The sequence below is a fragment of the Bufo bufo genome, chromosome 3 (genome assembly GCF_905171765.1).
Source record: "Bufo bufo chromosome 3, aBufBuf1.1, whole genome shotgun sequence".
Classification (NCBI taxonomy): Eukaryota; Metazoa; Chordata; class Amphibia; order Anura; family Bufonidae; genus Bufo; species Bufo bufo.
Genome location: NC_053391.1, coordinates 625,827,459 through 626,404,174, shown reverse-complemented (window position 1 = coordinate 626,404,174; position 576,716 = coordinate 625,827,459). Strand labels below are relative to the sequence as shown.

The 576,716-nt window shown below is 43.8% G+C and overlaps 3 protein-coding genes across 8 annotated transcripts; 2 read left to right on the top strand and 1 right to left on the bottom strand.

Moving 5' to 3' along the window:
• The first annotated feature begins 20,931 nt into the window (after positions 1–20,931).
• KL (klotho) lies at positions 20,932–79,607 on the top strand. Its single transcript, XM_040426138.1, has 5 exons — positions 20,932–21,784; positions 68,101–68,611; positions 69,237–69,505; positions 70,908–72,018; positions 78,834–79,607. The coding sequence occupies exons 1-5, from the start codon at positions 21,086–21,088 to the stop codon at positions 79,169–79,171; spliced, it is 2,928 nt and encodes a 975-aa protein (XP_040282072.1). The 5' UTR covers positions 20,932–21,085; the 3' UTR covers positions 79,172–79,607.
• A 21,029-nt stretch (positions 79,608–100,636) lies between these two features.
• Positions 100,637–386,364, bottom strand: STARD13 (StAR related lipid transfer domain containing 13). 6 transcript variants are annotated; one of them, XM_040426132.1, is made up of 15 exons: positions 386,275–386,364; positions 327,196–327,229; positions 151,989–152,060; positions 146,883–146,964; positions 131,843–131,906; positions 126,429–127,753; positions 123,107–123,280; positions 122,859–123,018; positions 115,975–116,173; positions 107,448–107,655; positions 106,596–106,710; positions 104,244–104,465; positions 103,895–104,112; positions 102,930–103,106; positions 100,637–101,297 (listed from the first exon to the last, which is right to left on the bottom strand). In XM_040426132.1, the coding sequence occupies exons 5-15, from the start codon at positions 131,873–131,875 to the stop codon at positions 101,180–101,182; spliced, it is 2,949 nt and encodes a 982-aa protein (XP_040282066.1). In that variant the 5' UTR covers positions 131,876–131,906; positions 146,883–146,964; positions 151,989–152,060; positions 327,196–327,229; positions 386,275–386,364; the 3' UTR covers positions 100,637–101,179. The 6 variants fall into 6 exon arrangements, with proteins under 6 accessions (XP_040282066.1, XP_040282067.1, XP_040282065.1 ...); XM_040426133.1 differs by lacking the exons at positions 327,196–327,229; positions 386,275–386,364 and adding an exon at positions 302,479–302,803; XM_040426131.1 differs by lacking the exons at positions 327,196–327,229; positions 386,275–386,364 and adding an exon at positions 268,653–269,019.
• A 135,331-nt stretch (positions 386,365–521,695) lies between these two features.
• RFC3 (replication factor C subunit 3) lies at positions 521,696–553,182 on the top strand. Its single transcript, XM_040426130.1, has 9 exons — positions 521,696–521,860; positions 524,242–524,379; positions 526,662–526,729; positions 535,528–535,625; positions 536,151–536,332; positions 537,675–537,811; positions 539,571–539,669; positions 541,792–541,861; positions 552,572–553,182. Exons 1-9 carry the CDS (start codon positions 521,774–521,776, stop codon positions 552,761–552,763), a joined length of 1,071 nt encoding a protein of 356 aa, XP_040282064.1. The 5' UTR covers positions 521,696–521,773; the 3' UTR covers positions 552,764–553,182.
• Positions 553,183–576,716: the final 23,534 nt, after the last annotated feature.

Genomic DNA, 576,716 nt, shown 5'->3' with positions numbered 1-576,716 from the left:
TTAATGTTAATGGAGAGAAGAAACTGAACTGCCAAGAAATTTAAGCACCAAATGGCAGCCCCCACTTTGTGTATGTCATAGATGTTGTTTGCTATTGTGGAGGAAGCCAGAAAAACTGTGAAGGTGAAGATCTGTGAGGAGTTACACATCCATTCATTATTCCCATGTTGTTACACTATATAATAGAAGAATGGGAATCTATGGTGGTGACTAAACCAATGTCCTTGATGTGCTTGTGTATAAAGATGTACAAAAACACCAAACTGCATAAAAGTCTTCAAGCAATACACGTGACAAGTGCTTATTGAAAAATAAACTGACTATTCCTAATTCTCTGGTGATATATGTTCCCATTGAATACCTGAGCGCTAGATCACAGGAACATCACAGCATGTATCCATGCTGTAGTATAAAATCTAGGTAGCTAGTTTATTCCCAACCTTCCCATAGACATCGATGCTTAGTTTAGCATGCCTGTTTACTACAACAGGAAAAGTAAGACAAGTGGCTGCCAAACATTTCTGGCATTGGCGTATCCTCCCAGGCCAGCAGCATTAAAGGATCTAGTATGGTGACATATGCTAACAGGGGACAATCTAAAGGCCCTAATACAAATTCGATTCTAATAGATTTTGCCAATCTATTAACTTTAGGCAATGTACACCATACGGACAAAAGTATTTGGACACCAACACATTACACCCACAGGAAATCCCATTATAAATCCATAGTCATTAATATAGAGTTATATTATATATTAAAGTATTTTCAGCTAAAACAGCTTCTATACTTTTAAGAAGGCTTTCTATAAGATTTTGGAGTGCATCAATGGGAATTTTTGGGAATCTGAATGTACCAAAAGACAGGGGCGTCACTAGGTCAAAACATTCGGTGCTTGAGCCCCGGATGTTTTGTCCAGTGCCCGAATGTTATGCTGGCGTGGTAGCATTTTTTTTATTTATTTCGCTATTCCCCACCCCCCTTGTACTTGTTCCGCTACTTTCAGGCTGCGCGGGCCTGCATTCAGTCACTTCTGTGCGCAATCCCATCCTGCGGCGCGTGATCCCGCGAGACCCGCCACTGTAGGTAACGGGTCTCGCGGGATCACGCGCCGCAGGATGGGATTGCGCACCGAAGTGACTGAACTCAGGCCCACGCAGCCCACAGGTAGCGGATCAGCGGAACAAGTACAAGGGGGGTGGGGTGATGATCTGTGGCGTTGCCCAGGTGGCTAGGCCCTTCACAATAGTTATTAACCCCTTTCAGCAGTCCCCCATTCACTGAAGGGGGGGATTGCTGAAAGGGGTTAATAAATACTGGGAAGGGGGGACTGCTGAAAGGGTTTAATAACTACTGTGAAGGGCCATTCCCCCCCCCCCCCCCTCGGTGGCAATGTGCCCCAGATGTTTTCAGACCCTAGCAACGCCCCTGCCAAAAGACAAGAATGAGGAAGTGAGGTTTAGGGAAGGGTTTAGGGAAAGTTTGAAGCAAGAGAGTTCAGTGCAGTCACTGGCAGATGGTAGGCAGGAGTTGCAGTAGCTGGTTGATCTAACATCGGGACTGGAAGAGACAAGCGATAAACATTTGCAGAGAGCCTTGGCATATTGGCATGTCCCTGGCATCCAATGCTGCATGCGCAACATGAGCTGCAGATCACCATTCTAAACTTCTTAGAACCCAATCTTCTTTATTAGTAATCCATAAGTGAAAATACCAAAAAAAATACTTTCCGTGAATCTGAGACACAAAAAAGTGTTTTTTATGGAAGAACCCCACAATTTTATGAACTAGTAATAATGTTTTATGTTACATTGGTGGCTCATGCCCGCCGTTGCCCAGCTACTTTAGACGGGCACAGGTGCTGCTCCACTCACCCTGTGTCTGTCATAGTTCTAGTGCTCTGGCAGCAGGCAGTATGCCAGTGTCCTGTGTGTCTTTTAGCAATATTCTTTTTTCTGGATTAAGCCTGTGTCTGCTGTTCCTGCTTATACTAACCTTGCTGGTGAACTGGTTACTGTCTTGTTTTTGGATCAACCCTGTGTCTGCTGTTCCTGCTTATAATGATTCTCCTGGTAAACTGACCTTGGTTTGTCTCTGAATTAGCCCCTGATTTACTGCATAGACCGTGTCTGTCTCTCCTGGTTTTGACTCTGCTTGCCAACTTTCCTTTGTATTTCCCTGATCATTCTGGTAGGACAGCCACTGTAGGTCTGTGACCGCACCAGTTTTCCGCTACCTGCTCTGCATGTGTAATCTGGGTCCCTACCAGCAAAGTCCATCTAGCCTCACAACGTGCTCTGGTGAAGAACCTAGGAGTAGCTTTGGCTTCCTACTAACCTTAGAGGTTTTAGGAGTCTGGTATCAGTTTTAGGGTTCACTGTTTGTAGTCAGTTAGTAACTATGGAAATACATAATCCCCTATAGGAGTTTTAAATATGTTGGAACAATGACTGTAAAGGTAGACACAAAAATGTGTTGAAAAAAACGTTATAGTTTGCCTGAGGAGGCACTGCAGGAGAAACTCAAAAGAATATAGAGTCATAATGTTTTCTCTGAAGCAGGGAAAACAATGCAAAGTTTATGCAGTCATCCTGCTGCAATGACTAGGATCACAGTTATAGATGATCCTGGCCTGGATGATTAATGTCATAGAGACTGTGCTCAACTAAGGTATTTAAAAAAAGAAGAGGGCACTCCCTGTACACCTATTGGCACTCCATGATGCAATCATTAAATGCCAATGGGTTACTATGGCAGTCAGGGGCCTAAGAAAGGCCCACCATTGGTATTAACCTACATAATTTCCTGTCAGTGTAACACTGACAAGCAATAACGGTTTGTAATGTTAGGTATTTGAAAACAATATAATAGCAATCAAATGCTGATCGTTTCATCATGTCCATTTAAAAAAAAAAATTGTAAACCAAAAATATGTAACTATATGGTAAATCAGCAGTCACAACTAAACCAAAACAACCCACAGACAGGACAACTGTCTACAGATTTGTACCTATGAAAATGGGTGACCTGTTGCATGTGTGTTTAGCAACTAAAGGTATCTGTGATGGACCCATGTTCATATGTGCCTGCATTGCTAAGAAAAGTGAAGTTTTGATATATGCAAATGGGGGCAACAGGGGACACATATGAACATGGGACCAGCACAGATGCCTTCAGCTGCCAAGTGCACATGTAACAGGTCAGCCAGTGTCATAGGTACAAACCTGCTGACAGATGCCCTTTAAGATAATATTTGTTGTGACAGTTTAACAACTGGAAAAAACTAACAAGTACTAAAAACATACAGTAAAATGTTCATGCTATTAATGTTTAGTACAATGGCCATACTTAGCACTTATTTTAGATATACTTACATTGCAGGTATTTTACATTTGGTCGTTAACATTGAACTCACCCACTATAAATAAAGTGAAATGACCACCAACTATTCAGAATGCCTATAAATAGCCACATATCTTCTGAGAACATCTAACGAGAGGGTGATTTTACATCTTTATGTTTTGATAAAGGAGGTAAAACTTCTTGCACGTGTGGACTGCATTCTCTTTTACGACTCGCCATATTGGCAGAGATTGGTTTGCTTGCTCTCAATAGACTGGAGTTGGTAGATTTGTAACTAGCAATTTCCAGTTACTTTGTATTATTAGGGGGAAAAAATGCCAGCATCACAAATAATTAAACCAGCTTGGTACTTTTCCATGAGGGTTTAACCATTACATGTCTTTTTACATGCACTTAGTAGGTTCTAATAATTTATTTGTATTACTTAAAAAAAAAAAAAAATAACATCCACAAGAAATCTCTATAATGTTTATGGTAAGACCTCCATCATTGTGTTCTTGACTGTAATCTACTAGGTAGGACTTATATTTTTCCATCTTACTACTTTCATTAAGTATCTAAGGTTTTTAGGGTTTGACGATATAGTCACTTTTTGTTGTGTTGAATGCCTGAAGTGTTACTTTTTAATTTCTCAGCTTAAAAACAAACTTTTGTCTCTTAGGTTAGGGTGAATATATTCCCATATGTGCATACAGATATAGCCGTAAGTGACATGCATAAACTCTGCACATCTTGATCTTTGATTTTTAGCAGATGTATGTCTTTTAATCGCAGACATCAATTTTTATTCATTTTTGTCACAAAGTGGGGTCAAACCCACAGTGTCATTGAACATTCAAAGGAAAAGACCGGCACTTCACTCCTTGTTCGTTATAATGTTGCTTTATTGAAAGCATAGAAGGGACACAGCGCACAAGCGACACGTGTTTCGGCTCGAATGCCGAACCACCAGGCCGCTACCTTTTGAAGTAGTCTCTCTTCATTGACAGCTGACCCAGGTGAATCAAGAGACATGGCACCAAAAGGAAAGGCAAAACCATAGTCAGTAGATGAGCCAAGATCAGGACAGAGCTCTTTCAATCTGGTTATCAGGCCAAAGGTCAACACAAGTCAAGTTGAGGTCAGGTCAGGTAGCTGAGGGTCAAATCCGGTAAACAGGCAGAAGTCAAGGCACGAAAAGTCAGTACAGAACATACTGTGCCTTTACAGGGAGTAGCAAGTTAGAATACCCACAGGGAAGGTACCTTAAATACCGGAGGAAGACCATAAACTAGGCAGATTAGGTTGTGCACATGTTTACCCTTTAAGAGCTGGAGGGACTGTGTGCACGTGTCCTTTGGGCAGACAAAGGCACTGCAGGTTGCAGAGTAGGTCTCAGCCCAGCATGGAGCGAATGGAGCCAGAAAGATGTTTGTGGGCACAGGCTGTTACAGCACTGGAGTGGGAGTTTAACTGAGCATTCTGGCGACCATGCCCACTGGGAGAAGGAGGATGCTGACATGGACTGCTCTTATCACAATTTTAACAGAAGATTACAGTTTGATGCAAAATTTAATGAAGGAAGTCATGAGTGTAAACTGCTTTGTGAAATTTTGACAAAGTGATTGGTGCTTACATTAAGAATATATAGGGGGGGTGGGGGGGGGGGGGTGGCTTGCTGCCGAGCTGTATAGACAGCAATTCCTGAGGCTCCCGGTAGCCGAATCTAATCTGCAGCCATCTGGCCCGAAAGAGCCAACCAGCGATTACTGCATGCATCGAGGAGGTCCCATCACACCATGGCCTTCAGGGAGAGCCGTCCCGGAGGCTTCGGGAGCCTTCAGAGCCGGAGCTGCGGTGGCGACCTGTTCAGGCCTGAAAAGCCTCGGACTGGGTTTGTGGGGAGGAACAGCGCGCGGGACCGGGAACATCCTCCGCAGGGCCGGGTTGGATACCGGAGAACCCCGGAACCCTTACCAATAGAGCGTGAGACACCACCAAAGCTCCCCGGACCCCCCAGAACCGAAATAACACCGGAGGTCTAGCACGATCAGCGCATCCCCGGGCAAAATTTCCTCTGGAGGAGCGGAGCAGCAGCCGTCTAATACGGTCACCAGGGCCCTGCTGATAAGGGGATCTCTCAAGACCACACATCATCTACCAGGCCAGCACAGGCCCACAGGACGGCGGAGACATCAACTGCAGCAGCTCATGATCTCAGCAGCAGTCATTAGAACCTCTTCCAGTCTTCCTCCCCCAGCCAGACAACACTGTGGGTTCCAGAACTTTTGAGGTCAGTAATATCAAGCTATCTGAAAGAACACCAACACCTCAACCTGCCACCGCTGCCCACCTATCTGCAGGCCCACCGCACTAACTAGGCTTACCTTAATTTTTCTGGCCTCTATCTGATGTAAACGAGACCTCCAGTGACTTCCGGGGGCGGGACATCAAGGATGACCGTGTTTTAGATTCCACACAGAGCGTTAGCCTGGACCCGTGAGCCAGGAGGGAAACCGCAAGCCCATTTCCGCAGTGGGAAGAGGAGCTCCGCAGGGCCGCCCCAAAACTGCCTGTCTCGTGGCGGCACATACTCTGACGCAGCCATTTTTACCGCACATAGTATTTAGAAGGGCCCATATGACCGAAGGCCGGGCCAAAGAAGGGTACACTACCTGAAGAGTTGCTCAGCATTAACTAAGATTACAGCCCCCTATATCACCACTCAGTGTGAAAGAGACCATTTTGTGGAGACGTCACTCTTAAGCCGTTACCTCACTGAGCAGGACTGTAGTAATACTGACTTTCTTTTGCTGAACCCACCTTGCGGACGCATGCTGCAGTTGCCCTAAAAGGGGTGAGGTTCGACTTCCCTATGTAGTCAGCGGGCTCCTTTCCGGCCACCCTCATTCAAGTTGCTTTAACCCTCTCTGATCTTGGCATAGGAATGGACAAATTCCTTATGGGACCCCAACCGCAAAGACAACAGCGCAAGACGCTATCAGCCCAAACAGCACCTAAATCTCAAATACCTAAAGCACAAAACAAAGCCGCGATGAGAAATAAACAAGCTTCTTTAATGACCCGGACAGAAGAGCCGGTCCCAGACTCACCGCATTCCTCACAAGAGCTGTTATCGGACGATATTACACCTGTGAATCTCTCTCCTCCACATAGTCCGCCTCCTCAGTCGTCTCCAGGTAATATACAAGCCACGGCGGTGGCACAGGTGTCCCGCCTGCTGCTACCACTTTTTGACAAAAGGTTTGACGTTTTACATGCCTCAATTAATTCTGCGATGGCTCAGATCACTGCTAACACGCAAAAAATCCCAGACCTGGAAAACAGAATGGTCTCAGGGGAAACAAATATGGAGATGGTACTGGCCTCATTGCAACAACGTGAAACCACAGAGACATTGCTCAGAGAAAAATTGGAAGACCTGGAAAATAGAGATAGGAGAAATAATCTCCGATTTGTAGGAATTCCGGAGTCAGTGACCGGGGAGGCCTTAACAGCTTTCCTGGCAATCAAAATCCTGCAAGCTCTAAATCTCGACTTGCCAGCGGATCCTATGATGATAGAGAGGGCACACCAAATAGGACCACCCAGACCAGCTATTGCCAAATATGTTCACTGGGCCACAAAATTCTACGAGCGTATCGTAACCAATTACACAACAACAATCATTAATATGGGGGGGGGGGGGGTGACCGTGACATGATGGAGGGGGACGATGTAAATGTCTGTACAGTTGTACTCTGTAGTCTGTGACTGTGACATGGGAATGGGGCCAGGGCCAGGGAGGATCGGCCGGGGGGGATGATGTGCCATAGGGGCGGGGGGAAGAAATGTGACACAATAGGGGGTAATGATGTGATCATGGATGGGGCCAGGGCCATCCGGGAGGGGGGAATGATGTGCCATGGGGGGGGGAGAAATGTGACACAATAGGGGGTAATGATGTGATCATGATGTGACACGAAGGGGGTGATGCAAACTAAAAAGGAGAGGGTAATGTGACATGGTTTGAAGGGGGAGAAATGTGACATTGAGGGGGTGAAATGTGACAAGGAGGCGGAGAAATGTGACATGGAGGGCTTATGAGACATAGGTGATTTGACATGGAGGGGGAGAAATGTGACATTGAGGCCTTGAGGGGGAGAAATGTGACATGGATGATGGAGGGGGGAGAAATGTGACACAATAGGGGGTAATGATGTGATCATGATGTGACACGCAGGGGGTGATGTAAACTAAAAAGGAGGGGGTGATGTGACATGGTTTGGAGGGGGAGAAATGTGGCATTGAGGGGGTGAAATGTGACATGGAGGGGTGAAATGTTACATGGAGGGGAAGAAATGTGACATGGAGGCCTTGAGGGAGAGAAATGTGACATGGGGGGCTGATGGCTGACATGGGGGCATGATGGCTGACATGGGGGTCTGATGGCTGACATGGGGGGCTGATCTGAGGCATTGGGGGTCTGATCTGAGGTCTGATTAACATTGGGGGTCTGATTGCTGGTCTGACCTGAGGTGTAATGGAAAATATTTTTTTCTTCTTATCCTCCTCTAAAACCTAGGTGTGTCTTATGGGCCAGTGCATCTTATAGGGCGAAAAATATGGTCCTCAAACCAGAGATTGTCTGAAGCAGAGCGAAGATACCAGGACCACACAGAGGAGAAGCCAGCTGATGCAGACTGGACCAGGGCCAGGTGAGCTGCGGGGGGATGGGGGGCGCCAAAATGTAGCTTCGCTTGTGTTGGCAAAAATCCTTGCACCGGCCCTGGCCGTAGCCACCTTTTTGATGACCCAGCGGAAGCCAGAAGATTCTTTGGCCAGCAAGACGCATGATGACCACGAGCTAGACTCTGGGGGAGCGAACTCCCAACCTCAAGCTGTTTTCTTGCCTCTCACTTCTTGTATTGTTATTGAATGTTTCACTATGGGGACGTCATTTGACATCTACTGATGTTCAACCTTGTTTGTTATAAGTTATGTTCTATGCTTCAGGCTGATGACTGTGATGCTTGGGATCTGGGACTCCTTCCTCCGCTTTGTGGGACCACTCTTGCCCGCTCGCTTGGACAGGTGGGAGAGGACTTCTATGTGACTGACCTATCTACTGACTACCACGTACCCCCTTGGCCAGATGAGTACCACACTTGAAAACACTATGCCCACCTACAACATCTCACCACACCTAAAACTACTCACCTGGAATGTAGCAGGGTTAAATACCCCAACAAAGAGAAGGAAAGTAGTGACACACCTTAAGCGATTTAAACCAGATATTGTGTTTCTCCAGGAAACGTATTGGAAAGCGTCCTCCCGATCCACTCTTAAGGCCCCTTGGCTTTCTGAGTGCTTGACGGCTTTGCATACTTCTACGTCCAGGGGAGTTGCGATACTGTTCAGGCAAGGTCTCCGATATGAGATACAGGACTCATTGGTGGATCCGGCAGGCCGTTACCTCCTTCTAGAAGTTCTGATAGAACAGGTATCATATACCTTACCATGCGATATTAAAGTTTATGGATAGACTACATCTACATGATACATGGAGAACGATACACAATGACACCAGAGAATATACAGGGTGGGCCATTTATATGGATACGCCTTAATTAAATGGGAATGGTTGGTGATATTAACTTCCTGTTTGTGGCACATTAGTATATGTGAGGGGGGAAACTTTTCAAGATGGGTGGTGACCATGGCAGCCATTTTGAAGTTGGCCATTTTGAATCCAACTTTTGTTTTTTCAATAGGAAGAGGATCATGTGACACATCAAACTTATTGGGAATTTCACAAAAAAAACAATAGTGTGCTTGGTTTTAACGTAACTTTATTCTTTCATGAGTTATTTACAAGTTTCTCTTTGTTTACAGCCATTGACATGTCGCCGAGGTTAACATGTGAGGAACGGATAGAAATTGTGTTTCTATGGCCGCCATGGTCGCCACCCATCTTGAAAAGTTTCCCCCCTCACATATACTAATGTGCCACAAACAGGAAGTTAATATCACCAACCATTCCCATTTTATTAAGGTGTATCCATATAAATGGCCCACCCTGTAGTTGCTACTCTAAAACCCATGATTAATTTTCGCGTATCGACTTAATTCTGATCTCTATCACCTTATTAGATAATTTAATAAATGTCACCATTCACCCCATAGCTATTTCGGATCACGATCCTGTTACAGTTACGATTCAGGCACTTCAGCCACAAACAAGGTCCCGCTTGTGGAGGTTCCCCACATACCGGAGTCAGAGGACTTTGGGACATATCTTACGGTCCATTGGACTAACTTTCTGGATGATAATGACATTCATCTAAAAGATACCCCACTTTTATGGGCGACCTCCAAGGCGGTTATGCGTGGTCATGTAATAGCCTATTTAGCACATAAAAATAAAAAGACAAGGGAGCGCTTTGACTTGTTGCACTCTGATCTCTTGTCGGCCCAGCGAGCCCACGCAGTAGCCCCTACTGCTCAAAAAAGACAAGCGTTTTTAGACGCAAAGTCATTATTAGACATGTTTGTTCAGGGACAGTCACACTGGTTCACCCAATATACACAGAGCAAGTACTTCCGTTAGGGAAATAGAGCAGGAACATTACTAGCTTCTCTCACCAAACCCTTTAAAAGCAACAAACCAATAACCCGTATCAAATGCCTGGAATCAGACCATCTGTACTCTACGACAGACAAAATAACTGAGGTCTTCTTTAAATACTATGAAGACCTCTATAGGGCCTCCCCTACGAATCCGGAGGGGATGCGGACGGTCTTTCCTGGACTCCTTACACATGCCATCCCTATCTGAGGAACGGAGGGCATATTTAGATGCAGATATCACAGAGGAGAAGGTGAAGCAAGCTACTTCCGGATCGTAAAACACCAGAACCAGATGGCCTAACGGCAGAATATTACAAAATGCTATCGCCAGAGATAATCCCCATCTTGACAACTCTGTACACCCAGATATATAGGTGGGGTATGGAAGTAGACCAGTTCACGGAGTCTAGGGTGATTGTGCTTCCTTTAGCCTAATAAAAACCATGACCTACCGCCAGGGGCGTAGCTAAAGGCTTATGGACCCTAGTGCAAGAATTCCCCCCTGCCCTTAGTACTTTGTGGCCAGTGGCAAGGAAGAAAATTACCTTTGTGCTGCCTGAGGCAAAAATTTAAAAATGACACCCCCCCATGCCAAATTCTTGACCTACCCCTTCCCTCCAGCTAGAAGTGTAACCTGACCTGCATGCACTTTCTATAATACCAGTGTTTTCTTATGTGGCACAAGGGTCTTCGGGCCCCCTCAGGCTCCTGGGCCCGGTAGCGACTGCTACCTCTGCACCCCCCTATAGCGCCTCTGCCTACCGCAGTCCTATAGGCCAATAACCTTAATGAATCAGGATTATAAATTTCTAGCTAAAATTATTGCCAAAAGAATGCAAACCTTTCTCCCAACCCTGATTTACCCCACCCAAATGGGTTTTACACAAGGGAGATATGCGGTTAACAATATATGTCGTGCGGTGGCAACCACGGTTGCAGCGCAAAATCCCACATGGCGCCAAGTGCTTCTTCTCAGCCTAGATGCCGAAAAGGCATTTGACAAGCTGTCCTGGCCTTTTCTACACACAACCCTAGCCGTCTGTGGTTTTGGAATAGGGTTTAGACATAAACAATATGTATATCGATGTTACAACTATGTTAACCATTAATGGGAAGAATTCACGGATTTTACCTCTTTTTAGGCGTACAAGGCAGGGATGTCCCCTATCTCCGATCTTATTTAATCTGTCTTTGGACCTGCTCTTGTACCGTCTTCACACCACACACAGTTTCCGTGGGGTGACGATAGGTAACAGTGAACTGAGTGCGGCGTTTGCGGACAATGTCTTGTTGATGATCTCTGATCCTAAAGACTCACTCGGAAAGCTGTTAGCTGAACTCCAAGAGGTTGGCTCCTTATCGGGATGCACCATCAACTTGGACAAAACAAAGCCATTACTTCTGAGCGGACCCAAAATACCGGCCTGGACTAGGGCTTTTCCGTTTTCATGGAAGGATAGGGCCATAACATACTTGGGGGTCATCATCCCTAAAAAACCATCTCAATTATATCATTATAATGTGAGAACTTATCTTTCCTCCCTAGAATCCACCCTCACGGTCTGGAAACATTTCTCACTATCTTATGTGGGAAGAATAAATCTCCTTGAGTTCCCCAAGCTACTATACATGCTCCAAATGTTGCCTATTTACCTTATACCTAAGGATAAAAAGCGAATAAACTACCTATATAGGAAATTCATCTGGAATGGGAAATGCCCCAGAATAGCCTGGCACACACTGCAACAGCCCAAACTAAAATGGTGAAGGACAACCCACTTCTCGTGACGACGTGGCGAGCATGGTGCAAGTCAAGGGCTCTGTGTAAAATGCACTCCTCATACTCAACACAATTAACACTGGTGTTGAATCCCTCTGTCACGGCCATGGCTATGACCGTGATTACTTAACCGCATGCGGTTGCCTGCGGTTTGTTTTTGGTAGTTCAACCACAGGTGAGGGCTACTTGTGTGTTGCCTCACTTGTGGTTGCCGCGGGCAACATGTGGTTGGAGATTGTCGCAGATAGCAGCCTGAGCTGGTGCTAGGCAGCTTGCGGCATCTTCATGCGGTTACACCTAGCTACCGCTTTGTTAGGTGTGTGTGTATGTATGTATGGTGTGCACGGGGTTTTATGTTACGTGTGCACTGAGACTCTTCCCTTCACTGTGACTGCCCGTGGCAACGTTTGGTTGGATGTGTGCATGTGGTGACAGTGTCCCGGCCTTCGGGCTGACTCCCAGGACATGGTTGCCACCCATATCGTTGCCTGCGGCAACAGCCACAGTGTGATCTTGTTTTGGACACTTCCCCTTTAAGTGTTGTTTTCCCTTCTGTGGTTGTGGAAGGGTTAACTCCCTTTCAGTGTGTGTGAGTCACGGGGTGTGTCTGATTGTTGGGTGTGGCCTCTCGGCCCTATAAAGCCTCAGTGTTTGGCATGTGTCAGCAGGTTGCTTCAGCCATGTTTAGCTGGAGTAGCCTCATGTGTTTACTACCTGCCAGTGAGAGCCACCCCTGTGGTCATAACCATAATGTCACATTTAAGTTTATGTCTAGTTATGTGTGATGTCTATTTGATGTTTCCTTGTGATTTTGTGCAGCTATGGATCTGGGTCCCTGTGTGGGGATGCGTTGTGATCTGCACCCTGCCAGCACAGGGATCCAGTCAGCAAGGCTGTGGCAGGTAGGTGGAACTCCTTGTTCACCTGCCATATCCATAGAGCTGTTTATGTTCCCCCTTTTCCAGCAGCTTGGCCATTGAGACTCCTGCTCATCCGTGCCTAGGAGGAGTGGGTTGTCTTACCCTGCTCCTTAGCCCTGGGACCGGACGGAGGGTAAGTCAGGGCTCCTAGGTTCCTGCGCATGGGTCCTCCTACCTTTAAGGTCGGCCCATGCAGATAGGAGTTAGGGTCAGGTTAGGGATGCTGTAGGAGGTGACCTGCTCCCTAATCCTGTTGTCCTGGCCGAGCAGCCATAACATCAACTGGCACCGCACGGCTGAGGATTTCCCCCATCCTCAGCCGTGACACCCTACTTTTAGAATGGGTCTCCGCACCCAATCTTTATTCGCTGGCAAACACAAGGCATTACTAACATAGACTCATAAATGCACAAACTAAATCTGTCAAACCAGTCCATGAGATACAGAGAGAATACCCAAATATAGTGTTCCCCTTTTTCCTGTATTTTCAGGCAAAGAGTTACATTACTAAGGTAATCTCTTCTATGCCGGATACTGAGTGGAGTCCGTATTTGAAGAAATGGTACTCGAGCCCTAATGAGGGGAAAAAACAAATTTTGGTTAATTATAAATTCCTACACGTACCTTTGGATTATACTACATCCAAAGTCTCTATGACTAAGTGGAAGACTGAGGTGCCACAGGCCACCCCGTCCCTGATACTTAAGGCACTGGAACTCTCCCATAAGCACCTGCCCGCAGCATGTTATGTAGAGATGGTCTTACAAATTCGCCATAGATCCTATCTAACTCCGAGAAGAGGATTCAAAATGGGCATTTACGACTCCACCTGCTGATTTAAGTTCGGGGCCCTGGATGCGGGACTATATGACTGCCTGTGGGATTGTCCAAGGATTAGAGAGTTCTGGGACAAAATCATCAATTACACTATTACACATTTAACTACCTTTACCCCACCCGACCCCCTTTGGGCTTTGTTTGGTTACTTGGACACAGATAAATATAATTGTACCCCAGGGTGCTGGAAACTGCTACATTTTGTGGCAGCGGCAGGCACCAAGGCGATCTTACAAGTTTGGCTACAACCCACACTTCCCCCTTTCAAATTATTCCTGGAGAAACTCTCATACATTATGCGAATGGATTAGGTTGAGGCCTCACACCAAAAAGACAAGAAAGTAAAACACTTCTTCCAGGTGTGGGAAAGCTTTATTAACATACTGCCGTTACATATACATAAGGCTATACACGAATGCTTCTCTGTGACTCTTTGGTTCCAGGAGAGGGTGTTGATGGGTGAAGAGCCTGTTCTATTGACCTGAGACCGGGGGGCCGACGGGCCCAGATAATTCTGAGCATTATTCTCTTCTATTGTTGCTTATTTTCCCTTTGTTTGCTGGTAACATACCAAACCGTACTTAATGTCTAAATAACGAGAAAATGCCACGGTGAGTACCTTGCCGGTCATTGACGGACCATATGTGTCCATAACATCGTGGATCTGCCAAGGACAGACATTGATATACACTACTGTGTTACCTTCGCCTGTAGTGACAGTGCGGTACTAGCTAGATAACTTGTGTGTACGAACCTGGAGAATCATAAATAACAAACATGTTTCGGACTTGTCAAAAACAGACATTGATCTTGACAAAATATTTTTTTTAGCCTTTTTTTTTCTTTTCTTCTGCTTGTATGTATATTCTTCTAACAATGACAATTCAATAAAAACATAAAAATTAAATAAAATAATAATATATAAGGGTATGGAAGTACAAGGTGATTTCCTAGAGTCCTAGACTATAATTTTATTTACCATTTTTTAGGTGACAGGACAGTGCTTTATTTCGCCAGCAATAGTATTTTATTTACTAAAAAGGACCCTTGAAACTGATTCTTTTAAGGATTCAAGTATCGGGAGTTAAGGTCCCTTTAGACAGGACGACATAGCAGCAGATGTTGAAAAAGAAGCGTTCCTTCGACAGTCGGCTGCTCGTCAGCGGAGGAGACAGCTGCATTTACATGTAGCGATTAGGGATGAGCGAACCTGAACCTCACAGGGTTCGGGTAGTGAAGGAATTCTGTTATGGATTCCGTTATAACAGAATATAATGGAATTCGTTGGTGGAATGCAAGACGGAAGCCTTTAAGTGGTATTCCGTTTTGATCCATCATAATAGAAGTATATGGCCAAGCATAATGGATCTGTCTGGTTTCCATTATGCAGGACGGAAAACAGTCCTGCATAACGGAAACCAGACAGATCCATTATGCTTGGCCCTAGACTTTATTTCCGGGTCAGTATGATTACAGTGATACCGAACTTACAAAATTTTTGTTATGGTTTACAACTTTTTTTTTTAAGGAAAAAGAAACTTTGCATTAAAGTTTGCTGACACCCATAAGTTTTTTATATTTTCATGTACAAATCTGTATGAGAGCTTGTTTTTAGGGCAAGCTATAGTTTTATTGGTACCATTTTGGGCTACATAGTGCTTCAATCACTTTTTTTCCAGGAACAAGGTGATAAAATAACTGCAATTCTTCATTTTGATTTCTTTCTTCCTGTTACCCTGCCAGATAAGTATTTTTTATATTTTATTACTTTGAACATTTTTGGATGCAGCAATACCAATTATGTTAATTTTTATACGTAAAATTGGGAAAGTGGGTGATTTGAATCTTTACAAAAATGTTTGTAAGATGTTTTACTGTTTGAATTTTTATCAAACTATCATGACAGACAATTGGTACCCTGCGATTTCACTGGAGGAGGAGGAAATAGATTGAAGGGCAGAGGGATCCCCCCCCCCCTTTCTTTGTCTAACTGCTCAGATGTTGTTATCATTATTGACCGCAGCATCTGAAGTGCTAAATGACTGGGATCAGAGTTATCTTCAATGTTGGTCTCTGTAACACAGGTAACACCTTCCAAGTATGGAGTGGGATATTAATATGATGCAGTTATGAAGGTAACACGCGATCTGCACACAAGAACCTGTGTCATCACATACAGCCAGGTCCATAAATATTGGGACATCGACACAATTCTAACATTTTTGGCTCTATAGACCACCACAATGGATTTGAAATAAAACGAACAAGATGTGCTTTAACTGCAGACTGTCAGCTTTAATTTGAGGGTATTTACATCTAAATCAGGTGAACGGTGTAGGAATTACAACAGTTTGCATATGTGCCTCCCACTTGTTAAGGGACCACAAGTAATGGAACAATTGGCTTCTCAGCTGTTCCATGGCCAGGTGTGTGTTATTCCCTCATTATCCCAATTACAATGAGCAGATAAAAGGTCCAGAGTTCATTTCAAGTGTGCTATTTGCATTTGGAATCTGTTGCTGTCAACTTTTAAGATGAGATCCAAAGAGCTGTCACTATCAGTGAAGCAAGCCATCATTAGGCTGAAAAAACCCAGAGATAGCAAAAACATTAGGCGTGGTCAAAACAACTGTTTGGAACATTCTTAAAAAGAAGGAACGCACCGGTGAGCTTAGCAACACCAAAAGACCTGAAAGACCATGGAAAACAACTGTGGTGGATGACCGAAGAATTCTTTCCCTGGTGAAGAAAACACCCTTCACAACAGTTGGCCAGATCAAGAACACTCTCCAGGAGGTAGGTGTATGTGTGTCAAAGTTAACAATCAAGAGAAGACTTCACCAGAGTGAATACAGAGGGTTCACCACAAGATGAAAACCATTGGTGAGCCTCAAAAACAGGAAGGCCAGATTAGAGTTTGCCAAACGACATCTAAAAAAGCCTTCACAGTTCTGGAACAACATCCTATGGACAGATGAGACCAAGATCAACTTGTACCAGAGTGATGGGAAGAGAAGAGTATGGAGAAGGAAAGGAACTGCTCATGATCCTAAACATACCACCTCATCAGTGAAGCATGGTGGTGGTAGTGTCATGGCGTGGGCATGTATGGCTGCCAATGGAACTGGTTCTCTTGTATTTATTGATGATGTGACCGCTGACAAAGCAGCAGGATGAATTCTGAAGTGTATCGGGCAATATTATCTGCTCATATTCAGCCAAATGCTTCAGAACTCATTGGACGGCGCTTCACAGTGCAGATGGACAATGACCCAAAGCATACTGCAATAGCATCCAAAGAGTTTTTTAAGGGAAAGAAGTGGAATGTTATGCAATGGCCAAGTCAATCACCTGAGCTGAATCCGATTGAGCATGCATTTCACTTGCTGAAGACAAAACCAAAGGGAAAATGCCCCAAGAACAAGCAGGAACTGAAGACAGTTGCAGTAAAGGCCTGGCAGAGCATCACCAGGGATGAAACCCAGCGTCTGGTGATGTCTATGCTTTCCAGACTTCAGGCTGTAATTGAGTGCAAAGGATTTGCAACCGAGTATTAAAAAGTGAAAGTTTGATTTCTGATTATTATTCTGTCCCATTACTTTTGGTCCCTTAACAAGTGGGAGGCACATATACAAACTGTTGTAATTCCTACACCGTTCACCTGATTTGGATGTAAATACCCTCAAATTAAAGCTGACAGTCTGCAGTTAAAGCACATCTTGTTTGTTTCATTTCAAATCCATTGTGGTGGTGTATAGAGCCAGAAATGTTAGAATTGTTTCGGTGTCCCAATATTTATGGACCTGACTGTATATGGTTCTTCTTTAATTACTGCAAGAAGATAAAATTGTTACTCTTTTCTCTCTTCTCAATCAGCTGCAATCTGTTTTTATCAGGCTGCAAATTCATATTTAACTTGGAGGAAAGTATCTGTCTAAGTATATTGGCTGTACTTTTTTACTAATTGTGGAATAAATGCTGGATCAGACACGGTTAGTAGCATGAACAGCGGAATGGACCAAGAGCAAACAATGAATGCCAGTTAGTGGGATTAGGCTGTTTTCAAGTGGAGATAATACGGTAACATTTGATACATCCATAATGTGAACGCAATATAAAATGTGGCCATATGAAAGCTATGTGAAACCACCCTACGGGGCATCTCCACCTGATAAGTATATATTTTTTAATGTTTTGTGGTATTTTTATAGTGCGTCTCATTCACATACTGCAGTGTTTTCTTGCGATGTGATTCATGCTGTTACTATGGAACTTGATCTCAGCTGAATAATTCTGCTCTTGTTTTTGTACCTTTTTTCTGAGTGATTGCTCAACCAAGAGACTTTCATAAGCAGGTAATTGTAGAGTAGAGCTAGTACAACCCATATACACATAGCTTAAAATTGCCAGCTGACAAATGCAGGTCAATATTCTTGAAAAGCTCTCTTTATATTGATAGGATAAGATCTCAAGCGGCTTTGTAAGAGATGAGCAATGACAATAGACAATAGTGTTGAGTATTTTGTTTAAAGTGACAGACGCAAGCTGTTTCTTGGCTGTTCAAGTTCATGCACAGGCTACCTACTGCCCCAAAATGGCTTGTATTCTGGTTACCAATTTGCATGGGTAGGGCATCTGAGCTCCTCATAGCCCTAAACTTATATTATGCTGCTTTCAGCAAGTCTGGTAATGATAATACTATAATCAGGGGTGGGATTCAAATTTTTAACAACAGGTTCCCTACTCAACAGCGGACACGCAGAGTCATGACACTTGTTTACATATACATACACCATATATATGCAATACACATAAATGCACCATATATACACTACACACACATACCACTCAATTGCTAAAAAGCCTAAAGAGCTAAACTATAACATTGCCATCCATTGCCAGCCCATAACATTGCCATCCACAGACCCCCACCCCTTAACTGTGCCATCCACAGATTCCGTGTGCCCGCCGCCGCCGTTTAAAGTTATTAAACATGCCCCCCTCACTCCTAATAGTACCGTATATCCGAATTTCTTCTGTATAATGCCGGCAGGCGGGTCGGGCAGCCGGCGCGTCCCTCAGTGACGTCACTTGTCTGCGCCGCCTGCTTCATTCATAAAGCAGGCGGCGCAGGCACGTGACATCACTGAGGGTCGCCCCGGCCGCCCGGCCTGCCTGCCGGCATTATACAGAAGAAATTCGCACACCCCAAAGGCCGGCCCTGAACGAGCCCCCCTTTACGGAGCCTGGCGCCCCCCCTGGGGGGCGCGCCCCACTATTTGAGAAGCACTGCATTAAGCCAACACCCATACGATACAAAGAAAGGTGTTGGTAGCAAGACATTTTACTCTGATGATGTTTTCAATGAAGCTGAGCTCTCTGTTCCAAAAGTAAGTGTTTTCTACTCTCCTGGCCCCTCTTAGCTCCACCTAAAGATTAGTGCACATGTACAGTTACCTCATACTGCAGAAATGTGGCCAGGTATCGGACATCTCTAACCATTTTCATTACAAAGAATTAAAAGGGAAGAACCAATTAAATACATCATATAGCACATGACATTCTCTTTCTAACAAAGCTAGAACCAGCCCTGTACCTCACATGGATCCAGAGATCTCCATATTCACTGCTCTAATTGCTCTCCTAGATGTTCTTCGGACTGACAGCTCAGGAGGGGTGTCCTATAACTGTAAATGCTCCTAACAGCAGATCATTTTGGTGGCAGTTGAAGGATGGAACTGAGCATGTGAGTCCACCTCAGGGAGATGGACAGAGAAATTAAGTAAAGAACAACCAGCAGGTGGGCACTATGCAGATACAATTTAATGAATAACTCAGTGGCTACACAAAACATTTAATTGCATGCCATTTCAAAAGTATTCAGATTCAGGTGGTGGTTTGAAAAATTTTGAATATTTTTTAATGGGACAACCCATGGGAAAACTGTGTTCCCTCCCTGTTTAAAAAAGAGGTGCTGAAGTGGAATATGTTGGGGCTAGATAAATAAGAGATGATTGACTGGAGCCTTGTACTTCTGTATTCTTTGTCCTGGCCATTGCATAAAGAGTAGCAGCAAAGTGGATGAGATCTGTACAAATCTCATCCACATGCTGCAGAGAATTTCTACACTGACATTGACCTGTTGTTCAGATCTTTAGAAATATGCAGTATGTCAGTTTTGGACACAGATTTGTTGCAGATTTTCCCCATTGAGTTTAATGGGAAAGTAGAAATCTTTAACGAAACCCAATTATTGAGGATTTTGCTGAGGATTAGCCGTGGATCTGCAGCACAATCTGCAAATCCCCCCAAAAATCCACTTTATTCAGAGGTCACAGCAGTCATATGTGACATGTCATGTTGGATATACAGAGAGTTCGTCTTGGGACCATTTGCCACTGCAAATTTCCCTGCAAATTTTACTATATGTGAACTTGCCCTTAAGGGGGGTTTTCTTCATGGCATATCAACTGGATTAGAGGGGTAGTCCAGTTTGAAGATGAAACGGACAACCCTCCAGATCAACTTGCAATAATGAACTAATAAGTACTTACCTGCTGGATCCCACCCTGCCATTCACGATCTCCCAGGCGGGCTCTATGTACACGGCAGTAGAGGTGACACCATGACGACAACATGTGACCTCTGCAGCCAATCGTTGGCCAGTGATTGGCTGAAGAAGTCTTTTGTTTTCGACGCAACATCACTGCTGAAGCCAGGTAAACAGAGTCCGGATGGGAGAACCTGAGTGGTGGCAAGGGATCTTGCAAGTAAGTATTTGCCGTTCTTTATTGCAGGTTGACCCGGAGGGTTGTCTGGTTTCATCCTAAAACCGGACAACTCCTTTGACCCGACTGTGTAATTGGTGAGGTTCCGATAGTTTATGACCCCAGTCTATCCCCAGATTAAGGTGTCTGGTCCCTGGTCTAACAGTGTACAGTCACCTACATGCCACACAAATATTCCTAGAAATGAAAGACCATTTTTTAACTCTGATTGCTAACACTTCCATACATGAACATTACAGATCGACGTTTGTATATCTTTTTTTCTTCTTTTTTTTTTTCTATCTTTCATTCCTAATCAATCTATCTATCTATCTATCTATCTATCTAATCTATATCTACATCTACAATAAACCGTTGTACTTGTCTGACCTATAATCTCTCCTCTTGCAGTTATTACTGTGTCATTTCTCTATCCATGGTTGAGTTCTGCGCACTCTGTGAACTCTGCTCATCTCCTTGTGCCCCCTATTGTGCCTGCTTATTGCTGCAGCTTTACCTTGTGCCCATGCATCCCTGGGTGTAATTAGCGTGTGTCACAGTGTGCAGACCAGGAGGAGGAGGAGGAGGAGTGCTACTTGTTGTCAGTGCATGTAGCACTGAACATTGCTGTTTCTCACAGCAGAGGAGGAAGCTCTGGAGTTGATGAGCTCCTTGAGCTAATTATTAATCTTCTGTCCCTCCCTGCTATATGGGATTCGGCACACTTTATAGTGGGCAGGTGATATATAGAGCTGACTGCTGGAGGGTCTTATCATCATCCTTCTTCTCCATTAAGAAGACCTCTCACCATGAGGTTACTGGTGGTGTGGCTTGCACTGGGCTGCTGCCTTCCTGGGCGTGCAGAGAATATATGGCATAGGTTTGAAAGGCTGCCTTTCCCTAAAGACAACTTGTTTCTTTATGACACCTTCCCTCAGGACTTTATGTGGGCAGTTGGCACAGCTGCTTATCAGGTGGAGGGTGGCTGGCAGCAGGATGGCAGGGCACCCTCCATCTGGGACACACATTGCCACAAGGATGGACGTGCCACAGGAGATGTGGCTAGTGACAGCTACAACAACCTCTACAGGGACACAGAAGCTCTTCAGATTTTGGGGGTCTCACACTACAGGTTCTCAATTTCTTGGTCAAGGTTGTTTCCTAATGGGACGGATGCAGGTGCCAGCCAAGCAGGGTATGCCTATTACAGGGCACTCATCAACAGGTTGAAGGAGATGGGCATAAAACCTGTGGTTACCCTCTACCACTGGGACCTGCCTCAGAGACTACAGGATATCTATGGTGGATGGATCAATGAGTCCATGGTGGAAGTTTTTGAAGCTTATGCTAAAGCTTGCTTTAATCTGTTTGGAAAAGATGTGAAGTATTGGATTACCATTGACAATCCTTATGTGGTAGCTTGGCATGGATATTCTACCGGCAGTTTACCCCCTGGCATTAAAGGAGAGAAGTTACTTGGGTACAAAGCTGGACACAATCTCATAAAGGTAGGCAGCAAATATGGAACTAGAGTGACAAGAAATGGACATGTACAATAATCTATCTATCTATCTATCCATCATTATGTCTATCTGTCAGTCTCATTATCTATCTATCTATCTATCTATCTATCTATCTATCTATCTATCTATCTATCTATCCATCATTATGTCTATCTGTCAGTCTCATTATCTATCTATCTATCTATCTATCTATCTATCTATCTATCTATCTATCTATCTATCTATCTATCTTTCCATCCATCAATCAATCATCTATCCATATATTTCGTAACCTATTTATCCATGTCTGTCTTATCTGTCTACCTAACTACCTATCTATCTTATCTATATATCTAAAATGCAAAAAAAACTAAGTTACACCAGCACCTCCAAACAATGTAAAAAACGGGTCCAGGGGCACACTACCATGGCTGCAATGTAAAAGCAAACAAGGACTACAAGTAGCAGCATACTGCCAGCACAAAGGCACATACAAACACTAGAAACATGAATATCTATCTGTCTACCTCTATCTTTATATCTATTTGTGTCTGTCTATCGATCTATTTATATATCTATCTACCTATCTCTATCTTTATATCTATCTGTCTGTCTGTTTGCCTGTCTGTTACTAATATATGTCTTCATCTCTTCATGTATCAAATATTTCTTGCTCTCTATACTTATATCAATTATTATTATTTTTTGTCTTTTTTATTTTATAATCTGAACATATCAATTCTTATCATATAGTAGGAGGTTTAGAAGCTGACCTTCTTTACTTATACATATGAAATTTTAATGATTCCGATCATCAATGAACAGACCAGACATAAATGCAGGGATGAAGTTCTAGTATGAATAGAAGATGGGTATATTGATCAGTAAAATACATAGAAGAAAAGAAGTTGAATTTTGACCTAGTAACAAATCAGTAATAATCTGCAGTAACTGCACAGGACCACTACTGTAGTATCCAAGACATTTGGACATATCAATGCAGGAGATCAATAAAGAGGGTGATCTGAGAACATGGAAATGGACTGTGGATGGGGTACCCTATCTTTATAATATATTCACTGTGGAAATGTGGTCTTCATCGGCTGATACTTGGAGGAAGCAGCTAAAGAGATGGCAGTGTATGTGCATGATCTACAGCCACAATCCCTCTACCGATATATAAACCTTCTGCTGCATCTTTAGCACAAGGAGGTTCAGATACTGCAATAAATATGAAGTCAGTGCTACCACTTTTTAATCACTTGCATTGGGACATGGATATTTCTATTATGTAGTGGGATGCTAAAAAATTATGGCAGCAGTGATAGAGAATGGACTTCTACTGAAGTTTGAAAATGGTATCTCAAAGTCTAAAAACCAGTGAAAAAGAAATTACTTCTCTAAGTAGGTCCTGTGATCAGCTGGACCCAGTGGAAGCTTCTTGTAGTTGCTCAACAGATGAAATACAGCAGGGATGCTCAACCTGCGGCCCTCCAGCTGTTGTAAAACTACAACTCCCACCATGCCCTGCTGTAGGCTGATAGCTGTAAGCTGTTCAGGCATGCTGGGAGTTGTAGTTTTGCAATAGCTGGAGGGCCGCAGGTTGAGCATGTCTGAAGTACAGTATATGGGAATTGTGGTGCTACATGGCCCTTATTCATGTAGTGGATGACCATATAATATAGAGCGGAAGCAAAGAGTCGAACCCCCACCTATCTAATACTTATGACCTATTCTAAGGATACATCTTCAGTTTTAAAATCCCAGATAACCCCATTAAGTCTCAATAATTCAAATGTGATATTCAGAAGATGCTTGTCATGATTGAAGACATTTCATCTCATTCGTGTATAGTTTATTGTATTGCTATCATACCAATTACTTTTATTATTAATATGTGGTTTCAAGTCAGTTATGACTCATGATGTCTATATGAAAAGCATTTCTTCCCCCGAATGTCCTGTCCCTCTGTATCAAATCTTCACAGTGACCTGCTGATGATTTCTGTTATTGTATTCTTCTACTTGTTGCTGTTCTTCCTCTTTCTCTTGCCATTTAAACCCTCCCAAGCATCACTGTCTTCATTTACTCCTAAATCTTTGTATGTCCATGACTGCATCATGTAGTCAGTTGGCCACTGAATCCAGGATCTGGGGATATGTCTTCTGTGTGATGTCCCTAATGGATCATAACTAGAGAGGCTATTGATTTGTATTGTATATGCAAGAGGTTAGAGTGTAAAGACGGATCGACCAGAATCTGATGGCGTCATATAAGACAAAAATCAAATATTTCAGAACACAAAAGATCTGGATTATTATTAAATACATCAAATTGAAGCATATATACCGTATGTCTTGCCTTCATCACACCACATGCTATTTCAGCTAACGTTTCTGATATCACAGCATGTGGAACCACTCCACCCATTTTGTCAGGCTTGGGAATTAAATTTAGGGAAATAACTTCACCTCTCTCCCCCCCCCCCCCCCCCCCCCCCCCGATGGTCCAAATGCTTTCATCTTTCTCATATGCCATAAGGTCATCTCCTGATACTCTTAGGTTCATACCCTCCTCCACAAAGAGCATCCTCTTTGTTTGTTACGTGTTTGAGATGCGGTACTTCAGAAGGCACCATGTCCACATATGATGGTGTTGCTCCTTACACACGCTTTTGGGATGCTGTCCTTAAGGTCATACTGGGATTGACTGTGCAGTGCGCCAGTCCTGCAGGGTGAGCGAATGTGAGGTCACAGGGGTAGTTAACAAACCGAGGGTTGCTCTTGGTACTCACAGTTTTTATTTACCCTGGGCAGGCGTACAGCAGTGATGGAGAGTCTGGCACATGGATCCTCTGGGGCACTCTCTGTGTATAGGGACCAGGCCAGGTGGTAGGTGAGGTGCCCTGGGTGTTGGAAGTTTAATGTGCCGGTGGCAAGATCCCTTATAGTCCGAGACACCAGTGCCGGTAACGGTGGCACACTGATTTGTAGTTTTGCAATAGCTGGAGGGCCGCAGGTTGAGCATGTCAAAGTCTTTGCAAGATACTCAGAGGGAATAACACTTACAGATCAGGCTGTATTTTCCTCAGATCCTGTCTGGCTTTCTCCAAGACCTGTATGCCCTATAGCTGGCTTTATCCTTGGGTAGGGAAACCTTCCTCTGGTGTAAATCCTCTTGCTGTAAATATCCTTCTGCCCTTCAGCTTCCTACTTAGCTGGATAAAAGTGGCTCTGCACTGTACTTTTCAAGGTGCTAGATATCTTCAGGAGGCAACTTCTTCTCCTGGGTGCAAGCTAGGAACCTGGGCTATCTAGCTGCATGTCAGAAGCTGCTCTTCAGCTAACCTCTGGCTAAAGTGCTCCCTTGGCTTCTCCACACACACTTTCCCTGGACTGGACCTGTCTATATATACTAGGGGGTTCCCTAGCTCCCTCTACAGCTTGGGAGGAGAAACTACACCCCTAACAGGCCTGGTACACAGGAAATAACATTAAAATACACATTACAATACAATATAAAATACCATAACCATGTTCCACAGGAGGTGGAGAACAACGTGACCCAATTGACCCTTGAGTAGTGCCCACCCTTACGTAGTGGGACACTACAACTGGAGTGATGATTACTTGTACTCCCAAGTGTGGCTTTCTATGTTTGACCCAGCCCAATCTTCCTATAAAAAGCCTTTGAACATGCCACCTTTGAACGGCAAAGACAGTCTTCCCTCAACATGGCAGTCTTCAGATCCTTCCAGGCTGAAAGAATGGTATAATGAGATAGCTTTAACTCAGAGCATTGAGGACTTTATTGCCTTGAAGGTCTGGTGAAGATGGCCCAGGAGCCATGGACTTGGAGTGGAGTGGTGGAGAGTAGGTGAGTATAGATCTCTTCACAGGTTCTGCTGGGTGGTGGGTATATGAAAAAAAATGGACAACCCCTTTAAAGCGGTGGTCCATTTTGGAAAAAATTGTATGAGACAGTAAATGCCCCTGTCAGAGGCTAAGTGTGGGAAATCTCGTTGCTGGGATCTCCCCTTACGAGTTGTGTATAGAAAGCAAAGCATGACAAGCTGCCTATTGAAGCTGTCTGTCCATGGTATCCATTACAAACTATCCATTCCAATTTAAGTCTGTATCTATTTTTGTGTCGGCATATCCCACATATGGCTGCAACCGATAAAGTATGATTATACTTTTATATTTTGTCGAACTTGGTACTTTAAATTGTATTTTCCCCACTGTCACTGGGATATTTCATCACTTCCTTTTATTTTGTAGTCTTGAGACCCCCACCAATCCTAAGGATGAATGGACCACATTATTAGTTGATTGGAGCCGTGTTGTGGTTCCATGCACTGGAAAACTGAAAAGGCCAAAAGAAACTTGTTTTTTTCATTCTTGCAATCTCCAGGGGTCCCAGAGTTCAGACCCCCTAGTAATCATATTATGGCAGAATTAACAATAACTTGTAACATTATAAAGTAGAAATACCCCTTTTGAAGCCATGAAGTAGTAAAGTAGAGGAGAACATGAACTTTGCCATGTAAAATTAGTCAAGTATTAAAATTGGTGAGCAAAGTTCTTTTTCGTTTCGGATGAATATTTTCAGGCAGCTTAAATCAGATTTAGACTTTCTTAGCAAAGATTCTTGTAATAACAATACCTTCAGTTATTTACATGTTTTTACTTGAATTGTTTGTTGTGTTTTTATTTTGTGATTTCTTTTTCATATGTATTTTCTAGGCCATTTTGAAGTTCAGTACATTAGCCTATGAAGAAAGCACCAGAAAAAGGCCATACCTAGAACACACTGCATTTTGTCAAAAAGACCACTGATCTGTATGTTTGGAATACCATATGTCATTATACCGCAAAAACACCAAAGTATGGAATAGCAGGGCAGACTCTCAATATAAATATAGACACTAGACCACCTAAGTAAACCAGACCCCAGACCAGGTGCTTTAACCCCTTCCCGACATATGATGCACATGTACCTCACACGTTGCAGGAAAGTGTATGGATTGGGTGTAGGGGCTAATCACCCTCCATACACAGCAGGTATCAAAAGTTTAACCCCTTCCTGACGGTCATTTTTCACCTTTCTGACAGAACCTATTTTTGCAAATCTGACATGTCACTTTATGTGGTAATAACTAGGGATTAGCAAATTTCATATTTTGAAATTCGAGTTCGGGTTGTGATATAATGTGAACTGCGTTATGGATTCCGTTACCACGGACCATAACACAATTCCATGACGGAATGAATAACGGAATGCCTTTAGAGGCATTCCATTATTCATTCCGTCATAAAAGAAGTCTATGGCCTGCTTAACGGATCCGTCCGGGTTTCCGTTATGCAGGAGAGGACTCCAGCATAACGGAAATGGGACAGATCCGTTTTGCAGCCCATAGACTTCTATTAGGATGGAATGAATAACGGAATGCCTCTCAAGGCATTCCATCATAGAATTGCGTTATGGTCCGTGGTAACGGAATCCATAAAGCAATTCACATTATACCACAACCTGAACCGAAAACGAATTTCAAAATATGAAATTCGCTCATCCCTAGTAATAATGTTGTAATGCCTTTACCTATCCAAGTGATTCTGAAACAGTTTTCTTGTGACGCATTGTACTTCAGGTTAGTGGTAGATTTGAGTCTATATGTTTTACCTTTATTTATAACAAAAATTCCCAAATTTATAGAAAATTTGGAAAAATGTGCTAATTTCTAAATTAGCCCCTACCTAAGACAATCACTCAAAAAATAAAAAAACTATAGCTCTCAGAACATGGAGACACTAAAACTAATTTTTTTGTTTCAAGTACTGCTATTATTGTGCTAAAGTGAAATACATAAAAAAAAATATAGATATTAGGTATCGCCACGCCCATAACAACCAGCTCTATAAAAATATCACATGACCTAACCCCTCAGATGAACACCGTAAAAAAAGGAGAGGAAAAAACTGTGTAAAAAAAGCAATTTTTGTCACATTACATCACAAAAATTGCAACAGCAAGTGATCAAAAAGGTGTATGCCCCCCAAAATAGTACCAATCAAACCATCACCTCATCCTTCAAAAAATGAGACCCTACCTAAGAGAATCGGTCAAAAAATAAAAAAGCTATCACTCTCAGACAATGGAGACACTAAAATATGATAATTTTTTGCTTCAAAACTGCTATTATTGTGATAAAGCAAAATAAATAAAAAAAGTATACATATTAGGTATCGCCACGTCCGTAACAACCATCTCTATAAAAATATAACATGAACTAACCCCTCAGCTGAACACCGTAAAAAAAAATAAAAAAAAACGGTGTAAAAAAAATGCCATTTTTGTCACCTTGCATCACAAAAATTGCAACACCAAGCAATCAAAAAGGCATATACCCCCCAAAATATTACCAATCAAACCGCCACCTCATCCCGCACAAAATGAGTCTTACCTAAGACAATTGGTCAAGAAATAAAAAAGCTATGGCTCTCAGACTATGGATACACTAAAATATCATTATTTCGGTTTCAAAAATGCTATTATTGTGTAAAACTTAAATAAATAAGAAAAAGTAGACACATTAGGTATTGCCACATCCATAACGATCTGCTCTATAAAAAAGTCACATGACCTAATCCCTCAGGTAAACGCTGTAAAAATAAATAAATAAAAACTGTGCCAAAACAACCAATTTTTTGGTCACCTGCCCCATATAGTATAATAATGAATGATCAAAAAAATCATATGTACCCAAAAATGGTACCAATAAAACCATCAACTCTTCCTGCAAAAAACGAGCCCCTGCACAAGACGATCAGCAGAAAAATAAAAAAAATAGGGCGTTCAGAAAATGGAGATACAAAAACCAAATTTTTGTTTTCAAAAATGCTTTATTATGTAAAACTGAAACAAACATAGAAAGTAGACATATTTGATATCATTGCGTCCGTAACAACCTGCTCTATAAAAATAGTGCATGATCTAACCTGTCAGATGAATGTTGTTAAAAATAGAAAATAAAAACGGTGCCAAAACATCAATTTTTTGGTTACCTTGCCTCACAAAAAACTTAATATAGAGCAATTAAAAATCATATGTACCCCAAAATAGTACCAATAAAACTGGCACCTTATCCCGTAGTTTCCAAAATGTGGTCACTTTTGTGAGTTTCTACTGTAAGGGTGCATCAGGGGGGCTTCAAATGGGACATGGCATCTAAAAACCAGTTCAGCTAAATCTGCCTTCCAAAAACCATATGGCGTTCCTTTCCTACTGCGCCCTGCCGTGTGGCCATACAGCAGTTTACGACCACATGTGGGGTGTTTCTGTAAACCGCAGAATCGGGGTAATAAATTTTGAGTTTTGTTTGGCTGTTAACCGTTGCTTTGCTACTGGAAAAAATGGATTAAAATGTAAAATCTGCCAAAAAAGTGAAATTCTGAAATTTCATCTCCATTTTCCATCAATTCTTGTGGAACAGCTAAAGGAGTAACAAAGTTTGTAAAATCTGTTTTGAATACCTTGAGGGGTGTAGTTTCTAAAATGGGGTTTCTATTCTGTAATTATTTGGGTGGTTTCTATTTGGCTGGGTTCACACGGGCGTTGCGGGAAAATGTGCGGGTGTGTTGCGGGAACACCAGCGATTTTTCCGCGCGAGTGCAAAACATTGTAATGCGTTTTGCACTAGCGTGAGAAAAATCGCGCATGTTTGGTACCCAAACCCGAACTTCTTCACAGAAGTTCGGGCTTGGGATCGGTGTTCTGTAGATTGTATTATTTCCCCTTATAACATAGTTATAAGGGAAAATAATAGCATTCTGAATACAGAATGCATAGTAAACTAGCGCTGGAGGGGTTAAATTTTTTTTAAAATAATTTAACTCACCTTAGTCCACTTGATCGCGGCCCGCTATCTCCTTCTGTCTCCTTTGTTGAATAGGACCTGTGGTGAGCATTAATTACAGGAACAGGACCTTTGATGATGTCACCTTTCTATCATCACATGGTACGTCACCATGGTAAAAGATCATGTGACGTACCATGTGATGACCGGAGTGACGTCATCAAAGGTCCTGTTCCTGTAATTAATGCTCACCACAGGTCCTATTCAACAAAGGAGACAGAAGGAGATGCCGGGCTACGCGATCAAGTGGACTAAGGTGAGTTAATTTTTTTTAATTTTTTTTAACCCCTCCAGCGCTGTTTTACTATGCATTCTGTATTCAGAATGCTATTATTTTCCCTTATAACCATGTTATAAGGGAAAATAATAATGATCGGGTCTCCATCCCGATCGTCTCCTAGCAACCGTGCGTGAAAATCGCACCGCATCCGCACTTGCTTGCGGATGCTTGCGATTTTCACGCAGCCCCATTCACTTCTATGGGGCCTGCGTTGCGTGAAAAACGCAGAATATAGAGTATGCTGCGATTTTCACGCAACGCACAAGTGATGCGTGAAAATCACCGCTCATGTGAACAGCCCCATAGAAATGAATAGGTCGGTATTCAGTGCGGGGTCAATGCGTTCACCTCACGCATTGCATCCGCGCGGAATACTGGACGTGTGAAAGGGGCCTTAGGCCTCTTTCACACAAGCGTGGCGTGTGAGGGCCCGATAAGATGCGGGTGCGTTGCGGTAAAATGCGCGATTTTTCTGCGCGAGTGCAAAGCGTTTTATTGCGCTTTGCACGCGCGTGAGAAAAATCGCCATGTTTGGTACCCAGACCCAAACCCGGACTTCATCACTGAAGTTCAGGTTTGGGTTAGGTGTATAGATTTTATTATTTTCCCTTATAACATGGTTAAAAGGGAAAATAATAGCATTCTTAATGCAGAATGCAAAGTAAATTAGGGATGGAGGGGTTAAAAAATAAAAAATAAAGTTAACTTACTTGCTCCATAGCTGCCGTTCTCTGTTCTATCTTTAGGACCTGACAAAAGACCTGTGGTGACATCACTGTGCTCATCACATGGTCCAATCACATGGTTCATCACCATGGTAAGGGACCATGTGATTGGACCATGTGATGCGACGTCACCACAGGTCCTTAGCCGGCACCTCAACCTTACAGAAGAAGACAGAGATCCGCAACTACGCGATCAAGTGGACTCGGTGAGTTAATTTTTTTTATTTTTAACCCCTCCATCACTATTTTACTTTGCATTCTGTATTCAGAATGCTATTATTTTCCCTTATAACTATGTTATAAGGGAAAATAATACAGATCGGGTCCCCAGCCCGATCGTCACCTAGCAACCATGCGTGAAAATCGCACCGCATCCGCACTTGCTTGCGGATGCTTGCGATTTTCACGCGGCCCCATTCACTTCTATGGTGCCTGCGTTGCGTGAAAAACGCAGAATATAGAGCATGCTGCGATTTTCACGCAACGCACAAGTGATGTGCACAGCCCCATAGAAATGAATGGGTCCAGATTCAGTGCGGGTGCAATGCGTTCACATCACGCATTGCACCCACGCGGAAAACTCGCCCGTGTGAAAGGGGCCTTATGTAAGCCTCACAAAGTGACTTCAGACCTGAACTGGTCCTTAAAAAGTGAGTTTTGGAAATTTTCCCAAAAATTTCAAGATTTTCTTCCAAACTTCTAAGCCTCCTAACGTCCCCAAAAAATAAAATATCATTTTAAAATGATCCAAACATGAAGTAGACATATGGGAAATGTAAAGTAATAACTATTATATGAGGTATCACTGTCTATTATAAAAGTAGAGAAATTGAAATTAGAAAATTTGGGAATTTTTCTAAATTTTTGGTAAATTCATGAAGTACAATGTCTCACGAGAAAACAATCTCAGAATGGCTTGGATACGTAAAAGTGTTCCAAAACTATTACCACATAAAGTGACACGTCAGATTTGCAAAAAATGGCCTGGGCAGAAGAGCGAAAACTGGCCTGGGGTAGAAAGGGTTAATTAACATTCACCATTTTTTTGGGGATGTTAGAAGGCTTAGAATTTTAGTAGCAATTTTTAAACTTTTCCAAAATTGACTTTTTATAAGAACTATTTCAGATTTGAAGTGACTTTGATGGGCTTATAGAAATCACCCATAAATGCGCCATTTTAGAAACACCCCTCAAGGTATTCAAAACAATTTGCGGAACGGCACGGACAGCCATTAATGTAACTGTGCCTCCTTTACAGTAGTTATGCCCATATGGGCCCCTTTACAGTAGCTAAGACCAGATGTGCCCCCTTAACAAGAAGTCACTTCCAGCTGTGCCATACACGTATGGTGCATGTTGGGAAGGGGTTAATAAAATGTTTAATAACATTTTTTTTAAATATTTAAAAATCTCCAAATTTAAAATGCTAAAGAAAATCTGTTTCAAATTTATCACGTAAAAAAGTCAAAACAATAAAAAATAAACATAATTGGTATCAGCTTGACTCTAATAGTCTTAACTATTATAATATCATGCTATTTATCCTGCATGGTGAGCGCGAAAAAAATAAAATAAATCTGCATTTTTCAGTCCTCAATCTCACTGCCCAATAAAAGGAATAAAAAGTGATCAAAAATTAACCCCTTAAGGACCGGGCCATTTTTCACCTTAAGGACCAGGCCATTTTTTGCAAATCTGACATGTGGTGATAACTTTAAAACGCTTTTACTTATCCAGGCCATTCTGAGATTGTTTTCTCGTCACATATTGTACTTCATGACAATGGTAAAATTAATTTTATTTTTTTTATTTATTTTAATAAAAAAAATTCCAAATTTACCAAAATTCTATTATAATTTCTATTTATAGTTCTCTACTTTTTATAATAGATAGTAATACCTCCAAAAATAGCAATTACTTTACATTCCCCATATGTCTACTTCATGTTTGGATCATTTTGTGAATGCCATTTTATTTTTTGGGGAGGTTACAAGGCTTAGAAGTTTAGAAGCAAATCTTGAAATTTTTCAGAAAATTTCTAAAACCCACTTTTTCAGGACCAGTTCAGGTCTGAAGTCACTTTATGAGGCTTACATAATAGAAGCCACCCAAAAATGACCCCATTTTACAAACTACACCCCTCAAGGTATTCAAAACTGATTTTACAAACTTTGTTAACCCTTTAGGTGTTCCACAAGAATTAATGGAAAATAGAGATAAAATTTCAAAATTTCACTTTTTTGACAGATTTTCCATTTGAATCCATTTTTTCCAGTTACAAAGCAAGGGTTAACAGCCAAATAAAACTCAATATTTATGGCCCTGATTCTGTAGTTTACAGAAACACCCCATATATGGTCGTAAACTGCTGTACGGGCACACGGCTGGACGCAGAAGGAAAGGAACGCCATACGGTTTTTGGAAGGCAGATTTTGCTGGACTGTTTTTTTTACACCATGTCCCATTTGAAGCCCCCCTGATGCACCCCTAGAGTAGAAACTCCAAAAAAGTGACCCCATTTTGGAAACTACGTTTTGTTGGTACTATTTTAGGGTGCATATGATTTTTGGTTGCTCTATATTACACTTTTTGTGAGGCAAGGTAACAAGAAATAGCTGTTTTGGCACCGTTTTTATTTTTTGCTATTTACAACATTCATCTGACAGGTTAGATCATGTGGCATTTTTATAGAGCAGGTTGTCACGGACGCGACAATACCAATATTTTTTGGTTGTTTGTTTCAGTTTTACATAACTTAGCATTTTTGAAAAAAATATGATTTTTTTTAGTGTCTCCACATTCTGAAAGCCGTAGTTTTATTTATTTTTTGGGCGACTGTCTTGTGTAGGGGCTTATTTTTTTCGGGATGAGATGACGGTTTGATTGGTACTATTTTGTGGTGCGTATGACTTATTGATCGCTTGCTATTGCACTTTTTGTGATGCAAGGTGACAAAAAATTGCTTTTTTTACACCTTTTTAGGTCAAGTGATATTTTTATAGAGCAGGTTATTGCGGACGTGGCGATACCTAATATGTATACTTTTTTTAAAATTTATGTAAGTTTTACACAATGATTTCATTTTTTAAACAAAAAAAATCATGTTTTAGTGTCTCCATAGTCTGAGAGCCATTGTTTTTTCAGTTTTAGGGTTTTTGCGGGATGAGATGACAGTTCGATTGGAACTATTTTGGGGTGCGTATGACTTTTTGATCGCTTGCTATTACACTTTTTGTGATGTTTTAGTGTCTCCATATTCTGAGCCATAGTTTTTTTATTTTTTGGCCGATTGTCTTAGGTAGGGGCTAATTTTTTGCGGGATGAGGTGACGGTTAGATTGGTACTATTATGGGGGGCATATACCTTTTTGATCACTTGGTTTTTGCACTTTTTGTGATGTAAGGTGACAAAAATTGTTTTTTTTTTCTACGGTCAGCGGCATAAAAGGGGTTAATCCGCAGCAATCGCCGATACGGGGGGGTCACAGGACCACCCTCGGCATTGTCCCAGGGTGCCTGCTGATTGATTTCAGAAGGCACCCAGTTCCGATCACTGCCCGCCGCGTGGCGGTGATCGGAAATACACAGATACGCCCTGTGTCCTTAAGTACCGGGACATCAGGGCGTACCTGAACGCCCTATGTCCCCAAGAGGTTAAAGGGTATATGTCACCGGTTTTATGCTTCTAGCTGAGGACCCTGAGCAAAATGCTGGGTCATTTGCTTGCATTGACCCAGTTGTTTGGCTAAACTCTAGCCTGGGACTGGATTTGCTCAGTCCAGAGCACAAGCTCAGTAGCCCTCATATTCATCAGCTCCATAGTTTAAGATTGGTCACCAGTTACTTCACTGGGGGTTTACAGTTCAAGGATACACTGTGCAGGAAGTGGGTGGTTTAAGTGTTCCTACAGTCTTCATTAGGGCATCCTCTTACATTGGTCTTTAGGCCCACACAGTAATGCCCCCTTAGTGCCTCACCATTGTGCCCCAGGCACAGTAAGGGTATGTCCTTTTCTGCTCCCTACACAGTATGCTCCTCCTTTGTGCTATGCAGTGTTTCCAGCACCCTACTCCTTCCAACAATACTTGCGTCAAGATATTTGAGTCTGGTTCAAAGACTGTGATTGTTATACCCCAGATTGTTGGGGTCCAAGGTCTATTGACCTAGAGAAGCATGGTCACTTTTTACTATATTCTGTACAGAGTCGTAATGGATCTCATGGGGATCCATAGCAAAACTTAGCATGCCCTCCATTGAAATTTACTAAATGGAGAAAACCTTTAATAAAACAAAAGGTGCCCTGTGCCTCGCCCACTTTAACCAATCTTTTTGTCAGAAAAAGCAGAACAGGTGCTTCATATATATGGCGCTCATTCTGAACACCATATTTCTCAATGTATTTACACCAGACAGCTGGTATAAATACACTGATAAATTTCCTCCATAAATCTCCTGTTTCCCTTTACACAAAATATTTGATAAAATTGACTGCCTAAAGTCACCACTAGGGGGAGCCGAGGGCATGGCATGCCACTAAGATTCTAGTTATTTAAAGTTACATTCTGTCACGATTACTGCTATTGTATATGTACCCTATATGTCTAGTGGTTTAAGAAAAATATGTGGGGGTATCAATATTGGTGTAAAGTAAAAATGGGACAAGTTCCCCATATGTAATGTATCCCTTAGGCTACTTTCACACTGGCGTTTTGGTTTCCGTTTGTGAGATCCGTTCAGGGCTCTCACAAGCGGTCCAAAACGGATCAGTTTTGCCCTAATGCATTCTGAATGGAAAAGGATCCGCTCAGAATGCACCAGTTTGCCTCCATTCTGTCTCCATTCCGCTTTGGAGGCGGACACCAAAACGCTGCCTGCAGCGTTTTTGTGTCCGTCTGACGAAACTGAGCCAAACGCATCCGTCCTGACACACAATGTAAGTCAATGGGGACGGATCCGTTTTCACTGACACAATAGAAAATGGATCCGTCCTCCATTGACTTTCAATGGTGTTCAAGACGGATCCGTCTTGGCTATGTTAAAGATAATACAAACTGATCCGTTCTGAACGGATGAAGACGGTTGTATTATCGGTGCGGTTCCGTCTGTGCAGATCCATAACGGATCCGCACCAAACGCGAGTGTGAAAGTAGCCTAGAGATGATGACCATGTTTCTTGTGAGATGACCTTTTTGTATTACTGCACATTTTTCAGTCAGCTGTGTAACCTTATTAAGGTAAAGGTAGCCGAGCAGTGCCATCACATAATGCCGGCTAGGGTGGCCGCTGAGCTCGTCTTTCCACAGTAATGTAATCTAGTTTTATTGCGTACTCTCACGATCATTTAGTCACATAAAATAATTTAACCACCGTGTTCAGGTAATAAACAGAAATCTTCTATGTGATAGAACAGGTCACCAAGTGCTGACTGAACGGCTCATTTTCTATTCTTTAATCTCTCATGCACATTTTACGATATGGAGGGGATATTTATCAAAATGAAAACTGGCATAGTTGCCTCTAGGAACCAATCAGATTCCGCCTTTCATTTTTTAGAGCTCTTTAGGAAAATGAAAGGTGGAATAGGATTGGTTGCTATGGGCAACTAAGCCAGTTCTACTTTACACCAGTTTGATAAATGACACCCATAATGTTTAGTTTTGTGAGCTCTTTCTATGTTGAGGAGTCCAGTAGGCGGTTCTAGTCATGAACATGTATATAAAGATAACTGTCAATCTGAGAAGGACCGCCCACTGGACTCCTAAGCATAGAAAGAGAGGAGATTTCAATCAATAAGTTACACTGAGTCGTATCCTACAAAACTACATATCAATCTGCTCAGCTCGTCATGCTCTATAACATGATGCCAGTACATTGGATAACATTTTTGTGGCGAAAGGTCCCCTTTATAATAATTACAAGCATATACTGTACCATTTAAAAATAAATAAGCCAGCACATCATGGCAGCGCAGGTTATACTGGGGCCTGTAGTCAGTTTCACCACAGAGTTGGAAAGTGGAGCAGGAAGCAGTATCCTACACCTATGTTATACTGCACGTATCTCATAGGCACCACATGCTGTATTATCTCATGCAGCTAAGGTATTACTTGCAGTGTTAATTTAGAACATAATGTTCCCAAGACTGTCAGATAATAAATATGTGTCTCAGTTAATTACATTGAAGCTACTAGATCAATTTCCCTTAATTGTGTTCTGGTAATGCCTCTCAATTCTTCTTCGTGTGTACACCGCCATGTGCAGGCCATGTAGTCAAGCAGGAATAAATTGCACACATGCATTCGAAAGGTTTTGAGACCCTTTTTCACATTTTATGTTGCGACCTCGTTCTAAAATACGTCTGCAGATAGTCTGTGGTCTGTGGTCTCATGTCTCCTGGGTGTCTAATCTTCAGTGTTCAGTTGACTTGCTTTTGCCCATTACTTATGAGAATACTACAGAGCTCTGTGGTGGTGAGCATGGTGCTGCTGCATCCTCTGGATAGGTTATTCGTGTAGCTGTCCATGGTTCTTCCAGTAAACTTATGAAGCCTCATAATGTACATGGGACAGCCAGGGATTGTGGAAAGCTATTGTATGCCATGCCAGTGGGGAAAAAGAACATAAGTCTCTGGATTTATCTGTATAACCATGGACTGACCACACTAGAGTACCAATGAATTCTTTGGTGGACATAGGTTCTGATATAACTAATGAGCCTCAAAGGTCAAGCAAAAAACAACTCCAGGTCATCTGGTTTGGAGCCCCGATATAATATGATCTGTGTACATAATGATAACAATATAAATGCTCTATATACACTCCTCAACATTGAAATTGCAACACCAAGAGTCGTGGAATGATGGAAATCACAGGATCAGTAGACATGTTATGCAACAAAGTATTCAAAACATCTTGACTTATTCTTTTAGTATGAGCACCACGTGCAGACACGCCTTGGCATGTAATAACATCAGTGAGGTTATTAATGGCTGTCTTAGGAATGTTGTGCTAGGCTGAATGCCCTTGGGCATGCAAATCATCAAGATCCGCTGCTGGCAGCTTTCTCTCTCTCTCATTGAGCCTATTCCAGATGGACTCAATGAGAGAGAAATCTGGACCTGTTGCAGGCCATGGAAGCACATTTAGATCATGAAGGCTGCTCACAGTTACAGAAACAACATGCGGCCTGGCGTGATCCTGTTGAAAAAATGGCTCCTGGGACACTTTGGAGTGATGCTCATCCTACTGGTTCCACGACCAAATCAATATAACACCGAGCTGTTAATGTATGGGAAATTAAGACTAGATGGGTCTAGCACCCCATGCCATAATCCCAGGTGTAGGGCTGGTGTGAAAATCTCTTGTGAAGACCTCTGCAGGGCATTGCCCACACGGTCTACAGACCAATGTCTGGCTATCAGGATAGACTTCCATTTCAGCCTTCATTGCTGTTTTGCTGTGTACCATGATAGCGTTTGGAATATCTGTAGCTAGATGTCTGGCTTGTAGCCAATGTCTTGAAAATGCCTTCTGATGGTTTGTGTAGACACAGTTTGCTGCCATAGGCTTGGGATGTGAAGTCCAATTTCAGTTGCAGTACAGAATAGATCACTATGCCCCATTCTTCTAATCAGACACCTCTGTGCACATCTTGCTGTCATTCCAGTGTGCCATTGTTCTCCCAACGATTGGGTACACGCAAAATTGAACAGTGCTGACATCTCGGCCTAGGCACATAGCGATCTGCTGGAGTGATAAATGAAGGTCTCTCAGTACAAGGATTCTGTCCTTCTCAGTTTGACAAGTGGACTTGATCCAGTTTTTGCTTAATGTGGCTAAAAAGCTTTGCTTTCAATCTGGCTTTTATGCCCCTCTTGCATTCCACAAATTTGAGCTAGGTGCTTGAAATTTTGGTCATCTGCAGATCAAACCTTATGGCTAGTCCTTCTTGGTGTTACAATTTTAATGTTGAGGAGTGTATACTGATGGTAGGCTGGAGATTTTTTCTTGGGGCCCCCAAGGAACACTGCTAGTTCTGCAAATAAAAGACATTATAAACAAAATGTAACTTGGCAATTGCTATTTATACGACAAATTCATCATCGTGACCTCCAAATATTGCAGATAGATAGATAGATATGCAATAGGGGATGGTCACAATGTATCTACTGCCCATCCCTGCACAGTTACCTCTGCAGAGGTCACACAGCATGTCTACAAATATCTCCAATAGATATCAATATTGTGTCTATGGCCCTTGTTGCTACTGTAAAGCATATCTCTAAATGCTCTTAACAGCAGCTAAGACAAGATGGCAGCCCCCTTAATTATATATAGAAAATAAAATATAAAAAAATCTATAGTCAGAAAAGATAGATTAGAAGAATTGAATATCAGTATCCGGTTTTAATTAGTAAAAAAAAATATAGGTGATCAATTCCCTTTAGGCTTGGTTCCCTAATAAAGAAGTGACCATGTTTCCTTGTTATGGTGACACTATATTGGAATTTTCCAGTAGCATATTATATGTCCCAGAGAAACATGCTATACATATACTGTTTATGTGCTGTCTACATGAGTTTACAGAAGATTAACACAACATTTCCTTTCTAAGCCTTGTTTTGTGCTGTTCATTCGGTTCTAAATAACACTGACGGATTTGATGATTTACTTAGCTGGTTAATCTGTAAGAGTAGTCCTATGAGCTACAGGGACACCAATTTCATTAGTGCATTCCAGTACAGCTACACTAAGACCATTACGGTAATTCATTCTTTTCGGCCAAGTGTAGTCCATTTTCTTTCATTTGGGTCAGTTATGTCCCAATATAGTATCATTTTGTGTCTTAGGAGGCCATATAAACTAGGATATGTCTGACTGGCAAGGATTTGGCCGCTGTGACCACTGCTGTCTCTAGAACAAAGTGGCCGTGATGTTAGGAAAGTATCCTGCCACTTTCTATCCTGTTGGTTCCACTCAACTTTCTTCAAAGGCAATGTGGTTGCAACACTATAGACCAGTGATGGCTAACTTCCAGCACTCCAGCTGTGTTGAAACTATGACTCCCAGCATGCTCCATTCTTTTGTGTGGAGTTCTGAGAACAGCCAAGCAAGTGTGCATCTTGGGAGTTGTAGTTTTACCACAGCTGGAGTGCCGGAGGTTAGCCATCACTGCTATAGACAGTGGCTGACCATTCAGGCTCTAATCAGACACTGACTGTGTGTTCAAATGCCATCAGTGTCTATCATGACGTACCATGTTCTCATTTCCAAGTCAACAGTGTAGACATCATTCCTGCGTAAGGGTAATTTCACACTTGCGTTAGAGGATTCCGGCAGGCAGTTCCGGAAATCTGTATGCAAACGGATAGCATTTGTATGCGGATCCGTCTGACAAATGCATTGAAATACCAGATCCGTCCCTCCGGTGTCATCTGGAAAAACGGATCCGGTATTTATTTTTATCCCATTTTTAAAGGTCTGCGCATGTGCAGACCGGGAAACCGGATCTGGTTTTCCGGAACACTTGGTAACCGGATCCGGCATTAATACATTTCAATCGAAATTAATGCCGGATCCGGCATTCCGGCAAGTGTTCCGGAATTTCGGCCAGAGAAAATGCTGCAGCATGCTGCGGTATTTTTTCCGGCCAAATACCGTAAGAGGGACTGAACTGAAGACATCCTGATGCATACTGAACGGAATGCTTTCCATTCAGAATGCATTAGGATAAAGCGGAAGCGTTTTTTTCCCGGTATTAATAAGCCCCTAGGACGGAACTCAATACCGGAAAACTTTAACGCTAGTGTGAAAGTACCCTAAGTAGTTACAAGACCTAGTACTCCACTAATGTCAAACACCAAACAAGAAAAAGGCCTCATCTATATGTTCATAGTCGAGGGCAAACAAGAAAACCAACTATATAAACCTAAAAAGTCGTTCGACAAAAAACAATTGAATGCCCAGTATATTAAAAAGTATATTTTATTTCATAATAGTAAATAGTACATAATAATAGAAATATAAAGAATAACAAAAAAGTGATGGATTTTAGAAGGTCAGCGGAAAAACTCCGGATGCCGCAGTCCCCCGGGCCTGTGTCTCTATGACCCACCACAAGATGGAACACATGTAGGGCATGTATTGGATACACAATGTGGTGATAGGACAGAAAAGTAGGGAATATAAATATACACCCAATGCGGTAATCTAGTCTGTAATCATCACCTAGATGCGTGGCTGCAGGATGAGACGTATGGATCCTAATATGTCACAGATGTAAACATGGACAAAAAATATAAGTATATAATAAATTGCCCATATAGGGTACTCAAAGTGAATGAGACCCCATAAATCAGATCAACTAAAGCGCTGTAAGCAGAGGGACTCAACCTGAAGTGTAAGATGAAAAATCACAAATCACAACATACCCTGAGACATGGTGGAGGGCAGAGACAGCAGGCACAGGACAGGCAAAGGACCCCGACGCGCGTTTCGCCTCAGCTTCTTCAGGAGGTAATGTGAGTGTGGCCATAAGCTCCTATTTATACCCCCCATGTAGCCTCAGGCGTGATCTAATAAAATGCAGCAGCTGGTACCTACTATTGAACGCTGTTGTCCGATGATGCACGCCGAGTCAAACATGGCGGCGCCGCATTCATCAGGAGGAGGGGTGGAACGCAAGCCATGCGTTCCAGCCCGCCTCCCAAGGAAACGTAGCGGCGTCCCCACGTGACCCGGTGCACAGCGCATCAAGGCACAGCGTTGTATCAGCCATACAGAACAAAATAAGATCAGAAGAAAGGAACTAAGACTACATAGGGGGTATCACATGACGACTCAAATGCATCTGAGTACATATATATATATTACTCTCATTGTCCGGAGAGAGACATGATCATATAAAACAATACACTTGAATAACTATAAATGCAAATACAAAAGTGGATATCATAAATAGGCAGTATCTCAGCCAGTGTACAGTTAGATATATGGATACAATACACATCGGAGATGTGCCTAACAGTATACATCATTGTTATTCATCTCAAACCATACATCAATCATTATTATCCATATCAATACCATACATCATCCTTCGCGTGGTGGGGGATAACATACACCACTCACCTCATAACTTCAAAATCTTACAATATTCCCACCACATAGTTAATATATGTTCCATAAATAAATGAAAAACAAATTCATGACACAAAATATCATATAGGGTCATGAGAATATCAATAGTGTAGAAGTACACCAATGATGTATATATGCAATAATGCAGAGGTAGAACAATGATACTTGTATGCCCTCACCATGCGACAACACTGTAAACATCCACACCAAAAGTAAATAGAAAACGAAGAAAATAATAAATAAACTTCATACATATCCAGAAACGTATCCCATAGCAAAATACCATAAAATAACGGCATTCCGCAATAGGATCATCAAACATGCATATGGAAGAGGTATCGAGCATGATCACGTATAACACGTATATTGCATCTAGAACATGATTATGTTAAAACACATATGCCACATATGGAACATGATCACATAATTATTCAAAAACTAACAAAATAAAGTGCAAAGTGTATACTATACAATGTATATAATGTGATACCCCCTATGTAGTCTTAGTTCCTTTCTTCTGATCTTATTTTGTTCTGTATGGCTGATACAACGCTGTGCCTTGATGCGCTGTGCGCCGGGTCACGTGGGGACGCCGCTACGTTTCCTTGGGAGGCGGGCTGGAACGCATGGCTTGCGTTCCACCCCTCCTCCTGATGAATGCGGCGCCGCCATGTTTGACTCGGCGTGCATCATCGGACAACAGCGTTCAATAGTAGGTACCAGCTGCTGCATTTTATTAGATCACGCCTGAGGCTACATGGGGGGTATAAATAGGAGCTTATGGCCACACTCACATTACCTCCTGACGAAGCTGAGGCGAAACGCGCGTCGGGGTCCTTTGCCTGTCCTGTGCCTGCTGTCTCTGCCCTCCACCATGTCTCAGGGTATGTTGTGATTTGTGATTTTTCATCTTACACTTCAGGTTGAGTCCCTCTGCTTACAGCGCTTTAGTTGATCTGATTTATGGGGTCTCATTCACTTTGAGTACCCTATATGGGCAATTTATTATATACTTATATTTTTTGTCCATGTTTACATCTGTGACATATTAGGATCCATACGTCTCATCCTGCAGCCACGCATCTAGGTGATGATTACAGACTAGATTACCGCATTGGGTGTATATTTATATTCCCTACTTTTCTGTCCTATCACCACATTGTGTATCCAATACATGCCCTACATGTGTTCCATCTTGTGGTGGGTCATAGAGACACAGGCCCGGGGGACTGCGGCATCCGGAGTTTTTCCGCTGACTTTCTAAAATCCATCACTTTTTTGTTATTCTTTATATTTCTATTATTATGTACTATTTACTATTATGAAATAAAATATACTTTTTAATATACTGGGCATTCAATTGTTGTTTGTCGAACGACTTTTTAGGTTTATAATGTCAAACACCAGCCTTACGCTTTTACATCTTCCATATATCCATAGGGACTGGTGTAATCGGACTTGTTCGTATGGACAAAATTAGTGTAAGTACTAAGGCCTTTCCGATGCGGCCAAGCTCCCCAAAACAGGATGTGGGGAGGAAATTGTAACAGTGACTATATTAAAATGATAGTGCACTATGTATTATCTATTAGCTTAGAGATATTCATTTATTAAATAGGGTGGTCTGGGCCCGCTTATTACATTGGGTACTATGTTACCTAGAAAATGTACCTATAATAGTACACCTCATTGGGGATGAGGCTCCTTCTATGATAAGCTTGCTTCCAGAAGTATGTAATAATTTACTACCATTGCAATGGCGCTGCAGTTGTCCAGCTCTTACATGAGGGAGAGGAGGATGCTGGAGGGATGTGATCCGAGTCATCCCAACATTCCTTTGTATTCATATTTTTGCCGGTAGTTTTCTAATGGTCATACATCCGGATCATAATAGGTAACTATGCACGGTAATATGTCTACTTAGTAGGTGAAAGAAGTCTTATAGACCATGCAATGCTCCACTGGAAAAAAGAATGCAAATTAGCTCTCTCTCTAAAAGAAAAAGAAATGAAAGAGTTGTCTTTGGTGTCACCTTTTGGAAGGAAGCTATCCTTTAAGTCAATATTTGATGTTTTAAACAGGTCATAGTCAAGCCAGTACCTCATGACCAGATCACGGTTTTGTGGTGATTGCCCCTCATCGGCGTGGAGCAGAGAGAACTGGCTTAGCTTGGTAAGAGGTCCTTGTCAGTGACCCGGGGGGTACTATTTCTCCTAGTGGAGAGAGTCTAGTAGACCCCGAAACAGCTCCCTGAAAATGAGGTACTGGCTTGGCTAGTACCTCATGTCTCCTACGGCCTATTTAAAAGGTCAAGCATTGACTGATAGGAGAGCAGTACCTTCTAACAATTGTCACCAGAAGCTCAGCTTTATGTTTTTTTTCTTTTTTTTATGAGAACTAATTTGCATTCATAACTAGGCAAAATACATAACTCCAAAATATAAGCAACCACTCATTTTTGTTTTTCCAGTCTAAAATTAAAAAGTTTTATTTTTTTTAATTGATGTTGCGTTTATCTTTTTATTGTGCCATGGTGTCATCTTCATCTAGCAGATTCTCTCTCTCATCGCTTATATTTGTAAAGAGATTGTCAATACAAATCCAATCACTATATTTGATGTTCTTAGAAGTCACTGGAGCACAGAGACTATAACTTTCCCTTTGTCTAGACAAAAGGTCGAAGACTTGATAACGAATGGCTTGTTTTTAACACATAAAATATCTAGAAATATGGCATTTTACCAGACAAGGTGCCCTTTGGACATTATCCCTGTGCAAGGCTGATTCTGCAAGGCCGATGTACTGAACTCTCTTTAATTCAAGTTAATTTTATACTTAACTGTAATAGATTCCATTTCAGTAAGGCACATAAAAAGCAATTTATAAACATGATGATTCTTTGTAAAACTGGAACTCCTCCCAAGAAGTCATTAAAGACAATCCATATTTGCACATACAACCAGGGGAACACCCAGGAATTTTGTCTAGGAGGGGTCCAAAATTGCAAAATTGTCACCGCCCATTGTTAAAAACTCCTCCTACATATAATAGGCCACTCCCAACAAACACTGTACAGCTGAAATTATATTGTTGAGGATGAAGGTAAGAGTCTCACTGTCATCCTCATAGACACACTGTACTTAACCACCTCCGGACCGCCTAACGCAGATTCGCGTTCCGGAGGCGGCAGCGCTGCGCAGAGTCACGCATATACGCGTCATCTCGCGAGACGCAAGATTTCGCTCAAAGCCGGCCCGCGCATGCGCATCGTGGGCCGGCAAAAGTTAAAGAACAATTTCGTCACCAGCCTGCCAGCAATGATCATTGGCTGGCAGGCTGGCAATTTTCAAAAAAACGAATCACAAGCCATATAACAGATCATATTAGTAAATATGATCTGTTATATGGCTTGTCTGCTCCTCTGCTGGTCCTTTTCGTCGGTTGGATCCAGCAGAGGAGCAGTCTTCACAGTGAGTAGCACCAACACTACACCTTAGCCCCAGATCACCCCCTGCACCCCAATTAACCCTTTGATCACCCCTTTGATCGCCCCTGTCAATCACTTAGTGAAAGACAAAAAGTGATCAGTGTAAACTAACACTTTTTTTTTCACTGGTATTGGCTGTTAGGTTTTAGGGATAGTTTAGGCCCCTTGGTTAGGTAGTTAGCGATCGGTTAGCGCCCAGCCCACCGCACCGCAGTCACTGATTCGCTGATTAGCGTATCGCTAATCAGCATTTGTACTTTTATAGTATCTGTAAGTGATCAAAACTGATCACAGTCAGATCTATAATTGTATTAGTGTCATCTTAGCTCGCCCTCCACCCAAAACGCAGTGTTTGCCCGATCAGGCCTGATCGGTCGCCCACACGTGCGTTCACCCACGCCCGCCCCACCGCAGTGACAAAAAATATAATTTTTTTGATCACTGCACAATCACTTTACACGCTCTGCGGCGATAAAAAAATCAGTTTTGATATTTTTTATCAACCGCAGCGGCCTCCGGTACTTCGCTAGCCTCCCTTTTGTAAGACAGGCTTGCTTTTTTTCTTGGGTAGTCTCAGGGAATACCCCTAAATTTAGTAGTCCAAATGGCAAACAGGGGGTATTCTTCTGAAGAGGCCTACAGGATTCTGACCCAGTCGGATGAGGAATGGGAACCCTCATCTGACGAATCTAGCGGGTCAGAATATGAACCTGTAGAAAGCAGTGGCTCTCTGACCCAAAGTTCTGACGAGGAGGTGGAGGTCCCTGATAGAACCAGGCGTACCCGGCCCCGTGTCGCTAGACCACAGGTTGCGCAGGATCCGCTTCAAGAGCAGCAGAGTGGGGCTGGCGCTGCCGGATCACGTGGTGAGGCATACACCAGCAGCGCAGCCCTCCCTGGACCTAGTACCAGCACTGCCGTACAACATGGTGACGTGGCGAGCACCAGAAGGGCAGTTGAAGCTGGTACGGTGGCACGTGCAGTAGTTACCCTGTCGCAGCCACCGCACAGACAGGCCCGTAGAGCCCCTAGAATCCCTGAGGTGCTGGCAAACCCTGATTGGCAGTCACCAACTTCAGCCGCACCATTAGTTCCCCCTTTCACCGCCCAATCTGGAGTTCGGGTTGAGACGGCTCAGATCGGTTCGGCCCTGGGATTTTTTGAGCTGTTCTTGACTGCGGAGCTCTTGGACTTAGTCGTGGCAGAGACAAACCGGTATGCCACAAAATTTATATCCGCCAACCCGGGAAGCTATTATGCCCAGCCTTTCCGGTGGAAACCAGTCCAAGTTTCCGAAATTTAAATTTTTCTGGGCCTTCTCCTCAACATGGGTCTAACTAAAAAGCATGAATTGCGGTCATATTGGTCCACGAACCCGATTCATCACATGCCCATGTTCTCTGCTGCTATGTCCAGGGCACGATTTAAGGCCATCCTCCGTTTCCTGCATTTTAGCGACAACACTACCTCCCGTCCCAGAGGCCACCCAACTTTTGACCGGCTCCACAAAATTCGGTCCCTCATAGACCACTTCAACCAGAAATTTGCAGATTTGTATACCCCCGAGCAAAACATCTGCGTAGACGAGTCCCTTATACATTTTACCGGGCGCCTTGGCTTCAAACAATACATCCCAAGCAAGCGTGCCCGGTATGGGGTCAAATTGTATAAGCTCTGTGAAAGGGCCACAGGCTATACCCACAAATTTCGGATCTATGAGGGAAAAGATCAGACCCTGGAGCCGGTCGGTTGCCCTGACTACCTGGGGAGCAGTGGGAAGACAGTCTGGGACTTGGTGTCACCCTTATTCGGCAAGGGGTACCATCTTTATGTGGACAATTTCTACACAAGTGTGGCCCTCTTTAGGCATTTGTTTCTAGAACGGATTTGCGCCTGTGGCACCGCGCGAACTAGTCGCGTGGGCTTCCCCCAACGGCTCGTTACCACCCGTCTTGCAAGGGGGGAGAGGGCTGCCTTGTGTAACGAAGAACTGCTCGCGGTGAAATGGAGAGACAAGCGTGACGTTTACATGCTCTCCTCCATTCACGCAGACACGACAATACAAATTGAGCGAGCAACCCGTGTCATTGAAAAGCCCTTCTCAGTCCACGACTATAATGCGCTCATGGGAGGGGTGGACTTCAATGACCAGATGTTGTCTCCGTATTTAGTTTCCCGCAGAACCAGACACTGGTATAAGAAGGTGTCTGTATATTTAATTCAATTGGCTCTGTACAATAGTTTTGTTCTCTACAGTAAGGCTGGGAGAACAGGATCCTTCCTCAAATTCCAGGAAGAGATCATTGAGAACCTCCTGTATCCAGAAGGTTCCGTGGCCCCATCCACCAGTGTAGTTAGCCGTCTACACGAGCGACATTTCCCCAATGTCGTTCCTGGTACCTCAACCCAACCGTCACCCCGAAAAAGATGTTGTGTCTGTAGCAGGAGTGGAATAAGGCGTGACACCCGCTATTTCTGTCCTGACTGTCCTGACCACCCTGCCCTATGCTTTGGAGAGTGTTTCCGGAAGTACCACACCCAGGTACACTTAGCATAGGGATTGCATCTCACAGGACAGGCACACAGGGCTATTAGGGCCCTTTTACTCACAGCTGCTGCAAACCTCTCCTTTCACCTGGGATAAAGTGCATAACGTACTTCGCCACATCTTTGGGCGATTTGCGCTTTGCACATTGTCCCATGGGGAAGGAGAGGTTTGTTCTATAAATGTAAAAAAAAACTAAACAAAAAAAAAATACCGGTAAGTATAAAAGTTAACGTTCAGTTAAAAAAGTTAAAAAAAAGTTTATATGTTCTGTTCAAAAGTTAATAAATTTATTGCGTTGCGGCCTGGTTTTTTCTTTTTTGTTTTGTTTTTTTTACCTTCCAGGTGGACCAACCGATCGACTAGCTGCAGCACTGATGTGCATTCGGACAGAAACATTGCGCTGCTGTCAGATTACACGCAAGTCGGTGTATGCGGCGCTGCAAGACGAGATTTCTCCTCTGCAGTAAAAGATACGTTTGCCGAGGCATATGAGCTGAGGAGGTGGCGGTGTTCATATACTTTGGCAAACACTTTGTATATATAAAAAAAAAAATCCTGGCAAGGATTTATTCATCCACATCGATTGATGTGAATGGAGAAATCTGGTTTGCCAGGGCATACGAGCTAAGTGGGTATGGATGTTGGGCGGAGCTCCTATGTCCTGGCAGACGCCTTTCCCCTCCTTTTTCTTTTTTTGGCAGAGATTTTTTCATCCACATTGATCGATGCGAATGAAGAAATCTGTGCCGTTCATTTTTTTCTTTCAGCCCAGAGGCTGAACGGAAAAAAAAAATCTCATTACCCGTATGCTCAATATAAGGAGAATAGCAGAAACTCCTAATGCTGGCCATACATGTAATGATTGCGGAGACCCTCAAATGCCAGGGCAGTACAAACACCCCACAAATAACACCATTTTGGAAAGAAGACACCCCAAGGTATTCGCTGAGGGGCATATTGAGTCCATGAAAGATTGAAATTTTTGTCCCAAGTTAGCGGAAAGTAAGACTTTGTGAGAAAAAAATCAAAAAAATCAATTTCCGCTAACTTGTGCCAAATTTTTTTTTTTCTATGAACTCGCCATGCCCCTCATTGAATACCTTGGGGTGTCTTCTTTCCAAAATGGGGTCACATGTGGGCAGGGCCGGTACAAGGCAGGGGCCGAAGGAGCGGGTGCCCTGGGCGCTACCATTTGCGGACAGGAGGGGGGCGCAGGTGAAGTGCCAGCAGCAGTGGCGTCGCCAGGGGGGGGCCAGAGGGGGCCACGGCCCCCCCTACATCATGCTGTGCCCCCCCATGTGCCCCCCCAACTAAAATGACCCCCCCCCCCCCAAGTGAGCAGCCGCCTCCGGGCACAGGGAGATGAGCGCTTCCATTGCGCTCATCTCCATTGTAAACTGTCTGTGCCAGCGGAGGTGCAGGGGAGGGAGAGGCGTGTCCCTTCCCTTTCCTCTGATAGGCTGCAGGCAGGCACCGAAGTGGAGGAGAGGCCCCGCCCCCTAATTACTCCTGTTTACCTTTCTAAAGCTAAAGGACCTTTGATGATGTCATCACAGGTCCTGTAAGGGAACTGCACAGTGTAAAGTGTAGTTCCCAGGTTAGAACAGTGCATCTGCCAGGACCTGTGATAACATCATCTTCAACATCACAGGTCCTGCAGAATCTAGCAAAGGAACTGCACCAAAAATGGTGTAGTTCCTAGGTTTCAAAGGTACATCTGCCAGGACCTGTGATGACATCATCACAGGTCCTTCAACCCCTAACAGCAAGTATTAAAAGTTCACAAGCAGCTCTGTATTGATCCATACAGACTGGAATGGAGAGGTAAGAGGAGGTCCTCCACTTTTCATCATTTACCCCCCCCCCTCCATGCCCTGTTTTTACTCATTGCTCACTCATGTATACTACTTCAGACAGTTACCACTACCTCATGTACCTCACAGTGACTATAATGCATAACTGACCACATATTTCTATAAACACTGCATCTACAGTATTATACCTTCTATGTGTCACATCAATACACTGCTCTGTATATATATATATATATATATACACACACATACATGCACACACACTGCATATATTACACAGTATTATACATGCAATATGTACAGATATATAGTATATACCGCAGTGCACTGATATGTGAGGTATGAGGTATAATAGATGCTGTGTGTACAGATATCAGTACACTTCTGTATATACTATATATGTGAGGTACGAGGTATAATAGATGCAGTGTGTACAGATATATAGTATATACAGCAGTGTACTGATATGTGAGGTATGAGGTGTCAATACACTGCTGTATTTACTATATACCTGTACACACTGCATCTATTATACCTCGTACCTCACATATTACACTACTGTATATACTGTATACACTGCATATATTATACCCCGTACCTCACATATCAGTACACTGCTGTATATACTATATACCTGTACACACTGCATCTATTATACCCTGTACCTCACATATCAGAACACTAGGGAATATACTATATACCTGTACACACTGCATCTATTATACCGCGTACCTCACATAACTGTACACTGCTGTATATAATATACATCTGCATCTATTATACCTCTTTTGTGTGCCAGGGCTGTTTTGTAATCCCATTCCGGCCCTGATGGCATAAATTATAAAACGCAGCAGCAAGAATAGTTCATGGAACAAAGGGAGGGGCTATTAAAGGGGAATGGGGGCCCAATTTAGATTCCTGCTATGGGGCCCAGTGATTTTTATGTACGCCCCTGGCTGCAGGCACTAGGCCGGCAGCCTATCAGAGGCCGGCGCAATGACGTCATCGTGCCGCCTGAGCCTTACATTACAGCGTGGGACACAGGAAGAGGCTGCATCGCATCGCTGACACTTAGGTAAGTATAAGTGTTTTTTTTTTGTTTTTTTTTACAATAGTGTTACTGGCACATTGGGGGGGCTTATTACAAAACTGGCACATGATGATGGGGGGGACTTTATACTGGCACATGATGATGGGGGGGAACTTTATAGTGTCTGTGACTTTCAAAGTCCCACAGTCCTTTCTTCTATTGCTTTAAGTATATTCTTGTTTTGAAACAACATTGATTCTTTCTTAAAAACGGGGGGGGGGGGGGGGGGGGGGCGCAGTTTGCCATCTTCGCCCTGGGCACCAAATGGCCTTGTCCCAGCCCTGCATGTGGGGTATTTATACTGCCCTGGCATTTTAGGGGCCCCAAAGCGTGAGAAGAAGTCTGGTATCCAAATGTCTAAAAATGACCTCCTTAAAGGAATGTGGGCCCCTTTGCACATCTAGGCTGCAAAAAAGTGTCACACATGTGGTATCGCCGTACTCAGGAGAAGTTGGGGAATGTGTTTTGGGGTGTCATTTTACATATACCCATGCTGGGTGAGAGAAATATCTTGGTCAAATGCCAACTTTGTATAAAAAAATGGGAAAAGTTGTCTTTTGCCAAGATATCTCTCTCACCCAGCATGGGTATATGTAAAATGACACCCCAAAACACATTCCCCAACTTCTCCTGAATACGGAGATACCACATGTGTGACACTTTTTTGCAGCCTAGGTGGGCAAAGGGGCCCACATTCCAAAGAGCACCTTTCGGATTTCACAGGCCATTTTTTACAGAATTTGATTTCAAACTCCTTACCACACATTTGGGCCCCTAGAATGTCAGGGCAGTATAACTACCCCACAAGTGACCCCATTTTGGAAAGAAGACACCCCAAGGTATTCGCTGATGGGCATAGTGAGTTCATGGAAGTTTTTATTTTTTGTCACAAGTTAGTGGAATATGAGACTTTGTAAGAAAAAAAAAAAAAAATCCTCATTTTCCACTAACTTGTGACAAAAAATAAAAAATTCTAGGAACTCGCCATGCCCCTCACGGAATACCTTGGGGTGTCTTCTTTCCAAAATGGGGTCACTTGTTGGGTAGTTATACTGCCCTGGCATTCTAGGGGCCCAAATGTGTGGTAAGGAGTTTGAAATCAAATTCTGTAAAAAATGGCCTGTGAAATCCGAAAGGTGCTCTTTGGAATGTGGGCCCCTTTGCCCACCTAGGCTGCAAAAAAGTGTCACACATGTGGTATCTCCGTACTCAGGAGAAGTTGGGCAATGTGTTTTGGGGTGTCATTTTACATATACCCATGCTGGGTGAGAGAAATATCTTGGCAAAAGACAACTTTTCCCATTTTTTTATACAAAGTTGGCATTTGACCAAGATATTTCTCTCACCCAGCATGGGTATATGTAAAATGACACCCCAAAACACATTCCCCAACTTCTCCTGAGTACGGCGATACCACATGTGTGACACTTTTTTACAGCCTAGGTGGGCAAAGGGGCCCACATTCCAAAGAGCACCTTTCGGATTTCACCGGCCATTTTTTACAGAATTTGATTTCAAACTCCTTACCACACATTTGGGCCCCTAGAATGCCAGGGCAGTATAACTACCCCACAAGTGACCCCATTTTGGAAAGAAGACACCCAAAGGTATTCGCTGATGGGCATAGTGAGTTCATAGGACGTTTTATTTTTTGTCACAAGTTAGTGGAATATGAGACTTTGTAAGAAAAAAAATAATAAATAAAAAATCATCATTTTCCGCTAACTTGTGACAAAAAATAAAAAGTTCTATGAACTCACTATGCCCATCAGTGAATACCTTAGGGTGTCTACTTTCTGAAATGGGGTCATTTGTGGGGTGTTTGTACTGTCTGGGCATTGTAGAACCTCAGGAAACATGACAGGTGCTCAGAAAGTCAGAGCTGCTTCAAAAAGCGGAAATTCACATTTTTGTACCATAGTTTGTAAACGCTATAACTTTTACCCAAACCATTTTTTTTTTTACCCAAAATTTTTTTTTTATCAAAGACATGTAGAACAATAAATTTAGAGCAAAATTTATATATGGATATCGTTTTTTTTTGCAAAATTTTACAACTGAAAGTGAAAAATGACATTTTTTTGCAAAAAAATCGTAAAATTTCGATTAATAACAAAAAAAGTAAAAATGTCAGCAGCAATGAAATACCACCAAATGAAAGCTCTATTAGTGAGAAGAAAAGGAGGTAAAATTCATTTGGGTGGTAAGTTGCATGACCGAGCAATAAAGTAGGGTAGGTCAGAAGTGTAAAAAGTGGCCTGGTCTTTAAGGGTGTTTAAGCCATAGGGGCTGAGGTGGTTAAAGAGGACCTTTCACCAGAATAAAACCTCTAAACTGACTATACAGACGTGTAGAGCGGCGCCCAGGGATCCCCCTGCACTTACTGTTATACCTGGGCGCCGCTCCATTCGCCTGGTATAGCCTCCGGTATCTTCATAGTTAGGCTCCACCCAGGGGAACCTGACAGCGTCTCTTTCTCCTATAGGAGAAAGAGACGCTGTCAGGTTCCCCTGGGTGGAGCCTAACTATGAAGATACCGGAGGCTATACCGGGCGAACGGAGCGGCGCCCGGGGATAACAGTAAGTGCAGTGGGATCCTTGGGCGCCGCTCTACACATCTGTATAGTCAGTTTAAAGGTTTTATTCTGGTGAAAGGTCCTCTTTAATACTCAGGGCCCTGCAGGGGCGTCATTAGGTCAAAACATTCAGGGCTTGAGCCACGGATGTTTTATCAAGTGCCCCGAATGTTATGCTGGCCTGGCAGTGGCGCACCAGCGAATAATTTTTTTTTTTATCCCTCGGGGGGGGGGGGGAGAAGATGAGCGCATTGTGGAAGCGCTCATCTCCATATTCATCTGTATCGCCGTCCTCAGGACAGCGATACACATGGCTGTGCGGCGGTGGGGCAGGGGAGGGAGAGTCGTCTCCCTTCCCTGTTTTTCTGATAGGCCGCAGGCACTAAAGCTTGCGGCCTATAAGAGGCCGACTCAGGCGGCGCGATGATGTAATTATCATCTCGCCGCCTGAGCCGGGCAGCACACAGCGGGGGACACAGGCCGGAAGAGGCCTGCATCGCATCACTGCTGATGAAGGTAAGTATTAGTGTTTTGTTTTGCTTTTGGGGAGGAGCTGGCACTATGGGGGCATCTGGCATTTCTTACAGCCCCATTTTTTTGGGGTGGCACTCTGGGGGCATTTATTTCTTGCCCAATTTTTGGGGGGGGCACTATTGGGGCATTTCTTACTGGCACATTATGGGGGGGGCACCATGGGGGAGAGGAGCACTATGGGGGCATCTGGGGGCTCTAAAGGGGCTTTATTTTGTTTTGGCACATTATGAGGGGAACTATAGGGGAGAACTGCACTATGGGGCATCTGGTGGCACTATAGGGGCATTATTTGGGGGCACTATGGGGAAGTGGGGGCTCTAAAGGGACCTTTTTTTGGCACATTATGGGGGGCACTATGGCATCTGGTGGCACTAAGGGGGCATTTTTTACTGGCACATTATGGGAGGCACTATAGGGCATTATTTGGGGGCACTATTGGGGCATCTGGTGGCACTAAGAAGGGGCATTTTTTACTGGCACATTATGGGGAAGAGGATCACTATAGGGGCATCTGCTGGGGACACTAAAAAGGGGCATTTTTTTACTGGAATATATTGGGGGACACTATGGGGAAGGGGGAGCTGAGCACTATAAGGGTATTTACTGGGGCACTATATAGGGGTATTTTATACTGGCATACTGTATGGGGACATTAGCTCAACTGCGGGCACTAAGCGTGGTTTTATTTCATGTACTGTCATATTATAAGGAGAATCATTACTACTAGGGGGTATTATGGGGAGCTTTACTACTACTGTGGGGCTATGAGGAACATGATTACTAGTATGGGCACTATAGGGGCATTATTACTACTAAGTGTGCTCTGGCATTGAATTATTTCTATTGGTGGGATTTTGGGGAGCACTGTTACTTTGTGGGGCACCCTGGCACACTATCAGCTTAGCACAATTATTTATACTATTAGTGTCTGGGTGCAGTTATTTTTTAGAGCACTGTGTGCCAATAATTGTTGAAGGGGGCACTATCTGTGTGGTAGTAGCATTTCCAGGGGGACTGTATCTGCAGTATAGCATTGGGGGCACAGCGGGCACAGTATTGGGGGCACTATCTGTGTGGTAGTAGTATTTCCAGGGGGGACTGTTTCTGCAGTATAGTATTGGGGGTGGCAGAAAAGGGTGTTCAGAAGATGTGAAGATGATGGAAATGTGGGAAACTTATGTCTGTTTGTCAATCTCTGCAGAGACGGGAGATGGCTGAAAAATCCTCATGGCGGTCTGGTCTGAATGGAGAAGATGAGGAAAGAAAACGTCTACAACAAAGGAGACATTACTGGATGTAAGAGGTATGTGGCGCTATGTCGGAGAGGAGATGCTCCGTCTCCTCCCCCTGCCATTTGCAAAAGGAGGATTCAGAGCTAGGTGAGGACGGCCAAGGGGGGCAGCAGGCCACGGGCAGGTGGCAGATGGTGGGGGGAACCACAGGCCTTGAGCGGGATCTGGGGAGGGAGGAGAGCGGAGGAGCTTCCTGGCTGTAGCTTGTTGTATAAGCAGGCAGTGCAGCCAGGACAGACCCTCCCCTCTCCGTATGATGTGTAGAGACAGGCCTCAACAATAGAATTTCAGCTGTACAGTGTTTGTTGGGAGTGGCCAATTATATGTAGGAGCGGCTTTTAATAATGGGCGGGGCCAAAAAATTTGCTAGGCGTGCTGTGCGCGCCACATTTTTCCACTTCTACAGGGCTATTAGAAATGGTGCCGCATTTTTAAATATGAAGGGGGCTTTGAAAAATGGGCGGGCAAAAGAATTGGCACAGCGCGCTACACGTGCCACATTTTTTGCCTTTCGGACCCCCCCATGGCAAAATTCCTGGGTGCTCCCCTGTGGCCTGGTAGCATTTTTTTTTATTTGGCTATTCCAGGGCCCTTTAATATTGATTGGACCTGGGCAACCCACCACAGATCATTCCCCCACCCCCCTTGTACTTGTTACGCTGATTCGCTACTTGCGGGCTGCGGGGGCATGAATTTAGTCACTTCGGTGCGCAATCCCGTCCTGCGGTGCGTGATCCCGCGAGACCCGCTGCGGGAGGTCTCGCGGGATCACGTGCCGCAGGACAGAATTGGCGGCATGAAAGGAAGGGGTTGCGAAAAAATTACTGGGGGAGGGGGGCCCCATTCAGAAATTTGCTATGGGGCCCAGTCATTTCTAGCTACGCCACTGGGTGGGGGGATGATGATCGGTGGGGTTGCCCAGGGTCCACTCCCATCAATATTAAAGGGCCCAAGCAAAGATTTCTGCAGTGGTGAGGAAATGAAACATAACAGATATTGGAAAGTTACCGAATGTTGTATTATATAATGACTGCAGTCATCAGTACTGCACTTAATTTGCGTAAACCAGAACACCCCTTTAAGCATGCCTTTAATGTGCAATTTCAACACAGTAGGCTTGTGCTCTGGATGTTTTCAGACCCTAGCAACGCCCCTGGGGCCCTGACATATAGCTCCTGTACACTTACACCGCCCCCCACGTAGCTCCATCACAGTTTCACTTCCTCCCTCCTAGTCCTGAAGGCGCCAAAAGAGTAGTGGAGGAGGAGCTGTGGAAAGGTGTGTAGGTCGGGTTGTAGGCCCGGCTCTACACATCATATGGAGAGGGGAGGCTGCACTGCCTGCCTCACATTATAAGATAGACAACATCAGTCTACAGCCACGAAGCTCCTCCGCTCTCCTCCCTCCCCAGATCCTGCTCAAGGCCTGTGGTTCCCCCCACCATCCACCACCCGCCCGTGGCCTGCTGCCCCCCTTGGCTGTCCTCACCCAGCTCTGAATCCTCCTTCTGCAAATTACAGGGGGAGGAGCCGGAGCATCTCCTTTCATACATAGCGCCACATACCTCTTACATCCTGTGATGTCACCTTTGACGTATATGTTCTCTTTTCTCATCATCTCCATTCAGACCAGACCGTCATGATGATTTTTAGTGTTGATCACGAATATTCGAATTGCGAAATTTAATTGCGAATATCGGCACTTCGAGAATTCGCGAATATTTAGAATATCGCAAAATATATTCGTAATCGCGAATATTCGATTTTTAAAAATAAAGTTCATGCGAATTTCTATGCGAACTTTTTATGCGAATTTTCGCAATCAAGAAAATAATGCCTGGAGATCATGAATTCGCGAATTTGCGAATATATGGCGAATATTCGCCCAAATATTCGTGAAATATCGCAAATTTGAATATTGTTCTTGCCGCTCATCACTAATGATTTTTCAGCAATCTCTCGTCTCTGCAGAGATTGACAAACAGACATTAGTTTCCCACTTTTTCATCATCTTCACATCTTCTGAACACCCCATCCTGCTCACCAATACTCTACTGCATAAACTGTCCCCTTAAATATACTAGTACCACACATATAGTGCCCCCGTTAACAATTATTAGCACAGAGTGCTCTAAAAAAAATAACTGCGTCCAGTAAATTGTGTCCCAGACACTAATAGTATAAACATAATGTCCCCCAAAAATAATTGTGCTAATGTCCCCATAATGTATGCCAGTATAAAATACCCCAATATAGTCCCCTAGTAAATGCCCACCATAGTGCTCTTCTCCCCCTTCCCCATGGTGCCCCCCATGAATGCCAATATAAAATAACCCCTCTTAGTGCCCCCAGCACATGCCTCCATTGTGGTCCTCTCCCCAATCCCCATAGTGCCCCTCATTAAAAAAATGCCCCTTTGCTTCCCAGTAAAAAAAAAATCCCCCTTCTTAGTGCCACCAGATGCCCCCATAATGTGCCAGTAAAAAATACCCCTTCTTGGTGCCACCAGATGCCCCCTTCTTAGTGCCACCAGATGCCCCAATAGTTCTCCTCTCCCCCATAGTGCCCCCATAATGTTCCAGTAAAAAATGCCCCTTCTCACATGAAAGCATTCTAAGGCTCCATTCACACGTCCGCAAAATGGGTCCGCATCCTTTCCGCAATTTTGCGGAAAGTGTGCGGACCCATTCATTCTCTATGGGGACGGAATGGATGCGGACAGCACACAGTGTGCTGTCTGCAGCCGCAATTGCGGAGCGCGCCCCCGATTTTGGGTACGCAGCTCCGCAAAAAGATAGAGCATGTCCTATTCTTGTCCGCAGCTTGCGGACAAGAATAGGCATTTCAATGGGGGGTGACGGGCTGGTGTGTTGCGGACCCGCAATTTGCGGGTCCGCAACACATCACGGACGTGTGAATAGAGCCTTACTCTTCTCCTCTGTTTCTGATTTCTGTTTCTCCTCCTATATCATACTATAACTTTCTGTTTGCTTTCTCTCTTTTTTTTCCATCCAGTTCTCTGCCCCCTGGATTAAGGTCAATAATGGTTGATAGGTGGAAGTCCATCCCTGGGACTCCTGCTAATCATGGAATGATGCAGTTCATTCATTATCTATCCCAATAAAATGGCTAGACTGGCTTTGGCTCATACTACAGCTCTGTTCCATTCCAGTAAAAAAAAAAAAAAACTTTCAGCGTTTTTGTAAAGATTAGATTTATGGTTCAATCAATTTTTATTGGTTTATTCAAGCAGATTAGCAATAATAATTACCAAGCATTGTAAGAGGTAATTGTGAAAAACACATGAAAAATGTAATATATCAAAAGATATAAGAAACTAGTAATGTTGATTAGTATCCACTTGTGAAACATTTGAGAGTATGAGTATAGTAAGGAGAACTAAAAAATAAACAAATAACGAAAATTAGGAGTAAGGCGGAGCTCCGGCGCAGCACGGCGGTGCACGGCGAAAGCCGCCGGACTAAAAAGCCTGACATGCAGTAATTTTAGCCTGGCGGCCTTTCGCCGTGCTGCGCCGTGCTGCGCCGGAGCTCCGCCCCCGTCCCCATTATAGTCAATGGGGACAGAGCGGCGGTCCGGCGGCACGGCGAAATAGCCGCAGGACGGATCCGACATGGTGAACAGCATGTCGGATCCGTCCTGCCGCAAGTGTGAAAGTACTCTAAGGAAACAAAAAGAAGGATAGAAGGGGAGACAAGACAGAGGCATTAGGTAAGGAACAAGGATATCGGGAGAGTACATGGAGACAAGATATACCATATGTAAACTGATAACATCAAGAGAACTTAAAGGTCAGGAAAGAGAGCCATCTCTCAACCAAGCCGAGAAGCACGGGGAGGAACGGAACTGGAGCCAAGACTCCCAAGTTACTGTATAGACCGGGCCGGATAAACTTGAGTCAGCACTTAACTCCTTTAGGCATGCCAGAGCATTCAGAGCAGATGCCCAAGTAATCCTCTGCAGACTCTCTGTTGACTTCCACCTACTGGGAATAATCTGCCTCATGGCAAGTATAAAAAATCTTAAGATACCCTTCCTAACATGTTTTATTCGCCCTGGAAAAATAGAGAGCAGTGCTATCAGAGGAGACGGCGATATAGTAGCCCGGTAAAGATTATATAGAGAGAAAACATCTTTCCACAAAGGGGCTACTCCAGGGCAATCCCACCATATATGAGCCATTGTGCCTATATCCATGTGGCAACGCCAACAGATATCCGGTACCGATGGATAGAATTTATGTAGTCCTATACCACCTGGTCCAGATTTTGTATTTAAGCTCTTGGAGGCCAATTGAAATGGAGGACTTATGTGTGAATAACAAAGATCTTTTTCATTGATCTGGGGAAATAGTAACTCCCAACTCTTCCTCCCAAGCCCTAACCAATTTTATTCCCTGGGAATGTATCCCACGAGTTTTATCCTCAATCTCTCCATCATTAATCATACTATAAACCAAGAGACCGCATGACCTGGAGCTGACTCAGAGACACATAGGTAGTGATGTCGCGAACATAAAATTTTCAGTTCGCGAACAGCGAACGAGAACTTCCGCAAATGTTCGCGAACTGGCGAACCGAGCGAACCGCCATAGACTTCAATAGACAGGCGAATTTTAAAACCCACAGGGACTCTTTCTGGCCACAATAGTGATGAGAAAGTTGTTTCAAGGGGTCTAACACCTGGACTGTGGCATGCCGGAGGGGGATCTATGGCAAAACTCCCATGGAAAATTACGTAGTGGACGCAGAGTCGGGTTTTAATCCATAAAGGGCATAAATCAACTAACATTCCTAAATTGTTTGGAATAACGTGCTTTAAAACATCCAGTGTGTGTATACGATCAGGTATGATGTTGTATCGATCAGGTAGTGTAAGGGTTACGCCCGCATCACAGACATTGACAGACCAAACTCCCCTTTTAATGCACCGCAAACAGTTCATTTGCACAACCGCAAACTCCCCATTTGCACAAGGTTGGATACCAAGCTAGCCACGTCCCGGTGATGTCATTGAAGGTTTCTTCCTCCACCCAGCCACGTACAACACCAAGGGTCCCCGAAAGGTCAATTGAATTGATTTTTCGAACGGGGAGATGGTTAAAAAAACGCTGGCTCCCTCCCCTTTGTTTTTATCCACGGTGACTGCGTCTGCGCCGTGCAATTTACTGTCACACCCGATATGAGTGGTATTTTCTGTAGTACTATTCTCATCAGTTTAATCCCTCTAACGTCCCCAATCTGGGTGCCATTTATTGAATAGATTTTTCGAACGGGGAGATGGTATCAGTGGTTGGCACTGGCAGTGGGCACACTACAGTCAGTAGAAGCGGGCCTGACACACACTGGCAGCAGGCAAGCAACTGAAATTACACTAAAGTGTAAAAATTAAATGCCTTATTTATCGGCAAGCTACTGTGCCACCCGGTATGAGTGGTTGGCACTGGCAGTGGGCACACTACAGTCAGTGGAAGAGGGCCTGACACACACTGGCAGCAGGCAAGCAACTGAATTTAGACTACTGTCTAAAAATTAAATGCCTTATTTATCGGCAAGCTACTGTGCCACCCGGTATCAGTGGTTGGCACTGGCAGTGGGCACACTACAGTCAGTGGAAGCGGGCCTGACACACACTGGCAGCAGGCAAGCAACTGAATTTAGACTACTGTCTAAAAATTAAATGCCTTATTTATCGGCAAGCTACTGTGCCACCCGGTATCAGTGGTTGGCACTGGCAGTGGGCACACTACAGTCAGTTGAAGTCGGCCTGACACACACTAGCAGCAGGCAAGCAGCTGAAATTACACTAAAGTGTAAAAATTAAATGCCTTTTTTATGCAAAGTCCTGTGCCAGCCGGTATGAGTGGTGGGCACTGGCAGTGGGCACACTACAGTCAGTGGAAGTCAGCCTGACACACACTGGCAGGCAACTAACCTTAGATTAAAGTGTAAAAATTAAGTGCCTATTTTTTAAGCAAAGTCCTGTGCCACTCGGTATGACAGGGGTGGGCACTGGCAGTGGGCACACTACAGTCAGTTGAAGTCGGCCTGACACACACTAGCAGCAGGCAAGCAGCTGAAATTACATTAAAGTGTAAAAATAAATGCCTTTTTTAAGCAAAGTCCTGTGCCAGCCGGTATGAGTGGTGGGCACTGGCAGTGGGCACACTACAGTCAGTGGAAGTCAGCCTGACACACACTGGCAGGCAACTAACCTTAGATTAAAGTGTAAAAATTAAGTGCCTATTTTTTAAGCAAAGTCCTGTGCCACTCGGTATGACAGGGGTGGGCACTGGCAGTGGGCACACTACAGTCAGTGGAAGTCAGCCTGACACACACTGGCAGGCAACTAACCTTAGATTAAAGTGTAAAAATTAAGTGCCTATTTTTTAAGCAAAGTCCTGTGCCACTCGGTATGACAGGGGTGGGCACTGGCAGTGGGCACACTACAGTCAGTGGAAGTCAGCCTGACACACACTGGCAGGCAACTAACCTTAGATTAAAGTGTAAAAATTAAGTGCCTATTTTTTAAGCAAAGTCCTGTGCCACTCGGTATGACAGGGGTGGGCACTGGCAGTGGGCACACTACAGTCAGTTGAAGTCGGCCTGACACACACTAGCAGCAGGCAAGCAGCTGAAATTACATTAAAGTGTAAAAATTAAATGCCTTTTTTAAGCAAAGTCCTGTGCCAGCCGGTATGAGTGGTGGGCACTGGCAGTGGGCACACTACAGTCAGTGGAAGTCAGCCTGACACACACTGGCAGGCAACTAACCTTAGATTAAAGTGTAAAAATTAAGTGCCTATTTTTTAAACAAAGTCCTGTGCCACTCGGGATGACAGGGGTGGGCACTGGCAGTGGGCACACTACAGTCAGTTGAAGTCGGCCTGACACACACTGGCAGGCAACTAACCTTAGATTAAAGTGTAAAAATGAAGTGCCTTTTTTTTAAGCAAAGTCCTGTGCCACACGGGATGACAGGGGTGGGCACTGGCAGTGGGCACACTACAGTCAGTTGAAGTCGGCCTGACACACACTAGCAGCAGGCAAGCAGCTGAAATTACACTAAAGTGTAAAAATTAAATGCCTTTTTTATGCAAAGTCCTGTGCCAGCCGGTATGAGTGGTGGGCACTGGCAGTGGGCACACTACAGTCAGTGGAAGTCAGCCTGACACACACTGGCAGGCAACTAACCTTAGATTAAAGTGTAAAAATGAAGTGCCTTTTTTTTAAGCAAAGTCCTGTGCCACACGGGATGACAGGGGTGGGCACTGGCAGTGGGCACACTACAGTCAGTTGAAGTCGGCCTGACACACACTAGCAGCAGGCAAGCAGCTGAAATTACACTAAAGTGTAAAAATTAAATGCCTTTTTTATGCAAAGTCCTGTGCCAGCCGGTATGAGTGGTGGGCACTGGCAGTGGGCACACTACAGTCAGTGGAAGTCAGCCTGACACACACTGGCAGGCAACTAACCTTAGATTAAAGTGTAAAAATTAAGTGCCTTTTTTTTAAGCAAAGTCCTGTGCCACACGGGATGACAGGGGTGGGCACTGGCAGTGGGCACACTACAGTCAGTTGAAGTCGGCCTGACACACACTAGCAGCAGGCAAGCAGCTGAAATTACACTAAAGTGTAAAAATTAAATGCCTTTTTTATGCAAAGTCCTGTGCCAGCCGGTATGAGTGGTGGGCACTGGCAGTGGGCACACTACAGTCAGTGGAAGTCAGCCTGACACACACTGGCAGGCAACTAACCTTAGATTAAAGTGTAAAAATTAAGTGCCTTTTTTTAAGCAAAGTCCTGTGCCACACGGAATGACAGGGGTGAGCACTGGCAGTGGGCACACTACAGTCTGTGGGCCTGCAGCTCCTCACACACAGGCAGGCCAGGCAACTGCAATATGTATATAAAGGAAAAAAAAAAAGCAGACTAATGTTGCAGCCCTAAAAAGGGCTTTTTGGGGTGCTGTCAGGACGCTGTCCTTACAGCAGAGATCAGATGAGTCTTTCAGGACTGGAGTGGACACTGAATTCACTAGCCTAGCTATCGATTTCCCAATTAAATCAGCAGCAGTTACAGTCTCCCTCCTCTCACTAAGACTGCAGCTTCAGAATGAATCTAAAATGGATGCTGTGCAGGAGGTGGGAGGGTCTGGGAGGGAGGGTATGCTGCTGATTGGCTGGAATGTGTCTGCTGACTGTGAGGTACAGGGTCAAAGTTTGCTCAATGATGATGTATAGGGGGCGGACCGAACATCGCATGTGTTCGCCCGGCAGAGGCGAACGCGAACAAGCTATGTTCGCCGGGAACTGTTCGCCGTCGGATAGTTCGGGCCATCTCTACACATAAGTTCTCAGTAAAGATTAGATTTAAAGGGGATTTCCGAGTATTTTTTTTTACTGTAGACCTATCCTCAGGATGAGTCATCAGAATGTGATCTGTGAGGGTCTGACACCTAACATTCCCTGCCGATCAACTGTTTGAAGAGGCCGCAGCACTCACCGGTAACTGATGACTTATCTTGAGAATAGGTCATCAGGGGATTCACATACACTGTATATAATATAAAACAACATAAGTACAATGTACATGAACTTAGTAACAGACTGGTACAGATGGATAGAGGACCCTGTTCGTGAGCGCTTACAATCTATAATATCTGTACTTTGCTCCATTCAGCTTTCCCTGAACCCCGACCAGTCCTCCTGACCCAGCAGCTGAAAAACACTCCCACATCATTATGCTGCCACCACCATTCTTCACTGTAGGGAAGCTTGTGGGCAGGTGATGAGGAGTGCCTTGTTTAATGCAGACATGACGCTTAAAATGAAGGCTAAAAATTTTAATCTTGGTTTCATCGTACCAGAGAATCTTGTTTCTCACAGTCTGAGAGTCCTTTATGTGCTTTTTTGCAAACTCTAGGCAGGCTTTCAGGTGTCTTTTACGGAGGAAAGGCTTCTTTCTGGTAACTCTGTCTTAGAGCCCAGATTGATGGAGTGCTGTGGTGATAGTTGACCTTCTGGAGGTTTCTCCCATCTGCACACAGGATCTTTGGTGCTTAGCCAGAGTGACTATTGGGTTCTTGGTCACCTCTCTTACCAAGGCCCTTCTCCCTTAATTACTTAGTTTGGTAGGACGGTCAGCTCTAGGAAGAGTCCTGGCTGTTCTAAACTTCTTCCATTTCAAGGGGTTGTCTGGGTTCAGAGCTGAACCTGGACATACCCATAATTTCACCCAGGCAGCCCCCCTGATGTTAGTATCGGAGCATTTCATGCTCCGATGCTCTCCCTTGCCCTGTGGATCGCGCAGGGCAAGGGCTCTATTATTTACTATAACGCACTGCTGGGCGGAGGCTTCCGCCCAGCAGTGTGTTCGGTGACGTCACCGGCTCTGATGGGCGGGCTTTAGCGCTGCCCTAGCCATTATACATGGAGAGCCCGGTTCGTCACCGGAACTCCAGAAAATGCATTTGCCCTGAGAGATTTAGCGCAGGGCAGAGGAGAGCATTGGAGCATGAACTGCTCCGATGCTCAAGTCAGGGGGGCTGCCTGGGTTAAAATGGGGATATGTCCGGGTTCAGCTCCTGGGAAATTTTAGTGCAGCAAAAGTTTTTTTGAACCCTTCTCCAGATCTGTCCCTCCACATAATCCTGTCTCTGAGCTCTACATGCAGTTCTTTCCTCCTCATGGCTTGGTATTTGTTCTGATTGCCAGCTGTGAGATCTTACACTGTGTGTACAGTTATTAAGCAAGTTGTACATTTGAGGAGTAATTTTTATTATTGAGCAACTACAGTGTTGTTGGTCAATCCAAAATGTTATTAAACCTCAAACCTGAATATTTAAGAAAGTTAAAGTGAGGTTTCAGGAGAATATCTATGTGTGCATAATTATTGCGTAACTATTAGTGTGCAGAATTATTATGTACGTTAATGAAATAGGAAATCTTTCCATCTCACTTGTTTATTTTCATCAACTCAAATGTTCCCTGTACAAATAAACATTTCTGACGTTTCCAAAAATCAGTGACAAATATAGCCACCCTTCATTTCAATAACAGTTGTAGACTTTCCATTCATGGAGTCTGTCTCCCTGAAGTTCTTTATCTGTTGACGATGACATTTTTGTGCATCAGCAACCACAGCCTCTCAGACACTATTCAGAGAGGATCACTGTAAATATCCCATTTAAGAAGGGTCCACGAGTTCTCAATAGGGTTTAGGTCAGGTGAGGAAGGGGGCCATGTTATTATTCTTTCATCTTTAAGGCCTTTATTGGCTAGCCATGCAGTGGAGAACTTCAATGAATGCGATCAAGCATTGTCCTGCATAAAAAAATCATGGTTTTCTTGAAAGATGCAGACTTTTCACTGTACCACTGCTTGAAGAAAGTGTCTTCTCATCTTTTATAATACCAGCCCATAACAGTACCCCATCTTCACCTTGCTGGCATCTGAGTCAAATTGAAGCTTTGTGCCCATTACTGATCCAGCTGTAAGCCGTGTACCCGGGTGGGCTCCCCAGGATACAGTGAAGTCACGAATGAGGAAAGCAACTCCAACACCAGCTTTGCCAAAACAGGATTTTACTTAAACATGGCAATGAGCACAACCACAAATGCTGGGAACACACAATAAATTTACACCCAGCCCGAAGGCTGAGATCCTTGTGCTGCACAGCGTGGCGCCCTCCGTTGGATGCCAGAGGAAAGTACGGTAATTTACCTACTGGCGGGCACAACTAAACAGCCACTCCTTACCTGTTATTACCGTACGAAAATCAGGAACAACCGTTTGGGTGCGTGGTGTGGCCTAGCCTGCGGTGCATCACAACAGCTTGCAAACTTATCATGCTCTACGTTATTCCCCCTCCAATAACTTGTCATGGAGCACGTGCCTTAGAGTTTCTTCTGAGTAAACGCCAGCCTGGCTTGAGTTTATGATGAAGTTTATCAGCTCTCTGGTGTGAACTAAAACTTTAACTATGCAGTCCTTGTGATGAATAGTCAACAATCTTTGTGGCCTGACACAAACAGAAACCCTAACTAACTGACTATAGGCCTGATCTCAGTCTCTAGGTGCCAACGCTATAATGAGGTGTGTGCACGATCAGTCTTACCGACCCAGGTCTGCTCTGCATCAGCTTGTGACTGTGAACTAAACAAAGGCTTCTCCAGCAAGCATGCGGTACCGCAGTGTATGTTGCTTTGCTCCTCAGCTCTCATCAGCGTTCCTAGCAGCAATCTTCATTCCTCTGGACAGGATCAGGGTCTTGGACACGATCAGCTTGACTTGGCTGCAGCTCTGGTCACAGAAGGGTGCCCCCACACCTGGATGTCGATGGACTCTCTCCTCAGTGTCTCTCTCAGGTCCCTCTAAGATGGAGGATCCTTCACTTCCTTTCCAGGCTCTGTAACTCATCCTCTCATGAATATGGAAATATGCAGTCTGTTAGCTGTTTTTTTTAGGAAACAGCGGCATCTTGTGGCCCAACAGCAGAATGTCAGTCCAGATCATTTAACTTAATTTTCACAAACAGTGCTCAGACAATGAGAGCTGTTTCCCTATCTCACACAGCCACGGGCCCATCCATCTGGTCCAGCTGGAGTCACTTCATCTCATCAGTCCATAAAACCTTTGAAAAATCTGTCTTCAGATATTTCTTAGCCCAGTCTTGAAGTTTCAACTTATGTGTCTTGTTCAGTGGTGGTCGGGTTTCAGGCTTCCTTACCTTGGCCATGTCTTTGAGCACTGAACACCTCGTACTTCTGGGCACTCCAGGGAGGTTGAAGTCCTGGAATAATTGGTTCCTGGTCACTTCATGTTGGATTCTTCTCAAATCTTTGGCAGTTAATTTGCATCTTTTTTTCTCAACACATTTATTGCGACCCTGTTGACTATTTGCAACAAAACGTTTGATGGTTCTATGTTTATGCCCCAATTAAATCTCTTTTTTGTCCCATTTTGCCAGAGGAAAACAAACTGCTTAATAATTCTGCACACCTTGATATAGGGTCTTGATCTCCTTAGGCCACACCCTACCTCATTACACAAATACACTTCACCTGATATGCTTCAATTCAACAAACATTAAGTTTATATCGTTTGGATTTGGAAAATATGCATAAAATTGATGATATGGTCACAATACTAATTTGCTTAATAATTGGGCACACAGTGCATATTGACAGGGGTGTATCTTTCCAAATCATGTCCAGTCAGTTGAATTGCTAATCAAAGTATGGCAGCACAACATTTCACATACAAACAATAGAACTGAGAAATGGGGATCATTCTAAATTAAAGTGGTATTATACCTACTATAAATGAAAAAATAGAAGCTCTTTGCAAACATTTTTGATCAAACGTGTGTCGGGCCCATCTACCAGGCATCAAGGTGGCTTCTGCAGATGGGTACCTAACACTAAGAGGCTACTACCCTCAATATACACTACAAGAAAATTTAGACTAGCACATTCATGGTCACAGGTGCATAACTGCACCTGTGAACATGAATGTGCTAGTCTAATTTTTTTTTGCAGTCAGCTGAATTGACCACAGGTGGACTCCAATCAAGGTGTAGAGTCATCTCAAAGATGAGCAAGAGAAATAGGAGGCCCCAGAGCTAAATTTCAAGTATCATAGCAAAGTGTTTGAATACTTATGGCCATGAGAAATTTTTATTTGTCCTTTTTTTAATATAAATTTGCGAAAATTTCTTAAATTCTGTTCTCACTTTCTCAGTATGGGGTAATAAGTGCAGATTGATTGGGGAAAACTTTTATTTATTTTAGCAGAAGGCTGCAAAATGTGAAAAATATGAAAGGGTCTGAAGACTTTCTGAATGTAAAGTAAATTTATTAACTATGCTGCAAATTTCAATTGTCTATCTGTTTTCCCTTCAAAGGCTCATGCTCGTGTATGGCATCTTTATGACACCGAATTCCGTCCCCAACAAAAAGGTCAAGTGTCTATAGCGCTGGCATCTCATTGGATAGACCCAATCAATATGACGCAACACTGCATCCAGGAAGCTAGGAAATCCCTTGATTTCGTCTTGGGATGGTTTGCTAGGCCAATATTTATAGATGGGGATTATCCTCAATCCATGAAGCACAATTTATCTTCTCTCCTGCCTGAGTTTACTGAAGAAGAGAAAAAGTTCAATAAAGGAACAGCAGACTTTTTTGCCCTTTCCTTTGGGCCCATATTGAGTTTTCAAATGCTTGACCCGGATATGAAGTTCCGCCAAATGGAGTCGTTATCTCTGAGGATGGTCCTCTACTGGATCAGCATGGAGTACAACCAGCCACCGATATTTATTTTAGAGAACAGCTGGCTTATTGCAGCCTTTACAAAGCGTGAAGATGCAAAGTATATGTACTATCTCAAGGCGTTTGTCATGGAGACATTAAAGGGTATGTTTGACTTAAAAAGGGTATGTAGACTTAAAACAATGAAGGTATAAAAAATAAATGTGTCTGGTGTGGCTGTGTTAAGCTGTGTTCACACTAGTATTATTGCTTCTTGCACATCAGCCATGGCACCTATGACTGTTTTTGATTATAACTTATAATGGGGTCTGTCAGGTTTCTATTGTGGGTCCAGTATTTTTTTTCCGGCAAGAATACTGTAGCCTACAGCACTCTTCTTGCCTTTACAAATACTAGAACTCCTGATAAAAATGCAATCTAAGCCATAAAAATCCCAATTAGGAAATTCTTAGAGTTATTAGAAGGGGTCACCTATTTGGGATCCTCATTTTTTGGGCATTCCAGAAAGCATTTACAAAAAGCATATCTCACCCTGGATGACTTGTCCTATCCTGCTCTACACAGACAACCCTTAAATTTCAATGGGCACTGTGTAATGCTTCATTTCCCTAAGTGGCGGTGCTGCAGGGAAATGTTACATTTACTGCCAGGTTTTCCTAGAAATTACTTCACCGATTCAGCATATAATAATGTTTTATGTAGTAAACACACAGTACTAATGAAAAGTGAGTATTGTTGGATTGACATTACCTCTTTGAATCACTTTCAGCAATTAGAATAGACGGTGTGAACGTCATTGGATATACCGCCTGGTCTCTTATGGATGGCTTTGAGTGGCACAGAGAGTACAAAATTAGACGTGGATTATTTTATGTCGATTTTGCAAGTCAAAACAAAAAGCTAATGCCCAAATCTTCAGCCTTATTTTATCAGCAGCTTATTAAAAAGAATGGATTTCCACCATTGCAAGAGAATCAGCCTGTCCAAGGAACATTTCCATGCAATTTTGCTTGGGGAGTTACTGCATGCACAATACAGGTATTAAAGGTTACCTTTTTATTTGTAGCAATATTTGGGTGATTATCATAGACTTTTTTTTGTAGATAATTAAATTTTTTTGTAATATTTGAAAGATTGTTTCATTAAAGAGAACCTGTCACCTCTTCTGACATACCTGTTTTAGTAACTACTTACAACTACTTCCCTGTGTAATAAGTCTGGAGCAACTTTTCATATAACTCTGTATTGTGCCCAGGGGTGTAGCTAAAGGCTCATGAGCCCCGGTGGAAGGGTTCAGCTTGGGCACTCTTCCCTCAGTGCTTTGTGGCCAGGGGCAGGGAAGCATCTAGCCTTTCTGCTGCCTGAGGCAAAAATTGAAAAGGCACCCCCCTCCCCATGCAAAAGTCTCAGCCCTTCCCTCCAGCCCTACTGTTAGGCCAGACACAAACGAGCGAGTTGAATGCAATAAGCGTATGTCAGTAAGAGGTCCCGTCAGGGGTGCACCGCCAATGAGGCGAGGTGAGGTGTCCCTACCAGGCAGCACCAGGTAGGGACAAGTGGGGGGGGGGGGGGGCAACTAAAAGGCCTTGGGCAATGAGTGCTTTGATTGTGGAAGCATTTATCTCTGCATATTCAACTGTATCGCTATATTAACCAGTATGTTTACACTAAATGTAATGTTTTCCAAGTATGCCTTTAACATTAAGGCTAGAGGGAAGGGGTTAGGTTGCGAATTTGGCTTGGGCGGGGGTAGGGGGGCCTCATTTCAGTTTTCGCCTCAGGTAGCAGAAAGGCTAGATGCACCCCTGGGTCCCATTCATGACTCTGCCACTCTGACAGGATAGCACAGCCTTATACTGATTTATAATGCTGTGTAACCCTGAAATCTATTGTACTACACTGACATAATTTTATGACTGACTGGATTTTAATACTTTAACAGTATTTCATTACATATAGTGTGCAGAATAAACAATATCTACCTAACCTCTATCTGTACGTAATTTTAGTGAGTTTTGTGGGATGTTTTTTTATATATCCAAACTGGTAAGGTGTTGAGCGAACTTGTGTTTTAAGTTCGGCATCCAAGGTTCGGGTTATCGAAGAATCCGGTTATGGATTCCGCTTCCACGGACTATAACAGAATTCCATCATAGACTTCTATTATAATTGAATGCAATACGGAATGCCTCTTATAGGCTTCCGTGGCCTATAAGAGGCATTCCGTATTGCATTCCGTATGGCCATCATAGAATTCTGTGATGGTCCGTGGTAGCGGAATCCATAAAGGGATTCTCCGATAACCCAAACCCACTAGTATGGACCACAATCATTATTTGTATTTTTCATAGAAAACATAGGAACATTTCTTGACATACAGTATATGGCATTTTATGATGTATTTTATATAAGTTTTTATATATATTTTTTTATATGGCAGATTGACACCATACCAGCCCAGTTCAATGACCCTAGTGTCTATGTATGGGACATGAATAAAACAAAGGGACTTACGAAGGTGGATGGTCTGAAAATGCCAAAAAGAAAAACCCATTGTGCTGACTACGCCTCGATAAGGCTTCAGATATCTATGCTACGCTCAACACACATTAACCATTTTTACTTCTCACTGAAATGGAGTTCTATTGTTCCTCATGGGAACATTTCTCAGATTAATCACAGCATTTTACACTATTATCAGTGTTTTGTCAGCGAGCTTGTTCGCGTTAACATTACACCAGTAGTTGCTCTTTGGCAGCCTATGGCCGAGCACCAAGGGATGCCTTCAAAGTTCTACAAAATGGGAGGATGGGACAACATACATACTATTGATGCATTTGTTGAATATGCCAGGCTTTGTTTCAAAGAACTTGGAACGTTTGTGGCCATTTGGATAACTATGCATGAGCCACCAGTGAGAAACCTAACCTCAACATCAGGTCACAACCTTCTAAAGGCCCATGCATTAGCTTGGCATCTGTATGACAAGGAATTCCGAAAGTCACAAAAAGGAAAGATCTCCTTGGTTCTTCATGCAGACTGGGTGGAACCTGCTTCTCCTTTTTCTCGAAATGATAACAACACAAGTGAGAGGGTTTTAGAATTTGAGATTGGCCGGCTAGCAGATCCAATATTTCTCAGTGGAGATTATCCAAAAGTAATGCGTGAATGGTTAAGTCAAAGGAACAGTCATGGGGTATTTGACTTTCATTTACCTCATTTTACTGAAAATGAAAAGCACTTGATCAAAGGGACCTTTGATTTTTTTGCCTTAACCCATTATACTACTGAACTTGTACACTGGGAGATGGAAGATACTGTGAGATATGATTATGGACTTGAAGTTCAATTTATCACCGATAGTACATTCCTACATTCCCCTCACAAATATGCTGTGGTTCCCTGGGGACTGCGAAAAATATTAAACTGGATAAAATCCAAGTATGGCGATATCCCAATTTATGTCCTGGGAAATGGGATTGATGATGGCAAACTGGAGGATAAACTACGGGTCTATTATATTCAGCATTATATTAATGAAGCTTTAAAAGGTACATTTATATCCCATTGAAATTTTCACATTTTAAGGCATTAACATTTTGTATTATATTAAATACGGTGGGATAGTGTTGACTTTTGTCTCCAGGGCAGTAGAGTGCAAAAGTATGTAAGTGCAATGAGTATACACAGCAATAGAGCCAAAAACCATCCCACTAATTAATCAATAACAAAGATCTTTATTAGTACACATCAATAATGTTAATATGTTAAAATCAATCACAACAGCGGCATACATATACAGAAAAAAGGAAGTTACATTGGTCATGTATGTAGTAAGTAGCTTCATATATCACATGGGCTTAGTACATCATAATAAAGCACCCAAGCCTATCCTCTAACCACATAAGGTACATATAAGCAAGTAAAGTGCATAGTGCAAACCAGAAAGCTAATATAAGTAACAGATATCCCAGGACAATAGGAAATAAAAGGCAAAGACAGAGCATACATAGCCCATAATGATTGTAAAATACAGGCCCGTGTGCCTCCAACCCCGACATACGTTTCGCTAATAAGCTTCCTCAGGGGATAGCACATTGCTAGCTCCTAACCTATTTATACCCTGTTAATGATCTCTGAATTAAAATCAGGTGGGAATAAGAGGCTGTACCTTAACCCATTTGTGTCTATTCGATTGCTTAGTTTGCGTTCCACTATGGAACGCATGATGTCACTTCCTCTTTGAGTGCCTTAATGCTCCACAAACCTAATAATGCTCCTATAGTTATATAAACATAAGACCCGGACAAAAATAATGAAAGAAATATAGCACCTCTATAGTAGGCAGCAGCGCCATAAACGTCCCAGAAATAAATAAATAAAAATATCCCCCCTGATCGCATTCGGCCGTGGAACGCAAACCGGAAGTTCCGGCATGCGTTCCACAGCAGAGCACACCGAAGTATCGCATGATCTCGCCCTCATCGATCCGGGATGCCGTTCTTTGCGTGCCATCCTGGAACGCACTACAAAGAGCAGTATTTTATACTTCCTAGACTTAAGGACTCATATTGAAACGATCCAAATACCTCCACTTCAATACGGACATGGAAAAAACTACGTGCTATCGCAGACCATTCAAATTGCATCATAAATACAGTGATTAATGAAAGTAAAAAATAAAACAAATGTTTAAAATAATCATTATTATTATTATTATTATTATTATTATTATTAATAAAGTGACAAAAGTGCAAGTGAACATGCAAATATAAATATAAAGTGAGAAAAAGTGAAGATCATGTGTATAAAGCATAATTAATTTCATATAATTTATATATAAAAAATGTAATATACAAGATATTCAATAATGAATAAATTAATAAAAAAAGATGATTATAAATAGATCAATTACAATTAATGTGAATCAACTAACCAATCATCTAACCAGATTATATATACCAAATAGATATCATGTATACAAAAACCAGGTGCTTATTACATAACAAAATATATAAATTTAAAAAAAGATGAATTAGTCATGCGTAGCATAAATAAAATGTCTCCAGGAGATATGAAAAAGTCAACCATTAAGTGCATCCATGCCTATATAATCCGAGAAAGAATGCAGTCGATGAATAATCATAACCGCCAAACAGCCAAATAACCCTAGATGAAATAAATAAAACCAGAGATTAAAATAAATACACAATATTTGAAACCAATTTAAGAGCAAAGTTTTGGAACCAGAAAAGATGATGAGAATGAAAAAAAAATAATGAAAAAAAGAGAAAAGAAGGAAGCAAAAGAAGAAAAAATGTAAAAAATTAGTAAATAAAAAAATAAAAAATCAATATGAACGCTACTTATACAAATGGAGCAAAGCCAAGATTATCATTGAGACCACGGGGTGCAGCTGTATCGAGTTGAAAAATCCATTTAGCTTCTTTCTGCGCTAACAGACGTTTCCAATTACCTCCCCTCTTACTGACAAGAACCCTATCAATTCCCCTTACCTTGAATAACGAACCGTTGCACTCATGATAAATTTTGAAATGGCGGGGGATCGTCTTGAGTTTTGTCAAATCTTACTCTTCATTGGCTGCCTCGATACCCAAAACATGTTCTCTTGTTCGTCTCTTAAGTTCTCGTGAAGTCAATCCCACATATAGAAGGTTACATGGACAGCTAGCCACAACCCCAATCGTGTTACAGGTTATTGCATGTATGATCTGGTAGTTTTTACGTCCAGATTCATCTATAAAGGTATTTGTGCATTCTATATTAGGACAAGCCACACAATCACCACAGGGCCAGCATCCCCATTTGGGCCCCTTGGACCCAAAAGCTCTAATAGGGTTTGTACTTTCATAGTGACTACGAACCAAGGTATCCCGTAAATGTTTCTCCTGTCTGTACGTCACCGCAGGGTAAGCAGGTAAGTGCTGTTTCAGAATATCATCAGAGAGTAAAATATCCCAGTATTTCCGCAGGATATTTGTAACATCCTTATGGCCTGAGTTGTAAGAAGTAATAAATCTAATCTTGTCATCGTCCACTTTTTTGGGGACTGTTCGATTCTGTAACAAGATCTCCCTCTTCATATTCTTTGCCCGCAAAAAACTTATCCGCAATATGGTGTCACTATATCCTCTCGCCTTAAATCTATCTTCCAATTCCCTGGCTCGTCTCTCAAACGTTACATCACTGGAGCATAATCTCCGTAATCTCAGGAATTGGCCTGTCGGAATACTCTCAATAAGTCATTTAGGATGTGATGATTTGGCATGGAGAAGGCTATTAGTTGCCGTAGGTTTCCGTAAGATGTCTGTATGTACAAAACCCCTCTGATCCACCTGCAACAGAACATCCAAGAAATCCATGTTATCAATACCGGCCTTGTATGTCAATTTGATGTTCATGTCTTCACATTTAATGACTCCACGAGCAAATACAAATCCTCCCATGTACCTTGCCAAATCATAAGCACATCATCGATATACTGACTCCATAGATGCACTTTCTTCACATATTTGATAGGTTCTGTCAAAAACATCTCCCTTTCCCACAGCCCCAGGAACAGGTTAGCATAGGCCGGCGTACAGGCCACGTTCATGGCTGTCCCCTGGAGCTGTAGATAATAGGAGGTCTTAAACATGAAGAAATTATGTCGGAGCACAAAATCCAATAGGGAGAGACTAAATGAACAATATTCACCATCAATATCAGAGGCTTCCAAAAAATGAGCGACTTTCCTCATCCCATCTTAATGACAAAATGACGTATAGAGAGATTCAACATCACAGGTAACCAATATCATATCCTTCTCCAGTTATAAACAATCCACTTTCCTCAAAAGATCCCCGGTATCCTTCAAATATGAGGGAAGATTTTCCACCAACAGTCTTAAAACATGATCAATCAATTTGCAAATTTGTTCATTCAAATTGTTGTTACCTGAGACTATCAGGCATCCAGGAGGATTTTTTTTCATTCTTGTTAATCTTTGGCAACATATATAAAATGTTGCCACAGTTGGACTTTCCTTCCATAGACATTTATGTTCCTTAAGAGAAATCACGCCCTCTTCGTATGCCCTGTGTAAAATCTTCCACAACTCATCCTGATAGCCTGTCAGAGGGTTATATGTTAGTTTTTTGTAACAAGTCGCATCACGTAGCTGTCGAAAAGCCTCTCTCTTGTATAGTGATGTGGGCCAAATAACCACATTGCCCCCTTTATCAGACGGTTTTATCATTGCTCCCTTAATTTGGCTCAATTCTTTCACAGCTATCCGTTGTCGTCTGGTGAGATTATTTCTCAATGTCTTCCCTACTATCTTCCTCATATCTTTTGTCACCAACTTCACAAATAAGTCAATATTGGCATAGAGTGTTGTAGGGGGGAATTTCTTAGATCTAGGTACCAAGGATTTAGATATCCTACTCACCGTGGCCGTCTGTTCTTGTTCTTCCAATAAGCTGCACAACGTCTTGATAGCAGCCCTTTCTTCATCTGCATATGTAGCCCAATCAATGTCTTCCTTATGATAAAACTTTTTAAAAATAAGGTTCCGTGCGAACATATTCAAATCCTTAATTGCTGTGAACAAATCAAATTTGCTTTCAGGAACAAAATTCAAACCAAAACTCAATACCTTCACTTGTGCTTCAGTTAATTTGATACTGGACAGATTAATTACCTGAAGTTTTTGGTTAGAAATTTCCCCTCCACATCTTTCACCTCCACGTTTTTTTCCCAATCTTGTAGAATATGATTTCCCACATACCTCTTAGCCGTTACTCTCAACATTAGTAGAGGTATACGATTAAATTGAAGCACTCCTATTTCTTGATCCATTTGGGATCCTTTTCCATCTATATACGATGTTTTGTTCAAAATCCTTTACATCCCTCTGGAATTTCTTAGTCTTACATTCCTTGATTTGCTTCTTCCAAATCATATATGACTCTTTAATATCACCCTTGAGGTCCTCAATCTCACTTGAGGTAAGCTGTTGGTTTAACTGCATCTCAGTGGCCATTATCTCCTTATCGATATCATCCAAAAGAGTGTCATTTGCTGAAATCAATAATTTCATAAAAACCATAGAACAATTATTGCACCTTCCTCCCATTTCTGATTAAAATCGTCAACCTCTGAGGGTCACGCGTCCGTAGTCACACGTCCGTAGTGTATTGCGGATCAGCAAATTGCGGATCCTCAATACACCGGGCCGGCACCCCTATAGAAATGGCTGTTCTTGTCCGCTATTGCGGACAAGAATAGGACATGTTCTATTTTTTTCGGGAGCTGCAGACCGGAAGTACAGAGCCGCGGACCGGAAATGTGGATTCGGACAGCACAATGTGTGAAAATGCAATGTATGAACTCATAGTTATTTGGTCAGTTTTGGCCCCGTGACTGCTCAAATAAGTGAAGTATGCACTGATTCTAAAAGCGACGCCTGTCATCTGCATGTCATACTGACTCACAGTATTATTTCACTACCAGAGCAGATTCCCTAGGCGTGATACTGCAAGTCACAGTGTTCTACACCACTGCAGCCAGGAAATAGCAGTTTTTCAGCAGTGATTCGCTGCGAATAAATTCCGATCAAGCCACATTTTTTCAAAACATTCGCCGAACCGACCGAATCGAATTTTTAAAAAATTCGCTCATCTCTAATAATAATGTGCATGATTATTTAAATGTAAAATTTTTTTTTTACTTTCATTAATCACTGTATTTATGATACAATTTGGTCTGCGATAGCACGTAGTTTTTTCCATGTCCATATTGAAGTGGAGGTATTTGGATCATTTCAATATGAGTCCTTAAGTCTAGGAAGTATAAAATACTGCTCTTTGTACTGCGTTCCAGGGTGGCACGCACAGAACGGCATCCAGGATCAATGATACTTCGGTGTGCTCTGCTGTGGAATGCATGCCGGAACTTCCGGCGATCAGGGGGATCTTTTTATATTTTTATTTATTTATGGGAGTTTTATGGCGCTGCTGCCTACTATAGAGGTGCTATATTTCTTTCATCATTTTTGTCCGGGTCTTATGTTTATATAACTATAGGAGCATTATTAGGTTTGTGGAGCATTAAGGCACTCAAAGAGGAAGTGACATCATGCGTTCCATAGTGGAACGCAAACTAAGCAATCCAATAGACACAAATGGGTTAAGGTACAGCCTCTTATTCCCACCTGATTTTAATTCAGAGATCGTTAACAGGGTATAAATAGGTTAGGAGCTAGCAATGTGTTATCCCCTGAGGAAGCTTATTAGCGAAACGTATGTCGGGGTTGGAGGCACACGGGCCTGTAATTTACAATCATTATGGGCTATGCTCTTTCTTTGAAATATTTGATTTCATTTGTGGTTTACATGCATGGCTGCCTTTTATTTCCTATTGTCCTGGGATATCTGTTACTTATATTAGCTTTCTGGTTTGCACTATGCACTTTACTTGCTTATATGTACCTTATGTGGTTAGAGGATAGGCTTGGGTGCTTTATTATGATGTACTAAGCCCATGTGATATATGAAGCTACTTACTACATACATGACCAATGTAACTTCCTTTTTTCTGTATATGTATGCTGCTGTTGTGATTGATTTTAACATATTAACATTATTGATGTGTACTAATAAAGATCTTTGTTATTGATTAATTAGAGGGGTGGTTTTTGGCTCTATTGGTGTGTATATTTTATTTGAAACCACACATGACCTTAATAGCAGTAGCTAGCTAGTGTGTTTTTGGGGGCAAGTGCAGTAAGTGCAACATAAAAGGAAGGAAGGGAGAAAACATAGGAAGGGAAAAAGAGGGTTGGTAGTGAAGAAAGGAATAGAAAAGAAAGGATGGGGAGGAGGAAAGAAAGAGAGAGGTAAAAGCAGTAAAAGGAAAGGAGAAAGGAAGGAGAAGAAAAAATAAGAGAAGGAGGGAAACGGAAGAAGGCAGTGGAAGGAAAAATAAAAGAAGGGAGGTAAAGAGGAGGGCATTCCGTTATGCATTCCGTCATAATAGAAGTCTATGGACAACATAGCAGATTCGTCCGTTTTCCGGTATGCAGGAGAAAACCAAACCCGAACTTCAAAAACTGAAGTTCGCTCATCCCTAGTGGCAAAGAACAAGAAGGGAGAGCGAAGAAGAGTAAAAAGGGAGAGAAGGGATAGAAAATGGGAAGTAAATGTTGTAGTGGAGGCGAAGGAAGCATTGTAAATAACAGAGCGTAAGGGATTTTCACACTTATGTCTATTTCAGCTTACTCAGTCCAAATCTCCAAGATTGTAACTTCATAACCCATAAAGCTATTGACCTTCATAAACTTAACAGTCTGATTTATCTCTTTCAGCCATCCAGATAGATGGAGTAGATCTTCGTGGATATTTTGTTTATTCCTTCACTGACAAGATGGATCCCCAGTTCGGTTTGTTTAAATATGTTGCCAATAAATACGAGGCTAAAGATTCAAAGAATATATACAGAAGAATCATTGATAATAATGGATTTCCAAGTGTGGATGCTACTCCAGCCCCTTGCCCAGAGGAGACCTCTAAGTGCGAGGACTGTCATATGTTTCAGACTAGAAAATATTTGTTTGCCTTTGTGGCTTTCATGTGTTTTGTATTCATTGTTTCCGTCTTTATGATCACGTATTACTCAAAAAAGGGCAAAAGGAGATATAAGTAGATGGAAAAAAACTAACATTTTCTGGTAGAAACAGGTTAGATGGAGAAGGGCCTTGACAATGGGCTGGCGGAAGGCTGGTGGAATTGTCTCTCACGTGACAGTAGGAAATCCTATTGACAGTGTGCCCTACAGTTTCCAAAATGATTGGAATAATTTTGCACAGTTAAGAAGGTGCTGAGAATGCCACTAATTGTAGAGCTGACTCACAAAACTGTAAATTCATAGAGTAATATAAAGATCATAATATCTACTAGGTGTGTGCTCTGTAGAGCTCTATTTTTGAATATGCTTCCTGTTGGAATCTTTACTAGGAAATGTTCTGTAATTCTAAATTTCATATTTTACACTTTTAGCTCCAGTATCAGATACTCAGGAGATTTTGAAAATGAACTGACCATTAATAGTTATTACGCAGCATTTTTATTGACAATGTGAATCTCATTGTAACACATAGTATTAATAACTCATGGCTCAGGGCATTGGTTTGTAGACCAGTTGTGCCCACACATTTGCTGGTTCTAGATAGACCTTCATTTATTCTACTTTATGAAGCTGTAGGATAGATGTTTCTTTATATAGGTCTGGCCAGAATTAGTCCAGATTGAATCAAATTGGTGATAAGGATCCTTACATTTTTAAGATGATGTATTGATTTCTAACCAATAAGTTTTGTCATGATTTTTTTGCTGCAATGTCGTTATTAGGTTTGTAGACCAGTTGTGCCCGCACATTTGCTGGTTCTAGATAAACCTTTATTTATTCTACTTCAGGAAGCTGTGGGATAGAGGTTCTTTTTATCTAGGTCTGGCCAGAACTACTCCAGATTGAATCAAATTGATGATAAGGATCCTTAAAATTTTAAGATGATGTTTTGATTTCTAACCAATAAGTTTTCTCATGATTTTTTTTGCTGCAATATTGTCTTTAGGGCTCATTCAGACGGCCGTATGCTGTCCGCAAAAATACTGAATGCTATCCGTTTTTTTGCAGATCCGTTTTTTTGCGGATCCGCAAAAAAACGGATAGCATTCAGTATTTTTGCGGACAGCATACGGCCGTCTGAATGAGCCCTTAGGCTGACATTCTTGGTGTTATTTAAAGGGGTTGTCCATAACTTCAAGAAAGGCTCCCCAAAATTAAGCCGATCACAGAGTCACAGATATATCACCTGCAAGAGAACCTGATTGCAATTGTTCAATTCTCCTGCAGCGCCAGCAATTTACATGGTCTCCATTGAAATAAATAGGCTGTTTGTGTAATGCATTGACACATTGACATGCTGGATCCTCCGATTGATAGAAGTCCCAAATAAGGGAATTCATTCAGAATACCCATTTTTGTATTTGAAAATATGTTTTCTAAACCAAACAACCCTTTTAAAGAACAAACGTCATCACCCTCTATTATTGAGTAAACTCTGTCAGGCAGCTGCTATGGGTGCTCTGCAAGAAAGTGTAAGGGAGGAAGCTGAAGACTCATTGCTCATCATTCTACATAAGTATACAGATATATATATATTCATTCATTTCAGGGTTGTAAAGCAAAGTGCAAATCTGGATTCTGGCAATGGACAGATGCATCATCATACACCACTGAATTCTCAACTAGTGCTAGGACAGACCAGGAGTGGATTTATCTCAGGAACCTATAGTCATAAAATGCTCTGCAGTAAAGTTCTAATCAGTCCATATAAATGTATGAGAGACAGGGCCGTGTTACATGAATGCAGGATTGAACTGCATCTATGTTGGCTACTGGTAATGAATGGAAACTATTGAGTGTTCCCAATCATGTCACATCTGATCCATTAAGATTAATATTGACTTTAGATTGAAGTCAGTCGAATGATAGGATCGACTGACAATCTAAATCTTTGAGGGTTGCCCAATTATTGCTCGAAAGGATTGGGCATGTTGGATTTCACCATGTCGGATCATGGAAGATAAACAGCTCACAGAGGGGCCAGGCAACTGCTTCTCTCCCTTTCCCAACTGAAATAAACATGCACATTTAGCTGAGCATGCTTGTTTGCGGAGCAGACAGGAGAAAATTAAACCAACACCTCCAAACAATATGTTATAAAGTGCAGGTGCATGCTACCATGGCTAACATGCAAAAGCAAACAAATATGCAGCAGCACCGTGCTGCATGCGCAAAGACTGGAAACGTGGACTACTCTGAATGACATTACCGCTATACCGACTATATATGAAAATTAGAAGCTCTTTGAGCCCATAGACATCAAGTCCAAGAATATTGCAATTCCATATGAAGATCCAGTGTTTTAGTATGCCAGTGTGATGTTTTGGGGAAACACCCGCTTTGAATGAATGGCAATGTGTGCATGTCTATAGGTTCCTGTCTGTGTGTGGGGTGCCAATAACGACGCCCATGCTTAGGCCTCTTTCACACGGGCGTTGCGGGAAAAGATGCGGGTGCATTGCGGGAAAATGCACGATTTTTCCGCCCAAGTGCAAAGCGTTTTAATGCGTTTTGCACGTGTGTGAGAAAAATCGGCATGTTTGGTACCCAGACCCGAACCCAGACTTCTTTACAGAAGTTCGGGTTTGGGATCGGTGTTGTGTAGATTTTATTATTTTCCCTTATAACATGGTTATAAGGGAAAATAATAGCATTCTTAATACAGAATGCTAAGTAGATTAGGGATGGAGGGGTTGGGTTAAAAAATAAATAAAAATAATTAAACTCACCTTATCCACTTGTTCGCGAAGCTTGGCTCGTCTTCTTTCTTGTTCTTTGAGGACCTGGGAGGAAAAGGACCTTTGGTGAAGTCACTGCGCTCATCACATGGTCCATCACCATGGTGATGGACCATGTCATTAGCGCAGTGATGTCACCAAAGGTCCTTTTCCTCCCAGGTCCTCAAAGAAGAAGGAAGAAGACGAGTCAGGCTTCGCGAACAAGTGGAAGAGGTGAGTTTAATTTACTTAGCATTCTATATTAAGAATGCTATTATTTTCCCTTATAACCATGTTATAAGGGAAAATAATAAAGATTGGGTCCCCATCCCGATCGTCACCTAGCAACCATGCGTTAAAATCGCACCGCATCCGCACTTCCTTGCGATTTTCACGCAGCCCCATTCACTTCTATGGGGCCTGCGTTGCGTGATAAACGCACAATATAGAGCATGCTGCGATTTGAAAATCACCGCTCTTGTGCACAGTCCCATTAGAGTGAATGGGTCCGGATTCAGTGCAGGTGCAATGCGTTCACCTCACGCATTGCACCCGCACGGAATTCTTGCCCGTGTGAAAGGGGCCTTAGAGCGAGCATTCTATGAAAAGAAGAACCAATTGCTTCTGTAACATTGTTGCAATATTTGCAGAACTATAATGTTATTTTGGTTATTGAATATTATTCTTGTGTCCCTCTGTTCTTAAAGGAGTTTAATATGACTTTTATATTGATGGTCTCACCTTAGGATAGACCATCATTATCAGATCAGTGGGGGTCCGATTCCCAGCACCCTCACAATTGTTTATTAAGCACAGCTCTACACATTTAGTAGTAGCTGTGCCTGATATTACATCTCACAGCACTTCAATGTCATTCAAGTGAAGGGCTTCTACGTGCAATACCAGGCGCAGCCACTGCAAAATGTATGGCGCTGTGCCTTGTAAATGTGCCACAGCCCTGTCAATCAACTGATCTGTGGGGAGTCGGACCTGATATTGACGGTCTATCCTATGGGTATGACCATGTGGCATGGTTGTGAGCCATTCAATTAGGCTATTGTGGTCTTACCCTAAGGCTAAACCATCAATATAAAAGTCTCAGAAAATCCTTTTAATGTGTATTTTGAACCGTGTCAATTCAAGTAGGGGTGCACCTAGCCTTTTCTGCTGCCTGAAGCAAAAATTTAAATGGCGCGCCCCCCCCCCCCCTCCAGCCCTACTGTTAAAGGCATACTGTGATACAGTTGACTATAAAGAGATGATCTCTTCCACAATGGAAGCACTCATTTCCCACAGCCCTGCCACCGCCCCAACTTGTCACTAGGTCTCACTGCCTGAGGCAATTGCCTCACCTGGCCTCATTGGCGGTGCACCCCTGGATTCAGGTATATATTTGTAAAGCATATATTTATTAATTAGGTATTATACTGTCTTTTCTTGATGGCAGTGTAATTGGGTGAAGACACTGGGTGTACTTGAGAAAGGGGACTAAAACACTAGATCCCCTCCAGCAGTGAAATTGCACCATTCTTGGACTGTATTGAAGTTTGAAACCATGGGTATATACACTGCCTGTCCAAAAAAAAAAGTCGCCAGCTGGATTTAACTAAGCAAATAGTTATGAGCCTCCTATTGGATAATTACTGCATGGACGATTATCTTTCAGCTGGCAACAAGTTAATTAACCCCAACTGGTGCAATGAGTTGCTTCTCATTTCCTAAACAACCATGTCGAAAGACACATCTCGTGGTCGTGGAAAAGATGTTAGTCTGTTTGAGAAGGGTCAAATCATTGGCATGCATCAAGCAGAGAAAACATCTAAGGAGATTGCAGAAACTACTAAAATTGGGTTAAGAACTGTCCAACTCATTATTAAAAACTGGAAGTATAGTGGGGACCCATCGTATTCGAGGAAGAAATGTGGCTGAAAAAAAATCCTGAATGATCGTGATCGGCGATCACTTAAACGTTTGGTGAAATCAAATCGAAGAGAAACAACAGTAGAACTCAGGGCTATGTTTAATAGTGAAAGTAAGAGCATTTCTTAGACAATGCAAAGAGAACTCAAGGGATTGGGACTGAACAGCTGTGTAGCCATAAGAAAACCAATCAGTGAGGCGAACCAGAAAAAAAGGCTTCAATTTGCTAGGGAGCATAAAGATTGGACTCTGGAGCAATGGAAGAAGGTCATGTGGTCTGATGAGTCCAGATTTACCCTGTTCCAGAGTGATGGGCACATCAGGGTAAGAAGAGATGCAGAGGAAGTGATGCACCCATCATGCCTAGTGCCTACTGTACAAGCCTGTGGGGGTAGTGCTATGATCTGGGGTTGCTGCAGTTGGTGAGGTCTAGGTTCAGCAACAGTATGTGCTCTAAGAATGAGGTCAGCTAACTACCTGAACATACTGAATGACCAGGTTATTCCATCAATGGATTATTTCTTCCCTGATGGCACGGGCATATTCCAAGATGACAATGCCAGGATTCATCGGGCTCAAATTGTGAAAGAGTGGTTCAGGGAGCATGAGACATCATTTTCACACATGGATTGGCGACCACAGAGTCCAGACCTTAACCCTATTGAGAATCTTTTTTTTTTTTTTGGTAGCGACTTTTTTTTTGGACAGGCAGTGTATTTTATGATACATTTGATAATAGGCATTAAAGTAGTTCATTGCAATACAGAAGCTTTTTATTAAGTGAACATTTTTCTTTCATATTCACCCATTAAAATATTTTGTTTTATTTTTTTCTATATGATAAATTAATATATGGCAGATCATGTCTGCACACAATGTAAGTGTAAGCACTTTATACACAAGTACAGGATCATCACTTCAAGCTGATTGACATGTACAGATGACACTGTTTATGTCTTAGAAGATGCGTGTGATAAAATGGAGATATAATGATATTTTTTAAATATATTGTGTATAAAATGTGATTTCAGATTGAACCATAGTTGTCCTTTATTGGAAATTAAATAAAAGGTTGTTTTATGCCAACGGAAAACCTCGTATCTGAATTGTCTTTCGCACCTGAAATAAAAAATGGTGTTTTTATATTTGCAAAGACCGGGTCCGCAGGGGCAACACGTGAGGCACAGTGGGCCAATGGGGGTAGTAGTTGATTTACTCATGGTTAGCAGAGCCTCCCTGGGTCGGTGTGCAGTGATGGGAAGGACAGCACCAGTTCCTTCGGGGCACTCTCTGTTTGTCCAGGGAATCCCGCCAGATGGCGTTTGAGGCGCCCTGAGTGGAATGGGTTTTTGGTAAGGTGCCTTGGCGGCAGGGTCCCTGGTGTTCGTGACGCCAGCACCGTTAGGTGCAAAAGAAAAGTAATAAACTGAGTCCAAACCTTGTGTGAAGTTCAATAGCAGCTTTACTTGGGATAAACGTTTTTACAAACGGTTTACAGACTTTATCTTGGTTTCAGCAGGCTTTAGCATTAAACTGGCAGGCTTGCTCAATAACTCTGCTTGCTTTCTCTCTTTTTCTGCTGCACTGACATGCTTAAATAGAATCTTTGCTTTCTGCTTTAGGCTGCAACTTCTCTCTCTGTAGTCTGATTAATCCAGGGATCTTTCTTCTTGCCTTCTGAGGCACCAAGCTGTGGCCTCCACATCCAGCAGAGCCGACAGTGCTCTAGATGGCTGGAGCAAGGCACGTCCAACAGGGGCGTGCACCTGCTGCACACACTCCCTTAGCAAGGGCCAAAACTCAGCTGCCACTAACTAAACTCCTCCTCTCCTTAGAGAGGGAGTAGAGATTGGAAAGAAGGGTTCCATCCTCCTCAAAAGTAGCTCTGCCATGTTTGCTGCCACCTCTGGTGAACCAGGTACATTACATTATAACATAACAGTTTCAATATGCACATTGTAACAGACCTGCAATAAATACAGAAGTTGACATCGAGTTAAACCATAGGAGACAGTAGCGGGGTGCGCAAGTGGTAATGGCACTCCGAGTCATTACATATTCACTTCTTATATAGAGTATATCAATGTAACAGCCTATCTATATGCATTGAGGGCAGGTGATTTTACATTTGAGGTTCTTGTAGATTATGGCAAATGAAATATATTTCAGATCCGACTCTCTTAATTCAACTGTCTGATTTGGTCTGAATAAATTTGGTCTGAATTAAAAGTGGATCCATTGCCCTGAAAAGTCATGCATGACACTCTATGGGGGTCATTTATTAAGACAGAGGTTTTAGACGTTTTTACCTGGTGTGAGCAGGGAGAAGTCGCAGATTGCGGCTCAACGAACTGTTGCGCTGCAATCTGCGCCAGAAATAGGCCTAATATAGATAATGTTTCTTAGGACTATTTCCAACCCCTTTCAAGCTCTTTACTGCCAGCACAGAGTTAGTAATGGCAAAGTAACAGCAACATAGATGGCTTTAGGTAAATGGATGGTGGTAGCAAACAGCCTGTTTAATAACACTGCACTGTCAGATTTTTTATGTCTTCTAAAAAAAAATCTCCAAAAACCCGCGATAGCTTATAACTAGGCCGAAACACGGACGTAGGGATTCGTGATCGAGATACAAGACAGCACAAGATTAAATTATATATTTAATCGCCTTAAGGGCACACTAGATATAACACAATATACACAAAGAATATATACAGTGGTCTGAGGTTACGAATACAGGTAGTATGGTACAAACAGGGGCGGACTGAGAACCCTCAGGGCCCCCGGGCAAAATAAATCAAGGGCCCCCCTTACAGGCCCCACCCATGTTCTGCTGCAAGCCCCAGCCTTGTCCCGCCTCCATGCCCCGCCTCCAGCCACACCCTACACAATCTTTAATAAGATTTCAAAGTTAAAGCGACACAAAAGGCACCCAGACCCCTTCAGCTCATTGATGTGGTCTGGGTACAGTGTGTTATGGAAGCTCTGTGGATGGCACTGTTGTGGGGGCTCTGTGGGTGGCACTGTTGTGGGGGCTCTGTGGGTGGCACTGTTGTGGGGGGGGATCTGTGGGTGACACATATATAGCACCTTATGCTATATATGTGTCATCCACAGATCCCCCCATAACAGTGTCCCTGTGAGTGAATGATCCCCAATACAGGGTCTGGGGGCCAGCATCTGGTGCTGTAATGGCAGCGGGGCCCAGTGCAGTCACTGTATTCTATTACACCGGGCCCCGCTCACTGTAATACTAATATTCATATGTGAACAACTTGAAATCCTCTGTGATCCTCTCCCTCTCTGTACTCACAAACTCAGTAGCAGGCCGGGCGGCAGCGCAACTCACTGACGTCACGCGCCTGCTCCGCCTGCTTCATTCATACAGTGGGAGGAGCAGGCGCGTGACGTCAGTGAGTTGCGCTGCCGCCCGGCCTGCTACTGAGTTTGTGAGTACAGAGAGGGAGAGGATCACAGAGGATTTCAAGTTGTTCACATATGAATATTAGTATTACAGTGAGCGGGGCCCGGTGTAATAGAATACAGTGACTGCACCGGGCCCCGCTGCCATTACCAGGCCAGCATAACATTCGGAATCGGGGTGCTGGGCACAGTGCTCCAGACTAAAAAAAATACCTAGTAGCCATTGGCTCCTGAACTGAAAAATTTAGGAGCCAAATTACATTTTTAGTCGCCAAATCAAAACTGAATCAAAATTTTGGTATCGTGACAACGCTACACCGATCAGAATGGCGTAGGGTTGTTTCGATACCAAAGTTTTGATTCGCTTTCGTCACCATAAAAAAGTATTGCGATACTCAATACCGTGCAAAAAAGAAAAAAAAAAACACCAAAAAAAGCCGCGTGCATTTCGCATTTTATGAAACGTTCGGCCCATAATAGAACAGTCCTATCCTATTTTTTGGGGTGACAAGGTGACTAAAAATGGCGAATGCTCACCGCATAGGAGATATTTTTTAATAATTTAATAGTTTGGACTTTTCGGACGCAGCGCTATGTAATATGTTTATTTATTGTTTATATATTTTATATGTAAAATTGGGAAAGGGGGGGATTTAAACTTAATATTTTAGGGTACTTTCACATTAGCGTTTTTCATTTCCGGCATTGAGTTCCGTCACAGGGGCTCTATACCGGAAAAGATGTCTTCAGGTCAGTCTTTTTGACTGATCAGGCAAAAGATAAAACCGCAGCATGCTACGGTTTTATCTCTGGCGAAAAAAACGGAAGATTTGCCTGAATGCCGGATCCATCCTTCCGGTTGAACCGTGCGATTTTCACGCATGGTTGCTAGGATGAAAGTCTATTCACTGTATTACTTTCCCTTATAACAACATGGTTATAAGGGAAAATAATAGCATTCTTTAATGCAGAATGTGTAGTAGAAGGTCAATATAATAAACATTGGTGGCGCAGTGCGCCCCCCCCCAACACCCCAGTATAATAAACATTGGTGGCGCAGTGCGCCCCCCCTCCCTAGTATAATAAACATATAAACATTGGTGGCGCAGTGCGCCCCCCCCAACATAATACACATTGGTGGCGCAGTGCGCCCCCCCTCCCTAGTATAATAAACATATAAACATTGGTGGCGCAGTGCGCCCCCCCCAACACCCCAGTATAATAAACATATAAACATTGGTGGGCAGTGCGCCCCCTCCTCCCTAGTATAATAAATATATAAACATTGGTGGGCAGTGTGCCCCCCCCTCCCCAGTATAATAAATATATAAACATTGGTGGGCAGTGCGCCCCCCCACCCTCCCTAGTATAATAAACATATAAACATTGGTGGCGCAGTGCGCCCCCCCCCAACACCCCAGTATAATAAACATATAAACATTGGTGGGCAGTGCGCCCCCCCCCCAACACCCCAGTATAATAAACATATAAACATTGGTGGCGTAGTGCGCCCCCCCCCCCCCCAACACCCCAGTATAATAAACATATAAACATTGGTGGCGCAGTGCGCCCCCCCCCCTCCCTAGTATAATAAATATATAAACATTGGTGGGCAGTGCACCCCCCCCTCCCTAGTATAATAAATATATAAACATTGGTGGGCAGTGCGCCCCCCCCCTCCCCAGTATAATAAATATATAAACATTGGTGGGCAGTGCACCCCCCCCCCTCCCTAGTATAATAAATATATAAACATTGGTGGCGCAGTGGGCAGTGCCAATGAGGGTTAAAAAAATAAATAAAAATTAACTCACCTCCACCAATTGATCGCGTAGCAGCCGGTCTCCTGTTCTTTCTTCAGGACGCAGGACCTGTGGTGACATCACTGTGCTCATCACATGATCCATCACCATGGTAATGGGCCATGTGATGGAGCTCAGTGACGTCACCACAGGTCCTGAAGAAAGAACATAAGACCGGCAGCAGCTACGCGATCAATTGGAGGAGGTGAGTTAATTTTTATTTATTTATTTTAACCCTCATTGGCACTTCCCACTGCGCCACCAATGTTAATTATACTGGGGGGGGGGGGAGGCGCCGCACTCAATGTTGATTATACTGGGGGGGACGCCGCACTCAATGTTGATTATACTGGGGGGGGGGGAGGCGCCGCACTCAATGTTGATTATACTGGGGGGGGGGGGACGCCGCACTCAATGTTGATTATACTGGGGGGGGGGGGGACGGACGGACGCCGCACTCAATGTTGATTATACTGGGGGGGGACGGGACGCCGCACTCAATGTTGATTATACTGGGGGGGGGGGGGGGGGCGCCACCAATGAAGATAACTGAGCTGTTAATACAAATGCAGGAGGCGGTTGCCGGAATCAAATAGCCGGCACCCGACCTCTATGACAGGGAGCTGCGATCAGCGGCAGTTAACCCCTCCGGTGCAGCTCCCTGTCATAGAGGTCGGGTGCCGCTATTTGATTCCAGCACCCGCCTCCTGTATTTGTATTAACAGGTCAGTTATCTTCATTGGCCACAGCCCCTCCCCCTGTCCCTCTTCTTATTGGCCGCGGCAGCAGCAGCACAGGGGGAGGGAGAGACTCTTCCACTGCGCTGCTGATAATAAATAATATTTTTCTGCGGCGGGCCCCCATCCCGCCCGGGCCCTCGGACCATGCCCGAAGTGCCCGACCGTTCAGTCCGCCCCTGGGTACAAACAGGACTACACAGAGTACAAGTCAGTTACCGGGTAGATGAATGTTCCTTTGGGTTATGATGGTGTAATAGTCCTTGGCTGCGGTCACGTTGGGGCAGTGATGTCAGTGGTTTCCAGGTCTCTCCAAACACATGGCACGAAGTGACCCCCTTTCAGAGAAAGACACGGCCGCTTGCTGGCAAAAGCCTTTTAACTTGTAGCCGGTCCCTCTCCTCCTTGCCTCTGGGAAGGGTCCCCTCCTCCTCTTCTGGGCTGGCAGCCAAGGACCCACAAAACCCATTAGGGCCTATAGCTCCAGACCAGGAGGTCACAGGAAGATGGTTGTGGGACCAATAGACCCGCCTTTGGTTCCGGCTACAATTAGAGTCCAAGCATGGCACCCGACCTCCAACCTATGACCATGGGCATGTTCCTCATGACCACCGGGACACAAATATGTATCTGGTTTGTGCCTGCGATGGCCGGGCGATTCATAATTCCTTATAAATTGCCGGTTCCATGCTGTCTGCCAGATTTGATTCAACTGGGGAATGGCTTAGACCCCCTGCAGGGATGCTTTTCCTGTTTCATTACCTGGGTTCCTGACTGACTGGAGGATGTGTGAATTTGTAAACAAGTGGCTTGCTTGAAGCCAGGACCCCTGTGGAGCTCACTACCTCTGCTACCTTTCAGCAAATGGTAGGTGTGAGGAAATGGCTGACAGTAAATATTAATCTATATTCCTCACAGATGGTATTAGAAAAAAAACAATGGCTTTTTAAAAACTGTCCTTTTTTGGGGCAGATGCCTGGAAAGGTCTATATACTCATGGTGGTATTAGGTGAAGCAATGGCTTCTTTTTAACTAACAACTTGTTTTTAACTTGTTTTAAATCCGTTTTATGGGGAGTAGCGATGGGTTTACAGTTATTCTAAAGAAAATATATACTGTCCTGTAAAGTGAAGAAACAGTGAGCTTTTACAAAAGCCGTAAAAAATATATTTTTTTGCAAGTAGTTTCAGGTTTGTTATACTGTGCAGGGTTGGGTTCCCTGCACCAGCAGAACAGTAAAGAACATTGTGGACGAGGCAGGAGATGTGTGGTGGTGTAGAGGTAGTAGTAGTGGCAGCACAGTATGCAACATAATGGACATGGCAGGAGATGTGCTGCTTTGTAGGCCTAAGAGTAGCAGCAGCAGGGGTAGTAGTAGCTGGTGCAGCAGCAGCAGGAGTACAGATTGGATCATGATGGCAAGGCAGGAGATAAGCCGTTTTGTGGTGTTAGTAGCAGCAGGACTTTTTTCTCTGCTAAAAAAATGTTTTCCAGAATGGAAACTGAACAGATCGCATTATATTCAATGGGATCTGTTAGGTTCCATTGGTGCCTGTTATGTGCCGAATCCTGCAATTCCATTATTTCCATTCTTCTGCTCCTTTTTTTTAGAGCAAACAAACGGAATAAAATAGCAGTGATGTGAACAAAGCCTTAACCTGGTCTTTCTGCTGAAGTGTGTCAGCTTGGAGCAGCAGATGAACAAAAATTTGCTCCATCATATTTAGCAAACTGTAGTGGCTGCTGCTTCTGATATCTGTATCAGCAGCACAGCAGAGGTGGTAGAATGGCTATTCTGTATGGGCCAGACATGGGCCTCCTGGTCAGACATGCAGTTGGCAGATGACTGCTAGTCAGAAGGTGAGCAAACTGGGTACAGAGTGGTATGCCAATTTTGCCTTCCATTTGTATAAAGCAGGTAGAAATCCCCCCATTTTACCTTTAAAGTAAGTGAATAAAATCATGGCTATCCAATAGTAATCCCGTTGCTTGATGCTAACAATACACTTTTCAACACATAGGCAACGAAACATGCAGTGTGTCATGCTTGCCAATGTGCCCAAGGATCCAATTGTTTAATTCTCTCCCTGCACTGTGATGGCTGGTGATGTCTTATGTCAAAATCAACATTTCTGCCACAGTTGTCCTTAACTGTGTCTATGAAAACTCCATGTTCCCCTCCACCACCAATTCTTCTTCAAGTCCTAGCTCCTCATCCTCCTTCACTTCATCCTGGATGTGTGAGTCCCCAACAGCCACATGGTGGCGAACAAGATGTGGAAGCTGTTCTTCTTCTACCTTCCCTTCTTGCATGTTTGAGCATTTGCTACACTATAAATATCACAGAAATTACATTGTTGATGCCGTTGTTGTCCCACTCACAAATTTGGTGGCTTCTTCGAAAAGCCTGAGTACTAGACATGTGTCCCTGCACTATCACTGCCTGAGAACAAAATAAGACATGCTCACTGCTGCAATCCGCTGCTCAACCATATGCAAGGTGGAATTCCAGCAAGTTGGAACATTTTAGACAAAGTGGTGTAAAGGCAGACCTTTCTGTTGATGCATTACCACTCCTACGCCCTGCTTCTATCTGTGAATGCTAATATAATGTTATCTTATGCATTTATTTCCAGGTCCCTAGACACTGTGCATTTATAATAATGTCATGTAATTGTTCATGTAATGTGCCTGGTTCACCAGCAGGTAGCAGCAGCTATGGCAGAGCTACACTTAGAGAGAATGGAACTCACCATTCCATTCTCCCCTCCTTTCTTGGTCAGAAGTGGGCCAGTCCTGTTTGCTACCAGAAGGAGGTAGGGAGTTGAGACTCTGTGTTGGAGCTGCCCAGATTCTAACCTATTCCCTGGCATAATCCAGAGTCAGACTACAGAGAGAAGTTGCAGCATCCTGCAGAAGCAGAGATTCCATTTAAGTCTGTTAGTACAGCAGAGCCAAAGAGAAACTGATGTAGTAGAGTTGAGATTGTTTGCCTGCCAGAGTAAATGCTAAAGCCTGCTGGAACCAAGATAAAGTCTGTAAACCGTTTGGAGAAACATTTATGCAAAGTAAGGCTGCCATTGAACTTCATCACAAGGTCTGGACTCAAATATTTCTTCAAATCCCTCAATTGTTCACCCTATTTGTCTGCTTCAGAGCCAACGCCTGGGGTTACAGTGTATCCAGGTAGGAGCACCGTGACACGTGCACAAAACATTAAGGGACATTATAGGACACCCTATATCACTCGGCCATTCCTACACCTGGGTACCAACACCATTTCTTAAAGGGACTCCATCCCGTTGTTGATTCATTGCAACTGATGTCACAAAACACTTATCTCATCTTAAAGGAACCCTTTGCAGACCGCTGTTGTTGCACCAGGTGGGCATCCTTAGTCACATAATAAGTGTAATTTGGTGGGGAGACATCTAGTGGAAATTTGTCTAGCTGATGCAGAATAGCAATTGACCCACTGTGTTGCTTCTCTTGGGCTCATCAGTTGTAAGACAGCAAGGCAACGCTTCAGCTGACACGTATGAAAGGAGAAGGAAGGGGTTAAAGCAACACTCTGCCATGTTTATATTTTAAAGGGTCTATTCAAGATGATGTGGAGGAGGTGGATAAGAGCCTTGTATGGGAACCAGATCTGTACAACCACAGAGGTTTCAGTAACATTGGTTTTGCTACAGTGCTGCATTGTTGCTACTGTTACGCTAAACTTTGACCCAGTGGGCCATGAAGAACATGTACTGTCCTGGCTGTAATTGCTGCTCCATTTGTCTTTGGAGGAGTACACCTTGTGACACAGGGACAATTTCAAAGAGTGGCCCATGTGCTCTACTGCATGAGAGTAGAAGGCAGGGATCGTTTTTTTTTTTTTTTTTTTTTAAATTAATGTTGCCTAGGTATCCTCCTTCGAGGATGAGCACATGCCATCATTTGTCTCAAGGCAGTGGAATCCACTAAGTGGTGTGCCAGTGACTGTATCATGAGCAATTTGGCCAGGTGGGATTTCAGCTGGGCACAATAGCGGATTACGGGGTACATATTGTTTCCTGCCCACACATTCCATTTTGGATAACTGATGATGCAGCAGCAGAAGCAGTACCTGAGGATGTTGACAATGATGATGACAATGACGAATATGTACTACTTGTGGATGTGGCCTGGCTACTAGAATGATGGGGAGGAGGAGGATATTCCTACTCACCAAGGTCATGTTGGCCAGTTCTCACTCAAAGTCAGAAGTCACATAGTCTATCCACTAAAAATGCATTATATAAGCAGCAGATATATGAACTGAAATACACTGTAAAGTACTTAAAGTGTTAATATCACTGTATTTCATGTATTATGTGCATGTACTACAAATCCCATAAGGTTGTATTGGGAATGTGAGGTCCTATGAAGCTAGTCATGGCTGGCTCCACACTTCCTCTCTAGGAGCAGCTCCTGTAGGGAGATTCCCTTCCAGCCATTGCTGGAAGAACACAAGCTGATGGTGGCAGCGTTATGGTCTGGAGAATATTTCCACAGCATTCTCAGGGCCCGCTCATCCCTGTTGAAGGCACCGATTTGGGTATGAATCCATCCTTGCAGATCACATACACCAATACATGCTGATCATCTTCCCTGGAGTGGATGGGATCTTCCATCAAGAACAATGAGACATGTGACACAGCTAGAAATGTCCAACATTGGTTGGAAGACCATGACCAAGACTTCCAGGTACTACAGTAGCCCCCTAATTCCCCAGGCCTAAACCCAATTTGAGCATCTGTGGGATCACCTCGATCAATCGTTTTGTCTCTCTATGGATCCTCCCCCACGCACCCTCTTGCAGCTGTGGGATGCACTGCAGTCAGCATGGCCGACCTACCAGGACCTTATTGAGTCACTCCCAGCTCATCTAACCGCTCTCCGTGCTGCACACGGCAGTCACGCTGGAGATTAGCTGGTGATCAAAATAATGACCTCGACTGTTTATGTTCCTTCATCATCTCCTGATCTGTAAAAAGGCAGATGCCATTTTGAGTGGTTCATGCAAGCTGAATCCCAGCAGTTTCACATTCACTGGAAACCGAATCTTTAAGGAAATTCCTGAACAATGAGATCTGTGTAGAAGCGAATCGCTCATCTCTATTTCCTAGTGATAGATTTTCATATATCTTTTAGTGCACAAGGTCGCCATCTTGTGGAAAAAATTGAAAAGGCATGCAGATAAGGATAGTGCCATGTTGCTGAAATTATTTACTATACATTATATTGAGGGCCATAAATAGTATTCATCTGAGCCCAATAACAAAATTTAGATTGCGCCAGAGTGGGATCATGGCAGCTCTCCTGGGTTCTTCCAGTTATTTGGTTAAAATTACAGCTGGTTTGCAGAGGTTGGGAGAAAGTCCCCTTCCTCAGTGCTTTGTTGCAGGGGAGCACCTAGTCTTTCTGCTGTCTGAGGCAAAAATTGAAACAGCACTCCCCATGCCAAATTCTCAACCTAACCCCTTCCCTCCAGCCCTACTGTTAAAAACATACTTGGAAAACATTACATACAGCACTACAAAACATACAGGGTAATACAGTGCCATATATCTCTTACATCTAGTAATGTCTCCTCTGATATAGATATTCTCTTTCCTCACCTTCTTCTTTCAGACCAGATCTTTGTCAAAGGCCCCATTGTGTGGGCTGAAACGTTGCCAGGGAATAAACGGGTCATCACCTTTCACCACAGTTGAAGTGCTGCCTATTCTTTGGATATACTATATATATACAGTACAGACCAAAAGTTTGGACACACCCTCTCATTCAAAGAGTTTTCTTTATTTTCATGACTATGAAAATTGTAGATTCACACTGAAGGCATCAAAACTATGAATTAACACATGTGGAATTATATACATACCAAACAAGTGTGAAACAACTGAAAATATCTCATATTCTAGGTTCTTCAAAGTAGCCACCTTTTGCTTTGATTACTGCTTTGCACACTCTTGGCATTCTCTTGATGAGCTTCAAGAGGTAGTCCCCTGAAATGGTTTTCACTTCACAGGTGTGCCCTGTCAGGTTTAATAAGTGGGATTTCTTGCCTTATAAATGGGGTTGGGACCATCAGTTGCGTTGAGGAGAAGTCAGGTGGATACACAGCTGATAGTCCTACTGAATAGACTGTTAGAATTTGTATTATGGCAAGAAAAAAGCAGCTAAGTAAAGAAAAACGAGTGGCCATCATTACTTTAAGAAATGAAGGTCAGTCAGTCAGCCGAAAAATTGGGAAAACTTTGAAAGTAAGGGCTATTTGACCATGAAGGAGAGTGATGGGGTGCTGCGCCAGATGACCTGGCCTCCACAGTCACCGGACCTGAACCCAATCGAGATGGTTTGGGGTGAGCTGGACCGCAGAGTGAAGGCAAAAGGGCCAACAAGTGCTAAGCATCTGTGGGAACTCCTTCAAGACTGTTGAAAGACCATTTCAGGGGACTACCTCTTGAAGCTCATCAAGAGAATGCCAAGAGTGTGCATAGCAGTAATCAAAGCAAAAGGTGGCTACTTTGAAAAACCTAGAATATGACATTTTCAGTTGTTTCACACTTGTTTGTTATGTATATAATTCCACATGTGTTAATTTATAGTTTTGATGCCTTCATAGTCATAAAAATAAAGAAAATTCTTTGAATGAGAAGGTGTGTCCAAACTTTTGGTCTGTACTGTATATATACACTCACCTAAAGAATTATTAGGAACACCTGTTCTATTTCTCATTGATGCAATTATCTAGTCAACCAATCACATGGCAGTTGCTTCAATGCATTTAGGGGTGTGGTCCTGGTCAAGACAATCTCCTGAACTCCAAACTGAATGTCAGAATGGGAAAGAAAGGTGATTTAAGCAATTTTGAGCGTGGCATGGTTGTTGGTGCCAGACGGGCTGGTCTGAGTATTTCACAATCTGCTCAGTTACTGGGATTTTCATGCACAACCATTTCTAGGGTTTACAAAGAATGGTGTGAAAAGGGAAAAACATCCAGTATGCGGCAGTCCTGTGGGCAAAATGCCTTGTGGATGCTAGAGGTCAGAGGAGAATGGGCCGACTGATTCAAGCTGATAGAAGAGCAACGTTGACTGAAATAACCACTCGTTACAACCGAGGTATGCAGCAAAGCATTTGTGAAGCCACAACACGCACAACCTTGAGGCGGATGGGCTACAACAGCAGAAGACCCCACCGGGTACCACTCATCTCCACTACAAATAGGAAAAAGAGGCTACAATTTGCACGAGCTCACCAAAATTGGACTGTTGAAGACTGGAAAAATGTTGCCTGGTCTGATGAGTCTCGATTTCTGTTGAGACATTCAAAGGGTAGAGTCCGAATTTGGCATAAACAGAATAAGAACAGGTATCCATCCTCTGATGGCTACTTCCAGCAGGATAATGCACCATGTCACAAAGCTCGAATCATTTCAAATTGGTTTCTTGAACATGACAATGAGTTCACTGTACTAAAATGGCCCCCACAGTCACCAGATCTCAACCCAATAGAGCATCTTTGGGATGTGGTGGAACGGGAGCTTCGTGCCCTGGATGTGCATCCCTCAAATCTCCATCAACTGCAAGATGCTATCCTATCAATATGGGCCAACATTTCTAAAGAATGCTATCAGCACCTTGTTGAATCAATGCCACGTAGAATTAAGGCAGTTCTGAAGGCAAAAGGGGGTCCAACACCGTATTAGTATGGTGTTCCTAATAATTCTTTAGGTGAGTGTATATATAAAATACAAAAAAGGGCAGCACTCTGAAGTAAAAAAGAAGACCGTTTACTCACCCAAGTGGTACAGCGACGTTTCAGCTCAACAATAGAGCCTTTCTCAAGCAAGGAAAATGGACAAAGTGCTCGGTACATATTGTGTGACCAATCAAACACATAATTACATATCATTATCACGTAATTAGTACAAAACTACAAAAAATCACATCAAATGTAAAAAGTGCATAGTGTGCAATGAACATAATTCCATACATAAAAACTTGCAATCACCAGATCAATAATTAAGATGATGTCAAGATACATAAAATTCATATCGTGTATACATAATAAAGTGCCAGGTGCAAATCATCTAATAATCATGAATCACATGTGATTGATAAAGTGCCATGTGCCGTTAATATGATATGCTAAAATCAAAGAGAGGGGACGGCTAGGGTACACTAACCAGGTGTAGAGCGACATCATGTGTAATATCCGCCAAGTTCGGCGTATCGAGATCACCACCGCGCATGCCCGGGTTGCATTCAATGCCTATAATGCGCCATTACGCTAGATGGCAAATAGATGATGTGCTGGAGACGGATGGGATGAATACGGATGTTGGAGACACTTGCCAGATGTTTGTGTGACAATAGTGTTCATAAGTTTCTTTTATGTATGATCTGCTCAATATACCCGGGTTGTGTTACTATCTCCTGGACCAAATGATATAACTTTTTTATGTATTGCCTTCGTTTAATATTGAGAGGAGATCTCTCGAGGGCTTATATTGTCGTGCAGGACATTAGGGGGGAATGGTTATGGATGCCCCATTGACGTGGGGACATCTATATGTTCCCTTGCTTAGTGGATGAGTGGACGCGTTCTGGTCAGCATGCGTCCGCTTATTCTTCAAGTCCGCAATGTCATTTGCCCTTTTCATGACTCTTAGTGCCCCTATATGAGTCTATGTACAGTGCGGTCAATTAGTAAGATGGCAGTTTGATTGGTCTTAGGATGTTCTGGGCATGCGCCAGTTATTTACCTTTTCCAATATGGCCGACGGGATTGTCAGGCATCTATGCGCATGCTCTATTTGCCGTCTAGCGTAATGACGCATTATAGGCATTGAACGCAACCCGGGCATGCGCGGTGGTGATCTCGATACGCCGAACTTGGCGGATATTACACATGATGTCGCTCTACACCTGGTTAGTGTACCCTAGCCGTCCCCCCTCTTTGATTTTAGCATATCATATTAACGGCACTTTATCAATCACACGTGATTCATGATTATTAGATGATTTGCACCTGGCACTTTATTATGTATACACGATATGAATTTTATGTATCTTGACATCATCTTAATTATTGATCTGGTGATTGCAAGTTTTTATGTATGGAATTATGTTCATTGCACACTATGCACTTTTATTTACATTTGATGTGATTTTTTGTAGTTTTGTACTAATTACGTGATAATGATATGTAATTATGTGTTTGATTGGTCACACAATATGTACCGAGCACTTTGTCCATTTTCCTTGCTTGAGAAAGGCTCTATTGTTGAGCTGAAACGTCGCTGTACCACTTGGGTGAGTAAACGGTCTTCTTTTTTACTTCAGAGTGCTGCCCTTTTTTGTATTTTATACTTTGGGTATTTGCTTATTCCCATTGGGCTTTGCACTATTATACTACCTACATTTTTAGTCAGTGCTGCCATTTTTCTTTTTTATATCTATATATATATATAAACACACACAGACAGATATTTAGATAGACACACAGATAGAGAAAAAGATGGATAGATAGAGAGAAAGATAGATAGATAGATGATAGATAGATATGAGATAGATAGATAGATAGATAGATAGATAGATAGATAGATAAATAGACATTAAAACTTTCTTTTACTTACCAACTCCTGTGCCAAGTGTGTCATCCAAAATGGCTGCAGTTAAAATGGCTGCTGGGGGAGTGGACAAATATGGAGCATGCTCAGTGATTAAAACGGGTTGAAATGGATCCGCCTCAAATGGAACCATTACAAACGGATCTGCTACCAATTGACAACCATTATTTTGGATGGCGGATCCGCTTTGTTGGGCGGACAAGCAGGCTTTTGGTGTCCACCTCCAAAGCGGAATGGAGACGGAACAGAGACAAACTGATGCATTCTGAACGGTTCCTTATCCATTCAGAATGCATTAGGGCAAAACTGATCTGTTTTGGACCGCTTGTGAGAGCCCTGAACGGATCTCACAGACGGAAAGCCAAAACGCCAGTGTGAAAGTAGCCTTACCTGCGCTCTCTATTCAATTCCTTCTGGCTAGAGAGCCTCATTGCCATGGGCCCACCTACAGTAGTAACAGGATGACATAGTCTGAGCATTTGTGTAATACACATCTTAGAAACTTTTTGTAGGGCATGGATACAAGGTAGAACATTTCTATACATCATACATCTACAGGTATAGCTCATGTTAGTGTCCGAAACAGTGGCACTCTAGTCCATAGGCCAGGCCTGGTATTGCAGCTAAGCTCATTAGACATGTATGGCGCTCAGGGGGGACTGGTCGTAGACTTTACAAGGAAATTTCCCAGTGGGTTGATGCCCAGGGGGCCACCTGAGCCATCCTCCGTACCGCCGCCATTACGATCTGATGTTCTAAGCATTAATTAATGCTAGGAGCATCGGGAACTTATGCACTTGGCCAACATCCACAGATGCCCATCAGAATTCAACTGTAGTGCCATCCTCAGGATAGTGATACAGTTGAATACTGTGGCGAGGGTGACAGTATTTTGTGCTCAATACAGGATTGCAGCCCCTGCCGACTTGTGTTGCCCCACCTTCTGTCAATTTGGACCCGTCTACATGGGGCCACTTTTTTTTTTTTTTTTCCAGGGCCACGTTAAGTTCCCAGTCCGCTGTTTCTGGGTAAAAAAATGTTTTTTTTTTTTTATTCTAAAATGTAGGCGACTCTCATGTATGGCTCTGACCACCAGCTACCTCCTGGGATCTGGCCAAGGTAAATGTGAGAAGTTGCAGCGATGATTATAATCATGGTAGGTCCTCTTTACATTATAATCATGATAGGTCCCTTTTTCCAGAAAAAACAACAGACATACATGGTTTCAGGTCACATTTTATACATGAAGACAATTCTTTATTCTCTTATTTACAAAGTACCTCTTTTCCATAAGGTCCAGACAGTGCAGTGCATTACAGATGAGGACAACTTATGTCACGTGTCCATATTATTGCTGCGTATAGTAAACCACAACTTCCATGGTCCATGAGTTATAATAATACTTGTGGCCAGCTCTACAAGCACTTATACATGTGTATAAACAACGTGCGCAAAGTGAAATAAAATGTACGAAATAAGAAACAAAAAGCTTCCACAGAAAGCATTAACTCATATACTTAATTTACATACGTTGTATACACATATAGTCCTGATAAAATATCTTATAGATAGATATGTATAGATTACAAATGTACATGGTCTTTATACAATTAAATTATAAAGGAGCATCATCTCTGATATCTCCATAACGTCCAGGAGTCCCCTGCATGCTCAGTGCTGCCTCTTCTTAGAGTCATTGTGGCTTCTTATAATGGAGATCCTTTTATACTAGTACTAGATAAAGTCTTTGTGTAACATATTTTTCAGATTTTCGTTTCTGGTCCTTCCGCCGTAAGCGGCTGAAATGAGTTCCTGATCCGCAAAGCTTCTACCGCACAAAGGTGTCCAAAGCACTTGTTGTACCAGTCTAGGCAATGACCCCTAAGGTTTAAAAAAAAAGAAGAAGACAAAACTAGTCAGATTCTCTTATGCTAAAATACTACAAGCATGTTAATTAAAAAAACTAAACAACAAAAAAAAAAAACATTCCTCTGCTTGGATATAAAGGGCTCCAATTGACAATATGATCATACAGTTAGATTCTATAGAAGAAACTTGGGGTAGGAGACATGTTGGTCCCCTTACATTAGATTTGCTAAATATTCCATGGGAAACAAGCTGAAATAACCAAACCACCATAGACATGCATGTACATTTTTGCTCGGTCTGAGATGGTCTGAAATCTGCTGCCATGCCAAGAAAAAGGCCCATTGTACTTTTGGCCTAGCTGAATTATATTGAGGATGAATATTTCGATCTTAAAGGGGTTGTCCCACAAAAAAATGTTCTACAGTTTTCAAACTAGCACATGGATCTGAATTCTTTTCTAATTGCATGTAATTAAAAATTTAGCATAGTCACTGAGTTATTTAATCAAATGTATTTGTATAGCACCACCTGCTGTTTGTTCTTTTTATTATTTCTTTGTCCTGCTCACTGAGAAGGCCGCACATGCTCCGTTTCATCCTTCAACTGCCTCCTGAGCTGTGATAGGTAGAGCACGGACACGCCCCTGGAGCTGTGATAGGGAGAGCATGGACACGCCTCCTGAGCTGCAGCAGAAAAGACACTCCCCTTGAGTTGTCAACGTGATATAAATCTAGCAGAGCAATGAATGGGGAGATCTCTGGACCCATGTGAGGTACAGGGCTGGTTCTAGCTTTTTTAGAAAGAGATTGTCATGTGCTGTATTATCTCTGAGTTAGATTTTTTTTACATTAGTCATGGGATAACCCCTTTAAGATTGATAGTCATGGCTAATACAATTTCCATGTAGGATCAAGCTGCTCATATGCGGCATTGAATGGAGAGTGCAGGAGCTGTCGGATCTTTCACAGGCCTCGATCAGCCCTGCACTGAGGCTGTACAGCGCAGTATACTGCTGTACAGCCTCTCTGGGGGGTGTATTTCCCCTGTAACAGGGGCTACTATGTCAGCTCCAGTTACAGGAGAAATCAATAGTTAAAAAAAAAGTGAAGTTAAATGTCCCCCAGAGGTCTTTTATGACCTTACGGGGGACGAAAAGTTTAAAATAAAATGATGCCAACATAAAGTAGACATATGGGGAATGTTAAGTAATAAATATTTTATGAGGTATAACTTTCTGTTTTAAAAGCAGAGAAATAGAAATTTAGAAAATTGCTAATTTTTCCAAATTTTGGGTAAATTTGGGATTTTTTCATAAATAAAGGTGAAAAATATTGACTCAAATTTATGACTGTCATGAAGTACAATGTGTCACGAGAAAACAAACTCTGAATGGCTTGGATAAGTAAAAGTGTTCCAAAGTTATTACCACATAAAGTGAGACATGTCAGATTTGCAAAATTAGGCCTGGTCAGGAAGGGGGTAAATGGCCCGGATGTGAAGTGGTTAAAGCCACTTTTCTAGGACAAGGGAAATTATAAATCTCTCCCAAAGAGTAATGCAAAGGAAAGCCGTACATGGGATACTTAGAACTGAATTTCAGATATGTTGTAGTTGACAGCTTGTAGTTCCAGCACAATAACTTACTTTAGGTCAACTCTGCAAATATAGGTCAGCCTGGATTTCCCAGAGCCACAAGGTTCAATCAAATATCGAGTGTCCATCACTGTTGCCCTCACTCCTCCTATTAATGGGGCATCTTCATGCTCCACAGAGGTGGCCACCAAGCTGCACATTCCCTTTGCCAAGTCAGTCCTCCATGTCCTGCAAGTAAAGACATAGGTCAGTGAGAAAGTGATAGACGGCATCATAGTGAATGTACATTTTATGGAAGTAATAGATTGCACTAAAAAATGCTATTTCATTAATAAAAAAAGTTTTAGCCATTTTAGACTCACGATCTAATGTCTAGTCCTCTTTAACAAACAAGGAGTGTTTTATTGGCCATGGAAAGGGTATAGAGGGAAATACAACACCAGGCCCTTCTGTCCTGGATGGCAAAACAAGGCACCGTAATGGGCTCTTTTCAATCTGTTATGGGGCACCCTCTCTTCCTGCCTGTTCAAACTTTCAGGGAAGAGATTGGCTTATATTAAAGAGATATTTAGACGCACAACAATTTCTATGCCTTATACAGTAGATTGAAAAAAATCATTGTTATATACACCCATAAGCAGTGATGGCCAGTTTGCAGTGTTCGCCAGCGAACATATGCGGGCTGCCATCTTGACTCACAAGTCTGGCGATGCACAGGTAAGCCCTTACCTGTGCCTGTGCGTGTGCCGATCTGAAACAAATGCGGTCACCGGGAGGAGGCAGTTCCGAGAACAGCCCCATGAAGGCCCCCGGCGGCTGTTCTCAGAACTGCCTGCTCCCGGTGACCGCATTTGATTTCAGACCGGCTCTCGGTACAGATAAGGGCTTACCTGTGCATCGCCGGACTTGTGAGTCAAGATGGCAGCCCGCATGTGTTCACTGGCGAACACTGCAAACTGGCCATCACTGCCCATATGTAACATATATTATGGTGAGAGTAATATAACTTTCCATACCTCAACACCACAAAATCCTTGGAAGGATGAGGAGCCATGCTGTCCACTACATACTGATACACTTCAGTTTGACTATCAATAGTATCTATTATTTTTGCTTGAGTAAAATCATCATCCCATAGGTGGCGCTCTCGTAGCAGGCGATTGAGTACAACAGATGGCGGAGCTTCTACTTCCACCGACGCTTTCCAGAGCCTCAATGGGTTTCCATCTCCAACCTGAATAAAATAATAATACAAATAATCCAGTTACTATAAAGAAAACTAGGTAAATGTATATTTTCTGTGGCCAGGGATACACAGGGACAGTGTGATATGTTATACTTTTCAGATATGTGAAAACCCATTACCTTTTTGTAAGCGAGGTCCGTGTTCTCTGTACTGGAGAAAGACATCCATCCTTTAAATTTATCCTTGGATTCTTTTTGAAGATTCTGGATTACAGTATCGAAGTATGTGCAGACACTGCCGGCCTCCTCATCCATCTGTTTCACCAGTTCCTCCAAAGTAGGAACATGGATGTCAGCTTCAGCGTATGAATTCCGGGACTGGGCTATGATTTCCTCAGAAATCTGAAAAAAAAAGAAGAAATCTATGATTACTGACTGAATGACAATTAGGAAGGTAACAAAAAAAACTAAGTACAGTATATGTCCGCTATTTCCCTCTATAATGTAATCTGGTCCTTCCTATTTGAACCCTGACCCTAAGGCCTCATGCACACGACCGTTGTATGCACCGGTGGCCGTTGTTCTGTTTTCCGTGATTTTCTGCGGACCCATTGACTTTCAATGGGTCCGTTAAAAACTCGGAAAATGCACCGTTTGTCATCCGCCTCCGTGATCCGTGTATCCTGTCCTTCAAAAAAATATGACCTGTCCTATATTTTTGACGGACAACGGTTCACGGACCCATTCAAGTCAATGGGTCCGTAAAAAAACACGGATGCACACAAGATTGGCATCCGTGTCCGTGATCCGTGGCCGTAGGCTACTTTCATACAGACGGATTCGAAGATCCGTCTGCATAAAAGCTTTTTCAGAGCTGAGTTTAGAGGGGGCTGTGATCCGCACAATTAACCCCTCAGTTGCTGCACCTGAAGGGGTTAATTGTGCGTATCATAGCCCCCTGTAAGAGATCAGGGGCTGCCAGGCAGCAAGGGGCAGACCCCCCTCCCTCCCCAGTTTTAATTTCATTGGTGGCCAGTGCGACCGCCCCGGCACCCCCTCCCTCTATTGTATTAATATCATTGGTCGCCAGTGCGGTCCCCCCCCCCCGGCCCCCCCTCCCTCCCTCTATTGTATTATCATTGGTGGCCAGTGTGCGCCCCCCCCCTCCCCCGGCCCCCCCTCTATTGTATTAATATCATTGATGGCCAGTGTGCGGCCTCCCCTCCCCCCCCCCGATCATTGGTGGGAGTTCAGATCGGAGTCCCAGTTTAATAGCTGGGGCCCCGATCGGTAACCATGGCAACCAGGACGCTACTGCAGTCCTGGTTGCCATGGTTACTTAGCAATATTAGAAGCATCATACTTACCTGCTGCGCTGTCTGTGTCCGGCCGGGAGCTCCTCCTACTGGTAAGTGACAGATCATTAAGAAATGCGCCGCACAGACCGGTCACTTACCAGTAGGAGGAGCTCCCGATTGGTCACAGACAGCGCAGCAGGTAAGTATGATGCTTCTAATATTGCTAAGTAACCATGGCAACCAGGACTGCAGTAGCGTCCTGGTTGCCATGGTTACCGATCGGAGCCCCAGCGATTAAACTGGGACTCCGATCGGAACTCTCCACTGCCACCAATGATCGGGGGGGGGGGAGAGGGGAGGCCGCACACTGGCCACCAATGTTTTGCACTCGCGCGGAAAAATCGTGCATTTTCCCGCAATGCACCCGCATCTTATCCGGGCAAAAAACATGACGCCCGTGTGAAAGAGGCCTAAGGGGGTTATCACATCACATTTAGAAATCCTCCTATGAGATTTCTGCAATATATTTTTTTTTTATCAAGTGGAGTCGTATTCACCTTACTTTCTAAAAATCATATTTCTCAATATATTTACACTAGACAATTAGCATAAATCTATATATAGATCAACGGTCACCGTTAAAGGGGCGGCCACTGTGAAAGTCACTGTTAAAGGGGCGGTCACTGTAAAAGTCACTGTTAAAGGGGCGGTCACCGTTAAAGGGGCGGCCATTGTGAAACTCACTGTTATTTAATATAAAAATGCAATAAATAAATACCCGAGCAACGCCGGGTCATAAGCTAATACATTAATAAATCTCCCCATACAGATCTATGTCTACTGCTTCTCTCATGCACTGTATTATTAACTGTTTGTCTGAAGCCACCACTTTTTACAGGTCCCCCTACCTCAGTACATAGGAATTTATACAGTTACAATTGAATTCAATGGAAACTGTAAAAATATATATATATATCACTTTACACTGTGCTCCCCCTAGTGGCTGCTGCATGAATATGCCATGTTTTCATTTTGGGAACAGATTACAGTAGCAGGAGTTCAGCGGCAGGCATTTGAACGTTTGTTAGGTGACTGGTGGCACTACACAGGCCAATTTTCAGGAACCAGCATTTGTATGAATATTTGTCCCTGTTAACTATTAATGAATGGAACATTTTAGTGATATCCGCTGGTGTTGGACTCCTGGAACACATATATAGCACATAAGACTCACCTCAAACAGCTTGTTGCACTCCATAATCATGTGGGCCAGACCCTGTGTAGCTGCCAAGTTCTCATTCAAGTCCTTCTGATCTGGTTTCCCAGTTGCGTACTTCTTCTGAATGGCTCTGAAAGTAGATAGATGTCATTCACATCATATTTTGCTTATTTTCAAGACGCGGGAACAGCTGTGGGACCATATTTACACTGGAACCAATGCTAATAACGTATAGATATTGGCAAAGTTGGGCAGTGTTTTGAGGCATAACTGCAAGGTTCTAGGCCCCAAATTCAAAATCTGTAAGATGGCCTACTACCAACCGTGTACCTAGAATAATATTAGTGTCTTGTTATGTGGAAGACTGGCTTTTGGAACCCCCTCAGGCACAAGGGAATGGGTGCGACTTCTACCTCTACATCTCCTACAGCTAAGTCCCTGTGCTGAAATCCAATGACTTATTCATTGTATGGATATGTCTGACACATTGGTTTACTATTGATTGTCATGAGTGCACCAGTTCTGTATGCAGAATGGCAACCACATTCAGCGCCCAACCAACCACATTGCATGCACCAGAGAACGGAACCCTGTCTAAAAAACACAGAGGATGGCTGTGCTGAGAACCAATGATCGTGCCCTGAGCGGAAGATAGACAATGAATTCTCTGTGACATCACTGAGAATTGAGTAATGGTGCCCATCAAACATCTCCCTCTAGCTTAAAAAAAGGCTGGACAACCCCTTTAAACTCACAACATTCTGACATTTATGCGCGCCATCTTTTCAATCTGTCATCTGTGAATTTTTCAGTGAATCATATTTCAAGTCATTTTGTAAGAAATGCTTCATGGCAGTAAATTCCTACCTAGGGGAATTGTCTTTCCTCAATAAATTGAGGTGGAAGAGTGATGGCGCCAAGCACACGGCGAGATTCATCGGGGTCATCTGATTCTCTTCTACTGAGGTGACATCACTGAGAAAACACAAGAGCGTTTGCAGAACTTCACGGTTCTCATCTGACATTAACATGATGGCCGACTGCACTGCCTGGAGCCTCTGGTCCTTGGGAACATCTGAGGGAATCAAAATGACACAAGATATCATTAAGGGTACGTTCACACTAGCGTTACTCTTTTCCGGCACTGAGTTCCGTCCTAGGGGCTCTATACCGGAAAAAAACTGATCAGTTTTATCCTAATGCATTCTGAATGGAGAGGAATCCGTTCAGTTTGCATCAGGATGTCTTCAGTTCAGTCTTTTTGACTTTTCAGGACGGAGATAATACCGCAGCATGCTGTGGTTTTATCTCCATCCAAAATTACGGAATGCCAGATCCGGAATTTTTTCACATTGACCTGTATTAATTCCGGATCTGGCCCCTAGTGTTCTGGCAAAACGGATCCAGCATTGCGGTCTGCGCAAGCTCAGACTGCAAAAAATGTGAAAAAAATAAATGCCGGATCCGTTTTTCCGGGTGACACCGGAGAGACGGATCCGGCCTTTCAATGCATTTTTTATACCGATCAGTATCCTGATCCGTCTGACAAATGCCATCAGTTTGCATACGTTCTGACGGATCCGGCAGGCAGTTCCGGAGACGGAACTGCCTGCCGGAATCCTCTGCCGCAAGTGTGAAAGTACCCTAAGGCCCCTTTCACACGGGCGAGTATTCCGCGCGGATGCGATGCGTGAGTTGAACGCATTGCACCCGCACTGAATACCGACCCATTCATTTCTATGGGGCTGTTCACATGAGCGGTGATTTTCACGCATCACTTGTGCGTTGCGTGAAAATCGCAGCATGCTCTATATTCTGCGTTTTTCACGCAACGCAGGCCCCATAGAAGTGAATGGGGTTGCGCGAAAATCGCAAGCATCCGCAAGCAAGTGCGGATGCGGTGATATTTTCACGCACAGTTGCTAGGAGACAATCGGGATGGAGACCCGATCATTATTATTTTCCCTTATAACATGGTTATAAGGGAAAATAATAGCATTCTGAATACAGAATGCATAGTAAAATAGCGCTGGAGGGGTTAAAAAAATAATAAAAAATAATTTAACTCACCTTAGTCCACTTGATCGCGATGCCCGGCATCTCCTTCTGTCTCCTTTACTGAACAGGACCTGTGGTGAGCATTCATTACAGGTCAAGGACCTGTGGTGACGTCACTCCGGTCATCACATGATCCATCACATGATCTTTTACCATGGTGATGGATCATGTGATGACCGGGGTGACGTCACCACAGGTCCTAGACCTGTAATGAATGCTCACCACAGGTCCTATTCAGTAAAGGAGACCGAAGGAGATGCCGGGCATCGCGATCAAGTGGACTAAGGTGAGTTACTTTTTTTTTTTTTAACCCTTCCAGCCCTATTTTACTATGCATTCTGTATTCAGAATGCTATTATTTTCCCTTATAACCATGTTATAAGGGAAAATAATACAATCTACAGAACACCGATCCCAAGCCTGAACTTCTGTGAAGAAGTTCGGGTTTGGGTACCAAACACGCGCGATTTTTCTCACGCGAGTGCAAAACGCATTACAATGTTTTGCACTCGTTCGGAAAAATCGCGGGTGTTCCCGCAACGCACCCGCACATTTTCCCGCAACGCCCGTCTGAAAGAAGCCTAATAGGATTGCACTTTGTTATCAGGCCATCCACAGATGAGAAGGTCCTGACCCTACAAATATTTTTCAGCCATTTGCATCAATTTCCCAGTTTCTAAAAAATATTCTACTGATATAATATCTATGGCCTTCAATGTGTCCTATCAGGAAAACACGTCTCAACCGGATAAAATTTAAAATGGTTGTCCTTCAGGTGTAACTTGAAGATCTTTGGTCTTAGGCCCCCCACGTACTATCTATAATACTGGCATTTTCTTATGTAGAAGAGGAGTCTTTGAGCCCCCTCTGGCTGCTGGGCCTGGTAGCAACTGCTACCTCTACACCCCCTTCAGCTAAGCCTCTGTATTGCCCATTAATTGAAGATGAATACCAGATAAACTTCATGGACATGTGTGGCATTTTTTTTAATGGAAGAACCCATCCATGAGCTGCAATACCAGATACAGCCTATGCACAATAGAGGTGCTGTTTCCAGAAGAAACCAGCCATGTTTTTCTAATCTCATATAACCTTTTAGAGCTTGCGGTGACTCAATCCTTTTCCTTCAAAACAGTTAAGTATGGGTCCCCTACTAATATGGCAGCGCCTTTACGTGTCAAGAAGCACGTTGAAATCTTAAAATAGAATTTAAATGGAGATTATTTTAGTTGTGTCTACGAGATGTTATTTTGTATAGACGTGTGCGGCTCCCATAAACCCTGCAAGTCACTTGAATAATAGCTGCTATTTATACACTTTTATGTTTCCTATCCACATGCTTTTATACTCATGTAAATATGGGATTGTGTCTGTGCTCTGGCTTCAGGCAGTAAATGAGCTGAGCGGGTGCTTCGAGTCGTTTACATAAATGACTAGAATGATGAAAGAGTAAGGCTACTTTCACACGGGCGAGCATTCCGCGCAGATGCGATGCGTGAGTTGAACGCATTGCACCCGCACTGAATCCGGACCCATTCATTTCTATGGGGCTGTGCACACGAGCAGAGATTTTCACGCATCACTTGTGCGTTGCGTGAAAATCGCAGCATGCTCCTCTTTGTACGTTTTTCACGTAACGCAGGCCCCATAGAAATAAATGGGTTTCGTGAAAATCACAGGCATCCGCAAGCCAGTGCGGATGCGGTGCGATTTTCACGCACGGTTGCTAGGTGACGATCGGGATGGGGACCCGATCATTATTATTTTCCCTTATAACGTGGTTATAAGGGAAAATAATAGCATTCTGAATACAGAATGCATAGTAAAATAGGACTGGAAGGGGTTAAAAAAATAAAATAAAAAATTAAACTCACCTTAATCCACTTGATAGCGCAGCCCGGCTTCTCTTCTGTCTTCTTTTTTGCTGTGTGCAGGAAAAGGACCTGTGGTGACGTCACTCCGGTCATCACATGGTCCGTCACATGATCTTTTACCATGGTGATGGATCATGTGATGGACCATGTGATGACCGGAGTGACGTCACCACAGGTCCTTTTCCTGCACACAGCAAAAAAGAAGACGGAAGAGATGCCGGGCTGCGCGAGCAAGTGGATTAAGGTGAGTTTAATTATTTTTTTATTTTTTTTAACCCCTCCAGCGCTATTGTACTATGCATTCTGTATTCAGAATGCTATTATTTTCCCTTCTAACCATGTTATAAGGGAAAATAATACAATCTACAGAACACCGATCCCAAGCCCGAACTTCTGTGAAGAAGTTCGGGTTTGGGCACCAAACATGCACGATTTTTCTCACGCGAGTGCAAAACGCATTACAATGTTTTGCACTCGCGCAGAAAAATCACGCATGTTCCCGCAACGCACCCGCACCTTTTCCCGCAACGCCCGTGTGAAAGAGGCCTTAGCCTACTTTCACACTAGAGTTTTTGCTGGATCCGGCAGGGTTCAGCAAAAACGCCTCCGTAAGGCTACTTTCACACTTGCGGCAGAGGAATCCGGCAAAACGTATGACAACTGATTGCATTTTAAGACTGATCAGGATCCTGATCCGTCTTACAAATGCATTGCAAGAACGGATCCGTTTTGATTTTTTTTTCACATTTTTACCGGTCTGCGCAGGCGCAGACCGGAAGGACGGATCCGGCATTAATACATTCCTATGGAAAAAAATGCCGGATCCGGCATTCAGGCATGTCTTCAGTTTTTTTGGCCGGAGATAAAACCGTAGCATGCTGCAGTTTTATCTTTTGCCTGATCATTCAAAAAGACTGAACTGAAGACATCCTGATCCATCCTGAACCGATTGCTCTCCATTCAGAATGCAGGGGGATTAAACTGATCAGTTCTTTTCCGGTATAGAGCCCCTGTGACGGAACTCTATGCCGGAAAAGAAAAACGCTAGTGTGAAAGTACCCTTACTTATAATACAACCATCTGTATCCGTTATGAATGGATCCGGTTGTATTATCTTTAACATAGACAAGGCGGATCCGTCATGAACAACACTGAAAGTCAATGGAGGACAGATCCGTTTTCTATTGTGTCAGAGAAAATGGATCCGTCTCCATTGACTTGCATTGGGGTCATGCCAGATCCGTCTTGCTCCGCATCCCAGGACGGAAAGCAAACTGCAGCATGGTGCGGTTCGCTCTCCGGTATGAGAACGGAACGGAATACATTTTGGAGCATTCCGTTCTGCTCAGTCATGTTTTGTCCGCATTGACAATGAATGGGGACAAAACAGAAGCTTTTCTTTCCGGTATTGAGATCCTATGACGGATCTCAATACCGCAAATAGAAACGCTAGTGTGAAAGTAGCCTTAGGCCAAGTTCACACTTCAGTTATTTGGTCAGTTATTTCCATCAGTGACTGTGAGCCAAAACCAGGAGTGAAGCCTACACAGAGATGAGGTATAATGGAAAGATCTGCACCTGTTCTGTGATTTTGACCCGCACCTGGTTTTGGATCACAATCACTGATGGAAATCACTGACCAAATAACTGAAGAGTGAACTTGGCTTTAATGCACTTATTGCAGGATTTTCGCCCACATTTCTTCAGCTGCCTGTGGTTCTATATGGTAAATTGACATAATGCCCATTCAATTTATGCTGCAGATTGTTTCTCAGTGTGTGGATGATATTACTTAGTTTCATCCACATTGCTGGTACTGTAAAATACTAATCCAGAAATATGCCTATATTAGGCGTATTTCTGCCGCAGATTGCAGCGCTATGGATTGCGGCGTCCCCTTTTATAGACATGGCGTGAGCGGAGAAAAGGGAACGGGCCAGTAGACCCATATCATTCATAATTTTCTACGTCCGTTTTAGGTGTAGAAAATGGTCTAAATGTAAGACAGCTCGGAAGCTGTCTTACATTTAGATTGGCGCTGGATGCACCGAAGTTATGTAGACGCCGGTGCCATATATTGGGGTTATTAACGCCGGTCTTAATAAATGATGCTTATCTTCGGTGGCAAGTCTGCAGCATTTATGCCACATTTGGACGTACCCTAAAGGGATTTTCAGGGTCTTTGACATTTATACACTATCCTAAAGCTGGCCATACACATTAGATAGAAGTCAGATGAACCTGCATATTTTCGCGGACCATCTAATGTGTATGGGGGCCTCCCAACTCTTCCCTGATGGGAGATGTGGAGGACAATAAGGGTCGAGAAGTTAGAATTCCACTGCCCAATCCTTTTGTTCTTGGAGAGATAAGCCACGGCCAGGTGTCTGCCAGGCGCTTTCCCTCCTCTCTCTATTGGGAGCACATGCATGCTCGGGCGAGCTCAGTGTGCATGAGTATGAAGAGGCAGGAGAGATTGCTGATGGCCAAATTGTCTAGGACTGGCCATTATTACCACATAAGTCAGGGTCCAACTCTTGGCACTACACCAATCTGCTGATTGAAGGATCAGCGGCGCTCAAGCAAACACCACTTCCCAAATATTGTTTCCCATGTATAGCTCCATTCATTCTCCACTGACTGTCTCATTCACTTGATTGAAACTGAGCTGCGGTACCAGGCGCAGTCACTACCAAATGCAAGGCCCTGTGCCTCATACACAATGAAAGGTATGTGGTGCAGCTGATTGGAGGGGTGCCAGGAGTCTACCCCCACTGATCTTATATTTATGGCCTACTCTAAAGAAGCCTTAAGGATAGGCCAGCCATATGAAAATCCCAGAAAACTCCCTTCAAAGCATCATGCACACAGCCATATTACACAATAGTAACTGTACAATAGGCACAATACAATGCCCAAACAGGCATATGGATCTCTAGTGCATCTCCGTATGCCTCTTCTTTCAAAAACTGGATGGCCTATACATGGATATTTTCCCCTTGAACAGGCATGCTCAACCTGCGGCCCTCCAGTTGTTGCAAAACTACAACTCCCAGCATGCCCGAACAGCCTATAGCTATCAGTCTACAGTAGGGCATTGTGGGAGTTGTAGTTCTACAACAGCTGGAGGGACGCAGGTTGAGCAGGCCTGCCCTAGATGGAAGAATAGCTACTACTGTGTGCATGGGGGCTTAGTAAAAGAACTGTAAATTAATTTTCAGGTTGTTAAACACGCTATTCAGCTAATTAATCACTTTTCCAGAAATTTATTTCTGGGAAAGATGGCTGACAACCAATATGGCCGCTTACATTGTAGTTGTCACCAGGCTTTCAGATGCTCCTGGATCAAAACCAAGCCTGGTTATACATCCCTGACTTCATATCACTCCATAGCTTAGTAGACTGCCATTCAGAGATTTAGCAATGCTTGACTAATAACCAGCTATGGGGGCTATAACACTGGAGAAGATATTAATTCATTTCGATTTTCCTCAAGCATAACGAGCAGACCCCTAATAAGGCTGCTATTTCCTGCAATACAGCTGTAGACAGAGGCAGGCACCACTGTGCTACTCACAATACACATTAAACACAATAGTAATGTGTATTGACTATAGTGACATTGTGTACTGAATGTAAGGGGGAGACCGATTATTAAAAGGCCACGTACAATACAGTACACAGCCCTGGAACAACCTGTCTGCTTATGTGCAATGTTCAACACAGTGTATAGGAAAAAACAAGACGATAAAAACAAGGAAGAGAGTTGCAATAATGTGTAAAAATTTGGTGCATCTTTCACTATGTGCCCCCCGACCGTTGACTATATATGTTTGGGCGGTTATCAAATATCTCTGCAGGGAGGTTTTAAAATGTCCATGCAAGGATCGGTGACAGCAGGACTCCCCATAGAGAAGGCAGGACATTTTTTTATTTTTACCATCACTGCCTTCCCTATCAATCTTAACCCGTATGTCAAAATGACGTTATCAAAAGGTCATATAATAAAAAAAAGATTTTAGCTGCAAGTAGTGCTATTAAAGAAAAAAAAAGAGTTAAAATATGTGAAAAACTGACAATTTTTTCCTCCTTTCCAGTTATAAAAACAAAAAAAATACAATAAAAAATACATAAATGAAAGCTCCTCTTATCATCGAAAAAAGGCGCAAAATTGATTTACATAACCGAATGGAAAAAACGTATGGCATTCAAAGTCGCATGTACGGGAAAAATGGAAAATTACACCTGGTCAGAATAGGGGGGTATATGGCCTGGCTTGAAAGTAGTTAAAGGGGTTTTCCGAGATTTTGATACCAAGGACCTCTCCTCAGGATATGTCATCAGTATCTTATCGGTGGGGTTTTGACACCCGGACTCCCGCTGATCTGCTGTTCTGAGAAGGCACCGGTGCTCCTGTGATCGCCGCAGCCTTCTCCGTGCTCACCAAGCACAGCGCTGTACATTATATAGCGGCTGTGCTTGGTATGGCGCATAGCCCTACTGAAGTGAATGGGGCTGAGCTGCGATACCATGCACCGCCACTATACAACCCAACACTTTTGGGAGTCAAGTATCAAAGCTTTACAAAAGGCTTAGTTTTTACTTTTTCAAAAAAGTTAAAAGATATGATGCAAAGTTAATTTTGCACAAAAAGTTTGTGTTTTTCAACGCTGTTGCCATTTTTTTCAGTGGGTGGGGCTTAGTGGAGGGGAGAGGCCTCCATGGGTCAACACATTTGCTGTATTTAATGTTAGAAAACTGGTGTCAATTGCAACTGAAATCTACTCCATTGCCCAGCTGCAGTAGATTTCAGTTTGTGGCGCATGGACAACAGAAGATGGGACACATTTATCAATAGGCAGCTTCCTCCAGCTGACTTTTCGCTAGGACTGGCGTGCCAAACACCAGTCTTAGTAAATGACCGGCTTTGTCTAGAAAGGCTACTCCAGTTTTTGTTATGGCAAAGCTACCCATGCTCACTTTCCCAACCACTTTTCAAAACTGTAGTGAGTAGTGTAAAAATGCAAAAAGTCCCAAAATTTTTGTGCACGTGATCTCAAAAGAGTTTCAAAACTTGGAAACCAGAATTCTGGAGTGCATGTGTGATAAGTTAGGGTTAGGGTCTGGAGAGCAGGGTGTAATAAGTTCCCCCCAAATTGTGTTTAGTTGGAAAATATCACCATTACATGGCATAATATGGTAGCACCATATGGGGCACATGGACTTTGCTGTTTCACCTTGCCTGAGGGAAGGAGTCCCTGTCTGAGAAGACCATTGCTATGAATGATATGTGATAGTTGGGAGACATATTGGCACTGAAACTCCATGTATTACTAAGTACTGTCTGGATTGTCTATGGACGATGCCGCGCACACAACAGTCTGGAAGCTGCTTATGTGATAGCAACCGTCTAGATACTAGGTCACATTGTGAGAAGTGCTTGGTGTCAGGCGTGTACTTACACTGGTAAATGTGCAGGAAGGTCTCCCCTAGTTTACTGGTGAGCAGGGGCTCTGGAAGGTCCCTGAAGAACTGCTTCATCATGTCTGCCACATCGTACGCACACTGGCCATCGTAGTTTACATTCTCGGGGCTGCTCTCATTCATCTGGCGCAGGGCCTGGATTCGAGACTTAACACCAGACTTTCTAAACAAGCCGACCTGGGGATAAAGTAAATGTTTTCCATGACCATTCACTTGGCATCATTTATCTTCCGTACATAAAAAAATACATACGTTTTCTGACATATTTCTCATCTACTATAAACAGTTTATCACGAAACCTAAAGGGTTCTTACTCAGATTGCCATTAAAATACAATTTACAACTCAAGCAAAAGTATACACAGTGTTCAATAATTCTCATCTTATTCTGCCATAGGCTCATACTGTATTACATAAAGTGGGAGGCACATGGATTTGGATTTATTTAACTGCATGCTTTGTTAAGGAGGTGGAGAACAGGGGCACCATATGGCCATTGAAAGTCTAGCGGTCCATAGGAACTCCATGTACAGCTAAATAGGGTTTGTGCATGGAACCTTAAAGGGCATCTGTCAGCAGATTTGTACCTATGACACTGGCTGACCTGTTACATGTGCGCTTGGCAGCTGAAGACATCTGTGTTGGTCCCATGACTATATGTGCTCGCACTGCTGCGAAAAAGGTTTTAAGATATGCAAATGAGACTTTAGGAGCAACGGGGGCATTGCCATTACACAATGGTCCTGTCAATCAAAGTAGAGAGGGTGCGGTAGCTGCTGAGAAAGCAGAGTCTGTAGGTCTAACAGCATCCTAGAGGCTCATTTGCATATATTAAAATTAATTTTTTATTGGAAAAGCGGGCACATATGAACATGGGACCAACACAGGTGCCTTCAGCTGCCAAGCGCACATGTAACAGGTCAGCCAGTGTCATAGGGACAAATCTGCTGACAGATGCCCTTTAAAAGGGTATTCCAGCAATTTGAAGTTATTAGATCAGGCATCCTCAAACTGCAGCCCTCCAACTGTTGCAAAACTACGACTCCCAGCATGCCCCAACAGCCTACAGGTATCAGCCTACAGCAGGGCATTGTGGGAGTTGTAGTTTTACAACAGCTGGAGGGCCGCAGTTTGAGGATGCCTGTGATCAATGGGAGTCACACCCCACAGTGCCCCCAAGATGAACAGAGCGGCATGTTAAGCAATGCGCATTGCCACTCATCTCCATGATACTGCAGGAGATAGCAGAGTACAGAGCTCAGCTATTTCTGTCATGTCCCATAGAGATGAATTGGCAGAATACCCCTTTAAAGTGGCCATATACATTAGGGTAATGTCAGCTGACCATCTAATGTGCAGTGGGCTCCCAAGTCTCACGCACATATTGGTAGAAAGAAGTGTCAGAAGGCTAGATTTTGTTTTGTTTCCTTCCAGACGTTACTGGGTGGTGGATTGCTCCCCTTACCCTTGATCTGAGTCAAAGTCATGCTTGTCTTAGAAATCTATTTTACCCTTGACATACGGAATAGCCAAACATTCCCATACATATGGAGCATGACTGTAAAAGTAACATTCTCAGCCACAGATTGCTACAATGTAGAAACCATACTGTAACAGCAAATACATTGAAACAGTAAAAACGGATACAATGTTAGAGGAAACCTACTGAAGTTTTCCTTTAAGATCCTTTCTCATGAACACAATATTCAGGCTTCATACCTGTCACGGCAAGTGGGGATAAGAGGAACACCAAGTAAACAACAGCAACAGGTAAACAGACTAGGCCCCAAAGCTGGGGAGGAGGGAATGGTAACCTCCTAACAATCCCTGAGCCTCTCCCTGACTGCTGACAGTATGAGCAAGTCCTGATGGTGAACAAACTCATACGCTGGAACCTAAGCCCTGCTGACACTGTAGCAAACCTTAACTTAGGGAGCGGGGAATGATATAGCCGGTACCTTCCACCGTTAAGGGACCAGCGTCTCCCAGAGACCTAGAAGCAACACACGCACAAAGGAGAAACAGGGGGACTTAGATTGAGACGAGCGGGAAGTATAGGATCCACAAACAACCAGTATAGAACTCCAGAAGCAAAATATCAACCGCAAAGTCAGCAGTAAAAGGCGGACTTAAATAGAGCCTCTTAAACAGCTAACGAGCAGAACCTGTGGAGAGGTGGGATCCAGCCCACAACAACAAACAGAAAGGAAACACAGAAAGACCTGTCAGATAGACTCGCAAGTCTATCCGATCTTCTCAGATCTCTCACAGGGCAGGCAGTGACAATACCACACAAGCTTATTTTTAGACCCAAATCCTATGCCTTTCTTAATACCAATGAGACATTTTTCGTTCCAGAAATTATGTTCTAGATTTTTCATAAATAAAAAGGGTTGGCCATTCCATACATATGAATGTGTCACTGTCTGAAGGCACTCAGAGAGACAGCAGTTATAATGTGGCTTTTTCTGCTCGCATTGAGACGTCTCTGAGGAATTATATGCTCTCTCCCAAGACCTCAGATCTAAAATTATATTGTGTGGGAGGACAGTGAACTAAGAAATCCTTGTTCTAATTGTCCTGAGAGCAGCACAATCTGCATTATGTTTTGACAACATAAAAGCCAGCAGTCTCCATCTCTCTTATAAGGACAAAGATGTAGTCGAAGGGAAACCATACTATTTATTGAACCGTCCTGTCCCTCACGTTAGTCGTTGTACTGCATTTGTTTCCCGGAAATATACAGTAAACATGTGGGAGAATATTTTTTCGGCCGGTTGTAGTGATTATATGTTGTCCATTTGTAAGCAGACGTCTGGTTTCTCATGCTGGAAAAGTAAGACATTCCCTTGTTTGCTTAAGCAATAGAAAACCCACTGTGAATACTTTTGGTTTTCGTCATTGCTTACTTTGGAGATGTTCTCCTAATACATTTCCTTTGCAATGATGTTAGAGTATAAATACTATGCACCACTCATTGACAATAAAAAACATAATGCACCAAGGAGTTGTTGGAATGGAATAAAACTTTCTATGGGTGAATGTAATGATGATATATGGAAGTGATTACAATATCAGAGGGAAAGGATACTTTTATTGGAGAACACTGTACAACTGAAAATAGGCTCCTGTTTGGACACCTCTAGCCTGAAAGCAACATGAGATACGGTTGGGCATGGGGGTATACCAGTTCCATTTGGTATCCTGCAACGCATTTCCCACAGATGTTGCAGTTGGGTCTGTAGATACTGCACAATCATAGGTTGCAGAACCTGGCATCCCAGGTGGTCCCACAAATGCTTGATTGGTGATAATCTGGCAACCAGACAGGCCAAGAAAGTGTTGCAATCTGGCAGAGACAATCCTGAGAAACCCTTGCTGTGTGTGGGTGATCATTATCCTGTTGAAATATGCCAGTTGGAAGCCCTGCCATGAGAGGAACACATGTGGCGGCAGGATGTCCTGCACATATCATTGAGCTACCATTGTCCTTCCTATCACTATGACTGTTGCATACGATGGCTCCCCAGATCATCACACCAGCAGCTAGGGCAGTGTGTCACTCCACAGCAAAGGCAGGATTGTAGCGCTCACCACAAGGCCTCCATACTAGAACCCAACCATCGTCAGATACAAAACAACCTGGATTCATCACTAAAGACGATAGTTCCAGTCCGTAGCAGTCCAGGTTCGTTGTTTATGACACCACTGCAAATGAAACCAATGGTGGCTGGCTGTCAACTCCAGGACACAGAATGGGAACCTTGACACAAAATGTATTTTTGCTTAGCACCTGAAAATGGTCTGGGCAGAGGGAGGAGTGTGTAATGAAGGTGCAACGAGTGTCTGGATGGTGGACAACAAAACTATGGAAGCTGATCCTCTCTACTGGTGGTCCATCTGGGCCATCCAGAGCCTGTTCGCCATGTGTGGGTGCCCTCACGTAACCCTTGCTCCCAGCACCTCCTAACAGCTAGGTCAGAAGGGCCTAGTTGGTGGGCTATTTGATCGAAATGACCTTCCCGCTTCTCAGTCCAAAGCCTGTCATCTGGGCATAATGCATTTGAGTGCGTTGTAGAGGCATGTTTAGCAGTCAGCAATCTCTCACCAAGAGGTAAACTAGCCTTTTTATAGGGCAGCGGAGGAAGCACTTTTAGGTCTCTTTCACACAAGTGAGTTTTCCGCGCGGGTGCAATGCGTGAAGTGAACGCATAGCACCTGCATGGAATCCTGACCCCATCCATTTCAATGTGTCTGTGTACATGAGTGTTTTTTTTCACGCATCAGTTCTGCGTTGCGTGAAAAATGCAGCATGATCTATATTCTGTGTTTTTCACACAGCCCTGGCCCCATAGAAGTGAATGGGGCTTCAGTGAAAAACACATTGCCTCCGGAAGCAAGTGTGGATGCAAGGCGTTTTTCACTGATGGTTGCTAAGAGATGTTGTTTGTAAACCTTCAGTTTTTTATCACGCGCGTGGAAAGACGCATCAAAACGCATTGCACCCGCGCGGAAAAAACTGAACAACTGCAATCGCAGACAAAACTGACTGAACTTGCTTGCAAAATGGTGAAAGCATCCTGAACACATCCGGAGCCAATCTGCCACGCTCGTGTGAAAGAGGCCTTAGGCCCCTTTCACACGAGCGAGTATTCCGCGCGGATGCGATGCGTGAGTTGAACGCATTGCACCCGCACTGAATACCGACCCATTCATTTCTATGGGGCTGTTCACATGAGCGGTGATTTTCACGCATCACTTGTGCGTTGCGTGAAAATCGCAGCATGCTCCTCTTTGTGCATTTTTCACGCAACGCAGGCCCCATAGAAATGAATGGGGTTGCGTGAAAATCGCAAGCATCCGCAAGCAAGTGCGGATGCGGTGCGATTTTCACGCACGGTTGCTAGGAGACGATCGGGATGGAGACCCGATCATTATTATTTTCCCTTATAACATGGTAATAAGGGAAAATAATAGCATTCTAAATACAGAATGCATAGTAAAACATCGCTGGAGGGGTTAAAAAAAAAATTAAAAATAATTTAACTTACCTTAGTCTACTTGATCGCGCTGCCGACATCTCCTTCTGTCTCCTTCTTTGCTGATTGTAGGAACAGGACCTGTGGTGACGTCACTCCGGTCATCACATGATCCATCACATGATCTTTTACCATGGTGATGGATCATGTGATGGACCATGTGACGACCGGAGTGACGTCACCACAGGTCCTGTTCCTACAATCAGCAAAGAAGGAGACAGAAGGAGATGCCGGCAGCGCGATCAAGTAGACTAAGGTGAGTTAAATAATTTTTTATTTTTTTTTAACCCCTCCAGCGCTATTTTACTAAGCATTCTGTATTCAGAATGCTATTATTTTCCCTTATAACCAAGTTATAAGGGAAAATAATACAATCTACAGAACACCGATCCCAAGCACGAACTTCTGTGAAGAAGTTCGTGTTTGGGTACCAAACATGCACGATTTTTCTCACGCGAGTGCAAAATGCATTACAATGTTTTGCACTCGCGCGGAAAAATTGTGCGTGTTCCCGCAACGCACCCGCACATTTTCCCGCAACGCCTGTGTGAAAGAGGCCTTATACTTTCTTGTGTCAAGACCCAGTGTCTAATCAGACCACACCTGTAATCATTTACATATCTGTCTGAGTCATAACTACGTGCCAAGTTCTGCAGCAATCTGACATTTCTATCTCGGTGCGTTATGCTTTTTTTTGTATATATGGCTTATAACTTGTAATTTAATAGCTGTTTTGTAAAGTGACCCAAGACAGCCAACTGCCCTGTATTACAGATGGTTCCAGGATTGGCAAATGTTCTGCCGTTTGATGGTTTTGACATTTGCCACCCTTACGTTTATCTTTCTTGTGTTGATACGGTACACTGGTTATAAATGTTGGTTTTAGTTCTTCTATGCTAAAGCTGACCATACACATTAAAGGGAGTCTGTCACCTAATCTCAGCCTTTTAGACAGCTCAGATCAGGTTATAAACTCCTTTGCCCTCATTACAATGGAACCTTTATTTGTTCTGTCCCTCGCCGAGATCTTTAAAAAAAGACTTTTTAAACTTATGCTAATGAGGTTTGGCAAGTGCCCAGGGGCGGCATTACTGCAGCAAGTGCCCAGGCCCCTCGGCGCTGTGCCCAGAAAACCACACCTCTTTCACCCCTCTGACCCGCCCTTGTTTCCTATTACCTCCTCCTCTCTATCCAAGATCTCGCACCTGCGCTGCCGGTTCCTCTGCCCATAATGGCACAGCAGTGTGCAGGTGTGGGACAAGTGTGGATCGGCGCAGGTGCAGGCGCGAGATCTTGGATGGAGAGGAGGAGGTAATAGTAGGAAACAAGGGCGGGCCAGAGGGGTGAAAGAGGTGTGGTTTTCTGGGTACAACGCTGAGGGGCCTGGGCACTTGCTGAAGTAACGCTGCTCCTGGGCACTTGCCGAACGAAATTAGCATAACTTTAAAAAGTCTTTTTTTGAAGATCTAGGCGAGGGACATAACAAATAAAGGTACCATTGTAATGAGAGCAAAGCAGTCTACCTTTAAATTAATGGCGGCCAAACTTGCTGATTTTGGTATCCAACTAATGCGTATGGGTGTGATCCAACTTTCTCAATGATGGCAGATGTGTCTTGCAGCCGATTGCTCCTCTCTCCTCATTCAGGACACATGCATGGTCGGCCATGTCAAGTGTGGAGGTGTATGGGGGTCGAGAGGATCACAGTCATCAGGTCAGCCCCGGGTGTATGTTTGGCTGACAGCTATCTAAAACGCCACTCAACAGCTTAACTTGACAGTTGCACCTGCTAGTAGGACATTTACACGTTAGCATTGTTCTTACCTGATCAAGGCAGTTGCTGCGCAGGAACCGTAACGCCTGCTGAATGCTTTGTGGTAATGGTTGCCCAGTTCTCTGCACATGAACCATCAGGGGTACACCAAAAACATTCTTATCCTTGTAATCAGGGCCCTTCATTCTCTTCATAAATTTTGGTACAGACCTTAAATTGAGATGGAACAAAGAATTATGTAAAAAGCTGCCTACCTAGTAATGAATGCAAGTACACAGTATTAAGCTTAGCTACTCACCATGTCCACCCATGTTTGTTTGACATGGAATATTTTTCCATGATGGCGGTCAGCCGTAACAGGGAGAACTTTTGCAGCAGATTGAGCTGGCTCGCAGACTGGTTGCTGATTTGAAGTGATGCCAGAGACCTGCTCAGCTGGTGAGATGCCTGAAAACTGTGCCACCTCAAGTGTCTACAGGAAAATTATTTATGTTAGAAACAGCTGTCAACACAATGAGGCAAATAAAGAATAAAATCCATGACATATCTCATTTTCTTATATAAACATATCTATGAATCTTTACTATAAAAGTGAATGTCTGTTTGTCCTCGAATCCAAAAGCCTGAACCATTTGACCTTAAATTTGGCACATATGTAAAATGCCATGAGTTCTTTTAAGCAGCTGCCTAACACCCTGAAAATGAAAATGGTTGAGGCCAACAAAGCAGGAAAAGGTTTTAAGAAGATAGCAAAGAGTTTTCAGTTTGCCATTTCCTCAGTTCGAAATGTAATTAAGAAATAGCAGTTAACAGGAACAACGGAGGTCAATAAAAGGTCTGGAAGACCAAGAAACATTTCAGACAGCTGCTCATAGGATTGCTAGAAAAGAAAATCAGAACCCCCGCTTTACTGCAAAAGACCTTCAGGAAGATTGTGGTACATTGTTCTACTGTTCAGCGACACAGAACTATGCACAAATATGCATAAATATGGCCTTCATGGAAGAGTCATAAGAAGAAAACCTACCCTGCATCCTCACCACATCATTCCACATTAGAAGTTTAAAAAATAACATCTAAACAAGCCTGATGCATTTTGGAAACAAGTCCTGTGGACCGATGAGGTTAAAATAGAACTCTTTGGGGTTGTGTTGCAGCCAATGGCACAGGAAACATTTTACGGTTAGAGTGAAGAATGGATTGAATGAAATACCAGCTAATTCTGGAAGCAAACATAACACCAACTGTAAAAAAGCTGGAGTTGAAAAGAGGATGGCTTCTACAAATGGATGATCCTAAACAAACCTCAAAATCCACAATAGACTACCTCAAAAGGAGCAACCTGCAGGTTTAAACCATGGCCCTCACAATCCCCTGATCTGAACATCATTGAAAATCTATGGATAGACCTCAAAGAGCAGTAGAAGTAAGACGGCCCAGGAATTTCACAGAACTGGAAGACTTTTGCAAGGAAGAATGGATTAAAACATTAAAACAAAGTTGGGAAACAAATCGACTTCGGATCTTGGATCGGAAGCTCGATTCGCTCACTCCTAAATGTTATGTTATCAGCCATCATCAGAAGATTGTGTACAGTGGACATACAGTATGCACATAATACAGCACTCGCTCACTGTTATCAGCCACTATCCGTGGATTATATACAGAGGATATATACACTATATACATAATACAACACTCGCTCACTGTTGTTATATTAAGAGCCATTATCTGAGGATTGTATACAGAGGATATATACAGTATATACATCATAGAGCACTCGCTCACTGTTGTTCTATGTTAGCCACTCTCTGAGGATTGTATACAGAGGATATATACAGTATATACATAATACAGCACTCACTCATGGTTGTTATGTTATGAGCCATTATCAGAAGACTGTGTATAGAGGATATATACAGTATACACATCATACAGCACCCCTTTAGACCCAGGCAGCGCAGGTACATTTTTTAGTATATGTATAAAGGCCAATAATGATAACTGGACATAATAGTAGTTGAGTCATCTATGTCATGGGACATTTGCGTGAAGGGATTATATTTTTTGAAGATCGAAGAGAATGAGAATACATATAAAGAGGAGCTTTCACCTCTCCTGACATGTCTGTTTAAAGTAAATACTTGCATTCCCCATGTAATAACAATATTCTTATGACTTTACGTTGTGCCATTCTTCGATAATTCCTTCTACAATTTTACAAAACTATGGTATCGTCTGAGCAGGAAAACTCTGGAGCTGATGTATAATGTTTGGCAACTAATTAAGATGATATATTTGGTTGAAGGGGTATTTAGGTTTACGTGGAGTAATATCCATTTACAAGAATTGAATAGAACAGAAGATGCTGAGTTCTGGGAGAGGAAGGGAGTTATTTATTTGGACTAAATGTTTGGGGAAATAGGAGTATTGGACTGGGAAAGTCTGAATGGAAAATATAATTTAGGTCCTGGAGGTTTGTTTTATTACTTGAAATTTCTGAATGCCTGCAAAGCTGAGGATCAGAATCATTGTAAGTTAGTGGAAGTTCCTGAAGTATTGAATGGTCTGATGAATATAATCTCATTTAAAGGGCATCTGTCAGCAAATTTCTACCTATGACACTGGCTGACCTGTTACATGTGTGCTTGGCAGCTGAAGGCATCCGTGTTGGTCCCATTTTCATATGTGCCCACATTGCTGAGAAAATGATATTTTAATACATGCAAATGAGCTTCTAGGAGCAACGGGGGCGTTGCCGTTCCTCCTGCTCTCTCTGCAACTGCTTCACCTTCTGCACTTTGACTGACAGGGCCAGACAGTGAAAACATCATCACATCTGGCCCTGTCAAATCACCACGCCCCCACATATATATTAAAACCTCATTTTTTTCAGTAACGTGGGCTCATAGGAGCATTGGACCAACAAAGATGTCTTCAGCTGCCAAGCGCACATGTAACAGGTCAGCCAGTTTCATAGTTACAAATCTTCTGACAGATGCCCTTTAATGAAGATTTAATGAGTATAATTTTTTCCCTCTAAAACTGGGGTGCATCTTATAGTCCCAAAAATATGGTACATTTGGAAAAAATGATTATAGAAAGAAGAAGAAACTTTCTACATTTGTTATTTGGAATCCATGGTGTAGGGATAAGTTAAGCATTGTATGGGAGGATTGTTTTGGCTGAGAGTGAGGGTTTGTATTTTTTGTTTTGTAGGGTGGGTGATTTGATAAAATATGGAAATTGTCTTATTGTTTGTTTTGATTTATGTTATGGTAATGAAAATAAAATAAATAAATAAATAAAATCCTGCAGTAATGTTATAAATAAGTGTACAAATGGGTGTTACCAGTTGGGGGGTGTTCCTGCATAGTCTGAGACTGTCCAGTTGGTGCTGCCAATGTCAGACTGTGCGGGGACACACACCCCACACACATCCGACTGCAGCTTTATTAATAAATTACTAGTAGGAATGGCACAACATAGAGTTGTGAGAATAAATGCTGCAGAATTGTGATTTTATGTAGAATACAATTATTTAGAAAAAAAACTTGTTAGGAGTGGTGACGGGTCTTCTTCAAAACTAGGTGGGTTTAGAGCAAAGGAGAAGATTGTACCTGTTTGTTCTCGTAAGAGATGCTCCAACTCCTGAGTCTCTTCTTTCTCTTGTTCCTGTTGCATCGGACTCATTAAGCGACGTCGCATCTCTTTCCAAATCACTCGGGGTTGTCCTTCCATCGGATATAGAATTTCCTTCAAAGTCTCCGCCAACTGGATTTGGTGTACGGAATACTGGGGTGGGAATCTGGAACAGCGATACATTGTCGTCTTGCAATTCTGGCATAATATCTTTTGACCAATGGTCAACGGACTGCTGAAGTCCATTGATATGTTGTAGTACATCATCTAAATGGGGGAAAAGATCATCTTTTTCCAGGTCCATGAGATCTCCAGTGCTGGCATACAAATGGGATCCTGGAACATTATCATATACACTAAGCCTGCTGCCTCTTGGACACCTTGAAGATAAAGGTCTTGGTTCTTTGACACAAAGTCCCTTTTGCCCACTGAGTGATATGCTCGCACCTCGCCAGTTTACACCACCGAGATTCTCAGAAGGTGAGAGGCTTTCAATAGATATTGCTTTTGGAAATGTTCCAGGCTTGTGGTCCTTTGGAATATATACAACCAGATCCTCTTGGGAATGAAATTCATTTTTATGATTCTGACTGGGTTTAGCCCGTATCCCAGTCATTGTGAAGAGGTCAACGTCCTCCAGGTACATGCCAGCACGTTTGTTTGATTCAGAAACCTCAGCATTTTTTAAACTTGAAGTGCTTTCATCAATTGTTCTTGTTTCTGAGTTTGAGTCCAAGTTTCCAGTTACCTTAAAGTCCATAATGGAGTCATTTACTTGTCCATTACCTAACTGAACACAGTTCATTGATTTTACAGATTTGGGCTCTAGTTGCAGAATAGGCTCACTAATTATTAAACCTACCGCTTTAGGTGGTCCTTTCAGTTTCCCATGGGCGCCTTTGCCGCGAAGAGTACCCATACATTTTAGAAGTGTTTTTGCTTTTGTATGTGAAGATTTATCAGTCTTTACATTTAATTTACCATCTGAGATATCTCTTGGCCAATATGAGTTGGAATCTGGCACGCACATTGTGTCATTACACTCAAACGTATCACTGGAAGCACATCTGCAGTCACTCCCACCGCTACTTCCACTGTGAATAGAACATATTTCAGGCTCACTGAGATCTGTCAGCACACTTTCACTACTTGTCGTGTTTTTCATGTCCCCGGATGACCCAAGTCTTTCTGATCTTCCGAGCAGTGTATCAATGTCATCCACCCGAGACCATCGACGGCTGAATCTTTGGAATGTCCATTTGTCACTGATTGCGCAAAGATCTTCTTCATCTGAATCTTCACTCTAAAAACAGGAAAGACAATGTTACACCCTTATTATTACATCTACTACGGCCTAGGCCTCATTCCACAGGCCTGTGCTCTCCCAACAGGGGTGATGAGGTGACATCATCGCGCCTGTTGGGCTGAGTGAATAGTGCACAGGCCAAGCATCATTCTCTGGCCTGCCCACTTTCCCACTCATCAGATGCCATGACGTCACTGCATCACGCCTGCTGGGGAGAGGTGGATATTCTTCGTTCTTCATTGGAGGAACAGGACTAGGTGAGTATTACAGTTTTTTTTACACCACAAGGGCTTCACTTATGTAAAAGGGGGACCATTACTGTGTGGGGTGACTAAGGGGACAAAACTACTCTGTGGGGTACTAAGGGGGCTTAACTACTGTTTGGAGGCATTAAAGGGGCATAACTACTGTGTTGGGGCACTATGGGCATTCTACTGTGTTTGAGCACTATGGGGGAGTTATACTGAGGGCAGTAAGGGGGCATAAATACTGTGGGTGGGTGGTCGTCTAGCGAGCGTGGGTGGTCTTGACTAGCTAACGGTGGGGGGTTGCTGGGAAGCTGATCAAGGGAAGGGGGGTCTGTTCAAACATTTGTTATGGGGCCCTAGTTATGTCCCTGTGTGTGAGTGTGCTGCCGATCACTCAACATTAAGCAAAATTCTCATTTGTTGGGTCATCTAATTGTTTATGGATGCAGCTTAAACCAGCAAGCAACGATTGGGAACCGATGGTTTACTTTTAGATCATTGCCATGTGTACTGGCCCGTGTAGATGGGCCCTAATGATAGGCATTCACAGTATTTTCCTGAAAAATCTTTTAATAACAGCATCATTATGCCTATAGTTATAGGGCCTCAGGGATCCCAAGGTCTCAGGTACAGTAGTAATGCTATGGTAGATAATTAAATTTTAATAACATTCATGATTTTGTAATTAACCCAAATGTAATAATCTGGAAATTTATGAAAATTTTACATTGAATGGGATTTCATTTCTATGACATTTTACTTATTTGATGTTATAGATTCAACACATTCTGTCCATCTACATGCCCCACTTTACAAGTTATGCAATTTTAATGGTTAACTAATCGATTTACTGACACTTCAAATCTCGGCAGTCTGTCTGACAGACAGGAAAGGACTCAGGTAATCCACACCAGCGGCTCTGGCTCTGGTGATGCTAATTATTTCCTCTACACTAAATTTCATTAATGTTAATTAGGAACTCTTTTTCTATTGAGAAGCCCATTTAACAAGACGTGGTCAAGAGGCAGAATAACAAATTCGACTCCAAAGACACTAGTGTCCAAAGAAAAAAAAGTTATTTGACTAAGGGCCCATTTACATGACCGTATGTACAGATCCATTCATTTCTATGGGCCCTCTAAAGATGCAGACAGCACACCGTGTGCCGTCCGCATCCGTTATTCCGTACCGCGGCTCCTCAGAAAAGATAGAACATGTCCTATTCTTATCCGCAATCGCGGACAAGAATAGGCATTTTCTATTATGGTTGCGGCCATGTGCGGTCCGCAAATTGCGGAACGCACATGGCCGGTGTCCGTGTTTTGCAAAGCCATACGGTCGTAAGAACGGGCCCTAAGGCCTCATGCACACGACCGTAGTTATGGTCCGCATCCGAGCCGCAGTTTTTGCGGCTTGGATGTGGACCCATTCTTGGATGTGGGCCCATTCAATAGGGCCGCAAAAGATGCGGACAGCACTCCGTGTGCTGTCCGCATCTGTTGCTCCGTTCCGAAAAAAAATATAGCATGTCCTATTTTTGTCTGTTTTGTGGACAAGAATAGGCATATCTACAATAGGCACACGGGCGGCTTCAGTTTTTTGCGGATCCGCGGACCGCAAAAAACGGCACGGTCGTGTGCATGAGGCCTAATTTGACTAATTTGTAAGAAGAATTTTTTTCTTACATCCATGTACTGATTTAAGGAGGAGCTGTCCCCTCTCCTGGCATGTCTGTTTTAGCAACTATTTGCAACCCCCTTGTAATAACCATTCTGGAGCACTATTCTTATGACTCTATGTTATGCCATTGCTTTATTATTCCTGCCAAAAGTTAAGAAAGAATTACTAGCAGATTGCATTGATGGTCCAGATGGGTGTTACCAGTTGATGATGTATCCCTTCACAGTCTATCACTATCCAATTAGTTCTGCCAGTGTCAGATTGTGCAGAGACACCCCCCAACTGTTAACACCCTTCTGGACCTTCATTGTAAAATTCTAGTAATTCATTCATATTTCATAACTTCTAGCAGGAATAATATAGGAATGGCATTACATAGGAAGAGATTCTCCAGGGAGAATACAAGCAGTTACTAAAACAGACATGTCTGGAGAGGTAAAAGCTCTTTTTTTAAAGGGGGTATCCAGTAGTAAAAATACCCCCACAATGCCCAGGCCCCTGCTATAGATCATACTTACCCCGCATCACCCGAGATGCTAGGGAGGATGGTCCCCATTGTAGTGGCCTGCTATTGGCAGCGATGGGTGTGCAGGGATCCAGAGGGACGCGGGTGCCGAGAACCAGGCAAGTATCGTCTATAGGAGGGGCCCGGGCATTGTGGGGGGTGTTTGTACTATTGGATAACCCCTTTATTGCATAACCTGGACAAAATTCTGTAGTGCAGAGTCAGTACATATATTGTCTATGAAATCAATTAAAGGGGTTGCCTTATCTCAGACATTCATGGAATATCACTAGGATATGTCATGAATGTCAGATAGGTCCGCTCCTATCTCCAGGACGGGGACCCAAAAGTCAAGGAGAGTACACGGCAAGCGCGCAGACTGCTCTCCACTTATCACTATAGGATTTCCGAAAATAGTAAGTGAGCGCTCCATTCACCGCTATGGGACTGTTGGAAATAGCCGAGTCGGTACTTGGCTATTTTCGGAACTCCCAAAGCGGTGAAATGAGGGTGGCCACGCATGCGTGACTGCTCCCTATTCACTTTGGGGACCCTGTTCTAGAGATAGGAGCAGATCAAACCTGACACTGATGGTACATCTTAGTGGTACGACATCAATATCTGAGATGAGCCAACCCCTTTAAGGTTTTGTATTGCTATACCTGCCAGCTGTATATCATTATGGCTACTTTCACACTGGCGTTTTGGTTTCCGGTTGTGAGATCCGTTCAGGGCTCTCACAAGCGGTCCAAAACAGATCAGTTTTGCCCTAATGCATTCTGAATGGATAATGATCCGCTCAAAATGCATCAGTTTGGCTCCGATCAGTCTCCATTCCGCTTTGGAGGCGGACACCAAAACGCTGCTTGCAACGTTTTGGTGTCCGTCTGACGAAACTGGGCAAAACGGATCCGTCCTGACACACAATGCAAGTCAATGGGGACACAATCTGGCACAATAGAAAACGGATCCGTCCCCCATTGACTTTCAATGGTGTTCAAGACGGATCTGTTTTGGCTATGTTAAAGATAATACAAACGGATCCGTTCTGAAACGGATGCAGACGGTTGTATTATCTGAACGGATGCGTTTGTGCAGATCCATGACTGATCCGCACCAAACGCGAGTGTGAAAGTAGCCTAATACATATGTACACAGATTCCTGACTCATTGAGGGACTATTGTGGTGTAAAAAAGTTGCACATTATGGTGCATGCAGGGAGATGAAGGCTGGAGCATGCAGTGTTGGACTGAAGTTCCTTGGGTCCACCAGAGAAAATAATTCTGAGGGCCCACTCTGTTTTATTAGGGGTCCATTATTGTGGAAGCTTGAGCCCACCAGAGGATCTCCTGGTACTCTGGTGTGCCAGTCCAACCCTGGGCGTATGGGTACGTCAATCTTGATAAATTTCCCCCATAGTGTGGCGTACATAGAGGATAGTACAAAATTAAACCACCCACCATAGATTCAGGCTATCACTGCATGCTGAGGGTATGGGACGACAACTGAAAAGCTCCAGGTTGGACAGTTCTGCCATAAATCCTAAATTATCCAGTACACACAATGGTTTTGGAGCAGCCAAGAGAACTGCTCCATCCACGCAGCTTTCTACCTACAAACAGTCAGCGGAACGTGTCTTGGAACGCACTTACCTTCTTCCTTTGGAGGCTGACATCGAGTTTCATGGATGCACACTTGTTCAACGTGTTCAGCCGTCTGGAAGCAAAGACATAGCCTTGAATTATTACGTGACTGACGGAAGACAAGGATCTCTTGCGTTTGCCAACTTTCCAGTCCTTCCAAGCCTGGCCTCTCATCTCCTCTATGGTGTTCACACAAAATCCAAATGCTTAAAGGAGCTGTCCACGTTTCCTCAGTTGTGACTTGGCAACGACTATTGCTGACATTTAGCCTAAAATCCTCTGCAAATGTTTATCTACTGACATGATCATCGGCTGGAGCTGCTTTAACCTTTTCTGAATGCGCTGTGAATTCTGGGACTAACCTTCTATTCATCAAGTCGGAGGGGGGAGTGGCTTGACTTGGCCCAGGGATCCAATTACAGTGGTCACTGGTCATGTGACCAACCCAGGTCCATGTGCCTCCCTGTGATGTGATGTGTTTGCAAATCAGCATGTAATCACTGTAGATCACATTCTATAAGTGGGTCTTAATTAGATCACAATGTTCTGCAAAATCATTTGTGTGCAGCTAAGCCTGTCAGCCTTTCTCTTGCCCCTTAGCATATCTATGAGAGGTTATCTGCTGCCATTGAACCCATTCATTTACAAGTTCATGCCAGATGGCTGCGGCATGCAAACCATTGCAGCGGATTAAGATTTCATTTACTGGGGATGATTGCGGATTTAGCCTCAAATCTCTTCTGCTGCATAACATTGTTTTTAATCTTGACTGTAATGATATTTACATTTACTATAAAATAGCGTTTAGGTTACGCAGCTATAAAAGAGTTAACATACCGTATATAATGTCGCTATGAGGTTCATGAATATAACTCATTTATAGAATTTTAGCAAATTCTACGTTATTATACAATATCTTTATCCTTAGGCCACCTGTCCAAGTTCAGGATTTCCTGCTGCTCCACAGTATGGCGGCACTCCGTGTCTCGTCATGTCGAAGTACAGTATGATACAGAAATTATTCTCCCCTAGAATGGATGCTCCTAGAGTAGAGTAGTTCCATATGGCACTTATATGAATGATTCCTATCATACCCCTGATTGTAAAGATGATCACAGATTTTCAATGAAGGTCAGGGGAACCTGATGATGTCGCTGGGACTGGTCGATCAACTAACGTGCATGGGGTGGTCTCACATCTTCCACTAATGGTGAATGTCTGATATGTTCTCAAGAAGGGAGGATAAGCTGCTGTCAGGGGCTCCTGGCAGTGGCAGCAATGGTCAGCTACTATGACGAATACTCAAGTAGGTGCAATATTGAGTTTTTTGCCACCAAAGAGGCTCTGCTCATTCTCAGATAGACATGTAGCCATATCATCAATGAGTGTATATATATACACTCACCTAAAGAATTATTAGGAACACCTGTTCTATTTCTCATTAATGCAATTATCTAGTCAACCAATCACATGGCAGTTGCTTCAATGCATTTAGGGGGGTGCTCCTGGTCAAGACAATCTCCTAAACTCCAAACTGAATGTCAGAATGGGGAAGAAAGGTGATTTAAGCAATTTTGAGCGTGGCATGGTTGTTGGTGCCAGACGGGCCGGTCTGAGTATTTCACAATCTGCTCAGTTACTGGGATTTTCACGCACAACCATTTCTAGGGTTTACAAAGAATGGTGTGAAAAGGGAAAAACATCCAGTATGCGGCAGTCCTGTGGGCAAAAATGCCTTGTGGATGCTAGAGGTCAGAGGAGAATGGGCCGACTGATTCAAGCTGATAGAAGAGCAACGTTGACTGAAATAACCACTCGTTACAACCAAGGTATGCAGCAAAGCATTTGTGAAGCCACAACACGCACAACCTTGAGGCAGATGGGCTACAACTGCAGAAGACCCCACCGGGTACCACTCATCTCCGCTACAAATAGGAAAAAGAGGCTACAATTTGCACGAGCTCACCAAAATTGGACTGTTGAAGACTGGAAAAATGTTGCCTGGTCTGATGAGTCTCGATTTCTGTTGAGACATTCAAATGGTAGAGTCCGAATTTGGCGTAAACAGAATGAGAACATGTATCCATCCTCTGATGGCTACTTCCAGCAGGATAATGCACCATGTTGCAAAGCTCGAATCATTTCAAATTGGTTTCTTGAACATGACAATGAGTTCACTGTACTAAAATGGCCCCCACAGTCACCAGATCTCAACTCAATAGAGCATCTTTGGGATGTGGTGGAACGGGAGCTTCGTGCCCTGGATGTGCATCCCTCAAATCTCCATCAACTGCAAGATGCTATCCTACCAATATGGGCCAACATTTCTAAAGAATGCTATCAGCACCTTGTTGAATCAATGCCACGTAGAATTAAGGCAGTTCTGAAGGCAAAAGCGGGTCCAACACGGTATTAGTATGGTGTTCCTAATAATTCTTTAGGTGAGTGTATATGTATTTATATAGACCACCTTTAGGCCTCATGCACATGACCATATTTTGTATCCATGTCCGATCTGCATTTTTTTGCAGATTGCACACGGACCTGTTCATTTCTATGGGTCTGCAAAAAAAAAAAACAGCACACAGATGTCTATGTGCTGTACTCATCCCTGTGTCCGCTCCGCAAATTATAGAAGATTTTCTATCCTTCTCTGTTTTACAGAAAAGAATAGTAATTTCTAAGAATGGGGGTGAGAAAATGCAGATTGCTCTCTGAATGTATCCATATTTAGTGGATCCGTGTTTTGTGGACCGCATTACGGACATGATCGTGTGCATGAGGACTTGCACAGAGGAGCAGCCGATCTTCTGATGACATTTATACCGGACACAATTAAAGGGGTATCCGGCAACTTATATTGATGACTTATCCTAACGATAGGTCATCAGTATCAGATCGGCTGGGGCCCAACAGCCAGGGCCCCCGCTGATCAGCTCTTCCTAGACAATGTGTAGTTACCGTACATCAGTCATGTGGCCTAGTTGCAGCTCAGTTCCATTGAAGTGAATGGGTCTGAGCTGCAATACCAAGCACAGCCACTATACAGTGTAAGGCGCTGTGCTTGGAAAGCTGCCATTGTGCGCTCCGGTGAGTGTGGCGGCTCCCTGTAACAGTTGATTGGTGGGGGTGCAGGGGCTCAGGCCCCTGCCAATCTGATAACGATGGCCTATCCTAATACATCTGCATTTGAGCAGATGTATTAATTACAATCCATGTATATAAAAGTAGACAGTGCTGATGTCACAGTAATGTAGTCATACATGATGAAGCTATCCCACTGTATGAATTTGACCATATTGACAGAACATGTAATTATAGGCCAAATGCAGGTTCACACAGCAAAGTTAAGTTCATAAGTTGTGGATTTTGTACAGAATTTTCCGCGTGCCGAATTCACATTGCAAATCCGCACAAAATCACATCACAGTGAAAGTCCATGGACACACTGCGTTCGCGCTGCACATTTTTTTTAAAGAGCGGATTCCATTTTGTTATCTGCAGCATGTTCATTATCGTGCAGTCTGTGTAAAGATTTGCTGTGGATTCTTTCCACTGAAGTGACAGCGTTCTGAAATCCACATTTAAATCCACAAGACAGAACGGTTTCCTTGGGGACTTCGTTACGAATCCGCAATGAAATCCACATCAAAATATGCTCCTCCGCATCAAAATGCATGCAACATTTCACTGCGGACATACAGGTGAAACTAGAAAAATGTGAATATCGTGCAAAAGTCCATTTATTTCAGTAATGCAAATTAAAAGGAATTGCATTAAGGCTCCATTCACACGTCCGCAAAATGTGTCCGCATCCTTTCCGCAATTTTGCGGAAAGGGTGCGGACCCATTCATTCTCTATGGGGACGGAATGTGCTGTCCGCATCCACATTTGCGGATCCGCACTTCCGCATCCGTGCTTCCGTTTCCGCAAAAAAATAGAACATGTCCTATTCTTGTCCGCAATTGCGGACAAGAACAGGCATATTCTATTATGTCGGCAATGTGCGGTCCGCAAAATGCGGAACACACATTGCCGCTTTCCGTGTTTTGCGGATCCGTGTCTCCGTGTATCCGCAAAACACATTGCGGACGTGTGAATGGAGCCTAATGCAGCTTAAAATTAGAATTTGGTGAAAAGGTTCAATATTCTAGGCTCAAAGTGTCACACTACACATAACCCATACCCCCTGAGCAAAGGGGACCTCAAAATTGTGACTTTGGGGTTTCATAAGCTGTAAGCCATAATCATCCAAATTATAACTAATAAAGGCTTGAATAAGTCTCCTATGTTAGTTTCACCTTTTAAGTTGCATTACTGAAATAAATGAACTTTGCACGATATTAAAATTTTTCGAGTTTCACCTGTATATGCAGATTTTTGCACAGATTCGTTGCAGGTTGCATCTGTCCGAAAATCCATGATGTGTGAATTAAGCCTTAAAGAGTAAGTACACTCTTTTTACTCCGATAGACTGTTTAAGGCTACATGCACACGACCGTGCCGCTTTTTGCAGTCCACAAACCGCGGATCCACAAAATGCGGAAGCCGCCCATGCGCCTTCCGCAATTTGCGGAACGGAACGGGCGGCCCATTGTAGAAATTTTGCGGGGCTACGGAACGGAGCAACGGACGCGGACAGCACACGGAGTGCTGTCCGCATCTTTTGAGGCCCCATTGAAGTGAATGGGTTCGCACCCGAGCCGCAAAAAACTGTGCCTCAGATGTGGACCAAAACAGCGGTCGTGTGCATGAGGCCTAAGTGCGTGGTTCTAACTTACTAATATACTTCATTCACCTGTTCCTTTCTTTTTCCTGCGTAAATCCTGCCCAACAATCTTTTTTTCATCATCCGTTGCAGTCTCTAAACTTGTCATCCACCGCCAATTGAATTTCGTGTTCGTCACCAAGGACTCTGAAGACGATTTTTAAACTAGTTTGGGTGGCTCTAGGGTTGAACGCTCGCTCCCGCTATGGTCACATGGTGTACCGTCACTGTTTCAACTGCATCTGCTTCAAGCAGTAAAAAGAGTTTCATACCGTGGGCCAATCAAAACAAAACAAAAAAAACTGATCTGGCACTGAAAACAATGTAAGGGCTCATGCACACGAACGTATTTTCTTTCAGTGTCCGTTCCGTGTTTTGTGGACGGAACCATTTATTTCAATGGGTCCGCAAAAAAGACAGAAGTTGCTCCGTGTGCATTCCGTTTCCGTATGTCTGTATGTCCGTTCTGCAAAAAAATAGAACATGTCCTATTATTGTCCGCATTACGGACAAGGACAGGACTGTTCTATTAGGGGCCAGCAGTTCCGTTCCGCAAAATCCGAAATCCGCACGGACGTCATCCATATTTTTTGCGGATCCGTTTTTTGCGGACCACAAAATACATACGGTCGTGTGCATAAGCCTTAAGTCAATGGTGACGGAGCCTAAAAAAAAACAGACCCGTCACCCACCCTAACCGAAAGGATGCATCCTGATGTGTAAAATCAAAACGGATCCGTTATTCAGATGCTCTGCCGGATCTCAATATTGAAATTAACAACGCAAGTGTGAAAGTATCCTTACAGTTCCTTCATCTGGCATCTGATAGTACAGAAGTTCTGACACTGGACACTAGATATAGTCATAACATCTCTATATAGTAGTAGCGTTACTATACACCTGCTGGGTAACAATGTATACATTTCTACAAACATCACACCATTACAGATTGTGACATTATAACTATCTTTGAAAATTGATGCAAATTACAGCAGATTGTCATTATGACACATTCAGCATTAGCCAATGTACAGGTGAAACTCAAAAAATTTGAATATTGTGCAAAGTTCATTTATTTCAGTAATGCAACTTAAAAGGTGAAACTAATATATGAGAAACTCATTACATGCAAAGCGAGATATTTCAAGTCTTTATTTGTTATATTTGGATGATTATGGCTTACAGCTTATGAAACCCCAAGGTCACTATTTTGAGGAACCCTTTGCTCAGGGGGTACGGATTAATTAGCTGACTAGAGTGTGACACTTTGAGCCTAGAATATTGAACCTTTTCGCAATATTCTATTTTTAAGCTGCATTACTGAAATAAATGGACTTTTGCACGATATTCTAATTTTTCGAGTTTCACCTGTATATGAAAGTGGAAATGGGAGTTCATAGCGCACTACCTTCCACTCTGACAACCTGAGTAAGTATGATGGTCTTTTACATGATTGAATAGTTATGCTAGTGTAGCATTCATTGCGATGTATAGCGTAGGTTAGCCTGTGCGTTACATAACAATGCCATGCTCGCAAAGACGACTGTAAGTAATTTATTGAGTGCTGACTCGTGGCCTGTGCTGCGTCACAGTATTAAAGTATGTATGTATGACAATTGATTGTAATAAAGGTCTTTTACATGATTATAGAGCCTCATGAAGCACTACAGTATGCAGGGACCTTAAATCTACTTAAAAAGCAGCCTTATCTAACAGATGTACCTCGTAAAGATAAGCTAATGGTTCACATATACAATACAAGCCTTATCACAGTTTCACTGGAACGCTCTATCAGTAATGCACTTTACCATTGAACCACAATTCAGACAAATCTCTTTTTTTCCACAATAGTATCCCAAACTCCATAATCTCTGAATTATTTTCTTATTATTATCTGAAAAATTAGGTTATGAGACAAAAAGGGAGTTTAACGAAGTTTCTTATTGTGGCTGCTATTTATTCATCACATACCAAAGCAATGTCATGAAGCTTCCCTTTGCCTTGAGAAAGCCATGCTGAGTAAAATGTATCATGGAGTCATTATTATGACGGGCAGTTTAAAATAGTTTGCCTTTGATATGCGCCCCATCTGTCATTGCGTCAGTACTACATCAAGAGGGCCATCAGCAGGCGGACATATCAACGGTCTTCAGACCACCAAAACGTGAACACCTTACAAGACGATCACGCTCAAGATCATCTTTCTGACACAAGTGACAATTTTAAATTAGTTGGAATAAGTCCCCGTTGCCCTACATAGTCCGATTCTTGATCCATTCATTCCCTTGGTCATTATATGGCTAGCTACATACTCCAAGTAATCAGGGTCTCCATATGGTCCAAACATTCCAAACCCAACGCTGTGCTACCAAAGGATGTAATTCTAGCAGAGCTGAAGGTTGTTGCATCAGTATAAGAACCAGAACTGAGAACCAGAAATGGTAGAGAAGTTCAATCATTGTGGAACCTTTAGATGAGATACAGGGTAACGATACAATGAGATCATATATATATTTGAGCAATTTGCGGTCCCCAATGCATGGGAAGGGAGGCACACCTTCCTGTGCATGAGCCCTAAGGCAAACAGTAGAGCTGGTCGAAATCTTGCAGTATAGATTATCAAGCATGTAATGGTTCTGAGGGCGATGGGGATGACAATAGTGTGGAATACCTTTTTGTGTAAACCATTGTCATTTCCTTTCTCCCACACAACGTGAGACGCAATGCAAGGCCCGAAGACCCTCATAGACTTGGAAATGTTTAAATCTGGAACTTGGCCGGCTCCACTGTGTTCTTAAATATTTTATGAATGTGTTTCAGACATCATGTTACCAGTTCTTCTTGCCTTTCATGTGCTGTATTTCTCTCACCCTGATCATTTGTGTCAATGTCCTTGTCTCCTGGGGTCTCCATTTACACATCATGAAGGATGGTGTTGGGTGTGACTACACATTTTTCACAGACAGTAGATACGCGTTTATACAGCTAATTACGCCGACCTGACTGTATGGACAGTGTAATGAATGAGGCCCCAGGGCATTATTTGGGATCCATGTCTATTCTAATTGATTTCCTGAGGTGTTCAGGATTTGCATATTAGTATTTCAATTCGATAATGAATAAAAGCTGCAACTGTGTCCTTGACTTCTGGTTTGTGTCTTCCTCCTACTAAGTGAAGCATTAGCTGGCTAAGAGCTAGTAACAAACACATCCCAGATGTAGAAGTTATTGCAGGTCAGTGTCCATGACAGATGTTAATACAGTGAAGCAAACAATAACAACCTGCATATAAAACACTATACATGGACATCACGGTGGTTGTGCAACGCTTACCTCATGGGAACCCCTTCCACAATCACTATGGTGCTGGCAATGGGGAGGCCAGACTCACCCATCTAAGGACCGGTGGGCCCAAGCTTTGACCTCTGCATAGGCATGAAGGCCCCTTTGGAGCCTATTTAGATCTGTTCTCATGATTTGATCTACTAGTAGCATTTCAGAGCGTACTGATCGTATGTCCTGTGTGTACACTGTCCAACTACAGCAGGTGACTGGCTGTAGTGGCCAAATGTCTATGTTGAGAGGGATCCCGGGAGGGGAGGGACCCCAGGATACCTCAGAATGGCCGGGGGATCGGTAAGGTGGGTATTGTTCATTCTAATATTTAGAATATCATTCCAATATTATATGGCTGAACGACCCGTTTAATCATTCCACTTGGCTGTTAGAGACAACGACCCATTGGTACAACTGTCTGGTAGGGGAAAAAAGATCAACAGACCCTTGCCGCTCTACTTTTCAACCCACCAATCATTCATCCCTGAAAAGGATCCATGAAGGGGTGTGTTTTTTTAAACTTTGGATAATCTCCATTTGCATTTGCCACCAAAGCTGAAATAATGCATCACAGTATACCTGTATATTGTTCACAGTGGTCATTATACTGTTCAGCGGATAGCAGTTTTTGTCCAGAGCCCATCACAGTAAATTGGGCTGGCGGGCATTCTGGTAACACCGGGCAATGCTGGACTCCGAGAGCTCCGGCAGGGTGTACTCTGCCGCAACTCATAACGGCAGTGTGAACCAGGGGGGACCCACCAATCCCAAGAATCAGCGTTTTATGTGCCCACCGTTTGACTAGAGCAGTGGTCGTGCATGTGCGCTGCTGCATGTGCAGTTCAGTTTCTACAGGACTGATAGTGATTGCAGATTACTGCACTTGGCTGTATTTGTCAGTTTCAGAGACTTTGAAAATTGTGGTGGTGCGAACACTGCTCCACTAAATTGGGGGACATAGGACACCCATTCTCACAACTGGTGGATCTCCCAGTAATGTAGGATTGCCGCAAAATTCACATGCAGTTATGATGTAAAATTCACATGCAGATATAAAAATGTTTACAGATATGGTCTGATTAGACACTGGGTCTCGCCACAAGGGGGCGTAAAAGTGCTACCCCATAAAAAGGCTCTCAGAGGTGACTTTTGGGTACTGTACCTTGTACCTCTTGATGAGAGATCGTTAACTGCTAGATATACCTGTATGATGCAGGACTCTTGTCTCAGTTTCTAAAATCTTCCTCTGAGCGGATAGTCTATGGGGTCTATAGGCTCCGTTCATCTGCTCTTATAACGGAGCAGGAGAATGGAAAAGCTGAACGCTGATGTGAACTCCAAGATCCATTTTTTTTACAGGATCCTTGTTTTTTTCTCTCTCTCTCTTCTTCTGACGGATCAGAAAAAAGGAAAGCTAAACGGTGCTGTGAATGCACCCTTAGAGTGGGTGAATCACTGGACTACACGGTTTAGGCCACTCTAACCTAGCAGCAGGTAGTTGTTGGGAGCAGTGGTTACATGAGGTTATGCAGACACTGCAAACAGTCCCTCAAGGGCCCAGGAGACCACCAGCAGAGAGGATTGTTTGATCTGCTGACAAGCACAAGCAGCTCCTACAGTTTTGTTGTCCACCATACAGACACAGGTGGCACCTTCATTACACACCAGTGTCTTTCTCCAGAACAATTTGGTGTCCTAGCAGCCATTGTCTAGCCATTGACTGTCACTTTCATATGCAGTGGTGTTGTGAACAAGAGACCTGGACTTCTACGGATTGGAACAACGTCGCCTTTAGGGATGAATCCAGGTTTTGTCTGGAAACGGACAATGGTTGGGTTCTAGTATGGAGGCCTTGTGATAAGCGCTGCAATATTGCCTTTGCAGTGGAGTGACGCACTGCCCTAGCTGCTGGTGTGATGATCTGGGGAGCCATTGCATACAACAGTTGTAGTGATACGAAGGACACTAGCAGCTCAGCGACATGTGTAGGACATCTTGCCGCCACATATGTTCCTCTCATGGCAGAGCTAGCATTTTTTAGCAGGATAATGCTTGTCCGTACACAGCAAGGGTTTCCCAGGAATGTCAGATTACATTTCCTTGGCTTTCCCGTTTTCCAGATTTATCTCCAGTCAGGCATTTATGGGACCAGCTGGGCAACATATGACTGTGTAGGATCTACAGGCCCAGCTGCAACATCTGTGGGCAATATATATATATATATGTGCGCACACACACACAGAGTTCCACTTGGCGCACACAGCACTATTGCAGTGCAGCTGGGGGGTGTTGAGCAGCAGTTTACATAGGAGAGAGGGGCAAAATAGCAGAGATCAAGCTGAACTGGTGGGACCCTCATTATGTTGCCTGCTTTTGCCACCCTTGGGTCATTCCTCACCCCCTACTTTGCCAATCTCTGTAGAAGGGATCCTGCACAGGTAATCACCACCCGATAGCAAAAGGGATGGCACCAACCAGGACTGGCCCCTCTCTCCAAAGTCTTCATAGCAGTGACACCATCTGTCCTCATGGAATTTATGCCCATATTCTTGAGTTGGAATTGACCCTGAAGGACCACATCTGATTCGAGTCTGCATGCTTTCCACATCCTAGTCTGAATACCACCAAATCCGTTTACCATCTGCTAATTCTGAACTTGGTGTATCGATTTCCTAATTTCTTATTGCATTAACTTATTGTGGGCCAAATACCAGTAAATGATGCCAACTCAATGAAAAGACTTTAGTTGCATTAATGGCTAGAAGACATTACTCTTCCACTTAAATCCAGGTCTATTTAGTTCTTTCTACAATGTGTATTTCAAGGAACCTGTCACAGGTCGGGTTTACTATGAGAAATGTAAAAGCCCGTGTCCACATTACCACTCTAATGGCTGCACAGTACCGGCCAGAACACATCGGCAGCGTCCCTATCAACGTCTGGTGGATGAATGACAAAGACCTCATGTGGATTGCTAATGTCTGGTCAATGGCAACAAGCTCCTGGAGATTTATCAGACTTAAGTGTTTATCCCATCACTTTACAACACAGAATATGGCCACTTACAGCCAACCCACAGCTACTTATCTTGTGTATGGGAACTTCTATCAATTGGAAACATGCAGGAAAAAATTCATCTCCCCTAAAAAAACATTTTGGAAACTAAACATGTTATTTTGAACCTCTATAAATGTTATTCTCAATTTCTTCAGCACCAACCATTTGATATGTATGGGGTTTCCCAACTCGCCACCTTCAGCAGAATTTAGAAGGGTCATACATATTGGATAAGCCACCACCTGAGGTGTTACTCCCCACTCCCTACTGAGAACACATGCCAGGTGTATGGGTGAATTGGGAGGAATAGCTGTCAGCCGCACAAACATTTCGCTGACAGCTATGAAAGGAGTATGGGCAGCTTAAAGAGGACCTGACATATCTGTTTAAAGAGGACCTTTCATGGGTCCAAACATTGTAAACTAACTATCAGGATATGTAGCGTGGCAACCAGGGATCTCACTGCACTTACTATTATTTCTGGGCGCCGCTCCGTTCGCCCACTGTGGCCCTCAGTATATTCTCCCGCTCTGTATGCTAATTGCTAGCATCGGAGCAATGGGGAGGAGACTGCCCTTTTTCTCAATGGGCGTTCCTTCTCCCTGGCTGTAGCGCTGTCCAATCAAAGCGTAGAGCGTCACAGCCAGGGAGAAGGTGAGTTTTTTTTCTCCCTGGCTGTGACGCTCTCCGCTGTGATTGGGAGAAGGAACGCCCATTGAGAAAAAGGGCAGTCTCCTCCCCATTGCCCCGATGCTAGCAATTAGCATACGGAGCGGGAGAATATACTGAGGGCCACAGTGGGCGAACGGAGCGGCGCCCAGAAATAATAGTAAGTGCAGTGAGATCCCTTGGCGCCGTGCTACATATCCTGATAGTTTACAATGTTTGGACCCATGAAAGGTCCTCTTTAAGTAACTTCATGCATTCCCCATGTAATAGTAATTCAGGAGCATCTATTCTTATGATTCTATGTTGTGCCATTCCTCTATTATTCCAGCTAGAAGTTATGAACGAATTGCCAACAGTCTGCAATGAAGGTCCAGATGGGTGTTACCAGTTAGGGTGTGTGTCCCTGCACAGTCTGACACTATGCAATCAGTGCTGCCAGTGTCAGACTGTGCAGGGACACACCCCAAACTGATAGCACCTAGACCAGGGATGCCCAACCTGTGGCCCTCCAGCTATTGCAAAACTACAACTCCCACTATGCCTGGACACCCTACAGCTATCAGGGAATGCTGGGAGCTGTAGTTTTGCAACAGCTGGAGGGCCACAGGTTGAGCATGCCTGACCTAGACAGACTGCTGGCAATTCATTCATAATTTCTAGCAGGAAGAATAGAGGAATGGCACAACACATGGTCATAAGAATAGATGCTCCAGAATTGTTATTACATGGGGAATTCAAGTAGTTACTAAAACAAACATGTCAGGAGATGTGACAGCTCCTCTTTAATTGTGAATGGATTCTGGAATCTGTAGATTATATCATGATTGCTACAATAAATCATTGAACACAATCTGATAGTGCTGCTGTATGTCAATACTGGCTACCATCGGCTATTAAATCCACAGGAAAAAGGGCCCCACAATCTAATGTGTACGAGCAGATCCTGAATCTCCCCCGATAGATTATGTTGGAGACAAGAAGGATTGGGCAAACTGAATTTTTTTGTCTGATCCTTTTCTTCTGGGAGATAAGCCATCTTCAGAAGTGTTAGGCAGCGTTCTTCTCCTCTCTCCCCATCGAAAGCACACAGGAGTGGGAGAGATATCTGTCGGTCGGACTGTAGTTTGGCCATCAGCTACTTGAAGGTTTATGGGCACCATAAGTGAGGTGACATCCAAGGTAAAGCTGGCCATACACCTGAGATAACTGTTGGCAGGGCGCTTGCTTGGCTGACAACTAAGGCTACTTTCACACTTGCGTCGTTGTTTTCCGGTATTGGATCTCAATACTGGAAAAAAACGTTTCCGTTTACTCCTCATGCATTCTGTTTTGTGACCGGACAAAAAAAAATACTGCAAGCTGCGGTTTTGTGTCCGGTCATAAAAACAGAAAAAAACGCATCCGGCACTGAAAACAATGTAAGTCAATGGTGATGGAGCCTAAAAAAATGGATCCGTCACCCATTGACTTTCAATGTATTTAGCAACGGATCCGGTTTTTGCCGTTTTGATTTCACACAACCGCATCCTAACGGAACGAATACATCTTGATGTGTAAAACCAAAATGGATCCATTTAATTCCGCTATTGAGATTCTCTGCTGGATCTCAATACCGGAATTAACAACGCAAGTGTGAAAGTAGCCTAACTCTCCCCCCGAGCCGAGCATGCACATGTGGTGAATGGAAGATGGGAGGAAGACGCTTATCAGCGGCTTATCTTCCGGAACACAGACGGATCGGACACATTAAAATTGGCAGGTTCGCTTGACATACATCTAATGTCTATGGCCAGCTTAAGAGCTACTGAATTAGGGCTCATGCACATGGGCGTAGTTTTGCTGTCCGTATCTGATCCGTAGTTTTGCTGTCCGCATCTGTAATTCCGCTCTGGGACCCCGCAAAAAATGAGATCATGTCCTATTCTTGTTCATTTTGCGGATAAGGATAGAACATTTTCGAGGGAGTAAAAAAAAGAATTGCGGCAGGCTCTCGGCCGGTACCCGTGTTTTGCAGAACCGAGATTTGTGGACCGCAAAACCGGATAAGGTCGTGTGCAGTAGCCCTAAGTCATAAAATTTCAATGGTGTCAGAAATATAAAGAAATTATACAGTTGACATGCACATACTGTTCTGTTCATTCAGTGGTGGGTTATGTGGGCCCAACATGAAATGTTCTCACTTAAGAGAAGCCATTTCCACCTAAAGTCAGAAGAATCACATCAGAAGATGTCCCCTGGATTCACGCTGTTACAGCTTTTGGAAAATCTGGCTGGACTTACAAGTTTGTAATACCACCTATTTTAGTATCCTGATTATGGCAACTCTTTTACATCAGGCAGAGCCCACGGACAAGAGTGCAGCTGTTTCTGGGGAAAGAAAGCAATCCGTGCAGTTTTTGAAACCATTTAAAAGAGCTGTACCCGGACATATCCCCATCTTCACCCCTCCGGCCCCCCCTGACATGAGCACTGGAGCATTTTATGCTCTGATGCTCTCCTTTGCCCTGTGCTATTCAGGACAAACGCTTATTTTTTTTTTAGATCTGGTGACATACCGGGCTCTCCATAGGTAAAGCTAGGCAGAGGCTTCTGCCTTGCAGTGAGCCCGGTGACGTCACCGGCACTAATGGGTGGGCTTTATCGCTGTCCTAGCCTGTCTAAGGCCCACCCATCAGGGCCGGTGACATCACTGGGAACACTGCTAGGCGGAAGCCTCCACCTAGCAGTGTAATAATATAAACAAACAGCACTTGCCCTGCGCGATATTCCAATGCTCATATCAGGGGGGCTGCCTGGGTGAAAATGGAGACATATTGGTTCTCCCAGTTTTCGTCCCTAGTATGTTCTCTGACAACATACAGTCTTCAACTGTCATCAGCCGCATCTACTGTTAGCAGCTGGGAAAGTTACAGGGAGAGAACTGCAGCAGAAAGGACATGTCCCCTGAGAAAGGACACGGCCCCTGAACTGCCAACTTAAAGAAAATCTAGCAGAGCAACTGGATCAGCGAGTGGAGAGATCTCTGGATCCATGTGAGGTACAGGGCTGTTCCAGCTTTGTTAGAAAGAGACTGTCAAGTACTAGATGATGTCCATCACTGATGGAGTCATTCCTTTAAGTTAAATATTCACTATTTATAAATGTAAAATGTAAATGAAAGTGGCTGAGATAGAGATCATCAGTTTTTGGCATCAGTAAGACAACCGAGAAAGAATTACCTGCAAAGTGGTTCTACATGGTCTCTATCAAGGAAATCATGATCACGTTTCACAGACGCAATATCGATAGGGAATTGAGAATCTGAAATGATAAATTGCAAGTTGTTTTTTTACACATAACTGTAGATAGCAAAAATACGTCACACTATGGGAATGGAAGACATGTTCATGTTATGTAGAAGTATTATTATTTAAGAGCCATTCTCCTCCCAGGGCACTGAACATATAAGATACACAGGAGCCTGTATACATAATACATATGTGACATGAACAAATGATACAAACAAGTACAATAAACATGAGCTTACTGAGTGACAGACTGGCACAGGAGGAGAGGCCTGCAGACGAGGACCTGGGATCTATGAGGGGAATATCGGAGGTGTGGGACGAAGCTGCTCAGACGGTTGTGTGGTTGAGAAAAGGTTATTACAGGGTGTAAGCTTTTCGGAAGTGAGGGGTATACAGGTTCCAGTTGGAGGTCTGGTTGGGATATTGTATATATTGTGAACTGGAGAAATACTGAATGATGTGAGGGCAGGTAAGAAAGTCTTGTGAGAATTTAAGCTGGCCTAACATGATGATTTCAGTTGAATCATCTAATGTGTATGGGGGCCTCCCGATTGTCCCCCACTGGCAGATGTTGGGGCAGAGAAGGATCAGGCTGTAGTATTTCAACATGCTCGTTGCTTTTGTTCTCAGGGAAGACAAGCCACCAGCACAGGAGCCTGGTAGTGGCTTATTCCTCTCTCCCATTCAGAACACATGTATGCAAGGGCAGATGGGCTATAGACCCTACAGGGAAATTTCCCAGGGGCCGATGCCCAGGGGCCAACCCGAGTCCTTCACTCTGCCTCTGGCAAGGTACATAATGAGCTCTCAGTGAAAATTTACGCTGTGATAGTCAGGCATTCATGTACATGGCCAGTGACCGCACATGCCCTTCTGAATTCAGCTGCTGTGGCCCCCATGCCTCCTAGTCCTAAGCATCCTGTTCCATATCTTAATCAGAGATAACTGGAGAAGGAGGAAAGAAAATGGCAGCTATAGATGTCCACCACAGAGAGACAGCTTTAGGGGCATTATATTGTGCTGCACTGTGGTATATGGTTCAGATGGAACGGTATTTTGCACTATGATATTGCTGACTTCCCCTATTTGTGTTGCCACGCCATCTGTCAATTTGGACTTCCCCCTACAACATGGGCCCACTTTGAGGATTTTTTTTGAGGGCCACTTTAATTTCCCAGTCAGCCCCAGGGTGTAAGGAGGGTGAGCATATGAGGAATGGCTGACAGCTATCTAATGTTTATGGCCTTTCTGAGGAGAGATATCTAGAGATTAGTGGGGAGATGTATGGAGAGGACGGGTTGTGTGTTTAAGGAAATGGGTAGCCACTGAAGGGATCGGTCTAGAGGATTGGGGGCAGAGGAATGAAGGAAAAGGTAAATTGGAGTTAAAGGGGTTCTCTGGGAATTAAGAAAATTAAGATACTTAAATATTATTTTATTATAAATATATTCCCAAATACCTTTCATTAGTTATAATGGCTCATTTTGTCTGGGGAGCAATCATCAGGGGAAATAAAATGGCCGCTGTCTTATTAGTGCACACAAAAAAAGTTACTTCACAATACTGAGGTAAAGAGCTACCTCATCCTCCTGTCTGCTCTGCTTGTCAGGGATTATGATGCTGAATACAGATAATAAGATCTTCAGCTGAATCTCTGTGGGACATGAAGTACAGAGAGGACGGACAGGATAGACTATGGAAATGTGGGGCTGTGGTAATGGAGACTGCATACAAGTGCTGCTGCTCATTATCCCCACCCTCCTCTCTGTACTTCATGTCTCCTCATGTCCTCCATTCCTACAGAGATTCCGGCAAAGATCTTATCATCTTTATTCAGAATCATAATCCCTGACAAGCAGAGCAGAGAGGCGGGTGAGGCAGCTCTTTAGCTCAGTGTTCTGAAGTAACTGGCCCTGCAGTGTGATTAGGACAGTTTTTGTGTGTACTAACAGAATGGCGGCCATTTTATTTCATCTAATGATTTCGCCCTAGACAAAACAAGCCATTATAGCTAATGAAAGGTATTTGGGAATATATTTATAATAAAGTAATATTTAAGTATTTTCATTTTCTTAATTCCTGGACAATCCCTTTAAAGATGGATTTAAGAGGTGCAATAGTTTAAAGGGAAACCACATAGGAGGATATAGTATCCCCAACATGTCATGCTTTCAAGATTTCCTGTAGCACAGTGAGCATACCTTGCAACAGTCCTATTTTTTTTTTTTTTTTGCAGAGCCGACGTATAAACCGGCCCCAAAAATGGGTGTTTAATGTGGTTTTGGGGGAATTTCTGCGAGATATGACTATTGTTTGCCACAGCTGGAAAAATACTACCCTGGAGGACTTAGGCCTTATGCACGACCGTAGTTTTGGTCCCCGTTCGATCCGCATGTCATGCATGTGCTGTGCGCATCTGTGTGTCGTTCCACAAATTATAGAACATGTCCTATTCTTGTCCATTTGGGGACAAATTTAGGCATTTTTACTGATGGGAATAAGAATCCATATTTTGCAGATCAGTGGTTTGAGGACCACAAAATGGATACAGTAATGTGCATGAGGCCTTAGGATATCTATACACCTTAGATGAATGTTGGCTGAACCTGAGAATTTTGGCAGGAGCCTGACCATCTAAGGCTGGGTTCACATCACGTTTTTTTGTCTTAGGTAAATGTAAAACAAAAACATGATGTAAGCCCAGCCTGATGTGTATGGGTGCATCCAGGCTCACCCAATGGCAGATACCAGGGTGTAGTAGATTCAGCCATGCTGGATTTCAACATGTCCAATCCTTTTATTTTCCAACAAGATAAGCCAAGTGTGCATGTATATGGGGGGGGGGGGGAGCTGTATACTGACAGCTTTACTGAAGACCTGTTACCATGAAATGCAGGAGGAACTGAGCAGATTGATATATATTATCGTAAGAAAATGTTTTACTTTTCACTTTTAAATCTCTGCTCTTTCTGAACTTAAGACTATCCCTGTGTACAACTATCAGTGACTGACAGGTATCTATGTATACACACTTATACAGGGTGGGCTATCAATCAGTGACAAGACGGGCCTGCGTGTTACTGAATCTTAACCCATAAAACTATATATCAATCTGCTCAGCTCCTCCTGCTTTATAACATGCTGTCTGCAGATTGCACTCAATATGTTCTCTTTAAAGTATAACTGTCGTAATATATATATTTTTGGGAGTATTGGATTGTGGGGATTAATATAACCTTGGTGGCCCTATTTCAATTTCAATCATGGAAATAGTATGTATACCAAATGCTTAAGTAAATGAGCCCATAGCATGTGAAGCATCCATGGTCCTCTGCATATATGACATATTTACAGCAAGCTGCATACTTCTTTGAATTAATAGTTAAAATTCAGACCAAAAATTATCTTTAAATTAAGTTTACTTAAAGGTAATAGATGTTTTGGGGATTATAGTGGTAGTTATTATGGTCATGGCAGAAAGTGGATATACTCCCTTTAAAGGGTAACTGTCATATTTTTATTTTATTTGCTAGTTTATTAGTCTGTCAATGATTGCCAAAAGATCTGTAATTACCTTATAATAACAGCTTTCATTAATGTCCTCTGTCCCTTTCCACTGCTCCCTTAAAAGACCATTGCTAGGGCTTGTCTGTCTTCCTTTTAGGATAAACAGAAAGCAGAGGAACAGTCCTTCACACTGCATGCCTGCTTTAGGCTTCAGAGTGAGGAGGCGTGTCTCTCAGTAATCCAATCTGATTGGCTGGCAGGGAACTGCTGGCTACAGCAAGTGTGTATGAGAAGTGAGTGAAAGCCGTTTTGGCCTCAGAGAACTGGCAGAGGAGCCATCTTGAGAAGGTCCTCATATTGTAAATGTTTAAACAGCCATAACTAAGGGAAAAACTCAAGGAAAACAGTTGCATGTGAAGAAACTAAAGATTGCTTTATGCATAATGCTGCTGCAGCAGTAACATATGCTAAAATAGATTTTTTTTTTATGAAAACATGACAGTTACCCTTTAAAGGTGCTCATGCACATTAGACAAAACTCAGCGGCGTCTACTGATTTCGGCAGGATTGGGGCCTCTTTATTCTACTTTAATGGTAGATGGCGGGGCAAAGAATGGTGTATGGGAACGATGGCACATTTGGAGTCTGGAAGGAATTTCCCCCTTAAAATGGAGTAATTGTTGACCATCTCATAGGCAGGGGCATAGCTACAGGGGGTGCAGAGGTTGCAGTCGCTACCAGGCCCAGGAGCCTGAGGGGGCCTAAATTCCTTTGTGCCACATAAGAAGACACCTTTATTATAGAAAGTGCCTTCTGTTCAAGTTACACCTCTGGCTGGAGGGAAGGGGTTAGGTCAAAAATTTGGCATGGGAGGGGGGAAGCTTGGGTGAGTGCCATTTCAATTTTTTCCTCAGGCAGCAGGAAGGCTATGTGCTTCCCTGCCCCTGGCCACAAACCACTGAGGGAAGGGGGCCCCAAGCCTTTAGCTACACGCCTGCTCATAGGGATTATTTTCTTCCTCTGGATCAACATGGTAGGTTGTAAGTGATGGACTTGTGTCATCATCTTTTAACCTCATCAGCTTTGTAACTATGTTCCATGCTTGCTGCCCAGACTAAAATAATTTCAGAAAATTAAATTAATCACACAAAAGGAAAATTGATTATCACAAATTAATCAGACACTTTTGTAGACTGCTGCTCTTCTCCTGATATAATCTGGATACCAGCTCCAGGCCTGGGATCCCTGCCATTCATACCTCAGAAGGTTTATACTGTAGGCACAGGTTGAGGTAGCTTAATTATTTTGGTTATTACATAAATATTATTCGTGAGTGCACACTGTTACTACTGGATCAATGGCTGGGTGGTCCTGATGAATGGGATCCGCTGTTCTTGGGCTGCCTATGTTTTTAGTGGCTGGCATAATTATGGTTTTAAAGCTTTCCCGGGGTGTAAAAATGCAATGAAAGAGAATGATGTCATGGATGAAAAGCATGGCAAATTTCATCAGAAGGCCTGGTGTTGTTACCTTCATAAAGCTGAGCATATTGAGGAAATCCAGCCGCCCGTAACCACTCGCATGCTTCTTTTGCCTCGAGTTCTGGAAAAGAAAGAACGTAAAGTAAATGTATTGCCTAGACATTCATACCTCATGGATAGAAAACGTTATAAATCGCCTGTAATACTCATATACCAAATCACTAGAATTATAACTGTAAAAGGAATATACATCAGACACACATGCCTGGCAACAATTCTGCAATACGAGGATAGGTTAACACTAGATGTCGACTCAAGAAAGTTTTCGGTTCTTTTCTTTATAATGGATTGAAATCCATTGAAAAATACAAAAATGATGCAACCAGAAAAACAAACAAACAAAAAAAAGCAACCCAGAGGCAATAAGCTTTTTATTTATTTATATGTTTTGTTAACGGATCAACAGATTTTGTAAAAAAAAGATAACTAAGATAAGATTCATTCTGGTCGGTTGCTTGACTGTAATGTAGTGGGAACCAGGAATTTTCTCAGGTAAGTTAAAGGAGTTCTATGGAATTTTTAGATTGGTGGCCTATCCTTAGTTAGGATAGGTCATCAATATCAAATCCGTGGAGGTCTGAGTCCCAGCACCCTGGCCGACCAGCTATTCTGCAATAGCTCCAGTGCTGGAAGTACACAGCCAAGTAATTGATAGAGCCGGTCACTTTAATGGGCGCAGCTCTGCAGTAACCAGCTCTGTCCACTACACTGTGCAGTTCCATCACCTATTTCCAGTGCCAGAGTTACGGCAGAGCAGTTGACTGGTGGACGTGCCAGGAGTCGGACCTCTGCCAATCAGATATTGATGACTTATCCTAAGTATTAATCCTGGAGATCCCCTAAATGTACTGATGGACTCCAACATATGCCAAGATAACCTGGTGCAGTTTACATTACAGGAATCAGTTAAAGGGGTATTCTCATCTCAGACTCTGATGGCATATTACTAGGATATGCTTTCAGTGACAGATAGGTGTGAGTCTCACCCCTATAACCCCCTCCTATCTCCAGAACAGGCCCCCCAAAGTGAAGAGAGAGCAGCAGCGTAAATGCGGCCACCCTCTGTTCACCGCTATAGGAGCTCAGAAAATAGCTCATTGCTGGCTCGGTTATTTCCGGCAGTCCCATTTTGGTGAATGGAGGGAGGAGGTGCTTGTGCGTGTCCCTCTGATTTAGGCCACGTTCTGGAGATAGATATGGGTCCCAAAGGTGGGACCCGCACCTATCTGACATTGATGGCATATCCTAGCGATATGCCATCAATCAGTGGCGTAACTACAGGGGCAGCAGCTGCTTTGGGACCAAGTGCAGAAGGGGTCTTTTCTAGCACAATTCAGGCCAAGCCGGGCCCCCAGTGTGACTGTATCTGAAGGGGGCACGGCCTGGCCTGAAATGTACTAGAAAAGGTGTACATACCAGTATGAAGGACCTTTGGAATGCAGTAATGGTAGGCTAAAGGACCTTTAATGATGTCATCACGTCACATGATCAAAGGTCCTTTAGCCGACCATTACTGCATTCCAAAGGTCCTTTAGCCTCCAAGAGACATCAGAGGAGAACAAAGAACCTGCAGCCTGTAAGTGTATATATACAGTTGCAAGAAAAAGTATGTGAACCCTTTGGAATGATATGGATTTCTGCACAAATTGGTCAAAAATGTGATTTGATCTTCATCTATGTCACAACAATAGACAATCACAGTCTGCTTAAACTAATAACACACAAAGAATTAAATGTTACCATGTTTTTATTGAACACACCATGTAAACATTCACAGTGCAGGTGGAAAAAGTATGTGAACCCCTAGACTAATGACATCTCCAAGAGCTAATTGGAGTGAGGTGTCAGCCAACTGGAGTCCAATCAATGAGATGAGATTGGAGGTGTTGGTTACAGCTGCCCTGCCCTATAAAAAACACTCACCAGTTCTGGGTTTGCTTTTTACAAGAAGCATCGCCTGATGTAAAAGATGCCTCGCACAAAAGAGCTCTCAGAAGACCTACGATTAAAAATTGTTGACTTGCATTAAGCTGGAAAGGATTACAAAAGTATCTCCAAAAGCCTTGCTGCTCATCAGTCCACGGTAAGACAAATTGTCTATAAATGGAGAAAGTTCAGCACTGCTGCTACTCTCCCTAGGAGTGGCCGTCCTGTAAAGATGACTGAAAGAGCACAGCACAGAGTGCTCAATGAGGTCAAAAAGAATCCTAGAGTGTCAGCTAAAGACTTACAAAAGTCTCTGGCATATGCTAACATCCTTGTTAGTGAATCTACGATACGTAAAACACTAAACAAGAATGGATTTCATGGGAGGATACTACAGACGAAGCCACTGCTGTCCAAAAAAACATTGCTGCACGTTTACAGTTTGCACAAGAGCACCTGGATGTTCCACAGCAGTACTGGCAAAATATTCGGTGGACAGATGAAACCAAAGTTGAGTTGTTTGAAAGAAACACACATCCCTATGTGTGGAGAAAAAGAGGCACAGCACACCAACATCAAAACCTCATCCCAATTGTGAAGTATGGTGGTAGGGGCATCATGGTTTGGAGCTGCTTTGCTGCGTCAGGGCCTGGACGGATTGCTATCATAGAAGGAAAAATGAATTTCCAAGTTTATCAAGACATTTTGCAGGAGAACTTAAGGCCATCTGTCCACCAGCTGAAGCTAAACAGAAGATGGGTGTTGAAACAGGATAACGACCCAAAGCATAGAAGTAAATCAACAACAGAATGGCTTAAATTGAAGAAAATACGCCTTCTGGAGTGGCCCAGTCAGAGTCCTGACCTCAACCCGATTGAGATGCTGTGGCATGACCCCAAGAAAGCGATTCACACCAGACATCCCAAAAATATTGCTGAACTGAAACAGTTCTGTAAAGAGGAATGGTCAAGAATTACTCCTGACCGTTGTGCACGTCTGATCTGCAACTACAGGAAACGTTTGGCTGAAGTTATTGCTGCCAAAGTAGGTTCAACCAGTTATTAAATCCAAGGGTTCACATAATTTTTCCACCTGCACTGTGAATGTTTACATGATGTGTTCAATAAAAACATGGTAACATTTAATTCTGTGTGTGTTATTAGTTTAAGCAGACTGAGATTGTCTATTGTTGTGACTTAGATGAAGATCAGATCACATTTTATGACCAATTTGTGCAGAAATCCATATCATTCCAAAGGGTTCACATAATTTTTCTTGCAACTGTATATATATAGGTGTATATATGTATGTGTGTATATATGGGTGTGTGCGTGTGTGTATATACAGTATATATATATATATATATATATATATATATATAAAAGTATGGGTATGTATGTATGTATGTTTGTGTGTGTATGTGTTTATCTGTGTATATCTGTATGTCTGTGTGTGTGTGTATAGGTTTGTGTGTATATGTTTGTTTGTGTTTGCGTTTATAGATTGTAAGCTCTTGCGGGCAGGGTCCTCTACCTCTCTGTACCAGTCTGTTAATAGTTTCTTCTTTATTGTATTTTTATATTTGTGTAACCCCAGCTGAATGTACAGCTCCATGGAATTAATGTCACTTTAATATATATGTGTGTGTATGTGTTAATATCTGTGTGTGTGTACATGTGTTTATCTGTGTGTGTATATATATGTGTGTATGTATATATATACTCACCTAAAGAATTATTAGGAACACCTGTTCTATTTCTCATTAATGCAATTATCTAGTCAACCAATCACATGGCAGTTGCTTCAATGCATTTAGGGGGGTGGTCCTGGTCAAGACAATCTCCTGAACTCCAAACTGAATGTCAGAATGGGAAAGAAAGGTGATTTAAGCAATTTTGAGCGTGGCATGGTTGTTGGTGCCAGACGGGCCGGTCTGAGTATTTCACAATCTGCTCAGTTACTGGGATTTTCACGCACAACCATTTCTAGGGTTTACAAAGAATGGTGTGAAAAGGGAAAAACATCCAGTATGCGGCAGTCCTGTGGGCAAAAATGCCTTGTGGATGCTAGAGGTCAGAGGAGAATGGGCCGACTGATTCAAGCTGATAGAAGAGCAACGTTGACTGAAATAACCACTCGCTACAACCGAGGTATGCAGCAAAGCATTTGTGAAGCCACAACACGCACAACCTTGAGGCGGATGGGCTACAACAGCAGAAGACCCCACCGGGTACCACTCATCTCTACTATAAATAGGAAAAAGAGGCTACAATTTGCACAAGCTCACCAAAATTGGACTGTTGAAGACTGAAAAAATGTTGCCTGGTCTGATGAGTCTCGATTTCTGTTGAGACATTCAAATGGTAGAGTCCGAATTTGGCGTAAACAGAATGAGAACATGTATCCATCCTCAGATGGCTACTTCCAGCAGGATAATGCACCATGTCACAAAGCTCTAATCATTTCAAATTGGTTTCTTGAACATGATAATGAGTTCACTGTACTAAAATGGCCCCCACAGTCACCAGATCTCAACCCAATAGAGCATCTTTGGGATGTGGTGGAACGGGAGCTTCGTGCCCTGGATGTGCATCCCTCAAATCTCCATCGACTGCAAGATGCTATCCTATCAATATGGGCCAACATTTCTAAAGAATGCTATCAGCACCTTGTTGAATCAATGCCACGTAGAATTAAGGCAGTTCTGAAGGCAAAAGGGGGTCCAACACCGTATTAGTATGGTTTCCTAATAATTCTTTATGTGAGTGTATGTGTTTATCTCTGTGTTAGTATCTGTGTGTGTGTGTGTGTGTGTGTACATGTGTTTATATGTGTGTGTTAGTATGTGAGTGTCTATGTCAACATCTGCTTATTGTGTATAAAGGAGATATCTGGATATGGGTAGTAGTGTATATATATATATATATATATATATATATATATAAAGAATTAGAGCACTACTACTCCAATCCAGATATTTAGGACACCGATACTGCAACTGCAATTGAAGACCTGTCCTCAGGATAGTTCAACAATATCAGAGGGGGTTGCGGCTGTGGGACCCACTCAGTTCTGGCTACGCCCCTGCCATCACTGTCTGTGATGAGAATACCCCTTTAAATCTTCCTAAATACAGGATGGATATATTTTTAACAGCACTTCTCTAGTTATCAGTGACAATCAGTAGTAAGTTCTGCATTTTCTATATAAAGAAATATTATTCCTGAGTTAACAGTTTTAATTAAAACTTTCAATAACAGAAGTATGAATGACAGTCACATTACAGGAAATAGACTGCGCTATCAAAGTGGTGACATTTATAGAAGGAGCTAAGCTCAGCTGGCCATATATCCAGAAGAGGAAACAAACAGAGCAAAGTTAATCAAATAAAATGTTATACATTGCTCTAACCAAAAGAGACGGCTCAAAGACATGAACATGAACATCATTCAGATTTGAAATATATTGAAGGTTTGTATAGCAGCTGTTAGTACATAAGCAAAACCACTTTAGTTCTTCTCAGACAACCACCATAATTTGTCTCTCTTTATGAATAAAAAGGAAGAATGTCTCTACTGGGTGATGACCTTGTTGGCGGTCATGTCAAGTAAACTGGACTAGAATGGGTAGATCACCCCTTATAACAAGCAGGTGACTGGATGATGAGCTGATCAGGAGATCTGGCTGCTAGGACCATCTTGCAATCACCATAAAAACTGTCCCTAAAGTGCAAACCACTTAGCCTTTCCCTAAAGTGCTCATATGCACTAGGTCAACATCGTCCGAATTTGATGATTTCGGTTGGTCCAGCTCACCCTCTAACGTGTATGAGAGGTTCTTGATTCTCTTCCAACAGCCGATGTTGGCAGAAAGAGGCACTAGAGATGTTAGTTTTCAACATGCTTGATTGTTTCTCATGGTGGATAAACCAACATTAGAGGTGTCTGTCATGTTCTTAACTCTCCATTGAAGACCCATGCACACTAGGCTGCACCCAAATGTGTATACCTAAGGGTGGGTGGTGTGTAGAAGAAACGGTGAGCGGTTAGATAGAAGGCCGATCAAAAAAACTAAAAAAAAGAAGAAGAAAAGTGAATCTTGCAGGTTTCTTTGGTGAATGCAAAATGACCAGGGGCAGACTAGGAACTTAAAGTGGCCCTGGAAAAAACTAGCAGTGTTGGGTCCAAATTGACAGAAGGCAAAGCAACACAAGTAGGCAGGACCAACACATATTGGCAGTGACAACACAAGTAGGCGGGACCAACACATGTTGGCAGTGACAACACAAGTAGGCGCGAGGCCAGCATTACCGTAGTGCAGCACAAAATACCACCCCAGCAGAACCAAATACAAAGTGCAGCACAAAATACTGCCTCAATATGAAACTGTATCATCGCCCAGTTGAATTCAGAAGGGCACCTTCAGCTGCTGGCTTACTGCATAAGTGCCTGACGCTCCTACATTAATTACCGCTGAGAGCATCAGATCGTTCATTACCTGGCTGGCGGCTATAAGGAGGACTTGGGTGCCCCCCGGCCATCAGCCCACTGGAAATTTTTTATGTAGGATCTTTGGCCAGTCTTCCCCTGTGGGTCACTACTCTTGTAAAGTCCTCAGTTCAAGTAAAGGATCAAAATCCTAAAGCAAACATCATACAATACTGTTCATATGAAGAGAGGAGAAAGATGTGAGATTACATGTAAAGTTTTATTTAAATGTGAACCTGGCCAACTAAAATCAGTGGGGCAGATTTACTAATCCTCAGGCCTTTTTTTCTGGCGGAACGCCCCGGAATGCCGTTCCGCCACCTATTTTCTGTCGACTCGCCCCGCCCCCCTTTAGTTACTGCAAGGCCGGGCAGCCGCCCGGGGGCGCTGTCAGAAGGGGGGCGCCGGGAGGGCACAGCAGGAGATGAGCGCTGCGCTTCCATTGTGGAAGCGCTCACTCATCTCCAAAGTCATCTCATCTGTATCGCCGTCCTCAGGACGGCAATACAAATGTCTGTAATGCGGCAGGGCAGGGAGAGGTGTGTCCCCTCCCTGTTCCTCTGATAGGCTGTCGGCCTAGTGCTGGCAGCCTATCAGAGGCCGGTGCAGGCGGCGCGATGACATGATCGCGCCGCCTGAGCCAGCGAGGAACACAGGCCGGAAGAGGCCTGCATCGCATCCTGGAGGAGGTAAGTATAAGTTTATTATTATTTTTTTATATGTAAAAATGACAATCCTGGCACATAAGGGGGGCTGCTGGGCTGGCACAGACATAAGGGGGGCTGCTGGGCTGGCACAGACATAAGGGGGGCTGCTGGCACATAAGGGGGGATACTGGCTACTGGCACATAAGGGGGGCTGCTGGCACATAAGGGGGGCTACTGGCACATAAGGGGGGCTACTGGCACATAAGGGGGGCTGCTGGCACATAAGGGGGGCTTCTGGCACAGACATAAGGGGGGCTGCTGGCACAGACATAAGTGGGGCTGCTGGCACACAAGGGGGGCTACTGGCACATAAGGGGGGCTGCTGGCACAGACATAAGGGGGGCTGCTGGCACAGACATAAGGGGGGCTGCTGGGCTGGAACAGACATAAGGGGGGCTGCTGGCACATAAGGGGGGCTACTGGCACATAAGGGAGGCTGCTGGCACAGACATAAGGGGGGCTGCTGGCCCAGACATAAGGGGGGCTGCTGGGCTGGAACAGACATAAGGGGGGCTGCTGGCACATAAGGGGGGCTACTGGCACATAAGGGGGGTTACTGGCACTTGATAGGGAGGCTACTGGAACTTGATAGGGGGGCTACTGGCACTTGATAGGGGGGCTACTGGCACATGATAGGGGGGCTACTGGCACATGATAGGGGGGCACTCAGGCTACTGGCACATGATGGTGGGGGGCTCTTATTACTGGCACATGATTGGGGGGCATCTATGGGGGCACATCTTACTGGCACATGATATGGGGGCACATCTTACTGGCACATGATATGGGGGCACATCTTACTGGTACATGATTGGGGGGCATCTATTGGGGCACTTATTACTGGCACATTATTGGGTGGCACTATAGGGACATCTACAGAGGCTAAAAAGAAGGGGTATTTTATATGGGGGCACTGTATAGGGGCATTTTATACTGGGAGGGATGGAAGGGGCCAGGCCAGGCTACGCTGACCATGTGTGGACTAGGGCGGCGGCGGCTGCGGGCACTGGCAGCCTGGCTGTCACAACCATCACTGGCAATTTTACTTGCATCCCTGTTCTCTAAAGGGGCGGTCCTAGGGGTGGGTAGGGGCGTGGCCAGGGGGGGATAAGTTCCACCACCTTTTCTCTGAGAAAAAAAGCCCTGCTAATCCTACAGATGGTGTGAACTTGTGTGATGCTGTCTAAACCAGCACCAGATTTATCACAGGGACTAAGCCTGGGTGATAAATGTGGCAATTTTCGGACTAGGAGCAGAAACCTTCTCCAAATCTAAATGTGCCGAATTGTGCCAGTTTTTGTAGCAATTTACCCCAAAATCGAGGTGCACTAACATTAATAAATAAGGGCCACTGAGTCTTATACTTGAAGTTTGAATTTTATTTGGCATTTTATGGGCCAAAAATAATCAGAACAATGACGTCTTAACATTTCTAGGCTTGTCCTTGGCTCCTATTCATAAGCCCAGATGAGCAAGAATCATGGGGTTCCACTAATCAGTGAATTACAAGTTGTCATGTGTAAAGGATCATAAACCTCTGACTCTGCAGCTGATTTGGGAAAATATACAGAACTTTACCCTCACTACCATCCTACGCATTTTTTAAGAAAAAGAGTACTATCTAAATACACAAAGTATAAGGGATCAACAGGAATACTGTAAATTACTACACGACTACATTTACTAAAAAAAACATACGGTTACAAAAACATAAGCACACATTCTGTAACGGATGTTTTTTTCGTAACCATCAACAAGCAAAAACGAACAAGGCCCAGTGTGAACCTAGACTTATAAAACTGGCTATCTATTCCATAGCCACAAACCCAACAAATAAAAACAAGCAATAAATAGTCACAAAATAACCGGAACAGGAAAGGAAGCACTAGATCCAGTAGGTAGAGTAAGATTTAAAAAATAAAAAACACAGAAAGCCATGGTCAACCACACAACCCTTTTTTTTTTTACAGCCGAGGCAAAGGTAAACTGACCAAATATATGGTAAAAAAGACACTTATGATGTGAGCCTATCCTTAAAGGGAATGTACTATAAGAAAATGAAATATTGTTTAAATCAAGTTTTTATGTTAAACAATTTTTTTTTTTTTTATATTTGGGCAATTTGTAAAAATTCTTCATATTCGCATTGGCCTCTAGGCCTAAAATATGTCAAGAATTCCTGTTCTGTGAGAGCAGCCACATGAGCAATTGGAATATTATTCTTTACAGCACTATCTAAGGGCTGGTTAAAGTAGGACAAACATACATTTTGTGGGGCTTTTCTCACCAGGAGTAGTAATAATATGAAGTTTTATTCTGCTCTTCATATGCCCAGGAGGTGGAGCTATACTGTGGAGTGTTCTCTGCATAGAGCTGCTTCACAGCTCCTCCCCTCTGCTCTGAGTGACAGCTGTAGCAGCCAACCAGGAGACCACTACAGCTGTGAGGCAGACAGCACATCACAGTGATAGTGACACTAATAGCTATCTCTCTCCATTCTCCCATACATACAGTGCCTTGCAAAAGTATTCACCCCCCTTGAATTTTTTTCATATTTTGGTGCCTCACAACCTGGAATTAACATGTTTTGTTTGAGGATTTGCATCATTTCATTTACAGAACATGCCCACAACTTTGAAGATGTTTTTTTTTTTTTTTTTATTGTGAAGCAAACAACAAATAGGACAAAATAACAGAAACATCAATGTGCATAACTATTCACCCTCCTAAAGTCAATACTTTGTAGAGCCACCTTTTGCGGCAATCACAGCTCCAAGTCGCTTTGGCTATGTCTCTATGAGCTTGCCACATCTTACCACTGGGAATTTTGCCCATTCCTCCTTGCAAAACTGCTCCAGCTCCTTCAAGTTGGATGGTTAGCACTTGTGAACAGCAATCTTTAAGTCTGACCACAGATTTTCTATTGGATTGAGATCTGGGTTTTGACTAGACCATTCCAACACATTTACATTTTTTCCCTTGAACAACTCAAGTGTTGCTTTATCAGTGTGTTTGGGTCATTGTCCTGCTGGAAGGTGAACCTCCGTCCTAGTCTCAAATCACACACAGAGTGGTACAGGTTTTGCTCAAGAATATCCCTGTATTTAGCACCATCCATGTTTCCCTCAACTCTGACCAGTTTCCCAGTCCCGGCTGCTGAAAACCATCCCCACAGCATGATGCTGCCACCACCATGTTTCACTGTGGGGATGGTGTTCTTTGGGTGATGTGATGTGTTGGGTTGGCGCCAGACATAGCGTTTTCTTTGAATGGCCGAAAAATTAAATTTTAGTCTCATCAGACCAGAGCACCTTCCTCCATACATTTTGGGAGTCTCCCACATGCCTTTTTGCAAACTCACAACGTCCCTTTTTGTTTTTAGCTGAAAGTAATGGCTTTCTTCTGGTCACTCTGCCATAAAGCCCAACTCTATGGAGCGTACGGCTTATTGTTGTCCTATGTACAGATACTCCAGTCTCTGCTGTGGAACTCTGCAGCTCCTTCAGGGTTACCTTAGGTCTCTGTGCTGCCTCTCTGATTAATGCCCTCCTTGCCCGGTCCATGAGTTTTGGTGGGCGGCAGTCTCTTGGCAGGTTTGCTGTTGTACCATGTTCCTTTCATTTGGTTATGATAAATTTGATGGTGCTCCTGGGGATCATGAAAGATTTGGATATTTTTTTATAACCTAACCCTGACTTGTACTTCTCAACAACATTGTCCCTTACTTGTTTGGAGAGTTCCTTGGTCTTCATGGCAGTGTTTGGTTCGCGATGCCTCTTGCTTAGGGGTTGCAGCCTCTGGGGCCTTTTAAAAAAGGTGTGTATATGTAATGACAGATCATGTGACACTTAGATTGCACACAGGTGGACATCATTTCACTAATTATGTGACTTGCACTGACTTCTGAAGGTAATTGGTTGCACCAGAGCTTTTTATGGGCTTCCTAACAAAGTGGGTGAATAGATACGCACATGTCAATTTTCAGTTTTCTATTTCTAAACAATAGTTTTATTTATATATTTTTTTAATTTCACTTCACCAACTTAGACTATTGTGTTCTGATCCATCACATAAAATTCAAATTAACAAAACATTGAACTTAATGCTGTAATGTACCAAAATACGAAAAAAGTCAAGGGGGGTGAATACTTTTGCAAGGCACTGTATTCTCACCTCAGTTGAGTATACCTATGCAGCAAGTGAGGAGAAAACCTTATGTCTCCGCTAACAAAAGTACTGACTCTGACCTGCTAATCTTTATCTCCCCCAAAATCAGCAGTTGGGGCAGAATCGGCAGGCCCCCATACACATTACATGGTCAGCTAAACACACCAAAATTAGAATGTTCGTCCAATACACACCTAGTGTGTATGACCAGCTTAAAGGGCATCTGTCAGCAGGTTTGTACCTATGACACTGGCTGACCTGTAACATGTGCACTTGGCAGCTGAAGACATCTGTGTTGGTCCCATGTTCATATGTGTCCGCATTGCTGAGAAAAATTAAAGGATAACTGTCATATTTTATTTTATTTGCTAGTTTATTACAGCTAGGCATGTATACCTGAGTTAGTCTGTCAATGATTGCCAAAAGATCTGCAATTACCTTATAATAACAGCTTTCATTAATCCCAATAAAAGCGAATTCTCCAGCATCCGTCAGTATTAGTCGTCTTTATTGTAGATCGGTATAAAGTTCTTAATCATAACCTGTTATGGTTATGATTAAGAACTTTCCAGTTTGAAACATGTTAACCTGTGGTGGAGGTTGGTGAAGATTGCAGTATGTACTTTTATACCGATCTACAATAAAGACGACTAATACTGACGGATGCTGGAGAATTTGCTTTTATTGGGATTGTACAAAGGACGAGTCCGGTCCTCTCCGTGCACCGAGCGCTTATGGTGAGCTGGATATTTTTTTTCTCTTCGAATACTAGCTTTCATTAATGTCTCCTTTCCCTTTCCACTGCTCCCTTAAAAGACCGTTGCTATGGCTCATCCGTCTCCGGCTAGGAAGACAGATGGGCGGTCCTTCACACTGCATGCCTGCATTAGGCTTCAGAGTGAGGAGGCGTGTCTCTCAGTAATCCAATCTGATTGGCTGGCAGGAAGCTGCTGGCTACAGCAAGTTTGTATGTGACCGCAGTTTTGGCCTCAGAGAACTGGCAGAGGAGCCATCTTGAGAAGATCCTCATAATGTAGGATTCAAAACAGCCGTAACTAAGGGGGAAACTCAAGGAAAACAGTGGTAAGTGAAGAAACTAAAGTTTTATGCATAATGCTGCTGCAGCAGTAACATATGCTAAAATAGATTTTTTGATGAAAATATGAAAGTTATCCTTTAAGTTTTAATATATGCAAATGAGCCTTTAGGAGCAATGGGGGCGTTGTCATTACACCTAGAGTCTCTGCTCTCTCTTTAACTGCTGCACCCTCTGCATTTTAAGAGACAGGACCAGGCAGTGTAAACATCATCACATATGACCCTGTCTATCGAAGTACAGAGGATGCGGCAGTTGCAGAGAGCAGAGCCTCTAGATGTAACGGCAACGCCCCTGTTGCTCCCAGAGACTCATTTGCATATATCAAGACATAATTTTTCTCAGCAATGTGGACATATATGAAGATGGGACCAACACAGATGCCTTCAGCTACCAAGCGCACATGTAACAGGTCAGTCGATTTCATAGGTACAAATCTGAAGCCCTTTAAGTGACCTAAATGTATAATAGTAACGATACAGCGCTCTAGGACTATGTTTGGTTTAATGTTATAAAGAAAAACAGGGTTAAGCACCGTGCTACCCGTCGGATTGCACACAGGTAGAAACCAGCACAGCTACCTCCTACATATACAGTGTACCTGTATGTTCGTTGGTGGATTCCTGCTGGACGCAGATATCACGCCTCACTGAAGTCAGGGATCGCTGAATGGCTGGTGCCGAAGTCCGGGATGTAAGCCTGTTTGTAATTCGCTTTAGATGGCGTGCTGCCTTGCGCCCCGGCCGGTGGCGCGATGCTGCAGCAGGTAGGAGTTTTGCAATTTTTTGCGCTCACTATGAGTAGCGAGTGACGTCACTTCCGTGTTCGCCAATGACCACAGGTGCCAAAGAAATCTTTCCTTTAAGTGACCTGTTTGCAAAGCATGATTGTTTTGTAATCTTATCCACAGGTTGATTGGAGGCCAATCAAGAAACCGTCAAAGATGGGAGGCAGATATGAAGTGGTGGACAGGAAAGATGAGTCTTGCATGGAGTTCATGTGAGAGGAAAGCGGTGAGAGTCTAGTTCGTGGAAGGTCAGACAGGATAACATTGTGGTAGTAGAGATGAACAATAACAGCGAGCAGGAGTTTAGTAGCCTCTTGAGTCATGAAGGATCATCGGGAAGATGTTGTGTAAGTGGTAGCAGCTGGACTTGGAGATATTCTGGATGTGACGAATGAAGGAGAGGACTAAACCAACGGCTACACCAAGGCAACAAACATAAGTGGTAAGAACTAGGATAGTACCATCTGGATAAATCAACTTTAGAGCCTGAGATTTCTCCATAGACATGTGCGTCATCTACATTACTTGGTGGATTAGCTTTATAGTGAGGTTTCCCATGTCTATTGCAAGCTGTTGCAGTGATATATAGTATCCTGAAGGGTATAATAGCTTCCCTTAATACATCCTACTATGTTATGGTTTTAAGAACCATCTCATGTTTCTACCCCAGTGTAAACATCAAAAAGACGTTCCTGGGAATGTAAAATGGCTCCGAAAAGTTACGAGCTATATTTCTGCAGAGAGGTTTTCTTTAAAGTACAGTAGGAGACGTGAACATAAGACACAGCACTAACTGTCCAGTATAAACATAACTTTAACCAAGACCTTTGAGTTTTGACTAAACACATTAACAATAGTTAGCGGAGCCAATCTGAGCTCGCCTTTTTTGGCCCCGTGTTTTTGCTGGAAAGACTCTGCGCCAGCTCATTAGTCTTTATTTACTTAGACAGCAGTTTAATGCCTTGGCCTCTGTGACTGTGTAACATGTCAGAGTACATGCAGTTCCTATTAAAGAAAAAATACACCGGAGAGGTCTTAAAATGAACACATCTGCACCCAAGGTAACGATGCTGCGGTCAGTTGTAATGCTACGGCTATCTGATGTATATTGCTGGTTTATATATTCGTGTGGATCAACTTACTACATAGGTCAAGACGACTTTCTGGCGGGTCATGTAGACTGTCCCTGACATTGGAGGAGCAATAAGAGGTGCAGTCAGGCCACTGTGCCTTAAAGGGGGTTTACTATGGTTTTTAACAGATATGCTCGTGTAGTTGCTTACGTCATGTACATCTCCATGCAGATTTTTTTTTCTTTCAGTTTGAACTCTCCTGACCCATTTTTAACATGTAAACCAATCCCTCTGATTTGTTCCCATCCTGTATGTGGCACTTCCTGTTGCTGTATTCAACCAAACCCATGATGCACGTCTTCTTCCTCTGCCACAGCTCCGGCACCGCCCCTAACACCCAGCTCCTCCCACTCATCTGGTTACATAGACACTCCCACTGTTGGGACTGGGGTTCCTTGGGCCCACCAGAGGAAATTATTCTTGGGGCCCAACACATAAATGATCAATAAAAAGTAATAGGTTTTGATTCAAACAAATAGACCCTAATGGTACATAATTGGCTTCAAAGGCAGATCCAAATGGGTTTATTTCTACTGGGCCTTTGGGGCCCACTGTGGTACAGAGCCTGGTACTCTGATGGGCCAGTCCGACGCTGGACACTCACCCATCACCGGGGTGGATAAAAATCAATGATTTTTTTTTAAAATGTAAAAAAATCGGATTTTGTTTTATTTAAATCAGATTCTTTTTATATAAAATGCTTTTTGAGGAAAATATATTACCATCCAAAGGTTATTCCATCATGAAATAAAGATTAGTTTTTTAATTATGTAGAATAAGGCCTCTTTCACACTACCGTATGGCTATTTCAGTGTTTTGCGGTCCGTTTTTCACGGATCCGTTGTACTGTTTTTTTGTTTCCGTTGTGTTTCCGTTTCCGTTCCGTTTTTCCATATGGCATATACAGTATACAGTAATTACATAGAAAAAATTGGGCTGGGCATATCATTTTCAATAGATGGTTCCGCAAAAACGGAAGGGATACGGAAGACATACGGATGCATTTTCCGCATGTGTACCTTTTTTTTGTGGACCCATTGACTTGAATGGAGCCACGGAACGTCATTTGCGGGCAATAATAGGACATGTTCTATCTTTCAACGGAACGGAAAAACAGAAATACGGAAACGGAATGCATACGGAGTACATTCCGTTTTTTTTTGCGGAACCATTGAAATGAATGGTTCCGTATACGGACCAAATACGGGACGCAAAAAACAGAAAAAAGAACGGTAGTGTGAAAGATGCCTAAGGCTGTATATGTTTAATTTTTTGGGTAAATAAATTCCATTAGTCCATTCACAATGTCATGCTCTTCCAGAGGTTTTTGTAAGATTATGGACAGTTTCTCTGCCTACAAGATATTATCACAGATGCTTGGTTTACTTTTGCAGTTCTCAAAACTGAATTTGACTCAGCAGAGATCACATGCCTCTTCTTCACAGCAAAAATGTTATAACATGAACAGAGTTGAGAAAAAGACCTTAATCCTAACTTCTACAAACCTATGAATGCAGAATCAACCTAATCAAACTAATATGAAAAGTTGTCATTCTAAAAATCTTCATCTATTTGCATATTATAAGTTATACCAGCAAGAATTGGTCTTTATGTAGAAAACTATGATTTAAATCAAGCCTTACTGACTAGGGATTTAAATCGTGATATTATAGCTTGATTTAAATCAAATCCACCCTGCCCATCACGGACATGGACATAACAGGAAATAAGAAAGAACTGCATGGACAGGGTCATGTGACCACAGCCCAGAACAGAACATAGGAGCAATAAAGATAAAAGAAATACTTTACAAAATTACAGCTACCTTCATAAATGATTATTTTAAAGGGTGATGAAGGGTGGAAAAAAATCCTTTAAGAGACCCACAATATGCAGCATAAAATACGGTAATAGCTAAAGGTAATTGGCATAGACGACTTATAGTACTAAGCATAAAAAGTTGTAATTACTTTAAATATCTGACTTTGAGGGCCCATGCATAGACCCAGCACAGTGACTATTTATGAACCTGCAGACCAAGTATCTAACATTTATTAAATGTCTGTCAGATGTTTGTTCACCAGACAGCACAAGAAGGTACATTATCGGACTTAATCCGCCACTTTGGCGGATTAAGTGTCCCAAAGGCCCTGGGCTGTTTCTCAAGCTTAGACCCCACAAGTAAAAAAAAAAAAACATATACACTGCGTGCAGAATTATTAGGCAAATGAGTATTTTGACCACATCATCCTCTTTATGCATGTTGTCTTACTCCAAGCTGTATAGGCTCGAAAGCCTACTACCAATTAAGCATATTAGGTGATGTGCATCTCTGTAATGAGAAGGGGTGTGGTCTAATGACATCAACACCCTATATTAGGTGTGCATAATTATTAGGCAATTTGGCAAAATGGGTCAAAAGAAGGACTTGACAGGCTCAGAAAAGTCAAAAATAGTGAGATATCTTGCAGAGGGATGCAGCACTCTTAAAATTGCAAAGCTTCTGAAGCGTGATCATCGAACAATCAAGCGTTTCATTCAAAATAGTCAACAGGGTCGCAAGAAGCGTGTGGAAAAACCAAGGCGCAAAATAACTGCCCATGAACTGAGAAAAGTCAAGCGTGCAGCTGCCAAGATGCCACTTGCCACCAGTTTGGCCATATTTCAGAGCTGCAACATCACTGGAGTGCCCAAAAGCACAAGGTGTGCAATACTCAGAGACATGGCCAAGGTAAGAAAGGCTGAAAGACGACCACCACTGAACAAGACACACAAGCTGAAACGTCAAGACTGGGCCAAGAAATATCTCAAGACTGATTTTTCTAAGGTTTTATGGACTGATGAAATGAGAGTGAGTCTTGATGGGCCAGATGGATGGGCCCGTGGCTGGATTGGTAAAGGGCAGAGAGCTCCAGTCCGACTCAGACGCCAGCAAGGTGGAGGTGTAGTACTGGTTTGGGCTGGTATCATCAAAGATGAGCTTGTGGGGCCTTTTCGGGTTGAGGATGGAGTCAAGCTCAACTCCCAGTCCTACTGCCAGTTTCTGGAAGACACCTTCTTCAAGCAGTGGTACAGGAAGAAGTCTGCATCCTTCAAGAAAAACATGATTTTCATGCAGGACAATGCTCCATCACACGCGTCCAAGTACTCCACAGCGTGGCTGGCAAGAAAGGGTATAAAAGAAGAAAATCTAATGACATGGCCTCCTTGTTCACCTGATCTGAACCCCATTGAGAACCTGTGGTCCATCATCAAATGTGAGATTTACAAGGAGGGAAAACAGTACACCTCTCTGAACAGTGTCTGGGAGGCTGTGGTTGCTGCTGCACGCAATGTTGATGGTGAACAGATCAAAACACTGACAGAATCCATGGATGGCAGGCTTTTGAGTGTCCTTGCAAAGAAAGGTGGCTATATTGGTCACTGATTTGTTTTTGTTTTGTTTTTGAATGTCAGAAATGTATATTTGTGAATGTTGAGATGTAATATTGGTTTCACTGGTAAAAATAAATAATTGAAATGGGTATATATTTGTTTTTTGTTAAGTTGCCTAATAATTATGCACAGTAATAGTCACCTGCACACACAGATATCCCCCTAAAATAGCTAAAACTAAAAACAAACTAAAAACTACTTCCAAAAATATTCAGCTTTGATATTAATGAGTTTTTTGGGTTCATTGAGAACATGGTTGTTGTTCAATAATAAAATTAATCCTCAAAAATACAACTTGCCTAATAATTCTGCACTCCCTGTACTGCACAGTATACCAACCCATTCCCCCCCCCCCCCACCTTCCCAAACCTGGTACTAAAGTGATATCTAGATGGACATTACATTAAGCGCTATCACACATACAGCACCCCTGCAGTTCCCCCAGTAGTGATAATGATCCCCCTCAAAGCCCCAAGCAGTTATAATGCCACCTATAGTGCCCCCAGTAGTTATAATATGCACGAAGTAGTGCCCCGGTAGTTATAATATGCCTCCAGTAGTTATGCCCTCTTGTAGTGCCCTCAGTATCTATTATGGCCCCTTGTAGTGTCCCCAGTAATTATAATGGCCCCTCATAGTGGCCGAATAGTTAGAATGCCACAGTAGTAGTGATAAAGACAAAAAACAGAATACTCATCTGATTCCTGCTCCAAGCAGATCATAGGCCTCTTCCAGTCTGTGTCCTCAGTTGCCTACATCCCGATGCAGGTAGGCACAATGACATCATGGTGCTTCCGGAGACCCAGGGCAGGCATACATTATGATGTCATGGTGACTGCCTGTGCCGCTCTACTACCTCATACTGAAAGTGAATTCATATGTGGGGCGTTTTGGGTGGCCATGAGCCCCCAAGGAGCCTCAGACTCCGGACAGCTGCCGAAAATTCCCTAATATAATCCTCCATTGCTTGTACATTATATCACAGCTCTGTACAAGGATCCATAATATGGTTTGTTAATGAGGTTAGTAACAGCTACCAATGCGTCCCATGTCTCCATGCCCCTGATCTAGATACATTTAACGATCTGTTAATCTTTCTTAATTCTATATGGGTAGATTTGTATTCACTGCATATAAACAAGGCTTCCATTCACTTGCAGCAAGCAGGGCTCTTAAAAAATGGTGAGGAATTAAAATATCAACTATATAAGAGTAACTGAGCTTGTTGAAATGCTTTGTATAAATAATACTCAGTTTCTATGGGCAACATATCCAAATCAGTTCCTTACCCGAGGCCCCCTACGGTATCATTGAGGCTTTCAGACGCACATGATGTTTGCTGTCAATGACCAGGAAGTCAAATCACCGACATGACAACTCAGGGTTACACAACTTAATGGTAAGTGACCAGCCGTAACCAGCAGCATGTGCCTGTATCTCATTATAGAAGTTCTGCAAAACCGTGACTTTAGTATGGATGTTTATAGGCTTGCCGGAGGATGAGCTTAATGAGTAATTTCTTTTATTTAGTAAGTCGGAGAACAATTCCTAAAATCTGCTGAATTTAAAGTGAAAGAAGTACAGCCTTGTTTGCTGCCCACAAATAATTATAGAGGTGGACCTATCCATAAATCTATATTACAAGATGAAATCCATCAATGTAGATGGCGTACTGTGTACAATTTTGGGCTCCTGTGCAAAAGAAAGGCATAAGGAAGGTTCAAAGGAGGGCAACTTAAGTAATAATTGAAATGGGTGGACGGCAGTACACAGAAAGATTACCTAAATTAGGGTTATTCAGTCTAGAAAAAAGACGGCTGAGGGGAGAGCTAATAACTATGTGCAAATATATTAATGGCCAGTACAGAGATCTTTTACTCTGCGTCTAAAGGAAAGAACATTATTCCATCAACATAGAAGAGGATTCTTTACGGTAAGAGCAGTGAGACTATGGAACTCTCTGCCTGAGGAGGTGGTGATGGTGAATTCACTAAAAGAGTTCAAGAGGGGCCTGGATGTATTTCTGGAGTGTAATAATATTACAGGCTATAGCTACTAGAGAGGGGTCGTTGATCCAGGGAGTTATTCTGATTGCCTGATTGGAGTCGGGAAGGAATTTTTCCCCCTAAAATGAAGAAAATTGCCTTCTTCTGGATCAACTTTTGAGGATAACAGGCTGAACTGGATGGATGTACTATATGTCATTATTTTCAGCCTTACAAACTATCTTACTATGCTACTGCGTAATGGAATAAGGGCAGATGAAGTCAGGAAAAAGTAATTGAAAAGCTACGATCTCACTTTCAACGTATACTACTGCAATGGATAGGGGATAACTGTTAGATTGCTGGGGTCTGACCCCACTGATCATGAGACTGTTGATCCCATGTTAACCATCTGAATGTTGTGACGGTCAAGCATACTAGCTGCTGCACCTTTCAAACTTTACGAGACTGCCAGAGACAGGGGATAACTTGTCAGTAATGGAATACCTTTTTAATGGGGCTGTTAAAGAAGTCGATGATGCCTCTATTATACCTTAGTATGCTTTTGATTCCATCACATGCACACATTTTGGCATGTTCAATAAAACTTTTTATGTGTGCCCGTAAAGTGTGTCAAAAGGCAGTGACTTTTTAGGGGGTTAAACGCCACACAGCACCATTTTAATGAAAAGTAGGTGGGATATGGATGCAGGGCCGGCTCTATCATAAGGCAGCCCAAGCGGCTGCTTGAGGGCGCAGAGAAGGGTGGGGCGGAAAACAATTAACTTGCTAACTTACATTTACCCCGCTGAGCCTGTGTGCCGAGCAGCCCGACCACCCCCCCGGCCCAGTCACAGAGCGGCAAGCAGCTAACAGGCAGCAGCCGCAGCAACAAATACTCTGAGCTACGAGACCCTGGTGTATTTAAATCTCATTTAGCATGTCTTTCAAAAAAGTTTCTCCTGGGATTTGAACTTGTGACCTTTCACATCAGAGGCAAGGCATTTACCCACACAGCTATGAGAGCTGTATAACTAGTTACTTAAAAAAAATATATAAGACTTCTAGTGCAACTTTGATACCTAGAGTACATACACATGACAGCTGCCCCAGCACACTGTGTATGGATGTAGCAGAGCTGGGTGTGTTGGGGCAACTGTCATGTGTATGGTTGTACACTAGGTATCAAAGTTATCTACAGTAGAAGTCTTATATATATATTTTTTTTTAAGTAACTGGCTATACAGCTCTCATAGCTGTGTGGGTAAGTGCTTTGCCTCTGATACAGAATATCATGGGTTTGAATCCCATCATAAACTTTTCTGAAAGACAGGCTAAATAAGAACACGATTACCAAATCTTCAACACTAGAGGTTGGTGGGAACACAGGAAGAGGAAGAGGCCTGCATGGAGGTAAGTATAAAATATACATATATTTTTTTAAATACCGGACTGTTACTTTACTACCATGGTGGAGGGGGGTAGGGGGGCTATTGGCGCCATGATACTGGCACATGGAGGGGGGAGGAGAGAGGCACTTGATACTGGCACATTAGGGGGCAGGGGGAGAGGATGGCACTATGATATTGGCACATGGGGGGAGGGGCAAGAAATGGACATGAATCATGAGGGGCAGAAATGTGAAATGATGGGGGGGGGGGGGGGGCGCCAAAATGTAGATTCGCTTGTGTTGACAAAACTCCTTGCACCGGCCCTGTATGGATGGTGCTTAGCAAGGGGATGTGGCCTCTCATGGACCAACAAACATGAAAAATTCTTATTTGTCTTCCTATAGAGTCCATGTATTCCGGGCGTGTGAATAAGCTCTTACAAGAGTTTTTGTAGAACTGTTTATATAAAATATTGAAAATTTTTTTATATCTACATATGAAACCCAGAGATTATCAGTTTATCAGCAATAAGAAAGTCAAGAACAGGGTTGAGAATCCTTGAACATATACTCTGAAATTACAGAAGTAACCAGTCCAAAACTAACTATCCAATAAAAGGCAATAAGGGGGTACACCACAACATGATTCAAGACCATCACTTACTGTACATGAAACCCTATACAGATACACCTCAGAAGATAACTCTGCTGTGGATCTATAAGTTTTGACTCCATTGATTCCTCCAATGAAGGGACCAGTGCACTAGATACAGTAAAGAACCCATATCTACACTGTATGATCACCAACTGGACCAACTCCTTTATAAACTGAAGCTGGTGATCAGCAGTCCATGTTCAGAAAGCACCAGCAACCAACTGGTCAACTATTGCCCCATTCACACGTCCGCAAGTGTTTTGCGGATCCACAAAACACGGACACCGGCAATGTGCGTTCCGCATTTTGCGGACCACACATCACTGGCACTTAATAGAAAATGCCTAATCTTGTCCGCAATTGCGGACAAGAATAGGACATGTTCTATTTTATTCAGGAACGGAATTGCGGACCCGGAAGTGCGGCCCCATAGAAATGAATGGGTGCTCAATTCCGTTCTGCAAAATGCCGCCTATACAGCAGCCTGCCCATTCAGCAGTGTCTGGCCATTCATTTTCCAGCCAGGACAGTAGATGGGGCTCAGGTCTTTCAGAGCAACAGATGCTCTTTGCAGTGACTATCTGCTCTAGCTACTGTACTTTAGGTGGGAAAGGTCCTGGTGAAAAAACTCCTAGATTTATGTAAAATTTTATGCGGAAGGTCCTGCTTCAAAGAAATGAGCATTAGTTGGCATAGATGAAAGAAAGCATCCTTTGACTGCACAGAGATGATATTTCTCCTTGGCATTATTCCCATTGGACTGGCAAACCTAACAAACTACAAGTACTGCAGATCACAGCAGAGTAAGGGTACAACCCCGCAAAATCGTGAGGGCATTGGTTCCCACGGGTGGGTAAGGCTTGGCTGTATATGACCAGCCAGACTATAGCGTCATACTCTAACCCTGCAGTGGTCAGCTTGCTGGATTGCTTTAGAAGCTTGAAAGGCATGGCTTTTACACCCTGTAGGACCTTCCTCATCATATTATTTTATCTAACGCCTATAAATAACATAATATAAAACAGATGCCTAATATGAAAAATAACATAAAAAGTGTAAATGGACAGAACATATAGTTTATCCTGCCAGCTGCCATGGGTTTGGGGTTCACAGATTAATGGTTGGTTTAATATTAACCTCCTGTTTTTGCCTACATACTTGGCGTCTCGATCGAATACTTTGGGTACATTTTGTAAGTTTAGTCTCATTTACTACCAATGAAAATAGAGACGTCCCATGGGCTGCATGAATTGGCAGCAACTAAATGTTTGTGTAGGTAGTGTGAATTACAGAACACGAATACCCATACACTCCAGAGGTTCCAACATTTTGAAAAATTGAGTATAAGCTGCATATGGATATATATTATAAGGTCCTGTAGCTGTGGGTCCTGTAGGTCCCAGCAGGTCTTGGCTTAATAGTACATGGTAATGATGTGCCATGCTCAAAACTTGATCATTGGCTGCCAGGGGGGAAACACAGACAGGATGTATATGTACATGGACCCATTGCCCTCCAGTAAGGCTAGCTTTACATCAATGTTTTAAAATCCGGTATAACAGAACAGAACTCCGAAATTGCTGGTTCGGGCATATTTCAGACACCGGTAGTGCCCGGCAGTTCTCACTGATTATAATGAGATCCGCTGGGTTTCCAGCATGAATACTGGCCTTCCACTGGACAAAATACCACTGCATACAGGGGAATAGCTCTGGCAGAATGTTCAGGCCCCCACAGAGCGCCTAGCTTGGGGGACACATGGGGGCAATGAATGTATTTGTTCTCCCTCCTTCTCCCCCTTTTTTGTTGGTTTGTCTTTCCGCCGGTATTACCTGAGGTGATTTGAAGTTCCAGTTTGGTCCGGTTTGTGCTGGGTCTTGTGGCCGGCAGTAGAAGAAATACAACGGGTCAAACTGAGCATCTGATTGGTTGCTATACGATGCTGGGGGAGATTTCCAGGTTTCTGATTTGTTCGTGCTCCCACAGCGGGAAGCTTCTCCCCTTTATATTGAGAGGTTCACCGCTGCTTCAGGGCCAGTAGAAGAAGATTTCATCGGCGCCCCCCGCCCTCCTGTCATTTTAATGTGTCTTTTGTCGCATTGTTTATTAGTGGGGCTGTATCGCTCAGCTAATGCCGAGTGGATCTTGGTTCATATGGATGGTTTAAGATTGGTCTATTTATTGATATGGTTTAATGGTTTGAATTTTCACACTATGTTATGGTTACCCATAATAAAGCACTGCGGCCATTTTATTCCATAACGTCATTGTATGTGAGTTTTATTTATTTATCTAGAGTTAAGCTTTGGGTTTAATTGGTGTCATTTGCCTCCATGTCGGTATTCAAGCCAGAAACCCGGCAGACCTCATTATAGAGACTAGGGTCCATCAGGCACCAGCGTGTCCAGCAATTCCAGTTTCCTGTTCCTATACTGGAACAGAATCCCGGAATTTAAAATGTCAATGTAAACCCAGCTTAACTCTTCATAGAGTAGCTCTCGAAAAATGCATCCACTTGGGAGCCATAAGGTTCACTGGTTTCAGGGGCGGACAGGGAATTTAAAGTGGCCCTGAAAAAAAAAAAAAGTGGCCCCAGGTCCAAATTGATATAAGGAAGGGCAATAGAAGTAGGGGGGGTTAAGCAATACCATAGCGCAAAATACCATCCCATCTGAACTATATATCAAAGTGCAGCACAATATATTGCCCCAAAATCTGCCCCTTTGTGGTGTCCTTGAATAGATGCCATTTTCTGCCCTCTTCCACAGTTGTCTCTGATAAGGATATGAAGCAGGGGACTAGGGGTTGAGGTGTGGGCCACAGCAGTTGAATTCAGGAGGACATGTCTAGACACTGGCGGGGTACATGAGTTCCTGATTGACACAGCTCTAACCCCTTAGTGACCAGCCTGTTTTTGGCCTTACTGACCAAGCGTTTTTCTTCCTTTTTTCATTGTCGCGTTCGAAGAGCTATAACGTTTTTATTTTTCTGTCTATATAACTTTGTAAGGGCTTGTTTTTTGCGGGACAAGTTGTAGTTTTTAATGGCACCATTTTGGGGGTACATATAACTTTCTGATTAACTTTTATTAACTCTTTCTGGGAGGGAGATGGGAAAAACAGCAATACTGCCACTGAATTTTTACGTTATAAATTTTACGGCGTTCATTTTTCGGTATAAATAACATAATATCTTTATTCTCTGGGTCAGTATGATTACAGTGATACCAAATACATATAAGGTAGTTGTTTTTACGTTGTACTACTTTTTTGCAATAAAACCCCTTTTTTTAAAAGAAAAAAATGTTTTTGCATTGCCGCTTCCCAAGACCCATAACTTTTTTATTTTTCTTTCTATGGACTTGTGTGAGGGCTTGATTTTTTGCGGGACGACTTTTATTTTTCATTGGTATCATTCTGGAGTAAATGGCGCTTTTTGATCGCTTGCTAGTACGTTTTTTCAGTGGCACATAAGAATAAATTAGCAAGTCTGTCTTTTTTTTTCTTAACGTCGTTCACCATAGGGGATAATTTGTGTGATATTTATGTAGTCTGGCTCGTTACAGATGCAGAAATACCATACATATGGGGGAGATTTTTTTTTTGCTATTTTTTTTCATTGAAAAGCGTATTTTCAATGGAAAAAAAACGTAATTTTTTTATTTAATAATTTTTTTTTTTTTTTTTTACCACTTACTAGTCCCACAAGGGGACTATAACAGACAGTATTTTGATTGCTTTTAAAATGCAATACACTATCCCTATAGTGCGTTGCATTTTAATGGCAATGCTATTCTAACATTGACCAGCAGGCTGTGCCAGAGAGGTGCAGCCTGCTGGAAATTACTCAAGCCTGGTCTGGGGCCTACATCCGACCCATGCCAGCCTTCACACACATCAGCACCCCGCGATCACATTTGCGGGGTGCCGATGGGAGACAGAGGGAGTCTGCTCCCTTTGTCACCACTGTACATGCGGGAAGCGCCATTGCCCACGGCATGTAAAGTGTTAAACAGCCCAGATCGGCACTCCTGCCGCTCCGGGGTTTTAGAGCAGGGCCGCGGCTCTCATGTGAGAGCTGGGTCCCCGCTGCATGGGGGACCTGTGCAGCGCTTAGACTTAGCTGCCGTAAAAAAGCGGCGGCCCAGCCTAAGGCCCCTTAGTGACCGCCGTAAAAAGGCGTATGAGTGGTCACTAAGGGGTTAATTACCTCTGAGAGCTCATTATGTACTCAGCAGCAGAGAGGATGACTTGGGCGGCTCCCTGGGCATCAGCCCATCGGGAAATTTCCTTGTAAGATCTATGGCCAATCCACCCCTGACTGGTTTAGTCCCTTGCAGGCACTCTATTAGACAGTAGGAAATGGCTTTTAAGGCGACAGTGCTTTCGAACATGCACATATACACTCACCTAAAGAATTATTAGGAACACCTGTTCTATTTCTCATTGATGCAATTATCTAGTCAACCAATCACATGGCAGTTGCTTCAATGCATTTAGGGGGGTGCTCCTGGTCAAGACAATCTCCTGAACTCCAAACTGAATGTCAGAATGGGAAAGAAAGGTGATTTAAGCAATTTTGAGCGTGGCATGGTTGTTGGTGCCAGACGGGCCGGTCTGAGTATTTCACAATCTGCTCAGTTACTGGGATTTTCACACACAACCATTTCTAGGGTTTACAAAGAATGGTGTGAAAAGGGAAAAACATCCAGTATGCGGCAGTCCTGTGGCCAAAAATGCCTTGTGGATGCTAGAGGTCAGAGGAGAATGGGCCGACTGATTCAAGCTGATAGAAGAGCAACGTTGACTGAAATAACCACTCGTTACAACCGAGGTATGCAGCAAAGCATTTGTGAAGCCACAACACGCACAACCTTGAGGCGGATGGGCTACAACAGCAGAAGACCCCACCGGGTACCACTCATCTCCACTACAAATAGGAAAAAGAGGCTACAATTTGCACGAGCTAACCAAAATTGGACTGTTGAAGACTGGAAAAATGTTGCCTGGTCTGATGAGTCTCGATTTCTGTTGAGACATTCAAATGGTAGAGTCCGAATTTGGCGTAAACAGAATGAGAACATGTATCCATCCTCTAATGGCTACTTCCAGCAGGATAATGCACCATGTCACAAAGCTCGAATCATTTCAAATTGGTTTCTCGAACATGACAATGAGTTCACTGCACTAAAATGGCCCCCACAGTCACCAGATCTCAACCCAATAGAGCATCTTTGGGATGTGGTGGAACGGGAGCTTCGTGCCCTGGATGTGCATCTCAATATGGGCCAACATTTCTAAAGAATGCTATCAGCACCTTGTTGAATCAATGCCACGTAGAATTAAGGCAGTTCTGAAGGCAAAAGGGGGTCCGACACCGTATTAGTATGGTGTTCCTAATAATTCTTTAGGTGAGTGTATGTCTGGACAACCCTTCTCTGAGGAAGAACTGGTGAGAACCGAATTTCCTTCAGTCTAAAAGCAAAAATCCAAACAGATGTTATTGCTGTGAAAAGCTGTGGTCTGCTACACATTTCTCCAACAGCGGCCACTGCAGGAGGAGTGTGGTATTACATGATGCCCATTAGACGTAACGCATGCTGTTTGAAAAGGAGGATTCAGAATACATAAAGAGCATAAAAATGCCTTGGTTATTTTCTTACTGATTCTTTTCATTATTTTTTGCTGTGTTCGTAACTGATGGTAATGTCTAAGTAGACGAGTTTTGGTTGACAACAAGAAATGTTTTGGAGCTATGAGTAACCATAGTAAGTGACTGCACTGTATATTTACGAAAGAATCTATGTACACTAAGAAGCCTGCATTAAAAAAAAAAACTGGAATCTGACAATAAATGGGAAGAGCGCTCTTTGGACTTCATTGACCTTGACGTTACAACACAAACTACGGTAAATATTTCCATGGGATTAATCAGACCTGAGTAGTTTCCAAATCCTAAGTGACCTTCTCTGTGAACTTCAGGGCTCTCTTCCTGAAATAAATACTGTATGTGTATTGGAAAATATCTATCAAGTCCATTTATGTAGTGCTCATTACAGGGTGTAAGACAACACGAGCAAAAGTAACCGCCAAAAAGAAATAGATTTATACGCCAAAAACTAAGATGTCTGTTCTCATATTACAAGCATGTTCAACATAGTAAAATGGGAACGGTATTGCTACAGGAAGAGGTTGTCACATTCTTTTGGCACCACTTAACAGAAATGATTAAATTGGGCCTCTCTCTTTTTTGTGGGCAGAAGATTGTGGACCTAGAAGAAATGGTGGGCCCACCATCAAACTATTTATGTGTATGAGCAACTTTACACTGCAGATATACATTATATTCAAATGAGACCTTTTTTTTTTTTACTGATGACCTATCCTCTGGATGGGTCATTAATATCTGATTAGTGGAGGTCTGACTGCTCAAGGTGTTGTATCATTTAGATAAGACCGTTTGCTGTGATCTAGATTCCTTCCCATTCAATGCATATGTCCTGAAATCTTGCCGTTTTCACTCTGGCCACGAAGCACCAAATCCTGGACATCACTTCTCAGTCATCATCATCATAGACAGAATTAAAATAAAACGTAACACCTGTATTCTGAAGCTGGAGTCAGATAACACAGAATCCAGGCAATAGTCCCAATTTACCCCCTCTCCCTCCCTGCACAGGTCACAGGCCATGCCCACTACACTGCACATTTATTTCATGTTATAGGATGTCCTTTTGTTATTGCATTGTGCATATGAAGATGTGAAGATCTTTATTTTGCTCTTACAACCTACCCACCCATCTTTCCAAGGCTGTTTTTCCCTGAATTAATTGCAGACCTATTGACACAAAGAATGGTGAGCCATTTTGGAGTCGGGTCCAGGGGCAGATTGGCCATAGACCTTACAGGGAAATTTCCCGGTGGGGCGATGCCCAAGGGGCCACCTGGGCTCTCCTGAGGGCCGGCCAGTGGAAGTTTTTGGGGATGCATTTTGTGCTGCTGGCAGTATTTTGTGATGGACTGTGGTATTTGGCTCTGTTGGGGTGGTGTAATGTGCCACAATATGGTATTGCTGCCCCTGCCTTCTATCAATTTCGACAAGAGTACAAAACGGGGACACTTTTAGCATTTTGTCGAGGACCACTTTAAGTTCCCAGTCTGCCCCTGGTAGGGTCCCATCTATAAGACATCACCATGTAGTGATGGATGGGCACAAATTATTTTGGCCAATATATATTCGCTAATTACCTGATATTCATGTACATAGTGAATATAACCTATTCAATGTTTTCAGAGTGCTATTGCATTGTGCGTATGCCCACTACAGTTTCCCAAGTCAATAGGTCATCTCCAGACACCAGTTTCCTATGGTCCATGTGGCTGCTGTAAAAGCTTGTATTACAACTGCCGATTTTTCGGCAAATGATCGCTAACAAGCGTTCGTATGAACGCTTGTTAGCGAACATCTTGCGTTGTAATACTGCCGCAGATTGCCCAATGAACGAGCAAACACATTGGACAATCCAAATCTTTTGAATTGTTAAAAAAATTATTGTTTTCAGGTGGCAGATTGTGGTGTCTAATGATGACCTGCCGCCAGCAAACCACTATACAGCATGGGGACAAGCGATGGCATAGCGATCACTCCTCCCCATGCTGCGGAGAAGATTGCCGGGACGGAACGCTTCCCTCATCTGCCAAATCAGGCTGTGTAATACAGAGCGGAGCAGCAGCTCAGATAAAATGTCTGCTTTTACAGAAAAAAAATCTATAAATATACAATAAGAAATCAAAAAACATATAAGAATAAAATAATGTCTGAATCAGGTTTTAATTAGTAAAAAAAAAAACTACCTCTGAATATAGTGTATTAGTTAAATTCAATAATCTTAGCACTCTGACATCATCCAACAGATTGTAACATGAATGCCACCTCTCGAAAAGTTCATAGTCTGCTTTGGAACCGCGAACTCTGGACAACACTCTAAACATCAAATGGTGTTATATTTCTTTATATTGTGCTATAGGACGGGTTGTTCTTCTACATCTCATACTTTTAGGTCACTCACTACATCATCTAATCATTCTGAGACCAATCTTAGAAAATGCCTCTTCACAAGGCTGCATTGGTTGTGGATTACTCAGCCATGTTGTACATACATGATGTAGTAATCAGGTCTATGAACTAACCTTGAAAGTGTCATGAATGAGTGCTGGGGTGGAGTGAAGAGCAGTCTATTCAATGGTCAGGAATATAGGTAATATCAATTAAATACTTCATCTGTAGACCCTCATACACATTAGACTAATATTGACTGAACCAATAGATTTCTGCTTGGCCAGACAACCATCTACTTTGTATGGAGATGTCCTGGGGCGGACTGGGAAAGTGGCCCTGGAAAAAAACTAAAAGTGGCCCCATGTCCACTGACAGAAGGTGGGGCAACACAAGTAAGCAGGGCCAACCAACACATGTAGGCTGGGACAAGAGAAGTAGATGGGGCAAAGGATAAGAACAAAATACTGCCCCAGCAGAACCAAATACCAACGTGCAGCACAAAATACTGCCGTCCGTGCCACAGTATGAAACCATTATCATCCTGAGGACGGCAATACAATGCTCCCACATTAATTAATGCTGAGTGCATTAGATCTTTATGTACATGGCTGGCAGCTATGATGAAGGCTTGGGCATTCCCACTGGGCATCGGCCCAACGGGAAATTTTTCTGTAGATTCTAAGGCCAGTCCGCCCCTGAGGTGTCCTGACTTTCTCCAGTGGCAGATCTTGGCCCACAAGCATGTGTACAGGGAGTCAAAAGGAATAACTGTCTGCCAAAAGGGCATTTGGCCAACGGTTATCTTATGTGTATGGCCAGCTTTTGGCTACCATCATCTATAATATGGCTGCATTTTAACATTCATATTACAATCCAGACCTCCCATGTTTGGCTTGATTGACAGGTCCCTGTACACAAATAGGGAGAGACCTATCAATCAGGCCAATAAGGGTGAATTTATTATGTATTATACTCACTTATATAGCGCTGACATATTCCGCAGCGCTTTACAGACATTAGCATCACTATGTTCACAATGGGGCTCACAATCTATGTTCCCTATCAGTATGTCTTTGGAGTGTGGGAGGAAGCCGGAGAACCCGGAGGAAACCCACGCAAACATGGGGAGAACATACAAACTCCATGCAGATGTTGTCCTTAGTCGGATTCAAACCTAGAACCCCAGTGCTGCAAGGCACCAATGATAACCACTGAGCCGCCGTGTCCATGTGAAGCAGGCAATGAGTCCACGGGAGGACAATTTTGTAATCTAGTATCTAGGCGAAAATTGACTTTTTTTTTTTCTTAGACTCTACGTAATATCTCTGTATGCCTCTAAAGAAGTCCTAAAGATGTATTACGGGTTTGTACGATGCAGAGGTCGTACAGCGCCATGGTGTGTTTGTGTGCAGAAGTTGTAATGCTCCGGCATGGTGCTATTCTTTTCAGGAGTTACGCATTTCGGGGCCTGTATATTATGCTTTACTGGGGTAAGATTGCATAACCTCACTAATTATGCAATCCATTGTTAAAATAACGCACGTCATTATCACGCAAGCATGAAGCAAGCCGAAGGGCAGAGGCAGCCAATAAATTTGACTTCTACCTATAAAACGCACTTTTTACAGTCCACGTTCCGTTAGCACAGCACTCATTTCTACGAAACATACTTAGCTCAATTGCCGTTGTTAAGGACATTCATTTCTTTTTTCCTCCTGCGGTTATTACAAGGCGCAATGTTTAGCCTTTCATTTCCAATTCTGCCTGCACTCGCTCCTTTCCCAGATCACAAGTAAATACAAGTAATCAGTAGGAATTTCAGTGAAATACATAAAGCAGTCATCCTTATGACTTTAGCAGAAGATAAACGATTCCAGACATTGGATGCGATCCACTTTCCCACACAGGCTACAATGTTTTGTCATCCATATTGGGTAATAACACTGGGATTTTTTTCCCGTCAGTTAACAGCCAGTTTTTTTTCTCCAGCTTCTGGCCTGTTCAAAGGCGTATGCACTAAAACCAGCACAATTAGTCTTTATCTGCTATCATTTAGTAAAATAAATATTTAACTCCAGGCAGCGATGACTTCTAAGATTTTCCATTTCAGCCTGATCTTGAAAAGCCGTGCGGGACGGACCTGTGGGCGTCTCACCGCTTCTCAAGGCAAAATGCTTTACTTTTAAAATCATCCTTTCCACTTTTTCTTTCTTTTAAATGCTTAAAGGGTATGTCCAAAATTCTGTAAGGAGCATCGGTCAGATGTTCAGGGCACTGTACTGAATGGCACCCCAAGCAATGCTCAGATGTGAATGCCGTAGGCTTACTATGGCACCTCCCGGCCCGATTGGTAAGCTGAAAGGAGTAGGAGCCGTGACCACGTTGTGCACCTCGGCTGATCAGATGCTCTTTTAATGGCAGTGGTCCAGAGTACGTGTAATAGCAGTGACTGAAGAACACTACCATGATCATTTCGTGGATATTCTTTATTAGAATACAATTACACGACTGTAAGTGTTTTGCGGTCCGCAAAGTGCGGATCCGCAAAACACGGATACCGGCCATGTGCATGCATTCCGCATTTTGTGGACCGCACATGGCCGGCACTATATAAAACGGCCTATTCTTGTCCGCGATTGCAGACAAGAATAGGACATGCTCTATAGGTTTTGCGGGGCCGCAGAGCAGAACTACGGATGCGGACAGCACAGAGCCCCACTGAACTGAATGAGTCCACACCTGTTCCGCAGAAAGGATGCGGGCCTGTTCATACGACTGTGTGAATGGCCCATTAAAGGGGTATTCTAGGCTCCAGATATTGATGACCTATAATCAGGATAGGTCATTAATATCCGATTGGTGACGGTCCGTCACCCCCACCGATCAGCTGGTCCCTGCAGCCTCCAGCGCTGGAGCTAGCACTCTGAATGCAGCAGGAAGCACAGCTCCATTCAAAGTGTAGTGGTCATGCTGGGTTACTGCAGCTCAGCTTCTGCTAAAGTCAATGGGAGCTGAGCTGCAATGATCTGGCATGGAGCTGCTCGCCAAGGGTGCAGATAACAGCTGAGCAGGGGGACGGACCCTCACCAATCGGATATTAAAGACCTAGCCTGACGACAGGTCATCAATATGAAGAACCTGCACAACCCCTTTAACAGGTCACTCTAAACACCACATCACAGTTTATGAATACAACTAATCCATGTAAAAACTGTCCTGGTTTCCCACAGGAGCCCAGATAAACTATTAGGGTTACGACCAGCAGAATTTTGAATGCAGCTCTGGACTACAATAGAGGCTGTTACATTCAATAAGCTATTAAAAGGTAGGCATACTTCCACAGTGTGAATCTAGTGGTCTACCAGGTCTCAGAAATAAACGTACGTTTCCAGAAGTCTACATTTTTCTTCTGCCGCACGTTGTGATAGACGTAGGAGGTCATGTCCAACAGATGCCATTGCAACATCATGTTTGGTAATAGAAAAACAGAGCAAAGTTGTCTCAGCTGTGCAACGCGAGTCCCAGAGATCCAACTGGTCATACGGTTCCTAGAAGGACGCTTTTCTTACCTACGCATGTCGTGTGACTCGAGTCGTTGTCATTATTACTACAGTACTTCTAGAGCAATGACGATAGTTCGGTCCCCGATAGCAGCAAGTGATAAGCACAGACAATCTGCACAAACAGAAGAGTGCTGGGTTTGTCAGTCTCGCAGGGCTGAGTTTGCCATTTGACACAACTTATGGTCATACGACAACGTGTCTTCTGTGGTGAACGTAATGAGATATAAAGGGGTCTGCATATACTGTCCTCTACCCAGACTAGTCACCTCTCCAGCAATATCCATTTCAATAAACATTAATGGAACACTTTCTCGGATAATTCGGTATTGTTCGCTTTCTTTGTTATTGCTCCTAGGAATGTATTAATAAATTGCCAGCTGGGTGTTACCAGTAGGGGGGTGTCACTCCACGCTCTCACCCTGTCCAATCAGAGCTACAGTGTGAGGAGACACCCCTTTGGCAAGGGAAATTGTAAATCCCAATGGACAATTTATAAATAAGCTTCTAGGAGGAATAACAGAGGAGTGGCACAATGCAGAATAATGAGAAAGGATGCTCTAGAATTGTCATTTTATGGGGAATATGAGTATTTACTAAAAAAGACATGTCAGGAGAGGTCACAGGTCCTCTGTAACGCAAATACACCATGTACACTGTCTTCTCAGTGAGCTACTATTATGCTATAATTAAGCCTACAGCAGGTCGAAACGCGTAAGCTGTTGGTTCTTCCCCTGTGATGGATATTTTTAATCAAATCGAATAAAGCCCCTGTTTTTATGGACACTGGACTTGACTTCTATCCTTACCACCAGACTTAGTCTCATTAAACTCTAAATCACCCCTAAAGTGAGCGGGTGACGCACAAAGGAAGGTCAATGACAAACGCAGCTTTGCTACATCTGTTCTGTGAACAAAAGATGCTGTCGAAGTGTTTCAGTTATATCTCGTTCGTATAAGGTTACATGAAAGCAACATGTCCTACTGGGTTGCCGATCCATATGTCCTAGGCATGCTGGGACTTGCAGTCCTCAACAGCTGATGTGAGGAGTGTAACTACAGCACATTGTCGAGCAATGCAAGCATGGTAAGGTAGCAGTCTTGGGAAATTCCTGACAACCTACTGCACGAGTATCCTCTTAAGACTCCTACCTCTTGGCAGAGGTTGATCTGACTCTACCCATGCAGTATAATAACAGGACGCAGAACAGTACCTTGTCAGCGTAAGCTTTCCTTCTATCATGATCCTGGGGTTCCCTGCATTCTGCAGCCCGCTCTGGTCCCCTATAATCCAGCCACCCAGCTTGTATATCCCGCTGATGCTGTGTACAGCTGTGCTCTACATCTTTGCCCGGCCGACCAGTGCTGGAACTGTTTTCACAATCCCACAAGCCCGGCCCATCCTCATAGAGGAACTAACAGCTGGAATTCCATAAGTTCCTCCGAGCAGCTGCTTGTAGCAAGAGAAGAGGATGATGAAAGCATGTATCATTGTCAGTGTGCAACTCCTCTAGTGATTATACATCCTGACCCGCTTTGTTTTCTCCTAGTTGTATCCATCCTTTCTGAAAATCCTGAAAGAAAATACGAGAATCGAAAAAGAGAGTGTGGAAACGTACAGGTCGGTGGGAAATGGGGATTTAGGACTCCACATATAAAAATATATACGCTTTTGGCCTCCATCAGTATACTTTGGAATGCTTTTTTTTTTCTATGCAGTCAGCATCCAGTAAAAAAAAAAGTACATTGTGCGGTATACTTTTAAAAATGTTTTAACACGGGAGCCTATGGGCTATGAATGCCACTGTGGGGGGAATTTTTCACAGGGGGAATTTTTCACAAGGGGAATTTTGGCATTGAGCCTGCATTGGCGTAATTCTCAATGTTATATCACTGAAAAAGGCCCCTTAAAACGTAACTTTTATTACTAAATGTATAAAGAAATATTCAATAGAAAATCACTCAACACTGATTTAATTACAAACATAATAATTATAACCTCACAGGCAATCCTGAGTTACCTTGACTGAGGTTATAAATATTATATGTTTTGCTTTGTTTTTTACGCACTTATATAGCACTACTATATTCCACAGCACTCTACAGACATTATCATCGTGCTGTCCCCAATGGGGCTCACAATCTATGTTCCCTGTCAAAGTGTTTCTTTGGATAGGACCGCGCTACCTCTGGAATCACAGAGAATCCACAATCGAAGCCAGCAAGATATTCACAAGCATGGGGAAGCAAACAGGCCAGTCAAAACCTCTCCTCCTCTCCTTTCCAGGCTTCTATGGAACACCAAAATTGCATCCAATAGTGAAGTACCGTCATGCAAGTCGGAGTAAAAACGGTTTTATTATACTCACAATGCACACGTATAAACAAGCAGTATACAATGGATCAAATCACCCGACCCGGGTTTCGCTCGGCTGACGAAGCTCAACCGAGCGAAACCCGGGTCGGGTGATTTGATCCATTGTATACTGCTTGTTTATACGTGTGCATTGTGAGTATAATAAAACCGTTTTTACTCCGACTTGCATGACGGTACTTCACTATTGGATGCAATTTTGGTGTTCCATAGAAGCCTGGAAAGGAGAGGAGGAGAGGTTTTGACTGGCCTGTTTGCTTCCCCATGCTTGTGAATATCTTGCTGGCTTCGATTGTGGATTCTCTGTGATTCCAGAGGTAGCGCGGTCCTATCCAAAGAAACACTTTTACCTGTGTGAACTGTACCCACTTCACCGTCGGGACCTGCGACACCACCAAGCAACGTACTTTTGAGGCTTATTTATTTATTTTTATAAATATGTTCCCTGTCAGTCTGTCTTTGGAGTGTGGGAGGAAACCGGAGAACCCGGAGGAAATCCACGCAAACACGGGGAGAACATACAAACTCCATGCAGATGTTGTCCTTGGTCGGACTCGAACCTAGGGCACCAGTGCTAACCACTGAGCCATCATGCTGCCCATGGTTGTAAATTGAATATTTTTTAATACATTTGATAATAAAAGTTATGTTTTGACTGGCCTTTTTCAGTGATGTATGGTTATACACCCTTAGACTACATATATTGTTTGAAACAGTGGTAGTTTGTATTTTCAACATTGCACAATTGGCACTCCAGGTTTTTGCACGTCACCCTCCTATTGCAGTGAGATTGCGCCTTTTTAAAAATTCTCAGTTTATGAAATTGGTGTGTCAGTAACAGATACATGCCGGCTTTTCCACCCCCTTTGTAAAAGTGTCGAGAGCAGCATAAAAACAAACAAAAAAAAGTTTCAAATTGTTTGTGCCAACGTGGCATGTGGCACAAATTGTGCTGTTTGACACCAGTTTTGTGGCACATCACTTTAAACTGTAATTCCATCTTCTGACATGCAATAGAGACAGGCAAAGAAAAACAAAAAAAAAAAAATACTTGTTGTGGTAAGTGGGCTTGGACCCCTAGAAAATTTCCAGAATGAAATGATAACAGTAGTAGTTCTGATTGGAGATTTATTGGATCTCGTATACAACTTTTTGTTGTAAGCCACAAAAATGAAAACCGTTCTGCAGGTCTTTCCTCTGGGAACCAGCGTGGCTCTCGGCTCACAGATATCACCTTCCAGATCATCTAAAGGGGGCTGCTAAATTGTGCTTAGATCAGCAGATTTACATTATATTGTCATATCTATTTTAAGCTTATATCTCCAAATGGCAAAACCACAGTTAGAGTACTTTCACACTGGCGTTTTTGTTTTCCGGTATTGAGTCCCATCACAGGAGCTCAATACCGGAAAAAAAAACTGATCAGTTTTATCCTAATGCATTCTGAATGGAGAGCATTCCGTTCAGGATGCATCAGTTCAGTCCCTCTTACGTTTTTTGGACGGAGAAAATATTGTTCCAGTGAGCAAAAGACACTCGCAGGCTGCCAGCTTCCTCACCGCGCCTGCGCCGAATGCTGAACTGCGCGAGATTTCACCAGAGCACAGGGCTGGCAGAAAGGACTTGGAGGGAGACGACAAAGAACGGAGCCTCTAGGAGCAGGAACAACGCCCCCCCCCCCCGCTCCTAGAGGCTAATTAGCATATTATAAAAGTTAGATTTCTGGCGTAACGGGGGCATAGATAAAAGTAGGAATAGGCTAGTTAGGTTTAGCTGACATTAGCACATCGCTAATGTCAGCTAGCTTAATAGGGTTAAATCTGGTGACAGTAACCCTTTAAAGGAACGCTAGATATGGAAATGAATGCTAGAACTAAACACGAAATATAGTTGCCCGCATTATTAGCCTGCAGCATTTTCTGCTTGATCCTGATACACACTATCTTCTACAAATACTACAGAGAAGAGTTAGTCCTCCTGCTTAGGCCAAGTTCACAAGTCAGTTATTTGGTTATTTCCATCAGTTATTGTGAGCCTAGGTTCAGGTCAAAAACACAGAACAGATGTACATCTTTACATTACATCTAGGCTTCACTACTAGTTTTGGCTCACAATAACTGATGGAAATAACTTACCAAATAACTGAAGTGTGTTACAAGCAACAGGAATTTCCCCGTTGCTTCATGCTCGCCTATTTACTACCATTGTTGGGGTATCTTGGCTTGGTTAATTTAGGGTGGAGTTGTTGATTGCTTAGCCTTTATATGTCTAGGCCTTTTCCTAAGTACCTTGGTCCTGTCTATTGAGTTCTATCAGTATAACCTGGGACGTGTGGTCCTCTGGCCTTCTATTCTCAGCACTAAGGATTTGTGTTTGCTGAGTTTTTTTTTCTTTTCTTGGCTGTCTTTCTGGGTTGTCTTTCAGAGCAGGGTCAGTTCAGTATTTCCTTGTGTCTGTTCACTGTCATTCCTCTTCTCTCACCCTGTATGCCATTACCATCTCCTATCTACTCCATTTCCTGGCTCCAGTCTCCTCCCTCCATAACTATCACCATTCGCTTCCTGTCATCTATCACTGAGTATATTTTAGGACATTATATTTTGCCAATGTTGATATATGCTTCATATGTTTTTCCAGTGATCTGCCGGCTGTTTTACAATTCTGCCCTACTGTAAGTCCTGAGGGCATCTAAACACCAAGAGATGCTGTACGTGGAAAGGTGACTGCTCCAGGTGAAGTCCAGATCTGCAGTCTTGTGACCAATCGACATTGTAATACTTATCTGCTCCATCTTCAGCTGGAGACTGACTAAGGGGGTGGGGCTTAGAAAAGGGGGCGGGCATTAACAATCTACTGCTGACTGGGCACAGCAGGGAGGCTCCTGCTCAGACCAACTGACTTACAGCCTGACACAGGAGGAGGATGGACATGGCAAGAGAGAAAATGTCTTTATATACTGTATTTCTCAGTTTTAACTGTGCTAGGAGATAAAATGAGACCAAGGTAAAGGATGAAGGAATTGAGATATATTTTTTTTTGGAAATTTTTCAGTCCAGATGCAAAACTGGGTAGATTTGCTGTTAATTTTCTATATTAGGCTTAAATTACTGTACTGTACGGGCTACTAATAGGACCTCTAAATAAAATTCTACCTACCGGTAGCCACCACCAGGTGAAGATCACTGCTTACTGTTTAGATGTTATATTTCTACAGCTGGTATTGAACGCCCTGAAAGCTATATAAGTGTGTATGCAGTGAGCCCCCTAGTGGTGGCTGCAGGTATAGCGGGAAAACCCCCCCAGCAGGAACATTTCAGTGCCAAGCTGCCTTTTGTTAGGGGACCTCTTAACAATGGAGTGGTCTGTTTCTGTGTAAGTGTGGTCCTACAGATAAAACAGAAAATAAAACCAAACAATAGCTACAATAAATAACACTGCAAAATATAGACAAATATATAACTGCTTCCCAAAGAACGAATGAAATAACAAATGTACAGATACGGTAATGAATGGATCATGAAAACCGCTGCAATCAGTGATCAATAATTGAACTAAAACATAACTTTTAATTTAAGCAATATTAAAATGATAGGCCCTAAGGTAGTAAGATAAATAAAATAAAAACCTGCTTATAAGCAATCACACATAATGTTAACGCAAGTAGGACACTACTGGTATAGAAAACCTTGTTCCTACCGCTCTGTCGTCAGGATCCAGTAGGCAGCCAGTATCCAGGTAAGTACCAATCAATCCACATGGAGGAGACTGTAGGCTGCAATATCTGTTGGGATTTCGGGTCTATTATATCCCTAAAATATACAAGGGCGACCCCGTCCGGAACCTTTCCCTGTTTGCTGGCCCTGATACAGCCCTATCCTAATCCCAGTCCCTACATGCACGTTTCATATTCAAGTAGAACAATCATCAGGATATTTAGGCAACATAAAAAACCAAGGGAAGATTATGGTGAGGGGATATAAACACAAACTTCCCACAATCAACAGTATGATAAACTGTCCCCTCAATGGATGGAGAGGGGATACCAGTTATAACACCTCACCATCCAATAGTTGTAAGGAAGAGGGGGGGAAGGGAAAACTAGATATAGCTACCTAGCCTCTCACAGGGGCAGTGGATCGCACCTGCTGAAAGTAACGCCAGCTTTTAAATGCTTACCCTAAGCAGGACGAGGCCATAACGGCCGCGCCTCCTGCGTGATCTCGTGAACACGCGAGCCGGCTACTGCTGGACTGCGCATGCGTGAGGACGCAGGCTCCCAAGCTGATGACATCATTGTCTTGTGATCTCGTCAGACCGCACAGATGACAGCGCGATAAACGGTAAATCGGGTTGCTGGGCAACCAGGGTACGCCCCCAGCACCCAATACCGACACCGTCTTAAGTTAGGACCGTGCAACATAAGACATTTATAGCGTAAATAAAGGTTGGAAACCAGGTCTGGGGAATAGAACAATTACCTGTTGTTTATGTACTTGAAGCCAGTGATTAGTTAAATAATATTACTCCAGCAAATGCACAGGGAAATAGTATAATATAGGGAGCGCGGGTTGGGATATAAACCAGCCCCAAAAACTCGCTCTTAAAAATCCTTGAGCCTGAAATAGATTAAATGTAAAGTGCGGTATCACCTGGGGAATATTCTAACAAAGCAGCTATAATGCAGTCGGTGAGGCCGTGCGCAAGAGGAAAACCCACCGTGCCTCACGCTGCAACAAATAACGGTCCCAATCGCCCCTCGGAATGGCGGTTTTACCAATTCAATACCTACACCACTGATGCATCGGGCATCACCTTGGTGACGTTCATGCACATGTCTCGACACTGCTGTGTCTCTCTTGTTAGCTATATCACCAAGGTGCTCCCCAACTCTTCTTCGCAGCTCCCTCTTCGTTTTACCTATGTACTCCATTTTTCAGTCACGAGTGATCTTATAGATCACGCCACAGCTGCGGCAGGTGATAAAATCACGAATATGGAAGGTTCGTTGTAAGTTGGTGCTAAAAAAAATGTCTTGGAGGTCCTCATTGTGCCACAGGCAACCCACCCACTACATCTGAAACAACCCTCGGGTTTACGGTCTAACCAGGTGCCGGATGTAGGACCTGGAGAGCTGCTTCGTTAGAATATTCCCCGGGTGATACCGCACTTTACATGTAATCTATTTCAGGCTCAAGGATTTTTAAGAGCGAGTTTATATCCCTATATTATACTATTTCCTTGTCCATTTGCTGGAGTAATATTATTTAATTAATCACTGGCTTCAAGTACATAAACAACAGGTAATTGTTCTATTCCCCAGACCTGGTTTCCAACCTTGATTTACGCTATAAATGTCTTATGTTACACGGTCCTAACTTAAGACGGTGTCGGTATTGGGTGCGTACCCTGGTTGCCTAGCAACCCAATTTACCGTTGATCGCGCTGTCATCTGTGCGGTCTGACGTGATCACATGACAATGAGGTCATCACGTCATCAACTTGGGAGCCTGCGTCCTCACGCATGCGCAGTCCAGCAGTAGCCGGCTCGCGTGTTCACGAGATCACGCAGGAGGCACGGCCGTTATGGCCTCGTCCTGCTTAGGGTAAGCATTTAAAAGCTGGCGTTACTTTCAGCGCGGGTGCGATCCATTGCCCCTGTGAGAGGCTAGGGAGCTATATCTCGTTTTCCCTTCCCCCCCCCCCTCTTCCTTACAACTATTGGATGGTGAGGTGTTATAACTGGTATCCCCTCTCCATCCATTGAGGGGACAGTTTATCATACTGTTGATTGTGGGAAGTTTGTGTTTATATCCCCTCACCATAATCTTCCCTTGGTTTTTTATGTTGCCTAAATATCCTGATTAATTCCCCTGATGATTGTTCTACTTGAATATGAAACGTGCATGTAAGGATTGGGATTAGGATAGGGCTGTATCAGGGCCAGCAAACAGGGAAAGGTACGGGGTCGCCCTTGTATATTTTAGGGATATAATAGACCCCAAATCCCAACAGATATTGCAGCCTACAGTCTCCTCCAAGTGGATTGATTGGTACTTACCTGGATACTGGCTGCCTACTGGATCCTGACGACAGAGCGGTAGGAACAAGGTTTTCTATACCAAGTGCCGCCGTGCACTAAGTGTCCTACTTGCGTTAACATTATGTGTGATTGCTTATAAGCAGGTTTTTATTTTATTTATCTTACTACCTTAGGGCCTATCATTTTAATATTGCTTAAATTAAAAGTTATGTTTTAGTTCAATAATTGATCACTGATTGCAGCGGTTTTCTTGATCTTTCCAGGGATCTTACACACGGATATTGTGTTATCTTTCTTGAGTTGGTTTCACAATGAATGGATCATGTCATTCACTTAGTGAAATCCGTTTAGTATGGCATATGTCGTCTCAAGGCTTTTGCATTTTAACTGAACAGAGAGCAGTACATTGCCCTGGTTTGGTGTTTTTGGTAATGTGCAGTAACAGTAATAAAGTCCCATCACGTGAGGTTTTGCTTATGTATGCCTATGTTTCTGGGAAATGAGTGGCAAAATATGACGCAAACAAGAAAAGTCCTTGAAATGTGAGATCAAAGAGAATTAAAAAGAAGAGCAATTACTATAAATGTCTAAAATGATTCAGAAAGAGGAGGACATGTGGTGTGAAGTTGAGCAATACTCGGAAACGTACAGACTTTTATTGTTTCTGCTCCTTAATTGTGACACAGCAGGAACAGTGCGGGACGTCTGCATAAACATACTGCAATGTAATCCATAATGCTGAGAAGATGCTGGTCCCTGCGGCTCATAGTATCAGCTGGATCTAAAGTCTGAGGTCTCATTGTCTGCCTTCGCATACTGCTCCAATTTTCCTTTGCACTACTTTCCAAAATTCTTCTAGATTTCCATCCACATCATGTTCACTGAATATCTGCTGCTGAACACACCATTTAAAGGGGTTGGCTGCCCTTGGAGCCGCCAGCCCTCAGGGTCCTCCCATGTCTCCCCGATCATAAAACACCCCGCTCATCTGTCCGTGGTCCTGCCGCTGCCCCGCTCCAGGGTGATTCCTGTGCCCGCAGGACCAAGAAGCGGCTTGGTTCAGTGAACGCTGGGGCTAAGCACAGGGCTCAGCAGACACAGCGGCTCGAATGCTATGTCATAGCAGTAATGTACCGTTCAAGCTGCTGTGAGCGCTGAGGTCAGAGACTGGCTGCAGCGGTCACTGGTTTAAGCTACTTACTGGAAGTGGCCAGGAACGGAGCAGCAGCGGGTCTTCGCGCAGGTGAGTGGGCTTTTTTTTTATGTTCAGGGGGACAGAGGAGGACCCATGGGGTTGTCTTAAACTGAGTCCACCAAAGAAATCTCAGGTACTCTGGTAAATCATGGGAACCCTGGACATTCTGTAACCAGTCAGCACTAAAAATCTCTTGTGGTAGACCTCTCTATAAGAAAACACAGTCTGCTGTATTTTCCTACACAGCTGAAAAGGTATGCTGACACATACTACAGTGACCCGCAGGGGGAGAGTCCGGAGGAGGGGAGTGGTAGTTGTGGCGCAACCCTTCTTTCCCTGGGTGCACACCCTGGTAACGGGGCTTCTGCCTAATGGCTGGGGTGCCCTTGAGGGAAAAAAGGGTTGTGCCCCTCCATTCACTGCATGGCCCCAGGGAGCACTGCAGTGAGGACAGCTACCGTGAACCACTACCACTGCTATCAGTGCCACAACTACCACTCCCCTCCTCCCAGCTCTCCTATAACCTAAACTAGACAGTCTAATGATGCACCAGATTTATCATCCAGCATCTTACAGTATGATAAATTTGGCACATTTATGTTATGTTTATTCTGTCATTAAAGGCCATCTGTCAGCAGATTTGTCCCTATGACACTGGCTGACCTGTTACATGTGCACTTGGCGGCTGAAGACGTCTGTGTTGGTCCCATGTTCATATGTGCCTGCATTGCTGAGAAAAATGATGTTTTAATATATGCAAATGAGCCTCTAGGAGCAACGGGGGCGTTGTCATTACACCTAGAGGCTCAGTTCTCTGCAACTGCCGCACCTTCTGCACTTTGATTGACAGGACCAGCAGTGAAAACGTCAACACCTGGTCCTAGTGCAGAATATGCAAATTAAGCCTTGGTGCAATGAGGTCGCTGGTGACAGATTCCCTATAATAAGTGCGGTCCATTGTGCACAGAGCCTTGTATAGATGAAATAAGTGAGCAAAAGAGAAAAAAGGAGCAGAGCTAAACTAAGGAAAAAAGCTAAGTACATGATGTATTTCTGATGGGGCTATCTTTTCATGGCTCTACAATTCACCTGCAGTCTGGAGCTTACAATAGTAAGATGTATTATAATGTGCAGAATGACAGAGGTTTCATACTCTAATACGAACAAGTCTTAAGACATTTACAGTAACCCCCTGTAACTCTGTGTGTGGTCAAAAACATGTGGTCAGATACATGCATACAGTATTATTACATCATGGAGGCCTCTAAAGCCCCAATTTTCCTGGTAATTATCAGAGATGATATGCTGTTATCGTGCTGATTTAAAAAAAAAAAATACTATTTTCTAATACCCTATTTGGGAATTATGAGTAAATGGGGGATATCTATTCAGGACCCTCATCTGTTACCCAGAGCTGTGGTCAATGTCAAAATATCTCACTTCCCACAGGAACTATATAATATGTAACCTTTAAGGGGTTATTCCATGATTAATCCAAAAACGAAAATCAGACATTGTATAGTACATGACAATCTCTTTCTAACAAAGCTAGAACCAGCCCTGTACCTCACATGGATCCAGAGATCTCCCCATTCATTGCTCTGCTAGATTTATATCAAGCTGTAGCTCAGGGGTCGTGTCTCAGCTCTCCCTATCACAGCTCAGGGGGCGTGTCTCAGCTCTGCCTCTCACAGCTCAGGGGGCGTGTCTCAGCTCTGCCTATCACAGCTCAGGAGGCGTGTCTCAGCTCTCCCTATCACAGCTCAGGGGGCATGTCTCAGCTCTGCCTATCACAGCTCAGGGGGCGTGTCTCAGCTTTGCCTATCACAGCTCAGGGGGCGTGTACTTTCTCAGGGAACTTCTCCTTTTGCTGCAGCTCTTTCCCCATCACAGCTCAGGGGGCGTGTATTTTCCGCTGCAGCTCAGGGGGCATGTATTTTCTCAGGGAACGTCTCCTTTCTGCTGCAGCTCTTTCTCAATCACAGCTCCGGGGGGAGTCTTTTCTCAAGGGGCATGTCCTTTCCTGAACATCTCTCCCTGTAACTGTAACATAGATGGATTATGTGCATCCTTCATGGGACAAGCCTTTTAAAGGGAATCTGTCACCAGTTTTATTATGCTCCCAGATCCCAAGTTTTTTAAGTGGCCCCCAATAGTTTTTCTAAAATCTTATACTGAATAGCTTGATGAGTCCTGATATTCATGGGCTCCTGGCTCTCTCCGGCCACCTGATTGCAGTAGGTAAGAAACTGTCATCAGAGGCATGGGAGAAGCGGGGAGAGCCAGGAGCTCATGAGTATCAGGACTCGTCGACATACCAAGTAAGGAGTTAGGGCAGCATAAAACTTTCAGGAACATGCCATTTTCCATTTTTGTTTTTTGCTCCCTGCCCCCGGGGCCATAACCTTTTTATTTTTGTCATTCACATAGCTATACAAGGGGTTGCTTTTTTTTTAGGATGTACTTTTTAATGACATCATTTAATATTGCACAAAATATAACGGGAAGCTCGAAAATTGGGGTAGAATTGGAAAAAAACAATTTTCCAACACAATTTTATGGGTTTTGATTTTACAAGGCAGCCTATGCCATTTTAATAGTTCATTTTTATTTACCATATTTTTCAGATAAAAGTGTGGGGGGTGGGGGGGGTGGCAGTACGTCTTATAGTCCAAATGCTAATGACTTTTTTTTTTAATGTCTGATCTGAGGCCTAATGGAGGTCTGATCTGAGACTCATTGGGGTCTGATCTGAGGCCTGATGGGGGTCTGATTTGAGGCTCATGGGCGTTAAGGGGTCTGATCTGAGGGTGATGAAACTTGGGGTCTGATGAGAGTCTGATCTGAGGTCTGTGTGTGATGAAAAATATTTTTTTCTTATTTTCTTCCTCTAAATCCTGGTCTGGTTCATCTTATAGTCCGTAAAATACAGTAGATTATGGAGAAAGGGGAGTGATTTGAATTTTTATATATATTTTTTAAAACTTTTTTTTTTTAGCTTCCTTATGGGGCTTGAACATGCAATCATTACATTGCTTTTCTCACACTCTCATACATTAGTTTATGAGAAATGTAGTATATTCCAATACAGTACTGCCATCTGCAGGCCAATATTGAAATATACCTGTGATATGCATTGTAACCTCATCCAGGCCTACTACTTACCAAGGAATGGTTTTCCTGATCTCAGTGCGAGGAAGCAGTGTGGGCCCCTGGAGCACATCAGCCTGGGGAAAGCCGCCTCATATGCTAGGGTCACAACGGACTATGGTATCTGAGGGGCTAAAAGTCTAAGATTGGCCTTATTGCTGAAAATCCCACTGTGTTTCTTGGGCGTGGCATTATTACTATATACCAGTGGTGGCAAACCTATGGCACGGGTGCCAGAGACGGCACTCAGAGCCCTCTCTGTGGGCACCCGCACCCTGGAAAAAGTCTATGGTGTACCAATATGCTTTAGACTTCTCCTGCCATTATGCACAGCACAGGCAGCACACTGAACGTAGGCAGGCTATTATAGCTAAATGATAAAGTACATGGAAGTTATACTATATTGGACTGTATTCAGGATAAATTGCTGTGTTGGCTCTTTGTGATAAGTAAGTGGGTTTTGGGTTGCAGTTTGGTTTGCCATCACTGCTATAGAGCATCTTGGCTCTACATACTGGTCACACACAGACTGATTTTTCCGTATTCAGCAGATACTACAAATGATTATGTGTTTGGTTAAGAAGCAATAAAATATCCACTACCTATACACTAAGGACAAAGTGCACTCACTGTATGCATGTTCCTAACACCCACAAAAACAAAGTTCATCTTACATTATGATATATTAGATTTCATGAACACAGCAAACAACTGCACCACATTGTAACAAACCTACATATAGAGAGCAGGGGAAATAGTCAGCTGTAATAAGCAAAGCAGTGCTACTCTGCTGCCCTCTAGTGTTCAAAGTTGTGTAGACCTTCTCAGTTCTTGCATAGTGCATGAAATCATAGGTAGGCCACCATCTAATTTAGTTCCCCCCCCCCCCAGTAATTACCATAACAACTTTGTTAGTAAATTGGAACATATTTTCCCTCTGCAGTTATGGCACCATATGATTCACACGTGCAATTTTGACCGAACATTTTCTAGGTATATTTCCTACAACTGTTCCACTGAAGTGCTTGTCTCACCAAGGCAAGCCCTGGCCATGTCCTATTAGAGTCTCCTGGCCAAGACCTTCTTCTATTAGCTAGAGACAATATCCACTAACATAGAGCATTTCCACCTCGGACCTGGCACATTGCAGTTCTAGATACTATTCTTTAAAGGGGTTCTCAAGGTTTTACTGAAAATCTTCCTGTGTGCTGAGCTGTGGAGGGAACAGACCAGTGGTCTGCTCGTGTGTCGGGTGACGCATTTAGACAGGGCAATTATTGGAAACAAGTGTCCAATTCTGTACGAACGCTCATCCCGGATAATTTCCCCTCCTTGGCAGGTGTAAAAGGGCTTTAAGCCCCATGAAGGTCATTATCATTAGGCAGAGGAAATAATTAAGGAGACAGAAGGTTGGTTTGAGGTCATAAGCACAGTACCCATATCAGGTGTATGGTAGAGAGTACGGCCAACTCATTCTAGAGGTAAAGAACCTTAGGAAGAAAATAGTACAACTTCCCAGAGACACTGCCATTACTATAACAATGAAAGAATGACCTCCATGACAGCAGGATGAAAATGTCCTGCTACTGTATTTTGTATGTACAGTGATGAGTATTAGGCCACTTCCACCAGGGTCTTAGGGTGATCTTACTTATTTAGAACTGACTGGGATCTGGATCTACTGCAGGTGTCAGGAGGGATCCTAAACATGTCAGACGGCGAATGCCCAACCCTGACCCCGTTATACACATGTTTACTTCAGTAAGAAGAGAAGAAGAAACCTCATGTTAGAAACTGATCACTAGAATTGGGCTCCCAAGTCCCCCTATTCTATCTCACTTCCCAACCACCGTGATAAAGAGTATGAACGGAGTGGCGGTTAAGCTGTCTGTACTACTACACAGTCCCCAAAATTACCTTGGATTTCAGTGCTTGAATTGTGGGTGAAGCTACTCATTATACTACATATTAGTACACAGCATATTACTACTCTCTATATTACGGCACTACATTACAACACTACATATTACGGCAATAGTAACGCACTACATATTAAGGCAATACATATTATTGTACTACATATTATGGCAATACATTTTACAGCACTACATATTACATTACGTATTACAGCACTACATATTACATTACATATTACGGCACTACATATTACTACTCTACATACAGCGATTCTCTAATATACTTCCATTATGGGAGCCACTCACTATCAAACTGTCACGGTACCTTCTGTGACAGAGGTTAGAAGATCAGAGAGACTGACTGCACGTGAGGTTAACTGACAGTCTCTTGATTCTCAGTGTTGTGGTTTGGTAATGACCATACCTCTTGTCAGGTGCAGCCCGTGGTCATTACTGCATTCCCTACTGAGTTTGGTCTCACATCTCATACCATGCGGTTGACATTCTCTGCTTGGATTTGGAAGCAGGAACACAGGTAAGCTCCTTCCTTACCTGTGTTCCTGCTCATCCATTTTCTATAAGATAAGTTACACTGCTCTTTGTATTTGGCTGTTCCCCTGTGCTTGTTGTTACTAGGCCTCAGGGAGACGCTGGTTCGTTCACCTAGGAAGGAACCAGTAGTCTTATTCCCTGCCACTACCTAAGGCATTTCAGGGCTCCTAGGGTCTAGGTTCCGGCGTATGTATTTTCTTACCTTCAGGGTCTATAAATACTGACAGGAGTCTGGGCCAGGTTTAGGGGCTTCCTAGGAGGTGACCTTTTCCCTCTCCCTAGCATTGAGGCCTAGTTCTGTGTCCCTCCCCTCCCTGTATTCGTGACACAAACTTACTTCTGCTCCTTACTAAACTTTCTATGGCCACCTGTACCTACCGTGCAATAGGCCGAAGTCTGCTATGTACAAGCTGTCAGCAGAATACAGGCTTCTGTTCATAGTTACACATGTAACCCGTTCATGGTTCAAGTAAATGAAATGAGAACATAATCCCCTAAATATTACAAAAAAACGACAATGTTTTCTGTATCCAGTGACCGGAAGATTGTGTCAGGCTGGACAAAAGGGAGTTTCTTAGAAATGGAACAGATGCAGATGTATACCTTTCATTGCTGAAGAAAGGAAGCAGAAATGTAGAAGGAGCCAATAAAACCAGAGAAGTAATCAGGTTATAGACTCCCACGGAACAAGGAAATAATGTTAGACATACTCATATGTCTGGCTTAGATTCTGAAGAAAGCAAATTACTGTGTAGCTTTGTGTCAGCTGCGCAGTGTAGATGGAATTATACATAATGCTAAGCCATAGATATTCCTCTAAATATGTAAAAAACATAGAATAAATATTAAATAAATGTCATAAAGAGATAATAAATATTTATACTTGACAATTTTAAAAGTATTTCTGGGCAAAAATCTGTGAGGTTCACTTGGACCCTTTCTCAAACCCCTTATGCCCCCTCCAGGGCCTTACCTCCCTCTATAGCATCATTTTTACATTTCCTTCCCTATACTTTATGACTGGCACATGCCGGTCTCTTTCCACTCTATATTGAAGCCTTATTGTAGCACGCTAGTGGACACTATTGCTAAATTTCTAAAAATAGAAGTTATGGAAGCAGTCATTGACCCTTTTCAACCCAAAAACAAGAGGAACATGTTGATTAATGTATGGTAGGAGTACCGTGACACATACAAAGGGACATTTTAGGCAGCACTATACGACTCGGCATTCCTGGAGGCGCCCATTACAAGCCGTACCTCTTTAGGAAGAACACATCTGTACCCATAGAGGACCATACTATTCCTGTTAAGCCCAAATTTCTGTTCAGTTTACAATGCAGACATCATTAGAGTCTGTTGTTATAGACTAGGAGAGAAGTTTGTCAGCCATACCACCCAACTTTTTAGACGGTCAAAGAGGGACACTTATGGTTTGTTAGGTGAAAGACTTAATTATTGGTTGAGGAATGTCATGGCCGCAGCCAGTGATTTTAGTGAGTAGCATTCACAGCGATTTCCTGCCATGTCGAGACAGTAGCAGTAAGTTTTGTGTGTGTGTGTGTGGGGGGGGGGTTCACTAAAGTAGGTATAACTTCAGTTTTTTTTTTATTTCAGACAAAATTATCTGATTATAGACATCTGATTAATGTCAAAATTGCACTAAATAATGAAAAATATATGAGGTGAGTGAGGCTGGAGAAGTTTGATAAGTTTATTAATGCAAGTTTATTTCCCAGGTTAAAAAGAGGGACACTTGCAAAGTATGTGTCAGCTACCGGTAACTCAATCATCCTCTGATCAACCCAGTGATATACAGTATAATAGGTAACTGGGTGACATCATTTTGTGTAGATGCTGATGATGTCATCAACTGCCCGAAACAAGCAAGGAGAGGTTACTGTGAGAGTTATGCTCAATTTCAGGGAGCAGAATATCAATCATGTTCAAGACCATTTATAACATTTAATATAAACCAATTAAATCAGAGAATAATAAAAAAGTGATAAAATAGGGAGGGCGCAACAACTTTTTAAGAGAAAAACAGAGCAGATCACTATCTTTGTCATTAGCATGTATTTTGCTTTACACCAGTTCACAAGGGTTTTTCTCTACTTTTCCAATAATAAAAAAAACAAAACATATCTGAGAGCCGTCTAGACAGCCAAGTATGTGAATCTGTACTTGGTTACAGGAAAACTTGTCATTCTACAATAGATTTTCTCCCTATTCTACTTGTAAACCAGGATGTAAAGCAGGACCTTCTCTTCCAGACAATACATTGTACACACGTAAGACTAAACAGACGCGGCTGGACATTACGAGCGCAGGTATTATTAATGCACAATCTAAACCAGGTTTTTACAGGGCAGCTGAAATCATATTTCAAGTAACACCGCCTGCGATTGCCTGGAACAAGAACATTGTGCACCATGCCGACATAACAAATGGAATAGGAGATGTGATAATAAAGTTCACATAGCACCAGACGAAAAGTAAGAAAACCTTTTATTGCCGTGCTGTGGAGTCAATGTCTAACATATACTGAAAAAGGAATAATTATAACAAATTACAAGTCAGTCTGTAACCATAAATCACACTCTGATAGCTTTGGACTGCAGGTGTGGAAGGTTTGAGGCTCTGAGCACATGCATATTGGCTTTTTACAGATGTATTCGCATGTCATGTAGAGGTACCATAGGGCACCGCAAAGAATGACTACAACTCCTTAAAAAGGGTTTCCAGGATATGGCCTTTTTTTTCCTTTTAATTAAGCCCCTAGTGTGTGTTACCTATGAAAAGAATAATGTTCACCTGCTCCCTGCCACTCTAGTCCAGCACCCTGGCTCCATTTGGAGGCCATCTGGCCCCCAGATTTTTTTTGCTTCCGGCTACCCTTGTAGCCAATGACTGACCTCAGCAGTGACATGTTCCTAAGCAGCAGTGATGCAGGTTTTGACTTGCCCACAGGGGAACAGGTGAATCCCCCGGTGGACCCATAGTCCCTCACCGCTTTTACAAGTGGCACAGTAGACTGACAGCCCTAGATATAGATAGGCAGCATAGAGCATCTCAACCAGCCTATGTTGGATATTTAACATTATTTAACAAAGCACCCAGTTTATTATTATAGACACATTGGGTGGCTGGGATGACTTTTAGATATAGTCTGGCTAGCCATGTCCTCTTTTCACAGGGACCTGCCCTCTCAAAGTCACTGCATGGGCCCCCATAATCATATTGTAGCATCTTGCTGCTGCTGCCACTATATGGGTGGTTAGTATTCACATGTAGCTTTATAGTGGGCCCCCAAAATGAATTTTACTGGTGGGCCCTAGGAACCCCAGTCCGACACTGGTGACCTGTCATATATGATATCAGTTACTGGCTGCAGTGGCGCATGTAACCCAGTCCACTCTTCGGCCAGAAGTAAAGTTGGTGACAGAAGGGTGCCAAATAGAGCCAGGGTGCTGGACCATAGCGGCAGGGAGCAGGTTAGTATGATTCTTCTCTTTAGGCATCACATGCTAGAGGGCTTAAAGCGTACCTGAGTTTTCAAAAAGCTTGCATAATGGCTGCATTTATTTGTAGAATCACAACTGTGAAGGAACAGTATTTTTTGGGCTTACTAAAGTCTCTTTCAGCCATATTATTCTCTGTTTCAGTTGCACAGCTAGATGCATTTCACTCAGAAGCAGTGGGCGTCTCCCTTCTGTTGAATCTGCCAGTATGCCTGTGACCTTACCTCCCTTACTTCCCACTATGTTTGTTTTCTTCTAAGAAGCTCATAAAGCTGCTAAGGAGGGAGAGATCAGACTTACAGACACACAGGAACTTCTCTACTATTCAGTACTTCCATCAGGCTCAGGAGCTCAGCTAGCTCTGACACACCAACACTTCCTCTCAGCCGTCTTCTGAGTCTCTGTTACCAGTGATAGATCTCGCCTCCCTTTTTGGGGGCTTATATCTCTCTTTGGGGAGAGATCACCTTAATCGGCGTGAGGAGACTTATAGGCCATACATGCTCCTCTGGAATTCTGGGAAGAAAGGGATACAAATGAGCTCATAACAAGCTCTGTCTCTAATGCCACCAGATGTAAGGCAGAGCTTGTTATGAGCCTCACAACAGGCAGTGGACTGCAACGTAGGTGGAAGTGAGAACCCTAGTGGCCATGACTTTACAGCTTTTTTCAGGTGAGTGCAGGCAGAATTTTTAAACAAAGTAATTTAGAAATTTGCTAGTTACACTGTTCTCTATTACCGTATATGAAATGAAATTGTGCTAAATTACAGTGACCCTCTATATAAAAAGAGATGAGAGTTGTAAGGAGACATATTACGGCACCAGTCATTTCAGCCATATCATACCTCTATATACAGGATGCATATTATGTGTCATATGGAAATATATGGCTAAGAGAATAACATATTTTGTTGCTCAGGCTCTGTGCACATGGCAAATCTATACACTGCAATATATAAAATACTAGCAGAAGGACCCAGCGTTGCACGGGTATATTTCATCTAATGTTTGTGTGTGTCGTTAAAAGATATTGACAGTATCCCCCCATAACAGTAACCTCTACAGCATCCCGCCCCTTAACAGTGTTCTCCACAGATAATTTACATGATATTTATGTAGTCCGGGTCATTACGGACATGGCAATACCAAACATATAGGGAAGATTATTCTTTTGCAATTTTTTTCATTGAAAAGTGTATATTTAATGAAAAAAAAGCATAATTTTTTTTTGTTATGGGATCTTTTTTTATTGAATAAATTTGTTTTTTTTAAAGTTTTTTTTACCACTTAATAGTCCCACAAGGGGACTATAACAGACAGCTTTTTGATTGCTTTTAAAATGCAATGCACTATCCCTATAGTGCATTGCATTTTAATGGCAATGCTATTCTAACATTGACCAGCAGACTGTGCCAGAGAGGCGCAGCCTGCTGGAAATTACTAAAGGCTGGTCTGGGGCCTACATCAGACCCCAGGCAGCATTCACACACATCGGCACCCCGTGATCACATTTGCGGGGTGCCGATGGGAGACAGAAGGAGTCCACTCCCTCTGTCAGCACTTTATATGCGGCGGGCGCCATTGCCCGAGGTATGTAAAGTGTTTACCAGCTGGGATCGGCACTCCTACCGGTCAGGACTGTTAGAGCAGGACCGCAGCTCTCATGTGAGAGCCGGGTCCCTGCTCCCCATGGGACCCGTGCAGCGCTTAGACTGGGCTGCCCAGCCTAAGGCCCCTTAGTGACTGTTGTAAAAAAAACATATGGGTGGTCACTAAGAAGTTAATAGTGACCTCCACAGTCTCTGCCTCCTTAACAGTAACCTCCACAGTGCCCGCCCCTTTAACAGTGACATCCACAGAATCCCGCACCCTTAACAGGAACCTCTACAGCGGCCCGCCCCTTTAACAGTGATCTCCACAGCTGCCGCCCCTTTATCAGTAACCTCCACAGTACCCCATCTCCTTAACAGTGATTTTCACAATAACCCGCCCCCTTAACAGTGGCCACTACAGCACTCTGCCCCTTAACACTGATCTCCATAGCGGACCGTCCCCTTAACTGTGACCTCCTCAGCAGCCTGTCCCCTTAACTGTGACCTCCACAGCACTCAGCTCCCTTAACAGTGTCCTCCACAGCGCCCTGCCCCTTTAAAGGTGACCTACAGCAGTGAAGAAAAATGACTGGATTGTTATAGAAACCTGGTGTAAAAACTGTGTGTATGTCGAGGGCCTGCGAGCTTCAATTGGCTAATAAGGGTCATGTTACCGTGTGTATGGCAGTTGGGATATGAGTGAAAGACCTGCAGGCTTCTATTGGCTAATGCAGGTCATGTGATGGTGCTATATTTGCATTTTTGTGGGAATATCTCAGGAACGGTACGTTCTACAAAGCTAAGACCCGGTCTAAAACCTTCCTGGACACCTGTTGTACCTATGTGCCAAATTTGGTGCAGATCGGTTCAGTCGTTTCGTCGTGTATAAAGAACAGACAGACAGACAGAAACTAATTTTTATATATATAAGAGACTAGCAGAAGGACCCGGCTTCGCACAGGTATATTTCATATATTTCATTTAATGTTTCTGTGTGTTGTTAAAAGAAAATCAACAGTATCCCCCATAACAGTGACTTCTACAGCACCCCCCCCCCTTTAACAGTGAACTCCACAGTTCCGACCCCTTAACACTGACCCCCCCACAGTGCCCCACCACTTTAAAATGGGACCTCCACAGCAGCCCATCCCCTTAACTTTGACCTTCACAGCAGCCCGCCCCTTTAACAGTGAGTTTCACAGCACCCTACTCCCTTGACAGTGACCTCCTCAGGGGACCACCCCCTTAACAGTGACCTCCACAGTACCCCGCTGCCTTAACAGTGACCTCACAGCAGTTGCCCCTTTAATAGTGGCCCCTACCCCCTTAACAGTGACCTCCACAGTGCCATTCTCTTTAACAGTGACCTCCACAGCACCCTGCCCCTTTAACAGTGACCTCGATAGTGCCCGCCCATTTAACAGTGACCTCCACAGTGCTGGCCTTTTTAACAGTGACCTCCACAGTGCCCGCCGCTTTAACAGTGACCTCTACAGCACCCGCCCCTTTAACAGTGACCTCCACAGCACCCACCCATTTAACAGTGACCTCCACAGCACCCACCCATTTAACAGTGACCTCCACAGTGCCCGCCCATTTAACAGTGACCTCCACAGCACCCTGCACCTTGCTAGGGCTACACGACGACATGTGTCACGCAACATTTTGTCTCAACAACTTTTATAATAATAGGCTATGGTGTCGCACTGCGACATGCTGCGTCTGCGACACGACAGTCGCAAAAAATCCTTCCAAGATGGATGCATGTATCAGCATAGTTATGCGACTTATTGTCGTCCTGTAGCCCTAGCCTAAAGCTGACCTACAGCAGTAAAGAAGGTTGTTATGGAAACCTGGAGTAAAACTATGTGTATGTGGAGACTAAGGGCTTGCAAGCTTCTATTGGCTGATAAGGGACATGTGACCATGTGTATGGAAGTTGGGATATGAAGAGAAAGACTTGCAGGCTTGTATTGGCTAATGCAGGTCATATTTGGGGAATATCAGGAACGGTATGTCTAAAACCTTCCTGGACACCTGATGTACCTGTGTGCCAAATTTGGTGAAGATCGCTCCAGTTGTTTGGTGGCGCATAAAGAACAGACAGACAGACAGAAACTAATTTTTATAATATAAGAGATATTCAACTCAACAGTTTCAGAGGGGGCTAGAGAGGGCCCAGTTGGGATAATCCCCTCTTCTACTGGGGGTAAAAACTTGGTCAGGACTCTACCCTCTATCTAAAAGAACAACTTTTAGCAAATAAGGCACTGGAAAAAATGGCCCAAGGGTCATTGAAAGGGGTTTAGGCAGAAACCCTTCTATCCTGTGTCTGAGGGGGGCCTGGTTTGATCCTTGCTATGGGGCCTTACTTCTCTATGTACACCACTGCTGGGGAGCCTGAATAAGGCTATGTTTACACTGTCATTCGGGATAGTTCTAGGATCTTGATAGACTTGTTAGCTCCATATCGCTCTAAGGCCTCTTTCACACTTGCGTTGTTGGGATCCGGCATGCACTTCCGTTGCCGGAGGTGCCTGCCGGATCCGTAACAACGCAAGTGTACTGAAAGCATTTGAAGACGGAACCGTCTTCCAAATGCTTTCAGTGTTACTATGGCACCCAGGACGCTATTAAAGTCCTGGTTGCCATAGTAGTAGTGGGGAGCGGGGGAGCGGTATACTTACAGTCCGTGCGGCTCCCCGGGCGCTCCAGAATGACGTCAGAGCGCCCCATGCGCATGGATGACGTGATCCATGTGATCACGTGATCCATGCGCTTGGGGCGCCCTGACGTCACTCTGGAGCGCCCGGGGAGCCGCACGGACGGTAAGTATGCTGCTCCCCTGCTCCCCGCTACACTTACCATGGCTGTCAGGACTTTAGCGTCCCGGCAGCCATGGTAACTATTCAGAAAAAGCTAAATGTCGGATGCGGCAATGCGCCGAAACGACGTTTAGCTTAAGGCCGGATCCGGATCAATGCCTTTCAATGGGCATTGATCCCGGATCCGGCCTTGCGGCAAGTCTTCAGGATTTTTGGCCGGAGCAAAAAGCGCAGCATGCTGCGGTATTTTCTCCGGCCAAAAAACGTTCCGTACCGGAACTGAAGACATCCTGATGCATCCTGAACGGATTACTCTCCATTCAGAATGCATTAGGATAATCCTGATCAGTATTCTTCCGGCATAGAGCCCCGACGACGGAACTCTATGCCGGAAGACAATAACGCAGGTGTGAAAGAGCCCTAACACACTTACTTTGCACCCTTATTTTGCACCAAAAGAATGTCACATGCCATTAATCTGATACATTTTAGGGCTCCTTGTAGTGACACCCCCTTTTTAGACACTTTTCAAAACTAGTGAGGTATAAAAAGTATCTAAAACACTTATGAATCTGGCATGCATGTTACTTTTTGCCGCATTTTGCAAGAGAATCTCCCCTAATATTTTTTTGATAAATAAAGATCCAAATGTCCCATAACTAAACAATGAATCATAATCTGATCATTCAGGGGAATACTTGTCTTAGACATCTATAACTGTAACCTACCCAAAATTTGTCACTGGAGTAAAATTGTGATATTTTTTGCAACTTTTTCAAAAAGTCACATTTTTTGTGAAAAAAAACGATGCTTGCTAAAAATTTCTACTTAGTACTACTTTCTTCTACTACTGTATGTCAGAAAACTGTCGAACTGGGCTTCAAAAGTTCCCTCCTACATGAGAAGACACAGTTCTACAGCAGTTTTCAGTATCATCGTTCTCCAACCAATTAGTAAATAAGTAAATGTACCTTTTATTATATCTTGGCGTAGTGTGGACACAAGCACAATCTGGTGGCAGGAGTTCTTCTGTCACATAGATCACAGCGATAAGGGTTCAATGATGGCTTGTCTATTGAGAGTGCACTGGGCATGCAGCTAGTCACATAATCGCGTCCTCCTAGGAGTCCACTGTCCTCATTAGATGTGAGAAAATGGAAAGGCCCCTTTACACTGCTCGTTGTTTAGGCAGATTATTTCTAACGAGGGTTTGTACGGATGCTCGTTAGCAATAATCTGCCTATATACAGGTGCCTCCGATTACTTAATGATTACTCAATGAACGAGCAACACATTCATTCATCAGGTGATAGATCATTGGTGTGGACACCTAAATCATTATTTGCCGACAGCAGATTGTGCTGTTTTGCTGCCAGCAGACAATGATTCTGTATGAGGATGAGCGACGGCATTAGTGATCACTCATTCCCATACTGTGGAGTGGATCGCTGCATGTAAATGCAGCTTTCTCCTCCACTGATGAGCAAGCGATTGCTTGCTACATTGGGCCATGTAAAGGGGCCTTAACACTAATTAAAGGACATCTGTCAGCAGATTTGTACCTATGACACTGGCTGACCTGTTACATGTGCACTTGGCAGCTGAAGGCATCTGTGTTGGTCCCATGACTATATGCGCCCACACTGCTAAGAAAAATGATGTTTTTGTATATGCAAATTAGCCTCTAGGAGCAACGGGGGCGTTGTCATTACACCTAGAAGCTCAGCTCTCTCTGCAACTGCTGCACCCTCTCCACTTTAATTGACAGGACCAGGCAGTGAAAACATTATCATGCCTGGCCCTGTCAATCAAAGTGCAGAGGGCGCAGTTGTTGCAGGGAGAGTTGATCCTCTAGGTGTAATGACAACGCCCCCGTTGCTCCTAGAGGATAATTTGCATATATTAAAACATGATTTTTCTCACCAGTGCAGGCACATATGAACATGGGACCAACACAGATGCCTTCAGCTGCCAAGTGCACATGTAAAGGGTTCGCCAGTTTCATCGGTACAAATCTGCTGACAGATGCCCTTAAAATAACAAAGACTTTTTTAGGGATTATTCTCATGGATTCATGCAGCAGTCCAGAGATAACATCTCCTATGTTTAATCCCACTTGTGTAAATCCACATTTTTCCTGGCAAGAAAAGAATGCACAAACTTCCTCTTCTCCTTACCTAAGCATGACGGTACAAGTCCAATGATTCACTGTCATCTCCAGTGTCACAAGCTGTCGCAGACATTTATAAATATATCCATGATGGATTTACTCTCCAGCTTCTTTGGTTTACAACAGTTTAGTTCATGATGATAGAACCGGAAACATCGTCCATTGCTATTTCTTCTTGACAAATGATTAATCTGTAGGAGGAGGAGATGAGGTTTCCTCTCCACTGTTCCAGGATAATACATCATTACTGCTGTATATCAAGGCTGGATGGCCAACCAAATCCAAGTTTAGGAGATCTACTGTTGTCAAATAGTCAATTTTCTTATAATTGACTGAATTATTACAATATAACGCTATCCACAAGAGAGGAGCAGGAATCTTGCAAGAAGCCAAAGCGATTCATAAGCCAAAGCAATTCACTCTAGAGTAGAAAATACATCTGTGTATGTCAGATATTTATCTTCAGATAGCCTTCACCCAACTGGTGAATCTTTATATACTATACCAAAGCTGGCCATATACATTCAATAGACGTGGGCCAAAAGATAGCTTAGCCAACAGCCATCTCTCCCAAATCCCTCAGGACTCCATAACACACATGCATTTTTGGTTTGGCAGGGTGTGTCTATGTTGTCAATGGGCAGAGAGGAGAAGGCCACCACCAGACACTTCTGGGGGCCGCTTATCTCCTGGGAGAACAAAAGGTTTGGGGGAAAACAATTATGTTCCTCCGATGCTTTTCTCTCCGGACATTATCTGAAGGGGGAGAGTTGGAAGCTCCGAATACGCATCAGATTGTCGGCCAGACCTGCCATGATGGGTTCAGCAGACAATACACTAATGTGTATGGGGGCCTTAAGTGATATCCTGTCCTTTCTTTCACTGGTCTAGAGTATTACAAATGTAAACTAATCAGAAAGAAAAGGCTTCTCATCTCTTATTTCGCCATCTGTAATATGCACTACAATCATCACTCACGAAAGTGCTTACAATCTATGCGTTTTCTTGTGCCATTTATCCTTCTTCTAGAAATCTAATTGTGGAGAAGACTTAAATGGGTTGTTTGGGATAAGAAAATACATTTTCAAATACCTGTTTTTTGAGTTATAATTTAATAGGGAGCATTCTCCTTTCATCTATTTGCCAGAGTGGCTACTAAGTGCATCTTGTGCTGTGGAGAACCAAGCATAACCATGACTTACAGTTTGGGAATAGCTCATGTTCAAACACTACCTCACTGTGGCAATGTAGCGTTGGTGACATCCACAAGTCACTGCCAATAAGAAGTAGAGGGGTCCTGTGCTTTGATAAATGGTTGTGAGGTTCCAGCACCTATTATTTCCTTAAAATGAACTGGGAACCACATGCTGTCTCACCATAACCCCTGTTAATATCTACAAGGCATTACTGCACATTCATGAAGAACATTTTCTAAAAGCACTGAAGACCAGGCTGCAAAGGTTCGTTGCATCTACTAATACAGTAAATATATAGGTTCTAGCTGATCTTTGGAGGGCCTTCTAGACAAGAATTCAGTAAGTACTCACCCTGTGACTTCAAGACCTAGTAGGTTTAGCTCATGGTGAGAACCAAAGTGCTCCTCAACATATGGCTAGGTAGACTTACAGCTTTCCTAAGGGACCAGATAGTTTCCAAGGTCAAATATCTTCCCAGTCAATGCACCTTCTGTCTCAGACAAAATATAGAGGCCACCAGCCTCACCACCCTACTTTCAGTCATAAAATTTGCTTTAGAAATGTTCTCAGATGCCACGTATCCAAGTTATGCAATTGTTCGCTGGTAATCATCGCTAATCTAAATAGACATTCACATTATCAAGGGCAGGAGTTTATCATGCTTTGGGCGGGAGCTGATCTTAACTTTTTTACTGTTTGAAAAGTACAAAGGATCCTAGTAGAAGAGGAGAATAGTCGAGCTTCAGAATTGATAAGGCTGACATTTCTGTTGTTATATGTGGATGACATAATGTGTATCTCGGCTTCTGTTCCCAAATAGAAGGCAGCTGACGTGTTTGGCAGCCGAAGAGACCAAGATGTTTACAATGATAGATTAAAATGCCACAGGAAATGTTTTCATACAGCAGTGGAACAGCTCATGAATGCTTTATTCTCTCTTGAATAGACTCGGCCTATAAGTAGGCATTTTTGAGCGTGCCTGCAGATTACATGCCTTTTCATTCTCCCTTTGTTCCAGGCCGCCTGGAGAATGCTTGTACTATGTGATCAGCTCCATCCAAAAATGAGATGAAACCTTCTTGGAAAGAACCGAGAGAACATCAACGCTCAAAATGTGTAGAACCCAGTAAATAATATCTCACCCACTGTAATTAGAAGTAAAGTCTTGACCTCTGTCAAACTGCACCATAAATGATTGCCACAGATTATGCCTCTATGAATGGTCAGAAAGTATTTGGCATCATGAAAAGAGAATGCAAATTACCAGCTAAGAAATACATCCAAAACCGAGCAAGAAGCCAGTGAATAAAATTGAAAATATGCATCTATTCTTTCGATAGAAATGATGCTGTCTTTCTGTAATACTGGTAATAAGTAGCTTGCAGCATGCTGCTTAGTCTTAAAGGGGTTGTATCTTATTAGAAAAATGTAGCCGTTCCATGTTCAGGCGGATGATATTGAGTTGCAATACTGCACACAGCCTATGGAAAAGAGTGGCGCTGTGTCTGGAAACAAGCAGTTTATTTCATCTCATTCAACTGCTTTAACATAGCATATTGAAGCACATTTCCCATTAACATCCTGTAAAATAGTCACTGAGATAATGTCCTACTGCATACTTTAGTTTAAAGGCTATGTACACCTTCGAGGACAATTTTTTTTATGATTGGATTTTATCAATTTAGGGTTAAAATTCATTTTTTTTTAAATTGGTCTTTATTAAAAATATTGAGCCGTTCTGTCACAAAGGGTTAACTCTTTTTCTATCTGTGTGATTCCTACTTTCCCTTTGTGACGATTATTCAATAAACCTTATCTGTAAATTACTAAGGTCATAAACACTTATTTAAGCCACATTCTTATCAGTAAGATTGAGCTTTAATGAGTGTTTATAAGGTCAGAAATCAGAGATAAGGAGCCGTCAGCTGAGCTGGCTGACGGAAAAGAGAGAAAATCCAGAGGCTGCTTCTAGAGCATCCCAGATCTGTACAGAAAACAGGGCTCCATATTTTTAACAAAGACCAATTGAAAAAAAGATTTTTAGCTCATAAATGAGTACAATGCACTAATAAAAGAAATTGCCCCCAAAGGTGTACTTAGCTATTAAGTCCACCTGAAATAAAGGGGTTGTATTCTACATTTTTCAAACCAGCACCTAGATCTGAATATTTTTGTAATTGCATGTAATTAAAAATGTTGTATAACCAGTGAGTTACTCAATAAAATGTATCTTTATTTTTTGTCCATCTCACTGAGCTGGTCGCACGTGCTCAGTTGTTCTTCAACTGACACCAGCCATATGTTCTGTTAGAAGTTGTGGCAGTTACATGGAGAGAGCTGCAGCATAAAGGACACGTCCTGTTACCTGCCAGGCTGAAGATAATTTAGAAGAGCAACTGGAGCAGTGAATGTGGGGATCTCTGGATCCATGTGAGGTACCGGGCTGGTTCTAGCTTGTTAGAAAGAGATTGTCATGTACTATAGGATGTCTGATTTTCATTTTAAACATCAATCATAGCATAAGCCCTTTAAGGATTAATAGATGAATGTAAAATAACCCAAAAAGTTATAATACCCAGCAGCAAGTGATCCACTGTCAGCTTCATATTGGTACTGCCCTATGTTGGTGCTCATGGGCCGTCTTTAGGCTGGAGCCTATTACTAAATAAAAACCTGGGCTCACCGGAGCATTCTCAGGTTTGTCAGTCCCATTCCTGTGTTAGAGTATATTATTAATATGGTTCTCTGAGCTGAAACCCCACAGGTCACTCAAATGAAGGGTCTGTGGCGCTGCCCCTTTAGTTTAATTAAAGTCCATTTCTATTCCAATGAAAGCAATGGGAACTCCATCAACTCTTGACAACAACAAATGGGTATTCCCTTTAGTACAAGCTTTCCCCTATCCACTGGATTGTTAACTGTTAAATTGGTGGTGGGGGTTCAACCATTGGGACCCCCACTAATGATGTGTCTTCCATTTGAATGGGGAGCTGGTCAAGCACACCACCACGCTGTTCTCGGCTATGTTCAGCAGTCCCAAAGCATTCCATTAAAACGTAGGGAATGGGTCTACCATTCTTGTCATTGGCGGTGGTCCCACCAACTAGACCTCCACCGAATTAATGGTTATTCCCTCATTAAGGACTGTAAAAGTACTTATGGGAAATACTATAGCTTCCTTTTGCTGCTGCTTAGTAAGGCTTTCTTTAAAGTGGCATTTTGGGTCCATTGCATCAGATTTCCATTGGTCCCTGGTCTACTGCACCATACATTCCAATAAAGAACAGAAACCCGATGGAAACATGACGGACCATTTATAAGTCAATGGAATCCATTATGCTTGGATCTGTCATGGCTCCTGCAAAAACGTAAGCCATGATGCCAGAATGAACAGAGCCTTTTATCAACCGCCTGTTTTTTTTTTCCAAAGAGGATGTTAGACATATGTGAAAGAGAAGGTATATGAAATCTTTCATTATTCCATGGATTATAACAGTTATCATCTCCCATCGGTGTTGTTTCTCAGCTCGCTGGAAGAAGTTACAATTATGGACATTTCCACATAAGTGTGTTTTATATCTTCATTTCTGTCAGGGTCATAAATGTAATGGACCACAACATCTATGACTGAGTGCTGCATCCAGAACATCAGAGTGATTTATTGGCCTGGTGTGCTACACTGTAAGTACCATTATGCAGGATCTAATGATATTAAAAGGATGTTACATTTACACAAGTGAAGAACATTTTTCCACTACAGATAAACTGATGCCTTAGGGCAAAATAGGCCAGAGGTCTGCAGTAAAACGATATTTAAGACTCAATATATGTGATAAAATGTCATGGTTGTTGCGATACCAATTTTTTTTATTAGATTTCGATACCATAAAAAAGTATTGTGATACTCGATACCATGCGAAAATAAACAAATTAAAAAAGTCACGTGCATTCCACATTTAAAAAATGGTGAATCGCGCATTTTATATATTTTTTTTCAGTTCAGGCATTCACCGCATAAATTTTTTTTATATTTTAATAGTTTGGACTTTTCGGACGTGGGCGATGTTTATTTATTTATGGTTAATATATTTCATATGTAAAATTGGGAAAGGGGGTGATTTATACTTTAATATTTTGGTGTTTTTTTTTAACTTTTTTTTTTTTTACAGTTTATTTAATAACTATCCTGGGATCTTTTCATCCCTTGTTCTATTTACCCTGATAGAGCTCTATTAGGGTGAATAGGACCTCACACTCTCCCTGCTGCTCTGTGCACACAGCAGCAGAGAGATTACCATGGCAGCCAGGGCTTCAGTAGCGTCCTGGCTGCCATGGTAACCGATCGGAGCCCCAGAATTGCATTGCTGGGGCTCCGATCAGAAGCTGCCAATGCACCACCAATGAGGAGGAGGGAGGGGACCCTGTGGCCACTGCCACCAATGATTATAATACTGGGGGAGGTGGGCACACTGTGCCACCAATGATAATTAACCTTTAATACAGGAGGCGGGTGCCGGCAGCAGATCAGCAGCAGCTAACCCCTCAGGTGCCACACCTGAGGGGTTAACTGCCGCTGATCGCAGCTCTCTGTCAAAGGCAGGTTGCCGGCTATGCGATTCTGCTGCCGGCACCTGCCTTCTGTATTAAAAGTTAAAGACCACCTTAAATGGGTTCGGACTTTGTTAAGTAGCAGGCTACACAGAGCGGCGCCCAGAGATGTCCCAGCACTTACTACTATTCCTGGGTGCCGCTCCGTTCGCCCGCTGTGCCCCATTACTGTCTCCTGCTCCATATGCTAATTACTATCGGATCAATGGGGAGGAGACATTAGCTTCTCTAGTGGCCATTCCTTTTCCCTGGCTGTAGCGCTGTCCAATCGCAGAGCAGCGCAGAGAGAAGGAACGCCCAGGAGAGAAGCTGATGTCTCCTCCCCATTGCTCCGATAGTAATTAGCATATGGAGCAGGAGACAGTAATGGGGCACAGGAGCACAGCGGGTGAACGGAGCGGCACCCAGGAATAATAGTAAGTGCTGGGACATCCCCGGACGCCGCTCTATGTAGCCTGCTACTTAAAGTCCGGACAGACGAAAAGTCCTATCATTGGTGGTGCAGTGCGCCCGCCCCACCTCCGCCCCTCTCTCCCCAATGGTGGCAGCGGCAGCAGCAGCACAGGGGGAGGGAGAGACTGCTTCCTTCTCCCCTGTGCTGCTGAGGGAACATGAGCGCGCTGACAGCAGCGCGCTCATGTTCTGTGATACTAGACTGCGCAGCAGCGCAGCCCAGTATCAAAAAAATGGAAATCCCGGTATCGTATCGATACCGGGACAAAAGTATCTATTGGGTATCGAAATTTCAATACCCGCAACAACCCTAGTAACGACACAAAAGAAATGACACAGCAGATTATCATCTCAGAAAACATTTGGGTTTAACAAACCACCACGAGATTAGGGATTACGCGCTTTGGACAATCCCTTTTTGTTTCAAGGGTCTCCTGACAATAGGCTGATTACAGAGTATACTTCTACTGGGATACCCTGCAATCAGCTGTCCTCTATGAAGAAACCTAGCATCAAATGTTTAATTTCCCTACAGCTGGAGAGATGAAGAATTACACAGATCCCATATAAATTAGTGGGTTATCAATATGTCCTCCAACAAAAAGACTGGCTAAAAAATGGAGGTCCTGAATCTGCACTTGGCGGTCAGGCATTTGGCCTTTTTGACCAAGTTGAGCCAAGTAAGATATCATTTGGATGTTCATCTTCTTGAGCTGGCATGCTGAAGACTCTTAAAGCCTGTATTAGACCTAGCGATCATACAGGTGATTGTCTGTAGGGAATCATTCCTTCCTGGCAATTGCAAGCTGCTATTACATGCAACAATCTCCTCCACAGCATGGGAAAGAGCGATCGTTATACCATGGCTCGTCCCCATGCTGTCTAGTTGTTTGCAAATCATGATCTTTTAGCATGCTGAAAGATTACGGTTGCCCGATGCTGAAAGATTACGATTCATCAGAATATCGGCGGCCTTATTACACTGCCAGATGATCGCTAACGGGTTTTACTACGAACGCTCGTTAGCTATTATCTAGCAGAAAATCTGCCAGTGTAATACAGCCTTTAGCAGTCGTTCTCTGTGGTTGGAAAAGGACATTCATAATCTGATGTTGACTATCAGCTGTCATTTCTGACAATATTTTTTTTCATACTTGATAAGTATCACCAACTAAGGGTACTTTCACACTTTCATTGTCAATCTGGACAAAACTGAACTGAACAGCATGGAGTGCTCCAAAATTCATTCCGTTCCGTTTAGTTGCGTTCCTAGACCGGAGAGCAAACCGCAACATGTTGTATTTTGCTTTCCGTCCTGGGAAAAATGGAAAAAAACGGTTCCGTCATGAACCCCAACACAAGTTTTATCTGACACAATAGAAACAGATCCATCTTCCATTGACTTTCAATGGAGTTCAAACGGATCCGTCTTGTCAATGTTAAAGATAATACAACTGGATCCGTTCATAACAGATGCAGATGGTTGTATTATCAGTAACGGAAGCGTTTTTGTTGAACCCTGCCGGATCCAGAAAAAACGCTAGTGTGAAAGTAGCCTAAGGAGTTTGTTTTCAGTCCATGAGTTGCTATTGTTTTTCTGTACCGAACGCCACAATCCAGATATAACTAATATCAGACCACATTATACTTCATGTACTAAATACTTCAATAAACATTTGCTCATCCCAGTTACTAAATAGTCTGTGTCATTGCATTGTGATAACAGACAGGCACGTAATGGGTCCATCCATTTGTTATATTAAGACCCATATATCTTTTCTGGTTGGGGGTCACATTGTCAGTCTGAACAAATTCCAAGGGCTTCGGCGGTATTACCAACTGAAATACTATATTTATCGCATATTGAACATACAGTATATATCATAAATGCCTAGATGCCTAAATGTCTAGATATACTTCTAGTACTCCCATCTAATGGGAAAATACATAAAAGATACATGTGAGCAGCCACAGATGGTTGAGGGCCACACAGAATGGTATCGAGGGCTGCAGGTTGTGCACCCCTGCTCTAGATCCTGCACATTTGTAGGTTGCTGAAACTGGTGTCCCTTAAATCTCAACTGGCGACCGGACAGGCCAAGGAAGTATTGCAATCTAGTGCAGATATTTCTGGGAAATCCTTGCGGTGTATAGGAGAGCATTATTTAGCTGAAAAATGCCCGTTGTAGATCCTGCCATAACAGGAACCCATGTGGCCGCAGGATGTCCTGCACATATCACTGTGCTGTCAGTGTCCCTTGTGTCAGCACTAGGGGTGACCGACTGTCATATGTGATGTCTCCTCAGATCATCACACCAGCAGTTGGGGCAACGTGTCACTCCACAGCAAAGGCAGGATTGAATTGCTCACCACGAGGTTTTCATACTAGAACCCAACCCTTGTAAGATCCCAAATCGAACGTGGATATGTCCCTAAAGGTGATACAGTTACAGTCTGTAGTGGACCAGTTTGTAGTTTATGATACCACTGAGCCAAATTTCCTTCTGCTAAATGCCTTGAAATGGTCTGGGCAGAGACACGGGTGTAATAAAGGTGTCACCTGTGTCTGGATGGTGGACAACAAAACTTTGAGAGCTGCTTGTGCTAGGTGGCCAATCAAACATCTGTCTAGCCGTCCTGGAGGCTGTTTGCTGTGTGTGTGTGCCCTAGTGTAACCAATGCTCCCAGTAGTGGATACAGGTAGTGACATGATCAGTAGTAGTGTCTTTGTTACATGACCATGGAGAGCTATTATGGCACTCAAGGATATCACTATGGATGCAACATCACTAACCAGTGTGGTAAACAGATGACCAGTAGTGTGGGAAGTAGTGGGCCACAGCAATGGAAACAGTTTTTTACCAAGAAAATACCTATATTTGAAAGATTTTTATTCGTTAACAGATATAATGACAAAAGGTTATCAAATATTCACCCCTATCTTGGAGGACTCCTTTAATGCTGATATTTTAAAGAATATGCACATAGGTTGCCTTAATAGCATGGTTGGCTCTTCACTAAGGCTACATTCAAACGGCCGTATGAATGGATCCGCATCCATTCCACAATTTTGCGGAACAGGTGCGGACCCATTCATTTTCAATTCACTTCTGTTCCTTTTGTGGCCCCGCAAAAATATAGAGCGTGTCCTATTCTTGTCTGCAATCGTGGAATAGAATAGGCATTTTCTATATAGCACCGGCCATGTGCGTACCGCAAAACACTTACGGTTATGTGAATGTAGCCTTAATGGAACAAAGCTGAATAAAACAAAGTAGAAACATTACTTGGATATACAGTTAGGTCCATATACACTCACCTAAAGAATTATTAGGAACACCTGTTCTATTTCTCATTAATGCAATTATCTAGTCAACAAATCACATGGCAGTTGCTTTAATGCATTTAGGGGTGTGGTCCTGGTCAAGACAATCTCTCGAACTCCAAACTGAATGTCAGAATGGGAAAGAAAGGTGATTTAAGCAATTTTGAGCGTGGCATGGTTGTTGGTGCCAGACGGGCCGGTCTGAGTATTTCACAATCTGCTCAGTTACTGGGATTTTCATGCACAACCATTTCTAGGGTTTACAAAGAATGGTGTGAAAAGGAAAAAACATCCAGTATGCGGCAGTCCTGTGGGCAAAAATGCCTTGTGGATGCTAGAGGTCAGAGGAGAATGGGCTGACTGATTCAAGCTGATAGAAGAGCAACGTTGACTGAAATGACCACTCGTTACAACCGAGGTATGCAGCAAAGCATTTGTGAAGCCACAACACGCACAACCTTGAGGCGGATGGGCTACAACAGCAGAAGACCCCACTGGGTACCACTCATCTCCACTACAAATAGGAAAAAGAGGCTACAATTTGCACGAGCTCACCAAAATTGGACTGTTGAAGACTGGAAAAATGTTGCCTGGTCTGATGAGTCTCGATTTCTGTTGAGACATTCAAATGGTAGAGTCCGAGTTTGGCGTAAACAGAATGAGAACATGTATCCATCATCTGATGGCTACTTCCAGCAGGATAATGCACCATGTCACAAAGCTCGAATCATTTCAAATTGGTTTCTTGAACATGACAATGAGTTCACTGTACTAAAATGGCCCCCACAGTCACCAGATCTCAACCCAATAGAGCATCTTTGGGATGTGGTGGAACGGGAGCTTCGTGCCCTGGATGTGCATCCCTCAAATCTCCATCAACTGCAAGATGCTATCCTATCAATATGGGTCAACATTTCTAAAGAATGCTATCAGCACCTTGTTGAATCAATGCCACGTAGAATTAAGGCAGTTCTGAAGGCAAAAGGGGGTCCAACACCGTATTAGTATGGTGTTCCTAATAATTCTTTAGGTGAGTGTATATTTGGACAGAGACAACATTTTTCGAATTTTTGTTCTGTACATTACCACAATGGACTTTGAACAAAACTATTCAGATGCTGTTGAAGTTCAGACTTTCAGCTTTAATTCAGTAGGTTGAACAAAATGTGAGGAACTCAATCCCTTCATTTCAGGGGCTCAAAAGTAATTGGACAAATCAAATAATTGTAAAAAAAAAATCTAATACTTAGTTGAAAACCCTTTGTTGGCAATGACTGCTTGAAGTCTTGAACTCATGGACCTCACCAGACGCTGTGTTTCCTCCTTTTTAATGCTCGGCCTTTACTGCCGCAGTTTTCAGTTGCTGTTTGTTTGTGGCCTTTCTGTCTGAAGTTTAGTCTTCTTTGCTTTATAAAACTCCTGGGTTGCTTTGGCTTTATGTTTTGGGTCATTGTCCATCTGTATTATGAAACGCTGACCAATCAGTTTGGCTGGATTTGAGCACACAGTATGTCTCTGAAAACCCCAGAATTCATCCGGCTGCTTCTGTCCTGTGTCACATCATCAATAAACACTAGGGACCTAGTGCCACCGGCAGCCATGCATGCCCAAGTCATCACACTGCCTCTGCCGTGTTTTACAGATGATGGTATGCTTCGGATCATGATCTGTACCGTGCCTTCGCCATACTTTTTTCTTTCCACCATTCTGGTAGAGGTTGATCTTGGTTTCATCTGTCCAAAGAATGTTCTTCCAGAAGTGTGCTGGTTTTTTAAGATTTTTTTTTTTAGCAAAGTCCAATCTAGCCTTTTTTATTCTTGAGGCTTATGAGTGGCTTGCGGTGAACCCTCTGTATTTACAGTATCTCACAAAAATGAGTACACGCCTCACATTTTTGTAAATATGTAAAAATATGTAACTTTTATGATATTTTATGAAGATATGATACAATGTAAAGTAGTCATTGTACAGCTTGTATAATAGTGTAAATTTGGAGTGCCCTCAAAATAACTCAACACACAGTCATTAATATCTAAACCACTGGCAACAAAAGTGAGTACACCCCAAGTGAAAATGGCCAAATTGTGCCCAATTAGCCATTTTCCCTTCCCGGTGTCATTTGACTCCTTAGTGTTACAAGGTCTCAGGTGTGAATGGGGAGCAGGTGTGTTAAATTTGGTGTTATCGCTCTTACACTCTCTCATACTGGTCACTGGAAGTTCAACATGGCACCTCATGGCAAAGAACTCTGAGGATCTGAAAAAAAGAAATGTTGCTCTACATAAAGATTGTCTTGGCTATAAGAATATTGTCAACACCCTGAAACTGAGCTGCAGCATGGTGGCCAAGACCATACAACAATTTAACAAGACAGGTTCCACTCAGAACAGGCCTCGCCATGGTCGACCAAAGAAGTTGAGTGCACGTGCTCAGTGTCATATCCAGAGGTTGTCTTTTCAAAGTAGACGTATGAGTGCTGCCAGCACTGCATTCTATTGGTGTGTGTGTGTGTGTGTGTGTGGGGGGGGGTTAGCCTGTCAGTGCTCAGACCATACATCGCACACTGCATCACATTGGTCGGCATGGCTGTCGTCCCAGAAGGAAGCCTCTTCTAAAGATGATGCACAAGAAAGCCTGCAAACAGTTTTCTGAAGACAAGCAGACTAAGGACATGGATTACTGGAAACATGTTGTCACGATCATTGTGAGGGGAACCTCCACACTGAACACAGGAGGGAAGGGGAACAGTAACTGGGCCTGGAAACTAGGGAAGAAACAGGTCACCTTTTAGACAACCCTAATCTGGGCCCTGACTACCTATCAATATGAATAGACTTTGAAGGTAGGAATATTCATAAGCAGGATACCTAAAAAATTATTTCCCTATAAGGCCCTGGAATAGGTATAGGACCAGAGACAACCCCTTCCTCCCCGGACGAATGGAAGTCTCTGTCTCAGTCCCAGATACAACAACAGGAAATATAACAAATACAAACAAACGCGACACTTAACTTCTGTAGAGATGGAAGAACTGGAACACCAGAGAGGATCTCACACCAGCTCAGCCAAACCCAAATGAAGCTATCAACCGCATAGTCAGAAGGGTGGGGTGAGACTATAAAGGGTAGAAGTAATGACCACTGAGCAACAGCTGAGAAAAGGGAAGTGGTCATTAACCCTATCATTAACCCTATCAACACTGAATCAAGAGAAATCAAGGAGGCTGTTAGATTCCTCCACGCTCAGCCAATCTCCTTGATTTCCTGACATCAGTCACCTGAGGGACCGTGACACATGTCCTGTAGTCTGAGGAGACCAAGATAAACTTATTTGGCTCAGATGGTGTCAAGCATATGTGGTGGCAACCAGGTGAGGAGTAAAAAGACAAGTCTGTCTTGCCTACAGTCAAGCATGATGGTGGCAGTGTCATGGTTTGGGGCTGCATGAGTGCTGCTGACTGTGGGGAGCTATAGTTCATTGAGGGAACCATGAATGCCAACATGTACTGTGACATACTGAAGCAGAGCATGATCCCCTCCCTTCGGAAACTGGGCCATAGGGCAGTATTCCAACATGATAACGACCCCAAATGCCTCCAAAATGACCACTGCTTTACTAAAGAAACTGAGGGTAAAGTTGCTGGACTGGCCAAGCATGTCTCCAGACCAAAACCCTATTAAGCATCTGTGGGCATCCTCAAACGGAAGGTGGAGGAGCGCAAGGTCTCTAACATCCACCAGCTCTGTCATCATGGAGAAGCGGAAGAGGATTCCAGTGGCAACCTGTGAAGCTCTAGTGAACTCTATGCCCAAGAAAATTAAGGCAGTGCTGGAAAATAATGGGGGACATTTTCACTTAGGGGTGTACTCACTTTTGTTGCCAGTGGTTTAGACATTAATGAGTGTTGAGTTATTTTGAGGGCACACCAAACTTACACTGTTATACAAGCTGTACCCTGACTACTTTACATTGTATCAAAGTGTCATATCTTGAGTGTTGTGCCATGAAATGATCTAATAAAATATTTACAAAAATGTGAGAGGTGTACTCACTTTTGTGAGACACTGTACTTTCATGCAGTCTTCTCTTTATGGTAGATTTGGATATTGATACGCCTATATCCTGGAGAGCGTTGTTCCCTTGGTTGGCTGTTGTGAAGGGGGGTTCTCTTCACCGTGGTAATTATTCTGTGATCATCCACCACTGTTGTCTTCCGTGGGCGTCCAGGTCTTTTTGCATTGTTGAAGTCACCAGTGCTTGCTTTCTTTCTTTCTTTTTTTCTTTCTCAGGATGTACCAAACTGTAGATTTTGCCACTTCTAATAGTGTAGCAATTTCTCGGATGGTTTTTTTCTGTTTTCGCAGATGAAGGATGGCTTGTTTCAATTGCATGGAGAGCTCCTTTGACCGCATGTTTACTTCTCAGCAAAATCTTCAAAATGCAAGCACCACACCTCAAATCAACTCCAGGCCTTTTATGTGCTTAATTGAGAATGCAATAATGAAGGAATTGCCCACACCTGCGTCAATTGTCCAATTACTTTTGATCCCTTTAAAAACAGGGTGCCACAGGTAAAGGAGCTGAAACTCGTAAACCCTTCATCCAATTTTAATGTGGATACCCTCAAATGAAAGCTAAAGGTCTGGACTTTATGTCCATGTCCATTCTATAACTATAACTTGAATCAATGGTCTGCCTAGGGTGATTGGCACCCGGGGCGGGTCCTTTCTTTGGCACCCCCTCCCCCCATACTTTAAAAAAATTGTACCCCCTCACAGTAGTATTGCCCTCATTGTACAACCTTCACAGTAGTTTTGTACAGATGTGTGCCCCTTCACAGTAGTTATGCTAACATTGTGCCCTCTCACAGTAGTTATGCCCACATTGTGCCCCCTCACAGTAGTTATGCCCTCTCTGTGCCCCTTTCACATTTCTAAAGCCCTCTATGTGCACCCTTTATAATAATAATGCCCATTGTGCCCCCTTCACAGTAATAATGCCCACTGTGCCCCCTTCACAGTAATAAAGTCCTTTGTGCCCCCTCCATAGTAAAAAAGTCCTCTGTGCTCTGTTCTGAGCATCAGTATGGGCAGCATGACTCATTTTCCCTGCCAATAGGTAGGCACAGGCCTATACCCATTTGTACGTGCTAGGTGGCTGCCTCCTCAAGAACATAATGTTCTATTCTCTTCTTGTATGCCACGAACCATACTTTTCCTATAAATGTTGAATTTGCCCATTTGTCACCAATAAACCAGGCTATTATTTTAAGAAGCACTGTACAATAAATCTGCATATAAGACGCACAGACGGCAGCTGCGGCAAGGCAGCGCACACATCAGACAATGACGCCACCAGCTCCACAGCTGAGGATGCCGCACGTCACCGCTTCAGTGAGGAGACCCTCAGTACCTCTCACCGCTCACTACTCCAGTGCCCAGCCCTTTGGCCACTTGGCCAATCACAGGTCGGATCTCACCTCACCCCCCTATCCCTGCTGACCAATGAGCGCACCACTGAGATCTCCCAGGCCCTGTGCCTGTCAGCCGCGGACTGTGCACGGCGGGGGGTTAAGGGAGATGATTTTCCAGGCTGATGTGTACTATAGTTTTTCACAGCTGAGACATTAACCCGTCAGAGGGTACAGTTAATGTAGGTAGTATATAACCAACTCATAATTCACAGACTGTGGTAGTTAATGTCTCAGCTGTGAAAAACTATAGTACACATCAGCCTGGAAAATCATCTCCCTTAACCCCCCCTGCACAGTCCTACCTTTAAAATGTAGCCTTTAATATCTATCAATTAAACAATAACCCAAAATAATAAATCAATATGGTGAAAAAACAATAACAAAAAATCAATAATGGTACATAGGGCAGTTTTGTAGGCATAGGTATGGGTGGATTAGTAAATGGGAAAATATCCCTAATTCTCACCCTAAAATGTAGACCCTGCCTACAAGGTGGAATAGCCGCCCCGATAAGGGCGATCCCGTACCAGGAACCTCCTGGCCCTGATTGGCCAGCTGTTATTAGGCGATCTCAAACTATATTGGTGATAACCTACCATAAATACCAAAAATAACAAAATGATATACAAAATGATATAGAATAATGTGCTTTATCAGATGATAAATAGATAGAACATATCAACTCACTAAACGCAGCGCCATTAACACAAATATCAAATGAGTCAATGGTATAGTGGTAAAATATCAACTCAATTTAATGTCTCAGTCCGAGTTAACTGGGACATTAAATTGAGTTGATATTGGTATTTGGTTTATCTTAGTGCTTTGCATAGCATCATCATCAAGCTGACATTCCTATGGAATATACAGCACAGTATACAAGACTGAGGCCCCTAATCCAAACAGATGCTTACACTATATGATAGTAAAGGCTATGAATTTATGAACTAGATTCTGGGTTATCTATTTTGGTATATCATTAGTTTTTGAGAAAAAGAGAAAGTTCAGCAGCTCTCACCTGCCCCTCCTTCAGCTGTGAGCACGGATAACCCGAGTCAGGCAACGGGTAATTATATGAAAAAAGGTTGTAGAAATCCAGCTCCACTTTGATAAAGAAAAATAAATTTATTTTGCTTGCGGTAAAATCTCATCCATTAGTTACAAAAATAGCAGTCTTGTCTACGCGTTTCGGGCTACCAAAGACAAATTTCAGCCCTTCCTCATGACACACGTGTCATGAGGAAGGGCTGAAATTTGTCTTTGGTAGCCCGAAACGCGTAGACAAGACTGCTATTTTTGTAACTGATGGATGAGATTTTACCGCAAGCAAAATAAATTTATTTTCCTTTATCAAAGTGGAGCTGGATTTCTACAACCTTTTTTCATCATTAGTTTTTAGTTTTTGGTCTGAATCTAAAAGTACAGATTCACATTAGCAAAATATAGGGGATATTTATCAAATCTTCTACGCCAGTTTTGTGGTGTAAGAATGTCACAAGGGAAGTCGTGTGCAACAGTTTGTGCATTTTTTTTTTTGTTGCAATTTGTGGTAAAGATTTGAGACTTTTAAAGGGAATCTGTCACTAGCATACTAACATATTAGCATATTAGCCGCGCCTCTGGGAGGCGATTTAGCTGAACTTGGAGGAGTTCTTAGTTTTCAAATTTCGGCGGGCACGGCACTTCAGAGGGGCGTTCCTGGGCACCGTGGAGAAAGAATAACTCCCCTCTGGGCTCCTTACAACTTCATTTGCATATCATAAGAAGCGTTTTTTTTAAGAAATTACAAGACTCACAATAAAAAGAACAAGACATATGGAAATAATGTACTTTATTACACATGGATTCATCAAAAAAATTTTTTGCTAATATGCTAGTGACAGATTCCCTTTAATGAACTTTGCCACTTTTTAAGAACTGGTGTGAAAGCTGGTCAGGATTACAGAGTAGAATAGTTTAAAGTCTACTTTATTTGGTGCAATGTTTTCAAAAAGTCGCATCTCTGCACCAGGCAACCCCCTGACGTACTTTCACTGACAGTAGGCAAAACCACATCAAACTTGTGCAATGTTTTCAAAAAGTCGCATCTCTGCACCAGGCAACCCCCTGACGTACTTTCACTGACAGTAGGCAAAACCACATCAAACTTGTGCAATGTTTTCAAAAAGTCGCATCTCTGCACCAGGCAACCCCCTGACGTACTTTCACTGACAGTAGGCAAAACCACATCAAACTTGTGCAATGTTTTCAAAAAGTCGCATCTCTGCACCAGGCAACCCCCTGACGTACTTTCACTGACAGTAGGCAAAACCACATCAAACTTGTGCCCAAGTTTAATAAAACAAAACACAATACTGGACCTAATCCATAACTTGGCCGTGTGCTGCTCCTGATTGGAATTAGGCCATCTACATTTGTAAAGGTCACCTCACCTAATTTAAGAACGCACCCCGTACTGTCTCTAACCCCTGCCATTTTGGCACCGAAAATGACAGAAATTCAGGCGGATCCAGCATGTAAGTGGAACCTGCACTTTCTGAATTATATGATAGCCGCTATGGCACATAACAGGTATATTTAGTGTTAGGAACCCGTCTAACTAGAGATTGCCTTAACGTGCGGCAGACGGGCTCAAATAATTTTGTACAAAACGATTTGCCAAGTATCTCTAACTTATTAGTTCAGCATTTGCAATTATGATGCAATTTTGTACTTTATTTGGTTTGCAGTGAGCTGTTGCATTGCATGTTTTGTCTAACAGTCTTGTTCTCAGCCATAGCAACGTGTACCTGCACTTTGGGATGTGCTGACTGACCCCCTTTTTTCTTTACCTAACGTTGTCATCAGTTTTGCATGACAGACTCCCTTTAAGTAGCAGAGAAGCATTTGGCATAAATTAAGTACCAGGGCACAGGTGCCACATCTACCTCTGCACCACCTATAGCTACACTAGAAGCAAAAGACTGAACAGAGGGAACCAACTTGGAGACATCTCTGATTAAGAAACTCAGTGATAGCTTCATAGTTTTTACATAGTTTACAAGCCCCTTTACATTTATGTTCAAAAAGTTCAGCTTTGCACTGAATTAGAAAAATAATGCACAGCTGAAACATGGATCTCTGCTGTGGAGTGGCATGTGGATCCACACAAGGATCAGCGCCAATGCAATTCCATGGAGCTACACTAATAATTAGAGATGAGCGAATCGAAGCTGACGAAGTGGAATTCGATCCGAATTTCAGGAACAATTTTATTCGCACCGAAGTCAAATTTCCTCGTTCTTCTTGGTAATGAATCACATTTTTTCCTAAAATGGCTGCTGCATGTGAATTTCCTTGTGCTTCGTGGTAACGAATCGCATTTTTTCCTACAATGGCTGCTGTACGTGTGAGGACATGGAGAAAGGAACTCTGGAAAGGCGGGATCACCCATAATGCCATGCATGCAGCCAATCAGCAGCCACCCAGCCCTGTGATGTCACAGCCCTATAAATAGCTGCAGCCATCTTAGAAGACAGTGTACTTAGTGCAGGGAGAGACGTCAGCAGGCGCTAGGGACAGTGACAGGAAAGACTTGATTGTGGTGAAAAAACTATTTATAAGTGCAGGGAAAGAATAGGGAGGAATCATTCCACAGCATTTATGTAGAACAGGGTTAAGTAGGGGAGGTTGACTGGGTAATAGGAACAATCCTATTACACCTTGCCATTATACAGCTCTGTCATTCCAGCAAACCGTTCTTATTAGGGTGCAAGTGCTGTTTGATACAGGCATTAACAGGGTTTATTACAAGGAAATTAGGGAGATTAGGGAGGTTAACAAGTGGCTAAAGAACTGGTCTAGGACGGAGGAGTTTGGGTTCCTGGAGAACTGGGCCGACTTCTCTGTTGGCTACAGGCTCTATCGTAGGGATGGGCTGCACCTCAATGGGGAAGGGGCAGCTGTGTTGGGGGGAAAGATGGCTAGAAGGTTGGAGGAGTGTTTAAACTAGGGACTGGGGGAGGGTAATTACGTTATAGGATGGGAAGATAGTACAGATAGAGACCAGGGGCAAGGTAGTGGGACTGGGGGAGGAATAGAAGGAGGGACTAGAACAGTTCAGAAGGAAAGGTGTAGGGTAAAAAATATACATAAACCTCTTAAATGTATGTATACTAATGCCAGAAGCCTGACTAATAAAACTGGGGAGCTGGAATTAGTGATGTGTGAGGAGAACTATGACATAGTGGGAATAACATGGCTGGATGATAGCTATGACTGGGCGGTTAATGTACAAGGTTACAGTCTGTTTAGAAAGGATCGTCAAAACCGGAGAGGGGGAAGAGTCTGCCTTTATGTAAAGTCCTGTCTAAAGCCCATGAACATGTGGAGTCACTGTGGGTAGAAATACATGGAGGCAAAAATAATAATAAATTACTAATAGGAGTTTATTATAAACCACCAGAAAATCTACTACTAAACGAGATAGACCAGGCGGCAAATCATAATGAGGTGGTTATTATGGGGGACTTCAACTACCCAGATATAGACTGGGAAACTGAAACCTGTACATCTCATAAAGGAAACAGGTTCTTGGCAATAACCAAAGACAATTACCTTTCCCAACTGGTTCAGGACCCGACTAGAGGGATGGCCATACTGGACTTAGTATTAACCAATAGGCCTGACAGAACAACAGATGTGCAGGTTGGGGGACACCTGGGAAATAGTGACCATAAATTAATAACCTTCCAATTATCCTTCAAACAAGCGTTTCTACAGAGAGGAACAAAAATACCAAACTTCAAAAAAGCAAACTTTAGCCAACTAAGAGTTGCCATAGGCCTAACTAACTGGGACAAAGTCTTCAAAAATAAAAATACAGCCACAAAATGGGATATTTTTAAAAACATCCTAAAATCTAATTGTGAGAGGTACATACCTTATGGGAATAAAAGGTTAAGGAACAAGAAGAAACCAATATGGATAAATAAAACTGTAAAGAAGGCAATAAATGACAAAAAGAAAGCATTTAAATCACTAAAACAAAAGGGTAGCGAGGAAGCACTGGAAAACTATAAGGAAAAAAATAGAATATGTAAAAAATAAAAGCCGCCAAACTAGAGACCGAGAGATTAATTGCCAAAGAGAGTAAAACTAACCCTAAAATGTTCTTCAATTATATAAATGGTAAAAAGTATAAATCTGAAGGTGTCGGCCCTTTAAAGAGTAATGAGGGGGGAGTTGCAGACAGCGATGAGGAGAAAGAAAAGCTAATAAATATTTTTTTCTCCAATGTATTCACTGAGGAAAATAAACTGTCAGATGAAATGCAGAATGTAAAAATAAATTCCCCATTAAAAGTGTCCTGTCTGACCCAGGAAGAAGTACAACAGCGACTTAAAAAGATTAAAGTAGACAAATCGCCAGGACCGGATGGCATACACCCCTGTATCCTAAGAGAATTAAGTAATGTCATAGCCAGACCCTTATTTCTGATATTTACAGACTCTATACTGACAGGGAGTGCTCCACAGGATTGGTCCATAGTAAATGTGGTGCCAATATTAAAAAAGGGTCCAAAAACAGAGCCTGGAAACTATAGGCTGGTAAGTTTAACATCTGTTTTTGGGTAAACTGTTTAAAGGTTTTCTAAGAGATGCTATCTTGGAGGATCTCAATGAAAACAAGCAAATAACGCCATATCAGCATGGCTTCATGAGGGATCGGTTATGTCAAACTAATTTAATCTGTTTCTATGAGGAGGTAAGTTCTAGACTTGACAATGGCGAATCAATGGATGTCGTGTATCTGGACTTCTCCAAAGCATTTGACACTGTACCACATAAAAGGTTGTATATAAAATGAGAATGCTCGGACTGGGAGAAAACTTCTGTATGTGGGTAAGTAACTGGCTCAATGATAGAAAACAGAGGGTGGGTATTAACGGTATACACTCAGATTGGGTCACTGTCACTAGTGAGGTACCTCAGGGGTCAGTATTGGGCCCTATTCTCTTCAATATATTTATTAATGATCTTGTAGAAGGCTTGCACAGTAAAATATAATTTTTTGCAGTTGACACTAAACCGTGTAAAGTAATTGACAAGGAAGAGGACAGTATACTACTACAGAGGGATCTGGATAGATTGGAGGCTTGGGCAGATAAGTGGCAGATGAGGTTTAACACTGACAAATGTAAGGTTATGCACATGGGAAGGAATAATGCAAGTCACCCGTACATACTAAATGATAAAACACTGGGTAACACTGACATGGAAAAGGACCTAGGAATTTTTATAAACAGCAAACTAAGCTGCAGAAACCAGTGTCAGGCAGCTGCTACCAAGGCCAATAAGATAATGGTTTGCATCAAAAGGGGCATAGATGCCCGTGATGAGAACATAGTCCTACCACTTTACAAATCACTAGTCACACCACACATGGAGTACTGTGTACAGTTCTGGGCTCCTGTGAACAAGGCAGACATAGCAGAGCTGGAGAGGGTTCAGAGGAGGGCAACTAAAGTAATAACTGGAATGGGGCAACTACAGTAGCCTGAAAGATTATCAAAATTAGGGTTATTCACTTTAGAAAAAAAGACGACTGAGGGTAGATCTAATTGCTATGTATAAATATATCAGGGGTCAGTACAGAGATCTCTCCCATCATCTATTTATCCCCAGGACTGTGACTGTGACGAGGGGACATCCTCTGCGTCTGGAGGAAAGAAGGATTGTACACAAACATAGAAGAGGATTCTTTACGGTAAGAGCAGTGAGACTATGGAACTCTCTGCCTGAGGAGGTGGTGATGGTGAGTACAATAAAGGAATTCAAGAGGGTCCTGGATGTATTTCTGGAGTGTAATAATATTACAGGCTATAGCTACTAGAGAGGGGTCGTTGATCCAGGGAGTTATTCTGATTGCCTAATTGGAGTCTGGAAGGAATTTTTCCCCCCTTAAGTGGGGAAAATTGGCTTCTACCTCACAGTTTTTTTTTTGCCTTCCTCTGGATCAACTTGCAGGATGACAGGCCGAACTGGATGGACAAATGTATTTTTTCGGCCTTATGTACTATGCTACTATGTTATTATGTTACTATGAAATATTTCTACAGTACGTCTTATTTGCCCTTGTGCAGTGCAGTTATATGTTGTAAGGCCCTTTTTGCCGTGTATTAGTGGCGAAATAAAAATATATTCGCCGCCCAGCAGTGCACTTATCTGTTTAAAAGTCTGTTGTGTTGTGTAAAAGTAGAAAAAAATTGGGGCCTAATTGCCCTTGTGCGGTGCAGTGATATACTCTAAAGCCCAGTTTGCTGTGTATTAGTGGCAAAATAAAAATATATTCGCCATTCAGCGTTGCACTTATATGTTGAAAAGCCTTGTGTAGTATAAAAGTTTAAAAAACGAAGGGCCTACTGGCCATTCAGGGGTGAAATTAGATGTGGTAAAGCCCTTTTTTCGTAAAATTTATGGATGATTGTACACCTCCTTTTGCGGTATGGACCAAATTACTTAGTGGTGAAATTTTTTATGTGACACTGGCTTTTTTTCGTCAAATTTTTGGGTGATCCATTCATGGTTTTCTTTTTGGCATTAGCAATACTGATGGATTACTGACTAAATGCTGACCAAGTGAAGGCGGATGCTATACAGACAGGATCATTTTTTTGTGGGTTATTGTTCTGATGGATCAGAGGAAGGGCAAAATAATCAGTGACGTCAACACAAACTTACTGCTGACACCCTCTCCACTCTGTCGGGGGGGCTCTACTTGTATAAGCGTTTACTAGAACAGGTTCTGTAGACATCTATGTGGAATCAGCTGACGACTGTGTAAAAGGAGTGCGCTTCTTCTTGACGCTAACATCAACCTGTAAGGCTGAGTTCATACTTGAGTTATTTGGTTAGTTTTGGCCCTGTGACTGCCCAAATAAGTGAAGTGTGCAGTGATTCTAAGAGCGACGCCTGTCATACGGACTCACAATATTATTTCACTACCAAAGCAGACTCCCTATGTGTGTTACTGCAAGGCACAGTGTTCTACACCACTATAAAGGCTCTCTGCAGTCAGGAAATAGCAGTTTTTTAACGTAATAAATTTGAATCGCACTGAATTTTTCCCCAAAAATTCGGCGAACCGGCGGATCGAATTTTTGAAAAATTCACTCATCTCTACTAATAATGCATGTTGTTTCAGGGCAGAATCGAAATAACCATGATGTGGTTTTTAAAAAGTATTCTTTATTTTTGTAAAGATTTTTTATCTGGAGCACGTGAATGGGATGTAAAAGGCTAGTGGATTCTGTCGGAATTGGTGAAAGAATCAACAATGCGTGAACATGACCTGAAGAGCATTTACTGTATTTGTCTCTGTTGATGTTCAATAATCTGGAATATTTGATAATCCAGTACTCAACAATCATCCCATGAAGGGTTTTCTAGTACAGTGATCCCTTGAGATACAATGGCCCCAGGATACAATATTTCCAGCATACAATGGTCTTTTCTGACCCATCGTAAGTTAAAACCAGACTCAATATACAACGTCTCAGACCCAGATCCAACCAATCGAGGCCACTTCTCTGGTAAAATAGCTTTATTAGTTGCTAGTTATCAGCTGTTCCTGACTGTTATGTGTAAGGACTTGTTTTATCGGTCTTAGTTATCTGCTTATTTTTCATAAATATTAATTTTCTCTTATCTTGGATGACATTTTGGGGCTTTGGAACCGATTACCCAAGTTACAATGGTTTCAATATACAATGGTCGTCCTGGAACCAATAATATTGTAACTTGAGGGACCGCTGTACTTAGATTTTGAGGTGCTACCCTCAGGATAGTTTGTCAGTATCAAATTGATGTGGGTCCAATCCCTGGAACCCCCACTGATCAGCCATTTTAGGTGGTTGGAAACTATACAGCTCATGTAAAAGGGGCCCTTGTATGGTGCCGACAGCTGCCTGAAACAGCTGATCTGTGGGGGTGCCGGGTGTTGGACTTCCAACAGTGATAACCTATCCTGAGGATAGATCATCAGTGTTTAAAGAGGACCTTTCATCGGTCCAAACATTGTGAACTAAGTGTCATGATCTGTACTGCGGCGCCCAGGGATCTCACTGCATTTACTAGTATCCCTGGGCGCCGCTTCGTTCTCCTGCTATGCCCTCCGGTATGTTTGGTCACTTGGTTATAGTAGGAGGAGACTGACCTTGTTCTCCTGGGCGTCTCCTTCTCCTAGGCTGTAGCGCTGGCCAATCGCAGCGCAGAGCTCACAGCCTGGGAGGTTTTTTTCTCCCAGGCTGTGAGCTCTGCGCTGCGATTGGCCAGCGCTACAGCCTAGGAGAAGGAGACGCCCAGGAGAACAAGGGCAGTCTCCTCCTACTATAACCAAGTGACCGAACATACCGGAGGGCATAACGGGAGAACGGAGCGGCGCCCAGGGATAATAGTAAGTGCAGTGAGATCCCTGGGCGCTGCTGTACAGATCATGACACTTAGTTCACAATGTTTGGACCGATGAAAGGTCCTCTTTAAGTATTGGAAGACCCCTCTAATGTCAAATTAAATACATTTTTGAAATTCTTAAAGGGAATGTCCCACAAATAATATTCTACAGGTTTCAAACCAGCACTCGGATCTGAATACTTTTGTAATTGCATGTAATGAAAAATGTATTATAGCTACTGAGTTATTAACTGAAATGTATCTGTATGGTGCCACCTGCTGTTTGCTCTTTTTCCAATTTCTCTGTCCTGCTCACTGTGACGGAAGCACAAGCTCAGTTCCATCCTTCAACTGCCACCAGCTGCAGCAGAAAGGACATGACCCCTAAACCCTTAAGCTGCCAACTTGATATAAATCTAGCAGAACAATTGGAGCAATGAATGGAGAGATCTCTGGATCTATATAAGGTACAGGGCTGGGTTAGAACGAGATTCTCATGTTCTAGATTATGTACGATTTCCATTTTCTTTACATTAAAGATGGAACAACCCCTTTAAATGAAATCTGGCTGCAAAATGAATTACCGTATTATATGGGTCCATGTCCGAATTCAAACAGCAGACACATTGCACTATGTTGTTCTCTACAGAGAATGAGGTCACGACATTTTTTGGTAAGTAATTAAGGCTAATGTCAGTACATGAAGCGTCTTCCAACATTACAGTTGTTTTTTTTTTTTAATCCCACAGCAACAAGTTTATTGGATCAAATTACTCCGAACAATTGCTCAGTACAGGACGTGAAATGTAATCCAGGTTTTAAAATGAAGGTACAATAGCCTGCAGCTTACCCATTACTAGGAACACATGTAGAATCACACACACACAAGCAAAGCCAAAATTACGGGGGGGAAAAATTGAACACATTGTCCCCTGACGGTCATTACAAAGCTCTGACAACTAGTGGAGAACTGTGTTGTGTCGTGGCACTCAATGAGTTAAAAGTTTGCAAAGAAAAAATAATAATAATTAAACTATGTTAAAGATGTACCATAGATAAGAGCAGCGTGTAATAGACCACTTACCACAGAGGAAGCCCTCGGCAGTGCAGAATATCATGATGAAACCACGTCAGCTGAAATCACAGCGCCATGCTGCAGGGAAGGCAGCGTCTGTCATCCTTCTGCTTGTTGCTTCAATGCACTCATCCAACAATAGTGAATGTATCGCGCTGTACAGTGCTCCTATTGACCTGCCAGCAGCAGCACAAGTGCACGTCCAGCCCATCCGCTGCCACATCTTATGTAATGCCTTCATTCTGGGTAACATCTTCTGTGACGTGACTTTTGTGTTCTCAGTCCTGTGCTCGGTCGGAGGTTTTCTATGCCACTGTATAAGTTGATCAGTATTTTCCACAATACACAGTATAACCTTCCCTATAGCTTCAGACAGATTTTTATCATATGCCCCACACAGGGGCTAACCGCACCACAATGAGGGCGCTGCCACACCTTCAAGTTTTTGATGCAGTTTTTGAAGCCAAAATCAGGAGAAGGTATTAGGAGCAGATACAACTTCTACGCTTTTTTTTAACTTACTCCAGGTTTTGGCTTCAAGAAATAGCCGGACTGGGGGCGTAGCCTGGGGGGAGGCTACCATGACGGGGGGTTTGGTTTAGCGAGCCCCGGGGGGATAGGGATTGGCCAGTTTAAGTTTGGGGGCTGGAACTGGAGGGGTTAAGTAGCCAGGGCTGGAGGAGACTGGAGGCCATTTTGGGGTGCAGGTGAAACTCCCGCCCGCCTGTCCCTCTTTTCTTCCTTTTAGGAGTCTCCGATGCCGGATATGGAATTGGAAGAGTCGGAAGAGAGCGGTAGGTGACGGTGGGGGGGGGCTACAAATGTCACGGCGGCTGTGGCGGTGGGAGGTCCTTGAAGTTGGTGAGATTCTAAAGGATGAGGATGGGAGGGCTCCACAGTTGGGGCTGGACTCCCATAGTTGGTGGTCGGTTGTGGATAATTTTGGGGGATGGGCCGTCAGGGGTGCCTCCGAGCTGGCGTTTAACGGCTGGTGGCAAGGCGGCTCAACCTGGTAATAAACTTCTGCTGTTTGGGGCTTCCAGGACCTCCCCGGTTGGGATTCAGGAATATGTTACAGTTTGGGATTAAAAGGTTATTTATTATATGTATTTATGTAATAAAATGGCTGCTGTGGCCAATTTAATCCAAGCCAGGTGTCAGTGTTTTATTGGGAGTTGGCCGAGCCCGGGGTAAGGGCTGAGCCGGGGTGGGGTGGGGAGTGGCTTGGGATGGTGTAGTGGGTAAAAGGGGGAGCGAGCGGGGTATAACCAATACCCCCGTCAAGAAATAGCCGGACTGGGGGCGTAACCTGGGGGGAGGCTACCATGACGGGGGGTTTGGTTTAGCGAGCCCCGGGGGGATACGGTTTGGCCAGTTTAAGTTTGGGGGGTGGAACTGGAGGGGTTAAGTAGCCAGGGCTGGAGGAGAGTGGAGGCCATTTTGGGGTGCAGGTGAAACTCCCGCCCGCCCTTCTTTTCTTCCTTTTAGGAGTGTCCGATGCCGGATATGGAATTGGAAGAGTCGGAAGAGAGCGGTGGGTGACGGTGGGGGGGCTACAATTGTCACGGCGGCTGTGGCGGTGGGAGGTCCTTGAAGTTGGTGAGATTCTAAAGGATGAGGATAGGAGGGCTCCACGGTTGGGGCTGGACTCCCATAGTTGGTGGTCGGTTGTGGATAATTTCGGGGGTGGGCTGTCAGGGGTGCCTCCGAGCTGGCGTTTAACGGCTGGTGGCAAGGCGGCTCAACCTGGTAATAAACTTCTGCTGTTTGGGGCTTCCAGGACCTCCCCGGTTGGGATTCAGGAATATGTTACAGTTTGGGATTAAAAGGTTATTTATTATATGTATTTATGTAATAAAATGGCTGCTGTGGCCAATTTAATCCAAGCCAGGTGTCAGTGTTTTATTGGGAGTTGGCCGAGCCCGGGGTAAGGGCTGAGCCGGGGTGGGGTGGGGAGTGGCTTGGGATGGTGTAGTGGGTAAAAGGGGGAGCGAGCGGGGTATAACCAATACCCCCGTCAAGAAATAGCCGGACTGGGGGCGTAACCTGGGGGGAGGCTACCATGACGGGGGGTTTGGTTTAGCGAGCCCCGGGGGGATACGGTTTGGCCAGTTTAAGTTTGGGGGGTGGAACTGGAGGGGTTAAGTAGCCAGGGCTGGAGGAGAGTGGAGGCCATTTTGGGGTGCAGGTGAAACTCCCGCCCGCCCTTCTTTTCTTCCTTTTAGGAGTGTCCGATGCCGGATATGGAATTAGAAGAGTCGGAAGAGAGCGGTGGGTGACGGTGGGGGGGCTACAATTGTCACGGCGGCTGTGGCGGTGGGAGGTCCTTGAAGTTGGTGAGATTCTAAAGGATGAGGATAGGAGGGCTCCACGGTTGGGGCTGGACTCCCATAGTTGGTGGTCGGTTGTGGATAATTTCGGGGGTGGGCCGTCAGGGGTGCCTCCGAGCTGGCGTTTAACGGCTGGTGGCAAGGCGGCTCAACCTGGTAATAAACTTCTGCTGTTTGGGGCTTCCAGGACCTCCCCGGTTGGGATTCAGGAATATGTTACAGTTTGGGATTAAAAGGTTATTTATTATATGTATTTATGTAATAAAATGGCTGCTGTGGCCAATTTAATCCAAGCCAGGTGTCAGTGTTTTATTGGGAGTTGGCCGAGCCCGGGGTAAGGGCTGAGCCGGGGTGGGGTGGGGAGTGGCTTGGGATGGTTTAGTGGGTAAAAGGGGGAGTGAGCGGGGTATAACCAATACCCCCGTCATGTTCCACGGACATGTGCTGTATGTGTTCTCCACGGACATGTGCTGTATGTGTTCTCCACGGACATGTGCTGTATGTGTTCTCCACGGACATGTGCTGTATGTGTTCTCCACGGACATGTGCTGTATGTGTTCTCCACGGACATGTGCTGTATGTGTTCTCCACGGACATGTGCTGTATGTGTTCTCCACGGACATGTGCTGTATGTGTTCTCCACGGACATGTGCTGTATGTGTTCTCCACGGACATGTGCTGTATGTGTTCTCCACGGACATGTGCTGTACGTGTTCTCCACGGACAGCACACGTCCCCATTCATTTTAATGTGTGTATTCACACATCAGTATTTTAGCACGGTCCACGGGTCCGTGTTTTTAGCAGGGATGCATGCTCTATTTTGTCCGTGTTCATGGATCCATCACACCCATTATAGTCTATAGGTCCGTGAAAACCACAGATGCAACATGGATGCCATCCGTGTTTCACGGATCATTAGGAACATATTGAAAATTATTTTTCATCTGTGCAGTGTCAGTGAAACACGGATGACACACGGACAACAAAAAATGGATACATGGACCCAACATGGACATCTTCACGGAGGCATCACTGATCACCTTTTAACGGAGTTAAGCACGGACGTGTGAATGAGGCTTAGGGTCTCGTTTCCACAAACGTGTGAAGCCCGTGCCGTGGACCGCAAATTGCAGTCCGCAATGCACGGGCACCTTCCGTGGGGCAGGCGCATGGGGATCGCAGACCCATTCACTTGAATGGGTCTGCGATCCCTCCATTCCACAAAAAGATAGAGCAAGTTCTATCTTTTTGCGGTGCAGAGGCATCGTAGTGCTTCCGTAGTGTTCCGTTCCGCATCTCCGGATTTGCGGACCTATTGAAATGAATGGGTCCGCATCCGTGATGCGGAATGCCCACAGAACGGTGACGTGTATTGCGGATCCGCAAATGTGGTCCGCAATATGGGAACGGGACACCGACGGTCGTGTGAACGAGCCCTTAACTGTATAAAAAAATAGCTGAACGTGTGGCAGCACCCTTTGGCCACCTGCACATGCTGCAGGATACGTGCGGTTTTCCAGCGTGGTACAGTACCAGCAAAGTGTATCAGATTACACAAATTGCATGTACACTTTGCTGATTGTTTCCGTGCAGAAATTGACCTGCTGTGCGAATTACCAAACCTGCAGCATGTGAATTACATTTGCACATAAAACGCACATAAATGCACACGGAAATTCGCGCAATCTTATGTGCTATCACTCGCATCATGTGCAAGAGGCCTTAGGGTATAGCCACAGGTTTCTTGATGCAGTTTTGGAAGCCAAGTCCAAGAGTGAATTAAAAGAAGAAAAGGCGTATCTGTCCTTTATACTTTCTCTTCTTTTATGATCCACTCCTGATTTTGGCTTCCAAAACTGCATCAGGAAACCTGACTGTGTGACCATACCCTTATGCCTCATTCACACGTCAGTGTTTGGTCAGTAATTTCCATCAGTGATTCTGAGCCAAAACCAGGAGTGGAGCTCTAAACAAAGAACAGGAGCAGATCTTACCCTTATACCTTATGTTTGTGGAGGCTCCAGTCCTGGTTTTGGTTCACAATCACTAATCGAAATCACTGACCAAAACACTGACGTGTGAATGAGGCTTTAGTGTGTCTGCACATGGTGCAGATCTGTGTGCAGAAAATCCACATGAAATCCGCACCAGAAACGCACAAAAACACACATAAATCTGCACTATTTATCTAGATTTTGGTGCGGATTTTATGCAGTCTTTGGGGCAGATTTGATGCAATTTTCCGCAGATCTGACCCTTCCATTGAAAAGCGTGAAATCAGCAAAAGAAAAACAACAACTGACGTGCTGAAGATTTCAAAATCCGCACAGCAGGTCAATTTCCGCACCCAGGAAAAAGAAATGTATACATGGGATTTCATACATTTTGTCATACATTTCACGGTCCGCAAAACGGGGTTCCGTTGTTCCGTGATCCGTTTCCGTTTTTTTTTTCCGTGTGTCAAGTTTGCCTTGAAAATGATAGGAAAAAATAGACACGGATCATGGACGCGGATGACAATCTTGTGTGCCTCCGTGTTTTTTCACGGACCCATTGACTTGAATGGGTCCGCGAACCGTTGTCTGTGAAAAAAATAGGACAGGTCATATTTTTTTCACGGACTGGAAACACGGATCACGGACGCGGATGACAAACGGTGCATTTTCTGAGTTTTTAACGGACCCATTGAAAGTCAATGGGGACGCACAAAATCCCGGAAAACGGAACAACAGACACGGAACCCAATAACGGTCGTGTGCATGAGGCCTTATACTGTATTATGCAGTGGTTTTTCAGCACCAACATCCGTGTGGAAAAAATGCACGAAATCCGCTCCACGTGCAGGCACCCTGAGGGTCCTTTCACACATGAATTTCGCACTGGCCTTTTTTAATCCATAAAAATGTCCAGAATAACCGCAGACATTTTTTTTGGCCACCTGTAGTTTTTGTAGCATATTTTTCAGGTGTTTTTTCAGGTAGTGGGGGAGTGTGAGGAATATCTGGATTTACTTCCTGCTATTTGGTCCAGGAGTGGGCAGAGGAAATCAGGCTCCACGGGTGGCCCTGCTTCAAAGCGCGGCCACGTGTTTACATTTCCCACCCCACTCTGAGCTGGTCAACAACAACAAAGAAATTCTGTAGACATCAAGCAACCGGGAGTTCAGAAGAAATGATGAACTAATCGTACATAGCATAAATAAACCGTTTACGTCTCGGCGATCCTGGGACCGAGGCAGACGTTCTCCTGGTCTTCGTCTGTGTTCGGGATGAAGGGAAGGGGAGATACGGAAAAATCCAAGTAGGAGCCAATTAACGGTGCCATGTTTAGTCTCAAAGGCGGATCCGTTGGTACCAGAACCATTTCCCTAGGACCTTCCTGTGTAGCTATGAGCCATAATGGGTTTTATGGATCTTTGGTTACCAGGACCAGGAAGGGGCAGTGGAATCCTCCCAGGAAGAAGAAAGGAGCGTGACCGACTAAGGGCTCGTGCACACGACCGTTGCCCGGCCGTACCCGTAGGGTCTGCAGTACACTGGCACCGGCCGTGTGCACCCTGCATCACATGATGTGGACCCATTCACTTGAATGGGTCCACAATCCAGAAGGTCGGTGCGGAACGGGGGCACGGAACCCCACGGAAGCTTCTGTGGGGTTTCTGTCTGTGCCTCCAAACCACAAAAAAGTAGTGCATGCATAAAAAGGTGGAATCTGATTGGTTTCAACGGGCAACTAAAGCCTCCTGCACACGACCGTAGGTGTCCCGTTGCCGTATTGCGGACCGCAATACACGAGCACCGTTCCGTGTGCATTCCGCATGCGGACCCATTCACTGGAGATGCGGAATTGTGCGGAACGGAAGCACGGAACGGAACCCTACGGATCGCTTCCGTGGGGTTTCGTCCCGTACTTCCGGTCCGCAAAAAGATAGAACATGTCCTATCTTTTTGTAGAACGGGCGGATCGCAGACCCATTAAAGTAAATAAGTCCGCGATCCGCTGCGGCTGCCCCACGCCCGGTGTTCGTGCATTGCGGCCCGCAATTTGTTCATGTGCAGGAGGCCTAAGCCAGTTTTCCTTTATAAATCTCCCCGTGTCATTTTTCTTTAAGGTGTTTTTCCCCATAGAGAAGGTGTGTGGAAAAAAAAACCACCAAGTGCACCAGCATGCTGTTTTTTAAAAAGTGTCTAGAAAGGCATATAATCCCACCTAATGAACAAAAATGGCAGCAGCAAAAAACAATTGTGTGTCGTGTATTTTATATTTTCCATAGACTTTAATACATCTGGTGCTGGTATTTTTACCACAAAATGAACACACCAAAAACCACCACTATAAATGAAAAAGTGCACAAAGCGCCATTAAAACCTATGTAATGAACCTTTCCTTAGGATTCACACATAGGTTTAGTGGTCTTTTCCAGAACTTTTTTATTATTTGTGGTGTTTTTTGCACATGCAGTTTTTGGTGTAGTTTTTGCTGAAAAAGAATGGCCAGCTCCAGATGTTAGTTGAAAGTCTATAGAAAATATAAAATACTGGACATACAAGTGTTTTTACAATTTGGTGGCTCTGAAATTTTTTGGAAAGAAAATGCAGTATGTTGAAGAAATAAAATCTGAAAAGCACCATGAAAATGCATGTTGTATGGAAAAAACCCACAAGCGGTTTTAATGGTCAGAATAAATTTGTGTGTGAAAGAAGCCTAAAGAGGTTTTCCAACCCTAGGAAGTTTTTAAAAAAAGCAACTTACAACAGTGTAACATAATGAAAGCAGTAACACTCAGCTGAGCACTCCCCTGCCGCTCAATGCTGACGCTTCCCTGTTCCCCCACTGGCTTCCAACGATTTTGCTCTAGCAAAGATATGTCAGCCCATCAATGGCCACCGAGGTGACACATCTCCGATATGGTCACATGTTGAGCTGACGAGTCATCCTGGGGCAGGAAGAACAATGACAGGCGGGGAAGCATCAGTAATGGGTAAAGTGAGTATTAGGGCTCCTGCACACAAACGCATCTTTTGTCCGCATCCAATTTGGATTTTTTGCAGGTCGAATGCGGACCCATTCCCTTCAATGAGACCACAAAAGATGCGGACAGCACTCTGTTTGCTGTCCGCATCTGCACATCTACTCCATGCCGTCCGCAAAATTACAGAACATGTCCAATTCTTGTCTGCATTAAGGACAAGGATAGGACTGTTCTATTAGGGGCTGGCCGTTCCGTTCTGCAAAATGCCGAATGCAAACGGCCGATATTCGTGTTTTGCAGTTGCACAATTTGTGGACAGCAAAACAGCCAACGGTCGTGTGCATGAGCCCTTAGGCCTCTTTCACACGGGCGTCATGGTTTTGGCCCGGATAAGATGCGGGTGCGTTGTGGGAAAATGCGCGATTTTTATGCGCGAGTGCAAAACATTTTAATGCGTTTTGCACGCTCGTGAGAAAAATCGGCATGTTTGGTACCCAATCCCGAACTTCTTCACAGAAGTTCGGGTTTGGGATCGGTGTTGTGTAGATTGTGTTATTTTCCCTTATAACATGGTTATAAGGGAAAATAATAGCATTCTTAATACAGAATGCTTAGTAAAACAGGGCTGGAGGGGTTAAAAAAATAATAATAATAATTTAACTCACCTTTAATTTGACTCACATTTAATCTCTTCATTCTTCAGGAGCTGGGTAAGGCCTCTTTCACACTTGCGTTGTTGGGATCCGGCGTGCACTTCCGTTGCCGGAGGTGCCCGCCGGATCCGGAAAAACGCAAGTGTACTGAAAGCATTTGAAGACGGAGCCGTCTTTAAATGCTTTCAGTGTTACTATGGCACCCAGGACGCTATTAAAGTCCTGGTTGCCATAGTAGTAGCGGGGAGCGGGGGAGCAGTATACTTACAGTCCGTGCGGCTCCCGGGGCGCTCCAGAATGACGTCAGAGCGCCCCATGCGCATGGATGACGTGATCCATGTGATCACATGATCCATGCGCTTGGGGCGCCCTGACGTCACTCTGGAGCACCCGGGGAGCCGCACGGATGGTAAGTATACTGCTCCCCCGCTCCCCGCTACACTTTACCATGGCTGCCAGGACTTTAGCGTCCTTGCAGACATGGTAACCACTCTGAAAAAGCTAAATGTCGGGTCCGGCAATGCGCCGAAACGACGTTTAGCTTAAGGCCGGATCCGGATCAATGCCTTTCAATGGGCATTAATTCCGGATCCGGCCTTGCGGCAAGTCTTCAGGATTTTTGGCCAGAGCAAAAAGTGCAGCATGCTGCGGTATTTTCTCCGGCCAAAAAACGTTCCGTTCCGGAACTGAAGACATCCTGGTGCATCCTGAACGGATTTCTCTCCATTCAGAATGCATGGGGATAATCCTGATCAGGATTCTTCCGGCATAGAGCCCCGACGACGGAACTCTATGCCGGAAGAAAAGAACGCAGGTGTGAAAGAGCCATAAAGGACCTTTGATGACATCACTGCGCTCATCACATGGTCCATCACATAATCTATCACCATGGTGATGGATCATGTGACAGACAATGTGATGAGCGCAGTGACGTCACCACAGGTCCTTTTCCTACTGCAGAGCAAAGATGAAGACAGACGAGAAGCCGGGCTGCGCGAACAAGTGGATGAGGTGAGTTAGAATATTTTTTATATTTTTTTTAACCCCTCCAGCCCTATTGTACTATGCATTCTGTATTAAGAATGCTATTATTTTCCCTTATAACCATGTTATAAGAGAAAATAATAAAGATCGGGTCCCCATCCCAATCGTCTCCTAGCAAACATGCGTGAAAATCGCACCGCATCCGCACTTGCTTGCGGATGCTTGCGATTTTCACGCAGCCTCATTCACTTCTATGAAGCCTGCGTTGCGTGAAAAACGCACATAGTAGAGCATGCTGCGATTTTCACGCAACGCACAAGTGATGCATGAAAATCACTGCTTATGCGCAGAGCCCCATAGAAATGAATGGGTCCGGATTCAGTGCGGGTGCAATGCGTTCACCTCACGTATTGCACCCGCGCGGAAAACTCGCCCGTGTGAAAGGGACCTTAGTCTTTACTTTATAACATTATCAGATAAAAAAAAAACTAAAAAAAAAAAAAAAAAAAAAAAACAATCAATCATAGAGTTTGGCCAACTGTTTATATTAAAAGACTATTGATGACCTCAGGATCAGATTTGTCCACCACTCAGCATTCCTGTTTTAGACGCCGGTCTTATTAACCCCTATACCTGGCGGCGGATCCGCCAGAGTTATGAAGAGGCGCCAGCCTCTACATAACTTCAGCGGATCCTCCGCAACTTCTAAATGTAAGATAGCTTCCTAGCTGTCTTACATTTAGACCAATTTCTCTGCCTTCAAGAGGTGTAGAAAATGGTAAATGAGACAGGCCTGCTGGCCCATCCCCTTCCCTGCCAACTTTTTTAGACCTACCATGAGAAGGGAGAAGTTGCAGATTGCGGCGCAAAGGACCTTTGAGCTGCAATCTGCGCCAGAAATACGCTTCATTTAGGAGTATTTCTCTTTGATAAATGACCCCCTATGTATGTAATGGTATTGCTTTATATTTCAGACAGTAATTTAGTAGGGCTCTCATTCCTAGTGTTTGAATGGTGTATAAGTGGGTAAGGCTAGTTTCACACCTGCTAAAACAACCCGGCAGACTATTCCAACAGAGTTCTCCGAATCCGGCTTAGTCTAAATAGCGGGATTCATACTAGGTATAACCATGCAGGGTGCCAAAAGTTTTCCTTTGGGCTCTTTTCCTTTTTTAGAATTTTGAAAATGTAAAAGATGAAAATAAAAAAAAGTTTTTACTTAAAACACAAACGGAATGTGTCATCTTTAACTTTATGCCTTTTAGAGATCATTTCATATTCAACTGCTGTTCACAGTAACAGTAATTGGGACCAGGGGTGCCCAAACTTTTGCATGACACCGTAAGCTTTCTTTTTTAAGCAGTTTATCTCCACAGCGCTTCTACACGCACCTCCTCTTGACACTGGTTTGCTCCTCAAATATACACTGCTCAAAAAAATAAAGGGAACACAAAAATAACACATCCTAGATCTGAATTAATTAAATATTCTTCTGAAATACTTTGTTCTTTACATAGTTGAATGTGCTGACAACAAAATCACACAAAAATAAAAAAATGGAAATCAAATTTTTCAACCCATGGAAGTCTGGATTTGGAGTCACACTCAAAATTAAAGTGGAAAAACACACTACAGGCTGATCCAACTTTGATGTAATGTCCTTAAAACAAGTCAAAATGAGGCTCAGTAGTGTGTGTGGCCTCCACGTGCCTGTATGACCTCCCTACAACGCCTGTGCATGCTCCTGATGAGGTGGCGGACGGTCTCCTGAGGGATCTCCTCCCAGACCTGGACTAAAGCATCTGCCAACTCCTGGACAGTCTGTGGTGCAACGTGACGTTGGTGGATAGAGCGAGACATGATGTCCCAGATGTGCTCAATTGGATTCAGGTCTGGGGAACGGGCGGGCCAGTCCATAGCATCAATGCCTTCGTCTTGCAGGAACTGCTGACACACTTCAGCCACATGAGGTCTAGCATTGTCTTGCATTAGGAGGAACCCAGGACCAACCGCACTAGCATATGGTCTCAAAAGGGGTCTGAGGATCTCATCTCGGTACCTAATGGCAGTCAGGCTACCCCTGGCGAGCACGTGGAGGGCTGTGCGGCCCACCAAAGAAATGCCACCCCACACCATTACTGACCCAATGCCAAACTGGTCATGCTGGAGGATGTTGCAGGCAGCAGAACGTTCTCCACGGCGTCTCCAGACTCTGTCACGTCTGTCATATGTGCTCAGTGTGAACCTGCTTTCATCTGGGAAGAGCACAGGGCGCCAATGGCGAATTTGCCAATCTTGGTGTTCCCTGGCAAATGCCAAACGTCCTGCACGGTGTTGGACTGTAAGCACAACCCCCACCTGTGGACGTCGGGTCCTCATATCACCCTCATGGAGTCTGTTTCTGACCGTTTGAGCAGACACATGCACATTTGTGGCCTGCTGGAGGTCATTTTGCAGGGCTATGGCAGTGCTCCTCCTGTTCCTCCTTGCACAAAGGCGGAGGTAGCGGTCATGCTGCTGGGTTGTTGCCCTCCTACGGCCTCCTCCACGTCTCCTGATGTACTGGCCTGTCTCCTGGTAGCGCCTCCATGCTCTGGACACTACGCTGACAGACACAGCAAACCTTCTTGCCACAGCTCGCATTGATGTGCCATCCTGGATAAGCTGCACTACCTGAGCCACTTGTGTGGGTTGTAGACTCTGTCTCATGCTACCACTAGAGTGAAAGTACCGCCAGCATTCAAAAGTGACCAAAACATCAGCCAGGAAGCATAGGAACTGCAGAACCACTCCTTTATTGGGGGTGTCTTGCTAATTGCCTATAATTTCCACCTGTTGTCTATCCCATTTGCACAACAGCATGTGAAATTGATTGTCACTCAGTGTTGCTTCCTAAGTGGACAGTTTGATTTCACAGAAGTGTGATTGACTTGGAGTTACATTGTGTTGTTTAAGTGTTCCCTTTATTTTTTTGAGCAGTGTATATTGTTCTCTTTAACTTTGCGTCTCTGGCTGTCTTTCTGTCCAGACTTGGTTCTCTGCATCTACACTCAATGTGTAGGCATCCACTGTCTCTACTCTGACTCATGTGTCTACAAACTAAACTCCTCCTACCTATGGGGATAGTTCCACAGCCCCATCTAGTGGCACTGGCTGAAATGCATAAATACTTCATAATTCCCTTTTTGTCCTTTCTAAGAAATGCACATGAGACCCCCTCATTACAGTGGATGTCTGCCGTAGCCATGGGTCGTTGCATTAAAGGGAACCTGTCATGTGGATATTTGATTATAACCTAACTAATTATATACAATCATTAACTACTAAAAAGTACCTTAGATGTATTCACTTACTGGTGTGACAGATGGTTATCTCATAATATACACACAAAGATGCCGCATGCCGCATGCTAATGAGCTGATTGGAGTCCGGCGTGATGTCATTGAGTCCAGCGTATATTTAATTCAGAGCTATAGCCACTCCCCTGCCCACCTGCTGCTGATTCATATGGAAACAAACTGTCAATCAGCAGCAGGTGGGCGGGAGAGTCAGGAGCTCATGAATATTCAGGACTCATCATTATGAGCTGGAGCTTTTCAATACAAGATGTTGGCAGATTGACTGGGTCAATTAAAGAAAGTGACCCAGCATTGTGCTAAGAGAATCAGTCACTTATTTATGTTGCCCTTAGTTAGGACACCATAAAACTGGTGAAAGGTTCCCTTTAAGCTGTTTCGGATAAAATGCAGACCCTTTTTTCCATCTTAAATAAAATTAGAATTAACAAGTTTCTTTTAGATTTTAATGTATGCAGCTGAAATCATTAAATCAACATTGTGCAGATACTCTAAGGCAGAAATCTGCCATTTATGTCATTTTATAGAAAAACAATCGTGTATCAGCTGTAACCTTCTTATCATTTCAGGTTATATATTTAGTGTGGTTTTTCCAGGTATTCCAGGTGCCGGCAGAGGATAGCTATTTGGACAGTTGCTTTTTATTTGCCTTCTAGAGGATGTGATTAATTATTAACATGTTCAGTAGAGTTTGCTACATGACTGTTTCATAAGTAGAACAAACAGTGCCCCACCCAATTCTGGGAGACCGAGGAATGGCACACCAGGAACATTACAAGTTCACAAACACATCACTGGCAGCGAAACATATTTTCCAGATTTCAGTAGTATTAGCCTAGAAGGTGCTTATCATGGGGGTCACAATGCAACTTTGTTATAACCGCCCTGTAAGTTCAGCTGTCAGCTTTTGAGTGGGAAAAAGGACAGAACAGAATGAAGTGAAACAGATGATTGGAATGCTCCCCGGTATTTCAAGAGATGAATATGCTGATCTTATGGAAGACCGTGACCGGCAGATGATGTGATTCCAAATGAAGAGGTACATCTGTAATGTCATGATGTGATGTGATGAAGGAAATGGAAGTAAGCTGGAAGCCAAAAACGGTGGAGTAGAGAAAAGCCAGTAGCAAACAATAACCCCTTCCTGACCAAGCAATTTTTTGATTTTGTGTTTTCAGTTTTCACTCTCTGCCTTCCTGGAAATATAGCTTTTTTTTTTTTTTTTACATTCACCTAGCCATACGAGGGCTTGTTTTTTCGTACTTTATAATGGCACTACTTAAAGGGGTTCTCTGGGCTTTTAATATTGATGACGTATCCTCAACTGAATGAAAGGGAGGCGCACGTGCCGCCTCCCTTTTCTCTTCCTGCACGCCATAGACATAGCAGCAGCGAGCAGGAAGAGAGAAGAGAGACGGCATGTGCACACTGCGCGCACAACTTCCCTTCATACAGCTGATCGGCGGGGGTGTCGGGTGCCGGACCCCCGCCGATCTATTGATGACCTATCCTGAGGATAGGTCATCAATATTAAAAGCCCAGAGAACCCCTTTAATATTGAATACAATGTAGTGGTAAGCTGCAAAAAAAATTCCAAATGAAGTGGAATTGAAAAAACGCGATTCTGCCAGAGTTTTGTGGGTTTCATTTTTACCGAGTTCTCTATGTGGTAAAACTGGCCTGTTATCGTCATTCTCTGGGTCAGTACAATTAGAGCAATACCAATTTTTATAGTTTTTCTTATGTTTTAATACTTAAAAAAATGAAAAAAAATTTCTTTGCACCGCCATAGTCTATATTTATATCCATATGGCTACTTTCAGATCTTTCCACTATTGAGATCCGTCATAGGATATCAATAGAGGGAGAAAACGCTTCTGTTTTGTCCCCATTCATTGTCTATGGCGACAAAACTGAACTGAACTAAACGGAGTCCACCAAAATGTATTCCGTTCCGTTTGGTTGTGCTCCCATCGCAGACAGAATAATGCTGCAAGCAGCGTTTTTCTGTCCGTGATGTGGTGAGGAGCAAGACTGATCCGTCCTGACACATAATGTAAGTCAATGGGGACGGATGTGTTTTCTCGAACACAATAGAAAACGGATCCGTCCCCCATTGACTTTTATTGCTGTTTATGATGGATCCGTCTTGGCTATGTTAAAGATAATACAATTGGATCCATTCATAACGGATGCAGACGGTTGTATTATCAGAACGGAAGCGTTTTTGCTGATCCATGACGGATCCAGCAAAAACATCTACACGATTGTGTGAGTGCTCATTTTTTGCAGGGTGATCTGTAGTGTATGACTTTTTGATCACTATTTATTCAATATTTTTTGGGAGCTAAGCAACAAAAAAATAGCGAATCAGCCACTTTCAGTTTTTTCCCATTACAGCGTTCATCTATGGGATAAATACTTTTAATGCATTTGGAACATGGTGATACCTATGATATTAATGTATTGTTTATTTTTAATATGAGGAAAAGGGGGGTGATTCGAATTATATATTTTTTGCATATTTTTAAAAAACGTTTTAACTTTTTAACTTTTTTTTCCCCTAGGGGACTTGAGCATGCAATCATCTTACATAGAAACATAGAATGTGTCGGCAGATAAGAACCATTTGGCCCATATAGTCTGCCCAATATACTGAATACTATGAATAGCCCCCGGCCCTATCTTATATGAAGGATGGCCTTATGCCTATCCCATGCATGCTTAAACTCCTCCACTGTATTTGCAGCTACCACTTCTGCAGGAAGGCTATTCCATGCATCCACTACTCTATTAGTAAAGTAATCTCTTCTCATCATTGCTTCTCCCATAGACTCCCTATGTTCAGTGGCATACATACAGGGGTCGCAGTTGCGACCGAGCCCGGCACTCCAGGGGGCCCGGCCGCCTGTGGACCCCTGGCCCCTGCAGTAGTGCCACTCAGACTTAGGTGTGGGCCCGCGGCAGCGGCAGGTGACAGGGAGATGAACGCTTCCATTGTGGAAGCGCTCATCTCCATAGTGATCTGTATCGCCATCCTCAGGACAGTGATACAGATTGCTATGCTGCGGCCGAGCAGGGGAGGGAGGAGTCTCCCTTCCCTGTTCCTCTGATAGGCTGCCGGCACAAGGCCCGCAGCCTATCAGAGTGGTGCAGGCGGCGCGATGACGTCATCGCGCCGCCTGAGCTGTACAGCGCAGGACACAGGCCAGAAGAGGCCTGCACCGCATCGCTGCTAAGGAGGTAAGTATAAGGGTTTATTTTATTTTTTTAATACCGGACTTTACTTGGGACATGAGGAGACACTTGATACTGGAAAATGGGGGGTTGGCTTTACTTGATACTGGAAAATGGGGGGGGGGGAAGGAAGGTTGGCACTACTTGATACTGGAAAATGGGGGGGGGGGGGGGAAGGTTGGCACTACTTGATACTGGAAAATGGGGGGGGGGGGAAGGAAGGTTGGCACTACTTGATACTGGAAAATGGGGGGGGGGAAGGGTGGCACTACTTGATACTGGAAAATGGGGGGGGGAAGGTTGGCACTACTTGATACTGGAAAATGGGGGGGGGGAAGGTTGGCACTACTTGATACTGGAAAATTGGGGGGAAGGTTGGCACTACTTGATACTGGAAAATGGGGGGGAAGGTTGGCACTACTTGATACTGGAAAATGACGGGGGGGGGGAAGGTTGGCACTTGATACTGGAAAATGAGGGGGGGGGAGTTGGCACTTGATACTGGAAAATGAGGGGGGGGCGGTTGGCACTTGATACTGGCACACGGGGCGGTTGGCACTTGATACTGGCACACGGGGCGGTTGGCACTTGATACTGGCACAATATTTAGGACACTATTGGGGACCACAGGGCACAGTATTGGGGTAGTAGGATGTTTTGTCCAGAAGATGGTAGGATGATGGAAAAGTAGTAAACTAAGATATTTTTTTTGTCAAACTGCAGAGATTAAAAACGGCGTAAAAATGGTGGTCTGGTCTGAAAGGAGAAGACGAGGACAGAGAACATCTACATCGAAGGAGACGTCAGTGGATGTAAGAGGTACGGGCGCGATTTATGGGTGGGGCTGTGTGTGTGTGTGTGTGTGGTTTGAGGGCGGATGGAGACACAGAGGCCCCATAATCTCCTATTGTCCGGGGAAATGCCCCTCCCGAGACCGGGGGAAGGGGGGGGGCCCATGGATCAGTTTCGCACCGGGGCCCCATGGATTGTGTGTACGCCACTGCCTATGTTCCTAGGAATATTGCTGTGACAGGCCTCGGAGCGTTCAGAAGGCCCGATTGTGCCCAGTTTAGGCTACTTTCACACTAGCGTTCAGAGCGGGTCCGTCTGATGTCTGCTCAGACGGATCCGCTCCTATAATGCAGACGTTTGGATCCGTTCAGAACGGATCCGACTGCATTATAGTTTAAAAAAAATTCTAAGTGTGAAAGTAGCCTGAACGGATCCGTCCAGACTTTACATTGAAAGTCAATGGGGGACGGATCTGTTTGAAGATTGAGCCATATTGTGTCATCTTCAAACGGATCCGTCCCCATTGACTTACATTGTAAGTCTGGACGGATCCGCTTGCCTCCGCACGGCCAGGCGGACACCCGAACGCTGCAAGCAGCGTTCAGGTGTCCGCTTGCTGAGCGGAGGCGGAACGCTGCCAGACTGATGCATTCTGAGCGGATCCGCGTCCACTTAGAATGCATTAGGGCTGGACGGATGCGTTCGGGGCCGCTTGTGAGCCCCTTCAAACGGAGCTCACAAGCGGACACCCGAACGCAGGTGTGAAAGTAGCCTTAAAGGAGTTATTTAGAATCAAAAGAACATGGCTGCTTTCTTCCTGAAGTATGTATATGTATATGTGTGTGTGTGTGTATATATATATATATATATATATATATACACACAGTACAGACCAAAAGTTTGGACACACCTTCTCATTCAAAGAGTTTTCTTTATTTTCATGACTATGAAGGCATCAAAACTATGAATTAACACATGTGGAATTATATACATAACAAACAAGTGTGAAACAACTGAAAATATGTCATATTCTAGGTTCTTCAAATTAGCCACCTTTTGCTTTGATTACTGCTTTGCACACTCTTGGCATTCTCTTGATGAGCTTCAAGAGGTAGTCCCCTGAAATGGTTTTCACTTCACAGGTGTGCCCTGTCAGGTTTAGGCCTCTTTCACACGGCCGTTTTTTTTTTCCCGGTTTACTGGCCGTTTTTTGCGGTCCGTATACGGTCCGTATACGGAACCATTGATTTCAATGGGTCCGCAAAAAAAACGGAATGTGTTCCGTATGCATTCCGTTTCCGTTTTTCCGTTCCGTTTTAACATAGAACATGTCCTATATTTGGCCGCAAATCACGTTCCGTGGCTCCATTAAAGTCTATGGGTCCGCAAAAAAACGGAATGCATACGGAAGTGCATCCGTATGTCTTCCGTGTCCGTTCCGTTTTTTGCGGATCCATCTATTGAAAATGTTATGCCCAGCCCAATTTTTGCTATGAAATTACTGTATACTGTATTTGCCATACGGAAAAACGGAACGGAAAAACGGAACGGAAACGGAAACACAACGGAAACAAAAAACGGAACAACGGATCCGTTTAAAACGGACCGCAAAACACTGAAAAAGCCATACGGTCGTGTGCAATAGGCCTTAATAAGTGGGATTTCTTGCCTTATAAATGGGGTTGGGACCATCAGTTGCGTTGAGGAGAAGTCAGGTGGATACACAGCTGATAGTCCTACTGAATAGACTGTTCGAATTTGTATTATGGCAAGAAAAAAGCAGCTAAGTAAAGAAAAACGAGTGGCCATCATTACTTTAAGAAATGAAGGTCAGTCAGTCAGCCGAAAAATTGGGAAAACTTTGAAAGTAAGGGCTATTTGACCATGAAGGAGAGTGATGGGGTGCTGCGCCAGATGACCTGGCCTCCACAGTCACCGGACCTGAACCCAATCGAGATGGTTTGGGGTGAGCTGGACCGCAGAGTGAAGGCAAAAGGGCCAACAAGTGCTAAGTATCTCTGGGAACTCCTTCAAGACTGTTGGAAGACCATTTCAGGGGACTACCTCTTGAAGCTCATCAAGAGAATGCCAAGAGTGTGCAAAGCAGTAATCAAAGCAAAAGGTGGCTACTTTGAAGAACCTAGAATATGACATATTTTCAGTTGTTTCACACTTGTTTGTTATGTATATAATTCCACATGTGTTAATTCATAGTTTTGATGCCTTTATAGTCATGAAAATAAAGAAAACTCTTTGAATGAGAAGGTGTGTCCAAACTTTTGGTCTGTACTGTATATATATATATATATATATATATATATATATATATTATAGTCTTCTTTAATTTTTTTAAGCACTTAACCAACCAAAAGACAGGATATATAATTAAATATGGTAAGGATTTGTTCTTACCTTTTTATGTTACGCGTTAACAATGTTATTACTGATTTGCCACCAAGGAAGTTCTGTTTACAAACACTGTAATTACATAAGCTTTTCTTCCTTCAAACCCAGCTGGCATCCTTCATACACCGCTGCCTCCCGACCTCCCCTTAAACTTATCAAATATTCCCAGAAACAGCCAAGCGCAACAATCGGCCTGCATAATTCAGACTTGTCTCTCGCATACATTCTCCACACCTAAATTAAAGTGGTCTTCTTCTCATCCTAGACATAAATGTCTGAGGTGGGATTCCTGCCTCTGGGATCCTGACCTGTTGATAGAGCCCAGGTGTCCTAGTACCTGTATACCAAGCAGGGTGGCTGCAGGTTGCCTGGCTCTTCCTGTTATAACCTTTGCCGAAAAGAGCCACACACATAGACAGCCACCATTCAGCTTGCCTACTCCATCCATAGTGATATGGGAGACAGGGAACCCCCATTCTCCCAGAGATGGGACCCTAACAAATGAGAAAATTATAGTATATCTTGCAGCTATGTCATAACTGTCAAAAAGAATGCAATCCATAAATATGTATGGTTTTATTATTAAAGGGCTGTCCACCATAAAGATCGGATACAAAAAAATCAATAAAAAAAAATGTTGCCGCTTGCCAAACATTATTCCCATTAACTCTAGGATCGCCTTAGCATTAGGTGATTTAGCAGCCTGTTTCGGCATAAATGCCAGCTGTCGATCAGTCAAAAAATGCTGCATGCAGTAGTATTTGTCCGGCTGAACACTGCCAGATCCCTTTATAATCATCAATGGGGATCCGGAAGTGATTGGCAGTATCTGGCATAGTATGGTAAAATCCAGCATGGATACGGTAAAAGGCAGCAGAGAATTTCAGAAGGATTTCATAACGCAGATGCGAATGTACCCTTAGGCCCCTTGCAGACGAGCGTGTCCGGATAAGTTCCGGATGCGTTGCGGCAAACCCGCGCGAGTAGGTACCCAATTGCAGTCAATTTTGACTGTGATTGCGTTCCGTTGTTCAGTTTTTATCGAATGGGTGCAATGTGTTTTGCACGCGCGTGATAAAAAACTGACTGTGGTACCCAGACCCGAACTTCAGGTTTGGGTTCAAGGTTGTGTAGATTGTATTATTTTCCCTTCTAACATGGTTATAAGGGGAAATAATAGCATTCTGAATACAGAATGCATAGTACAATAGGGCTGGAGGGGTTAAAAAAATAAAATAAAATTTAACTCACCTTAATCCACTTGTTCGCACAGCCCGGCTTCTCTTCTGTCTTCATCTGTGAGGAAAAGGACCTTTGATGACGTCACTGCGTTCATCAGATGGTCCATCACATGATCCACCACCATGGTGATGGATCATGTGATGGACCATGTGATGAGCGTAGTGACGTCATCAAAGGTCCTTTTCCTCACAGATGAAGACAGAAGAGATGCTGGCTGCGCGAACAAGTGGATTAAGGTGAGTTAAATTATTAAATTTTTTTTTTAACCCCTCCAGCCCTATTTTACTTAGCATTCTGTATTCAGAATGCTATTATTTTCCCTAATAACCATGTTATAAGGGAAAATAATCATCGGGTCCCCATGCCGATCGTCTCCTAGCAACCGTGCGGAAAAAACGCAACGCATTCGCACTTGCTTGCGATTTTCACGCAGCCCCTTTCACTTCTATGGGGCCTGCGTTGCGTGAAAAACACACAAAATAGAGCTTGCTGCGATTTTCACGCAACGCACAAGTGATGCGTGAAAATCGCCGCTCGTGTGCACAGCCCCATAGAAATGAATGGGTCCGGATTCAGTGCGGGTGCAATGCGTTGACCTCACGCATTGCACCCGCGCGGAAAACTCGCCCGTGTGAAAGGGGCCTTACAGTTCTGGAATGTATTGGATAACACTGACATAATGCTGCCACTGAGGAAGGGGTCATTTAGAACCCCGAAACGCGTTTGGTCAAGGATACCCCAGAAACATTGGAATACTATTGGATACAAATTGTCCGTGTGTTAATATACCCACAAGAAACCGTCCAGTGCGCGAGGAGTGGAAAGTTACTGCACCACTACAAGTTCTAACGGCCGCATACACGCGCAAACAACCACCAGCGCAGAAGTCGGACGAATAGAGCTTGCAGGACACCGGTCTCCTTCTACACAAGAGAGGTGTTCAGAGCGACAATCGGGGGATGCAATAAGCACGGTAAGCACTTTTGCAAACAGGACAACAAGAACTTACATTGGAAAGGAGCAGCATTCAGTACAGTTCAGCGGGACGCCGCTGACTTGTAAGTATAGCGGGACGCCGCTAAACCTTTACTTACCGCAAGTACATTTAAAACAATATATCTGGAGTATGCATATCATCATCTTTTGATTGAGACTGTTGATACCATCTATACATATTTTGGCAACAGCAGCACGGATTTGATGCCGACATATACCACTATTGGAAGTGAAGTTTATAGGTTGACTTTGGGAGATTGTTCCTAGTACAGCTGCACAATACAGGACTATTGTACCATCATCGCACTGCCCTGTTATTATCATCATCTTATATTATTTATTTCCTTAGGCTGTATTAACCATTGTTGAATATATGTATGGTTTTACGATTTTATGAATATATTAAATTCTTTATTATTTCAACAATTTTACGAACAAAACCAATTCTATATGATCCCAATATATTGAGTGTGCCCGGTTACATTACAATATTAGTCTTTTATTCTGGGAGGAAGGGTGATTCCTCTTAAACTGTGTGCCCCTCTTTTTGGTTTGTGTGTCACTCCTGTGCGCCACATTATTCCTTTAATGCTGCCAGTGTTATCCAATACATTCCAGAACTGTAAGACCCTTTCACACGGGCGCAATGCGTGAGGTGAACGCATTGCACCCGCACTGAATACCGAACCCATTCATTTATATGGGGCTGTGTAAATGAGCGATGTTTTTCACGCATCACTTGTGCGTTGCGTGAAAATCACAGCATGCTCTATATTCTGCGTTTTTCATGCAACGCAGGCCCCATAGAAATGAAGGGGACTGAGTGAAAATTGCAAGCATCCGCAAGCAAGTGCAGATGCGGTGCGATTTTCACGCATGGTTCCTAAAAAATAATAAAAACATAACTCACCTCATCCACTTGATCGCGCAACCGTGATCCTCTTCTTTGTTCTTTTTGAAGGACCTGCAAAAGGACCTTCGCTGACGTCATCGCCCTCACCACGTGGTGATGACGACAGCGTGGTGATGACGACAGTGAAGGTCCTTTTGCAGGTCCTTCAAGAAGAACAAAGAAGAGGATCACGGTTGCGCGATCAAGTGGTTTTTATTATTTTTTAACCCCTCCTTCTGTATTAAAGAATGCTATTATTTTCCATTATAACCATGTTATAATGGAAAATAATAAATTAAATGGGGTCCCGGGTCGCTCATCCCTCGTCTCCTTAGCAACCATGCGTGAAAATCGCACCGCTTCCGCACTTGCACACAGACCCATTGAAATGAATGGGTCAGGATTCAGTGCGGGTGCTATGCGTTCACCTGGCGCATTGCACCCGCGCGGAATTCTAGCCCGTGTGAAAGGGGTTACATAGCATCATAAATCAATATAATGCTATGTGACCCCCGGCAGCGCTGGGAGGTCAGGCCGGGTGCCGCAATGCGGACTCGCTGCGGGAGGAACACTCGTCTGCAAGGGGCCTTACAGCGTAATTTTTACGCTGAAATTTCGACAAAAACTTACTTGCAGCCGCATCATTTCTGCCTCTCATTCATTTCAATGGGAGGCAGCGCTATGGATCATGGAGTGACGGCTTAAAGCCGAGGCCGCACTGAGAACGGACATGTCCACGATCCTCACCATTGACTCACAAAGAGATGTACGAGAGGCAATGAGGACGAAGGCACGTTTTCGTAGGAATGTCCGTGCCACAATTACACTGAAAAACCCACTGTGTGTACAGGCCCTTACTCATTTCAGTCTGAGTAATCTGAGACAGACTTGACACACTTGCTGACAATCATATAATATATGGCTTGCAGTTACAATGAGTAGCTGAGGTTTTATAAAGTATTCCGTTTACATACTGTCAAGGCTATCTTATGAACACAATGTTTTTTAATCTTACAAGGACATAAACTGTGAAGCTTTAGGCTGGAGCCACATCACATACTTTATCATGTGCAGAACACAGGATCCAGTTGTAGAACACGAAACTCCTGCAACAGGACCACTGTCGTCGTCGTCGTCCCCCCCAGACTGCAGGGCCTGGGTATGAGCGCTACCTCTGCACCCCCTATAGCTGCACCCCTGACAGCTGCCATTTGTAGCAAGCAAGGACCATAGCAGCTTTGGTGAAGTCATAATCAGGGCAGAAAAACAACCCATACCTATACAACTTTATATGTAGTAGTCTATTATACTAATGTAGCTTCACTAAATAAAGTCATGCAATGTAGGGTGTTAAAGGGAACCAGCCACCATGAAAATACAGTGCCGCAGGTTATAGAGCAGGAGGAGCTGAGCGGATTGATGTATAGTCTTATAGGAAAAGATTCAGTACAATTCGTAAAATATTAATTTAAATCTCTGGTCATTCTGAGCTTAGGAGTCATGTGGGCGGTCCTATTCAATGACTGACAGCTAACTCTGCTCGACTCTGCATTTAAAAAGATAGCTGTTTATCACTGGTTAGGACAGCCCAAATGGCTCTAAGCTCAGGAGATGTCCTAGCCAGTGACTGACAGCTAACTTTATCTTTACACTACAACTTGTAAAATATTAATTTAAATCTCTGGTCATTCTGAGCTTAGGAGTCATGTGGGCGGTCCTATTCAATGACTGACAGCTAACTCTGCTAGACAATGCATTTAAAGCTCAGAATGAGCAGATATTTAAAGGGGCTGTCCGGGTTCATCTTCACACCTCCGGTCCCTCTGATATGAGCATCGGAGCATTTCATGCTTTTTTGTTTATATTATTACACTGCTAGGTGGAGGCTTCCACCTAGCAGTGTTCCCGGTGATGTCACCGGCTCTGATGGGCGGGCTCTAGCATTGCTCTAGTCGTTTTACAGGCTAGGGCAGTGTAAAGCCGGCCCATTAGTGCCGGTGACGTCACCGGGAACACTGCTAGGTGGGGTAAAGATGGGGATATGTCTGGGTTTAGCTCTAAATTAATATTTTACGTTCATAAAAAATTACATAATCAATCTGCCCATCTCCTCCTGCTCTATAACATGCTGCCTGTAGATTGCATTGCATGGTGACAGGTTCCCTTTAAATCAATCTTTTCCTTCAATCCCACTGTTTCTATACTGGACAGGACACGGTGACACTCTACAATAAAAGCTATATGAGAGGTCCATCCTGCTGTAATGGATATGTTTCTTGGTTACAGCTCACCAACCAAATCTATGGGAGCTCTTGTTTATGTTGAGATGACTTAGTGCCTGCAGGCTGCAGGGATCATCCATAATGCATGTACAGATAGAGATCGTCCTGACCTCCCTTCCTTCGGGGAGGAGCGCCACATTCCAGGAGTGCTTCATGCATTTGGTTACGGCTTCCAGGGATGAAACTTTTCTTCCAATAACAGAGGCCTGTGGCGGTCACACAGGTCAATGGCCACTGGCTCAATTGTGTAGCTGAAAATACAAGTTGTCCCTATATCAAAGGGAATTTTGCACAATCCACTTCATGGGGGAGGATACTTCAGCAACAAAGATAACAATTCATAATTATGAATGTGACATTGTTCTTCACATGGTATTTCTCAAGACTGAGATTAACGATGAACACTAAGAACTAATATTTCTTTGTAAACTAGGAACACTGGCTTAAAGGGGTTGTCTGAGATTTTTCTACTGATGGCCTCTCTGCAGGATAGGCCATGAATATCCTATTGGTTGGGGTCCGACTCTCAGCACCCATGCGAAATCAGCCGGTCTCTTCCTAGGCCAGTGACGTCACCTTCATCAGTCACATGGCCTAGGCAGGGTCCTCCCCTGGGTTCACGAAATATCTGCGCACATGCCCCTGCCGCTATTCTCTACCGAGAAGCATAGACGCACAGCTTCATTTCTGTGGAGCATGACATCATCAGCGGATGCGCAATAGTCATCTCTGCTGCTGGAGAAGCAGTGGCTGATGTACTGTGCATGTGCCATAAGTGTAATCTACAACGCGGGCATGCGAATACAGAGCCAGTCAAGATGCCTGGCCCCGTCAAGGAAACTGGAGTGGCAATAAGTGTAGAGGTGCTCTGAGGGCTCAGACTCTCCCCTTGGTTCACTAAACACTGCTAAAATCTGTATTGAGCAGCTTCAGCACGAGCCAAGAAATGCAGCTGCTCAATACACAGCGTGCCATGGAGTTCGGACATTCATGAGGTCCTAGCTCACCCTCCTGCTGTTGGTTGGCATCTTTCTTCCTATAGCAATCAGCAGTCCGGTGAGTGTTTAGAACCAGGACCTAATGAATATGTGGACTCCCTGGCACGCGCTGGGTATTGAGGGGGCTCCAGGATTTGGCTTGCTCTGGAGCTCTTCAATATAAATTTTGGCAAAATTGATGGATCAATTCACATGACCCAGTGTTTTGTTCTCCGATAGGACAGCATAACACTGATGACAGCTTCTGTACTAAGAGCGGAATTAGACTGCCTGATTTTCGGGCAGATTATCACGAATGAACGTTTCCGCGAAAGCTTGTTTCTGACAATCTGTCCATCTGAATGCGCCAACAATCACCCAATGAACGAGCAAAACGCTAGTTCATCGGGTGACCCTGTCGTTTGTGAAGGCACATCAATCATTTGTGCGGTCTAAACAGCGGTCTGCTGCCCAGAAGCAATGATTCTTTGAGGATGAGCGATTGCAATAGCGCTCCCTTGTCTTCATCCAGGGAAGGAGATGGCTGCATGTAAATACAGCGGTCTTCTTCACTGAACGAGCAGGAACGCTTCCTTCCCGACAATCGGCTGCAACATTGTGCGGTGTAAACTTGCCTTAAACTATATTTAATGTACACCTCCCTTATTAAAGGGATTTTCCGAGATATTTTAACTAATGACCTATCCTCTGGATAGGTCATCAGTATCTGATCGGTGGTGGCTCTGACACCCTGGACCGCCGTTGATCAGCTGTTTGAGAAGGTACCGGCACTCGCAGTAGTGCCATGGCCTTCTTGCTGCTTAGTCTTGGCCATGTGATGTCCCGTTCATTGGTCACATAGGCTAGATGCAGCCAAGCCCCAGTGAAGTGAATGGGGCTGAGCTGCAATACCAAGTACAGCCGCTATGCAGTGCACGGAGCAGTGTACCTGGTGAGCAGAGAGAAGGCTACTGCGAGTGCCGATGCCCTCTCAAACTGCTTATTGGGAGGTGTCCAGAGTGTCAGACCCCACCAATCAGAATCTGATGATAGGCCATCAGTTAAAATACCTCAGAAAACCCCTTTAAGTTACCATGGGGTGTAGGCTAATATTCAGTGTTGGTCTAGTTAATATATTGAACTTAGTTTTTCAGGCCGACAGCTGAACGGGGGTGAAAGGTGATAAACACCATAAAAATGCTGAGAGTGGTTGTTACTTCCCTTTTGTGAGGTTGTACAAAGTACATAACGAGCAGGGAAACCAATGCCCATAAGAGAAGGCACCTACAGGACGCAGCGATTCTGGATGCATATAGTATTTAGTAACTGGTAAAGATTCCTTATCAAGATTTCTTAGTGAATTAAAGGGCTTGTCCAGTATTTTTTTTAAAAACATGGCCAAAAACCGCACCACACCTGTCTATGGGTTTCATTAATGTGAATGGGACTGAGCTGTAATACTACATGCAAGGTGTGGCGCTGTTTTTTAGGGAAAAAATAAGCTATTTTTGGCTATCCCATTAAATAAAATGTACCTAAAGCCTTGTAAAACACCATGGGGGTCATTTATCAAACTGGTGTAAAGTAGAACTGGCTTAGTTGCCCATAGCAACCAATCAGAGTCCACCTTTCATTTTCCAAAGGAGCTGTCAAAAATGAAAGGTGGAATGTGATTGGTTGCTGTGGGCAACTAAGGCTACTTTCACACTAGCGTTTTTGCTGGATCCGGCAGGTTTCAGCAAAAACGCTTCCGTTATTGATAATACAACCGTCTGCATCCGGGTCCGTCATGAACTCCACTGAAAGTCAATGGGGGACGGATCCGTTTTCTATTGTGTCAGATTGTGTCAGAGAAAATGGATCCGTCCCCATTGACTTGCATTGGGGGTAATGCTGGATCCGTCTTGCTCCGCATCCCAGGATGGAAAGCAAACTACAACATGTTGCGGTTTGCTCTCCGGTCTGGGAACGCAGCTAAACGGAACGGAATACATTTTGGAGCACTCAGTTCTGTTCAGTTCAGTAATGTCCCCATTGACAATGAATGGGAACAAAACTGAAGCGTTTTATTTCCGGTATTGAGCCCCTATGACGGATCTCAATACCGGAAAACTTAAACGCTAGTGTGAAAGTAGCCTAAGCCAGTTCTACTTTACACCAGTTTCATGAATGACCCCATATATGCCTGATTAGGCCTCATGCACACGGCTGTTGTTGTGGTCTGCATCCGAGCCGCATTTTTTTGCGGCTCAGATGCGGGCCCATTCACTTCAATGGGGCCACAAAAGATGCGGACAGCACTCTGTGTCCTATTCTTGTCCGTTTTGCGGACAAGAATAGGCATTTCTACAATGGGCCGCCCCTGTTCGGTAAATTGCGGAAGGCAGATGGTCGGCTTCCGTTTTTTTGTGGACCGCAAAAAACGGAACGGTCGTGTGCATGAGGCCTTAGACAGAAGTCAATAAACGTGTGGCATCTGGATGTGAAAGAAATCTAGGTTTTACCCTGATAAACAAGAGTTAAATAAATCGGTATGTCCCTGCAAAGCTCGAGGTTTCAGAATACAGGTGTGGGAAACTCTGTCTGCACGGTGCCTGGCGGTATCTAGCTACGTATGCATGGTGATGTACGCGTGCGACTTTGAAAGAGGGATTATTGTTGAGGCATGTCCTCGGTGAGCTCTGCAAGTCGAGCTTTCACAAGTATTTGTGGTTTGGGATGGCTGGTTCTTGTAGGAGTAAAGATCATGGCATAAAAATGTTCGTAAATGTCTTAGATGAAGATGCACTGGAGATGACCAGTAAATACAGTATTGCATTTTATATACTAAAGACCATTTAACCTGTTGGACCGGATTTACGAATAAAAGTAATAATGTATAAAAGCGAATATCAAATATGTAAAATGTTCAGAGATCTGTCCAGAGCCACCCTATTCCACAGTACATACTGTATATACCTACTGTACTATACATACTCCGCTTTTTAAACGTGCATGTTATTTTTGGGATCACCTATGTCCATGGAAAGCAAAAATACTAAATAGGAAAAACCAATACTACTGGATCCTTGTTCCACTTTGTGACAGTCCTCACATGACGATCTGCTAGCCCCACACACATCAGATTGGGAATCACATTGGGGGAGATTTATCAAAACTGGCGCAAAGGGAAACTGGCTTAGTAGCCCATAGCAACCAATCAGATTGATATTTTCATTTTTTATTGCGCCTTTGGAAAATGAAAATATCAATCTGATTGGTTGCTATGGGCTACTAAGCCAGTTTCCCTTTGCGCCAGTTTTGATAAATCTTCCTCAATCTTAAAACCTCCGGTAAATGCTACTCTCACACTTGCAGCAGAGTGATCTGGCAAGCAGTTCTGTCGCCGGAACTGCCTGCTGGATCCAGCAATCTACATGCAAACGGACAGCAAGAACGGATCCATCTCTCCGTATGTCATCCGGAGAAACTGATCCGTTATATAATTTTTTCACATTTTTACCGGTCTGCGCATTCGCAGACCGGAAGGACGGATCCGGCATTGCAGTATTTTCAATGCCGGATCCGACACTAATACATTTCAATGTAAATTAATGCGGCATTCCAGCAAGTGATCCGGAATTTTGGACGTAGATAATACCGCAGCATGCTGCGGTATTTCCTCCGTCCAAAACGCAGTTCAGTGACTGAACTGAAGACATCCTGAACGGATTTCTCTCTCCATTCAGAACGCATGGGGATAAAACTGATCAGTACTGATCCCCTATGATGGAACTCAGTGACAGAAAAGAAAAACGCAAGTGTGAACGTACCCTAAACTCTTAACAGAGGAAGGCCTCATGCACACGGCCGTGCCGTTTTTTGCAGTCCACAAACCGCGGATCCGCAAAAAACGGAAGCCGTCCGTGTTGCCTTCCGCAATTTGTGGAACAGAACGGGCGCCGGCAATGTAAATGCCTATTCTTGTCCGCAAAGCGTGGACAAGAATAGGACATGTTATATTTTTTTAACGGGGCCCCGGAACGGAGCCACGGATGCGGACAGCACACGGAGTGCTGTCCAAATCTTTTGCGGCCCTATTCAAGTGAATGGGTCCGCATCCGAGTCGCCAAAACGGCGGCTCGGATGCGGACCCAAACAACGGTCGTGTGCATGAGGTCGAACAGTCAGAACCTGGTCGTTCCTTCCTCAAGAGTTTAGGGACGGACTAGTTGGTTCTCCAGAAAGGATTAAAATTTCTCTAGGGTTTCGGCATGGCAAAAAGGTTGGAAATGACTAGATCGTGGCCACTTTCAAGTTGTATATGGCTGCACGTAGTACAACAACCAGAACATACAACCACTCCTTGCCTTTTATCGACAGTACAGGAAATATAAAAGAAGATCAACTCTAACCCAATTATTACTGCTGGCTCTAAAAACAGAACAAAGGTTCTATAATGCTCTGTTATAGAGATGAGCGAATCCAATCGAAATAAATTGTATTTGTCATGAATCTCACAAAGTTTTGGCGATTCGCATGGGATGAAATGTTCAAAAAGTAACACTACATGCTATGAAGAGCTTGAAAGGGGTGAGACAAAGAGAAAAAAAATAAAAAAAATAAAAAATGACACACAAGAGATAAAAATATGAGTCTTGGGAGACCTTAGAGTTTCATACACCAATTTTGAGGCCATTTTGGAGAACTCTTGATTCGGAGAGAATCAATTCAGACCTGAATCAAATTTTCTGATTTGCTAGAATAAGACCCCACACAAATTTCAAGAATTTCGCTCATCTCTACTCTGTTCACATTACTATTAAGATGTTTGGTTGAATTTTCTTCAATTTAGTGGCAGGAAGAGTGCAGCATACTAGGCTACGGTGTAAGGAGAAGTGTCAGAAAAATGTCCATGGTGACGCTTGTAGTGCTAGGAGCGCAGAATATAAGGCGTCCCAAAAATGAATGCTGCTCAGGACCCACTTCAGGGATGGCATCTTTACCACACTCCTAATTCTTCAAGTGCCCCAGTCAGGGTTGGATTGGCCCACCAGAGTACCAGGGGAACCTCTGGTGGGCCCAGGCAACAAAGCTATTGTGGGCCCCAAAGATCCAGAAGATTTAGAGCTGCCTTTGGAGTTAATCACTTACCTCTTGGGGCTATTTCTTTCATTCAAAACCTAACCCAAGAATAGCTTCCTCTCATGGACCCATGGAACCACAGTCCAACGCTGGCCACAGTGGACAAAGTTTACTGACTTACTCCATAGCCTAGCCTGAAAAAGGACCATTGGTCCGAAACTTTGCTACTGGCTACTACTCTACGGTCATGAAATTCTGATGAAATAAATAGATTAAGTATTTCCAATGCCGATCATTTTCTCTGTTCTTGGGTGTAATTGGTCCAGTGGCAGCTAGGATCAGAACTGGCACATAGCACCCACCTACTGGGGTTTGGCGACAGTGCAGCTTCTGTCTTTTAAGTAAGGTGCCGCATTGTCATTTCAACAATGGAAACATTGACAGAACCCTGACTGACTTGTTTGGATCCATCACCCCATCAGGCCACCTATACCACTACTACCAGAAACTAGATCCCGCAGTTCTCTTGCAACACTTCATTATAATTGCAAGGAAAAAAACTAAATAACCTTCCTGGATCATAAAGGGGCTACAGATATTGATGACCTATCCGCAGTATAGGTCATCAATATCAGATTCGTGGTTGTCGAACTCCCAGCACCCCCCATATCAACTGTTTTGGGCAGCTGCGGTGCTGGACACCGTGTATGGAGCGGACGCATAATGCTCTGCACACTGTGTAGTTACCGGCGCCGGCAGCTCAGCTCCTATCCACTTGAATGGGAGCTGAGCTGCTCCTGTCTGTCTACTGTACAGCTGATCGGTGGGGGTACCAGGTGTCAGACCCCGCACAATCTGATATTGGTGACCTGAGGGTAGGTAGCCCGGACAACTCCTTTAATAATGAAGACCATTGTATTTGCTGACTGGTCTCTGTGATATTCTCTCATTGTCTGCACATACCAACATAACCTGCTAAACTGCATTTGTCGACCATGACAGGAAATTTCTGATAATAGGGAATGACAAAACACAAAAACCATATGACACCATAACAATGGTAGCCTCTCAAGTAATCCAAGAACACGCCGCGGTATATATAATGGAAATATCCAGTACAACAAAAAAAGCATTCCTATCTCACTGCCCTACGCCTGTACACTCTATACCGACGGCGGGCTAGTGGCGGATATTAACAAGTGTCAAGTACTAATAGGCTTTTTTTCCCCCCTTTAACTATGTTTTATCTATTTTGGAGGTGGGAGTGGTTGCTCAGACTTTTTGATTCTTAGGCTACTTTCACACTTGCGGCAGAGGATTCCGGCAGGCAGTCCGAACGCAGACGGATGCATTTGTCAGACGGATCCGGATGCGGATCCGTCTGACAAATGCATTGCAATACCGGATCAGTCTTTCTGGTTGTCATTCGGAAAAAACGGATCCGGCATTTACCTTTTTCACATTTGTAAAGGTCTGCGCATGCACAGACCGCAAAACCGGATCCGTTTTTCTGGAACACTTGGGGTCGGATCCGGCATTAATGCATTTCAATGGAATTGATCCGGCATTCGGACAAATGATTTTTGGCCAGAGAGAAAACTGCAGCATGCTGCGGTATTTTCTCCGGCCAAAAAACGTAAAAGGGACTGAACTGATGCATCCTGAACGGAATGCTCTCCATTCAGAATGCATTAGGATAAAACTGATCAGTTTTTTCCGGTATTGAGCCCCTGTGACGGAACTCAATACCGGAAAATAAAAACGCTAGTGTGAAAGTACCCTTAGGTAGCGTTCCATGTTCATTTTACAACATAAAAATTCAAATCTATCTATTGAAGATGACAAACTAAAAATAAATATGCAATAAAAATAATAATAATAATAATAAAAAATAATAAAATTAAAATAAAAAAATCTAAACTGTTATAGGGGGGGTGAAACTTTTACAGACATAAAACCGTATCACTGAGAATCACCTACGTATCACAAATGTGTTTTTTCTGCGGCTTCTAATACCGACATCCTAAGCTGACTTTTCAATAAATATAATAACTGGGTGCAGCTGATAGACATGCTGGAAAAGTACAGCGCCCATGTAATAACACGCAGGTGATGAAAATGGTATGACAGTAAACAAATATTTGCCAATGAAGCAGAGAGGATGGCGCCATCATAAGACTCACCTTGCTGAATTTTCGCCAGGAGCTGGTGCCTTGCTAGCAGCCGGCTCATCCTATAGGGAGACCTCCTCTTCTTCTCATAGCACACATAGTACTCCTGACTTTCAGGTGACACAGAGCTCAGACGCTTACAGCCCGCTGCTGGGGAGAGCGGATCCTGTCCCCACATCATGACTCTTGAGACAAATAGTAGTTTTTCTTATTCCAGCAGCGTCTTTTTTTTTTTTTTTAATCTTTTCCTCCCAGGTTTCCAAATTCCTGTTATTACAATGTAGCTGGATCAGGCAAAGCAGCTGAAAAGGGAAAGTCGTCAAGTACATGAGGAGTGCCAGTAGCTACTATTCAGGATTCCAAGGGGGGCCACGTGACTCCTGCTGACCAATGGGAGGCGGCTAATGATGTAAAAGTACACAGTGCTGAAGTCCTGTCAGGCATGTTTAATCTTCACAAATGCACAAGTTTTAATGACATACCTCAGGGCTGACTAAGCACTCAGCATGTGTGTGTCAGGAGGCTACAAGTGTAATAAACATATTCCTAGTCCTGGAAGAACCCCCTAGGAATAGCATTTCCCCTTCCTTGAAGATCTAACTTTTGCAATTCCATTCTTAGAAGGTCCCGGAATACCGAAGATCTGAAGCTGTTACGTTCCACATGGAGTATGGACGGCTTCCAGGGAATATGTGCATCGCCCATCACGTACAAACATGGATAAGTCCGATCAGCCATAGCAATAAAACCAAAAATACCTAATATTCTGCACACAATGGGGACTCGTAATGTCATGGTTTCCACAAAACCTATGAAGGTGACCACATTAGGTTTTTCTACTACAGCAGCTCTTCAATGGACTGGATCTGACAGGCTAGCCTTCACTCCCATTTCCCAGATGCATCAATGAGTCACCGTTTCGTCACATGTTCCTCTTTGCACCACTTTTGGTAGGCGCGAACCAGTATATTAGGGGATCAACCCACATGACCTTCTTTTTTTTTTTTTTTTGGAGATCCTCTGACCAAGTCATCTAGCCATCACAATTTGGCCCTTGTCAAAGTCTCTCAGATTCTAACACTTGCCTATTTTTCCTGCTTCCAATACATCGATTTCGAGAACAGTCTAGACAGGCTAGCCTTCGCTCTCGGTCCCCAGATGCATCAATGGGGTTTGGGCAACCCATGAACCCATCAATGTTTCGCCGGTTGTTCTTCCTTGGACCACTTTTAGTAAGCATGAACCGATATAAAAGGGGATAACACAACACCTGCTTTTTTGGGGGGATCCTCTAGCCATCAAAATTTGGCTCTTGTCAAAGTAACTCAGATCCTAACTTTTGCCCATTTTTCCTGCTTCCAACACGTGCTAGCCTTCGCTCCCAGTCCCCCAGATGTATCAACGAGATTTGGGCAACCCATGAACCTGTCACCGGTTGTTCTTCCTTGGATCACTTTTGGCAATACTTGAGGCAATAAACACTATATATGGGGATCACCCCACAAAACCTGCTTTTTGAAGATTCTCTGACCCAATCTAGCAAAGTTGTTTAGAGTCGTACTTGGAAGCGCCCCCCTTCCCCCTCAAAATAGGTGGGTGTGCACATTACTATACACTTTGGACACCATGTGGTGCTACACTAGGTAAGTAAAGGGCCAAGTTCCTGCATAGTCATCTCTCTTGTCCTGTCAATCAAGGAGAGGGAGGGGTTGGCAGAGGATGCAGGAGGAGCAAGGGTGCACAAAGTGGCTTGAGCCCACCCTCAGTGCACTTAACCCTTCATTTGCAGATGAATTAAAAGATCACTAAGTGAAAAGTATCATTGCATTCAGCTGGACTAGCCAACAAGGCCTGGTTTATCAGTGATTTTCTAGGTGACAGACTCCCTTTAACAGTATATACTATATATTTTTTTCTTTTTAGAATCTATACAATGAAGAGAATGCTAATGGTAAGATAACTCATTTCAGTCCCGTCAAGCCTTGTTTACCCTCATCTATGTTAAGCAGAAATTCTATCTTGAAAAGTGAAAATTTGGTTACATATTACCCCATCATCCATAGAATTCTTTTTCTTTTTCAGGAAAACAGGGCCCAAGGCAACAAACAAAGTTGCCCTCCGCTCGCCATTAGTAAACAGCTTTTTCTACATGTATAAAATGATACTGATACTCAGTGCAATATCTAAATCATACCGCCATAAGGTTTCCAAATAATACTGTTACCATATGAATCCCCTTATAAAACTGCCATATACAGTATAAGGCCTCATGCTGTCCGCATCCGTTGCTCCGTTACGTGGCCCCGCAAAAAAAAAAATAACCTGTCCTATTCTTGTCCTTTTTGTGGACAAGAATAGGCATTTCTACAATGGGCTGCCTGTTCTGTTCCGCAAATTGCAGAAGGCACACGGGCGGCTTCCGTGTTTTGCGGACCGCAACAAATGGAACGGTCGTGTGAATGAGGCCTAACACACACACTGCTTGCATGTTGCTTCCAGAAATCCTGGACAGTGTCATTACTTCATCAATTTCTGAAGAAAAAGACCTCTTCTGCCGAGAAATGACTGTATGGCAGTAACCAGACATCATTTACAGGGGGCGGGAAAGTCCCACAGGATGATGGCGTTCTACTACTGCCACTCGAGACTTGAAGCATTTTGGCTTCAGACATCATGATTTTATGGGAAAGTATACATGAGAAGCTCTAACTTTCACTGAAACTTTTCTTTTGGCCTCGTGCACACGACCTATGTATTTTGCGGTCCACAAATGGCAGAGCCACAAAATACAGATACGGTCTGTAATGCATCTGCATTTTTTGCAGACTTCAATGGGTCTGTGGTCCGCATTTTGTGGCCGAGTGTAGAACATGCTCTATCTTTTTGCGCAATGGACATACAGGTGCGGAAAGCACGCAGATCATCCGTGTGCTTTCCACATCTATATGTCCGTTCCATAAAAAGATAGTGTATGTCCACAAAACGTGGACCACTGACCCACTGGAGTCAACGGCCTTTGAGCGGATAACCTCTGCAACAAAATACACTGTATTCATGGCCAGTCTTATTGGATTCATCTCAGTGTGCGGTACAGTATGAGTTAATAAGAATAAGAGCTCATGCTGTCAGTATGCGCCCGGCCAGAGAATATTCTTCAGAATTAAACTGTGCTATGTGATTTCCAGTTCAGAATATTTCCGGAGATGACAGCCGAGATGGATCAGGATTTATCGGAGAATTCGGATAGTTGCTTAATAGAGTCCGGCCAACTTTTCTTTTTTAAACTTTTGTAGTGCCTTATTAGCGTGGATACAAACATTTTTCATTTCTGCTTGAACAAAGTTTTCAATCAGTTGATCAGATTTTGGCTGGACCAGAATCCCCATAAAATGACCTCATGTGGGTCCAGGTGTAAAGAGGATGTATAGGATTACAGGGGACTACACAGATATCACAGGGCCCCATAGCAAAACTCTGTGGAGTCATTTTTAATAAAAAAAAAAAAATCATGTTCCACCTGACTAACTTTACATGACCTCCATGTCATAAAGAGTTGAGCGGGTGCTTCATAAATATGGCGCTCATTCTGAACACCATATTTCTCAATGACACCAGACATCTGGCATAAATATGTTGGCAAATACCCCAGCTCTGTGTCTACTGCTTCCCTTATACAGTATATTATAAAACTGCTTGAAGCCACCAGGAGGAGTTCATTCCATAGGAATTTATATGGTTACCATTGAATGCAATGTAGGCTGGAAAAAAATCTCTTTGCACTGAGCTCCCTCTAGTGGCAGCTGCATGAAATTGCTGTGTTTTTATATTGAGAACTGCCCCACACCAGTCACTGTCTGAATGATCTGTGACTGATACCAATCAGTCCCATGCGCTCAGCCGCTCCATTCATTTCTATGGGGATTCTGAAAATCCACCTATATCATTGGCCAGAAAAAGCAATCTTTCAGCTTGAATACATGCTGGATCTTACTTTTAGGCTACATGCACATGACCGTATGTGTTTTGCAGTCCGCAAAAAAAATTATGCCATTAGTTTTTTTGGGCGGATCCATTGTAACAATGCCTAAAACGGACAAGAATAGGACATGTTCAATTTTTTTTGCTGGGCTACGGAACGAACATACTGATGCGGATAGCACACGGTGTGCTGTCCGCATTTTTTGCGGAACCACTGAAATGAATGGGTCCACATCCTGTCCGCAAAAAAACAAAAAACGGAACAGACACGGAACAAACAACGTTCGTGTGCATGTAGCCTTAAGTGGACTTGTTGTGGAGGCTCGTACAGTACTGGACTGATAATCGGCTTGAGTGGTCAATAGCATGCGGGGGATCAGGCAAGTATGACTCTGCTATTGGAGGCAGGCAGCGGGCATTACATAAAAGTCTTTATTCTTGGAGAACCCTTTTAAAGTGTGTGGTCGGTTTGGTTCAGTAGATTCGCAGAAGGCAACAGGAAAATGCCTATGGCTACTTTCATATCTGCGCTTTGGTTTCCGTTTTTGAGATCGCTGCCCAATCTTCCGTCAATTTGAACCCACCTGCAACATGGGGCCACTTTATCCTTTTTCCCAGGGCCACTTCTAGTTCCCAGTCCGCCCCTGCCTCCACTGACGTGCAGGCGATTGGCGGGGGGGGGGGGGAACGCTTCCTTCCCGACAACCGTCAACGCACACTAGATATGTTGCACTGTGTGAAGACATCTCCTCTCCACCGTGAGAGCAGGAATGTAAGCAATATACATAAGAACGCTCTCCAGTTATTGCTAGCTTGCTAGTGAATTTATCACCACCATTATCATGTATATGGGCTCGTCCTGGCTATTCCCATTGTGTACAGGCAACAAATACCTTTGCTCAAAAAACAAACCCACTGGGGTCATTTGCATTTCTAAAGCCAGAAATACTTGCCATAGGCAATTCTGGGAAAAGGCTGAGGTCATAATGCCGTCTTGTTTCTTTGAGGCTATTGAGATGTATATAAACCACAGCATGGAGGTCTAGTAGTATAGCCTGCTGACAATATACAACCCATAAACCTGGAAGATGCAGCTCAGCACGACCACCAGCGTCTACTTGTTATTACAGCACTCCACTAATCCCGTTAATCCGGGTGTATCCATTAGATGATTAGGCTCTCATACCTTTACACTGGCCGACTGAACTTGCAATTATCGGGAATGAACAATTCCTTCCCAATAACTGCCTTATCGTGAGCAGATGTGAGAGCTGCATTTACATGCAGCTATCGCCTCCAATATATGGGGACGAGCGATCGCTCCATGGAGAATCAATGCTTATGGGTAGAAGATGTTTACACAGGGTGATCAGCTGCAATGATTTTGGTGTCTGCATCAGCAATGCTTTCTCCTGGTGTAGCATGCAAACTGCAAAACCTTGCAGAAATCTGACGGTTATTCCTAAATTTCTGCAGCAGACTTCATTGAAAATAGATGTTCAATTTTCCTCTGAACATGTCCGTAGGCGTTTTTCAAATCTCCGTTTTCAGATCCAGCAGGCTGTTCTTTACCGCCGGATCCCCCATTGTCTGTAATCCATGATCCGGACGATTTCGGAGTTTCGGACAGACAAAAACCGCTGCATGCAATGTTTTTTTGTCCGGCTGACAGCCAGCTTTTACAGATCTTCGAAACAAAGATGTGAATAAGGCCTAAGTGTGCATACAGGGAAATACACTGCTGCAACATTATAAAGAAAGGTAACATCCCTATTACAAAGCTGGAGGCAGATAACACAAGATCATACCATTCACAAATGCAGTCACTGGAATGACAGTTCTACTAAGGCCCCTTTCACACGGGCGAGAATTCTGCACGGGTGCGATGTGTGAGGTGAACGCATTGCACCCGCACTGAATCCGGACCCATTCACTCCAATGGGGCTGTGCACATGAGCGGTGATTTTCACGCATCACTTGTGCGTTGAGTGAAAATCGCAGCATGTTCTATATTCTGCGTTTTTCACGCAACGCAGGCCCCATAGAAGTGAATGGGGCTGAATGAAAATCGCAAGCATCCGCAAGCAAGTGCGGATGCGGTGCGATTTTCACTAATGTTTGCTAGGAGACTATCGGGATGGGGACCCGATCATTATTATTTTCCCTCATAACATGGTTATAAGAGAAAATAATAGCATTCTTAATACAGAATGCATAGTACAATAGGGCTGGAGGGGTTAAAAAAAATATAAAAATAATTAAACTCACCTCATCCACTTGTTCGCACTGCCCGGCTTGTCTTTTTTCTTCTTCTTTGAGGACCTGGGAGGAAAAGGACCTTTGGTGACGCCACTGCGCTCATCACATGGTCCTGTGATGGACCATGTGACGGACCATGTGATGAGCGCAGTGACATCACCAAAGGTCCTTTTCCTCCCAGGTCCTCAAAGAAGAAGAAAGAAGACAAGCCGGGCAGTGCGAACAAGTGGATGAGGTGAGTTTAATAAAAAAAAAAAATTTCAACCCCTCCATCCCTAATTTACTTTGCAGTCTGTATTCAGAATGCTATTATTTTCCTTTATAACCGTGTTATAAGGGAAAATAATAAAATCTACACAACACCTAACCTAAACTTCTGTGAAGAAGTCCGGGTTCGGGTCTGGGTACCAAACATGCAAATTTTTCTCACGCGCGTTCAAAACGCATTAAAACGCTTTGCACTTGTGCGGAAAAATTGTGCATTTTCCCGCAATGCACCCGCATCTTGTCCGGTCCCCCTCAAACGCGACGTCCGTGTGAAAGAGGCCTTAGTGTTAAGCAAATCGAAGTTAACAAAGTGGAATTCGATACAAATTTCAGGAAAAATAATATTCACAAAGATTCCGACTTTCTTGGCGCTTTGTGGTGACGAATCAATTTTTCTTGAAACTGTGGGGGGGAAAAAAACAAAAAAAAAATAAATACATACTCACCTCATCCATTTGACATCACCATGTCATCACGCTGGATGGGCGCAGTGACATCATGTCACCGCGTCCACCCAGTGTGGTGATGTCATCATGTCAGCGCGAGCAAGAATTGGCGCATTTTCTTCAATCAAGGCCTCTCCACGATCAAATAGATGAGGTGAGCATGTATTTTTTTGGGGTTTTAACCCCCTGATAAGCTGAATGTGACTCTCAGATTCCTTGATCAGAGTTGAACACGGCATCTCAAGGGGTTATGACGGGGGGGCGTCACTGTGCCCGCTCCATACAATGTAATGCAATTTGTGACGAAGGAAGTTCGGCGAAGCAGACAAAAAACAAATTGTTCTACTGTCCTCTTTATAGGTCTAGATACAATGGAGCATTGCATTGATAGGTGTGATGTGAGAAGCTCTGCCCAGCCACACTACTAGGATAGCATAGCCAAGGTGTGGAGTCACTATCCCTCATGCCTCCCTGGTCTGACTGATGGTCTGAAAAAAGAGTTTTAAAGGGAACCAGTCACCATGAAAATGCTATGTAAGCTACGGGCAGCATGTTACAGAGCAGGTGGAGCTGAGCAGACCGATCTATAATTTTATGGGTAAATACTTAGTATAAGCTGTATTTTATACATTTATATCCCTGCTCATTCTGAGTCCTGAGGTCAAGGAGGCGGTCCTATCAGTGAGGATAGCTACCTCTTTATACACAGTCATAGAGGGACGGCTGTCAATCACTGATAGGACCGCCGCCTGGACTTCAAAGTCCAGAATGAGCAGGAATTGAAAGTTATAAAATGCAGGTTTTACAGAATTTCTTCCCAAAAAACTATATATCAATCTGCTCAGCTCCTCTTGCTTTATAGCATACTGCCTGCAGCTCGGACACTGTGTTCAATGTGACAGGTTCCCTTTAAGTGAAAAGGTCTATTGTACCAAAATTCCAGATAAAGAAGAAGTTGAAAACTCTGGAAAGGAGTTACTTACTACAGGAGTGACTTCAAAATGATACATAGAAAGTAATCCAATTATTTTGGAAAAAAATGGGTTGTAAATCTGTGATATAAATTGTTGATGGCAGTGTCGCTTTAAAAGCAGCAGCATCTCTTGGATGAATCTGAAATGCTGCCTGTGCGGTGAGAGGAGACGGTGGGGCTTGAGGCCATAACCCATGTGTAAATACAATGAAGTAGAACGAGAAGAGTAAATAGATTTTTATAATATATTTGACCACATGGCAGGATTGCTGCTGACTCATTTATGATTCATGTAGAAATCTGACTCAGCTTCACAATGTTATAGTAACTCGATTCGGCAGTGGATAAATTATATTTGCTCATAATGTAATATAAACCTTGATTCCCTTTCTAGGCGATGATTCGTAATAAGGTAACCTTCATACAGTGCAATGTGAATTTAATTGAAGGCAACAGAAAAGCCTTCCTGACGCCACAAAGGCAGAGAAAATACTTCAATCTACTACCTAGAAATGAGCGTACCATTAGCGGCATAAAAAGTACCAGAACCAGAACTTAGGGCTTTTTTAAGGGGTTGTCTAGGATTGACAGTTGCTTAAATACCATACTCGTAAGTATACTTACCTATTCCCTGCCGCTCAGTTTCGGCTTCATTGCACGTCGTTCTCCGCATGTAAATTTTGGCACCGATGGGGTCTGTGCACTACTGCAGCCAATGACCGGGCTCAGCAGTGAAGGGTCCCCAAACAGCCCAACCGAACATGTCACTGCTGGGTCATATGTCACCGCAGAGGCCAGTCATTGGCTGCAGCAATGCACATGAACCCGTCCATGCTGTAAGTTTACATGCAAGGACTGAAGTGCAGCGAAAACAGCTTGTGACCAATGGAGCCAGAACCAAGTGGCAGATATAGGTAGGACTAGGTTCATATCTGCGGTGGAAGCACTGGCAGGAGCCTCCATTACAGGAGGTATATATATGTATATAATGGGATATTGTCCAGCAGACACAGACCCCATTATAATGAATGACATCTGAGTGGCGCCACTGGTGTCCAGCATATGGCAGATCTGGAAAGTCTAGTGTTCTGGTGCTATGCTGGAACAGAATACTGGACTTTGGACATATCTGCACCTATTCTGGACATATCTGCACCCCCTCTTCAGATTTGGCAGGGAGGGGGTGGTATTTAAAGAAAACATGTCAATCCAAGGGGTTGTGCATCTTTGGGGAGGGGGGGAAGTAGTCTCTTTGGAAGACCAGAGAAGGGAAGCATACTTACCTGCTTCCCCGGTACTTCTCTCCCAGGCCTCAGCTTCTTCGCTCGGCTCCCAGGATATAAACTTCCATTTCGACACTGCTGCTGCCAATTGCTGGCTGGACAGGCGACCTGCTCCTCTTGCATCATGTCAAATGGTCACCGCTGATGCCTGCGATTGGCTGCAGCAGCATCTAAATGGAAGTTTACATCCTGGGAGCTGAGAGAAGAAGCAGAAGCTGGGGAGAAAAAGAATCGGGAGCCAACGCTGGGGAGCAGGTGAGTATGCTTCCCATCGGAGGTCTGCCAAAAACCCCTCCAAAGGTGCACAACCCCTTTAAGCTTTGTTCCTGATCTGGTATTTTTACCTACTACGTTATTCCATGAAGCGAGTGCCTTGAACTTGTACCCACAAAGATCAAAAGGGCTAAATGTGTATAAGTGAGATCTGCCAGGTCTCTGCAATCCTGCCCCTTGGTAACTGTACGGTAATCTACATTTATATATAGAGAAACTGTCACATTTTTACAAGGAAAAAAATAAACAGCGGATGCGCAACGTAATACAGGAAATCCTTGTTCTAACACAGGGATCAGCAACTCCCGGCACTCCAGCTGTTCCGAAACTACCACTCCCAGAATGCTCCATTCACTTCTATGGCGTGAGAAGAACAGCCGAGCATGTCTGCATGCTGGGAGTTGGAGTTTCACAGCGGCTGGAGTGCCGAAGGTTGCTGGTCCCTGTTCTAATAGGTGGAATTTAATCAGATTGATCACTGCTGCAGAATTAGACTGATAGAACGACCAACATACAGGTTATTATGTGGTAGGAATAGGATTCATGCTCAGCAACGTGGAATACAAAATGGACTCTGCTTCTGTAGTGAAAGAGGTGGATTGTGCCTTTGGCTGAATCAGTTTTATTTCTTGATGCAGAAACAGCCCTCACTGGAAACCAACGCGTTTCGTGCTCAAACCGAGAACTTCGACAAGTTAGTGCACAGTATCTCCTGGTGGTCTTCGGGTTCTTGTCCTGCTGTGTATTTCATGCACTACCCCCTTCTGTGCACTTGGCAGCTGAAGACATCTGTGTTGGTCCCATGTTCATATGTGTCCGCACTGCTGAGAAAAATGATGTTTTAATATATGCAAATGAGCCTCTAGGAGCAACGGGGGCATTTGCAAATATTAAACATAATTCTTCTCAGCAGTGCGGACACATATGAACATGGGACCAACACAGATGTCTTCAGCGGCCAAGCGCACATGTAACAGGTCAGCCAGTGTCATAGTTACAAAACTGCTGACAGATGCCCTTTGTGTGTATTTGCACATCATTGGTTTTTCACGCACTATGGGTTCATGGTGGCTTCACAGAAGTAAGCCCTATTTTTGTCAGTGATTATGGACTCCTCTGACAGACACAACATTGATGCGATCCATGTTTGGTCTGTGGTTTTCATGGACCATTGGTAGGAGATGTTTCGGAAACTAATTGTCGGTGTAATACGGACACACAGAGGACAAAAAACGGACACACGGACCAAGCACGCATCATTCATGGACATCTTCATGGATGAACCAATGACCATTTTGCCATGAATGTGATCAGACTTGTGAAAGAGGCCTTACTCATTCCTGCGGTGGGGTCATATGGGGGCATATTCTAAAATATTGCGGTTCACTGACTTCCCTATAATTCAGAAACCCATGCTAGTTAATCATTAGGCCGGTGACTGGCAGTAGATAGACCTGTCATTTGCTCTGATATAGCGCCATCTACAGGCTAAAGCTATATTACAACTAGAAGGTTCATTTAAGAATTTGTGTACAATATCTTCAGGAGACGGGGCCTTACTCATTTTTGGAGGTCATGTATTCCTTATACGTGATGCTTTCCTCTTATAAGCACATCTGGCTTTACGATAGAAATTCCCACTAGTGTGGTTGTGTGCGCGCGCGATATATAGAACGAGATTTATGGTGGGGAACAGTGTCTGAGTAGCCCTTACGTGCCAAACATCTGTTTTTTAAAGAAGTATCTGAGGGTAAAAATACAATAGTAGATGTGAATACTAGAACAATGAGAACTCGCTCTTGATTTAATATGGAAAATAAGGCAGGTCTGGAAGTTCTCTCACATTCACCTTCCTTTCCAGCTGTACTCCTGCCAGAAACAACTGAAAAGGGCAGCACCGTCCTAGCTGGAGAGGAAGACGACGAGTGTCCTGCTCAATAAAACACCCAAAATACCTGGAAAATAGTGCAATGCTTCTATGGCAGCAGCTGCAAAATAAAGGGGAGCATGGTATCCTAAGATAAGCCTAAAAGCTGGTAAAGTGGAGCTGTCCTTAAAGGGGTATTCCGGTTAGATTAAGTTATTCCCTAACCACATGATCGATGCATTTTACACTTGAATCTGCACAAGTAAAATCCAAATCGGATTCCAGTACAAAGCAAATAAATAAGATTTTAAAAGTTTTTTTTTCATCTTACTAGTATATGCCACCAATGTCGGATAGGTGCAGTTCCCGCCTCAGGGATCCGCTCCTATCTCCAGAAGGGGCCCCCAAAAGTGAAGAAGAGCAAACCTTGCATGCTTTCCATTCATTTCTATGGGTGTTCCAAAAATAGCTGAGTGTGTGTGCAATGAAGCACAATTCCCAGGGCCCCTTTTCTAATGGATTCGGTACCCAGGTGTAGGAATGACTGAACGGTATAGGGTGGCCTAAAATGTCCCTCCTAGTGTAAGTGAGTGTCACAGTGCTCCTACCTGTATACGGTTGGACCCCAGGCGGTGGCTCCAAAGCAGACAAATGGGGGGAAATAGTTGAGGAATTTGAAGAAATAATTGATTCCAGACCTTGTGATGAAGTTGAATAGCAGCTTTACTTTGATAGACTTTGTCTTGGTCCCAGCAGGCTTCGGCATTAAAACTCTGGCAGGCAAACTCAACTCTGCTACATCTGTTGCTCTCTGGCTCTGCTGTGCTGACAGGCTGACTGTATAACTAAGCTGTGGCCTCCACATCCAGCAGAGCTGAAGGTGCTCTGGCTGGCTTGGCTTGGCCTGGGCACGTCCAGCAGAGACGTGCCCAGAACACCCTCCTTCCCCTAGCAGGGGGTAAGCTAGACTAACTAAAACTGATCCCCCATCCTTCCTGCAGGAAATGGGACTCGCCCACTCCTCCACAGAGGGAGGTTAGAATGGAATGGAAAGTTCCATTCGACCTAACTGTAGCTCTGCCATGTTTGCTGCCACCTGCTGGTGAACCAGACATATTACATTTGAACATAACAGTTATACAACATTAGAAATAGGAATGCAGTTGCAGAGTGTAGTGCACCTGAAATAAATACACAAGATGACATTATATTAGCCCATTAGAGACAGTAGCAGGGTGAAGAAGTGGTAATGCCACTCTGGGGCATTACATGTGCACTGAGCTATTTTCAGAGGTCCCATAGAAATGAATGGACAGTGCACTGCGCAAGCGCAGACACCGATCCATTTGATTCCATGGGACTACATTCACACGAACGTATGAATGAGTCTGCATCCGTTCCGCAATTTTGAGGAACACGTGCGGACCCATTCATTTCACACTGTGTGCTGTCCGCATCCGTTCCTCCGTGCCGTGGCCCCGCAAAAAAAATAGAACATGTCCTATTCTTGTCCGCAATTGCGGACAAGAATAGGCATTTTCTATGATAGCCCCGGCATGTGCGGTCCGCAAATTGTGGAACGCACGTGGGCCGGTACCTATGTTTTGCGGTAGCCAATCAGTCTCAAGGTATGTAGGCTCAGAACTTGGGCCTACTTGTGCATTAGGTTGAACATACATGTCTTTCCTCCAAGCTGCTTCAGACTAGACTCTCTCTCAACACTAACTATTCAGAGGACGGACCTGGTTCATCACCCTGAAACCTAACACAGTCTGCAAAGTTGTTAACCATATGTTGTCCATACAGTGCTATTAAGTGCATGTACATAACAAATCACAAGATTTAACTCAAGAAACATTGCATTAAAGGGTTTTCCTGAGACTTTAATACTGATGACCTATTCTCTGGATAGGTCATTAGTATCTGATCGGTGGGGGTCCGACACCCGGGACCCCTGCCGATCAGCTGTTTGAGAAGACAGCGGCACTCACAGTAGCACCACGGCCTTCTCTCAGCTTTTCCTAGGCCAGTGACGAAATGTTCATCAGTCACATTGCCTAGGCACAGCTCAGCCCCTTTGAAGTGATAGGGGCTAAGCTGCGATATCAGTGCAGCCGCTTTACTATGTACTGCGCTGTATTTGGTAAGCTGCAAGAAGGATGCGGCGCCCACATGGGTGCCTTTTACAACAGCTGATCGGCGGGGGTCCCGAATGTTGGACCCCCACGATCAGATACTGATGACCTATCCACAGGTATTAAAGTCTTGGAAAACCCTTTTAGCTGTGTTAATACTAATGATCCCTTTGCAGTAGTCCTTCTGGGATACTGAACATATATTATATATAGGCTTATTCTGCCTATTCTGGTAGCACACTTCCCAAATCTCTCCTGTGTCATGAATATGTTGTACACACATATTATGCTGCAGATCAGGGCCCCTCGTCACTAAAAAAACACTAAATGGGACATAATACAGATGAGACCAGCAATTATATCTAACAGCTGGTAGAGCTAAAACAGCAGCCGTCCTTTATCCTGCCCATAGGAAAGAAGCCAGACCACAGCATGAAGAAAATAACACAGCTGCACTGCCACCTTGTGGGTGTACAAGGAAATTACATAATAAATAAGTCATACAAGTGCTAGAGGCTGCTGTTCTGTAAGGTTAGTATTAGGCCTATTTCACAAGACCGTGTGGCTTTTTCAGTATTTTGCGGTCCACAAAAAACGGATCCGCAAAAATAACGGATGACGTCCGTGTGCATTCCGTTTTTTGCGGAACAGAACAGCGGGCCTTTAGGGTACTTTCACACTAGCGTTTTTCTTTTCCGGTATTGAGTTCCGTCCTAGGGGCTCAATACTTGAAAAAAAAACTGATCAGTTTTATCCCCATGCATTCTGAATGGAGAGTAATCCGTTCAGTATGCATCAGGATGTCTTCAGTTCAGTCCCTCTTACGTTTTTTGGCCAGAAAAAATACCGCAGTATGGCTACATGCACACGACTGTATGTGTTTTGCGGTCCACAAATTGCGGATCTGCTAAAAAAAAACTAATGACATCCGTATGCCATCAGTTTTTTTTGCGGATCCATTGTAACAATGCCTAAAACGGACAAGAATAGGACATGTTCTATTTTTTTTTGCAGGGCAATGGAACGAACATACTGATGCGGACAGCACACGATGTGCTGTCTGCATTATTTGCGGACCCATTGAAAATAATGGGTCCGCATCCTATCCGCAAAAAAAATTGAATGGACATGGAAACAAACAACGTTCGTGTGCATGAGGCCTATGCTGCATTTTTTTCTCTGGCCAAAAATCCTGAGCACTTGCCTAAATGCCGGACCCGGCATGAATTTCCATTGAAATGAATTAAACTTGCCGCATTGACGGATCCGTTCTTCTGGTCCGCGCATGCGCAGACCTTTAAAAATGTGAAAAAATAAATACGGGATCCATTTTTCTGGATGACAACCGGAAAGACGGATCCTTATGCGGATAATAATAGGACATGTTCTATCTTTGAACAGAATGGAAAAACGGAAATATGGAAACAGAAGGCATACAGAGTACCTTCCGTTTTTTTTTGCGGATCCATTGAAATGAATGGTTCCGTATACGGAACGCAAAAAACGGGACAGAAACGGAAGTGTGCAAGAGCCCTATTCTGAAAATCATTTATAAAATGTTAAATATTTAAAATAATAAAAATAATAATGTACATCCTTCCTTAGAGCTAAATCATGAGAAATATGACATGTATAAGGGTATATTCACATGCGTCAGAATTGTTGCAGAAATTTCTGTGGCTCGAAATCAGATCGTGTGAATATACCTTTACAACTACAGCAAACAGACGATCTGCAAGACTAAGGCTCCATTCACACGTCCGTGGTGTGTTGCAGACCCGCAAATTGCGGATCCGCAACACACCCGCCCGGCACCCCTATAGAAATGCCTATTCGTGTCCGCAGCTGCGGACAGGAATAGGACATGTTCTATCTTTTGCGGAGCTGCGGACCCAAGATCAGGGCCGCGCTCCGCAAATGCGGATAACACGCTGTGTGCTGTCCGCATCCATTCCGTCCCCATAGAAAATGAATGGGTCCGCACCTGTTCCGCAAAATTGCGGAACGGGTGCGTACCCATTTGCGGACGTGCGAATGGAGCCTTACATCTAGCCAAGACATTAGTAATTGCTCGTTATGAAAAAGACACTATCGTTTGGGTTCACAGTGGAAAGTTTTGTAATGATTGTGATTTTGGTGCAGTACAATGTATAGGGCAGAGGGCATGCCTGCTATTGTGGAACTACAATTCCCAGCATGCAGCATTAACTTCTATGGGAGTTCAGCAAAACATTTGTGCATGCTGGGGGAGTTGTAGGTTTTCTGGAGAGTTGGAGATTGCTGACCCAGGGGCGTAACTATAGGGGAAGCAGGGGAAGCGGCTGCTTTGGGGCCCTGACCCAGAAGGGGGCCCATCCAGGAGGAGGAGGACTAAAAGATTTTGTCAGGGCCCCCTCAACAGTATTACACAATGAAATAATATACAGTGACAGTATAGATGGTGTAGAAAACGGATGGAACAGCTGCTGGGCCTGGTCTGAGAGAGCGATCTTTACTACCCACAGGAATGGGGGCGGCATGAAAGGAAGGGGTTGTGAAAAAATTACTGGGGGAGGGGGGCCCCTTTAAAAAAAATTGCTGTGGGGCCCAGTCATTTCTAGCTATGCCACTGTGCGGACCCATGGTATAGGGCAGTGATGGCTAACCTCCGGCACTCCAGCTGTGGTGAAACTACGACTCCCAGCATGCTCAATTCATTTCTATGGAGTTCTGAAAAACAGCCAAGCAAGTGTGCACAGTGGCGGATCCAGAGCCTGGTCTCGGGAGGGGCACTTCCCTAAGCAATAGGAGATTATGGGGCCCCTGTGTCCCCGCCCACCCTCAAGCCACACCCACACACAGCCCCACCCATATATCGTGCCCATACCTCTTACATCCAGTGACGTCTCCTTTGATGTACATGTTCTCTTTCTTCATCTTCTCCATTCAGACCTTCAGACCACCATGATGATTTCTTTCAGCCATCTCTCATCTCTGCAGAGTTTGACAGACAGACAGACATCTTAGTTTCCTACTTTTCCTCACACCTTCTCAACATCCCATTATGCACCCCTAATACCGAGACGCTGTGCCCCCCAAAACTATACTATAGAAACAGAGAAACCCCCTGAAAATACTAGTTACACACAGATAGCGCCCCCTTCAATAAATATTGGAACACAATGCCCTAAAAAATAACTGCACCCAGCAAATAGTACCCCTGACACTAATAGTGTAACCATAATGTCCCCCAAAAATAACTGTGCTAAACTGATACTGTGCCAGGGCACCCCCACAGTAATAGTGCTCCCCAAAATCCCAACAATAGTAATAACTCTGTGCCAGAGTGCACTTAGTAGTAATAGTGCTCCTACAGTGCCCCCAACAGTAATTGTGTCCCAGAAGTAATAATGCTCCCATAGTCCCCCCAATTGTAATAAAGCCCCCCTATAATGTGCGTCAGTACAAAAAAATGCTGAGTTGTGTGGCAGTAAAAAAAAAAAAAAAAAAAAATCCTCTTAGTGCCCCCAGTAGAGTCAATGTCCCCAGAGTGCCCTCATGTGATCCAATGACCCGTACTGTGTGCCACTAAAAAAACACTTAGTGCCCCCAGTTGAGCTAGGGTGCCCATAGTGCCCCTATAATTTGTGCCAGTATAAAATACTCCTATATAGTGCCCCCAGAAGATGCCCCCATAGTGCTCCTCCCTGTCCTATATAGTGCCCCCAGAAGATGCCCCCATAGTGCTCCTCCCTGTCCTATATAGTGCCCCCAGAAGATGCCCCTATAGTGCTCCTCCCATCCTATATAGTGCTCCCAGAAGATGTCCCCATAGTGCCCTTCATAATGTGGCAGTATAAAATGCCCCTATAGACTGCCCCACATAGATGCCCTCATAATGCTTTTCTCCCCCTTCCCCATAGTGGCACCAAAATGGGTGCCAGTATTAAATGCCCCTATATAATGCTCCCATAGTGCTCTTTTCCCCCCTTCTCCATAGTGCCCCCCCATAATGTGCCAGTATATAGGGCCCACATTAGATGCCCCCCCCTTCTCCATAGTGCTCCCCCCCATAATGTGCCACCCCCCTTCTTGCCATACTGTACTAAAAATAATTAAAACAATAAACACTTATACTTACCTCCATGACACTGCGATGCAATGCAGGCCTCTTCCGGCCTGTGTCCCGCTCTGTACGGCTCAGGCGGCGCAATGACGTCATCGCGCCGCCTGCACCGGCCTATGATAGGCTGCAGGCCTAGTGCCTGTAGCCTATCAGAGGAACGGGCAAGGGAGACGCCTCTTCCCTGCTCCTCCGCAACATTCATCTGTATCGCTGTCCTGAGGAGGGCGATACAGATGAATATGAGGATGACCGCTTCCACAATGGAAGCGCTCATCTCTCCCTGCCGCTGCCACCGCGCCTGGAATGTTCAGTCTGCACTTGGCTCTCACTACATTCTCGGGGGGGAGGGGGCAATTACCCTGTTGACCCCCCCGGATCCGCCAATGAGTGCACATCTTGGGAGTTGTAGTTTTACCACAGCTGGAGTGCCGGAGGTTAACCATCACACGTATAGGGTATGGAGTTTTTGTTTTTTACAGTATGCCCTGCCGCATACGAGCACTGTGGTCTCTTCAAACAGCTGATCGGCTGGGGTGCCAGTAGTCGGACCACAGCCGATCTGATATTGATGACCTATCCTGAGGACAGGCCATCAATATAAAAAAAGAAGATAACCCCTTTAATAACAAAACTAGAGCCAGCCCTGTACCTCACATGAATCCAGAGCGCTCCACATTAATTACTCCTATATTTATTTCAGACAGGCAGATCAGGGGGCATGTCCTTCCCATGGGCATGCCATTTCTCGGGGAGGGGGGGCATGTCCCTTCTGCTGCAGTTCTCTTCTTGTAACTGTCACAGCTTCTGTTAGAAGCTGTTGGCAGTTGAAAGATGGAACTGAGCATGTGCGTCCACCTCAGAGAGGTGGGCAGAGAAATTATAAGAACAAACAGCAGGAGGCGCTATGCAGATACATTTTATTGAATAACTCAGTAAACTATACAAAATGTTTGATTACCTGCAATAACAAAAGTATTCAAAATCCAGGTGCCTACCCCTTTAAGGCACTGATCAGACATTGACATGACTATGTTTTGTATTCTGCGCCGTATTATAACCTTCTACAGATGTACTTCGTATAGCTTGGGGGAGAAACTACTCAGTACATATTAGTCTGTATTTAACAAGCATTATCCATGCCACAATTATTTCACCACAAATAACTACGTTCATTGAGCGCATTCCTCTGACAACCAGATGGCTGTGAGTGACACTAATAATTATACGACAGATTATATAATGTCTAGCATATAATGGCTGAACTGTGGAATTACTTTCAAACACATGACAAAATGGAAAAATAACATGCCTGCTCCAGGATTAAAATGCCAGTCTTCTTCATTAACATTCCCAACTGCAAAAACCTTACATTTAGGCCTCATGCACACGACCGTATAAGTTTTTGTGGGCTCCGCAAATTGAGGATCCACAAAACACGGATCCTGGCCTTGTACGTTCCGCTTTATGTGGCTCTGCACGTCCTTCTTCTCATTAAAAATGCCTATTTTTGTCTGCAAAACGGACAGGAATTGGGGGGGGGGGGGGGGGTGGTGCGCCCCGGGTGCCGGCTCTGACGGGGGTGCCAGCAGGCCCAGAAGCAATGAGCGCTTCCATCAATACAGATGGAAGCGCTCATTGCTGAAGCGATAACACCCGTGACCCAGTCCCACATACTGCGGCAGGGCAGGGAGCGGAGTGCATAGTTCCCTGCCCCGCCGCCGATCACCGCCATAGGCTTCAGGCAGCGTGGGGGACACTACTGTGTGGGGGCAGCGTGGGGGACACTACTGTGTGGGGGGCAGCGTGGGGGACACTACTGTGTGGGGGAAATGACTGTGTGGGGGCAGCGTGGGGGACACTACTGTGTGGGGGGCAGCGTGGGGGACACTACTGTGTGGGGGGCAGCGTGGGGGAAATTACTGTGTAGGGGACACTACTGTATGGGGGGGACAACTGTGTGGGGGCAGTGTGGGGGAAATTACTGTGTGGGGGGCAGCGTGGGGGACACTACTGTGTGGGGGGCAGCGTGGGGGACACTACTGTGTGGGGGGCAGCGTGGGGGACACTACTGTGTGGGGGGACTACTGTGTGGGGGGCAGTGTGGGGGAAATTACTGTGTGGGGGACACTACTGTGTGGGGGGACAACTGTGTGGGGGCAGTGTGGGGGAAATTACTGTGTGGGGGCAGTGTGGGGGAAATTACTGTGTGGGGGCAGCGTGGGGGACACTACTGTGTGGGGGGCAGCGTGGGGGACACTACTGTGTGGGGGGCAGTGTGGGGGACACTAGTGTGTGGGGGACAGTGTGGGGGACACTACTGTGTGGGGGGCAGCATGGGGGCCTTGCTATTGGGGAGGCACTGTAGAGGCCAGTCTATTATTTCTGGGGACACTATAGAGGGATTATTACCTGGAGCACAATATAGGGTGTTATTATTATTACTGGGGGCACTCTAGGGGACGTTATAGCTTCTGTAGACACTATAGGAACATTTGGGGTCATTTATCAAACTGGTGTAAAGTAGAACTGGCTTAGATTCCACCTTTCATTTTTGACAGCTCTTTTGGAAATCTAGTTCTACTTTACTCCAGTTGGATAAAGGACTCAAATTATGTCTATTAGGGTCACTATTTTTTCAGCAGTATAGTACCTGGGGCATTGGGGGGCACAACGGGCACAGGTATTGGGGGTGGCAGCAGGATGACAATGTGGGGACACCAGGATGGGGAGGTTGATGGAAAAATTTAGAAATCTAACGTGTCTGTGTTACAAACTCTGTAGAGACGAGATGCGGCTGAAAGAATTTCTCCTGGCGGTCTAACGGAGGAGAAGAGGAAAGAGAAGGTCTACATGACAGGAGATGTCCCTGGATGTAAGAGGTATGTGGTCAAGTATTGGGGGGGGGGGGGGGGCAAAGAAATGACCCGCCCCGGGTGCCAAACACCCTGGGCACGCCACTGCACCCTGTCTTCTATCTCACCCACTCCCCCCCCCCCCCCCCCCCACACACACATAATTTTCACTCCCTACCACGGTGACAATGGTGGCCAGGGTCGGACTGGCCCACCAGAGTACCAGAAGATCTTCCAGGGCCCAAGCTCCGACAATAATGGATCCCTAATAAAACAGGGCCCTTAAGGTCCTATATACATGAAGCTCTCAGAATCATTTCCTCCGAAGCTGATGGTGGATATCTTGAAAGGAATCCAGAACGGTGGCAGCATGGGAGGAATCGGGGGCCCCAGTTATCTTGACTACATTTGTCATCAATAGTCACATTTTAGGTTTTGACTGAAGGGTTGCTTTAATCCTGATTCCTTGAAAAAACGAATCTTCTGCCCTTCTTCATAATCCCACCGTGTACGGCTATCTTAAGCTGCTTCATAGGCTTTATTACTTTATGACATCAGACAGATCAATGGCAGCGGCATTATAGGATGACCATGGTCAGGAGAGCTGTAGGTGGCCTTGGATCACTGTCTGCCCTCTACTGTCTGACAAATTTGCCAGACTTAATGGATGAAGCCTCTATGGTCCATTATGTACTTGTACTAAAATCTTTCCACAGGGCATAAGAATGAATAATAGTTCTTTATAGACTGACACAAATTAGAACGCTGTTATACTAGTATAATATAAAGGGACATGAATCTCTGGGAAACATATATATAGCCCTCCCATATAGACTTGCAGAGGATATTTTAGTAGAGGTATAGTAGTGACGGGTGTCAAACTCATTTCCACCAGCATTATGGTGGCCTTCAAAGGGCTGGCTTCCAGAACTCAGGCACCAGAGTCTGCAGTGCAGTCCTATGTAACACCACAGATAACACAGTGATAACTCTCTGAGTACAGATAATGTAGCAGGTGTCACCTGCAGTCCTATGTAACACCACAGATAATACAGTGATAACTTTTTGAGTACAGATAATGTAGTAGATGTCCCCTGCAGTCCTATGTAACACTACAGATAACACAGTGATAACTCTCAGAGTAAAGATAATGTAGTAGATGTTACCTGCAGTCCTATGTAACACCACAGATAACACTGTGATAAATCTCTGAGTAAAGATAATGTAGTAGATGTTACCTGCCGTCCTAGACCAGACCAGAACCGATTTTCATCCACTGGAAGTAAACACTAAAAGTTTCCCATTCAATGACAGCAAGCAGAGAACTTTGAACATGTTTTAAACTCATTACTTTAGATTATACAGTAAAGCTGTAAATACCGCACATCCCGTGGCATCACAGAGAACAATAGGTAACGCGGTGATGCTCTGGTACACAGCGAGAATTCTGCGTAAACAGAATAATATTTATATAGGACGGGTCTGAATGTAATGATAAATGAGCGAAGATAGGATTATCGGCCTCCTCGTGAGCGCCATCGCTATTTCTAAAATAAATACGGCTATTTTTGTCCAGTTGGAGGGACCGGGCATGAGGCCTTTTCCTGCTGTCTTGTCTGTTCTGGGCAGACACTGGAGGTCATGGCCTCTAATCAACGCGCACACATCAAAGTGTCAGGAACCAAGTGCTTTCCTTTACATATTTATATCTCATTACCCTAAATTAGTATGACTGGTGATTTGCAATGTTTAGCTCAGTTAAGAGAAAAAAAAGGAGACCAGCAATAGGAAAATGTTCTCAACAAGTGGCCATATATTCCTGGAAGCCAAACCTAATTGATTGTAATCTAAACACCGTTCCATTTAGCACGCTGGCTGCTACTTGTGGGCACCGAGCCCAGGTCCTCTGCTCACTCAGGCTGTAACCGAGTTGTTTGACAGAGGGTTAAGAGAAGCAACAATCCCTGGAGGAATGTCCAACTGGCAGTAACAACCCATACCAACAGAGATAAACATTACCACCATAAGCTGCTAACAATAAAAAAAAGAAGGGATGTTGGGAAGCTTGCAAGGTGGGTGACGTCAATGTGACCTTCCAACCATTTATGGAAGCAGAATCTCCCACGCATTTTAAACACCAGTAATTCCATGTTACAAACTCACCAGCACCACTACCAAAGAATCACTCCGTATGCAGTCCAGTCAGAACCGTATGTTTAAGGCCAGGGGCGTACACAGCGAAATTTAGCATGCCCCTCCTCTTCTCCATCCACTTTGTCAGTTTGCATTTGTCAAACACTTCCAGGCAATGCAGAACGTAAAGCGCAACACCCATAGATTTCTAAAGAATTTACGTTTTTTTGTGGAGCTGAAGAAATTTTAATTAAAAAAATTGTTATAAAAGGAAGTCGCCCTTGCAGAGCTTTCATGTCAGGAAGAGAGGCCTCAGGGCCCTACTCCCCCTAAGCAGGCAATGCTTGATGACATCATTGTGTCACCAGCACAGGCGGTTATGAAGATGTAATTGCGCTGCCTGAGACCCGATGCAGGCGGATGCAATGAGGTAATCTCTTCGCAAACCAATGCTCCATTCTACTGCCAAATAGGCTGCCAACCTGGTGCCCTGAAGTCTTTTTCAGGTGTCTGTGACTGGCAAGGTGCCCTGTGCTGCTGTCAGAGACTGATAGCAGGATAGAGCACCAGATTGAGACTCAGCCAGCAAATGGTTCTGGCGATCCAGTCGTAATTTTAAGTACTGGATCTGGAGAACCATCCAGAACCGACTCAATCCCTCCACTGCCCTGTGATTTGTCTGGTAATCTAGCTTAGTGATTGTAAGACATTATAAAGACAGCAAAAATGTGTATATATATATAAACGTACATTTTTTTAGACTATCCTGGCACCCCCACCCATTAGGTCCATATATGATATGTATCACCCACACTCTGGATGGACGGGGCCACCCAAATTGTACCTATCTTCTATTCCGCCGAGCACATGGTTCTAAATAAAATACCTGAATCTTATTACAGCCCCAAATAATATGCAAAAAGTCTGAACTCACTTCAGTACACCTAAGGGAACTGACATTGCCCCCAACGCCTATTTTATGTACAAAACAGGTGAATTATAAAGTTTGTGTATAGTGTTAAATAATATAAAATTGTACCATATAGTGATTATTTCTTGAGACCACTGAACCATTTTTCAAAATTAGCATCCACCATGTCCCAACAATGCCCCCAAGAGTATCTTCCCATTTTCTTTTACTATTAAACCTCAAATCCCTTCTGCTTTCTTTAAGCACACATTCATACATTTGCGAGCGTGGGTTTTCTCTCCCCTCCTGAACAATCTTCTAAGCTGATTTCTGACCAAATCAAGTTCATCCAGAAGGGGCGAGAGGGACTTTCACATAGTCAGTCACAGAACAGCTTTCTGCAGCTGCCATATGCTGTGAAACATAGAAGCTGCAGAAACCAAACAAAGCACAATTTTAAATTAAAAACTGTTGCGAAAAGAGTTTTTAAACAAAAATAAATATTCAGTGGTGGAGGTGTATACGTCCAGAGTATTGGAACAAGAAGCGAATAATTTAAAGGATGTTGAAATTTTTTTTCAACGTCCTTTAAATTATTTGCTTCACGAAAATATTTATTTACCCCAAAGCACATCAGTACCAAACCAGTCCAAAATATTGGCTTCAAAGGTGTTCATCGATATAGCAAAAGGGGAGAAGAAACCCTTTAAGGCTTCATGCACATGGCTGTGTCTATATTTTGGCCCCAAAGAACAAAATACTGATACCTTCATGTGCGTTCCGTATTTCTCTCATTCCTATCAATAGAAAGGAATATTGTTGTCTGCAATGAAGACACGAATAGGACAAGTTCTATCATTTGTGTAACGGAAAAATGTATCTGCAAAAAACATTGATGTTTAAAATTAGTTGGGGGGAAGACCAGGAGCAATGTCAGGAAATAGGATTACACTGAAAGGGAACAAACTCCCATCAGATGCGGTTGGGAAATCAACAGTAAAGGAATTTAGTAATGCCTGGGATACACTCACGTCTATCCTGTAATATAAGGGCAGACTAGATGGACCAGGGGGTCTTTTTCTGCTGTCAATCTTCTATGTTTCTATGTGTGCATGGCCCCGTAGAGTCGGTGTGCCATCTACAAAAAATGCGGATAGCACACGGATGAAAAATACGCCAGTGTGCATGAAGCCTAACCATGAACCTAGCCATGAAGCACAGCACCCGCACTCAATCCTGACCCATTCATTTCAATGGGTCTGTGCACATGAGCGTTTTTTTCACACATAATTTCTGCGTTGAGTAAGAATCGCAGCACGTTCTATATTCTGCATTTTTCACGCAGCCCTGGCCCCATAGAAGTGAATGGAGCTTCAGTGAAAAACGCACTGCATCCGGATGCAACCTGGATGCAGTTCCGGGTACAATGCGTTTTTCACTGATGATTGCTAGGAGATGTTGCTTGTAAACCTTCCGTTTTTTTTTTACATGCGTGAAAAACGCATCAAAACTGATTGTCTGTATTATGTATGTATACCCCTTATCATATGTACAGCGCTATGGAATGAATGGCGCTTTAATAATAATAATAATAATAATAATAATAATTGCACCCGCGTGGAAAAAACTGAACGCAATCGCAGACAAAAGTGACTGAACTTGCTCGCGAAATGGTGCGAGTTTCACTGAACGCACCCTGACACAGTCCGTATCGTTCGTGTGAAAGGGGCCTAATGCAGGTAAAAGGGAAACCTAGAAGATGCTATTACATCAGCCAGGAACTAACTTCTTCCATGCTCCATTGGTTTCATACAACCGCAAAAAGCTCAAATCCAGCAGATACTTTTGGACAATGGAGCAACATCGGGGCGAGGTCACATTAGACGGATGTTGTTGGGAGAAGCAACTTTTGTTTCTAAAAATTATTTTTGCAGCAGGGGAATACAATGCAAAACAAGCAGAAGGCAAAACCATACATGTCATAAATCATGAATTAGGGTTTTGTAATCATTGTTTGGTTTTTAAAGCAAAATGATGCATCTAAAATTAAATCTCTGGGGCTGTGTTCACACCACTCATTGGACATATTCAGGGACATAGGCTCCAGGCGCATACAGCATACATGTACCTAGCCAGTTATTGAGGGGAGCCATGCCAAAAGCATGTCATTTTGTTACAGGTATAGCTGATGTGGGTCAGATTAAATTTTTTCAAAGGTAAGTAAAGAGTTATAGACTATGCTTTCCGATACTGGAAAATACAGTGAGTTAGGGGAAAAAAAATACATTACAGATACACTCTTTAATGTCCATTCTGACATCAATGCAGCATAATATAGGTAATGGAGTAGTTCCTGACGTTTGACTCCCCGTCTAGAGATGCTTACTGACAGCACTTACAGAAATCCTGGATCATTGTATTGATCACTTATTTTTATGACTGCTCTGCATAGACAGGGTATTGATGGACGCACTGTATAATGGCCGGCTGCTATATGATTTAGGATTAACAGTAAATGGTCACCTACTCCTGACTGTCACATAGTATAAGGGACATAGGCAACAGCTAAATTCTAGCAGTTGCAGATATAGATAATTTTGTGTCTGTTTTCCAAAGCGTTTCTGCCTCAGAATCAGCTCCAAATCTGCTCCAAAAACGCTTCAAAACAGCCTCCCATTCATTTCACTGGGAAACCGCAAACTTACGCATGTAAAAAAGAAGCAGCATGTCCTATCTTGGGGCAGAATCCAAGCTGATTTTCCCATTCAAATTAATGGGGAGCAGAAAATAAAGCACCATTTGAGATGTGCACATATGTGTATTTTTTTTTTTTTGCCCCAAAAACGCTTGTGGGGAAAAGTACTATAGAATTTAACAAAGGCAAAAATCAGCCTGAAAAACACTTTACAAAAAGTGTGATAAAAATGCGTCAAAAAACATGCGTTATTCTGAGGTGTAAAAATCTGCTTGGATTCAGCGCTGATTTTTTTACACGTGTATTTTGAAAATTTTATCACAGAGGGCATAGACCAAATAAAAATTTAACTTTTAATAAATATATTATAAAAAAAGAGTGAGGCCTCAATGGGCTACCACTATGTATCCATACGTAATGCTGCTAGATAAAGTAGGTAAAGAAATAGTAAGATGGGCTCAATGGGACACAATATCAGGGGTCTGGCCCTATCAGGTCCCTACTAGGGACGAGCGAATAAAACTCAGTTTCAATACTGTACGGAGCTCCGTACAGTATTATAATGCATTGGCTCCGATGAGCCGAAGTTATTACTTTGCAAAGTCTCGCGAGACTTCGCATAATAACTTCAGAAATTGATTTATACTGTAAGAAAACATTTCCCGAACTCGGGGTCGGTTCCAAGGTACCATATAGCCAATACATTCAATACTGCCAATATAGCCAATACATTTAATACTGCCAATATAGCCAATACATTCAATACTGCCAATATAGCCAATACATTCAATACTGTATGGAGCGCTCGCTCTGTACAGTATGGAAACAAAGTTTTATGCGAATCGACTTTGGATGTTTTATCTGAAGTCGATTCACTCATCCCTAATCCTTACATTATACTAAGCCCAGAGGAACACCCTGATGGTGGGTAGCCACTGTCCTCATACCTAACCCCGATATGCCCCTAGAAGCCCTATCAAAACACAGAAAAAACACATAACCCATACCCTAGATCCCGACGTGTTTCCCCCATTGATTCAAAGGTTCATCAGGGGATATACACTTAGGGCAGTAAAAATACACAAGACAAAAATGCTAATAACCTGATACTAGAGACTGCAAAAATGTCAATAAATACCCATCAGATACATATATAAATCACATATTGTGGCCAAATAAACATAGATAACTCGGGTGCCACGATACCTAGATAGGCAAAAGTCATGTATACTTAACTGATAGACAGATATAACATGATCAGGTCCAGTATCGGCTCCTCCAGTAAATCAGCAGCTCAACTATAGGCGGGAAATTCAAATTCAAAGATAGAGCTCTCAACCCCGTCAGCCGTTATTTGCCCGTAGGAGCGGGCTAGGCCACCCCCCCCGGCCCCCTCCAGGTGGCCCACGCTCTCCTGCTGCTGGTCCTACAGTCCCCTACCTCGGCCCCTCCCCCTCTCTCTCTCTCTCTCTCAGGCTAGCGTTGCGCCGGTCTCCTGTGTCTCTCCCCCCGTCTCCCTGACTTCCAAGCTTCCCTGACTTCTAGCTTCCCTGACTGCCAAGCTCCCCTGACTTCCAAGCTCCCAAGCTGCCCTGACTTCCACGCTCCCCTGACTTCCACGCTCCCCTGACTTCCACGCTCCCCTGACTTCCACGCTCCCCTGATTTCCACGCTCCCCTGACTTCTCTCATCAGGGTACAACGGCGTCTCCTGGGAGAATTGCAATGGATGCTTCCTGCGCTGTCCTAAAGGCCCCCCCCCCCTCTCCAGATCGGATCTCACCCGCTGGGAGACGTGCGGCACCTCGCGGGATCCCACCCACTGGGAGCCGTGCGGCACCTCCCTCCTGGAAGGCAAGCTGCTGTTCGACGAGGTCTGGAGCCATGCAGCAATGATCTCCGAAGCCACGCCGACAGCCCATGCTTACAGACGGCCTAGAGGTCGCCGCGCCGGTGTTCTCGTCAGACTAAGGAGGAAAGGTCTGAGGTCCCTCAATTCTCCTTGCGAACGTCCGATCCCTCCCCAACAAGTTGGACGAACTCTGTCTGATAGTCCGCAAGTATGGTCACGGCGAGCACACCCCGATCATCTACCTCACGGAAACATGGCTGCATGATGACATCCCGGACAACGCTCTCCACCTCCATGGATTTAACATTGTTCATGCGGACCGTGGACCATTCCTTTCAGGGAAGTCCAAAGGCGGCAGCATCTGCTTCTACATCAGTGCTACCTGGTGCCCTAATGTCTCCCTCTTAGAACGGATGTGCACTGCGAACCTTGAGGCGCTCCTCATCAACTGCAGGCCGGCCTACTCGCCTAGGGAGTTCTCTTCGTACGTGCTGGTGGGTGTTTACATCCCCCCCGACGCTGACACCGTTAATGCCCTACAGGCCCTCAGCGATACCATCGCACCCTGGCTCACTGTTCAACGGATGAGCCGCATTAGGCTCATCCGACCACTGCCTTGTCCATCTGGTCCCCTCCTACAGGCGTTGCCTAGAGTCATCGAAACCGATCCGTAGAACTTCTAGAGTGTGGTCCGAGGAGGCCAAGCTACAACTACAGGCCTGTTTTGACTGCACAGACTGGGGAGCCCTAGAAGAGAATGACCTGGACACCTGGGCGGATGTCGTCTCCTCGTACATCAGTTTCTGCGAATACTCTGCGTCCCCTCAAGATCATACACGATTTACCCAAATGACAAACCGTGGTTCACGAACAAGCTCAAACAACTACGCAGGCGCAAGGAAACCGCGCATAAATCCGGTAATCAATTAGAGTACAGACTGGCCAAAAACTTAATCGGAAACTGCGTGCGGCGAAACGGGCATACGCGGAATGCATCCACCATTCTCTACGCTCGAACAATCGGAGGGGGCCTGGAAGGGCCTTAGGTCCGCGACTAACTATAACCCCCCCCCCCTGGCGCTCACTACCCCTTGTCAGGCACTGGCAGAGGAGCTGGGCAGGTTCTACTGCAGATTCGAGACCTCGACTGAGGGTGATGTAACTCGGACAATGCCCCCTAGAGTGGGCACCCCAGTCCCTGCTGCCACATTATCTTGCCCGTTCGCTGACTTCGCTGACCCCCCTACAGTGAATGTGACTACGGTTCGCACCCTGCTGTCCAAGCTAAATGCGAGGAAAGCCCCCGGGCCCGATGGTGTCACCCTTGCGTGCCTGAAATATTGCTCAGTCCAACTGGCCCCGGCCCTCACCCCAATCTTTGACAGATCCCTCAAGGAGGGACATGTCCCCGGCCTGCTTTAAGAACTCAACTATCATCCCTGTGCCGAAGAAACAGGGCGTTTCTGATCTAAACAACTTCCGGCCCGTGGCTCTGACTTCGGTGGTCATGAAGACCCTAGAGAAGGTGGTCCTCTCCATCCTGAAGCCCGCCACTCTCGACCAGCTGGACCCTCTGCAATTCGCCTACAGGGCAAACAGATGCACTGACGATGCAATTAACATGTGTCTAGAATACGTCACTGAACACCTCGACAAACCCAACACATACGCGAGAATCCTACTTCTAGACTTCAGCTCGGCTTTTAATACTATCTCCCCCAGTATCCTGCAGAGGAACCTCACGGCGCTTGATGTCCATCCAACACTACGACATTGGATCATGGACTTTCTCACTAACAGGTCCCAGGTCTTCAGATTAGGCAATCTGACCTCCCAACCGAGGGTTTACCAACACTGGCGCCCCTCAGGGATGTGTACTATCGCCGTTCCTGTTCTCTCTGTATACGAACGAGTGCAGATCGGAGGAGGCCTCAGTTAAAGTCATCAAGTTCGCAGATGACACCACACTCGTGGGCCTGATTAGCGACGAGCAGGCCTACCGTAAGGAAATCGTCAGGGTCAGCAACTGGTGTGGCGCGCACAATTTGGTCCTAAACACCACAAAGACGGTCGAGCTGGTCATCGACTTCAGGAAGAGAAGGGTAGTTCCCCCCCCGACCCACATTTTCGGATCTGAAGTCGCAAGGGTACCCAATGCCCGCCTCCTAGGCATGACAATCTCTGAGGACCTATCCTGGCGTCCCAACATCTCATCCATCATAAAGAAGGCTCACCAGCGGCTCTACTTCCTTCGACAACTGAGGAAGTTCGGCATGGCTCAGGACCTACTGAAGTCCTTCTACTCCTGTACCATCGAGTCGGTACTGTGCTTGTCTCTTCTGGTTTGGTATGCTGGCTCATCAGCCAGTGACAAGCGCAAACTACAAAGAGTCATCAGCTCGGCGGAGAGAACTACTCGACTGCCACTACCACCCCTTGACTCTATCTTCTCCAACAGACTGCGCTCCAGGGCTCTGAAAATATCCAATGACCACTCCCATCCGGGCCATCATCTCTTCAGACGTCTAAAGTCCGGCCGCAGGTATCAGGCCATCCCTGCAAGGACATCGAGGAGGCTGAACACTTTCTTCCTAATGGCCGTCAGACTGCTGAACTCACCACGCCCCATCTCCCGCCCATAATCCCTCGCCCCTGATGTGCCCATTGCAAAACCCTACCCCCCCCCCCCAGTACTATGCCTGTACCTGTGCCTAACCCAATTCCGAGCACGATCGACTGTGTCGTGTTTGGCGAATAAAGCTGATTCTGATTCTCTGATTCTGATTCTCTGAGTAGGACCACTCACGTGCACCACAGGCCATGGATACAGGGGTCTCCAAAAAGCAAAATAGCAACCGTGTGAACAACCACGTGCACTACTTTGGACCAAACATGCCCACTGAAGTCTATGGGTCTGCGAAAACCTTTAGCACCATCAATGTGAAAAATATGCTTTTTAGGGCTCATGTACACGAACGTGAGCCGCCCGCGATGTGGCCCACACACATCTTGAACGGGTCCGCAATCTGGAAGATACGGAGTAGAGGCACAGAGCGGAAGGCCGCAGAAGCACTACTCTTCCGTGGCATTTCAGTCCATGACTCTGCACTGCTAAAAAATAGAACATGCTCTACTTTTTTTGCAGTGCGGACGGATCGCGGACCCATTCAAGATGCATAGGTCTTGAATGGGTCCCCAATGCACGGCTCGGGTGGCACATGTTCGTGTGCATGAACCCTTAATGGTACCTGCAGTAGGTAATGGATATGCAATGTCACTTTGTTTCACATGATTTGCAAGATTCCCGTGTAAGATAGTCACAAGGTGACCTTTTTTCTCATATGAAAACATTAAGATTGTGCCATAGTCACCCGACAATTTTACCATGACTATCCTGTGACCATATGTCACTATGCAGACCTTTGCCTTATTGCATAATAGAAAGTAGAGGGACTGATGAGCAGCCCTGTAGTCTCTGTGTGACTACTCTCTGCTGTGGTACAGACTTTTGTAGGTTTATTGGCTCTGCACAAATTGCCATCAGTTTGACTGCTCCTTCCATTGACTTTAGTGATAAAGAAATACGGACAGATCCTGTAAAATAGTCATGATGGGACCGATGACGACTGATACAAACAGATGCACTCTAGCATCAATTTAAGAGTTCAGGCACAAGCTTTATTAAAGGGGTTGTACTGGATTTTAAGAAAGTTGTCCAATGGCTGGCTGACCTGTTACATGTGCACTTGGCAGCTGAAGGCATCTGTGTTGGTCCCATGTTCATATGTGCCCGCACTGCTGAGAAAAATGTTTTAATACATGCAAATGAGTCTGTAGGAGCAACGGGGGCGTTGTCATTACACCTAGAGGCTCTGGGTCCTCTGTACTTTGATTGACATGACCAAGGAGTGAGGACATTTTCATTGCCTGGTCCTGTCAATCAACATGCATAGGGCGTGGCAGTCGCAGAGAGCAGAGCCTCTAGGTGCAATGGAAACGCCCCCATTGCTCCTAGAGGCTCATTTGCATATAATAAAACATTATTTTTCTCAGCAATGGGGGGATCATATCAACATGGGACCAACACAGATGCCTTTAGCTGCTAAGTGCACATGTAACAGGTCAGCCAGTTTCACAGTTACAAATCTGCTGACAGATGCCCTTTAAATGAGTTTGTCCCATTACAATAACTTATCCACCATCCACAGGATACGGGATAAGTGTCTGACTGCTGGGGCCCCTGTCAATCAGGAGAATGGGGGCCCATGTTCCCTCCTTTGAATGCAACAACAGACATCCATGCATGTCCACCTCCATTAGATCCTCAAAATCACTGATGGAAATAACTGATCATACACTGACCAAACACTAAGGGGCATTTACAAAGACCAGCTTTTTACGCCAGTATTCGTCTGCGCTGCCGGAGGATGCACTGCTGGAGCAGTCCGTGGCCCAGGACTTAATTCTGAGCGGAGTAATTTTTTGCCAACATACACGGGTTTTCAGGAGTACATGTTTGGGCCGCGGTCCCTGCCCCTGGCACGCACCGCCACTCCCTCAACTTTGCCAAATGTCGAACTCGGTGCAAAAATGGCTGTGCGACAAAATATTGAAAAGTTGCAAAAAAAGGCCCTTGCAGTTTTTATTTTACGCCAAAAATAGGATAGCGCCGTTTCACTGACTGTGAAAGTGACCTAACTCATGAATCCTTGGATTGGGTAGAGCACTGATTTCAGATAAAAATCACTGACCTCTCCTAAAATCTGGGTGAAAATTAAAGGCGTTATACCACAAAGATCATTTATCATCTCATCCCTTTAAAGGACAGCTAGCAAATTCTGTCTATGCGCTATGCAACTGTACAAGGACACGTGGACGGAATACAGTACATGAGCTTAGGGCACATACATCATAACCGGTGTGATCTATCATTAGTGCAGAATGAATGAATTTAGGATTTAGCAAAACTTTCACAAAATTGAGCAAATGTATCAAAAAGGTGCATGTGGCATAACAGGAGTTTGGCACACTTTGCTAGGCACACTTTGCTTAATTTCCCCATGCCACTCCATAGTTGAAGCAAATAGACGCCAATAATCACACATCGATAAAATACCTGTAGAGGTGGGCGTGAAAAAAAGTGTTAAAGAGCGTGCCAATTTGGCATACAGGAGGTACTCCTTTTTTTTCTTGCACATAAAATTCGACAATATCAAAAGTGTAGACTTATGGCAGAAGACCCCCCCCCCCCTCCTTTAAGGACATACTATAAAGTCTTCAAGATTTAAATGCAGCTAATAACTAAAGTAGTAACACTAAATGCACAGGTGATCTATGGGCAGCACATCTAGAAAGACAGACATCACATGTAACGTGTTCAATACCGATCTGCAATGTAAATGTGTCATGTGACGGTCACTGCATAGATGATGTACCGGCAGCTGGATACAAAGTAGCAGGGACCCTTCTTCTATTACACAACCCACCGAACTCCCTATTCATGTCATTGTGAATTGTTACAATGTAACTTTATCCGCTTTGATCATCTGCACTCTGGAAGCTACAAAGAAATGCTGCAAGGACACTGCATAGGACACACAAACCGCCCTGGTCTGCAATGACAGCCCTTCCTCTATGCAGCCACCTTGTCAGCATGCAGACACTATTACATCCAGAGACTGCAAAAAACCGAAGTGTCAAGTCATTGTTTAAAAAAAAAAAAAAATCCCTAAAAAAAAAAAGAGCCAGTGTCATTTCACCAGGGCCAGTGCCATTTTACTGCATTGTGTCTGGATTCAGGGACAGACTGACCTGCCAGGCGCTTTTCCCGGATGTTTTTCCACAGCAGGTCCCAAGCTTTGGTGGTGGATTCCTTTAATTGCTCACTCAGAGACCTTCTGAGCAGAAATTTGGCTGATCTCCTCTTGGATGTCATTGTAAATCCCACAGCATTACTGCACTTTACTTGGGAATGCAGCGGCTAGATAATGAAATGAAAGTCCCAGGAGGAGGTGTGATACACCAACAAGCCGGTGTGCCCTGCAGTGCCTTGTGCTCTCAGCACTTCTTCAAAGCCCAGATACATTGTTCTACTACAGAGGTTCTCCACACTGCATCTCCTACTGACACTTTCTCGCCAGTGCTCCTGCTCCCTCCCCCTGCCTCCTCTGTAACCCCCCTTACTACGCCAGCTATTCCTACCCTGACAGAGAAAGACATCGAAAATCCCAGACCAGATGTTCAGCCATGAAACTTTCCAGTCTGATACAAGGAAACCTTTCCTTTCTCCTTCAATTACCTTCCAAGCCAGCCTTCAGCTTTATTGACTTACTCTATCTCTCCAGACACCAGAAGTAGAGGTCATCATACTATTATTAGCTAATAACCTTTTCACTGCCGGGTAATGGGTGTGTTACCGTAATACTTTATACATGCTATCTACATTTTTCCAATTTTCTAAAAGTACGGTCACATGGTCAGGTTTCCTGATGCAGTTTTGGAAGCTAGTACCAGGAGAGAACTCAAAAAAAAAAAGAGAGGTCGTATCTGTCCTTTATACTTTCTCTGCTTTTATGATCCACTGATTGATTTGATTTGAGGGCTGTACCCCTAGGGCCCGTTCATATGGCAGAATTCTGGCGTTGGCACCAGGTGAGGCATGGTGGTGGAGTGTTGGAGAGGATGAGAGTGGTGGCAGCAGCCATGAGGCCAGTTGTAGTCCCCTACGGTGGCTAATCCCCTCTCTCTAGTGGTCCCTGACCCACGCATGCAGCCAGTGGAGAGCATACCCTTTTTATTCTTTCGGGGCAGACCTTGGACTTTTTCGGAGTTCTTGTCTGGTGGTGGCTGGAGTGCCCATGATGTTAGGTGGATGTACCTTGATGAGGTAGGCGTCAATGGGGCACATTTATCAAGCTCGCTTGTTTTTTGTTGTAAAATTAGACAGGCCTATTTGGGTCATCTGTTGGTCTTTTGCCGAGCATTTATAAAAAGTCCCACAAAACTTCATGAATTAGACTAGCCTTTTAGTCTGATCTCTGGTGGTTCTTTTTCAGTTCGACAGGTTAATAGTCGAATCCATGAAAATAAGCAAAACGTGGAGCAACTCCCCACTCAAAATTGACGAAGAAAAGTATGCCAGCCCTGGAATAGTATAGAAATTAGACTGCTTGTGCAACTAAATCAGACGCAAAAAAAGGTGCACATACATAAATAGATTTTTTTTTTAAAAGACGCAAAAGTTAGAAAACTAATTTAGCTTAAAAAAAAAACAAAATAGGCAAATGAGGCGCAAACCCCTCCAAAACAGGCGCATTTTCAGTAGTAAATGTGACTATAAAAATAAGATGGTCTACAACAGCATTTTTTTACACACAAAACAGGTGCAGACACTAGTAAATGTGCCACACTCTTTACCTAGCAGATGATGGCAATCACAGCATAAGGCCCTATTTACAGGACCATATTTTTGCTCCACCTCCGATCCGCATTTTTGGGGATCACATTTAAAATAAAATAAGGCCAGCGGATGTATGCTGTCCACACCCGTATGTCCGTTCCGCAGCCCCACAAAAAAGACAGAACGCGTCCTTTTCTTGCAGACAAGAATAGGCAATGTTACAATGAGTCTGCCCAAAAAAATGGATGCAACACCCATGTCACAATGACATGAAACGTATTTTTGGCAGATCCATGTTTTGCGGACTGCAAAATACATACGGTCGTGTGATGCCCCCTAAGGGGACGTAGGATTTCCAGGTAGGTATTAGCGTGGACAGAAGAGAACAGATTCTGGAAAGAATTTCCTATGAGTGGTTGTTATAAACATAAATGCGTTTGTGCCAACAGTGTGAAATTCCATCCTGTAGCTGTAGTGTGATATCCACAGATACTGAGCAAAGCGAAAAGGGTCCTTGCACACATGAATTTAGCGCACACGACAGTTGTTTTTGCGTCCGCAAATTGTGCGTCCGCTAAAAAAAACGGATGCGGCATCCGTTTTTTTGGAGGATCCGTTTTTTTTCCACAGAGCCCTTGTAATAAATGCCTATCCTTGTCCGCAAATGTGAAAAAAGTAGGACATGCACTATTTTTTTTGCTGAAAGGAAACACGGACAACGGACGCGGAACACAAACGGATAAACTATCAGCATTTTTTTGCTGACCCATTGAAATGAATGGGTCCCCATCCTATCCGCAAAAAAAACGGAATGGAGCCCGAGAAAAACAACTGTCGTGTGCATGAGGCCTAAGTAGGATTTCTTGGCACCTGCCTTATTTTGCTTCTGCCTTTGAGCCCTTTTTTTCTGACACTTTTTGCACACACCGTGGGGCAGATATGTTAAGATAGGTTTATTCTGAACCAGTATATTGTACCTGCAGCATTTGTAGTTTGTGCGAAATTTATGATTTGGATTCTTAAAGGTGTGATGTCGTTTTAGAAATTAGTGAAAGAAAGATACGACACAATGCACCATAGGGATTTCATTTCTATAAAATTTTACACCACTTTTTATACCACCTTGGAGCTGGTATGGCTTGTGCCCAAAAACTGTCTGAGACTGTATCAAAACAAGGCGCAAAATAAGTCTACAAAAATATGGCTGAAAACTTAGCATGTCATAGCACAGATGTAATATATTTGGTGCAGCAAGTATAGGCCACAAATTCACTTTCCAGGCACATTGATACTGATATATCTTACCTCTAGCCTTTTCCTGATGGTGGTTTTCCCCTATAGAGAATGTGTTGGCAAAATACCTAAAAAAAACGTCAAGAGGTCCAGCATGCTGAGTTTTGGGAAAATCTACCTAGGAGCAAAAAAACACTTGCATTTCATATTTCCCTCCAGACCTTCTGGAACTGACATTTTTAATGAAGAATTTTTTTTTTAAGAAACATTAAAAATTAAGTGTAAAAGTATCCTAATACTAATTGTATTAATTCCAGTAAGTAAATAGTTACTGAACTTGTATTTCCAAAATGTACAAATAAGTTATTTTGAAATATTTAGAATATTTTTCATCTGTTAAAGGGGATGTCATTTACTCATTTTCTAATACTTTATTTAGGATTTAAAGGGTTTTTCCCATGAACAACATCTATGATCTATCCACAGAATTAACTATAATTGTCGGATCGCTGTTGGTGCAATATCCCACTACTGCAGTGCAATGAAGAGGAAGCAGCGTGACCTCCTCTTCAAATAATTAGCGGGGGTGCCTAGTGTCGGACCCCCACCAATCAGATATTGATGACATATGCTGAGGACAGGTCATGCCTGCACAACCCCTTAAATGTGTTTTTGGTGCATAAGGTGCTAATTTGCCGTTCACTGCCATCACTAGGTGGAGCTCTTGCCACCCTCCTCATAGAGAGTGGTTAGAATTCAGGCACAGCCAGAGAGAAGCCAAGAGAAAAGAACAACAGATATATCTCAAAGGCATTCCAGTGTCAATAGGAGGTGCTTGCAGAATCTCTGTGGAGATAAGCTGTCTGAAAGGACTTTACAGTCTCTACAGCAAACTTGTTCACGAGATTTTAGTATTTTAGTCGTATGGTACCTGGACATGCATTAGAAAACAGCCTGGCCAGCTGTAAGAGGAATACTACATCCTATGGAGGACAGTATAACTGTGAGTACAGCAACCTGTACAAATTAGTCTGTGTGCCAGTCTATGCATGCTGAGAACTGGGACTATTGTACCTGAACTTACTTCTTCAGTAGAGAACTGTTCTACTGAAAAACTGTCTCATCATTGCATCCACCCTGCCTTGCACCTCACAATTCCTTACCATCAAGAGCACCCCAAACCATCATCAGGCAGGAGAACCCCAAGACCATGGTGTGTCCCAAAGGAAAGAAAGTTGCACTCTTCCCATCACTGCCCAGCCCAGGGGAGCATCAGAGTGGGTAATAACTACGACCACTTTTGCTCTCCTGCCCTGGACATGCTGTATTGCATGTCGATTTCTGAATGGAGTCCTAGTGTGTATGTTGGTCCACACCTCTGCTCATTTCTATGGGTAGGAGATATGGGACTTCCATTCTCAGGACTGCCTGATCCCAGAAGTTGGACACTGAGCTGTTCAACATTTATCAGCTATCCTGTGTATTGGCGATAAATGCTGCTTGTGGGATAACCTTTTTAATATAGTGGAGTTATTCAGGAGCTCCATGAACTAGCCAGAGTAGAGAGCGGATACAAAGAGTGTCTCGCTCTCTCTCTGCATGTGCATGTATTACATGGACAGTCCACTGATTTTATTAGGCACAGTAATGCTATATTTACAGCATTTATTTAATATCCACAAATAACCACATTATTACAGCATGTGTGGGATTATATCCAAACCTCCAAAAAACATATACACAAGACCACACATAAAAGTACAAACATCGCATCTTTATTGACTATATATATATCAGAGACAATCACAAAATGTTACAGAAAGTACTGGAATGTAGGAAGAAGGCCCCCATAAAATGGAGATATAATAATCTTAGGTGCAGACGATGGATCCGCACATAAACTCACCTAAAGAATTATTAGGAACACCATACTAATACAGTGTTGGACCCCCTTTTGCCTTCAGAACTGCCTTAATTCTACGTGGCATTGATTCAACAAGGTGCTGATAGCATTCTTTAGAAATGTTGGCCCATATTGATAGGATAGCATCTTGCAGTTGATGGAGATTTGAGGGATGCACATCCAGGGCACGAAGCTCCCGTTCCACCACATCCCAAAGATGCTCTATTGGGTTGAGATCTGGTGACTGTGGGGGCCATTTTAGTACAGTGAACTCATTGTCATGTTCAAGAAACCAATTTGAAAGGATTCGAGCTTTGTGACATGGTGCATTATCCTGCTGGAAGTAGCCATCAGAGGATGGATACATGTTCTCATTCTGTTTATGCCAAATTCGGACTCTACCATTTGAATGTCTCAACAGAAATCGAGACTCATCAGACCAGGCAACATTTTTCCAGTCTTCAACAGTCCAATGTTGGTGAGCTCGTGCAAATTGTAGCCTCTTTTTCCTATTTGTAATGGAGATGAGTGGTACCCGGTGGGGTCTTCTGCTGTTGTAGCCCATCCGCCTCAAGGTTGTGCGTGTTGTGGCTTCACAAATGCTTTGCTGCATACCTCGGTTGTAACGAGTGGTTATTTCAGTCAACGTTGCTCTTCTATCAGCTTGAATCAGTCGGCCCATTCTCCTCTGACCTCTAGCATCCACAAGGCATTTTTGCCCACAGGACTGCCGCATACTGGATGTTTTTCCCTTTTCACACCATTCTTTGTAAACCCTAGAAATGGTTGTGCGTGAAAATACCAGTAACTGAGCAGATTGTGAAATACTCAGACCGGCCCGTCTGGCACCAACAACCATGCCACGCTCAAAATTGCTTAAATCACCTTTCTTTCCCATTCTGACATTCAGTTTGGAGTTCAGGAGATTGTCTTGACCAGGACCACCCCCCTAAATGCATTGAAGCAACTGCCATGTGATTGGTTGACTAGATAATTGCATTAATGAGAAATAGAACAGGTGTTCCTAATAATTCTGTAGGTGAGTGTATATCAATAATTGTATAAAAGTAAACGAATGGAGAAACACTCCTATATGTCTGGTATGATCTCCCAATTCGTTAGCAGTCCAATCATATGCAAAAAGTATAATAATTGTGGATAAAATTAATCCTAACTCAAGAATATATGCCACACAGTGTATAATTGCTAAACCAACATCAAATGAACAATGCCAATGATATGGAGTGGCAAAAAGTCAAGGAGATCAAGCAGCCAAAATCAGGGAATGTTAACAATCATTACTATCATACATACAAAGCCTACAAGGGCTATTGTATTGCTGAGTACACATAAAGATAAATATAAATCACAAAAGATAGCCCATTACAGAGAAAATGCAGACCAAACAATTGATGTCATGTAGGCAAGGTAACTAACCCCTTTGGGAGAAGGCCTGGCCCCAACATACGTTTCGCTGGTGCGCTACTTCCAGGGGGCAATACAATTAATTTTATCCACATTTATTATACTTTTTGTACACTTGTACTAGTATTTGCATATGATTGGACTACTAACGAATTGGGAGATCATACCAGACATATAGGGGTGTTGCTCCATTCATTATTTTTTTTTACAATTATTGATATATGTGCGGCTCCATCGCCTGCACCTAAGATTATTATATCTCCATTTTAGGGGGGGCCTTCTTTCTAAATTCCAGTACTTTCTGTAACGTTTTGTGATGGTCTCTGATAGATAGATACACTGCTCAAAAAAATAAAGGGAACACTTAAACAACACAATGTAACTCCAAGTCAATCACACTTCTGTGAAATCAAACTGTCCACTTAGGAAGCAACACTGAGTGACAATCAATTTCACATGCTGTTGTGCAAATGGGATAGACAACAGGTGGAAATTATAGGCAATTAGCAAGACACCCCCAATAAAGGAATGGTTCTGCAGGTGGTGACCACAGACAACTTCTCAGTTCCTATGCTTCCTGGCTGATGTTTTGGTCACTTTTGAATGCTGGCGGTGCTTTCACGCTAGTGGTAGCATGAGACGGAGTCTACAACCCACACAAGTGGCTCAGGTAGTGCAGTTTATCCAGGATGGCACATCAATGCGAGCTGTGGCAAGAAGGTTTGCTGTGTCTGTCAGCGTAGTGTCCAGAGCATGGAGGCGCTACCAGGAGACCAGGTACCAGGGCCAGTACATCAGGAGACGTGGAGGAGGCCGTAGGAGGGCAACAACCCAGCAGCAGGACCGCTACCTCCGCCTTTGTGCAAGGAGGAACAGGAGGAGCACTGCCAGAGCCCTGCAAAATGACCTCCAGCAGGCCACAAATGTGCATGTGTCTGCTCAAACGGTCAGAAACAGACTCCATGAGGGTGATATGAGGGCCCGACGTCCACAGGTGGGGGTTGTGCTTACAGCCCAACACCGTGCAGGACATTTGGCATTTGCCAGAGAACACCAAGATTGGCAAATTCGCCACTGGCGCCCTGTGCTCTTCACAGATGAAAGCAGGTTCACACTGAGCACATGTGACAGACGTGACAGAGTCTTGAGACGCCGTGGAGAACGTTCTGCTGCCTGCAACATCCTCCAGCATGACCGGTTTGGCATTGGGTCAGTAATGGTGTGGGGTGGCATTTCTTTGGAGGGCCGCACAGCCCTCCATGTGCTCGCCAGAGGTAGCCTGACTGCCATTAGGTACCGAGATGAGATCCTCAGACCCCTTGTGAGACCATATGCTGGTGCGGTTGGCCCTGGGTTCCTCCTAATGCAAGACAATGCTAGACCTCATGTGGCTGGCCACCTCATCAGGAGCATGCACAGTCGTTGTAGGGAGGTCATACAGGCATGTGGAGGCCACACTCACTACTGAGCCTCATTTTGACTTGTTTTAAGGACATTACATCAAAGTTGGATCAGCCTGCAGTGTGTTTTTCCACTTTAATTTTGAGTGTGACTCCAAATCCAAAGGCGCCTGCATCAAGCCGTTTGCTACCCGGCCATGATCCCTTGAGAAAGGTCTTTGACAGGACCGAAACGTTGTGACACATTACGGCCTACAAAGATATGTGATTTATGCTAATATTACTATGATGGCGCGACCAGTCATATATTGACAAAATTTGTGAATATTTTTGTACCAATAATAAATTTGCAAAGCAAAAGACATTGGTGTGCCGTGGATTATCTCTATATATTCTGCGACTGAAGTCCTCTGCGAGCACCCACCACCATATATATATCTTTGTACTTTTATGTGTGGTCTTGTGTATACATTTTTTGGAGGTTTAGCATTTACTTAATGCTGCAAGTCGATTGAACACCTAAACCTCAAGCTCAGCATGCATACAGCCTGAATTGGAGTGCATGGAGGCTATAGAGTTCTGTTGGACCGCATAGGTCATCAGAATATGTCATCAATATCTGATCTGTGGGGGTCTGACTCCCGGAACCCGCACGTTCAGCTGTTTGAAGAGGCCTCGGTGCTCCAGTAATGTCATATTCATTGGTCGCATGGCCTAGGTGCAGTTTAGTTCCATTTAAGTTAAAGGTCCTGTGCTGAGGTAGAGGATAGGAGTGGTAGTGGCCCTGATGAAGTGTTGTATCATGGTGTCACTCCCTCAGGCCGTTGCTCCCTGGGGATTGGTGAGTGGAATTACAGTACTGAAGAAGGAGGCCAGAGTTAAACATAAAATCTTTTTTACTAAGTGCAAAGTAGAACTTGAAATACATACAGCAGCAGCAGCAGGCTTTTAGCACAGTTCTTCTCTGACACAAGCAAGAAATTTGGAGGCAAGTTGTTTGGTAGCAATTCTAGTATTTACTGGCCTAGAAGTAGTTTGGTGACGGGTGGCTTAGCTGTAGTCTCTCACCTTAAAGCAGTGTGTGTAGATGCTGATGTAGCAGTTCACGCTGCTGTCTGGAATATCAAAGCTTTACTTGAGGACAATTGGAGTAGCTCTCTCTGGCGAATTTGGTAACAGGAGCAGGAGCTTTGCAGGTTGCTTCTTCTCTTTGTCTCTGGACAGAAACTCCCCCTCTTGGCAGGGAGCAGGACCAGCCCACTCTTACTAAGAGGGAAGAGGGGAGGAACGGGGTGGTTAACCCGGCTCCTGCCAACCTTTGTCATCCTTTCCTGGCCGGTAGCTACGACCAGACGCAAACAGTAAAATACACAATACATAAAATTAAACAATTTGTAGTACCCCAAGGTATGGCGCTGTGCTTGGCAAGCTGTGAGAAGGCCAGGAGTTGGACCACCACCAATGTGATATTGGTGACCTATCCTGAAGATAGGCCATCAATATTAAACTCTCAGAAAATCCATTTAATCTAAAAAAAACAACAACAACAAAAAAAAAACCTCTAGGATGTAAAACACACTATATAGGTAAAAATGTCTCAAAGAATACTATATAGTCAAGCCAAACTTTATTGTAAAACCCGCCAGGGACAAAACTGTGTGTGAAAGAGTCTAGCAGGAATTCTGGACCAATGGTTCTGTATCTGACTTCTATAATTTGAAGTTATTTATTATATTTGACGTTCTCGCTCCATAAAACATTGTGTATGATTCGCCCCATATGCGAGTCTATGTGTTTCACCTATGAATAGAAAAAGAAATAAATTCCAGTAGATTAGAAAATAGACCTGGGTCATAAACCAGCAGGCGTTTTCATTCACCAAGCTATATTTAGGTCTGCAAGTAGCAAAATATGCTAGCGAAAAAAAATGTATGAAAAGCACAATATGGCAGAGGAAGGTGGAATCTTGCTGAATTCTAGGATTCCGCTCAGCGTTCTTGGGTGAGCTCTGCCGCACAGGAATTACAGCTCAGTAGCTGAGATCTGCAGATCCTTTTGTGTAACTTTCTCCCGGATTGACGTAACTGCTGAGGATCATTTGTGAACGGTAATATACAATCGCTCACAGTAGGTTTCTGCTTGTTATGTACAGTTCTAGGCCAAGGAAAAATGTCTCCATATAAGTTTTATACAGTATATTATAAATCTTTAGCTGGTCAGAGACATCCCTACAGCTTAGACATTGGATGGGGCTGATCATCTACCACCCAAATCTCACTACTATTTTTATCATTGTTGTTCTTCGACAAGCAATTGAGCGAGCAGTCATCTTGACACTGAGGAGTATAGAAAATAAAGATCTAATGTAGAGGCATAGCTAGCGGGGAGTAGGATGTGGTGGTCCTGGGCCGATTTGTATTGTGGGGACCACCAGGGATAGAGTGGCCCAGGTTAGCACCACTCTCAAGTGCATCAGAGTCCTTGTGGTAGAGCAGGGAAACATTGCCTCCCTGCCCTAAGGGAGCAGAATTACTATTTATAGAGGGTACACAGCTGGCATTACTATTTTTAGGGAGCAGTCATGGGGGAATATTACCTCAAAGTGCATACAGGGGGCATTATTACTGTCTAGGGGTAGAAAGGGGGCACAAGGGGGTACAAAAGGATTATTATTATTATTTAGAGAGCAAACTTGGCATGAATAGTACATAAGGGGCACAGTGGTGGGCATTATTACTTTGTGGACACTGAGGAGACCGCTATTTTTTTGTTTGTAGTGCTATATACAAAGTAAAAGTGTAAGAGACTCTAGCAGGAATTCTGGGCCAATGGGTCCTATATCTGACTTTTAATTTAAAGTTTTTTATTATAAATAATATAATAAAGTAATATGTGAAAGTAAAAATGTTGAACTTTATTTTGTAGTTCACTGGGGGACAATATGTGGTGCTATGTATCTAGTACTATCATTTTATGGGGGCACTATATACCTAGTACTATGGTTTTTATTGTTTTTGTATAGTTATTACACCATTTTATCTGAAATACTAAAACAATATTTGGGGGCACTATATCAAACAGCAGGTACAGTAATAAAGGTGGATGGGGCAGCAACAGGTACAAAATACGGGGTATCAGCAAGATGGGAAGTTTGTGTAGGTTTGCGAAAGGTATACTGGAAAAGCGAGGCGCCAAAGATGTCTCTGTTGCAAATGTTGCAGAAACAAGTCGTGACTGGAAGAAGTCATCATGGTGGCTCAGGCCAGATAGAAGAGATGAGAAAAGTGAACAATTCCAATCAGAGACATCAACTATTAGTCATTGGATATACCTGCACTGTAATCACCTACAAGTTCTGCAGAGCACTGGTGTACAGCTAATATTATATTATAGTAACAGTATGGTGGTAATATTCAGTCACTATTCAGCTGTATTGTTAGGGGTCATGGAGTGGTGTTCCCTAGGTTGGAGATCCACTGATGTGATTTCCCAAACCTAAAGGATCCAAAGATGTCCAAGCAACAAACACTTGAGCTTGTAGAAAACCTTCTTGACCATTAGACTAAGGGCTCATGAACGCGAACATGTGCTGCCCGTACTGCGCATTGCGATCCCAATGTGCGGGCATCGTCTGTGTGGCCTGCGCTGGTGGATGCAGACCTAGTCAACTTGAATTAAAATAGAGCATGTTCTATTTTTTTGCAGAGCGGAGGCACAGAATGAAATGCCACGGAAGTGCTCCACGGTGCTTCTGTGGCTTTCCGCTCTGTGCCTCAGCTCCGTATCTTCCGGATTGCGGAGCCTTTGAAGTGAATGAAGTGAATGGGTTCGCATCTGTGATACGATGCACACGTGGCCGGTGCCCATATATTGGAGACCTGCGGTTTGCATTCGTGTGCATTAACCATAAGATTGAGAAGAAAGTGAAACTGAAATAAGAAAATACTGTATCTGTTAGTATTAGGCAAGAAACTTAAAGAGGACTCATTGCCTCTCCTGACATGACTTTTTTATTAACTGGCTGCATTCCCCATGTAAGAACAATTCTGGGGCCTGTATTCTTATGGCTCCACGTTGTGCCGTTCCCTTAGAGTATGTTCACACATTGGATTTTTGGTAACGGGTTTCAGCGTGGATTCTACAACGGAAATTGTGCGGCATCTGCATTGAACTGCCTCCCAGAATTGAAATTACACGGAGAATGCAAATAGTTACTAAAACAGACATGTCAGAAGAGGTGCATTATTCTGTGTTGAGGCACTTAAGGGGCACCATATTATGTTAGGGGCACATAAGGGGGAAGTATACTGTTTTGGGGCACGTAAGAGAGCATCATACTATGTGAGGGTTCATAATGGGGTACTATACTGTGTAGGGGGCACATAAAGGGTCACCATATTAGCAGTGTGATGTGGGAGGAGTTTAGCAATATTATAGGGTGGAGCATAGAAGTGCTACAGGGCGGAGCTTAGGAGTGCAATATGGGCCCTCAGACAAATAGTAAATTGGGAAAGAGAATGTCAGTTATAAACTGATTAGAACTGATATCAGTCTAGTCAAGCAATAGGGGGGATATTCAGTCTGAAACATTTTGCAGTAAATTTATCACATTTTAATCTCTTGGAAACAATTGATTTCCCAATACAGACTCACAGGTTATCGTGGGTGCACATATATATATATATACTATTTGTAGTTAAGTTTTTTTGGTTAATTTTCATGATTTTGATTGAAAACCTACTCATGAAATACCAAAACCCTTGTAATCAAAATCGGTTGGTTAATGGTCATTTCAAGGATTATGTCCTTCATTTTATTGACCTTCACATCTGTGCATTTGCCATTATTAGGCTACGTCTACACGACGACATTTGTCGCGCGACATTTTGTTGCACTAATGTCGCGCAACAATTTTTTTAATGGCAGTCTATGGTGTCACACTGCAACATGCAACATGATGCGACACAACAGTCGCAGAAAATCCATTCGAGATGGATTTTTCTGCGACTGTTGCGTCGCAGTCGCAGCATGTTGCAGTGCGACACCATAGACTGCCATTATAAAAATTGTCGCGCGACATTGGTGCTACAAATGTTGCAGTGTAGTTGTGCCCTAATGTCGTCGTGTAGACGTAGCCTTAAAGTACATGCACACTTAGTTTTACCAGTGGAGATATGGTTCCAGGCAACGAAATGAATAAAGGAGCCTTCATGGAGAAGCTGGAACCAGAATAGAAAGAAGCTGGAAGAGTCAGTGGAGCTTGCTAGTGTTTAGTCTACATGAGAACCTCCAATGATTTCTTACTTCAAACTAGTATTAACCATTAAATCACTGGCGGCATTAGATGAAGACTGGGTGAGTATTGTACATTTATAGATTTCTCAGTATATTTTAGATTGTATCTTACAAAAGGCTTCATCACCATCCAAATGTTTTTGAATAATAGGAAGCGAAGGTGGGGAACTAGAGAGAAAAGCCAAGTAATAGAAATGCTAATGAATTAATTAAGGAGACTTCTATATATCTTTTATCTACGATGATATCCAGATAATGACATTTTAGATATAACTTCAGCATATAGCTTATTCGTACACAAAATGCGCAGACCTTTAAATGCAAAAAAATTAATACCGCATCCAGATCAGTCCGTTTGAATCCAGATTGCCGGATCCGGCAGGCAGTTCCGGCAACGGAACTGCCTGACGGTATCCTATGCCGCAAGTGTGAAAGTACCCTAAGACTTTGAAAAACTACAGAAGATACACTACTACCAGAATGTCAGTCATCTCTTCCTTTTCCAGCACCAGGTCCCTACTACTAGTCATGGCTCCAACCTACTCCAACCCTTAGCAATCTATCCACTTCTCCTCCCTCCTGCAATGCCTCTCCTTGCGGCTAAGGCTTCAGGGTGGCCATCGGCTGTTAAGCCTTGAGGAGCTACATCTGCGTATACACTTCCCTCTTGTCAGACGCTCTTGCAGAAGTGACCTCAACTCTGGAACATAGAGGTGACAATAAGGCAAGTGGACAGGGGGCAGCTGTCATGAACGTTGGTGGATTTGACCACTACGCAGACCACACAATTGTGTGTGGCCCATGGGTTCACGGGGTCCCCGTGCTGCACCTTGGCATGGTTACCTTGGTAGCAGCACCTATTTCAACTTCTTCCCCGTCCTCAGGAGGTGGAACAAAATGGTGAAACAGGGAGCCATCAGTTTTCTGCTATACCATTGATCCTGGGGTGTGGTGCTGGCGGGTGCAATTAAGTGATGTCATTGCGCCTGTTGTGTCTAGCTGTCAGAAAGACCAGAGCAGATCTGCATTGAGAGATCTACACCATTTGTGATGGGAGTGTGGCTAGGTGAGTATTCATATTAGAGACACTAAACGGGCACCATAATAATTTGTTTGGAACACAAAAGGGGGAACCATATTGTGTTGAGGTCACATAAGGCGGGCAGCATTATGTATTGGGGACACATGAGGGGACATTGTTCTGTGTTTGGGCCAGATAACCGGCACCATATTGTGTTGGGCTACATAAGGGGCATTATACTGTGTTGGCGGTACATAAGGGGCAATATATTATGTTAGGGGCACATAAGGGGGCATTATACTGTGTTGGCGGTACATAAGGGGCAATGTATTATGTTAAGGGCACATAAGGGGGCATTATACTGTGTTGGGGACCAATAATGGGGTTATACACTGTGTAGGGGCCACCATATTAGTGTGATGTGGGCAGAGCATAGAAATACTATAGGGTGGAGCATAGCAGTGCTACAGGGCCAAACTTAGAAGTGCGACACGGGCCCTCAGACATAACTTTGGTTGGGGCCTCAGAAATGCCAAATCCAGCCATGGTCATGAGGAAAGCCATTTAATCTATGGATTGCTTGGGGATCATAATAAAACCAGCTATACACAGAGATGAAAAATGTGTTAATGAGTTTGTGCATATAAAATGGGTTTCATAAAAGGTGCAATATAAACCCTGCTATCTGAAGGTGTGTCACGGTAGTAGCTATGAATAAGAAGTAATAAAAGAATGTTAATTAAATTAAGCCATTTCCTTTTTTTTCTAAATGTCCTCAATAAACCAAGAGAAAATATATATTGTCACAGTGATAGAATCCTGTTCTGTTCGCTTCTTCACATGTAAATTGTGAAGATCCAGGTCATCAAGTACATATAGTTTATGGGCTAGATATTCACTAATTGGATATTTATTTTATTTTTTTATATAACAAGCTGAAGTACAAGGAAAGGACAACATACATGTTATGTTTTTCTGCACAGCACAAGCCGAAACCTGCAGAGAGAATGTAATCTGTGGATGTAATCGACTGTGAAATCCAAAATAATGCCTGTCCCATAAAATAGGGCAGAACACGTATGTGCGGCTCATGATCAAATTAATCTTAAATTTAGAGATGAGCTGCAGAGATAATATCAATAAATGAACGTCTTCACCTGAGCACGAGATGCAAACAAGTCTTTCCTCAAATCTGGTTTGTTGACATTACAGTTCTAGAAACCGTCTTTCCTGGAAACATAAGTCACTATGGAGAATCCAAATAAACAAGGCGTATTATGTACGGTATGCGCGCTCCTGTTGGCAGCCTGGCAGTGCACACCTCACAGCCCTTCTTCCAGTACTTTCTATACTGTTCTGCTGGAGATTGTCAGAAAGCATCAGCAAAAAGTGTGCACACTGCCATGTCACTTCAGCATTTATTATGTAGAGAAAGTTGATACGAACCACTTAGAAAAGTATTGTTAATATCCATATTGCTTCTTTTGCTGGCTGGATTCATTTTCTATTAAATTACTGTATTTTTCTCCCTACAAGATGCACTTCCCCCCATCCCCCGCCAAAAGTGGGGGATAAATAGCACTGCGTCTTATGGGGTGAATGCTGCAATTTTACACTGATACACCGCTACGTCACGCGCCTGCTCCGCCCACTTTATGAATGAAGCAGGCGGCGCAGGCACGTGACGGGGCCCGGTGTAGTAGAATACAGTGACTGCATTGGGCTCCGCTGCCATTACAAAACAAGATGCCGACCCCCACCCCCTGTATTGGGGGTCATTCACTAGACAGGGACACTCTTATGGGGGGGATCTGTGGATGACACATAGCATAAGATGCTATGTGTCATCCACAGATCCCCCCCCCCATAGCAGTGTCATGCCATCCCCAGATGCCCCCATAATAGTGCCATCCCCAGATGCCCCCATAATAGTGCCATACCCAGATGCCCCCATAATAGTGCCATCCCCAGATGCCCCCATAACAGTGCCATCCCCAGATGCCCCCATAACAGTGCCATCCCCAGATGCCCCCATAACAGTGCATCATCCACAGACCCCCATACCAGTGCATCATCCACAGATCCCCCATATTAGTGTCATCCACAGATCCCCCATAATAGTGTCATCCACAGACCACCATTAGTTCAAAACCCACTAAAAGCACACCTTTTGGTTCAAAATGTTTTCTTTTCTTATTTTTCTCCTCAAAAACCTAGGTGCGTCTTATGGGCCGATGCATCTTATAGGGCGAAAAATATGGTATATACTGCTCGTTTCCATGGTTACGACAATCCTGTAATCCAGCACCAGTGGCTGTGCTTGCACACTGTGCTTGCAGCACCAGTCTATGTGAGCTCCCGCGGTCTAGGCCACCAGAGAGGCCAGCACTTTTTCCTATAATGTGCAAGCACAGCCACCACCGTTAGATTGCAAGGGGTCGTAACCATGGAAACAAGCAGTATATAAAGTGAATTCAGGCAACAAAGGAAGCAATATGGATAATAACAATACATTAGTAAGATGGCTTGTATTAACTTTCTCTACATTATAAATGCTACTTGCTGAAGTGACATAACCCCTTTAAAGGGAACCAGTTAACATGAAAATACAATGTAATCTATAGGCAGCATATTATAGAGCAGGAGGAGTTGAGGAGATTGATATATAGCTTTATGGAAAAAGACCAGTATAACCTGGATTTTATTCAGTTAATGTCATTCTCGGCTTTGAAGTCCAGGAGGCGGCCCTACTAATGATTGACAGCTCTTTCTGTATACACAGCCATAGAGGGACGGCTGTCAATGACTGATAGGACCGCCTCCTGGACTCCAAAGCCCAGAATGAACAGGAATTTTAATAAATGAAATACAAGTTTTACTGAATCTTTTCTCAGAAAACTATATATCAATCTGCTCAGCTCTTCCTGCTCTATAACCTGCTGTCTGCAGGCTCAATGTCACAGGTTTCCTTTAAATAATACAATTCTGGATGCAGCAGTCACCAGAAGGGGCACTTAGACGTTCACTGAATTATTACTGAGTTAAGTGAGCTTCCCCTAGTGGTGCCACCAAAAAGCCAGAGTTTTATCACTTAAACAGTAACTATTCTACCTGTTTACTCATAAATCAATGGCACTTGCAAAGGAAAGAAACTTAATACATTTCATTATAGTAAAATGCCTCTTTCACCACTTATCAGACACCTCTCCTACTCACTCTCAGTTCACTCACTTACATTCTTTAATTTTCTGAACTTTCCTGATGGCCTGCCATACTGTCCTTGAAGTGGAATATACTTTAAACATCTTTGCTGGTAAATTTGAAATTCTGGCAATTTGAACTCTGCACAACCCAACCCAACCCAGGAACACCCACTTACAGATAGGGTCTTCAGTCAAGAACAAGCCAAATTTGCAGGATTGACAATCTTGGCACATCTGGGACTCATTTGAAATGCTCTATTCATTGCATAGTAATACTCTTTTGGGATAACCCCTTTAATCAGAACCACATGCTCATTCAGAACACTACTGCACTATAACCAACTTTATGAATAAAGAAAATCAACTGAAATATCCTTCCAATTTATCACTGGCTATTATGTGTAGAAGATACCATTAAAATGATTGTTTGCCCTCGAACTTCATGTGCCAATTTATTCTTTATATATCTTTTTTTTTTTCATAGCAAAGATTGCTTTATTTTTCTCATACATTTGGGGGAGTTTAGAGATTACTGTATACTGTTATTATATAGCTCAGTGTATAAACAGAAAACAGGCAGCTCCTAAGCTCCCTCTAGTGGTGGCTGCAGGCAGAATTCCATCATTTACTATTCATCCATCATTTACACTAAAAGTGATTTGAAGATCTGTATTCAAAAAAAAAAAAAAAAAAACTGCTAAAAAAGTATGTTAAGAAATGAATCTTCACAGAATATTCAATATAAAGACAACAGGTCTTTTCAAGTAGGTATGGACACTATGATTAAAAGCCTGTTTATTGAAGAAGCACCTATTATACCCAGCACATTGCTCCTATATTTTAGTGTATAATTATTCATATACATTCAGAAAAAAAACAACAACCACACACTAAATCATGCACTATAGCCTGCAGGGGGGATATGATAGATAGAACTGGGAGATTTTATACCAAATATAACATTTACAAGAAATGGCCCCATCATCCTTGTATACATTTGTTCTATATTTTGTTCATTTATCTTGTGACAGCTGCGTGCCGGGCTACAATAACGCATGGAAAACCTTGTCAGAAAATGTAGGTCGGAAGTCAAAAGTTACGAGGAGAGTTTGAACACAGTCATAAAATATTAAAAATGGATCTGGAAAACATCAATCATAGAAGTCTCTGAAGTTCTATGTGGAGACAGCATGAAATGTCTGAGCATATGTGTTTTATCTGTGATGTCTGTCTACTGACCCATAAGAAACTATGAAAGGTTTCTTAGTGCTGCATGAGCAGTGGGCACCCCATTACAAATCTCTTAGTACAGCACAAACTAAAGGGTACAAGTCCATTAAAGGGGTTTTCAAAGACTCCTGGCATCTCCACCAGCTGCTTGAAGAGGCTGCAGTGCTCCGGTGAACGCAGCAGCCTCTTCCTAGGCCAGTGACATTATGGCCTATTTTCAGCTATTTGCTGGACTGCAATACCAAGCACAGCCTCAGTACAAATTACGGCACTGTAATTTAAACAGCTGCTTAGCGGGGGTGCTGGAAATGATCTCTCCTGCTCAGCATGCTGCTCCATCCATTAGAACTGGAGAATGGGCCACTATTCTCGAAATCAGTGAGGGACCCGGCAGTTGGACCCCCACTGATCACTTAGTGAGAACATAAAGGGGTTATCCCATGATTAATCTAAAACATGAAAATCAGACATCATATACCGTATTTTTCGCCCTATAAGACGCATCCCCCCCCCCCCCCCAAAGTGTGGGAAAAATAGCAGTGCGTCTTATGGGACGAATGCTGCATTTTGCCGAATTTTCAATGATACGTCGCATCAGCTGAGAGGGAGGAGGGGCTGGGGGCCGGCATCTGCTTTTATAATGACAGCGGGGCCTGTGTAGTGACTGTATTCTACTACACGACGGGCCCCGCTCACTGTATATAATCGTATCTGTAATTGTAAGCATTGTTAATGTATAAAAATTCTGGGTAATCAGCGCCTGTATTACTTACAAGCGCTCGGTAGCAGAGAGGAGGGAGGAGGCAGGCCGGGAGGACGGGTGCTGGCAGCGTGAGTCACTACGTCATGCGCCCACGCCGCCTGCTTCATTCATAAGGTGGGCGGCGCAGGCGCGTGACGTAGTGACTCACGCTGCCAGCGCCCATCCTCCCGGCCTGCCTCCTACCTCCTCTCTGCTACTGAGCGCTTGTAAGTAATACAGGCGCTGATTACCCCAAATTTTTTTACATTAACAATGCTTACAATTACAGATACGATTATATACAGTGAGCGAGGCCCGTGTAGTAGAATACAGTCACTGCACGGGCCCCGCTGTCATTATAAAACCAGATGCAACCCCCACCCCCTGTATTGGGGGTCATTAACACTACAGGGACACTGTTATGGAGGGGATCTGTGGATGACACATAGCATAAGATGCTATATATGTGTCATCCACAGATCCCCCCCAAAACAGTGTCATCCACAAATCCCCATAACAGTGCCATCCAGAGACCCCAATAAGAGCCATCCAGAGATCCCCATAACAGTGTCACCCACAGATCCCCCATAACAGTGTCACCCACAGATCCCCCATAACAGTGTCACCCACAGATCCCCCATAACAGTGTCACCCACAGATCCCTCATAACAGTGTCACTCACAGATCCCCCATAACAGTGTCACCCACAGATCCCCCATAACAGTGTCACCCACAGATCCCCCATAACCGTGTCACCTACAGATCCCCATAACAGTGTCACCAACAGATCCCCCATAACCGTGTCACCCACAGATCCCCATAACAGTGTCACCAACAGATCCCCCATAACAGTATCACCCACAGATCCCCCATAACAGTAAACTCAACAGATCCCTCATAACAGTGTCATCCACAGACCACCATTAGTTCAAAACCCACCAAAAGCACACCTTTTGGTTCAAAATATATTTTTTCTTATTTTCCTCCTCAAAAACCTAGGTGCGTCTTATGGGCAGGTGCGTCTTATAGGGCGAAAAATACGGTAGTACATGACAATCTCTTTTTAACAAAGCTAGAACCAGCCCTGTATCTCACATGGATCCAGAGATCTCCCTATTCATTGCTCTGCTCAATTTATATCAAGCTGACAGCTCAGGGGAGTGTCTTTTCTGCTGCAGCTCAGGGGGCGTGTCTCAGCTCTCCCTATCACAGCTCAGGAGGCAGTTGAAAGATGAAACTGAGCATGTGCGGCCTTCTCAGTGAGCCGGACAAAGAAATAAGAAAAAGAACAAACAGCAGGTGGCGCTTTACAGATACATTTTAATGAATAACTAACATGTAATTACAAAAGTATTCAGATCCAGGGGCTGGTTTGAAAAAAAATGTAGAATATTTTTCGCGGGACAACCCTTTAATACTTGCCAACACCCATTTAAGTGACAAATGGGCCTTGTTGTTAAGAGCTTAAACATATTCACCTGTGGATGACAGATGCCACTGGCACATATATTAAAGGGAGTCCATAAACGTGAGGTGAATAATGATAATGTGCAATAAACAAAAAAATCTATTTCCCTTAAAGAGTCACTGTATTTTCACTAAATTTCATTTAAAAGAGAATGCTGTGATTAGCAATTTCTAAATCACCTCATTTAAAAAATCTGCCTGCATCCACCGGAAAAAAAAACTGTAAAGTCATGGCCACTAGGGGTCTCACTTCCACCTAATTTGCAGTCCACTTCCTGTTGTCAGGCAAGATCCATCCCTAGTAACAGAGATTCAGAAGACGGCTGAGAGGAAGTGGGGGGGTGTCAGAGATAGTTAAAATCCTGAGCCTGATAAAGAACTGCTTCCACACAGGTTTAGGAGATAATAGGAGCCTCCTGTGTGTCTTTAAGTGTGATCTCTCCCTCCTTATATGTTCTGTGAGCTGAAAACAAACATAGTTGGAAGTAATGGGAAGGACGTCACAGCAGTACAGCTCTAGCAGATTTCACAGAACGGATGCACCCCCTGCTTCTGAGTGAAATGCATCTAGCTGTGCAGCTGAAACAGGGAATACGATGGCTGAAAGAAACATTAGTGAAGCCCAAACATAACTGTTCCAAGGTTATATAGTGTTGTTGCGCTGCACTCTATGTCTGTTTGTGAGGTGCAAAGTGAAGTGGGTGTAATCCCAAATCCAATTATAAGCAAGATACCACTGCACACTTAAATTATGATGCAAGTAAAATGTTTTTTATTGTTTACAATATCCTCCAAATAAATTTGAAAAAAAGAATACCTAGAGCAGTGATGACTAACCTCTGGCGCTCCAGCTGTGGTAAAACTACAACTCCCAGCATGCTCCATTCATTTCTATGGAGTTCTGAGAACTAGTGTTCATCTTGGGAGTTGTAGTTTTACCACAGCTGGAGTGCCGGAGGTTAGCCATCACAGGCCTAGAGTATATGTGACACATATACTCTAGACATTCTTTTTTGCCAATCTATTTGGAGGATATTGTAAATAATAAAAAACATTTTGCATCATAATTTGAGTGTGCAGTGGTATCTTGCTTATTGTTCCACAGTTATGATTTTACAAAGAAGCACAGCCATTATGCAAACTTTTTTTTTTTCCCTCAGGTACACTTTAATTTGTATAGTGAGATCCTATACAGCATGTGTATAATGAGTGCCTTTATACGACCTACTGCCTAATGTATTTGTTCCCTTACTGTATGTAGTACTGGGATGCTATTTAGTTGCAGCCCAGTGGATGTAAATGTAGAATTATAATGTGATACTATAGAAGGAATGTGTATAATGGCCGACTGTGGTAACAAGTACGGTAATCTTACCAGTCAGCGCAGAACCAACATGTGCTAAAACCTCTCACAATAACCTTTAGGTGTGAAAGAGATAGTGAGAGATCATAGAATGTATTACTGATAGCGGGACAACATTCTCTGGACTGGTCTCTTATCTGAGGGTGAAAGTATTGTGCCTACTACAACACAAAGGTTAGACGGTTTTATTTAAAGCGTTTTGGAATGGTTAATGAAAGTATTTTAGGACTGACTGCTTCAATGAGATTTCAGTGCGATAAATCATAAGGGAGCCTTCACACATGGCAGATTTTGCAGCAGAAAATTCTGCAACTGAAAATCTCTTCCATTCATTTCAATTGGGCAGCAAGCACATGGATTTCTGCAAGCTCCATTAAGATGAATGGAACTGACTTTTAGTTGCGGAATTTTCTGCTACAAAATCTGCCGTGTGTGAAGGCACCCGAAAAGTAACAGTAGGGTCTGAATCATGAAAATGCTGAGAACAAGTCAACTTTAAAAAAAAGAGACACCGGGGAAATTTAAAAAAGAATGGAAATTACAGCCATGTCCACAGGGCACTGCTCAAAGTTTTTGGGCTTTATGGCGAGTACAGCGTATGAGAAATTCCAGTAGAGCAATAGAGGATGAATGGAGTGGGTGTGGGAATGCTTGCCTGCGCTCCATTCAGATAGGAGAACAGGACCCCCATTCTAGAAATTGGTGTTGATGGTCCACACCAATCAGATAGTTATTCCCTATGCTGTGAGTTACATTTAAATTTGGTACAAATTTAAATGTAACTCACAGCATAGGGAATAACTATCACATTACATTTAAATTTGGTACAAAATCTTAGTATGTATAACACAATAACATCCTGGACCCTCCAAAGTGAGAGAAGTTCCTTGTAGCCGTTCTCTACCACTGTGGATGATGGAAGAAGGTCTCCAGTAGGCGACCTCTACTTTATTAATTTAGAATTCAGTAATTTTGTGTTTGAAATGGGTTTTCCAAACCCTTGAAGTTTAGAATTTGATGAGTGAATTTTACTGTTCTTAAATGCAAAGTTTTGCCACCTTTGTGCAGATCCAGCATCTTCTGAATTCCTGCCCTCCTTCATTGGATTACTCCAACATCCACAATCTTAAAAAGAGTGAGAACGTCACCAGCAGGCAGCAATAAGAAAGATGTGGTGAAAGAAGCATATCAGGCACTTATGACCGGACAGACGACACTAGCCAAGGATTAAGATTAAGCTTCTACAGACTGTGGGAAAGGAAGGTGGGTGCTATTTAATGTTATCTTTGGACAAGAAAACACAACGACCCTTTGAATAAATGCAAGTGACAAGTTATTACAATGAAATTTGGACAGAGATCAACCCTTGAGCCGCAAGTTTTCTAAGCATTGAAGAACTTTTTCTAAGAAGTGCTCCAGTTTCATAGCTGTTGATGGACCAGAAACACCAGCCAAGTGGTGGCAAAAACATGTAGAAGAACAGTATAATGCCTTAGCATGTGCACAGGTCACATTTTACATTTATCATAAAAAAAAAGCAAGAGTAATAAACGAATAACACCACAACATTTGGTGGGTACTAGATCTCCTTATGGAGAGCGCCTTAAATCGGCGTGAGGAGTCGTATAGGCTGGACAATGCTCCTCTGGAATTCTAGGAATTAGGTACGCAATTGAGCTCTTAGCAAGCTCTGTCCGGGGGTAGCTATACTATAAGGTAGCTGTTTTGGGGTGATTGCCCCTCATCAGTGCAGAGCATAGAGTACTGGCTTAACTGGGTGAGAGGCCTAGGTCGGGATCTGGGGAGTACCATCTCTCCTTAATCAGGGTGTGAGAGGCAGAGCTTGCTAACCGCCTATTTGCATACCTTCTCCCCAAAATTCCAGAGGAGCATTACCTGGCCTATAAGACTCCTCATGCCGATTAAATAATAGCATGACTTTGTATATGGATTACTCAAAAGCTTTTGCTTAGTGATAGCCTTTTGCTGGCAGGCATATAAGGGACGCCAAATGATAAAAGATTATATAGTGCCATGTAGTCTAGTAACACTAGCAGAATGCTAATAGCATTATGTTACTCATTCTACCGTTGGTATTCATTTTGTATTTCTATTTTTTCCCTTGTTCAGTGTTACAGCCTGTGAACAAAACGCTTGGACTAGGAGTTGAGTCTCAGATAGTTTATCTAGTTGGGAGGCGGATTGCTGCAGTTTGCTGATGTTTTATATTGATGATAGGTCATCAGTATCTGACCCCCGCCAATCAGCTGTTTGAGGAGGCCGCAGGGCTTTGTTGAGTGCCACAGCCGTCTCGCAGCTTACCCTAGGCCAGTGATGTCACATTCATCTGTCACATGGCCTAGACACAGCTCAGCCCCACTCAAGCTCTGAGGAGGGCTCAGTGAGCGCTGCAGCCTCCTCAAATACCTGACAGGTGTGGGTCCCAGGTGACGGACCCCCACCGATCAGATACTGATGACCTATCCTGAGGATAGATCTTCAGTATAAAAAGTTAGAAAACCCCTTTAAAGTTTTCCAGATTCAGGATACTAATGGTCTATTAGTCTGATGATCAGCTTTTTGAAGGGGCTGTACCACTCTTGCAAATGCGACTGTTTCCATGGGGCAGTCTGCCTGCACGCCATCTACGTAGAAGTGGCAATGTAGAGCACTTCACCTTTTTTCCATCCACTTGAATGTGACAAAAATGCACTATCCTGCAAGGCTGCAGCTCTTGTACGAATTCCACACCCCCATGAACAAGTTAGATCACTTCTCGTTGATATATTCCAACCACCAATAGTCAAAAGTATTCCACCATACCTACAATAATATTAAAGCACTTACCGGCCACTTTATAGTCCAGTGTGTCACCATGCACCTAGGGTACAAAAAAAAATACCATAAATACCTGCTATTTCAATAGTCAATAACATTGGTTTAGTAACACCTAACATGTATTTAAATATAGCAGGTGAGGACAAGCAGTGACCAGATACCTCAGTCACCTCGGCTCCAAATTATCTCTCAGTATCAGGTAAGAGGAATAAATCCTGTTGACTCTATCCATCTTGCAGACCCTTTTCCAGGATTATGGCCATTTTTAATTACCCCCTGTAGCGTGTTACCTAATGAAAAAAGTATACTCACCTTCTCCTTGCCACTCCGTTTTGGCACCTTGGCCCTTTTTGATGATCTTCTGGTCCCCAACTTGTGTACTTCCAACCAGGGTTTGGATGGGGTCATGTTCACCTCTGCAGCCAATGACTGAGCCCAGTGATTATGTGTGCCCAAGCAGCACGTCATTGTTGGGTTACATGCCACTTGGGGACACGTCACTGCTGAGACCAGTCATTGGTTGCAGAGACGCACATGGCACAGTCCGTACTCTGACAAGAAGTACACAAGCCGGGGACCGGAAAATCATCACATGGAGTTAAGTGTTAAGATTTATTGTTAATTTTTTTTATTTTTTTTATGTACTGTGTATCCCAAATGGTTGTGAATGAACAACAAACAGTTAAAGGAGTTATCCTAGAAAACATAATGATGACTTATCAGGATGAGTCATAAATATCTTTTCCTAACACAACCCTGGAAGTCTTAGCCTAGTTTTCAGGGTGACAAAAACCACAAATAAAACCACTATCGGAATGCACCTCCAAATGAATAAAATGAATAGAACAATTTTATTGTGAAAAACACACAAACACAAACATTTAAAAATTGTACACAATAAACGGTGTGCCGAAATAAATAAGACCAGGCACAGGCAATAGCTCACTAAAGTCCACAAATAAGGAACAATCATGTACAGTCCAGGACAATATCAGACTCAATCAAATATCAAGGAAATCCTGATAATGCACCATCAATGAAAGTAGCACAATACCTTATAAAATACGACCCAAACTGTTAGGTAAGCATTGTCAGAGAGTCCCCACGTGTAACGTCAGTAAAGCCCAGCTTTGTGGACTTTCGTGAGCTATTGCCTTTGCCTGGTTTTATTTACACCGGCACACCCTTTATTGTATACAATTTTTATATGTTGGTTTTTGGATATTATAGTGTATGAACTGTTTTTGCACTCCTCTTTATGGTCAGTGTGCCCCCTCTGTCTAGTATTATCATAGTTTTCAGGGTGATGGACTGCTCCCGCCTACTGAGCCTACTGGCTAGTGTGAGTCTTAGTTGAGCAAAGCTAGAGGCAAGACCTGCATGTGTGAGCTTTTGCCAAGTAGGCCCAAAAAAGCCTTATCCAAGAAACATCATTCCTGAGACTGAAAAGCTGCGAGAGAATGACTTAACTGAGAGACTAGCCTGGAGGGAAAAAGAAAAGAGATTCACAGAAGGTCTAGAACCACCAAGGTTGTTGCTGGATTCAGACAGTAAGGTACCACACGTTTATGGCAATAAGACTTTACTGCTGTGAAAAGGGAATAGTGGTTTGGTGCCCACAAAACTTTGAGGTAGGCTGGCCATTCGGATCTAAGATCCGCACCATACAACTGGGAACTGCGAAGTACAGTGCTCAGCTACCATGGAAATGAAGGGAGTGGCTGCACGCATTTCAAGGTGGCTGCAGGGGGTACAGGGCCCCCGTTCTCGTTATCAGTAGGGTTGAGCGAAGCCGTGGAACTTCAGGTCAAAGTTTGGGTTCGGGACCCGAATTTGACCCGAACCCGGACCCCATTTAAGTCAATGGGAACCCGAAATTCACTTTATTATTTTCTGTTATAATATGGTTATAACGGAAAATAATAGCATTCTTAAAACAGATTGCTAAATAAAATGTCTATTGAGGGGTTAAACAAACAAAAAACTCACCTCATCCACTTGATCACCTGAACACCGAACCCGAACTTCAGTGAAAAAGTCCGGGTTCGGGTCCGGTTACCCGAACTCGCAAAGTTCGGTACGAACCCGAACTTTGCAGTTCGGGTTCGCTCAACTCTAGTGATCAGTTATCCCTGCCGTAGTACCCCCACTGATCTACTAGTTATCCCCTACCCTGAGGGTAGGGAATAACTTGAAACAACCAGAATACCCCTTTAATCTCTAGTTATATTGATTTATTACATTCCACACTGTATTTGATTCCCCAGGTCTTCCTTCATGCCTAGCTTTTCCTATCTATATCAGTTTCAGCAGCACACACACGACAAATTCATTTTCAATGGACCAAAATTGAAGCCAAATGTATCCAAACAGATCCCACTGGTCTGTCCAGTGTCTATTTGATGGAATAGAACCTAAGTGATGGCACAAATGACAAATTGGTCATTGCTAATTGGTTTGTTTTTTGTTTCTATGTATGCCATGTTAAAATTACCATTTATAAAAATAATTTCATCCCAAAAACGTATATCATAGGCCTGGCGTTGTTTACCCATTTTGGGCCGCCTCCTTCCATTTGCCCTGACTATCCCCTCTTTCATGTTTCATCCCATATTTTTTTCTTCTGGTAAATATGAAAGAAAACTATACCAAATATATAGTATAACACCCCTAGCCACTCATAGTATATCGTATACAACACCCCACTGCATGCAGTATATAGTATAACACCCTATAGTATATAGTATAACACCTTACAGTATATAGTATGACACCCCACAGTATACAATTAATACATAAACCATAAGAAAAGAAATTGCAGGATGAACCAGCTGACCAATTATGGAGGTATTCTCCGCTATATGCACTGCTTCTAGGGAAAATATGGCACCATATATCAGCATGCCCCCTGTATATAGTGCCAGATTATGTGCCCCTTGTATGTAGTGCCAGGTTCTGTTCCCCCTGTATATAGTGCCAGGTACTGTGCCCCCTGCATATAGTGCCAGGTTGTGTCCCCCCTGTATATAGTGCCAGGTTCGGTCCCCCCTGTATATAGTGCCAGGTTCTGTTCCCCCTGTATATGGTGCCAGGTTCTGTGTCCCCTATACATAGCACCAGGTTCTGTGCCCCCTGTATGTAGTGCCAGGTTCTGTTCCCCCTGTATATTATGCCAGGTACTGTGCCCCCTGTATATTATGCCAGGTTCTGTCCCCCCTGTATATAGTGCCAGGTTCTGTCCCCCCTGTATATAGTGCCAGGTTCTGTTCCCCCTGTATGCAGTGCCAGGTTCTGTGCCCCCTGTATGCAGTGCCAGGTTCTGTGCCCCCTATACATAGCACCAGGTTCTGTGCCCCCTGTATGTAGTGCCAGGTTCTGTTCCCCCTGTATATAGTGCCAGGTTCTGTGCCCCCTATATATAGTGCCAGGTTCTGTGCCCCCTATATATAGTGCCAGGTTCTGTCCCCCCTGTATATAGTGCCAGGTTCTGTCCCCCCTGTATATAGTGCCAGGTTCTGTGCCCCCTGTATGCAGTGCCAGGTTCTGTGCCCCCTATACATAGCACCAGGTTCTGTGCCCCCTGTATGTAGTGTCAGGTTCTGTGCCCCCCTATACATAGCACCAGGTTCTGTGTCCCCTGTATGTAGTGTCAGGTTCTGTGCCCCCTTTATGTGTCTAAACACTCTAGAAGGATACTCGCCTGTCTCAATCCAACATTGTAATCCATCGATGCAAACCTCTTTTGGTCAGGCCTGCTCCTGCAGAGCATTGCAGTTGGTGCAATGACTACAATTTGCTGCCTACATAACCAAAAAGCGCAGACTGGCATGGCAGGCAACTAATGGTTCCCTTGTTCCACCAGTGCTGAGGCAGTTGCTCAATTGTATCTATGTCCTGTAAGCTTAGGTACAATTCAGTGCAGTAGTACCTGGAACCTGGGTGGCCAAATGCCTTAAAGAGGGGGTCTGAAACCCAGGTGAAACCGGGAAAGTTGACATTTCTGGCAAGTGTGTGTTTGCTGGAGGCAATACTGATACACAAGGCAGCTTTCAGACACGGGGCTCATGCTTGCCGCCCCTCACCTAAACACACAAATCGGTCCAGGAGACTTTTGCACCACCGTGCAGTCTTGCTAAACCTGCCTTGATACAACTCCATGTCACCTGAGATACAAAGGAATTAAGTTATAGGAAAATCCTCTACCAAGTCTACTGCCAATGCAATAGGATTAATTTGTTTCCCTGTCATCTTCTGGAGTTAAAGTGTGAGAGCTGTATACATCACTAATACCAAATGTCTTGATTTATATTAGTCAGATATATTTCATATGACACATCTATGTTTCTATCCTGGTCCTGAAATACGGTCTATGACTGACTGATCCGATCTCCCCTTCATTACACCTAAGCCATATGTTGATATAAGAAGGAGCTGTCTACCTGACGTTCCCGAGTGAGACCACTTGTGCTGATCCATCCCAGACACCGCCACTAATCCTACAGTTAGCTCCTTTCCATCACTGAACCTCAACTTCACCTAAAAAAGCTCATTTACGTGACCCATAAACCACTTCAACACTAATCCTTAAGCAAATATTTTCTCTAAATAAAGCTGAGATTTTTTTACAGTCCTTCACAGGGAGATTAACCTTCCATCTTTCCTTATTCACATTGGTTCGGGAAAAGTATTCATAATGTTCAAATGATTCACTTAGAATCAATGTCATAACATAGTTATATCTACCATACTTTCCATCTACTAGCTCACAAGGGAGGTTTCAATAAAGAAAGCTTAGAAAATTAAGAATGAAGACATCATCCATCGTAATGGTGAATTTCATTTTTTCTTATGCATCACTATTTCATATGAGATCACTACCAGCCTTAAAGGGAACCTGTCACCGGGATTTTGTGTATAGAGCTGAGGACATGGGCTGCTAGATGGCCGCTAGCACATCCGCAATACCCAGTCCCCATAGCTCTGTGTGCTTTTATTGTGTAAAAAAAACAACGATTTGATAGATATGCAAATTACCCCGAGATGAGTCCTGTCCCTGACTCATCTCACGTACAGGACTCATCTCAGGTTAATTTGCATATGTATCAAATCAGTTTTTTTACACAATAAAAGCACACAGAGCTATGGGGACGGGGTATTGTGGATGTGCTAGCGGCCATCTAGCAACCTATGTCCTCAGCTCTATACACAAAATCCCGGTGACAGGTACCCTTTAAAGCAGCTCTGTCACCAGGATCAACCCTATTAAACCAGACATACTGGCTGGTAGGACTCATCATGCAGATTAAAACAATACCTTTCTTTTGTCTGTACACTGATGAGCAAACGGGTAACAATGTTTTGAACTTTTGACTTTCAGGCTCCATACCTCACCATCCACTACAGCTTCGAATGTGAGACTACCATCATTTTATAGACAATCTTCTCATACATAAATTGGACTTGCAAATATTTAGCATATGACTAGTTATGCAGATTCTTGTCATGTAACTTCATTGTTACTGTTTTGCTCCTAAAATTCTAAATTTTTATTTTTATTATTTTGTATTTTGGCTTTCAACGCTGCCTAAATCCTTCTGGGCATGCTCTTGATCAGATTCAAGCATGTCTCAACCAAAATCTGTTCCCAGTCTCTTCTACACATTCCCAATGATGGTGCATACTTCTTGGTCAACTGCTTGAGTACGAATACAGCTTTTTCTTCAACTCTACCAACAAATGTTTGATTGGGTTGTGGTCTGGGGACTGTGGGGGCCAATCCAGCACCTCTACTACATTGTTATTGAACCATTTTTTTGCCAATGTCTACGTATTCTTCAGGTCATTGTCCTTCTGGAACACTATGTTGTCCTTTTCATACTCATAGTACTCGAGTGTCCGAAGTAACTCGTCTTGTAGGATACTCACCTATAGCTTAGCTTTGAGACCACTATCGATCCTGGTCAAGTATCCAACGCCTTTGGCTGTGAAACAACCCCGTATCCTCAGGTTTCCTCCACCAAACTTGACAGTTCCTTCAATTTCTCGATCCATTTAGCCCCCTTTTCCCTTGTTTCTTCCATACCCATTTGCACCCATCAGAGCTCAATCTATTGACTTTTGTCTCAAATCACCCGTTTCAAATCTTCTAATGTCCACTGTTCATACTTTTTTGAAAAGTCAGGCCAACACTTCTTATGACGATATTGAAGTCAAGGCTTCTTCACCTTTTTTCGGGCCACCATTCAAAACCTGTGTAAATCGTTCGCATGGTGCTTGCATGGATGTCTGTGATCTCACTATTACGAAGCATAGGAGCCACCTCCACTGCAGTGTTTGTCGCGCCAGAACTGATAAACCTTGTGATGATAAACCTTCTCGACTTGTTGACTCCGATATTTTGCCTGAACATCCACCTCTTGGCTTTGGAATGGATGGACGGACTTCATTTCATATTCTTCCAACTGTCATGGCGCTCACATGATGCAGTTTGGCAATTTTCTTGGCCGAGATACCACTATCGATGAGCTGGATGATGCTGTTTCTCTTTTCTTGGGAAATCTTCTTCATGGCTGCTCCTGGATTCGAACCAGCAACCTTTCGCTTAGGAATCAGCCTAATAACACAATGAGCTATTAGGTAATGTGAGAACAGGTTGTAATTTGTAGTATAGAAGAAGAAAAAGGATTGTTCAACCACCAGGAGCAAAACAGTAACAATGCAGTTACATGACAAGAATCTGCATAACTAATCATATGCTAAATAGTTGCAAGTCCAATTAATGTATGAGATAGCCAAGATGATGGTCTATAAAACGATGGTAGTTCGAAGCTGTAGTGGATGGTGAGATATGGAGCCTGAAATTCAAAAGTTCTAAACATTGTTACCCTTTTGCTCATCAATGTATGTTAAACAGCTGCAGAGATATCTCCAATTTTATTCATATGCAAATGAACAGGTTTGAGCACCTGGTGGCAGGGCTGAATCATTTGAGCACTGGTTTGTAACACCCCTTGTGCTCCGACAACTCCCCCCATTACTACATAGAGAAAACAAGTTGTTCTATGCATATAAACTAACACATATTATTGGTGTCTTTATAAACATATATTTTGCTTGTGGATAAAGCAGTAATATGTAGATAAGCTTTCTAAGCATACCTCAATGTGGTAAAGCTATAGTAAATAATGTATATGATATGTAGATGCTAGGACACAGCTCTGCCCTCAGCATGTCTAACCCTGTCAATCAAGTGGTGGGGGGGGGGGTGTGTGCAGAACACAGAGGGTGTTACAAAGCAGTGCTCAAGGGATTCAGCTCTGCCTCCTAGTGCTCGAAGCTGCTCAATTGCATATTACTAAAAATGCAGATATCTCTGCAGCTATTTAGCATACAGACAAAAGAAATGTATAGTTTTAATCAGCATGATGATCCCTACCAGGCAGTATGCCTGGTTTAATAGGGTTGATCCTGGTGACAGAGCTGCTTTAAAGGGGTTGTGCCAAGTTTTAAGTATCCATAGGTTAGGGGATAACTAGCTGATCACTGGGGGTCTGACTGCTGAGACTACCACCAATCACAAACATGAGGGGTCATGTTCACCAGTTCTGATGGATAGGGGACAAGGTATAGACTTGGTACAACTTGTTTAAAGGGGTTTCCAGTTTTATACCCCATTTTAAATTTTGGCAGGACAGTGGTGTGCCTAAATATACACAAACACTCACCTGCTACCCTTCACTCTGTCCCAGAGCCAAAGGTCCAATCCATGCTCTTTAATGGAGTTATGTGCATCGCTATAGCCATTCACTGGTCTGGCATGGAGATATATCATCAATAACACCAGTGAATGCCTGCAGTGGAGCACATAACCCTATCTAGAAGTTTACAGTCCCTGTTGCCAATTTAATAATACATTCCCCACAGAAATAACAAAGGAATATCACAATGTGGGAGATTTATCATGCAGGGAATTTTTAACCTCATCTTTGCTGGTATCTGTGTTGCTGTAATTTGTGCCAAATGTATATAATGTCACAGGAACATATCATATATTTTCATCATTCTCAAACTTTAGAGGTCAATATCTCTCACGTCCTACCAGTTCCCCGCTCAAGACCCAGTTCTAGGAGCCAAATCGAGAGGTGTTATGTTGAAACAGGTCCTGCTCTAGACCCAAACCATCCATGCATTACATCATGATCAGCCACTCAGCGGCTGTTTGAAAGGAAATTATTTGATGTTATCTGATGTTTGAAAGGAAATGTATAGTCAGACATAACTTGTGGATTGGTGGAGGTTGGGAAAACAAGACCTGGGGTGATTCATTATCTAAATCTACAAAAAATAAAAATAAAGAGAAAAAGAAATAAAGGATCTTTCTTCACAAGACTACCTCTTTAAATGGATATTCTGTTTGTTTTTTCTTACATTGGCTGTGTTGTTTCTACCTGTGAAGCTTGGAATTGTTGTTTCTGGCCCTTTAAGTTTCCTAGATACAGTATGTGATGACATAGAAATATACCACCTAAGTAGGGGTGAGACGTAGCTCTTCCCGTTATACTGCCTGAAAAATGTATAGTACCTCTATAATGCAGCTCATACTGTATATTGAGAGTCTTGACAATTTTATATTCAATATTGTTTACAAAGTTCCAGAAATATCCGTCATATTCAAGAATCTGGCAGTAGTGATTTGTACCGTCTTGAATTCTATTGTGGTAACTACAACTATACACGAATGGCAGGTGGAGAGAAATGCCATTGACTCTTTTGATGGCTGCTACACGTAAGAAGAAACAGTAAACTGAAGATGTAAATATATTCTATTATTTGTCCACACTTTTTCTCCCTGATTTTTTCTTTTTTTTTTTAGAATCTTCGAAAACCCGTTAAAAAAAGAAAAAATTAAATTGGAAGGATTTTCTGTGGTGGACAAGCACGGGCTTATCTACTCAAAAGTAAATTCTTGAAATAAATATTTTTTTAAATGTGATATCTCTGTCAATGGTGCTCTAAACATGTTCATATACCATTTTAAATCTGCATTTGGTCTTGTATTATGTCTCGTACAGATGTCTTCACCATCTGGATCTGAGGATCTAAGCCCACCCAGAAGGAGAAGGCGAATTGCGCAGCCAGTAAGTATAACAAGCAATACTTGGAGTTTGTAATACAGTTGTATTCTTTGCATTAATCAATATGTACTTTACTGTAGTCTTCTTCATCATCTGTGGAGGAGGAGCATCGCTCCTCTGACGGGGCCTCAGTCGCATCAAAGGGAGGTGAACCAAGCAAATTTTCTCTTTAAAAAAAAATAATTATGGTTTGTTAGGAACCTGCACCTAGAGCCGCCGGGCAGGATCCCCCAGTCTCCTCCAGAGTTCGTGGGAGAGCCCGTGGCGGTCGGAGACATGTAAGAATCGAATACGTAGTTCTAATTTGCATTTGGTTTTTGGACTTTCACAAAATTTTGTTTTTCAGTTTATTCCAGGGTTTCCGAGTCTCCACCAGGGAAGATGAGGAGTTCGTTGTCCCTCACATCGATAATGAACTCCTTATCCAACTGGTCGAGGCATGTTCCGCTTTATGGGACCACACTGACCGCCACCATGCTAAACATCAGCGCACCCAGCAGCTCTGGAGGGAGATCGGTGAGGCGTTATTCACCACCTGGGGGGATCTCATCGTGGCAGCTCAGAGGCAATGTGGTAAGTACAGCAATATGTCTTTTTACCACATTCATATTGTTGTTAACCTAACAGCATGCTAATTATTTTTTCACACAGTTCAAAAAGTTCTCATTCGGTGGCGGTCAATCAGGGACCACTTCAAGAGTGGAGGTTCAGGCCCCGAGTGGATACGCAGCAACCTCAAGACCACCATATATGTATAGTGCGGCATTGGGGTTCCTAAGATGGACGCTGGCACTAGGAAGGTAATTATTATTTTTTTTGGACTGGAAAAAGCGTTTGCTTTCCTCTCCCACTGAGTACAAGGGGATGTCTGACACAGAGGAGGGTTTGGCCCCTTTGTTTCGGGCAGCTCCCTACGGTCGGAGGTAGCCATAGCATAGAACCTGGATTCAGTATTTGAAGGCCAATTATTTACTTTTTATTTTCCTACAGAACTGCCAGCAGCACTCGGGGGTGCCTGACCCACCTCTTGAGGCGGACCCGGAACAGACCGCCGCCCCCAACCTTCCTGTCCGTCATGAAGCTGCTCAGGACAATCCTGGTCCCCTACCGGGTCCCTATGTTCAACAGAGGCTCTTAAATTTCCACCAGAATTTGAGAGCCATGTTGAACAGCCAGAGATCTGGTAGGAGCCGTCACAGTGATTTTGTGAACCTTGTAGAGATCGTGTCTGATGCTCTAGCAGGTTTTGCGGAAGAAATAAAGTTAATGAGGGATGACATGATACGTTGCTGGGAGGGGGTGGAGTCGGCGAGTCAACTCAACCCTCACCACCTTTATGCGCTAACCTTAATCCCTGTGATGGACCAAATGTCGCCCAAGCAGGTGCATGAGTTCAAAAACATGGTTGAGAACGGGTCGTGGGAAATCTTGCACCGCCCCCATCCCACACCCGCCCAGCATCCCACACCTACCCCTTATCCCACACCTATCCCTCAGCCCCTTTCCGACAACTTTCCCATTCAAGGCAACCTTCCCATTCCCAAACACCATCCCATTCTCACCCCTGAGCATGTGTTCCCTTCTGCCTCATTTTCTTCTTCTCCTTCTCCTCCACACTATCTTCCTCCCACTTCTTTCCAAACTCCCTCCACCACACATGCTCAAAAACCCTCCAGTTCTGACCCTTCCTCTCTCCACACCCCACAAATTCGTCCTGCATCCTTTCCTGGGGCCCGTCATTTTTATTCAGCCTACATGGAGGTCGGGGGGGGGGGGGGGGGGGTTAGCATTGCCAGCCCTAGACAGTCCACACCTCGACGGCCCATGTAGCTGGCCAGCTAAGACCTGTCCTAGGTTGCTAGTATAGCTTATATGTGTATACAGCTAGACCTGCCAATAGCCTTAATTACAGTTCCTATGTTTATGTGTTAAATACAAAAGCAGAGTTATTTACTGTGACATCATGTTTTGGATGTCATATACCGTATTTTACACCCTATAAGACGCACCGGCCCATAAGATGCACCTAGGTTTTTGGGGAGGAAAATAAGAAAAAATATATTTTTAACCAAAAGGTGTGCTTTTGGTGGGTTTGGAACTAATGGTGATCTGTGGATGGCACTATTACTGGGGATCTGTGGATGACGGACACTGTTATGGGGGATCTGTGGATGACGGACACTGTTATGGGGGATCTGTGGATGACGGACACTGTTATGGGGGGATCTGTGGATGACGGACACTGTTATGGGGGGATCTGTGGATGACGGACACTGTTATGGGGGGATCTGTGGATGACGGACACTGTTATGGGGGGGATCTGTGACGGACACTGTTATGGGGGATCTGTGGCTTGCACTGTTACAGGGGGATCTGTGGCTGGCACTGTTACAGGGGGATCTGTGGCTGGCACTGTTACAGGGGGATCTGTGGATGGCACTGTACAGGGGGGATCTTGGATGGCACTGTTACAGGGGGGATCTGTGGATGGCACTGTTACAGGGGGGATCTGTGGATGTCACTGTTACAGGGGGATCTGTGGATGGCACTGTTACAGGGGGATCTGTGGATGGCACTGTTAGAGGGGGGATCTGTGGGTGGCACTTTTATATATGTGCCATCCACAGACCCCCCCAACCCATAACAGTGCCATCCACAGACCCCCCCAGCCTATAACAGTGCCATCCACAGACCCCCCCAGCCCATAACTGTGCCATCCACAGGTGTCCCCCATAAAAATGTCATCCACAGACCCCCCCCCCCCCGCCGCTCCGGTATACTAATATAAAATGTCTTATTCAATTAATAGTTATTAAACATGCCCCCTCACTCCTAATAGTACCTTACATCCTAACCGCTTCAGTACAGCGCAGGCAGGCAGGCCGGGCGGCCGGCGCGTCATTCACTGACGTCACTTGCCGGCGCCGCCTGCTTCATTCATAAAGTAGGCGGCGCAGGCACGTGACATCAGGGAGTTACGCTGCCGCCTGCCCGGCCTGCCTGCATTCTACTGAAGCGGTTACGATGTAAGGTACTATTAGGAGTGAGGGGGCATGTTTATTAACTACCGTATTAATTGAATAAGACATTTTATATTAGTATACCGGAGCGGCGGGGCGGGGTTATAGTACAGTGACTGCACCGCCCCGCCGCTATTGCCGGCCCCAAGCTCCTCCCCCCAGGCCCTTCCCCCGCTCTTGCATACATCGCAGCCAGCGATTTAAAACTGCCAGCATTCACCCCATAAGACGCAGGGGCATTTTGCCCCCATTTTGGGGGAAGAAAAAGTGCGTCTTATGGGGCGAAAAATATATATTTTGTGTTCACAGAAGCAGAAAAAGATATCACCAATCATAGCCAGCCTCACACACAGCCTGTCTGGGAATTCCCCCAGCTCCTGCTGCTAGAATCATTATTCACCAGAGACAGGAGCTGAAGAGACATTCACTCTACTGAGAGCTTTTTAAGAAAGCAGGAGAGGCCAAAATAGGTATTTAAAACAGTTATATAATGTCCCTGTTGTTAGTATTGTGATTGGAACTGTATACTGAACTAGATATATATGTGTTTACTTACAGTTCCACCAATTACAACCATACCAAATCATACTCAACCAATCTGCAAATAGTCACTGTTAACTGCATATTGCAAGTGAACTATTAGTTAGACCTCATATATACCTCTCAGAGAGATAATAAAGTGCCTAAATAACCTAAAGTGACAGTACAGATACTGAAGAGATAAATATATCCACCATTTTATGTTGAATGACAAGATTGAACAGTTGAACCACCATCTTATGCATACCGCCATTTTATGATACTTTATTCAACACGTGTTTTGTACATGGACTATCTGCTGTGGAGGCGGCAGTTTTATATACGAAGAAAAGTTGAAGTTAATAAAGAAGTTATTTCAAGCATTTGGTGTGCTCTTTAAACCTACTTTCCATAGAACGGCGCTAGAGGAATTACAGAGTAATAGACAGTCTGGTTAGACTAAAAGTAAGAGATATTAAATCCTTCTAATGCCACAGCGCAAAAGGCACTTCATAGTGCTGCACCTGCCACAATGGAACTATTACCCTCACAGGGCGAAGCAATAGCGCTCCTCAACTTGCACAGTAAAGGGTGCATTAGAGCAGCGGAGCGCCAGCATATACTGCCACGCAGCAACTGTTCCCTGAGTGAGCAAGCAAAGACACCTCAGCTGAGCTACCATAAAGGCCATAGAACGTGTGCATTAGTCAAACTGCAGCCGACTCTTAAAGTGGCAGAATGGCAAAGGCAAAATAGTCAGAGAAAGAGCGCCAACCCTCCTGTGATCCCTAGAGAGAGAAAGAGACGCATGGTGGGATGCCAAAGTCCAGAGCTAAAGTGCCCACACCGCTATCCACAGAGAGACCATGTACTGCAGCTAGCTAGTTTCCCGCCACTAGGCCCAAGGTCTGCAGCAGCATATCCAAGCCAGCGCATCGCAAGTCAGCACAAAGAATCGCAAATCAGCACAGAACATCGCAAGCAGCGTATCCAAGCCAGCGCATAGCAAGTCTGCACAGAGCATCGCAAGTCAGCGCAGAGCATCGCAACATATCAAGAAAAGACTTGTCTCCCATAAGATTGACATTTGTTCCTGCTCTTCAGAATAAGGTCAGAGCTTTCCTTGTATTACTTATCATTGCATATAGACTTTGGCATAAAGAGACATTTTTTGTGTTCAGATAAAGACTTTAAAGTAAAACAAAGGACAGTTTGTACTACACGGACTCTATTGCAATTAAAGTGAAAGTCATTTATTGCCTGCATTTATTGCTGTTACATTTAAAGTGAAAGTCATTTATTTCTGCATTTGTCAATATTGCATTTAAAGTGAAAAGACTCTTAATATTCGTATTGATTGTCAGTACTGCATTTAAAGTAAAATGTCTGAGCCTAGTATTACCATGCCACTGTTAGAGGATAGAAAGATAGATAGAGTAGAAGTTGAAGAGCAAGGGAACCTGTCTGAGGTAGAAGATTATTTTGCAGCATTTATCTTGCCTCAAACAAATATAGCCCAAGCAGATTAACTAAGACGTTCATCACGTGCCAGAATACAGACCCCAAAGATGCTGGAAAATTTGGAGCAAGAAGCAGCATTAAAAGGAAAAATGTTCGCCAGAATGTATGAGTAGTGGAAATCATTAAAGACATTCGTAGAAAGCTAAAGCAAGAATGTATAAAAAGGAACTTAAGTAATTAGGTAGAGAAGGTAGAATCTGAATCAGAGCTTATGGCAGCATATGTCAACCTGCGGTCACTTACGACACCTTCCCAGGATATTGTAAGGAACATGGACACATGTACTGCGGTCACTAAAGATTTAGTAAAGCTCATAAGAGAACTATCATCTGCAGCAAACTATGATGAAGTTAAAGCAAGAAGTAGAATGAACAAGCTTTTCATGTGAGACTATGCTAGGTCCTTAGGGGGAACCACAATCTTAAGTGTGACTTCCTTCGCTAGCAGAGGTGCCACCCACATATCAGAGTCCTCAAATACTTTAGCCAAAAGAAAAGAATTAGCTGAACAACTTGCTGTCAAGAAAGCAGAAATTCAGATGGAAGCTGCCATCGAGGCATCCAGAACGCAGATGTGAACCCACCCTTAGTTAGACCTCAGATATATATCAGAGAGATCATACAGTGCTTAAATAACTTAAAGTGAAAGTACAGATACTAAAGAGAGAAATATATCCAACATTTTATGTTGAATGACAAGATTGAACAGTTGAACCACCATATTATGCATACCGCCATTTTATGATACTTTATTCAACACGTGTTTTGTACATGGACTATCTGCTACGGAGGTGGCAGTGTTATATATGAAGAAAAGTTGAAGTTAATAAAGAAGTTATTTCAAACATTTGGTGTTTTATGGAAACCTACTGTTTCCATAGAATGGCGCTAGAGGAATTATAGAGTAATAGACAGTCTGGTTAGACTAAAAGTCAGAGATATCAAATTCTTCTTATGCCACAGCGCAAAAGGCACTTCATAGTGCTGCACCTGCCACAGTCCACCTCCCCTTCAAAGGTTCACCAGTTGTAGTTTTTTTTGTTTTATTATATATATATATTGTTATATTGTTATATTTTTCTCTAATAAAAAAAAATAAAAAAGGAGTTTACTTGACTGGGTGTGTGTTTTAATTGTCCGGTACAGGGGATCAGCAACCTTGGGCACTCCAGCTGCTGTGAAAGTAAAACTCCCATCGGCTCACTACTCTGCGTTTATTATAACGCCCTTGGGAGTTTTAGTTTCAGAACGGCGGTAGTGCCAAAGGTGGCTAAATCCTCAACGTTACATGTTGCACGATCAATAATGGGCTATCTTTTATCTCTTTATTGATCGTATTCCCTCTGATTGGCACTCGAACAAGCAAATGCTTGTTCATCGGTCAATCTAGTGCCCTTTCACATGAGCCCTTGTGGGAGTCCATGTGAATCAGCATTATCACAAATTCATTAACTACAGAGCGCTAAATTTAAATTTCACTCTTTAGTTACTGATTTCCAGATGACGCTCTCACATAACTAGCGTGATTAGCACAAGGGACATGCTGCTGTTAAAGGTGTTGTCTGGGTTCAGAGCTGAAGTCAGACCTACACAGAATTTCACTCGGGCTGCCGCCCTGATGTTAGCAACGGAGCATTTCAAGCTCCAATGCTCTCCCTTGCCCTGCGCAGGATCGGGCAGGGCAAGGGCTTACAATAATACACTGCTAGGTGGAGAATTCCACCAAACAGTGTGTTCGGTGACGGCACCGGCTCTAATAGGCAGGCTTTAGCACTGCCCGAGCCATTTTACAGGCTAGGGCAGCGCTAAAGCCGGCCCATCAGTGCTGGTTACGCCACGGGGCTCACTGATGGGCACAAGCCTCCGCCTGGCAGCGCTATGGAGACCCCAGTACGTCACCGAATCTCCATAAAATGCCTCTGCCCTGCGCGATTCAGCTCAGCTTAGTGGGGCAGTCTGGGTGAAAATATGGGTATGTCCAGGTTCAGCTCTGAACCTGGATAACCCCTTTAACCAGCATTATTTCTTGTGACAAGGTAGATTGTGTTATGTTTTCAAACAACAAAAACACAATGGTGCCTTGCAATATTGAGGAAGGGCCAATAGCTTAAAGGGGTTGTCTTAACAAAGACGATGGGGGCATATCGCTAGGAGTTGTAGTAGTATGTACACGCACCTATATCGAGAAGATGAAAGTGCTGGTGAGCGCACTGCACAGGCACATCATCCCCTCCATTGCTTTTCTATGGGTCCTCCAAAAATAGCCAAGCGCTGGATAGGCTGTTTCCATCGGGCCCATAGAAGTGAATGGGAGCAGTGGCCAGTCATGTGCGGTGCACTCACATTCACTTCTATGGAGAAAGCGCTTGGTGGTGGATGGACCGGACTCCTCCAGCAAATTTACCTTGTGTGGCTATGTCACTGGGACCCGCACCTATAAGGTGGGAATATCCTACTAATATGCACCCAATGTATAAGAGGAGACACCCCCTTTAATAACCATATGTGTGGCTACTACCCTTCACGTTTATTTCACAAAAGCTAATGCCAGCCATGAGGATCTGGACCGTGTGCATGTTCACAAGAGTGATGCTGCAACGTGAACTATGCCATGCACAAAATCCAGACGTCATGGGTGGCATTAGCTTGTGTGAATTTTTTTTTTATATATCACCAGTGTAGCAGAAGCATTCTTGGGGCTGAGTAAAAAAAGAAGAAGACACAAGGTGTATACTTGATTTAATAGAAGATCCAACAGTTTAAACAACAATTAAACATTATCTTGCCAACTCACTCTGCCCGCTTCAGAAACAAAATAATAGGCAAAACTGTCCCTCATTCGGGCCACGGCAAGGGTTTAACGATACCCCAGATGTTGCAGCCGGGTGAGTGTGCAATGAACCTCTTGCGGGCCCATGCGCAGTGGTTCCTCCGATAAAAGATAGTTATGTAGAACTACACAAGCTTTACCTATATCGTCTATGGTTTCAACCTTAAGATTTATGGCTTTGGTGAGAATACGCCATTTAGCAACTAAAATGCCAAAGGCGCACTCCACCATTCGTGTAGCTCGTGTCAGTCTATAGTTAAACACTCGATTAGAAGGGTTCAAGTCCTGGCTAGAGTACAGCTTGATGAGGTTCTCGCTTATTATTCGGAGCCACTTCTGGAAGGTTTTACAATCCTTATGTGTTTCCCATCCACAGCACCGACACAATTAGGGAATTGGCAGGTTTCCAGGAAATTGTCTGCAATCTGAAGCCACTGTTCTGTAGTTTGATGTGGGATGTAATCCTCACGCAATACCTCCCACAAGGCACGACAACTATCGCGGACTACACTCACCTAAAGAATTATTAGGAACACCATACTAATATGGTGTTGGACCCCCTTTTGCCTTCAGAACTGCCTTAATTCTACGTGACATTGATTCAACAAGGTGCTGATAGCATTCTTTAGAAATGTTGGCCCATATTGATAGGATAGCATCTTGCAGTTGATTGAGATTTGAGGGATGCACATCCAGGGCACGAAGCTCCCGTTCCACCACATCCCAAAGATGCTCTATTGGGTTGAGATCTGGTGACTGTGGGGGCCATTTTAGTACAGTGAACTCATTGTCATGTTCAAGAAATCAATTTGAAATTATTCGAGCTTTGTGACATGGTGCATTATCCTGCTGGAAGTAGCCATCAGAGGATGGATACATGTTCTCATTCTGTTTACGCCAAATTCGGACTCTACCATTTGAATGGCTCAACAGAAATCGAGACTCATCAGACCAGGCAACATTTTTCCAGTCTTAAACAGTCCAATTTTGGTTAGCTCGTGCAAATTGTAGCCTCTTTTTCCTATTTGTAGTGGAGATGAGTGGTACCCGGTGGGGTCTTCTGCTGTTGTAGCCCATCCTCCTCAAGGTTGTGCGTGTTGTGGCTTCACAAATGCTTTGCTGCATACCTCGGTTGTAACGAGTGGTTATTTCAGTCAACGTTGCTCTTCTATCAGCTTGAATCAGTCGGCCCATTCTCCTCTGACCTCTAGCATCCACAAGGCATTTTTGCCCACAGGACTGCCGCATACTGGATGTTTTTCCCTTTTCACACCATTCTTTGTAAACCCTAGAAATGGTTGTGCGTGAAAATACCAGTAACTGAGCAGATTGTGAAATACTCAGACCGGCCCGTCTGGCACCAACAACCATGCCACGCTCAAAATTGCCTAAATCACCTTTCTTTCCCATTCTGACATTCAGTTTGGAGTTCAGGAGATTGTCTTGACCAGGACCACACCCCTAAATGCATTGAAGCAACTGCCATGTGATTGGTTGACTAGAGAATTGCATTAATGAGAAATAGAACAGGTGTTCCTAATAATTCTTTAGGTGAGTGTATACTGGAGATCATCGAAATTCCCATCCGATACTGGTAATGCAGCGATGACAGACTTTCTCCCGTAGCAAGAAACCTGTGAAAAAATATAAATAAAATATAAAGAAACTCATATATACAGCTGTACCAAAAAAACATTAGGGCAATCCTTACCTTACTGTCAACATTAGCCGCTCTGTAGGAGAAATTGCCCTTCTGAAGCGGGTCTCCTGTCTTTCAATGTGTGTCGAAATGTGCTACAGTAGCTGGTCATAACTCTCAACAGTCATGCGCATATAGTTGAAACATTTTTCTGGATTCGCACGAAGCTCCAAATACAGGACGGAAAAAACGCCTCTGGTCATCCGTTTGGAAGTTATCTTCTTCCTTCCTTGGCACGTCTTCTCCATCTCGCGTTTAGGATTAGTAACCTCAATCGCAGACGTAAGTGTGCAGGCAACATGGTCCCAAAACATAAAGAGCCTAAATGGAGGTTTCCGTGATTAAATACACTGTAAGGCCGAGTTCACACAAACGTGTGTGACCCGTGCCCGTGCTGCGGCCCGCAAATTGCGGGCCGCAATGCACGATCTCCGGGCATAGGTCAGCCGCATTGGATCGCGGAACCATTCACTTTAATGGGTCCGCGATCCGCCCGTTCCGCAAAAAGATAGGACATGTTCTATCTTTTTGCGGAACGGAAGTACGGGATGCAACCCCACGGAAGCACTCCGTAGTGCTTCCGAGGGGTCCCATTCCGTGCGGCCGTTCCGCAATTCCGGATTTGCGGACCCATTGAAGTGAATGGGTCCGCATCCGTGATGCGGAATGCACACGGAACTGATCCGTTGTGTGAACTAGGCCTAAAAGAGGGTGTACACTTTCAGACACGCCTCCTTCTTAAAAACGGATCCGCTAAACGGAAGTCAAAACGGAAACAAATGTGACGAACGGATCAGTTTTACAGAAGAACGTAAAACACAGAAGCATTGCTGTAACATCTAACTCCAGCAGAGGGAGCCAGATTCCTGGTCAGAACAGCCAGGGAAGGAGATTCAGTCTAGACAGGAAGAGGGCTAGGAATACTGCACCAGTGTGTGCACCTGTGTACAGAAACCTAATGTGTACCTCAGCCACAGACCGGATACTAGAAAAGCCAAAGTGGAGAACTGGAGCCACTAGAGGAGGCTATGGCCTCTTGTTCCCAGTGCAGCCTGTCAGAACCAGCCAGCAGCGAGCAGAGATTAAAGGGGTTGTCTAATCGGGTACCACCTGTGCACAACCACCCTCTTTTCATTTTTGTGGGACTGCTGAAAATAGCTGAGTTTTGGCTATCTCTGGCAGTCCCACAGAAGTGAATGGAGCTGTGGCCGTGCTTGTGCAGTGTGCTCTTCATTAATTTCTATGGGGCCTCCGAATATAGCAGCTGAGCATGCTCGCTCAGCTCTTTTAGGAACTTTCATGCGTTGTATGCTCTTCTTCACTTTCGGGGGCCCATTCTAGAGATAGGTGCAGGTCTGAGAGGTGCGACCCACAACTATCTGACATTGGTGGCATATCCTAGTGATAAGTCACCAGAGTCTGAGATGACACAACCCCATTAAAGGCCACAGTGCCACAATACAAGTCACAGTGATCCTGACGAACACAAGCACGTTGGATCCCAGGGGCTGACAAGAGCACCTAGTGTATACAGACACTAAGCACAGTGCTGCTATAAAGTAGTCTTCAGCTCAATTATTGACTGTGTGAAAACGGCCTTATTTGTTCAGTGTTTGATTAGTATTTTCATCAGCGATTAAGAGTCAAAACCTATATAGAAATGATGTACTGTATAATGGAAGGATTTGTTCCTGTTCTGTGTTTTTTGACAGGCACCTGGATTTGACTCACAATCACTAATGGAGATCATTGAGCAAATACTGACTGTGTCAAAATGGCATTAGGGCTGTCATCCTAATGAGTAATAATAGCGGGGTAGGGTGGGTTATATCTAGTGTTGAGCGAACTTCTGTTTTAAGTTCGGCGTCTAAAGTTCGGCTTCCGGTTAGCGGAGAATCCCGATATGGATTCCGAATTCCGTTGTGGTCCGTGGTAGCGGAATCAATAATGGCCGATTATTGATTCCGCTACCACGGACCACAACGGAATTCGGAATCCATATTGGGATTCTTCGCTAACCGGAAGCCGAACTTTAGACGCCGAACTTAAAACAGAAGTTCGCTCAACACCAGTTATATCCTTCTCTGAAGGCGGCTTTACATAGGCACACTATCAAGGATGAATGTTCATATGAACGCTTGTTCCCGATAATCTTCCTGTCCCGTCTCCAGCGGCGCAATCCTCAGCCTTGGCACGGCCACATTGGGAGAAACATGCTGCTGAGCCACGCCCCCTGGTGACGCAACAGCATCCTTGGCAACAGGATGCAATGCTCTGCTTCTCCCCGCAGCGAAGTGTGCTGGAAGAGAATAGCAGTGGGCTGATTGCTCAGCTGCTCTATTACTGTGTACTAGTGTTTCTGACTAATGGAGCGCAGAGTCATGACCTATCAGGGACCAAGTGCTCTATTTAAATCCCTTCCTGGTCATACACCGGTGCCAGTGATGGTCTCTGACTCACTAGCTGTGTTCTTGGTTCTTGTTCCTGTGCTTATTGGATTGCTCGTTCCTCTGACCCCGGCTTGTCTTCTGACCACTGTCTGTCTCTCGTTGGGAACTGCATAAACTGTCTGGTTCTGACCCATTTACGTATGACTCTGGTATTGTGTTTTGTCTGTCTTTGCTAGTCCGTCTCTGCACTTAATTAGCATAGTCGACCAGTTGCGGTCTAGCTATCTAGGGATTGTACTACAAGTAGGTAGGGAAAGAGGGCTGGGTTCTAGGGATCACTGTCCTTGTCTGTCCCTACCTACAGTAACACTGCCGGTGTAAAGGTGTTGCAGATCACTTGATGACTGAGCGAAACGCTCATTCATCGGGTGACACAATCTATCACGTGGACACCTCAATCATCATTTCTGGGCAGCAGATTGTACAGTAACAATGATTCTGTAAGAGGACAAGTGATAGCAATAGCTATTGCTTATCCACATACTGTGGAGGAGATTGCTGCATCTAAATGCAGCAGTCTTCTCCACTGACGAGCAGGCGATTGTTGGGAAGAAATGCTTCATCAGGCTGTGTAAACCAGATTCCTCATCACAGCAGCTGGGGTTTAGTGTGCGGCGAGTTTGCTTGTCATGTGCTGCTGACATCTCGCCATCTCCCCTCTTATCTCTAGACATGTCAGCTGTGGAATTACAGACAAGTGCCCCCTGTCACTTGCAGCTTCCGCAGTTTTGGCATGCAGTTAATGCGGGGAATTCAGATGTATTTTGCTAACTGACACGATCAAGTGGTAATTGTAATTGGATGCTTCAACCTGTAAGACGTGATACTAAAATTAAATACAGGAAAAATGATTGCTACGTGTAATAAATGTAAATCACACCCTTAAAAAAAGTGAAATGTCAAAGTAATGAAACTAAGTGAAGCGTTATTAAAGGGGAAATGTCAGGGATCAGCATAAAAAGAAGGTATTAGGTATATAGAGGGAGGAAGGGAGTGCAGAGATTGTATTATCCTGCCTGATATGGCATGCAGGCCAAACTTTTTAAAGGTCTGAGCCTACATACTTAGAGGGGCAGTAAAGAAGGTATCAGGAAATGTCTAAAAAAAAGAATATTTCATTTATAATACTAGGGGAATAAATTTTAGTTTAATAGTATCACGGGGGATCTGGGTTTTCTGGATGTAATACAGATGTTAAAATGCTTTTATACACAGCTGTCTGAAGAAGCACACTATAAAGGATTTGGGTCGAAATTGACAATACAGAAACGGGGGATGCAAACCCATCAAGCAGATGCTGCTTTTCCCTTTAAAAGCGCTTGTCAGGTACAAAACCTTCAACAGCCATCTGTCTAGACTAGGGGCTTATTCTGGAGGTGGCAATATTACCTGCTGAGTGTGATGCATGGAGTATTGCGAAGTTTAACAATTCATTCCACTCTCCAATAACGAACGCCGGGTTCATATCACCATTTCGTTTTTCTGTTCTTCTGATCTGTCAGAACCGAAAACAAAAACAAAAAAAAAACACGGATTCTTTATTTTGAGCGTCCATTATGCTCATTTTTCATCCGTATTAGCCATTTCCGCCTGAGATCCGTTATTTTAGACGGGAGAAAAAAGGATTTTTTCCTAAAACAGATGCAAAATGAGCATAACGGATGCTCAAAATAAAGGATCTGGTTTTGTTTTTTGTTTTCTGTTCTTCTGATGGATCAGAAGAATGGAAAACCAAATGGTGATGTGAACCTAGCCTCACTCGGATAGGTTTCCATGTTTGGGAATTGCAATTTGTAACTTGCAGGTGGGCAGGCAACAAAGAGACCTACTGGTTAATGTGTCAAGTGCACTGCACCAGAAGAGTGGGGTGATTTTGCCGGTCTTGTCGGCGTTGTAGGCAAATGTGCCAAATTTATTATGTATTTGCCCCATTTTTAGGATGTTTGTGCTGTGCTCCAGTCCCCTGTGGCATACAGACTGATCCAGCCTTTGTAATAAGACTAGATTTTAAACTGAAAAACCCATAGGTGGTTCATGCAAAAAATGTAACAAATGTTGTTTGACATTTTGTAAATTCGTCACCACAAAAAAAATGCACAACCCATGACAGACTCTCCACAAAAAAAAGAGCAAAAAGACGCACATTAATACGTTACCTCCTTAGGCCCCTTTCACACGGGCGAGTTTTCCGCGCGAGTGCAATGCGTTAGGTGAACCATTCATTTCAATGGTTCCGCAAAAAAAAAAAGGAATGTACTCCGTTTTTCCGTTCCATTAAAAGATAGAACATGTCCTATTATTGCCCGCAAATCACGTTCCGTGGCTTCATACAAGTCAATGGGTCCGCAAAAAAACAGAACACATACGGAATGTACTCCGTATGTCTTCCGTATCCGTTCAGTTTTTGCGGAACCATCTATTGAAAATTTTATGCCCAGCCCAATTTTTTTCTATGTAATTACTGTATACTGTATATGCCATACAGAAAGAACGGAAACAGAAACACAACGGAAACAAAAAGCGGAACAACGGATCTCTGAAAAAACGGACCGCAAAACACTGAAAAAGCCATACGGTCGTGTGAAAGAGGCCTAATATTGAGAAAAAAACGCAAGCTCTTTCTATGGTGTTTTTTCAGTGAACAAAAAATGGCAGACACAATTTGTGTGTGTAGAGCCCTTAATCCGGTGAGAAGGTCTTTGAATTCAGCTATAGAGGCGCACAAGGAAACAATTCATCTTCAAAGATATTTTTCATGTACGGTTTCCCATGATGGTTGTAGCTGAAACCACTGTAGTTAATCATATTGTATTTAAAATGAAGCTTCACTACCATTGATTTATATACCTCCTGACGAAGCTGAGGCGAAACGCGCTTCAAGGTTTTTCTGGCTGACCAGTGCTGTTCCTTCTACCCCCAATCATGTCTTGCGGTATGTACTGCCTACATGTGTTAGGCCTCTTTCACACGGGCGAGATTTCCGCGCGGGTGCAATGCGTGAGGTGAACCGCACTGAATCCTGACCCATTCATTTCTATGGGGCTGTGCACATGAGCGGTGATTTTCACGCATCACTTGTGCGTTGTGTGAAAATCGCAGCATGCTCTATATTGTGCGTTTTTCCAATAACGCAGGCCCCATAGAAATGAATGGGGTTGCGACAAAATCGCAAGCATCCGCAAGCAAGTGCGGATGCGGTGCGATTTTCACGCACGGTTGCTAGGTGACGATCGGGATGGGGACCCGATCATTATTATTTTCACTTATAACATGGTTATAAGGGAAAATAATAGCATTCTGAATACAGAATGCATAGTAAAATAGGGCTGGAGGGGTTAAAAAAAAATTCATAATAATTTAACTCTCCTTAATCCACTTGTTCGCGCAGCCGGCATCTCTTCTGTCTTCATCTGTGAGCAATAGGACCTTTGAGGACGTCACTGCGTTCATCACATGATCCATCACATGATCCACCACCATAGTGATGGATCATGTGACGGACCATGTGATGAGTGTAGTGACATCATCAAAGGTCCTATTGCTCACAGATGAAGACAGAAGAGATGCCGGCTGCGCGAGCAAGTGGATTAAGGTGAGTTAAATTATTTTTTATTTTTTTTAACCCCTCCAGCCCTATTTTACTTTGCATTCTGTATTCAGAATGCTATTATTTTCCCTAATAACCATGTTATAAGGGGAAATAATACAATCTACACTACAACTAACCCAAACCTGAACTTCTGTAAAGAAGTTCGGGTCTGGGTACCATTGCACCCGCGCTATAAAAACTGAACATCGGAAGGCAATCGCAGTCGAAACTGACTGCAATTGCGTACCTACTCGCGCGGGTTTGCCGCAATGCACCGGGACGCATCCAGACCTAATCCGGACACGCTCGTGTGAAAGAGGCCTTGGGTTCCCATGGGTAATGTCTGTACCCCTCAGCCAAACCCAGTGAGTTCTTTCCTTAACCTGAGGTTGTGACGCCAAACCTATATTTGCTGACTATAAAAATCAATGTTATACCTGCAATGTTGTTCACTCAAAAACGACACATGCCCAATATAGTCAAAAAATATAACTCCATTTTATTGCATAAAAAGTCCATATACAAAGCATATCACAATATAAAAATAGAAATAAAGAGGAAACAACAGACGTATAAAAGGTGCCACAATAACCTAACCACTGCTGCTGCTACCCTCAAACAGATGCTACACATGTCCCGCACAGTGCCCCTGTAAAACATAAATAGCACATAGTGACCGGCTCTATATGCCCCCTGGGTATATCCCACCATGTAGGTATATTCCCATGCAGATTACAAACCTAAGAATAAGGCCTCATGCACACGACCGTTGTTGTGTTCCGTTTCGCAAAATAGGGTTCTGTTGTTCTGCGGTCCGTTTCCGTTTTTGTTTCCATGTGTCTTCCTTTATTTTTGGAGGATCACCAGACATGAAGGAAAGTAAAAAAAATCTAAGACAGGTTTGCCATGCAAATGATAGGAAAAAAACGGACGCGGACGCGGATGACAATCTTGTGTGCCTCCGTGTTTTTTAGCGGTCCCATTGACTTGAATGGGCCCGCAAACCGTTTTCCGTTATATTTTTTTGACGGACTGGAACCACGGATCACGGACACGGATGACAAACGGTGCATTAGCCGAGTTTTCAACGGACCCATTGAAAGTCAATGGGTCCGCAGAAAATCACGAAAAACTGAACAACGGACACGGAATAAAACAACGGTCGTGTGCATGAGGCCTAACACTGATAGATACTGCTAACCCGAAGCAATAGTGCAGAAAGCGCAAATCAAGGGGGCCACAAATAATATAATGCAATATATCACAAAAAGCCTAAGGCCTCTTTCACACGGGCGTCACAGATTTGGGCCGGATAGGATGCGGGTGCGTCGCGGGAAAATGCGTGATTTTTCGGCGCGAGTGTAAAGCGTTTTAATGCGTTTTGCACGTGCGTGAAAAAAATCGGCATGTTTGGTACCCAGACCCAAACCCAGACTTCTTCACAGAAGTTCGGGTTTGGGATCGGTGTTGTGTAGATTTTATTATTTTCCCTTATAACATGGTTAATACAGAATGCTTAGTAAAATAGCCCCATCCCGATCATCTCCTAGCAACCATGCGTGAAAATCGCACCGCATCCGCACTTGCTTGAAGCCCAATTTACTTCTGAGGGGCCTGCGTTGCGTGAAAAACGCACAAAATAGAGCATGCTGCGATTTTCACACAATGCACAAGTGATGCGTGAAAATCACCGCTCATGTGCACAGCCACATAGAAATGAATAGGTCCGGATTCAGTGCGGGTGCAATGCGTTCACCTCATGCATTGCACCCGCGTGGAAATCTCGCCTGTGTGAAAGAGGCCTAACACATGTAGGCAGTACATACCGCAAGACATGATTGGGGGTAGAAGGAACAGCACTGGTCAGCCAGAAAAACCTTGACGCGCGTTTCGCCTCAGCTTCGTCAGGAGGTATATAAATCAATGGTAGGGAAGCTTCATTTTAAATACAATATGATTAACTACAGTGGTTTCAGCTACAACCATCATGGGAAACCGTACATGAAAAATATCTTTGAAGATGAATTGTTTCCTTGTGCGCCTCTATAGCTGAATTCAAAGACCTTCTCACCGGATTAAGGGCTCTACACACACAAATTGTGTCAGCCATTTTTTGTTCACTGAAAAAACACCATAGAAAGAGCTTGCTTTTTATTCTCAATATTAGGCCTCTTTCACACGACCGTATGGCTTTTTCAGTGTTTTGCGGTCCGGTTTTTTCACGGATCCGTTGTTCCGCTTTTTGTTTCCGTTGTGTTTCTGTTTCCGTTCTTTCTGTATGGCATATACAGTAATTACATAGAAAAAAATTGGGCTGGGCATAAAATTTTCAATAGATGGTTCCGCAAAAACGGAACGGATACATTCCGTATGTGTTCCGTTTTTTTTGCGGACCCATTGACTTGAATGAAGCCACGGACCTTGATTTGCGGGCAATAATAGGACATGTTCTATCTTTTAATGGAACGTAAAAACGGAGTACATTCCGTTTTTCTTTTTGCAGAACCATTGAAATGAATGGTTCCGTATACGGAACGCAAATAAACGGCCCGTAAGCGGAATAAAAAACAGTCGTGTGCAGGTAGCCTTACGTGTGTCCTTTGAGGCACTTTTTACTGACCTTTTTCCAAAACAAATGTGTGTATATGGATAGCATTTTTCAGGCATTTTCAGAAGGAGATGAAAAAAAATGCCTTAAAAAGTAGCATTGCACTAGAGAAAAAGAATCCATCAATCAGAATAAAAACGCCAGTAACCAAACCTTTTGGGTCCTGCATTTCATATTTGCCATCGACTTTCTGCTAATATCTGGTCCTGGCGTTATTTCAGCAAGATATTCATCACAAAATTCAACTATTAAAGCAAAAGTGCAGAAAAACACCAGCAAAAACGTGTAACCCTTAGGGCTCATGCTCATTTTTTTTCCGTGTCCATACCGTTTTTTTGCGGACCATAGGTGGAACCATTCATTTCAATAAGGCCTCATGCACACGACAGTATTTTTTTGCGGTCCGCAAAAAGCTGTTCCGTTGTTCCCTGATCCGTTTCCGTTTTTTGTTTCCGTGTGTCTTCCTTGATTTTTGGAGGATCACCAGTCAAGTTTGCCTTGCAAATGATAGGAAAAAAACGGACGCGGATGTGGATGATAATCTTGTGTGCCTCCGTGTTTTTTCACGGACCCATTGACTTGAATGGGTCCGCGAACCGTTGTCCGTGAAAAAAATAGGACAGGTCCTATTTTTTGGACGGACTGGAAACACGGATCACGGACGCGGAAGACAAACGGTGCATTATCCGAGTTTTCAACGGACCCATTGAAAGTCAATGGGTCCGCAGAAAATCACGGAAAACGGAACAACGGACACGGAACACAACAACGGTCGTGTGCATGAGGCCTAAGTCCGCAAAAAAAACTGAAGCCACTCAGTGTGCATTCTGTTTCCGTATATCCGTTCTGCAAAAAATAGAACATGTCCTATTATTGTCCGCATTACGGACAAGGATAGTACTGTTCTATTAGGGACCAGCTGTTCCATTCCGCAAAATACGGAATGCGCACAGACGTCATCCGTATTTTTTTGTGGATCCGTTTTTGCGGACCACAAAATACATACGGTCGTGTGCATGAGCCCTTAGGGTGGCTGTATATGGTGCAGATTACGCCTGGTTTTTCTGTGCAAATTTTGTGCGGAAAAACAGCAGCGAAATACAGTACCAGCAAAGTGAATGAGATCTGACAAGTGTCATGAACACTTTGCTTTTTCCCTTAGGTGCGGAAATGGACCTGCCATGAGGATTTTAGAATCGGCAGCATGTCAATTGTTTGTGTGTAGATTGGTTTTCCCCATAGACCTCAATGGGATTATTTACGTAAACAGAAAAACTGCATAAACGCACATAAATCCTCATGGAAATTCATGCAGATCTTCTGTGCGTTCACCTGCACTTGTGTGCAGGCGGCCTATGGGTGGCTGCAAATGGGGCAGATCACGCACGTGGGTTGGTGACAAAATCACGGAGACATGCACTACTTTAATCCATGATGCGGACCAAAAAAGCCCATTGAAGTCTATAGGTCCATGGAAAAATCACTGACACAACAAGGATGGCATCCGTGTTTAGTCCGTTTTTCACTGACCATTGGTAAGAGACGCTTTTGAAATTAAATTTTCACCTGAGCAGTGTTCAGGGAATACGGATGATAAATGGAGGACAAAAAACGAACAGAATGGAAAACATTCGTACACATTTTATCTGTGAAGTAGCCTGTGAAGGGATTCATGTTTGTTCTGTGTGTCTGTTTTTTTGCCCTCCTTGTGTCATCCGTATCCTGTGGACCAAACACGGATGCCATTCCCGTTGTGTCCATGAAAATTTTCATGGACCCATAGACTTCAATGGGCACGTTTGACCGCATCATGGACCAAAGTAATGCATGTGTCCAAGAATTTATAACTGACCCATGGTCAGTAAAAAATACTGATGTTTGGTCTTTAAAGATGGCGCCTGCTTCAGAGCGGAGTGAGCACCATAGCAGCCATTCTAGCAGACAAGCGGAGAATCGGCCGGACACAAAGTGCAGCATGCTGAGGTTTGTGTCTGGCAGGGTCTCCGCTTGTCTGCCGGAATGCGGACGGATCTTTGCCAGACTCCATTATACTTAATGAGATTGGCGGACATTCTGTGCACATCCGGCAGCCTGACGGAATTGAAACCAGAGGTGTGAAAGTACCCTTTAAGTCACAAACACAATAATTTGGGGACATTCAATAAATTATCTGTATTTTACACATCAGTCTTAGGCCTCATGTACATGAACGTATTTTGTTTCCGTGTCCGTTCCGTTTTTTTTGCAGATAGGATGCAGACCCATTCATTTCAATGGGTCCTCAAAAAATGCGGACCGCACACCATGTGCTGTCCGCATCTATATGTCTGTTCTGTAGCCCTGCAAAAAAAATATAACATGTCCTATTCCTGTTCGTTTAGGCATTGTTACAATGGATACGCAAAAAAAACAAAACGGATGGCATACGGATGTCATCCGTTTTTTTTCTTTTTGTGGATATGCAATTTGCGGACCGCAAAACACATACAGTCGTGTGCATGTAGCTTTACTCTATCGCCTGCTGGCGTCAGATGCACAACAATTACACCTCCTAACAAGAGCTCATGCACACAACAGTGTTTTTCTCCGCATGCGATCTGCATTTTTTGTGGGTCAGTTGAGAACCCATTCACCTCACACCGTGTGCTGTCCGCATCCATATGTCTGTTCTGCAGCTCTGGCAAAAAAGAAAGAACATGTCCTATACTCTATTTTATGGACAAGGATAGTACAGTTCTGTTATGGGCAGGACGTTCCGTTCCGCAAAATGTGGAATACACAATCCGTGTTTCTCGGATCTGCAATTTGCAGACCGCAAAAATGGCTACAGCCATGTGCATGAGCCCTAACTGTGGCAGATGTATGCAGGTCTGTGTGCCAGAACTGGAATCTACACAAGCAAGGGAGCTGCTGTAGATTCCTGCTCCGCACCGCCCGCTCTCTGCCCTGCTCTGCCCACTTTTTTTGAGAAGTGGAAAGTGGGGCCTCCAAAAAGTCATAATGTTATTTACAAGGTTGGTGTGCACCAAAAGGTGTGATTTTTTTTTTTTTTTCATGCCAGATAACTGATATAGAGGAACTATAAATGTCCCCCTTTCTACGTAGTGAGTTTTATAGTTCACTGTCTGGTTGTAGTGATTTCGTCAACAGCAGAAAAAAAGAAGAGCATAAAAATGCTAGGAAAGACAAGGGAGGGTCATTTATAGCGGAAGGCGGTTTATGGGCGTTCTCCCTTGCTCTGGCAGAGAAAGTGCTTATGGCAAGGCTCAGGCCTCATCATAAATTAGGTGCACAGCCGGCAGTCCAGCCTCTGAATGGAGTCGTTTTCACTCTGCTTTTCACCTGTTTTCAGGCGTAAAAGATGGTGATGTCACACCCCTTCACTCCCAAGTGATGAACATGGCGCAAGAATGTCAGTACTACAAAAAAAATTGTCACATGGGCTTTTAATAAGTCACAAAACGGGTTCTTGCGACTTTTTTATGCCAAAAACTGGGGTAGAGCTGCAAGTAAACGTGTTTATGTGTGAATCCAGCCTCAGGGACTCGCAGGGACAACTGTGAAGTCTTTATCTATAGTCTATTTCCAAATTGGCTATTTAACTCCACAGGGACAGAGCTCAATGAGCAGCTCGTTTTATGCTGATCTGCAATGCAGACAAACCTATCAATTTCATAGCAAAGCAATTGACCTTGTGCAAGGATAAAAAGTAGCATACAGATTGCATTCAGGGCGTATTATACCGGATGCAATGCATGCTACATTACACACGGCTTTCACAGCTGATTAATACATGATTTCTATGGAATATATCAAACCTGCACCAGTCCCAGACAATAAGGGAACATAATATACATTCAATATTCATTCACATGACTCATACAAATGTAACACCCCAGAGTTGTGTTACTAAACTCTTCTACCCCGCTACAATCTGTTAAGGGCATTAACTTTGTCATCTGATGTAATTTTACATTATATCTTCACAAACTTGCATTGTAAACCTTGTTAAATCTAATAATTGCTGTAATTTCCATGTTCACCAGCAGGTGGCAGCAATGTGTTAGCAAGGACTTAGGTTCAGTTTAGTACATCTAAGCTGGAATAGTTCATTCCAGCTCAGCTCCCCCTCTGTGAGCAGAGTGGGCTGCGCCCACATCCTGCAGCATGGGGAGGGAAGGAAGTTAGAGGCAGTGTGCCAGCCACCCCCTGTTGGGGAAGGCTGTGTGATAGAGTACAGAATCTTGTCTCGGCTGAGACATTGATCATCCCCAGGCTGAGCCCTGCAGCCTCGGCTGGATGAAGCAAGCAGACAACTCCAGTTCCAGGAAGAAAGCATACCCTGAGAAGATAACTGTGACCCAGGAGAAGCCATATTTCTCTTCAGCTAGTCAGTCCCCATACAGCAAAAGATAGAAAGCGCAGAAGCCAAATTCCTGCCACATGTTTAGAGCTAACAAAGCAGACGTCCTTTCCTGCAAGCTCCAGGTTGATAGAGCAGAAGATAAATTCCTGCCAAATATTGCCAATACCTGCTGGGACCTAAGACTAAAGCTGTATCTTGCTTGTATGAAAGTTACAATCAGTAAAGACAAGTTTGAACTTCACCTAAAGGTCTGAATGTCATTTACTGCTGCAAAATCCCTCTAATATTCCTACTATCACTACACTCAATTTATTGCAAGTGAGCCAGGAACCAGGAGTCCAGCCGTACCCAGGTAGGAGACACCGTTGACACAATTACCACTGCCATACAGAGACATTACACCACTCTGGCATTCCTAACCTGGAGAGTGAGTTATAACACCTTGAGAGGGCCCTGCGACAGTACCCTGCGCACGCTGCAATTGGCGTCACAAACAAAACTATAGACCATTATACCCATATCCTGACCCACTGCATAATTTGGAGTCAGTGTAACCGTACCACGGTCCTGCTCATTGCACAAATACAAGGCCACATTCAGACGGGTGTCTAACCGTCCATATACTGGGTGAAACACCCAGATAAGCATAGATTTACTGAACCAATCCTACAGCACCACTGATATCTATGGTGCTGCAAGTCCATTTCAGTATAGCTTATATCTAATACTACTACTAGGGATGAGCAAATCGACTTCGGATGAAACATCCAAAGTCGATTTGCATAAAACTTTGTTCTAATACTGTACGAAGCAGGAGCTTTATACAGTATTAGAATGTATTGGCTCCGATGAGCCGAAGTTATTGCTTCGCGAAGTCTTACAAGACTTCGCACAATAAGTTCATAAATTAATTTGTACTGTAAAAAAACATTTCCCGAACTCGGGTTCGGTTACAGGGTACCACTTAGAACCGAACCAGAGTTCGAACAAAGTTTTATGCGAATCGACTTCAGATGTTTCATCCAAAGTCGATTCGTTCATCCCTAACTACTACTAATACTACTACTCATAATAATAATAATCATAACAATACTACTACTAATAATAATAATAATAACAATACTATTACTAATAATATTAATGACAAGCTTTGTATAAAGTTGTTAAAAAAAAAAGTAAAAACAAGCAAATATGGGTAGGTGACTCTTGAGTTTACAAGGCAGCACACTACCTAAATTTTACAAATCTCACACTGCAGGTTCATCTTTCATTTACTTACATTTATATATGGAACTGCATGTAAGGGCTCATGCACATGACCGTAGTCTGTTTTGTGGTACACAAACTGTGGATCTGCAAAACATGGATACCGGCCATGTGCGTTCCGCATTTTGCGGATCGGAGCGCCCTGCCCTTTTACGGACAAGGATAGGACTACTATATTTTTTAGCGGGTGCAATGGAACATTGGACATACGCATGCAGACAGCGGACAGTGTGTTGTCCACATCTTTTGTGGCCCCATTGAAGTGAATTAAAAGAAAAAAAAAAGAAATGGAGGCTGTATCTGTCCTTTATACTTTCTCTACTTTTAGGATCCACTTCTGTTTTGGCCTCCAAAGCCACATCCAGAAACCTGACCATGTGGCTCTGTTATGGGCGTACTTACAGGTGTTGTAGGGTCCTAATACTAAGGGGCATATCTCAACTCAGAAATTAGGTGCGGCTAGGGATAATTATGAATGATGGGAGACAAGAGTGGGAAAATAAATGTGGATCACTGTGAGACCATGGACAGAAGGAAAGGATGCGGCCATATTCTGTTTTTACTGTGGAACCCCATGGTTCTATTCCTAAAAAGTTAAATTTTAAAATATTTTCTGTGACTGTCTGATAATCCTGAATATTTCATAATTCCCAGGTTGGTCAGGTCTTGTTAATGTTGGATAAAAGGCATTTTACCGTTTGGGTAAGCAAACTTGACATCAATACAGGGGTTTACATAGACATCATAGAGTTTACGATGGTAACACTCAAACCCCAAACAGTTCCCGCCCCCATGACATTTCTGATGAATTTCCCTTTTTTTGTAAATTAGGTAGAGATATTCTTTAATTACTCAACCACTTTACCTGACTTTTATACCTGAACAACTGGAACAGGCACTTCATAAATATGGCACTAATTCTAAACACATATTTCTCAATGTATTTATGCCACACAATTGGCATACTTTGCTAAATCTCCCCCACAGAGCTCTAAGTCTCTCAGTTCACTAAATACAGAACAAGATAAAACTGCGTGTCTGCAGCCACCACTAGGGGGAGTTCACTGCACAGGAATGTATACAATTACCACTGAACTGAATGACAGCTGTAAAATCTTGCTTCATAGAAGTTGTGTGGTCTGCCTTCATAGTGAGCAAGCTACGCTTTATACATCACAGACATGAGCCATAACTTAAAGGGATTCTGTCACCAGATTAAACCCTATTAAGCTAGCTGACATTAGCGATGTTCTAATGTCAGCTAAACCTAACTAGCCTATTTCTACTTTTATCTATGCCCCCGTTACGCCAGAAATCTAACTTTTATAATATGCTAAATAGCCTCTAGGAGCGGGGAGCGTTGTTCCTGCTCCTAGAGGCTCAGTTCTCCCACCTTTGTCGCCTCCCTCCAAGTCCTGATTGACGGGGTCAGGCCACGCTCGCATTTGTCTGCCAGCCCTGTGCTCTGGTGAAATCTCGCGCCGTTCAGTATTCGCCACAGGCGCGGTGAGGAAGCTGGCAGCCTGCGAGCGTCTTTCCCTCTAGGAGCAGGAACAATGCCCCCCCGCCCCCCTCCCGCTCCTAGAGGCTAATTAGCATATTATAAAACTTAGATTTCTGGCGTAACGGGGGCATAGATAAAAGTAGGAATAGGCTGGTTAGGTTTAGCTGACATTAGCACATCGCTAATGTCAGCTAGCTTAATAGGGTTTAATCTGGTGACAGAAACCCTTTAATTTTAATTGGGGGGCTGAATGTTTAGACACTCACAGCCCTAAAACAAACAGACCAGGTCCTGTGCAGAGTTGCAATGTCTGCACAGTGTCGGATTGTGACTGTACACTGTACTTTACGTGCTGTATTTTGCCGACTGTCTGCCTGTGGATTTCACCTGTGGACAAAATGTGAGCTAATATTCCCCTCTCTTGGTGAATCCCTTGGTCCTGTGCTGTGTTCTGTATAATCTGGCCATAACAATGTCTACTCTGTGCATAAACTGAGTATTCTTGCATTTTTGACCCAGGTTGTTTACCTGGTTACTCTTTGCTTTCTACTATATTTGACCTCGGACTGTTTAGTGACTGTTGTCTTGCTTTTGTGTCTCTGTACCTCTGCTTGCTTCTGTTATTGGATATGTGGGTTTCCTCTGGGTACTCAGATTGTGAGCTTCACTGGGGACAGCAAATGATGACAATGTCTGTAAAGCGCCATATAAGCGAGTAATATATAAATACTGTTTTGGCTGCTCCGATTCTGACTCTGGCTCATACGACTGCTCAACATGTCCGCTCCACCTAGTGAATGCAAGCTAAGATGCCATACCACCCGCAGAGACCGCCCAGGGTTAACCAGTGAGGTTCCTGAGTGAGATTTCCCTTATCAGTGTGGTTATTCCGCTGGATGCAGGACCCCAGTAGTTATAGGGTTGTTGCAGGGCAAGTTCACCAGTTCATGCTGAACTGATTAGCTAGTGGCAAGACTGGAAGTGGATGCTGAGTATGTTGGATAGGTTACCTGCACGCCGTCAATTCCATCATGCAGGCCTCTTTCGATGATATCTTATCCCATGGGACCAGTGCAGCAGGTGATTGGAAAATACATCATTACAGGAGGCAGGTTGTACAGAGACTGTCATGAGACAGACAAGGGAGCAAAGGAATTACCACGGAGGAAAGTATTAATTTTTTTTATTTCATTTAAAATCTCAGGCAGAAAATAACCCCCCATTGAAGTCAATGGGGATATTTAGCATAAAACCTGCTCCAGAGCGGCAATATAAACTGACATGCTGCAGATTTTAAAATCTGCTCCATAGGTGGGGAAAATTTCCAAACCATCTACAAGTGATTCTGAAAATATCATCTACTTAGCCGGTACTATATTACGCTGTAGATATTCCGCACAAAAATCTGCATGTGGAAGTAACTTAAAGGGGTTGTGCATAGATTTATATTTATTAACTGATACCCCCGCAATCAGTGGTTTGAAGAGGAGGCGGTGCTCCATGCGAGCATCATTTCCTGTTCATTACACTGCCTGTCGTCTCAGAAGTGGAGTGTAATAACAAGCAGTGATGGCCAGTTCGCATTGTTCGCCCGCGAACACATGCGGGCTGCCATCTTTTTTCACAAGTCCGGCGAGGCACAGATAAGCCAGTTAGTTAGCCACTTGTTAGGTAGTTAGCGCCCACCGCACCGCAGTCAATGATTAGTCGCTGATTAGCGTCATCGCTGTCGCTAATCAGCACTAGTACTATATAGTATCTGTAAGGCTGCGTTCACACGAGCGTGTCCGGATTAGTTCCGGATGCGTCCCGGTGTGTTGCGGCAAACCTGCGCGAGTAGGAATGCAATTGCAGTCAGTTTTGACTGCGATTGCGTTCCGATGTTCAGTTTTTATCGTGCGTGTGCAATGTGTTTTGCACGCGCGTGATAAAAAACCGACTGTGGTACCCAGACCCGAACTTCTTCACAGAAGTTCAGGTTTGGGTTCGGTGTTGTGTAGATGTTATTATTTTCCCTTATAACATGGTTATAAGGGAAAATAATAGCATTCTGAAAACAGAATGCATAGTAAGTGATCAGTTGAGGGTTAAAAAAAATAAAAAAAATTAACTCACCTTCTCCTGTTGTTCGCGTAGTTCTCCCGGTCTTCTGGTGATGGACCATGTGATTGGAGCATGTGATCTTACGTCACCAAAGGTCCTTTAGCCCATAGTTCATCTTTTGAGAAGTAAAGAAGAGACCGGGACTTACGCGAACAAACGGAGAAGGTGAGTTAATTTTTTTTTTTTTTTTTTAACCCTCAACTGATCACTTACTATGCATTCTGTTTTCAGAATGCTATTATTTTCCCTTATAACCATGTTATAAGGGAAAATAATACAGTGAATAGACTGTCACCTAGCAACAATGCGTGAAAATCGCACAGCATCCGCACTTGCTTGTGGATGCTTGCGATTTTCACGCAACCCCATTCACTTCTATGGGGCCTGCGTTGCGTGAAAAACGCAGAATATAGAGCATGCTGCGATTTTCACGCAACGCATAAGTGATGCGTGAAAATCATCGCTCATCTGAACAGCCCCATTGAAATAAATGGGTCCAGATTCAGTGCGGGTGCAATGCGTTCACCTACCGCATTGCACCCGCGCGGAAATCTCGCCCGTGTGAACGCAGCCTAAGTGATCAAGACTGATCGCAATCAGATCTATATCAGTACATTAGGGTCACCTTAGGCTCTACAAAAAACGCAGTGTTCGCCCGATCAGGCCTGATCTTGTGCGCACACTTGCGTTCAGTCCGCCCCACCGCAGTGACAGAAATGTGTTTTTTTTCTGATCACTGCAAAAACACCGTAAAATCGCTGCGGCGCTATAAAGATCACTTTTGAGCTTTTTGGATCTTTATTAGCGATCGCAGCTTTTTTTTTATTTTTGCACATTTTTTGGCAGAGATTTTTTCATCCACATTGATCGATGCTAATGAAGAAATCTGTGCCGTTCATTTTTTCTTTCAGCACAGAGGCTGAACGAAAAAAAAATATCTCATTACCCGTATGCTCAATATAAGGCCTCATGCACACGACCGTGCCGTTTTTTGCGGTCCACAAACCGCGGATGCGCAAAAAACAGAAGGCGCGTTGACTTCCGCTATTTACGGAACGGGCGCCGGCAATATAAATGCCTATTCTTGTCCGCAAACAACGGTCGTGTGCATGAGGCCTAAGGAGAATAGCAGAAACTCCTAATGCTGGCCATACATGTAATGATTGCGGAGACCCTCAAAATGCCAGGGCAGTACAAACACCCCACAAATGACCCCATTTTGGAAAGAAGACACCCGAAGGTATTCGCTGAGGGGCATATTGAGTCCATGAAAGATTGAACTTTTGTCACAAGTTAGCGGAAAGGGAGACTTTATGAGAAAAAAACAAATAAAAAATTTCCGCTAACTTGTGCCAAAAATAAAAAATCTTCTATGAACTCGCCATGCCCCTCACGGAATATCTTGGGGTGTCTTCTTTCCAAAATGGGGTCACATGTGGGGTATTTATACTGCCCTGGAATTTTAGGAGTTCTAAAGCGTGAGAAGAAGTCTGGAATCCAAATGCCTAAAAATGCCCTCCTAAAAGGTACTTGTTGGACTTTCGGCCTCTTTGGCCATCTTGGCTGCAAAAAAGTGTCACTCATGTGGTATCGACGTACTCAGGAGAAGTAGGGCAATGTGTTTTGGGGTGTCTTTTTACATATACCCATGCTGGATGAGAGAAATATCTTTGTAAAATGACAACTTTGTATAAAAAAAATGGGAAAAGTTGTCTTTTACAGAGATATTTCTCTCACCCAGCATGGGTATATGTAAAAATACACCCCAAAACACATTGCCCTACTTCTCCTGAGTACGGCGATACCACATGTGTGACACTTTTTTGCAGCCTAGGTGCGCAAAGGGGCCCAAATTCCAATGAGTACCTTTACGATTTCACAGGGATTCCAAACTTCTCACGCTTTAGGTCCCCTAAAATGCCAGGGCAGTATAAATACCCCACAAGTGACCCCATTTTGGAAAGAAGACACCCCAAGGTATTTCGTGAGGGGCATGGCGAGTTCATGTAAAATTTTATTTTTTGTCACAAGTTAGTGGAATATGAGACTTTGTAAGAAAAAAAAAGAATAAAAACAATTTCCGCTAACTTGTGACAAAAAATAAAAACTGCCATGAACTCACTATGCCCATCAGCGAATACCTTAGGGTGTCTACTTTCCGAAATGGGGTCATTTGTGGGGTGTTTCTACTGTCTGGGCATTGTAGAACCTCAGGAAACATGACAGGTGCTCAGAAAGTCAAAGTGCGTAAATTAATTTTTTTGCACCATAGTTTGTAAACGCTATAACTTTTACCCAAACCAATAAATATACACTTATTGCATTTTTTTTTAATCAAAGACATGTAGAACAATAAATTTTGAGAAAAATTTATATAGAAATGTAGTTTTATTTGAAAAATTTTACAACAGAAAGTGAAAGATTTCATTTTTTTGCCAAAATTTCGGTCAATTTTGATTAATATCAAAAAAAGTAAAAATGTCAGCAGCAATGAAATACCACCAAATGAAAGCTCTATTAGTAAGAAGAAAAGGAGGTAAAATTCATTTGGGTGGTAAGTTGTATGACCGAGCAATAAACCGTGAAAGTAGTGTAGTGCAGAATTGTAAAAAGTGGTCTGGTCATTAAGGGGGTTTAAGCTAGGGGAGCTGAGGTGGTTAAACCGCTGATCGGGGGGAGGGGGGTATCAGACCCCCACCGATCTGATATTGATGACCTATGTTGAGGATAGGTCATTAATATAAAAATCGCTGCACAATCGGTTTAATATAAACACAAAACTGGCACTAATTTCCTAGTGTGGATATGTGATGCAGATGAGCATGTAAATGCCTTTGCTGTAAGTCACAATGCTCTTCGATATCTTCAGCCCTCCCTAACCCTAACCTAATTGTATCCGATAGCAGTTCCATCTGTTTCAGTGCATAAAGCTGTATTGTTATAACACTGCAGAACATTATCCTGCACTTTTCTGCTTGACATATTCCCATTGGAAAATATTTTCACTGTAAAGTGTAAGAAATTAAACATCCACCCAACGAAAATCCCGGCAGCTCCAGCTCCTACTGTATATGAAGAAGTTATTCACAGTTTAAACAAACTCCCGATGTTCTCCATCAGCTCTGTTGAACTTGGTAGCAATTGGTTTTATGACTATTTCCAAGATAAAGGAGGAATTGTATCAGCTGGAAATCTATTTCTGCCTGCATTCTACAGCTAAGTCACTGCCTTAGGCGGAATTCTTTACCAAAGCCGACTTAAAACCACCTGTCAAATTAAAACTCCTGCAAACATCTCTTCTGGACAAGATTTCATTTTTCATGTGTGCGTGGATTGAGGTTCACACTGCATTACATCTAATGTCCCTCCCTGGGAACCATCCACTTACTTTACTAGTGAATGCAGCTTTCTACCTTGCACTGTGAATGTGTACATGGCCTAAGGCAACACAGATGCAGGTTCTGCTAATCTACTCCTGTATTAATTAATATAGCATGTAAAACACACTGGTTAGGAATGTGTATGACTGCCATAGCCTGACACATTACTTATAATATTTCCTATAAATATTATGAGATTCTACTTAATTTGCCAATTTTTATCAGACTCCCTTTTAACGCTCAACCTTTACCATTTTCTAAACAGTCTTTCATCTCCTTGTAGAGATCTTTTCCCTATTCTTCTGTTAATCTTAAAGAAAGTTCAAGCCACATGCTGTGACATTTCCTTCTTTTAGCTCCATAGTGCTTCTTGATCTCTTTAATTCCCAGGACACCAATTGCATGCTATTCTTGGTGAAATCAAAGAAAGAAGAATTGGCCTTGCCATTACTGTATAACACACACATGAAATGCTCAGCCCAACAAACAGAGCATTCAAAAATGAGTAAAAAAAAATATATTAGACATTATTAGCAAGGTCATAAACATAGGGCTTCCAATAAGCCTCCATTCTTGGTGCTGATTCATGCCACTACACCCCCTATATCCCCCATGCCTGTGAAGAGGGAAAGATCTATTCAAGTTCACACCAGGAAGGGTGATGGGGCAACCTGAGCTGAGGCCCCTCTCCATGTATCTAATAGAAACCACAGGGTCTGACTTACGTCATTAGTTGACAACTACACTATTACTGAAAATGTAGCGATATTGGTTGGTTCCCATCAGAAAGTCTTCAAATTACAGATGAGCAAACTTGTTGAGATTAATTTTGTGTCTGAAATATTTAAATAAATGTGCTTATCGGGGGTAGATGGTATTTAAACACAGGCAATGTTATGGGGAAAAAACAGTGGCTTGTCTAAAAATTATGATTTACCAGGGACAGGTCTTTACCCCTGTTTGAACACACAGGTTAATGTTATTAAAAAAAACTGTGGCTTGTTCTGCACAAGCATCCAAAAATGATAGTCATTAACAGGGGAAGAATGCCTGTCTATATTTAAACACACACACAATTGTTAATTAATTGTTAATACAATTTCAATGAAACACAAATGCATCAGCTAACACAGATATGACAAAGCAGTATTTGTGATAAACTATTGGGGTCATTTATCAAACTAGTGTAAAGCAGAGTTGGCTTAGTTGCTCATAGCAACCAATCAGATTCCACCTTTCATTTTCAAATGAGTTGTCAAAAATGAAAGGTGGAATCTGATTGGTTGCTATGGACAACTAAGCTAGTTCTACTTTATACTAGTTTGATAAATACCCCCATATGCGTTTAATGTCACTAGTTCAACAATGAACCAGCTTCAGGTTTATTTAGTGGACAAGTTTTTGTGAAATTTGTAAGAAAAATGATTAGTTTAGAATCAATTTGCTCATCCTTACTTCAAATATATGATATCTGATAACTAAACTACGAAAGCTGGGGGGCGTGGCCAACTTCCGGCATGAGCGCACGCTTCTGAGTGTAGCTCCGAGTCCCGTTCAAAATCCTGCTCCATCCAGAGTTAAAAACAGCCGAATAATAGAGTGGCAGGTACAGAAGAGGAGGGGAGCCACCCGCAGGAGTAAGATGAGCCCAAGCAAGGCGCAAGCGGCGGCGGAGCGGCTCAAAGAATACGCTAGAGCCGAAAGCCATCATGACGCCGCGACTCTATCTAACTCGCGCGCTCCGGCAACTCGTGGCAACCCGATCCTACAGCAAGACCCCACCAGCGAGGAAGAACCCGAACTCTCGCCTAAGGTAGCTCATGAGCAGCTGATGACTGCGATTTCTTTGCGCCAGACCTCTCTCACAAGTAAAATTGAGGAGGTGAAGGTGGATGTTGGGCTCCTCAGACACGATGTGCAGCAGCTGAGAGAAAGGGCGAGACAGACGGAGCACAGGGTATCTGAGCTGGAAGATATCACCCGACCAATGCAAGCTAAACTGTCGGATCTGGAGAAGAAGGTACATTTGTGGCAGCAGAAATGCGACGATCTGGAAAATAGATCCAGACGCAACAATGTCCGAATCCTAGGCTTCCCGGAAAGGGCATAAGGAGCGGATCCGGCGACATACGCCGTTAAGAGGGCTCACAGAGTCCCGGCAAGACCTCCTCCCCCAGGTGCTCCCTCCAGACCCCTGCTAGCCAGACTCCTGAACTGGAAGGATAGGGATCTGCTACTCAACCTGGCCAGATCCGCGCAGGACATATCTTATAATTACTCCAGGATTTCACTGTTCCCTGATTTTTCGGCGGAGTTACAGAAAAAGAGATCCACCTTTGTTGCCGTCAAGAGGAAGCTCAGAGAGTTGAATATCCAGTACTCCATGTCGTATCCTGCCCGGCTTCGGATTATGGATGGCGGGAAATACTTATTTTTCAGTGATCCGAGGGAAGCTGATGAGTGGGTAGCCAGCAGACCGGGACACTGATCCGAGGAGTCATCTGGACTCTATCTCAACTACCTGCTCCAAGCCGACTTGAGAAGGTCGCTTACCTGTTCAAAGATGGACTCCGCTTACAGAAGCGTATCCTGGGTATTGTATGAATACCATGGTCCTTTATCAGGGACTTGCGGAGTAATCAGTTATCTGTAATGTTTATATGTTGCATTCGTACTAGTTGATATAAGGCTGTTTGATAGCACATGGCTCCGGGACTCACCCGGCGATTACCTGCACTGGGACAACATCTACATATACCGTGCAGGTCCCCGAGTATATGGCCATGATTGAAGCAGGCTATGAGTCTGTTCAGTATGTTTATGTGATGTTCCTAACGTTAAGTTTTCCTACTTATGTATGTTTGATATGGTGGTACTTTAACATTTCCTGGAAATGGATGACGCAGTTATATAGTATGTGTGGCAAAGATGGGGGATCTGAGAATCTATAAGGGACACTGACAGGGCCAATAAGCATATTGAGGTATATATATGGCAGTACAGGTCTTATAATGGGTATTACAATCATCTAAGTATCCCCCCTGTCCACATTATACATACAGTAAACTTAAGTTTTATAACCTGCTCCAACGGTCTTCAATCTGCCCAAGGGGCGGCGTTTCACCTCTCTTGCGCCCAGCCAGCCTCCCCCAACTGCCGCTTTGAAGCGCCGCCCAGCTCATGAATATTCAGTTTGCTGGGCGGCTTCTGCGGTCCCCGCTCTGAAGCGCTGCGCTTAACAGTGCCCTGCGCATGCGCCGGATCTTGTGAAGTCGGGGACAGTAAGCGCCGCCCAGCGAAGTGAATATTGATGAGCTGGGCGGCGCTTACTGTACCGGACTTCCCAAGATCCGGCGCATGCGCCGGGCACTGTTAAGCGCAGCGCTTCAGAGCGGGGACCGCAGAAGCCGCCCAGCAAACTGAATATTCATGAGCTGGGCGGCGCTTCAAAGCGGCAGTTGGGGGAGGCTGACTGGGCGCAAGAGAGGTGAAACGCCGCCCCTTGGGCAGATTGAAGACTGTTGGAGCAGGTTATAAAACTTAAGTTTACTGTATGTATAATGTGGACAGGGGGGATACTTAGATGATTGTAATACCCATTATAAGACCTGTACTGCCATATATATACCTCAATATGCTTATTGGCCCTGTCAGTGTCCCTTTAAAGGTATGACACTTTTGCAATTTATGGTGTTTATGATAATATGGCGGGGCTAACGGTCATGCCGTGGAATGTGAGAGGTTTGGGAGGACCTAGGAAAAGGATCGCTGTGTTTTCGCATGTGCGTCGGATTGCTCGTCATATCCTTGGATACAGGAGACCCACTTAACATCAGAGACGGGCAACAGAATTAAGAAGCCCTGGGTACAGTGGAGCGCCAATGCATATGGGAACTCGTATTCTAGAGGGGTAGCGGTTTTAGTGCATAGCTGCCTGAGGTGGGAGTCATGGCAGATGACAGACAGCGTGTGTGGCATTGTGTGGGTGAGTGGTTTGCGGACGTCTACGTTGTGGATCGAGTGGCCCATGGTGGCGGTGGGGTTATGGTATGGGCAGGCATATGTTATGGACAACAAACACAGGTGCATTTTATTGATGGCATATTGAATGCACAGAGACACCGTAACCCAGATAGCGATACCGTACCCCCCCCCCCCCCCACACACACACACACACATTTCAGAGTGGCCTTTTATTTTGGGAAGTCTAAGGCACACCTGTGCAAGATTCATGCTGTCTAATCAGCACCTTGATATGCCACACCTGTGAGGTGGGATGGATTATCTCGGCTCTGCTCACTAACACAGATTTAGACAGATTTGTGAACAATATTTGAGAGTAATGGGTTTTTTGTGTAAGTAGAAAATGTTTCAGATCCTTGAGTTCAGCTCATGCAAAATGGGAGCAAAACCGAAAGTGTTGCATTTATATTTTTGTTCAGTATATATATATATATATATATATATATATAGGGAAAGAGAGAGAGAGAGAGAGAGAGAGAGAGCACCTATACTACGTGTATTGTAGGGCAGGCAACTCCCCTCTGGGTTTCTGGGAAAGATATTTAAATTAGCTTTTCTAAGCCTATTTGATGCCAGAATACATAAGATGTGCTAATTTTCATAAATTTTTCCCAGAAACCCAGGGGATTGTTGACTGGCTTACGATACTCCTCATACGTACTTGGCACCCTGCATAATCAGAAATAGTACTGTAACCAAGGCCTTTCAGGTAGCCGAGCAAAGTTTCTTTGCTCAGTTCTTTTAAAGGGTAGTTACCCAGAAAGAGGTGGATTCCTGATGTGAGACAGTTTTCCTTTCCTTTCGGAAAGGAGAATAGCCTACATGTCTGTTTTCCAGAGAAGCAGTATGTGGGGACACATGTACAGCAATGTATACAAGATCTTATTATTAAAAGCACTGATTGAACAGTTTGAAAGTACCATAAACACTTAAAGGACTAAAGAAAAAAGGACTAAAATTTATCTATGAAGCACAAGGAGATATGTATAAATACACATACTAGGGATGAGCAAATCAATTCTTTCAATTTGGAATTCATCCTCAATTTTCAAAATTCTAATAAACCAAAATATTTTGCAATTATTTTTAGGCAAATCAAGAGAAAGTAAAAAAAAACATGTGCAATTCAGCTTTCTTTCCAAAAGAATTAAAAAAGCTGAGTGTCTCACAACTACGACATAGCCTAACAATCATTGCTCAGCCTTTTATACAGTCTTAATAGCAAAACTAGGATGATAGCTAAGCTGGGCTCACATCTGTAAATAGCATTTTCAGGACAAAATCCCTTTATCAGAGCAAACCAGATAGAATCCGTTTTTCTAGTTGAGAGGCACTGAGGTGACCTCTGGCTGGGTACTATTTCTATTATGGAGACCAGTTTATATATGTGACGACTACTGTAAGCTAGGCAACACTCCTCTTGGTTTCTGGGAAAAATATATGCACATTAGCATTTCTATGCAAATTAACATGTTCAATTGGAAAATATTCAGTAAAACCTCAATCAATTATAGTACCACCTCCTTGACTTCAAAGCTCAGAATGAGCACAGATAAATGAATAAATTCTAAATTGTACTGAATATTTTCCCATAAAATTATATAACAATCTGCTCAGCATCTCCTGCTCTATAACAATGTCTGCAGATTATTTCACAATCGTGACAGCTTCCTTTTAATCTTTCCCTCTTGCTCTTGGTCCAGTCTGCTGACTAAAGTGCTTATCAGGTCTCCTATTTATAATGGGCTGTTGGTTCCACCCCTTTGCCTGAGTTTTAGGTATTCTAGTGTTTATTTCTACTAGTGAAGGTGTGTTTTATTTTGTCTGTCTACCCATGTACAAATTCTGCCTGTTTACTGACTCTGATCCTCCGCTGCCCACCCTGACATCAGATTGGCTTTACGGATACGCATGTCTGCTCCTTAGGTGGTTCGCACTGGTGTCTCTGACACCCATGGGTCAGCTGCCACCTACACCGAGACAATTCTAGGAGGTAGTGGCATGGTTGCTTTCCTGCAGCTAAATCCATATCTCTGTATAGGGATTAAAGGGTGAATACAAGAGGACCGCCAGGACCATATCCTTAGGTTTAACCCAAAGCCAAACCGATTACTTGACCCAGTGAGTCCACGCCCTCTGCCTGTTACAATCAGTACCCAACTCATCATTGATCGAACTATAATTTCGCTATGCCATGTCAGAGATTTTTGTTTAAATGACAGGAACACGTCAAGACATGCCAGTTAATAAGGATGTGTTGACTGATAACTCACATATAACAAACGGTTGTTAGTCATTGATTATCCTTAGCAACTAGTCTATCCTAAATAACTTCCACTTTAAGCTGTATTAGCACTGTACTGACAGCAGAGAAGGAGAGCAGCTTGGCAACAGTCACACCATGACATTCCCTGCCTCAGTCTGTGTTGTTTTCTGAATTTTTTAAATAAATATAGGTGAAGAACAAGCTGGACATAGATACAGTGCAAGAACAGTATATGGGCCCCTTGAAAACTGATCAACCCCCGCCATATCTAACAATTCATCAGAGCCATGAAATTCACTGTCTAAGTCCCTTATATAATAAAACAGACAGCAGGAAGCCTTACCTACCGATAAGGGGGGCTAATACCACCATGGGTAAGGAGTTTTTAGGGTGGCCTTGGGCCACCTTACCAATTCATACCCAATGCTACATACTTGTAAGAGGTGTCCACCAGGGATGAACATACCTACTGATATGTCCACTCCAGGAGAAATAACAGCAGAAAATTGGCAATAGCTAAATTTATTTTTCGAAATTACTCTAAAAAAAAGACAATACTTAATAGATATTAAAAGCCCAAAGTGTAAAGTCATGAAATACATCATAACTTTTTCAATGTAACTGTACTTGGATCCTTCCAATGGCATTTGGACATTTTGTGTATTTTTGTTTAAGAGCAGTCATTTCAGTTTAGTTTTGGAAACCAATGTTTTTGTCCTTTTCTATCTTTATTACATAATTGCTATGATACGGAAATTAAGTCATGCCACACAAAAACTCTATCTACAATGAAAGCCAATGTTTCCGTAATTACCTCACAATGACAACATTAGCACTCTAATTAGCCATTATGTTTTATGCATTTCCTTTCTTTGCTTCAGGTCCGGAATTATTTCATTGGATAATTTTGTTTATTTGCTTATTTTGACATTTTTTTTTTTTTAACCATTTTAATGTGATTTCATGGCTTAATAGGTTAAGTATTGTTCAAATGCAGAAAACCATTCTTGTGTACTTGCACTGGATGGAGGTTTTCCTACCTATCTTGTAGGGATCGACCGATTATCGGTTTTACCGATATTATCGGCTGATATTGAGGATTTTGAACGTTATCGGTATCGGCATCTATTTTGCCGATATTCCGATAACGTATTGGGAACACAGAACGCGCTGCTGACAGCGCGTTCTGTGTTCCCTCCGCAGCACAGGGGAGAAGGAAGCAGCGTCTCCTCCCCCTGTGCTGCTGCTGCCGCTGCCGCCAATAGCAGGAGAGGAGACAAGAGGAGGGGAGGGGCTGTGGCCGCTGCGCCACCAATGAAGATGAGTCTTTCATTAATTCATATACAGGAGGCGGGAGCTGGCTGCAGAATCACATAGCCGGCTCCCGACCTCTATGAACGGTAGCTGCGATCTGCGGTAGTTAACCCCTTAGGTGCCGCGGATCGCAGCTACCGCTCATAGAGGTCGGGAGCCGGCTATGTGATTCTGCAGCCAGCTCCCGCCTCCTGTATGTGAAAGAGAGGTATCTTCATTGGTGGCACAGTGCGCCCCCCCTCAAGCCCCCTAGTATTAATCATTGGTGGCGCAGTGCGCCCCCCACCCCCATCCCAATAGTAAAAACATTGGTGGCGCAGTGCGCCCCCCCCCCAGTATTGATCATTGGTGGCAGTGGCCACAGGATCCCCTCTCCCCTGCTCCTCCGATCGGAGCCCCAGCTGTGTAAGCCTGGGGCTCCGATCGGTTACCATGGCAGCCAGGACGCTATTGAAGCCCTGACTGCCATAGTCAGCTCCTTGCTGCTGTGTGCACAAAGCACAGAGCAGCAGGGACAGTGTGAGATCCTATTCACCCTGATAGATCTCTATCAGGGTGAATAGGACAAGGGTTCTAGTCCCTAAGGGGGCTAAAAGTTAGTAAAAAAAAAAAACACAAAAATATTAAGTATAAATGAAAAAGATTTACAAAAAAAATAAAATAATAATACACGTTAACAATAAACATAAATTTTCAGCAGATTTGTGTAGGAAAATTTTTTTTTCCTCAAAAATAAAAATACCCAGAATATCGGTATAAATTATCGGCTATCGGCCTGAAAGTTGACAAATTATCGATATCGGTATCGGCCCTAAAAAATCAATATCGGTCGATCCCTACTATCTTGTCAAAAAGTTGTGTCCCAGGCTGCAAGTTATACTTATGTCTCTTGAAATCCAAGTAAAAAGAGTGTCTGATAGTCCCGATGAACTATACTTTAATATATTTGACTCACTGTTATATTATAGGCTTTAACATGTAGCTGTACTGTGAAAAAACTAGATATTTCATAGTGATACATCAAATGTTTTGATGGGTGGGGTTCTCAGCACTTAATGTCCCACCTACCAAAATTTTTGTTATGTCACCATAACATATCAAAATAGTTTTTGACACTTTAAATCAGTGCAAACACACATACACATTAGTTCAATCAAGGATTCTCCTGCACAGTGAGAGGGCTGGGAAAAGAAGGGTTCTCTTATTGTGAGTGGCTGCCAGGGGGAGGTAAGAGTGGGGTGGGGCTGCCAGGGGGAGGTAAGAGTGGGGTGGGGCTGCCAGGGGGAGGTAAGAGTGGGGTGGGGCTGCCAGGGGGAGGTAAGAGTGGGGTGGGGCTGCCAGGGGGAGGTAAGAGTGGGGTGGAGCTGGTAACGAAAACAGTATTATGAGAGCTAATATAATTAAAGGTATAGTCCCCTCTTTTTATGTTATGGCATGTCATTTATTGTGCACCGTGAATGGCGTAGAAAGAAATCCCCAAAACAATAATGAGAATGCAGTCATGCAACAAAAAAAGTCTAAAATAAAAAGTATTACACTGTACATACCCCCAAAACTGTCCTATTAAAAACAACAAAAAACAAGCTCACATACAACTACTGAATGTCGACAGGAAAAAATAAATAAATAAGAATCCAAATGCAAAATTAAAAACATTGCTACATCCTGCAGCAAAAACAATTCAACCATTACTGGGTTAAATCAGGTTATAAAAATATAAGAAACAAAAATACTAATCAGTACGAAAAACATATCTGCCACATACTAAAAATGTTAATGATAGCATTCTGAAGAATACAGTCATACAGAAACCAGAAGGACCAGAGGATTAGACTGAAGGCATTTAAAGTTTAGAAAACAGATGGGAGAAGCTAAGCATTTCCCTCCCTGGGGTCAGTTCAAATCCAGTGCAACTTGCAATGGGAATAGAGAGACCCTTAGGTCACAGTCAAAATCTGGACCACTTTGCTTAAGCTCTCAGGGCTTCTTCATTAGATTTGCACAGGAAACTTTGTATCACTAATACATCCGACAATACAGAAGAATGAAGAGCCGAACCTCTGCCAAGAGTGACAGGGATAAGCTATTTCTGATACAATCCAGATGAAGATCTATAGATTTATAAGCTTCATAAAGACTCAAATAATGCTCATTTTATTTGTATCCATCAAATACAAAAAACCTATGACATTTCACAGAATTTCCATTGACTATGTACTGCCATTGCCTTAAAAGTGACTAGCGATTTACGATTTAATGTTTCACAATTTAATATATTTTACCTTAAGTTTATACTGAACTCTTCGTAAGATCATCTTTTACGGAAGAACTAAATTAAACAGAGGTGATGACCCCCCCCCCTTCCCCATAAAGTTCTGCAGACTATTATTATATCTCCCTTTCATTGATTGATCAAAGCTTCCGTATAAAAAGCATAATATATATATTTCATATTTTATTTTGATGGTTTATTATTTATGCTTAGAGAGGTTACAATAGTAAAAGTAATGTCTTTTTTACATTGCTGTCATCTACTTCTCTCTAGACAGACATGTGTGCTCTTCACACATCATCAAGCAAGATGTTCAGAAATGGTCACCAGTGGGATTCCACCGATGATGTGTGAGTAAGCGAAATAGACAGATGCATCTCCTCCACTTGAGAAGTAAGCACTTCCTGGCCCACATATTGTATAAAACTAAATATAACAATCAATGGTAGAATATGGTGACATTTTAAAGGGCCTCCAGGGTAGCTCTGTTCCTCCCCACAGGCCACAGCCTGCTGCTTACCAGCTAGACCTCTCTCGCTTTGCCCATAAGGTGTAGGCAAGCTCTGGTTCTTAAGGGGGTCAGCATGTGCACACCCAAATATTCCCCAGCCATCCAGGGGTACTTAAATGGTCACTAACTTTTCACACAACTTTGCATAAATCAATAGTGGCATTCTCAGAAGAGAAAAGAAGAGCCCCCATACTATGGATGAAAGTAGGATCCTTATTTTAATGCTCGGCTTTGCCATTCACAATAGAAGGACCTGTTTTTTTGTTTACCCTTCCATACCCACCATGACCAATGAGTCAATTCTCTAACCATCTCCAAGTCTTGTAAAAGTTCTCAACACCCAATAGCAAAGGGAAACAACCAACCAAAACTGGGCCCCCTCAGCTGCCTGGGCTTCCTCAATGGTATGTATGCAAACCTAAGTAGTATTTGGCAATGAGTCTGAATCACTGCTTGGAGAAGAGTTTTCAACACCTCAGCAATTTGTAAACCCCTTGAAATAGGTTTTGATATCAGATATCAGGATCTTATGGTAATTAGCTTGTCGACTACTTTCCTGACCCATTAAATCGTATGGCCTTGTATAGAACAATTCTAGAATATAAGCCATAAGAAGTTTCAAACTCGCAAAAACTAGAGACTAGTCACCGAGGTCAAAAATGCACCTAAATTCCCACGCCAGATATTTCGGCATCAGCACAGTGGTTAATATATGTGTTGTAACACATTGTAGACCACGCATCCAAGGGACATGACTCACCGCTTCTCCATTTCCTGTCTGCACTTCCGCTGGCTCTCTATCCTTCTTTTATTAGACCTCTAGTGATGCCGATGCGGTGATTGTCTGGTAAATTAAGCATATTCCCCCACTGTGTTTTAGGTCAGGTTTGCATAAAATATTTACAGCAGCAGAGTACCGTAATTGTTCCCATATGCTGCTGTAACATGGACCTTGCCTGGACAGCGTATTTCTCGTGATGAATTATATTTGTATAACAACTTATGTGGATACATTACTGAAAGGAAGAAGAAAACTATAAACAGCGGCAGGATGACGTCTTCCTTCTTTACACTTTCATTACATTTCTAATATTTGGGGAAATCTCAGCTGTCTTCTCTGTTGGGTTCACAACCAAGGCCTAGATGTATGTGATTACATGGAAAGTAAATAATGTAGAACACATTTCCAGAGGCCACTATGGGAAACAGAGGACATTAGAGTTTTCTCAGCTGCATCCAGGATTAAAATAGTACTGGATGGTACGTCTCTCGGAGAAGTGAAAGATATAGGATTTTGAAAGGATTCTTAAAGGGGCTGTCCTGCCATTTATATTGATGACCTATTGTCAGGATAGGTCATCAAAATCTGATTGGCGGAGGTCTGACACCCGGCACCCCTGCCAATCAGCTGTTTGAAGAGGAGGAGGAGGCGCCCCATTCCGTTGCCTCGGAAGTTACAGTGGTGCAGTGTAATGACAAGTACTCACTCTATTCACTTTAATGGAGCGAGTACTTGTAATTACACTATGCCGCCACTTCACAGGAAAAGACGCATAGTACAATGACCCGGAAGCACCACCTCCTCTTCAAACAGCCGATCAGTAGGGGTGCCAGGTGTAGGACCCCCACCAATCATATATGGATCACCCATCATGACGATATACAACCCCTTTAGGGAGTTATCCAGGAATGGATAAAGATGACCTATCTTTAGGATAGGTCACTATTATCACATCGGTGGTGGCCCGAATCCCAGAACCCCCATTGATCAGCTGTTTCAGGGAGCTGGCAGCATTCCAAGCACAGCGCCGTACATTGTATAGCTTGGGATTGCAGCTCAGCCCCATTCACTTAAATGAGGAGAAGCTGCAACCAGGTCATGTGACCGATGTATGGTGACGTCACATGGCTTAGAAAGAGGCCGTTGCGCTCAAGAAGCACTGGCCTCTTCCAGCAGCTGATACTCCCGGGTGTTGGACCACTGCCGATCTGATATTGATGACTTATCCAGAGGATAGGTCATGAATATAATTTGAAAGGTTTTTCCGTGATTTAAGTATTGCTGACCTATCTTCAACATAGGTCATCAATATCTGATTAGTTGCGATGCCCGAGCACTGTAGCCTCTTCATTGGTACATGCTATTAGCAGAGTGGAGCGAGTGCAGGGCAGGAGCTCTATAACATATGGCTTCCATTGCCTGTGCCCGCTCTGCCAAAGCTAGACATAGCCATCTATGCCAGGTTTTAGCAGAGCAGCGCTGGTACGGACAGGAGCAGCGATGTGCTATGGAGCTCTTACCTGTACAGCACTCAGTGTGGCCTCTGGTAATGGATCATGTGATGGACCATGTGATGAACGCAGTGACGTCATCAAAGGTCCTATTGCTCACAGATGAAAACAGAAGAGATGCCGGCTGCGCGAACAAGTGGATTAAGGTGAGTTAAATAATTTTTTTATATTTTTTAACCCTTCCAGCCCTATTGTACTATGCATTCTGTATTCAGAATGCTATTATTTTCCCTTATAACCATGTTATAAGGGGAAATAATACAATCTACACAACAACTAACCCAAACCTGAAATCCGCGCGATAAAAACTGAACATCGGAACGCAATCGCAGTCAAAACTGACTGCAATTGCGTACCTACTCGCGCGGGTTTGCCGCAATGCACCGGGACGCATCCGGACCTAATCCGGACACGCTCGTCTGCAAGGGGCCTAATAGTTTATTTCCCAGGATAAAAATGTGTCCTGGTTATGTAATCACATAGACACATGGCTCATTACAAGAGAGAGCTTTGATAACTGTGCTGTACCTTTAATGACCTGCGATGATTGGGACATTTTTTTTTTATTCCTGGGAAATAAATAAGGCAAAACCAGGGTAGTAAATCTGCTAGAGTGTCATCTCTAGCATATCCTGCTTATGTATTAAGTTACATGCACACGGGTGTTTGCAAGATATGTTCTCCTGTCCATATGGGCAGGACATGTTATCTTGGTGCCCAAGATAGGGGTTTCAGAATGCACCCCCACCCTCTGTTTTGAAGGTCAGCGTGATACCTTTCTAAAGTACGATGTTCATTTACTGACCCCCATGTCACCTAATTCCTCTTCACAACCAATCCCCAATCTTCTTATCTATAAAATACATTCCTCATGTCTCTTCATGGCCTGTCAAGTTCTCAATGCAAGGTTTGCTACCTACCCTACTTTTGGTCCACTCCCACCTCCATCCCTCACCTCTCTGACTCTCTCCTTCCCCCTCTTGCTGTCTACTTCACACTCATAATTATGATTTTCCAAAAATTAGAACTAATTCTGATTCTAGGACACAGCAGAAGGGTAATCTTCCAAAAAGTAAAAAAAAAAAAATTTTGTTTGGGAGGACAGATTTGCATGCAGTCAATAGTAGACAATTAGCTACCAAATGGTTAACACATATTATTCTCAGTCTACACGCCAGTGAATTCCAGTGTACACACACAACAGACTGCTCCTAATCTAGTGTAATCCCCACACAATACATCAGACCAAAAGAAAAGAGAAAAAAGAAGGGACAAAAAAATGAGGGATTCCAAGTAAACACAGAAAGGCTGAGATCACATCGACGTTGTCGTTTCCGTTGTTCTTAGAGGAGCAGAACATCGAAAATAACCAAAGTGATGGAAGCACCATATAACTGAAACTGGTGGCATGGGACGGACCCAAATGACTATAACAGGGTCCGTCAGGTGGGGAGTCCAGCATTTTACCAGACAAAATGGTACACTAAGTTTTTAACAGAATCTGCAAAGGGAGGTCCCTACTTTGGCCTCTAATGGCTAAGAAATTAACTCCTTAAGGACCCAGGACGAGAATGGTACTTTGCGCCCCAGGAAGAGCATTCTCATCCTGCGTTCCTTCTCTTCCCCCACATGTAACTGACAGCCGTATCCCTGCTGCATCCACCAGCATCGGTGATAACGCTGATGCATTAACCCCTCATATGCCGTGGTCAGCGCTGACCGTGGCATATGGGAGGTTTGCGCTCCTTCACCTTAGCTTTCGGGTCCCCCTGCTGCTGTGGCGGGGACCCGATGGTTGCCATGGTAGCCCCAAGCCATTCCAAGGCCTTGGGGCCTGACATGTATGGATGCCTATGAGGCCCAGCCCGCAGGTTGGGTCTCATAGGCAAACTATCAGTGTATTACAGATGTATTGTGCTGCATTGAAACAGGGATCAGACCCTGTAATGTTAAAGTCCCAGAGTGGGACAAAAAATAAAGTAAAAAAAAAATAAAATTAAAAAAGTTTCAAGTAAAAAAAACAAACTGTAAAAGGTAAAAAAAAAAGAAAAGAAAAGTAAACATATTAGGTATCGCCGCGTCTGTATCGACCGGCTCTATAAAAATATCACATTACCTAACCCCATTACCTAAAAACTGTGCTAAAAAAAAAAACTATCTTTTGTCACCTTTCATCACTTAAAGTGCAACACCAAGCGATCAAAAATGCGTATGCCCCCCGAAAATAGTACCAATCTAACAGTCACCTCATCCCGCAAAAAATGAGCTCCTACCTAAGACAATCGCCTAAAAAATAAAAAAAAACTATGGCTCTCAGACTATAGAGACACTAAAACATGATTTTTATTTTTTGCTTCAAACTGCTATTATTGTGCTAAAGTGAAATAAACATATTAGGTATTGCCGTGCCGTAACAACGTGCTCTATAAAAAATATCACATTACCTAACCACTCAGGTGAACACCGTAAAAAAAAAAAAAAAAGTGTCACAAAAGCCATTTTTTGTCACCTTACATCACAAAAAGTGTAATACCAAGCGATCAAAAAGTCATATCCACCCTAAAATAATACCAATCAAACCGTAATCTCATACTAAAAAATATGAGCCCCATATAAGACAGTCGCCCAAAATAAAAAAAAACTGGCTTTCAGAATATGGAGACACAAAAATTATTATTATTTTTTTTATGCTTTATTATGTAAAACTGAAACAAACAACCAAAAAAAGTGTCATATTTGGTATTGTCGCATCCGTAACAACCTTCTCTATAAAAATACCACATGATCTAACCTGTCAGATGAACACTGTAAATAACAAAAAATAAAAACTTTGCCAAAATAGCTATTTTTTGTTACCTTGCCTCACAAAAAGTGTAATATAGAGCGACTAAAAATCATATGCACCCTAAAATAGTACCAACAAAACTGCCATCTTATCCTGTAGTTTCCAAAATGGGGTCATTTTTTTGGAGTTTCTACTCTATGGGTGCATCAGGGGGTCTTCAAATGTGACATGGCAACTTAAAATTATCCCAGTGAAAACTGCCTTCCAAAAACCATATGGCGTTCCTTTCCTTCTGCGTGTGCCCGTACAGCAGTTTACGACCACATATGGGGTGATTCTGTAAACTACAGAATCAGGGCCATAAATATTGAGTTTTGTTTGGCTGTTAACCCTTGCTGTATTACTGAAAAAAATGGAAAATCTGCCAGAAAGTGAAATTCTGAGACTTCATCTCCATTTTCCATTAAGGGTTAACATAGAAACATAGAATGTGTCGGCAGATAAGAACCATTTGGCCCATCTAGTCTGCCCAATATACTGAATACTATGGATAGCCCCCGGCCCTATCTTATATGAAGGATGGCCTTATGCCTATCCCATGCATGCTTAAACCTCTTCACTGTATTTGCAGCTACCACTTCTGCAGGAAGACTATTCCATGCATCCACTACTCTCTCAGTAAAGTAATACTTCCTTATATTACTTTTAAACCTTTGCCCCTCTAATTTAAAACTGTGTCCTCTTGTGGTAGTTTTTCTTTTTTTAAATATGCTCTCTTCCTTTACCGAGTTGATTCCCTTTATGTATTTAAAAGTTTCTATCATATCCCCTCTGTCTCTTCTTTCTTCCAAGCTATACATATTAAGGTCCTTTAACCTTTCCTGGTAAGTTTTATCCTGCAATCCATGTACTAGTTTAGTAGCTCTTCTCTGAACTCTCTCTAGAGTATCTATATCCTTCTGGAGATATGGCCTCCAGTACTGCGCACAATACTCCAAGTGAGGTCTCACCAGTGTTCTGTACAGCGGCATAAGCACTTCACTCTTTCTACTGCTTATACCTCTCCCTATACATCCAAGCATTCTGCTGGCATTTCGTGCTGCTCTATTACATTGTCTTCCCACCTTTAAGTCTTCTGAAATAATTACTCCTAAATCCCTTTCCTCAGATACTGAGGTCAGGACTGTGTCAAATATTCTATATTCTGCCCTTGGGTTTTTACGCCCCAGGTGCATTATCTTGCACTTATCCACATTAAATTTCAGTTTCCAGAGTTCTGACCATTCTTCTAGTTTTCCTAAATCCTTTTCCATTTGGCGTTTCCCTCCAGGAACATCAACCCTGTTACATATCTTTGTGTCATCAGCAAAAAGACAAACCTTACCAGCGAGGCCTTTTGCAATATCACTTATGAAGATATTAAACAAAATCGGTCCCAGTACAGATCCCTGTGGAACCCCACTGGTAACATTACCTTGTTTTGAATGTTCTCCATTGACTACAACCCTCTGTTGTCTGTCACTCAGCCACTGCCTAATCCACTCAACAATATGGGAGTCCATGCTCAATGACTGCAGTTTATTGATAAGTCTTCTATGTGGGACAGTGTCAAAAGCCTTACTAAAATCTAGATATGCGATGTCTACTGCACCTCCACCGTCTATTATTTTATTCACCCAGTCAAAAAAATCTATAAGATTTGTTTGACATGATCTCCCTGAAGTAAACCCATGTTGTTTTTCATCTTGCAATCCATGGGATTTTAGATGTTCCACAATCCTATCCTTTAATAGGGTTTCCATTAATTTGCCTACTATTGATGTCAGACTCACTGGTCTATAGTTGCTCGATTCCTCCCTACTACCTTTCTTGTGAATGGGCACGACATTTGCCAATTTCCAATCTTCCGGGACGACTCCTGTTACTAATGATTGGTTAAATAAATCTGTTAACGGTTTTGCCAGCTCACCACTAAGCTCTTTTAATAATTTTGGGTGTATCTCATCAGGCCCCTGTGACTTATCTGTCTTCACCTTAGACAAAGTTTGTAAAATCAGTTTTGAATACCCTGAGGGGTGTAGTTTCTAAAATGGGGTAATTTCTCGGTGGTTTCTATTATGTAAGCTTCACAAAGTGACTTCAGACTTGAACTGGTCCATAAAAAGTGGGTTTTGGATTTGCTTCTAAACTTCTAAGCCTTCTAACGTCCCCAAAAAATAAAATGGCATTCACAAAATTATCCAAACATGAAGAAAACATATGGGGAATGTAAATGAATAACTATTTTTGGAGTTGATACTATCTATTATAAAAGTTGAGAAATTGATATTTGGTAAATTTGTTATTGTTTTATAAATAAAAATGAAATTTTTTACTCAATTTTACCACTGTCATGAAGTACAATATGTGACAAGAAAACAATCTCAGAATGGCCTCGATAAGTAAAAGCGTTTTTAAGTTATTACCAAATTAAGTGATACAAGTAAAAGAAAGAGTTTAATTGAAGGGTGACTTTTAAATATATATACATTTTCTCAAGCTAAAAAAAAAATATTTGAAAACATTTATTTTGTTAAAATTCTATTCATTGATCTATTCTACATTGTTACATTGTTAAGCGCTTATATTATTAAATGTTATATTCCATTGTCAGGAATAAAAATGAACATTTTATATCCTTTAGGTACTTAATAAACCATATAGTAACCTCAGAGAGCACAGTCCCATGCTTGGCCTCAGTAGTGCTAGTAGCAAATACCATAATGTAAGGTCCAGCAATATCTGTAAAAAAAAAAAAAATCCCTTTTTTTGTATTTTCATACAACACAGAGACAGAACCATAAATCCAGATAGTCCTCATGACACACGGCCGTGCTTGGGCACTATAGGAAAAGGCAATGGCTTCTCTGGTGGTTGCTTTTTCTGGATTGCGGGGTGGTCATAACCATGGACACGAGAAGTGTATAATGTGATGGAAAAATGAATCAAGCTAGCAAACAATCACAATCCATTAGAAAGTGCCTTGTATTAAAGCGGTTCTCCAGGTTCACAGGGCAAGGGCTTTTTTGTTTACCTTGGCACACTGCTAGGCAGAGGCTTCCGCCCAGCAGTGTTCCCAGTGATGTCACTGGTGCTGATGGGCGACCTTTAGTGCTGCCCTTACAGGCTAGGGCAGCGCTAAAGCCCTCCCATTAGTGGCGGTGACGTTACCGGAAGCCTTCGCCTAGCAGTTCCCATGAATAGCCCGGTACATCACCGAATCTCCAAAAAATGTCTTTGCCCTGCTCGATTCAGCGCAGGGCAAAGGAGAGCATTGGAGCATGAAATACACAGAGTGGCCAGAGGGGTGAAGATGGGGATATCAGAGCTAAACCCGGACAACCCCTTTAACTTTGTCTACATTTGCTTTAAGGATTGTGCCAGATATTACTTACATTATATAAAATTAAGACATCGTTGGATGCATCCAAACAATAAGTCACATTTCTACAAGTTTTCTTTTTTTTTTTGTTTTTTGTTTTGCTTTTTCGGATCTTTAGGTAATTAGCTTTTAACTTAGAATGAAGAAACAAAGTTAATTACTATTTACAGGGCCTTATAAAGCTACAAAACCAATAATAATAATGCTCTATTTTACCTGCTCTTCTGAATTTTCTTGTGGGATGCACAGGGGATGAGAACGGGCACTGATGGCTCCTTCAATGTCTACATTCAACTGCTCTAGCTTCATCATAAGACATGCCATGGACTGTGACCACCGTGGTTTTTCTTTCTTTTAAAGAAAATATGACCTGGATTAGTACATTTCCACAACCTTACATTACAAGGCTAGCCTGCTTTCTGCACTTTTTGTAATACATTTCCATGATCTTTAAATCTGCAGCAGAACCTGCAAAGGATCTACACCAAAATCTCTGTGGAAATGTTCTAGCGCGAATCTGTTGTGTGGTCTTAGAGAAAGTCTATGTTCATACTGGATTTTCCAGGTGGATTTTGGCACGTTTAGAGTATGTTCAGAAGGACGATTTTGGGCATGGGTTTCAGTGCAAACACGGTGCCATAAGTCGGGCCAAATCTGTGCTGAACCCGCCTCCCATTATTTTCAATGGGAGGCTATGCCATAGTTCATGTGGCTGAGGGTTTTTGCCTCACAGTTTTCAAGACCATGGCATGAATGCACAGACCCCTTGCAAAGTAAAATGGAGAGGACTCCTCTTTGAGTCCTCACCAGTATGTGTGTGAGCACAGGAGTCCTCTCAATGCATCTTACTGCTTGTTTATGGAAGCACAGCATCAGAATGCAAGTGAGCATGAAGATAGAAATGACATAACTGGACTTGGTGTCACTTACATTATACACAGCTTAATCTAGTTTGGGGAAGGGGGGGGTGTTTTGGAGCCGACAGATTCCTTTTAAGGTCACAAAACTTTATGCAACTGAAAATCCCGCCCATACATCTAAATAGAATGTGCATGGTTTTCTGCAGACTTCATTCAGATGAATGGGACGGTTGCAGAAAACTTTGTAAAAAATCTACCCTGTGTGAACATAATCTAAGTCAGTATTATGTGGCTGCAGTGTGAGACAGAACTCAGCAAAGGATAGCTCACTAGGGTACACTTATGAATAATCTTATAAAATGCATGCAAGTTGTGCCAAATTTATCAAAAAAACTGATTTTTGTCCCTATAGGGCCCTCAGGAGATTGTAACAAAAAGCCAACCACGGTCACCTGACCAAAAACTCCTTTTAGGGGTCCTATCTATCTGTTAAAACTTTAACCTTTATTATTTACTTAGAGAAACCATTACTACAAGGTAATTTAAAAATACCAGGTTGCAGTTTCGGGCTAAGTCAGTTACTTTATGTCCTTCCTGGGGCGCCGTCGCAATGCGGCTTCGTCAGGGAAGCCTATTGCTATTACCCCAACTCCCCTTATGAAGCCGCATTGCGGCGAAACATGTCAGGTGGGGTACTATACCCCAGTGAGATTGGTACGCATGCATAAACTTACTTCAGATACATGTACAAGATGTAATAATAACAAGGGGACTTTTTTGCACATGGTATGGGAGTGTCCGGTCATTGCTGATTTCTGGATAGAGATGCATAGGTATCTTAATGCTCCTCTGGGGCTCCCAGCAGTTGTAGCACCTAAAGTCAGCCTGTTGGGTCTTGTCAACGATATTATTCCAACTAAGCATACTAAAATCCTTTATAGGTTGCTGATGTTTTATGCGAGAAAGTCAATTCTGCTGAATTGGAAGCCCCCCAAAAAACCAACACTGTCTCATTGGGTCCAGCTATCATGCCCCACTCTGACGATGTGCGGAGGTCGGCCAGGATAGCAGCACGAGTTTAGTATTTGTTTTGGTGTCGTGCTGGATCCGCCTCTCATCAGGTGCACTGGGTGGAGTCATTAGTTTAAATGGCCTCCAGCTAAGTGCTCTGAGCGGATTATACTGATCATTCTGGTCTGGGAAGTTTGGAGGGAAGGTTGGCTGTCAGTTCCTGCTCTCAGAGATAAGTGGCATTTCAAGCTTGGTTGTTTGTGTCATCTAGCCCATCCAGGTTCTGTGCGAGCAGGCTGCTCCTATCCTCCCACTTCACCATCTCAGGGAGTTCAGGGTTTTGTCAGTCCAGGCTGGAGGACACAGCACACCTACCTTCTAGGTCTGCCTGTGGGCTCAGCAGCGCAGGGAAAGAGGTCAGGGATGAACTAGGAGGTGACCCTTCCCCTGTCTCTCGTCCACAGCCTGGTTGGTGTGTTATCGTTTATTCTGAGTGCACGTCCATCGTGACATTATAATCCGCCATACTGTGACTGCCATTGCTCTGCGTTTTTGTGATGGCGTCAATTGATACACTGGTTGATCACATGCAGGGTTTATCCCTAGAGGTTGCGGATCTGCGTAGTACGGTCACACAGTGTCAGAGAGTGCTGGCATCAGGTACAGGCCAAATTGTTGGGGAGCCTAAAGTCGCTCTTCCTGAGAAATTTACAGGGGGTACTGATGATTTTTTCAGTTTCAAAGAGTCATGTAATTTGTATTTTCGATTGTGCCCATTTTCATCAGGTAATGAGGATCAGAGGGTGGGTATCATCATGTCTTTGCTTAAAGGAGACGCGCAATCCTGGGCTTTTTCTCTGCCGCCCGGTTCTCTGGCCCTCCAGTCGGTGGAGGAATTTTTTAAAGCCCTTGGATTGATTTATGATGACCCAGATCGAGTTTCGATGGCAGAATCAAAATTACGTAACTTACTACAGGGTAAACATACTGCTGAGGTTTACTGCACAGAGTTTAGGAGATGGGCTACTGAGTCGGGGTGGAACGACCCCGCGTTACGTAGTCCGTTTTGTCAGGGGTTATCTGAAAGGTTGAAAGATGCCCTGGCTTTTCATGAATACCCAGATACTTTGGAGAACGCAATGTCTTTGGCTATACGTTTGGATAGACGTATCAGAGAGAGGTGTAAGGGTCCCTCCGTGCAGGGGATTCCTCCCGCGTGTGGTTTTGTTTCACCAGCTGACCAGGGTGATATTGCTTGTTACTCTGGGGTAGGGGAGTTAGGTCAGATATCGTGCCATTCGGATAGTAGAGACTTTCGAAAAGTGCACAATCTATGTTTCTATTGTGGGAAGAGGGGTCATTTTATTTTTTCTTGTCCTTATGTTAAACCACAGGGGGAAGAGATAAAGAAAAAAGAGAAGAAAAAAAACTCCCCTCACACTTGGTAGTATGAATGGTGTGGTGGAGCAGACTGGTATGCAAGTTCCCTGCAGTTCTCGTTTTCTCCTTTCAGCTATGGTGGCGCTAGAGTCTAGAAATGTGTTTGTTGATGTTTTTCTTGATTGTGGTGCTGGGGTAAATTTAATTGACTTTCTGTTTCTTCAGGGCCTGGGACTAAGTACTTGCACATTAGAGAACGAGATTCGTGTTTTTGCAATTGATTCTTCCCCTCTTTCTCAAAGGAGCCTTACTCACATTGTTCATGGTATTCATTTAAGGGTGGGTGATACACATGCTGAGATTATTTCTTGTTTTGTCATGAAGGATTTGCCAGCTCCAATAGTTTTGGGGTTGCCATGGTTGTCTAGACATAACCCAATTATAGACTGGCAAGCGAGACAAATCATTGGTTGGAGTAAGTTTTGGTCGGATAATTGTCTTGTTACATCGGTTTCTGAAGTGTCCATTTCGGCCTTGCCTCAGTATCTCTCAGATTTTTCGGATGTCTTTTCGGAGGGTGGGGCTCAGGAATTGCCCACTCATCGAGACTATGATTGCCCAGTGAATCTCATTCCGGGGGCTAAGTTGCCTAAGTCTCAGCTTTACAACCTCTCTCAACCTGAGAGAGAGGTCATGCGAAAGTATGTCGCCGAGAGTTTGGCAAAGGGTCATATTAGACCATCTAAGTCTCCAGTGGCTGTAGGTTTGTTCTTCATGAAGAAGAAAGATGGATCACTGAGATCGTGTTTGGATTTTCGGGAGTTGAACCGTATTACAGTCCGGGATCCATATCCCCTGCCTTTGATCTCTGATCTTTTTGATCAGATTGTTGGAGCCAAGGTGTTCTCCAAGTTGGATTTGAGAGGAGCATACAATCTGATCAGGATCAAGGAGGGGGATGAGTGGAAAACGGCCTTCAATACGCACGAGGGTCATTTTGAGAACCTGGTAATGCCTTTTGGGTTGACGAATGCGCCAGCGGTATTTCAGCGGTTCGTCAATGATATTTTTCATCACTTGGTGGGGAGGTTCGTAGTTGTTTACCTGGATGACATTTTAATTTATTCTCCTGATCTGAAGACCCATTAGGATCATGTGAGACAGGTTTTGACGATCCTTCGGGAGAATAAGTTGTATGCCAAATTGGAGAAATGTTTGTTTGCGGTGCAAGAGCTTCCATTCTTGGGATACATGCTTTCTGATTCCGGTTTTCGTATGGACCCCGAAAAGGTCCAGGCGGTTCTGGAGTGGGACCGACCGGAGAATCAGAAAGCTTTGATGCAATTCTTGGGGTTTACTAATTATTATAGAAAATTTATTTCGAATTATTCCACTCTAGTCAAACCTGTTACTGATATGACCAAGAAGGGCGCTGATGTCTCTGTCTGGTCGGATGAGGCATTGCAGGCCTTTTCGGCTATTAAGGAGCGTTTTGCGTCTGCTCCTATTCTGGTGCAGCCGGATGTATCTCAGCCATTCGTGGTGGAGGTTGATGCATCAGAGGTGGGGGTTGGGGCGGTACTTTCGCAGGGTCCCTCTCCTGGCAAGTGGGTCCCGTGTGCCTTCTTCTCCAGGAAGCTCTCGGTCGCCGAGAGGAATTATGATGTTGGAGATAGAGAGTTGTTGGCTATCAAGTTGGCCTTTGAGGAATGGCGTCACTGGTTAGAGGGGGCGTCTCACCCCGTTACTGTGTATACAGACCATAAGAATTTGGCTTACCTGCAATCTGCCAAGCGTCTGAACCCTAGACAGGCCAGAAGGTCATTGTTTTTTACCAGGTTCAATTTCGTGGTTACCTTTCGCCCAGGGGTCAAGAACGTCAAGGCAGATGCCTTGTCTCGCAGCTTCCCTGGGGGAGGTCATTCTGAAGATCCAGCGCCGATTTTGGCGGATGGGGTGGTGGTCTCCGCTCTGTACCCTGAATTGGAGATGGAGGTATTGGGAGCTCAGGAAGGGGCTCCTGATTCGTGTTTCCCAGGGAGGTTGGTTGTTCCTGAGGGCCTACGATACAAGGTGTTCAAGGAACATCACGATACTGTTCTCGCTGGACATCCTGGTGGTAAGTCCACCTGTGATCTGGTGTCCCGGAGGTTCTAGTGGCCAGGGTTACGTAAGAGTATTGAGAATTACGTGACAGCTTGTGAAACCTGCGCTCGGTCAAAGGTTGCTCATACTCGACCGCCTGGTTCACTTCTTCCATTGTCTATTCCATCTCGTCCTTGGACGCATTTATTACGGACCTGCCGAGTTCCTCTGGGAGAACAGTGATTTTGGTGGTAGTCGACCGTTTCAGTAAGATGGCTCACTTTATACCACTAACGAGTCTGCCTAACGCTAAGACTCTTGCGCAGATTTGTGTGGATAATATTGTGAAATTGCACGGTATTCCTTCGGATGTGGTCTCTGATAGGGGCACGCAGTTTGTCTCCAGGTTTTGGAGGGCGTTTTGCTCTCGGCTTGGTATTCAACTTTCTTTCTCGTCGGCTTTTCATCCACAGTCGAATGGTCAGACGGAGCGTACCAATCAAAACCTGGAGACCTACTTGAGGTGCTTTGTGGCTGAGAATCAGGAGGACTGGTCCTCATTCTTGTCCTTAGCAGAATTTGCATTGAATAACCGTAGGCAGGAGTCCACGGGTAAGTCGCCATTTTTTGGCACATACGGTTTCCATCCTCAGTTTGGTACCTTTTCTGGGTCTGGTTCCTCCGGGATGCCAGAGGAGGAGAGATTCTCTTCTGCCTTGTCCTCTATCTGGCGGAGGATTCAAGGGAATTTGGAGAGGATGGGTGAGAGGTATAAACGAATGGCTGACAGGAGATGTGTGACTGGTCCGGACCTGTGTGTGGGTGATCTGATGTGGTTGTCCACTAAGAATATCAAGTTGAGAGTGCCATCTTGGAAACTGGGTCCAAGATTTGTTGGTCCGTATAAAATTTCTGCGGTGATCAATCCTGTGGCGTTTCGGCTGGATCTTCCGCAGACTTGGAGGATCCATGATGTCTTCCACAGGTCTTTACAAAAAAAATATGTTAAACCGGTGGTACCATCGCCATTGCCTCCTCCTCCTGTTTTAGTCGAGGGAAACTTGGAGTTCGAGATCTCCAGGATTCTCGACTCGAGAGCTCTTCGGGGTTCCCTCCAGTACCTGGTGCACTGGAGGGGATACGGTCCTGAGGAGAGGATGTGGGTTCCGGCGTCAGATGTCAGATGTCAACGCCAGCCGACTGGTGAGGGCATTTCATAGGTCCCATCCGGATAAGGTTGGTCCAGGGTGTCCGGAGGTCACCCGTAGAAGGGGGGGGGTACTGTCATGCCCCACTCTGACGATGTGCGGAGGTCGGCCAGGATAGCAGCACGAGTTTAGTATTTGTTTTGGTGTCGTGCTGGATCCGCCTCTCATCAGGTGCACTGGGTGGAGTCATTAGTTTAAATGGCCTCCAGCTAAGTGCTCTGAGCGGATTATACTGATCATTCTGGTCTGGGAAGTTTGGAGGGAAGGTTGGCTGTCAGTTCCTGCTCTCAGAGATAAGTGGCATTTCTAGCTTGGTTGTTTGTGTCATCTAGCCCATCCAGGTTCTGTGCGAGCAGGCTGCTCCTATCCTCCCACTTCACCATCTCAGGGAGTTCAGGGTTTTGTCAGTCCAGGCTGGAGGACACAGCACACCTACCTTCTAGGTCTGCCTGTGGGCTGAGCAGCGCATGGAAAGAGGTCAGGGATGAACTAGGAGGTGACCCTTCCCCTGTCTCTCGTCCAGAGCCTGGTTGGTGTGTTATCGTTTATTCTGAGTGCACGTCCATCATGACACCAGCTTATTAACGCTACGCTATCAGTATATAAGTTAACTTATGAAGCTAGGGGTATACCGGAAAAATTTGAGAAGATCTGGGATATTTGGCTGAGTGAAAACTCGGTTACAGTGTAATTGGGCTGGAGGAGTTAAGAGAGGTCTGGCTCACTGCCGCTATGAATGTGTGTGTGAATGGGGACAGGTTCTAATGAAATAATTCTGCTCTATGACAACAACTCTGTTTTATGATTGATGTGAATTGTATTAACGTCCTCTATACTTGAAGATACATCATCTATATGTAATCCTATTATCTTGCCTGTCAATTGAAAGTGATGGTTGAGGTTACACTGTGTTGAGGGGGTTGTTATCCTATTTAATGTATTGTTTAAGAAAAATTAGGGGATTTTCCAGTACTTAGGTAATGATGACCAATCCTCAGGATAGGTCATCAATATTAAATCAGTGGGGTCCGACGCCCAACAACACCACCAATCAGCTGCTCTCTGCAGCCTCTGATGCCTGAAATAACACCTTAATTGGAGCAGGAAGCACAGCTCCGTTCAAAGTTTAGTGGCCATGGCAGGTTACTGCAGCTCAGCTCCCATTCACTTGAATGGTAAACGGGCATGAACACTAGACTTTAAACTTAGCTGTGATTCTGGCTACGCTCTAAGGGGGAAGATTTATCAAGACTTGTGCTTTCTGTCTTGATATCTCCTGCGCTGCCAGAGGATGCGCCTAAGGGCTCATTTTGCGGATCGCACATGGTCGGCACTGATATAAATGACTATTCGTGTCCGCAATTGCGGACAAGAATAGGACTTGCTCTACCTTTCTTGCTGGGCCGTGGAACGGAATTACGGATACAGACAGATGAATAGGTCCACACCAGTTCTCTAAAATTGAGAAACAGATGCGGACCCATTCAAACGGCCGTCTGAATGAGTCCTAGTTAAGAACAAGGCACAAGCCTCATCATAAATTATGAGCATCCTCCAGCTGTCTGTGCGCCTAACCAGAAATCTACGACAGCTCAGAGCTGCTGTAGATTTCTGCCTTCATTTACGCCAGAAAACTTTTCTAAATTAAGATAAATTTGTTGTGGCGGCTCTTTCCCGCCCTTACCACAACCCTTTTTAGAAAAGTGCCAAGGACGGTGAAAAAGAGGTCACAACTGCGACTTTTTAACACCACTTTTTAGGTGCACAGAGAACGATAAATCGCCCCCTTACGGCTCATGCACATGAATGTTTTTTCTTTCTGTGTCCGTTCCGTTTTTTCTTGCAGACCATATGCGGAACTATTAATTTCAACGGTTCCGCAAAAAAAAAAAACAGAAGTTACTCCGTGTGCATTCCATTTCCGAATGTCCGTTCCGCGAAAAAAATAGAACATGTCCTATTATTGTCCACGTTACAGAATGCACACGGACATCATCCGGATTTTTTGCGGACAGCAAAATACATACGGTTGTGTGCATGAGCCCTAAGTGTTAGGTTTGGTGCCTGAAGCTGCAGGGAACAGCTGATGGGGGAGGGGGGGGGGGGGGGGGGGATTGTACCCCAACTGATAGGTCATCAATATCTAAGTAGTGGAAAACTCTTTTAACAAATGCCCCTATTATATAGAGAAAAAAAAGGCTAATATATACCACAGCACAAAATCACATGATCAGATAAAGCACTAGTTAATTTATACAATGCAGTGCATATCTGTAATAAAAAAAAAAGTGAATAATACATTTCTTGCTGAATCCTCTTTACCTACCTTTTACGTTTGAAATTACAGAAACTGCTCGAAGTAATATTGCTTTTGTTTATACACAATTAGTACACAATAAATCGATAATTATACAGATCAATCAGAACTTCTATATATAAAAAGGACTTAAGCCTAGAGTCGAACTGTCGGCCAAACAAAAAAAAATAAATCTGTAGTGTAATATTGATCACCCGGCATCCAGTTTCCGCTCCGTGACGGAGCTTCAGGTAATCAATATTACGCTAATTTCCAATTAGTGTCTGTGTATTTTAGACGTTTGTGCGGTCAGATGGTCCCACATGGTTACTTTTCCTTCTGAATGTATATTTATAACCATACTGCAGACTGGATTCTTTCTGCTTTTGGCCTCCTAACTCGACCATCCCCATTAGATAGCGCTCAGTTAAACGTCATTAGGCTAAAAGTTTATTCTCATGACTTGCCAATCAACATGAGATGCAGCTTAGTGGGAAAGGGGCATGAATCAATATGCAATGGCGTAGCAGCTTCCAACTGTAGGGGTCTGAGGCTGCACTCCGATTAGTCAGGTTCGGGTACGGCCTGGGTTCAACAAGGTAAGTATGGATCAAAAAAAGGATGCAGCGCTGCAGATCACCGAACAGGAAAAGATTTTCAGAGAAGGCTTTATTGTTTGTACAAGGATACGAACGCATTTCAGGAATGAAACATTCCCTTCATCAAGTTCACTAACAACATGACAGACATCGTAACAGAGCAGGTTCAAAACATAGTGGAGGTAAAATTAAGCTCTTACTAACATAATTCATTTGCAATGAGGCTCAGAGAACAGAAGTAACAGAAGAGTTTCTTGTAGATATGCTACATGAGTGGGAGCAGAGCGTGAAAGCCTCGTCCCTCATTTTTACCGCCAATATGCTTTAAACCTGCTCTGCTATGATGTCACGGTCTCTCCCGTGACAGGGGTCAGAAGATCTAAGATACTGGCTGCACGTGATGTGATCTGAAAGCCTCTTTGGTTTCACTTGTTTCAGTGTTATTGCTGGTTATGACCACACCTCTTGTCTCAGGTGTAGCTTAAGTGGTCATTCCAACTCCTCTATTTAGTCTGGTCTCACCCATCATGCTATGCGGTTGATAGATCCTTTCTGGTTGTGAAAGTGCTGGTGTTTGGTTCTCCTCAGAGTTCCTGCTCCTCCGCGTACTTCGGAGTTAAGTGTCTTTTCCCTATTTCTTGTTTGTTGCATTCCCCTATCTTTTGGTATTAGGCTTGAGGGAGTCTCCTGTTCCTTCAGCTGGGAAGGAACAGGTCATCTTTTGTCCTGACACTATTTCCAGGGTACTTTAGGGTCAGATAGGGCTCTAGGTTCCTGCGTATGTGCGTATGAACATTCCTACCATCGAGGTCAGGGATTCACTAGGTGGTGACCTTTCCCTAGTTTACAGGCCTAGTACCTTTTCCCATCCCTCCTGTGTTCGGTGTGGAGTTTACCAGCCACACCGCGCCGTGACATGTGATGTCTCTCACGTTGTTAGTGAACATGACAATGAAGGGAGTGTTTTGTCTCTAAAATGTGGTGTTCGTATCTAAAACCAATAAAGGCTTCTCTGAACATCTTTTCCTGTTGGGAGATCTGCAGAGTTGCATCCTTTTTTGGATCCATACTTACCATGTTGGCTTTACTGTGAATGGATCTGCCCAAATAACTTCTTGTGGCAGAGGTGGGCGTGCTTGCACACCATAGAAAAAAGCATCGGCCGCTCTTATGGCCGGGATTGTGGAAGCTCACATGGGCACGCATGCGAAGCAGGTTCCGTCCACCTCATATCTGCCATACACCTGTGGCCATAACTCGTAAACGAGCAGTGTATAATGCAATGGACATATGAATCATGCCAGCAAAGGAGGCAATATGGACAATCACAATACATTAGTAAGTGCCTTAACTTTATATACATGAGAAATGCCATTTGCTGAAGTGACAACCCCTTTAAGCCAACCAATAGTTGGTATAGAGTCAGAGAAAAGGGTCTATCATCCAGCCTAAGCCCCTGTGATAAAACAGGTGCAGATCTAGACAATTAGGGTATGTTTACACTGCAGATTTTGATGCTGCCACGGTTTCTGTCCGAGTTGTTCACTCACTCGAAGCTTATCTCCAACCCGCCGCAACTTCAAGCAGCATCTATCTGGATAATGCATCAAGAAAGGACATGTCCCTACTTGGCGTGGTCACGCTTTAAACCACTGGCCCACAAACTGCAGTGCTACCTCCCAACATTGGGCAGCAAATGCCACGTGGCCACTGGTGGAATTCCCACGTTAATGGACCCTAAGAGCCCCATTTATCAAAACGGTATAAATAAAAAACTGTTTGTTGTCCATAGCAACAAATCACAGCACAGCTTCCATTTGTTATCCTGCCCTTGAAAAATGAAAGCTGCACTGTGATTGCTTGCTATGGGCAACAAAGACCGTTTAGATTAGTTTTGATTAATCTCCCCTAAGTTTACGCCACCTATAAGATTAGTAAATCTGCTTCACTGGTCTTAAAGAATACCTCCAATGGTGATGAAAATACAACCCGCAGAATGGGCCTTCCAGTTACTTAGGCAATCATATGGAAGTCTGAAACCCTCTCCTGTAAAGCTCCTTCCAGTGTTGTAACCATACTTGCCCACTCTACCGGCAACGTTTCCAACCATCATTATTAAGTACTAAGTTATTAAGTACTCTTTAAGGCCATATTCACATGGTCCGTATTCAGTCAGTATTTGTAAGCTGAAACCAGGAGCAAATCTAAAGCACCGAAGGTAACACAACCTGAGCAACAAACTCAAACAAAGTGAATTTGATCAGAAAAAGGCCTCATGCACACAACTGTATTTTGTTTCCTTGTCCGTTCCGTTTTTTTTTGCTGATAGGATGCGGACCCATTCATTTCAATGGGTCCACAAAAAAAAGCGGACAGCACACCATGTGCTGTTCGCATCAGTATGTCCGTTCCATAGCCCCGCAAAAAAAAAATAGTGCATGTCCTATTGTTTTCTAGTTTGAGGACAAGGATAGGCATTATTACAATAGATCCGCAAAAATAACGGATCCGCAAAAAAACGGATGCCATACGGTCATTCGTTTTTTTTGCGGATCCTCAATTTGCGGACCGCAAAACACATACGGTCGTGTGCATGAGGCCAAAGCATAACGTTTAATAGGTCCAAATAAAATAGGGCTCAATGCTAAAATAGGCTTGCTAAACGCCACAGGCAGTACGGTAAATCAGATGGGCCACCATGACTTGTGGCCAGCTAAATCAGCACTGTATCATTAACTAGGTCCATAGGTGCATAACCAAAAAGAACAATGTTACTATATCATGAAGATGAAGCAACAGAAGAGACAGGTCCAATGATGGAGCGGGTTGTGACAGGGATGGGTTACTCTCCCTAGTGTGTCTCTATATGGCCTGACCTATCCTTTATGTCCAGGTAGGCAAAGCACCCACCATGAAATGGACAACCCCTGTGGACTCTCCCTAAACTCTAAAATGCCCTAGATACAGTCCTAGATGGTGGTACCAAAGGGCGGATTGGCCATGGAAATTTCCCAGTGGGCCGATGCCCAGGAGGCCACCTGAGCCCTCTTCATGGTCGGCCAGTGGAAGTTTTTGGGGATGTATTTTGTGCTGCTGGCAGTATTTTGTGATGGACTGTGGTATTTGGCTCCGTTTGGGTGGTAAAATATGCCAGAATATGGTATTGCTGGTCCCACCTTCCATCAATTTGGACCCAACTACAAAATGGGGCTATTTTAGAATTTTTTCCAGGGCCACTTTAAGTTCCCAGTCTGCCCCTGGTAGTACCAGACCTGCTACATACACAAGGAAGCATAAGAGCAAGTTGCAAGCGTAGTGCTAGGAGAGTAACCCAGCCCTTTCACAACTCCATCATTGGACCTGTCCATGTTCTTTCATCTTCCCGATGTGGTACTTTCATCTTCCCGATGTGTGCACTGGTCATGTTTTTCACCTATGGACCTAGTTGATGATACAATGCGGATTTAGCTAGCCGCCACTCATGATGGATGCCTGTGGCAAGACTATTTTAGCATTAAGCCCTATTTTACCCCCTCCCCGGGTTAGTATGGAGCATCAATTTATGTATTTTTGTATTTATGCATTGATTATGGCTGCACTAGTAGGCTGTATTGATCACTACTTGAATTCTGATTCCCGTATGGGCCAACTAATGTGGTTTCAACCTTTTACTTAGTTGGTAGTCTGAGTTGTTTTCCCTACAGTAATTCCATGCTTCTTGTCATTTTGCACTGGTCACTTTTTCTAATATTGGATGCACTTTACTGGCCAGGGGGGGGGGGGGGGGGGGGGATGGGTCTCTATCACAGTACTCATCCACATGATTTTATATGTGTGTTTATTGTCATTGTTAGGGTACTTTCACACTAGCGGCAGGACGGATCAGTCAGGCTGTTCACCCTGTCGGATCCGTCCTGCCACTATTTCGCCGTGCCGCCGCGCCATCCCCATTGACTATAATGGGGACGGGGGCAGTGCGCGGTGAGAGACCGCCGGACTAAAAAGTTGAACATGCAGTACTTTTAGTCCGGCGGCCTCTCGCCGTGCTGCGCAGGAGCTCCGCCCCCCGTCCCCATTATAGTCAATGGGGATGAAGTGGCAGTCCGACGGCACGGCAAAATAGCGGCAGGACGGATCCGACAGGGTGAACAGCCTGTCGGATCCGTCCTGCCACTAGTGTGAAAGTAGCCTTACATTGTGTTTCAATAAAGTGATGTTTTGTTATATTACATGTGTGGTCTATGTGATTTGGTAGAGAGGCTCTTATGTGTCCACACATGAGTGATAGGGTTATGCTCCTGTTGGCGATATCTTGGTTTTCTGGTGTCAGATAAGTATTTGACTTTTTTTGTTTTTAATCAGCGAGGCATTAATAAGTACTTGGCCACTATAAGGCTCCATTCACACGTCCGTGGTGTGTTGCGGACCCGCAAATTGCGGAACACACCCGCCCGGCACCCCTATAGAAATGCCTATTCTTGTCCGCAAGCTGCGGACAAGAATAGGACATGTTCTATATTTTGCGGAGCTGCGGACCTGAAGATCGGGGCCGCGCTCCGCAAATGCGGATGCTGACAGCACACTGTGTGCTGTCCGCATCCATTCCGTCCCCATAGAAAATGAATGGGTCCGCACAATTGCGGAACGAATGCGGACCCATTTGCGGACGTGTGAATGGAGCCTAAGTGTCATAATAAGTACTGGGTGCACTAATAACGATTAGGAACACTGTGATGGGGATTATAAGTACTTGGCTATATAGGAGACATTATACAAGTACTTGGGGTACTATGAGGGCATTAATAACTATGAGAAGCACTGTGAGGGGGGATTATAAGTACTGGGCCATTATAGGGGACATTATAAGAACTGGGGGCACAATGGTGGCATTATAACTATTAGGAGTACTATAAAAGCGAGGATTATAAGCTCTGGCCCACTATAGGGAACATTATAAGTACTGAGGGTACTATGGGGTTGATTACAAGTACTAGGCCACTATAGGAAAGCATGATAATTCCCTGTGGCACTATAGAGCGTATTAACTACTGGTGGCACTTTGGAGGAAATAATTTCTACTATGGGGTCACTATTACTACTATGGGTACTATGGGGTGTATTAATATTGGGCACAATATAGAGTGCACTACTACTAATGGTGGCACTCTAGGGCAGAACTGTCACTATTAGGGACACTGTAGGAGGTCACTGTTAATAATGAGGGAATTCTGGGAGAGAATTATAACTATTGGTAGGGCTTTTGTGTTTGCTGTCACTACAGGGGGATCATCTGCATAGCACTATTATTTCTGCAATATAGTATTTGGGGCATGGGGAGCACAGAGGGCAGAATATTGGGTGTAACAGAAGAATAGGGGCACCAGTCCAAGATGGACATGAGTTCAACAGTCAGGCTTCTGCATTAGATGTCAGACGATTATTGAGCCAATCAGCGGCTGACCCCTAATGTACATACCTCTACTCTGCTGCCCCCTCTCCATGTGTTCACTACCAACACAGTATCCACCCAGATATCTCCTAACCATGCCAGATGCAGCGGAAAAGTCCTGGATTTTGGCAGGGGACCAGTGGTCACAAGACGGCTTTGAGGTTACATTCTACTGTTTGAGGGCAGTAAAGGGGAATCTGAATCCTCTCCAGCTCTGCTATGTCTGCCTTGTTCACAGGACCGTACACAGTACTCCACATAGTGATTTGTAAAGTAGCAGGAGTATGTTCTCATCACATGCATCTATGCCCGGTAGTATAGTAGTGTCCCACTAGATAGGCGTGGGCACTACACAAGGGTCAATTGGTGTGTGCGTTACTCTTCCTCACAAGGGACAGGAATGTTATATTTAATTGTGCATCTTATGTATGCCTAGTTGGATGCAGTTAGTCATCCCAGACGTTAGAGGGAGTTAGAGAACCCCTAATATAAAGGTCCAGGCCCAGACAGGGAGAGGGTGTGCAGGGTCAGGAGTCTGCAGAGACAAGTTAGAAGGACAAGCCAGAGCCTTCTCCTGACATGCAACTAGACAGCCCAGGCTTCTAGTTGTTACCAGGAGGCTAGTAGAGGGATCCTAGCCTACCTGCGGATCAAGAGAGCCATGGTTAGCTCAGAAGACACCCCAAAGGAAGAGTTTGCCTCCTGGGACAGAACCTGCAGTTCCCACCAAGTCAAGCAGAGCCAGCATGTCCAGCTAGTACAAGTAAGCTGAAGGGCAGAAGGAGTAGTAATGTAAAGCAAGGATGAATACCTGAGGAAGATTGTTACCAAGGATAAAAGCCCACATTGAGGTATCCGGGCCTTGGGATAAAAACCAGACAGGAGTTCAAAGGAACAGTGTACACTATCTCTGAGGAGACGGTACAGCCTGATTCTGAGTGTGTTGTTGTTTACCCTCTGAGTATCTTGCAAGGAAACAGTATACCTGCCATAATTGTGAAAACCTGCTTGTGAAGTGTATCTGATACGTGGAACTGAATAGACATCCAACTGTATAAAGTTGAATTGATTACAGTAAAGCAAAGTTTGGTTCACCATACCATCTGTGTACCTCACTTCTTAATACTACCCATCGGTGTGCCACCGTTACAGGCACTGGCGTCACGAACCTTAAAGGGACCTTGCCCCAGGCACATAAAACACCTGCAACATCCAGGGCACCTCATCCACCACCAGGCCTGGTCCCTAAATACAGAGTGTTCCCCAGAGGACTCCTGTGCCAACCTCTCCTTCACTGCTGTACGCCTGCCCAGGGTTTCCCTACAGAACTGGGAGTAACCCTCGCTTGCCGTTAACCGTGACCTTACAATCGCAATACCCTGCAGGTCTGGCGTGCTGCAGTATGCCTGGTGAAGGGACTGGTGATGTCTCGAAAGCTCGCTATGTAACATCATTACTTTTATTTTTGTTAGTGACTAAAAGGTAGCAAACCTGCAATATTCTTATTTTGTTTCTCTTAGGCTTCTTTCACACGAGCGTGTCCGCATTCGGTCCGGATGCGTCCCGGTGCATTGCGGCAAACCCGCACGAGTAGGTACGCAATTGCGTTCCGTTGTTCAGTTTTTATCGCGCGGGTGCAATGTGTTTTGCAAGCGCGTGATAAAAAACCGACTGTGGTACCTAAACCCGAACTTCTTCACAGAAGTTCAGGTTTGGGTTCAAGGTTGTGTAGATTGTATTATTTTCCCTTATAACATGGTTATAAGGGAAAATAATAGTATTCTGAATACAGAATGCATAGTACAATAGGGCTGGAGGGGTAAAAAAATGAATAAATAATATTTTAACTCACCTTAAAGAGGACCTTTCACAGAATAAAACCTCTAAACTAACTATACAGACGCGTAGAGCGGCACCCAGGGATCCCCCTGCACTTACTGTTATACCTGGGCGCCGCTCCGTTCTCCCGTTATAGCCTCTGGTATCTTCATAGTTAGGCTCCACCCAGGGGAACCTGACAGCGTCTCTTTCTCCTATGCTGTATCGCTGGCCAATCACAGCGCTCAGCTCATAGCCTGAGAGGTTTTTTTTTTCTCTCAGGCTATGAGCTGAGCGCTGCGATTGGCCAGCGCTTCAGCATAGGAGAAAGAGACGCCGGCAGGTTCCCCTGGGTGAAGCCTAACTATGAAGATACCGGAGGCTATACCAGGAGAACGGAGCGGCGCCCAGGTATAACAGTAAGTGCAGGGGGATCCCTGGGCGCCGCTCTACACGTCTGTATAGTTAGTTTAGATGTTTTATTCTGGTGAAAGGTCCTCTTTAATCCACTTGTTCGCGGAGCCGGCATCTCTTCTGTCTTCATCTGTGAGGAAAATTACCTTTGATGACGTCACTACGCTCATCACATGGTCATTCACGTGATCCATCTCCATGGTGATGGATCATGTGATGAGCGTAGTGACGTCATCAAAGGTCCTTTTCCTCACAGAAGAAGACAGAAGAGATGCCAGCTGCGTGAACAAGTGGATTAAGGTGAGTTAAAATATATATATTTTTTTTTTAACCCCTCCAGCCCTATTTTACTATGCATTCTGTATTCAGAATGCTATTATTTTCCCTTATAACCATGTTATGTGCACATAATCGCTCATGTGCACAGCCCCATAAAAATTAATGGGTCCGGATTCAGTGCGGGTGCAATGCGTTCACCTCACGCATTGCACCCGCGCGGAAATCTCGTCCCCTGTGAAAGGGGCCTTAATGAGAGCACTTTTTCCTTTTTCTATGCCCTTTTTGATGCTCCCCATAATCTTATTGGCATTGGCAGCAGCTGTCTGACACTGATTTCTACGGTTAAAGGGCATCTGTCAGCAGATTTGTCCCTATGACACTGGCTGACCTGTTACATGTGCACTTGGCAGCTGAAGGCATCTTTGCTGGTCCTATGTTCATATGTGCCCGCATTATGTTTTATATATGGAAATGAGACTCTAGGAACAATGGGGGCATTACCATTGCAGAGAGAGCTGAGCCCATTGCTCCTAGAGGCTCATTTGCATATATTAAAACATAATTTTTCTCAGCAATGCGATTTTCTCATTTAAGTTAATTTTCCTCAATACAGTGCAGAAAAAAAAAAAAATGTCATAGCTTTGCTTTCTCCTCATCACTCTCTACAACTCCTCCTTCATCACTCTGCAATGGGCCAACAATCTCTGGTTTAAACTTTTTATAATTTATATAACTGAAGAACATTTTAGAGTTGGTTTTACTCTCTTTGGCAATGAACCTCTCTGTCTTCAGCTTGGCTGCTTTTATCTGTCTTTTACATATTCTATTTTTTTCCTTATAGTTTTTCAGTGCTTCCTCACTACCCTCCTGTTTTAGCAAATTAAATGCTTTCGTTTGTCATTCATTGCTCCCTTTACATTTTTATTTATCCACATTGTTTTTATCTTTTTATTCCCATATGGTGTGTACCTCTCACAATTATAGTTTAGGATGCCTTTAAAAATATCCCATTTTGTGGCTGCATTTTTATTTTTGAGGACATTGTCCTGGTTAGTGAGGCTAATGGCCTGTCTTAGCTGGTCAAACTGCTTTTTGGAAGTTTGGTATTTTTGTTCCTCCCTGTAGAAACGCTCTTTTGAATGACAATTGGAAGGTTATTACTTTATGGTCACTATTTCCCAGGTGTCCCCCGACCTGTACATCTGTAGTTCTGTCAGGCCTATTGGTTAGTACTAAGTCCAGTATGGTCGTACCTCTAGTTGGATCCTGAACCGGTTGGGAAAGGCAATTGCCAAGAACCTGTTTCCTTTATGAGGTCTACAAGAAAACTACAAGTCATCCCACAGAAATCAAGCCCTCACACAGCTCCCAAAAAAAGAAAAAAGTTTTGGGTCTTGGGATGCAGCGATACAAAAACAATTTCTTGTTTAAATTTTTTTAATAAAAGAGTTTTATTGTGCAATAGTAGTAAAACATAAAAAAGCTATATGTATTTGGTATGACCGCTATCATACTGACCCAGAGAATAAAGTTATAATTTTATTTATGCAGAAAAATGAACGCTGCAAAAGTTTATAATATAAAAACTCGGTGGCAGTATTGCTATTTTTTCCCACACCCCTCCGAGAAGAGTTAATAAAAGTTAGGGATCATGCACACGAACGTATTTTCTTTTCTTTCCGTGTCCGTTCCGTTTTTTTGCGGACCGTATGCGGAACCATTTATTTCAATGGGTCCGCAAAAAAAAACAGAAGTTACTCTGTGTACATTTCGTTTCCGTATGTCCGTATTTCCATTCCGCAAAACAATAGAACATGTCCTATTATTGTCCGCATTACGGACAAGGATAGGAGTGCTCTATTAGGAGTAAGCTGTTCCGTTCCGCAAAATACGGAATGCACATGGATGTCATCTGTATTTTTTGTGGATCTGCTTTTTGCGGACCGCAAAATACATACGGTCGTGTGCATGAGTCCTTAATCAGTAAGTTATGTGTACTCAGATTGGCACCATTAAAAACGTTGATGTCCTGCAAAAAAAAAAAAAAACAAGCCCATATATGTTGTGGGTTAGAAAATGCTAACCTTGTGAAATCTCCCTAAAGGGAATCTGTCGCCAGTTTTATGCCCAATCTGAGGCCAGAGTAAACCCATGACGAAGGGCTCATTCCCACAGCCCTAGGAGTTTTGCGGTTCGCAAATAGCGGATCCACAAAGCACAGTTCATGCCGCCATTTTTTTGACTCTTGTAGAACTGTCCTATCCTTGTCCGCAAAACAGACAAGTATAGGACATGTTCTACTTTTTTATTTATTTTTTTGAAGGGCCGCAGAACGGACTTACGGAGATGAATGGGTCCGCATCCGATCCGCAAAAAACACGGATTGGATGCGGACCGAAACTATGGCCATGTGCATGAGCCCTAAGACAAAAGCGAAAAACACTGAGTCACTTACTTGAATTAACCCAGTTCTTTCGCTAAAATCAATCTGCTCAATACAGTTCACAAGAGCAGGAGTCCTCCTGTTCATGAGCACCAGGCTTTCCCCACCACTGATTTCTATAGGAAAAAAGCTGTCAATCAATTCAAGAAGGCGTCCTCAGAAAGGGCAGCATAATGCCTCATTCACACGTCAGTGTTTGGTCAGTGATTTCCATCAGTGATTTTGAGCCAAAACCAGGTGTGGCTTTAAACCCACTCTAAGGCCTCATGCACACGACCGTTGTATGTTTTGCGATCCGCAAAACACGCATGGTGTCCGTGTGCGTTCCCCAATTTGCAGAATGGCACGGACAGCCATTGATATAACTGCCTATTCTTGTCCACAAAACGGACAAGAATAGGACAGGTTATATTTTTTTGCCGGGCCACGGAACGGAGCAACACACGCGGACAGCACACGGAGTGCTGTCCGCATCCTTTGCGGCCCCATTGAAGTGAATGGGTCCGCATCCGAGCTGCAAAAACTGCGGCTTGGATGCGGACCAAAACAACGGTCGTGTGCATGAGGCCTAAAACACAGAACAGGAGCAGATCTTTCCTTTATACCTTATCTCTGTGGAGGCTCCAAACCTGGTTTTGGCTCACAATAACTGATGGAAATCACTGACAAAGGGCACGACCGTATGTCTTTTTCAGTGTTTTGCGGGCCATTTTTCCCGGATCCGTTTTTCAGTTGTTTCTTTTTTTTCCAGTAGTGTTTCTGGTTCTGTTCCGTTTTTCCGTATGGCATATACAGTATACAGTAATTACATCGAAAACATTGGGCTGGGCATAACATTTTCAATAGATGGTTCCGCAAAATCGGAACGGATACGGAAGACATACGGAGTACATTCCGTATGTGTTCCGTTTTTTTTGAGAACCCATTGACTTGAATGGAGCCACGGAACGTGATTTGCGAGCAATAAAAGGACATGTTCTATCCAGAAATACGGAAACAGAATGCATACAGAGTACATTGTTTTTTTTTGCAGAACCATTTAAATGAATGGTTTCGTATACGGAAAGCAAAAAACTTTGTGTGAACAAGCCCAAAAACACTAACGTGTGAATGAGGCTTAAAACTGGTGATAAATTCCCTCTAACTACAGTCACGCCAGATTTTTCAGGTTTTGATTGGAATAAGGCTTCAAACATCGGCCACCTACAAAAGAATATTCATTTCTCAGAATAATATTAAATACATTTATCAGCGTTCAGGTGCCTGAAGGCAAGAATATTTGGAAGTGACCCAACTGTCAGAATAGTAGCACTATTCAGCAGAAAACACTACAATAGTTGTAAGTCTCTGATATGAATGTCCTTAAGCCTAAATGTGATAAGTCCTGTGGGTGCCAAAACATCCCGACCCGAAATTCTGAAGTGAAAGAAAATTGAAAAGCAATCTTAGAGAGAAGTTCTTGTTGAATACCGAGGTCAGAAAGTGAGTGGTTCACTGAAGCCATGAAGAAATGTAATTAGGCTGGTAGGAGCAAGTCACACACACACAAGGGTTATGAGAAACGGTCGAAGAGATCACTTCTGTCAGCTAAAACCACCCCAAGCATGAAAAGAACGCCGTTTTCATCCAGCTCCATTCATGTGTAAACCACGCAAAGGTTTTTATATATATTTTATTTATTTATATCGCTGTAGAATCTGTATGTATCCTGGGATAATGGATAGGACAGTGCAGTAGTCTAATCTCTTTATGTGGTACATTAGCTTCGGCTCAGTAGGTAGAGAATTAGCTCTCGTCTCATTAAACAATCTTATTATAAATTGATTCATATGCATTCATATATAACTATAAGACAGTAAACAGAGGGTTAAGACAGATTTTATAGCTAAGGATTTATGTATCTTCTCAAAATAAATCTATACTATTTTTTATGTAAAGTTATTTCATGTTATGTATTGCACTCAGCAAAGTCGTTTATGGATGGCACAGTCGTGGTTAACAAACCTGGCTCAGCCCTTGTAAGAGGTTACTTGTGGACTGTTTTCACCCCTAGTTCTACTCAGTGATAGAGAGAGTTTGGAATGGAGAGGAAGCTGTAACTTGTGCTCCCTTTTCCTTAGGCCCAAAAAGCTATGGAGACTCACAGATCTCTGCATGATCTACAGAAGGAGAGGAGAAAGACAAAAGGAGAGAACTAGAAAACTTAGGGGCACATATACACTGCTCAAAAAAATAACACTTAAACAAGACAATGTAACTCCAAGTCAATCACACTTCTGTGAAATCAAACTGTCCACTTAGGAAGCAACACTGAGTGACAATCAATTTCACATGCTGTTGTGCAAATGGGATAGAAAACAGGTGGAAATTATAGGCAATTAGCAAGACACCCCCAATAAAGGAGTGGTTCTGCAGGTGGTGACCACAGACCACTTCTCAGTTCCTATGCTTCCTGGCTGATGTTTTGGTCACTTTTGAATGCTGGCGGTGCTTTCACTCTAGTGGTAGCATGAGACCGAGTCTACAACCCACACAAGTGGCTCAGGTAGTGCAGCTTATCCAGGATGGCACATCAATGCGAGCTGTGGCAAGAAGGTTTGCTGTGTCTGTCAGCGTAGTGTCTAAAGCATGGAGGCGCTACCAGGAGACAGGCCAGTACATCAGGAGACGTGGAGGAGGTCGTAGGAGGGCAACAACCCAGCAGCAGGACCGATACCTCCGCCGTTGTGCAAGGAGGAACAGGAGGAGCACTGCCAGAGCCCTGCAAAATGACCTCCAGCAGGCCACAAATGTGCATGTGTCTGCTCAAACGGTCAGAAACAGACTCCATGAGGGTGATATGAGGGCCCGACGTCCACAGGTGGGGGTTGTGCTTACAGCCCAACACCGTGCAGGACGTTTGGCATTTGCCAGAGAACACCAAGACTGGCAAATTTGCCACTGGCGCCCTGTGCTCTTCACAGATGAAAGCAGGTTCACACTGAGCACATGTGACAGACGTGACAGAGTCTGGAGACGCCGTGGAGAACGTTCTGCTGCCTGCAACATCCTCCAGCATGACCGGTTTGGCATTGGGTCAGTAATGGTGTAGGGTGGCATTTCTTTGGAGGGCCGCACAGCCCTCCATGTCATCGTCAGAGGTAGCCTGACTGCCATTAGGTACTGAGATGAGATCCTCAGACCTCTTGTGAGACCATATGCTGGTGCGGTTGGCCCTGTGTTCCTCCTAATGCAAGACTATGCTAGACCTCATGTGGCTGGAGTGTGTCAGCAGTTCCTGCAAGACGAAGGCATTGATGCTATGGACTGGCCCGCCCGTTCCCCAGACCTGAATCCAATTGAGCACATCTGGGACATCATGTCTCGCTCTATCCACCAACGTCACGTTGCACCACAGACTGTCCAGGAGTTGGCAGATGCTTTAGTCCAGGTCTGGGAGGAGATCCCTCAGGAGACCGTCCGCCACCTCATCAGGAGCATGCACAGGCGTTGTAGGGAGGTCATACAGGCACGTGGAGGCCACACACACTACTGAGTCTCATTTTGACTTGTTTTAAGGACATTACATCAAAGTTGGATCAGCCTGTAGTGTGTTTTTCCACTTTAATTTTGAGTGTGACTCCAAATCCAGACCTCCATGGGTTGAAAAATTTGATTTCCATTTTTTTTATTTTTGTGTGATTTTGTTGTTAGCACATTCAACTATGTAAAGAACAAAGTATTTCAGAAGAATATTTAATTAACTCAGATCTAGGATGTGATATTTTTGTGTTCCCTTTATTTTTTTGAGCAGTGTATTAAGACCAGTGTTTTATACGCCAGTATAGGAAATTACCCCCTTAGAATCTACATGGCAAAGCATTGGAGTCATTAAAGTAACCTGCTACCAAAAGTTGTTAAGACTTGTTTAGACCTGGCCAATCGTATCTCTAAAACCCACTATCCCTCAGTGAACATTACAGCCATCATTACAGTACTGTTGCCTACCATCAATTCTACTGGAAGAGACTTGAGACTGATAGAGAGGTAAGAGGGCCATAACTCCCATTCTCCACTCCAGCTCCTCAAGGGCTTACTGCACATATATAACTACATACAGGGCTATGTTTTTCATACAGTCAAACATGTTACAAAAAAGTATTTTATGTAGCACTTTTTTATGGTGCCCATAAAGCATAGAGGGTCCCATTAAAAAGAGATTCCTTCTCTTAATTCCATCATTTGTAGGAGATGAGGGCAGTACGCTACCAATAATTCCATCATTTGTAGAAGAAGAGGGCATTGTTATATGCTGGCCATTTCCTACTCGCTTCTCAGTCTGTTATACCTCCTCTTGTTATGGGAGTCCTTCTACGGGAGCCCTGGTCTCATAAACCCTCATTTACTCATCATGGGATCTGCGGTCTTAGGGTTTCTGTGGTTCTTACAGCAACAATAATGCTGCAGGCCATGCTGCTGTTTCTATAAAAAAAAAAAAAATGAAATATTGCCTAATCTGCATATTATTATTCTCTTAACCAGGGTTTTGTGTGGCACATTTGCACACCTCTAGATAATACCATAATCCATTCCTTGACTGTCCTAGAGGTTTATGCAGCCAGTATTGGAAAAAAAAAAATCTCCTGTCGCACCACACTGATAAATTTGTTGGGGTGCTGCAACTGCCACAGCCCGGGAGGAGCGGAGCGCAAGATGGGAGCGGCTTTGGCTGCAATAATAATTCGCAGTGGCAATCCTCACACCAATGCTCCCTAAAGTCAGGCAGTGATAGGAGGGTGCACCCTTTCTTCCCTCAGGAAACACCCTGATTTTGAGGCTCCTGCCTTAATAGTAGTTGCGGTGCTCTGGGGTTATGAGTGTTGTATGGGTGAAAGGCAGGAGCTGTGGCTGGCACAAACCCCTCTCTTTACTAAGGTGCAACATGGTATTTGTAGTACATGCAATGGTATCAAAAACACAGTTCCAAAGAATTCTCACTGCAAATCTTCCCAGATAGCAATGTATGGCTATAGGCCAGGATGGGCATTGTAGCACTCCTTCCTTCTATCTTTCCAAAGTCTCTTTCTACGGAATCGAAGGCTGGCAATACAATTCTTGCAATGTTGGCTGTAATTCCTAACTGAGGGGTACAGGATGAGGATATGACTGGCCAGGTCATGTCCAAGTGTGAAGGGTGTTTTAGCAATGTCCCTCTCAGTGCAGTAAAGTTTCTACAAGCCTTAAACAGCGAATACCTTACTGACTGACTCCAACGCTCGGCCATGCAGATTCTTGATCTTATAGTTCTTTCTTAAGTAGTGAGGTCTTTCTTGCAAAAGATAATCCTCAGAGATGGTGATTCTTTGGAACTTTGACCTAGTCCTGAGAGGAGTGGAGCACACGTCCAAGCTATCACTTCCTCTGCTGGAAACAGACTACTACACACTAGACTGAGCGAGACCCAAGTCCACACCTAAGTTCCTGCATGGGCTGAGTCAGCATAGTTAACCCAGACTGATCCATACAGAGATATGCTGGTAGATTACATGACATTTACATATAAAATAACATTAGATAGCAAGAATTGCTTATAACTACCCTGTTCTGGGGTATAACCTGGGGTAGAACTAGGCCTCTCTGATGCCTGAGTCTTGGTGGTCAAGGCAAAGTATCGACCACCAAGCCCTTCTGCCTTGACCACCAAGCCCCTCTGATGCCTGGGTCTTGGTGGTCAAGGCAAAGTATTGACCACCAAGCCCTTCTGCCTTGACCACCAAGCCCCTCTGATGCCTGGGTCTTGGTGGTCAAGGCAAAGTATTGACCACCAAGCCCTTCTGCCTTGACCACCAAGCCCCTCTGATGCCTGGGTCTCCACTCAGGCTGTGTACATACCATACAAATCTATAATAAGCAACATTTAAACTATTTACCTTTGGAGAGTTTTAAAGGGAAGCCGTCACATTTAACAGGCTACTCATTCTAGTAATTTATTAATTTAAACCTCTGCTTTTTCTAAGCTTAGGAGTCCGGTGGGCGGTACTGCTCAGTGATTGACAGTTATCTCTGTATGCACACGCCTACAGGGAGGACTGTCCGTCACTAAGCAGAACCACCCACTGGACTCCTAAGCTTAGAAGGTTTAAATGAATAATATACAAGTCACACTGAATCTTTTCCCATAAAACTATATATCAATCTGCTCAGCTCCTCCTGCTCGATAACCTCCTGCCTGCAGATTGCACTGGATTTCAGGGTGGTCGTTAACCCATGGAAATGAGCAGTGTACAATACGATGGAAAAATTAATCAAGCCAGCAAAGGAAGCAATATGGACAATCACAATACATTAGTAAGTGCCTTGTATTAACTTTCTCTACATGATAAATGCCATTTGCACAAGTGAGACAACCCCTTTAAAGCAAAGTCAAATAGCAAAGGGAAACTATTCAAAGACTTGTATGCTAAAGGGAAACTGTCAGCAGAGTGATGGTTATTAAATCAGTGGCATATGTCACTGTAAGGCTTGAAAATACCTTTAGAAACATGTCCCTGTTGAAGTCATTAGTTTTAGTACGCAGAATAAAAAAGAAGTTATAACACCGTCTAGGTGGTGATACAGTGATGAGCAGTCACAGTTGTAATCAGTATCTCTGCTGTAATCACGCACACTCTTGTACAAATTAACAGCCTCATTTAAAGAGGAGCAGTCACCTCTCCTGACGTGTCTGTAGGAAAGAATTGCATTCCACTGAAAATGACAATTCTCAAGCATCTTATCTTATGACTCTATGTTGTGCCGTTCTTCTATTATGGCTACTAGAAGTTTATGAATAAATGTACAAGTGTGTGTTACCAGTTGCCGGAGTAAGACAACCCCTTTAACACCCAGCAGATGGTTACCCCTATTGTCAGTATGCTCCGGACTACAGGCTGTTGTAAAATGCCTACTGTATGTCTGCTGAACCCTGAGACAATGGAGATGCAACCGTGAGAAAACTGAAATGCCCCTCGGCTTTGCATGTGTATCCCTGAGCAGCAAGGGAGCAATTCCCACAATAAAGCTGTTTTAGAGAATAGTTTATCTACGTGATTCCCAAAGATTGTTTCTTAAACTAGAATTTACATTGTAAAAGTTATACATCAAGTAAGTTCAGTACTAAATGGGTTATGTGCTTGAGCTATAAATCATACATACAGCACCCAGAACATGTCACAATGCAAAGTGACAGATGCCATTTCATATCCTATTCGTCTGATCTTGACACTAAATCCCCCTTTTTTAAACTCACCCTGTGTGCACTCTCTCCTTCTGCTCACGCCTCAGTGTAGGATATCATACAGCTTGTTTAGTCCTTGTTATTTGATTGACTAAATCATTTTTCTATAATACACCCAATAAAACCTGAATTACTCCCATCTTTGTATTACTGTGCGTCAATGCCCCCTAGTGGTTCAAGTCAGTTTTATTATACAAATCTTGAGTCCTAAAATAATGGCTTTTCCCCAATTATGAAATGAATGCAATGAATAAATGAAGATAAGTTTCCTTGATTAAGCACTTCATTATTGTTAGAAAAGCATTTGAAGTGGTGGGATGGGATTTCTTTAAGACTTTCCTTTAAGGGCTCACGAACAAGTGCGGCCCGTGCCCATATTGCGGCCCTCATATAGCGGGTCCGGAATATACGGGCACCCGCTGTGCGCGCTCCGTATCACGGATGTGGACCTATTCACTTGAACGGGTACACAATCCGCAAGATATGGAGCAGTGCAGAGCGGAGGCACAGAATGGAAGCCCACAGAAGCACTACGGAGCGCTTCCGTGGGATTTCGGTCTGTGCATCCGCACTGCAAAAAATAGAACATGTTATATTTTTTTGCGGTGCGGACTTAATCTTGCAAGCTAATGGGTCCGCATCCGCAAATGGAGGCCACGCGGCCGGTGTCCCATGCGTTGTGGACCGATATTTGCAGTGCACAGAACTGGCATGGGGCACACACGTTCGCATGCATGAGCCCTAACAATCAGGTTTTGGAGAAGTAATGCTCTCCCCTGGATCAACAAGTCTTAGTTTTTCCCCTCTGCAAAGCTAACAGGGCTTTCCTGTACTTCCGCCATCTTTTCTGAAACCCTTTTGCCTTTATGCAGAATCCAGCATTATACCTACAGTGGTGGTTGGTATATTTCGTATTTTCGGAACTGGCATGTACTAGGGGTAATTCAAGGAATAGTCATCCAAGACCTGCAAAAAAAAATCTGAGATGGCTGGGCATGGTGCGATATGCCCTCTACATGCATCTCACCACTGCTTGCCAATCAACAGCCTCAGTGGTGACATGGTGACTGTGCCTGCACACGTCAATGCTGAGGCCACTCATTGGCCTGGAGCAGTGACATGCATGTACATGACATGTTCCACTTCTGTCCCAGAGGGGAACAGAAGCAACATGGACGGGAGCTGCAAGAACCAGGATGAACTGACCAGGTGAGTTTTTTTTTAAATTATTATTCTGACACCATACCGATTATCCCCAATTTTTCTCCTTATTTCATTTAATGAACCAATGTATTTAATTGATTAATTAATTACAATATTTTATTTAATTGGGGAAATGGTCACTTGTGCCCTATGTGTTTATGGAAGTCCTATAACGGTCAATTCTTACTGGTGCAGTACCGCAGAAGGACTACTGCAGGAAGTTAAATCTTGTGATTTTGTTATGCATATGCACTTAATAGCACAGTATGGACAACATATCTTTACAAACTTGGCAGATTGTGTTAGGTTGTCAGGGTGATGGACCAGGTCTGTCTTGTGGCTAGAGACAGTGGGCCAGATTTATCATTACTCTGACAGCTCACTCCACTTTCACATATGGCTAAAGTCAGTTTTAGCCAAGTCAGATTTATGATCGGCCCTTTAAGACTGTAATAAATGTGGTTTGACGGTAGCAGTTTATCTGTCAGTAAGCAGCTTTACAAAAGTCGCACATCTTTATGAAAAAGTCGCATGTTCTATTAAAAAGTCTCATAAGATAAGCATGGCCCTCACTGGAGTGAAATTGCGCAATAGTAAATCTGTCTAGAGATTTATTTACATAAGAAAACATGCCCACTTTCTGAAAACTGGTGAGCATAGTGCAGAGCAGTAAAAAGCCGCAAATTTATGCGCAGTTTAAGTGATTGCGCAAAAATTTGCGACTTTTTCACTCCATTATTCTGATATGAGCTAATGATAAATCTGGCCTAGTGAGTCTAGTCTGAAGCAACTTGGGAGGAAAATCATATGTGAGAGACTTCCTATACAACTAGGCCCAACTTTAAAGAACCCTCGTGTCTAAACCTACAACTGCCCTAAAAGCAGCCATACTACCATAGTACTCCAAAGAAAAGGAAATTAGAAGGTCTAGAACTCACAAGGCCATGTAAGGAATTGTGCTAGTTTATGGCAGAAGGCTTTGCTGCTGTGGAAGGGAATATTGCTAAAGCGTTCCCCATACTATGAGACAGATTAGCCACCGCTATTTAAGTTCTGCAGCCCTCAGTTTGGGAACTGCAGAAGGACTTAACAGAAACCTTATTGCAAGGATGTGGTTCTGCTGAGAGGCTGCAAAGTGTCTTTAAAGAGAGGGAGTACTACAACCATCATTGTTGCTGTCTATACGGTTCTATTGAGAGAATATTGCACCGTGAAATCCATTGGAACTGTGCCTTGCAGCTATTTGTACTACAATCCCTATCATCAACTTCAGTAAAGAGACCTTATTTATCGCAATTAACAGGCCTGGTTATTGACTCTACTATTTGCTGGCCACGTAATCTTCTATCCTGCCCTGCATACAGACAAACACCACCATCAAGAGCACCCCACCTAACACCGAGCAGAAACCTCAATACCAGGGAGTAACCTGAGGGCAGAGAGGGTGCGCCCTCCATTCATGTGCACAACCTAGGGAGCGCCAAAGTGAGGACTGCCACCGTGAACTGTCTAAGGGACATCACTCCCATCACTCCCATCAGTTTCATCCTCTCTGCCCTGCAGCTTGCTGCAAAAAGCTTTAAATTCCTCAGCACTGTACAATCAGGGGTGCACCTAGCCTTTCTGCTGCCTGAGGCGAAAACTGAAACTGCGCCCCCCCCCCAATTGCTTAATTTCTTAACCTAACCCCTTTGCCACAATGAAAGCACTCATTGCCCCTGGCCCTTCCACTGCCCCACCTGGCCTCATAGATGGTGCCCCCCTGTGTCCAGTTCAGTATATACTCGTACATCAAGTGATAATTTACACAAGAAAATCGGACAACTTTTAGGCAGATGCCTCCGGGGAAGAATAAAAACAGATAATATGCGTTCCACATACTGCTAAGGCCAGCGATCGGCTGCACTGTGACCTGGTGTGCACCGCTGCATCCAGCGAGATGACATCTGTACTGCAAGGCTGGGCGCAACGCTGCAACGGGCAGGGAAAAGGGGGGGGGGTGACTATTTTTTATTTTAGGACATTTACTTCTGCTGCGCCAGTTTTTATCTTTGGCTGTTTTGAAGTACATTCAGGCTCCAATGCAAGCATTCCTTCATATCTTCAAATTATATTAGGTATTTGGTATGGGTTCCAGACATCAGAGGTAGCGCTGACTGTGAGGGTGTATACATGACTTGCTGGAGGCACTAGTTCACCTCAGCTACTTCATCACTCCTTATCATTCTCCCATCTCCATGGCTTGCCTCTGTGCATGCACCTGTCAGTCACGAGGGAGACAACCTTGGTGGAAGTCATCTCGGGAGATTTATAATGCATGTTTCAAGTTACAAATTCCAAGGGCTGAGGCTAGATGTGCTAATCCTAGTCAAGGTGTCGATGTGAGACAGATTAGTTGCAACTTGATGTATTTTTTTTGGTTTTTATCTCGATTCCAGCCTGCACTTGTCAGAGGAGATAGCAGTCTGACAGCTGAGATAAATGATGCTTTCTAAGAAACGTATTAGGTCACTGCTAAGATGCACATTAGTCAGACTGATCAATTTCCAGTGATATTATTTCAGACATGAAAATTGTGAATAGAAAATTGTAAGTCATATAGCTTATAGCCACCTTAACTTCAAGTGAGAAGATTTACAGCAAATTATGTCAATAAGGTTCATTTTACCTCTTGAAGAATGGTTTGCAGTAATAAGGACCTTCCCTTCAATACATTTAAAGAGGACTTCTGCCGTCAGGTCTGTTTTAGTCAATATTTGTATTTCCCATGAAATATTTATTCTGGAGCAGGTCATACTCTTCGGCCTCATGCACACGACCGTTGTTCTGGTCCGCATCCGAGCTGCAGTTTTTTTCGGCTTGGGTGCGAACCCATTCACTTCAATAGGGCCGCAAAAGATGCGGACAGCACTCAGTGTGCTGTCTGCATCCGTTGCTCCGTTCCGTGGCCCCGCAAAAAATATAGCATGTCCTATTCTTGTCCATTACACGAACAAGAATAGGCATTTCTACAATGGGCCGCCCGTTCCGTAAATTGCGGAAGGCACACGGGTGGATTCCATTTTTTGCGGATCCGCGGTTTGCGGACCGCAAAAAACGGAACGGTCGTGTGCATGAGGCCTTCCTCTGTTATTCCTCCTTTAAGCTTCAAAATAAATTAACCATTGGGTGTTATCACTTGTCAGCCTATTTGGTCTGACACTGTCCAGTCAGTACTGACCGTATCACATTGTATGGGGAAACGCCACCTATGACAAGGAGAATAGTAACACCCAGTTGATAAGTCATTCTTACATTTCCAGGAGGAATAACAACGTGCAGAATTTAATAAAACTATTTTTCATGGGGAATAAAAAAATGTACTAAAAAAAAACAAAACATCAGGAGAGCTGAAAGGTCTTCTTTGGATGGAAGCCATAGTCCACGGATTAGCAACCTTCGGTACCACAGCTGCTGTGAAACTAAAACTGCCAGCATGCACACTTACTTGGCTGTTCTTGTGAATACCATAGAAGTGAAAGTAGGGTTCTGGGAGTTGTAGTTAGGACTGTTAACCATGACATATCCATACAACACTATATGGGTAAGACAAGGCCTTCAGAACATAAAATGACATTTAAATAACAAAAATCAACTTCCGTGCTGTCATCACGTACCCACGGTGTGTGAACACACAGATTAAAGTCAATAGATACATGTGTTGTCCATGGAGACCACCAACAACACATGTCTGTTGCTTACTGATGTGTGAAAGAGGCCTTAGACTTTTACAGATATACAATATAACAGAAAAAGCTTCCATATAAAATCAGAGACCTACAGAGGTAAAGTAGAGGCCTCATACACCTCTGGCAAAGCCTGAGCTTGGATACATTTTTTTGCAAACAGCTTACAAATGGTATAAAGTAGTATTTACCAATCTCGTCCTATTTTCATGCCAACGCTACTCTTTTTTTTACTCTGTTTATTCCGCTCCTGCAGCGTCATGTCACCTTCGCATGTGACTGCCGTAGCCAATCACTGGCCACAGTGGTGATCTCAGTGATGTAGGGCTGCAGTAAACTAATATTTTAGAAATCGAGTATTCTACCAATTATTTTTACAATTAATCGAGTACTCTAATAAGAAAAAATCAATTAATAGACTGTTTTTCTTTATAAAAATTCATCAGACCTCTGCCATCAGTCCCCAACACCTTTCGTTCCCCCCAGTGCCATCAGCTCCATTCTCCCCAGTGCCATCAGCTCCATTCCCCCAGTGCCTTTAGCTCTACTCCCCCAGTGCCATCAACTCTCCCCCAGCCCAGTGCCATCAGCTCTTCCCCACCCAAGTGCCATCAGCTCCATTCCCCCAGTGCCTTCAGCTCTCCCCCACAGCAGTGCCATCAGCTCTCCCCCACCCCAGTGCCATCAGCTCTCCCCCACCCCAGTGCCATCAGCTCTCCCCCACACCAGTGCCATCAGCTCCACTCCCCCAGAGCCATCAGCTCCCCCTCCAATGCCAGCAGCTCCTCCCCCAATTCCACCAGCTGCCCCCACACCCCCTCCTAGCCACCAGTGCCCAGCCGCAGCGCCAGTGAACTAAAATGTCCCGGCGATGTGTGTACGTCAGGATCCAGTGCAGCATTGTGTGAGCAGGTGGTTGACCAGGGAGCGTGAGTAATAGCAAGCTCTTCACTCACACTTTGTAGTCACATGGCACAAACAAATCATCGATTCGATTATTTTTTTTCGAGTTAATAGATTAATTTGAGTAATCGTTTCAGCCCTACAGTGATGTCCATGCGTCACCCCTACAGCCAGTGATTGCCTGCAGCAGTCACATGTCAAGATGCCATATGATATCATTGCTGGTGCCAATTAAAGAAAAGGCCTTCTGAGGACCTGGGAAGCTTCGTTCAGCACTGGAGCAGATAGGATTGGTAGCGTGAATATTATTTCTTATCATTGTCAACTGGTAGTAAAAAGAATTTATGAAGCTGGACCAAAACATTTGGAAAGGGAAACTAGGAAAACTAACCTAAAGATGATAGATTTATGTAATTGCAAGTTATAATGCCATACAGTTTCCCGATATTCCATAAAATAAATAACAATGTTATAATACCTCAGTACCTCACATATGGAGGCGTCTGCACTAAAACAAAATTCATTAGAAATCCTTCAAGATAACAATATCAATGGTCTGTTCTTAGGATTGGCAATGAATATCAGATTGGTGGGGGTCTGGCTCCCGTCAACCCCTGCTGATCACCTGTTTGAAAAGGCTGCAGCACTGTGAGCTCTGCGGCCTCTTCATTGTTTACACTGTCCCGCTTTGTCCCGTTCACTAGAATGGGACAAAAGCTGCAAACTAACGATAGGTCATCCCTTTTGTTATCTCAGAAACTCCCTTTGGGGTATGAATTAATTTATGTTGTGATACAGGGTGAGGACTCAATTTATTTTATAGTCTGATGTGTTGTCTGAATTTATTTAGGTATCTCGCCTGTACTCGCCTTAATTTATTTAGGGGTCTGGTCTGTGGATTGAATTTATTTGGGCTGCTGAAGAGGGTAGGAATGGCTAAAGATGTCTCTGCAGTTAATGCTGCAGCTGTCAGGAGGATTTGTCATGGTGGTTTGGGCCAGATGGAGAAGATGTGGAAAGAGAGTGACTACGATCAGAGAAAATGTCATCTGTGAGTCACTGAATTTATAGTGGAGCTCTTTCCTGACATGTCTGTTATAGAAAATTTTTAGAATTCACAAACGTCTAGGTGCAGCCCAAACTTATTTGACAACTGGGTGTTACCATTTTCCTTGTCAATAGGAGGTGGTCTGAGACTGTCAACGTGTAAGGACACAGTCCTTGAACAAGGGTCATAGTAACATCCAGTTCTCAGTGCTGGCACAGAAATGTGGCGATGTCTTTGAACATGGCGTGGCAGGGCAGCACTGTGGGAGAAGAGGGGGTACCCAACTTTGGAGAACAGCTCACGGCCTGTGGTCTACTTAATCTGCCACTGGCTGCATTAGAGCTCTGTAAACCTCTGAGGGGCTCTTCTGTATTGGATAACATACTACAGGGCTGTTTTACCCTGATACCATTACATGTAACATAGTAACATAGTATACAAGTCCAAAAAAAGACATTTGTCCATCCAGTTCAGCCTGTTATCCTGCAAGTTGATTCAGAGGAAGGCAATAAAAAACCCGGTCAGGTAAAAGACAATTTTCCCCACTTAAGGGGAAAAAAATTCCTTCCCGACTCCAATCAGGCAATCAGAATAACTCCCTGGATCAACGACCCATCTCTAGTAGCTATAGCCTGTAATATTATTACATTCCAGAAATACATCCAGGCCCCTCTTAAACTCACCATCACCACCTCCTCAGGCAGAGAGTTTCATAGTCTCAGTGCTCTTACCGTAAAGAATCCTCTTCTATGTTTGTGTACAAACATTCTTAGAAAACCTTCAAACAATTTACCCACAACAGTTGTTAAACTTACCAGCCTATAGTTTCCGGGCTCTGTTTTTGGACCCTTTTTGAATATTGGCACTACATTTGCAATGCGCCAATCCTGTGGAACACTTCCTGTCAGTATAGAGTCTGTAAATATGAGAAATAAGGGTCTGGCTATGATATTCTTTTAGGATACGGGGGGTGTATGCCATCTGGTCCTGGCGATTTGTCTAATTTAATCTTTTTAAGACGTCGCTGTACTTCTTCTTGGGGAATTAACTTTTACATTCTGCATTTCATCTGACAGTTTATTTTCTTCAGTGAATACAGTGGAGAAAAAAATATTTAATAGCTTTACTTTCTCCTCATCGCTCTCTGCAACTCCCCCCTCATTACTCTGTAGAGGGCGGACACCTTCAGATTTATAACTTTTTACCATTTATATAATTGAAAAACATTTTAGGGTTAGTTTTGCTCTCTTTGGCAATTAATCTCTCCATCTCTAGTTTGGCTGCTTTTATTTGTTTTTTTACATATTCTATTTTTTTCTTATAGTTTTTCAGTTCTTCCTCGCTACCCTCCTGTTTTAGTGATTTAAATGCTTTCTTTTTGTAATATATTGCTTTCTTTACAGTTCTATTTATCCACATTGGTTTCTTCTTGTTCCTTAACTCTTTATTCCCATACGGTATGTACCTCTCACAATTAGATTTTAGGATGCTTTTAAAAATATCCAATTTTGTGGCTGTATTTTTATTTTTTGAGGACTTTGTCCCAGTTAGTTAGGCCTATGGCCTCTCTTAGTTGGCTAAATGTAGCTTTTTTGAAGTTTGGCATTTTTGTTCCTCCCTGAAGAAACACTCTTTTGAATGATAATTGGAAGGTTATTACTTTATGGTCACTATTTCCCAGGTGTCCCCCGACCTGCACATCTGTTGTTCTGTCAGCTCTTTTGGTTAATACTAAGTCCAGTATGGCCGTCCCTCTAGTTGGGTCCTGAACCAGTTGGGAGAGGTAATTGTCTTCGGTTATTGCCAAGAACCTGTTTCCTTTATGAGATGGTTTCCTTTATGAGATGTACAGGTTTCAGTTTCCCAGTCTATATCTGGGTAGTTGAAGTCCCCCATAATAACCACCTCATTATGATTGGCCGACTCGTCTATCTCGTTAAGTAGCAGATTTTCTGTGGACTCTGGTATATTAAGGTGGTTTAAAATAAACTCCCATTAGTAATTTATTATTGTTTTTGCCTCCATGTATTTCTACCCACAGTGACTCCACATATTCATGTCCCTCACTTATATCTTCCCGGAGTGTGCACTTTAGACAGGACTTTACATAAAGGCAGACCCCTCCCCCTCTCTGGTTTTGGCAATCCTTTCTAAACAGACTGTAACCTTGTACATTAACTGCCCAGTCATAGCTATCATCCAGCCATGTCTCAGTTATTCCCTCTATGTCATAGTCCTTCTCACACATCACTAATTCCAGTTCACCCGTTTTATTAGTCAGGCTTCTGGCATTAGTATACATACAATTAAGAGGTTTATGTATATTTTGTACCTTACACTTTTTCTTCTGAGCTGTTCTAGTCCCTCCTTCCATTTCTCCCCCAGTCCCATTACCTTGCCCCGTCTCTATCTGCACTATCTTCCCATCCTATAACGTAATTACCCTCCCCCCTAGTCCCTAGTTTAAAACACTCCTCCAACCTTCTAGCCATCTTCTTCCCGAACACAGCTGCCCCTTCCCCATTGAGGTGCAGCCCATTCCTACGATAGAGCCTGTAACTAACAGAGAAGTCATCCCAGTTCTCCAGGAACCAAAACCCCTCCTTCCTACACCAGTTCATGAGCCACTTGTTAACCTTCCTAATCTCCCACTACCTTTCTTGTGTGGCTCGTGGTACCGGTAGTATTTTGGAAAATACTACCTTTGAGGTCCATGCCCTAAGCTTTTGACCTAAGTCCCTAAAATAATTTTTAAGGATGCTCCACCTACCTCTAACTTTGTCATTGGTTCTGATATGGACCATGATTGCTGGATCTTCTCCAGCCCCTCCCAGTAATCTGTCAACCCGATCCGCGATGTGTCGAACTCGAGCACCAGGGAGACAGACACCACACTGTTCGACGATCCCGGTCTTTGCGACAGATTGCCCTATCTGTACCCCTAATAATTGAGTCTCCCACTACCAGCACCTATCTGGCCTGCCCTACTCTCCTGGTCCCCTGCTTACTGGAGCTGACATTCCCATGACTGGCAGAGGAAGTGTCTGGCTGCAGCAGTGCTCTCCCTGAACTGACATTCTCCTCATCTGCCAACTGTGCAAACTTGTTGGGGTGTGTCAGATCAGGGCTAGCCTCCCTGGCACTCTTCCCTCTACCCCGCTTTCTAACTGTTACCCAGCTACAGTAGCTACCTCACTTTCCTGAGCCTCCTTGCTACCACCCTTCCCCACATCTACCCCATAGAGTGCTTGCTCAATGAGCAGCAAACTCTTTTCCAAATTGTCAACGCTTCTCAGTGTTGAAAGTTGCTCGTTTAGATACTCAATGTGCAATTCCAAATGGGCAATTTGCTCACATTTTGAACAAAGATATGCACCCTCAAACGGCTGTTCCAGGACTGCATACATTAGATGCAGCTGTCAATAATGGAACACATACTAAGTGGAGATTACGCAAGAAAAGAGAAAAATACAATATAGTGCAGTGATAAGAATCCAACTTACTGTAGTCCCCTCCTAAAGTCCCTGAATCTCAAGTCATGTAATCTAAAGTCACACACTTAATGCAAACACACACTTGAACTCAAACACGCGAACGCTCACAAACTCGTGTTGTTTGACTGCTTATATAAGTGCAGCTCTCAAACCCGACTGCTTTTTTCCTCTGGATTCAAAGGACTGAGCTGCCCTCAAGACTGGCTATTTAACTTCTCCTAATTACTCAACTGGTCAACAACCCGGAGAAGGATTAGAAAAAGAAAATGTAATCACAGTATACTCTCAGCTGCTATGCAATAAACCTGGCAGCAAAAGCAAGTCACAGTGTACAATAAAGTCAGGCACAGCCACTCAGCAATGCACACAAATAATTTAGCTCTCACAGATACTCCCTCATGTAATCTAAATTCACACACTTGAACTCAAACACGTGAACGCTCACAAACTTGCGTTATTTGCCTGCTTGTATAAATGCAGCTCTCCAACCAGCTTTCTTTTTTCCCTCTGGATTCAAAGACATGTAGGGGAGAATAAATGTATAATACAGAAGTACGAAGCACTGAATATCGGCACACGGAGTGCCCACATATGTGGGCTCGTGTGTGCATGAGGACTTACAATCACTGCTGTGAGGCTATAATAAATACAGCCTATAATAATGTAGACAGATTAGAGCTGCCATGATTGTAAAGTGTTTGCACAATCTACACCCTCCCCTCTACTCCCATTTCCCATATCCCATGACCGGCCAGTGAGTCATGATGCCCTTCAACTGTCTATGTAGATATTTATTCGGTGGTTGCATGCTTCCTTACACTATTTGCCTAATTAGGGTTCAGTAATAAGTGACGGCACCGAGAAGCTTAAGAAGAACGTCTTCTGGAACATAAATATTTGCTTGCCAATGAAATGCTTCTGTTTACTCCAAAGGGCGTGACTAATAGGAGAATAACACTAAAGTTACTATAACAAACCTTATATCACCCCGTAGTAATGACCCACATCCTGCAATCTGCTACATCCAATAACTCATTCACAGGGAATGACGTAATGTGCCCAAATGATCCTGACACAATGCAAAGTTTATTTGATCTGTTCTGTAAGGCTACTTTCACACTAGCGTTCGGGTGTCCGCTCGTGCGCTCCGTTTGAAGGGGCTCACGAGCGGCCCCGAACGCATCCGTCTGGCCCCAATGCATTCTCAGTGGAGGCGGATCCACTGAGAATGCATCCGCCTGCCAGCGTTCAGCCTCCGCTCCGCTCAGTGAGCGGACACCTGAACGCTGCTTGCAGCGTTCGGGTGTCCGCCTGGCCGTGCGGAGGCGAGCGGATCCGTCCAGACTTACAATGTAAGTCAATGGGGACGGATCCGCTTGAAGATGACACAATATGGCTCAATCTTCAAGCGGATCCGTTCCCCATTGACTTTCAATGTAAAGTCTAAACGGATCCGCTCAGACAACTTTCACACTTAGAAAATTTTCTAAGTTTTAATGCAGACGCATCCGTTCTGAACGGATGCGAACGTCTGCATTATCGGAGCGGATCCGTCTGATGAAACATCAGACGGATCCGCTCCGAACGCTAGTGTGAAAGTAGCCTAAAAATGTTGGTGCCACTTTTATTGATTTTCCACAATAATGCAGCATGAATTGAAGGAAGTCTAAGGAAGTATTCACAATTTTTTGATTGTGGTTGGATATTCCCTAGTTCCTTCAGTATAAGTGGCGTTGATGCATTGGTTTCTCCTGAAGGGGATTTGAAAGTGTAATGGGACGTATTGTAACTCCTTTTCATTTATGAAAAATGGTTATCCCATGAAATGTAAAAAATCAAAAATCATACATAATCTACATAATAAGCTAGAACTAGCCCTGTACATCACATGGATCCAGAGATCTCCCCATTCATTGTTTCAATAGTTCTGCTAGATTTATCTCAAGGTGTCAGCTCAGGAGGCTTGTCCTTTTTAAGGGGTGTGTCCTTTCTGCTGCAGCTGGTGGCCGTTGAAGGAGGGAACTGAGCGTGTGCTTCCGTCTCAGAGAGCAGGACAGACAAGTTAGAAAAGAGCAAACAGCAGGTGGCACTCTACAGAGAGATTTCATTGAATAACTCAGTAGCTATAATACATTTTTAAATACATGCAATTACAAGTATTTCAGACCCAGGTGCTGGATTGAAAAATGTAGAATATTTTTCATGGAACAAGCCCTTTAATGATGGAGGGTATGTTGTTTCAGGCACACCCATGAACAGATACAAGAGTCAGCAGCAAAAACCAATAAAGAGTGTCCAGAATAAATGGCTGCTAAGAGATAGGTTGTCAGGGTTCGCCAGACCTCAGTATAGCACAGTACAGGGAATCGCAGCACTCTATATTTTGAAATCATGTATGGCTTTAATCAAACTAACAGGGGTCAACAACATTTTGACCATGAATGTTCTTTGTCAAGCTTTGACAAAGACCAACCGTGGTTGAAACCAAATTATACACAAAAATAAAATATTATCCTAAAAAGCATGGTAAAGCTAAAAAATACCCCCATGAACAAGAGAAAATAATGAGGATATACCATGAAAATACAAGTAATACCCTCCTATTTGCATCAGAACACCACCTCACCGTCCTAGTGCACGTTTTACCAAACAGCAGATACTGAAGAGAGGCAGACAGTTTAGAAAGAGTTGAGAAGATCATACTGGACTTTCCTTAGCGGGATAAGGATGTCTATATACTGTACCTAAGATGATAGATGGCCATGTCAGAGAATAATGTTTTTGGGGGCCACAGTAGATGTCAGAGGAAAGAAGGATCTGGCATGTTGGATATTCCCACAGGAGATAAGCCATTGCCAGGTGCCTGGCAATAGCTTATTTCCCTCTCACCTCTGAAAATAGCCTACCTGACCATGTATGCATATGGTGGAGTTTGGTGGGACATCTGTCAGCCAACACCTATCTATGATGCATGGGCAGTACTCATAACTAGTGCCTCCAACATGCAATATAACAACAGTACTGTCACAGCTGGACGTATGAATGCTATACGTTATGTGGCTAAGGGGGTTGTTTAACCCTTCACAAGTGAAGGTCCAACACCAGCTGATCTCCAGTAGTTTTTGTGCCTGAAGTTGGTGCAGAACTACAGAGCTCTGTCCATTGCGAAGTGGAAGGAGCTGCTTACTGCAGCGCTGCGCTCATTCACTGCAATGGAAGCAACTCCATCCTCTGTAAAACAGACACAGCTGTGTAGTTCTGGCACCGGAGCTACTACAGAAGAGCGGATCGGAGAGGGAGTGGGTAGTTTGACCCACCAATTAGACAGTGACAACTTATCCTGTCAGCATGATTAACCCTATAAAACTAGGCATATTGCTAAGTAAAACAATACATTTATTTTCAATAGAGGGTTAATAATGGCTGAGGTTACTTTCACACTTGCGGCAGAGTGATCCAGCAAGCAGCTCCGTCGCTGGAACTGCCTGCTGGATCCGGCAAAACGTATGCCAACTGATGGCATTAGTAAAAATTTAAAAATGCCTGATCAGTCCAAAAAATTTATTGAAATGCCGGATCCGTCTTTCCGATGTCATCCGGCATTTATTTTTTTCACCTTTTTTTCGGTCTGCGAAGGAAGGACGGATCCGGGAATAACACACACCTGGCCATGGAACAGCTGAGAAGCCAATTGTCCCATTACTTTTGGTCTGTACTGTATGCAAACTGTTGTAATTCCTACACAGTTCACCTGATTTGGATGTAAATACCCTCAAATTAAAGCTGACGGTCTGCAGTTAAAGCACATCTTGTTCTTTTCATTTCAAATCCATTGTGGTGGTGTATAGAGCCAAAAATGTTAGAATTGCGTCGATGTCCCAATATTTATGGACCTGACTGTATGTATGTGTGTATGTACAGTGCCTTGCAAAAGTATTCACGCCCCTTGACTTTTTTCGTGTTTTGGTGCCTCACAACCTGGAATTAACATGGATTGTTTGAGGATGTGAATCATTTAATTTACAGAACATGTCCACAACTTTGAAGATTTTTTTTTTATTATTGTGAAGCAAACAAAAAATAGGACAAAATAACAGAAAAAGTCAATGTGCATAACTATTCACCCCCCTAAAGTCAATACTATGTAGAGCCACCTTTTGCGGCAATCACAGCTCCAAGTCGCTTAGGTAAAGTCTCTATGAGCTTGTCACATCTTACCACTGGGATTTTTGCCCATTCCTCCTTGCAAAACTGCTCCAGCTCCTTCAAGTTGGACGGTTTGCGCTTGTGAACAGCAATTTTTAACCCCTTAAGGACCCTGGGAGTTTCTATTTTTGCGTTTTAGTTTTTCCTTCCCCGCCTTCCCATAGTCCTAACTTTTTTATTTTTCCATTTACATAGCCTTATGAGGGCTTATTTTTTTGTGGGACAAGTAGTACTTTCTAATGGCACCATTTACGGTTGCATACCATGTAGTACTAAGCGGGGGAAAAAAATCCAAACGGGGTAGAATTGGGAAAAAACGCAATTCTGATAAAGGTTTTTATTTTTTACACTCTACACTATGCGGTAAAAATGACCTGTTATCTTCATTCTCAAGGTCAGTACAGTTCCAACGATACCACACTTGTATAATTTTTCTTGCGTTTTAATACTGAAAAAAAAAAATTAAACCTTTGAGGAAAAAAATAATAGTTTTCTTTCATAACCATATTCTGACCCCTATTACTTTTTTTGTAGTTATGTGTACGGGGCTGTGTGTGGGCTCATTTTTTGTGGCACAATCTGTTCTTTTCAGTGATACCAATTTTAAGTGTGTCCGACTTTTTGATCAGTTTTTATAAAAAAAATTATTGGGTAGCTGAAGTGACAAAAACTAGAAAATTGGCTATTTGAATTTTTTTCCCCATTTGCCGTATGCCATTAATATAGTTATATTTTAATAGTATGGGCCTTTTCGTACGCGGCAATGCCCATGATTTTTTATTGGTTAAGTATTTTTATTTTAAGGAAAGGGGGGTGATTTGAACTTTAATTTTTTTTTATATTTGTAAAAACTTTTTTTAAACTTTTTTTTAAGTCACCTTGAGTGACAATAACTAGCAATCATTTGATTGCCCATAGTATTTATTGATGGGTAAATATTTATCAGTAAAGACTTCTTTTGAACTATACCAGTGGTCAGCAACCCGCGGCTCTGGAGCCGCATGCGGCTCTTTTGAACCTTTGCCGCGGCTCTGGCATGGGCATGAGCAGTGTGTGTGCGGCATGAGCAGTGTGTGTGCGGCGGCGGTGGCGGGGCAGGCACTGTGCGGCAGCGGCTGGGCAGGCACTGAGATGAGCGCTTCCATTGTGGAAGCGAAGCGCTCATCTCCATAGTGATCTGTTTGCATCGCCGTCCTCAGGACAGCGATACAAACAGAAGGCTGTGCGGATGAGCAGGGCAGGGAGGTGTGTCCCTTTCCTGTTCCTCTGATAGGCTGCTGGCTCTACTAGGCCGGCAGCCTATCAGAGGCCGGCGTAGGCGGCGCGATGACTTCATCGCGCCACCTGAGCCGTACAGCGCTGGAGTCGGGACACAGGCCGGAAGAGGCCTGCATCGCTCCAAAGAGGTAAGTATAAGTGTTAATTATTTATTTTTTTAACTGGCAGTCTGGCACATAATGGTATTATACTGGCACATGATTGGGGAATTTGGGGGGGCCCCTGGAATTACTGGAACATGATTGGGGGGGGGGGGGTCTGGTATTACTACTGGCACATGATTGGGGGGGGGGTCTGGTATTACTACTGGCACATGATTGGGGGGGGGGGGTCTGGTATTACTACTGGCACATGATTGGGGGGGGTCTGGTATTACTACTGGCACATGATTGGGGGGGTCTGGTATTACTACTGGCACATGATTGGGGAGGTCTGGTATTACTGGCACATGATTGGAGGGGGGTCTGGTATTACTGGCACATGATTGGAGGGGGGTCTGGTATTACTGGCACATGATTGGAGGGGGGTCTGGTATTACTGGCACATGATTGGAGGGGGGTTTGGTATTACTGGCACATGATTGGGGGGGGTTTGGTATTACTGGCACATGATTGGAGGGGGGTCTGGTATTACTGGCACATGATTGGAGGGGGGTCTGGTATTACTGGCACATGATTGGAGGGGGGTCTGGTATTACTAGCACATGATTGGAGGGGGGTTTGGTATTACTGGCACATGATTGGAGGGGGGTTTGGTATTACTGGCACATGATTGGGGGGTCTGGTATTACTGGCACATGATTGGAGGGGGGTCTGGTATTACTGGCACATGATTGGGGGGGTCTGGTATTACTGGCATATGATTGGGGGTGGTCTGGTAAAGGTAAATTAAATATTTTAATTAGCTATTAATTTGCAAAAATATCTTTTACATTGTTAAGTGAAAAAGTCATTTTTTTCTTCAGATTGACAGCTGACTGCACGATCCTGTATATAGCATTAAGGTAAGAAACAATATATGCAGTGTTATATTTGTTTTAAATGTCGCAATGGTTTTGCGGCTCCCAGTTTTTTTTTTCCTTCGGAAACGGGTCCATGTGGCTCTTTATGTCTTAAAGGTTGGAGACCCCTGCACTATACCAATACAAGCCTGCCACCTGGTGGCCTGTATTGGTATATACATCTAATAGACACGGAAGCCTGCTTGAGGCTTCGGTCAATTAGCGCAGGGTAACAGGCTCCCAGATCTCTGCCGGGGAGCGCTGTTACCGGACCGGAAGCACGCAACTTCCGGTTCCGGACTGCGCAGATGCCGTGGTCACACTTGACCACGGCATCTGAAAGGTAAGATGTATGCGATCAGCTTTATGGCTGATCGCATACATGTGCCGCGGGTCTCAGCTATTTAAAATAGCAGAAACCCCGCGGCTTAAGCGCCCCTGCACGAGCTAGCAGGCGCCATGTTTAGGGACCAGACCCATGACGTACAGCTACGTCATGGCTCCTTAAAGGGTTAAGTCTGACCACAGATTTTTTATTGGATTGAGATCTGGGCTTTGACTAGACCATTCCAACACATTTACATGTTTCCCCTTAAACCACTCAAGTGTTGTTTTGGCAGTGTGTTTGGGGTCATTGTCCTGCTGGAAGGTGAACCTCCGTCCTAGCCTCAAATCACGCACAGAGTGGTACAGGTTTTGCTCAAGAATATCCCTGTATTTAGGACCATCCATCTTTCCCTCAACTCTGACCAGTTTCCCAGTCCCGGGCTGCTGAAAAACACCCCCACAGCATGATGCTGCCACCACCATGTTTCACTGTGGGGATGGTGTTCTTTGCGTGATGTGATGTGTTGGGTTTGCACCAGACATAGCGTTTTCTTTGAATGCCTGAAAAGTTCAATTTTAGTCTCATCAGACCGGAGCACCTTCCTCCATACATTTTGTCTCCCACATGCCTTTTCGCAAACTCACAACGTGCCTTTTTGTTTTTAGCTGAAAGTAATGGCTTTCTTCTGGTCACTCTGCCATAAAGCCCAACTCTATGGAGCGTACAGCTTATTGTTGTCCTATGTACAGATACTCCAGTCTCTGCTGTGGAACCCTGCAGCTCCTCCAGGGTTACCTTAGGTCTCTGTGCTGCCTCTCTGATTAATGCCCTCCTTGCCCGGTCCATGAGTTTTGGTGGGCGGCCGTCTCTTGGCAGGTTTGCTGTTGGGCCATGTTCTTTCCATTTGGTTATGATAGATTTGATGGTGCTCCTGAGGATCATCAAAGATTTGGATATTTTTTTATAACCTAACACTGACTTGTACTTCTCAACAACATTGTCCCTTACTTGTTAGGAGAGTTCCTTGGTCTTCATGGCAGTGTTTGGTTAGTGATGCCTCTTGCTTAGGTGTTGCAGCCTCTGGGGCCTTTCAAAAAAGGTGTGTATATGTAATGACAGATCATGTGACACTTAGATTGCACACAGGTGGACATCATTTCACTAATTATGTGACTTCTGAAGGTAATTGGTTGTACCAGAGCTTTTTATGGGCTTCCTAACAAAGGGGGTGAATACATACGCACATGCCAATTTTCTGTTTTCTATTTCTAAACAATAGTTTTATTTATATATTTTTTTCATTTCACTTCACCAACTTAGACTATTGTGTTCTGATCCATCACATAAAATTCAGATTAACAAAACATTGAACTTAAGGCTGTAATGTACCAAAATACGAAAAAAGTCAAGGGGGTGAATACTTTTGCAAGGCACTGTGAGCATGTATGTATGTGTGTATGTTCCGCGAAAACTCAAAAACGCAACCATCCATTTCAACGAAACTTGGTATACACATCCCTTGCTACTTGGAAAGAAATCTTGCGGGGGTCTCAGCTCTCTAGGACGAGATATTCTTCAAAAATGACCTGCATTAGCCAATACAAGCCTGCCAGCCTTTCACTTAAATCCTAACTGCCATACACACGGTCACATGTCCCTTATTAGCCAATAGAAGCTCGCAGGTCCTACTCCAGGTTGCCATAACAGCTGATTACAAGTTTTATCAGTTCGCAGGTCCTGAAATATTCAGTCATAAGACGTATGACGGCACAACTACACTGCTACATGCATGGGGGTCAGGGGTCATTATTAAACAGACGGGCGCTGTGGAGTTCACTGTTAAAGGGGCGGGCGCCGTGGAGATCACTGTTAAAGGGGCGGGCGCCGTGGAGTTCACTGTTAAAGGGGCGGGCACCGTGGAGTTCACTGTTAAAGGGGCGGGCCCCGTGGAGTTCACTGTTAAAGGGGCGGGCACCATGGAGGTCACTGTTAAAGGGGCGGTCACTGTGAAAGTCACTGTTAACCCCTTAGGGACGCATGACGTACCGGTACGGCATGTTTCCCGAGTCCTTAAGGACCCATGACGTACCGGTACGTCATGTGTTGTTCCGATCACCGTCGCCCGGCGGGCCGTGATAGGAACACGGTGTCTGCTCAAATCATTGAGCAGGCACCACGGCTAAATGCGCCCCCCCCCCCCCCTCGTGTCGGCGATCGGCGCAAACCGCAGGTCAATTCAGATCTGCGGTTTGCAGCTTTTAATTGTGCGGGCGGCGGTGCCATCGGGTCCCTATGGGGCTTTGGGGGGGACCCGATGGCATGGAAGGCAGCGCGATGCCTAAGGAAGGCATCACGCTGCCTTCCGGTGAAGAGCCTGTGAGATCCAGCCCCCTGGATCTCACAGGCCGGAAGCTGTATGAGTAATACGCACAGTATTACTCATACAGCCAATGCATTCCAATACAGAAGTATTGGAATGCATTGTAAAGGATTAGACCCCCAAAAGTTCAAGTCCCAAAGTGGGACAAAAAATAAAGTGAAAAAAAAGTTGAAAAAATAAAGTTTTCACCCCAAAAAATTTAAAGTTTCAAGTAAAAATAAACAAAAACGTAATTTTCCCCAAATAAAGTTTAAAAAAATTGGTAAAATATAGGGGGAATAAAAGTATACATATTAGGTATCGCCGCGTCCGTATCGGCTCTATAAACATGTCACATGACCTAACCCCTCAGATGAACACCGTAAAAAATAAAAAATAAAAACTGTGCTAAATAAACAATTTTTTTGTCACCTTACATCACAAAAACTACAACAGCAAGCGATCAAAAAGGCGTTTGCCCACCAAAATAGTACCAATCTAACCGTCACCTCATCCCGCAAAAAATGAGCCCCTACCTGAGACAATCGCCCAAAAAATAAAAAAACTATGGCTCAGAATATGGAGACACTAAAACATCATTTTTTTGTTTTAAAAAAGCTGTTATTGTGTAAAACTTACATAAATAAAAAAAAGTATACATATTTGGTATCGCTGCGTTCGTATGGACCGGCTCTATAAAAATATCACATGACCTAACCCCTCAGATGAACACCGTAAAAAATAAAAACTGTGCTAAATAAACCATTTTTTTGTCACCTTACATCACAAAAAGTGTAATAGCAAGCGATCAAAAAGTCACACGCACCCCAAAATAGTGCCAATAAAACCGTCATCTCATCCCGCAAAAATCATACCCTACCCAAGGTAATCGCCCAAAAACTGAAAAAAATATGGCTCTCAGACTATGGAAATACTAAAACATTATTTTTTTTGCTTCAAAAAAGAAATCATTGTGTAAAACTTACATAAATAAAATAAAAAGAATACATATTAGGTATCACCGCATCCGTGACAACCTGGTCTATAAAAATATCACTTGATCTAACCTGTCAGATGAATGTTGTAAATAACAAAAAATAAAAACGGTACCAAAACAGCTATTTCTTGTTATCTTGCCTCACAAAAAGTGTAATATAGAGCAACCAAATATCATATGCACCCTAAACTAGTACCAACAATACTGCCACCCTATGCCGTAGTTTCTTAAATGGGGCCATTTTTTTGGAGTTTCTCCTCTAGGGGTCTATCAGGGGGGCTTCAAATGGGACATGGTGTAAAAAAAAAACAGTCCAGAAAAATCTGCCTTCCAAAAACCGTATGGCATTTTTGTTTTGTTTGGCTCTTAACCCTTGCTTTGTTACTGGGAAAAATTGATTAAAATGGAAAATTTGCCAAAAAATTTAAATTCTGAAATTTCATCTCCATTTGCCAATAACTCTTGTGGAATACCTAAAGGGTTAACGACGTTTGTAAAATCTGTTTTGAATACCTTGAGGGGTGTAGTTTCTTAGATGGGTAATTTTATACAAAAATTTGTTTCGCAAACAGTCGGTTGCTGCTGTGCATAGGGTTCCCACCCCAGGTAATATTTTTACAAAAATCACAGCAGATAAATGTAATGTTCTTTGTGTTTTTCTTTTATTTTGTTTCAAAATTTAAGCATAGTACGAAAACGTTTACACGTATTGCCGTATGTTACTATGCTTCAATTTTGAAACAAAATAAAAAGAAAAACACAAAGAACATTACATTTATCGGCTGTGATTTTTGTAAAAATATTTCTTAGATGGGGTCACTTTTATGGAGTTTCTACTCTAGGGGTGCATCAGGGGGGCTTCAAATGGGACACGGTGTCAAAAAAAACCAGTCCAGCAAAATCTGCCTTCCAAAAACCGTATGGCATTCCTTTACTTCTGCGCACTGCCGTGTGCCCGTACAGTAGTTTACGACCACATATGGGGTGTTTCTGTAAACTACAGAATCAGGGCCATAAATATTGAGTTTGGTTTGGCTGTTAACCCTTGCTTTGTAACTGGAAAAAAAATTATTAAAATGGAAAATCTGCCAAAAAAGTGAAATTTTGAAATTGTATCTCTATTTTCCATTAATTCTTGTGGAACACCTAAAGGGTTAACAAAGTTTGTAAAACCAGTTTTGAATACCTTGAGGGGTGTAGTTTATAGAATGGGGTCATTTTTGGGTGGTTTCTATTATGTAAGCCTCGCAAAGTGACTTCAGACCTGAACTGGTCCCTAAAAATTGGGTTTTTGAAAATTTCAGAAAAATTTCAAGATTTGCTTCTAAACTTCTAAGCCTTGTAACATCCCCAAAAAATAAAATATCATTCCCAAAATGATCCAAACATGAAGTAGACATATGGGGAATGTAAAGTAATAACTATTTTTGGAGGTATTACTATGTATTATAGAAGTAGAGAAATTGAAACTTGGAAATTAGCAAATTTTTCAAAATTTTTGGTAAATTTGGTATTTTTTTATGGAAAAAAATTAACTTTTTTGACCCAATTTTAGCAGTGTCATGAAGTACAATATGTGACGAAAATACGATCTCAGAACGGCCTGGGTAAGTAAAAGCGTTTTAAAGTTATCAGCACTTAAAGCAACACTGGTCAGATTTGCAAAAAATGGCCTAAGTACTTAAGGTGAAATAGGGCTGATCCTTAAGGGGTTAAAGGGGCGGTCACCATTAAAGGGGCGGAAACTGTTAAAGTCACTGTTAAAGGGGCGACCACTATGAAAGTCACTGTTAAAGGGGCAGTCACCGTTAAAGGGGTGGCCACTGTGAAAGTCACTGTTAAAGGGGCGGTCACTGTGAAAGTCACTGTTAAAGGGGTGGTCACCGAAGTCACTGTTAAAAGGACGGTCACCATTAAAGGGGCGGCCACTGTGAAAGTCACTGTTAAAGGGGCAGTCATCGTTAAAGGGGTGGCCACTGTGAAAGTCACTGTTAAAAGGGGCGGTCACTGCGAAAGTCACGGTTAAAGGGGCGGTCACCATTTAAGGGGCGGCCACTGTGAAAGTCAATGTTAAAGGGGCGGTCACCGTTGAAGGGGCGACCACTGTGAAAGTCACTGTAAAAGATGCGGTCCCCGTTAACGAGGCGGCCACTGTGAAAGTCACTGTTAAAGGGGCGGCCACTGTAAAAGTCACTGTTAAAGGGGCGGCCACCGTGAAAGTCACTGTTAGGCAGTCACCGTTAAAGGGGCGGCCACTGTAAAAGTCATTGTTAAAGGGGCAGTCACCGTTAAAGGGGCGGCCATTGCGAAAGTCACTGTTATTTAATATAAAATTGCAATAAATAAACAACGCCGGGTCATCAGCTAGTCAATAAATAATAAAAGGTGGCAGTCACTAACAAGAAAGGATCAGCACAAACCGTCTAGTTAAGGCTACTTTCACACTCCCGTTTTGGGCGGATCCGTCATGGATCTGCAAAAACTGATCCGTTACAATAATACAACCGTCTGCATCTGTCATGAACGGATCTGTTTGTATTATCTGTAACCTAGCCAAAACGGATCTGTTTTCTATTGTGCCAGAGAAAACAAATCCGTCCCCATTGACTTACATTGTGTGCCAGGACGGATCCGTTTGGTTCAGTTTCGGCAAGCGGACAGCAAAACGCTGCAGGCAGCATTTTGGTGTCCGTCTCCAAAGCTGAATGGAGACTAAAATGATGCAAACTGATGCATTCTGAGCGGATCCTTAGCCATTCAGAATGCATTAGGGCAAAACTGAACCGTTTTGGACCGCTTGTGAGAGCCCATGACGGATCTCACAAACGGAAAGCCAAAACGTGAGTGTGAAAGTAGCCTAACATAGTGATACTACATATGAAGAGTGTGCTGTCCAAGCAGTATACAGTACATAAAGAAATAAACATAAACAAAAATTGATAAACTACCGAACCACAAATTATGCACAAGTGTATAAAATAGTACTAATATATATCCCCTGGAAGAAGCTATAGGCGAAATACGTGTTGGGGCTGGAGTGTCCTATGGTCTGTATTTATGTATCCATATTCTTTGCAGGTTATGTACACTGCTCAAAAAAATAAAGGGAACACAAAAATAACACATCCTAGATCTGAGTTAATTAAATATTCTTCTGAAATACTTTGTTCTTTACATAGTTGAATGTGCTGACAACAAAATCACACAAAAATAAAAAAATGGAAATCAAATTTTTCAACCCATGGAGGTCTGGATTTGGAGTCACACTTAAAATTAAAGTGGAAAAACACACTACAGGCTGATCCAACTTTGATGTAATGTCCTTAAAACAAGTCAAAATGAGGCTCAGTAATGTGTGTGGCCTCCACGTGCCTGTATGACCTCCCTACAACGCCTGTGCATGCTCCTGATGAGGTGGCGGACGGTCTCCTGAGGGATCTCCTCCCAAACCTGGACTAAAGCATCTGCCAACAACTGGACAGTCTGTGGTGCAACGTAACGTTGGTGGATAGAGCGAGACATGATGTCCCAGATGTGCTCAATTGGATTCAGGTCTGGGGAACGGGCGGGCCAGTCCATAGCATCAATGCCTTCGTCTTGCAGGAACAGCTGACATACTCCAGCCACATGAGGTCTAGCATTGTCTTGCATTAGGAGGAACCCAGGGCCAACCGAACCAGCATATGGTCTCACAAGGGGTCTGAGGATCTTATCTCGGTACCTAATGGCAGTCAGGCTACCTCTGGCGAGCACATGGAGGGCTGTGCGGCCCACCAAAGAAATGCCACCCCACACCATTACTGACCCAATGCCAAACCGGTCATGCTGGAGGATGTTTCAGGCAGCAGAACGTTCTCCACGGCGCCTCCAGACTCTGTCACGTCTGTCACATGTGCTCAGTGTGAACCTGCTTTCATCTGTGAAGAGCACAGGGCGCCAGTGGCGAATTTGCCAATCTTGGTGTTCTCTGGCAAATGCCAAACGTCCTGCACGGTGTTGGGCTGTAAGCACAACCCCCACCTGTGGACGTCGGGCCCTCATATCACCCTTATGGAGTCTGTTTCTGACCGTTTGAGCAGACACATGCACATTTGTGGCCTGCTGGAAGTCATTTTGCAGGGCTCTGGCAGTGCTCCTCCTGTTCCTCCTTGCACAAAGGCGGAGGTAGAGGTCCTGCTGCTGGGTTGTTGCCCTCCTACGGCATCCTCCACGTCTCCTGATGTACTGGCCTGTCTCCTGGTAGCGCCTCCATGCTCTGGACACTACGCTGACAGACACAGCAAACCTTCTTACCACAGCTCGCATTGATGTGCCATCCTGGATAAGCTGCACTACCTGAGCCACTTGTGTCGGTTGTAGACTCCGTCTCATGCTACCACTAGAGTGAAAGCACCGGCAGCATTCAAAAGTGACCAAAACATCAGCCAGGAAGAATAGGAACTGAGAAGTGGTCTGGGGTAGCCACCTGCAGAACCACTCCTTTATTGGGGGTGTCTTGCTAATTGCCTATAATTTCCACCTGTTGTCTATCCCATTTGCACAACAGCATGTGAAATTGATTGTCACTCAGTGTTGCTTCCTAAGTGGACAGTTTGATTTCACAGAAGTGTGATTGACTTGGAGTTACATTGTGTTGTTTAAGTGTTCCCTTTATTTTTTTGAGCAGTGTAGTTTATCTATTTGTGTTCATGTTTATTTCTTCATCTATACTGCTTGGACAGTACACTCTGCATATGTAACCAGCAGACTGTCTGTGCTACTCCTTTCTTGTAAGTGACTGCCACCTTTTATTATTTATTGTTTTGATTTTAACCCCTTAAGGACTCAGCCCTATTTCACCTTAAGGACTTGGCCATTTTTTGCAAATCTGACCAGTGTCACTTTAAAGAGGACCTTTCACTTGTAAAAACTATGTGAACTAAGTATGCTGCCATGTAGAGCGGCGCCCGGGGATCTCACTGCACTTACTATTATCCCCGGGCGCCGCTCAGTTCTCCCTTTATGCCCTCCGGAACCTTTGCTCCTTAAGTTATGGAGGGCGGTGTCTTCCCTTGTCCTGTGGGCGTCTCCTTCTCCTAGGCTGTAGCGCTGGCCAATCGCAGCGCACAGCTCACAGCCTGGGAGAAAAAAACCTCCCACAGGACAAGGGAAGACCCGCCTACTATAACTTAAGGAGCAAAGGTACCGGAGGGCATAACGGGAGAACGGAGCGGTGCCCGGGGATAATAGTAAGTGCAGTGAGATCCCCGGGCGCGCTCTACATGGCAGCATACTTAGTTCACATAGTTTTTACAAGTGAAAGGTCCTCTTTAAGTGCTGATAACTTTAAAACGCTTTGATTTACCCAGGCCGTTCTGAGATTGCTTTTTCGTCACATATTGTACTTCATGACACTGCTAAAATTGGGTCAAAAAAGTTAAATTTTTTTGCATAAAAAAATACCAAATTTACCAAAAATTTTGAAAAATTAGCAAATTTCTAAGTTTCAGTTTGTCTACTTCTGTAATACATAGTAATACCCCCAAAAATTGTGATGACTTTACATTTCCCATATGTCTACTACATGTTTGTATCATTTTGGGAATTATATTTTATTTTTTGGGGACGTTACATAGCTTAGAAGTTTAAAAGCAAATTTCAAAATATCTCAGAAATTTTCCAAATCCCACTTTTTATGGACCAGTTCAGGTCTGAAGTCACTTTGTGAGGCTTACGTAATAAAAAAAAACCATCCAAAAATGAACCCATTCTAGAAACTACACCCCTCAAGGTATTCAAAACTGATTTTACAAACTTTGTTAACCCTTTAGGTCTTCCATAAGACTTTATGGCAAATGGACATAAAATGTAAGAATTTCAATTTTTTTGAAAATTTTCCAATATAATTAATTTTTTCCAGGAAAAAAGCAAGGGTTAACTGCCAAACAAAACTCAATATGGGTTGCCCTGATTCTGTAGTTTGCAAAAACACCCCATATGTGGTCCTAAACTACTGTTTGGCCAAACGGGAGGACATAGAAAGAGGGGATTGCCATATGGGTTTTGGAAGGCAGATTTTGCAGGACTGGTTTTGTGTATACCATGTCCAATTTCAAGCCCCCCTAGAATAGAAATTCCAAAAAAAGTGACTCCATCTAAGAAAGTACACCCCTCAAGGTATTCAAAACTGGGTTTATAAACTTTGTTAACCCTTTATGTGTTCCACAAGAGTTAATGGCAGATGGAGAAACAATTTTGGAATTTCTATTTTTTGGAAAATTTTCCATTTTAACCCTTACTTTATTACTGGAAAAAATGGGTTAACGGCCAAACAAAACACCCCATATGTTGTCATAAACTACTATTTGGCTAAACGGCAGGACATAGAAGAAGGGAACGCCATATAGTTTTTGGAAGGCAGATTTTGCTGGACTGATTTATTTACACCATGTACCCTTTCAAGCCCCCTGATGCACCCCTAGAGTAGAAACTCCATAAAAGTGACCCCATCTAGGAAACTACGGGATAAGGTGGTTGTTGTTTTGGGACTATTTTAGGGGTAAATATGATTTTTGGTTGCTCTATATTACACTTTTTTGAGGCAAGGTAACAAAAAATTTAAATTCTAAAATTATTTCTACATTCGCTATTTAGTTTTATGGAACACCTAAAGGGTTAAAAAAGTTTCTAAAGTAACTTTTGAATACCTTGAGGGGTGTAGTTTCTTAGATGGGGTCACTTTTTTGGAGTTTCTAGTCTAGGCTACATCAGGGGGGGCTTCTAATGGGACACGGTGTAAAAAAAAAAACTGTCCATCAAAATCTGCCTTCCAGAAACAGTATGGAGTTCCCTTCGTTCTATGCCCTGCCGTGCGGCTATATAGCCATTTACGACCACATATGGGGTGTTTCTGAATCAGGGCAATAAATATTTAGTTTTGTTTGGCTGTTAACCCTTGCTTTATTACCGGAAAAAAAGGATTCAAATGGAAATTTTGCCACCGTTTTTATTTTATATTTTTAACGCTGTTCATCCGAGGGGTTTGGTCAAATGTTATTTTTATAGGGCAGATTCTTATGGACGCGGCGATACCCAATATGTCTACATTTTAAAAGTTATTGAGATTTTACACTATTTTAGTATCTCCATAGTCTGGGAGCTACAGTTTTTTTTTTTTAGTTGGGCGACTATTTAATGTAGGGGCTCATTTTTTGCGGGATGAGATGGCGGTTTTATTGGCACTAATTGGGGGTGCATATGACATTTTGATTGCTCGCTATTACACTTTTTGTGATGTTAGGTGACAAAAAATGGCACTTTTTTACAGGTTTTTTTATTTTATTTTTAACGCTGTTCATCCAGGGGGGGGAGTTGGGTTAAATGTTATTTTTATAGAGAAGATTTTTACGGACGCGGGGATGCCCAATATGTATGGCTCTCAGACTTTGGAGACACTAAGCAGACATCCTCAAACTGTGGCCCTCCAGATGTTGTAAAACTACAATTCCCACCATGCCCTGCTGATGGCTGTAGGTTGTCTGAGCATGCTGGGAGTTATAGTTTTACAACATCTGGAGGGCCGCAGATTGAGGATGCCTGCACTAAAACTAATAAATTTTGGGGGGAAAAAATTTGTTTCCGTGTCTCCAAAGTCTGAGAGCCATAGTTTTTTATGTTCTCTAGGGGACTGTTGGGGATTATAAAAATGTATTACTCCATGGAAGTGTGATACTCCCTGAAGCAATCGATAACGCAGAGGCCCGGATGATCGGGGCAAGTGTCACATTGAGTGGTGGTGTCCTTCCGTATCCCCCTCTTGTGACACACTCTGCATCTTTTTTGGGTTCGTCCCTTCTTTCCAGTATGGGGGACCACACCTGGAAAATGTTGGCCAGGGACGATCTGGGCGCCTCCAATTCCCGAGGTACTCCGGCCTGCTCTTTCCTGGTCTGAAAAAATCAGGTCTTTGAGGACTGCCTCATAGAATTGGAGGAATGTCCCTGTGCTGCCAGCTGGTGGTGGGGGTGGGGGGGGGGGGCTGGTGGTGGTGCGGCTGGGGGGGGGGGGGGGAGTAGCAGGGGGGTCTAGGGTCTCAAAGCAAAAAATCGCAGTCTTTTTTTCACCGATCGCAGTCTTTTTCCGGCGGTTCATCGGGTCACCGGAGACCCGAATGGACCGGAAACGCAGCAAACCGCAGGTCTGAATTGACCTGCGGTTTTCTGCGATCGCCGATACGGGGGGGTCACATGACCCCCCCTGGCGTTGTGACAGGATGCCGTCTGAATGATTTCAGCCGGCATCCTGTTCCGATTAACCCCCGCGGAGCCGCAATCGCATTTTAAAGCCATGACGTACCGGTACGTCATGCGTCCCTAAGGGGTTATACAGCTCTAATAAAAAAAATTTTTTTTTTTGTGGTTTCTATTTTTGATAGAGATGAGCGAATCGAATCCACCGAAGTGGAATTTGATCCGAATTTCAGGATAAATTCGATTTGCCGCGAAGCCGAATTTCCTCGTGCTTCGTGGTATCTCGGGCCGCGCAAGATTTCGCGCCAGATCTTCAAGCAAGATAGAGGTGGCCAGCCTGTCACGAGCAAATGGAGGTGGTAAATTTGATTTAATTTTTTTTATGTGAATTTTACACAGTTTTTACACTCAGATGCCGTAATCATGTATGAACACACCATCTGACGGGTACAATGATGGGGAGCGGTGCTATCGCCGCTCCCTGTCATTACACCCGCTACTTACAAAAAAATGCGCTCTGTGACCAAGTAATTCGTCACAAAGCTAATTTTTTGGTAAAAATTGGTGAAGCAGCCGAATTGAATTTTCTAAAACTTCGCTCATCTCTAATATTTAATAAGTGGTCCAGACATAAATATATGATGGACTGCTGACACAAGATGTGAACAGAGCCTAAGCCACGAACCAATGTACCTGCACAGCAGTAGTTGTGGATCAGGTCCCAACTGGTAATTTTCAATGCTAGCCTGATCCTCAGTGGGTCAATCCCAAGTGGGATTACATCACTACTGCCTGGCCCTCAATCAAACCTGGGAGGGCAGGGCTTGGCGCTAGCGGAGGGGGCAGATCTGTGGTGCAACAAGGGCAATGGTTCCACCCTTATTGCAACAAAAAGCTCATTGTCTCCGGTGTCTGAACCCCTCTTCCCTTTGCAGACTGGTGGGATTTTTGTATGGCCTTGATCGGAAGTTGTGAAGAAGCTGTGGGCAAGGAAAACCCTCAAAAGAGCCACTGGATCATGAGCCGTAGCGCACGACTAATAGGGTTTATGATAGCATTCTTATTGCATGCATAAAAACTCTGAGGTCAATGCGCTCTGTTAGAGACAGAACAAAGCTTCACGCTCTACAAATACTTTTACATCTTTTGCCAAATATAGGATAACGATGAGGGAGAACAGAAGGATAACATACGGCTTACATAACCTGAACCAAAAGTAACAATAAAAATGTGCTAAGGGCTCATGTGATTTTTGTTCTCATCTGCTCTTCATTTTTTGCGGATCGGATGCGGACAAGGATAAGACAGTTCTACAGAGAGATGTACGTTCCGTTCCACATTTTTGCCAGTATCCATGTTTTGTGGATTCGCAATTTGTGGACCGCAAAAACGGTTACTGTGTGTATGAGGCCAAACTATGTATTAAAGAGAATGAATCCCAGAGATAGTTCTCTTTAAAGGGTCACTAAGGCTACTTTCACACTGGCGTTTCTGGGTCCGCTTGTGAGATCCGTTTCAAGGCTCTCACAAGCGGCCCAAAACGGATCAGTTTAGCCCCAATGCATTCTGAATGGATAAGGATCCGCTCAGAATGCATCAGTTTGCCTCCGTTCAGCCTCCATTCCGCTCTGGAGGCGGACACCAAAACGCTGCTTGCAGCGTTTTGATGTCCGCCTGACGATGCAGAGCCAAACGGATCCGTCCTGACTTACAATGTAAGTTAATGGGGACGGATCCGTTTTCACTGACACAATATGGTGCAATTGAAAGCGGATCCGCCTCCCATTGACTTTCAATGTAAGTCAAAACGGATCCGTTTGCATTATCATGAATAAAAAAAAATGGTAATGCAAACGGATCAGTTCTGAACGGATACAAGTGTTTGCATTATAGGTGCGGATCCGTCTGTGCAGATACCAGACGGATCCGCACCTAACGCAGGTGTGAGAGTAGCCTAAGGGTTCACTAAACTTTTGATATGTTATAATCACATATCAAAAGATTAAAACAAGAAGAGAGAAGCTTTTGTATAGAGCACTCTCTCTCCTCGCTGCAAGAGACGGGCAATAGACTTTACATTGAGACAGTCTCCTGCAGAGAAGAGAAGAGAGTGTGCTAAGCGAGCACTTCTCTCTCCTCATTCTAGCGATCAGTGGGGATCTCAGCCCTCAGACGCCCACCAATCAAAACCTGTGATATTAGTTACAACGTTACTATGACAATTTTTTTTTGAAAGCTCAGCGACACTCTAAGGGTACTTTCACACTAGCGTTAATATTTTCTGGTATTGAGATCTGTCATAGGGTCTCAATATCGGAAAAAAACATTACGTTTTGTCCCCATTCATTGTCAATGGGGACAAAACATAACTGAACAGAACGGAGTGCTCCAAAATGCATTCCGTTCCATTCTCATACCGGAGAGCGAACCACAGCATCCTGCGGTTTGCTTTCTTTCCTGGTATGGAAGGCAAAACTGATCCGTCCTGGCACACAATGTAAGTCAATAGGGGAAGCCTCGGGTTAGAATATACCATCGGATCTGAGTTTCCACGATCTCACAACAGCGAATAGTGTTGTCATAATCTCCAGTCCGGCTCGGAAGTAAGTACCGTAAGTTTCAGCACGCCGTATACCGGCTTATAAGACGACCCCCGACTTTTGAGAAGATTTTCATGTGTTAAAAAGTCATCTTATACGCCGGAAAATACGGTAATTTTGTAAACAACATATTATCAGCAGTTATATCCTCTACAACTGCCACTAGGGGGAGCTTACAATATACTGGATGAATTACTACAATGCACATTGACTTCAACAGAAGCTGTCCAAATGTATATGCAGTGCAATCTCATACATGGGATTTGGAGCTCTGTAACAAAAAAAATAAAAAATAAATAGAGCTCTGTTCCGTATAAATATATAATTGAAAGTAATTAAGATACAATATTGAACTTAAGTAAATAAGAATAAATAACAGTGACACGTTAACCCCCTTTAGTAAATCTGGACTTTACTGCCCTAGGTCACTACTGATGATACCCCAGTGCTGAAAGAAGCAATTTTATACCTATAGTGTGCAGCATAGTCTGTTGTAGAGACTCTTGGGTACGCCTTGTGTATACCTGTTTTAGCTGAAATAATTAATAGGCTATGTTAATGTTAATAATTTTTTTAACTATTTGCCAAAAATCATATGCCTATTGTTTTTTTGCAAATCTGACAGATTTAACTTTTTGTGGTCATAACTTTGGAATGCTTTTACTTATCCAAGTGATTCTGGGACTGAGTCGATATGTTTTATTTATTAAAAGAAAAAATCCAAAATTGACAGAAAATTTGGAAAATTTCTGTATTTTCTAAATTTGAATTTCTCAACTTGAATTTCTCAGACAGAGATAGAGCATAAATTAGTTATTAGTTAACATTCACCAAATGTCTCTGCTGGCATAATTTTGTGAGTCATTTTATCTTTTTTAGGACGTTTGAAAGTTTAGCATTTTTTTTTAATTTCATGAAAATTACCAAAAACCCAACTTTTTTAAGGACCAATTCAGTTATGAAGTGACTGAAGTGCAGGCCTAGGAAAAAAAAAAAGACAATCCCCCTTGACAAAAAAGGGTTCACACAACTTGGCATTTGGCGAAAATGGACACAGGGAAGTGGTCACCGTGTGTTTTTTTATATACGCACATGTACGGCGAAGGGCATAAGGTGTTGAATGCTACCATTAGCAAGTACCACGTGTCCCACAAAAAACAAGCACAAAACAAGCCCTCATGTGGTTATATGAATCAACAAATGAGTTATGACTCTTTGAAAGTGGACTTGTTATAAGGTCCATCTGCACTTGGCTCTGAATCAGGCCATGTAAAAGGACCCTCAGGCACAGTGTAATGCAGTTGAGTACCGCGTGGCTGTTTAAGCTGATTAGTTTGTCCGCATTGTACCACACGGCCATTAACAATGCAGACCAACTAAACAGTGCGGTCCTAATTAGTTAATTGGAGCCTGCTGTGGCTTGTTGGCCATGTGGTAATTGACTGCAGCATGGATGCGTTGCGACCGTGGCACAAATATGCCGTGTGGTCATGACCTCAGAGTAGACCATCAACATTCTAGTCTCAGAATGTTATCTTACCATTGTTTAAGTTATTAAAAATATAAATGTTTACAAACATTGAATAATTCACAAATCTATGTGGTAAGTCAAGTCGCACCGTATGCAGTCACCCCTTAAACCAAACAAAACATTTTTAGAAGAATGTATGAGAAAATAAGTTCTTATTCAAGAATGGGGGAAGAAAAAAAAAAGAATCATTATTATTTGTGATATGTTTGTGAATCTGCAGCCAACTATAATTTGAGGTCTTCCGATCCAGTATCCATCTTCTCTATCTAAGGGAATTACTGTGGTGAATCTGCTGACGTTGCAGTTCTCTGGTGTTTTTCATAAGTTATCACTTCTAGTTGATATAGCTCATGTTTTTTGACAATGTACACTCACATTTCAGTAAAGAACCACTTTTCTGACCTATAGCATTTTTCCCTGTGGGACAAATTCAACTTAGGAGTGAATGAAAATAATCACCATGACAGAGACCAGTTCTCTGAGCTTTCACTGGAAGTAATATAAGACTTCGGGCTATTTCTTAAGTATTTCACTGTAATACATTATGAATTATAGGAAAGATGTGTACTCGTATATAATATGTTTTTAACAATTTGGAATATCTCTCCATTTAGTTTTCTTTTGTATTTTCTTTTTTTTTTTTTTTTACAAATTGGGCTATGTTCTGATCTGAAGTTTTCATTTATACAGGTAAAACTTGAAAAATTTGAATATTGTGCAAAAGTCCATTTATTTCAGTAATGCAAATTAAAAGGAATTGAATTAATGCAGCTTAAAATTAGAATATTGTGAAAAGGTTGAATATTCTAGGCTCAAAGTGTCACACTCTAGTCAGCTAATTAAACCATACCCCATGAGCAAAGGGTACCTCAAAATTGTGACTTTGGGGTTTCATAAGCTGTAAGCCATAATCATCCAAATTATCACAAATAAAGGCTTGAAATATCTCGCTTTGCATGTAATGAGTCTATTTCATATATTAGTTTCACCTTCTAAGTTGCATTACTGAAATAAATGAACTTTACACGATATTCAAATTTTTCGAGTTTCACATACAGTCCTGATCAAAAGTTTAAGACCACTTGAAAAATGACAAAAAATCATATTTAGCATGGCTGGATCTTAACAAAGTTTCAAGTAGAGCTTCAACATGCAACAAGAAGAAATGGGAGTGAGACAAAACATTTTTTGAGCATTCAATTTAATGAAAACAACGAATAAACTGAAACAGGCTGTTTTTCAGCTGATCAAAAGTTTAGGACCACACCTCCAAAAAAAAACTAAACCCCCCCAAAACAGAAATCCAACTTCCAAACATGAACTCAGTAATGAGTAGCTCCGCCATTATTGTTCATCACTTCCAAAATTAGTTTCGGCATGCTTGATGCAAGCGTTTCCATGAGGTGAGTGGGAACATTTCTCCAAGTGGTGAAGACGGTCGCACGAAGGCCATCTACTGTCTGGAACTGTTGTCCATTTTTGTAAACTTCCCTTGCCATCCATCCCCAAAGGTTCTCAATTGGATTTAGATCAGGGGAACACGCAGGATGGGCCAAAAGAGTGATGTTATTCTCCTGGAAGAAGTCCCTTGTCCTGCGGGCATTGTGTACTGTAGCGTTGTCCTGTTGAAAAACCCAGTCGTTACCACACAGACGAGGGCCCTCAGTCATGAGGAATGCTCTCTGCAATATCTGGACATAGCCAGCAGCCGTTTGACGCCTCTGCACTTCCTGAAGCTCCATTGTTCCACTGAAGGAAAAAGCACCCCAGACCATTATGGCGCCCCCTCCACTGTGGCGTGTAGAAAACATCTTAGGTGGGATCTGCTTGTCATGCCAGTAACATTGGAAAACATCAGGACCATCAAGGTTAAATTTTTTCTCATCAGAGAATAAAACTTTTTTCCACCTTTGAATGTCCCATGTTTGGTGCTCTCTTGCAAAGTCCAAACGAGCAGTTCTGTGGCGTTCAAGGAGATGAGGTCTTTGAAGATGTTTTTTGTTTTTGAAGCCCTTCCGTCTCAGATGCAGTCGTATGGTTATGGGGCTGCAGTCAGCACCAGTAAGGGCCTTAATTTGGGTCGAGGATCGTCCAGTGTCTTGACAGACAGCCAATTGGATCCTCCGGCTCAGTGCTGATGACATTTTTTTGGGTCTTCCACTTTACTTTTTTGTTCCATAAGCCTCAGGATCATTTAAGAAATTCCAAATGACTGTCTTACTGTGTCCCACCTCAGCAGCGATGGCGCGCTGTGAGAGACCCTGCTTATGCAGTTCAACAACCCGACCACGTTCAAAAAAGGAGAGTTTTTTTTGCCTTTGCCATCACAATGTGTGACTACCTGACAGAAAATGACAATGAATCCACATCTTTGCACAGATTTGGTCTTTTAAAGGCATGTGGTCTTAAAATTTGGATCAGCTGAAAAACAGCCTGTTTCAGTTTAATCGTTATTTTTAATTAATTGAATGATCAAAAAATGTTTTGTCTCACTCTCATTTCTTCTTGTTGCATTTTGCCATTTTTCAAGTGGTCTTAAACTTTTGATCAGGACTGTATATGTCAGACTGTAATGATGATGTAGTGATTACAATATTAGAGCAAAAGGATGAGTTTATTGGGGGAAAACTGTACAATGGAAAAGAGCTTGTACCCTTTTGGGCAGCCTCTATCCTGGATACAAGATGAGATACCATCTCTGGCCTGGATACAAGATGAGATACAGTTGGTCATGAAGGCATACAGGTTCTGTATGCTATTCTGCAGCACATTTGCCCACAGATGTTGCAGCTGGACCTGTAGATCATACACACTCGTAGGTTGCCGAAGCTGTCCTCCCAGCTGGTCCCATAAATGCTTGATTAGCGATAAATCTGGTGACCGGGCAGGCCATGGAAGTGGTGCAATCTGGCAGAGATATTCCTGGGAAACCCTTGCTGTGTGTGGGTGAGCAAATACCAGTTGAAAGCCCTGCCATGAGAGGCTACACAAATGGCCGAAGGATGTTCTATACATATCGTTGAGCTGTTAGTGTCCCTCGTATTACTACTAGGGGTGACCAAGTGTCATAAACATTATGGGCCCTTTACACAGACTGAGAATCCGCCAAATAAAAAGCTAACGAATGTTCATAGGAAAGCTCATTAGAGATTATTTGGCAGTGTAAAAGTGCTGCCAATTACCCGATGAATGAGTGAGTAGGTCATTCATGCGGACACAAAAATCGTTTGCCGGCAGCAGATCGTGCTGTGTAATTAGGCTCTGCTGCCGGCAAACGACGAGTCTGTATGAGGATGAGTGATGACATTAGCGATTGCTCCTCCCAATACTGTGGATAAAATTTCTGCAAGTAAATACAGCGTTCTCCTCCGCTGAAGAGAAGGCGATTGCCATGAAGGAACGCTTCCTTCCGGACAATCGCCTGCTGTATCATCCCGTCTAAAGGGACCTTTAGATATTCACATTAGATAGAAGAAGGTTGATGAATCAACAACCGTTGAACTAACTACCATCTGGTGAACGATCGCTTTGCAGACACAGCTACTGTATGCCCATTTTAGTCCATATAGGCTGTTGTTCAGACTGGCCATACATATTTACAGTAATGATAGGAGCTGAAGGACAAACAATCTTTCTGGGAATGTCCCTTCAAAGAAAGTTTTCTCATCCACAAACAGGGTGGATTTGATTTAATTCAAAATGATTTAAATCACGATTTAAATCACGATTTAAATCACTAGTCAGTAAGGCTTGATTTAAATCATAGTTTTCTACATAAAGACTAATTCTTGCTGGTATAACTTTTAATATGCAAGTAGATGAAGATTTTTAGAATAACAACTTTTCATATTAGTTTGATTAGGTTGATTTTGTATTCATAGGTTTGTAGAAGTTAGGATTAAGATCTTTTTCTCAACTCTGTTCATGTTATAACATTTTTGCTGTGAAGAAGAGGCATGTGATCTCTGCTGAGTCAAATTCAGTTTTGAGAACTGCAAAAGTAAACCAAGCATCTGTGATAATATCTTGTAGGCAGAGAAACTGCCCAATAATCATACAAAAACCTCTGGAAGAGCATGACATTGTGAATGGACAAAGGGGGAAACTAACTCTCCTTAGGGAGAGAGCACCTTAATCAGTGTGAGGAGACTTTTAGGCCATACATGCTCCTCTGGAATTCTGGGAGGGAAGAAATGCAAATGAGCTCTTAACAAGCTCTGCCTCTGATGCCACCAGATATAAGGCAGCTATTCTATAAGTCAATATTCAGCTCTTAAAATAAGCGTTGAGACATGACTTGGATATTAAATGAGCCAGCACCTCATCTGCAGACAGCTGTTTCGGACACAGGCCTCCTACCCAGTTAAGCCAGTACTCTCTGCTCTGCACTCATGAGGGGCAATCACCCCGAAACAGCTGTCTGCAGATGAGGTGCTGGCTTATTTAATATCCAAGTCATGTCTCAAGGCTTATTTTAAGAGATGAATATTGACTTATAGGATAGCTGCCTTACATCTGGTGGCATTAGAGGCAAAGCTTGTTAAGAGCTCATTTGCATTTCTTCACTCCCATTGTGAATGGATTAATGGAATTTATTTACCAAAAAAATTTAACATATACAGCCTTATTCTACATAATTAAAAAACAAATCTTTATTTCATGATGAAATAACCTTTGGATGGTAATATAATTTCCTCAAAAAGCATTTTATATAAAAAAAATCTGATTTAAATAAAAAAAAAAAAGATTTTTTTGATTATTTTTTTTTTTAAATCATTGATTTTTATCCACCCTGTCCACAAACCATTGTCCTTTAAACTGAAGATCTTTCGACCGACTTTTCGAAAACACAGCTCACCTCTTTTCAGTTGGTGGTGGTCTGTCATCGGTCAGCTAAAATACACTGCTCAAAAAAATAAAGGGAACACTTAAACAACACAATGTAACTCCAAGTCAATCACACTTCTGTGAAATCAAACTGTCCACTTAGGAAGCAACACTGAGTGACAATCAATTTCACATGCCGTTGTGCAAATGGGATAGACAACAGGTGGAAATTATAGGCAATTAGCAAGACACCCCCAATAAAGGAGGGGTTCTGCAGGTGGTGACCACAGACCACTTCTCAGTTCCTATGCTTCCTGGCTGATGTTTTGGTCACTTTTGAATGCTGGCGGTGCTTTCACTCTAGTGGTAGCATGAGACGGAGTCTACAACCCACACAAGTGGCTCAGGTAGTGCAGCTTATCCAGGATGGCACATCAATGCGAGCTGTGGCAAGAAGGTTTGCTGTGTCTATCAGCGTAGTGTCCAGAGCATGGAGGCGCTACCATGAGACAGGCCAGTACATCAGGAGATGTGGAGGAGGCCGTAGGAGGGCAACAACCCAGCAGCAGGACCGCTACCTCCGCCTTTGTGCAAGGAGGAACAGGAGGAGCACTGCCAGAGCCCTGCAAAATGACCTCCAGCAGGCCACAAATGTGCATGTGTCTGCTCAAACGGTCAAAAACAGACTCCATGAGGGTGATATGAGGGCCCGACATCCACAGGTGGGGGTTGTGCTTACAGCCCAACACCGTGCAGAACGTTTGGCATTTGCCAGAGAACACCAAGATTGGCAAATTCGCCACTGGCGCCCTGTGCTCTTCACAGATGAAAGCAGGTTCACACTGAGCACATGTGACAGACGTGACAGAGTCTGGAGGCGCCGTGGAGAACGTTCTGCTGCCTGCAACATCCTCCAGCATGACCGGTTTGGCATTGGGTCAGTAATGGTGTGGTGTAGCATTTCTTTAGAGGGCCGCACAGCCCTCCACGTGCTCGCCAGAGGTAGCCTGACTGCCATTAGGTACCGAGATGAGATCCTCAGACCCCTTGTGAGACCATATGCTGGTGCGGTTGGCCCTGGGTTCCTCCTAATGCAAGACAATGCTAGACCTCATGTGGCTGGAGTGTGTCAGCAGTTCCTCCAAGATGAAGGCATTGATGCTATGGACTGGCCCGCCCGTTCCCCAGACCTGAATCTAATTGAGCACATCTGGGACATCATGTCTCGCTCTATCCACCAACGTCACGTTGCACCACAGACTGTCCAGGAGTTGGCAGATGCTTTAGTCCAGGTCTGGGAGGAGATCCCTCAGGAGACCGTCCGCCACCTCATCAGGAGCATGCACAGGCGTTGTAGGGAGGTCATACAGGCACGTGGAGGCCACACACACTACTGAGCCTCATTTTGACTTGTTTTAAGGACATTACATCAAAGTTGGATCAGCCTGTAGTGTGTTTTTCCACTTTAATTTTGAGGGTGACTCCAAATCCAGACCTCCATGGGTTGAAAAATTTGATTTCCATTTTTTTATTTTTGTGTGATTTTGTTGTCAGCACATTCAACTATGTAAAGAACAAAGTATTTCAGGAGAATATTTAATTAACTCAGATCTAGGATGTGTTATTTTTGTGCTCCCTTAATTTTTTTGAGCAGTGTACTTGTTTCTACATTCCACCAAATAGAAATTTTGGTTGAAAACATCAGTTTTTATCAACTTTAAACTAATGTATATGGGCACCTTTACCCTCTTACCACCAACCTTGAGACCATATCGCACATGTCAGAAATTTTACTGTGTTAGGCTACCTTCACACTTTTGCCAGATCCAGCAAAAACGCTTTTGTTACTGATAATACAACCATCTGCATCCGTTATGAACGGATCCGGTTGTATTATCTTTAACATAACCAAGACGGGTCCGTCATGAACTCCACTAAAAGTCAACGAGGGACGGATCAGTTTTCTATCGTGTCAGATAGAGTCAAAGAAAACAGATCTGTCCCCATTGACTTGCATTGTGGGTCATGACGGAACCATCTTGTTCCACATCCCATGACAGAAAGAAAACTGCAGCATGCTGCGGTTTTCTCTTCGGTATGAGAACGCAACCAAAAGGAACGAAATGCATTTTAATGCATTCCGTTCTGTTCAGTTACGTTTTGTCCCCATTGACAATGAATGGGGGCAAAACGGAAGCTTTTTTTCCCCCGGTATTGAGACCCTATGACGGATCTCAATACCGGAAAATAGAAACGCTAGTGTGAAAGTAGCCTTGTGTAGTACTTGTTAATGTAATTTCTTCTTCTCCACTGATGAACTCTCATTGCCATTTATACATTATTACCTCCTTCTCTGCATATACCACAGAATAACTGTCATCACCTGAATGTACAGTAAATTGTGTCAAAACTTGTCTGAATCATAAAAGCTTTACTTAATGTATGGCTGTCACTTATGCAGAGCTGACTGTTATAATATTAAATCAATCATAAATGTGAGGGAAAGTGAGATGAAAGCTCTTACCAAGGATGTCTTGCTTTCTTCTTCACCCAAATCAGTGCCATTGTTCTGATACTTCTCGTTGAACGGATGGAAAATTTCCTTAGAGTCAATGACTATTTTATGATTTGGGCTTCTAGGGTGGGAACTCCTTCTTTTTATACCAGTAAAAGTATATTTATAACGTGGCAGATCTGTAAAAACATCATCACTCTCATCATCTTCCTCTGTGTCATCCCCACTTTCTTTATCCTCTTGTGCGTCATTATCATAACTGGCACTTTCAGAAATACCATCAAGGGGTATATCAGTGAACGTGATTGCACTCCGCTTATGCTTTATAACTCGAACATTGTGAGTCTTGCTGTAAGAGGTTTCCTGCTGTAATGAGGTTGGAAAAAATTCTTGGTACCTTTCTTCAGTGTCTGCATTGTCAGAGGTGGATATATTGCCTGGGGAAAGGTGAATATCAGTAGATAATGGTGACCAGTTATCAAAACTGGATGTCGAGTTGGCTTTGATTGTTCTCCAGTTGGTTAGCTTCAGGGATGTTGGATGGCTCTCGTCTGTTGTCCACCCGCCTATCTCAGGGGTGGTGGTGTTACTTGTTGGTAAATGACCTGTGATATCAGGTTCTGATCCTAACGAAGTGTCAAAGCCTTCTAGATGCATGTTGTTTGTATTTCTTCCAGATGGGAAGAAGCCATTGCTCACATTTATTGATGTTAAAGAAAATGTGCAAGCTGTAGAAAGAATGGCTGCACCCTCAAGATCCAAAATGGCATCCATACTTCAATAGGACTAGTCACTCTTTTGTCGAATGGATTGAAATCGGTAGTCACTGTTCACTCCAGACATTCATCAAACGTTTATAATCTTAATGTCCAACTTTTTCTCCTGTAATAAATAAGTAAGACAGAATATGATAAAGTCAAAGTCTAGAAGAAAGTGTCATGCCATAAATATGAAAGGCGTACTGTATACCGATAAATATTTCACCCTGATCAGATGTCCACATTTATAGCCAGGAACATACAGGGGAATACTTTGAAAAGTAGGGCATCAATATTTATTGCCAGAAAACCTCTTTAAAGGGAACCTTTCACCGGTTTTTAACCATAAGAATCATCGGCATCCTGAGATAGTTCTCCCCCACCCTAATCATCCTAGGGTTTATTCATTTTATAATTTTTTTAAACACCTCCAAGTACTTCTTTTACAGTCAACTTTCGCTTTTTTCAAGTTATGGAAATTAAATGCTTACCTCATCACTTCCCATTCCTAACCCCACCCACCGTTACATGAGTGACAGAATCTAAAGATCCTACCCTCCTCTGGAACTCACGTCCCAAATCCCGCGCATGTGCAGAACCAGTCACCTCACTCCTCATCTCACACGGATCATATAATGTATACTGCGAGACTTGGAAGAGAAGGGGTGGAGATGAGCAATCGTAGAGGGTGTGTCTTATTTGTTTGTGGGCGTGGCTGCACTCCAAGAGTCAGAGAACGCTGGACTCCTCTCTGAAACTTGGAGGAGACAGGACTCATCTAAGGTGCATTTACATATATGGCGGGAACATTTATTTTAGGTTTTTCTCTAAACTGATAGTTCGTTCAGAATTGATTTTAATATCATTATTAATGTATTCAAAAGTATTTATAGAAAAGCAGGTGGATAAATAGGCTTAGAAAGTGATGATAGTGATGACATACTTTCACACAATTTCATTTCATTTAATAGAGAATGGTGTAACTAGCAAAATTTGTAAATCACTCATTTAAAAAATATGCCTGCCATCAACTGAAAAAAAAGCTGTCGTGGCCACTAGGGGTCTCACTTCCACCTAATTTGCAGTCCACTGCCTGTTGTCAGGTAAGATCCGTCTGTAGTAACAGAGACCCAGAAGATGGCTCATAGGAAATGAGGGTATGTCTGAACTAGCTGAGATCCCAAGCTTGATAAAATAACTGCTTCTACACCGATTTTGAAAATTATAGGAGCATCCTGTGTGTCTGTAAATGTGATGCATCCCTCCTTATCTGTTCTGTGAGCTCTGGAGCTGAAAATAAACAAAGTGGGAAGTAAGGGAAAGGCATAACTGCACTATCTACCGTCAGATTCCAGGAGGGAGACGCCCCCTGTTTGTGAGAGAAGTTCATCAGCTGTGCAGCTGAAACAGGAAATAATATGGCAAAGGAAGACATTAGGGAAGCCCAAAAAAGACCTGTTCCTTCACAGTTATGATTGTACAAAAAAGCACAGCCATTATGCAAATAAAAAAAACAAAATCAGTTACGCTTTAAACTTTTTTTTGCCGGAATAGCTGATAGGTGTCTGATTGCAGGGGGATCCCATAGTTGGGACTCCCAATGATCACAAGAACAAGGGACTTGTGTATCCAATTTGAATGGGAGTAGTGGTTGAGCATTCAAGCTGCTGCTCCATTCAAAAATCGGTGGGTTCCCTATCTGTATAGGAGTATTATCTCCCTGTGCTACAGGAGGACAATATTTTATATTTAATTTTCAATGGCATAGTACCGCCAAAATAAAAATATTTATAACCTAGCCAATGAATAGGTGATACACATTCTAAAATTTCTATGTATGAATACACAGTTTTAAAAAAAATACCCCATTCTGACAAAAAAGTGTCCCATTAAAGGGCTGTCTCACTTTAGAACACATTTATCATGTAGAGAAAGTTAATAAGCAACTTTCTAATTGCCTCCTTTGCTGTCTTGATTCATTTTTCCATCACATTATACACTGCTGGTATCCAGGGGTTACGAACACGGCTGCAGCACAGATACAAGGTGACAAGACAGGGTGGCGCTTTTTCTATAATGTGCAAGCATGGCCACCACTGCTGGATGGCAGAGAGGCCATAACCGTGGAAACTAGCAGTGTATAATGTGATAGAGTGCGCATAAGCATGAATCCCGACCACCACGCACCTGCGATTCAGCGGTGGTCATAACCTCTGGAAACAAGCAGTGTATAATGCAATGGAAAAATAAAACAAGCCAGCAGGGGATGCAATATGGCCAATCACAATACATTAGTAAATGCCTTGTATTAACCTTCTCTACATGATAAATGCCATTTGCTGAAGTGAGACAACCCCTTTAATGAGCAATGTTATCCAATACCCATCTCTTTAACTGCCTCACGTCCGCCCATAGGATATAAACGTCCTATGGGTGGACGTCTATTTCTGACAGCACGTTTTAAAACGTCCTGTCAGAAATAGCAGCTGCACGCTAATCGTGCAGCTGCTGATCGGGTTGCCCGCTGTCAGTGACAGCAGGGCAACCCTAAGACAAGGCAGGGACAGTGCCCAGGTGTCCCTGCCTTCACGATCGCTGCAGACACCGCGCTCACCGAGCGCTGTGTCTGCAGAGCAGGAAGCGCTGTGCGCTTCCTGTTCCGGCCCGGCGGTCATGTGACCGCCGTGACCGGAGTGTGCAGGGGCTGTGTGAGGTCTCTCAGAGACCTCGATCAGCCCTGCTGTGAGGCTGTACAGCGCAGGATTGCTGCTGTACAGCCTCTATAGGGGTGCATTTGTCCTGTAACTGGGCCTACTATGTCAGCCCCAGTTACAGGAGAAATCAACTGTGAAAAAAAAAAGAAAAAGTGAAGCAAATGTCCCCCAGAGGTCTTGTATGACCTTATGGGGGACGAAAAGTGTAAAAAAAAAATAAAAAAATAAAGGGTTGAAAAAATAAAATAAAATAAAGTTTCACATGTAAAAAAAAAAAAAAGTTCCCAAGTTAGGAATAAAAAAAAAAAAATTAAAATAGAAAAAATAAAGTAAAATAGACATATTTAGTATTGCCGCGTCCGTAAAAACCAGCTCTATAAAAATATCACATGACCTAACCCCTCAGATGAACACTGTAAAAAATAAATAAAAAAAACTGTGTCAAAACAAGCAATTTTTGTCACCTTGCATCACAAAAGGTGCAACACCAAGTGATCAAAAACGCGTATGTCCCACAAAATGGTACCAATAAAACCGTCACCTCATCCCGCAAAAAATGAGCCCCTACATAAGAAAATCTCTCAAAAAATAAAAAAACTATAGCTCTTAGAACATGGAGACACTAAAACATAATTTTTTTGGTTTCAAAAATGCTATTATTGTGTTAAAGTGAAACAAATAAAAAAAAGTATACATATTAGGTATTGCCGCGTCCGTAAAAACCAGCTCTATAAAAATATCACATGACCTAACCCCTCGGGTGAACACCGTAAAAACAAAACAAAAAAAACGGTGTCAAAACAAGCAATTTTTGTCACCTTGCATCACAAAAGGTGCAACACCAAGTGATCAAAAACGCGTATGTCCCACAAAATGGTACCAATAAAACCGTCACCTCATCCCGCAAAAAATGAGCCCCTACATAAGAAAATCTCTCAAAAAATAAAAAAACTATAGCTCTCAGAACATGGACACATTAAAACATAATTTTTTGGTTTCAAAAATGCTATTATTGTGTAAAACTTTAATAAATGAGAAAAAGTATACATATTAGGTATCGCCACGTCCGTAACAATCTGCTCTATAAAAATGTCACTTGACTGAACCCCTAAGGTGAACGCTGTAAAAATAAATAAATAGAAACTGTGCTAAAACAACCAATTTTTTGGTCACCTTGCCCCATAAAGTGTTATATTGAATGATCAAAAAATCATATGTACCCAAAAATAGTACTAATAAAACTGGCACCTTATCCCCTAGTTTCCAAAATGGGGTCACTTCTTGGGAGTTTCTACTGTAAGGGTGCATCAGGGGGCTTCAAATGGGACATGGCATCTAAAAACCATGTGGAGTTCCTTTCCTTCTGCGCCCTGCCGTGTGCCCATACAGCAGTTTACGACCACATGTGGGGTGTTTCTGTAAACCGCAGAATCTGGGTAATAAATATTGAGTTTTGTTTGGCTGTTAACCATCGATGTGTTAGAGAAAAAAATTGATTAAAATGGAAAATCTGCCAAAAAAGTGAAATTTAAAAATTTGATCTCCATTTTCCTTTAATTCTTGTGGAACGCCTAAAGGGTTAACAAAGTTTGTAAAATCGGTTTTGAATACCTTGAGGGGTGTAGTTTCTACAATGGGGTCATTTATGGGGGTATCCACTATGTAGGCCCCACAAAGTGACTTCAGACCTGAACTGGTCCTTATAAAGTGGGTTTTGGCAATTTTCTTAAAAATTTGAAGAATTGCTTCTAAACTTCTAAGCCTTCTAACGTCCTAAAAAAATAAAATGACATTTCCAAAATGATGCCAACATAAAGTAGACATATGGGGAATGTTAAATAATAAATATTTTATGAGGTATCACTTTCTGTTTTAAAAGCAGAGAAATTGAAATTTAGAAAATTGCGATTTTTTAAAATTTTTGGGTAAATTTGGGATTTTTTCATAAATAAAGGTGAAATATTTTGACTCAAATTTATGACTATCATGAAGTACAATGTGTCACGAGAAAACAATCTCTGAATGACTTGGATAAATAAAGGCGTTCCAAAGTTATTACCACATAAAGTGAGATATGTCCGTTTTGCAAAATTTGGCCTGGTCAGGAAGGGGGCAAAGGGCCCAGATGGGAAGTGGTTAAGGAGTATTCCAACTACAAATATTTATCACAAATTCATTGGCTAGGTTATAAATATTACAGCGGTAGCATTCCCCAAAAAGCTGCCCCGAAATGGCCAATTATAGCACTCGGTTGTATAGAATTGTTTGTGCAGGGAGCCCGTTGACAATGTCAATGTAGTCACAGGGAAATAAAAATAGGAACAGCTTTTGTATCGAGGTGGACAACAAAACCGTCTAGACTACTATGAAGCCTATAAAAGTCTAGAAGTGAAAAAAAAACTCACAGTCAAGACTTCACCTTAGGGGTCATCAAGCTCAAGTGACAGTGTCAAAGGTAAGGAAGACTCTAAATTACAGAGGCAGAGTATCCTGCGATTGTCAGATAAGTCAGCCTAGAACAATACATCAGCTGACATGCCAAATGCATGGTGAATACAAGGTAGTAACCCTGCAAGGAGGATCAAATAACAATGTAGGGTCTAGTCATGTAAAATGGCAATTAAAGGTATAAGATTTGGATATTCAAGGAAAGCCACTGCCAGAAACTGGACACTCTGAGAACGGTCCCCAATTGTGAAAATGTCTTTTTATGAAACTACCACTGACATCTTGGACTGGAATTTGTGGTAACTCTAGAAGCAGGAACCAGTGCACAGCTATTACATTTCATAAAATCATACGTGGGTAGAAGCTATAGAAAAGTTACAGAGTAGGGTTTAACAACATCTTCTACCCAATCATAAAGTTCATATATATATATATATATATAATACCACAAATATTGCAGCAGCACAGTCAGAAGTTGTGCACTGGGTGCAAAAAATCCTCACAGAGGCAGGCTTCTCCTCCAAGATATATATTCAACGAATGAAGAGGCAGCACTTCCAGTTTTTGGTGATAGGGTGACGACCCCAAACTTTATTCCCAGCAACGTTTCAGCCTTCTCAATGAGGCCTTTGTCAAGCTACAACAGTGCTATACTGTGGGGTTTATATACCCACAATCCATTACAAGTTCAGTGCAATCAGTGAAACCACATGTTAACAATAAAGTCACATGATCATCAAACGTCACATTATCATATGACTTTCTGTGTACATACAATATGCGTATCAAACAGGTAAAACCTTCATATAAAAGTTATGACATCAATCAATAGTGTAAATCATACATCCTATACATTATTAAAATTATACAAAGTGATTCAATGTGCCGTGTCATTATCCCTCGTATCCAACATCCAATTAAACAAATGTAGACATAAAAGTGTTCCATACATTTAGGGTTAAAATCATCAGTTCATGATGCAGCTGCATCATATTAGACTTTAAAAACTGTTGGAACTAACCGTCATGGATCAGCCAAGTGCGCCCGCATCAGCGTCTCCCCGTCGGCCAAGCGCATGCGCCGCGTTATGCGTCACTCGTCCACCTCCCCACGCCGCCGCGTCATCACGCACGCACCCTGGAACGCAACATCGCCCAGTGGAGCGCATCGCGAGCACAGCGGCGGCGGGGGGAGGGAAAGAGAAGACACATGACCGGACCACACAGCCATGGCGTCAAGGGGGGCGTGTCAGTGGCCATGGTAACACAATGTGAATCAAATACAAAAGAGGGAACATCGAGGCAGTCACACAACGCACAACAGTCCAACCAACCTGTATCCAGATGTGTTAATGTACCCATGAGTGGCGACCACCACAATATCGGTATAAAGCTTGACAAAGGCCTCATTGAAAAGGCTGAAACGTTGCTGGGAATAAAGTTTGGGGTCGTCACCCTATCACCAAAAACTGGAAGTGCTGCCTCTTCATTCGTTGAATATATATATATATATATATATATATATATATATATATATATATATACACACATATACACACACACACACACACTGACGAGCAAAAGGGTAACAATGTTTAGAACTTTTGACTTTCAGGCTCCATATCTCACCATCCACTACAGCTTCAAACGTGAGACTACCATAATTTTATAGACAATCGTCTTGGCTATCTCATACATAAACTGGACTTGCAACTATTTAGCATATGATTAGGTATGCAGATTCTTGTCATGTAACTGCATTCTTACTGTTTTGCCCCTGGTGGTGGAACAATCTTTTTCTTCTTCTATACTACAAATTACAACCTGTTCTCACATTCCTTAATAGATCAGTGTGTTATTAGGTTGATTCCCAAGTGAAAGGTCACTGGTTTGAATCCAGGAGCAGCCATGAAGAAGATTTCCCAGGAAAAGAGGAACTGCATCATCCAGCTCATCGATAGCGGTATCTCGGCCAAGAAAATTGCCAAACTGCATCATGTGAGCGCCATGACAGTTGGAAGAATACGAAATAAAGTCCGTCCATCCATTCCAAAGTCAAAAGGTGGATGTCCAGGCAAAATATCAGAGTCAACAAGTCAGCTCATCACAAGGTCTATAAGTTCTGGCGCGACAAACACTGCAGTGGAGGTGGCTCCTATACTTCGTAATAGCGAGATCACAGACGTCCCTGCAAGCACCGTGCAACATGCATTATTCATGTCTGGAATGGTGAAGAAGCCTCGACTTTAATATCGTCATAAGAAGCGTCAGCTCGAGTTTGTAAAAACGACCAGTGGACAGTAGAGGATTGGAAACGGGTGATTTGATGAGACGAAAGTCAATAGACTGGGCTCTGATGGGTGAAAGTGGGTCTAGAAGAAACAAGGGAAAAGAGGACTAACGGATTGAGAAATTGAAGGAACTGTCAAGTTCGGTGAAGGAAGCTTGGTGATATAGGATTGTTTCACAGCCAAAGGCGTTGGATACTTGACCAGGATCGATGGTGGTCTCAATGCTGAGCCATATGTGAGTATCCTACAAGACAAGTTACTTCGTACACTCCAGTACTATGGGTATGAAAAGCATAGTGTTCCAGCACGACAACGACCCAAAGCATACGTTGAGAATGGTGAATAAATTGTTTAATGACAATGAAATAGAGGTGCTGGATTGTCCCCCAGTCACCAGACCTCAAACCAATTGAACAATTGTGGGTAGAGTTGAAAAAAAGATGCATTGGTACCCAAGTGAGTCAACCAGTATGCACCAACGTTGGGAAGGTGTAGAAGAGACCTGGGAATCGATTTCAGTCGAGACATGCTTGAATCTGATTGAGAGCATGACCAGAAGGATTCAGGCCGTGTTAAAAGCCAATAGTGGATTTACAAAATAATAATTAAAATTTAGAATTTTAGGAGCAAAACAGTAACAGCAGTTAGATGACAAGAATCTGCATACCTAATCATATGCTAAATAGTTGCAAGTCCAGTTTATGTATGAGATAGCCAAGAAGATGGTCTATAAAATGATGGTAGTCCCACGTTGGAAGCTGTAGTGGATGGTGAGATATGGAGCCTCAAAGTCAAAAGTTCAAAACATTGTTACCCTCATATCAAGTACATAAGAGTACAAAGATTGATAAGGGGCAACACCTAGAGAAGGAAGGAACCTAAGGCCTCCGCAGGTTTGGACTGCATCTGATCACATTTTTTGTGGATCGCACACTGACCCATTCGTTTCTATGCGGCCACGGTAATTGTGTGCTATCTGCATCGGTGTGGCCATGCTGTCAACTATAGAACATGTCCTATTTTTGTCTGTTTTGTGGACAAGAATAGATATTTCTACAATGGGGGTTGAGAAAAGTGTTGAATGCACATGGCCAGTATCTGTATTTTACGGATCTGTGCTTTTCAGACTGAAAAAAGGATACAGTTGTGTACAGGAGGCCTAAATAATGTAATCAAAATGCTGGAAAGCGCTTATAACAGTTTGGATTTTTTTCTGGATAACACATGTCAGCGTGATAAACAATATATTTGCATTGCCAAATAATTTAAATTACACAAATGTGTACTCATTTACATGTCATAATCTCAAACATTTGGTAACTCAGTCCATTCCTAGTCCAGTAACAAACTTTTACAACTAACCTTCTAAATTCGTAGAAAGGAAAAGCTTCTTAGAATGAATAAAGTCCAATAGAGGTTACGTACAACCAGGGCATTTTCAAAAATGAATGAACAGTAGACACTAGTGTTGAGCAAAGCGAGCTTCGTTCAAAACTTTGGAATAATACTGTATGGAGACTCGTCTCCGTACAGTATTAGAATGTATGGGCTCTGATGAGCCGAAGTTAGTTATTAATGAAGTCGCGCGTGACTTTGTTGAATAACTTTGGTAGTTAATTTTTAAAGTGGAAAACCACTTTAAAACTTGAAACTGAACTCAGCTTCGGGTCCGACTAGTAGCTCAGAACCAAAGAAGAGTTCAGTTTCAAGTTTTAAAGTGGTTTTTTACATTAAAAATCAACTACCAAAGTTATTCAACGAAGTCACGTGCGACTTCATTAATAACCAACTTCGGCTCATCGGAGGCCATATATTCTAATACCGTACGGAGACGAATCTCCGTACAGTATTATACCAAAGTTTTGAACAAAGCGACTTCGGATGAAGCATCCGAAGCTCACTTCGCTCAACTCTAGTAGGCACCATGGTTTCTATACATGTATACAATTTTAACTATATGTATTTAACCCTTTCCTGATGCAGTGATTTTCAGATTTTTTTCATTTTTGTTTTTTAATACCTGCTTTCCCAGAGTTATAACTTAAATTTTTCTGTTCACATGGTTGTATGAGGGCTTGTTTTGTGGGACAAGTTGTATTTTCTAATGGCACAACTCACTATTGCATACGATGTAGACGGATGCTGGAAAAATATCTAAATGGGGTGGAATTGTTTTATGAGTTTTGTTCTACGATGTTCCCTATGCAGTAAAAATTCTGCAGGTCAGTACGATCACAGCAATACCACATTTATATAGTTTTTCTTGTGTTTTAATACCTTAAAAAATATTTTGAAATATTATTTTTTTTACACTTGAGTCTACTTTCACACTCGCGTTTTGGCTTTCCGTTTGTGAGATCCGTTTAGGGCTCTCACAAGCGGTCCAAAAAGGATCAGTTTGCATTCTAATGCATTCTGAATGGAAAAGGATCCGCTCAGAATACATCAGTTCAGTCCCCATTCCGCTTTGGAGACGGACACCAAAACTGAGCCAAACGGATCCGTCCTGGCACACAATGTAAGTCAATGGGGACACAATCTGGCACAATAGAAAACGGATCCGTCCTTCATTGACTTTCAATGGTGTTCAAGACGGATCCGCACAAAACGCCTACCACTTATTTTAGTCCCTCATTCATCGAGTAATTGCATCTTTTATGCAGTCACAAAAATCATTGTTTGATGGTGGCAGATTGTCTAAACACGCTCTCCTGCTAGCAAATAATGATTCTGTATGGGGAATTACATGGGGCATCAAATGGGGGCATTAGAGATCGCTCCTCCCAATACTGTGGAGGAGATCGTTGCATGTACTTTCAGCGCTCTCCTTCAGTGATGAGCAGGCTATTTTCGGGAAGGAACAGTTCCTTCCCGATATTGGTCAGCCTCATCTGCATGTCTAAGACAGTCCTTACCATTGCAGTCTATGGGAGAATCACTACTTTTCTATCAATATCTGTCAAAGGCAGGTCCTGACAGGCCATAGCAACCAAACGCTCCTGCGATATTGCTGTAGGAGAGCTATTTGGCACCAGGAAAGCAGCGCTCCCAGTATTTGACGGCTCAGAAGCCTTGGTCACAAATTACCACTGCATCTGAGGGATTAAACTCCATTATCGGCATTATTGCCAATCACAGTCTCTGCCTCCAGGTGTCTGAATGGCTATGGCACCTGCTCAGTTCCTCAGTGGGCACTATTGTTAAAGTCCCGACTTCCATCATACATGTAGTGGAGGTGCTGGAAAGGGGTTAAAAATAGGTTTACAGGGTGACAACCAAAGCCATGGTAAGCACCTGCCACAGATGCCAATAAATGTGGAAGGGTTGTCCAAATATTTATAAAACTTTCCGAGCAACATTGAACGTCCAAAAAAAAAGAAGTGATACCCACCATTTTCTCCCTGCCACTTTCTGCGCTGTGCTCCAGTCCTCCCCGCTGGTGTTTGTTTTTGTGAGTGCAGTGGGATTTTCCTTGTATATCACATTCACAATACAGTAAACCACTGGCTTAAAGGGGTTCTCCGGGAATTAATGGCTCATTTTGTCTAGAGAGCAATCATTAGGAGAAAAAAGATAGGCCGTCGTCCTATTAGCACAAAACCTGTCCTAATCATACAGCAGGACAAGTTACTTCATAGCACTGAGGTAAACAGCTGCCTCATCCTCCTCTCTGCTTGTCAGGGATTATGATCCTGAATACAGATGATAAGATCTTTAGCTGAATCTATGTAGGAAGGGAGTTCATGAGGAGATGTGGCTGATGAGCAGCAGCACTTGTATGTAGTCTCCATTACCACAGTCTGTCCTGTCCGTCCTCTCTGTACTTCATGTCTCTTCATGAACTCCATTCCCACAAAGATTCAGCTAAATATCATATTAAATTGTTTTCTGGATCATAATCTCTGACAAGTAGGAGAGGAGGATGAGGCAGCTCTTTACCTCAGTGTTGTGAAGTAACTTGTTCTCCTGTGTGATTAGGACAGGTTTTGTGTGCACTAATAGGACGGCGGCCATTTTGTTTCTCCTAATCATTGCTTCCCAGACAAAACGAGCCATTATAACTAATGAAAGGTATTTGGGAATATATTTATAATAAAGTAATATATACGTATTTTCATTTTCTGAATTCCCGGAGAACCTCTTTAACCACCTCAGCCCCCAGTGCTTAAACACCCTGAAAGACCAGGCCACTTTTTACACTTCTGACCTACACTACTTTCACCGTTTATTGCTCGGTCATGCAACTTACCACCCAAATGAATTTTACCTCCTTTTCTTCTCACTAATAGAGCTTTCATTTGGTGGTATTTCATTGCTGCTGACATTTTTACTTTTTTTGTTATTAATCGAAATTTAACGATTTTTTTGCAAAAAAATGACATTTTTCACTTTCAGTTGTAAAATTTTGCAAAAAAAAACGACATCCATATAGAAATTTTGCTCTAAATTTATAGTTCTACATGTCTTTGATAAAAAAAAAATGTTTGGGTAAAAAAAAAATGGTTTGGGTAAAAGTTATAGCGTTTACAAACTATGGTACAAAAATGTGAATTTCCGCTTTTTGAAGCAGCTCTGACTTTCTGAGCACCTGTCATGTTTCCTGAGGTTCTACAATGCCCAGACAGTACAAACACCCCACAAATGACCCCATTTCTGAAAGTACACACCCTAAGGTATTCGCTGATGGGCATAGTGAGTTCATAGAACTTTTTATTTTTTGTCACAAGTTAGCGGAAAATGATGATTTTTTTTTTTTTTTTTTTTTTCCTTACAAAGTCTCATATTCCACTAACTTGTGACAAAAAATAAAAACTTCTATGAACTCACTATGCCCATCAGCGAATACCTTGGGGTCTCTTCTTTCCAAAATGGGGTCACTTGTGGGGTAGTTATACTGCCCTGGCATTCTAGGGGCCCAAATGTGTGGTAAGGAGTTTGAAATCAAATTCTGTAAAAAATGACCTGTGAAATCCGAAAGGTGCTCTTTGGAATATGGGCCCCTTTGCCCACCTAGGCTGCAAAAAAGTGTCACACATCTGGTATCTCCGTACTCAGGAGAAGGTGGGGAATGTGTTTTGGGGTGTCATTTTATATATACCCATGCTGGGTGAGAGAAATATCTTGGCAAAAGACAACTTTTCCCATTTTTTTATACAAAGTTGTCATTTGACCAAGATATTTATCTCACCCAGCATGGGTATATGTAAAAAGACACCCCAAAACACATTCCTCAACTTCTCCTGAGTACGGGGATACCAGATGTGTGACACTTTTTTGCAGCCTAGGTGGGCAAAGGGGCCCATATTCCAAAGAGCACCTTTCGGATTTCACTCCTCATTTTTTCCTGAATTTGATTTCAAACTCCTTACCACACATTTGGGCCCCTAGAATACCAGGGCAGTATAACTACCCCACAAGTGACCCCATTTTGGAAAGAAGACACCCCAAGGTATTCCGTGAGGGGCATGGCGAGTTCCTAGAATTTTTTATTTTTTGTCACAAGTTAGTGGAAAATGATGATTTTTTTTTTTTTTTTTTTTTTTTCATACAAAGTCTCATATTCCACAAACTTGTGACAAAAAATAAAAACTTCCATGAACTCACTATGCCCATCAGCGAATACCTTGGGGTCTCTTCTTTCCAAAATGGGGTCACTTGTGTGGTAGTTATACTGCCCTGGCATTCTAGGGGCCCAAATGTGTGGTAAGTAGGTAAATGACCTGTGAAATCCGAAAGGTGCTCTTTGGAATGTGGGCCCCTTTGCCCACCTAGGCTGCAAAAAAGTGTCACACATCTGGTATCTCTGTATTCAGGAGAAGTTGAGGAATGTGTTTTGGGGTGTCTTTTTACATATACCCATGCTGGGTGAGATAAATATCTTGGTCAAATGCCAACTTTGTATAAAAAAATGGGAAAAGTTGTCTTTTGCCAAGATATTTCTCTCACCCAGCATGGGTATATGTAAAATGACACCCCAAAACACATTCCCCAACTTCTCCCGATTACGGAGATACCAGATGTGTGACACTTTTTTGCAGCCGAGGTGGGCAAAGGGGCCCATATTCAAAAGAGCACCTTTCGGATTTCACAGGTCATTTTTTACAGAATTTGATTTCAAACTCCTTACCACACATTTGGGCCCCTAGAATGCCAGGGCAGTATAACTACCCCACAAGTGACCCCATTTTGGAAAGAAGAGACCCCAAGGTATTCGCTGATGGGCAATGTGAGTTCATGGAAGTTTTTATTTTTTGTCACAAGTTAGTGGAATATGAGACTTTGTATGAAAAAAAAATAAAAAAAAAAAATAAGCATTTTCCACTAACTTGTGACAAAAAATAAAAAATTCTAGGAACTCGCCATGCCCCTCACAGAATACCTTGGGGTGTCTTCTTTCCAAAATGGGGTCACTTGTGGGGTAGTTATACTGCCCTGGCATTTTCCAGGGGCCCTAATGTGTGGTAAGTAGGTAAATGACCTGTGAAATCCTAAAGGTGCTCTTTGGAATATGGGCCCCTTTGCCCACCTAGGCTGCAAAAAAGTGTCACACATGTGGTATCGCCGTATTCAGGAGAAGTTGGGGAATGTGTTTTGGGGTGTCATTTTACATATACCCATGCTGGGTGAGAGAAATATCTTGGCAAAAGACAACTTTTCCCATTTTTTTATACAAAGTTGGCATTTGACCAAGATATTTCTCTCACCCAGCATGGGTATATGTAAAATGACACCCCAAAACACATTCCCCAACTTCTCCTGAGTACGGCGATACCAGATGTGTGACACTTTTTTGCAGCCTAGATGCGCAAAGGTGCCCAAATTCCTTTTAGGAGGGCATTTTTAGACATTTGGATACCAGACTTCTTCTCACGCTTTGGGGCCCCTAGAATGCCAGGGCAGTATAAATACCCCACATGTGACCCCATTTTGGAAAGAAGACACCCCAAGGTATTCAATGAGGGGCATGGCGAGTTCATAGAAATTTTTTTTTTTTGGCACAAGTTAGCGGAAATTGATATTTTTAATTTTTTTCTCACAAAGTCTCCCGTTCCGCTAACTTGGGACAAAAATTTCAATCTTTCATGGACTCAATATGCCCCTCACGGAATACCTGGGGGTGTCTTCTTTCCGAAATGGGGTCACATGTGGGGTATTTATACTGCCCTGGCATTCTAGGGGCCCTAAAGCGTGAGAAGAAGTCTGGAATATAAATGTCTAAAAAATTTTACGCATTTGGATTCCGTGAGGGGTATGGTGAGTTCATGTGAGATTTTATTTTTTGACACAAGTTAGTGGAATATGAGACTTTGTAAGAAAAAAAAAAAAAATTCTGCTAACTTGGGCCAAAAAAATATCTGAATGGAGCCTTACAGAGGGGTGCTAAATGACAGGGGGGTGATCAATGACAGGGGGGTGATCAATGACAGGGGGGTGATCAATGACAGGGGGGTGATCAATGACAGGGGGGTGATCAGGGAGTCTATATGGGGTGATAACCACAGTCATTGATCACGCCCGTGTAAGGCTTCATTCAGACGTCCGGATGCGTTTTGCGGATCCGATCCATCTATCAGTGCATCCGTAAAAATCATGCGGACATCTGAATGGAGCTTTACAGGGGGGTAATCAATGACAGGGGGGTGATCAATGACAGGGGGGTGATCAGGGAGTCTATATGGGGTGATCACCACAGTCATTGATCATGCCCCTGTAAGGCTTCATTCAGACGTCCGGATGCGTTTTGCGGATCGGATCCATCTATCAGTGCATCCGTAAAAATCATGCGGACATCTGAATGGAGCTTTACAGGGGGGTAATCAATGACAGGGGGGTGATCAATGACAGGGGGGTGATCAGGGAGTCTATATGGGGTGATCACCACAGTCATTGATCATGCCCCTGTAAGGCTTCATTCAGACGTCCGGATGCGTTTTGCGGATCGGATCCATCTATCAGTGCATCCGTAAAAATCATGCGGACATCTGAATGGAGCTTTACAGGGGGGTAATCAATGACAGGGGGGTGATCACCACAGTCATTGATCATGCCCCTGTAAGGCTTCATTCAGACGACCGGATGCGTTTTGCGGATCCGATCCATGTATCAGTGCATCCGTAAAAATCATGCGGACATCTGAATGGAGCTTTACAGGGGGGTGATCAGGGAGTCTATATGGGGTGATCACCACAGTCATTGATCATGCCCCTGTAAGGCTTCATTCAGACGTCCGGATGCGTTTTGCGGATCCGATCCATCTATCAGTGCATCCGTAAAAATCATGCGGACATCTGAATGGAGCTTTACAGGGGGGTAATCAATGACAGGGGGGTAATCAATGACAGGGGGGTGATCAGGGAGTCTATATGGGGTGATCACCACAGTCATTGATCATGCCCCTGTAAGGCTTCATTCAGACGTCCGGATGCGTTTTGCGGATCCGATCCATCTATCAGTGCATCCGTAAAAATCATGCGGACATCTGAATGGAGCTTTACAGGGGGGTAATCAATGACAGGGGGGTGATCACCACAGTCATTGATCATGCCCCTGTAAGGCTTCATTCAGACGACCGGATGCGTTTTGCGGATCCGATCCATGTATCAGTGCATCCGTAAAAATCATGCGGACATCTGAATGGAGCTTTACAGGGGGGTAATCAATGACAGGGGGGTAATCAATGACAGGGGGGTGATCAGGGAGTCTATATGGGGTGATCACCACAGTCATTGATCATGCCCCTGTAAGGCTTCATTCAGACGTCCGGATGCGTTTTGCGGATCCGATCCATCTATCAGTGGATCCGTAAAAATCATGCGGACGTCTGAATGGAGCTTTACAGGGGGTTGATCAATGACAGGGGGGTAATCAATGACAGGGGGGTGATCAGGGAGTCTATATGGGGTGATCAGGGGTGATTAGGGGTGATTAGGGCTAATAAGGGGTTAATAAGTGATGGGGGGGGGGGGTAGTGTAGTGTAGTGGTGCTTGGTGCTACTTTACTGAGCTACCTGTGTCCTCTGGTGGTCGATCCAAACAAAGGGGACCACCAGAGGACCAGGTAGCAGGTATATTAGACGCTGTTATCAAAACAGCGTCTAATATACCTGTTAGGGGTTAAAAAAAACACATCTCCAGCCTGCCAGCGAACGATCGCCGCTGGCAGGCTGGAGATCAACTCTCTTACCTTCCGTTCCTGTGAGCGCGCGCGCCTGTGTGCGCGCGTTCACAGGAAATCTCGCGTCTCGCGAGATGACGCGTATATGCGTGACTGTGCGCAGCGCTGCCACCTCCGGAACGCGATCCTGCGTTAGGCGGTCCGGAGGTGGTTAAGCAGTCATGTGCTGTATACTGGTTAGGCCATTGATAAGCTGCAAGGTGATCTGGTGTGTTCAGAACATCACCCCCGGACCCGGAAAGAGGACGTCATCGCTGCAGGACTGGAGCTCAATGCCAGAAGTGGCAGTTGGAAAAAATGGCAAGTATAACTTCTTTTGTTTGAACTCGGACATTTTCCTTAATTGGAGGGAACGTTTTATTCAGAATAAATCTTGGGGGTGGGGGGGAGGGCATTTACTAACCAATTTATGCTAGTTTTCTGGTGTCAAAAAGCTGCAAGTTTTGTTGCACACCACATTTGGGCTAAAGTTTTTTTGCACATAGATAGCCAAAAGATGGACCAAATGTATTAAGCAATGTACATCTCTGACATTTGGAACACTGTAGATTAAAGGGGTATTCCGGTTATAACAAATTATAATTATCAGATGGGTGAGACCCCCACCAATCACGACAATGGGGGCCCCATACCCTGTGGAGCACCCCTGAAATGGATAGAGCAGCTGGTTGGAAAGGTGCGCTGCCGCTCTATTCATTTCTATGGGAGCGCCAGAGATAGCCGAGTACAGTGTTCCCACAGAAGTGAATGAAGTAGGGACACACATTTCCAAGCTGCCATTCCGTTCATTTCGAGGGGGGGTGCATAAATTGTAGTTCATTATGAATATGAAATTGATTATGTATTTATGTTTCTTCTATAGTGCCAGCACATTCCACAGTGTTGTACAGGAATTGTCATTACTTGCATGAGTCCCTGTCTCCAGTGGAGCTCGTAATCTAATTCCTTATCTCAAACATGCAGACACTGGGGCCAATTTACCTATCAGTACTGAATGTTGCTGGAGTGTAAAGCCTATATTAGGCTACTTTCACACTAGCGTTCAAGGCTCCGCTTGTGAGTTCCGTTTGAAGGCTCTCACAAGCGGCCCCGAACGGATCCGTCCAGCCCTAATGCATTCTGAGTGGACGCGGATCCGCTCAGAATGCATCAGTCTGGCACCGTTTGTCCTCCGCTCCGCAGGCGGACCCCTAAACGCAGCTTGCAGCGTTCGGGTGTCCGCCTGGCCGTGCGGAGGCAAACGGATCCGTCCAGACTTACAATGTAAGTCAATGGGGACGGATCCGTTTGAAGTTGACACAATATGGCTCAATTTTCAAACGGATCTGTCCCCCATTGACTTTCAATGTAAAGTCAAAACGGATCCGTCCCCCATTGACTTTCAATGTAAAGTCAAAACGGATCCGTTTGCATTATCATGAACAAAAAAAAATGTAAAAAAATTTAAATATATATATATATTTTTTTGTTCATGGTAATGCAAACGGATCCGTTCTGAACGGATCTAAGCGTTTGCATTATAGGTGCGGATCCGTCTGTGCAGATACCAGACGGATCCGCACCTAACGCAGGTGTAAAAGTAGCCTAAGATGGAGCGAATATCCTACCGAATGTTGTCAACGTGAACAAAATTAAACGAGCCTCGCAAGATGGAATAAGTAAGAGAGATTAAACCTTGAGCGAGGAATTGCTTGTTTCACGCCAATCGTGATCTTTCATTCTGCTAAAAAGTTATCGTTCCCTGGTCACAGATCTGTTCGTATAACATGGAGTGGTCTACTCTCTTACAGATCACACCACTCCACCTGAAGCCCACCTTCATGAGCAAGCATCTTTATACGTAATATACAGTGAATTCTTTGAACGTCTAACGAGCAAAAGTACGAATAATAAGCAAAATCTTCAATCTATAATCGTTATCTGCAAGACATCTGCTGGTCTAATACAGGCCTAAGGCCTCATGCACACGACCGTGGTGTGTTTTGCGGTCCGCAAATCGCAGATCCGCAAAACACGGAAGTCGACCGTGTGCGTTCCGCAATTTGCGGAACGGGCGGCCCATTGTAGAAATGCCTATTCTTGTCCACAAAACGGACAAGAATAGGACATGTTATATTTTTTTTGCGTGGCTACGGAACGGAGCAACGGATGCGGACAGCACACTGAGTGAAGTGAAAACTGCGGCTCGGATGCGGACAAAAACAATGGTCGTGTGCATGAGGCCTAAGAGTAGGTTCACACAGAGTTTTTTGGAGGAAGTTAGAGGCAGATTTTTCAGCCAAAGCCAGAAGTGGATCCAGTAGGAAGGAGATATTATTCTTCCTTTATATTTCCAATTCCTTTCAAATCCACTTCTGCATATGGATGAAAAACCTGCCTCAAAACTCTGTGTGAACCTATCCTATGAGGAAACCCATGCAAACATGGGAAAAACATACAAACTCCAGGTAGAACTTGTCCTTAGTCGCATTCAAACCCAAAACTCTAAGGCCGAATGCACACGGCCGTGTTCCGCGGCCGAGAGCGGTCCGTGGTATGCCGGGCTGGATTCCTGTTCAGAGCAGGAGCGCACGGCGTCATTGGTTGCTATGACGCCGTGCGCTTCATGTCGCCGCTGCACTACAGTAATACACTATACGAGTGTATTACTGTAGTGCAGCGGTGGCATCAAGCGCACGGAGTCATAGCAACCAATGACGCCGTGCGCTCCTGCTCTGAACAGGAATCCAGCCCGGCATACCACGGACCGCTCTCGGCCGTGGAACACGGCCGTGTGCATTCGGCCTAAGGCTGCAAAACAAGCATGCTAACCACTGAGCCACCATGCTGCGATATACAATATTTAAAAAGTGGGCTCAATTCTACAAAATGTCATTTTATGGCTGGAAATCTAATTACGCAAACTGTCAATATAGAAATTAATTATTTGAACCTGAATACTACAATTCCTTGAAAACACCGCATAGGAACGCGTCAAATGGCATAAATGTAGAAATAGAGTTGCATTCTTTGAGGACTTTCCCCAGGGGTCCCCAGGTAACAAGAACATTAATACAACCTTGAGCTGCAGTATGAGAAATGCACAAATCTGAATGCAATTCCCGTGACATAAAACAGTGCGATATAAAATGTAACAGTGTCTAAGAGTACTTTCACACTTGCGGCACCGGATCCGTCAAAACGTATGCAAACTGATGGTATTTGTCAAACGGATCAGGATCCTGATCCGTCTGACAAATGCATTAAAATGCCGGATCTGTCTCTCCAGTGTCATCCAGAAAAACAGATCCAGCAATTAGTTTTTGTCACATTTTTTGCAGTCTGAGCATGCGCAGACTGCAAAAACGGATCAATTTTGCCGGGGTTCCGGAATTTTGGACGGAGATGAAACCGCAGCATGCCGCGGTATTATCTCCGTCCTGAAAAGGCAAAAAGACTGAACTGAAGACATCCTGAACGGATTGCTCTCCATTCCGAATGCATTAGGATAAAACTGATGAGTTATTTTCCTGTATTGAGCCCCTAGGACGGAACTCAATGCCAGAAAAGAATAACGCTAGTGTGAACGTACCCTAACATCACTGAAATGACAACCGACTGAAAGGTTCTAATCATTAGGATGTTCTAATGAGTTTTAGCAAGACTTTAGCTCAGTTGTTGTGCAACCACAACTCCCAGCTAACACTAGAAGCTGAAAAATGCAAGTTGTGAATCTACAGCTGTTAAGAAACTACAACTCCCAATATACAGTCCACAGTATGTAAAAGAAAAAGTCCCATTTTCTCCTATGGCAATGACAACATGCAGCATTACCTGTACTGGAGGCACATTCTTGGGGGTCACAGCACACAGGGTCCAGAGAGTATAATCCAGCAGGAACACTTAGAGCGACGATGCGAGATAATGCTAATGTGGGAATATTAGATTCTTATTATATGGCCTTTCAGCTGACATGCCGCACAACACCTCTGTCAACAAAACTATGAATCAGAATCCCTAAGGCTAAGACTACCCCCCTACCAGCAGCCGTGAAATGATTCCAGCAAGACGGCAGAAGGAGGGAAGGCTAGTCTCTGTCTCATTAGAATATAGGGAAATAACTCCCTTCCCTTATTTCTATACAAGACTGAATATTTGCCATTTAATATAAATTGCTGCTCTCATATTGTACATTCGATAGAACAACCAGTTATTTCAAGACCACACACGCTTTGTGTTAGCCTTCTATTTGTCAGTGGGACGTCTTACACTTCCTTCGTGTACACATGGGGGAGTTATATCATGAGGGGAATTTTTAAAGTCAGCCTGCATTGCCTTATTTTTGGCAAAAGTATTGGTCTAAGTCCAGATCAGTAGAACTGTGTAAAGTCTGGACATTGCAGAAGTAATATGGATACCTAAATGTGCCCAAATTAAATGCATATGAAAGCAACCTTAAAGGGCATCTGTCAGCAGTTTTGTACCTATGACACTGGCTGACCTGTTACATGTGCACTTGGCAGCTGAAGACATCTGTGTTGGTCCCATGTTCATATGTGTCCGCACTGCTGAGAAAGGTGATGTTTTAATATATGCAAATGAGCCTCTAGGAGCAACAGAGGAGTTGCCGTTACACCTAGAGGCTCTGCTCTCTCTGCAACTGCCGCGCCCTCTGCGCTTTGAGTGACTTTAGGACAAGTCAGGCCCAGGTGTGATGTCTTTTTCACAGCTTGGCCCTGTCAAAGTGCAGAGGGCGCAGCAGTTGCAGACAGAGCAGAGCCTCTAGGAGTAAAGGCAACACCCCCGTTGCTCCTAGAGGCTCATTTGCATATATTTAAACATAATTTTTTTCAGCAATGCGGGCACATATAGAAACATAGAATGTGTCGGCAGATAAGAACCATTTGGCCCATCTAGTCTGCCCAATATACTGAGTACTATGGATAGCCCCAGGCCCTATCTTATATTAAACTCCTTCACTGTATTTGCAGCTACCACTTCTGCAGGAAGGCTATTCCATGCATCCATTACTCTCTCAGTAAAGTAATACTTCCTGATATTACTTTTAAACCTTTGCTCCTCTAATTTAAAACTATGTCCTCTTGTAGCAGTTTTTCTTCTTTTAAATATTCTCTCCTCTTTTACCTTGTTGATTCCCTTTATGTATTTAAAAGTTTCTATCATATGCCCTCTGTCTCGTCTTTCTTCCAAGCTATACATGTTAAGGTCCTTTAACCTTTCCTGGTAAGTTTTATTCTGGAATCCATGTACCAGTTTAGTAGCTCTTCTCTGAACTCTCTCCAAAGTATCAATATCCTTCTGGAGATATGGTCTCCAGTACTGAGCACAATACTCCAAATGAGGTCTCACTAGTGCTCTGTAGAGCGGCATGAGCACCTCCCTCTTTCTACTGGTAATTCCTCTCCCTATACACCCAAGCATTTCCTGCTGCTCTATGACATTGTCTGCCTACCTTTAAGTCTTCTGAAATAATGACCCCCGAATCCCTTTCCTCAGATACTGAGGTTAGGACTGTATCACTGATTTTATATTCTGCTCTTGGGTTTTTACGCCCCAGGTGCATTATCTTGCACTTAAATTTTAGTTGCCAGATTTTTGACCATTCCTCTAGTTTTCCTAAATCCTTTTCCATTTGGTGTATCCCTCCAGGAACATCAACTCTATTACAAATCTTTGTGTCATCAGCAAAAAGACACACCTTACCATCGAGGCCTTCTGCAATTTCGCTGATAAAGATATTAAACAATATGCGTCTCAGAACAGATCCCTGAGGTACCCCACTGGTAACAAGACCTTGGTCTGAATATACTCCATTGACTACAACCCTCTGTTGCCTGTCCCTCAGCCACTGCCTAATCCATTCAACAATATGGGAGTCCAAGCCCATAGACTGCAATTTATTGATAAGCCTTCTATGTGGGACAGTATCAAAAGCCTTACTAAAGTCTAGATAAGCTATGTCTACTGCACCTCCTCCATCTATTATTTTAGTCACCCAATCAAAAAAAATAATCAATAAGATTAGTTTGACATGCTCTCTCTGAAGTAAACCCATGCTGTTTTTCATCTTTCAATCCATGGGATTTTAGATGTTCCACAATCCTCTCCTTAAGTATCGTTTCCATTAATTTCCCCACTATTGAGGTCAAGCTTACTGGCCTATAGTTGCCCGATTCCTCCATACTACCTTTCTTGTGAATGGGCACAACATTTGCTAATTTCCAATCTTCTGGGACGACTCCTGTTGCTAGTGATTGGTTAAATAAATCTGTTAATGGTTTTGCTAGTTCACCGCTGAGCTCTTTTAATAGCTTTGGGTGTATCCCATCAGGCCCCTGTGACTTATTTGTATTAATTTTAGACAGCTGACTTAGAACCTCTTCCTCTGTAAAGATACATGCATCAACAGATTCATTAATCTTCTTTCCTAACTGAGGTCCTTTTCCTTCATTTTCCTTTGTAAAAACTGAACAGAAGTATTCATTGAGGCAGTCAGCTAGTTCTTTATCTTCTTCCATATACCTTCCTTCTTTTGTTTTTAATTTGGTAATTCCTTGTTTTAGTTTCCTTTTTTCATTTATGTATCTGAAGAGTGTCTTATCGCCTTTTTTCCCTGACTGAGCTAATTTCTCTTCTGCCTGTGCTTTAGAAGCTCTTATAACTTGTTTGGCCTCTCTCTGCCTAATCTTATAAATTTGCCTGTCATCCTCGTTTTTTTTTCATTTTTATAATTCCTAAATGCTATCTTTTTGTTTTTAATGATTTTGGCCACTGCTGAGAACCACAGTGGTCTCTTCCTTTTTTTTGCTTTTCTGTTGCCTTCAATAGTGCCACTTTTAAGTGAACATGGGACCAACACACATGTCATCAGCTGCCAAGTGCACATGTAACAGTTCAGACAGTTTCATAGGTACAAACCTGCTGACAGATGCCCTTTAAAAGGTGTTGTCCAGGCTGGAGAAATTCTATTTTTATACATGGTTTCCTGAAGATTTTCTGCTTGTAAGAGCCATTGCCAGGATCCTCCAAACATCAAGCTGTTATTTCTAAAAAATAAACTCCAGCACATGATCATTCACTCCAAAATGAAACACCACCCATTGCAATCAACGGATCATCCATGCTACACATGGACAATGGTGGATTCTCCAGATGGAACAGCTCTGTGCAGCAGTGCTCTAATCTGGTTTATTAGGCTGGGGCTACCAGATGTCTTTGCAGCAAGATACATCGTACATCTAAAGATCTGAGTGTAGCAGTGCACCATCACAAAATAATAAAAGTGAATGAGGCAGAGTTGCGATTCGCAATTTGTTATGACCGTGATCCCACAGTCGTACGAAATCCAGCAGATCCCATTCACTTTAACGTTACAACGTTGCAGCACTATTCTGTAATCTTTGGCCATGTGGTATGCGTTGTGGCCAAACTTTGGGCTTCCGGGCATGGTAATGTTCACTAACTTTTTATAGGGCCAGCACAGTGGCTCAGTGCTGGAGTCCTGGGTTCAATAGAGCTGGAGAGCCCAATTTGAGGCACATCTCTATACCACACTGTGAATATGTTGATGTCATATTAATAGATATTACACATATATACTCTAACAAGACAAATGTGAATTGGTTGTCTATGGGCTTGGGTCAAATAAGAGTTATCCACTTACAATAAAGTGTCCATACCCATTTGACTAAAGTTGCCCAAATATACAGATTTCATCAAGAATGCCCAACTGTTTGACGTGTCAATTCTTCTGCCAGAAGAATAAGTGTTTAGACAGCTATTTATAGGTTATATCCACCTTAAAAGGGTTTTCCAAGATTTTATAACTGATGACCTATCCTCAGGATAGGATATGAGAAGGCTGTGCTTACAGGAACGCCGGTGCCTTCTCAAACAGCTGATCGCCTCTGTCAGACCCCCACGATCAGATACTGATGACCTATCTGTATAAAAGTCTCAGAAAACCCCTTTAAGCGTTGTAATTGACAGATACATTCAAAATGGCTGCCTTTTATATATTCCACCACCAGCTTAGCTACTCCAAATGTTTACATATATAAAACTGGTGCTCTAACCCCTTGAACTGGTAGTCTGCAACCCGTGTCTCACTAGTTGTGCCCCTGACAGTTATGCTGGGAGTTATGGTTTCCCCCAACCTATAGAAATACCAAACAGACAGATAATGTACATGTTGAATATTTGGTTTTAGGTTAACTAGATGTAGTAAGATTGCTGATAATATCTCCCCATGGTCCCAGAACACAGTACATAACATTTATTTGACCGCTGGTAGTAAAAATTCCTTGCTTCTTTTCTGTAGGAAGAAATGGAGGAAAGCAGAAGATGGCTAATAAAGATTATGATAGTATTCATAGTATTCAGAATGAGATCATCGGTATCAGATGCCAAACACCGCAACCCCCTCGTATTCATACAATAACCTAATATAACCTGAAGCACCTGGATTCAACTTTTCGTTGCGATCAAATTACAGACTAATAGTAGTTTACTGACTTGTTAACATTTACTACAATTTAGTACATACAGGAATCACAGCCGGACTGCATTACTGTGTTAGACATGTGAACCATGTGGAGGGATTTAACTGAGTGTAGGTCTGTGTTAGGCGCGTTACCTGAAAATATTAATCGTGTTCATTTTACAGACTTCATAAAGTTTAACGAAGACACATTCCACATGTGTGCTGGAACCTACAGCACCTGGGGTGTTTTGTAACTTCCTTCATGTCATATATAGGGAGGAGGATTCTTAACTCTTTGTATGCTGGGCAGTCTTCTGTCCTTTTCTTGGTCCCAGAAAATCTCCAAAATAGAATCCTGGATCGTCGCACAAGTTTGTTTGCACTTGTCTACTCCATAAAATGAGCCTATGGTCAGGCTAAGGGCTGATTTACGTGACCATGCTTGGTCCAAGAAACACAGTCCGTGTGTCAGCTCCAGAACGGACTGCATTATAGTGTTTTATGGTACAGTCACTTCCTATCGCATTGCGGGTCTTTTGTACTGTGTAATTATGATCTCAGTGCAGTACAATAGACCGTGATCCAGTTCGGGTCAGGGGAGCCGCAGTCCGTCCTAGAGATGTGGCTGACCTACGGATGTGTTTCCTGGACCGAGCAGGGTCATGTGAATCAGCCCTAAGATGTAAGGCTGAGTTCATATCAGCGTTCAAGACTTTCCGTTCTCCTGCTCAGTTATTGGAGCAGGAGAACGGAAAGGACGGATTCGTCAGATAACAGAGCCATACAGAGCCTACGGGTGCCATAGACTATAATAGGGTCCGTTAGGCTCCCACTCAGAGGAAGATTTTTGAAGCAGAGACAAAAGTCGTGCATGCTTCAAAAATCTTCCACTGAGCGGAAACCTAACAAACCCCATTATAGTCCATCGAGCCCGTAGGCTCTGTTCGGCTCAGTTATGCGCCAAACCCATCCTTTCTGTTCTCCTGCTCCTATAACGGACCAGTAGAACGGAAAGGCTGAATGCTGATGTGAACTCAGCCTATGTAAACCACCCCCCATCTGTGGTCTTAGAGTCAATTTATACACCTAGAATTACACAGTTAGACACCAAGCTGATAAAATATATACCACATCAACAAAAATTGAAGATTCTATTGGAATGAAGTAAACTGCACCAAATGTATTTACAGTGGGGCAAAAAAAGTATTTAGTCAGTCACCAATTGTGCAAGTTCTCCCATTTAAAAAGACGTAATTTCCATCATAGGTATACCTCAACTATGAGAGACGTAATGAGAAAAAAAAAAGAAAATCACTGATTTCTAAAGAATTTATTTGCAAATTATGGTGGAAAATAATTATTTGGTCAATAACAAAAGTTCATCTCAATAATTTGTTATATACCCTTTGTTGGCAATGACAGAGGTCAAACATTTTCTGTGAGTCTTCACAAGGTTTTCACACACTGTTGCTGGTATTGTGGCCCATTCCTCCATGCAGATCTCCTCTAGAGCAGTGATGTTTTGGGGCTGTCGCTGGGCAACACAGACTTTCAACTCCCTCCAAAGGTTTTCTATGGGGTTGAGATCTGGAGACTGGCTAGACCACTCCAGGACCTTGAAATTCTTCTTATGAAGCCACTCCTTCGTTGCCCGGGCAGTGTGTTTGGGATCATTGTCATGCTGAAAGACCCAGCCACGTTTCATCTCCAATGCCCTTGCTGATGGAAGGAGGTTTTCACTCAAAATCTCACGATACATGGCCCCATTCACTCTTTCCTTTACACGGATCAGTCGTCCTAGTCCCTTTGCAGAAAAACAGCCCCAAAGCATGATGTTTCCACCCCCATGCTTCACAGTAGGTATGGTGTTGGATGCAACTCAGCATTCTTTCTCCTCCAAACACGACGAGTTGAGTTTCTACTAAAAAGTTCTACTTTGGTTTTATCTGACCATATGACATTCTCCCAATCCTCTTTTGGATCATCCAAATGCTCTCTAGCAAACTTAAGACGGGCCAGACATGTACTGGCTTAAGCAGGGGGACACGTCTGGCACTGCAGGATTTGAGTCTCTGGCGGCGTAGTGTGTTACTGATGGTAGCCTTTGTTACTTTGGTCCCAGCTCTCTGCAGGTCATTTACTAGGTCCCCCCGTGTGGTTCTGGGATTTTTGCTCACCGTTCTTGTGATCATTTTGACCCCACGGGGTTAGATCTTGCGTGGATCCCCAGATCGAGGGAGCTTATCAGTGGTCTTGTATGTCTTCTATTTTCTAATAATTGCTCCCACAGTTGATTTCTTCACACCAAGCTGCTTGCCTATTGCAGATTCAGTCTTCCCAGCCTGGTGCAGGTCTACAATTTTGTTTCTGGTGTCCTTCGACAGCTCTTTGGTCTTGGCCATAGTGGAGTTTGGAGTATGACTGTTTGAGGTTGTGGACAGGTGTCTTTTATACTGATAACAAGTTCAAACAGGTGCCATTAATACAGGTAAAGAGTGGAGGACAGAGGAGCCTCTTAAAGAAGAAGTTACAGGTCTGTGAGAGCCCGAAATCTTGCTTGTTTGTAAGTGACCAAATACTTATTTTACCGAGGAATTTACCAATTAATTCATTAGAAATCCTACAATGTGATTTCCTGTATTCTTTCCCCCCATTCTGTCTCTCATAGTTGAAGTGTACCTATGATGAAAATTACAGGCCTCTCTCATGTTTTACCGTGGGAGAACTTTTTTGCCCCACTGTATAGGGCATCTGTCAGCAGATTTGTACCTATGACACTGGCTGACCTGTTACATGTGCACTTGGCAGCTGAAGGCATCTGTGTTGGTCCCATGTTCATATGTGCCCGCATTGCTGAAAAAAATTATGTTTTAATATATGAAAATGATCCTCTTGGAGCAATGGGGCCGTTACCATTACACCTAGAGGCTCTGCTCTCTCTGCAACTGCTGCACCCTCTCCACTTTGACTGGAGAAGTCAGGGCCAGGCATGATGACGTTTACACTGCCTGACCCTGTCAATCAAAGTGCAGAAAGTTCGGCAGTGGCAGAGAGAGCAGAGCCTCTAGGTGTAACAGCATGCCCCCATTGCTTCTAGAGGCTCATTTACATATATTAAAATTTCATTTAAATGACATCTACTGGGGCTCATAGAAGGCCTCAACAGCTTCTAAACTCTGGTAGAATGTACCCATTGTTTTGTAAACCTGGTCTTGGTGCAAGGACTAAGGGGCGTATTTATTAAGACCGGCGTGGATTGGATTAAAAAAAAGAGAAACAGTATCTGTCCTTAATACTTACTTTCCTTTTACGATCCACATCTGATTTTGGCTTCAAACATTCCATCAAAACACTGAATTTGTGGCCATACCCTTAGGTTGCCCATACACACAGTTTTGAAACTAAAGTGGGGATCATAAAGAGAGAGGAAAGTATAAGCCAGATTCTATGGGGGAGATTTATTAAACTGGCTTAGTAGAACTGGCTTAGTTGCCCATAGCAACTAATCGGATTCCACCTTTCATTTTCCAAAAGAGCTGTGAAAAATAAAAGGTGGAATCTGATTGGTTGCTATGGGCAACTAAGCCAGTTCTACTTTACACCAGTTTGATAAAACTAGGTGTGGATTAAAAAATTAGGATACATAGGGGGAGATTTAGCTTCAAAGCTCCATCTGAAACCCTGATCAAAACCTCATGGAGTACTGGCAGCCTTAAAGGGGTTGTCCTCTTTTTTTAATATTGATAAGCTATCCTCAGGTCATCAATATCAGATCTGCAGGGGTCTGACTCCTAGCACACCCTCCGATCAGCTGTTTAAAGAGAAAGCAGCACTTATATGTGCTCGTACGGTGTCGGCCCACCGCCAATCTGATGACCTATCCTGAATGACCTTCAAAGTGGCTGGAGGAGTGTTATAAATACACAAAAGGACACATGAGCGTCCCTGTATTTTAGATTTAACAAAAATATACCGCCACTCTGTCTATATTAACACATTCTGGCTCTCATCCCACAGCATTGGTAATAAGAAGAGATACTCCCCTAGCTGAATAAGGGAAATAGTGAAAGGAATGATACGAGCTTTGGAACCACAGTTTATTAAGTATGTAATAATCAGTGTCACCGATCGGCACTGCGGCAGGGACTGACGTAGTGGTGCACGTGTCCAGGGGCTGGCGTTCCAGGTAAGCAATATGAAGAAAGGACCGGCACTCACAATGGTTGCTTCATCATAAGCAACCATTGTGCGAGCCGGTCCTTTCCCCACAGTTTATTAAGTCAATCAGCTGTAGAGGGGGTTAGATGCATTTCCTGTAAACATATAGGGAGAGATTTATCAAACTGGTGTAAAGTAGAACTGGCTTCCACCTTTCATTTTCCAAAGGAGCTGTGAAAAATGAAAAGGTGAAATCTGATTGGTTGCTTTGGGCAACTAAGACAGTCCTACTTTACACCAGTTTGATAAATGACCCCATAATGTGTGGTATATGGGTATGAAGCAGGGAAAAGAGCATTGACCTCTTAACTGGAGAGCCCAGTCCTATGACATTCCATGACAAGTATGCAATATTAGCCATATGGAACAGGGGAGGTCAGTATGGATCGGATATGTCCCAGATGTCTCCATAAATACTCTAACATCTGACAAAGGGAAGCCGCATGTGTACAAGAAAGGACCATTGGTAAACATAAGGTCTCTATGAATAAACATTACACAACAGCTGAAGAAAATCTCAAAAAGTAAAAGTAAAACTTCTAAAACAGATTAAGTAGCTAGAAACCACCTAAGAGAAAGTGGCTGACAATATAGGGGGAGTCCGTGTGACTAGGATGCTTCTGGAGTCACACAGATTTTACTGAAGCCTCACAAGGCAACAGTACTACATAGCTAATAGGGATGAACGAATCGACTTCGGATGAAACATCCAAAATCGATTCGCATAAAAAACTTTGGTCAAATACTGTAAGGAGCAGGAGCTCCATACAGTATTAGAATGTATTGGCTACAATGAGCCGAAGCTATTGCCTCGCGAAGTCTCAATGTAAAAAAACATTTCCCAAACTCGGGTTCGGCTCCAAGTGGTACCTCATGTTTCATCCGAAGTCGATTCGCTCATCCCTAATAGCTAACACTAGTATTGTACCCATCATTCCAGAGTATGAGTAGGTGCACAGGAGACCAGGTGGATACAGAGTGGACATCTAAGCCGTTAAATAGTGGCTATCGGCCCTGGTCACAATCATAAAAGGTGGCATAAACTTTTAAAACAACAAGACAAAAGGTGGCCAGAGCAGACAGACAGTGCGACAGCTGATTGTCATGGTCTTACCTGCTTGCTGCTCTCCTTCGTTTGACATGTGCTGGCGGCCATCTTGGGGTCTGGGTTTCTTGTAGCCTTCCACCCTGCGGCTCCTCCTTCCCCTGGGAGGAGCTGGATGCCTAGCTCATATATATAGGAGGTCTGTGGCTTCAGTTCCTTGCTTGGTCCTCTTGTGTTCACATGCTTCTAAGACTGCTGCTGCTTCTGGTTCCTGATCCTGGCTTCGTCTGACTACCCTGCTGGTTCCTGATCCTGGCTTCGTCTGACTACCCTGCTGGTTCCTGATCCTGGCTTCGTCTGACTACCCTGCTGGTTCCTGATCCTGGCTTCGTCTGACTACCCTGCTGGTTCCTGATCCTGGCTTCGTCTGACTACCCTTCTGGTTCCTGACCTCTGGCTTCGCAAAGACTCTGCTCGGTTTCACCATCCGTTTTCAATAAAGCCTTCTTATTTTCATTTATCTCTTGTTGTACGTCTGGTTCATGGTTCCGTGACATTAGGACCAAGCCATGAATTCTGACGGTACAGGGCCATCCTCGCTACCCACGCTGGTTGCCAGACTTGATCAGCAGGATCACCTGTTGGGTCGGTTCGCTGTGGCGTTGCAAACCCTGCTTGAACGCACGGCTCATTTCGCTCCCGTTGCCGATGGGTCGGTTGTCGCTCCTGGGCTCGCTCCTACTGCCGCTCCGGTTGTTGCGCCAGAGTCTACCCCGACACCTGTTGTTGCGCCTGCGGTGTGTCGGGGTATGACCGGTTCTGCCCCTCTTCCACAGCGCTTTGGGGGAGAGCCAACTCAGTGCCGAGGTTTCCTTAACCAGGTGGGCATTTATTTCGAGTTGCTGCCACATGCCTTTCCTACTGAGAGATCAAAGGTGGGCTTCTTGATCTCGCTGCTCTCGGACAAGGCCTTGGCCTGGGCCAGCCCTTTATGGGAGAACAACAATCCGGTGGTTGCCGAGTTTTCCGGTTTTGTTGCTTCTCTTCGGAAGGTATTCGATGTGCCGGCTCGTGCTGCCTCTGCTGCGAAGCTCCTTATGTCCATCAGACAGGGTTCACGATCCGTAGCTGAATACGCCATTGAGTTTCGTACCCTGGCAGCAGAGGTGGGCTGGAATAATGAGGCTCTGGTCGCTGCTTTCTCTCATGGTCTCTCGGATGCCTTGAAGGATGAGGTTGCAGCTAAGGACCTACCAGTTGAGCTCGAGTCTCTTATTTCTTTCCTGATTTTGATTGACACCAGACTCAGGGAGAGACCTTCCTTTAAGGAGAACCTGCGGAGGTCTTCTAACAGATTGGTGCCTACGTTTGCTGTCCCACCCGTGCCTCCCTCTCCTCCCACGCCTCCTGGGGATGACTTGTCTGGGGGTGAACCCATGCAGCTGGGGTTTGCTCGCCTGCCCGAGGGGGAGAGGGCACTCCGGAGACGCGAGGGCCGATGCATGTACTGTGGTCTCGGTGGGCATTTTCGGTTGGCATGTCCGAACCGTCCGGGAAACAATCGTACCCTGAGATCCTGTCGGGGGCAGATCTTGGGTGGAGTCTCCTCGTCCCCGGTTTCCCGTGTTGACAAACCACTGATCACTGTTGTCCTCTCCTGGGTCGGGGGCTCGGTGACGACCCAGGCGTTGGTGGACTCTGGTGCTGGTGGTTTGTTCATTGATAGTGTGTTCGCTGCCGCCAATTCCATTCCTCTGCAGGCTCGAGGTTCCCCACTGGCTCTTGAGGCGATAGACGGCAGACCCCTTCTGCCGCCACACGTGACTCATGAGACCCTTCCAGTGGGGATAGCCATTGGTGCCGTGCACAGAGAGTCGGTCTGCCTCCAGGTTATTTCGTCTCCACACTACTCGGTGGTCTTGGGGTACCCCTGGCTCCAGAAGCATAATCCGACTTTCGATTGGAGATCGGTCGAGATCCTCTCGTGGTCACCGCAGTGTGGGGCTAGTTGCATCCATGGGTCTGTCAAGTTGCTGTGTACTTCCTCGGACTCTCTGTTGCCTCCTGAATACGAGGAGTACCGGGATGTATTCGATAAGGTGCGCGCGGTTGCCCTACCTCCGCACCGCCCATACGATTGTGCCATAGAGTTACAATCTGGTGCCGTTCCTCCTCGTGGCAAAGTCTATCCACTGTCGGTAGCGGAGAATGAGGCCATGGAGGAGTACGTGAGGGAGGCGCTTTCACGCGGACACATTCGCAAATCTTCGTCCCCGGCAGGGGCTGGATTTTTCTTTGTGAAAAAGAAGGGCGGTGAGTTGAGGCCTTGCATCGATTACAGGGGTCTCAATCGCATCACGATCAAGAACGCTTACCCGATACCCTTGATTTCCGAGCTGTTCGATCGCCTTAAAGGGGCCACGGTCTTTACCAAACTCGACCTGAGGGCGGCGTATAACCTGGTAAGGATCAAGGCGGGCGATGAGTGGAATACCGCGTTTAACACCAGGACCGGTCATTACGAATCCTTGGTTATGCCCTTTGGATTGTGCAATGCGCCCGCAGTCTTTCAGGAATTCATCAACGATGTTTTCCGTGACCTGTTGCAGCAGTGTGTGGTAGTCTATTTGGATGACATCTTGGTATATTCTGAATCCATGGAGGCCCACATTCTGGATGTCAGACGAGTGTTGCAACGGTTACGAGAGAACAAGCTGTTCGGTAAGCTTGAGAAATGCGAATTTCACCGATCCCATGTAACCTTCTTAGGTTACATCATTTCCGCTGAGGGGTTCTCCATGGATCCTGAGAAGGTTTCGGCTGTCTTACAGTGGCCCCAGCCCAGTGGTCTTCGTTCCCTGCAGCGCTTTTTGGGCTTCGCCAATTATTATCGGAAGTTCATCAGGGACTTTTCCATGCTGGCCAAGCCTCTCACGGATCTGACCAGGAAGGGCAGTAATTCCCAGGTCTGGCCGCTCGAGGCCATCCGAGCTTTTGAGGCCCTAAAGTCCGCCTTTGTGTCGGCTCCGATTCTGTCTCATCCCAACCCTGGGTTGCCCTTTGTCCTCGAGGTGGACGCGTCTGAGACGGGAGTAGGCGCCCTTCTGTCTCAGCGTAGAACACCAGAGGGTCCTCTGCTTCCTTGTGGGTTTTACTCCCGGAAACTGTCTTCCGCGGAGTGCAACTATCAGATTGGTGACAGGGAGTTATTGGCCATCGTGCAGGCCCTCAAAGAATGGAGGCACTTGCTCGAGGGTTCGGTGGTTCCGGTTCTCATCCTGACGGACCACAAGAATCTGACCTACCTTTCTGAGGCCAAGAGATTGACACCACGTCAGGCCAGATGGGCTCTGTTCTTGTCACGTTTTAATTACGTGGTCTCCTACCTACCCGGTTCCAAGAACATCAGGGCGGATGCCTTATCACGGCAGTACTCCGAGCTGTCCAGGGAGGAGTCGATTCCGACTTCGGTCATACCTCCGAATCAGATCCTGGCCGCCATTCGCACCAGCCTGACCTCTCCCCTGGGTGAGCAGATTTTGGCGGCTCAATCTGGTGCTCCCTCTGGGAGACCCAACGGCAGATGTTTTGTGCCTGAGGAGTTGCGCACTCGGTTGTTGCGAACCTACCATAACTCCAAGACCGCGGGGCATCCTGGAAAGAATCAGCTGTCCTGGGCTGTTTCACGTCTGTTCTGGTGGCCTTCCCTACGTTCCGACATCGCCGCATATGTAGCGGCATGCTCCATTTGTGCCCAGAGTAAGTCCCCTCGGCACCTTCCGTTGGGCCTTCTGCAACCCATAGCCACCGGGGAGCGCCCATGGTCACACCTGGGGATGGATTTCATTGTGGACCTCCCTGCATCCCGAGGCCATACGGTCATTCTCATGATTGTGGATCGGTTTTCCAAAATGTGCCACTGTGTTCCTCTCAAGAAGTTACCCTCTGCACAAGAGTTGGCCACGATTTTTGCCAGGGAGGTCTTCCGGTTGCACGGTTTGCCTAAGGAGATTGTGTCGGATCGGGGGAGTCAGTTTGTGTCCAGGTTCTGGCGCGCCTTTTGCTCCCAGTTGGGGATTCATCTCTCCTTCTCCTCGGCCTACCACCCTCAGTCCAATGGGGCCGCAGAACGATCCAATCAGGCCTTGGAGCAATTCCTTCGTTGCTATGTCTCCGATCACCAAGACAATTGGGTTGACCTCCTGCCTTGGGCTGAGTTTGCCAGGAACACGGCGGTGAACTCTTCCTCTGGGACGTCTCCCTTCATGGCCAATTATGGGTTCCAACCTGCCGTGTTACCGGAGGTATTCTCTCCCCAGGATATTCCGGCTGTGGAGGATCACCTTTCCGTCCTACGTGCTTCTTGGGTACAGATCCAGAAGTCCCTTGAGGTCTCTGCGCAGCGCCAGAGACTCCAGGCTGATCGCAGACGAGCGCCTGCTCCTTCCTACCAGGTCGGAGACCGTGTATGGTTGTCCACCCGCAACCTCAACCTTTGAGTGCCCACTCCCAAGCTGGCGCCTCGCTTTGTTGGTCCCTTCCGAGTGCTTCGCAGGGTAAACCCGGTAGCCTATGCCCTTGCGCTTCCTCCTGGCATGCGGATCTCCAACGTGTTTCATGTCTCCCTGTTGAAGCCACTGGTGTGTAATCGTTTCACTTCCTCGGTTCCTCGGCCTCGTCCGGTCCAAGTGGGCAATCGTGAGGAATATGAGGTGAGCAATATCCTGGACTCACGCCTGGTCCGCGGTCGGTTGCAGTTTTTGGTCCATTGGCGTGGTTATGGTCCAGAGGAGCGTTCCTGGGTTCCCTCCGCAGATGTCCATGCTCCTGCCTTGCTCCGAGCCTTCCACGCACGCTTCCCTCAGAAACCGTTTTGTGCTCCGCGGAGGAGGGGCCCTTGAGGGGGAGGTACTGTCATGGTCTTACCTGCTTGCTGCTCTCCTTCGTTTGACATGTGCTGGCGGCCATCTTGGGGTCTGGGTTTCTTGTAGCCTTCCACCCTGCGGCTCCTCCTTCCCCTGGGAGGAGCTGGATGCCTAGCTCATATATATAGGAGGTCTGTGGCTTCAGTTCCTTGCTTGGTCCTCTTGTGTTCACATGCTTCTAAGACTGCTGCTGCTTCTGGTTCCTGATCCTGGCTTCGTCTGACTACCCTGCTGGTTCCTGATCCTGGCTTCGTCTGACTACCCTGCTGGTTCCTGATCCTGGCTTCGTCTGACTACCCTGCTGGTTCCTGATCCTGGCTTCGTCTGACTACCCTGCTGGTTCCTGATCCTGGCTTCGTCTGACTACCCTTCTGGTTCCTGACCTCTGGCTTCGCAAAGACTCTGCTCGGTTTCACCATCCGTTTTCAATAAAGCCTTCTTATTTTCATTTATCTCTTGTTGTACGTCTGGTTCATGGTTCCGTGACACTGATAAAGTAAACCTATCCCGGGCAGCAATTTTACATTACAGGAGCATTCTTTCAAAATTCCTGGAGAAAGGAGCATCAGGAAAAAGGTCACGCAGCCACTTCTCAAGGAAATCTTCAGGTCTTTGGTCTTTTTTTCTGGCAGGCTTATGACGCAGAGATTAGTTCTCTAATTCATCGGCTTTCTGATGGCACACTTCAGCTTTGCGTGACAAATCTTGCAGTGTGGTCTGATCTGTGTGGTGTGGTCTGTAGTTCTGATCCTTGGCTTTTTGTCCTGGCTTATCTTTCAATTCCATGCAGCTGGCATTTATGCTGGAAAGCCGGCGGATCCCATTATAGTCAATGGGGATCCGTTGGTGTGCGTCGACATGACGGAACAGACTACCAGAGTTCACTTGCGCATATGTGAACCTACCCTAAAAATGTATTAATTTACTATACTTAATGGGGGACTTGGATCTGCGATTGTTTGACAATTTTTAGAATTCTTTGGAATATAGCATCCCTGTAATACTGGGGGGGAACCTATTCGACCACTCAGGGGTGGGTGGGCTGACAAATGGAGCCTCCTCCCTTTGTCAAACACCTTAGATGCAGTGGTCAAAAGTGTTCAAGAGTGGTTAAACGATGGTCAAAAGGGTTTAAATGGTGAAGATCAGAGGTTCTCCTGATCTTTGCCCTTACAGCAGTTTACCAATGTTCTACTCCTGACCACACAGGCGCACTTGCTGTGCCTAGGGGATCAGCAGGACAAGTATGCTCGTACTGATGTGACAACAGCATACTCATCCTGTGTCATCAACAGGTTCTAACATTTCCATGTGTGGCATATTTTATATTCTTTTTTGTTTGTTTTTTTCCCTTACTAAAAACACAGATCTGCACCTTAGATGCAACAAACTGCCATATTGTTACCATAACTGACATTGGATCAACATATCTATCATGTCGAACCACACGTCCACACGTTAAATATTTCAAACGGTACACAATAAGTGTGATGACTTCCATGTTTGCACTTATACGCACGCACCTCACACAGAACCAATGCAAGCTGCAGCCTGAAAATAGCCAGAAGCATACAAGCAAGAGGGGCATCAATCCGCAGAGAGAATTTGAACACATGCCAGAAATGAGAAAAACATGGCTTGTCTTTATACACCGTATGGTACAAGTTATAGTGAAGAGAAGAAAATTGGAAATGCAAAAAAGTAGTCGATAGTAGACAATTGAAAATACACAAAAGTAGTAATTAGCATTATATTACATACACTCTAAAAACACATGAAGGCCACCATGTACGAGTCTACTGGGCCACGTTCACTTCTAGTAGATTTGCTGCAGATCTTGTAAACCTCACCTACATGTGGTAAAAAAAAAAAAAAAAAAAAGATGGGCATGAATTTCAGGACACCCCCATTAGGGTGCATTCATGTGACTATTTTTGCTCGCTGACTCATTCGTTTCTATGGGCGGATGTTATTCATGTTTTGTCCACTACCATCCGGCCGAGGCGCAACTTATAGAATATATTCTATTCTTCTGTTTTGCTGAGAAAAGGCTTTTTTTCATTGGGGCCTGCGAAAAGTGCAGACCGCAAAACGGACATGGTCGCGTGAATGCATCTTAATGTTGTGACACATTATCATGAGTTTTGCGGATGATTTCACACTTTACAATGTGCAGCAAAATCAGCGTGTCATTTTGCTACAGATTGCAGACCGAGACAATATCCACGGCAGAAATGTTTCACCACAGCCATTTTGGGATAAAGACACAACACCAAGCAACGTTTCAGTCCCCTGTAGTACCTTTCTTAACCAGTTCCTGAGGAACCGAAGAATCACTTACGAATCATGTGTTTGGCCCAATAAATGAATCTTGGGCAAAATACGGTAATAAAGTAAGATGATGATGAATTCCTAATTCAACATGATAACCAGGCAACCACAACCAAAAAAAGTGAAAAAGTTTCTAATTGTAACTTGTAATTATGTATAATAAAAAAAAAACATGAAAAATAGCATGTTAAAATTTATCAATAAAAAAAGACCACCCAAAAAATTAAATTAAATTCATGACGTTTTTACAAAAATGTGTGTGTGAAGGAGGCCTGGGAGAAATATTGGAAAACAGCTTTGTTTTAGGCCCCCTGCACACAAACGTGTGCGCCCCGTGGTTGTGCTGCGGCCCGCATTTTGCACGAACACAGTCCGTGGGACAGCCACAGCGGATCGCTGACCCATTCACTTGAATGGGTCCGCGATCCGGCCGTTTCGCAAAAAGATAGGACATGTTCTATCTTTTTGCGGAACGGAAGTACGGGACGAAACCCCACGGAAGAACTCCGTAGTGATTCCGTAGGTTTCCGTTCCGTGCTTCCGTTCCGTACCATTCCGCATCTCCGGATTTGCGGACCCATTCAAGTGAATGGGTCCGCATCCGTGATGCGGAATGCTCACGGAACGGCACCTGTGTATTGCGGATCCGCAAATGCGGTCCGCAATACGGCAACGGGAAGGACACATTCGTGTGCAGGGGGCCTTAGGCCTATGAATCTGGAGGATGCTGCACTGAAAGAAACATGGGTGTTGCTCCACCGGTACCTCAAGCTAGTATTGATTAATCTCTCACATTGGGGTCAGAATTTGGTGCACATGCCTTAAACCACATCTGATATTGATGGTCTGTCATCATGGCTGCTGTTGACCTATGAATATTCTTCCTACTGCTCAATTATTAATATATGCACATGAGCCATAACCATGAGGTGGATATGCAGTTTTACTTGTTCCCAAATATGTTTTCAACATAACTGACAATATAATATACAAAACCATATTTCAGCTTTGAGAACTATAAGCTTTTCCAACATTACCAGAACTTGTGGTTATACCCGTCAGCGGTACACCTAGAAATGACTGGGCCCCACTGCTAAATTTTTATTGCCCCCCCCCCTTAGGCAACTTGTTTGCAACCACCTCCTCCCATGCAACACCCACTTCTGTAACTAGTCAAAATTGCTCTATCAGACCAGGCCCGGCAGCTGCTCCGTCCGTTTTTCTACAGTGCCTCTGTATATACGGTAATGTCATTGTATAATACTGTTGAGGGGGCCCAGACAATAAAATCTTTTAGTCCTTCTCATGGGTGAGCCCCCTTTGAGTTCCGGCCCCAAAGCACCTGCTTCCCTTATAGCTACGCCCCTGATACCTGTAACACAAGTGTAACACAGGCCAGGCCAGGCGAAAGTAACAGGTTGGTCTAATGACTCAAACAGACTTCAATATGCTGTAAAGGGGTTGCCTGGAATTTTTGAAATCCCACCCCCAGCCAACTGGATCTGTGAAGAGAAACATACTTACCTACCCCCTACTCCAATCAGGCAATCAGACTAACTCCCTGGATCAACGACCCCTCTCTAGTAGCTATAACCTGTAATATTATTACACTCCAGAAATACATCCAGGCCCCTCTTGAATTCCTTTATTGTACTCACCATCACCACCTCCTCAGGCAGAGAGCTCCATAGTCTCACTGCTCTTACCGTAAAGAATCCTCTTCTATGTTTGTGTACAAACCTTCTTTCCTCCAGACGCAGAGGATGTCCCCTCGTCACAGTCACAGTCCTGGGGATAAATAGATGATGGGATAGATCTCTGTACTGACCCCTGATATATTCATACATCGGCCGGCACCACTCTTGTCAGTTCAATAATGGCTCAAATCCTACTTATCACAATCAACTACCTTATGTGTCACCCCCAATTCCTCTTAGATTGTAAGCTCTTGCGAGCAGGGCCCTGACTCCTAGTGTTTCAGTTGCATATTAGCCAGTTACCTTGTTTTGCATATGAATCCTATGAACTTGTAAAGCGCTGCAGAATATTGTGGCGCTATATAAATACATTTTATTATTATATTTTAAAAAGAGATCCAACTGATGAATTTTTTAAAATTTTTGTTGATTTTTGTAGAAAAGGGTTAGAGAAGGGAGTGTTATATGAACAAGAATATAAATATATTACAGAAACAGAACAGGGAATTCCTGTGTTTTATTGTATTCCGAAAAAACATAAAGACGAAAATAATCCCCCCGGTTGCCTGATTATATCAGGTATAGGTTCATTCACTTCAAATTTGTCACAATATATTGTTCAAATACTGCAGCAGTTTGCGAAAAAGATACCATCTTACATCAAAGATACTACCCAGATTATAACTATTATTGAAAACCTAGAATACCAAACACACTGGAATCTGGGAACTCTAGATGAGTGCTCACTCTACACAATTATTGATCATAAACAAGGGATAGAGGTGCTAAATACAATTCTAGGCCAAGATGGAATTTTGGAAAAAGACCAAATTGATTTTACAATAGAGGGAGTTTATCACATCTTAACTCATAATTATATTTGGTATACATCCGATTTTTTTCTACAAGTGAAAGGCACCGCCATGGGCACCAGATTCGCCCCTAGCTACGCCAATCTATTTATGGAGCAGTGGGGGAGGGTCTGGTGCTATGGCGGCGCTATATAGATGACATTTTATTGATTTGGTGTAAGGGAGAGGATGAATTACACCATTTTCTCATTGAATTAAATAATACAATGAATTTGAAATGTACTCCAAATATAAGCAAGGACCAGGTAGAGTTTCTAGATTTATTAATTTCAGTGCGGAATAATAGACTGATTTGTAGCACATACCAAAAGTCGGTAGCAAAGAATAGTTACAATCTTTATTCAAGTTGCCACCTACCCAGGTGGTTAACAAATATTCCTGTAAACCAGTTTTGTCGTTTAAAACGCAACTGTACTAGAAATGCAAATTTTGAAGAAGAGGCCGAACAAATGGCCAAAGATTTTAGGATTAAAGAATACCCACAAAATGCTATAGAATCATCTTAGGAAAAAGTAAAAATGATGGATGAAAAGTAGTAATACGGATGATCCTTCCATTTAATTCTTAATACAAAACAGTGGAGAGAATAATAAAAAAAAAAACATTGACACCACCTACTTAGAGACAAAATAATTGGTCTAATGTTACCAATGAATCCAAGAATTACATACTAAAGGTACCTACATTGGGATTAAAGGTAGCTCCGACTATCAAACAACATGTAAAACTAAAAATACTACAATACCTAGGTGGGTGGATATAAAAAGGATTTTTTTTAGGTGCGGGAAATGCAGAAATTGTAACACTACCATGGGCCCCAAAAATGCTAGCCTGGTGTGTTCCACACATAACACGTATTATGGGAAATTAAAGAATTTCTGACATGTAATACATTAAGTGTTATTAACATGATCCAGTGCCCATGCAAAAAGCAATATAAAGGGAGAACCAAACATACAATGAAAAAAAGGATATCAGAACACATAACAAACATTAGAAAGATTATTACAACAAAGTTCCCAAAACACTTACATTTGTAGCGATAGAAAAGATTGGACCACACTGGAGAGGGGGTGATCATATTGCATATATGTCCTGGGCTAAATCAAGGAAAATTGATGAATTTGATACCTTAATACCACAGGGATTGAATGCAGATATGGAACTATTTGGATTTCTTTGAAGTTTGGGATGAAGGTCCAGAGCCGATGGGACATCAGGGTCAGGCCTCTTGCACACAAACTTTTTTTTCCCCCGTTTCCGTTCCGTTTTTTCCGTTCCGTATACAGAACCATTCATTTCAATAGATCCGCAAAAAAAACTGGAAGGTACTCCGTATGACTTTCGTTTCCTTATTTCCATTTTTCCGTTCCGTTCAAAGATAGAACATGTCCTAATATTGTCTGCATAACGGACAAGGATAGTACTGTTCTATCAGGGGCCAGCTGTTCCATTTTGCAAAAAACGGAATGCACACGGATGTCAAAATACTAAAAAAAGCCATACGGTTGTGTGCAAGAGGCCTGAGGCAGTTTTTTTTTTACAAGCACCCCGATCTCCCCTCTGCAATGGGCCCCCATCCCTATATACGTCCAATAAAGGTACATTTATTTGGAAAAGGATTAGGCATTAAATTAAAGAACAAAAGGTGTGTCTTGAAAGTGGAACCCTCTACATATTAATAATAGTTTTTACCATATTTTTCACCCCATAACATTCATTCCCCCCCCCCCATTATGGAAGCACTCATTAGTACCGGAGGACCAGGAAGCGGTGAAGGCTCTGTACTCACCGCTTCCTGGTCCTCGGCTGTCGGCTGTGCAGTGGCTGTGCACAGCGTGAGGGCACTCTGTGACCTCACGCTGTGAGCGCCAGTTCACAGCACAGCCGACAGCAGGAGGAAGCAGATCGCGGGCGGTGCGGAGCGGCAGCGTCCAGGAGCAGGAGAGGTAAGTGTTTTTTTAATTTTATAAAACATGGCAATATGGGGCTGATCTGAGGCAATAGGGGGCTGCTGGGGGATAATCTAAGGCAATGGGGGCTGATATGAGGCAATAGGGCCTCTTATCTGAGGTCTGATTGGAGGTCATTCACATTGGGGTCTGATTGGTGGTCTGACTTGAGGTCTAAATAAAAATATTTTTTTCTTATTGTCATCCTCTAAAACCTAGGTGCGTCTTATGGGCCGGTGAGTCTTATAGGGCGAAAAATACGGTATTTTTTAAACATTATTATTTCTTATGTTAGCTCATATTTTTTTTGATTAATGGAAGTTTTCATAGAATGATTACGTTTTTGTGAAAAATAACATGATACAAAGATTTTAGAATTGAAAATGCAAATAACAAAAAAACAAAAACAAATGCACCAAAAAAACACGCAAGAAAAAAAGCTAATAAATTTTTTTATTTTTTCTTAAGATTTGGTCTCTATGTGATGGATGATACAAGATAAACCACAAAATAGAGGACTTCTAACTGATCAAATTACTTTTCACATGATTACAAATGAAACTATATTACAATTTATGGATCCAGGCAATGCACTTGTGATTATACCCATCAGTGGCATACCTAGAAATGACTGGGCCCCACTGCAAAATTTTTAATGCGCCCCCCCCCCCCCCCCCCGGCAACTTGTTTGCAACCACCTTCTCCCACGCAACACCCACTCCTGTAACTAGTCAAAATTGCTCTATCAGACCAGGCCCGGCAGCTGCTCCGTCCGTTTCCTACAGTGTCTCTGTATATAAATGTCATTGTATAATACTGTTGAGGGGGCCCCGACAATAATATCTTTTAGTCCTTCTCATGGGTGAGCCCCTTCTGAGTTCCGGCCCCAAAGCACCTGCTTCCCTTATAGCTACGCCCCTGATACCTGTAACACAAGTGTAACACAGGCCAGGCGAAAGTTCCAGGTTGGTCTAATGACTCAAACAGACTTCAATATGCTGTAAAGGGGTTGCCTGGTATTTTTGTAATCCCACCCCCAGCCAGCTGGACCTGTAAAGAGAAACATACTTACCTACCCCCTACCGCATGGTTCCTGGTCCTCAGGTTGTCACCACCTGGATTTAAAAAAAACAAATAGGTAAGAGCCTCCCAGTTGGTCAGGTCTAGGTTCAGCAAGTTATGCCCAAAGAATGAGGTCAGCTGACTACCTGAACATACTGAATGACCAGGCTATTCCATCAAAGGATTTTTTCTTCCCTGATGGCACGGGCATATTCCAAGATGACAATGCCAGGATTCATCGGGCTCAAATTATGAAAGAGTGGTTCAGGGAGCATGAGACATCATTTTCACACATGGATTAGCCACCACAGAGTCCAAACCTTAACCCCATTGAGAATCTTTGGAATGTGCTGGTGAAGACTTTGCACAGTGGTCAAAGTCTACCATTAAAAGATCTTGGGGAAAATTTGATGCAATTCTGGACAGAAGCTCGTGGAAACGATGCCGCAATCAAAGCTAAAGACGGTTCAATTAAATATTTGAGTGTGTGACCTTTTTTTGGCCAGGCAGTGTATATAGCCAATTGATACCACACATGCCAATGTGCCCCTAGGCTTTATGTCCACTAATGTTAGAATTAACACTTTACAGCAACCAATGTACTAAATGAAACCCTACCAAAATATGGACCCCAATACCGTAACCACCACATATAACAGTACAGTAAAAAGACAGGTGTAACAAGTAAGAACAGACTGTTTATAGACATTGTGGTCAGTGTTACTAGAGGAAAATCTCTGCAGAGGCCAAGTGCTATGTGCTAAGGTGCACTGCCCTATAGACATAGTACTCATGTCTCTGCAACGTACGAAAAAACTAAGGAATAGATATGGTTCATTAGAACTAATAAGTCAATGAATGAGCAAGAGGCTCACAGCTAATTATACTGAAATCAGACCTGTTTACATGGTTCCTAATGAAAATGTTGAAAATGACACCAACAAGTCAAGTCTTAGCAAACTGCTACTATGATTCAAATACCATGGGCTGCCTACTAGATATATTACATGATACACACTGTGGGCCAGATTTATCATGACTCTGACAGCTCACTCCACTTTCACATATGGCTAAAGTCAGTTTTAGCCAAGTCAGATTTATGATCGGCCCTTTAAGACTGTAATAAATGTGGTTTGACGGTAGCAGTTTATCCGTCAGTAAGCAGCTTTACAAAAGTCGCACATCTTTACGAAAAAGTCGCACGTTTTTATGAAAAAGTCGCATGTTCTATTAAAAAGTCTCATAAGATAAGCATGGTCCTCACTGGAGTGAAATTGCGACTTTTTTGCGACTTTTTAAATAGTCCCAATAGTAAATCTGTCTAGAGATTCATTTACATAAGAAAACACGCCCACTTCCAGAAAACTGGCGAGCATAGTGCAGAGCAGAAGAAAGTCACAAATTTGTGCGCAGTTTTAGCGTTTGGGACTTTTTTTGGGACTTTTTCACCCCATTATTCTGACTTGAGCTTATGATAAATCTGGCCCTATGTGCTCTGTCTGTCTCCAATGAGCCTTGATTCACAGACACAGGAATCAAATGCACAAAAATAGTGTTTCCATTGTTAACATTTGCAAGTCTGTACACAGATATGTTAAACAAGGTTAAGGCCAGATTCACATCACCGTTTAGCTTTCTGTTCTTCTAATCGGTCAGAAGGACAAGAAAAAATAACTGATCTGTTATTTTAAGCATCAGGTATGATCAGTTTGCCTCAACCTGTGTCACTTCCGTCAGAGATCAGTTATTTTTGACGAGAGAAAAAGTCCTGCAAAAAGGACTTCTTCTCTAGTCAAAAAAAACTGATCTCTGACGGAAGTGACACAAATTGAGGCAAACTGATCATACCTGATGCTTAATAAAACTGATCTGTTTTTCTTCTGTTATTCTGAGGGATCAGAAGAACACAAAGCTAACGATGATGTGATATTAGCCTAAGGCCTCATGCACACGACCGTTGTGTGCATCCGCGGCCGTTATTCCGTTTTCAGTTTTTTTTTCGTGGACCCATTAACTTTCAATGGGTCCGTGGAAAAATCGGAAAATGCACCGTTTTGCAGCCGCATCCGTGATCCTGTCCTGTTTCCTGTCCGTCAAAAAAATAGGACCTGTCCTATTTTTTTGACGGACAACGGTTCACGGACCCATTCAAGTTAATGGGTCAGTGAAAAAACACGGATGCACACAAGATTGCCATCCACATCCGTCATCCCTGTCCGTAGGCTACTTTCAGCATGCTGCAGTTTTCTCTCCGGCCATTGCTGGAATACCGGATCCGGCATTAATTTACATTGAAGTGTATTAGTGCCGGATCCAGCATTAAGTGTTCCGGCAAAACGGATCCGGCTTTCCGGTCTGCACATGCGCAAACCTTTAAAAATGCAAAAAAAAAAATGATACCGGATCCGTTTTTCCGGATGACACCAGAGAGACGGATCCTGTATTTCAATGCATTTGTCAGACGGATCCGCATCCGGATCCGTCTGACAAATGCCATCCGTTTGCATCCGGATTGACGGATCCGGCAGGCAGTTCCGACCACAGTATGCAAACGGATAGCATTTGTAGACGGATCCGAATGATAAATGCATTGAAGCACTGTCTCTCCGGTGTCATCTGGAAAAATTGATCCGGTATTTATTTTTTTCACATTTTTAAAGGTCTGCGCATGAGCAGATCGGGAAACCGGATCTGGTTTTCCAGAACACTTGGTACCGGATCCGGCATTAATACATTTCAATAGAAATTAATGCCGGATCCGGCATGTGTTCTAGAATTTTGGCCGACACAAATACCGTAAGAGTGACTGGACTGAAGACATCCTGATGCATTCTGAACGGATTGCTCTCCATTCAGAATGCATTAGGATAAAACTGAAGCGTTTTTTCCGGTATTGAGCCCCTGTGAAGGAACTCAATACCGGAAAACTTTAACACAAGTGTGAAAGTACCCTAAGCAGAACAAATGGAACACATCTGAGAACTGGAAAATGTTTATTTGACCTTAGGTGTCTGTGAATATCTCGCTTGGATACATTTTAAAAAGCTTAGCTCTGCATCCAACCCTGTGCCTATTCATGGATTCAGAGAACAGAACATCTATAAACGCGATTTCATCCACTTCACCTACCTGCACAGCTGATGTCCCTCTCCAATACTTAATGCCCCTGCCAGGCTCCCCATAGCACAGAAACATTGCTTGCTTTCTGTTCATATGTGAAGGCGTTTACTGCTTGCTTTCAAGAATTTGACCAAGACACTTTCCCGATTCTGTGTGTGGATCTCTGCCTGCCCTGATCTGTACTTCTTTATTGTGTTACATGAATTCTGCAAGCCCTGACCTGGGATTTGTACGGCCACGGTTCAGTTTATTGATCTGTACCTTGCACTGGAAATATCATTTGAAAGTTTTCACTGACGGTCTGAGAACCTACTTAGACCTGTCACATTGAACATGCAATCTGATCTGCCAGCAGCATGTTATAGAGCAGAAGGAGCTGAGCAGATTGATACATACACATTCGAGTCACGTTATTGTGACCACTAGCTAATATCCAGAGTGACCGCCATGTGCAGCACGGACAGCGACTAGACAGACGGGAAGTGACTTAATTAGGTCCTGGTAGGTTGTCGTATCTGGAGCCATGATGACTGCAGTGACTGGAGAGTGCATGTGGATGGATCCATAGAGCGAACAGACGATTGAGATGGTCACACAGATGCTCAATTGGGTTCAAGTCTGGAGAATTGGGGGGCCAGGGTAGTACCTGAAAGTCTTAGTCATGCTCTCCCAACCAATGTCAGATCTTACTAGCTGTGCGACATGTCACCTTGTCTTGCTGGAAGATGCTGTCTGCCCCAGGGAAGACAATCAGTATGTATGGGTGTAAGTGACCTGTAAGGGTGGATTCATACACAAATTGGTTGAGAGCGCCTTCCACATGAATGAGTGGGCCCAGAGAAAACGTGACTGATCAGAGAAGGCAATCAGCGGAGGTCCAATTCCAGTACTGCCGAAAAAATGAAAGCCTTTTTTGCTGATGCAGCTTAGCTAGCAGAGGTGCAGTGACCATCCGTCTGCTTCGGAGCCCCATACACAGTAGGGGTCACTGCTTCGGACACACTTCTGGTCGTCCTCTGGATCATTGTGGCGGTGATCTGCTCCACCGTAGCTTGTCGGTCAGCCCCAGCACACCTTCATAGCCAATGTTCATGTCTCACATCAATGGCACGTGGTGCTCCGCAGTTTCCACGTCTTATTCACTATGGTGTCATTTGTCCACTAACGATACACCTTCACCACAGCAGCATGAGAACAGTTCACAAACTGCCCAGGTTTAGAAATACCGCCAACCTTGGCCTGAAAGCCAACACTCATCCTTTTTTTTCAACTCTGATAAATCGCCCCTTTTAACCCTTGACCACAACATGGGACATGTGTTCAGACAGCCCATTGCACACCTCTTAAGGCTGGGTTCAGACCTGAGCGTATTTGATATGCGCGTTTAACGCGCGTTTGTGTCGCACGTTTTTGTCCATAGACAACGCGCGTATTACAGCAGTGTCCTATGGCTGCAAACGCGCGACAAAACGCCCCAAAGAAGCTCAAGAACTTTTTTGAGCGTAGGGCGTTTTTCAGCGCGTTCAAACGCGCTGTAAAACGCTCAAGTGAGAACCAGGGCCATAGGGAAGCATTGGTTTTCATGTGTTGAGCGTTTTACAGCGCGTTTGAACGCGCTGTAAAACGCTCAAGTGTGAACCCAGCCTAATACCTACCAAGCCAGATCACCATGCACAACTTCCTTCATGAGCTACATTCTACCGACGTTGGAAGTAGGAAGTAGTCATAACTCGACTGTGTAGTTTTATGGAAAAAGATTCAGTATAAACTATATTTTATTCATTTAAAAATCTGCTCATTTTGAGTTTTTAGTTCAGTGGATGGTCCCATTAGTGACTGAGAGCTGGTTCAGTATGCATGCTCATGCAACACAGGCTGTCAAACATTATGACTGAGACCACCCACTGGACTCCTAAGCTTTCAATCAATAAGGTACAAAGTTATATTAAACCTTTCCCCTCAAAACTATCGGTATATATCAATCTTCTCAGCTTCTCTTGACCTGTGCCATTCTGCTGGTAAATTAGGCAGCATTTTCATGTTGACAGGTTCCCTCTAAAGGGAAAATGTTGAACAGCACTTGGTAGGACCTAGAGAGAACAGGACAAACATACTTTTTGTGGAGCTGTTCTCATCAGGAGTAGTGTAGATATGAAGTTTTACTCTGCCAGATTCTGCTGTTGCAATTGCCCTAGAGGAAGAACTTCCCTGGCCTTGCCTAAATCTCCTAGACTCCATTAGGCAATATTATAGTGACATAGTAGGCGTGCGCTGCTTTTCCAAGGCCGCACTATGACATCTGACCTTTCCTGTTAAACCAAATTAATATAATTCAAAATATTAAAGTTTCTTTATTGTGTTTAAAAAAGAATTATTGATGAACAGAAACGAGAGTTCAAGTTTATTTGGTTAATCCCTTTGGCCATGCTGAATCCCAGCAATTATCATGGTTTCTATTGTTACCTAAAATAATATTTTACTTAGTCTGTTTGCTTTTGATATGCTTGTATCAACCGAGAATTTACAGGGAAATGTTTACATGTATGTTGTCTGGTTAGTTTATCTTTGCTACAATTTGCTGCTTGCCGTTAAAGTTGAAATACAAGAAGAGTTCATAGCCTTTCATAGTCAGCAAGCTTGTCAAGATAGAAGGGGGAATTTATTAAAGGGGTTTTCTGGGGGGGGGGGAATACATAAAATAGGCCACAAGAGTTAAAAATAAAAAACACTGTTGCTGCTGCTCCGATGCTGGTCCAGTCCCCGCTGCTCTTTATCTTCTGGTCCTGCCTCGACATGCCAAAAAAAGCAGGAAAGGCCAATCCTTGCTTGAGGTCGGGCACTTGTTTTCCCGGGAAGCCCCTTTATGACTGGCTGTTTCATATAAAACAATACAGTGGAGTAAATTTGGAAAATAATTTCAGTTTCTGGCTTAAATTATAGTAAATCTGTTGTGCTGTTAGGCCACGCCCCCTCTTGCTATGCCCTGCCCTCTTATTTACAAAATGGCAGGAGCATTGTAAAATAAATAAAACTGCCCAAGTTTGTGCAAACTCTATTGGGCAAAAACTTGCAAAAACTCCCAGAGTACAGTGTACAGATACTACCTGAAATGGTTAAACATCCAGCAAACTGTGGGGCATAAGTAGATTTCATAGGGCCCCAGTGCAGGGGCCAGGCATGGGTCCCCATTTTACACAGTCAACTGAACTGTAGAAATGCCCAAAAAAAAAAAAAAAAGCAGAACTACCTTCTAGTGCACAAAAGGAGAATCCACATACAGTAGTAGAGCCATAAAGGTACAATACGCCTCCACCAGAGCCTCAATCTACATTACCCATAGTAGTTCTGACGCCAAGCTGGTCACATATTGTCAGTGGAGGACTTTACCACCATGAAAATGAAGCAAATGCTTGGGGCCCCAAAGATTAAAGAGGACTTCTCATGGGTCCAGACTTTATAAACTAAGTACAGATGTAGATACATAGAAGAACAAAACCAAGGGTGACCCTCATGCCCAAACTAGAGTTAGTCCATGCAATACATATTGCGGCAATGATGCAGGGGTCAACTTATCAAAAATCAAAAGTACCAGCTCCTATTGAAAACGCAAAACCTACAAAAAAAAATGGAGCTCGCCATGTACTAGTACAAAAATATAAATACTTTATTGAATTCATAACAGTACATATATGAACGACGTTGCTATTAAAAACAAGTTAACAGAAAGAGCCACCACCCTGGCGGGACAAAGGTTGCACATACATATGGTACTGTGACCAGCTGTTTATCAATATATAATAAATGAATAAATAAATAAATAAACATGGTGGTTGGTCTCATATGTCTCACCGTGACACAGAAACATGCGACTCTGGTATACTGTATAAATAAGAGGAGACCTACCAAAACAATCCCCGCATGTCCACGACCAGGATGGCGCTACCCCGCCGCGCGTTTCGGCTTGCCTTCGTCATTTATTTATATTTTTGTACTAGTACATGGCAAGCTCCATTTTTTGTAGGTTTTAAGTACAGATGTAGTAGCGTTAACACACACATGCTTTATGAGACGCGTTATCTAATCTAAATACGTTAAGCAAACACCTTCAATGGCTTTTGTTTCAAGATAAGGCTACTTTCACACTCGCGTTTTGTACGGATCCGTTCAGATAATACAACCGTCTGCATCCGTTCAGAACGGATCCGTTTGTATTATCTGTAACATAGCCAAGACGTCAAATGGAGGACGGATCCGTTTTCTATTGTGCCAGATTGTGTCAGTGAAAACGGATCCGTCCCCGTTGACTTACATTGTGTGTCAGGACGGATCCGTTTGGCTCAGTTTCATCAGACCAACACCAAAACGCTGCAGGCAGCGTTTTGGTGTCCGTCTCCAAATCGGAATGGAGACTGATCGGAGGCAAACTGATGCATTCTTAGCGGATCCTTTTCCATTCAGAATGCATTAGGGCAAAACTGACTAACATGATGAGTTAAGAAATTTGAGTTAACAGTTTGTGTGTTAACCCTGCTACATCTGTATCAGGGTATGTAGGGCATGTAGCGGGGATCTAATAGCGCTTACTATTTTTTCTGGGCGCCGCCCCTTTCGCCCGCTGTGGCCCCCGTTAAATTCTCCCGCCCTGTATGCCAATTTTTGCATCGGTACCGGGAGGAGGAGACTGCCCTTTTTCTCAATGGGCTTTCCTTCTCCCTGGCTGTGAGCTGACCAATCGCAGCGGAGAGAGTCACAGGGAGGGAAAAAAAACTCACCTTCTCCCTGGCTGTGACGCTTTCCGCTGCGATTGGACAGCTCACAGCCAGGGAGAAGGAGACGCCCATGGAGAAACAGGGCAGTCTCCTCCTCCCTGTACCGATGCAAAAATTAGCATACAGGGCGGGAGAATTAAACGGGGGCCACAGTGGGCGAACGGAGCGGCGCCCAGAAAAAATAGTAAGTGCAGTTAGTTCCCCGCTGTATGCCCTACATACCCTGATACTTAGTTTATAAAGTCTGGACCCATGAAAGGTCCTCTTTAAAAATACTGACTAAAGGGTCAGACATACCACCCGTGCAGCAGGGTCAGCTGCTCAGAAGCCCTGGGGTCTGGTCACACCTTTAGAGCAGTAGCAGAAGTGCCCAGGTTGCACAGCTAAGATGAGAGCGAGACCTAGCGGACTGACCAGGGTGGAGATTGCAGGCCGATAGGGCGGAGCTTAGATGGATGATGGCGGAGATTAGGTTGCAACAGAGAGAAGCTTAGTGGTGCAATAGGGGCCCAAAGACATAATTTTGTTTGTGGCCCCAGAAACTCCATATCCACCCCAGTATAGAGTCCAACTGTCTTGTCATAAAAATAATCTTTATGTAAATGGAAGAGATCTAACACTTCTGATAATCAGAAGTACTAGCTATTACACAAGATCACTGACCCAACTACTTGGCTTACCACCCTTAGATATCTGCTCGTGTGTACATGCAAAAAGTAAAAAATAATACAATAAAAGTGTCAAAATATAACAGAAACAATTAATAACCTGATTAACAAATACACATAGGTAATTATAAGAATGACAAGTCATTATTCACATCCACCAACCAAAAACCCTGCTGCGACATGATTTATTACTTTATTAATTTCTGTGATCATTATAAATGGATTGCAAACAAATGAACACTGATATAGCCACCCACTGTACAAAAGTAAAGGCATGCCCTGTATGAACACAAACAACCCTATTGCTCAGAGTCATAGTATATGATAACACACACCTACAGGCACAGTATACATGTGCTATTGAATGCAAAAAAGCTGAAAAATTTACCACCAGCTTCTGAACCCTTAAAGGGGTTGTCCGGGATTGAGGATTTTGTTGTTACATTAGTACAAGACAGACAAACATATAACAAACATCCATGTCCTACCTTTTCCACATGTTTCTCAAGCCCCGTTTTCATATAGGAAATTCTTCTGCGAAAGTGAACTTTTCTTAGACTCGGTGACATATCGGGTCTCTTACAGGAGCGCTGAAGCCTCTTCCTACTGCTGCTCAGGGAGCCCGGTGACGTCACCGGCACTGATGCTCTAGCCAGTAAAACGGCTATGACAGCGCTAAAGCCCGCCCATCAGAGCCGGTGACGTCACCGAACACACTGCCCGGCGGAAGCCTCTGCCCGGCAGTGTGTTATTGTAAACAAAAGAGCCTTTGCCTGGAGGTTTCTCCGGCTTCAACTCTGAACCCGGACAACCCCTTTAACTGGTGCCATACAAGTAGTGATAAGTCAGCTGTACCCAGGGGTGCACCTAGCCTTTCTACTGCCTGAGGTGAAAACTGAAACGACGTCCCAACCCCCAATGCCAACTTCTTAACCTAACCCCCACCCTCCAGCCCTACTATTAAAGACATACTTGGAAAACATTACATACAGCGCTACAAAACATACAGGGTCATACAGCGCCACATACTGTGCCCATTGTGCTTCCGAATGCTATATAGAAGAAACAGATAATCTGCTGGTGCTGCCTGAGGCAATCGCCTCACCTTGCCTCATTGGTGGGGCACCCCTGGCTGTACCGAGCATGCTTTATACCGTAATACTACACTGCTCAAAAAAATAAAGGGAACACTTAAACAACACAATGTAACTCCAAGTCAATCACAATTCTGTGAAATCAAACTGTCTACTTAGGAAGCAACACTGAGTGACAATCAATTTCACATGCTGTTGTGCAAATGGGATAGACAACAGGTGGAAATTATAGGCAATAAGCAAGACACCCCCAATAAAGGAGTGGTTCTGCAGGTGGTGACCACAGACACTTCTCAGTTCCTATGCTTCCTGGCTGATGTTTTGGTCACTTTTGAATGCTGGCGGTGCTTTCACTCTAGTGGTAGCATGAGACTGAGTCTACAACCCACACAAGTGGCTCAGGTAGTGCAGCTTATCCAGGATGGCACATCAATGCGAGCTGTGGCAAGAAGGTTTGCTGTGTCTGTCAGCGCATGGAGGAGTGTCCAGAGCATGGAGGCGCTACCAGGAGACAGGCCAGTACATCAGGAGACGTGGAGGAGGCCGTAGGAGGGCAACAACCCAGCGGCAGGACCGCTACCTCCGCCTTTGTGCAAGGAGGAACATGATGAGCACTGCCGGAGCCCTGCAAAATGACCTCCAGCAGGCCACAAATGGGCATGTGTCTGCTCAAACGGTCAGAAACAGACTCCATGAGGGTGATATGAGGGCCCGACGTCCACAGGTGGGGGTTGTGCTTACAGCCCAACACCGTGCAGGACGTTTGGCATTTGCCAGAAAACACCAAGATTGGCAAATTCGCCACCGGCGCCCTGTGCTCTTCACAGATGAAAGCAGGTTCACACTAAGCACATGTGACAGACGTGACAGAGTCTTGAGACGCCGTGGAGAACGTCTGCAACATCCTCCACCATGACCGGTTTGGCATTGGGTCAGTAATGGTGTGAGGTAGCATTTCTTTGGAGGGCCGCACAGCCCTCCATGTGCTCGCCAGAGGTAGCCTGACTGCCATTAGGTACCGAGATGAGATCCTCAGACCCCTTGTGAGACCATATGCTGGTGCGGTTGGCCCTGGGCTCCTCCTAATGCAAGACAATGCTAGACCTCATGTGGCTGGAGTGTGTCAGCAGTTCCTGCAAGACGAAGGCATTGATGCTATGGACTGGCCCGCCCGTTCCCCAGACCTGAATCCAATTGAGCACATCTGGGACATCATGTGTCGCTCTATCCACCAACGTCACGTTGCACCACAGACTGTCCAGGAGTTGGCAGATGCTTTAGTCCAGGTCTGGGAGGAGATCCCTCAGGAGACCGTCCGCCACCTCATCAGGAGCATGCACAGACGTTGTAGGGAGGTCATACAGGCACGTGGAGGCCACACACACTACTGAGCCTCATTTTGACTTGTTTTAAGGACATTACATCAAAGTTGGATCAGCCTGTAGTGCGTTTTTCCACTTTAATTTTGAGGGTGACTCCAAATCCAGACTTCCATGGGTTAAAAAATTTGATATCCATTTTTTTTTTGTGTGATTTTGTTGTCAGCACATTCAACTATGTAAAGAACAAAGTATTTCAGAACAATATTTAATTAATTCAGATCTAGGATGTGTTATTTTTGTGTTCCCTTTATTTTTTTGAGCAGTGTAGTAAATTTGGTTAAAATAACTACCAAAGCTTTATAGAGATCACGCAAGCCACAGGTAAGAAGGGGCCGGCATAATCCCTTCTAGAACATACTACTATAGAACCACAGGCATTTTATGTGCCACTATATGGTGCCTACGTCCTGCCCCGTATTGCAGAAGTACACTACCGTAGAAGCAATTCTGCAGGATATTGCCTCCATGACATTTCATCAGATGGAGCTTGCAACTTTTGTTTCCTGTCAAATTCCATATGGATTTGACAAAAACTTGCTTAGTTATGACATTAGAGGCATATGGTATGAAGGTAAAATTATAAGGCCACAGACTTGTACGTGTGCCATATTATGGAAAGACAATGTGTGAAATAACTTGTAGTAAACAGAATTTCAGACAACGTGTAATCTCGATGAGCTCATCCAGGGAAAATATGCATGGTATTTGTCATATCAAAGAATGACAGCATTCACAAATTGACACTGACAGGCTCCAACCTGCAAGTAAAAGCACGTCTTCCAAGAATTCTCATATTTAAAGAGGACCTTTCACCGCTCCTGACATGCATTCCCCATGTAATAACAATTCTGGAGCCTCTATTCTTATGGCTTTATGTTGTGCTATTCCTTTATTATTCCTGCTAGAAGTTATAAATGAATTGCCATTAGCCTTCAGTAAGGGTACAGAGGGGAGGTAACCAGTTAGGGGGGTGTACCTGCACAGTCTGAAAACGGCAGCACTGATTGGATAGAGTGCGTCTGTGCAGGTACACTCCCCCAAACTGGTTACAACCCCTCTGTACCCTTACTGCAGACTGCTAGCAATTCATTCATATCTTCTAGTAGAAATAGTAAAGGAATGGCACATCATAGAGCCATAAGAATAGATGTTCCAGAATTGTTAATACATGGGGAAAGCATAAGGCTAATAAAACAGACATGTCAGGAGCGGTGAAAGGTCCTCTTTAAACCTCTCGGAGGAAAAATAAAAAAACTCAAGGTTGGAGGCAAAAAGGAAAATACACAAATGTATTAGATTATAGGTAGTGCTGTATTGCTGTGTACATGCAAATATACTGTATGTATAGTGCAGCCTTAATAAACATGGACTCCTATTAAGGATAGACAGCAACCACTGTAAGAATGGTTTCATACTAAGTTTTGCCTGCTTTTAAGAAGCAAAAAACATCACGGCCAGAAGCTACATGCTGGCCAATAGGAAATTTACTGTATAAAATTGACCAACCAACACTGCATAATTATTTTTTTAAATCTCTGCATGCTCTGGTTGTGATTTTTTTATGCTACTGTTTTCCCATCTCTTTTAGGCTATATGCATATGGCAGTGTAGTTTATGTGGTTTTTACCTGTGGATTTTCATGCGGTTTTTCCTGCGTTTCGGCACCAAATTCACACCAAAATCCTCATGTGTTACCTGTGAATTTTATCATAGATTTTGAAGCAGATTTGCCCCAGATCTCAATGTAAAGGGTGAAATCTGCACTGAAAATCTTTACATACAACAGACAGGCTGCAGATTTCAAAATCTACTCGCAGAAAAATTCTGCAGTGTAGACCAGATTTTGAAATTCTCATCTTCATAGCTGGTCCCCTGCAGAGTATTAGAACCACAATCTGCACAGAAAATCTGCGGATAATATGCACCGTGTGCATGTGACCTTAGGGTGATGTCACAGCTTATTGTGGCAGAATTTGCCAGAGAAGCAACTGAACTAAAAGAACAACTCCTGAAAGAAGGAGAACAGACATTTCTTGATGGTGTCGAACTACTATCAAGGCCGTGCTTGGACAGACAGTAAGGTAATAGCTCGTTTATGGCAAAAGTCTTTACTGCTTGTGGAAGGGGTTAATTTACTCTGGCACACACCAGACTTTTGAGATGAATTGGGCATCTGGATCTCAGATCTTCACCCCGTAAACTGGGCATTGCAGAAAGTGTTGATGAGAGCAGAACTGCACGTCTGTGGTTATTTGAGAAAATTGCAAAGTGTTCTTACAGAGAGAAACTCGGAGAGGATTACTACCATCCTTGCTACTGTCTATACCCAGCATCTATTCCGTAAAGACTTTATTTACTGTAACCAAACAGGCCTGATCATTGTCATTCATCCGCCAGGCTCTCAATCTGCCCTCCTGCCTTACACCAGTCTAGCTAACATCAAGGACACCCCAGCCATCAACGGGCAGGAAGCCCAGAAAGTCCAGGGTGTGCCTCCCTCCAACCACTGTGCATATGGCCCAAGAAGCGATAGGGAGAGGGATTAGCCACGTGAGACCTACAACCACCATCATTGCCCCCCGCTGCCACTCCCATCTTCTCTAACAACGTCCACCACACCTCCCCTGTGGGTCGGCGTGCTGCAGCTGCGACAGGGAAAACTACAACAGAAAAGCTATGTTTCAAAAGATGATAATTACTTACTGGTAATTAGATTTTCCATTTAGCCTCCACAACGGCACTGAGCAGGAGGATACCCCGCCTCCCAGGGACAGGAAACAACATGGAGAACTAACCTTTAAAAGCCTCCTCCCCTTTACCTTCTCCAGTAAGTATCCGAGAATTCAAGATGATGCAGAAAAAACTACTTTATTGTAGCACCCTGATCAACAAGAGAAAAAAAATCAAGCGAGCACAGTGTATGGCCATTAAGACACTTTAACTGATAAACAAAATATAGACAATCTGTCAGAAAGGACCAAAAGAGCAGGCCAAGAGGGATTTCTGAAATGGGCTCGAAAGGATGGTCTACTAGAACTGAAAGGACTAAATTGAGGTCCCAGGGAGGGACAATAGATCTGACTGTAGGTCTCAATCTATTTGTGCCTTTAAAGAAACGCTTAATTAAGGAAAATTCTGCGAGTTTTAGATCTAAAAAGGTGCTGAGTGCCGCCACCTGAACTTTAAGGGTACTGACCCGTAGACCGGTTTCAAGGCCTTTTTGCAGGAATTCTAGAACTATTTTTAAGTCTGGTTTCCTCGAGGGATCCCAGGAGCCCTGTGAAAAAGAAAGAAAGGTATTCCAGACCCTATGATAAATTTATGAAGTGACCGGTTTCCGACTGCTTAGAAGTGTGTGAATTACCGCGTCTGATAGGCCTTTGGCTTTTAGAATGCCGCGTTCAGCCTCCAAGCTGTCAGATTTAGTTGATGGATCTTTGGGTGCTGGACCGGGCCTTGGAGCAGAAGATCCGAGACTTGGGGAAGCTGCCAGAAGTCCCCCTTTGCTGTCTTCAACAATAAAGGGAACCAAGTCCTTTTTGGCCAGTAAGGCGCTATCATTATGACATCGCAGCTGTCCCCTAAAATTTTTGCTAGCATCCTGGGGATCAGGGATACTGGCGGGAACGTGTACAAAAGGCCCTCTGGCCAGGGACCCGAGAAGGCATCCACCCTCAGCGGATTGTCCTGGTATGATAGGGAAAATAATTGCTTTGTTTGACTGTTTGCCTTTGTCGCGAATAGGTCCAGGATTGGGACTCCCCATCTCTTGGTTAATTCCTGAAAAATTATTTTGTTCAGGGACCACTCCCCTGACTTCATCCGCCAGGAGGTTTTCTTTCCCTTTTAAGTGTACCGCTGATATAGACACGATGTGATTCTGTGCCCAAGAGAACAGCCGGTACGCTGTTTGACCTAGAATTTTGCTTCTCCTGCCCCCCTGCTTGTTTATATATGCCTCCGTCGTATTGTTGTCTGTCAGGATTTTCACGTTCCTGTGATGGACAGAGGATTGAAAAGCTTTTAATGCTAGAAACACTGCTTGTAGCTCTTTTGCATTTGAGGATAGAGGAAGAAAATTGGTTCCCCACATGCCTTGAACAATCTGGCCCTCGCTGTGAGCCCCCCATCCTAATCCGCTTGCATCGGTTGTGATCACTACTATATCTGACGGTCTCCACTGGACTCCCTGACTGAGATGTTCTCTTTTTAGCCACCAATCCTGGGTCAATTTGACCTGAAGGGGAAGGGATACTTTTTTGTCCAGGGAGAGGGGACTTTTGTTCCAGGAGAAAATTTTTGAGTGGTCTGCTGTGGAATTGTGCCCACTTTACTGCTGGGATAGTGGAAGTCATGACCATAATTTGTCTGAAGGATACCGTCTGACGGCGTTTGAACATACGGATTTTGGTAATCAGATCCTGGATCTTCGAGCTCGGAAGGAAGGATGTCATTAACTCTGAATCCAGGAGGATGCCTAGAAATTTCTTCCTCTGGGAAGGAACCACATCTGATTTTTCCAGGTTCAGCTTCCACCCTAGAGAATGTTTGCGACAAAAAGGAGATTTTTTGGGAGAGTTCCCGGTGATGGAGCTGCTAGCAAGAAGTCGTCTAGATATGGAATGAAAACAATCTCTTGTTGATGAAGACAGCCGGACACTTCTGCCATCACCTTCGTGAATACTCGCGGAGCGGATGAAAGACCAAATGGGCGGACTCTGAATTGTAGAGGAGTCAGACGATCTTGTAGGAATATTGCAAATCTTAGGTATTTTTGATGGCTTGGGTAGATGGGGATGTGATAATAGGCGTCTGCCAGGTCTAGAGATACCATGAAACAATTTTGGAATAGCAGGCCGATGGTGGAATTGATTGTTCCCATTTAGAATTTTTTGTATGAGAGGTGTTTGTTCAGATCTCTTAGATTTATGATCGACCTGTGGGACCCGTTGGGTTTCTTTACCAGGAATACTGGAGAATAGAAGCCTTCCTCTAGTTGGTCCAGGGGAACTGGGATGGCTGCGATGCTGGGCCTTAACATGGAAGTACAGATGTCCCATGACTTTTTAAGAATTGACTCGCATCTTTTGTCCATTGGGTCTCTAAGCAGGCCAATATGTTCGAATGGGAGTGAAGATTTTTTTGATATTCTTGCCACTGGCGCATCAACCCGAGGGGTCTTATCTCAGAGGGCAGAGTCAATCTCACTGAAGGGGTATTTTCTTTTAAATACCCTGGACACCCCAGATCTTTTTTCTGGGTCCCTCCATTCAACAGAAATTAAAAAAATTATATTCTCATGAACTGGGAACACTCTTCTTTTTTTGTCGGCCAATCCCCTGAACAATTGGTCCTGGATGGACTGTGGTTATCTTGCTTGTTCAATGCTCATTGTTGTCCTGATAGTTTTGAGGAGGGAGTCAGTGTTCTCAATAGAGCATAAGGGCTTGCCTGAAATATCCTCGGGTGCCGCAGGACTTACACTTGGATGCCGGAAGGGGCTCTATCTTTGCCCCGCGAACCGGCGTCCCGCAGCAGCCCTCCTAACCTAGCAGCTAGGGGAAAAAATGAGGGAGAGAGGTCCCGGAAGGAACCCAGGCTGCGCGCAGTTTTCTGGTGAAGAGCAGGAAGGATCCCGCTCCGTTCTCCACTTCGTCCCGAGCGACAGGAAACAACTGGAGAAGGTAAAGGGGAGGAGGCTTTTAAAGGTTAGTTCTCCACGTTGTTTCCTGTCCCTGGGAGGCGGGGTATCCTCCTGCTCAGTGCTGTTGGGGAGGCGTATGGAAAAACAAGATTACAGTTCTTAACTAAAAAAATAAATAAATAACGCACCAGAATAGAGTTGTTGGAATCGAATGAAACTTTCTATATGTGAGTTTAATGATGACATATGTAAGTCATTACAATATTAGAGCAAAGGATACGATTATTGGGGAAAACTGGTCAACTGAAAGGCTCTAGGACCCAGTTGGGCCGCCTTTTGTCTGGATACAAGATGAGATATAGTTGGGCATGGAGGCATACAGGTTCCTTATAATATCCTGCAGAACATTTGCCCACAGATGTCACAGTTGGGCCTGTAGATTCTACAAATTCCTGGGTTGCCAAAGCTGGGGTCCCAGTTGGTCCTATAAATGCTCGATTGGGGATAAATCACGTGACAGGCCAAAAAAGTGTTGTAATCTGACGGAGACATTCCTGTGAAACCCTTGCTGTGTGTGGGTGATCATTATCCTGCTGGAAAATGCCAGTTGGAAGCCCTGCCATGAAAGGCAACGTATGTGGCGGCAGGATGTCCTGCACACATCACTGAGCTGTTGGAGTCCCTCGTATCACTACCAGGGGTGACCCACTGTTGCATATGATGGCTCCCCAGATGATCACACCAGCAGTTGGGGCAGTGTGTCACTCCATAGCAAAGGCAGGGCTGAAGCGTTCACCACGAGGCCTCCATACTCAAACCCGACCCTCATCTGATCCCAAACAGAACCTGGATTTGTCACTATATAGACTGGGGCTGCAACGATTAATCAACGTTATCGATAATATTCGATAACAGGATTCGTTGTCAACTAATCCAGTTATTGAATAATCGGCTAAATCGTTGCTATGCGGGCGGTCAGGCGCTATGCCTGCGGGTCCCGTTGTTCTAACCTTACCCCTCGTGACTTCTGGGGGTGTGCGCCTCAGCGCAAGCGCACCTCAGCATGTCTGCTCGACCTGCACTCTTATTGGTACGCTCTGCCTGCTTTCTGATTGGCTGTCCCGGTGGAGATGGGCGGGGCTATTAGCAGCAGTGTTTGGGCAGAGTAAAATCCCCCCAGCTTCCGGCATTAGCTGTAGTCTCTCCCGTTACGCGGAGACACAAAGACTTGGTGGTGGGCATTGCGGAGGGATGGACGTAGCTGCCGTTTCCAATGCTCAACAGGCACGCAAGTGCCTCAGAGAGTGTTGTCTACCAACTGCTCATCATGTGAGCTGCCCCTGGATGTGTCTCCATGCCTGATCCGCTCCTTCCTGCAGTACTCAAAGTCTCCCACCACCTCCATGTTGGGGCTGCGGGGCGGTCATTCAGTAGCCCCAAAGCACCTGCGCCCCTTTCTTAAGCGCAAGTCAACGTCAGTCGCTGTCCAAAGTGCAAGCATCCTGCGCGTCCCTAGGGGCCCATGACACATCCAGGGGACAGCCAATCAGAAAGCAGGCGGAGCGTACCAATGAGAGTGCAGGTCGAGCAGACATTCTGAGGTGCACTTGCGCTGAGGCGCACACCCCCGGAAGTTGAGGCGCACACCCCCAGAAGTCACGAGGGGTAAGGTATTTTCACGAAGTAAGGATTTTTGTTAGAACACCGTAAATCCCGCACCGCCGCAGTTAAGTCCCTGACCCCTGACTTTCAGTCCCACCCTCCTCTGACCCTCCGCTCACCAATCAGTTGCTGACCCCCCCCTCACATTCTAATGCAAAATTTTTATAATTATGTAACTCCTAAAATTGTTTTAATATGGCCTTTGTACATAATTTCTCAAGTAAAATCATATAAACCCCTTTTTTTTTGTCATTTTGGTGTTTTTCCCGATTAATCGATGAAACTATCAACAACTAATCAATTATTCAAATAATCGTTAGCTGCAGCCCTAATATAGACGATACAGTTCCAGTCCATAGCAGTCCAGGTTTCACTGCAAACTATGGCAATGGTGGCTGTCAGTCAATGACAGGACACATAATGGTTGCCATGGTACCAAAGTTTCTCCTGCTAAGCGACCAGAAATGGTATGGGTAGAGATAGGGGTATGTAATGAAGGTGCCACCTATGTCTGGATAGTGGACAACAGAACTGTGGGAGCTGCTCATGCTTAATGGCGGATCAAACTGTGGGGTGTCCAGAGCCTGCTCACCATGTGTTTGTGCCCTCATGTAACCACTGCTCCCAACAGTTCCGAACAGGTAGGTCAGAATGGCATAGATGGTGGACAATTTGTCAAAACGACCATCCTGCTTCTCTCAGTCCAATAATGTGCCCCCTCTTAAAGTCTGTTACCTGGGCAAAATGTCTTTGTGTCAGAGGCATGTCTAGCAGTCAACAATCTCTCACCAAGAGGTACACTACCCAAAAGCAGCTTCTGAGAGCCTATGGGGCAGTGGGGGAAGCAGCTCATTTATGTCTTCTTATGACCAGATCCAATGTCTAATCAGACCACTCCTGTGATAATTTACATATCTGCCTGAGACATAACTGCATGACAAGTTTTACAGCAATTTGACATTTCTATTTGGGTGATTTTTGTTTGAGAATGAGTGTAAATAAAAAATAAACTACAGAAAACATACATAACCTATTCATGTTGGATCAGTGGCTTAACCCCCCATCTATCGCTAAAACACTAGAATTAGGAAACTCTGTCCCATGTTAGGGACAGACAGAGGTCAGGAAAGGCAGAGTACGTGTGAATCCGTGAAACAGGTCTGAGGTCAGGACAGGCAGAGGTCAGGTCAGGTAGCGAAGAATCAGTCAGTAATCAGGCATAGGCTGGCACACAAGCAGACAAATGAAACAGAACACCTTTGCAGGGACTAGCAAGCTAGAAACACCTATTGCTCAAGCACCTTCCCTCTGGGAAAGATGCCTTAAAGCAGTGGTTCTCAACCTTTCTAAAGCCGTGACCCCTTAATACAGTTCCTCATGTTGTGGTGACCCCCAACCATTACATTTTTTTCCTTGCTACGTCATAACTAATTTTGCTACTGTTATGAATTGTAATGTAAATATCTGATATGCAGGATGTATTTTTATTGCTACAAATTGAACATAATTAAAGCAGAGTAATTAATCACAAAGACAAAATGTTATATATTGTCAAATATTTATTTCTAATTACAAATAAATAAAATTTTGTATTGAAGCATGGTGTATAAATCAGTGGTGCTTCAAGTCCCCCCCAAATAAATAAATCAATGGTGCTCAGGGTCCCCCAAATAAATAAATCAGCGGGGCTTCAGGTCTCCCCCAAATAAATAAATCAATGGTGCTCAGGGTCCCCCAAATAAATAAATCAGAAGTGCTCAGGGTCCCCCAAATAAATAAATCAGCGGTGCTTCATGTCCCCTCAAATAAATTAAGCCTTGCTCAGCCAAATAATTAAAATAAAATTAGCCAGGCTCAATTAAATCTTTGGTGGCAGTGGTGCTCAGCGGCGGTGTCATTGACGAAAAAACTCGGACCTCAGCAGACAGGCGGCCCGACTTACCCGTCCAGACGTCAGGCTCCTTCAAGCACAGGCAGTGATAGGACATCACTTCCTGTGCGCGAGGATAAGGGGCCGCTGCCGTTGTGCGGGCGACCCACAATAGGAAGCCTCAGGCGACCCCCCGGAAAGGGCCGATCGACCCCCAAAGGGGTCGCGACCCCTAGGTTGAGAACCGCTGCCTTAAAGGGTTTCTACCACCAGAAATACTGTTATGTAGCGGACTGATATAGCGATGCGCTAATGTCAGCACTACATAACAGTATGTTTCTAACATTAGTCCCTGCAGCTGTTTTTGTAAAATAAGCACTTTTATAATATGCTAATGAGCCTCTAGGTGCTATGTGGGCGTAGAATCAGCACCTAGAGGCTCCGTCCACTCACCCTTTATCCCGCCCAGGTCCCCTGTTCTGCCCACCCAGCTCCTCTTGATTGATGGCACGGTCCACCGCATCGTTGGCGAAATCTCGCGCCTGCGCCGTTTACTTCTGTCTTCGGCGCAGTGAGTGAATGATGCGCTCCTGGTGCCGGATTCCTCACTGCGCCTGCGCCGACTACGTCACAGTGAGGAAGCCGGCATCAGGAGAGCGGCCTTCACTCACTGCGCCTGCGCCGAAGACAGAAGTGAACGGCGCAGGATTTCGTCAACGATGCGGTGGACCGTGGCATCAATCAAGAGGAGCTGGGCGGACAGAACAGGGGACCTGGGCAGGATAAAGCGTGAGTGGACGGAGCCTATAGGTGCTGATTCTACGCCCACATAGCACCTAGAGGCTCATTAGCATATAATAAAAGTGCTTTTTTTACAAAAACGGCTGCAGGGACTAATGTTAGAAACATACTGTTATGTAGTGCGGACATTAGCGCATCGCTATATCAGTCAGCTACATAACAGTATTTCTGGTGGTAGAAACCCTTTAAGTACTCCTGGGTAGTCAGCCATAGGCTGAAGGAGATTAGGCCATGCGCACACTAGCTCTTTAAGACCCGGGAGCGCATGCACACCCTAGGGTCAGACTAAGGAGTCCTAGCAGGAGAGTACAGGCTGCATCCTGCAGCAGAAGACATGAGATGGGGACTCTGGCGACTGTGCCCACTGGTGGAGGGCAGAGAAGGGTCAGCTGGTCCAGACCGCCAGAACAGAAGCAAAGGCAGCAGAGTGAGTAATGCGGCACCCATGCCTGCCCTGGATAACAGGATAGCGACAGGCATGGAGCACCGCTGTAACACACAGCAATACATTGTGTGTTCTGACAACTTCCTATCATGGTCAACATTTGATTTTTCAGTAATTTGTGCTACAGTAGCTCTTCCGTAGGATCACACCAGACTCCCCATGCACATCATTGAGCCTTGGCTGCCTATGACCCGGTTGCAGTTCAGTTTTCCTTACTAGGAGAATTTTGGTTGGCACTAGCCCCTGCATACCAGGAACACATAAGACCTGCTCTCTTAGAGATGCTCTAACCTAGCCTTTTAGCCATCACAATTCGGCCCTTGTTAAAGTTGCTCATATCCTTACGCTTCCCATCATCTTCAAGAACTGACTGTTCCTGACCCATTGACAGGTGCCATTGCCACAAGAGAATCAATGTTATTCAGATCACCTGGTTTTAATGTTATGGTAGTGACCGTGATAGGCTAGGATTACACGATGACATCTGTCCCGCAACATTTTTTGTAATGATAATATATGGTGTCGCACTGTGACATGCTGTTACTGCAACACGACAGTCGCACAAAAATCCAACCAAGTTGCATTTGCACAGTGCGACACCATAGACTCTCATTGCAAAAAATGGTGCGCAACATTACTGAAAAGGTCGTTGTGTGGCCGTACCCTTATGGTCTATTATAAAATAGAAAACAGAGAACAGTTCTGATGATGCAGATAGTAATGTGTAAGTGCAACAGTGACACCTAGAGGCAGCATTAAAATCTGCAATGGCCACAAATGAACTTGACAAAAAAAAAAAAAAGATTTGGGAATTGCACGCAATAGAAATATATTTATAGGGATGGGAACGAGCCACGGTAATGTGCAATATTCTATACAGATCTGTTAAAGTATTGCAAATGGAATGGTGCGGCCTAAAATAACAGACTTAGGGTTCATGCACACAAACTTTTTTTCTTTCCGTGTCCGTTCCGTTTTTTCTATGGACCCATTGAAGTGAACGGTTCCACATACGGTCCGCAAAAAATACAGATGATATCCGTTTGCATTCCGTATTTTGCGGAACGGAACAGCTGGCCCTTCATAGAACAGTGCTATCCTTGTCCGTAATGCAGACAATAATAGGACATGTTCTATTTTTTTGCGGAACGGAAATATGGGCATACGGAAACGGAATGCACACGGAGTAACTTCCGTTTTTTTGTGGACCTATTGAAGTGAATGGTTCCGCATACGGTCCGTGTGCATTCCGTTTCCGCATTTAGGTTCCGCAAAAAAAATATAGAACGGGTCCTATTATTGTCTGCATTACGGATAAGGATAGAACTGTTCTATGAAGGGCCAGCTGTTCCGTTCCACAAAATACGGAATGCACACGGATGTCATCTGTATTTTTTGCGGACCGCAAAATACATACTGTCGTGTGCATGATTCCTTATTCACAGCACCCCCATAGGTTAAAGGAGTCTGCTCTGTGGAAGTGGTGAGGGCGGAGTAAGAAGACACCTGTGACTATTTTTTTTAAAAGGTTGCAGACACGTGTTTGTGACTTTTTAATGCCACTTTTCTGGTGCAGAGAGATGATAAATCTCCCCCATAATCTTTTGCAGCTCACTGAAACTACCACGGTGCAGATTTCAAATCCGCACTGCAGCTCAATTTGTGCTGAAATTTTTTACGCAATGTGTGGGTGATAGTTATTAAAATCTCATCCACTTTGCTGGTACTGTACAACGTTGCAGATTTGCAGCAGGAAAATGGGATGCAAAGTCCATGACATATCTGCCATGTGTGAACCCAACCCTACTCATACATTTCCAGGAGAAAATTCTAAGAATTGTGAGTAAAGATGCTCCGTTAGGTCAAGGCGGGCAATACAAGGATTTACTATAACAGACGAGTGAAGAGAGGCGACAGATCCTAAATCTGGTGATGTCTTCTCTGAATGTAGATATCAGCCCACATTTACTAATGGGAGTGCACCTAGATTCTGGCATAAATTGGTGAAATTTGTAACATCTAGGGTTACAAAAATTTTCAGCCTGACAAGGGGTCATGGCGTAATGAAAAAGGAGTGTGGCTTTGTTGGAAAGAGGCACTGCCTAATATATGAAACTCAGTGCCAAAATTGCTCCACAATTCTGAAGTCAAATTCTGTCTCAAAGTAAGCCAACTCATAGGGGGTCATTTATGACCAGATATACGCCACTTTCTTCCCCGCTCACGCCAGGTCTAAAAAAAGTAGGCGTAGCGGGGACAGGCTGGCAGGCCTTGGAGGGGGAGGGGGGGCCAGCCAGGCCTTGAGCTGTGTAAGGGGCCCCTAAATTTCTGATGGCAGCCCTGCCTACAGCCTCCATTGGGTACACTCAGTATAAGTTGGGGATACTATTTTTTACTGTATGGAATAGCGCAGCAGGTTCATTCTGTTATTCCATACTGGGATATAAAAATTAAAAAAAGTATACGTTACATTTTATTTATTTATTTTTTCATAAATTGCTTTAATGAAATGTGTCCCTGTGGAAACGTTTCAGGGTATTGGGGCTTGTAAACACAATATGAGGGCTGGTACATAAAGAACCATGGCTTCCTAAATAGGATGACATTTTTGCATTAAACAGCACCATATAAGGCTAAAACACAGAAAAATATAGCTGAGCTATCCTTTAGACAAAAAAGTTTAACATTTGACCACGAATGCAGCTGCATGGACCCATGTAACAGTACTTACATGACAACCATGTTCTAGAAGACCACCAGTATACCAGGCAGCACGTATCCGGCCTCCCCAAAATGTCTGCGCGCTAGAGGACAGTAAAAAATGCAGACGCTGACAGTCACGTGATCCTACGGAAAGCAGCGTCGTGGGCAAGAGGCATGCGCAGGGAGAATCTGGGTTTCGCGCGCTGAAGCTGTCTGATTTGAGCCCCGCTGTTTCTTCTCCGTGCAGTGATGAGTCTGTGGGTAGATAAGTACCGACCTACCTCCCTGTCCAAACTGGACTATCATAAGGAGCAGGCGACTCAGCTGCGGAATTTGGTAAGGTAGCAGGCACTGTAAATAAAGTTTATTGAAAGCGCTGTGTATGTGCTCATCCCTTGTGTGCAGTATGGGTGCTACCTGTGTGTGAACATGTCTCACCCTCAGACCCCAAAACCTGGGGACAAAAAATCCGCAGGACTTCTGTGTGGCCTGTTCAGACGGTCAGTATTTTTGATCGGTATTTGTAACCCAAAACCAGGAGTGGATTCTACAGAGAAGAGGTGAAATGGAGAGATCTGTGCCTCTTCTGGCTTCTGGACCCGCTCCTGGCTTTGGCTTTACACATGCTGATGAAAACTACTGGCTGTGTGCACCAGCCCTTACAGGCCAGTTTTTTGACAGCTGGATTTGGCCCAGATAACACCCCCGGGCATATGCCCAGAGACCGCCTCCTGTTGTTTTCGGCGGGAGGTTACGATTTATTGCTGTGGTCGTGTCATGACAGGACATGGTGGTCGTGGACAGCGCCCTGTTAAGAACAATAGGAGGGGGTTTCTGCATGGCACCCTGGGAATTTATAAATCCATAAGAGCGGCCCCTAACAAAGCTGGAGCCCATTAGATCCCCTCAGGATGCGCCTGTTCTGACCTATAGGACAAAGCATTTTTTTCATACCTTTTTTTTAAAGGGGAATTCCCATCTCACACAATGGGGGCTAGGATATGCCCCCCTTGTCTGATAGGTTCGGGTCCCACCTCTGGGACCTGCACCTACATTGAGAGCTGATCCCTGAAAGTTGTTGGGGGCTCAGCCGCCCTCCATTCATTTCTATGGGACCACTGAAAATAGCCTAGCGCCGGCTCCGGTATTTCCTTCTCTGCCCCTTAGAAATGAAGGGGAGCGGTGGCCGCGCAAGCCCAGTGCGCTCCTATTCCCTTCTTTGGGGAGAGCACTTGACGGTGGCCGGACCCCAGAAAACCCTGGGTCCTCCGGTCACCACCTTCCCCGCTCTGTTATCAGTGTAGGTGCGGGTCCCAGAGGTGGGACCCACACCTATCACACAATGGGGGCGATATGCCCCCAATGTCCGACATGGGAATACGTTTTTGTTTTGTTTTTCTGTTGACAGCAATATGAGGGCATTTTTATTTTTTTTGTATTCTATTCTTTTTTCAATGGCACCATTTGAGGGATATACAATTCATTTTGTTTTTATTAAAGGAGATGGCCCTCAGAGGCCAGTGATTGGCTGCAGTGGTCACGTGTCAACATGACATCAGCTGCAGCCGATGTTGGCTGGGAGAACTGGAGCAGTGGCATACAATCTGTGAGAAACGTGGTTAGGCCTCGTCCACATCTCCCTTTGTGGATCCAGCAGGACCTCCGGGATCAGAACAGCCTGCCGGATCCTGAACTCCACCTCCAGATCCCCATTGACTGCAATGTGATCCGGATAATTTCCGGCAATAATGCTGGGTTTCAGCCAGAAAAAAAACGTTGTATGCAGCAGTTCCTCTCCAACAACGGTTTACAGATTTGAGGGGGGGGGGGGTTGTTACTTTTTTTTTCCCCTGGAAATATTTTATTATTTTACTCTTTATCCCACAAGAAAGCTACTGCGTAGTGCTGTGTATTATGCCTGCTGTTTGTATTGCACTGACGGGCACACTAGACCCTTCGATCCCGGCTGTGTTTTGCAGCCAGATCCCACTCCCCATGGCTGTCCTGGCAAGAGCTGAAATATTTACATGGTACAAGTAAAGGTAAACTTGTTGGTCTGTGGGAGTCTAATCCTCTTCCACTCTTGTCGCAATCTTTAAAAAGTGTGAAAACTCCCAAACCATAGTGTAAGTATGTAATGTGTTATCATTTGCGGCCTTTCTATGTCATAAAAACGGCTTTGATAAATTCCCCCCTCCTTATGTGTGAAGGAAGCCTTCAGTTGTTGGCAGTGAAGGTCCTGAAGGGTGTTACCAGTTGGGGGGGACACTATCCAATCTATGCTGCCAGTGTCAGACTGGTAACACCCATGTGGACTTTCATTGTAGACTGCTGGCAATATGTTCATAACTTCTAGAAGGAATAATGAATGAACATCAACCGAGCCATGAGAATAGATGCTCCAGAATTACTATTACATGTGGGATGCAGCGGGCAGGTCCTCTATGTGTGTATTCAGACATGGCGGATTTGTTACAGGTCCCACACATAGAGTTTCATTTAACAGATCTGCAGTTTGTTCTGTATGTTACACGTCTGTTGTGGACTTTTTCTTTTCTTGGAATTCACCCAAAGGCTGAAACCATCCTGCGATCCTCAGCAGCGTCCGTGCTGGAAGTGTTTGCCCTGAACATACCATCTTGGCTTGGAATCTGTAATGCCCATGACTGCACCTTCATATCTTTTTAATGTCTATTGAACTGTTTTGCCGCTTGTAGGTACAATGTGGAGACTTTCCTCATCTGCTGGTGTGTGGGCCGTCCGGAGCTGGGAAGAAGACCAGAATAATGTGTTTGCTAAGAGAGCTGTACGGTGCTGGGGTGGAGAAACTGCGGATTGAGCACCAGTCCATAACGGTACGTACTCTTCCAGTATGGGTCGTCTGAAATGGAAATCTATGTAACTTAAAGGGACACTGACAGGGCCAATAAGCATATTGAGGTATATATATGGCAGTACAGGTCTTATAATGGGTATTACAATCATCTAAGTATCCCCCCTGTCCACATTATACATACAGTAAACTTAAGTTTTATAACCTGCTCCAACGGTCTTCAATCTGCCCAAGGGGCGGCGTTTCACCTCTCTTGCGCCCAGCCAGCCGCCCCCAACTGCCGCTTTGAAGCGCCGCCCAGCTCATGAATATTCAGTTTGCTGGGCGGCTTCTGCGGTCCCCGCTCTGAAGCGCTGCGCTTAACAGTGCCCGGCGCATGCGCCGGATCTTGTGAAGTCCGGTACAGTAAGCGCCGCCCAGCTCATCAATATTCACTTCGCTGGGCGGCGCTTACTGTCCCCGACTTCACAAGATCCGGCGCATGCGCAGGGCACTGTTAAGCGCAGCGCTTCAGAGCGGGGACCGCAGAAGCCGCCCAGCAAACTGAATATTCATGAGCTGGGCGGCGCTTCAAAGCGGCAGTTGGGGGAGGCTGGCTGGGCGCAAGAGAGGTGAAACGCCGCCCCTTGGGCAGATTGAAGACCGTTGGAGCAGGTTATAAAACTAAAGTTTACTGTATGTATAATGTGGACAGGGGGGATACTTAGATGATTGTAATACCCATTATAAGACCTGTACTGCCATATATATACCTCAATATGCTTATTGTCCCGGTCAGTATCCCTTAAAAGGGATTCTGCAGTTTTTTTAAGCTGATGATCTATCCTCTGGATAGATCATCAGTATCTGATCGGCGGGGGTCCGACACCCGGGACCCCTGCCGAACAGCTGTTTGAGAAGACAGCGGTGCTGGCAGTAGTGCCCCGGTCTTGTCGCTGTTTACCGCAGGCCCAGTGATGTAACGACTAGTATCAACTGGCCTGGGCGCGGCTAAGGTCTGTTCACTTGAATGGAGCTTAGCCGCGCCCAGGCCAGTGATGCTAGTCGTGACGTCACTGGGCCAGCGGTAAACAGCGAGAAGGCCGCAGTGCTGCTGCCTTCTCAAACAGCTGTTTGGCGGGGGTCCCGGGTGTCGGACCCCGCAGATCAGATGCTGATGATCTATCCAGAGGATAGATCATCAGTTTAAACAAACTGCAGAACCCCTTTAACACCTTACACGTTCAGTGCTGAGCTGTTACAGTATGACATCCCCCATGTAATGAAGTGGTTAAAGTAAACATTGATCAACTCCTTGAACCCCTTTCTGATTAGCGCTGCAAGAGTTAGTTAGTTCATCCTGGGGGAGATTTATCCAGTTACCCCTAGCAACCAATCAGCTTCCACCTATCATTTTTCAGAGTGCCTATGGAAAATGAAAGGCTCAATTGGTTGCTATGGGCAACGAAGCCAATTTTCCTTTTACAGCAGTTTTGATAAATCTCCCCCACTTAGGGGGTCATTTATTAAAGAAATACGCATTTAGTTGTGCTGCTGTCTGCGACTCGTGCCAGGTCTAAAAAGTGGGCTGGGTGGCAAAGGGGACTGGACAGCTGGCACATCTTATTTACCATTTGTCTAAATGTAAGACAGCTAGAAAGCTGCTTAAGGGTTAATTAAGACCGGCATCTAAACGTCGGTCTTAAGAAATGTGCCCCTTAGTTTTTTCTTTATTTTTCAGCGTGCGTTGTACATCTAAATTTCAATACCAGAACCCTGTGGCACAGGTTTTTTTTACGCTCATGTTTTAAAAAGTGCAGCACTGAATGACTGTGTCCATTCTTTGTGTGGATTCAGCATCCAAAGTTCCCATTGACATAGGCTGAAAAATTTTCTGAATTTTGAAATAGATTTTTTTTTTTCAGCACAGAGAAAACGTTACATCTGGCACACTGCTCTCACTGCTGCAATCAGGAGCATTTATCCCAGCAGTTAAACCGCTTAGATGCTAGTCACAGCTGATATCGGCATCTAAGTGGTTACAGGGAGTGGAGCTCAGAAAGCAGCAGTCTGACATCCTCCCACTGCTTCGTACTGTGCCCGGAGTGTTTGAAAGGGATCTAGAATTTGCTTGTTATACTTCACGAGAAGGATAATAACATCTCGATGTAGAATCTGGTTGCAGATCCTACGTCATAACACGTTCTTGTATTTGGCCAGTCTTGCATTTACCGATTGGGGGTTGGCGGAAGTGAACGCTGTGGAAAAAGAATAGGTTTCACATATAATTTTGTCTTTTAATTTGTTATCTTATTATGTCTTTAGACTCCGTCAAAAAAGAAAATCGAGATTAGCACGATCGCAAGCAATTATCATCTGGAGGTTAATCCAAGGTACTATGCACAGAGATCAGCAGCGTGCTGTGGATGCTAAAATAGACAAGTCATTAAAGTGAATCTCCATTAGAATAATAAGCTAATCAGTAAAATGCTATTGGGGGGGGAATAAACACTGCGACAAAACAGGGCCATGAAGTCAGGAAGCCAAACTTCTGGCTTCCTTTTTCCTACACTAGTTATGACTGATAATTTGGGGACTTGGATTGATGGAACATTTCTGTGACATTGATAATATTTAAGATTTTTACTTTGTATAGGGAAGTTCTTCAGCTGTGAGGGGTTGTTTCCCATTCTGAAGAAGCTCCCCTTGCCATTGGATTGACAGGGCCGGACATCTGCACTTCTCAGAGTAGCAACACAAGCACCGAAGCCCTGCCGCCTATACCAGAGCAGCATACACCACCACACTTCAGGTAGAGGTACATGAACAGTCCCTGCTCTGGTATCGGAAGCAGAGCGCCTGCACTTCTGCCACTACTCAGATCAGCAGCACCGACACGAGATTGTCAGGGCGGGGCAAGATGTCTGGCCCTGTTTATCAAGCGACAGGGTGGAACGTCGTCAGTAAGGCCTTTTGCCCACGACCATATGCCCTCTGAGACATACGATCTGTGATCAGGCCATATGTCCCGGAGCGGCGTTGATCGTGTGCACGGGGGCGCACAGCATCATAGATTACAATGATGCTGTACTCTCCCGTGCGCACGATCAGTGCCGCTCCGGAACATGTGGCCCGCTCACGGACTGTATATCTCGGCGGGCATACAGTCGTGGGAAAGAGGCCTAAGAGATAGATATATATATATATATATATTTTTTTCCATACCCTAATTTTGAAGCTGACGTTTGTACGTTTCTGACATTTGACTCTCTGACTTCACAGCCTTGACCGATAATGGAGAAAAATACCACAAACTAAAAATTATTCTATTTTTTTTATTTCACTACCGCTTCCAGCAAACCTCTGGCTGCAACTTTTTTTTGTTGTGTGAAAGCATCCTAAGGGTATGTTCACATGGATGATTTTGGTGGAGACACCACACCAAAATTCCAGTGGTTGATTTGTTAAAGCTGCGACGCCATTCAGTGGGGCTAAACCACAAGTAGGTCTCTTATTCATAGTGGAGCAGGAAACCCTGTTGATTTTGTCTTTGCAATATCCACAGTGTGAACATACCCTTAGGCTAAGTTCACACTGCCACGGAATCCACAGCAAAAACGCGAGGCTGACACTTTGGTTTCTGCATGTAGTATGCGGTGGGTACCCCCATGACTTTAGTCGTATTGACTGGCCTAATCTGCGAGCAGACATCCACCTTGATGTCCACACAGAAAACATGCTATAAAAGGCCATGTCCTTTCTTGGTTTAACCCACGGTGGTATGGATGGTAGTTTGATTTCCCACTGACAACAATGCATCTTGATTCTGAGCGTTTTTCACTGTGGAAATCCACTCCCAAAATGCAGTGTGGACAAGGCCAAATCTTACAGATGGAGCAGTTCTAAACTTCATCGCACAAGCCTTTGAAAAAGTGTTTTGTTTTTTTCTCACATATTAAAGGGGTTGGCCACTTTGTCATATTTATAGGTTAGTTACTTATTACTTGTTACAAAGTTTTTGCGGCAGTGTTTCTGATCACTTGTAGGAGAGGGCCGCTGCTCCTGTATACAGTGTCTGCACTGTTTTGGCAGTGCAGGTCCCTCTAAAAGACACCAAACAAAATGTCTCCAGTCCCAAACTCCATCCTGCCGGCTGTGCGCACTCGTCTTCAGTGTTGTAATGCGCAGACTCCACATCTTGCAATCGGCTTCTGCGCAGTAGAAAATATTCACGGCTGCAGTGGCACAGGACACACATGGCATAACAATAGCTCTTCCCCATGCTGTGGAGGAGATGGCTGCATGTATTAGCAGCGTTCTCCTTCGCTAACAAGCAGACGATTGCTCGGAAGGAATGCGTCCCTCCCGACAATCGGCCTGTGTAATTACAGGCTTAAGTCAGCCCATTCACTCTGACCAGAGAGGGAAAGGGATGAGTGACTCCATTAGAGAACCACACATTACACTGATACAGCAGTGCTCTTCTTTGGGCATCTTTATCTAGGCCTGTGAAGAGAACGATAGAGCTGTCATACTGTTATCCCAATTCTACTTATATGCTGTTTTAATAACAGTATTTTTCTCGCCCATATTCATTGGGGGACACAGAGACCATGGGTATAGCTATGTCCTCTAGGAGGCGTTGACACTAGATAAAGCTGTTAGCTCCTCCCCTGTCAGCTTTACCCCCTCCAGCCTGGAGAGAGAGCTTCAGTTTTTTTTCCAGTGTCAATAGGAGGCAAGACTTCCCTGTTCTGCAGGGATATCCTGAAGATTTTTTTATTTTAGTTAATTTTTTTCCTTCTTTTTCTGATGGGACAACAGTGGTCGAGTTGCGCCACTGTCGGTCATCCGCGCTGCTGCCTCCCCCACAGAAGACAAGGTGGACGAGGGCAGCCTTGCTCCCGCCAGCCAAGGGGTCACCTAGGTCCGCCAAAGAGAAGACCCTCCCGCCATACCAGACTCCTGCCACTCCGGTGCCAGCTGCTGAGGAGGTGACCCTGCTGGAGAAGGTGACCTTGAGGGTCCACTTAGGGAGGGTGAAGAGAAGAGGATGAGAGAGGTGAGTACACGGGACTAGGTAAGTATCCCTCCCTCTTTCTTGGTGACAATTGTCCTAGGATTTGAGCACCAGGAAACAGGCACCAGCCTTATTATGGTGCACCAGGATTCCCTCTCACTTCCCCCTAGGCCGAGCAGGCGCTGCTATCGCGGGCACTAAGGGGTTAATAAGTCCAGGCAGGCGCTGCTACACTGCGGGAGGGCATGCGCAGGAACCAGTGATTCTCTTGCGGTCCGGGAGCTGGGGTAAGGTGTGAGTGCTGTCCTCTCAGCCCCAGACCGGTCCAACTCCGCAGCCACCAGATTCCACTCTTTTGGGAGCGGGCACCTGTAGCGCCGCTCCGGAAGGGGTTAACACCAGGGTCAATGTCTGCCGCCGCAGCATTCCGGTCCGCACGCTCCCTGTCCGGGGTGAATTCCCCCGGCGTGGGGGTGGGGCTGGGAGGAGAATCTGTGACGCAGATTATATTTTCAGCGGCAGGAGAGCTCATGCACTCTCACTCAGGTTCCTCTGCGCCCGGCTGACCGACCGCTTCGGTCCGCCGTGCGCTCGTGCATAGACCCGACCGCCCCCGCTACAGACAGGGAACATGCATCGGCGGACACACAGGGAAGGGAGCGAAGGAGGCTCTCCCCTATCTGTGATCCGCTGGTGTTAGGGCTCTTAGGGGGTTAATAACTTCCCTGACAGGAGTGGGGGGTGCGCTCTGGCGCGAATCCTTCCCGCCTCCCCCAGAAGCTGCTGGGCCCCGCCCTCTCCAGGACACCTTAACCCCTTCTGGCCAGCACTAGACTGAGGATTCTATCTCAGTACAGGTGCCTCCAAGTTATAACAGTTAACCCTTTCCTGCCACTCTGCCCACTTGATGTTGGTCATCCAAGTTTTATAAAAAATAAAAGAAAATATGCGCGTTTATACGGGCCCCCCTGAGCCTCATCACCGCAAGACCACCCTGTCCGTGTGGTACCAGGCTGGGCCCGTGTCCTATAGCGGACAAAGGAGGACACCAAATAGTTCCCAATCCCCCTCCTGGGTCGTTGGTTGATATTCCTCCACCTGCGCAGATCCAGGGAGCACAGCTGAAGTATTCCCAATCCACCCTCTGGGCCATGTGGTTGATAGTTCTCCAGTGCAGGACCTCTGGATTCCCAATCCATCCTCCGGGGCCGTTTGGTTGATAATTCTCCAGCGCACTCCAGTACAGAACGTCTGGATCCCCAATCCGTCCTCCGGGACCGTTTGATAATTCGCCACCAGCGCGATCCGGTGCAGAACCTCTAAAATTCCCATTCCACCCTCTGGGGTCGTCTGGTTGATAAAAATCCACCTGCGCCATCCAGCGCAGACCCTCTGGAAGTTCCCATTCCATCTTCTGGGGTCGTCTTGTTGATAATCCTCCACCTGCGCGAACCATTGGTGGACCTCTCGATCTTCCCAATAACCCTCCGGGGTCGTTTGGTTGATAAGCACCGCCTGCGCACTCCAATGGTGGATCTCCGGACTTCCCAATCTCCCTCCGGGGTTGTTTGGTTGATAAAGCACCGCCTGCGCAATGTGGTGAGAGAACCTCTAGAAGCTCCCATTCCACCCCCGGGTAGTTTGGTTGATAACTCCCACCGGCGAGCCTGCGACTGCCATGGACTGCCAGATTCTGAGAGTTAAGATTGCACACAACGGGCCAGAGCAGGATATTTTCCTCCTCGGTCACCTCCACACCCCCGCCCCTCCTCCCTAGGGTCACGCTCAGTCGCACCCTCCTCTCCCTGGAGAGGTTTGGTCCGAAAGGGGGGGGGAGAATCAGTGGTTCGATCTCTGCCGTGATTCCGGTGCGATCTTCCAAGATGGCGTCCGAGGTAGACAGCAGTACTTGTCGTATGCATTACCCCCTTCCTTAGGCGGAGTATTTGCACTACTACTGGATGCAGTACTCCCTTGGATATTACCTCCCTCCATTGGGGTCTAACCGCACTAAAACTTTTCAGTGCCGGCAGTAGGCGTTCCCCCTTTTTAGTAGGTGGCGGAACTGCATTCCCACTGGGGACAGTAATTACTGTACGCATTACCCTCTTCCATAGGGGGCGCTATGGCATTATCCCTGGTTCAGTGTTTATTTGTATGTCTTACCCCCTTACGTAGGTGGGGTATTGATACGGGATTCTCCATATGCCTTGCCCTTTCCGTAAGAGGAGTACTCTCTCTCTACTTGCATTCGGTTCCTGCTAGATGCATTACTGCATTGCCACCCTTCATGGTGGAGTACTTGCACTACCACTGAGTGCAGTGCTTGCCGCAAGCATTACCCCATTTCATTGGTGGGATAATTGCAACATTGCCCCGTCCAAAAGTGATCCACTACTGTGGGGAAAGAGTACACATCTTGGATGTTGCACTTCATCTGCGCCACGGCTATAGATGACTTAGCTTCTTATATAGGTGGAGCGTATCGAGTATCGATACACGCTGGTGTCCTGTACTCTTCTTCTAATGGTATTTCGGTGCCGCCAGTGGATACTGTGGCTGTTTCCACGTTGTGTCCCTTTCCTTCGGTGCCGGTTTGGGGCATGAATATGACAACCTCTCTCCTCACGGGGTTGCCCAGCGCCACTCATGTGTCCTAGCGTCCCCTATCTCCATGGTCCTCCATTGAACCAATATGTGTCTTCAACAATATGTAGTGCGTACACCATGGCACGTAATATTGTGTTTACGTTCCAGCAAGTCAAGTGTTACACTGACTATATTCTCTATCCACCATTCCTGATGTGGGAAGTGGTTGTGCTGGAACTCTGGTTTAGCTTTGCAGCGTGTTCTCCTCTGCTGGTGCGGGTTTTTACGCTTGTACTAGCGTTCGCAGTCGCTGCAGTGTGCCATTCCCTCAGGTAGGGGTTCCACCATGACGCTGGCTTGGCGGTTGTTCCTGTTCAACGCCCTTCCCAGGTGGAGTGTTTAAGGTTAGCTCTCCTTCCCTGAGGCAGTATGATGCCATGGCTTTTACCGGATTCCTCTTGTCTGCCCCTCAGTTTTTGCTGGCGGGGCATGCTGTTGCTCCTATGGTACGGGGGTCCTGGAGTAGCCATTACATACTCTGGCTCCTCCTGCACGGCTCCTTCGTCAGGTGACGGATTCTTCTAACACCGAATTTGGTGATGTACGCTGCATGGCCTCCTCCTTAGGCGGAGTATGGCGCCGCCACTATCATCCGGTGGCTACTTCTGTGTAGTGGCAGTCTCAGATGGGGAATGGTCTTTGCCCTGCCCCCTTTTCCTTCCGTTTTTTCTTCTCTGGCTCAGGATTCAGTCACTCCGCAAACCTTGGTAGCTCCTACTTTACTACTTCCCCTCATCTATGTTGATGCAGGGTATTGTTTCTGTGTTTTTTTTTTTTTCTTCCTGTCTTGTTCTGGACTGACTGTTGGGCTGTGACGTTTTCCATATTCTCCTTCTACAGGTGAATCCTACCCGTTGGTCCTGGGTGTACTACCCGTATCTACAACTACCTCTCTAGACTTGTCAGTCCGATGGTAGTCATGCCTTTTCACTGCACATTCCGTGGCTAGACTACGAGACTCACAACGCCAGCCGGAGCGTGGGTGCTGTCACGACTCGCCACCATTGATGGAGTTTCGTTCCTGGAACGGAACACCACGTCTATTCTTCCTCCTCAAGGCAGGAGTTTGTCTCATCTTGGTCTGGTCGGAATTTCCGTCGAGCAGCGTTGCTACACCGTCCATACACGGTCGCTGACGGAACACCTCACCGCCGGTGATTCTCATATCGCTTCTACTTCTACCTATCCAATGTATTGATTCCTTGGCTTGCGGTTGGACATGCCTCATTTAGGCGCTTTTTTCTTGGTAGTTTATTAGCCAGCTTCTCAGTCTCCCCACAAACCTCTTCGGCTCAGGGGACTTCGGTGGACCACTTACAGTTTCCGTGAAGCGCTTCCTTTTAGCAGGGGTGGATGCTGCAGTCCTGGGTTTTTGGTGTGGCCCTTGGTTTCTTGATGGGTCAGGTTCGGCGCTTCTATCCTTTTTCCAGCGTCCTCTGACCCACCTGGGGCCTATAATAACCTTCCTTCAGGGAATGGGACCTACGGTTCCTCCGTACCGTCCTCCTTTATCGCCTTGGGATCTAAACTTAGTCTCCTTGCGGGAGATGTCTCTCCGACTCTGGTCCTGGAATGTAGTTTTTTTCTTGTGGCTATCACATTTATCAGATGGGTGTCCGGCTTGGGGCACTCTCTTGCAGAGACCCTTCCTGGTTCTTCACAGGGATAAAGAGGTTCTCCGGCCTGTTCATTCCTTCTCCCGACGGTGGTCTCTGATTCCATTTCAATGAAGAAATTGTCCTTCCATCACTGTGTCCCTCCCCTTCACACCCTAGGGTAAGGGAGTTACACCATTTGGATGTTGTTAGAGCTCTGACTATTTGCCAGCCTCCAGTTCCTTCCGGCGTATGGACTCCTCCTTTTTGTCATCCCGGAGGGTCCTCGCAAGGCATTGGTGGCCTCCAGGGTGGCAATTACACGTCTGCAATTGCTGAAGCATACTGCACCCGGGGCAGGGTTCTGCCCTTCGGAGTCATGGTTCACTCCACCAGAGAGGTGGTTCTCTTGGGCTCGGAGGATTCAAGGTTTGGCTGCGCAGTTGTGCAAGGCTGCTACAGTTTTTAGTTGCCTGCAGTGGCGCTTGCTCCATGGGTCTGTGGTTTTCCCTCCCTGTGGACTGCTCTTGGACGTCCCACGGTTTCTGTGTCCCCCAATGAATATGGGCGAGAAAACGAGATTTTTGTAAAACTTACCAGTAAAATCTCTTTCTCGCTCTTCATTGGGGGACACAGCACCCACCCAGTATTGTTGTTCGGCCACAGTTTTGGCTGTTGCTGGTTAGAACCTGGTTCGGTTCTTGGCATTGTTGCTGTTCCACATTGTTTTTGTTAGTTTACTTACTTCTCCTACTGCTTCTCACAAACTGAAGCTCTCTCTCCAGGCTGGAGGGGGTATAGCTGCCAGGGGAGGAGCTAACAGCTTTTACTAGTGTCAACGCCTCCTAGAGGACATAGCTATACCCACGGTCTCTGTGTCCCCCAATGAAGAGCGAGAAAGAGATTTTACTGGTAAGTTTTACAAAAATCTCGTTTTCCCTCACAGCAGTAGTGATCGTTTTATCTCTGCTGACCGCTACAGAAGGACAGTATTTTGTATTACATTTTTCGATCACATAGTACTGCCGAAATAACTTCCAAAAATTCTTAAAATGGCTTTCTATGTATATTGAGTAAAAAAAACAACAACTTTCTGATGCAAGTGTCCCTTTAAAAGTTTCTTGCTGTTGCTTAGTTAAAGGAGCATTCCGGTTGTTTGAAGTTATTAGATTGGTGGGGGTCCTACCACTGGTACCCCCATAAATCACGAGAACAGGGGCCCTGTACCCCCTGAAATGAACAGAGTGGCCGGTCGTGAAAACACGTGGCCACTCCATTCATTTCTATGGGAGTTTCGGAGAACACCCAACAGGCCACTCTGTTCATTTTAGGGGAGCTGCAGGGGCTACATTCCCATGGTCGGTGGGGTCCCAGTGGTAGGATTCCCACCAATCTAATAGTTATCCCCTATCATGTGGATAGCTTAATCTAACTGGAATACAAGTTAAAGGGGTTCTGCAGTTTTTTTAAACTGATGATCTATCCTCTGGATAGATCATCAGCATCTGATCGGCGGGGGTCCCGGGTGTCTGAGAAGCTGTTTGAGAAGGCAGCAGCGCCGCGGCCTTATCACTGTTTACTGAAGGCCCAGTGACGTCACGACTAGTATCACTGGCGGGGGCTAAGATCCATTCAAGTGAACAGAGCTTAGCCCCGCCCAGGCCATTGATACTAGTCGTGACGTCACTGGGCCAGCGGTAAACAGCGCGAAGGCCGCAATACTACTGCCAGAGCCGCTTCCTTCTCAAACAGCTGATCGGAAGGGGTCCCGGGTGTCGGACCCCCACCGATCAGATGCTGATGATCTATCCAGAGGATAGATCATTAGTTTAAAAAAACTGGAGAACCCCTTTAATCAAGATGATTGCTACATCTGTACTTCAGATAGCAGCCTCTTAGTGTATGTTTTACTGTTGTATATTTCCAGTGATGCTGGTAATAGCGATCGTGTTGTGATCCAAGAATTGTTGAAAAATGTCGCCCAGTCACAACAGCTGGAGACAAGTACTCAAAGGGATTTTAAAGGTTTGTACTATTATTGAATTTCAAAAGTTTATTACTTCTGTCATGAGTTTTTGATATTTTCCCTATGAAACATCATTGGACAGGATATATTTGATATAAGATATGCCACCAATGTCAGGTATTTATATCTAGAAGGGGATTTACTAAGTGAATGGAGAGCAGCTGTGTATGCGCGGCCACCCTTAATTCAGTTTTGGGGTACATTCACATGACCGTATTTTTGGCTCGCATCCGTTCCGCAATTTTGCGGAACGGGTGCGGACCCATTAATTTCAATGGGGCCGCAAAAGATGCGGACAGCACACAATGTATCAGTGTTTCGCGGATTTGCATTTTGCGGACCGCAAAACACACGGTCGTTTGAATGTACCCTTAGGGGACTGTCAAATATAGCCAGTTATCTTCTTTTGTTTTGTTTTTTTAGTATTATGCACTTTATACCTTTTTAGGACTTGTTCTTGGACAGTGGAATTACAGTAGTTGCTGGCAAAGTGTTGTCATACAGTTTATTTCTATTCTTTGCAGTTGTCCTGCTAACAGAAGTGGATAAACTCACTAAAGATGCTCAGCACGCCTTGAGAAGAACCATGGAGAAGTACATGTCTACTTGTAGAATCATTTTATGTTGTAATTCTACATCAAAAGTAATTGCTCCCATAAGAAGCAGATGTTTGGCAGTTCGTGTGCCAGCTCCGAGCATTGACGAGGTATGATTAGATAGATATTCGTTTTAACGTTAAGTAGCTTGTGCTATCTCTACAATCTGTACCTATGCACTCCATGTTGGTTTTATGTACTGCCAATTAGGGTTGTTTCAGATATTGACTTTTGATACCCAATCGATACTTTTGTCTGGTATCGACTGGGATACCTCCTCCCTGGTATTAAAATCATTGGTGGCGCAGTGCGCCCCCTCCCCCAGTATTAAAATAATTGGTGGCAGTGGCCACAGGGTCCCCTTCCCTTCTCATTGGTGGCAGTGGCAGCTTCTGTTCGGAGCCCCAGCAGTGTAATCCTGGGGCTCCGATCGGTTACCATGGCAGCCAGGGCGCTACTGACACCCTCCATGGTAATCTCCCTGCTGCTGTGTGTACTATGCGCAGGGCAGCGGGGAGAGTGCGAGGTCCTATTCACCCTAATAGAGCTTCATCAGGTTGAATAGGACAAGGGATTAAAAGATCCCAGGATCTAGCCCCTAAGGGGGGGAAATAGTTAATAAATAAAAAGTTTAAAAAAAGACACCAACATATTAAGTATAAATCACCCCCTTTCCCAATTTTACATATGTTTATTTATTGTTTAGATATTTTATATTACATATCGCCACGTCTGAAATGTCCAAACTATTAAAATATTTAAAATAAAGTCCTATGCAGTGAACGCTGTAACAGAAAAAAGAAAAACAGAGCGATTCACTTTGTTTTTTTTTGTTTTTGTCACCTTGTCCCCCCAAAAAATAGGAACGGACGTTCCATAAAATGCGGAATTCACACATCTTTTTTTGGTGTTTAATTTTATTCGAATGGTATCGAGTATCGCAATACTTTTTTATGGTATCGAAACCGAATTTAAAATTTTGGTATCGAAACAACCCTACTGCCAATCTGATGTCTTGAGACAACAGAGATTTGGAGATGCCAAATAGAAGTAAAGGCAGTCATACGCATTCAGTACGGTAGCTCTCGGCTGACAGTCAGTCTCCCAAATCCCCCACAACTCCCTTATACACAACACTTTCTCCTCAGGTGATCATGTAAGTATATTTAATAGGGAGAGCATAAAAATCCGCTGCTAGACACTTCTGGTGCTGTCTGATCTCCCAGGAGAGCAAAATGATTGGTTTCATTCATTTTGCCCAATCCCTCTGTCACCTGATAACATCTGTTGGGGGAAACTTGACCAGAGCTGTACCCTAATAGTGCAGACCTAAACATCAGGCGAGTAGCCAGCAGTAAAGTCAGGTAGGAAATGAGAATTACCCATGTGGTGACGTGCATGCTTTACTGATTTGTTCTTATATTAGGGATTTAACAAGCATTTTTTTTGCAGATCTGCACAGTTCTGTTTAATGTGTGCAGGAAAGAAGGACTCTCTTTACCACAAGAGCTTGCTCGCAAGATTGCAGAGAAATCTGGCAGGAACCTACGAAAAGCGCTTCTCATGTGTGAGGCTTGTCGCGTTCAACAGTAAGTGTATACTGTTTGTGTGTGTATATATACCGTATTTTTCGCCCCATAAGACGCGCTCCCCCCCCCCCCCCCCCCCCCCCAAATAAAATGGGGGGAAAATGCCCCTGCGTCTTATGGGGCGAATGCTGACATTTTTACATCGCAGGCTGCAATGTATGAGCGAGCGGGGAGGGACTGAGAGGAGGAGCTGGGGGCCAGCAATTGGGGCGGTGCAGTCACTGTACCCGGCCTCGCCGCTCCAGTGCTGCACTATACAGGTATAAAATGTCTCATTCAATTAAGTGATTAAAACTTTTAATATTACCGTACACCCTAACCGCTTCTGTAGAATGCAGGCCGGGCGGGCGGCAGCGTAACTCCCTGATGTCACGTGCCTGCGCCGCCTACTTTATGAATGAAGCAGGCCTGCCTGCATTGTACAGAAGCTGTTAGGATGTACGGTAATATTAGGAGTGAGGGGGCATGTTTAATCACTTAATCAGATTTCTCCCCCCTGTAACAGTGCCATGCACAGATCCCACCCACAGAGCCCCCCCCCCCCCCCCCCATAACAGTGCGTCATCCACAGATCTTCCCCCCTCCCCATAACAGTGCGTCATCCACAGACCATCATTAGTTCCAAAAGCACACCTTTTTGGTTAAAAAAAAATTTTTTTCTTATTTTCCTCCCCAAAAACCTAGGTGTGTCTTATAGGGCGAAAAATACGATATAATATTATATTATTAGTTTTTTACAATTATAGGGTAGCCTAAGAATAGGTCATCAATATCAGGGTGACATTGCTCTAGCTGCCAGCAACCCCACCGATCAGCTATTTGAAGAGGCTGCGGTGCTTGTGCGGTATGTCTTCTTCAGTGTTTACCTGCATGCTGACTAGATTGCAGCAGTAGTGGCAGTGTAATTACAGCTTCCTCTCCTATTTAAGTGAATAGGATAAATTGCTGTGATTGCATTGCGCTGCCGCTAGAATGTAGATGGTGTGCAGGTAAACATTGAAGAGGATGTAGCGCTCATATGAGTGACGCAGCCAATTCAAACGGCTGTTTGGTGGCAGTACTAATAACTGAGACACCTTGACATACTATTACTACAAGGCAATTGCAGGGGCATTGCCAATGTGCTCATGCAGTCAATGACAGGAGGACACATGTAATACTTGGCCCCAACTGCCAAAATCAAAGAAAAAAAGCTTGAATGAAAAGTAACTAACTACACACTTATTGCAGGTTAGTGTGAAAAGGGGTTGTCCCGTCTGGGACATTAATGGTCTATCACTAGGATATGCTGTAAATGTCCATTAGGTATGGGTTCCACCTCGGGTTCTTCTTGAAGTAGAAGTGGGTCCCAAAGTGAAGAGAAAGCAATGGGGATATGTGTGGCTGCCCTCCATTTACCGCTATGTTCTAAAAATGGTGCAGGCTCTGTGATTATTTTTTTTTTTTCGTGAGTTCTGTAGTGGTGAGTGGAGGCTTTGCTTGGGCAGCTTGATCTCCCTTTACTGCTGTGAGACTTTTGAAAATGGCTGAACATGCATCGAATGTAGGAATTGCTGCATATATGCAGTGTGCTCTCTGTTCACCTTGAGGGGGGCCATCCTGGAAATAGGAGTGGGTTCCAAAGGTGGGACCCGCACGCATCTGAGACGGCACATTAATGCCATAAATGTCTCAGATGGAACAACCCCTTTAACTTCCTCAAAGTTGAGAATCAAATATGTTTATTCATAATTTTTTTTATTTTATTTTTTTATTACAGATATCCCTTCAGCTCAGATCAAGACTTACCAGAAACCGATTGGGAGGTCTATGTGAAGGAGACTGCCAATGCCATAGTCAGTCAGCAAACTCCACAAAGGTTAGAAAGTGAATGAAAAGACTTCAGATGTGGTATTAATAATAAAACTATTCAACTTAATATATGCATGGGGTGATTTTTACTCTCTGCAGATACAGGTTATTTTCTTTAGCCTGTACCTCCAGTTGAAAAGTTTCTGTAGGCAGCCCCTGTTGTCTGCTGACTGATTCACAGGGTAAATACAGAGAATTGCACCCCTGCATACTTAGGCCTCATGCACACGACCGTTGTGTTGGTCCGCATCCGAGCCGCAGTTTTTGCGGCTCGGATCTGGACCTATTCACTTCAATGGGGCCGCAAAAGATGCAGACAGCACTCCGTGTGCTGTCCGCATCTGTTACTCCGTTCCGTGGTCCGCCCAAAAAAATATAACCTGTCCTATTCTTGTCTGTTTTGCGGACAAGAATAGGCAGTTATATTAATGGCTGTCCGTGCTGTTCCGCAAACTGCGGAACGCACACTGACGCCATCCGTGTTTTGCGGGTCCGCAATTTTTCGTCCGCAAAACACACAGCGGTCGTGTGCGTGTAGCCTTATTGTGTGAGTACTCAGGCCAGACACAGATGAGAGATTTCAATGTGAGAATCTCGCTGTGTGGCAGTGTGATTTCACATTCTGACCTCTGCTCCTCTGACAGGATCGCATTATAATGATTTATAAGGCTGTGTCCCTTTGAGACTTGGAATCTACTGAATTACACTTACAGCATTATGTAGTAGCAGTTTAAATTATTATATTGCTGTGCGGTCCTGTCTGAGCAGCAGAGGTCAGAATGGGAACTCCCACACACGGCGAGTTGTCTCACTTCAGGAAATGGCCTTTATCGCGTAGATAAAGTTAATACAAGCCACTTACTAATGTATTGTCATTATCAATATTGCTTTCTTTGCTGGCTGGATTAATTTTTTTTCCGTCACATTATACACTGATTGTTTCCATGGCTACAACCACCCTGCAATCCATCAGCAGTGGTCATGCTTGTACACTCTAGTTAAAAGCACTAGCCTATGTGAGCTTCCATGGTCCTGGCCACCATAAAGGCCGATGCTTTTTCCTATAGTGTGCAAGCACGGCCACGATTGATGGATTGCAGGGTGGTTGTAACCATGGAAACCAGCAGTGTATAATGTGATGAAAAAATGAATCGAGCCGGCAATATGGACAATCACAATACGTTAGTAAGTGCCTTGTATTCACTTTCTCTACATTATAAATGCCACTTGCTGAAGTGAGACAACTGCTTTAATGATGAGGAGTAATTCCAGTCATTCTCTACTTTTGAAATTACTGTTGATGCAAAAAAATAACACAAAGGCTTCGGTAAAATGTGTTCCCATATGCAACGTGTGAGGAGCTTTGTGTATCTTCCCATCAGCACTGGGGAAATTTCTGTTAAAGAATAAATATAGTAACTTGTCCATTAATGTGTAGAATGACATCCATCTGTCACTGGACAAATGTTTTGGTTAGTTTAGTTTTTGTTTGTTTTCTACGTAGATTTAAGTCAGCTGTAAATTTCTGCCTCAGTGAAACGTTTGGATTTACAACCTCTTTAGAGAACGGTTGAGATCTGTGAGGCTCGTCCCATAATCTGTATTTACAAGGATGAACGTTTCAGAATAGCATTCAGTAGCACAATTATAGTCAGGGTCATTAAGTTAGGAGATTTGTAGGGGTCTTGCTATGTCCTTGATCTGTTATTTCAGCCTATTCATGTGTTTGGAAAAGTTTTCTCCAAAACATTTATTTCATAACGTTTATTAATGCTGTTTTTTTTTTTTTTTTTGTAAAGTCATCCTGCTGTTTTTCATCTCAGACCCATACTTAGAGGTTGTCCCATCTAGACACTTATTGATGGGCTATGCCGCTGTGAACGCACGTGTTCTTTCCGTCCACTGGTATGGGACTTCTAAAAAAAATAGTCATGCGCTAATTTAGCTATTTTTGGAAGTCACATAGTAGTGAATGGAGAAAGTTGATATGCAAATGTGCAGTTTGCCTGCCATTCAAATCGGAGTCCCTTTCTTCAGAGAGGTGCCACTTCTCTGAGACCCGACCCAATAGTAACATCTTAACACGCTTTGTATCCTGCTCGTGCTGAATAATGTTCCGATTTCACTAGGTTGTTGGAGGTCCGTGGACGACTATATGAACTTCTAACGCACTGTATTCCACCTGAGATTATAATGAAGGTATGTGGGGTTTCCAATTAAATGTAATTTTTATGTACAATACAAGAATTGTTCTCGATCTAGGTAGTGGGAAACATTAACACACAACATGTGGATTTGACGTGATGACCATAATCCCTCAAATGAATCACTTTTTTATCCCCACAGTGATATTAGGCGAGGGATCAGCAACCTCCGGCACTCCAGGTGTTGTGAAACTACATCTCCCATCACGCACAATTGCTTGGCTGTTCTCTGAACTCCCACAGAAGTGGAAGGAGCATGCTGGGAGTTGTAGTTTCACAACAGCTGAAGTGCCTGAAAGTTGCTGATCCCTGCATTAGGCCATGTTCATTCTGGTGTTGTGGATTCAATCTACCTGCTGGATCGGTCACGTGACAGATACCATTAGTGCCTGACAGATACCCTGGTTCTGTTGATGTGTCTGCAAAGAAAAAGGATCAGTCGGCAGATCCCAATGCGCAAGTGCACGTGGCCATGGCTGAAAGCACAAAGACACAAAAAAAAAAAAAACAATGCAACAGCACTCTGCAAACACAAATGAAGTACAATAATGCCAAATTAGAAAAAAATAACTGGTGCTAATGCTGCACTCATTTTATAAATTTGAGATTCTTGGCAAATACAATTTGTACAAAAATATTTGTGCCTGTCCGCTGGCCACCATAAAATGCAGGGAATTATTATTATTTATTATTAAAGCGCCATTCATTCCATAGCGCTGTACATATGATAAGGGGTGCACATACATAATACAGACAAGTGCACTAAGCAGGAACAAGACTAGTTACAGACTGGTACAGAAGGAGAGAGGGCCCTGCCCGTGAGGGCTTACAATCTACATGGTATGGGAGAAGGACACAGTAGGTGCGGGTTAAGTTGGTCATGGCGGTATAGAGGCAGCAGGGTCACGGGTTGTAGGCTTGTCTGAAGAGGTGGGTTTTCAGGCTTCTTTTGAAGGATTCCACTGTAGGTGAGAGTCTGATATGTTGGGGTAGCGAGTTCCAGAGTATGGGGGATGCACTGGAGAAATCTTGGAGTCGATTGTGGGAAGAGGCAATAAGAGGAGAGGAGGTCTTGTGAGGATTGGAGAGTGCGTGTGGGGGTGAATCGGGAAAGTAGCTCAGAGATGTAGGGAGGGGACAGGTTATGGACGGCCTTGTATGTAGAAGGAATGCAGGTTCCATATGCATGCTGGGTCCACTGTACCTTTTTGGTGCCATAATGGCCACCATCAAATCCAGGGAATGCAGATTTAACATGCATGCTGATCCCACTCTATACCTTACCTCTCCTGGTGCCAGAAGGCTTTCAATGAATGCATTGGAAGCCTTTTCTATAACTATGGCATTATTGTACTTTGTGTTTGCAGCATGCTGTTGCGTTGTTTTTTTTTTTTTTTGTCTTTGAGTTTCAATCCGTGGCAACATGAACCTGCGCATTGGGATGTGCTGCCTGACCCCATTTTTCTTTGCAGTTTGCATTGGAGGTGTGGCTGACTCCATTGGTCTTGCACTCATGACTAGCCTGTCTCCCTATCGGCAGATTTTATTAGTGCAAGTATAAAGCTGTAGCCTGCTCTCCCTGCATTCATTGGGAACTTTCTGGCACCAGCAGTGGACGGAGCATGCGTGTAGAACCTGCTTTTCCTGTATTTTATGGTGACTAGTATGGCCCCAATTAAGGTTAGGTTCCTGCCTGTAACGGACCGTTTCAGCAGACAAGGGGTTAAAATCCGTTTAGGCGATATGCCCCTTTCTGAGAGACAGGCACAGCTACTGCAGAACACCAAACTCCCGAACTGGATACAAAATAGCACTCCAAACTGGAACCTCACGAATAGCTGCTAGCAGATGAACAGGAATCAGCTTACACTCCTGGCAATCAGTCTCTAATAGCATACAGTGGATTCCCCCAATAACGAGACAAGACTCGTGTTGAGGGTCAAGCAGTGGTCTGAGGTGCTGGCACACCCAGCCTGGTTTTTATTACAGTTGTTGCAAATACAGGTCTGCCCACAGGGAGGTATAAAACAACCAAGCCCATCTGGTGTACACGCCCCTAGGGGACCAGAAGGAAAACTGTGACACAGGACAGATATGCAGCACTGCAGGATACACAGAGACAATACATCCCCACAATGCATCATGGTTTCCTCCTCTCTGCTCTGGAGACACCCGAGGAGTAATCCAATTATCTCTCAAGACAAAGGGAAATCACCAATACACATGTGGGGACAACAGAACAGAAATCACCATTTAAACATACAATGTCACAACCCTTTTCAATACACAGACATTTAACATCCCAAAATGGCACGAATTATACCAGGAGTTCAAGTTAGTTCAAGTCCTTTGTGAACAAATGAGGCCTGGCTGATGAGAGGGCCCATAATCCTGGGGCAAGAGGCCAGCAGCCAGGCCCCTCCAAAACCCAGTGGCGAGGTTGGTTTCGCCACACTGCCCTATAGAGATTGCCTTGACGCAGGTGAGCACATGAACACTCATTTCTCGCCCATTTTCCTTGGGGGACACAGAAGACCTTGGTATAGCTCAGCTCCCTAGTAGGCGTGACACTAAGTGAAAACTGTTAAGCCCCTCCTCCACAGCTATACCCTCAGCCTGGAGAGAGAGACTGCCAGTTTTTGCTTAGTGTCCAAGGAGGCAAGACACTCCCTGCTCTGCAGGGCTGTTTACTCCTTTGTTGTTTAAATTTTGATTTTTACCTTTTTCTTCCAGACCATCAGGGACAACAGAGACGCAATAGACCTCTCTGTTTCTCCCGGGGTCGAGCTGCGCCAGTGCCAGTCACCCGCACTGTTGCCTCCCCCACAGAAGGCAAGGTGGACCAGGGCAGCCTAGCTCCCCTGCATCCTGCTATCGCAAGGGTTGCCCGCACGCCAAGTCCCTCTTCCAGCGTCCTGCCACTACGGTGCCAGTAGCTGAAGGGGCGACCCTGCTGGAATGGACCGAGGGTGAAGACTGCTGATGGTGACCCTAAGATGGCTGGTTCCTTTCCTGCCTCTCAGAGAGGCTGTGCCCCTGTATGATGGCCCCCTTCCTGCCTCAGAGAGGCTGTGTTTAAAAAATAAACAAAAGAGAAATAACGGAATTCTTGTCGGCTGCGCAGGACGCTGTAGCCTGACCTCAGTAGTGCTGGCTGTATGCATGCCCCCCTTCCATAGGCGGCATGTCGCAGGCCAGGTGCATGTTCCCCTTCTAGGCGGACCCTTGCCCTCTCCCGGGATACAGCACTGGCCAGGTGCAGGCCGCCCTTTCTATAGGCAGAATTAGTCACCCTCTCCAGTTACGGTGCTGGCCATGTGCATGACCCCCCCCCATCCTAGGCGGAATACTGCACTCTCCCTGGCTGCGGGCTGGCCTTGTGCATGACCCCCTTCTGTAGGCGGAATACTGCACTCTCACCGGATAAGGTGCAGGCCATGTGCACGACCCCCTTCCATAGGCGGAAAGCTGCACACTCTGGATTCGCTGCAGGCCATATGCATGACCTCCTTCCATAGGTGGAATGCTGCACTCTCACTGGATTCGTTGCCGGCCATGTGCACGACCCCCTTCCATAGGCGGTATGCTGCGCTCTCATTGGATCCACTGCCAGCCATGTGCATGACCCCCCTTCCATGGGCGGTGTGCTGCACTCTCACTGGATTCGGTGCCGGCCATGGGCATGCCTCCTTTCCTCAGGCGGCATACACACATTCTCAATGACTGTGGTTGTTCTCTCGCCAGTACGTTGCTGGCCATGTGCATGACCCTCATCCATGGCGGGGTGCTTGCACTCTCACTGGATGCGATGCTGACCATGTGCATGACCCCCCTTTTCTGGGCGGAATACTGCACTCTCACCGGATATGTTGCTGGCCATGAACATTGCCCTCTTCCATGGGTGGAATGCTTGCACTCCCATTGGATACTGTGCTGGCCTTGTGCATGACCACCCCTCATTCCATGGGCGGAATTTTGCACGCTCACGAGACTCATGGCTGTCCTTGTATATGCTGTGCTGGACTCGTACATGTTCTCCTTTATTGGCAGAGTAGTTGCACTCTCACGGAATTCGGTGTTAGGTGGATTATTGCACAATCGCTTAATGCTTGGATAACCCTGTTCTTGTCCCCCTTTCACTAGGCGGACCTCCTGCGTTCCTGCTGGAAACTGTGCAGCCATGTGCATGGTCCCCTTCTGGGCGAAATATGGTATGTCCTACTTCTCTGAAGTTGGTACTGGCCTTGGGCATCACCACCTTTTGGGGCGGGCCTTTGCACTCTTGCCGACTGCAGTATTTGCCAGGTACATTTCCCCCCTTTCTGGGCGGACTGCCTGCGTTCCATCGCATGCCGTACTAGTCTTGTGCATAACTCCCTTTCAGGCTGCACTTTGCACTCCCGTAGATACTGTGGGACTCTGTGGCTAGCCCTTTCGCTGAGTGACTATTTTGCAGTGAGCGGACGTTCTTGTGCACTCTGTGCGTTGTTTGGGCCGTGTATGCCTTCTCCTCCCGTAGGTGGGTTGGCCTTCTCACTGCTTACGGGGCTGCTCGTACGTATGCCCCCCTTCCTCCTGCGACATACTTGTTTCTCTTGGGATACAATGCTTGCCGCAAGCCTTGCACTCTTCTCTGAAGAGACCATTCTGCTTCCACCTGACCCGGACGGGCTCTACTTGCTCTCTACTGCACCGAGCTAGGCGGTACTCGTTCTCGGGCTTTGATTGTATATTGCGGTTCCGTTGTGACAGTATCCACCATGTTTGTTCGCCCTTCCACCTGGGGAGTGTTCGTGGTTCCTAGATGCGTACCCATTCGTCCTCCCGCGGCATTGCTTTCCTGCGCAAGCGGTCACATGGACGAGAGTGTTGTCTGCAGCACCCCTCGAATTCTATGTTGGCTCTGGTGGGACTACGGTTCCCTCGCCTACTACCATTTCCTCCTCTTCGGATGCAGTGTGGTATGAGTCCTTCCAATTGGCGCCCTCTGCACTTCAGTTCTGCTCTGCTACCAGGTTCGGGCCGCTCTTCTCAGGAAGGTCACCCAACTTCTTTTGGGTGCTCAATTATCCAGGTCCAGGGGACCTCCACTTTGGGTTGTTCAGGGTATTCGCCTTCTGCGAGGCGGCGGGGAGCCGGGTGTTCTGCCTTTGAGCTGTCCTACTATGACTTCCCTGTTGCCCACTCCTCCTTTCGGTTGGAGGGTGTTATGTCGGCCTCTGTCTCGACTGCTTTTTCTCGCCGGCTCTGTTTTGGCTCCCGCTCGGGGCATATCACTCCGATGTGGCTTCTGCCCCGGCCAGGCTTCAGAGGCTGTTCCTTCCTTGGTTGTTCACTTGGATGGTTCGGGTGTTCCTTGTGGCCTCGTATCGTCTCCCTCGTTCACACTGGCTGTTCTAGCTGTGTGTCCATTTACCGGGTCTACCGCGTTCTGTCCTCCCGCTTGGGTGCAGATTTCGTTTTCCATTCTAGGCGATGGTCCTGCTGTAGACTTACCTTCTCGGTAACTTGGGCGGACTACCCTTCGGTCCAGATTGTCCTTAGATCTCCCACAACGGGACTATAGAACCCCTTCCTCTGGTGGCAACATCAACGTGGACTTTAGCCTGTCTTGTCCTGGCATCTGTCGGATGCTGGGAGGACCCTTTCGGTTCCTTCCGTCTGTCCTGCTGCTCCCCCACTCCGGGTGGGTATGGGACGACGTTGCTCGGGGGCCGACGGGACCAGTTTTGCCGGACTCTTCTGCCCGTGTTACTGGTCTGCGCCTGATCACATTGGGTTTTTTCCCCGCTTGCCCAGGCGATTCCAGCGGGCACGCTAGTGTTCGCTCCCGGCCATGCTTCATCCAGGATCTATTATCGGACTTAGAGTTCTTACCTGGGGTTCTGTGGGAAGCTGAGCTTTACCCCACTCTGCCTTTCTCTCCCCATGGTTCTGTCCTTCTCCAGTCCGGCCTGGACCTGGGACTGGGACTCTGTTCCTTGAAGGGTCAACTGTCGGCGCTGTCCATCTTCCAGCGTTCCTGGCCCCTTTTGGGCCTGTCAAGACCTTCTTCCACGCAGTGGCTAATTGGTTCCTCTGTACCGTCCCCGGTATCGCCCTGGGTACTACATACTGAGCTCTCGGCGCTCCAAGCTTTCCTTTGGAGCCGTTACAGAAGTTCTCTCTACTCCTGTCCTGTACTGTTGTTTTTCTGTAGCAATCATGTCTCTCAGACGGGTGTCTGAATGGCGGCCCTTCTTGTTCCGAGCCTTCTGTCCTTCCCCAGGACAGGGCTGTTCTCCATCCCGTCCCTTCCTGCCTTCTGAAGGTGGTATCTGCCTTTTCATCTCAACGAGGCTATCGTCCTCCCCTTCCCACCCCCGGGAATGGACACTTCACAGATTGGACGTTGTTCGGGCCTTGCAGTTTTACTTGGAGATCACTGGCTCTTGTCGACGCTCGGACTCTTGTGTTTCCAGGAGGTCCGCGCAAAGGTTTGACTGCCTCCAGGGTGGCTTTCCCCCGCTTCATCAGAAGGCTATTGCTGAGGTTACCGCACCAGGGGAGGGTTCCGCCTTCGGTGTCACCGTTCATTTCACCAGAGCGGTCGGTGCATCCTGGGCCGGAGACATTGTGCAAGGTGGCCACCGGTCTTCCTTGCACGCCTTGCCAAGTTCTACAGGGTGCATGCTCGGGCTTTGGCGGATGCTGCCTTGGTCCACCTGGGTTTGCAGGCGGCGGTTACTTGATGCCTTTGGGTGCTTCGCCTTGGAGCTGTGGTTCCCCCTTACCCCCCCCCCCCCCCTTGGACTGCTCTCGGACGTTCCTAAGTCTTCTGTGTCCCCCAAGGAAAATGGGTGAGAAAACAAGATTTTTGTATAACTTACCAGTAAAATCTTTCTCGCTCTTCCTTGGGGGACACAGCACCCACCCATTCATTGTTTTTCTACACTGTTTCCGGACTTGGTTTACCCCGTTGGCTTGTTGGTTCCACTTGTTGGACATTGCCTTTTTCTCACTACTTGGACACGCAACTGGTAGTCTCTCTCTCCAGGCTGAGGGTATAGCTGCTGGAGGAGGGGCTTAACAGTTTTCAGTTAGCTGAGCTATACCAAGGTCTTCTGTGTCCCCCCAAGGAAGAGCGAGAAAGAGATTTTACTGGTAAGTTATACAAAAATCTTGTTTTTAAGCCTTATCAGTTTGACAGGAATTTAGCTATAATGAGTGTTTATGAGCTGTCAGGAGTTCAGCGATAATGGCTATAACCCCGAAGGTGTTCATAGTGTGTGGTTTTTTGTTTTGTGTTTTAAGCAGTTTTTTTCTCCATTTCCACCCATGTGTGCAGTGCCTTATGGAAGAATCCATATCCATCTGCTCCCCCACTACTCCATTCTAGTCCCTGTCTACTTTCGGAAGGAAGGGGTTCAAGATTTGAAGAGATTAATACTAATGCAGAAAGCAAATATTACTGTGGGCCACACTCCCTGTTGATGGATGTAGCATATGGTAAAAATGCCAGGTTAGAAAAGTTGTGGAAGATATTAATGAACGAGTAACACTGCGCAGCTCTGATGCACTGCTCACTTTTCTGGTTTCAGGAAAAAATGGTGCCAACAGGCTACTTGTACACACCATGCTACATGAAACATGAGAATGATGCAGGTTTACGACAAGGACCTCTGCTGTCTATCCAAAATTCATACATGCCAGAATAGTATTTGTAATTGTAAATTTTAGAATTTTCTAAAGGGAATTGGTCACGTTGAACATGATGTCTGAGCTGCAGGAGGAGCTGAGCACATTGATATGTTTTTTAGTAAAAGGTTCAGTATAATTTTGTGTTTTTTTTTTTTTTTTTGTTTTTTTTTCAATCCTTGCTATTTCTATACTTCAGGCTTCCAGCAGGCAGTCTTAGGCTACTTTCACACTGGCGTTTTGAATTCCGTTTGTGAGATCCGTTTCAAAGCTCTAACAAATGGTTCAAAACGGATCAGTTTAGCGCCAATGCATTCTGAATGGATAAGGATCTGTTCAGAATGCAACAGTTTGGCTCCCTTCTGCCTCCATTCTGCTCTGGATGCGGACACCAAAACGCTGCTTGCAGCATTTTGGTGTCTGCCTGGCGATGCGGAGCCAAACTGATCCGTCCTGACTTAACAATGTAAATCAATGGGGACGGATCCGTTTTCACTGACACAATTTGGTGCAATTGAAAACTGATCCGTCCCCCATTGACATTCAATGTAAGTCAGAACGGATCCGTTTTGACTTAGACTTTTATTTTAAAGAATATTGCAAACGGATCCGTTCTGAACAGATACAAGCGTTTGCATTATAGGTGCGGATCAGTCTGTGCAGATACCAGACGGATCCGCACCTAACGCAGGTGTCAAAGTAGCCTTATCAGTGATTGACGGCCTTCCCTGTATGAGCGTTTATATGAAGATAGCTGTCATTCACCAAGCAGGACCACCCACTGAACCCTACACTGAGAACAGAGCAGGGAAAGTAGTGGAGGGCGCAAAAGTGGTGATGCCCGAACTGATGTCTAGAACAAGGAGGGAGAAGCTTGTGTGTTCGGCTCTCCTGCAGCGAGGAGAGAGGTCTCGTTGAGCGAGGAGAGAGAGCACTAAGCGAGTTCTAAGGATCGGTGGGGGTCTCTGTGCTCAGACCCCCACCATCATATGTCCATAAGACGTATCAAAAGTTTACTGAAAGTACAATGACCTTTTAAATGCATAAAGTTATGTTGCATCTTTTTTTCATAAAACTATGTATCAGTCTGCTTGATCGCGTGCTGCCTGCAGATAGGACTGCATGTACAACCTGACTGGTAACCTTTAATTGAGGATAGATTTGCACAAATTCTCCAACCAATAGTGCAAAAATTCATAACCATGTGAGTGTCAGCAGATTTGTACCTATGACACTGGCTGACCTGTTACATGTGCACTTTGGCAGCTGAAGGCATCTGTGTCTGTCCCATTTTCATATGCTCCTGCATTGCTGAGAAATTTTTTTTTCTTTTTTTTTTTAGATGTATATAATATATATGTGCAAATGAGCCTCTAGAAGCAACGGGGTGTTGCCTTTACACCTAAAGGCTCTGCTCTCCAACTGCTGTGCCGTCTGCACTTCGACAGGTGCAGGCATGATGATGCTTTCACTGCCAGGTCCTGGCAATGAAAGTGGAGAGGGCGTGACTGTTCCAGAAAGCCTCTAAGGCCTCTTTCACACGAGCGTGTCTGGATAAGATCCGGATGCGTTGCGGCAATCCCGCGCGAGTAGGTACCCAATTGCAGTCACCTCCGTTGATAGTTGCTCCTAGTGCTTCCCGAGGACTCAAAGCACTCCGCTCTACACCAAAACCACCACAGGAAACAGGAACAGCTCTTACAAGAGCTAATAGTATAGCCAGGGGAGTATAGCAAATCTTCAGCGTATAGCAATCCCCATTGTCGATCAGTTACCCAAACACCAGCCTCAACATGATGAAGGGTAAAACAGGAACTCTTTATTTGAACACACAAGCATTGATTTATACCAATTTTGTAAAAACAGGGTTTTGGAAAAACAGCCAATAACCATGTACAATACACTCACACTCCCACACAAAATCCTCTTCTCTGCCCGTGATACAATTACCTCACTCTGGGTTGATGCAATCATCACAGCCAGGAGAATACACAATGTCTTCTGTCCTGGAGACAACCGAGACATAATTCAATTATCTCTCAGGACAAAGGACATCGCCAATACACACAGAGAGACAATGGAACAGACCTCACTACTCAGCGTATACAATGTCCCACCCTTTTCAATACACCTAGTCATTTAACATCCCAAAATGGCACGAATTAGACCAGGGGTTCAAAAGTTAGTAAAAGTCCTTTGTGAACAAAGGAAGCATGGCTGATGAGAGGGCCCATAATCCTGGGGCAAGAGGCTGGCAACCAGGCCCCTCCAAAACCCAGTGGCGAGGTTAGTTTCGCCACAGTATTATTTCCCCTTATAACATGGTTATAAGGGAAAATAGCATTCTGAATACAGAATGCATAGTACAATATGGCTGGAGGGTTTAAAAAAAAAAATAATAATAATAATTTAACTCGCCTTAATCCACTTGTTCGCGCAGCCGGCATCTCTTCTGTCTTCTTCTTTGAGGAATAGGACCTGTGATGAGCGCAGTGATGTCATCAAATGGTCCGTCGCATGATCCATCACCATGGTAATGGATCATGTGACGGACCATGTGATTAGCGTAGTGACGTCATCAAAGGTCCTAATCCTCAAAGAAGACAGAAGAGAAGCTGGCTGCGCAAACAAGTGGATTAAGGTGAGTTAAATTATTATAATTTTTTTAACCCCTCCATAGTTTTTTTTTTTTTTAACCCCTCCCAAGTTCATACAATGGAAGAAAATGTTATAGATGCCATTCATATTCATAGACTCCATAAATGATTATGTAAATTCATACAAACCTAATTAATTTAGCTCCTTTGCATCCTCTTCTCCACTCGGTAATCTTCTGTCCAGTGAAAGCAGCACAGGCAATGTACTTCTCCTAAGTGTGTTCAGCGGCTGAGCTCTGAACATCTTGGAAGAGAATGATCTTGCTTAATATACTTACTCTACCTTAAGTACAGAGTGAAAAATGTCTCTCTTCTAATCCCTTAAATCTACAGACTAAAACTTGCGTTAATTTTGTCATCTTTCATTTCAGTCTCTATTATCAGAGCTACTCAATAACTGTGACGGACAGCTGAAAGGAGATGTAGCGCAGATGGCCGCATACTACGAGCATCGGCTGCAGCTCGGAAGCAAAGCCATCTATCATTTGGAGGCGTTTGTAGCAAAATTTATGGCCATCTATAAGAGATTCATGGAGGATGGACTCGATGCCATGATGTTCTAGTTTTATATCCGCAGGCGCGTTCTTGGACCATGTTAGTGCTTCTTAAATTCAGTCTTTTGCATAAGTTTCTATAATACGGAAGTAAGAGTTGTGGAAGATACTGCTCTAGTAAGCTCTGAAGAAGAGGGGGTTCTTAAATCTGTGATTGGTATTTGCAAATACAACACCTCTATGGAGCCTTCAACCCGATGACAGACCGACTTCCCTGGGGTTTGTTCTGCAGGAAGGTTTGACAGCCTCTTTAGAAGACTTCATTGTTGAGATGAGGGATGGTGAAAATGATCGGTTGTCACTGCTGTTCTCAAATAGCTAACATTTGTACAGTGTGTGCTTTTCATGATGTGTTTTCTTGTCTGATCTTCCATGTCCTTGTTTGTGGAAAATTGCTTTCTTGTTGATATAAAGTATCTGCAGAGAACATAAACGGACTCCTGTATATGTCATACTCTATGCTCCTTTATTCCTATATGTAATATCTAAAAGATACAGCTCTGTGGTGGTCTGCTGCTATTTTATTTTTTTATTATAATTTCAAAATGAGTTTCTAATCGAAGTCTGGGATCTGTCTCATCAGTCTTCTGAAAACGGAAGCTATGATGCCTGTGTGTCTCCTTGATACAAAAGTTGTTACAGTCCAATTACTTTAGGCGCCATTAATGCCACTGCTGAAGCAATTTTGACACAATTCTTTAGACATCACTAGAGGACAACCCAAACAGTGGTTAGTAGCTGACTTCTAGATGCATTACCTACCTTATCTACTTTAATACAGTCCTGATCAAAAGTTTAAGCCCACTTGAAAAATGGCAAAAAATCATATTTAGCATGGCTGGATCTTAACAAGGTTCCAAGTAGAACTTCAACATGCAACAAGAAGAAATGGGAGTGAGACAAAACATTTTTTGAGCATTCAATTAAATGAAAACAACGAATAAACTGAAACGGGCTGTTTTTCAGCTGATCAAAAGTTTAGGACCACACCTCCAAAAAAAAAACTAACAGTAATGAGTAGATTCGTTTCAGCATGCTTGATGGAAGCGTTTCCATGAGGTGAGTGGGAACATTTCTCCAAGTGGTGAAGACGGCCGCACGAAGGCCATCTACTGTCTGGAACTGTTGTCCATTTTTGTAAACTTCCCTTGCCATCCATCCCCAAAGGTTCTCAGTTGGATTTAGATCAGGGGAACACGCAGGATGGGCCAAAAGAGTGATGTTATTCTCCTGGAAGAAGTCCCTTGCCCTGCGGGCATTGTGTACTGTAGCGTTGTCCTGTTGAAAAACCCAGTAGTTACCACACAGACGAGGGCCCTCAGTCATGAGGAATGCTCTCTGCAACATCTGGACATAGCCATCGGCCGTTTGCCGCCCCTGCACTTCCTGAAGCTCCATTGTTCCACTGAAGGAAAAAGCACCCCAGACCATTATGGCGCCCCCTCCACTGTGGCGCGTAGAAAACATCTCAGGTGGGATCTGCTTGTCATGCCGGTAACGTTGGAAACCATCAGGACCATCAAGGTCAAATTTTTTCTCATCAGAGAATAAAACTTTCTTCCACCTTTTGAATGTCCCATGTTTGGTGCTCTCTTGCAAAGTCCAAACGAGCAGTTCTGTGGCGTTGAAGGAGACGAGGTCTTTGAAGACGTTTTTTGTTTTTGAAGCCCTTCAGTCTCAGATGCCGTCTGATGGTTATGGGGCTGCAGTAAGAACCAGTAAGGGCCTTAATTTGGGTCGAGGATCGTCCAGTGTCTTGACAGACAGCCAATTGGATCCTCCTGCTCAGTGCTGATGAAATTGTTTTGGGTCTTCCACTTGACTTTTTTGTTCCATAACCCTCAGGATCATTTAAGAATGTAGGAAATTCCAAATGACTGTCTTACTGCGTCACACCTCAGCAGCGATGGCGCGCTGTGAGAGACCCTGCTTATGCAGTTCAACAACCTGACCACGTTCAAAAAGGGAGAGTTTTTTGGCCTTTGCCATCACAACGTGTGACTACCTGACAGAAAATGACAATCAATCCACATCTTTGCACAGATTTGGCCTTTTAAAGGCATGTGGTCCTAAAATTTGGATCAGCTGAAAAACAGCCTGTTTCAGTTTAATCGTTTTTTCCAATTAATTGAATGCTCAAAAAATGTTTTGTCTCACTCTCATTTCTTCTTGTTGCATGTTGAAGCTCTACTTGGAACATTGTTAAGATCCAACAATGTAAAATATGATTTTTTGCCATTTTTTTTAAGTGGTCTTAAACTTTTGATCAGGACTGTATGTCCACTACTAGAATAAGGCCAGGGCTACACAGAGACGCAGGATTTCAGAGTAGTGGTGATCCCATAGAAATGGGATTGCAGGGGGGAACACGGTCGTGTGAAAGATGCCTTCAATTGAGGTTACAACTCCTATAGTATGGAAGGAACTGTTAAAAAAAAAAAATACACTATTTGAGAATCGAATAAAAGATGTGATAGTCCAAAATGATGCTGAATCAGGCTAGGCGTTGAATGTGCGGTAGCGCCAGACTAAAGCAAATAATCCTGTTACAACACCACTGATGTGTATGTATGTGCGTATCAACAAACAGCACATGAATGGCCGAGCCCCACTTCAGTAAAAAAAAGGAGCTCAAAGCCAAAATGATGAGAGTAGTCTACGTTCATGAGATGCTCAAAACTTTGCAATATTGGGTCCTCCAATGCTCTTTCTTTCTGTGGCTATAAGTCCTAATAGGTAAATCAATATGGTTCCTGTGCTCACGCATGTCCCCAGGCTATTGCTGGCACACCATAAACCCTCATGCACCACTACAATATGTTGGATACAAGTGGTCCTGGTGTTATGATGTGCACAGACATGTAGTGCATTAAATCTAATGTAAGTCTGAAATGCAAGACCTCCTCTTCCCTCAATAGCTCATGTGGAATTCTGTAGGGGACTATCTGGTCTTTATACTCTTTTAGGCTACTTTCTCACTGCATTCTGTGGATTTATGCTGTTCTGAACAATGTCTGGAACGACCCATTTTCCTCAATTTCCGAGAGAAATGCACTGTAACCAGCATGTACAACATTTGCTGCCTTACTTACTTAAATAAGGGCAATAATTGCCACCTGGTTTTCAAAGAATGAATGACCTCACTCACTGATCTCCATACTGCTATTATTTTGAACATGCCCCTTTCAATTAGTGATTGAATTACACAGAATCAACAGCATGCATGTCATGACTGTTGGGTCTGTTGGATTTCTATTACTCTACTATACCTGCTAGTAAATTATTTGACATGTAGAAATATAATTTCTACCATAAACAGTGATTGATCAGGTTAGTGATGTCTGACTGCTATTATTTTGAACACATCTGTACATAGGATGTATTTACAGAAGTTTTTTTCAGTGATTTTTTGTAATGGTGGCTTTTTTATGTAAAATAAAACGACCCAATCAGAGCTGCAGTAAAAAAAAAAAGGCAGTACAAAATGCCATCTGCATAATTATTAAAGGTCTTCTCCAGGATTTACATATTGATGATGACCTATACTAAGCATAGGTCATCAATATGTGATCAGTGGGGGGGTCTGACACCCAGCGTCCCTGCCAATCAGCTTGGAGTCAGACCAAGCACAGTGCTGGAAACTGGGCAGTAGTGTGGGCATGGCAGGACCGCAGACAGGTCAGTGTGGTTTCCCCCCCCCCCCCCCCCCCCCTTTTTATAGCACACATTTGGACCATAGGGGCTGCAGGCGTCTAGGTTGGACTGAACAACCCCTTTAAAGTGTCCTTTAGCAATATTTTACAGTTGAACCGTTTCTATACACAAACAGTTTTGATTTAGTGGCTCACCTCCTTTCGGGCTCATTCCCATGAATGTAAGGGCTCCGTGCCCTTGCTGTGGACATCAAATTGCGGTCCGCAATGCACAGGCACAGACCGTGGGGCAGCCGCATGTGGATCGCGGACCCATTCACTTAAATGGGATCCGCATCCGACGGTCCGCACCGCAAAAAAGTAGTGCATGCGCTACTTTTTTGCGGTGCGGAGGCACGGCAGGAAACGCTCTGTAGTGCTTCCTTGGGGTTCCAATCCATGCCTCCGTTCCGCATCTCCGTGATTGCTGCCCCAGTCAAGTGAATGGGTCCATGATGCGGAATGCACACGGCCGGTGCCTGTGTATTGCGGGCTGCAATACGGCCACGGGGGGCACACAGTCGTGTGCATGAGCTTTTACTGTGGATAAGGTGCTCTGACCTTATGACCCACCCTGTCAACTAGACAAAATTAGATTAATTATAACTAGACAGGCACATTTCATTTGGAGAAACCCAGGGTTATCTTATTTGTACCATTCAATCTCTCATTTATTAATTAGTAAGCAAATTAAAATACACAGAATATAAAAATGAATTGCAATTCATTACTAATGGCATACAAATACCCCTCTGAATATGCGGCAACCAGCGTATTACTTTTCACTTCCTACACAGTGAACATGGGACGATACATGTATTCTCTATCTACTGCATATATTTTCCCTTAATAAATCCAAACTCTGGCATTTACCATCTTTTCAGAGAATTAAACCTGAGCACATGATATAAGATAAAGTAAGCTAAAATAAACATACAATACCAATGAATATTTGGTATACGTGAGTACTAGTATAGCTGTATAGTTCATTTATAATCCCAGTGCACTTATATGAGTCAACTAATGTTTCCAATGGATATTTTGTATTGATTTACGAGCCAGCAGACTGTTCCAATAGATACTTTATATCAGTTTGCAATTGAGCAACTCATTTATAAATGCAACTCGCTGGTCTTTTACGTCCTCTCATATATCAGGGCACTGTCTATTCAGTGGTATTGAGGGGTCTTTTACTCGCTGTTTAACCTCTTCAGGACACAGGGCGTACAGGTACGCCCTTATGTCCTGGTACTTAAGGACACAGTGCGTACCTGTACGCCCTGTGTATTTCTGATCACCGGCGGGCGGAGATCGGAAGCCGGTGCCTGCTCAAATCATTGAGCAAGCACCTCAGCTAAATGCGTGGGGGAATCCCCCTGGATCTCACAGGCCGGAAGCTGTATGAGTAATACACACAGTATTACTCATACAGCCAATGCATTCCAATACAGAAGTATTGGAATGCATTGTAAAGGATCAGAACCCCAAAAGTTCAAGTCCCAAAGTGGGACAAAAAATAAAGTTAAAAAAAAAAGTTTTGCCCCCAAAAAATTTTAAAATTCAAGTAAAAATAAACAAAAACGTCATTTTCCCCAAATAAAGTTAAAAAAAAATAGGGGAGAAAAAAAAGTATACATATTGGGTATCGCCGCGTCCGTATCGACCGGCTCTATAAAAATATCACATGACCTAACCCCTCAGATGAACACTGTAAATAATTACAATTAAAAAACTGCTAAATAAACAATTTTTTGTCACCTTACATCACAAAAAGTGTAATAGCAAGCGATCTAAAAGTCACACGCACCCCAAAATAGTGCCAATAAAACCGTCATCTCATCCCGCAAAAATCATACCCTACCCAAGGTAATCGCCCAAAAACTGAAAAAATTATGGCTCAGACTATGGAAACCCTAAAACATGATTTTTTTTTTGCTTCAAAAATGAAATCATTGTGTAAAACTTACATGAATAAAAAAAAGTATACATATTAGGTATCACCGCGTCAACCTGGTCTATAAAAATATCACATGATCTAACCTGTCCGATGAATGTTGTAAATAACAAAAAATAAAAACGGTGCCAAAACAGCTATTTCTTGATACCTTGCCTCACAAAAAGTGAAATATAGAGCAACCAAAAATCATATGTACCCAAAACTAGTACCAACAAAACTTCCACCCTATCCCGTAGTTTCTAAAATGGGGTCACTTTTTTTTGGAGTTTTTACTCTAGGGGTGCATCAGGGGGGCTTCAAATGGGACATGGTGTCAAAAAAAACTGTCCAGCAAAATCTGCCTTCCAAAAACCGTATGGCATTCCTTTCCTTCTACGCCCTGCCGTGTGCCCGTACAGCAGTTTACGACCACATATGGGGTGTTTCTGTAAACGACAGAATCAGGGCCATAAATATTGAGTTTTGTTTGGCTGTTAACCCTTGCTTTCTAACTGGAAAAAAATTATTAAAATGGAAAATCTGCCAAAAAAGTGAAATTTTAAAATTGTATCTCTATTTTCCATTAATTCTTGTGGAACACCTAAAGGGTTAACAAAGTTTGTAAAATCAGTTTTTAATACCTTGAGGGGTGTAGTTTATAGAATGGGTGTCACGACCGCTATCCCAGCAGCAGTCGTGTCGCACCAGACGGAGGGGAAGGGGGACCCTTATCTACGGATGGGAAATAGAATGGTCACCCCTGACTAACCCTAAGCTGGCACCTGTCTGCCCTGATACCCTAGACGGGGTGTGAACCCGTGCGGCGAGCAGGATGCCTAAACTCTCAGTCACCCTAACAAGACTAGACTGGGGAACGGCAGATGGGAGCACTAGTCACCATCACTCACATCTAGGAGAACAACAGGGGAAGACAGCAACAAACAAACAATCTATAGCAGAAATAGACTTATCCAGTCACGAGCAGAGAAGGCGATCCCAAACACGACAGTCCACGCCGGACAATTGCTCCACAGCAACACCGTCAAACAATCTCCTTCAAAGGTCAGACTAGCACTGGAAGTAAGGACTATATCTGGCAATGACTGCAAGTGAAACTGAAACTAATATAGTAGCTGGGAGTGGCAGACAGGACTCACCTGAGAAGGATGCCTACAAACTCCCAGTCAGGACAAAAAGGTTAACAAGGCAAAACCCGGATGACATACCCTGAACCACGGAGCAAACTCACAAGCTATCGCGAGTAGCAAGTCGCTGCGACCTTCTCCTCCCAGACCTGTCTGGATCAGTCACAGTCGTGACAATGGGGTCATTTTTGGGTGGTTTCTATTATGTAAGCCTTGCAAAGTGACTTCAGACCTGAACTGGTCCCTAAAAATTGGGTTTTTGGAAAAATTTCAAGATTTGCTTCTAAACTTCTAAGCCTTGTAACATCCCCAAAAAATAAAATATCATTCCCATAATGATCCAAACATGAAGTAGACATATGGGGAATGTAAAGTAATAACTATTTTTGTAGGTATTACTATGTATTATAGGAGTAGAGAAATTGAAACTTGGAAATTTGCAATTTAAAAAAAAAAGAGGTAAATTTGGTATTTTTTTTATAAATAAAAATTATTATTTTTTACTTCATTTTACCAGTGTCACGAAGTACAATATGTGACAAAAAAACAGTCTCAGAATGGCCTGGATAAGTCAAAGCGTTTTATCAGCACTTAAAGTGACACTGGTCAGATTTGCAAAAAATGGCCTGGTCCTTAAGGTGAAATAAGGCTGTGTCCTTAAGGAGTTAAAGACCCTAAATTGTTTCTCTCTGTATTAATTCACTGATTCTGCAGGCAGTTCCCATAAATACTTTGTATCAGTTTATATCAGTCTGCAATAGGTAACTTGTTGCTCTGGTTTTGCAATCTCTCACATATAACAGAACACTATCTATTTAGTGGTACAGGAGGGTCTGTACTCACTGTTTAGAGATCATACATTGTCGGTCTCTATGACCGCCTACTTAGTAATATGTGGCGCTCGCTCAAGTATAGCGACTCCCGCTGTCTCCAGTGCGGGCAGTCAACCTGTATTATAACAGTTGGATCCCGGCCTCCCACGTGTTGACAAGATCTCAGTGTTCCACGTAGTAAGACGCGCTATATCCCGACTGCCTTTGCTTTCACGGAGCGCTTTACATTTCTTTTTTTTTTTTTTTTTCAAGAAAATGGATTTTCAATTCCTAAGTGCAGTGGGTTATTTGGGTCACTTGTACCAGACGTGTTTCGGAGTTCTACTGACTCCTTCAGTGGCCATAATTACATTGGAGTCCTTCCCACTTTTATACCCACTTTCCAGTCCCAACCAAAACCCCCACTGGATTTTCTCTCTCCTGGATATCATAATATCCACATTTTTAGAACAGATTACATTGTCTGTTATCAAAATATAGTGGCATGATCTTTCTCCAGTTGTCAATACCTTAACAGTTATCCTTCAAAGTATCTCTCCATCTTTACACATAAAACGCATTGCTTTCTTAAGTTACTAAAGAGAGATGTGGAGGCTCACCTGTTTATCAGTGTGGGGAGGTGCTCAATGTCTGGTCTGACTCACACAGTCAGTAAAGTAAGATATGGAGAAAATGGTGTAGGTAGGCACTCAATAATTATCATGCGGACGTTTACAGATAAAATAAGTAATTTAATAATACATAAAATATTGGGGACGTACAGTGGATGCATGTACTTCCCGAAATAGGATACAAATCTTATACTAAAAGGCAATAATTCTGGTAGCACAATGGAAAAACGGAGGAAGGAAAAGGAATAAAAAATTATTGTTAAAAAGTCTGTAAAAAAAACTTGCAGAAAAGAGGCAATGTAAAGGTCCTCAATATTTGAACCAGTGGCTATAGCAGACAGACTGAGGATCCTTATCTTGAGAGAACCTCTCCTGGATTAGTATTATAATTTCAGTTGCACATTGATTGTAGTAAAATTGCACATCAATTGTAGTATACTGTCTTTGTAATAAAGGTTAGGTATGTGACAATCAAATATATTCTATTAGACCACAAGCCCAAACATTCTATTTGATGTGAGTCTTCAATCGTTCAAAACGAGTGTATTAAAAACACTTCAAATTTCCTTTCCAATATTCAGATTAGATTGTATTGGAACGGTTTGGTATAGTTCCCAAAGGTCACCTTATGTATATATTTGAGTATGAAAGCGGGCTAGTATATTTCTGTGTTACTGGTGGCATCCCACCATACACTGGCCGCTGTTACCTGTCCCAGCGTCTTCACAAGCTCCCGCTGCTGCTGTGTACCCGACAGCGTGTTCTCGGCGTCCTACGTGGCTTCTCATTGGGATGTCCGGGTATTCGGCATGTGCGTCGGTCAGCAAGCGCTGGTATTATGGAGGAGGTTACGTAGTCCACTGTGCTTAGCGTCCCTCATGGGCTTTTGGGTTTTCAGGCAATTATACAGGTGAATGAATAGAAGGAAGCGCTTCCAAATATTAAATATAGTCCATATGAGCATGGGTTATGCAGGTATTATATTCCTTTACACAAAACGCATTTCGAAGTCTGACTCTGACTTCTTCATCAGTGGTAGCCCGCATCTCCCCACTCCATGCTTTTAAACCTTATAGGGTTAGACTGAAAATCTGGAATGGATGTTAATCCACTTGCTTTGATACATAATATAATATTATAACATTATCTTATTATGCTTCTTAAAATAGGTTTTAAGGCACAGATAGCAAAATCCTGTCAGAACAAGAGGCCAGTTATATTTTAAATACACAACAAAGACTCCCAGTATTGTATTGCCTGCCCATGGTACATAAAAACCTTGACAACCCACCTGGACGCCCAATCATTTCCGGCATTGGTTCGGTGACATCAACCTGTAGTAAGGAAAACAAGATCCTATATTAAAGATACAACACAAATTATAAAAATTATTGAAGGTATAGTTCTCGAGCCAGACTGGACCTTAGGCACCCTAGACGTACACTCCTTATATACAATAATTGAACATGGTCAAGGGATCGACGCAATGAGGAAACAATTAGAAAAAATAGTCCCTATCCAATAGACCAAATTGAATATTTAGGTAAGGGAGTCAATTACATTCTGACACACAACTACTTCTGTTTTGAATCTGAATTCTTCCTCCAGACTAGAGGCACAGCTATGGGCACCAGGTTCGCCACCAGTTACGCCAACCTCTTCATGTTGGAATGGGAGGACAACTGTATTATACCCAAACTGAGGATGGACCTGGTGCTATGGTATCGTTACATTGACGACATTATTTTCATCTGGAAGGGGAATGATGAGGAGCTTTCTATGTTCCTACATGAAATTAATTCAAACTCTATAAACATACGTTTTTCTTCAAACATAAGTAAGACTCAAATTGAAATTCTAGATTTACAGGTTAAGACAGTTCAAGACAAGCTTGTCTGCTGCACCTACCAAAAACCTACAGCAAGAAATAGCTCTATCCTTTTCTCGAGTTGTCACCTACCCAGGTGGCTCCTTAATATACCGGTAGGCCAATTCAGACGCATAAAAAGGAACTGTACAGACGACAAACAACTTGAAGATGAAGCTCAAACAATGAAGGAACATTTCACTGTAAAAATTATCCCACAACAGAGATAGAAAAAGCACTAAACAAAGTTAAAAACTTAGATAGAAATACGTTCTTTAACTCAGACAACACCAAAATCACCACAGATAAGGAAAATGATATTTGTATCATCCTACCATTCAATGCACAGCACCAAATAATAGAACAAATCATAAAAAAGCACTGGCACTTTATTCTGAGACAAACTGTTAAATCCCCTGATCCCTATGAATCCACATATAGTATACACAAAAGCACCAAATCTGGGACAAAAAATTGCACCTACAGTCAAATTAAGTAAGAAACAAGATAACACAATAAGTGGATGGCTTCAGCTAAAAGGATTTTACAGATGCAACAAATGTTGCAACTGCAGAACCACCTCTTTCCAAAAGAAAACAGAGACTATCTACTCAACAACCAATTCATACTCACACGAAATTAAGGAGTTCCTAACTTTTAGTAGCACTAGCATTATATATATATATATATATATATATAACACAATACACCTGTAAAAGACTATACGTGGGCAGAACAAACAGGACATTGAAGAAAAGGATATAAGAGCATATTAATAATATTAGAATTGGTTATGAAAAACATTCACTTTCAAGGCATTTTAAAATATATCATAATCAAGACCCAAAGGGACTCACCTTCATGGCAATAGAAAAAGTTGCAGAACATTGGAGGGGAGGCAACCATATTAAGAGAATGTCTCATTTGGAGTCCAAATGCATATTTGAATTCAATACTCTCCTATCTGAAGGTTTAAACGCTGAACTCAAACTTTTCAGCTTTTTGTAGCCTATGGGGTGGGTGCCTTGAGCCGACGGCGGATTGAGGTCTGGCTCTTTTATCAGCACCTCGATCTCCCCTTGGAGCAGGGCCCCCATCCACTTTTTCATCCTTCACTTTTCATCTTTCATAATATCAACAATTCCTCATTATACTATTATGACATTACGTTTCAATACTTCATGTACAGATAGAGAAACCAATAAAGCAAATACAGTTGCAAGAAAAAGTATGTGAACCCTTTGGAATTATATGGATTTCTGCACAAATTGGTCATAAAATGTGATCTGATCTTCATCTAAGTCACAACAATAGACAATCACAGTCTGCTTAAACTAATAACACACAAAGAGTTAAATGTTACCATGTTTTTATTAAACACACCATGCAAACATTCACAGTGCAGGTGGAAAAAGTATCTGAACCCCTAGACTAATGACATCTCCAAGAGCTAATTGGAGTGAGGTGTCAGCCAACTGGAGTCCAATCAATGAGATGAGATTGGAGGTGTTGGTTACAGCTGCCCTGCCCTATAAGAAACACACACGAGTTCTGGGTTTGCTTTTCACAAGAAGCATTGCCTGATGTGAATGATGCCTCGCACAAAAGAGCTCTCAGAAGACCGACGATTAAGAATTGTTGACTTGCATAAAGCTGGAAAGGGTTATAAAAGTATCTCCAAAAGCCTTGCTGTTCATCAGTCCACGGTAAGATAAATTGTCTATAAATGGAGAAAGTTCAGCACTGCTGCTACTCTCCCTAGGAGTGGCCGTCCTGTAAAGATGACTGCAAGAGCACAGCGCAGACTGCTCAATGAGGTGAAGAAGAATCCTAGAGTGTCAGCTAAAGACTTTCAAAAGTCTCTGGCATATGCTAACATCCCTGTTAGCGAATCTACGATACGTAAAACACTAAACAAGAATGGATTTCATGGGAAGATACCACAGAGGAAGCCACTGCTGTCCAAAAAAAAACATTGCTGCACGTTTACAGTTTGCACAAGAGCACCTGGATGTTCCACAGCAGTACTGGCAAAATATTCTGTGGACAGATGAAACCAAAGTTGAGTTGTTTGGAAGAAACACACAACACTATGTGTGGAGAAAAAGAGGCACAGCACACCAACATCAAAACCTCATCCCAACTGTGAAGTATGGTGGTGGGGGCATCATGGTTTGGGGCTGCTTTGCTGCGTCAGGGCCTGGACAGATTGCTATCATCGAAGGAAAAATTTATTCCCAAGTTTATCAAGACATTTTGCAGTAGAACTTAAGGCCATCTGTCCACCAGCTGAAGCTCAACAGAAGATGGGTGTTGCAACAGGACAACGACCCAAAGCATAGAAGTAAATCAACAACAGAATGGCTTAAACAGAAGAATATACACCTTCTGGAGTGGCCCAGTCAGAGTCCTGACCTCAACCCGATTGAGATGTTGTGGCATGACCTCAAGAAAGCGATTCACACCAGACATCCAAGAATATTGCTGAACTGAAACAGTTCTGTAAAGAGGAATGGTCAAGAATTACTCCTGACCGTTGTGCACGTCTGATATGCAACTACAGGAAACGTTTGGTTGAAGTTATTTCTGCCAAATGAGGTTCAACCGGTTATTAAATCCAAGGGTTCACATACTTTTTCCACCTGCACTGTGAATGTTTACATGGTGTGTTCAATAAAAACATGGTAACATTTAATTCTTTGTGTGTTATTAGTTTAAGCAGACTGTGATTGTCCATTGTTGTGACTTAGATGAAGATCAGATCACATTTTATGACCAATTTGTGCAAGAATCCATATCATTCCAAAGGGTTCACATACTTCTTCTTGCAACTGTATATGGATAATTTTATCACCCTCTGACACTATATATCCTAACATGATTACAGGGATGTATTATTATATATAATATTTTTTTCCTTTGGATGTGCAAATAGCCAATTTTTGGACTTATGAAGTCCTCCATTATAGACCACTAACCATATATGTCAATTGAGAACAAAACTTTGATGAAATATACAAAAAAAAAGACACCAACATGAAAACGCAATGTTACCACATCTGACCGCATGGGACATGAATAACACAAAATTTGGTCAATTCATAAAGAGACTTATTGGACCGAAGCCTATTTTAAACCTATTTTAAGAAAAAGCGTAATAAGATAATGTTATAATATTATATTATGTATCAAAGCAAGTGGATTAACATCCATTCCAGATTTTCAGTCTATCCCTATAAGGTTTAAAGGCATGGAGTGGGGAGATGCGGGCTACCACTGATGAAGAAGTCAGAGTCAGACTTCGAAACGCGTTTGCTGTAAAGCAATATAATACCTGCATAACCCATGCTCATATGGACTATATTTAATATTTGGAAGCGCTTCCTTCTATTCATTCACCTGTATAATTGCCTGAAAACCCAAAAGCCCATGAGGGACGCTAAGCACAGAGGACTACATCACCTCCTCCATAATACCAGCGCTTGCTGACCGACGCACATGCCGAATACCCGGGCATCCCAATGTGAAGCCACGTGGGACGCCGAGAACACGTCGTCGGGTACACAGCAGCAGCGGGAGCTTGTGAAGACGCCGGGACAGGTAACAGCGGCCAGTGTATCAGTGTATGGTGGGACGCCACCAGTAACACAGAAATACACTAGCCCGCTTTCATACTCAAATATATACATAAGGTGAACTTTAGGAACTATACCAAACCGTTCCAATACAATCTAATCAGAATATTGGAAAGGAAATTTCAAGTGTTTTTAATACACTCGTTTTGAACGATTGAAGACTCACATCAAATAGAATGTTTGGGCTTGTGGTCTAATAGAATATATTTGATTGTCACATACCTAACCTTTATTACAAAGACAGTATACTACAATCGATGTGCAATTTAAATTATAATACTAATCCAGGAGAAGTTCTCTCAAGATAAGGATCCTCAGTCTGTCTGCTATAGCCACTGGTTCAATTATTGAGGACCTTAAGTTTACATTGCCTCTTTTCTGCAAGTTTTTTTACAGACTTTTTAACAAAAAATTTCCCTACATAGTTTTTTATTCCTTTTCCTTCCTCCGTTTTTCCATTGTGCTACCAGAATTATTGCCTTTTAGTATAAGATTTATATCCTATTTTGGGAAGTACACGCATCCACTGTACGTCCCCAATATTTTATGTATTATTAAATTACTTATTTTATCTGTAAACGTCCGCGTCATTATAAATATTAAGTGCCTGTCTACACCATTTTCTCCATAATTGCTTTCTTACTTGTTTTTTCAGTCTCATACATAAAATTTACAAAAATATAGTAAAATGTTGAATACAATAATAATGTGATTATCATGTATTCTTTTTATTGTAATTAAACATATACATTTTTACCACTTCCTAGTTTATTTTTGTTATTCCTCGATGATCCCTAATTAATGAAAGAGATATATAAGATGTATTGGGATGGGGGGCCCCTCACCAAGGAGAGATTGGAGGGCTGCAAATCTTTATGCAAATCTATTTATGGCACAGTGGGAACAACTTAACATTGTGCCAAGACTGGGAGGAGACCTGATGCTCTGGCGTAGATATATTGATGTTGTCATCTTTATATGGCAAAAACAGAATTAGAACTTGAGATTTTTCTGAAAGAAATAAATAATAACCATAATAATTAACGTTTCTCCTCAAATATTAGCAAAAGTCAGATCGAATTTTTAGATTTATTTATTAAAGTGCAAGATTATAGACTTATATGTAGTACATTCCAGAAATCAGTGGCCAAAAATTGTTACATATTATATTCAAGGTAAGTAAATATTGTGATCCGGCACTCTACAACTATCACCAGGCAGAGAGCAATATATGTATAAACACAGTTAATTTTATTCTATAAAAAAGGCCTAAAAATATATACATGCAATGACACTACTATATCTTATCAATGGTATCTTATGCCAGTGGGAATAAAAATAAGTACTCTATAACAATAAAAAGATATATAATATATACAATACTGTCTATTACATTGTAAATAACATAAAGAATAAATTATAAAAAATATAAAAAGGGAGGAAATACTAAAAAGTCTCTGCTAGAGGCTAATAAATGGCTGTTGAAAATAGATGCAGTATCCCTATGTTGTCAAAGTGTTACCACCATATGAAAAAATGTCATCTATGAAGCAAACATATTGTTTGTATGTATAATGGTGTGCAGCCATTTTGTTTTTTATAATTATGTTTGCTTCATGGATATGCCACTGTGATTCTGAAGGTTCTAGTCTAAATTCTCTTGTGGTATTACTATATTATAACATTTTTTCATATGGTGGTAATACTTTGACACCATAGGGATACTGCATCTATTTTCAACAGCCATTTATTAGCCTCTACAGTCGTGGCCAAAAGTTTTGAGAATTACATAAATATTGGAAATTGGAAAAGTTGCTGCTTAAGTTTTTATAATAGCAATCTGCATATACTCCAGAATGTTATGAAGAGTGATCAGATGAATTGCATAGTCCTTCTTTGCCATGAAAATGAACTTAATCCCAAAAAAAACTTTCCACTGCATTTCATTGCTGTCATTAAAGGACCTGCTGAGATCATTTCAGTAATCGTCTTGTTAACTCGGGTGAGAATGTTGACGAGCACAAGGCTGGAGATAACTATGTCAGGCTGATTGGGTTAAAATGGCAGACTTGACATGTTAAAAGGAGGGTGATGCTTGAAATCATTGTTCTTCCATTGTTAACCATGGTGACCTGCTAAGAAACGCGTGCAGCCATCATTGCGTTGCATAAAAATGGCTTCACAGGCAAGGATATTGTGGCTACTAAGATTGCACCTCAATCAACAATTTATAGGATCATCAAGAACTTCAAGGAAAGAGGTTCAATTCTTGTTAAGAAGGCTTCAGGGCGTCCAAGAAAGTCCAGCAAGCGCCAGGATCGTCTCCTAAAGAGGATTCAGCTGCGGGATCGGAGTGCCACCAGTGCAGAGCTTGCTCAGGAATGGCAGCAGGCAGGTGTGAGCGCATCTGCACGCACAGTGAGGAGAAGACTTTTGGAAGATGGCCTGGTGTCAAGAAGGGCAGCAAAGAAGCCACTTCTCTCCAAAAAACTGATTGATCTTCTGCAGAAAGTATGATGAATGGACTGCTGAGGACTGGGGCAAAGTCATATTCTCCGATGAAGCCTCTTTCCGATTGTTTGGGGCATCTGGAAAAAGGCTTGTCCGGAGAAGAAAAGGTGAGCGCTAACATCAGTCCTGTGTCATGCCAACAGTAAAGCATCCTGAAACCATTCATGTGTGGGGTTGCTTCTCATCCAAGGGAGTGGGCTCACTCACAATTTTGCTCAAAAACACAGCCATGAATAAAGAATGGTACCAAAACACCCTCCAACAGCAACTTCTTCCCACAATCCAACAACAGTTTGGTGAAGAACAATTTTCCAGCACGATGGAGCACCGTGCCATAAGTGGCTCGGGGATCAAAACGTTGACATTTTGGGTCCATGGCCTGGAAACTCCCCAGATCTTAATCCCATTGAGAACTTGTGGTCAATCCTCAAGAGGCGGGTGGACAAACAAAAACCCACTAATTCTGACAAACTCCAAGAAGTGATTATGAAAGAATGGGTTGCTATCAGTCAGGAATTGGCCCAGAAGTTGATTGAGAGCATGCCCAGTCGAATTGCAGAGGTCCTGAAAAAGAAGGCCCAATACTGCAAATACTGACTCTTTGCATAAATGTCATGTAATTGTCGATAAAAGCCTTTGAAACGTATGAAGTGCGTGTAATTATATTTCACTACATCACAGAAACAACTGAAACAAAGATCTAAAAGCAATTTAGCAGCAAACTTTGTGAAAACTAATATTTGTGTCATTCTCAAAACTTTTGGTCACGACTGTAGTAGAGACTTTTTAGTATTTCCTCCCTTCTTATATTATTTATTTTTTATTCTTTATAATGTTATTTACAATGTAATAGACAGTATTGTATATATTATATATCTTTTTATCGTTATAGAATACTTATATTTTTATTCCCACTGACAGAAGATACCATTGATAAGATATAGTAGTGTCATTGCATGTATATATTTTTGGGCTTTTTTTTATGAAATAAAATTAACTGTGTTTATACATATATTGCTCTCTGCCTGGTGCTAGTTGTAGAGTGCCGGTTCACAATATTCACTTACCTTGTGACAATTAGCTCTGATTGGGTGAATCAGGTGAACCTGAGCACCTATTTATACTAGAATAGCTAGGTAAGCCACCATCATTTACACTTCTTCCTGTTTTACATATTATATTCAAGCTGTCACTTACCAAGGTGGCTGTTAAATATACCCACAGGTCAGTTTCGCCGCATAAAATGCAACTGTACAGAGAATAAGAAATTTAAAAAGGAAGCGAAGGAAATGAGGGAACAATGTTTAGCTAAAGAATACCCACTTAGGGTGGTTGATACAGCTTTAATGAGAGTAAGGGATATGGATAGGAAGTCCTTTTTTGCAGTAAACAGAATAGATGTAAAAAATTTACATTAAAAAAAAGAAATTATACGGGTTGTCTTGCCTTTCAATTCACAGTATAAAAAAGTAGAAACAGTTCTAAAGAAACATTGGCATTATGTTTTGAAAGAAAAGACAATCGACCCTTTACTGACGTTACCTCAAATAACTTACACGAAGGCCCCTAGTTTGGGATTCAAAATTGCACCGTCAGTTAATTCAAAAAAGAAGGGAGAAAACTCTATGCACAACTGGCTCAACATAAAGGGCTTCTTCAAATGTGGGAAATGTAGTAATTGTAGAAATACCACGTTTCCGAAAAAACTACCAAGGTTAGTTTAACTCAAAACTCATTCACCTATGAGATACGGGAATTTTTAACATGAAGTTCAACCAATGTTGTATACATGGTTGAGTGTCCCTGTAAAAAACTGTATATAGGTAGAACCAAAAGAACTCTCAAAAATAAAATATCTGAACATCTCACGAACATCAGAAATGCTTTCGAGAAGCATTCTTTATCTAAACATTTAAACAATATCATAATAAAGACCCAACTGGTTTAACTTTTGTAGCCTTTGAAAAAATAGAACAACATTGGAGAGGAGGAAACCACATTTTACGAATGTCCCGTTTAGAGTCCAGGAGAATTTTTGATTTCGACACATTGATATGTGGAGGCTCAATGCAGAATTGGAACTATTTGGCTTTCTATGAGGATATTGATGGGTGCCCCTCACTGATAAAACATCGGAGTCCAGCTGTTTTATCAGCACTCCAATCTCTCCTTGGTGAGGGACCCCCATCCCAATACATCTTATATATCTCTTTCATATATATCTTTTTCATTAATTAGGGATCATCGAGGAATAACAAAAAGAAACTAGGAAGTCATAAAAATGTATATGTTTAATTACAATAAAAAGAATACATGATAATCACATTATATTCAACATTTTACTATATTTTTGTAAATTTCATGTATTAGACTGAAACTAACAAGTAAGAAAGCAATTATCCCTAAAAAAAACCGCACATATAGATAAAAAAGCGTTAAAAACGCATTTAAATCGCAATGCGTTTTATGTGTAAAGTTGGAGAGGCAACGCACACACGCCCTCTATCTCAGCAGCCTATGGCTGGATTGCAGCAGGTATTTAAAGAGGACCTTTCACTAGAATAAAAAATCTAAACTAACTATATAGACATGGAGAGCGGCGCCCAGGGATCTCCCTGCACTTACTATTATCCCTGGGCGCCGCTCCGTTCTCCCGGTATAGGCTCCGGTGTCTTCATATGTTCGGCTCAACTGGGTGGAGCCTGCCGGCGTCTCCTTCTCCCAGGCTGTAGCGCTGGCCAATCGCAGCGCTCAGCTCATAGCCTGAGAGAAAAAAAAACCTCTCAGGCTATGAGCTGAGCGCTGCGATTGGACAGCGCTACAGCCTGGGAGAAGGAGACGCCGGCAGGCTCCACCCAGTTGAGCCGAACATATGAAGACACCGGAGCCTATACCGGGAGAACGGAGCGGCGCCCAGGGATAATAGTAAGTGCAGGGAGATCCCTGGGCGCCGCTCTCCATGTCTGTATGCTTAGTTTAGATTTTTTATTCTAGTGAAAGGTCCTTTTTAAAGGCACTTCCTACTACAGGAAGTTGCCTGAGAAACCTCAGTGTCTAGCCTGTCTAGTTCCTGTGCAAAGGTGTTTATCTTGTCTGCCTTCCTGTGTACTGAATCCTGCTATTGTACTCCTGGACTTTGCTTTCTGCCACCTGCCTCTGACCTCGGACTTCGTTTATGGACTTTCCCTATTTACCGCCTGCCCCTGACCTTGGATCTTGTTTGCTGACTTCGCTTGATTGCCGCCTGTCCTGACCCATACCTCCAGGACTCGTACGTCCCCTTGGTGCTTGCACCGAGCACTCTGACCCCCTGGTCAGCTGCCACTGACTTGGGGACTACTCTGGAGTGGCACCTGGCAGCTACCCTATGGCCCAAGCCTATCCCCGCCATCAGGGGCTCTAGTGAATACCTGGTAGCTGCTTAGTTATGCCCCTCCGGAGTATACCCAGTCAGTGGCGCAGTGGGTCCACACCCGCTTGCATAACCGTTTGCTCAGGCCATGGACCCCGCTGATCCGAACCATCCAAGTACCACCGAGTTACACCAGGAGTTGGCTCAGCAGCATGAGCGTCAGGATAAAATTTTATCCTACCACGTTTCAATGGTCACCCCAAGCAGTGCCGGGGGTTCATAAACCAATGTACCCTTCAGTTTGAACTTTTGCCTCACCAATTTGCCTCGGACCGAGCCAAAGTGGCTTTTCTTATGTCACACCTCACAGGGGAGGCACTGGCCTGGATCAATCCCCTCTGGGAAAGGAACGACCCAGTCATAATGGATCTTCGGGTCTTCCTAGAGACCTTCCGCAAGGTGTTCGATGAGCCCGGACGCACCACTTCTGTCACATCCTCCCTACTGCTTTTGCGTCAAAGAAACCAATCCGTGGGCCAGTATGCAATCCCGTTCCATACGCTAGCCTCTGAACTTGGCTGGAATAATGAGGCAGTGGTGGCCATTTTTTGGGAAGGCCTCTGTGGGAGAATTAAAGATGAGCTGGCCGGATGGGATGTTCCTTCCACTCTGGATGACCTCATCTCCCTGGCTGCTCGAATTGACTTTCGGTTCCAGGAACGTGCCAGAGAAGTGGCTCGTGAGGGGAAGCCTTGTTATCTGGCATCTTCTCTTCAGCAAGCTCCTAACCCTCCGCCTTTCATGTTGTCTGCAGTTCCTGAACCCAGGGCCGGCCTTTGGGGTGCGCGGGCTGTGCGGCCGCACAGGGCGCCATAGTAACAGGGGCGCTGGGCGGCCAACAGCTCGCAATGTAGTCTGCGGCAGGCGAGGCTGTACTTGTGTTCTCCCTCGGGGCGCCCCCTCCATCTCCCCCTCCCCTGTCTGACCTGCCTGCTGCCAATAAGAAGAGAGACAGGAGGAGGAGGGGAGGGGAGGGGCTGTGGCCACTGCGCCACCAATGAAGAAAACTGACCTGTAATACAAATACAGGAGGCGGGTGCCGGAATCAAATAGCCGGCACCCGACCTCTGTGACAGGGAGCTGCGATCAGCTGCAGTTGAGTTAACCCTTCAGGTGCGGTACCTGAGGGGTTAACTGCCGCTGATCGCAGCTCCCTGTCACAGAGGTCGGGTGCCGGCTATTTGATTCCGGCACCCGCCTCCTGTATTTGTATAAGAAACGTTGGTGGCACAGTGCGCCCCCCCAACACCCCAGTAAAAGAAACATAATTGGTGGCTCAGTGCGCCCCCCCCTAGTATAAGAAACGTTGGTGGCACAGTGCGCCCCCCCCCCCCAAACACCCCAGTATAAGAAACAAACATAATTGGTGGCTCAGTGCGCCCCCCCCCTAGTATAAGAAACGTTGGTGGCACAGTGCGCCCCCCCCCCCCAAACACCCCAGTATAAGAAACAAACATAATTGGTGGCACAGTGCGCCCCCCCCCCCCCCCCCCCCAGTATAAGAAACATTGGTGGCACAGTGGGAAGTGCCAATGAGGGTTAAAAAATAATTTACAAAAATTAACTCACCTCCTCCAGTTGATCGCGTAGCTGCCGGTCTTTCTTCAGGACCTGTGGTGACGTCACTGAGCTCATCACATGACCCATTACCATGGTGATGGATCATGTGATGAGCACAGTGATGTCACCACAGGTCCTTTGACAGGTCATGAAGAAAGAACAGAAGACGATCAATTGGAGGAGGTGAGTTAATTATTTTTTTATTTTTTAACCCTCATTGGCACTGCCCACTGCGCCACCAATGTTTATTATATTGAGGGGGGGCGCACTGCGCCACCAATGTTTATTATATTGAGGGGGGGCGCACTGCGCCACCAATGTTTATTATATTGAGGGGGGCGCACTGCGCCACCAATGTTTATTATATTGAGGGGGGGCGCACTGCGCCACCAATGTTTATTATATTGAGGGGGGCGCACTGCGCCACCAATGTTTATTATATTGAGGGGGGGCGCACTGCGCCAATGTTTATTATACTGGGGTGTTGGGGGGACGCATTGCGCCACCAATGTTTATTATACTGGGGTGTTGGGGGGGGCGCACTGCGCCACCAATGTTTATTATACTGGGGTGTTGGGGGGGCGCACTGCGCCACCAATGTTTATTATACTGGGGTGTTGGGGGGGCGCACTGCGCCACCAATGTTTATTATACTGGGGTGTTGGGGGGGCGCACTGCGCCACCAATGTTTATTATACTGTGGTGTTGGGGGGGGCGCATTGCGCCACCAATGTTTATTATACTGGGTTGTTGGGGGGGGCGCACTGCGCCACCAATGTTTATTATACTGGGGTGTTGGGGGGGCGCACTGCGCCACCAATGTTTATTATACTGGGGTGTTGGGGGGGCGCACTGCGCCACCAATGTTTATTATACCGGGGTGTTGGGGGGGCGCACTGCGCCACCAATGTTTATTATACTGGGGTGTTGGGGGGGCGCACTGTGCCACCAATGTTTATTATATTGTGGGGCGCACTGCGCACAACGATGGGTTAGGGAAATTTCACAGCAGAGTGCGCATGCGCTGGGAGCCTCGCCGGCGGTTAGGGTAGGGAAAAATTATGGGCCAGTGCACAGGTGCGGTGATCGGATGGATGTTCTCAGCAGGACACCGGCCGACACTGCGCATGCGCTGGGAGCCTCACCAGCGGTTAGGGTAGGGAAAAAGCACTGGCCCGTACGTAATTTTTCCCTTCCCTAACCGCTGGTGAGGCTCCCGGTGCATGCGCAGTGTCGGCCGGTGTTCAGCTGAGAACATCCATCCGATCACTGCGCCTGCGCACTGGCCCATAGTTTTTCCCTACCCTAACCGCCGGCGAGACTTCCCTTCCCTAACCTGACGTTGTGCGCCTGCGCGGCGCTGCACACCTCCTCACATCATGTCCGGTGCGACCGGAAGTGACGAGGGTAGGGAAATCTCACGAAGTAGGGAAGTATGACATTACACCGGCCTTTGGGGTGTGTGGGCTGGTAACTACTTGGTTGGATAGTCAGCCAGCCTATGCCATGATGCCAGCAACAAGCAGTGTTTTGTTTTTTTTTTGGGGGGGGGGCGCCACAAGGTTAGCTCGCACAGGGCGCCTGGACACCTAAGGCCGGCCCTGCCTGAACCCATGCAGGTCGACCGAGTTAGGCTGTCTGAACAGGAACGTGATCACCGCCGTGCCAAAGGACTTTGTTTCTATTGTGATGGTTATGATCATGTGCTCCGTGCTTGTCCCCTGAAGCCGGGAAAACTCCCAAGCCTAGGGTCTGTTGGAGAGGCAGCTCTAGTTGAAGATAATTCCTCTCCACTCCTGACTCTGCCGGTAACCTTGTCGTTTGGAGATAATCGGTTCACGAAGACTGCTCTTCTGGATTCTGGATCGGCAGGAAACTTCCTGCAGCAAGCCATAGTGGATCAATATCGTATTCCAGTCCGACGCCTGCAGAGACCATTGATGGTGTCATCCGTCGATGGAAGGGCTCTATCTGAGTCCGTACAATTTTGTACTGAACCTGTAAGACTACAGGTGGGAGCTCTTCATACAGAAGAGATTTCGTTCCTGATTCTTCAAAGTCTTTCTCACTCTCTCCTTTTGGGGCTTCCATGGCTCCGTACCCATGAACCTGTTCTTGATTGGAAGTCTGGAGAGGTGCTTCGTTGGGGACAGTACTGCCTCTAAAAGTGTCTTTCTCCTGTTCGGCCTGCTCGGTTACCCTGGGTACCACCAAATCTTGAAAATCTGCCTGCAGCATACCATGTCTATGCCGACGTCTTTGATAAGAAGGAGGCTGAGACGTTACCTCCACACAGGCCCTATGATTGTCCTATTGACCTGGTTCCGGATTCTTCACCTCCCTGTGGTTGCATTTATCTTCTGTCACCTGCAGAGACTAAAGCCATGTCTGATTATATTAAAGAAAATCTTGACAGAGGATTTATCCGGAAATCATCCTCCCCGGCTGGCGCTGGCTTCTTCTTTGTCAAGAAAAAAGACGTCTCTCTCCGGACATGTATCAATTACAGGGGCCTCAATAAAAATCACAGTCAAGAATAAATATCCTCTTCCCCTTATCCCAGAGTTGTTTGATCACCTCAGAGGAGCTAAGATCTTCTCCAAACTCGATCTGCGTGGGGCCTACAACTTGATTCGAATTCGTCAACGGGACGAGTGGAAGACCGCCTTCAACACTCGTGACGGTCACTACGAATATCTGGTGATGCCCTTTGGACTAAGCAATGCCCCTGCAGTGTTCCAAGAATTTGTGAACGACATC

Bases quoted from the DNA above. Each gene is read 5' to 3' on its own strand.
- KL (XM_040426138.1), top strand. From the start codon at position 21,086: ATGAGGTTACTGGTGGTGTGGCTTGCACTGGGCTGCTGCCTTCCTGGG. The intron at 21,785-68,100 runs GTAGGCAGCAAA...TTCCCTTCAAAG, and splicing joins CTGGACACAATCTCATAAAG to GCTCATGCTCGTGTATGGCA. The intron at 68,612-69,236 runs GTATGTTTGACT...AATCACTTTCAG, and splicing joins TGTCATGGAGACATTAAAGG to CAATTAGAATAGACGGTGTG.
- STARD13 (XM_040426131.1), bottom strand. From the start codon at position 268,821: ATGATGTGGGGACAGGATCCGCTCTCCCCAGCAGCGGGCTGTAAGCGT. The intron at 131,907-146,882 runs GTAATTCTTTCT...CTTTGCTTCCAG, and splicing joins CATGTAGAACCACTTTGCAG to ACGGCTGAACACGTTGAACA. The intron at 123,281-126,428 runs GTACAATCTTCT...ATTTTCCTGTAG, and splicing joins TCTCTTACGAGAACAAACAG to ACACTTGAGGTGGCACAGTT.
- RFC3 (XM_040426130.1), top strand. From the start codon at position 521,774: ATGAGTCTGTGGGTAGATAAGTACCGACCTACCTCCCTGTCCAAACTG. The intron at 535,626-536,150 runs GTTTGTACTATT...TATTCTTTGCAG, and splicing joins TACTCAAAGGGATTTTAAAG to TTGTCCTGCTAACAGAAGTG. The intron at 537,812-539,570 runs GTAAGTGTATAC...TTTTTATTACAG, and splicing joins GAGGCTTGTCGCGTTCAACA to ATATCCCTTCAGCTCAGATC.